Source organism: Macrosteles quadrilineatus, unplaced genomic scaffold, assembly GCF_028750875.1.
Source record: "Macrosteles quadrilineatus isolate MER2022 unplaced genomic scaffold, UCM_ALF_1.0 Scaffold_9__3_contigs__length_116548681, whole genome shotgun sequence".
NCBI classification, from domain to species: domain Eukaryota; kingdom Metazoa; phylum Arthropoda; class Insecta; order Hemiptera; family Cicadellidae; genus Macrosteles; species Macrosteles quadrilineatus.
The window spans coordinates 94036005-94557421 of NW_026542602.1; the positions used below are offsets into that span (position 1 = coordinate 94036005).

At 34.3% G+C, this 521417-nt stretch overlaps 5 protein-coding genes and 1 long non-coding RNA gene across 7 annotated transcripts; 2 read left to right on the forward strand and 4 right to left on the reverse strand.

Moving 5' to 3' along the window:
- Nucleotides 1–129013: 129013 nt before the first annotated feature.
- LOC129003638 (uncharacterized) lies at nucleotides 129014–132379 on the reverse strand. The gene is made up of 2 exons (XM_054431935.1): nucleotides 129478–132379; nucleotides 129014–129090 (listed from the first exon to the last, which is right to left on the reverse strand). Exons 1-2 carry the CDS (start codon nucleotides 132377–132379, stop codon nucleotides 129014–129016), a joined length of 2979 nt encoding a protein of 992 aa, XP_054287910.1.
- Nucleotides 132380–156146: 23767 nt separating this feature from the next.
- Nucleotides 156147–438426, forward strand: LOC129002078 (semaphorin-2A-like). The gene is made up of 14 exons (XM_054429609.1): nucleotides 156147–156618; nucleotides 413473–413560; nucleotides 416412–416463; nucleotides 417239–417301; nucleotides 418918–419025; nucleotides 420279–420549; nucleotides 423636–423866; nucleotides 425099–425335; nucleotides 428577–428753; nucleotides 431741–431865; nucleotides 432403–432554; nucleotides 433666–433857; nucleotides 434657–434900; nucleotides 436267–438426. The coding sequence occupies exons 1-14, from the start codon at nucleotides 156453–156455 to the stop codon at nucleotides 436339–436341; spliced, it is 2181 nt and encodes a 726-aa protein (XP_054285584.1). The 5' UTR covers nucleotides 156147–156452; the 3' UTR covers nucleotides 436342–438426.
- A 13274-nt stretch (nucleotides 438427–451700) lies between these two features.
- LOC129002158 (uncharacterized) lies at nucleotides 451701–456864 on the reverse strand. Its single transcript, XR_008491548.1, has 3 exons — nucleotides 456818–456864; nucleotides 454238–454353; nucleotides 451701–451824 (listed from the first exon to the last, which is right to left on the reverse strand). It is a non-coding gene; the product is annotated as an uncharacterized LOC129002158 (long non-coding RNA).
- A 2946-nt stretch (nucleotides 456865–459810) lies between these two features.
- Nucleotides 459811–476308, reverse strand: LOC129004095 (uncharacterized). Its single transcript, XM_054432488.1, has 4 exons — nucleotides 476213–476308; nucleotides 474186–474429; nucleotides 472676–472726; nucleotides 459811–460049 (listed from the first exon to the last, which is right to left on the reverse strand). The coding sequence occupies exons 2-4, from the start codon at nucleotides 474417–474419 to the stop codon at nucleotides 459990–459992; spliced, it is 345 nt and encodes a 114-aa protein (XP_054288463.1). The 5' UTR covers nucleotides 474420–474429; nucleotides 476213–476308; the 3' UTR covers nucleotides 459811–459989.
- Nucleotides 476309–490399: 14091 nt separating this feature from the next.
- LOC129003639 (endocuticle structural glycoprotein SgAbd-8-like) lies at nucleotides 490400–500775 on the forward strand. The gene is made up of 4 exons (XM_054431936.1): nucleotides 490400–490412; nucleotides 496166–496280; nucleotides 497622–497681; nucleotides 500290–500775. The coding sequence occupies exons 1-4, from the start codon at nucleotides 490400–490402 to the stop codon at nucleotides 500513–500515; spliced, it is 414 nt and encodes a 137-aa protein (XP_054287911.1). The 3' UTR covers nucleotides 500516–500775.
- Nucleotides 500776–501192: 417 nt separating this feature from the next.
- LOC129003016 (uncharacterized) lies at nucleotides 501193–512584 on the reverse strand. 2 transcript variants are annotated; one of them, XM_054431208.1, is made up of 5 exons: nucleotides 512496–512584; nucleotides 504792–505367; nucleotides 504303–504415; nucleotides 503023–503191; nucleotides 501193–501951 (listed from the first exon to the last, which is right to left on the reverse strand). In XM_054431208.1, exons 2-5 carry the CDS (start codon nucleotides 505185–505187, stop codon nucleotides 501640–501642), a joined length of 990 nt encoding a protein of 329 aa, XP_054287183.1. In that variant the 5' UTR covers nucleotides 505188–505367; nucleotides 512496–512584; the 3' UTR covers nucleotides 501193–501639. The 2 variants fall into 2 exon arrangements, with proteins under 2 accessions (XP_054287183.1, XP_054287185.1); XM_054431210.1 differs by lacking the exon at nucleotides 512496–512584 and adding an exon at nucleotides 512345–512420.
- Nucleotides 512585–521417: the final 8833 nt, after the last annotated feature.

Consider the following 521417-nt stretch of genomic DNA (forward strand, 5'->3'; position numbering starts at 1 on the left):
TTTACAATTTTTTTTAAACAAGTTCAAGAATGTTTTTAAAAAAGTTTACAACTATTTCGGGACAAGTTTACAACTGTGTTAAAACAAGTTTTTCAACTGTTTTAAAAAAAAGTTCAGAACTAGTTTGAAACAAGTTCACAACTGTTTTAAAACAAGTTCACAACTGTTTAAAAAAAAGTTCACAACTCTTTTGGAACAAGTTTAGAACTAGTTTGGAACAAGTTTACAACTGTGTTAAAACAAGTTTTTCAACTGTTTTAAAACAAGTTCAGAACTAGTTTGAAACAAGTTTACATTTTTTTAAAACAAGTTCAAGAATGTTTTTAAACAAGTTTACAACTATTATGGAACAAGTTTACAACTGTTTTGGAACAAGTTTAGAACTGTTTTAGAACAAGTTTACAACTGTTTCAGAACAAGTTTACAACTGTTTTGAATCAAGTTCACAACTGTTTTAAAACAAGTTAAGGACTAGTTTGGAACAAGTTCAGAACTGGTTTGGAACCAGTTTACAATTTTTTTAAACAAGTTCAAGAATGTTTTTAAACAAGTTTACAACTATTTTGGAACAAGTATACAACTGTTTTGGAACAAGTTTACATATGTTTTGAAACTAGTTCAAAACTGTTTTGGAACAAGTTGAGAACTAGTTTGGAACAAGTTCAAAACTAGTTTGGAACAAGTTTACAACTGTGTTAAAACAAGTTTTTCAACTGTTTTAAAACAAGTTCAGAACTAGTTTGAAACAAGTTCACAACTGTTTTAAAACAAGTTCACAACTGTTTTAAAACAAGTTCAGAACTAGTTTGAAACAAGTTCACAACTGTTTTAAAACAAGTTCACAACTGTTTTGGAACAAGTTTAACAACTAGTGTGGAACAAATTTACAACTGTTTCGGAACAAGTTTGGAACTAGTTTGGAACAAGTTTACAACTGTTATAAAACAAGTTCACAACTGTTTCGGAACAAGTTTTCTTACTGTTTTAAAACAAATTTACAACTGTTTTGGAACAAGTTTACAACTGGTTTGGAACAAGTTTTTATTTTAAAACAATATTACAACTGTTTTGAATCAAGTTCACAACTGTTTTAAAACAAGTTAAGGACTAGTTTGGAACAAGTTCAGAACTGGTTTAGAACCAGTTTACAATTTTTTTAAACAAGTTCAAGAATGTTTTTAAACAAGTTTAGAACTATTTTGGAACAAGTTTACAATTTTTTTAAACAAGTTCAATAATGTTTTTAAACAAGTTTACAACTATTATGGAACAAGTTTACAACTGTTTTGGAACAAGTTTACATATGTTTTGAAACTAGTTCAAAACTGTTTTGGAACAAGTTTAGAACTAGTGTGAAACAAGTTTACAACTGTTTCGGAACAAGTTTGGAACTAGTTTGGAACAAGTTTACAACTGTTATAAAACAAGTTCACAACTGTTTCGGAACAAGTTTTCTAACTGTTTTAAAACAAGTTCACAACTGTTTCGGAACAAGTTTACAACTGGATTGGAACAAGTTTACAGTTTTTTTTAAACAAGTTCAAGAATGTTTTAAAACAAGTTTACAACTATTTTGGAAAAAGTTTACAACTAATTAGGAACAAGTTTACAACTAATTTGGAACAAGTTTACAACTGTTTTAAATAAGTTTTCCAACTGTTTTTAAACAAGTTCAGAACTGTTTTGGAACAAGTTTACAACTGTTTCAGAACAAGTTTACAACTGTTTTGAATCAAGTTCACAACTGTTTTAAAACAAGTTAAGGACTAGTTTGGAACAAGTTCAGAACTGGTTTGGAACCAGTTTACAATTTTTTTTCAAACAAGTTCAAGAATGTTTTTAAACAAGTTTACAACTATTTTGGAACAAGTTTACAACTGTTTTGGAACAAGTCTACATATGTTTTGAAACTAGTTCAAAACTGTTTTGGAACAAGATTACAACTAGTTTGGAACAAGTTCAAAACTAGTTTGGAACAAGTTTACAACTGTGTTAAAACAAGTTTTTCAACTGTTTTAAAACAAGTTCAGAACTAGTTTGAAACAAGTTCACAACTGTGTTAAAACAAGTTCACAACTGTTTTAAAACAAGTTCACAACTCTTTTGGAACAAGTTTAGAACTAGTGTGAAACAAGTTTACAACTGTTTCGGAACAAGTTTACAACTGTTTCGGAACAAGTTTACAAATGTTTTAAAACAAGTTCACAACTGTTTCGGAACAAGTTTTCTAACTGTTTTAAAACAAGTTCACAACTGTTTTGGAACAAGTATACAACTGTTATAAAACAAGTTAAGGACTAGTTTGGAACAAGTTCAGAACTGGTTTGGAACCAGTTTACAATTTTTTTTAAACAAGTTCAAGAATGTTTTTAAACAAGTTTACAACTATTTTGGAACAAGTTCACAACTGTTTTGGAACAAGCTTACAACTGGTTTGGAACAAGTTTACAATTTTTTTTTAAACAAGTTCAAGAATGTTTTAAAACAAGTTTACAACTATTTTAGAAAAAGTTTACAACCAATAAGGAACAAGTTTACAACTTATTTGGAACAGTTTACAACTGTTTTAAACAAGTTTTCCAACTGTTTTAAACAAGTTCACAACTGTTTTGGAACATGTTTACAACTGTTTTGTAACAAGTTTACAACTGTTTCGGAACAAGTTTACAACTGTTTCGGAACAAGTTTACAACTGTTTTGGATCAAGTTTACAACTATTTTAAACCAAAATCATAACTGTTTTAAAAACAAGGCCACAACTGTTTTAAAGAGAGTACATAACTGTTTCGCAACAAGTTTAAAACTGTTTTGGAACAAGTTTACAATTATTTTAAAACAATATTACGACTGTTTTGAAACAAGTTCACAACTGTATTAAAACAAGTTCAGGACTAGTTTGGAACAAGTTCAGAACTAGTTTGGAACAAGCTTAAAACTGAGTTAAAACAAGTTTTTCAACTGTTTAAAACAAGTTCAGAACTAGTTTGAAACAAGTTCACAACTGTTTTAAAACAAGTTCACAACTGTTTTAAAACAAGTTCACAACTGTTTTAAAACAAGTTCACATCTGATTTGGAACAAGTTTAAAAATAGTTTGGAACAAGTTTACAACTGTTTCGGAAGAAGATTAGAACTAGTTTACAACAAGTTTACAACAGTTTCAGAACAAGTTTACACTTGTGTTGGAACAAGTTTTCGAAATGTTTTAAAACAAGTTCACAACTGTTTTGGAACAAGTTTACAACTGTTTTGAAACAAATTCACAACTGTTTTAAAACAAGTTCAGAACTAGTTAGGAACTAGTTCAGAACTAGTTTGGAACAAGTTTGCAATTGTGTTAAAACAAGGTTTTAACTGTTTTAAAACAGGTTCAAAACTGTTTTAGAACAAGTTTACAACTGTTGTAAAACAAGTTCACAACTGTTTCCGAACAAGTTTAGAACTAGTTTGGAACAAGTTTACAACTGTTTCGGAACAAGTTTAGAACTAGTTTTGAACAAGTTCAGAACTAGTTTGGAACAAGTTTTTAACTGTGTTGAAACAAGTTTTTCAACGGTTTTAAAACAAGTTCAAAACTAGTTTGAAACAAGTTCACAACTGTTTTAAAACAAGTTCACAACTGTTTTAAAACAAGTTCACAACTGTTTTGGAACAAGTTTAACAACTAGTGTGGAACAAGTATACAACTGTTTTGGAACAAGTTTGGAACTAGTTTGGAACAAGTTTACAACTGTTATAAAACAAGTTCACAACTGTTTCGGAACAAGTTTTCTTACTGTTTTAAAACAAGTTTACTACTGTTTTGGAACAAGTTTACAACTGGTTTGGAACAAGTTTTTATTTTAAAACAATATTACAACTGTTTTGAATCAAGTTCACAACTGTTTTAAAACAAGTTAAGGACTATCTTGGAACAAGTTCAGAACTGGTTTAGAACCAGTTTACAATTTTTTTTAAACAAGTTCAAGAATGTTTTTAAAAAAGTTTACAACTATTTCGGGACAAGTTTACAACTGTGTTAAAACAAGTTTTTCAACTGTTTTAAAAAAAAGTTCAGAACTAGTTTGAAACAAGTTCACAACTGTTTTAAAACAAGTTCACAACTGTTTAAAAAAAAGTTCACAACTCTTTTGGAACAAGTTTAGAACTAGTTTGGAACAAGTTTACAACTGTGTTAAAACAAGTTTTTCAACTGTTTTAAAACAAGTTCAGAACTAGTTTGAAACAAGTTTACATTTTTTTAAAACAAGTTCAAGAATGTTTTTAAACAAGTTTACAACTATTATGGAACAAGTTTACAACTGTTTTGGAACAAGTTTAGAACTGTTTTAGAACAAGTTTACAACTGTTTCAGAACAAGTTTACAACTGTTTTGAATCAAGTTCACAACTGTTTTAAAACAAGTTAAGGACTAGTTTGGAACAAGTTCAGAACTGGTTTGGAACCAGTTTACAATTTTTTTAAACAAGTTCAAGAATGTTTTTAAACAAGTTTACAACTATTTTGGAACAAGTATACAACTGTTTTGGAACAAGTTTACATATGTTTTGAAACTAGTTCAAAACTGTTTTGGAACAAGTTGAGAACTAGTTTGGAACAAGTTCAAAACTAGTTTGGAACAAGTTTACAACTGTGTTAAAACAAGTTTTTCAACTGTTTTAAAACAAGTTCAGAACTAGTTTGAAACAAGTTCACAACTGTTTTAAAACAAGTTCACAACTGTTTAAAAACAAGTTCACAACTCTTTTGGAACAAGTTAAGAACTAGTGTGGAACAAGTTTACAACTGTTTCGGAACAAGTTAACAAATGTTTTAAAACAAGTTCACAACTGTTTCAGAACAAGTTTTCTAACTGTTTTAAAACAAGTTCACAACTGTTTTGGAACAAGCTTACAACTGGTTTGGAACAAGTTTACAATTTTTTTTAAACAAGTTCAAGAATGTTTTAAAACAAGTTTACAACTATTTTAGAAAAAGTTTACAACCAATAAGGAACAAGTTTACAACTTATTTGGAACAGTTTACAACTGTTTTAAACAAGTTTGTGACGCAAAATTCTAGGGGGGGAATAAACTAGTATTCACCAAGTCAGGCTAGGCCTACCCCTAGAACTGGCCACACTCAAATTTCTTCCCCAGAGTGCTCAGAAGGAGCCGAGAAAAATCCAGGGGTCGATACGAAGTTGTCACGGCTTTGACTGATCAATTTATTAAAATTTAATCGAAGGCTCAGAGTTCTAGAAGCGCTCAGGAAATCCTGCAGACGCTCAGTTGGAGTTATATCATCCCAGCCTTCGTTAACGTGTTTTGGTAAATTTTGCCTAACTTTTAGAATGACTCTGTAGGGCCGACGAGTATTCAATCTGAAGCCAATGTGATTCAATTACTCGTAATGAACTTTAAAATATTTAACTAAAGGTCTAGGTAAATAATATAGAATCGAATATAATGTAAAAGCAATTCCTACAGAGTCGTCGGGGCCTAATTAATATAATTGGACGGATAATTTAACGTGAGTCGAGTGGTTTAAAATAAATTTAATACTAATTTTTGTAGCTGATTATTCAACTCAGCCTGCTCCCAAGACTTGGTTCTTTCACCCGCCAAAGACGGGGTTTAGAACGTAGACGACAAGTCTCGAGGTATTAAAACGTCGAATCGACTGGAGTAACTTAAGTAATAATTTAATCGTGAAACGAACTGAATTAACGTAATTTAATAACCAATTGGTTTAAAAGAGCCGAAAAATATCCACCGCTAGTCACTGGCAGGCAGGAACTGGCGGGTTTTGTACGAGTCGGCGAGAACTAAGTTAATAGAATTCAGAAAATTATAATCGAACGTAAACGGATAAAATAAATGGCAGACGAGTATGCGTATGTTAGAAAAAGAATATTTAAAAGAAAGTAGGAAAGTCTGAAAACGTAGCTAACCTGAATCGGTATCGTATGGCGAAGTTAATTTCGTTGTGCGGAGAGGCTTCTCGTTAACGAGTCGACGGTCGAACAGCGAATAATTCTTGTCCGGCTCAAATCCCGATTTCCTCGGCCGCGGCTCAAGCGCTGCGGTGGCGATTTCGGAAACTAGCCAACAGCTGATCGGGGATTCGCCTGTTGAGCCGGTCTAGTTGTCGTCTGTCGTTGGTCAACAAACACCATTTTGAGGTTAAGTGATGTTGTAATCGGCGTTAAATATTCGTAAAATCGGTCGTTTTAACTTTATTATGTGAAACGGAGTGCTATTATGAATAAATATATCGTTGTGGGTGTGTTTGTGTACTTCACTGTTATTAAAAGTAGGCCTACGTTCTTTGGCCCATAGCCCAAGCTAGGGCCAACACATAGGCCTAGGATTAGGATGTTGTGGATAAAAATCGGGTAAGTTATGGTGTTTGTTGACTAGCAATACGTTTTTACCCCCCTTAAAATTTGGTACCTCACACCCCTTACCAACTTCACAAAAAAAAAGAGAAAAAAAAAGATTCCAAACGTAGGGGGGATGGTCCAAAGGCCTCGTAGAAGGGGTAGCTGAAGAAACGGCGACGTGAAGAAGAGGTCGTGTACGAGAGGGAAAAGGAAACGAAAAAAATAAAATCTTCTTGATAACAAAATAAAAAGAACTTCTTAAACGAAAATAAAAACCAACTGGTATAAAAACACCTCTCGTAAAATCGGAAAAAAGATTAACGGTAAAACAAACAAAAAATACTTCTGAATCATTGAACGTAGGGAAATGATTCTTCGGCCCTCAACGTTGGTGGTAGGGCTTCAGGTCCTTCACGTGAACTACGTGCGACACCCCCGTGCGCACGTCTCTAACCGTGTACAGGTTGGCCCCACGCCGCTCCTCAACCTCGCAGGGTCCGTCGAACTTGGGGGCGAGCTTCCCGACCACGGCGTCGGCCGCGGAAGACAGCGTGTGAATTCGCCGCATCACGCGATCGCCGTTATGGTACTTCACCTCCCGTCGGCGGAGGTTGTAGTACCTCGCCTGCTGCTCGTAGGCGGTCTTGAGGTTTGCGTGGACCTTCTCGTAGAGGCGTTCGAATTCTCGTGTTCGACTGTCGTGGACTTCGGCGAGCGTCGGCTGTCCGTCAACGTCGGGTGTCGCCTCCAAACGTTTTCCCTCGGACAGCTTTCGGGACTCTGAGTTCGCGGCCTAACGTTAGCATCGCCGGCGTGTAACCCGTCGAATCGTGGACGGCGGTGTTTATGGCGAACTGGAGCTCGGCGATATGGGCATCCCACGACCTATGATTCTCCTTCACAAACTGAGAAATCATGGTCTTCACAACGCGGTTGACTCGTTCCACCGGGTTCGATTGCGGACTGTAGGGAGCTGTGTTCGTGAAAGTTATGTCCCAATCCGTCGCCAGGTCTCTAAAGAGGTTCGAAACTAACTGAGTCCCGTTGTCGGTGATTATGGACTCAGGTGCTCCGTATCGAAGGAGCATCTCTTTAGTTTTGCTGACAACGTTCTTGGCCGTTGCTGACCCGATAGGACATAACTCAACCCACTTGCTGTACGTGTCCTGGATCACCAGCAGGAATCGGTGGCCCTTGCCCGATCTAGGTAGCGGACCCACTAAGTCGGCGGACACCGTGTACCACGGACCTTTTGGAGCCCGGAAGTACATCTTCCCTGCCGGTTTCGTCTGCGCCACCTTGTACTTTTGGCAGGCATCACAGGATCTCACGTAGTTCTTCGTCTCCCGACGCCATCCAGGCCAAAAATATTCGGGCCCTACACGGCGAAGTGTTTTCTTGACACCAAGGTGTCCTGCCGTAGCGTCATCGTGGTTCTGTCGTAGTACCGCCTCCACTTGCCCTAGAAGAACGCACATTCTCCAGGATAGCTTACCACCACTCCCATGGCGTTGGGAGGTTCGGTAAATGCGGTTCTCCACGATTTGATATCGCGGATAGCGTCGAGGGTTTGCGGTCACAGCTGCGTACAACCGGTCGTACCAATCAGTCGGAGGGACGTCGTTGGCTTCGTCGGGGCGTGCGTCGGATTGCGTCGCGTCACTCGGTTGGTCTCCCGGTCTCGTCGATTCCCTGCGTCTGGTCGTGCGTCGCTCGCGAGGCGCGTCTGTCACCTCCGATGTGAGATGACTCACCGCGACCAGGCCCGATTGGCCCTCGTTGGTCACGGGTTGCCTCGACAAAGCGTCGGCGACGCGGTTCAGGGTTCCCTTCCGGTATTTGATCTCGAAGGTGTACTGCTGAAGTTCCATCACCCACCGCGCCAGACGTCCGCTAGGCTCGTGTAGCCTCATTAGCCATTTCAGCGCGACGTGGTCGGTTATTGCGACGAACTTGTAACCCTCGAGGTACGGCTTAAATTTCCGGGTCGCCCAAACCAGAGCAAGACACTCTAACTCCGTCGTTGTATAGTTCTTCTCTTGGTCCGTAAGCAGTCGGCTGGCGTACGCGATGACGACCTCGCCGGATTCTTGGTTCTGCGTGAGAGCGGCTCCAAGACCGATGGTCGACGCGTCAGTCTGGAGGACAAACGGGACCGAGAAGAACTATACAACGACGGAGTTAGAGCATTCTTCTTCAACAGTTGTCGCATCCTGGTACCGTCGTTTCGTGGACAGGTTTGCCCAAGTGACCGCCCCGATGCGACAACTGTTGAAGAAGAATGCTCGGTGGCTGTGGGGCCCTGAACAGGAAGAATCGTTTGAGGAACTAAAACGACGCCTCAACCTCCGCTCCTGTCCTGGCCTGTCCCGACTTCTCGGTCCCGGATGCGAGACCGAGAAAGCTCCGAAGGGTTTTGCCGTTCGTAGGTCGCGGGAACTCGGCGATAGCGCGGACCTTCTCTGGGTCGGTCGATATCCCCTCGTTGTTGACGACGTGTCCGAGATATCTGAGCTCCTTTTTGCAGAAGTTACACTTCTCTGGGTTTAAACGTAGGCCAGCCTTTCTAAGGCGTTCGAAGACCACCCGGAGGATCTGCAAGTGCTCAGTAAACGTGGCGGACACCACAACGAGGTCGTCGAGGTAGGCGAACACCTTTGGCTCAAGCTCCGGACCAATGACCTTGTCCAGGAGTCGTTGAAAGGTCGCTCCGGCGGAATGGAGTCCAAAGGGCATAACCGTGAACTGGAATAGGCCTAACCCGGGTACGGTGAACGCGGTGATCGGTCGGCTTTCCTTCGCTAACGGCACCTGCCAATAGCCTTGTTTTAAGTCCAGTGTACTGATGTATCTCGCCGGCCGTAGTTTCTCCAGAATCGCGTTGATTCTGGGCAGCGGATACGCGTCGGGGACAGAGCACTCGTTAACTTTGCGCATATCGATGCAGAAACGAAATTTGCCGTTGCTCTTCCTCGTCAGCACAACTGGCGAACTCCAAGGACTATCCGATGGTTCGATAACACCATCGCGGAGCATCGTCGCCACCTCTTCGTCGATGATAGCTTGCATCGCGGGATTTCTGGGATAATACCGTTGCTTGACGGGAGCGGCGTTTTCTTTGAGCCGTATCGTGTGCTCAGCCAACGCCGTCTTCCCCGAAACGTCGTCAAACAGTGGTAGTTCGCGTTCCAGGAATTCCGTGAGTCGTATGGTATGGTTATCTTGAGTGTGGGGGGTTCTTCCCGGAACCTCAATTGAGTCAAAGGTGTCGCCACCTCTGGTGGATAGGTTCATCCGGGTGGGTCCCACTTCTATACCTGCCTCCTTTTGGGAAACCCTGATGGCCTGGCAGTGATGTTGGGTCTGACGGGCAAACGAAGTAGATCGGGTGCTGGGTCCGAGCCCGCCAGGGGTATCTGGGGATCTATCGCTCTGGATATCTCTGGTTCCCAGCAATGGGTCAGGCCTCGATCGGGCAGCGGTGTAAATGGGAGGTTGGGGTTCCCCCCGTCAGCGTGCTGATGGTCCCCTTCCTCCTGGCTATTGATGGCGGGTTCTGCCTGTCAGGGATTAGATAGGTCCCGAGTGTTGCTTGCACTAAATGCGTCGGGGCGCTCTACTATGGACCTCTAGGTTCCGACCTAGTGGAACCCAGGTGGAGTGACGCTTAAACAAGCAGCCGGAATCCCTGGTTAGGATTGAGGGGCAACCCTCTTTCCGAAGGGTCTGCTTCGGCAGCCGGCGAGCCTGATGACCTTAAGTCATCCGCCCATGATGTGCTAAAGGTTGATGCGTAAGCTTCGGCCTACATCATGGGGCCCGGGTATGTCCTGAAGGATAGGTACCGGGTAAGCAGTCAGGGGGCTTCGGCTCTCATGACAACAAATGTAAAATGTAATTCCGTGAGTCTCGTGTCTTCTTCGGAGGTCAAATTTTCGAGGGCGTTTACCGGATAGGACGGAGGAACGTCGTCGTGGCGGAGGTTCCGTACGGCGGTGTGTACACTGACAAGAGCGAGGTCAGTAATACACCGAATGCCAAGTACCACCTCCACACTCAGGTTCGGGACATGTAGGGCATCCCACGAATAAGTCTGGCCCGCGATTTCACCGTCCACTCTGTATCGATCTGAGACACGGCAATTCGCTCCGTTGGCCATGCGTAAGTTGACGTCAGCCTGGTCGGGTTCGATGCCGCACGTCCGAAGGTGACGTACGGCGCGATCTCCAATCAGACTGACCGACGAGCCGGTATCGACGAGGGCGCTGAACGTCTCACCTGAGATGACCGCGTCGACAAAGGGTCGGTCATCTCTGGGGCGCGGTCGCGGCTGACGGTTCCCGTGAATCGCGTTACAAAGCTTAGCGAAGGTCGTACGGCATTGGGTAAATCGTTGCGTCTATCGAACGGTACGTGGTGATCGTGTTCCGTCGTTGGACCGGAGATCGTGATGCGCGACGGAATATCTTGCCTGGGCGACAGGCGGTAGTCCAAGATATCGAAGTCACCGTCGGGTTCATCGGCTGACCGGTGCTTCCCAACGGGTTTCACAAAGACTCGCAAAAGTGTTTGCGAAGCTCGGCGACGCTACTCCCAGTTCCCAGCTGATACTTCGTCATCTCAGCTATTACCGTCTGCTCAAAGTGTGGATCCAACCGACGCACGGGTCGTATATCGGTGATCTCGGTAAGCTCTCCATCGTCTAAGGCATTATTTAGGAAATTTCGTCGTAGTTGTAGTCGTCAACGTTTGAATTTCCACCGTGTATATCGTTACGTGGCTAATCGATAACGTATCGGGTCGAGTAATGGTCGTCGTAGTAGTCTAAGTCGTCGTAGATTTCGTTTATCTCGTAATTTCGTTTAAATATCAAAGTCAAAACCGTGTTATCGAGTCCAAATGTTCGGGCGCCAGAGATGTGACGCAAACTTCTACAAAACGACGGTACTAGGACGTGAGACCGAGGAAGCTCAGTCCCTGTTCGGGCGCCAGAGATGTGACGCAAAATTCTAGGGGGGGAATAAACTAGTATTCACCAAGTCAGGCTAGGCCTACCCCTAGAACTGGCCACACTAAAATTTCTTCCCCAGAGTGCTCAGAAGGAGCCGAGAAAAATCCAGGGGTCGATACGAAGTTGTCACGGCTTTGACTGATCAATTTATTAAAATTTAATCGAAGGCTCAGAGTTCTAGAAGCGCTCAGGAAATCCTGCAGACGCTCAGTTGGAGTTATATCATCCCAGCCTTCGTTAACGTGTTTTGGTAAATTTTGCCTAACTTTTAGAATGACTCTGTAGGGCCGACGAGTATTCAATCTGAAGCCAATGTGATTCAATTACTCGTAATGAACTTTAAAATATTTAACTAAAAGGTCTAGGTAAATAATACAGAATCGAATATAATGTAAAAGCAATTCCTACAGAGTCGTCGGGGCCTAATTAATATAATTGGACGGATAATTTAACGTGAGTCGAGTGGTTTAAAATAAATTTAATACTAATTTTTGTAGCTGATTATTCAACTCAGCCTGCTCCCAAGACTTGGTTCTTTCACCCGCCAAAGACGGGGTTTAGAACGTAGACGACAAGTCTCGAGGTATTAAAACGTCGAATCGACTGGAGTAACTTAAGTAATAATTTAATCGTGAAACGAACTGAATTAACGTAATTTAATAGCCAATTGGTTTAAAAGAGCCGAAAAATATCCACCGCTAGTCACTGGCAGGCAGGAACTGGCGGGTTTTGTACGAGTCGGCGAGAACTAAGTTAATAGAATTCAGAAAATTATAATCGAACGTAAACGGATAAAATAAATGGCAGACGAGTATGCGTATGTTAGAAAAAGAATATTTAAAAGAAAGTAGGAAAGTCTGAAAACGTAGCTAACCTGAATCGGTATCGTATGGCGAAGTTAATTTCGTTGTGCGGAGAGGCTTCTCGTTAACGAGTCGACGGTCGAACAGCGAATAATTCTTGTCCGGCTCAAATCCCGATTTCCTCGGCCGCGGCTCAAGCGCTGCGGTGGCGATTTCGGAAACTAGCCAACAGCTGATCGGGGATTCGCCTGTTGAGCCGGTCTAGTTGTCGTCTGTCGTTGGTCAACAAACACCATTTTGAGGTTAAGTGATGTTGTAATCGGCGTTAAATATTCGTAAAATCGGTCGTTTTAACTTTATTATGTGAAACGGAGTGCTATTATGAATAAATATATCGTTGTGGGTGTGTTTGTGTACTTCACTGTTATTAAAAGTAGGCCTACGTTCTTTGGCCCATAGCCCAAGCTAGGGCCAACACATAGGCCTAGGATTAGGATGTTGTGGATAAAAATCGGGTAAGTTATGGTGTTTGTTGACTAGCAATACGTTTTTACCCCCCTTAAAATTTGGTACCTCACACCCCTTACCAACTTCACAAAAAAAAAGAGAAAAAAAAAGATTCCAAACGTAGGGGGGATGGTCCAAAGGCCTCGTAGAAGGGGTAGCTGAAGAAACGGCGACGTGAAGAAGAGGTCGTGTACGAGAGGGAAAAGGAAACGAAAAAAATAAAATCTTCTTGATAACAAAATAAAAAGAACTTCTTAAACGAAAATAAAAACCAACTGGTATAAAAACACCTCTCGTAAAATCGGAAAAAAAGATTAACGGTAAAACAAACAAAAAATACTTCTGAATCATTGAACGTAGGGAAATGATTCTTCGGCCCTCAACGTTGGTGGTAGGGCTTCAGGTCCTTCACGTGAACTACGTGCGACACCCCCGTGCGCACGTCTCTAACCGTGTACAGGTTGGCCCCACGCCGCTCCTCAACCTCGCAGGGTCCGTCGAACTTGGGGGCGAGCTTCCCGACCACGGCGTCGGCCGCGGAAGACAGCGTGTGAATTCGCCGCATCACGCGATCGCCGTTATGGTACTTCACCTCCCGTCGGCGGAGGTTGTAGTACCTCGCCTGCTGCTCGTAGGCGGTCTTGAGGTTTGCGTGGACCTTCTCGTAGAGGCGTTCGAATTCTCGTGTTCGACTGTCGTGGACTTCGGCGAGCGTCGGCTGTCCGTCAACGTCGGGTGTCGCCTCCAACGTTTTCCCTCGGACAGCTTTCGGGACTCTGAGTTCGCGGCCTAACGTTAGCATCGCCGGCGTGTAACCCGTCGAATCGTGGACGGCGGTGTTTATGGCGAACTGGAGCTCGGCGATATGGGCATCCCACGACCTATGATTCTCCTTCACAAACTGAGAAATCATGGTCTTCACAACGCGGTTGACTCGTTCCACCGGGTTCGATTGCGGACTGTAGGGAGCTGTGTTCGTGAAAGTTATGTCCCAATCCGTCGCCAGGTCTCTAAAGAGGTTCGAAACTAACTGAGTCCCGTTGTCGGTGATTATGGACTCAGGTGCTCCGTATCGAAGGAGCATCTCTTTAGTTTTGCTGACAACGTTCTTGGCCGTTGCTGACCCGATAGGACATAACTCAACCCACTTGCTGTACGTGTCCTGGATCACCAGCAGGAATCGGTGGCCCTTGCCCGATCTAGGTAGCGGACCCACTAAGTCGGCGGACACCGTGTACCACGGACCTTTTGGAGCCCGGAAGTACATCTTCCCTGCCGGTTTCGTCTGCGCCACCTTGTACTTTTGGCAGGCATCACAGGATCTCACGTAGTTCTTCGTCTCCCGACGCCATCCAGGCCAAAAATATTCGGGCCCTACACGGCGAAGTGTTTTCTTGACACCAAGGTGTCCTGCCGTAGCGTCATCGTGGTTCTGTCGTAGTACCGCCTCCACTTGCCCTAGAAGAACGCACATTCTCCAGGATAGCTTACCACCACTCCCATGGCGTTGGGAGGTTCGGTAAATGCGGTTCTCCACGATTTGATATCGCGGATAGCGTCGAGGGTTTGCGGTCACAGCTGCGTACAACCGGTCGTACCAATCAGTCGGAGGGACGTCGTTGGCTTCGTCGGGGCGTGCGTCGGATTGCGTCGCGTCACTCGGTTGGTCTCCCGGTCTCGTCGATTCCCTGCGTCTGGTCGTGCGTCGCTCGCGAGGCGCGTCTGTCACCTCCGATGTGAGATGACTCACCGCGACCAGGCCCGATTGGCCCTCGTTGGTCACGGGTTGCCTCGACAAAGCGTCGGCGACGCGGTTCAGGGTTCCCTTCCGGTATTTGATCTCGAAGGTGTACTGCTGAAGTTCCATCACCCACCGCGCCAGACGTCCGCTAGGCTCGTGTAGCCTCATTAGCCATTTCAGCGCGACGTGGTCGGTTATTGCGACGAACTTGTAACCCTCGAGGTACGGCTTAAATTTCCGGGTCGCCCAAACCAGAGCAAGACACTCTAACTCCGTCGTTGTATAGTTCTTCTCTTGGTCCGTAAGCAGTCGGCTGGCGTACGCGATGACGACCTCGCCGGATTCTTGGTTCTGCGTGAGAGCGGCTCCAAGACCGATGGTCGACGCGTCAGTCTGGAGGACAAACGGGACCGAGAAGAACTATACAACGACGGAGTTAGAGCATTCTTCTTCAACAGTTGTCGCATCCTGGTACCGTCGTTTCGTGGACAGGTTTGCCCAAGTGACCGCCCCGATGCGACAACTGTTGAAGAAGAATGCTCGGTGGCTGTGGGGCCCTGAACAGGAAGAATCGTTTGAGGAACTAAAACGACGCCTCAACCTCCGCTCCTGTCCTGGCCTGTCCCGACTTCTCGGTCCCGGATGCGAGACCGAGAAAGCTCCGAAGGGTTTTGCCGTTCGTAGGTCGCGGGAACTCGGCGATAGCGCGGACCTTCTCTGGGTCGGTCGATATCCCCTCGTTGTTGACGACGTGTCCGAGATATCTGAGCTCCTTTTTGCAGAAGTTACACTTCTCTGGGTTTAAACGTAGGCCAGCCTTTCTAAGGCGTTCGAAGACCACCCGGAGGATCTGCAAGTGCTCAGTAAACGTGGCGGACACCACAACGAGGTCGTCGAGGTAGGCGAACACCTTTGGCTCAAGCTCCGGACCAATGACCTTGTCCAGGAGTCGTTGAAAGGTCGCTCCGGCGGAATGGAGTCCAAAGGGCATAACCGTGAACTGGAATAGGCCTAACCCGGGTACGGTGAACGCGGTGATCGGTCGGCTTTCCTTCGCTAACGGCACCTGCCAATAGCCTTGTTTTAAGTCCAGTGTACTGATGTATCTCGCCGGCCGTAGTTTCTCCAGAATCGCGTTGATTCTGGGCAGCGGATACGCGTCGGGGACAGAGCACTCGTTAACTTTGCGCATATCGATGCAGAAACGAAATTTGCCGTTGCTCTTCCTCGTCAGCACAACTGGCGAACTCCAAGGACTATCCGATGGTTCGATAACACCATCGCGGAGCATCGTCGCCACCTCTTCGTCGATGATAGCTTGCATCGCGGGATTTCTGGGATAATACCGTTGCTTGACGGGAGCGGCGTTTTCTTTGAGCCGTATCGTGTGCTCAGCCAACGCCGTCTTCCCCGAAACGTCGTCAAACAGTGGTAGTTCGCGTTCCAGGAATTCCGTGAGTCGTATGGTATGGTTATCTTGAGTGTGGGGGGTTCTTCCCGGAACCTCAATTGAGTCAAGGGTGTCGCCACCTCTGGTGGATAGGTTCATCCGGGTGGGTCCCACTTCTATACCTGCCTCCTTTTGGGAAACCCTGATGGCCTGGCAGTGATGTTGGGTCTGACGGGCAAACGAAGTAGATCGGGTGCTGGGTCCGAGCCCGCCAGGGGTATCTGGGGATCTATCGCTCTGGATATCTCTGGTTCCCAGCAATGGGTCAGGCCTCGATCGGGCAGCGGTGTAAATGGGAGGTTGGGGTTCCCCCCGTCAGCGTGCTGATGGTCCCCTTCCTCCTGGCTATTGATGGCGGGTTCTGCCTGTCAGGGATTAGATAGGTCCCGAGTGTTGCTTGCACTAAATGCGTCGGGGCGCTCTACTATGGACCTCTAGGTTCCGACCTAGTGGAACCCAGGTGGAGTGACGCTTAAACAAGCAGCCGGAATCCCTGGTTAGGATTGAGGGGCAACCCTCTTTCCGAAGGGTCTGCTTCGGCAGCCGGCGAGCCTGATGACCTTAAGTCATCCGCCCATGATGTGCTAAAGGTTGATGCGTAAGCTTCGGCCTACATCATGGGGCCCGGGTATGTCCTGAAGGATAGGTACCGGGTAAGCAGTCAGGGGGCTTCGGCTCTCATGACAACAAATGTAAAATGTAATTCCGTGAGTCTCGTGTCTTCTTCGGAGGTCAAATTTTCGAGGGCGTTTACCGGATAGGACGGAGGAACGTCGTCGTGGCGGAGGTTCCGTACGGCGGTGTGTACACTGACAAGAGCGAGGTCAGTAATACACCGAATGCCAAGTACCACCTCCACACTCAGGTTCGGGACATGTAGGGCATCCCACGAATAAGTCTGGCCCGCGATTTCACCGTCCACTCTGTATCGATCTGAGACACGGCAATTCGCTCCGTTGGCCATGCGTAAGTTGACGTCAGCCTGGTCGGGTTCGATGCCGCACGTCCGAAGGTGACGTACGGCGCGATCTCCAATCAGACTGACCGACGAGCCGGTATCGACGAGGGCGCTGAACGTCTCACCTGAGATGACCGCGTCGACAAAGGGTCGGTCATCTCTGGGGCGCGGTCGCGGCTGACGGTTCCCGTGAATCGCGTTACAAAGCTTAGCGAAGGTCGTACGGCATTGGGTAAATCGTTGCGTCTATCGAACGGTACGTGGTGATCGTGTTCCGTCGTTGGACCGGAGATCGTGATGCGCGACGGAATATCTTGCCTGGGCGACAGGCGGTAGTCCAAGATATCGAAGTCACCGTCGGGTTCATCGGCTGACCGGTGCTTCCCAACGGGTTTCACAAAGACTCGCAAAAGTGTTTGCGAAGCTCGGCGACGCTACTCCCAGTTCCCAGCTGATACTTCGTCATCTCAGCTATTACCGTCTGCTCAAAGTGTGGATCCAACCGACGCACGGGTCGTATATCGGTGATCTCGGTAAGCTCTCCATCGTCTAAGGCATTATTTAGGAAATTTCGTCGTAGTTGTAGTCGTCAACGTTTGAATTTCCACCGTGTATATCGTTACGTGGCTAATCGATAACGTATCGGGTCGAGTAATGGTCGTCGTAGTAGTCTAAGTCGTCGTAGATTTCGTTTATCTCGTAATTTCGTTTAAATATCAAAGTCAAAACCGTGTTATCGAGTCCAAATGTTCGGGCGCCAGAGATGTGACGCAAACTTCTACAAAACGACGGTACTAGGACGTGAGACCGAGGAAGCTCAGTCCCTGTTCGGGCGCCAGAGATGTGACGCAAAATTCTAGGGGGGGAAAAAACTAGTATTCACCAAGTCAGGCTAGGCCTACCCCTAGAACTGGCCACACTAAAATTTCTTCCCCAGAGTGCTCAGAAGGAGCCGAGAAAAATCCAGGGGTCGATACGAAGTTGTCACGGCTTTGACTGATCAATTTATTAAAATTTAATCGAAGGCTCAGAGTTCTAGAAGCGCTCAGGAAATCCTGCAGACGCTCAGTTGGAGTTATATCATCCCAGCCTTCGTTAACGTGTTTTGGTAAATTTTGCCTAACTTTTAGAATGACTCTGTAGGGCCGACGAGTATTCAATCTGAAGCCAATGTGATTCAATTACTCGTAATGAACTTTAAAATATTTAACTAAAAGGTCTAGGTAAATAATACAGAATCGAATATAATGTAAAAGCAATTCCTACAGAGTCGTCGGGGCCTAATTAATATAATTGGACGGATAATTTAACGTGAGTCGAGTGGTTTAAAATAAATTTAATACTAATTTTTGTAGCTGATTATTCAACTCAGCCTGCTCCCAAGACTTGGTTCTTTCACCCGCCAAAGACGGGGTTTAGAACGTAGACGACAAGTCTCGAGGTATTAAAACGTCGAATCGACTGGAGTAACTTAAGTAATAATTTAATCGTGAAACGAACTGAATTAACGTAATTTAATAGCCAATTGGTTTAAAAGAGCCGAAAAATATCCACCGCTAGTCACTGGCAGGCAGAAACTGGCGGGTTTTGTACGAGTCGGCGAGAACTAAGTTAATAGAATTCAGAAAATTATAATCGAACGTAAACGGATAAAATAAATGGCAGACGAGTATGCGTATGTTAGAAAAAGAATATTTAAAAGAAAGTAGGAAAGTCTGAAAACGTAGCTAACCTGAATCGGTATCGTATGGCGAAGTTAATTTCGTTGTGCGGAGAGGCTTCTCGTTAACGAGTCGACGGTCGAACAGCGAATAATTCTTGTCCGGCTCAAATCCCGATTTCCTCGGCCGCGGCTCAAGCGCTGCGGTGGCGATTTCGGAAACTAGCCAACAGCTGATCGGGGATTCGCCTGTTGAGCCGGTCTAGTTGTCGTCTGTCGTTGGTCAACAAACACCATTTTGAGGTTAAGTGATGTTGTAATCGGCGTTAAATATTCGTAAAATCGGTCGTTTTAACTTTATTATGTGAAACGGAGTGCTATTATGAATAAATATATCGTTGTGGGTGTGTTTGTGTACTTCACTGTTATTAAAAGTAGGCCTACGTTCTTTGGCCCATAGCCCAAGCTAGGGCCAACACATAGGCCTAGGATTAGGATGTTGTGGATAAAAATCGGGTAAGTTATGGTGTTTGTTGACTAGCAATACGTTTTTACCCCCCTTAAAATTTGGTACCTCACAAGTTTTCCAACTGTTTTAAACAAGTTCACAACTGTTTTGGAACATGTTTACAACTGTTTTGTAACAAGTTTACATATGTTTTGAAACTAGTTAAAAACTGTTTTGGAACAAGTTTAGAACTAGTTTGGAACAAGTTTACAACTGTTTCGGAACAAGTTTAGAACCTAGTTGGAACAAGTTTACAACTGTTTTGGATCAAGTTTACAACTATTTTGCAACAAAATCATAACTGTTTTGGAACAAGTTTACAACTGTTTTGGAACAAGTTTACAACTGTTTCGGAACAAGTTTACAACTGTTTTGGATCAAGTTTACAACTATTTCAAACCAAAATCATAACTGTTTTAAAAACAAGGCCACAACTGTTTTAAAGAGAGTACATAACTGTTTCGCAACAAGTTTAAAACTGTTTTGGAACAAGTTTACAACTATTTTAAAACAATATTACAACTGTTTTGAAACAAGTTCAAAACTGTTTTGGAACAAGTTTACAACTGTTATAAAACAAGTTCACAACTGTTTTAAAACATGTTCAGAACTAGTTTGGAACAAGTTCAGAACTAGTTTGGAACAAGTTTACAACTGTGTTAAAACAAGTTTTTCAACTGTTTTAAAACAAGTTCAGAACTAGTTTGAAACAAGTTCACAACTGTTTTAAAACAAGTTCACAACTGTTTTGGAACAAGTTTAACAACTAGTGTGGTACAAGTTTACAACTGTTTCGGAACAAGTTTGGAACTAGTTTGGAACAGGTTTACAACTGTTATAAAACAAGTTCACAACTGTTTCGGAACAAGTTTTCTTACTGTTTTAAAACAAGTTTACAACTGTTTTGGAACAAGTTTACAACTGGTTTGAAACAAGTTTACAACTGGTTTGGAACAAGTTTTTATTTTAAAACAATATTACAACTGTTTTGAATCAAGTTCACAACTGTTTTAAAACAAGTTAAGGACTAGTTTGGAACAAGTTCAGAACTGGTTTAGAACCAGTTTAAAATTTTTTTTAACAAGTTCAAGAATGTTTTTAAACAAGTTTACAACTATTTTGGAACAAGATTACAACTGTGTTAAAACAAGTTTTTCAACTGTTTTAAAAAAAGTTCAGAACTAGTTTGAAACATGTTCACAACTGTTTTAAAACAAGTTCACAACTGTTTTAAAACAAGTTCACAACTCTTTTGGAACAAGTTTAGAACTAGTGTGGAACAAGTTTACAACTGTTTCGGAACAATTTTACAAATGTTTTAAAACAAGTTCACAACTGTTTTGGAACAAGTTTGGAACTAGTTTGGAACAAGTTTACAACTATTTCGGAACAAGTTTAGAACTAGTTTGGAACAAGTTTACAACTGTTTCGGAACAAGTTCAGAACTAATGTGGAAAAAGTTCAAAACTTTTTTGGAACAGGTTTACAACTGTTTCGGAACAAGTTTACAACTGTTTTAAAACAAGTTCAAAACTGTTTTGGAACAAGTTTACAACTGTTATAAAACAAGTTCACAACTAGTTTGGAACAAGTTTACAACTATTTTGCAACAAAATCATAACTGTTTTGGAACAAGTTTACAACTGATCGGTACAAGTTTACAACTGTTTTGGATCAAGTTTACAACTATTTTAAACCAAAATCATAACTGTTTTAAAAACAAGGCCACAACTGTTTTAAAGAGAGTACATAACTGTTTCGCAACAAGTTTAAAACTTTTTTGGAACAAGTTTACAACTATTTTAAAACAATATTACAACTGTTTTGAAACAAGTTCACAACTATTTTAAACCAAAATCTTAACTGTTTTAAAAACAAGGCCACAACTGTTTTAAAGAGAGTACATATAACTGTTTTGCAACAAGTTTAAAACTGTTTTGGAACAAGTTTACAACTATTTGAAAACAATATTACAACTGTTTTGAAACAAGTTCAAAACTGTTTTGGAACAAGTTTACAACTGTTATAAAACAAGTTCACAACTGTTTTAAAACATGTTCAGAACTAGTTTGGAACAAGTTCAGAACTAGTTTGGAACAAGTTTACAACTGTGTTAAAACAAGTTTTTCAACTGTTTTAAAACAAGTTCAGAACTAGTTTGAAACAAGTTCACAACTGTTTTAAAACAAGTTCACAACTGTTTTGGAACAAGTTTAACAAATAGTGTGGAACAAGTTTACAACTGTTTTTGGACAAGTTTGGAACTAGTTTGGAACAAGTTTACAACTGTTATAAAACAAGTTCACAACTGTTTCGGAACAAGTTTTCTTACTGTTTTAAACAAGTTTACAACTGTTTTGGAACAAGTTTACAACTGGTTTGGAACAAGTTTTTATTTTAAAACAATATTACAACTGTTTTGAATCAAGTTCACAACTGTTTTAAAACAAGTTAAGGACTAGTTTGGAACAAGTTCAGAACTGGTTAAGAACCAGTTTACAATTTTTTTAAACAAGTTCAAGAATGTTTTTAAACAAGTTTACAACTATTTTGGAACAAGTTTACAACTGTTTTGGAACAAGTTTACATATGTTTTGAAACTAGTTCAAAACTGTTTTGGAAAAAGTTGAGAACTAGTTTGGAACAAGTTCAAAACTAGTTTGGAATAAGTTTACAACTATTTTGCAACAAAATCATAACTGTTTTGGAACAAGTTTACAACTGATCGGGACAAGTTTACAACTGTTTTGGATCAAGTTCACAACTGTTTTAAAACAAGTTCAGAACTGTTTTGGAACAAGTTTAGAACTATTTTGGAACAAGGTTACAACTGTTTCGGAATAAGTTTGGAACTAGTTTGGAACAAGTTTACAACTGGTTCGGAACAAGTTTGGAACTAGTTTGGAACGAGTTTACAACTGTTTTAAAACAAGTTAACAACTGTTTTGGAACAAGTTTACAACTGTTTTGGAACAAGTTTACATATGTTTTGAAACTAGTTCAAAACTGTTTTGGAACAAGCTTAGAACTAGTGTGAAACAAGTTTACAACTGTTTCGGAACAAGTTTGGAACTAGTTTGGAACAAGTTTACAACTGTTTTAAAACAAGTTAACAACTGTTTTGGAACAAGTATACAACTGGTTTGGAACAAGTTTACAATTTTTTTAAACAAGTTCAAGAATGTTTTTAAAAAAGTTTACAACTATTATGGAACAAGTTTACAACTGTTTTGGAACAAGTTTACATATGTTTTGAAACTAGTTCAAAACTGTTTTGGAACAAGTTTAGAACTAGTGTGAAACAAGTTTACAACTGTTTCGGAACAAGTTTGGAACTAGTTTGGAACAAGTTTACAACTGTTATAAAACAAGTTCACAACTGTTTCGGAACAAGTTTTCTAACTGTTTTAAAACAAGTTCACAACTGTTTCGGAACAAGTTTACAACTGGATTGGAACAAGTTTACAACTGTTTTAAAAGAGTTTTCCAACTGTTTTTAAACAAGTTCAGAACTGTTTGGAACAAGTTTACAACTGTTTCAGAACAAGTTTACAACTGTTTTGAATCAAGTTCACAACTGTTTTAAAACAAGTTAAGGACTAGTTTGGAACAAGTTCAGAACTGGTTTGGAACCAGTTTACAATTTTTTTAAACAAGTTCAAGAATGTTTTTAAACAAGTTTACAACTATTTTGGAACAAGTTTACAACTGTTTTGGAACAGGTTTACATATGTCATGAAACTAGTTCAAAACTGTTTTGGAACAATTTAGAAATAGTTTGGAACAAGTTCAAAACTAGTTAGGAACAAGTTTACAACTGTGTTAAAACAAGTTTTTCAACTGTTTTAAAACAAGTTCAGAACTAGTTTGAAACAAGTTCACAACTGTTTAAAAACAAGTTCACAACTCTTTTAGAACAAGTTTATAACTAGTGTGGAACAAGTTTACAACTGTTTCGGAACAAGTTTACAAATGTTTTATAACAAGTTCACAACTGTTTCGGAACAAGTTTTCTAACTGTTTTAAAACAAGTTTACTACTGTTTTGGAACAAGCTTACAACTGGTTTGGAACAAGTTCACAACTGTTTTAAAACAAGTTCACAACTCTTTTAGAACAAGTTTATAACTAGTGTGGAACAAGTTTACAACTGTTTCGGAACAAGTTTACAAATGTTTTAAAACAAGTTCACAACTGTTTCGGAACTAGTTTTTCAACTGTTTTAAAACAAGTTCAGAACTAGTTTGAAACAAGTTCACAACTGTTTTAAAACAAGTTCACAACTCTTTTAGAACAAGTTTATAACTAGTGTGGAACAAGTTTACAACTGTTTCGGAACAAGTTTAGAACCAGGTTGGAACAGGTTTACAACTGTTTTGGATCAAGTTTTCTAACAGTTTTAAAACAAGTTCACAGCTGTTTTGGAACAAGTTTACAACTGTTTTGGAACAAGGTTACAACTGTTTTGAAACTAGTTCACAACTGTTTTGGAACAAGTTTACAACTGGGTTGGAACAAGTTTACAACTGTTTTAAATCAAGGTCAAAACTGTTTTGAACAAATTTACAACTGTTTTAAAACAAGTTCACAACTGTTTTAAAACAATTTCAGAACTAGTTTGGAACAAGTTCAGAACTAGTTTGGAACAAGTGCACAACTGTGTTAAAACAAGTTATTCAACTGTTTTAAAACAAGTTCAGAACTAGCTTGAAACAAGTTCACAACTGTTTAAAAACAAGTTAACAACTGTTTTGGAACAAGTTTACAACTGTTTTGGAACAAGTTTAGAACTAGTTTGGAACAAGTTCAAAACTAGTTTGGAACAAGTTTACAACTGTGTTAAAACAAGTTTTTCAACTAGTTTGTAACAAGTTCACAACTGTTTTAAAACAAGTTCACAACTGTTTTAAAACAAGTTCACAACTGTTTTAAAACAAGTTTACAACTGATTCGGAACAAGTTTACAACTGTTTTAAAACAAGTTCACAACTGTTTCGGAACAAGTTTTCTAACTGTTTTAAAACAAGTTCACAAATGTTTTGGAACAAGTTTACAACTGTTTTGAAACAAATTAACAACTGTTTTAAAACAATTTCAGAACTAGTTAGGAACAAGTTCAGAACTAGTTTGGAACAAGTTTGCAACTGTGTTAAAACAAGGTTTTAACTGTTTTAAAACAAGTTCAAAACTGTTTTGGAACAAGTTTACAACTGTTATAAAACAAGTTCACAACTGTTTTAAAACATGTTCAGAACTAGTTTGGAACAAGTTCAGAACTAGTTTGGAACAAGTTTACAACTGTGTTAAAACAAGTTTTTCAACTGTTTTAAAACAAGTTCAGAACTAGTTTGAAACAAGTTCACAACTGTTTTAAAACAAGTTCACAACTGTTTTGGAACAAGTTTAACAACTAGTGTGGAACAAGTTTACAACTGTTTCGGAACAAGTTTGGAACTAGTTTGGAACAAGTTTACAACTGTTATAAAACAAGTTCACAACTGTTTCGGAACAAGTTTTCTTACTGTTTTAAAACAAGTTTACAACTGTTTTGGAAGAAGTTTACAACTGGTTTGGAACAAGTTTTTATTTTAAAACAATATTACAACTGTTTTGAATCAAGTTCACAACAGTTTTAAAACAAGTTAAGGACTAGTTTGGAACAAGTTCAGAACTGGTTTAGAACCAGTTTACAATTTTTTTAAACAAGTTCAAGAATGTTTTTAAACAAGTTTACAACTATTTTGGAACAAGTTTACAACTGTTTTGGAACAAGTTTACATATGTTTTGAAACTAGTTCAAAACTGTTTTGGAACAAGTTGAGAACTAGTTTGGAACAAGTTCAAAACTAGTTTGGAACAAGTTTACAACTATTTTGCAACAAAATCATAACTGTTTTGGAACAAGTTTACAACTGATCGGGACAGGTTTACAACTGTTTTGGATCAAGTTTACAACTATTTTAAACCAAAATCATAACTGTTTTAAAAACAAGGCCACAACTGTTTTAAAGAGAGTACATAACTGTTTCGCAACAAGTTTAAAACTGTTTTGGAACAAGTTCACAACTGTTTTAAAACAAGTTCAGAACTGTTTTGGAAAAAGTTTAGAACTATTTTGGAACAAGTTTACAACTGTTTCGGAACAAGTTTGGAACTAGTTTGGAACAAGTTTACAACTGTTTTAAAACAAGTTAACAACTGTTTTGGAACAAGTATACAACTGGTTTGGAACAAGTTTACAATTTTTTAAACAAGTTCAAGAATGTTTTTAAACAAGTTTACAACTATTATGGAACAAGTTTACAACTGTTTTGGAACAAGCTTAGAACTAGTGTGAAACAAGTTCACAACTGTTTCGGAACAAGTTTACAACTGGATTGGAACAAGTTTACAACTGTTTTAAAAGAGTTTTCCAACTGTTTTTAAACAAGTTCAGAACTGTTTGGAACAAGTTTACAACTGTTTCAGAACAAGTTTACAACTGTTTTGAATCAAGTTCACAACTGTTTTAAAACAAGTTAAGGACTAGTTTGGAACAAGTTCAGAACTGGTTTGGAACCAGTTTACAATTTTTTTAAACAAGTTCAAGAATGTTTTTAAACAAGTTTACAACTATTTTGGAACAAGTTTACAACTGTTTTGGAACAGGTTTACATATGTTATGAAACTAGTTCAAAACTGTTTTGGAACAATTTAGAACTAGTTTGGAACAAGTTCAAAACTAGTTAGGAACAAGTTTACAACTGTGTTAAAACAAGTTTTTCAACTGTTTTGAAAACAAGTTCAAAACTAGTTTGAAACAAGTTCACAACTGTTTAAAAACAAGTTCACAACTCTTTTAGAACAAGTTTATAACTAGTGTGGAACAAGTTTACAACTGTTTCGGAACAAGTTTACAAATGTTTTAAAACAAGTTCACAACTGTTTCGGAACAAGTTTTCTAACTGTTTTAAAACAAGTTTACTACTGTTTTGGAACAAGCTTACAACTGGTTTGGAACAAGTTCACAACTGTTTTAAAACAAGTTCACAACTCTTTTAGAACAAGTTTATAACTAGTGTGGAACAAGTTTACAACTGTTTCGGAACAAGTTTACAAATGTTTTAAAACAAGTTCACAACTGTTTCGGAACTAGTTTTTCAACTGTTTTAAAACAAGTTCAGAACTAGTTTGAAACAAGTTCACAACTGTTTTAAAACAAGTTCACAACTCTTTTAGAACAAGTTTATAACTAGTGTGGAACAAGTTTACAACTGTTTCGGAACAAGTTTAGAACCAGGTTGGAACAGGTTTACAACTGTTTTGGATCAAGTTTTCTAACAGTTTTAAAACAAGTTCACAGCTGTTTTGGAACAAGTTTACAACTGTTTTGGAACAAGGTTACAACTGTTTTGAAACTAGTTCACAACTGTTTTGGAACAAGTTTACAACTGGGTTGGAACAAGTTTACAACTGTTTTAAATCAAGGTCAAAACTGTTTTGAACAAATTTACAACTGTTTTAAAACAAGTTCACAACTGTTTTAAAACAATTTCAGAACTAGTTTGGAACAAGTTCAGAACTAGTTTGGAACAAGTGCACAACTGTGTTAAAACAAGTTATTCAACTGTTTTAAAACAAGTTCAGAACTAGCTTGAAACAAGTTCACAACTGTTTAAAAACAAGTTAACAACTGTTTTGGAACAAGTTTACAACTGTTTTGGAACAAGTTTAGAACTAGTTTGGAACAAGTTCAAAACTAGTTTGGAACAAGTTTACAACTGTGTTAAAACAAGTTTTTCAACTAGTTTGTAACAAGTTCACAACTGTTTTAAAACAAGTTCACAACTGTTTTAAAACAAGTTCACAACTGTTTTAAAACAAGTTTACAACTGATTCGGAACAAGTTTACAACTGTTTTAAAACAAGTTCACAACTGTTTCGGAACAAGTTTTCTAACTGTTTTAAAACAAGTTCACAAATGTTTTGGAACAAGTTTACAACTGTTTTGAAACAAATTAACAACTGTTTTAAAACAATTTCAGAACTAGTTAGGAACAAGTTCAGAACTAGTTTGGAACAAGTTTGCAACTGTGTTAAAACAAGGTTTTAACTGTTTTAAAACAAGTTCAAAACTGTTTTGGAACAAGTTTACAGCTGTTATAAAACAAGTTCACAACTGTTTTAAAACATGTTCAGAACTAGTTTGGAACAAGTTCAGAACTAGTTTGGAACAAGTTTACAACTGTGTTAAAACAAGTTTTTCAACTGTTTTAAAACAAGTTCAGAACTAGTTTGAAACAAGTTCACAACTGTTTTAAAACAAGTTCACAACTGTTTTGGAACAAGTTTAACAACTAGTGTGGAACAAGTTTACAACTGTTTCGGAACAAGTTTGGAACTAGTTTGGAACAAGTTTACAACTGTTATAAAACAAGTTCACAACTGTTTCGGAACAAGTTTTCTTACTGTTTTAAAACAAGTTTACAACTGTTTTGGAACAAGTTTACAACTGGTTTGGAACAAGTTTTTATTTTAAAACAATATTACAACTGTTTTGAATCAAGTTCACAACAGTTTTAAAACAAGTTAAGGACTAGTTTGGAACAAGTTCAGAACTGGTTTAGAACCAGTTTACAATTTTTTTAAGCAAGTTCAAGAATGTTTTTAAACAAGTTTACAACTATTTTGGAACAAGTTTACAACTGTTTTGGAACAAGTTTACATATGTTTTGAAACTAGTTCAAAACTGTTTTGGAACAAGTTGAGAACTAGTTTGGTACAAGTTCAAAACTAGTTTGGAACAAGTTTACAACTATTTTGCAACAAAATCATAACTGTTTTGGAACAAGTTTACAACTGATCGGGACAAGTTTACAACTGTTTTGGATCAAGTTTACAACTATTTTAAACCAAAATCATAACTGTTTTAAAAACAAGGCCACAACTGTTTTAAAGAGAGTACATAACTGTTTCGCAACAAGTTTAAAACTGTTTTGGAACAAGTTCACAACTGTTTTAAAACAAGTTCAGAACTGTTTTGGAAAAAGTTTAGAACTATTTTGGAACAAGTTTACAACTGTTTCGGAACAAGTTTGGAACTAGTTTGGAACAAGTTTACAACTGTTTTAAAACAAGTTAACAACTGTTTTGGAACAAGTATACAACTGGTTTGGAACAAGTTTACAATTTTTTAAACAAGTTCAAGAATGTTTTTAAACAAGTTTACAACTATTATGGAACAAGTTTACAACTGTTTTGGAACAAGTTTACATATGTTTTGAAACTAGTTCAAAACTGTTTTGGAACAAGCTTAGAACTAGTGTGAAACAAGTTCACAACTGTTTCGGAACAAGTTTACAACTGGATTGGAACAAGTTTACAACTGTTTTAAAAGAGTTTTCCAACTGTTTTTAAACAAGTTCAGAACTGTTTGGAACAAGTTTACAACTGTTTCAGAACAAGTTTACAACTGTTTTGAATCAAGTTCACAACTGTTTTAAAACAAGTTAAGGACTAGTTTGGAACAAGTTCAGAACTGGTTTGGAACCAGTTTACAATTTTTTTAAACAAGTTCAAGAATGTTTTTAAACAAGTTTACAACTATTTTGGAACAAGTTTACAACTGTTTTGGAACAGGTTTACATATGTTATGAAACTAGTTCAAAACTGTTTTGGAACAATTTAGAACTAGTTTGGAACAAGTTCAAAACTAGTTAGGAACAAGTTTACAACTGTGTTAAAACAAGTTTTTCAACTGTTTTGAAAACAAGTTCAAAACTAGTTTGAAACAAGTTCACAACTGTTTAAAAACAAGTTCACAACTCTTTTAGAACAAGTTTATAACTAGTGTGGAACAAGTTTACAACTGTTTCGGAACAAGTTTACAAATGTTTTAAAACAAGTTCACAACTGTTTCGGAACAAGTTTTCTAACTGTTTTAAAACAAGTTTACTACTGTTTTGGAACAAGCTTACAACTGGTTTGGAACAAGTTCACAACTGTTTTAAAACAAGTTCACAACTCTTTTAGAACAAGTTTATAACTAGTGTGGAACAAGTTTACAACTGTTTCGGAACAAGTTTACAAATGTTTTAAAACAAGTTCACAACTGTTTCGGAACTAGTTTTTCAACTGTTTTAAAACAAGTTCAGAACTAGTTTGAAACAAGTTCACAACTGTTTTAAAACAAGTTCACAACTCTTTTAGAACAAGTTTATAACTAGTGTGGAACAAGTTTACAACTGTTTCGGAACAAGTTTAGAACCAGGTTGGAACAGGTTTACAACTGTTTTGGATCAAGTTTTCTAACAGTTTTAAAACAAGTTCACAGCTGTTTTGGAACAAGTTTACAACTGTTTTGGAACAAGGTTACAACTGTTTTGAAACTAGTTCACAACTGTTTTGGAACAAGTTTACAACTGGGTTGGAACAAGTTTACAACTGTTTTAAATCAAGGTCAAAACTGTTTTGAACAAATTTACAACTGTTTTAAAACAAGTTCACAACTGTTTTAAAACAATTTCAGAACTAGTTTGGAACAAGTTCAGAACTAGTTTGGAACAAGTGCACAACTGTGTTAAAACAAGTTATTCAACTGTTTTAAAACAAGTTCAGAACTAGCTTGAAACAAGTTCACAACTGTTTAAAAACAAGTTAACAACTGTTTTGGAACAAGTTTACAACTGTTTTGGAACAAGTTTAGAACTAGTTTGGAACAAGTTCAAAACTAGTTTGGAACAAGTTTACAACTGTGTTAAAACAAGTTTTTCAACTAGTTTGTAACAAGTTCACAACTGTTTTAAAACAAGTTCACAACTGTTTTAAAACAAGTTCACAACTGTTTTAAAACAAGTTTACAACTGATTCGGAACAAGTTTACAACTGTTTTAAAACAAGTTCACAACTGTTTCGGAACAAGTTTTCTAACTGTTTTAAAACAAGTTCACAAATGTTTTGGAACAAGTTTACAACTGTTTTAAAACAATTTCAGAACTAGTTAGGAACAAGTTCAGAACTAGTTTGGAACAAGTTTGCAACTGTGTTAAAACAAGGTTTTAACTGTTTTAAAACAAGTTCAAAACTGTTTTGGAACAAGTTTACAACTGTTATAAAACAAGTTCACAACTGTTTTAAAACATGTTCAGAACTAGTTTGGAACAAGTTCAGAACTACTTTGGAACAAGTTTACAACTGTGTTAAAACAAGTTTTTCAACTGTTTTAAAACAAGTTCAGAACTAGTTTGAAACAAGTTCACAACTGTTTTAAAACAAGTTCACAACTGTTTTGGAACAAGTTTAACAACTAGTGTGGAACAAGTTTACAACTGTTTCGGAACAAGTTTGGAACTAGTTTGGAACAAGTTTACAACTGTTATAAAACAAGTTCACAACTGTTTCGGAACAAGTTTTCTTACTGTTTTAAAACAAGTTTACAACTGTTTTGGAACAAGTTTACAACTGGTTTGGAACAAGTTTTTATTTTAAAACAATATTACAACTGTTTTGAATCAAGTTCACAACAGTTTTAAAACAAGTTAAGGACTAGTTTGGAACAAGTTCAGAACTGGTTTAGAACCAGTTTACAATTTTTTTAAACAAGTTCAAGAATGTTTTTAAACAAGTTTACAACTATTTTGGAACAAGTTTACAACTGTTTTGGAACAAGTTTACATATGTTTTGAAACTAGTTCAAAACTGTTTTGGAACAAGTTGAGAACTAGTTTGGAACAAGTTCAAAACTAGTTTGGAACAAGTTTACAACTATTTTGCAACAAAATCATAACTGTTTTGGAACAAGTTTACAACTGATCGGGACAGGTTTACAACTGTTTTGGATCAAGTTTACAACTATTTTAAACCAAAATCATAACTGTTTTAAAAACAAGGCCACAACTGTTTTAAAGAGAGTACATAACTGTTTCGCAACAAGTTTAAAACTGTTTTGGAACAAGTTCACAACTGTTTTAAAACAAGTTCAGAACTGTTTTGGAAAAAGTTTAGAACTATTTTGGAACAAGTTTACAACTGTTTCGGAACAAGTTTGGAACTAGTTTGGAACAAGTTTACAACTGTTTTAAAACAAGTTAACAACTGTTTTGGAACAAGTATACAACTGGTTTGGAACAAGTTTACAATTTTTTAAACAAGTTCAAGAATGTTTTTAAACAAGTTTACAACTATTATGGAACAAGTTTACAACTGTTTTGGAACAAGTTTACATATGTTTTGAAACTAGTTCAAAACTGTTTTGGAACAAGCTTAGAACTAGTGTGAAACAAGTTCACAACTGTTTCGGAACAAGTTTACAACTGGATTGGAACAAGTTTACAACTGTTTTAAAAGAGTTTTCCAACTGTTTTTAAACAAGTTCAGAACTGTTTGGAACAAGTTTACAACTGTTTCAGAACAAGTTTACAACTGTTTTGAATCAAGTTCACAACTGTTTTAAAACAAGTTAAGGACTAGTTTGGAACAAGTTCAGAACTGGTTTGGAACCAGTTTACAATTTTTTTAAACAAGTTCAAGAATGTTTTTAAACAAGTTTACAACTATTTTGGAACAAGTTTACAACTGTTTTGGAACAGGTTTACATATGTTATGAAACTAGTTCAAAACTGTTTTGGAACAATTTAGAACTAGTTTGGAACAAGTTCAAAACTAGTTAGGAACAAGTTTACAACTGTGTTAAAACAAGTTTTTCAACTGTTTTAAAACAAGTTCAGAACTAGTTTGAAACAAGTTCACAACTGTTTAAAAACAAGTTCACAACTCTTTTAGAACAAGTTTATAACTAGTGTGGAACAAGTTTACAACTGTTTCGGAACAAGTTTACAAATGTTTTAAAACAAGTTCACAACTGTTTCGGAACAAGTTTTCTAACTGTTTTAAAACAAGTTTACTACTGTTTTGGAACAAGCTTACAACTGGTTTGGAACAAGTTCACAACTGTTTTAAAACAAGTTCACAACTCTTTTAGAACAAGTTTATAACTAGTGTGGAACAAGTTTACAACTGTTTCGGAACAAGTTTACAAATGTTTTAAAACAAGTTCACAACTGTTTCGGAACTAGTTTTTCAACTGTTTTAAAACAAGTTCAGAACTGTTTTAAAACAAGTTCAGAACTAGTTTGAAACAAGTTCACAACTGTTTTAAAACAAGTTCACAACTCTTTTAGAACAAGTTTATAACTAGTGTGGAACAAGTTTACAACTGTTTCGGAACAAGTTTAGAACCAGGTTGGAACAGGTTAACAACTGTTTTGGATCAAGTTTTCTAACAGTTTTAAAACAAGTTCACAGCTGTTTTGGAACAAGTTTACAACTGTTTTGGAACAAGGTTACAACTGTTTTGAAACTAGTTCACAACTGTTTTGGAACAAGTTTACAACTGGGTTGGAACAAGTTTACAACTGTTTTAAATCAAGGTCAAAACTGTTTTGAACAAATTTACAACTGTTTTAAAACAAGTTCACAACTGTTTTAAAACAATTTCAGAACTAGTTTGGAACAAGTTCAGAACTAGTTTGGAACAAGTGCACAACTGTGTTAAAACAAGTTATTCAACTGTTTTAAAACAAGTTCAGAACTAGCTTGAAACAAGTTCACAACTGTTTAAAAACAAGTTAACAACTGTTTTGGAACAAGTTTACAACTGTTTTGGAACAAGTTTAGAACTAGTTTGGAACAAGTTCAAAACTAGTTTGGAACAAGTTTACAACTGTGTTAAAACAAGTTTTTCAACTAGTTTGTAACAAGTTCACAACTGTTTTAAAACAAGTTCACAACTGTTTTAAAACAAGTTCACAACTGTTTTAAAACAAGTTTACAACTGATTCGGAACAAGTTTACAACTGTTTTAAAACAAGTTCACAACTGTTTCGGAACAAGTTTTCTAACTGTTTTAAAACAAGTTCACAAATGTTTTGGAACAAGTTTACAACTGTTTTGAAACAAATTAACAACTGTTTTAAAACAATTTCAGAACTAGTTAGGAACAAGTTCAGAACTAGTTTGGAACAAGTTTGCAACTGTGTTAAAACAAGGTTTTAACTGTTTTAAAACAAGTTCAAAACTGTTTTGGAACAAGTTTACAACTGTTATAAAACAAGTTCACAACTGTTTTAAAACATGTTCAGAACTAGTTTGGAACAAGTTCAGAACTAGTTTGGAACAAGTTTACAACTGTGTTAAAACAAGTTTTTCAACTGTTTTAAAACAAGTTCAGAACTAGTTTGAAACAAGTTCACAACTGTTTTAAAACAAGTTCACAACTGTTTTGGAACAAGTTTAACAACTAGTGTGGAACAAGTTTACAACTGTTTCGGAACAAGTTTGGAACTAGTTTGGAACAAGTTTACAACTGTTATAAAACAAGTTCACAACTGTTTCGGAACAAGTTTACAACTGGTTTGGAACAAGTTTTTATTTTAAAACAATATTACAACTGTTTTGAATCAAGTTCACAACTGTTTTAAAACAAGTTAAGGACTAGTTTGGAACAAGTTAAGAACTGGTTTGGAACCAGTTTACAATTTTTTTAAACAAGTTCAAGAATGTTTTAAAACAAGTTTACAACTATTTTGGAACAAGTTTACAACTGTTTTGGAACAAGTTGAGAACTAGTTTGGAACAAGTTCAAAACTAGTTTGGAACAAGTTTACAACTGTGTTAAAACAAGTTTTTCAACTGTTTTAAAACAAGTTCAGAACTAGTTTGAAACAAGTTCACAACTGTTTTAAAACAAGTTCACAACTGTTTTAAAACAAGTTCACAACTCTCTTGGAACAAGTTTAGAACTAGTGTGGAACAAGTTTACAACTGTTTCGGAACAAGTTTACAAATGTTTTAAAACAAGTTCACAACTGTTTCGGAACAAGTTTTCTAACCTTTTTAAAACAAGTTCACAACTGTTTTGGAACAAGTATACAATTTTTTTAAACAAGTTCAATAATGTTTTAAAACAAGTTTACAACTATTATGGAACAAGTTTACAACTGTTTTGGAACAAGTTTACATATGTTTTGAAACTAGTTCAAAACTGTTTTGGAACAAGTTTAGAACTAGTGTGAAACAAGTTTACAACTGTTTCGGAACAAGTTTGGAACTAGTTTGGAACAAGTTTACAACTGTTATAAAACAAGTTCACAACTGTTTCGGAACAAGTTTTCTAACTCTTTTAAAACAAGTTCACAACTGTTTCGGAACAAGTTTACAACTGGATTGGAACAAGTTTACAATTTTTTTTAAACAAGTTCAAGAATGTTTTAAAACAAGTTTACAACTATTTTGGAAAAAGTTTACAACTAATTAGGAACAAGTTTACAACTAATTTGGAACAAGTTTACAACTGTTTTAAATAAGTTTTTCAACTTTTTTTAAACAAGTTCAGAACTGTTTTGGAACAAGTTTACAACTGTTTCAGAACAAGTTATCAACTGTTTTAAAACAAGTTAAGGACTAGTTTGGAACAAGTTCAGAACTGGTTTAGAACCAGTTTACAATTTTTTTAAACAAGTTCAAGAATGTTTTTAAACAAGTTTACAACTATTTTGGAACAAGTTTACAACTGTTTTGGAACAAGTTTACATATGTTTTGAAACTAGTTCAAAACTGTTTTGGAACAAGTTGAGAACTAGTTTGGAACAAGCTCAAAACTAGTTTGGAACAAGTTTACAACTATTTTGCAACAAAATCATAACTGTTTTGGAACAAGTTTACAACTGATCGGGACAAGTTTACAACTGTTTTGGATCAAGTTTACAACTATTTTAAACCAAAATCATAACTGTTTTAAAAACAAGGCCACAACTGTTTTAAAGAGAGTACATAACTGTTTCGCAACAAGTTTAAAACTGTTTTGGAACAAGTTCACAACTGTTTTAAAACAAGTTCAGAACTGTTTTGGAACAAGTTTAGAACTATTTTGGAACAAGTTTACAACTGTTTCGGAACAAGTTTGGAACTAGTTTGGAACAAGTTTACAACTGTTTCGGAACAAGTTTGGAACTAGTTTGGAACAAGTTTACAACTGTTTTAAAACAAGTTAACAACTGTTTTGGAACAAGTATACAACTGGTTTGGAACAAGTTTACAATTTTTTTAAAAAAGTTCAAGAATGTTTTTAAACAAGTTTAAAACTATTATGGAACAAGTTTACAACTGTTTTGGAACAAGTTTACATATGTTTTGAAACTAGTTCAAAACTGTTTTGGAACAAGTTTAGAACTAGTGTGAAACAAGTTTACAACTGTTTCTGAACAAGTTTGGAACTAGTTTGGAACAAGTTTACAACTGTTATAAAACAAGTTCACAACTGTTTCGGAACAAGTTTTCTAACTGTTTTAAAACAAGTTCACAACTGTTTCGGAACAAGTTTACAACTGGATTGGAACAAGTTTACAATTTTTTTTAAACAAGTTCAAGAATGTTTTAAAACAAGTTTAAAACTATTTTGGAAAAAGTTTACAACTAATTAGGAACAAGTTTACAACTAATTTGGAACAAGTTTACAACTGTTTTAAATAAGTTTTCCAACTGTTTTTAAACAAGTTCAGAACTGTTTGGAACAAGTTTACAACTGTTTCAGAACAAGTTTACAACTGTTTTGAATCAAGTTCACAACTGTTTTAAAACAAGTTAAGGACTAGTTTGGAACAAGTTCAGAACTGGTTTGGAACCAGTTTACAATTTTTTTAAACAAGTTCAAGAATGTTTTTAAACAAGTTTACAACTATTTTGGAACAAGTTTACAACTGTTTTGGAACAGGTTTACATATGTTATGAAACTAGTTCAAAACTGTTTTGGAACAATTTAGAACTAGTTTGGAACAAGTTCAAAACTAGTTAGGAACAAGTTTACAACTGTGTTAAAACAAGTTTTTCAACTGTTTTAAAACAAGTTCAGAACTAGTTTGAAACAAGTTCACAACTGTTTAAAAACAAGTTCACAACTCTTTTAGAACAAGTTTATAACTAGTGTGGAACAAGTTTACAACTGTTTCGGAACAAGTTTACAAATGTTTTAAAACAAGTTCACAACTGTTTCGGAACAAGTTTTCTAACTGTTTTAAAACAAGTTTACTACTGTTTTGGAACAAGCTTACAACTGGTTTGGAACAAGTTCACAACTGTTTTAAAACAAGTTCACAACTCTTTTAGAACAAGTTTATAACTAGTGTGGAACAAGTTTACAACTGTTTCGGAACAAGTTTACAAATGTTTTAAAACAAGTTCACAACTGTTTCGGAACAAGTTTTCTAACTGTTTTAAAACAAGTTCAGAACTAGTTTGAAACAAGTTCAAAACTGTTTTAAAACAAGTTCACAACTCTTTTAGAACAAGTTTATAACTAGTGTGGAACAAGTTTACAACTGTTTCGGAACAAGTTTAGAACCAGGTTGGAACAGGTTTACAACTGTTTTGGAACAAGGTTACAACTGTTTTGAAACTAGTTCACAACTGTTTTGGAACAAGTTTACAACTGGGTTGGAACAAGTTTACAACTGTTTTAAATCAAGGTCAAAACTGTTTTGAACAAATTTACAACTGTTTTAAAACAAGTTCACAACTGTTTTAAAACAATTTCAGAACTAGTTTGGAGCAAGTTCAGAACTAGTTTGGAACAAGTGCACAACTGTGTTAAAACAAGTTATTCAACTGTTTTAAAACAAGTTCAGAACTAGTTTGAAACAAGTTCACAACTGTTTTAAAACAAGTTATCAACTGTTTTGGAACAAGTTTAGAACTAGTTTGTAATAAGTTTACAACTGTTTCGGAACAAGTTTGGAACTAGTTTGGAACACTTTTACAACTGTTTAAAAACAAGTTAACAACTGTTTTGGAACAAGTTTACAACTGTTTTGGAACAAGTTTACATATGTTTTGAAACTAGTTCAAAACTGTTTTGGAACAAGTTTAGAACTAGTTTGGAACAAGTTCAAAACTAGTTTGGAACAAGTTTACAACTGTGTTAAAACAAGTTTTTCAACTAGTTTGTAACAAGTTCACAACTGTTTTAAAACAAGTTTACAACTGTTTTAAAACAAGTTCACAACTGTTTTAAAACAAGTTTACAACTGTTTCGGAACAAGTTTACAACTGTTTTAAAAAAAGTTCACAACTGTTTCGGAACAAGTTTTCTAACTGTTTTAAAACAAGTTCACAACTGTTTTGGAACAAGTTTACAACTGTTTTGAAACAAATTAACAACTGTTTTAAAACAATATCAGAACTAGTTAGGAACAAGTTCAGAACTAGTTTGGAACAAGTTTGCAACTGTGTTAAAACAAGGTTTTAACTGTTTTAAAACAAGTTCAAAACTGTTTTGCAACAAGTTTAAAACTGTTTTGGAACAAGTTTACAACTATTTGAAAACAATATTACAACTGTTTTGAAACAAGTTCAAAACTGTTTTGGAACAAGTTTACAACTGTTATAAAACAAGTTCACAACTGTTTTAAAACATGTTCAGAACTAGTTTGGAACAAGTTCAGAACTAGTTTGGAACAAGTTTACAACTGTGTTAAAACAAGTTTTTCAACTGTTTTAAAACAAGTTCAGAACTAGTTTGAAACAAGTTCACAACTGTTTTAAAACAAGTTCACAACTGTTTTGGAACAAGTTTAACAACTAGTGTGGAACAAGTTTACAACTGTTTCGGAACAAGTTTGGAACTAGTTTGGAACAAGTTTACAACTGTTATAAAACAAGTTCACAACTGTTTCGGAACAAGTTTTCTTACTGTTTTAAAACAAGTTTACAACTGTTTTGGAACAAGTTTACAACTGGTTTGGAACAAGTTTTTATTTTAAAACAATATTACAACTGTTTTGAATCAAGTTCACAACAGTTTTAAAACAAGTTAAGGACTAGTTTGGAACAAGTTCAGAACTGGTTTAGAACCAGTTTACAATTTTTTTAAACAAGTTCAAGAATGTTTTTAAACAAGTTTACAACTATTTTGGAACAAGTTTACAACTGTTTTGGAACAAGTTTACATATGTTTTGAAACTAGTTCAAAACTGTTTTGGAACAAGTTGAGAACTAGTTTGGAACAAGTTCAAAACTAGTTTGGAACAAGTTTACAACTATTTTGCAACAAAATCATAACTGTTTTGGAACAAGTTTACAACTGATCGGGACAAGTTTACAACTGTTTTGGATCAAGTTTACAACTATTTTAAACCAAAATCATAACTGTTTTAAAAACAAGGCCACAACTGTTTTAAAGAGAGTACATAACTGTTTCGCAACAAGTTTAAAACTGTTTTGGAACAAGTTCACAACTGTTTTAAAACAAGTTCAGAACTGTTTTGGAAAAAGTTTAGAACTATTTTGGAACAAGTTTACAACTGTTTCGGAACAAGTTTGGAACTAGTTTGGAACAAGTTTACAACTGTTTTAAAACAAGTTAACAACTGTTTTGGAACAAGTATACAACTGGTTTGGAACAAGTTTACAATTTTTTAAACAAGTTCAAGAATGTTTTTAAACAAGTTTACAACTATTATGGAACAAGTTTACAACTGTTTTGGAACAAGTTTACATATGTTTTGAAACTAGTTCAAAACTGTTTTGGAACAAGCTTAGAACTAGTGTGAAACAAGTTTACAACTGTTTCGGAACAAGTTTACAACTGTTTCGGAACAAGTTTGGAACTAGTTTGGAACAAGTTTACAACTGTTTTAAAACAAGTTAACAACTGTTTTGGAACAAGTATACAACTGGTTTGGAACAAGTTTACAATTTTTTTAAACAAGTTCAAGAATGTTTTTAAACATGTTTACAACTATTATGGAACAAGTTTACAACTGTTTTGGAACAAGTTTACATATGTTTTGAAACTAGTTCAAAACTGTTTTGGAACAAGTTTAGAACTAGTGTGAAACAAGTTTACAACTGTTTCGGAACAAGTTTGGAACTAGTTTGGAACAAGTTTACAACTGTTATAAAACAAGTTTACAACCGTTTCGGAACAAGTTTTCTAACTGTTTTAAAACAAGTTCACAACTGTTTCGGAACAAGTTTACAACTGGATTGGAACAAGTTTACAATTTTTTTTAAACAAGTTAAAGAATGTTTTAAAACAAGTTTACAACTATTTTGGAAAAAGTTTACAACTAATTAGGAACAAGTTTACAACTAATTTGGAACAAGTTTACAACTGTTTTGAAACAAATTAACAACTGTTTTAAAACAATTTCAGAACTAGTTAGGAACAAGTTCAGAACTAGTTTGGAACAAGTTTACAACTGTTTTAAAACAAGTTAACAACTGTTTTGGAACAAGTATACAACTGGTTTGGAACAAGTTTACAATTTTTTTAAACAAGTTCAAGAATGTTTTTAAACAAGTTTACAACTATTATGGAACAAGTTTACAACTGTTTTGGAACAAGTTTACATATGTTTTGAAACTAGTTCAAAACTGTTTTGGAACAAGCTTAGAACTAGTGTGAAACAAGTTTACAACTGTTTCGGAACAAGTTTACAACTGTTTCGGAACAAGTTTGGAACTAGTTTGGAACAAGTTTACAACTGTTTTAAAACAAGTTAACAACTGTTTTGGAACAAGTATACAACTGGTTTGGAACAAGTTTACAATTTTTTTAAACAAGTTCAAGAATGTTTTTAAACAAGTTTACAACTATTATGGAACAAGTTTACAACTGTTTTGGAACAAGTTTACATATGTTTTGAAACTAGTTCAAAACTGTTTTGGAACAAGTTTAGAACTAGTGTGAAACAAGTTTACAACTGTTTCGGAACAAGTTTACAACTGTTTTAAAACAAGTTCACAACTGTTTCGGAACAAGTTTTCTAACTGTTTTAAAACAAGTTCACAAATGTTTTGGAACAAGTTTACAACTGTTTTGAAACAAATTAACAACTGTTTTAAAACAATTTCAGAACTAGTTAGGAACAAGTTCAGAACTAGTTTGGAACAAGTTTGCAACTGTGTTAAAACAAGGTTTTAACTGTTTTAAAACAAGTTCAAAACTGTTTTGGAACAAGTTTACAACTGTTATAAAACAAGTTCACAACTGTTTTAAAACATGTTCAGAACTAGTTTGGAACAAGTTCAGAACTAGTTTGGAACAAGTTTACAACTGTGTTAAAACAAGTTTTTCAACTGTTTTAAAACAAGTTCAGAACTAGTTTGAAACAAGTTCACAACTGTTTTAAAACAAGTTCACAACTGTTTTGGAACAAGTTTAACAACTAGTGTGGAACAAGTTTACAACTGTTTCGGAACAAGTTTGGAACTAGTTTGGAACAAGTTTACAACTGTTATAAAACAAGTTCACAACTGTTTCGGAACAAGTTTACAACTGGTTTGGAACAAGTTTTTATTTTAAAACAATATTACAACTGTTTTGAATCAAGTTCACAACTGTTTTAAAACAAGTTAAGGACTAGTTTGGAACAAGTTAAGAACTGGTTTGGAACCAGTTTACAATTTTTTTAAACAAGTTCAAGAATGTTTTAAAACAAGTTTACAACTATTTTGGAACAAGTTTACAACTGTTTTGGAACAAGTTGAGAACTAGTTTGGAACAAGTTCAAAACTAGTTTGGAACAAGTTTACAACTGTGTTAAAACAAGTTTTTCAACTGTTTTAAAACAAGTTCAGAACTAGTTTGAAACAAGTTCACAACTGTTTTAAAACAAGTTCACAACTGTTTTAAAACAAGTTCACAACTCTCTTGGAACAAGTTTAGAACTAGTGTGGAACAAGTTTACAACTGTTTCGGAACAAGTTTACAAATGTTTTAAAACAAGTTCACAACTGTTTCGGAACAAGTTTTCTAACCTTTTTAAAACAAGTTCACAACTGTTTTGGAACAAGTATACAATTTTTTTAAACAAGTTCAATAATGTTTTAAAACAAGTTTACAACTATTATGGAACAAGTTTACAACTGTTTTGGAACAAGTTTACATATGTTTTGAAACTAGTTCAAAACTGTTTTGGAACAAGTTTAGAACTAGTGTGAAACAAGTTTACAACTGTTTCGGAACAAGTTTAGAACTAGTTTGGAACAAGTTTACAACTGTTATAAAACAAGTTCACAACTGTTTCGGAACAAGTTTTCTAACTGTTTTAAAACAAGTTCACAACTGTTTCGGAACAAGTTTACAACTGGATTGGAACAAGTTTACAATTTTTTTTAAACAAGTTCAAGAATGTTTTAAAACAAGTTTACAACTATTTTGGAAAAAGTTTACAACTAATTAGGAACAAGTTTACAACTAATTTGGAACAAGTTTACAACTGTTTTAAATAAGTTTTTCAACTTTTTTTAAACAAGTTCAGAACTGTTTTGGAACAAGTTTACAACTGTTTCAGAACAAGTTATCAACTGTTTTAAAACAAGTTAAGGACTAGTTTGGAACAAGTTCAGAACTGGTTTAGAACCAGTTTACAATTTTTTTAAACAAGTTCAAGAATGTTTTTAAACAAGTTTACAACTATTTTGGAACAAGTTTACAACTGTTTTGGAACAAGTTTACATATGTTTTGAAACTAGTTCAAAACTGTTTTGGAACAAGTTGAGAACTAGTTTGGAACAAGCTCAAAACTAGTTTGGAACAAGTTTACAACTATTTTGCAACAAAATCATAACTGTTTTGGAACAAGTTTACAACTGATCGGGACAAGTTTACAACTGTTTTGGATCAAGTTTACAACTATTTTAAACCAAAATCATAACTGTTTTAAAAACAAGGCCACAACTGTTTTAAAGAGAGTACATAACTGTTTCGCAACAAGTTTAAAACTGTTTTGGAACAAGTTCACAACTGTTTTAAAACAAGTTCAGAACTGTTTTGGAACAAGTTTAGAACTATTTTGGAACAAGTTTACAACTGTTTCGGAACAAGTTTGGAACTAGTTTGGAACAAGTTTACAACTGTTTCGGAACAAGTTTGGAACTAGTTTGGAACAAGTTTACAACTGTTTTAAAACAAGTTAACAACTGTTTTGGAACAAGTATACAACTGGTTTGGAACAAGTTTACAATTTTTTTAAACAAGTTCAAGAATGTTTTTAAACAAGTTTAAAACTATTATGGAACAAGTTTACAACTGTTTTGGAACAAGTTTACATATGTTTTGAAACTAGTTCAAAACTGTTTTGGAACAAGTTTAGAACTAGTGTGAAACAAGTTTACAACTGTTTCTGAACAAGTTTGGAACTAGTTTGGAACAAGTTTACAACTGTTATAAAACAAGTTCACAACTGTTTCGGAACAAGTTTTCTAACTGTTTTAAAACAAGTTCACAACTGTTTCGGAACAAGTTTACAACTGGATTGGAACAAGTTTACAATTTTTTTTAAACAAGTTCAAGAATGTTTTAAAACAAGTTTAAAACTATTTTGGAAAAAGTTTACAACTAATTAGGAACAAGTTTACAACTAATTTGGAACAAGTTTACAACTGTTTTAAATAAGTTTTCCAACTGTTTTTAAACAAGTTCAGAACTGTTTGGAACAAGTTTACAACTGTTTCAGAACAAGTTTACAACTGTTTTGAATCAAGTTCACAACTGTTTTAAAACAAGTTAAGGACTAGTTTGGAACAAGTTCAGAACTGGTTTGGAACCAGTTTACAATTTTTTTAAACAAGTTCAAGAATGTTTTTAAACAAGTTTACAACTATTTTGGAACAAGTTTACAACTGTTTTGGAACAGGTTTACATATGTTATGAAACTAGTTCAAAACTGTTTTGGAACAATTTAGAACTAGTTTGGAACAAGTTCAAAACTAGTTAGGAACAAGTTTACAACTGTGTTAAAACAAGTTTTTCAACTGTTTTAAAACAAGTTCAGAACTAGTTTGAAACAAGTTCACAACTGTTTAAAAACAAGTTCACAACTCTTTTAGAACAAGTTTATAACTAGTGTGGAACAAGTTTACAACTGTTTCGGAACAAGTTTACAAATGTTTTAAAACAAGTTCACAACTGTTTCGGAACAAGTTTTCTAACTGTTTTAAAACAAGTTTACTACTGTTTTGGAACAAGCTTACAACTGGTTTGGAACAAGTTCACAACTGTTTTAAAACAAGTTCACAACTCTTTTAGAACAAGTTTATAACTAGTGTGGAACAAGTTTACAACTGTTTCGGAACAAGTTTACAAATGTTTTAAAACAAGTTCACAACTGTTTCGGAACAAGTTTTCTAACTGTTTTAAAACAAGTTCAGAACTAGTTTGAAACAAGTTCAAAACTGTTTTAAAACAAGTTCACAACTCTTTTAGAACAAGTTTATAACTAGTGTGGAACAAGTTTACAACTGTTTCGGAACAAGTTTAGAACCAGGTTGGAACAGGTTTACAACTGTTTTGGAACAAGGTTACAACTGTTTTGAAACTAGTTCACAACTGTTTTGGAACAAGTTTACAACTGGGTTGGAACAAGTTTACAACTGTTTTAAATCAAGGTCAAAACTGTTTTGAACAAATTTACAACTGTTTTAAAACAAGTTCACAACTGTTTTAAAACAATTTCAGAACTAGTTTGGAGCAAGTTCAGAACTAGTTTGGAACAAGTGCACAACTGTGTTAAAACAAGTTATTCAACTGTTTTAAAACAAGTTCAGAACTAGTTTGAAACAAGTTCACAACTGTTTTAAAACAAGTTATCAACTGTTTTGGAACAAGTTTAGAACTAGTTTGTAATAAGTTTACAACTGTTTCGGAACAAGTTTGGAACTAGTTTGGAACACTTTTACAACTGTTTAAAAACAAGTTAACAACTGTTTTGGAACAAGTTTACAACTGTTTTGGAACAAGTTTACATATGTTTTGAAACTAGTTCAAAACTGTTTTGGAACAAGTTTAGAACTAGTTTGGAACAAGTTCAAAACTAGTTTGGAACAAGTTCACAACTGTGTTAAAACAAGTTTTTCAACTAGTTTGTAACAAGTTCACAACTGTTTTAAAACAAGTTTACAACTGTTTTAAAACAAGTTCACAACTGTTTTAAAACAAGTTTACAACTGTTTCGGAACAAGTTTACAACTGTTTTAAAAAAAGTTCACAACTGTTTCGGAACAAGTTTTCTAACTGTTTTAAAACAAGTTCACAACTGTTTTGGAACAAGTTTACAACTGTTTTGAAACAAATTAACAACTGTTTTAAAACAATATCAGAACTAGTTAGGAACAAGTTCAGAACTAGTTTGGAACAAGTTTGCAACTGTGTTAAAACAAGGTTTTAACTGTTTTAAAACAAGTTCAAAACTGTTTTGCAACAAGTTTAAAACTGTTTTGGAACAAGTTTACAACTATTTGAAAACAATATTACAACTGTTTTGAAACAAGTTCAAAACTGTTTTGGAACAAGTTTACAACTGTTATAAAACAAGTTCACAACTGTTTTAAAACATGTTCAGAACTAGTTTGGAACAAGTTCAGAACTAGTTTGGAACAAGTTTACAACTGTGTTAAAACAAGTTTTTCAACTGTTTTAAAACAAGTTCAGAACTAGTTTGAAACAAGTTCACAACTGTTTTAAAACAAGTTCACAACTGTTTTGGAACAAGTTTAACAACTAGTGTGGAACAAGTTTACAACTGTTTCGGAACAAGTTTGGAACTAGTTTGGAACAAGTTTACAACTGTTATAAAACAAGTTCACAACTGTTTCGGAACAAGTTTTCTTACTGTTTTAAAACAAGTTTACAACTGTTTTGGAACAAGTTTACAACTGGTTTGGAACAAGTTTTTATTTTAAAACAATATTACAACTGTTTTGAATCAAGTTCACAACAGTTTTAAAACAAGTTAAGGACTAGTTTGGAACAAGTTCAGAACTGGTTTAGAACCAGTTTACAATTTTTTTAAACAAGTTCAAGAATGTTTTTAAACAAGTTTACAACTATTTTGGAACAAGTTTACAACTGTTTTGGAACAAGTTTACATATGTTTTGAAACTAGTTCAAAACTGTTTTGGAACAAGTTGAGAACTAGTTTGGAACAAGTTCAAAACTAGTTTGGAACAAGTTTACAACTATTTTGCAACAAAATCATAACTGTTTTGGAACAAGTTTACAACTGATCGGGACAAGTTTACAACTGTTTTGGATCAAGTTTACAACTATTTTAAACCAAAATCATAACTGTTTTAAAAACAAGGCCACAACTGTTTTAAAGAGAGTACATAACTGTTTCGCAACAAGTTTAAAACTGTTTTGGAACAAGTTCACAACTGTTTTAAAACAAGTTCAGAACTGTTTTGGAAAAAGTTTAGAACTATTTTGGAACAAGTTTACAACTGTTTCGGAACAAGTTTGGAACTAGTTTGGAACAAGTTTACAACTGTTTTAAAACAAGTTAACAACTGTTTTGGAACAAGTATACAACTGGTTTGGAACAAGTTTACAATTTTTTAAACAAGTTCAAGAATGTTTTTAAACAAGTTTACAACTATTATGGAACAAGTTTACAACTGTTTTGGAACAAGTTTACATATGTTTTGAAACTAGTTCAAAACTGTTTTGGAACAAGCTTAGAACTAGTGTGAAACAAGTTTACAACTGTTTCGGAACAAGTTTACAACTGTTTCGGAACAAGTTTGGAACTAGTTTGGAACAAGTTTACAACTGTTTTAAAACAAGTTAACAACTGTTTTGGAACAAGTATACAACTGGTTTGGAACAAGTTTACAATTTTTTTAAACAAGTTCAAGAATGTTTTTAAACATGTTTACAACTATTATGGAACAAGTTTACAACTGTTTTGGAACAAGTTTACATATGTTTTGAAACTAGTTCAAAACTGTTTTGGAACAAGTTTAGAACTAGTGTGAAACAAGTTTACAACTGTTTCGGAACAAGTTTGGAACTAGTTTGGAACAAGTTTACAACTGTTATAAAACAAGTTTACAACCGTTTCGGAACAAGTTTTCTAACTGTTTTAAAACAAGTTCACAACTGTTTCGGAACAAGTTTACAACTGGATTGGAACAAGTTTACAATTTTTTTTAAACAAGTTAAAGAATGTTTTAAAACAAGTTTACAACTATTTTGGAAAAAGTTTACAACTAATTAGGAACAAGTTTACAACTAATTTGGAACAAGTTTACAACTGTTTTGAAACAAATTAACAACTGTTTTAAAACAATTTCAGAACTAGTTAGGAACAAGTTCAGAACTAGTTTGGAACAAGTTTACAACTGTTTTAAAACAAGTTAACAACTGTTTTGGAACAAGTATACAACTGGTTTGGAACAAGTTTACAATTTTTTTAAACAAGTTCAAGAATGTTTTTAAACAAGTTTACAACTATTATGGAACAAGTTTACAACTGTTTTGGAACAAGTTTACATATGTTTTGAAACTAGTTCAAAACTGTTTTGGAACAAGCTTAGAACTAGTGTGAAACAAGTTTACAACTGTTTCGGAACAAGTTTACAACTGTTTCGGAACAAGTTTGGAACTAGTTTGGAACAAGTTTACAACTGTTTTAAAACAAGTTAACAACTGTTTTGGAACAAGTATACAACTGGTTTGGAACAAGTTTACAATTTTTTTAAACAAGTTCAAGAATGTTTTTAAACAAGTTTACAACTATTATGGAACAAGTTTACAACTGTTTTGGAACAAGTTTACATATGTTTTGAAACTAGTTCAAAACTGTTTTGGAACAAGTTTAGAACTAGTGTGAAACAAGTTTACAACTGTTTCGGAACAAGTTTGGAACTAGTTTGGAACAAGTTTACAACTGTTATAAAACAAGTTTACAACCGTTTCGGAACAAGTTTTCTAACTGTTTTAAAACAAGTTCACAACTGTTTCGGAACAAGTTTACAACTGGATTGGAACAAGTTTACAATTTTTTTTAAACAAGTTAAAGAATGTTTTAAAACAAGTTTACAACTATTTTGGAAAAAGTTTACAACTAATTAGGAACAAGTTTACAACTAATTTGGAACAAGTTTACAACTGTTTTGAAACAAATTAACAACTGTTTTAAAACAATTTCAGAACTAGTTAGGAACAAGTTCAGAACTAGTTTGGAACAAGTTTACAACTGTTTTAAAACAAGTTAACAACTGTTTTGGAACAAGTATACAACTGGTTTGGAACAAGTTTACTATTTTTTTAAACAAGTTCAAGAATGTTTTTAAACAAGTTTACAACTATTATGGAACAAGTTTACAACTGTTTTGGAACAAGTTTACATATGTTTTGAAACTAGTTCAAAACTGTTTTGGAACAAGCTTAGAACTAGTGTGAAACAAGTTTACAACTGTTTCGGAACAAGTTTACAACTGTTTCGGAACAAGTTTGGAACTAGTTTGGAACAAGTTTACAACTGTTTTAAAACAAGTTAACAACTGTTTTGGAACAAGTATACAACTGGTTTGGAACAAGTTTACAATTTTTTTAAACAAGTTCAAGAATGTTTTTAAACAAGTTTACAACTATTATGGAACAAGTTTACAACTGTTTTGGAACAAGTTTACATATGTTTTGAAACTAGTTCAAAACTGTTTTGGAACAAGTTTAGAACTAGTGTGAAACAAGTTTACAACTGTTTCGGAACAAGTTTGGAACTAGTTTGGAACAAGTTTACAACTGTTATAAAACAAGTTTACAACTGTTTCGGAACAAGTTTTCTAACTGTTTTAAAACAAGTTCACAACTGTTTCGGAACAAGTTTACAACTGGATTGGAACAAGTTTACAATTTTTTTTAAACAAGTTCAAGAATGTTTTAAAACAAGTTTACAACTATTTTGGAAAAAGTTTACAACTAATTAGGAACAAGTTTACAACTAATTTGGAACAAGTTTACAACTGTTTTAAATAAGTTTTCCAACTGTTTTTAAACAAGTTCAGAACTGTTTGGAACAAGTTTACAACTGTTTCAGAACAAGTTTACAACTGTTTTGAATCAAGTTCACAACTGTTTTAAAACAAGTTAAGGACTAGTTTGGAACAAGTTCAGAACTGGTTTGGAACCAGTTTACAATTTTTTTAAACAAGTTCAAGAATGTTTTTAAACAAGTTTACAACTATTTTGGAACAAGTTTACAACTGTTTTGGAACAGGTTTACATATGTTATGAAACTAGTTCAAAACTGTTTTGGAACAATTTAGAACTAGTTTGGAACAAGTTCAAAACTAGTTTGGAACAAGTTCAAAACTAGTTTGGAACAAGTTTACAACTGTGTTAAAACAAGTTTTTCAACTGTTTTAAAACAAGTTCAGAACTAGTTTGAAACAAGTTCACAACTGTTTTAAAACAAGTTCACAACTCTTTTAGAAAAGTTTATAACTAGTGTGGAACAAGTTTACAACTGTTTCGGAACAAGTTTACAAATGTTTTAAAACAAGTTCACAACTGTTTCGGAACAAGTTTTCTAACTGTTTTAAAACAAGTTTACTACTGTTTTGGAACAAGCTTACAACTGGTTTGGAACAAGTTCACAACTGTTTTAAAACAAGTTCACAACTCTTTTAGAACAAGTTTATAACTAGTGTGGAACAAGTTTACAACTGTTTCGGAACAAGTTTACAAATGTTTTAAAACAAGTTCACAACTGTTTCGGAACAAGTTTTTCAACTGTTTTAAAACAAGTTCAGAACTAGTTTGAAACAAGTTCACAACTGTTTTAAAACAAGTTCACAACTCTTTTAGAACAAGTTTATAACTAGTGTGGAACAAGTTTACAACTGTTTCGGAACAAGTTTACAAATGTTTTAAAACAAGTTCACAACTGTTTCGGAACAAGTTTTCTAACTGTTTTAAAACAAGTTTACTACTGTTTTGGAACAAGCTTACAACTGGTTTGGAACAAGTTTACAATTTTTTTTTTAACAAGTTCAAGAATGTTTTAAAACAAGTTTACAACTATTTTAGAAAAAGTTTACAACCAATAAGGAACAAGTTTACAACTTATTTGGAACAGTTTACAACTGTTTTAAACAAGTTTACAACTGTTTTAAACAAGTTCACAACTGTTTTGGAACATGTTTACAACTGTTTTGTAACAAGTTTACATATGTTTTGAAACTAGTTAAAAACTGTTTTGGAACAAGTTTAGAACTAGTTTGGAACAAGTTTACAACTGTTTATGAACAAGTTTAGAACCTAGTTGGAACAAGTTTACAACTGTTTTGGATCAAGTTTACAACTATTTTGCAACAAAATTATAACTGTTTTGGAACAAGTTTACAACTGTTTTGGAACAAAATTGTTAAAATGTGTCATAATAAAATGAACCTATTAAAGATTAAATTGAAAAAACTACGCAATTAATACTTACGATTGAAATAAGAAGCCCACTTTCCTGGAGATAGAGATAAATGATAAATGATGTTTTAAAAGACTTTATATCCCTATTCACTAGTTAATACATAATTAGTTTTTGCATCTGAACAAGCATCGGAAGGAAAAGTCGTTGTTGAAAGAAGTTAACGAGTGGAAATTCAATATCGGAAAGTAGCTATAAAATATCGCTGAACGTGAGCAAGATAAGACGTTATTTCCGTCTACCGGTAAAATAAAAGTTTTATTGACCATAAAATTTTTTTTCAAAAAGATTTCATTTGATAAATACTAAAGCATTGATCAAATCTCCGATTCTTATAGGCTATTTTATATATGTATTATAGTTTTATCGTTGATCATACAGCTTCATAATATGTGACTATATTCTATAAGAATTAAAACCTCAACACGTTCTGTGTTTTTATTGATTAGATGAGTTTCATAATAATATACTTATGCGAGAATGCGATTTACAAATAAAATGACCTTAATCATACGGAACTAGAATCGGATTTTATTGCTAAAATGTTCACGGGACAAAAAACACCAATACTAAATACAATTTTAATATTACATACTCGTTACATTTTCTATCTTACATTTTTTATGTTTGAATAAACTGTTTTGTTTGAATATGTAATCGATTTTGAACATTTTATGTATTTTAATTACAACCTAAATCCCTAAAGTAATTTTTACGATAAACTAAACGAGCATGTCTACTTTTTGCTGCATTTCCTGTTATTTCCCCACTTATCACTCGACTCACGCTCTGTTCAGTGTTCCCCTCATAGGATTGTGGGATCACAACCACCTGAGTCTGCAGAAAAAATATAACAAGAACCTAGGGGAATTATTTATTGTGTTTCCATATAAAGTTCTCGTAATGTGCCTTTTTAAGGCAGGCAACCACAACTTAATAATTGAGAATCAAACATTTTCCACAAATTAGTAGATGCAGCTTTCTCCACAATTGAATGTAGAAAACAGTATTATGTTACGACGATGTTTACTGTGTTACTGCAGTAACATACATACAAAGTTCGGTTAGGTATAGAAACTCTCTTATAAAAATAAATCATCTAAAAACATACAAAATATAAAATAATTGCACCTACTAAAACGTATCAAAAATAGTATCATAGTATTGGTTCACGTATCTTAATCTAAATCTACAAAGGTCAAATTTATCTAAACCCTGGTGTGTTGCTTTTAAAAGATGAAAATGCTATCCATGATATAGGCCATGCTATCCATGGATATTTATTTGATTGAAGTATCTAGTGCTTGGATCAAATACAAATCTCTATATCCCCAATATACTCGTAGTTTATTGTGTTGACGTGTTGGCCTCCTAAGCCACTTTTAAGACTATAACACGCTGATTGACCTGTCTATAGTTTGAACTATACTTTTATATGAAAATGCTTTAATTAATTTTACTAATACGAAACAAATTTACCAGAAAACTATTACAAAATGGAATTGTTACAGCTATGTAACAATTTACGACAAGGTTCAAATATAAAGTGTAACCAGTGACGATATTTGTTTGTTGGGCAGAAAACAAAGTGCTTGTTTACTTCAACCATCCTCCAAATCAAACATGACGACGCAACGTCAAATATGAGCTTTTTTGAAACAAAAACAAATCCCAAATATCATGATGTTATGTTTTAATACTGCCAAGGCATATGATAATAAATGTATCAAAACAAACTCTCCGTGGAACTGTTTTAAAATGTATGCCAAGATTGAAAGTATCCCGAATCGTAATATTTATCAGAATGTTAAGTAAATTACAGAGTTGGTTTAGACACGTACTTTGCAACGAAACCAACACTTTTTTGCTGTTCCTCTAATTCGTCCCTGTTCCTTCAAACAAATGTGAATCTATTCCAAAAATTCAAAATAAAAAAATGTCTTATCAGGAGAATATATGACATGAAACTAGTATCTCGTGGTACAAGAAACAACCAGTTGTGAATAGGTTCCATTCCCAATTTTTCTGATCTACGTTTGGGTAATCTACTCAGTAGCTTACCAGTAGCCCCATCATTCTCATCCCGTTAGCTACATCAAGGGTGGTTAGATGCACAGTTATTATATAAACTTTGACTGAAGTTATATCAGGTATATACCTAAATGCAGTATATCCCATTTACATAATTGAAAGAATTTCTTCGATGGTTTTCAATTAAGCAGTATCTTTAACATGAAGACAGTCCACAATAAAACTATTATTTGTCATTAGTTGGAGATAGATATTTGATAGGTGGACATATATTGTTTAGGAAAGGTTCCAATCCATAATCTCACGACAAGTTCACATGGGAAATTGGCTATTAACCATGGTGGTTAACTGGACTTGAAGCTGGGTCATCATAGCAGCAAAGTCTCATATTAAATCTTTTGATTCGTACTTTCTTCAAATTAGGCCCATTACACAATTAAATACACAATGGAAATTTTCTCACATTTTATTCTAAAAATTAAAATATTTGCTACGATCACTTTGCAAAGTATAAGTAAAAATACAACTAGAAACGTAAAGTTTTAAGATATTGAGGTACTATGGAAAAAAATATGTAAATAATCTATTAATTCATTTTTTTATCAAGACGATGAAGTGCGTGCAGGTAGGTGGGGGATGAAGTATGGTGATATAGCTATGTAGTATGTAACTAAGTTACCGACCAAGACCGACTGCTTTTAATATCACGATGATTTATTAAAAACCCAATGTTCAAGGACTAGGTCCAGTTTTAAACCAATAAAAGTCACTGACCTTTCTGGCGATATTTCTTTTCTAGGACTTTATTTTGTCCACCCAACTATCGCGTTTTATTTTAAATGTCACAATTCACTATTATGCATTATTATATAGTCTTAATCCGGTACACGCGATACGATTGATGAATTTAATTAAACGTATTTTTGAGTGACTTTGTTAAACACTTGTGATTATAGCGGACTAGCTGTACCCGCGGGCTTTGCCCCGTTTAACTGCATATGTGAGCTCATTCGCATGGCTCAATCACGTCCTGGTTGAAGTTCATCCGCTACGCTCACTCACCTTTAGGTTGGAGCTCGTTCGCTGCGCTCACACGTCCTGGTTGAAGTTCGTTCGCTACGCTCACTCACCTATACAGTTGGAGCTCGTTCGCTGCGCTCACTTGCCTTCAGGTTAGCTCGTTCGCTACGCTAACTCGCCTCCGGGTTGAAGTTCGTTCGCTACGCTCACTCACTTTTGGTTTAAAATTAGCTGTTGTAAAATATAAAAAAAAATAATAGTGCTGCACTCTGTTGGTAATCCTTGTAACTTTAATGCTATTTAACATCATAGAACAGAACCAACTTGTTTAATTGAAACAGCTGTTAAGATTTATTAATTCCATTTAAATATGAGTACTCATTAGGTTAACATGGGAAACTCCAGAGCCACTGGGGCGGAGCCCGAGAGTCCGATCAGAATAAAAACCACTTAGTTTTCCTATTTAATTCCTAAAGAATCAGTGTACAAAATTTCAGCCTCCTAGGTAAGTGGGAAGTGGGAGAATTAGTGATGAGTGAGTGAGTGAGTGAGTCAGTCAGTCAGTCAGTCAGTGAGGGCTTTGCCTTTTATATATATATAGATTATAAGAGATCTCTTTAAAATTACAAAAGTTTCGTAAAGGTGTTGCAAAAGCGCAATCTACACTCATTTATCGTACATTGTAAAGTTGTCTGATCTTGATGGCTCATGAATTCATTAATAATAAGCACTCTTTAGTTAGACTCCATTTAAAAAATAAAACACTCACGGTACCTCACTGATCCTGTTTCTCAAATAGGCTAACAAATACATTAAAAACCCACTGTAAAACTACATTTTTTTAATAATGACAAATTAATTGTGTAGGCGTTTGAAATATATACAAATGTGACAGTTACAGAACCCTTGTAGTAGTTGAAAGCTTTTAAATCGATTAATATATACATTTGTTTTTCAATAAATAATAACTAAAAAGGCCTTTATTTTGTTCCTGTTGCTATTATCAATCGGTTTCTTTGAAACTAGTTTTATTGTACAGTAATACAAATAATGAGCAAGTGGGATAGTAGGCAAACTATATTATATAATAAATTTAGAAGACAAATATTTGTTATTAGTTATCTGTTTGGATAAAACGCGTAAAACCATCTTTAGGTGAAATTTTGATCAACAAATTAAGATATATTAATTATTCAATTATAACTATATTTTTACATATTTTAATTTATTGAAGAAAATTTTAAGAAGGAGGTGAAACGTATTATTCTAAAGCTTATAATTTAAATAATGTATTCACAAATTATAATATAAAAAAACTATTCAGTTTGATTTTAATTTGCGCAATGATAGAATTAATCGGTAAATTTTAACAACTGAACGCAAAGCGGCTAACGAAGCGTTATGCTTGGTAATTACTTACTACCTTTCTACTTGTAAATAGCATTGACAGAAGCTTATTGAAATACTATATATTTTTGGTATTCTTTCTTAAATTTATATTTGGACCTTTATTACTTGTTCTAGTCTTAAAAGTTTACTAAACAAAAAAGAATTTGTATTAGTATGCCCTAATTTGAAAAGAAAAACATTTAAACTATTGTCGTTAAAAGATAAGTTTTATTAGATAAATATAAATTCCTAAAGGATATGAATTTCTTTTGACTAGCAAAGAGCGTAGAATATAATGTTGCTTTATACAACCTAGTGTACAATAGTTCAACTCACGTGTTTCCATCTAGACCTAAGTGCATAGGTCTCAGAAAAATAAAAAAATAAAGATGTTTACTAACATAGATAATGATAAGGTTAAGCTTTTTGTTAGCTTGATTGTTTCATTTATTTACGTAATATTTATATGACGCAACTTCCAATTTAAAATTCAAGCATCATTTAAGTTTGTTGGTTATTTAGAATAACAAATCATTTCATACACTTTCCCAAATAAATGGTACAACTGCATTTCCCTAATATCATAATCTGAAAACATTTGAAAGAAAACTCAATAAAACAGCTTAAAAACATTTTTTCTTTTATATTTTTGAGATGGGTTCAATTTTATCTAGAGTGCATTTCTAGTTTTGAATTTTAATAAAAGTATAAAATGTAGAACTGCATGACATTAATTTAGTGTAAAATAGCTTGCTAAAAATTATAAATATTGTATCATAATATTCTAAAAGAGTATTGCTTTCTCGTAACAATGTTAATGTGGTACCTTCTTCTTTATATATCCATATTGTAAAACTTTGCAGATATTTATTAGTTACTCGAATTATTCTAAAAGAATATTTAATGGATTTCATATGTATTCAAATATTATTTTATGCTCGTAGAAATTACTTAAATTTACCTTATCCCCTCTATACACTCATCCCCTCCCCATTTTCATCACTTCATACAGTAATCACAATAGCACCAGTGATGGACCTGTAGCTGTATCAAACCATCCGTTCAACTGTCGCTTCGCTTCCTGGAGATTTACATATCGTTATCTAATCAACTCAGCAATTATCATGGCTAATCAGTATCTTGTGTGACTTCTACCTACGAATACTTTTACAATATTAGGATATATCTGTCTACATAATAATGTTGCTATGACTAAACATTAAGCAACGATCAGTGTATCTGGTAATTATACTTATTTTGTTGTTTAAATCCCTAATATTATATTGAAATGTAATAATACCACATAAAAATTTATATTGATCGATTATCAATTTTATGAATGTACTTTAAAGTCAAACATAATACAATATTTAATTAAATAATATTAAAAAGGTTATCAAAGATTTAGGTACAATGTTTGTAATAATGAATAGGCCTACATACATAACAATTATAGCAATTGTAAAAGCATACATAAAAAGTTTCATTCTGCGTATTCAAAAGTTAATTTTGGATCAGAAAATCAACGTCCAAACTACTCTACTACGTAAATAATTAATCGTGTTAAAAACGGGACGAAAGTCATAAAGCTGCTATGTTATACAACTCGTGTTTGTTAACTTGCAAAACTAGTTTGTATTGTAAACAAATCGAACCAATCAACTCCTTTGCCAAACAAATAAGGCAGTTAGTAGCATCATGTCAACACATCTTCTCACAGTAAATATTAGGTTTTGTTTGTGAAACCCATTTTGATTCAAATAGTTCAAACTATTCCGATTGAATTAGCTTGAGTGCTACATTTTATGAACTATAAAAAAATATTTGTTTCTGAAAAAGACATGTAAGTCCATAAAATGTACGTTAACATAAATAAAGAACAAAAAATTCAAGGCAAAAAGATGTTTTGTATTGTTAACGGCCGGAGACTTTGCACTGTGAACAAATGGTAAACTATTTAAAACATTTTACGACGAGTTATCAGGAAAAAATCATTCAGTTCAATGTAACGAGTGATTATAAAAGAGGATGATGATTATAACTAGGATTAGTTGGACAGGTATTTGACAGCGATTATTGTTAAGTTAAAACAAAGAGAATATAATACCGTACGAGTGTATTATGTTGTAGGGAGCGATCTGGTCTATTGGTAAAGCTCCGGACTTCGGATCCCGAGTCCCTGTGTTCAAATTTAGCCAATCACCAATGTATTTTATCTATGTGATAATGCCTCTAGTACTAGTTCAAAGTAATGTGTAAACAGTTCCAGGCTTGAACCTAATTTCCTAGGATGTGAAGGTTCGACATAAAAAATTAAATAAAAGAGTGTTTGAATCAGTTAATTAGAAACAAAAACTAGACTTAGTGTAACAAACAAAAGCTGCAATAACAATTAATATTATTGATATGAAAGTTTTTATTTTTTAATGATAAACTCAAAAATCTTTTTGAAATTGCTGGTAATAGATGGTACAACATATGCCAACCACGCAGATACCACCTACAATCAATGGCGTGTTATTGGCTATATAGCTCATCAACAGTATCCCTTTTAGCAACTCCTGCGCCACACTGCCATTACCAGCCATTAACACATCAGGCTTCTAATGGCAGATTTGTAGTGGAGCTATCTCCCCTCTTTGTCGTCGAGATTTGGGTTGAAATAGCATTGGCACTTTTTAATTATAAGAATTAATACTATAATAATAATAATAATAAGCACTTATAATAATATCACATTGAAAAGCTCAATTACATTGATACAATCAATTACATTGATTGAGTATGGTGCTTGGTCAAATTGTTTAATTTACAGAGCATTACAGTTTAAATCTAACTAACACAATTTTTTTGTAAGAGACAATTTGCTTCTTTATACTATCATAGGGGTACAATATGCAATGGATCAGTTATATAATACCTCTAGTGTTTATTTTGCTCAAAAGTGTTTTATCGTATTTATTTTTAATTAATTTTTTGAGTCCCAATTTTCGGATACTTTATTTAGCTTTTAGAATGTAACCAAGCTAATTTTCCCACTAAATATAGCCAGATTCATTACAACAAGAACAGGATGGTTTACAAATTTCACTTTTGCATGCTTAACTTTCCATTTATAAATAAAGTATAATAGTAAGTATTACGATAGGCCTATAACAACTATATCAATATTTACAATTTTCACCTCACAAACACACTTACTATAAATAGCTACTTACACAAACAAAACATGTATTATAACTCAAACAAAATTACTAATATTGACTTAATAATGTTTTGATATTTTTTATGTTTCACAGACAAAGTACTACTCAACTGATAACACGTAGTTTACTATCCTTCCAACAAAGCACGCCTGAAAGACTATTGTAAATCAAGGTTTACTGGTAAAGCAACCCTCTTATCTTGTTTATGGAACGATGCTTTATGATCCTATTTTACGATATTGAATATACTCTCTGTTAGCTCTTATGGCCGTTTATTTCATCTTATCAGTGTTAATATTACTAGTTGCACTACAGTTTTTCAATGCTCTTAAACTTACTTATCTATATTTCAGTAAATCATTTAGAGATTAATTTACCGTATAAAAAAGGTTCTAACCTGGATGGTAAAATATTTATTAACAATACTTAAAAATAAAATTGATGAACTTGACCGTTATCGAAGAATAATTCAAAGTTTCTAATAGAAATGTAAATTGATTTTAAAACAGCTTTTGAATAGAAATGCGTTTACAATACCTATTATATGTCACTCGAGTTTAATACGGACGAGCTACATTTTTTCATGTAAAACAATACTAATTCTTCAATTATCTTTTATAGCGTTTAGTGCTTTTCTGGATGGTTGCCTATATAATCAAAGCAAACTGGTTTTCTGTAAAAAACTTTATACTGAAAAAAGATTTATACCTACTGCTAACTCAAACAGCAACTTAAATGCATTTTTACCTCCTCCTAAAAAAAACAACTCTATATACTCTATATTGAACTGTGGACGTAAAGGTATGTACCTTAAATAATAGTAAAAAACAATGACCTAATCCAATAAAAAATACATCCATTTTAACATAGCAGTTTTAACTTGTTTTAATTTACTACCTAAAAGTCCATGATTTAAAATTTATATGATGTATTTGTAAAACCAACATGGTTAAACAACTATACAACTAAAAATACTTTTTATAGTAACAGAACCCATGTTTCAAAAGAATTATTAAGCTTAATCAAACCGTAAAACATCCAGGCGAAGTCTGACAGTTATCTACAAAGTTTGCTAAGCAAGTATCCGCAGAATGGTTTACAAAGAAATATTGTTGTCTTTTTCCGGCTATTATACAAGACCGCCTTAGTTTGAAGAACTCAATTTAACTTCAAGTTGGACTTTAGTTTAAGTAGTTTTTTATCCGTCACCTTAAGGCGTATTTATTAGTAATATTTTATATATTTCTTCTTGAAATTGGCTAAGGTTACAAGTTAAGAGTAAAAAAAATTAAAATTAATGACCCTTAATTTTTGAAATTATTTAACTTTTTCTTATTGACTTCACAGATTTGTTGTTTTGTAATCTCTCTATTAAATTAGCTTCTTATTTTGTAACCATAAAAGAACGGCTGCTTTAACAGATTTTTTGTGAGATAGGACCCAAATTCAATGAGAAAATATTAAAAAATATTCACACTGTAATTCATATAAACATCCATGTAACTATGAAAAACATGTAATATTCCATGGTAGTGATTAGTAGGTAATGAACAAGAGAGATCTGAAAAGAAATTATCGTATTTCCAATATGAAAGATTGCAAATAAAATATATAACTTGAATATATATAATAATATATATAGTAGTTTTAGTAAGAGTGTCCAAAAAAACATTAGATTATTTATATTTTGTTACCATTAAAAACGTAACACTGCACCGTTATTTCTGCAAATATTTTAGTTTTCATTAAACCTATGATTATTGACATCCACTTAGCCACATATAATTTAATCTTTTACTGGTTAGTTTTCTATGCTATTAGTTTTATAAATTTATAATAAATAACAATAAAATAACAGGAAAATTCACCACGGTACGAAATTCGCATGGACGTCACTTGGAAGCAAAGTTTGTTCTTCGTTGAAATACAGAATTTATTTCCTCTTGGGATCTCTTTTGTTTGAGAGAACAGTTGAAAATTGAATTAACTCTTTCAACCCAATGATAAGGGCAGTCTGAGAAGGCGAAAATTAAATCTGCTACGAGATGAAGCCGGTTGTAATTGAATTGAAACATTTCTGCCAAAATATAATTTACAGTTTCATTTTCATTTAGTGACTTTCATTTCACTTTTTCAAATAAGCTAGTTCATGTTTAACTATGTATTCTGCGCGTAATAGTATTGTTATATAGACCAAGTCAATGGGAAACGGGTAATTTAGCAAACTTATGTAATTTTAGAAACTTAGCTAAATAATCTTTGTCGATAAAAATATAATCGTACTAAAAACCAAAATCATATTGCCGATATATATGCCCTATTATGGATGAATTTATACCAACTAGAGCTGTTTTATCAAGCACCTAGGTGATTATGTCAACTCTACCTAGTTATATCCGTACTCATCCACCATATGGATATTTCCCTGACTGTCATCTCCACTGTTACATTTCCACTTGAATTGGAGTTCTACCACAAAAATCGTGAAACTCAGTTCTTTCAACTCAGTTTTAACTCAGTTTTAGTTTTCAGTTTTAACTGTTCAAGTGTTACTGGACTATTAAATGTATGTTCAGCTTTTAAGCTCACTCAGTCGTCAAATGCTGCAAAAGGTTTTCTACTTGTTTTAAAATTGTGTGATTTATAAAGTGTTTAAATATTATCGATACATCTAATTTTAAGATAAGTTAGTTAGCTAAGTATTCTAGTAGTTAATCTGTTGTACTGAATAAGGTAAGGAGTATTAACTGCCCTCTTTATAAATGTTAAAATATATTGTATTTAAAGATTTGGCTTTTTCATGAAATTACCAATATCTTTACGAATTGGGTTTTACTTTTAAATTCGCAGAATTCATCCATCTATTTACTCTAGAGAAACTTTCATCTTGCTACCTGGTATATTGTGATTTACGTCATAACGGTAAGACAATTTAAAGTATATGGAAAAAATATTCGAAGTTCAACTGTATCCCAGGGTCTACGATCAATAACATTTGACTTAATCAATTTACAAACATTAATCATACAATTGCAGTGGATAGCTGAAGAAAGTATTAAATTTACAAGGAGTTAAGTAGAAAAATCAATATCTATGTAATAAGGCATTCTACATTCTATGTTCACTCATGATGTAGTAGATGATCTCTAAGGACATAAGTTATGCTAAAGGTAGGAAGGGGCAGAGTTTCGAGTATTTTATTCTCGCCTTGTGCTTTATGGTGGACGTGACTTGCCTTTTAAATGGCCTCACCTTGGTATAATTCTCGCTCAAAGCATGGTTTACGAAATGTTAATAATATAACAGTTATTTTGGTGAGTCACTGCATGTTCAGGAAGGAGGATATATCTTTAGTACGTGTTTTAGTATAGCTTTCACCAAGGACCGTGATTTCCCATCACACTATAGAAGCATTACACACAATTAAGTTGTACATTTTGAGGAACAAAAGGTTGAGATGGTTGAACCATACCCTCACCTTCCACTCCCCATCGACTCGGACAAGAATGGGTGGTGAAAAACATTAGTCCAATATTAGTATTTAAAATATTAGTTTTGTTGCTTAGTAGAAAATTTAAAAAAACTCTATTTTATTTTCAGGTAATGGTCGTTATGATTAAATATAGAGAGAATGTCTGATTAAGGTAAGTTTTTAGAATATTGTTTTTTTGCAAAGCAAATTTCTCAGGTTGATGAAAAGAATATTTTATTCATCACATTAAGTCAAAATCACTGAATACGTTTATTACCTATAATTTATTGAATGATCTAAATCTAATGAGTGTATTGAGCCCAAAGTAGATTTTCAGGTTTTGGTTTGTACTTGCATGTTGAACAACTTAATCTTTGTTTTTCAATAATGCGCTTTTATAACATGGTTGTTTCTGGTTAATCAGTAAGTTGTTTTAACCTACCTTTAGTCATTCAAGCAAATTATTTTTCCCTAATTTCAAACATGTTTTGTGTCCTCAAACGACGCTGGAGCTATGTAGCTATCTTTGTATACAGTAGAATTCGGTTATTGAAGTGAAAAACACATAAACCAATAATCACCATACGCACCTGAGGGATTTCGTTTTAATGACAACACCAGAGATATAAATATCAAATACACTCTATGGATAAATTTAATGTTAATGAAAATCTGTTCATAATATTCACCTTGGTTTTGTAAAGTGATGTAATCTTTTTAGTTTATAAACATTTGTTGCTTGGATGACTTAATTAATCTAATGGTTGGTTGTTATGTCATTTTTTAGATTCCAAAACTTATTTGACGATATGCTATCTATATAGTTGTTCTGTAGGCCTATACAGATCAGCATGATTATTAAGTAACAAATAGTTTTAATACGGTTTGGACACAGTGTAGCTAAATTAAAATGCGACAAATTAATTAACGTCAAGAATTTCTGGGGATACCGCTAGGAAACGAGAGATATATTTCCCCCTAGGTTCTCGTTATATTTTTTCTGCAGACTCAGGTGGTTCTGATCCCACAATCCTATGAGGGGAACACTGAACAGAGCGTGAGTCGAGTGATAAGTGGGGAAATAACAGGAAATGTAGTAAAACGTAGACACGCTCGTAGCGGTCAACAATAACACAACGATGTTAGGTTATTGCTATCACAAAATAAACATTACAAGTCCAAAATACTTAACACAATAAATTCAATAGTATTTTAGTGTTATAGGGTTGCTACAACATAATGTTTCTCATTTTATTCCGATTATGTAGTGGATTGGTAATTTCATTGAAGAGTAAGTTTTAACAGATCCCAGTAAAAATGTAATATATTAGGAAGATATTTTATACGTTAACTTGCCCAATTATCAGGACATAAAGTGTACAATCGTTCAAAAAAATGGTAAGAACTGATTTTTGGTTTTCAGTGGTGTAATTTGCGGTTCTTGCAATACCAATTAACTGTTTAAGGTTAAGGAAGAATAATTATTACGTTTGAAGAATTTCCTTAAGCTCAAAAAAAGCTTTACGAGTTAAACAATATGTTTATGTTCAAGTTTTACATAAGAGTATTACGTTGAGTTTCAAGGACTTACATTTTTTGAGATTTATGCAATAAGTTTTATACATAGTTGCACTCAGACTCGTCTTTAGTGCAGCAAGACATTATTGTTATTAAAATTGTCAAGGAGTTTGTAGAGGGATGGATATGGAACTCTAGGAATTGATAGATAAATGGGTCAAGGTAGGATTTTGCAGCTTATTTTGTAGCCCTGATCTGAAAGTCAAAGATTGTGTTGTTACATAAATAGCTTCAATGCATTTTTTTAAGTATGATACTAAACAAAAATCATTGCGCGGACGCAGGATTTTTTAATTTTACGTTAATTTGTTTTAACTTTATTTATTTATTTTGTAAATGTAAATTAAATGGAGCAGTGCGCAATGTTAAAAGAGTTATAATAAAAAAAAACACAAAGTATTTTATACGTATTAGCTATAATCATATCAAATTTACCTCTTTGATGAACTAAAATTATGGCCACGGAATATTTCAAATTAATTTCAAATTAACTCTAGAGGGTACGATCCACTTAAAATACCTAATGTATAATAAATACGCTGGTTGATAGAAAGGATTATATTATAGCTTGAAATATTTCCTTAATTTGGTTTTCCTTTCAGTGAACACCTTATATTTCATACAAAATAGCTTATTTTCGCCATACAATTTTCTTTTATTGAAGATTAGTTTAATATTGAGTTAATTTCTACCCTGACATTAGTCGTTGATATATTGTTTGTTTATTTATATTCAATAAACACATGCGATTGTTTATGAGAGAGTAAAATACGAAATATCAATTTTTTATTACATAAGATAAATGTTTCCCTATAAGTGTTGTTTCAAATTTCTTCTACGTAATTTCATAACACCTGACACAATATACAGCTCTGTGCCTGGTACTTTAAATAGCAAAGAGTAATGAAAGTCAACACTAATGTTAAAACATATGAAACATGATGTTTAAATACTGTATAAAAATATATTTTCTATTTTGCAGTGCTTTATACAACATTAACAAAGCGTAACTAGACTGTGTTGACAAAACAAAATTTAAACCTTATTAATGTGTGAAATTTTCTTGTATCTGTTTTTCAGATAATTATAATGAATTTATACACTTTAAATATTCTTATTAAATTTCAATAGCAAATTAAATCCGATTTTAATAAAAGGTGAAGCTAGAACAAGTGACTGCGACGTAACTAACGAACTGAACTTGTTCGTAATTACTGATTGAATTTACACTTTAGCGAATGGACTGAACGATAAATTACTGGGATTTAAATGTTAGCAATTCAACACCTATTTTAATTTAATACCTCTGTCACAAAAAAACCTATGTAAATCTTCCATCCACAAATTATTAAGTTTTTTTATTCACTCAAAAGAACCCTATTTATTATGTGCAGAAATTACAAAAATACCGTTCTAAAATTGTCTATATCACTGATTTGTTTATAACAAAATTCTACTGCAATTGGCAGTAGGCCTACTAAAGATTTTATTCAGGTACTTTTAATGATTAACTGTGTGTGAAACATTACATAAAATAGCTTTAAAAATATATGCATAGTTAGGCCTAGTTATTTCTAAAGATCTTTCTCAAATTTTCTTCAAAGTTTTATCGGGTGTGGAAGTACAAGTACAATTTCATTAAATTGATTGTATCCAAAATTTGAAAAAAAATATATATATTTAGTAGGGACCAACCGAAAAAACCTATGAAAATGCAATCTGGACCCCTAGTTTGACGCTTTACATTATGTATTACATATCTTTTATTGATTTAGCCGATTTCCAATCAGCAGAAGATGTTTATAGCCATAATCTAATTAGCTCCTCGTATGGATGCAATAATAGTTCACGTGCAGTGTAATAAACAGTATTGCTATGGCAACTGTATAAATATTGGCGCTGGGATATCTAGAAGCCATTATTGTTCTGCGAATCAACTAGTTATATCACCACTGATTATACAATGATACAGTTTTAGATCAGTGTACTGTTCTGAGATTTGCGCACCGATTAGGTATTTCTTACGTTAAATAAATCAATTGTATTTGTTCCATATGAATGTTTCAAAGGGTTTTCGTAGTTTTCATTAGTATTAAGAACAGTTTTGACTGTTACGGATTTCATATCAGGTGTTTTTTTACTTTTTCAACAATGGTTGGAACGACGAATAGCAACTTTCCGTGCATATTGATAAAAATAATTATTACACCACATGCCATATTAGGGGTATTGTTCACGAAACTTTAACAACTAATATACTACTTGTTAAAACTGATAAAATGCACTCTTACCCTGGGTCAGTTTTACTAGCATAATCTAATACAGCGAGTCAGGAGAACTCACATTTTCTCACACTTACTCGATTACGCTTATGGCTTAGTATTTTACGGTTAATTAAAATGTCTAAATTTACATAATTCCATCTCGCCTATCATAAACATACCGCCACAAAACTAAAGTAAATTTTGCTAATCTGCTCAATTAATACTTTTTTTAATTAACCGTTTGTTATACAGTGTTAGGCAAAAGTCTGGAACCCCCCTGTTAACTTTTTAACGCGTTGCAGTAGGAAAACCAAACTCGGCACATATTTACAACATAAGGAATCGCACTTTTTCATCAAAGTTACAACTTTGCCCCAGCCCCCAAAACGGGGTATTTGGGGAGTAGCCCCAAATTTTCAAATGTAAACACCTATCAAGTGACCCATCATTTTAAAGGGTTTGTCAAGAGAAATTGAATGGTGCAAACCAGAGGTCAATATCGCCCCCCCAATTAAAATGGCAGCCAAAAGGTGAATTCTCTTTTTTTATAAAGGTATGCTGAGTTTAGTTTTCCCGCTATAACCTGTTAAAAAGTTAATAAGGGATATTTCAAAATGACTGCCATTTTGATTAGGGGTGCGATATTGACCTCTAGTTTGCGCCATTTAATTTGTCTTGAGAAACCCTTTAATATGAGGGGTTACATGATAGGTTGAAAATACATTTGAAAATTTGGGGCTGTCCCCAAAATACCCCATTTTTGGGGCCGGGTAGAAGTTCTAGCTTTAATGAAAAAGTGAATTTTTTATGTTGTAAACATGTGACGAGTTTGGTTTTCCCACTGCCACACGTTATAAAGTTAACTGGTGGTGTCCAGACTTTATCTTGATTGCTCATCTTAAATTAAAATGGCTGCCATTTTGATTAGGGGTGCGATATTGACCTCTAATTTGCGCCATTCAATTTATATTGATAAGCTCTTTAAATTGAGGGGTCACATGATAGGTGTTTACATTTGAAAATTTGGGGCTGCCCCCAAAATATCCGATTTCAGGGGCTGGGACAAAGTTGTAACTTTGATGAAAAAGTGCAATTTGTTATGTTGCATGTTTGTGCCAAGTTTGGTTTTCCTACTGCAACGCGTTAAAAAGTTAACAGGGGGGTTCCAGACTTTTGCCTAACCCGTATATGCCTAATATACACAATAATACTTATAACTAATTTGTATTTTGTGCAGATTATACGTATATTTCAAATTATACTTTTAATTTCAACCACCAAAAGCTCATTGGTGAAAACAGTTATGACAATCTAAACAAAACTCGATAGCTACCTATGTAACGTTGTTAGTTTAACGAAAAGTGCAAAGGATAAAAACTGCGTGGTTACTCGAATGGTGTTCTGACTTTTGAATCCAATTAATAATTGAAACACGTCAACACAATCAACAGCGTTGCTGCTCAATAGATATAGCAACACTACTTTCTTTGCAAATAGAAATTTATTTTTAAACCACATTGAGTGTCATAGTTATAGAAAGATTAAATAGTTTGTGGTGACATTCCAAATAATGAAGAAAAGTTTTCTGTTGGTTAAAATAAGGAAATTATTCCCTTTTTGAATACGATCTAATTTCTTATCTACTTTCTCTTTTGTTTGAGAGAACAGTTGAAAATTGAAATAACTCTTTCAAGCAAATGATAAGGTGTCTGAGAAGGCGAAAATTAAATCTGCTACGGCATGAAGCCGACTTCAATTGTATTGAAACATTTCTGCCAAAATATAATTTGCAGTTTAAATTGGACCTATACTGAATGATATACATTTCTTTTACCGAATGAGTTGCTTGTTTTTGATTATGGTTTCTACGTCTAATCTAGAGGTATATGGACAACTGATACCATTTGGCACCAGCCATATGTAAATTTGAATGAATACAGCCAAGTTGTATGTGTACCTTTTAAGTTTATTTTTTAAATATAATAATTAATAAAATAAAAATTTTATTTAATGAAACATCAGGCGAACGATACATTCAAATGTATATATCTAATCCAAATAAGTTGCCGCATCTTGGAGATGGAGTTAAAAACAAGGAACAACAAAGTCAGTGGAGCTCTTAAAGGGCAATCATTCACTATACAGTCTGACTGTCTGACTGTCAAACCTAATAGTTATATTACTTATACTGGATCTTACCTCCTGGTATTTCCTAGAGAACAACCCAAACGGTGCAAAACCGGTTTCAATATGTGCTGGCTCGACTGTCAACAGCTTAACTCTTGGCTCACTTAAAGTATTTTAAATGTTTGTATTGTATTTTTGGTATTTTCTCCAGTTGGAGTTAACTTGTTAGCTATAACAATGTCGTTAATACTATGTAAAGAGTGTTTAATCATTAATTGCGGTGGGTAACTGAGTAAAGTATTTAAGTTGGATAAGGCTGGGAACTGGGAGGGAAAATATCCAAATCGAGAAATGTAGCTTCTAAGATACATTCATAATCCAGTATTTGAACTAGAAGGACATAATTTGTGCTAAAGGCAGGAAGGGGCAGAGTTTCATGGATTTTATTCTCACCTTGTGCTTTAGGACCAACGTGACTTGCCTTAAAACGTTCCCTACATAGATATAATTCCCCTTTTAAGTAGGGTTTACGAGTTAAATAATATTGCATAGTGTTGTTAGATTGATGACTACGGATTGGTTTAAATATACGCGTTCCAGCAAACCGTTTACCACTGTGAATAAACATTTTATAAGATATGTATTTTAAACAGACATATTAAACATGTATGTTTAATTACAGTATAATCACACGAAAGGTTTCAAATAGTTATATTCCGAACAGGAAACAATGATGATTTTTAAGTTTCATTTTAAAGACGGATTTAATTTAGTAGGATCACATTGCATCGATTTAAAAGTGCAACAATTGGACTATCTGTAAGTGCAGCCAGAAAACGAGAGATATATTTCCCCCTAGGTTCTCGTTATATTTTTTCTGCAGACTCAGGTGGTTGTGATCCCACAATCTTATGAGGGGAACACTGAACAGAGCGTGAGTCGAGTGATAAGTGGGGAAATAACAGGAAATGCAGAAAAACGTAGACACGCTCGTTGTGGAAGACCACAACACTAATATTAGGTTATAACACGGATTAAAGAACAGAGTCTTTAATGTAGGGTTATAATTAACACAAAGTGTTGCCAACAATACGAGACCAAAATATTTAACATAATATATCCAAATTCGAGCTGATGTTCTTGTCGTAGCATTGTTGGAATGTGTTATTACCAATGTAATCTTAAGTTTAGTTTATTTTTTATGAAGTGTTAAACATAAAGGTATGTGGATAATTTGGATTTCTTATTATTTTGTGTGGGACGTATAACTTTTACGATTTGAAAATATGCTTTTCTACAAACCTTTGCTCTAGGCTTTAAGATCAATGTTTTATCAAGGTGGACCATCCACTGTGTAAGCTAGATGCAATTAGATTGAGAAATTTTTATTATTTCGTATTATATTAAACAGCGATAGCAAAGATATACTTAATTGAGTTAGCATTATCACGTAATCAAATAGCTAAAAAACTGTGTTATCTCCTTACATGTTTCATATGCAGTGGTGTTTCAGATTGATATGCAGTAAAGCATTATCCATATGCGTTTTAGAAGACTTATGTTAGTAAATGTATAGAGAAAATGTGTAACTGAAATCCGATTGAAATAAAAGGTGAAGCTAGAACAAGTGACTGCGACGTAGCTAACGAACTGAACTTGTTCGTAATTACTGATTGAATTTACACTTTAGCGAATGGACTGAACGAAAAATCAGGGATTCAAATTTGTCCAATTAAATTTAACACCTACTGCACATCCTGCGTCATAGGAAATTAAGACCGAAGCATTACTACTCATAAATGATTGTTATTCTTTAAAATTTGCCAAATAGAAAACCGATGTATATTTAAAAAATAACAATAATATTTTTAACATTATACTGACGTTATACAGGGTGAAACAGACCAGCCGTACACATACTTTTACGGGATTACGTTTTCAACCAGAAACTCGAAATAAAATTATCCCCCCCCCTAAATCTCATACTAAAATACTTAGAACATGATCCAAGCACCCGTTCCAGAAATTAGGGTCACGGGTTTGAATTTAAAAAATGCCTTATGTCAACCTATACCACATTGTCTTGCTTAAAGCAACATTTTGGTGAAAAGAGAACTCAATTATCTCATTTCGTATCAAAATGGCAGCCATTTTTTAAATTGTTGGCGTATTGATTGACGTAATGCCCTGTATTTTCAAAACCGCTAAAAAATTTTCCGTTCTGATTGAAAATTTGTAATACTGTGAGCCGTGACTTGCCCACCAAGCGTCCCACCAATGTCACGCCTCAGTTTTTTTTTATAGTGCGAGTACTGGCTTTGTGCCGGAACTCAGTCGGTTTGGGTCGGGCAGCAATCCTGCAACCCAGAGTCAATGTCCGCCTTCTGTCACATTTTCACCAGAAGGCCGGCGATTGTCGATTTGTCAAGACTTGGTTATCTTCGATGAATATCAGTGTTCATCCTTCAATGTCACTGTTAATTTTGTTCTTCTGTTCGTCGTCAATTCAAGTCATGATTTAAGTGTTTTGCCAGTCGTCAGATGAGTAAGTTGATTGATATTTTGATTTGTTTAGGTTAGAAAGTTTCTGAATTAGTTTTGGCCTTCTGCCACATGTTGAGCAGGCTTTGAGTGGGTTTTGGCTAGTGAAAAACAAGTATTAAGCACCTTCTGTGCATTGGAATTACTTTCAATTACCAATTACTTGTTTTTCAAGGCGCTAGACCCATTTCTGAGGCTGGAATTGAACAGAGTTTTGTTGGGCCTTTGGCCAAGCTTTGTGTGGTCAAACCACAAGTTTTTCTGGTTAGTTTAGTAGTTTTTGTTGTTGTCAAGTTTTCAAAGCTTTCCCCGAGACTCTAGGCCAGATATTACCCAAGAAAACTCACTTTGAAACTCACTTTTGTGCGGGCTAGGGTCCGTTTGTTCTGTGTCCCTGTTAACTTGTTATTAGGCCTAAGGCCTAGTTTGTGCTCAATTTTGTTTTGTTATTGTGGCCTACAGCTTATTTAATGTAAATTTTGTCCCTTTGTCCCCTGTAAAAGTGTTTTTTTTGTTATTTGTAATGTAGGCCATGTCACTCAGCCTAATTTTTTTTAGTTAAGTAATGGCGCCTCCTGGGGGCCAAGCTCGGTCATAATTAGTTAGTTTTAGTGTTCTTACATGTCCCCTGCAAGTTTGATTTAGTTTTATTGATAAATGACCGAGTTATAAGGTTTTTAGTTTAGCGCAATTCTGTTTTCTGAGTGACCGTAGGTAACTGACCCCCTACCTGGCCTCAGGCTAGTTGGTAGGCATGGGTTTGTCTTTTAAAAGCTGCGGGCACATGTGCCACAACTTTTAAAAGCTGTTTGAGCAAATTTGGTTGGTAATAACCGGAGTTATTACCGGTTTTACCTGAAAATGCACCTCCAGCCAAAGAATTTTTAATATTTTGTGTAAACTGTTTTTTGAAGTATTAATTGTAGTATTTATGTAATTGTTTTGTGTTTTATTAGTGTATTTTACCCTTCTGGACCTGATAATTCATATTTTTTATTGTTAACTCCAATCTTTATAAAATTTTACTGTCAGAATGTGTTGTTAAAGTTAGTAATATCTAAAAGTCTATTTATTGTTATGTTTTTAAAGCTTTATTCATCTGAATTAATTTTGTCTAGTCATTTTTCTCATTGTAACTATTAATGACAGTTTTATAGAGGAAAGCCTATTTAAAAGAAAATTTTTTTTCAAAATCTCATTGTAACAGTTTTGGTCAGCAACCAGTGGTGCGGAAAAGTTTTTTGGATTTATTTTCTTGAAAAGCTGGGTAGGCCTAATTTTACACCCAAATGAAGCCTAAGATATGAACTATTACTAGTTGGACCTGGAATTTGTTAAAAGGGTCCCGGATGGAGGGTTTTCAATCGGCTGCTGTCCTCAGAGAGGGTCGCCCAGGGGGGACACTCTACCTTCTCCCTCCGCTGCCTACAGCCCTGCTTCTCTGGGGACCATTATGTCGTCTTCCGCCATCCACTTTCCAAGATGGATCACCGCCGCCCACCACTAGTGTGATGTGACAAAAATGTGCCACCATAACCGCAAGTTGCCTTGAACTTTATGAACTTCTTTTTAATAAAAAAAAAGGATTGCTTTTTTAAAGGGGCCCCAAAATAATTTATTATTCCATTATTGAATTTTGATAGTCAACGTTATTTATTTAATTGTTATTTCTTTATTGTTAATCTTTTTAAAGTTTAATACGTCATAGTTACCATCCTATTTATTTAGTTAGACCAATTTTTTTTAGTTACTGGTACCAGTTTTGTAAATTCAGAAGGGTAGACATAAATTGATATTTTATTTAACTTTAAAAGAAATTCTTTGGATGGATGGAATTTGTTGTTTGTTGTTATTGTTGAATTCATTGAAATATTATAGGCTTTGTTGACAACTGTTTGTTTTGTTCTTATATTCACCCACGGCCTTTCACTTTTGTTAGGGTTGTGGGGCGACCACTCGCACTGTCACTATGGGGGGCATGCTTCCTTTAGTTGTTCGTCTGGGGGCGGTGCGAGGGGTCGGCTCAGATGGTAGCAGAGCGTGGTTTTTTGGTTGGGTCCTGGGTGCCTTGTCGTGAAACTTCGGTTTCGCGACTTGGATACTTAGAGATCCGATCACTGTCCACGTTCTGATTTGTTTGAAGGGCCGTGGATGGATTTGATTTTTGGGTGATGCTGGTCTGGCAGTCTTAGGAATTTTTTTGAAGAAATGTTGTCGTGTTGGGGTAAGCACACTGTTGTTGTAGTTTTTATTAGGAGCTCGCCCTTGGCCGAGTCACCGGGTGGAATCTGGTTAATGACTTGCATCCTTTGGGAGCAAGAGTGTCAAAAGCATGGCCAAACCCAAAATTGAAACTGTGTGTGTGTGTTTACCTCATCACACAAATGTTAGGTGTTGTCGTTTAGTGTATGTATGTATGTGTGTATGTGGTGAGTGTAAGCCCGTGTTTGTGTTTTGGTGGCTAAGGCGGTGTGTATGGGCAGGTTCTTCTGTTTGGGACCTCATCTGACTGTAGGCATTTCAGTCCAGAGCCTTTAGTTAGTTAAGTTTGTGAATTGTTCGTTGTAAAAAAATTTTTTGTGTGTGTTTTGTAGGTAGGTCGACTGACTGAGAGCAAAATGGGTTTGTTTGCTCCACTGCCCAATCCCATTGCTGGGGTTTTGAGCGACATTCGCCCGGTTGATGGTTTAGAGGTGGAACCTTTGTTAGAGTTTTTGGGAAAGGTGTTGCACCTGAAGGAGTTCCCAGGCATGGAGGACTCAGTAGTGTTGGAACTGCTGGTTCCACTCTGCCTGAGACCTCTTGGTGACAAATTATTAGATTGTTTGAAACGGGGAGTAAACTTTGACATTTTTCACAGTGAAGTGCTTGAGCTCTTTGTCCCCTTCAGGGTCATGGAGAGATTGAAAGTTGAGAGGGTGTTTCGTCCTCAAATATTTGACGAAACTCTCAGTCAGTATGTGGGTGACATTCGTGGCGTGTGGCGTGTCCTACGGCTGGGCATCCCTGAAAACCAACTGGTGGACATTGTCTTGCAGGGGTTGAAGCCTGAGGAGCGGTCCAGACTGATTTTTGCTCCAAAGCCTTCTTCTTTTGCAGACCTGGATAGGTTGGTCATCCTTTCACGGAGCGTTCAAGACGCTGATTGTCAGAGGGAGCACGTTGCGGGGCATCTTCCCCGGACTGGTCCCCATCCCGCTGTAGCATCCGTGTGTCGAGGTCCTGAAACACCGCTGAGACAGAGGCATCCTATCGTTTGCTTTGGCTGTGGTCAAACAGGTCACATGAGACGAGAGTGTCGTCAGAGGGTTAATCTTGGGACTTTGTCCAAAAACCTGAGTAGCTCACAAGGGGAAAGTTTGCCTAAACCGCCCTGTGAGAAAGCTGTTTTGGAGAAAGTTAGTAAGAATTTGGTTTCTGTGAGTACTGCCCTTTCTGGGAGTGCTGGTTTTGGGGAGCCTCTGTCGCGGGGAATGAGGGAGCTTGCATGCATGGGAGTGAAAGCGGCGCGCTCAACTTGCCCACGACTCAACATCTTCTTTGGTAAAACGGTGCAGAAGGCCCTTGTGGATTCTGGGTCAGCCCGTTGTCTCATTTCCCTTTCCCTGTTTGAAAATCTAAAATCTTCTGGGCTAATCAAGCAAGTTGAGCGAAGTACACACATCTGCTGGACTGCATCAAAATCCCCACTTCCTATCATCTATGAAGCCCGTTTGAAATTCAAGATTGAACATTTTTCTTGTGTGTGGAGTTTTTGGGTAGCCAAGGACCTTTGCATTCCTGTCATTTTGGGAGCGGATTTCATCAAGCATTGTGGCCTGATTTTGGATTTAGGCAGAGGCCAGTGCTTCTTTCGTTTCGCAAGACGGGTGCTCATTCCTTTTGCGGATGAAATTGTGAATGGTGCAGCTGTGGTAGAGCCTGAGACACCCAGCAAACCAAAGGTTGATCCATTAGGGCATCTGACTCCTGGTGAGGCTGAAGCAATCAGAACCTTGTGTTCTCGTTTTCCTGAGGTGCTGACGCCAAAGCTTGGAGTCACCAATCTTTTGGAGTACGAAATCCGTTTGACTGACACCCGTCCAGTTCGTTCCCATCCTTACAAACTTGCTCCACCCAAGATGGAAACACTCCGTGGAATCATCAATGAGCTTCTTGAAAATGGGGTAATTGAGCCTTCTCGCTCAAGTTACGCAAGTCCAGCTTTTCTAGTTCCAAAGCCAAATGGCAAGTCTCGAATGGTTCTAGATTATCGCAAGTTGAATGCTCAGATTGAAATTGACTCTGTCCCTCTCCCTGATTTGCACTCTGCGTTCGATTGGTTCGGTAAGGCCAAGTATTTTTCCGTCTTTGATTTGAACCAGGCTTACCATCAGATTCCCTTGAAACCTGAATCTCGACCTCTCACTGCCTTCTGCGTTCCGTGGAACTTGTACCAGTTCACACGTGTTCCCATGGGCCTAGCTGTGGGGGCCCAGACCCTCACCAGACTTCTGGACTCCATCTTTCATGACGTCAAGTTCAAATTTGTGTTCAACTATCTTGACGATCTTTTGGTGTACAGTGAGAGCTTTGAAGACCATCTTGTTCATCTTGAGGAAGTCATGAATAGGTTGCTTAGGGCTGGCCTTACCGTAAATCCCGAGAAAGTTAGTTTTGCTCAGGCTGAGATTTCCTTCCTAGGTCATCTAGTATCTTCACGAGGTGTCTGTATCGATCCGGCTAGAACCCAGGCTATCAGGGAGTTTCCTCCTCCCCGAGATGTCAAAGGCATTGCCCGTTTCATTGGCATGGTGGGTTTCTACCGGCGCTTCATCCCCAATGTGGCTGAGTTGGCGGCTCCTCTCAATGAGCTTCGGAAGAAGGGCGCCAAGTTTGTTTGGGGTGAAGCACAACAGATGTCTTTTGATCTTCTGAAAGAAGCTATCATGCAACCCCCGGTTTTGGCGATGCCAGATTTCAGTCAAAAGTTTGTTTTGCAAACCGATGCTTCCTCCGTCGCCATTGCGGCTGTGTTGTCTCAAGAGGTAGATGGTGTTAGGCAGCCAATTGCGTATGCCTCACGCACCTTGAACCCATGCGAAAAGAAAAGCTCTTCTGTGTATGAGTTAGAGTGTTTGGCTGTCGTGTTTGGAGTGAATAAGTTCAGACGTTTTTTGGAACACAAAGAGTTTTTGCTGGAAACCGACAACCAAGCACTCTCGTGGCTCCTTGCACATCCTCGCCAGCTTGGGAAAATTGGTCGTTGGGTTGTCCAGATATCTTCCCTCAAATTCCAAGTGCAACATGTTCGAGGCACGCAGAATGTGATTGCTGACACTTTATCAAGGATGTATCATTCACCTGACGACCAACCTTCTGATCAGGAGGAGCACACAGGGTGTGCCGTGCTCCTGGAGTTTCCCCTTGCCTTTTCTGAGTTCATCCCACTTCAGCTAAAAGATCCCGAGCTGGCTAAAATCATTGGTGAGCTTCAAAATGGGGGAGCCCACCCCCCATATTTTCTGTCCCAGGGTGCCCTTTGTTGTCGAGACCGACAGCGGGGTAAACCCAAGGTTGTGCTGCCTAGTCTTCTTGTACCCATGGTCTTTGCGTACTTTCACTCTTCCCCTGTGGGTGGGCACTTAGGGATTCACAAGACCATTGCAAAGGTTAGGGACATGTTCATCTGGAAGGGTATGGACAGGGACATTGCGGCACGAGTGCGTTCTTGTCAAACATGCTCGCTAAGCAAGCCTGCTCAGAATACCAAGTATGGGTTGTTGTCATCTGAGGTGGCGGAGAGACCTTTGGAGAAGGTTTTCATAGACTATGTAGGGCCACTCCCACGTAGCAAGTCAGGAAACAAATTCTTGCTTGTTTGTGTGGATGCCTTCTCCAAGTTTTGTTGGCTTTTTCCTTTGAGGAACGCCACTGCACAGCTCACCGTGCAGGCACTTCGTACCCATTTGTTCCAACACTTTGGGATACCCGCCACCATTGTTTCCGACAACGGAACTCAGTTTGTTTCTCACCTTTTCAAAAGAATGTGCTTTGGGCACGGTATCCGCCATGTGACCACTTCCCCTTACTATCCACAGCCTTCACATGCTGAGAGGTTCAACAGAAATCTTCGATCCGCTCTCATAGCTTTTCATGCAGACAAGCAGACCACCTGGGATCAGGAACTTCCTTGGATTCAATTTGCTTTCAATACTGCACACCATGAGAGTCACAAGGCGGTCCCTTTCGAGCTGTTGCTGGGCTATCCACCCAATAATCCCTTGGCAAATGTGTGGAAAATTGGCGACCTTCTGCCACCCCCTGGTGCGGCCAATGTCAAGGCAACTTGGCAGGCGGCTAGGAGAAACTTGATAAGAGCTAGGGAATTGGTACGGAGGAAGCACAATCGAGGTCGGTTGGACAATCCTTTCCAGGTGGGGGATTTGGTTTTCTGTAAGGCTCATCCGGTCAGTTCGGCCGTGGACAAGAGAGCCGCTAAGTTGTCTCATCGGTGGTCAGGTCCCCACCGCATCTTGAAGTTCTTGACTCCTGTCTCCGTGCGGCTTGGAAATCCGCAGACTGGAGAAGTTTTCCGGAGGGCTCACATTTCTCATCTGAAGCCTTTCCGGGGAACAATTCCGTAGGTCATCTTTCTTTACTCTTGTGTCTGAGTGGGAAGTGCACTGGGCCAGAGAGCTTGATCACCTCTTCTGCCCCTTGTGCGCTGCTGAAGATTTTTCCCTAGTAAATTTTCCAGCACTGGCCAGTGCAAACCCTGGGGGTGAGTAGTCCCTCCAGTTGAAAGACTTTTGGCGTTCCCCACTTCAGACACTTGAGTTGATCTGTGGTGTTGAGATCTTCTAGAATTGGGAGAGGTTGTTTTTTTTTTTTTTTTTTTTGGAGAGGAAGTCCTCCTTTGGGGGGGGAGGTTGAGCCGTGACTTGCCCACCAAGCGTCCCACCAATGTCACGCCTCAGTTTTTTTTTATAGTGCGAGTACTGGCTTTGCGCCGGAACTCAGTCGGTTTGGGTCGGGCAGCAATCCTGCAACCCAGAGTCAATGTCCGCCTTCTGTCACATTTTCACCAGAAGGCCGGCGATTGTCGATTTGTCAAGACTTGGTTATCTTCGATGAATATCAGTGTTCATCCTTCAATGTCACTGTTAATTTTGTTCTTCTGTTCGTCGTCAATTCAAGTCATGATTTAAGTGTTTTGCCAGTCGTCAGATGAGTAAGTTGATTGATATTTTGATTTGTTTAGGTTAGAAAGTTTCTGAATTAGTTTTGGCCTTCTGCCACATGTTGAGCAGGCTTTGAGTGGGTTTTGGCTAGTGAAAAACAAGTATTAAGCACCTTCTGTGCATTGGAATTACTTTCAATTACCAATTACTTGTTTTTCAAGGCGCTAGACCCATTTCTGAGGCTGGAATTGAACAGAGTTTTGTTGGGCCTTTGGCCAAGCTTTGTGTGGTCAAACCACAAGTTTTTCTGGTTAGTTTAGTAGTTTTTGTTGTTGTCAAGTTTTCAAAGCTTTCCCCGAGACTCTAGGCCAGATATTACCCAAGAAAACTCACTTTGAAACTCACTTTTGTGCGGGCTAGGGTCCGTTTGTTCTGTGTCCCTGTTAACTTGTTATTAGGCCTAAGGCCTAGTTTGTGCTCAATTTTGTTTTGTTATTGTGGCCTACAGCTTATTTAATGTAAATTTTGTCCCTTTGTCCCCTGTAAAAGTGTTTTTTTTGTTATTTGTAATGTAGGCCATGTCACTCAGCCTAATTTTTTTTAGTTAAGTAATGGCGCCTCCTGGGGGCCAAGCTCGGTCATAATTAGTTAGTTTTAGTGTTCTTACATGTCCCCTGCAAGTTTGATTTAGTTTTATTGATAAATGACCGAATTCTGTACCGAAGGTAGTTAGTTTTTATTTGAAATAACAAAACAAAATCTATATTATTTAATCATTGGCTAGAAAGATTAAGAAAGAGTGACCAGCAGTTTAGAAGTTTTGGTTTTGTAGGGTTGGTAGTGGTTAGTGATAACCAAGTTCAACTTTGTCAGTTTTAAGTTCACTGGAAATATGGTCATCTAAGTTGTGGTTGCTGTAGAAAATTGTAAGTAGTTTTAATATTGTTTAGTAATAAGATTTTAGCTGATTTATTGTATATAGCTTTGTAGAAATCACTTTTGGAAAAAGATGAAGAGGAATGAATAATTTTCAAATCAATTTTAATGCATTTCACAAGGAAAGAAAACAAGTAAAGTTTATACAGACCTGTTGAGTTTTGTTCTAGGAGAAGCACATTTTCACAAGAAGTTGTAAGGATCTTAAATCCACTTTTAATTATTATAATTTATAGAGAATAGTTTTTATTGGGTTGTGTGATGTTTTCAGACAGAAATCAACCACTTCTTGGTACTACCACTTCTTGTTCACCCTCTTATGATTGGTCCAGTAGCTTTTTGCACCACTTCTAGTTTGCATGGTATCTGCTAGTGCCTGTTCTGACCATTAAACCAGTGTCTCTGTTTAAAGTAAGATCTTTCCACTATTTTATTATTTAGTATAATTTTTGGAAGTAACAACTGGATATTTAATTTCATTTGGAAAGTGTATTTTGAGAAATTTGACATCCGTAAAATAAATGCATCTTTGGGCTACTTTGTCTTTTAATTTATCTCACTTCTACTACCAGCTTAAATTAGATTCATCCTAAATTAAAGTATACTACCTAATTGGCTACAAGGTAGGGGTATACAAGTGCGCAACTCTGCTAATGAATCATTTAAAATTAGAAGCTGGTAAAAGTGAGAAATACATAGGCCTACATGATTATTGAGGATTATGCCTATGTTAGAAGAATTACAGCAAATAAGTAGAGGCTGAAAAATTTTCAACATGTCAAAATACAATTTAAATTATCTAAACAAAGAAGAACTTCTGTACGAGATAAGAATAAGAGGGGAAGAAACGAGTGATAGTGATGTAGACTCTTTAAGAAAAACTTTAAGATCTTGTATTAACCAGAATACCGATTTAACAAATTTAAAAGGTTCATACACTTTATCTGGGGAAATAACTATAATTGGGGAAAAGTGTGAACAAATTGATTCTCTAATTGAACAGTGTAGGGAAAATGTGACTAAACTCAAAATAGCTAAAATCAAGGCTAAACTAGTGCATGTACAAAACCGGACTACTAATCTATTACAATGTAAGCTGGATCCAGATAAGAAAGTTAGTTTAGACAAATTAAATCAGCAAATCTTAAATAGTTTTGAGCAATTTAAAACAATGCATACCTTCTCAGACCAGGAGATGGGGGATTTTGAAGAGGAGCTGAATAACTCTATAGTTGAGAATGAAATAATTGGGGAAAAATTAAATCAGTCTAAATCGGTAGTTCCACCAACGGAAAACTTCACTTCATCTACACCTCAAAAAGTAGAAATGGATTGTTTTCAACAAAATGTGCCGGGTCAAGTCATAAATAATCAACCAAACTCATGTACAGTTGTAAATAGTAGCCTAAGTCCTAGTAGCCTTTTTACAAAGTTGTCAAACCCTTTGGAAATTTATTTAAAAAATTTTCCTGTGTGTAATGGTTTAGAAACAAACACATTGTTGCAGTTTTTGAGAAACCTAGTTACTGTCCGAAATGAAACTTCTTTATCTGAGCAAGATTTGTATGAGATTCTACCAATTTATTCTACAGCACCATTAGTGAATAAAATATTAGAATTCAAAAGGGAATCAAAATCAATTGATTTGTTGCATGCTAATATAATCACTACATTTTTGCCAATCACCTTAAGGGAAAAGCTGAAACAAGATTTAATTTTTCGACCTCAAAAACACCTTGAACCTTTGTCTATATATGTGCATGAAATAAAAATAAACCACCAGGTATTAAAGTGTGATTTAACTGAGAGTCAACTTGTTAGTTTTATTAAGAATGGAATACATCCTGATTTGCGCAACAAACTAATATTTGAGAAGAACCCTGAAACATTTTTAGACTTAGATCATCTTTGTATAAGTTTAAATAATGTAACATACAATGATTACCTCAGAAATCAAGGTTTTCCAGTTAGTAATAGTAGTGTTAGCAAGCCTTATCTATCAACTGATGATAAGCCTAGGATGGATAAACCTAACCCAGGAGTTCAACGACCTAAAAGTCACTACTCAAATCGTAACAATGAGAGGCCTGTTTGTTTCAAATGTCAAATAGTAGGTCATATTGCTCGTAATTGTTACAGACCAGATCCAAAAAACTAGTTAAGCCAGGAAAAACACGTAGCCTAGGCTACAAATCTGTTTTTCTGGACGGCAAGAAAGAATTCGGAAATATTAAACCTGTATATAGTTCTCATAGTCCCAATTTTAAGTCTGAACTGAGAAGAGTTGTTAAGGATTTTAATAAAATAAATTCACCTGGATTAAAGAAAGTAAAAGCTAAAACTGTAACACATTTACCCTGTATTTCTGTGGATTTAGGAAACAAATTAAGTGTGGGAGCTTTGTTAGACACTGGAGCTAGTCAAAACTTTATAAGCTTGGATTTATACAACAGATTATTGGGAAATAAATTAATTATGAGTGAAAATACTTGGCAGGGAACCATAGTTGCTGCAAACAATGAACCTTTGAACATAAATAAGCAATGTGAAACTTTGATTAAGATAAAATCATTTACCTGGAAACAAACATTTTTAGTGGTTGAGTTAAAATATTTTGACATGATTTTAGGATACCCTTTTATGTGTGCAAGCAAGTTAAACCTAAATATGGATCGACAAATGGGTTATTTTACATTTAAACCTGAAGATGAAATTAAGTTAATTCCAAGTACAAACCTGAGTGAATTAAGCTTAAGTAGTATTAAAGTAGGAGATGTTGAAATGTGTGAAGAAGCTGAGAAGTTAATTAAGAATTTTCCTACTGTTTTTACGGATAAGATAGGATCAGCACTTGATTTGGAAATTGAGCTTAAAGTGACGGATGATAAACCTGTTAGTATACGCCCTTATTTTTTAAGTCCACCCAAAGTAGAGAAGATGAAAGCTATAATTGATGACTGGATAAAACAAGATGTCGCGGAAGTTTCCACTAGTCCATATAGCGCCCCTGCATTTTTGACTCAAGATGACAGACTTGTAATTAACTACTCTGAACTCAATAAGAAGTTAATCAATGTAGATTACCCGCTAGGAGATATGCAGAATATGTATCAGCATCTAAAAGGAGCTAGATATTTTACAGTCATAGATTTAAACAAAGCATTTTTACAATGTCCCATAGCTTTAGAATCCAGAGATTTAACATCTTTTAGTACAATTTTTGGTAAATTCCGTATGAAGAGAATTCCATTTGGATTGAAAATAGGCAGTAGCGTACTATCGCATTATTTGGACAAAATATTTAATGACATCAAATTTCAGTATATGATTAACTTTTGTGACGATATAGTTGTATATAGCCCTGATAAGAGAAACCATATTGAGCACGTTACAGAAGTGATTAAGAGATTAGCAAAACACGGACTTACGGTAAATCCACAAAAAGTCAAATTCTTTTGTAAGGAAATAAGTTTTTTAGGACATATTATTAAACAAGATAGCATCACAATAGATCCCGAGCGAACTAACTCATTAATGAAATTTCCTGCTCCAAAAACTGTGAGGCAAGTGCGACAGTTTATAGGAATGTGTGGTTATTGGTCTAGATATATTCCTAAATATGCTGAAATATGTTTACCTCTGTTTGGGCTGAAAAAGAAAGGTGTAAAATTTAAATGGAACGAGGAGTGTCAAAATGCATTTGAAACCTTAAAGAGTAAGATAGCAAATCCGCCTATACTACAAATGGCCGATTTTTCTAAAGAATTTGAATTGCATACCGACGCAAGCGACCTAGCAGCTGCTGGTGTTTTATTGCAAAGAAATGAGGAGGGGAATTTAATGCCTATTGCTTACTATTCGAAGAAATTCACACCTACTGAGATGCGTTATAGCACTTACGAAAAGGAAGCTTATAGTGTAATATTGTGTGTAGAGAAATGGCATCAATTCTTGGAAGTAAGAAGTTTTAAATTAGTTACTGATTGTCAAGGTCTTAGTTTCATGCTCAAATCTCGAAAAAGCCGTGGAAGATTGTCTAGATGGTTTGAAAGGTTGTTTAGTCTTCCATTCACAGTTGAACATGTAAAAGGTTCGGAGAATATAATAGCTGATGCGTTATCACGTATGTTTAGTGGAGAGAAAGAGAGTGAGACGGAAATTCACGAAACTAATCTGTTAAGCAATATCAACAATGAAGTCTATTTTTGTAATGTGTTAAATGAAATACCATTGGATCTTAAGGACATTAAAGTACATCAAGAGGGCGATGAAGAGTGTAAGAAAATCATTGAAAGCATCAAGAATAAGACTAATAATGAAAATTATACCCTGAAAAATGAAGTTTTATTGTTTAAAAAGAAGATTTATTTGCCCAAGAAACTGTTTAGTGTAATATTCGCATTCTATCACAACTCATTAATTGGTGGTCATATGGGAATTTTTAGGACTCAAAGTAAAGTAAATGAAAGTTTTCACCATCCTGAATTAAATGAATTCGTAAAAGGTAAAGTCCGTGAATGCAAGATCTGTCTGATGTCTAAGTCGGAACAACGTAAGTTTGAAGGTCGACTGATATCTGTTCCTGTAACTCAAGCTCTAAACACAGTGTTTATTGACCTAGCTGGACCATTTCCCCGATCAAATAAACTCAATCAGTACATTTTAATTATGGTCGATGCATTTACCCGTTTTGTATGGTTGTACCCTCTGAAGGATTGCAAGACAAAATTCATCATAGAAAAATTGAAGATAATTTTTGATAGTTTCTCAGTACCCCGAATACTTGTGTCTGATAATGCGAGTTATTTTACATCCAAGGAATTTAAGAAATTCATGTTCAATAACTATGTGGAACACAGAAAGCTAGCTGCGTACAGAGCAAACGGAAATTTGTCGGAACGATATTTGAGGGAGACTAATAATGCTTTACGGAGTTTTTATGGTAATCAACATGATAAATGGGATTCAAATCTGGGACTGATTGCCACAAGTTTGAATACTGCTGTAAATAGTTCGACTAAATCGACTGCTTTTGGTTTAATGTTTGCCCATCCTTGTAACAATGCACTGACAAACTTATGGAATGTTAATGACATTATTTCGGAGAAGTTAACTCCTGATCAAAGGAGGGAAAATTTGGAGAAAGCCATAAATAACGTCAGAAGAAGCATTGCCAGAAATCAAAGAAGGGAGAGATATAGCTATCCTCGGAGAAACCATCCATTTAAGTTGAATATGGAAGTGTACATCAAGACACATTATTTAAGTAATGCAGCGAATAAATTCAGCAAGAAGTTAGCACCTAGATACGTTGGACCTTACGTAATACGCTATTTTCTGAGTGATTCAACAGTACTAGTACAAAATCCTAGCAAGTTAGAAGACGTGAAGAAAATTCATATAATTGATTTAAAGAAGAGTTAAGTAGTGAAGAGGACCAAAAGTAACCAATGTATTGATGGAAGAGGAAATGTGAAAAATGGAATTAAATGGAAGATTACGGAAGACTGAAGCTAAATTGGTCTTTATGAAATGTCTGTAAAGTAGAAGTTAGATTTGTTTAGTTGAAATATTAATTAGTTAAGGGATTTTAGCAAGCTAAGAGGGAATTTGAAATTTTGTAAATTAGTACTGTGGGAGTTGTTTTAGGTTTTTAAGAATTTTTCAAAGTTTTAAAGTGTTTTTAGTAAGAGAGTGTATAAATGTGTATGTACTGGTGAATGTGTGAGTATTTGTGGCAGCAAAAGGTAGTATGAATCTGTATGAATCTAAAATGGAGTCTGAACGTAGTGTATGAGTGGGATTTTTACTAAAGGACGCACAATAACATTTTGATTAATTTTGCACTTGTAAACAGGGAAAATAACACAGAACACAAAACACTTCACACGAAACACACGAGGGAACATAAAAACAGGGAATATAACACACTGGGATAAATAAATTAAGGGAAAACTAAAGAAAAACACAGCACACGCAAACGACATAACTAAACTAAACTGGAGAAGTGAAAGTTATCTGTCTTGTCTGGAGTTGATGTTGGGAGGGGTCAGTGAACTGTGAGCGGATGTGAAGAGTTCAAAAGAGATTTAAATAGGCTTGTTTAAGATCGCTTAAGTAATTGGGGGTTTTAAAGAAAGGTTTTATTTTAAGGTATAAATTTTGTAAATAAGATTGATAATATTTGAATTGTCATAGGAAAATGAAATGGTTCAAAATGAAAAATTGTGTAAATAGAAGTTGTTGTTTTGAGTAGAAGGTTCTGTAAGGTGCTGTAAACGTGTGGAGGCTATTTGAACTAGGAGTTAGTGTTTGTAGAATTTGTTGATAGGTAGCGCTAGTTGAAATGTCAAACGGAGTTAGAGTTTTATTATTTGTTTTAAAAGGTTTGTTTATTTTCTTTTGTAGAGTTGTTGTTTTAAAAGGAAATGTAAATATTAATTTTGACAAAGAGTGTATAATTTTGTTTATGTAATTTCAAGTTAAGGAGGGGAAATTCTGTACCGAAGGTAGTTAGTTTTTATTTGAAATAACAAAACAAAATCTATATTATTTAATCATTGGCTAGAAAGATTAAGAAAGAGTGACCAGCAGTTTAGAAGTTTTGGTTTTGTAGGGTTGGTAGTGGTTAGTGATAACCAAGTTCAACTTTGTCAGTTTTAAGTTCACTGGAAATATGGTCATCTAAGTTGTGGTTGCTGTAGAAAATTGTAAGTAGTTTTAATATTGTTTAGTAATAAGATTTTAGCTGATTTATTGTATATAGCTTTGTAGAAATCACTTTTGGAAAAAGATGAAGAGGAATGAATAATTTTCAAATCAATTTTAATGCATTTCACAAGGAAAGAAAACAAGTAAAGTTTATACAGACCTGTTGAGTTTTGTTCTAGGAGAAGCACATTTTCACAAGAAGTTGTAAGGATCTTAAATCCACTTTTAATTATTATAATTTATAGAGAATAGTTTTTATTGGGTTGTGTGATGTTTTCAGACAGAAATCAACCACTTCTTGGTACTACCACTTCTTGTTCACCTTCTTATGATTGGTCCAGTAGCTTTTTGCACCACTTCTAGTTTGCATGGTATCTGCTAGTGCCTGTTCTGACCATTAAACCAGTGTCTCTGTTTAAAGTAAGATCTTTCCACTATTTTATTATTTAGTATAATTTTTGGAAGTAACAACTGGATATTTAATTTCATTTGGAAAGTGTATTTTGAGAAATTTGACATCCGTAAAATAAATGCATCTTTGGGCTACTTTGTCTTTTAATTTATCTCACTTCTACTACCAGCTTAAATTAGATTCATCCTAAATTAAAGTATACTACCTAATTGGCTACAAGGTAGGGGTATAGTTATAAGGTTTTTAGTTTAGCGCAATTCTGTTTTCTGAGTGACCGTAGGTAACTGACCCCCTACCTGGCCTCAGGCTAGTTGGTAGGCATGGGTTTGTCTTTTAAAAGCTGCGGGCACATGTGCCACAACTTTTAAAAGCTGTTTGAGCAAATTTGGTTGGTAATAACCGGAGTTATTACCGGTTTTACCTGAAAATGCACCTCCAGCCAAAGAATTTTTAATATTTTGTGTAAACTGTTTTTTGAAGTATTAATTGTAGTATTTATGTAATTGTTTTGTGTTTTATTAGTGTATTTTACCCTTCTGGACCTGATAATTCATATTTTTTATTGTTAACTCCAATCTTTATAAAATTTTACTGTCAGAATGTGTTGTTAAAGTTAGTAATATCTAAAAGTCTATTTATTGTTATGTTTTTAAAGCTTTATTCATCTGAATTAATTTTGTCTAGTCATTTTTCTCATTGTAACTATTAATGACAGTTTTATAGAGGAAAGCCTATTTAAAAGAAAATTTTTTTTCAAAATCTCATTGTAACAGTTTTGGTCAGCAACCAGTGGTGCGGAAAAGTTTTTTGGATTTATTTTCTTGAAAAGCTGGGTAGGCCTAATTTTACACCCAAATGAAGCCTAAGATATGAACTATTACTAGTTGGACCTGGAATTTGTTAAAAGGGTCCCGGATAAAGGGTTTTCAATCGGCTGCTGTCCTCAGAGAGGGTCGCCCAGGGGGACACTCTACCTTCTCCCTCCGCTGCCTACAGCCCTGCTTCTCTGGGGACCATTATGTCGTCTTCCGCCATCCACTTTCCAAGATGGATCACCGCCGCCCACCACTAGTGTGATGTGACAAAAATGTGCCACCATAACCGCAAGTTGCCTTGAACTTTATGAACTTCTTTTTAATAAAAAAAAAGGATTGCTTTTTTAAAGGGGCCCCAAAATAATTTATTATTCCATTATTGAATTTTGATAGTCAACGTTATTTATTTAATTGTTATTTCTTTATTGTTAATCTTTTTAAAGTTTAATACGTCATAGTTACCATCCTATTTATTTAGTTAGACCAATTTTTTTTAGTTACTGGTACCAGTTTTGTAAATTCAGAAGGGTAGACATAAATTGATATTTTATTTAACTTTAAAAGAAATTCTTTGGATGGATGGAATTTGTTGTTTGTTGTTATTGTTGAATTCATTGAAATATTATAGGCTTTGTTGACAACTGTTTGTTTTGTTCTTATATTCACCCACGGCCTTTCACTTTTGTTAGGGTTGTGGGGCGACCACTCGCACTGTCACTATGGGGGGCATGCTTCCTTTAGTTGTTCGTCTGGGGGCGGTGCGAGGGGTCGGCTCAGATGGTAGCAGAGCGTGGTTTTTTGGTTGGGTCCTGGGTGCCTTGTCGTGAAACTTCGGTTTCGCGACTTGGATACTTAGAGATCCGATCACTGTCCACGTTCTGATTTGTTTGAAGGGCCGTGGATGGATTTGATTTTTGGGTGATGCTGGTCTGGCAGTCTTAGGAATTTTTTTGAAGAAATGTTGTCGTGTTGGGGTAAGCACACTGTTGTTGTAGTTTTTATTAGGAGCTCGCCCTTGGCCGAGTCACCGGGTGGAATCTGGTTAATGACTTGCATCCTTTGGGAGCAAGAGTGTCAAAAGCATGGCCAAACCCAAAATTGAAACTGTGTGTGTGTGTTTACCTCATCACACAAATGTTAGGTGTTGTCGTTTAGTGTATGTATGTATGTGTGTATGTGGTGAGTGTAAGCCCGTGTTTGTGTTTTGGTGGCTAAGGCGGTGTGTATGGGCAGGTTCTTCTGTTTGGGACCTCATCTGACTGTAGGCATTTCAGTCCAGAGCCTTTAGTTAGTTAAGTTTGTGAATTGTTCGTTGTAAAAAAATTTTTTGTGTGTGTTTTGTAGGTAGGTCGACTGACTGAGAGCAAAATGGGTTTGTTTGCTCCACTGCCCAATCCCATTGCTGGGGTTTTGAGCGACATTCGCCCGGTTGATGGTTTAGAGGTGGAACCTTTGTTAGAGTTTTTGGGAAAGGTGTTGCACCTGAAGGAATTCCCAGGCATGGAGGACTCAGTAGTGTTGGAACTGCTGGTTCCACTCTGCCTGAGACCTCTTGGTGACAAATTATTAGATTGTTTGAAACGGGGAGTAAACTTTGACATTTTTCACAGTGAAGTGCTTGAGCTCTTTGTCCCCTTCAGGGTCATGGAGAGATTGAAAGTTGAGAGGGTGTTTCGTCCTCAAATATTTGACGAAACTCTCAGTCAGTATGTGGGTGACATTCGTGGCGTGTGGCGTGTCCTACGGCTGGGCATCCCTGAAAACCAACTGGTGGACATTGTCTTGCAGGGGTTGAAGCCTGAGGAGCGGTCCAGACTGATTTTTGCTCCAAAGCCTTCTTCTTTTGCAGACCTGGATAGGTTGGTCATCCTTTCACGGAGCGTTCAAGACGCTGATTGTCAGAGGGAGCACGTTGCGGGGCATCTTCCCCGGACTGGTCCCCATCCCGCTGTAGCATCCGTGTGTCGAGGTCCTGAAACACCGCTGAGACAGAGGCATCCTATCGTTTGCTTTGGCTGTGGTCAAACAGGTCACATGAGACGAGAGTGTCGTCAGAGGGTTAATCTTGGGACTTTGTCCAAAAACCTGAGTAGCTCACAAGGGGAAAGTTTGCCTAAACCGCCCTGTGAGAAAGCTGTTTTGGAGAAAGTTAGTAAGAATTTGGTTTCTGTGAGTACTGCCCTTTCTGGGAGTGCTGGTTTTGGGGAGCCTCTGTCGCGGGGAATGAGGGAGCTTGCATGCATGGGAGTGAAAGCGGCGCGCTCAACTTGCCCACGACTCAACATCTTCTTTGGTAAAACGGTGCAGAAGGCCCTTGTGGATTCTGGGTCAGCCCGTTGTCTCATTTCCCTTTCCCTGTTTGAAAATCTAAAATCTTCTGGGCTAATCAAGCAAGTTGAGCGAAGTACACACATCTGCTGGACTGCATCAAAATCCCCACTTCCTATCATCTATGAAGCCCGTTTGAAATTCAAGATTGAACATTTTTCTTGTGTGTGGAGTTTTTGGGTAGCCAAGGACCTTTGCATTCCTGTCATTTTGGGAGCGGATTTCATCAAGCATTGTGGCCTGATTTTGGATTTAGGCAGAGGCCAGTGCTTCTTTCGTTTCGCAAGACGGGTGCTCATTCCTTTTGCGGATGAAATTGTGAATGGTGCAGCTGTGGTAGAGCCTGAGACACCCAGCAAACCAAAGGTTGATCCATTAGGGCATCTGACTCCTGGTGAGGCTGAAGCAATCAGAACCTTGTGTTCTCGTTTTCCTGAGGTGCTGACGCCAAAGCTTGGAGTCACCAATCTTTTGGAGTACGAAATCCGTTTGACTGACACCCGTCCAGTTCGTTCCCATCCTTACAAACTTGCTCCACCCAAGATGGAAACACTCCGTGGAATCATCAATGAGCTTCTTGAAAATGGGGTAATTGAGCCTTCTCGCTCAAGTTACGCAAGTCCAGCTTTTCTAGTTCCAAAGCCAAATGGCAAGTCTCGAATGGTTCTAGATTATCGCAAGTTGAATGCTCAGATTGAAATTGACTCTGTCCCTCTCCCTGATTTGCACTCTGCGTTCGATTGGTTCGGTAAGGCCAAGTATTTTTCCGTCTTTGATTTGAACCAGGCTTACCATCAGATTCCCTTGAAACCTGAATCTCGACCTCTCACTGCCTTCTGCGTTCCGTGGAACTTGTACCAGTTCACACGTGTTCCCATGGGCCTAGCTGTGGGGGCCCAGACCCTCACCAGACTTCTGGACTCCATCTTTCATGACGTCAAGTTCAAATTTGTGTTCAACTATCTTGACGATCTTTTGGTGTACAGTGAGAGCTTTGAAGACCATCTTGTTCATCTTGAGGAAGTCATGAATAGGTTGCTTAGGGCTGGCCTTACCGTAAATCCCGAGAAAGTTAGTTTTGCTCAGGCTGAGATTTCCTTCCTAGGTCATCTAGTATCTTCACGAGGTGTCTGTATCGATCCGGCTAGAACCCAGGCTATCAGGGAGTTTCCTCCTCCCCGAGATGTCAAAGGCATTGCCCGTTTCATTGGCATGGTGGGTTTCTACCGGCGCTTCATCCCCAATGTGGCTGAGTTGGCGGCTCCTCTCAATGAGCTTCGGAAGAAGGGCGCCAAGTTTGTTTGGGGTGAAGCACAACAGATGTCTTTTGATCTTCTGAAAGAAGCTATCATGCAACCCCCGGTTTTGGCGATGCCAGATTTCAGTCAAAAGTTTGTTTTGCAAACCGATGCTTCCTCCGTCGCCATTGCGGCTGTGTTGTCTCAAGAGGTAGATGGTGTTAGGCAGCCAATTGCGTATGCCTCACGCACCTTGAACCCATGCGAAAAGAAAAGCTCTTCTGTGTATGAGTTAGAGTGTTTGGCTGTCGTGTTTGGAGTGAATAAGTTCAGACGTTTTTTGGAACACAAAGAGTTTTTGCTGGAAACCGACAACCAAGCACTCTCGTGGCTCCTTGCACATCCTCGCCAGCTTGGGAAAATTGGTCGTTGGGTTGTCCAGATATCTTCCCTCAAATTCCAAGTGCAACATGTTCGAGGCACGCAGAATGTGATTGCTGACACTTTATCAAGGATGTATCATTCACCTGACGACCAACCTTCTGATCAGGAGGAGCACACAGGGTGTGCCGTGCTCCTGGAGTTTCCCCTTGCCTTTTCTGAGTTCATCCCACTTCAGCTAAAAGATCCCGAGCTGGCTAAAATCATTGGTGAGCTTCAAAATGGGGGAGCCCACCCCCCATATTTTCTGTCCCAGGGTGCCCTTTGTTGTCGAGACCGACAGCGGGGTAAACCCAAGGTTGTGCTGCCTAGTCTTCTTGTACCCATGGTCTTTGCGTACTTTCACTCTTCCCCTGTGGGTGGGCACTTAGGGATTCACAAGACCATTGCAAAGGTTAGGGACATGTTCATCTGGAAGGGTATGGACAGGGACATTGCGGCACGAGTGCGTTCTTGTCAAACATGCTCGCTAAGCAAGCCTGCTCAGAATACCAAGTATGGGTTGTTGTCATCTGAGGTGGCGGAGAGACCTTTGGAGAAGGTTTTCATAGACTATGTAGGGCCACTCCCACGTAGCAAGTCAGGAAACAAATTCTTGCTTGTTTGTGTGGATGCCTTCTCCAAGTTTTGTTGGCTTTTTCCTTTGAGGAACGCCACTGCACAGCTCACCGTGCAGGCACTTCGTACCCATTTGTTCCAACACTTTGGGATACCCGCCACCATTGTTTCCGACAACGGAACTCAGTTTGTTTCTCACCTTTTCAAAAGAATGTGCTTTGGGCACGGTATCCGCCATGTGACCACTTCCCCTTACTATCCACAGCCTTCACATGCTGAGAGGTTCAACAGAAATCTTCGATCCGCTCTCATAGCTTTTCATGCAGACAAGCAGACCACCTGGGATCAGGAACTTCCTTGGATTCAATTTGCTTTCAATACTGCACACCATGAGAGTCACAAGGCGGTCCCTTTCGAGCTGTTGCTGGGCTATCCACCCAATAATCCCTTGGCAAATGTGTGGAAAATTGGCGACCTTCTGCCACCCCCTGGTGCGGCCAATGTCAAGGCAACTTGGCAGGCGGCTAGGAGAAACTTGATAAGAGCTAGGGAATTGGTACGGAGGAAGCACAATCGAGGTCGGTTGGACAATCCTTTCCAGGTGGGGGATTTGGTTTTCTGTAAGGCTCATCCGGTCAGTTCGGCCGTGGACAAGAGAGCCGCTAAGTTGTCTCATCGGTGGTCAGGTCCCCACCGCATCTTGAAGTTCTTGACTCCTGTCTCCGTGCGGCTTGGAAATCCGCAGACTGGAGAAGTTTTCCGGAGGGCTCACATTTCTCATCTGAAGCCTTTCCGGGGAACAATTCCGTAGGTCATCTTTCTTTACTCTTGTGTCTGAGTGGGAAGTGCACTGGGCCAGAGAGCTTGATCACCTCTTCTGCCCCTTGTGCGCTGCTGAAGATTTTTCCCTAGTAAATTTTCCAGCACTGGCCAGTGCAAACCCTGGGGGTGAGTAGTCCCTCCAGTTGAAAGACTTTTGGCGTTCCCCACTTCAGACACTTGAGTTGATCTGTGGTGTTGAGATCTTCTAGAATTGGGAGAGGTTGTTTTTTTTTTTTTTTTTTTGGAGAGGAAGTCCTCCTTTGGGGGGGGAGGTTGAGCCGTGACTTGCCCACCAAGCGTCCCACCAATGTCACGCCTCAGTTTTTTTTTATAGTGCGAGTACTGGCTTTGCGCCGGAACTCAGTCGGTTTGGGTCGGGCAGCAATCCTGCAACCCAGAGTCAATGTCCGCCTTCTGTCACATTTTCACCAGAAGGCCGGCGATTGTCGATTTGTCAAGACTTGGTTATCTTCGATGAATATCAGTGTTCATCCTTCAATGTCACTGTTAATTTTGTTCTTCTGTTCGTCGTCAATTCAAGTCATGATTTAAGTGTTTTGCCAGTCGTCAGATGAGTAAGTTGATTGATATTTTGATTTGTTTAGGTTAGAAAGTTTCTGAATTAGTTTTGGCCTTCTGCCACATGTTGAGCAGGCTTTGAGTGGGTTTTGGCTAGTGAAAAACAAGTATTAAGCACCTTCTGTGCATTGGAATTACTTTCAATTACCAATTACTTGTTTTTCAAGGCGCTAGACCCATTTCTGAGGCTGGAATTGAACAGAGTTTTGTTGGGCCTTTGGCCAAGCTTTGTGTGGTCAAACCACAAGTTTTTCTGGTTAGTTTAGTAGTTTTTGTTGTTGTCAAGTTTTCAAAGCTTTCCCCGAGACTCTAGGCCAGATATTACCCAAGAAAACTCACTTTGAAACTCACTTTTGTGCGGGCTAGGGTCCGTTTGTTCTGTGTCCCTGTTAACTTGTTATTAGGCCTAAGGCCTAGTTTGTGCTCAATTTTGTTTTGTTATTGTGGCCTACAGCTTATTTAATGTAAATTTTGTCCCTTTGTCCCCTGTAAAAGTGTTTTTTTTGTTATTTGTAATGTAGGCCATGTCACTCAGCCTAATTTTTTTTAGTTAAGTAATGGCGCCTCCTGGGGGCCAAGCTCGGTCATAATTAGTTAGTTTTAGTGTTCTTACATGTCCCCTGCAAGTTTGATTTAGTTTTATTGATAAATGACCGAGTTATAAGGTTTTTAGTTTAGCGCAATTCTGTTTTCTGAGTGACCGTAGGTAACTGACCCCCTACCTGGCCTCAGGCTAGTTGGTAGGCATGGGTTTGTCTTTTAAAAGCTGCGGGCACATGTGCCACAACTTTTAAAAGCTGTTTGAGCAAATTTGGTTGGTAATAACCGGAGTTATTACCGGTTTTACCTGAAAATGCACCTCCAGCCAAAGAATTTTTAATATTTTGTGTAAACTGTTTTTTGAAGTATTAATTGTAGTATTTATGTAATTGTTTTGTGTTTTATTAGTGTATTTTACCCTTCTGGACCTGATAATTCATATTTTTTATTGTTAACTCCAATCTTTATAAAATTTTACTGTCAGAATGTGTTGTTAAAGTTAGTAATATCTAAAAGTCTATTTATTGTTATGTTTTTAAAGCTTTATTCATCTGAATTAATTTTGTCTAGTCATTTTTCTCATTGTAACTATTAATGACAGTTTTATAGAGGAAAGCCTATTTAAAAGAAAATTTTTTTTCAAAATCTCATTGTAACAGTTTTGGTCAGCAACCAGTGGTGCGGAAAAGTTTTTTGGATTTATTTTCTTGAAAAGCTGGGTAGGCCTAATTTTACACCCAAATGAAGCCTAAGATATGAACTATTACTAGTTGGACCTGGAATTTGTTAAAAGGGTCCCGGATGGAGGGTTTTCAATCGGCTGCTGTCCTCAGAGAGGGTCGCCCAGGGGGACACTCTACCTTCTCCCTCCGCTGCCTACAGCCCTGCTTCTCTGGGGACCATTATGTCGTCTTCCGCCATCCACTTTCCAAGATGGATCACCGCCGCCCACCACTAGTGTGATGTGACAAAAATGTGCCACCATAACCGCAAGTTGCCTTGAACTTTATGAACTTCTTTTTAATAAAAAAAAAGGATTGCTTTTTTAAAGGGGCCCCAAAATAATTTATTATTCCATTATTGAATTTTGATAGTCAACGTTATTTATTTAATTGTTATTTCTTTATTGTTAATCTTTTTAAAGTTTAATACGTCATAGTTACCATCCTATTTATTTAGTTAGACCAATTTTTTTTAGTTACTGGTACCAGTTTTGTAAATTCAGAAGGGTAGACATAAATTGATATTTTATTTAACTTTAAAAGAAATTCTTTGGATGGATGGAATTTGTTGTTTGTTGTTATTGTTGAATTCATTGAAATATTATAGGCTTTGTTGACAACTGTTTGTTTTGTTCTTATATTCACCCACGGCCTTTCACTTTTGTTAGGGTTGTGGGGCGACCACTCGCACTGTCACTATGGGGGGCATGCTTCCTTTAGTTGTTCGTCTGGGGGCGGTGCGAGGGGTCGGCTCAACTGGTAAACCCAGATTTAGCATATTTATGTGTAACATGGAATAGTTTTCAAAATTATTATTTGTTATCAAAATTTAATTTTTTGTAATGTTTGTAGCTCTGAAAACGAATGACCATTTTGAGAATTTAAACTTATACTCGTGTCGTTAACACTATTTACGTGAGTTTCGTACACTACTTTACCTACATCAGTTTTTTATTTTTTATAACCAAGTATTATTCATACTATTCTTAGAGAAGTTATGTTTTCGTTTATAATCTCTCATTGGCACTGGCAGTGATGCAACGACTCATCGTACCAACACTTACTGTACCATTTATTAACAATTAAATTGGTCTTAACGGCTGATTGGTTGACGTTCGAAGCATTACAATTTTACTTATTTTCTCTTAATCCATGAACCTCATTGGTCCGTTACTCATGTTGTTTAGAAAAAACAATGCTGTGAGGTAAGTAAACAATGTTGTTAAGTGAATCTTTTCAATTCCAAGAACTAAACTGAAACGGCTAGCTTAAACAACGGTCGTAGGTAAACATTGTTAACCTAACAAGCTCAATAGCAAATAAAAAGAAAACAGCTTATGACAATAATAGCGTTTCAACATTTTATAAACCAATTAATAATCTAAACTTGTCGACGCAATCATTGCTTTTAAACAAATGGGGTTGACATCATGTCAACACTACTTCCTATTTCTAATATTCGTATTATTTCTAAATCCATTTTGACTTAGCATTAATGCAGAGCAATAATTAATGATAACCAATATTATGGTTTTAGGGAGATCGCAACTTTTCTAGTAAAATACTATGTTGGTTACCACGATATCTTTTTCCCAAAACAAATTACGCTCGTTACAGCATGAGCCATTCAAATATTACAGGTTTTAATGTTAAATTATAACAGGTATTTTTGTTTTAATTCAGTACAACATTTACCGTTTACTTGTTTACTTGATTACTTTATACTAAAATATAAATATGATATATGTTTTACAATTTTATGTATTCATAAGTGTGTGTATGAATGTGTGTGTAAATGTTTGTGTGTGTAATAAATGATTCGATTGTCACACGTTATTAAAAAAATTTTTTTAAGAGTAACTAATTTTTAAACTGAGTAAACATTGCACTACACTGCCCCTCTTTTACCAGTTAGTGTAAATAACTGCACTGAAACATTCTAAGTGTTGATTTCGAGAAAGAGGAAATAAGTCGAAATTGTATTTGCTATGCTATAAAGACTACTATGAGATACTTAAAATTAGGATTTATAATAAATAAATTTATGTTTTTCATCACATGAAATAATTAATTATACTTTCATTGCACTTGAAGACAATTTCTTGTGAAAAATTTGTAAATTTGTAATTAATATAATTATTGTTATTAAAAAAGTATACTGGTTGGTAAGTCTTATGACAGCAATGTTTTTTCACCTCAATATTTCAAGTTTTACCTTTTATTATATTTTCAATATAAGAGTTAATTGGGTTAGGCAAAAACTGTATATAAATCTAATTATATCATTTACAGGATGCCTCTTTTATTTTTCAAACATTAGTATATCTATAAAATACTTAAGAGATTTTGTTTAACTTCTAAAAACGTGTCTTAAGTTGTAAGCAGACTTTTAGAAAATATAAGTCTATCATAAACTACAACCACTATTGAGTTAAGCTTAACTTTGTTCAGCGGTGTGTTTTTCGATCATTTCAATAAATTATACAATATTCGACAGTGAATAAAAAAATTGCTTATTCCCTATATGGGAAATTCGCTAAAACTAGATTTCAAGAACATGGTTTATCTCATATGAATGAAAATGCACTAAAACATAAAACTATGACTCTGATATATGCGAGCAAAACTATTTTACTTGTAGCACTGTAATTTTCTTTCCAGATTCAGATTATAATTTCCAAGTAAAATCTAAATCTCAGGTCATAAAGCTATAACTTATTCAGCACTTACATCAAAGAGGCGGCTTATCTTTAACCGTCAGCATTAAATTAGCACCTACCGACTGAATAATGCACTAGGAATACTACAGACCATCTATTGTATGCATACACTCTAATAAACTACATGTTTCTACGAACTATCTTTACGACTAAGATTAGTATATTCACTTAATAATAGCCTCATACATATATTTTTCGATCACTAAAGCCAACGCTGGATTATCTATCTTACTTATTTAATACGCAAGCAGGTTTTTTGTGACAATTACTCCTCCGAAACTACTGAACCGATTGACATGTTTTTGGTGTTATTTAAAAGAGGGTAACGTGAAGTTGTGCAGAAAAATTTCTTTTTAGGGAAATAATGAGAGATTGAGGCCCTGGAGCCCTTTAAAGTTTCGTATTTCTCCATAAGGATAACATGGGAGATAATTTGTATTTACAGAAACATATGTTTGTTACTTGAAAATAGTCAAAGTCTAATAATTGCTGTGTATTATGACTCTTAATGTATACCTACTACATTTCAATCAAGGATTGTGTACCTTAAAGTTTACCCATAATGGATCTTACTACTTTATTTTAATAATGGGAATAGTAAAATTTAGTAGAGAATAAGTTACCATGATTTAGAAAACTTTACTGTAATAATTTATGTATTTAAATCACAAATCTTTGACATTATTAATTCATTTGAAACTAAACAGCTGATCGACAAATCAAACAAAGCATCTACTTCATGTGAATAATGTTATTACACAAACATAGTTTTTTTTAACCAATATCTTGATTCTTTTTTACTTGTGGGTGTATTTTGAGTTTGCAGTTATGAAAGCACCAAGCCAAGTAACTTTTATCTAATTTTTTTTATAAACTAACAGTATTAATGAATTACTACATGAACTTGACAAGTCGGGTAATTAATTGTCAGTATACCAAGGGGAAGAATATAGTGGGTCCGTGAAAACAGACGAAGGCGGAGACACCCATCTAGAAAAACCAACTGAGTTTTTAAATATAGAGGTCAGTGGATTGCCAAGACACAGATTAGTTTAATAAAAGGGGGCAGGGGTTTTATTGATGAGGAATATTAATACACCAAATGGGCCTTATTAATGGCACAAGGCTTCATGTGATCAGAATGGTTAACAACTTAATAGAATGTAAAGTCTTAACTGGAACAAGTGAGTGGGGACGTATTTTAATTTCGAGGATAAAAATTTACCCAAACTTACCTTTTAAAATGGAAAGATGCTAATTTCTGTTACCTTTGGCATTTGCAGCGCTGTTCTTACCCAGACCAATTTCAGTCATGAGCAACTATATTATATGTTGTTTTAAGTAATTTACTAAAAATATAATACACAGCTAGAAAATGGCTGGACTGCTTTCCTTCCAAGGCTTCATTATTACTGTTTAATTTACGTCGTCGAGTCAATATATAATACGATGAATTTGTTTTCTAAATTCATATGTTATTTTGCGGGGCATTGAGCCGCACAGGTTCACTAGTATTTTATTATTAGGCTGCAATGGTGCATTTAAGACAATTACAGTGGTGAATATGTTAAGCTCATATTTCATAACTCAGATTTTGGATAAAAAAGTAAGATTGTTGTTCTGTTTTAAAATAAAAACCCTGCTTTATGTTTATTTTGCATTTGCGTATGCCATTGGAAATATATTTTATGTTCCATTTGGTCCTATTCATATGGGTTTTAGTGTTTTAGTACGTTGATGTCGGCTAAATTTACTTCTCTTATTTTAGGGTAAACTTTATTGTGTACACTTTTTCAACAATACACAAATATCCACTCGGAACGTGTCGAGGCAAAAGTAGTTGAAAAAATAGTGAACTCCTGTATGTTATCAGTAACATTGTGTGTTATCAGTAACTGTGTACGTTAGCAGTAACAGTGGATGTTATCAGTAACAGTGTCTGTTATCAGAAACAGTTTATGTATCAGTAACAACAGTGTATGTTACTAATAACTGTGTGCGTTATCAGTAACAGTGTCTGTTATCAGTAATTGTGTACGTTAACAGTAACTGTGTGTGTAATCAGTAACAGTGCCTGTTATCAGTAACAGTGTATGCTATCAGTAATTGTGTATGTTATCAGTAACCGTGTATGTTATCAGTAATTCTGTATGTTATCAGTTACAGTGTCTATTATCAGTAATTTTGTCTGTTATCAGTAACAGTGTTTCTTATCAGTGACATTGTGTGTTATCAGTAACAGTGTCTGTTATCAGTAACATTGTGTGTTATCAGTAACAGTGTCTGTTATCTGTAACAGTGTCTGTTATCAGTAACCGTGTCTGTTATCAGTAACAGTGTCTGTTATCAGTAACAGTGTCTGTTATCTGTAACAGTGTCTGTTATCAGTAACAGTGTCTGTTATCAGTAACAGTGTCTGTTATCAGTAACAGTGTCTGTTATCAGTAACAGTGTCTGTTATCAGTAACAGTGTCTGTTATCTGTAACAGTGTCTGTTATCAGTAACCGTGTCTGTTATCTGAAACAGTGTCTGTTATCAGTAACAGTGTCTGTTATCAGTAACAGTGTCTGTTATCAGTAACAGTGTCTGTTATCAGTAACAGTGTCTGTTATCAGTAACAGTGTCTGTTATCAGTAACAGTTTATGTTATCATTAACAATGTATGATATCAAGTCAATATGTTACTAAGCCAATGAAGAGCAAAAATACAAAACCACAAAACGCTGTCCACACGTATAAAAACCCCTATCTAAAATAGCTGGATAAGGATGATCTTAAGAAATGTAAAGTAGAATCGTATGTAATATGACTTTAATGCATGAAAACGTAATAGTACATTAATGGTAAACTTGTAGCTAATAATACAAATTAATTAAGTATAAGTTTTTTTTCTTGTAATGTTTATTTTGAAACTATTTACATTTCTGGGCTGAATTCGTATGAAAATGCATAGAATGTTCAAAATATCTGAAGTACTAAGACAAAAGGTATGTGATATTCTGTATTAAAGCAATAACCATCTTTATAGGCTAATCGTTTTCTCTTGAATTGTGAAAGTTTGCAAATACAAACAAACTAAAAATTAAAGTACACTTAGTAAGGGACCGTTTTAATGATTTCATTACAAATTAACTGATTTCCAAAGGTCCGATTTGATATTACGCGTTATTATATCCCCTCGTTACAAAATCCATTAAAAATTGTCCAGCTAAAATCCTCTTTTACCTATTCAAAACGAATTGAAAATTATCACAATCCTCTACTGACCCTAAAATGCTACTTTGGAAATAAAGGATGCAATTAATACAATTTTAAAACAGCTCCTCCAAAAAAAGATTGAGATTCAAAAACAGTTAAAAACATCAGTATTTTTAGAATTGTATTGTTTTAGAAAAGGGGTATATTGTTAAGAGTTTGAAATTCCTGTGGTGTTTGGATTACTACAAAACAAAAAATAGAGTTTAACTTGTAATATTCTTATTTTAATGGGGTGTAACTTGTAACCTGTGGCTATTTTGTTAATTTTCCTCTCAAGCATTTAAAAAATTGTATCGTTATTTCGCATGTAGCTAGTACAAATAAAAGTAAATCACACGAGTATTTTAAAATCGTATATTCATCATTACCCATCTTTAAGTTGATAGTGTTATTATTTCGGTACGATTGCCTATCATCAATCAATAGGAAAACAAATATTTACCACATAGTGTTTCCCAGTTAAAAAGCAAGAAGATCTTTTGCAATAACAGGCAATGCACTTCTTTTCTCAATAAGTTATTAAGTTATGACATACACATTTTAGGGTTCATTGGATAAAAACTAAATAAAACGTGATCTTGGGTCTTGTCATCATATAATGAATAACATGAGAGTCCAGTCTGTATAATATGGCTGTGCAGTAGCCTTGTAGAATATTGGGGTGGAACCATTCTGACCCACCGTTGTATCTTATCAAATAGTAGGGGCTAGAGTAAATTTTGTTTTCCCCGTAAAGTATGAATAGAAATTACTACTATTTCGATAATCACGCCTGATCCACACGTCAACATCGCTGGTCTAGGAGGAGCTACTTGATGTCTTGCTAATCGTAAATTATATTTATGACCACCGTTTCTTCAAGCTAAATATATATGTCCTCTGGTTTTTTCATTCCCTTAAATTTTAAGCTTTCTAAAAAAAATAAGTCTTAGGTAAAAAAATTGTTTCATTATTGAAGAACTACCTCCTCAAAAGGCAATACAAAAATGATTTCACCCATCCACAAGCAAAGTTTCTTGAGCATCTTTCAATGATAAAATATTTGTTTCGCGATTTGAAGTTTGCATTTACTCTTCTAAATAAACTGTTACTTTTATAGATTGACACTGTAATATTCTAAGTAATATATCTTAGATTCGTTAGTAATATAACTTAAACTCGTTTGATCGACTCAGTTTAGAACTATTAAAAAATTACCTACCACAGACTACTACTGACCAAACTGGTACATTCTTGTGACTAGTTGATTTAGCTAATTAATAGCGGACTCATCTTGTCACTTAACACATAATCTTATTCAAGTTAATGCTTTATTGAACATAGCTTAAGCATAATATTAAATGGATACTTAATACTACTCAGCTAAGCCCAGAAAGTTCTAAGTGACTCGGCTCAACAGGTGTGGATCCCAAAACAGAAGATTATAAGGGAGCTGATTTAAAATTCTAAAAGTTTCGCAAAGGTGTTTGAAAAGCTATACACTCATTTATCATACTTTGAAAAGTTGTCTCAACTTGTTGGCAAACTACTTCATTAATAAACAACCAGTTTTTACTTAAATTTTTGATACTTTAAAAACCGTCCCAGTTCGTCAATATAAACAGTATAGGGATAAACGAAATATTAACCCCTTATAAGACAGTCTTGAAACACATTTATTACAGCCACTTCGTCATATCAAGAACCAGTAATCAGCTGTCAGGGAGGGTTGAAATTGGGTGAAAACAGCTTGATAAATGGTCTGAGAGATCGACTAAGGGTTACTAATATGACTTGTAACGATGGAGTTGTGACAGTAGAGGGTAATAAGCAATAAGTCCTACAATTTAAGTATCCCTGTCAGTATTGGTATGCATGTAAATTTGGATGTGAGTATATAATGGTTTACAAAATTGTATTACACCGAAACTTGTCGAACCTATTGCTTGTTTTAAGTGTAAGTTTTAACTCGAAACATGTATATTTTTACCTTTTTGATAGCATTGAGTTTGGTCCTTGAACTGAGCTATATTACTATCAATCTCTTGTTGTGTTTAACTAAGTTATAATGTTGTGGCTCAGCGCTCTAGCTGTAAGTTCACCTAAAAGTAAAATTACATGTTTCTGAGGGGAGGAACTTGCTATTTATTGGAGGGCTGTATTTTCTAAAAGCAAATAATATTTCTTGTAATATTACGGATTGTAATTTTATATGTTAGGCCTCAGTTTTTTAAACTACTTAAACCTATCTACACTGACTTATAGGTCACCGATTTTTCTTTAACACGAAAGAATAAATACATATGGCTGTTTTTGTTAGGCGACGTTTATTAAGGCGTTTATGGTAATCACTATTAAAAATCCAAGACGATTTAACCCAACAGATTATGCAGTTAGAAAATAGTTCAATAAATAAATAACGTGTTAAATATATTTGAAGATTACACAATAGGAAATCACCAAAGATCTATTGATCTTTAGAACTGTATATCTGCAAATTAATTTGGTATGATAATTTAAATTATGCTTAGTATTAGATTATGCATTTTTGATATAAAGGAAAATTTGTCATTGTACATAAACGGGATTGGATGTGATAATTTACTCTCTTTAGACTTTTCTAAGGAAAAATACAGATATAACTTCCAATTCATTAAATTGATGGTTTAGAAAGCATTCTGCTACTCATGACTAGAATGATTCGGAATTCCACAACTAAATTACTCGTTTCTTGCCATTCTTTGATAATTAAAACTAGAATCACCCTGTATTGCTATACAAATATCCTTAAAATCCAAATATTTACTATCAGAATGAATGCAATATATTGCATACGTTTGAACTTTCAGTTTGTGTTAGTCAGTATCCTTGCACTCTCGAACGAAGATTTGATCATCATCAAAGAGTTTTCTATAATTTAACTTTTTGAGCTTGAAACACTCACACTGATAATAACCCAGGTCCAAAAAACATGCCCAATATATCATAGTCAAGAGAAGCCTTCAGACATTTTCTTGGATTCAGTTTCAAAAAGTTTTTCAATTTGCGTTGTTTGCTGGATAGTCACTGAAGTGCAATGCAGAGTCATTTATCTTACTTTTCAACTTGTCTCACTAAATGTAAGAACAGTTTAGTGATCATAAACAACATTTCTTTGTCTTACAGTTTTTAGTTTTATGAAATTTTATCATTTGTATGAAACTTATCAATAAAGTAAAATGCAGTAGTGCGCTACCCCTAGTCTACACTATTACCACATTTGGTGGGTTCAGTATTTCGGAACAATTCGCCCAAAAACTGTTTGCATTAAAACGAGTAACAAATAAATAATTATCAGTTAGTGGTATACAAATATCATATTATCTATATAAAGGAGACAGTGATGGAAAGCTAGTCTTTGAAACTATTTTTTGTGTGAATCGAAAAGGCTACGCCACATTGCCATTAACAGCCATTAACACACTAGGACATCTAATGGTAGATTTGTGGCTGTTTCCCTTCTCGTTGTTCAGAGCCTACAGGTTTTGAACCTAAAGGTTCATTTTCAAGCTGATACCGAGTTGAAAACACATTCCAAGCACACAATCCTCTTCATTACTGTGAAGAGTCGTTATGACACACGAGACATGAACACAAAAACACTGAACATTAAACAAAAACTGGCCAATTATAATACTGGTACTTTATATTATATTATATTATTATAATACTGGCGTGCGTGGTGTAGCCGGCAAAAGATAAGTCATGACCTGATGACTTGGTATCAGCTTGAAAATGAACATTTAGGTTCAAAACCTGGGTCGCTGACCAAAATTCCAGGATCACTGACAAGTACTACAGGTATTTAACCATTTTCCTTTCAAAGTTTCAAGCTCAAGATATCTTTATTATTTTGTTCTATCATTTCTATGCATTCTTGTATAAGAATCCAGGTGAATTAAAAATAAGTAGTTTACAGATTGACTATGGCAGAGGTCTAAATGAGGTCTTGACTATGACAAGATGCTAAAAAATATATTGGATTCAAATTCAAATTCAAATTCAAATTATTTATTTGTGATCATACAAAATCTTGGCCTCGCCAAGTTTGCAAAACTTGTCGGCGAGGTCCAATTGATTCACAAAAATTTAACAAACAAAATTTTTGGATATGGTGGCCAATTAAAAAAAATGGAATTCATATTTCAAGTCATGAGAAATTATTTAAAGTTCTCTATTAAAAGTTTTCTCTAAATCTAATAGTTTCTGATATACCATCACTGTTGGCTCAGTTAAGTGTTTTTTCCTACAGTTACCTAACAATGTACATGTTCTCTCACTGATTTGAGAAAGCAAAGTGGCCAATTCGCTCATCAGTGAGACAATGTTAACATTGTCTCACTCCAGATTTGCAACGTGAAGGCACGAAATAGTGAGCGCGTAACATGCAGGCAACGTCGTATGCGCGCGAAATACGTTGGTAGCACTGGCTGTAAATCAGCTGGTCAGATGTTGTACTGTTGTATTTGTCACTTCACGTTAAATGTTATATTAAAAGTTCACTTCTGTGTAAAAATAGGTTATGTTTCTTCACCAATTTATTTGTTTTATGGTAACTGTAGGAAAAGTATAATGTGCAACTCGAGTTCAAAGTACAATTGCCTCACTCGAGAAAACATTCCTCTCGAGGAATTCTCTCGATAAGGATTTCTCTAAGGATTCTAAGGATAAGGTAAGGATTTCTCTCGAGTGAGTCAATTGCTCACTTTTCTCACTAGTTGCACAAATAACTATACCCTATGTAGCCAAATAAATAAGTTGGTTATTAAATTCAAACGTTTCTTGTTATTTATTTAAGAAGCATTTATATTCTGTAACAATGATCACCATTTCTTATTTGGATTCAATTCACAGGTGCTCGAAGGACTCCCTATTTAGGGACGTTGCTAGCAGGAGAGGTGGTCGAATCACCGCCTTTAACTGCTGCTGTACTTGAAGGCTGTAAAAATGTAAAGTGAATTAATATGAATTGCGCACAACAACTTTTTTTTCTTTTTTCAGCAGATTTTTCTTTTTTTCTTTTATTTTGGTTAAATCGTGCTGCAAAACATATGCCATCCCAGATTAAACGAAGTAACCTACCTACAAAAGAAAAGCAGTCTATTACTAGATTTAAAAATACTCCTACGTCAATGGCTTGAATAATACAGGGTCGTCTAAAAAGAACTGACACATTTTTAACGTAAATTTTTATTTACAAAATTCTAACTACATGGTAACATTTAAACATGTAGGCCTACAGATATAAAAGTTTGTTGGTGATATTAAATAAATCTCAATATTAGCACCAACTAAGGCTATTGCGGCGTTAAATCAAGATTTAGCATATCGCACACCTTCGCTGCATTTCTCAGGGATGGAATTAATATTGCATGGGTAATGCCGGCAGAGCGTTAAACAGTGGCCATGTTGACATTTACTGAATATCACCAAAAAATGTTTATTTTGAAATTTTTGAGTTTTTTTATCTGTACAAATGTAGATGTTACCATGTAGTAACAATTTTGTAAATACAAATTTATTTTCAAATGTGTCAGTTCTTTTTGGACCACTCTATGTACTGTATAAAGTTGTTATTTAAATAAACTTATAACCTGATTAAAAGTATTCTAGACCTGAATTTACTACACAATGCCGTAAATGTAAGTAAAAAAGACGTAGTAAAATTTTACGTTTGTTGGTGCAAATGCATGGTTTTATTACGTTATCGTATAGGAAAAATGATGTTGTTAGGTTAACAATGATATGTTCGTAAGTAAGAATGTTTCTGTGGGATTTCAGCTCACAATATACAAAAGTGTTATTTTTATTGTTACATGGGAACATTTTAAGGTACTTTCTCAGCTTTTATCTTATTACTGCTATAAGACTTTTTCGTGGTTTTTCAGGACTCTCTTATTAACTGAACACTCGCCGAGTTTTTATACAGTTATTTGTCTCAAGACTATTTACATTTTTATACATACAATCATCTGTGGCTCACGTATCCCAGAGACCAGGGCAATTTGTAATGCTGTCCTTTTTCGTTTTAGAGCTTGATCAGCTCCAGATCCCGCTGTCCTGTTTTGCTGTCCTGGATCTACGTTGTCATTGCTGACTTTGTCCTCTCATTTCGGCTCCTTAAGTCTTCAACTGGTATCGTCTCCTAGTGCTGGGTGGCTCACGGTGTCCCAATCGCAGCAGCTTCCCAGGATGTTGCCTCGTTTTTATTATATAACAAAAATTGAAACACTGTCGGATTCAAACTCTCCAGAACTGGCCCCGTCTCTTGAAGTGCCAAGCCCAAGCGGCTCACGGTGCCCCAATCGCAGCAGCTCCACCAAACGAGGTCGCAAGCCCCACTGTCGAATGCCGTCTGTCGTCTCTCCGAGACAGCCTTTTTCTATGGTAGTGAAGGTGGGCCTCTTCACCCCCTTCCAGACGGATTCATGGCCCCAGAAATGACCCCTCCTTTGGCCACCCTGGACTAAAACTGAAATAAAATCCCGGGGCTCAACACGCCACTACTATGGAGGGGTGCCGAGGCTCAACAGACCTCTAGTATGGGGTGCCCCGGGCTCAACACACCTCTAGTGCGGGGCTCAAAACGCCTCTCGACTGCACCTGGCTCGGTCGGCCTCTAGTGTGTACCCCACCAGGTTGAGCCCGAAGGCCCAACTGACTCAAGACTCCCGATGATGCTCCTTATATGGTTGGAAGGTGCTCTGAGGGTGGGGGATGGTACCAGGAACCCGGTACCCAGCGAAAGTCCTGGGGTCTTTTCCCACAGCACACCAACCTTGGGCACTTATCTCTCAGGGAAGTAATTGAGTGCTTTTTCTGGGGTTTTTTGTCTATATTACATGATCCAAATTGGCCTTCTTAAACACTTCATTAAACATTGCTTTATATTCCAGTGAAAAACTTGAGATCGGACAAAAACTATATAACCACTCAGCTACCCAGACCAAAACAAACATAATTCAATAATATCGTAAAGGTCTTGTAAACTTTGGTTTCAAGTCGAAAATTGGACCTTGAATTAATATGGTGAACACACGACCCCAGAAAGTGATAACATTGAAACAGATTAATAAATAAGTTTTATACTATTAGCACATAACTTAGTCTCTTGTACAATATATTGTGTTTACCTGCCTGTCCTAAATTTAATACACCACATTAGAAAAGTCATTGTATTCTCTAGTTCAAAAATAAACCAAATCGTCTTTGTGCCTTCAAAATGTATATTTGAAGAGGTATACGCTGATACTTTTTTGGTAAGGATTACACTAGAACTATTGTAGATCAAAAACACTGTTTGATTTTTGAAATATATTTATCACTATTAACTATTCAACTCACAGACACGTTGAAAGCATCTGACTTGGGTGAGTCTTGTTTCTCAGCGGCTGATGTAGAACTACTGCTACTGGCAGCACCCTATAAGAAAGTAAATTTAAAATGTGTTTTAAATGTTGACGTTAGCTTATCAATATAACTAGGCCTACTTCAAACAATGTTACCTTTTATCATATTAGTTGTCTCTTTGTTCTTGATGTTGTTGTTCAGTAGTGGTGATAATTGTGGAATCTTCAAAGTACACCTTAAAACTAAATGTCACTGTTGGTCTACAAGTGTTTTAAAGTATCTGTTTCTTATTACATATGTTGATCAAAATTTATAAATATTTAAATGCACTCCAAATATGCTATGAAGTGAACCAAGTTTTTAAATACGGTGGTTATTTGGTCAATTCAGTGAAACTTGTTTAGCTATTGTTTTCAACTTAGGTGTAACCTTATTTTAGTACGAAGCTATACATTAATTAAAACTATTGCTAGTTTATCAGAAATTAGCTGATATAATAACCAATCGAATCTTAATTCAATATACACATTTCAGTAAGATTATTTGGCGATAACCTGTATATTTGTTTTCAATGTAATGTGCGACAAAGTTTTGACGTACCAGTGAAACCCTGCAATATGGGGTTAACTTAAATATCATCGTAACTAATAAACCTAGTCTCTGTTAATTAAACGGTCAGTCTCTAGTCAATATTCATTAGTCATTAGTCGTTAGTCACTAGCCACTAGTCACTAACCACAAATCATATGATTTTCAGCGCAGAAAACTTGTTTTCATTGGTAAATCAGTTAGTTCTTATATTTATCCTAGTTCAAATTCCACTGACAAATGGTTTTGCCGAATTGATTGTCTAAAAGTGAGCCTTTGGGGCTAGTTGCACGCCTGAAAAAAATATATATGTTGATGTATTGTTCTTTTTATTAAGGTTCATTGTAGAGGATTTTCACTATCTAGGTAAGTGGCATATGCCATTTCTTGTAAAGAAATAGCTAACAATTTCAGGACTAACCGGTTCAAACCCATAACATTTCTGTGGAAAATCCTGGTATTGAGACCATTCCTCTCGCATCGAAGTTGTATACGCTAACTCACTTGGCTTACAACACATCAGAGTTACCGTTACCAGGTTATTTATCAGTTTTTAAATATTTAAAACACACGTAAATACAGGCAAGCAAGCTACCATTTAAAGTTTAACATGTTGAATCATATTAAAGGTAAAATCACAGATAAAAAATGCAATGATGTTAAAAACTTAGATAATTACATTGACAAAGAATTCTTCAATATTGTAGAAAAGTGTCACCGAATATTATCAACATTCCTTTAAATTTTTACGTCTAAAATTAAACATCAATACAGTAAGATGGCGATATCAATACAGTATCAGTGAGTTATAAATCTAGATCCAACGTCGAGTTTAATTTCAAAATAATGAAAACAACAAATGAGTAATGTAATTATAAATAAAATTAACTTACGAGTGATGACATTTAAAGTTTAAATAAGTTAAATAGTCTTGATAAATAGTCTCTATTGACTATTTATCAAGATATTTATCTTGTAAGTTGATATTTACCTCTGCAAAATTATGTCTTCCATATCGCTTAAAAACTGCATCATCTCCCTGTAACATTTTGTTTTCAACTTTAAAAATAAAACTGATACTTAAATACACCCAATGTACCCATTTTAAAGTCAAATAATAGATTATTTCCTAAATTTCCAACGAAAGGTGACACGACGTGTCCCATGTATAGCGGATTAAAATAACAAACATAACTTATTTATTGGTTCTGGAATTATGTAGTCTGTTCATCACCTTCAATTTATGACAATAATTTAACCTTATTTTCATTTACAGCTCGATTTCTTTTAGAACGTATGTATTGCCAAACTATGTATGTATTTTAGAACGTATGTGTTTGCCAAGTGTTTTGCCAAACTTATGTTTACCGGTCCCAGAGGGTTGTTTTTTGCAGCTTCGTCAGTCTTTTCCTTGTTTTCCGGCGCACCACTCTCTTCGTTAGGAGCGGCTATTCCTATCCAGCAGACGACTAGTGCAATTGCCAGGTAGCTCTTCATGGTGGTTTGTCTGGAAAGTATGCTGCGTCAAATTAAAAAATAGTTTATTATGTATTATATAGTAATTTTCTTTTATACTGTTAGTAAAATGTTTCGTTTAATCTATTCAAATTTGTTTTATGTCGAGAAAATAAAACCACCTATGACTGGCTATAAACCCATTTATAAAATATATAACGTGGAAGTAAAGATATTACTGTTCGGAAATTGTAAATATCTTTACGCCACACTACATTATTTTGACGAACTTCCCACGCAAGGATTTAGTCCAGAAAACAGCTGTTTGCCGCCAGCTTATTCAAATGGGGTTTCATTGCATACTACTGTGCTGCAATGAGTTTTGCCGGACACCAATCAGCTGATTATACTGTATTTAGGTGGCAGTGAGTGGTTATAAACAAAAACATAACCTCTCTTAGAGGTTATGACTAGTGATTTTTAGTCCTTTAGTTGGTGGAAATATATAAGGATTTGTACGGATTTAGTAGTATGGCGTAAACTATCGTACGTAACTCGTCCAAAATGTGTGTACCGGACTCGTATGGTAATCCCGTACTCGACTTCGTCTCGCACGGGAACGACCACACTCGTCCGGTAAACACTTATTTTCAGGACTAGTAACGTAATATACTATTCCGATGATGTTTGGAGTAAAAAGAACATAAATGTTCAAAGATTGATGCACTTTTGGTTTGGTGGGGTTATTTGGTAAAAGAATATAAACACAGAGTAGTCAAAACAAAAATGTATAGTTTTTCTAGAACAATATCTTGTCTATATACTATAATACGAGTAAAGTTTGCGGACGATGATTTCATACGTATTTCGGAAGGAATAGCATGAAAAACAACTCCAAAAATGTAATTAAGAGCAATTTAATGTAATTTAAATTGTAATTAATAAAATGTAATTTAAACACTTACAATAAGTTTTATCCGTTTTTTATTGATTTATGTATTTTTACTATGTTTAATTTACTATGTAGTATATATTGCTTTTTAATGAAATAGAAAGGTTAAAAAATACATAAATTATAACACACAAAATATTTAAATTCATTTTATTCTATATACAGGTATCCGCGTATAGATTAATTTCATTCAATATACATAATCGATACTATTCGATATAAGCATTTGAACAACACATTTTAATATTAGTTATAACATAATTGGAAAAATAATTAACTCGCATTTGAACAACTGGTATAATATATCTGGTTTGGTCTAATGTGTAATGATGTTACATGTTAAACTAAGCCATTTGTAGCACACTGTCAATTAGTTACCAACATTGACAATCTTGGAGTGGAATAAAACCACTTGAGCCCTCAAAATATTAGGCTATGGGCACGATTAATTATCAGCTTGTGTTATTTTTTAAAAGATTAAAATGTATATAAATTCAATTTATAACAAGAATTTAAATAGGTACTTATTGAAATGGGAAATCGAAATCAACCACCCTCAACTTTTGGTGATAATAACTGGACACTATAATTCTATACAATCAGCTAGTTTTAATGTGTAAAACTGTACGCCTAAAAGTTGACTCCTTACTTTTTTATATCATTGGTTATAAATTCATCTTTTCTTCATATATTGTTTGGAACAAATAGATACATACATTAATTTACATGTTCTTTTCATGATCTTTTAATTTGGTAACATAATGTTGGATTCAAAACACATTCTAACTCAACTTAAAAATTTTGTCATAAGTTACGTCCGTGCTGGTCTATAAAAGAAAAATGTAGATTACATCGAGCGTGTCCGAATTTTTAGCAGCTATAGCATACAGTTTTCAACCCGTATTAATTAATTGTGACCGAGTAAGAGTGGTTATTATACAATAGGTGTTGGGTGAAAATGGAAGATTTTTAATGATGTTTTCTGAAAATACCACTATTTGAAAGGTCCTTAAACATGCAGCTACCTTTTATTTGATTATCATTTTACATAACTGGAGTATTTTCTAGATCAGACACATACATGTCTAATAGTCGCTGTGTGTGTGTGTTTTTTCTTTTTTTCTTAGTCATTAGAGTAAAGTTCAGACACAGGGTTGATTTTTATGAAATAAATAAATTTGTTTATTTAATGCTAAGCTTTTAACATGCATTTTTTAAATCACACTTTATTACCTTACCTGCATCAGTAAACCTAATTACACATTCAAATTATTGTTATTTATGATGGTTGGCCACTGGATCGTTTAAATTAGCACTAATAAGGTTTATATTACCTGGCTTCTGTCTCCGATCCTCGGTAGTTTTAAGAAACTACAGCTGTTTCATGCCTTACATTGGCACAGGTTTAATTGGTGAACGCCAGCTTTTCTATAAAATATCCCTCGGATATGAGTTCGTCATAGATTTACGAAAAACATGTAGACATTTACACACACGAAAACACGCACGAAACATTTAAATACTGATAACTAGAAACGACTGCGAAACGTGATGCGGCGCCGGTGATGGATAAGTCGCGACTGTCGAACTCATCTCCGAGGGATATTTTATAGAAAGGCTGGCGTTCACCAAACCTGAGGATGTGCCAATGTAAGGCATGAAACAGCTGTAGTTTTTTTAAAACTACCGAGGATCGGAGACAGAAGCCAGGTAATATAAACCTTATTAGTGCTATTGTTATTTAAATAAAAAATAAAATTTACAGTTCTAAGGGAATATTTTTTGTGAAAATGTATTCAGGTAAATGGAAATTTGCTAAGCACGTTTGCTGGGACAGGGTAATTTCTCTAGTGTGTGTAAAGAAGTCAATGTTGTATATTATGGTTTATCCTTTTTATATCCGGTGGTATAAGGCAATGAATAACACTAATTTAATTTTTATGGTTGTTACAATATGGCTTTTATAACTTGAGTGTTATTTGTTAAATTAAAGGTGATTGTTAAACATGAACTACCGGTACCAGATTTGTATCACCAAGGGCGTTTTTAAATATTAGGCCTACAGTAAGGCAAAGCACTATATCGCTATAAACAGGTAAGGTATAATCAGTTGTATTGTTGGTTAACTAGAATTCTCATTTTTGAAAAAGTAAAATATAAAGCTGCATACGTGATACCGCTTGTATACATGCCGCATACACGATACGGCTACGTTTGTAGAATGTTTGTACGATTAAGTTTTTGATGGTAGCTTATGTGGTAACTGCCATTTTACAGTATAGGCTATGTGAACTTATTTATACTTCAAAAACATACAAAAATGTTATGTCGTATAGCTTATGTAAGAAATATTTTAACTAACAAAATTTGTGTTAAAAACTCCTACCTGTCAGTAACGGTAGCGGCTCACGAATGATGTGTAGGCAGCAGAATTTTACGTGGATTTGCTGGCATACATTAATATCTAAGTACCACCTGTGTATCGTTTAAACCTTAAATTTATCTGTCACTTTGACAAATTTGAAACACGAGGTAACTTAATAGCTACCACGTGTTGTGTCCGATCTATAGCGTTCTGTAAAAATCTGTTCGGTAGTAAATAATATGTTTTTGCCATGGTATATAGGTTTAGATTATACTCATTGGTTTTGACATTAAAGATACTATATAAGGGCAGATTATGGAAGTGCTCCATTTTTCATTAGGCCCACAGCTATTGCAGAGAGCATAAAAAACAAAACGTTTTGTACATTTACTTGTTTTACCAATAAAGTTTATTGAGAAAATTCCAAATACTTTTTAAATTTCCATGTTATTCTTACGGAAAAAGAAAACTCTTGTAGTTTTGCTTGTTTATGTACAGGGTTAATAAAAATTTTGATTTTTTTTTATTTTCTTTTTTTCAGACATATTGGAATTTGCTTATTCTGCAGGTTTCCTGCGGAGAGGGTTTTGAATTTTAAAGTTGTTAGATTGTTTGGATTTTATCTGGGTCAGGTAGCATTACACCCTTACAAAAAATGACCCCCGTATATTTCACTGTGAGAAACCCCATGCTGGAATTTGTATAAGTTAAACTTTACATTGAACTGTTTAGCTTTTTTCAGCACTTCTTTTAAGATTCTATCATTTTCTTCTTTTGAATCATTTGCAACAAGTTCTTTGTTGATACATAGGTCAACAAAGAAGAGGGATACTACTTTAATGTGTCCAAAATACTTGAAATAACTCTGGTGAGCACGACAAACCAAAAGGGGCTGGTAAAAATCTGTAAATACCGAAAACTGTACCAAATGAGCGTATCGTACTGGACTCATCATCAAAAGTGTTATATGCACCTTTTATGTTAATAACGCCCTTTATAACCACCTTTTACCACCTTTAATGTTTTTTATGTAATACGGGATTTGGGTTTGAGGCCAACTGTTGGATAATATGTATTGTATAATACTGAGTATCTTATTTTAATGATAATTGGGTGAACATTTCTTAAATGATTTATTATACTACTGTGAACAAAATGTATTTCGTTTCTGTTGTAGAATAACACAATATGCCTTTTAAAGAGACATTAAACACATACAAAGGACATCGATGCAAGTTGTATGCAATCAATTTCAACTCATATGATTACGCTATACGTTTCTTCGTCATAATTGAGTAACTAATTACTAATTGACTAACTAATCAATTACCGATACTACATTGAATTCTAGACGGCAGGTACTCTATTAGTTGTTTCAATTTTAGAACATAATAGTGTTCCTTCCTGTGTATCGAAAATGTGCTTAAAGAGTACAAACAAAAATTTCTTATAGGTATAAAAGACATAAGTAATTGAATGAGCCTGAATTTTGCCCTTAAAATATGTTTAAAGCATAAAAACCATGGCAATTAACCAATAAAAAAACACGCAAAAGCATTCCTTGCATATATGGCGTTTATAAGATAATTCTTAGGTTAAATTTTCATCGGGTCAATTATTTCGGAAATAAAGTATTTTTTTTCAATTTGAGATAATATTTTTTTATACTATATATAAATAACGTTTGATAGATAAAGTAACTTTGTTCGTCTTCGGCCTTAAATAATACTTTGGGGATTACTATTAACGGGCCAAAGAACCTTTTTTCAAATCCAAAATATCATATAGTCCATGAAATCCGGCATACGTCTTCGCCAATAAATAAACATACGATGATACATAAAGTTGACATTTAAAACATTGAAAAAACTTAAGTTTTTTTGGGCGGCCATATTTAAACTCCGACCAACCACGCAGTGGATACGACTAATGTATTTATTGGTGGAATCCCTTAATAAAACCATAAAAAGACATTAAACACACTCAATGGACATCGATGTAAGTTGTAGGCAACTAATGTACAATGCCATGATTGCACTAGACATTGCCTCGTCATGACTAACAATTAACTAACTAATTAATTACTCCTTTGCTGTTACAATTACTTATACACATTTTTAAGTCTGACATCAGTCTTGCTGGCAGGAATGTTTAGTTTTAAAATCATCTATATGATGATAATACATGGGTTATTAACTCTGCTACATAACTGATTTTAATTCTCCTTACCTATCTTAACGTTGCACAAGCAATAAAATACTATAAATTTGTATCTTTAAACATATTAATATTTTATTTTACCTAAGAACCCATGTTATTTTGAATAATCTGAATATAAAATAACGAAACAATAAAACAAATGTTCAAATGAGAAAAAAATTCATATGATCAAATAAAACCAGGTCTCAATACAGCACTCCCTGATTGCATCATTCCCATTGGTGGATTCTTGTTTAGCGTTACTTTTGAACCCAAAGGCTCAGGGGTAATTTGTTTAGTAATTGATGCTGACTTATACAGATTGGCAATTCGATCTGAAATTTGTCATTGTAATTGGTCGGTTCGTCAACGTTTCATCGGCATCCGCTACGCAATAGGGTTGAATGATTTATAAAGGTTTGTTGCAACATTTTATTGTATAAATTAATTTTACCTGTATTGATGGAGCGTTAAATTATGCAGTAGACCTATACGCGTTAGTCAGCATTTGTTGCTATACTATTAGAGGTCACGAACACAGACCGTGTTAAATACTGTAAAATATTCCTGGTATTTAATACAGTGGCAGTTGTTTATGGAAAAAATAATATTTTCGGAATAATACTGGAAATTGAAAAGTATTTTATATTAAACTAGTGTAATAATAATATCTATGGTTCTTACCGTCAACGCAATCAGGGGTAATATTCCACTACGGCCGTTTCGGAGATGACTCCATCGTCAGGTGCGTAGTGGTACACTAAACCTTGTCATATGGTCTTGTCATATTTTACACGAACTTTCTTCATTAATGAAGAACGCAAATTTGCATTGCGTCAGGGGTTGAATAAATAATACACATATATGTACAGGACGGACACACGAAAACATTTAGAGCGCGTGCACGGCTTGAAAACTGACGACCGACTCAGAATATTAGTAGAGCATTACATATGGGGCTTTAGGTTTGAATCTAAATTGTGTTGGCTTTGTTTATTTAAATATTAGCTAAACCAAAAAAGTAACCAAGAACATAATTAGCCTGGAAGAGTGGGATAGAATCTCTCAAATGTACGTTTTAACTTTAAAGTTTATTTTTTGCCAATTTATCCTTTTCTAATCAATATTTTCGGAATTAATTTAAATTTGAAGTATTTTGACTAGGGTTTAACCACTTTAAAACATTGTTTTACATGTCAGTAACTTTCCACATATATTCCCAATTTGAACGAATTTAGTTAACGCTTATTAACTCTTGGTAAATTCAAGCAAACTGATTGAAGCTTGTACTACAACATTTCTCCCCACCCACCGTTCGTATTAGCCACCCTTAGTCAATCATGCAGTTCATTTATCAAGTAGTCCGGGTCTAACCGAGATTCGAAGGGGCAAAACCCCTCTTTAACAGTTGATTACGTTTGATTTGATAGATCGACGTTGATAAGTTTATTGAAAGTGTTACATACAGTATAAGCTCTCTCTATACTCATCTTTATCAGTGCAGGGCTTACATTGCTGTAGTTTTCCGTCAGTTTTTACATACACTCAGTGGTTTAGTGTATAATACCAAAATCAGTTGTATTTAATATAAAATATGAAATATTGGGAATGCCCGGCTAACTTATACGTGCTCCACTGTTAAATGTTAGTAGGATACCCAGCTCTTCAGGCCACCAATCAGAGAGCAGCATTTCATCCCCACCCCTCCCCCTAGGCCACGCCCCCTTTTGTCCCACGTGGTCGCCCTCTGGTGTCCCACGTGGTCTAACCTCACTTTTGTTTTCGAGCCAAACGAAAAAAAATAACCTTCCCGCCAAGTAACATAACCTCACTTTTATTTTCGCGCCAATCAACATAACCTTACTTTTCCGCCAAACGAAAAAAAAACACTCTCCTTCCCGCCAAGTAACATAACCTCACTTTCGCGCCAAACGAAAAAATCACCTTCCCGCCAAGTAACATAACCTAACTTTCGCACCGAACGAAAAAAACACTCTCCTTTCCGCCAAGTGACATAACCTCACTTTCGCGTCAATTCCCGTTAAGTAACATAACCTCACTTTCGCGCCAAACAAAAAAACCTCACCTTCTCGCCAAACGAAAAAACTTCCCTCCATGTCCCTAGCAAATAGTATATAGAAAACTTGTTGTGCACCCTTTAGGACAGGGTTTGGGACTGTCCGAGTGTCTGAAGGACACCCCCAGGTTCAGGTATTATATCGTATCGTACTTATATCCAGAGGAACTGGCTTAGTATTATACCATATAATACCCCCCTCCCTTATTTTGAGGGTGCACTTGGAATTGAAAACGCAGCTATAATGTTACAAATATTTATTCTACAAGCAAGACACATTACTAATTTATAAAGAATTGAGTGAAGTGTTAAAACTACTGACCACTACTACTACTGAACTACATGCTAAAAACTAGTGTTTATAGATAAGCACATTTGGGGAATTCCCCACCATCCCCGTACATTTAACACTATACAATTTAGAGTTTGTGAAACATTCTAGATCCTCGTCTGTGAGGAGGTTGGTGAACCTCGAGGGTAAAAATGTCACCCTCTCCTCGCCGGCAGATGTGGTGATGTGTAGTACGATCACCATGGTTCCGAATCGTGTGTTGATTCGTCTAGCAGACTGAATTTTCGCCGGCTCGGTCAGATCTTTGATGGGGACCTTCAAAGGGGAAGAGAGCACCTCGCAAGACGACAGCTTTGTAGAAAGATCCATCTAAAACCAAATAATATTGTCCTAATAATATTTGTCTGGATAGTCGAGTGGTTATAGTGTTTGCCTTCAAATCTAGAGGTTGCTGGTTCGATCCCCAGTCGATCCCTAAAAACTATGGGAACTATGTAAATATGATAGCAAAGAGGACCCATGCTGTTATTTTTATACTACAAGCTATATTAGTAAACTACAGCAGCGATATTTACCTTGTTGTAGGGGATGCGGAGAGTGTCTACCCCTCGGCAGATGCCTCTGGTTTTATACCGGGGTAGTGGGGAGCGCAAGGGCGGGGCTTAGAAAAATAATTCTTTCCTGCCGAGGACGGCCTTTCTACAGAATGGACACCTAACAATACGATTAGCACAATTTTTACAAAGAGTGTGCCAGCAAGTCATTAATACTATAGTCGGTAGATTTTCAAAACAAATACGACAACTGATTGTTCCTGCAGAGGGCAATTCTTCATTAGAACTGGTATCGCTATCGATATCTCTGGTTCTGTTTATTCGCTCTCCAGTAGAAACTAGTATTGCTTCCAACGAGTCTCGGATGTCTTCCCATATTGCGGGGGCTATACGGATCATTTCTGGAACATTTGTATCCTCCATAAAGTGGTTAGTTAGCCATAGTGTGTCCTGCAATTCCACTCTGACAGTCTGAACTACTGTCAAGATATCAATTAGATCGTAACCTTCCGGTCGGCTACCACTCCATCTTTGTAAAAAGTCAGCCAGCCTAAACTCTCGAATTTGTTGACGGTCGGCTTCAACTTGGCACGATACACACCGAGCAGCAGACCGTCGCATCTGGAAACATAGGTAAGTGTTTATTGTATGCCTAAATGTATACTTATATGTATTTTCCCCAATCCCGATCTCCTTACCCTAGTTCTTCCTGTTGAGGTTGATGGTTCAGGGTGAGCTCGCATCCATTGTGGAAGGACTCTTGGCACCCCTAAAGATGTTGATGGTTGGGGTTCTTGAGATCTTTGTACAGGGGTCAACGTAGTGTAGACTGGTGGAGGCTGGTCTAAGCTCACGCGTGAATTATTAGCCGCATTCTCGGCTTCCACAAGAGCTCTGTCAATCGGAGATGTACGGTCTTCAGCCATCTAAATAAAAACATGGACATGTTGTAAATGCAGCTTAAATGGTGGATAAAAGTTTAACAAAAATCATACAAATAAACCCACCGCTTGGATAACGGATGTAGCTCGCTCGTCACTTAAAAATGTTGTACTTGTTAAAATATAATTTCTGTCTCTTGTCCTAGGAGGGGTTTCTTCCTGAAAAGAAACTCAAATCAGTTTATATTTTAATGTGTGTTTTGTTTAGTACTTTATGTTACTAGTACTTACTCTTGGGCGTTTTTCTGGAGCAGCGTCAGAAGTGAACACTAGCATCAGTAGGAAAACACACACGTTGAGACGAGCCATGGCTTTGAGAAGCTTGCACGTGTTTTGTGCTTAAATAGGCACCCTTGTTCTAAATATAAAATCACAAGGGGAGATCCCCCCTTTAGGTACTCTTGACAGGAGGGAGAGAACCCTCTAGGTACTTGCGCCGCGTGGACTATGGAGTACGGACAGTGTTTTGTGAAATTCTGGTACTATCCGATATTCAATAGATTCATTTGCTGTAGAGTGTGTAATTCATTTTTGATTGATGGTGCTGATGAAGAATGTGGTTGGTTTGTTACAAATATCTGTGATTTGGACTTTGACAAACTCAAATGTTTTGTTTGTGGAGAGATTCTACCTGTTCTTTGGAGTTTAGACAATTGACCCAGTTTCCACACCACGGTAAGCTGTTAGGCTAGGCCGTAGGGTCCCAGCGCGTTCTTTTTGTTAACCCAGAGCTTCACCAAGAGTCCTAACCTCTGGGGTAGGCTGCCCCAACCATCGCAGCCTACGGTGATGGCCACTCCATAACAGATTTGCCACCTCCCATTTTTTGGTCCTTTGACAAATGTAAAGGGTTATTTACTCGGTGAAGCCTTTCAATTAACCCTTTTTTACCATTGACAAAGGATATTTTACTTTTATATGTTTTTTTGTCTCTGTCAACCCGTTCATTTTGAAAGTCATCAGGCCATTTACTAGGCGAACCGTTCATTTTAGCCTACGACATTTCATTTACTAAGAATGACAGAGATTTTAAAGTTTTTGTTATTTTTTTTGTCAGATTATAGTCCGAGGTGAGAGGGAAATTAGGTGACATGGAGGATAACGCATTGTTTTAAGGTTTTTAGGCCAACCTCCGGCCCCTGGACTTATGGGTTTTAAGCCTGCCTGTTGGGCATCACACACACACACACACACATGGAGAGGATAACGCAATGTTTTACGGTTTTTAGGCCAACCTCTGGCCCCTGGACTTATGGATTTTAAGCCTGCCTGTTGGGCGCACATACTCACACACACACAAGGAAACACCTCGAACTATAATCCGTTTTTTTAATAAGGAACATCTCTATCCATGTACATTAAATGATTATCTACAAAATTACTACTTACATCTTGATATAAAACTACATTGTCCCAATCTACTTTATTTGCAAAGTCGTGGATAAAAGATTCCGACAACTTTTGATATTTACATACAATACTCCAACATCCGTCAAAGTTTACAGCCATTTCCCGAAGAAAGTATTCGGGGAATTTCTGGCGCTTTAAAATTGGAGCCCAGTTCACTCTGTGAAAGTATATTCTGAGCATTTCAATGGAAAAATCATAATGGGACGATAAAATTTCCCAATCTAAAAATCTACTAAATTTCATGACAAATTTGTCTGTTAGAACCCCGTGGGGCTCTTTGCTCTCCTGAGACAACAGTGACCAGGCGTTCTCCATCTCCAAGCTCATACTGACCGTTTTCATGGAGGGACAGGTTTAAGTAGAACTGTAGAGTGTAGGCTGCGCTGAAAGCGCACCTTTTTTGGTCACCGGTGACACAGCTTATTCCCGGTAGGCAGAAATTGTAAATGGACGGGCCAGAGATTTCCCGTACGTTGGGATGAAACCCTCGCAAAAACTCTGCCTTTTCCCTGCCTTTTGTGTAAATAATTTTAAAAGGAATGCAAAGTGCTGTAATTAAACCTTCATTGTATGGTACAGACCCTTCATTCCAACGGATACCGTGATGCCGAGTTAACCAGCGAGCGCTTCTTTGCATTTTATCATTTAAATTTGTAATACTATAAGGTGGTTTGAAAATAATTTGGCAGTTCAAAGAGCCGCCGACAACGGCCAACTCTTTAATTATAAATTTGTTATCGTTATCTGTGAAGGCTTGAAACTCAACTACTGCAAACGCCATTTGGCCACCTTTTGTACAGTGATATCTCGTTAAACAAACGTTCGGCTATTAAAGTAGGCAACTGATCTGTACACTCGTTCACACCGGAAAGGACTTGATTGATACACTCTTTGATTAAATCGTCCCGGTAAAAAAGCTCCCTAAGTGAAATGTAAATTAGAGGGAGGTTATTACTAAACATGCACCATTCATTCTGGTTGAGAGTTATAGAGTGCTCGCCGTCAGAGACGTAAGCATACTGATGACCAAAGACCATGTTTACCCTAATATCCTCCCCTGTATCTACTTTGAACGAGTATTGGTTCTTACCCTCGAGTGCTAGGGTGACGTCATTAAAGTGAGTTGCAAGCTGACAAAATGCATCGTATGACCAACAAACACAACCTTTTCTACCTTTAAATAATATTCCGAGCCCTCTATTTAGAAAAATCCCCGTCACGACACATTTTGTTAGGTCATTATCCAAATGATAGTCTGATTTCAAGAAAACCCCGGTTAGTAAATTTATAGGTTCCTTGCTCTTGGGAATGAGCATCGGCTCTATACTTACATCCGCTCCCTGCGACGTCATCGCTCATACTAAATTTTTTTTAAACGGTTACCTTATTAACAGTACCTGTCAGTAATGAATATGTCATGTGAGTATCATGTAAAAGTAAACAGTACGCGGACGTATTTGCTGTAAAGGCTGTACCCGACTCAAACTCTACGCGCACATCAATAGGGCCTGATTTTATAGAATCATTTTGCTTTGAACAGTCAATAACGTACAGGGGTGCTTTGTCTTTGTATTTTTCTTTGTCCACTGCTGGATAGCTTTGTTTCCCGTAGTACGAAGAATGGAAACGGAAAAACATTTCATAGAAGATAGACCAATCGCCGTGAATGTTATCATATGGATAGTACTGCGAATTTAAATAAACTTTAATATTTTTTAGATCGCAAGCATCAAAACATGACATGTCCTTTTTTATGTCATTTTTGCGACTAGTCTGAAATCCTACTATTACGTAACGGGGTTTTTCAAGCTGACTGGAGGTCTTTACAGTCCACGATTGTAAAGTGGTCTGTGGTACTGATGGATACTCGTGCAGTTCCCAAGATCTAAACGGTAAATGTACCTTTGTATCTTTTTCAATCATCTTTAGTAGTTTCAAACGGTAAGGATCAGATACGGTAACGTGTGGCACCCTCCAGTATACCCCTGTAATTTCCAAAACTACTTCAGCAGCATTTGTACTGTGCACTGCGTTTAAATCGGTCGATGACCGCAAAAGAATCAATTCTTGTCTGACATTAGCAATTACACGCTTATAGTCCTCGGCAAAACCCAGCAACATGTGCAAAGGAACACTGAATGAAAACTCTGTAATTTTCTCCGTTTTCCCAGAACCTAACCAACAAGCGTTTTTTAAACTTTCCAGTTCACCCTGTTGTACCGATAACAGGTTTTTAATGGTGGTTGTTATACCTACATTTTTTATTCGATCGACCTCGACACCCCCGATTTCATATCTAATATCGTCAAAAAGAAACGCCACAGCATTATTGACAAAATGAACTTCTGCAGCGGTTCCATCCTGTTTCTTTCCGCTAACCCTACCCACGATATGGAGAGTACTGTCAAACGGTGCAGTTATTATGTCCTGTTGACTGATTGGTATACGTATTTCATCGTTATTCTTAAAGGTCGATGAAGCGTACGGTTTATGAGTGTGAAACTCAATACCTGTGATCACATCACTGTACTCTGCTTTATTTTCTATGTCCAGCATTTTGAACTTTAAATCCTAATGAACGCAAAAACTTTGTGTTGGTTGATGTTAACCGTACAGTGTCTTGACGCTTACTGAGGGGTAAAGATTTTGTGACCTCCCTAAATACCAAACCCATTTTTCCTCCTTATATGCAGTCTGATGGATATATTTTCGTTTCTCAAGTTGATTCTCTCACCGTTTTGATCTTTGAGAGTGATTGTAACGTTGTTTATCCTCTTGACGTTCACAGGCAAATAAATGATTGTGTTGGGTACCTCCACTATTTTATAGCCCGGACCCACGTTTGGGTAGAACTCGTGTATAACATGGCCCTCAGCTCCATTGTCATACGAACCTCGAACTATATTACACTCTACGCGTATTACGTTTACATTAATGATGCTTACTGTTCTGTCGGAAGCGTGTTTTTCACCTGCTTTCAAAATTTTACTATCAAAACCCAGTAGAGGAGCAAGCGTGTTACTTTGTGTAAAATCAATAGCTTGGCTACACTTTATTTCCGATTTTAGCGTATTGTTATTTGCTTTTAATTCCAATTCCACATCCTTCCCTACTTTTTCTTTTAGAGCAGTTTCTAAATCTTCAATCTCATATGCCCCTTCAGCTATTTCAATCATTCTACCATCACCGTAATAAAATTTATTATTTTTACCCGCTTCAATATTTGGGATAGAGTGAAACGTCATCAAGTCTATAAGACCAATCTCCCATTCTCCTTCACTAACGTCAACAGGTGGGAAGTAATCTTTTGAAACATAGGAACCCCTTCCACTCAAGCTAAACATTGTTGAGAAACTGTAAGCACAAGTGTCCGCATACAACTGAATTGAAAGTTTGCTTCCGCTCGTAGTTATAGTAGATGTCGCAGCTACCAAAATACTGTAAAAGTTCACGTGGTGGCTTGAGATTACCAAAACTATCGAAATAGTACACGATATCTTTTACCTTTTTATAACACACCCAGTGAGTGCCGTTGCCGAAACTAGAATCCAAGTTTACAATAGCCGATTCATTTTCTTTTGGTGCGCTAGGGAGAGTGTCTCTCATATAAACTCCTCTAAAGTGTGGTATACGTAGTTCTTTTGCATAGTGTAATAAATCATAATTTGTCAAAGGCCTTATCGGGATCGAGCTTTTTTTTTACCAACTCTTTTCTTTGTCTTTTTCTTACCGGCCCCTTGTTTTGGGTAAGGTCTTAGGTACAAACCTTTACCCTTTGGGTACGGTCTAAGGTACAACCCGTTTCCCTTGGTGGGAGATTTACGCTTAACTGGGCTTTTCTTCTTCTTTTTACCACCCCCTAACTTTGTTTTAGTCTTCATGGCTGTAGTAACAGCCCAAGCAGCTGCTTTTTCAGCCAAAGATGCGTCTGAGGATTTAAATCGTCGCCACGCGCGCTCGGCCAACTCAGCGTCGGCCTGCCGTCTGTTCTCGGAATCTTTGTATTGCGAGTACGCAATGTCGTGCTGTTTGCAAGCTTCGTCTAATCCGTTGATTCCTTTGTCACCTCTAGCTACTCTTTTGGCTAATTTTGTACCTGGCCCACAGTAATTATAACCAGGTAAGTGAGCTTCAAATGGTAACAAATCTACAGCCTTGTTTACAACGGAGGATATAATACCTCTTCCTGTGACTGCTCGTCTGCGTCTAACCGATGTTTTCCTCTTTCCTGCCATTTTATAACTGATGACTGACACGTACTACAATGTTTTAAATAGGTCGTCCCATGTAGACTGCTCCCGGACAACCTGTGTATTCCAATCTTCAAAACTAGGGTAACTAGCCCTCCCCCTGTTTATCTGTTTGTACAGTGTATAGGCCAGATCTGCCACCACTTCCTTGACGTATTCTTTATTTACAGCATCGTTTAACCATCGTGGTTTACCTACGTTTGTCAGCCGTTTACTTTTAACGTCCCAATGTTTATCTTTATCGGGTAAAATTGAATTATTTTGTAGATATTGCAAGGTAACTGCATCGTGAATGTGGGCAGGATCGGAGACCTGTCCTAACCGTTTATTCTTGAAATTCCATGCTAGTCCGCCTTGTAAAGGTGTGTGATTGTCCAAGTATTGTTTATTTACGGCATCTCCCCCTTTACTGGGGGGTGCTACATTCTGAATAACTGTATTTTTAACATCAAAAGCTCCATTTTTATTTTTTTGCAACGTGTTTTTATTGAAATACTCGAGATTTACAGCGTCTTTGTTGCCAACTGGGGAGGCAACATTCTGTATGATCAACTGTTTTGCATCAAAAGACCCCACACCTCGTGTTATAGTGTTTTCCTTGAGAAATGATAGGTTAACGGTATCTCCATCTGCCTTTGGTGGAGCAACATCTTGCAGCCGGTAATGGTGTATCGAGTATGCGGTGGCGTCAGAGAACTTAAGCGGGGTATGAAGATCCATATATTGTTTTGTTACCGCATCTTTAACATCAACTGGATCAGCTATATTACATACACGTGTGTTTTGAGCATCAAAATGACCACTTTGCAGTGTCATACAGTTTAAAAGTGAATTCGCATGCGATCTAAAATTCATCGCATCAAGATTGTCTTTTGGATCGTCGACATTGCACAGACGTTTACCTTGCATATCGTAGCTACCATCCTGTGATAATGCAAAGCCTACGCCTTTGGGTCCAACAAGACCCTTCTCCTTCTTAGTATAACGTCCAAACTTGTCTATGCCCATCGTGAGACTGACTTGTATCGACTGTTTCCGCTACCTTTTATGTATCCTGCTTCGTGCAGTTCCTCTACAATGTTTACAATCTCGTTACCGTGTGAAGTATTTCCCGTTTCAGCTGATGCTACCAACAGTTTTAGTCTATCGACCAACTCGTTGGGATTATCCCAATGCACTATATCGCGAGACTTTGTACTTTTCCACAACATTCCTCTACCCTGTCTGACGGGAAACAGATCCTTGATCACGTGTCTGTATTTCAAACTACTATCACGTCTGATTTGATTGTCAAAATTATAACCCTTTTTGTGAGCATTTGACGCAATCAATATACTTTTGTAAGCATTTATATCGTCCTCTGCATACACATCGCTGTTTGGCAGTCTTTTAAATATAAGCTCATAGAGCCCCTCGGAAGGTGGGTATCTCGTGTTGTTAACAATAATAGTACCGTCAGTGTCAAATTCCATCACCTTGTTTCCAATCATTAAAGTTTTTCCTCTTTCGTCAAACCTTGGACCATAGTCGTGGTCAATAGTTCTATGTTTTCCACCAGCGTCTCGTATAAACTGGGTCATATATTTTCTAGTTAACGGGTTCTCAAACTGCTCTTCAATATACTTAGATGCTGTTTGGAAGCCTAATGGAGACGAAACAACCTCTTCCAATTGACTAGTTTCAGCTCTAGGTGTTGATATGGCCTCTGGTTTAAACGGTTGACCAATGTAATCATCGTCATCGCTCTCATAGTCCATTGGCTCTTCTTTAGAAAGCTGTTCAATTTTAACATCTGTTTTTGGTTCGCCTTTTTTCAGTTCTCTAATTAACGGTTTGTATTGCTGCTCCAGCAGTTTTTCACTCTCCACACTACCATCTTTAAACTGTCTAAATTTACGCCTAACTGCTTCTTTCAACTCTGCTATTTGCAGAGTGAGATGTTTATTCTTCCGCGTCATCTTTGATAATGAGCCTAAAACACCACAGCTAGCCTCTTAAGGCAATTCAATCTGCCGAAAAAATAGTGCACGTTTCTTATGTTTACGTAGGTAGTGCACTACTTCTTTCAAAGATATGCCCGAGGTAATATCTATATCTCGGTAGTATCTTTTTGTCACTAGATCAAATTGCGGAATAGTGTACCTTTTTGACCAATTCCGAAAAACAAACGTTCTTTTCCAATTATCTCTCCATTGTGGTATTTCCGCTCCGGTATACCGCTCACTAACGTCACTTTTTTCCATATACCTCTGCAAAAAAGACATTGGACGCTTCATCTCATTGTGGTGTAACAGAAACGAGTTCAATAACCAAAATTCACTTGGATTCGCTCCAGTGAACTCACGCCATTGGTCAAACAGTTGACGATCAGTTATCGTATACACACCATTATTGAAACTTATTCCAAAACTTTCGCTATATTGTTGTAAAGTTGGCAACGCAGCCTTTAGAAATTCTGTTGTAAACAGTCCTTGGCACAAGTTGTTTACCCCGGCATAAGGTTTACCACGAGATCTCGGTAATCCCGGAGGTACCGGACCATATGCTACATTATAACTCACATCGATATGGCATTTCGACGCCATCGCAGTTTTATAAATCGTCAGAGGTGATCTTATTGGTAGAGTCCGTTCCGTCAATACTATACATCTTGCTGCATGGGGAATATTGCAACCATATTCGAGCATTCGGAGATAAATCTGGGTAAAGTTTATGCTACCATGAAGGTTGCGCAATGGTAAAACCTTACCAAAAATATCCGGAAACGGTCTAAATCTCGAAATAATATTATGGGACTCTCTAACTGTGCAGTTGTTCATATCTTCGTGATAGACCACCAGTTCAAGTGGAACTTTCTTTTCTTCGCATTTTTCCAAAAATCTAATCCAAATTTCACGGTTGTATGTACGTTCACTCGCAGATATCATTAATAAGATAACCGGGGGTAGTACAGCGCTCTGTTTTGGCACTTTATGTCTCCAACACCGCCTATTGTACTTGTGACCATGACGTCCTTTTCTGCTACAGTAGTTGCCACAAAACTTTTTCTTATCGGAATAGTAATATGGGCAAAGATTAGATTTAACATTATGAAGTTTGGTATCGTAACCTCTAAGGTCGTTGTAGGTGTAGATGTTAACCATTATAACTCCTCAATGAAACTGTCAAATCCTATACGGTATCTTCCTTTATTAGTGTCCCGAGTCTTGTCGATAACTAAGAACCCATGATTGTCTTTCCACGCCAGTGAACACAACTGTTTGAATTTATCAAATGGCATGTCGGTAGTGACATGGTCGCTATATACATGTCGTAAATTCATATCATCCTGTTTGAATAGTATTAAAAGGTTTGCGTTGTCTCTAATAAGCTGCTTTGGTATAGCACTATACGTCTGACCCAGATAAAAGGTGTCAATATTGTTATGCCTACCCATAGTGAAATAGTTTGTAATGTTGTTGTGTTTCTCACAGGATATATCATCAAATATCATTATTGAATGTTGTTTAGCCTTATTTGGATGAACTACCAAGTTGTTGTCACCATATGCAAAATAACCAATTTCCTTGGGTAGAGCCAATGGTAAAAACTGGTATTTGGGCTGATTCAGGGATTTACAGAAAATGTAGATATTTTCAAAAACAAGACCATTTGGATCGAATAATAAATTAAACACAACATTTGTTTTACCCGAATTGCTGGGGCCTGAAAGGATGCCGCGAATTGAGTCTGGTAGCAGATGGCCATGTTTATTTTTAGATGCCAGACCCTCGCCGAGATACTCGTCATAGTTTTTTACCGTCAAAGGGGGACTCTGCTGTGCCACACGCATCGTGTTCAACTGATTGTAGCACACTCACCTTATCGTTTATAAATACGCCCGGATGCAGCTGCTTGATCTACACGTAACCGTCACCGGATGCTTTAAATAAGAATGTCGCTTTTACTAAGCCACGTGTCACTTCTCTTGTCAAAGCCAAGCCATCTGACTTTTATTTTATCTCCTTTCCGCTGTAACACTCTTTCAACTAAATATACATCTCCGGTCTTTGATTTATTTAGCTCCTGTTCATAAAACCCTCCCTTTAGTATTTCACCGTTATGGTCTTTGAGTACATATGTAGGTGGTTTTGTCGGTTTGATGGCGTAAATGGTGAAAACCTCGTTTGTCCAGTTTGGCAGATAGCCTTTAGTAAAAACTCTTTTATACTTGCTAATCCTAACACTATCCCCCAGTTTAAATTTCGGTGCCACCCTTTTTCCCTTCTTGTTTATCCTTTTTAATATTTCCTTTACATTCTTTTGTTTCACATCTTTTGGTTTCATACCAATTGTTTTATGTACCGAGTTATTATATCGTTTGAGAATATCAGGAAGTAATGACAACCATTCATATGTACCCTTTGCGGTAAACTCTTTCCACATCCACTGTTTCAAAGTTCTGTTATATCTTTCCACGATACTAGCTTTTAAATCAGAAAACGTAGAATAATGGTTAATTTTATACTTTTTCATGAGAGCACCAATATGTTTATTAAACCATTCGGTTCCTTGATCGGTTTGAAAGTGTTTCATCTTATGTTTTATCAAAATAGGTTCAAGTGCCTTAGCAACTGCCGGACCTGTCTTATCTTTTAACGGGACTGCAAACCCGAGTTTTGAAAAACAATTGATCATAGTCATGATGTACCGATTACCTTTATTTAGCTTTGCATAAGGCTGCATCTCTACGAGATCGGCCTGGTACAAATCATTCAACCCTTTAAGAGTCACTTTCCGTCTAGTGTAATTTTTTCTAGCAGGTTTGTGTAGCTCTTCAGCTATAGCACGTCTGACATCCATTGTTAAAATGATACAACTTGACAGTGTATTGATAATTTATTAAGTTTTTATAAATGCTGCGGCCCCTCCACCGCCGCAGCTCGTGATGGCCTCCAAAAACAAACTAGTTGCCACCTCCGTTTATTTTTTTTTTGTTTTACAAACATTTAGTTTTTACAATATTTACAAGTGACTTTATGGAAGATAAATAACGGAGTCATGCAAATGCGGCATGTTTCTTTGGGGACTTTAAACTTTGGATACATGTAGTTACCTCTTCGCTTTAAGCGAGAAGGAAGATCAACCATTCTTCCACAGTCAATACATAACCTACTAGAGCCTCTAAAAGACTCGTAGTAGTTTAGGGTTACGTAACCACAGTTTTCTCTATGACAGTTCAAAATGTCCTGCCTTAGCGCTGATGGAAGATCAACACTTTCTTTTACATAAGGGAAAAGGATAACATTTGTGCAAATTTCCCTAATTGAAAGCTCAGACAAGGACAACATGATGGCAAGAAGGTTCCAAATAGAATAGTCTTTTTATTTGCCCCCCAGAAAAGCTGCGGCCCCTCCACCGCCGCAGCTCGTGACGGCCTCCAAAAACAAACTAGTTTCCGTCTCCGTTTCCCAAAATTTCTCTTACCACCTTCTCAAGGATGGGATCAAGGATTGTAGACAGGAACATCTTCTCAATCTGGTCCAATTGTATAGACGTGCTGCACAGATGGTGCATCTATCTCTCGGAGTCTTAAATTTTGGTACACATACAATTGTTCCAAACCGTCGAAAAGAAATATTCGCTGCCTCTCCACAATCCTTACAAAACTCTTCATTGTCGAGAAAACAAATATGGTAGTAGACATAGCCACAGTTTTCATGGTAGTAATTGAATATGTAATCTTTAATCACAGGTGGGATTGCTGCTTGCTTTACAGCACTTAAAAGAAACATGTTATCAGTAATTGTTCTAGCTGAGAGCTCAAGTAGGGACAACATGGTGGCGAGAAGGTTCCAAGTGGAATGACACTCACCCCTCCACACATGGTTTACGGGCCTTTTAGTCAGCCACGCCAGTGACCTTCATACATGGTTTACAGGCTTTTTAGTCAGCCGTGCCAGTGACCTTCACACATGGTTTACGGGCTTTTTAGTCAGCCGCGCCAGTGACCATCATTCACACATATACAAGGAGTAGCTCAAGTCCCTCCAGATTTGAGCGCCTCAATGTACAAACACATTCAAAAATAGCCCCACTCCAGTTGGATCCCAGCCACCATGTGTTTCGCATCGTGTTTTGGCTGGATATTCTCCATCAAGCGCGACGAGCCGTCACCGTTTATCGTCAAGACAAGGGTGGTATTTCTTAGGCCGGTGGAGCCAATCTACGAAGAACTTCGACCCTTGGATCTCAGGCCACCACCGTTACCACCGAGAAACACAGAATATGCCACCATAAAGGTATGTAGTGATAGTGGAGAGGGGAGCGCAACACATGTGCAGCATGTGCAACATGTGTTCAGTGTCCAACATGATCTCTCTGATGCTGATCGTTAGTGATTTTGTTCAAAATTATTTATATCGCAGAGTTTGTGAATTTTTAAATTTGATTGAAGAAGACAACGATTCAGACACAGATTCGGAATTTGGGGTCAATTGGGGACCAGGAGGGTGGAACGGGTGGAACGAGGTGGATATTGGGGACTGGGAGTGGAGTGACAGTGATAGTAGTGATTCAGGAGTTGAGATTTTGGTGAGTTTTTTGAATTTTAAACCCATATGGAAGTGTATCATAATTGCTACCATGTTTCCTTTTTGGTCCAGTAATTTTAAACTGTTTGACTTCACTGATTGTAACTATATTCCTATCCTTTGTTCGTCTGATTCTATTTTCCTCAATGTCCATTGTTTGTGCAGCATCACCAAGGACCATCTCTTTCAAACTGTCAAATCCAATCTTTTTAGAAGTTTTCATGTTTAATGTAAGCCCTTTTACTTTACAAACGGGAATCAATTTTTGTTTGTTTGTTGACCACACGAGGTATGCATAGGTTTTTGGCCCTCCAGATACAAACTCTGTTATGTATGAACCTGGTCCATACTCGGCCAACTCATCGGTCATTTCCCCTAGATAATCTCCCGTGGGAACTCTGTACAAACCACCCTTGTATACATACAATACAGAATCAGTATCATAATACAACACTTGACCACCCAAAGCATCTAGATGCTCATAGAGCTTCAATCTCGCTTGGGCAGTGGTGTAAGCAGCCACCACGACATTTACATTTTGCAATGGCTCCCCAACCTCATCAATGTACTCCCAGCTGACAACAAGAACCTCATCATTGACAATCTGTACTCTATTTACATCTATTTCGGGGCTAGTTAACATTTTGAAAAGTGTTTTTGGGTCCCTGACAATTGTAGCTTTAGTCTGATTTTCACGCTGTCCAAATTTTCCCCAAAACGAGTTCAACATCAGTTTAGCCAACGACCTCAAACCACCATTCTTGATAATTTTGTCTTTTTCCAATTGGACACCCTCTTTTTTAAAATAATCCTCAATGTACTTGTTTTTGTCCTCGTCTGTTTCACACCAGCCCGGGAACCCAGATGCTTCCTGTTTCATTTTTAAAAATTTATTTATAAAGTCAGTGAACAACCCACCGTTTTCATATGTGGCTACCTTATACTCCCAAAGTTCATACATGTCAAGCACAACATAGCCCTTTTCTACAGCTTTACGAACTTCGTCCATAGTCCAGGTCCCAATTAGCGCTCTGTCACCACTTTCGTGGTCGCAATCACTTTGAATCTGACCATCTCCACAAGTCGCACACAAAACAAACATTAACTTGTCATTCATTTTGGCCGGGAGCACAGGATGGTAAAGATCGCGTGGTGGGAGTACTTTACACTTTAATAGGCCTTCAACATTAAGACCTCTCTGTCTACACTCTCTATCACCTACATAGATTGTCGGATGGCCTACAGGGTATTTACCGTATTTACATACCCAAGGATAGAGAGAGCATACATCAACGTATTCAATGGTTTCCCCTTCAGCACATTTGTGATACGTTTTGGCATTCCCGGTTCGACCCCCAAAAAATGCTTGCCTCGGGTTCAGGGGTAAATTGTTGAGGATCGGTAACTTGTCTAAATGTTTCATGTTTTCTGTCTTTTTTAACTTTCTAAACTCACATTCCCACATTTGTACAACGTTATCACCCAACTTTGCTATTTTCGATTTGGTCCGTTCATACCGCAAATGGAGTGAGTCAGAGGGGTCCTCTTTCAAAGCAAGTTCACGGTCGTAGGGAAAGCATTTGGAACAGCCATGCCAGTAGCAGCCTTGAAATTCGTAAATATTTTTACCATCATACCCATCAACCTTCATTCCATTGATCTTAACTTCTTTCCCACGACCAGCATGTTCAATTCTAACTCCACGTTTCTCCTCTTCCCACGTTAGCCACTGTAACGCAATTGCCGATTGGGCGTCTGTAAGCCTATAGCCGTTTTTAGGAACGATGCCGATAGTATTTTTCTTCAAAAGGTTCCTGCGAAAAGCTAAATTGCATGCGCTGGCAATAGTTACAGCCTCGAGAAAGGGATCAACATTACACTCTTGCAGGAAAATTGAACGGAACTTTAAACAAGCTTGAGCCAAGATATCAACATCTGATACACAGTACTCTAGGATTTCTTTCTTAAAGTCAAACGTAACATTGTTTGAAACCTGATCATTATACCAGTTTTCAAAATCTTTGTGTGATTTTTCAAACATAGATTCTGGACAGTAAAACTTCTTTGCCGGCATAGGGCCCACATAGTTTTGATTCTCAAGGGTGTTGAAAAGGTGGGGGAAATAGCCTTTCTTCTTTTCCGGGGGCAGGTCAAAGGCCTTGGGCAGAGCAGCAAGAGGCATGGGGAAATAACTAAGTGAATCAACAAACCTCACATTGTCAATCTCCATCAAAATTACCTTAGTTCCCCGCATTACAAGTTTCGGAGTGAACTTTGTATCCTCCAGCACATACTTTAACAAAAATTGAAAATCAAAGCCCTGCCCATTGTGTGCAATGACACAGACATCTTTGAAATTTTTACGGACTTGCATCACATAGTCCATAAACTGATCGACTGGGTTAGATTTAAAGACTCTTGTTCGATTTTTACAAGCAATACAAAATTTAGCCTCAATACACTGATAGCAAAACTGTTGTGACACACACAAGTTTACTTTATGGACCTTAGCATCAGTATTTGAGGGCAGGGACTCATCTTGGCGGGTTTCCAAGTCGAAGAAAATAAACAGAAAATCTTTTGACTTGGGCTTTCTCGTGTCAGGTTTCATATAGCATTTGTGGTTAGGGTCTTCAAATGAACTGCAAGGTTTACAATATACTTCACCACATTTATGAGGCTTAGACCGTTCTTTAATCCAGACCAATTTCCCACAATCGAGACATTTCTTTACATTTTTACATTTGTCAGCTTGATGCGCGATAAAACATTCCTGGTTTCGATAGGTCATGTTACATTTAAAGCACAGAATACCTCCATGCTCCTCTACACAGGGAGGTGAGATGGTCTGACACTGTGGGCAAATGTTTGAGCAACGATGCTCTCCTTTGTGATCATACGGGACATGGCAAGCTTCACAGAAATAATTACAAACGAAAGCAGCAGTCAAACAATTAATCACATTGTAATGTCCATTGTGAAACAACAAGTTAATTTTGAACTTGGGGTTCTCTACATTTCCCTCAAAGTACACATCACGTCCTTTCCTGTCATAGTTGTACACAACAATTTTGTAGTCCCTTAAAAACCCCTGGAATTTTTCAAGTTCCGGGATGCCAGCTCCACCCTCTGGCATTTCAACCCTGGCTCGACGCACAAGTTCCTGAGCTCTGATTGTTTGCCTATTTGCCCTATCCTTTCTAACTGCATTATAATCAGGATCTTTACTTACATTGGCCATAGCCACTACAATTGCACGGGGCAAACACAATTTATCTTTATTATTAATGACAACAATTCCTTTCCTTGCTTTACACTCCTCTTCAAAAGTATTGTAAAACCCTGGTCTTACCCTTCCAGAACCTACAGGAAGGTTAATTCTAGTGCATTCCACTTTAAAGGTGTCGGTAGATTTTATGGATTCAGAGTTTGATTGCACAATACCGCCAAAGATTTGCCACAAAACGTTTTCATCAATTTCAGTAGCCGGACGAAAATTTACATAGCCGGGTGCTTTTGATTTCAAGTTGAGACTCTCCAAAGTAAACCCAAGTTGATCATTTTCAAAAGCTTGTTCTTTCATACTATTTACAATTTGTGCAAACCCCTGTCTCAACCAATCAATCTCATTAGTCTCTGGAGGCGGATTGGTGAATTTAAATACAGTTTTACTCCCATACAATCTAAATTTATTTACATAAGTTTGATCAGTACTAATCAAATTAACAGGCTCAACTACCTTTACGGGTTCAACTACTTCATCGGATACGTTATCAGCCATACTAACATCCATCGTCGTCAAACGCCTAGAGCAAAGTAAAAGGGACGCGGAGACACAAGATCTAGAGGGGGCACAGTCTGCGGCGCGCGCACACAGCTAAATATAGCACACCAATTGCATAACACTGAGACACAAGATGTGGTGGGGACACAGCTGCGCGCACACAAAGCTGAATATAGCACACCGATTGCACAATACGTTACAATAAAGAAACAAAGTTTACTTACCACTGATGTACCGTAAATAATCAAACTAACATTTAACACTAGAAATAACTTTCAAACATAACCTCAAAACATCAAACACAAGAGCACACGTCCAACACGTTCAATTGCCAAGAGCAAAGTGAAAGAAAATAAGTACTAAAAGTTTAAATAGCAAAAATTGGCCAATCACACAACAGATCACCTATTTATGACCAATCAGGTACAAGCTTATTACAACCAATCAGCAACCAGGATACACACCATTAACACTTCCTTGTTTTGTTACAGAACCATGAAGATGATGAAGAAGAAGAAGAAGAAGAAGTTTAGTTTAGTGTTTGTAAATATTTTTAGAATAATGTAAATATAAATCGTAGATATAGTAGCATTAAAACATATTTTAGACCAAACAATCTGTGTAATTATTCAGAACACAGCTTTGTGGAGGTTATTCAGTCATTATTCAGTGGAGGATATTTCATTTGGCAAGAGTTAATCATTACGGAGGTTATATAAGTTGGCGGGAACCTACGCAATACGTAAAGTGAGGCTTGGCGGGAAGGTTACGTTGTTTAGCGCGATAATAAAAGTGAGGTTATGTTACTTAGCGGTAAGGTGAGATTTTTTTTCATTTGGCGCGAAAGTTAGGTTATGTCACTTGGCGGGAAGGTGATTTTTTCGTTTGGCGCGAAAATAAAAGTTAGGTTATATCACTTGGCGGGAAGGTGATTTTTTTCGTTTGGCGGGAAAGTAAGGTTATGTTGTTTAGCGCGAAAATAAAAGTGAGGTTATGTTACTTGGCGGGAAGGAGAGTGTTTTTTTTCGTTTGGCGGGAAAGTAAGGTTATGTTGTTTGGCGCGAAAGTGAGGTTAGACCACGTGGGACCACAAAAGGGGGCGTGGCCTAGGGGGAGGGGTGGGGATGAAATGCTGCTCTCTGATTGGTGGCCTGAAGAGCTGGGTATCCTACTAATGTTCCTATTCGATAGTGTAATCAGATTAAAAAAATGTGTTTTCGTATGGCATTAAATATTTTTATCAGATAAATGCAATACGCATAATTATATAGCTGAACTTTTAAGACACTGTTATATTTAAATTAAAATATAAAATAAATAGGTAAATTTTACGCCTCATAAAATAACTTTAAGATAATCGTATGCTTACAATATATGGCTTTAAAATCCCTCGTTAAATTTGAAGTAAGTAAATTTACGGTATTAATATAAACGTCCAAGGTATTAAAAAAAAGGAGTAAACGTTTTCTGTATTTAAGAGAATATTAGAGTTCCATAAAAATTAAGTCAGTAAAAACTCTAAAAGGTTAAATTGCTTTATCATTGTGATTAATTGCTGCACTTCACTTTGTTCCATTCAGCAAAATGTAACTAGTTACAAGTTACTTTTTAACGTTACTCAGCATTTAATTTAGACGAGTTTCTTTGGATGAAATTCAAATCTGGTTCAGTAAAATCAGCGTTTTTAATTTAGGCTAATTACAATTTAATTTTTAAGTCGTGACGTGTTTAACTATTTCGACTTGAGATGTAACCAAATAATTCAACCAAAGTAACAACTAACCAAAATGCCTAAAGGTTTGAATGGAGTGATAAGTAGGGTAGACTTTTTACATCTTATGAAAGACTGTTTCTATGACAGAGCAGGTTTTTAAGGCTCAATGATCATGATGGGTACAATTTTACCATAGAAAGTCTTATAGCTTCCACATTATTGCACCGGCTACCATTTAATTGTTATATCAGTAACTACTTGTCTAACCACTCAAATATTAGAGGGGTTTTTTTAGTGAGTAGTCTGTGATAAATTTAGGAGTCTCACACTACAGGCTGGCTACCTGTGTGTATAAAATCATTTCCCCTCCTCTCCCTAAAGAAAACCATTCAAGTTAGTTATATTAAAGGATTACATTTTCTTCTATTAATGTTTAATAGTCGGTATAATACCTAAAAAACGATGTCCCGGAATATTATGGATATCCTAGATGTAGTACTGTTAAACATAATGATAATGTATTTGGAATAGTTCGCTGATAATAATTACATAATTGAAAATCCCAACAATCTATTGAAATTTAATAGATTCCACATGATATGGAGTTAATTAATTTTATATTAAAAACCTTTAATTCTTCTTCATCCCTTATAAATGTTCCTTTCCCAAGTAATGTGCCAATGCCCTAGTAAAACTTAGTTTACAATGGTCAAGCTATATATTTTCATACCGTGCAAGATACTCTTTGAAAATTGCATTTCCATTGTAAGTTAGTCAATAGTGCAGCACTCCAGATTTTAATGGTATATTTAGCAATGCTACATTGGTATTCGTAGATGGAGTTAGTTTTTTAACCAAAGTAAATGTTTGGGTCAGAATACATAAAATTTCCTTCATCCCACTACTTGAACCCATAAAACGAGGGTCAGAATGGTTCCATCTCAATGATCTGCAAAGCTACTGTACAACTTTATTATACAGACTGGGCGTCATGTTTTTCATTGTATTTCAACAAGATCCCACATCTCATGCTATGTTCAATTGATCCAACCACATCTTACTTAATGCCCACTCTTGGAAATCAGTGCGATATGTTTTTACTCTAAATATTTTTTTTATTTGATTTCCTATGTATAAAACCTTCGATGTTAAAAATCTTCACAATTTCTCTATATCATTAAAAGGGTGGACAGGGGTGAAGGTATTCAAGTAAAAACACGTTCCACTCTTTTTACTGGTCAGTAACTAGGGAGCCACAACAATCAGTTGTACCGGTAAGTCAATCTAAGATGAACATTGATGTATAACAATAAAGTTACTGCAAGTTATTTCCGAAATGCCTTACAGTAGTGGGTTAAGGCGCTAATACTAATCTACTAAACAATCAGCTCACTTGCCTGGACGTAGTTACCACAAGATTCAAGTCAGCGAAACTTAGAAGTGGATTCGCTTGATTACAACGCTTGGACTCTAATTTTAACTTGTTCAAGTTTATTCAGAAGCTGGATCTACTCAGTTTGACCTACCAAGGTTGGTTCCTGATTGCAACCACAACCACATAAAATTGTCCTCAGATTCTCAGACCAATTAAGCTTTTAAGCTGTGTGATTTTAATAGCCGTTTTAGTCGTACATTAGGGTTTTAAAAAACAACGACAAAACTATTACATTGTTTTGTGAATGCAATTTGTTCGTTAACTTTGACGTAACTATCTCAAAAATGTTTTAATTTCTTCAAGGGTTTGTGCGGCCTGATGATGATGTTTTACTACATCGAAACGCGCAGTCTGATCAAGGACCAAAAGAATTACAAGCCAGTACCTGGTAGTTTTTCTTATTAAATGTTTTTCAACATCATCCAGATATACAACACAATATGAAGACTAATCATTGTTTATAAAGGCAGAATGTTGTTTTTTAAAAACTTAATACTTATATATAACTGATTATATTCACAATAAATTCTTTTGCAATTATTAGGCGATTGAATCTAATGATGTAAGGCTGTTCAGCATATATTAAATTACGATTCGCAGTATTTGCAATTGATTGTTATACTATGACACCATTACTTTGAGTGTGTTTGATGTGTCTGTAATATTCTAAGATGGGTTTCACACAAGGGATTGTATTCAAGTTCAACCCCAGGCTCTGTACAAAGACGAAGGGAACTGTCAGCCACAAATCAGCCATTAGTTGTCCAGATGTGTTAATGGCTGTTAATGGCAATGTGGCGTAGGCTTAAAGGGGTATTGTCGAACAGAGCGACCAAGAATGTAGCCTCAATTGTCTCTTGGCTGTAATATAAGCATACAAAACGGAGTGGATTTTAAAGCAATTTTAAGGTATGGTTCTTTGCATTTTCTAACATGGAAATAAGTATTTTAACGTGGTATTCAACTACAAAATTGGCTGCACCTCAATGTTACTGTAGAGTACAATAAAGCATAGTGGTCCCATTCTCTTGGACATCTATTATGCCACCTTCTCGTCTTATCATGCTTGAAATTTTAACACTTTTATTGGCTGAAACATTTTGGGTGGAAACACAGGATAGTGAAAAACTTTATAATTACCCAAGTTGAACCATCAACTATTAAGTACTAGTATTAAACACAAACTCTACTTCTCAGGAGGTATTTGTGTACATTAAATTAAGTTCAATCATAACCCACTAAATCATGTGTAAAACAGCAAACAATGCAATCACCCATTGAGTATTCCAAGACAAAATATTTGAGTATCAAATATGAAAGGAGTACACAAACCTTAAAAAAAATTTAATCTATTGTAGTATTAAAAGTATTTATAAGGATGGACTACTATGGTACTGCGGTGGATAAAAATGTTGTTTATGATCACTAAACTGTACACACATTTAGTGAGACAAGTTGAGAAGTAAGACAAATGACCCTGCATTGCACTTCAGTGACTCTTCAACAAACATAAATTGAAAAACTTTTTGAAACTGAACCCAAGAAACTACTGTGGATGTGTGCTGTGGCTACTGTGGCTGTTTTGTTCTTTCCCATAAATTATAGTTATTGTAGTTTTCTTTTCTTACACATCAGGTAATCATATTTTATCCTAGCTTTTAAGGTTAATTATCGTAAAACTTTCATTACGATATTAGTTTTTTTTCAAGTATGCTATCTAACACTAGGTAAATCAAGCATATTAGATAAATTTTGTAATGGATTACTCTATCCCCTATCCACTATTCGTATTAGCCACCCTTAGTCAATTATGCAGTTCATTTATCAAGTAGTCCGGGTCTAACCAAGAGTCGAAGGGGCAAAACCCATCTTTAACAGTTTACGCCAGTTTGATTTGATGGATTGACGTTAACGAGTTTATTGAATATGTTGGCTGTATAAATATGCATTTATCATTCAAAGTCGATTATGTTGTATTTAATTTCTCAGAGTTTCTGTATGGTTGTAATATGTTTAGGCATACTCCTTACTTTATTTAACAAAAGGAATATTGTCTTTGGAAGATATCCGACTTATTTACATAATTGCGATAACTATGGTATAATCGTATTAGGGTTAAAACTAAGAATAGTTTCTGTTAAGTAACATAAAAAAGGTCCAATTTTGAAGTTTCACTATAGTTAATACGATTAGTATTTACTAAAATGAATGAGCTAATCCTCATTCATACATCTATGTATGAGCCTTAGGGTTAGTTATTTGTAAATCTTAGTAAGTGCTGTTAACAGGTAAGCGATCAGTTTACGGAATTATTTTATAATGCGACAGAATCATAATGACTTAACATTATATTGGGTTGACCCTTTGTGGTAATTAATATAAATACAAAGAGAACCCGAGAACTCTGACTTAATTTAAAATTAATTCGTGGTTCTAAAAGTACTAGCCATAAAATGGAAAAATTTTCGAACATCAAAGATATTATTAGCTTAAACAAAAATAAGTTACGAAAAACTGAAGTTCCTTAATCATTGTGATCGATTGCTGCACTACACTGAATTCCATTTAGCAACATTTACCGGTTCCAAATAACTTTTTAAACTTGATTCAGTATTTAAACGCTGGAGGGTTAATAGGGATGGCAAAATAAACCTTATCAACCCACAAAATTGAAAATCGAAGTGTGTTAAATATTACATTATCCTCACATAATCAAAACAACCTAACTTTAAAAAAATATAAAATATAAACTAATTAAATTTTTATCATTATAGTTGAAAAATCCATAGCTATATAGAAATATAGAATATAGAAATATAGAAACCTATGGAACATTTGATAATCATTTGCCTAGAGAGGCAGCTCCTAGGTAATCCGTTACTTGTCCTAGTTACCTATTTATTTACCCCCGTGCTCAATACACTATCAAAACAAAACTGAGTAAAATAGAACTGTAATATTTTTTATATTCAATTTAATATCGATGAATTTGTTGTTAAAATCCCAATACATCCCTAACAATTCCAACCCTTGTTAGTTAAATTCCACATGTAAGGGGTTTTTTTAATCAGATTTTTCTTCCACCTCTCTGTACCCTTGCAATCAATCCCCAGTTATTTGTTATTTCCCTGCTTGATGGAAATACTTTTTTACACAGTGTAAAACGTACTTTTTACACTTCTCAGAAGAGCATCTTTTAACTTTGTGACCTTAATCGATTAATTATTGCATATCATGAACTTCAATTTTTTAAGTTGATCAATGATGCAGGGTTAAATAGAGTCAACCTTGATAAAACATAAAAAGATTACTTAGCCAAAATTCAGTCGAATTTTCTGAATACAGAACATTCAGAAAAAATATAAAATTTCCTTTAGGCCGTACTACTTGATCAGATACACCGGTGGGTCGGAATGGTTCCACCCCAATATTCTACAAGGCTACTGCACAGCCGTATTATACAGACTGGACTCTCATGTTATTCATTATATGACGACAAGACCCAAGATCACGTTTTATGTACTTATAGAATCGGGTCCTATACGTAAGAAGAGAGGGAGGGGGTGTATCATGTTTTAAATGGATCTCAAACACGATGAATTTAAATAGTAAAGATGCCTTAACTACTTCTACGAATTCTACTTTGTATAGAGCATTGCATGAAAAAGTGAAATATTTATTGGTTCTTGATGGTATCTTAGGAGTATTTGTGTTTTCAAACCTATTTTTCACAGACTTCTTTTGCAGGTCAGTAACCAGGTCATGCATAGTGCTGTATTGTGAGTATATTTCATTTTAATATAAGTTTTCCAATTATATTGGTGTGAGCAAATTATTTTCAGTTTAATGTTTTTAAGTTCTAGTTGGTCACTATTCGAAATGTAGTAAACATGTATGTAGTAAAAATGTAGTATATTGGAATTACGGGATCCGAGTAAAAATTGTTTATTTTAATAAGGTATAACACTTGTTTCCAAGGCAAAATGAGTAATGACCTTTCAAAGATTATGTTTTTTTTTATTAGCTGATTAGATGAATACAACCAACAACCAACAATTGATTCGATTGTAAATCTAAACCATAGAGAGTATTACCTACCTTAATCAATCATGTTACAAAAAATGTCAATAGTTCGGACAATTTCAAAATAACTTGCATAACTTGTTCATCTATTGTTTAAAATTTAACTCCAGTTAATCATTCAGAAGGAAACAGAAGGATAAGCTGTTGAATTACAATTTACATAAAACTGATATAAAGAGAGTTTGAAACAATTTTAGACCTTTCAACGCATTATTTTACCATAATTACCATTGGTCTCTTCGCTGGATCATAAGATTTTAAATTAACCTCAGTCGTAAATAATTTATAAATCACAACCTTTTTTAAAACAAAACATTTTTAAATGCACTAAAAAGTAGAATATAATTTATAAATATGTGGGGAATATAAATACTTGTAAGATTTAAAACGAAAAACGTGGGGTGCATGCAATAGATAATTTACAATTACCTTCACCAATTGAACTAATGTATTATTATCAATTGCATGCACCCAACGTTTTTTGTTTTAAATCTTACAAGTATTTATATTCCACACATAGTTATTTATAAACTATGTTGCTTGCCGAGGGTATTCACCACAAGGTCGGAACCAACCAAACTTAGTCGTGTATTTACTTGATTCGAACGGTGCGAATCAAAGTTAAAGTTTCACTTGCCTAAGTTTACTCTGAAGTTAAATTTGTCTCGTTTGACTTCTAAGTTTTAACTTTCTGATTGCAATCACACCGATATAAAACTGCTTCTCAACTTTAAATTCGTTATTTAATTTAGTGTTTATTTACCTTTGAAGTTTTAAAGTAATGGACGTCTTTCAATCGATTACGATAGTTAATGTAGGTTAGGTATAAACTTTTTATGTAAAACAAAGAGAGAGAAAAAGGTTGAAAACTTAGTTTCTAGAGCATAACAGTTGCAAAATTGTGTGTAACAGTTTAAAGTATATTTTTTTAAAGTAGCATAGTGGAAATAAATAAGTTCAGCAATATGGTTTGATTGAAAAAAAAAACTGTTAAAGATTGTTAGTCACTAAATAAATTCCAATTAAAATGACTACCGTAAAAACACATATATTGCTAGGAATTTTAAGTTTGATTAACTATCAGCCCAAATGACTTAAATATCAACATAATTATTGAATCCATAGTTATCGATACGAAGGAGTGATGAACATTTGTGTATCCCAATATTGTTATCTAAAATATTGTTATTTAAAATAAAATAAAAACATTTAAATTACAATGCTACATGCTGCACCAAGGGTTTCAACGAAGTAAGGGAGGTGAAATTTCATCAGTGTTTAATCCAGTTTTCCCCTGGTTTATTCACACAGCTACGCTCCGTAGAATATAAAGGCCAAGAGAACAATACCTAAAACCAAAATTTTTGTACCGGATATGATTGAAAATATGGAAAATTGAAATATGTGAAAAGTATCTTCACAAAAGGTATTAGTACTAAATTTATAAAACCCATCAATTATCAATCTATTTTATAGTGAAAAGTGTTCTATCATTTTTTAGTGAGGAAAATATTTAGAAAATTACATTTTTATGCCAATGCAAAAAGAGTGTCTCTATGAATAAAAATCAGTTTTATATTATTTTAAGAAAGTTTGTGCCAACAAAAACAAACTATAACTAATTTACTAATATTTTTTCAAAAATTTCTTGTTTCTTTATTTTTTGCAGGAAAACGTACTTGCATTCAAGCTGCATGACTAACTAAATACAATTATGCCTTTAAACTAAGTTAATTTGTAGCAAAACATAGTGATGAAATCTCAATATCTCTGTTAATAACGCCTTTTTAACATTGGGGACGGACGGTCAGTGACACAAATTTGTGTTTTTGTAGAGAATAAATCACTGTGGTATACAAAAAGTATGAAAGGTTAAGCGTCACCACAGGTAAAATCCAAAATTTCAAATTTCACATACTGAAAAAAAAACTCACGAAGCACATACAAATATAAAAAAAAACTTTTGTTGAACTAATTTCCCAGAAATAAACGATAAAAACCAGAGATGAAAATGTCATCAATATCTGAAGCAGGATTACAAAAAAATGAGTACAAACTGTAGTTTTGGGAACACTTACACGAAAAAATACATAGGCCTCGGACATCTGGCCAACCAATTACATTACTGTAACTAAGAGAAAATTTGTTAAACCTATCAGCAATCCTAAAATAGACTTTTCGAGCACTCATTGGTTTAGCTCTGAGTCGTCAATTTGCACAGGTAATGAAATTAGCGAGCGTTGGAATTGTAATTTTAACCCCCACCGCTGACCCCCCCCCCATGACCATCAATACCCTTCCACACCCTAGTGCATTCACTGTTACGGCGAATCAGCAGATTTGGTCCCCTAAATAAGCATGCTATCTCGCCCATCCCGGCCATTCAAATACGCGTGTTGTTATCTTTTATCAACTACAAAAATACTCTGATAATGCATGTTTAGTGTAGAAGATATTATGACTTCGATTTAATAACTGTTTCTGCGATAATTTACAGTTAAATTAAATCGCATTTCAAAGTCATTGTAGGTATATTAAGAATTGATTTAATTGTGTAATTTCTGATCACAAGGGCACAGCTCTTGAATTACTCGTAGTTATATTGCCATAACATATTATTATGGTAATATTAGGTTTTTATCGTGTAAATATTTTGATTTGAGTGCTTGCTTGGTTTATTCTTGCATTGTTTTTATCCTTTATCTCAGAAAAAGATATTTTCTTTTTCGGTAGCTATTGGCTTTTTACCGCTGCAAAATTACTTCAAACGAACATTGTATCTCATTTTCATGCAGATTTTCTTGTAAATTCACACATTTACAGCCTCTGGATCACGTTTATTATATTAACAAATAATTGTTCATCTGTTGTACTTTTGAGTGGTCTTGTTGTTTTTGGGCCTAAAGGTTCGCTGATGGACTTCAAGTAAAAAAAAAAACTACTTAGTACGACTAGGCATTCATAAACTTGGTAGTTTCAGAATTTTGATTGCCGGACAAGAATCAAACCATTCGGCAGCATCTCGGCAGTAAAAAAAAACATTTATAGATTTTTTTTTGCTACCGGTATTTAATTTATGAATATGCAATTTTAAAATGCCTACTCTTAACTTATTGAATCTTTCTCATTGAGCTTTTCTTCAGTTTAAGCTATACTCATTCTTGAACCCTTTGTAAATTAAATCACTGTACAATAATACACTTTAAAGTTAATATTAATCGAAGCTAAATTAACTATTTGGATAATAATCACGCAATTTAGGCTCACCGTGTTGGGAGTAGGGTGGGGAGGGAAGGTTGAAATTACAATTCTGACACCAGTTAATGAAATTACGCTTCTAACTACGAGAACCAAACAAGCCTGACCATGCTGAGACGTGTTTCGACTTGTTTTACTTTACAATCTGTTTTGTCTGGGAGTTTGCGAAAGTCAAACTTCACTGTGAATGGATTAACTTAGACGAGACGGTGGGTTTAAGAAAACTCTTCGTAATAAAACAGGTCTAATATATATGTCTATTGTAAATAATAGTGTCGATGTATAAATAATAGTAACACCACCTGGACACAAGTGAGGTTGAAATGATTTGATAATACGTAGTTGATAAGATTGACTTTTCAATCACAACTTTGTATATGTTCTAGATCGTTTTATATTCGATGAGCAGTGTAAGTAAATTAAATTAAGTTAACGACATTATGCAAACGTATGGCAATTCACGCCATCTCGTGTGGATTTTGGAGAATTTCTCGTATAACCTTTGACTATTAATACAACAACGTATAACATAACTATCGTTGGAAGTCTAAATGAATAAGTCTGTCTCCAAGTATCGCGATGTAAAATAAAACCAATATTACAATGGTAGCACGTAGCTTTGTCCAATCCTTAGAAATACATGGTTTCACTTTAAGTAAAACCCATTAAGTAATTTGAAAATAAAGAAATCAGTGACATTATTTGTTATCATTTGGAGAAAATATATGTATTTTACAACAACGATTTGAAAGGCAAACATCATATTGAAAAGTGAATCATATAAATCTCTACGATTATAAAAGCTACAAGAGAAAATAAATTAAAATTGATAGAAATGGATGAGTATTTTATACCAAACACAAGTTGATCATCGGAAAAAGTCAAATATTAAGTTAATTTATAATTTTTTTCTAGTGCAAAACCTTCAGTCGTCAATCAACTGCATGGAAGCACGATCCATAAATAACACTGGCATATTAAGTTAAACTCTCCATATGAACTATAATTTTTCAATTTTTCACACGACAGCAGAAACAGGATTCAGAGGGAGATGAAATTTCATCAGTGCTTAATCTAGTTACCCGCTGGTTTATTCACAGAGAACGACGTTGTTTCGAATATGAGAGTCTACTGGAACTGGACAATACCTCAATTTACAACTGTGCTCTTCATGATTGTATGAGATTTTCAACATTTTAATTTATGTTTTCTGTGATAAGTTTGGTTACAATATGATACAACTTCATGATGATTAAAAATTTTGTCAAATAATATAAAAATATACATTTCGATTGCACTGCAACATAAAATTGTAGTCAAACAATTGTTGCCATGTTTTTTTATTTCATTGTAATTACTACAAATCGAAATTTTGCCGTATTTTTCCATATATACTATATTTTCCTTATGTTGTTGGGACTTAATATTCTATTGATCTACATGGATATTTTGTATTTGCTCTTTAATCATCTCTAACATAGGGCATTATAATTTCTTTAACAAGTTAAGCATCAACCTTTCTTTCTTTTAGGTAATTTAACTCATCAGTTTATTGAGGTTTATTGAGTTTATTGAGGTTTAGATAAAGCATATCTTAAAGAATACAAACTTCCAAAAAATACATAATTGGTAAAATAATGGGTCATTAATAAATTAGAGCAAATTTATAAGGCAGAAGATTTTTCAATTGATACGGCCCTGCATTCATTTTTGTAAATGATGACAATTACATTAAATGGTGAATTTATTTGAAGTCACATATTAAAAATTTATAGAACAATACAACGTGTGTGATTTACTTCCCAATAGATTTAATTCGATATTATCCATCCCACCCTTTGAGACCAACTATAAATGAAGGTCTTCAGCTCAACCGTGTGAAAAATTAAAAGTCTGTTTTTTTATAATTCAAATCTATAACTTACCTGTTTTTTATACGATTCAAAGCTGTACCTTCTTGGTTTTTGTTGGTTCGCAGCAATTATTTTTAGGTTTTTGATAAGTTTGCACGTGCCTCATTAAAGGTTTGAACTTCAACCAGTAAAATTTATTTATTACTGGGCCCTACAATGATCCTGGCAAAAGAAAGAATTAATTCCTTAATTAACCAATGATTTATTTCACTAAAGTTGCTTCATGAAACAAATTATTGCAATTTGTATAATAACTATAAGGTTTTACAAACATAAAGTAATCAAGGATGCGATTGGAAAAAACTTTCAAAATTATATGTGAACTTAAAGAATCTGCCATTCCTAATCAATGGAACAACTGGTTATGTTAAGGGATACATTTTCAATTTATAATCTTAAAATAAATGCTTTGTTAATTGCTTACCGACAGAAATTGAGCTACAGTTCACATAAACTGATTAATAAGCAAATTTCAGAGTTCTCATTCAAAGATACCCCCTCCTACCGCCATAACCACTTACACAATTCGCGGAGCTTTGGGAAATTAAACATGCTCCCTAATTGGACAAGGGTCTCCTAGCCCCAGTCTGATTACCAAGTCCAAAGGTGAGAATAAATACCTCAATTCTTATATTTTTTACGCTTGGAATATTAAGTATGAATCACAAAATTCGAAAGCAAAGTCTTTTAATTATTTCATTATTTGTTGTTGATCCTTTAACAGTTTATCCCAATATAAATAACAAATATTGTAATTTGCACATATTAATAAATAATTCATACCGGTACGGTTGATATAATTTACATGATTTAAACAGCAGTCATCTGTATTCAGTCATTACACCGTAAATTGTAATAAATTATAACAAACTGTAACTGTAAACTTAAACCTTTAAGCTGTAATTATAGCGTTTTTGTGTTCTAGAAACGAATTATCATTTCGTTGTCACATCCAAGAAAATAAATTAACTTCAAAAATGAATAACGTATTGGAAAACAACTTAAAATGAGAATATCTTTACCCTGTGATAACAGATACGGCTTACAGTCTAGAGTGAGGATTTTGATGGTAAGTCGATGATTAAATGCAGGTGAGGAAGTACAGATCCGCCCCTTCTGTGTTGGGTTGAAGTAATTCTCTCTCCCCCTTCTCCACCAACATTCGCACGAGACTGTACCTTCGCCTAAGATCACAGTCCACAGTAGGGAATGAATAAATGGAACCACTGGGACATTTAATTAATTTAATTTAACATATTTTCACAAAGTGATAAACTAATATTATATAGTACTTGTAGCAGGTGTGTTGACAAATTAATTTATAATTACTCATAGCTTATTTTAATAGATATAAAAGCGAAATACCTGAGTATTTAACTTTTTTTACAAGTATTTTATTTACAATCTGTATACTAGAATAATAAGTAAATGTCATGACAATTTAACATGAGTTAGAATTTTAAAATGTGGGAATAATGCAGTTTAAAACTTTATGAAGAAATTAGTTAAAAAATTTGGTGTGGATCTTACTATGTTTTCCTAAATGTCCCTTTAGCCAGGACAATGTATTATGAGTCAAGGGTCCGAGTTTTGAACCATCAAAAGCTACTGACCTTTTGTCAGACTAACACAAACTACTCAGCCACCCAATACACTATTGCCTATATTTTCCATAAAAAAACTAGATTTCACCAAAGTTTTGAACCTGGAATCTGTTACGTAATTATTATTATACTAGTGTACATGTTGCTCGAATTCGAGCAATTGCAAAGTATTGCAGGAGTTATTTCAAAACGAATTGCACAGGTCATATTTACAATGAGTTTAAAAGAGTCAACTCAAAGATTACCGGTGTGTAACTAACTCATGGAGAAATTCACAATGTATTTAACGGTAATAAACATTTCCAGTAGATATTTGATCATATTTCATAACCTGGTATTGCTTTTTAATGTTTTCTACAAACATTTCCTGACTTATAGCCAAGTAAGGTTGTCCATGTTTATCTTTTTTATTGATAAACCTAAAGCATTCCGGTCGGTTTTCTCCTTCTCAAAATGCCTCGCTGTACAGGCAATACAGGTCATTGGTAGAGGGCCAATTGAGAACGAAAAGTCGTTTTGGGGTAGTGTTAGGGCGCATTTATAACTTAATAGTTGAGATTGTCCAGGGTCAGGTGCTGACTTGATGAGTTAAGCTACTGTTCTGTAGCTGCGGTCGTTATCACAATTAGACTACGCCTCCTGTCTATGTTTCGTTGTCGTCGCGTCGGTGGAATTTAAAAGAAAGAAACAAATAAACAAATTATAGCTACACAAAACCACGATAAATGCACAAATTTAAGATACAGCCATACTAACACGATCCGTCTTGGGGGTTATGTTTACACAAACTCAAATAGTAAATAAATGCACTGCAATAATATTATACAGCTGATCAAAATGTAAACAATTATGTTCCCCATAAGGATAACATGGGAACTTTCGAAGCCACTGGGGCAGAGCCCAAGGGACTTTTTTAAAAATGTAAGGCCAGTTTGCAAATCTACGCGACACACTCTTTCCAATGAGACGTCAATGGATAAAATCGGTTAAGAAATGGCGGAGGAGTTCAACCGACAAAGTTTCATGTAGCGTATTAATTATATAGATTATTATATTTATAATTATATTACTGATTGATATGGGGACGCCACCTAGGTGCATACTTTTACCCAAAGATGAGTGAAGGGTGCGTATAATCAAGTTGAATGCCTTGTGTAGCTTTGTTACTGACTAAGACCAGCGGTTTCATTAGACAAGAACATTTATTGAAAGCCTAATCACGGACACATAGGTCCAGTTTCGAAGTTAAGAGCCATACAAAAATACTAACCTTTCTTATTATCAAACAGGTGACCTTTTAATTTCTAAGTGAACACTATAACCACACCAGCTATATTATATTGTACTATACCATAGACAATTATTGTCAATTATTATAATTGGTTTATTATAGACCATCATGGTCTATTATTTGTGACTATACCCAGTATTTGCAGCAATGTTTAATATCAAACGAGGTTATCGTAACGTAAAAACAAAACTGTATAATGCCTGATCATGGTTTTGGTCATAGTGAACAATACACGTTATGTGTGAATAAAAAATAAAAAAAATATAAATACAGTTGCATTATAATTGCATTAAAAATGTCAACAATCATGTGTAATCAGCTGATCGTATCATTATTGTTACTTAGTAATTTCTAAATTGGTTTCAAACAGTTCTGCCAATTCTAAAGTTAAAACACAACTGAGGAACATAAAACGAATTACTTGGCTTGGATAAACTCAGCCAAAATAGACACCTCAATAACAGTAACATTTGGACGTGACCTACGTAAAGGCACCTAGACGTAGCGGACCGTGTCCAATTTTTGCCGGGTTCGCAGTTTATGTAATTAGAAACAGCAGTTTAATTTGTCCCATCAGTGCACAGCGAGTGCTTGCAACGCGTTTCGTTGATTTCAAACGTTAAAACTACGTTTCTGTAAAGTCATTTATGAGTTGACTAAAATTTTTATGTAGTGTTGGCAAGTTTGTATGCCATCGCATACCGTTATGAACATTAGTTGCTTCGAAACTAAAGATAAATACTCGATGATTATACGTATCTGTGTACTGTACTTTTAGGTATTTTGTTTGCTTTTTTGTAGTAAATATTAAGATTCTCTTTACAAAATAATGTAACGTTCTTACAAAATATATATTCTGACGATTTTTACTTTTAATACCAATGTTTACTCGACATTTTGTGGACTGTACTCAATAAGTTAAAGTAAAAAGTGAGCTTTCGCTTTGATCGCCTTAGATTTGCTTTAGGTTTGGATCTATTGCAGCATACTATTGGACAAACGACAAAATAAATCTTCACGTTTATTAATATTACAATGGGCTTACATAGTACAATGTAACTCTTGACTATTATACTAACTGCTAGACACTTGCTTCGATAACATTTGTGGAGGAAGAACAAAATAATGTCGTCCTTCAAAATTGCTATGTCCTCGTCATACACCCACTATTTATTATACATATAAAACTCAATTACATAATTTAATTTTTTAAAATCGCTCATGCTAATTTCGACCATTTTCGTAGCATGACGAAATAATCGACACTATTTAAATGAAGATATACAGGGTGTCCCGGAACTCTCTACCAATATTTTAGGGCATTGTTCCTGGGTAGTTAACATACCTAAATATCATATTTAAATTGTCCGGAAGTCCTTAGTTACTCACACAGCCGCCATTTTGTTTTTTTAAGTTATTAATTTTTTTCTAAGGAATGGTGAAACATATGAAATTGAAACTTTGCACAAACATTTATGACAACTAGACAAAGCTACCAAAAAATTATGATGATTTTTGAAATTCATAAAACAAAATGGCGGCCATTTTAAATTTTGTTTCTTAAATAACTCGAAAACCGCTGATTTTACAAAACTTTTACAATGATAATTATTTTAAGGCAATTTAATTAGAAATCGATTGACACCTTAATTTTGAATATTGGACAAGTATTAACTGAGATATGGTAGTTTTAGTGATACGTGACCGCTTTCAGCATGCGCTGCAACTAACCACCAGTGGTTACGTATCACTAAAACTACCATATCTCAGTTAATACTTGCCCAATCTTCAAAATTAAGGTGTCAATCGATTTCTAATTAAATTGCCTTAAAAATATTATTCATGTAAAACTTTTATAAAATCAACGGTTTTCGAGTTATTTAAGAAACAAAATTTAAAATGGCCGCCATTTTGTTTTATGAATTTCAAAAATCGTCATAGTTTTTTGGTAGCTTTGTCTAGTTGTCATAAATGTGTGTGCAAAGTTTCAATTTCGTATGTCTCACCATTCCTTAGAAACAAAATTAATAACTTAAAAATACAAAATGGCGGCTGTGTGAGTAACTAAGGACTTCCGGACAATTTAAATACGATATTTAGATATGTTAACTACCCAGGAACAATGCCCTAAAATATTGGTAGAGAGCTCCGGGACACCCTGTATACATTTTGGACAGCTGTATTATGTACCGTATACATCTTCTTTTTGTTGCTATAGATACCAATCAACAACTATTTCCAAAATCTTTATGTTAAAACGTCTACGTAGGTAGCCCAAAAGAATGTTAAGGACATAAAGGCTATGCATGTGGATTTATGTTCTGTCTGTAAACTAACTGATCATGTAGATTTTATTGTTTATCAGCTGGGTTATTTGTTTGTTTTTGTTTGTGTGTTTTAATTGATTTACTTGAATGGGATTAAAATTATGTTCTATTGTGTTAGTTTTAATTTATGATTTAAATATCGTATAATTTATCACCCATCTTTTCAGCTCAGTCGGGTCATCAGTTTTGTTTACTCAAAATAAACAGATACATGGTCAGAACACAACTATATGTTATAATATAACAGATTATTAGCTCAAAGATAAAGTTGTTGGACTACTTTGTTATTAGATATGTCAGTGAACTCGTATGTTGGATATTCTTACCCATAACGTTAGTTTGATTTACTATTTGAATAACATGCGTACAAAGGATTGGTCCAAATATACATACACCCCAGTCGAGAATGTAGATTAAAAAATAATTTGTGTTTATTTCCCGCTGTAATTTCACTTCAGACTTGCTCTCGCTTGCCTAATCGCGTTTGTTGATTAATTTTCATCCAGCGTCCTAAAATGTTGCTTTTGATTAGGTTTGATTTCATTAATGACACTTGTTTATTATAAATAATAAATGAAACCGAGGGCTTTAAGTGCCAGTAGCATTTTCAATGAAGGAAAAATTATATTTTTTAAAAGTTAAAAAGCTATCACATTTTATCTGTGTTCGGGAGATTGATTCCGACCATCTCAACAGTGAAGTCTGGCATTTAGATCTCATAAAAAGGTGTCAATATCTTTTGTCCATCAATGAATTTATTGTAAATAAAATCACATAAAGATTAAAAAATATCTCGTCACAATTTACTGACTGTTGGAATTTACTATTGAGTTTTCATGGAGCAATGCTGGTGTAGTGGTTGGAACTCTTTTTTCGTTGTGGAACCACGGGTTCAAATTCATCCAATTAATCACAAAATGACTTCAGCATCGGGATATTTATATGACCCACATTTAGATCGCAACTTTAGTGAAGACCCACCTAGGAAGTAAAGTTAAATGAAACTGAAGTTTAATTAAACTCATGATTTTTACTACTCCTCCATTAATAATGGACGGATTTTTAAAGACGATGTGTCAAAATTAGGTATTTTTTTGTATAGACGCCCTCTTTCACCGATTCCTGTAATAAAAGTCCTCGGGCTTTGCCCCACAGGCCATCAAAATCCCAATGTATTTCTTATGAAGAAAGGATTTTGTTAACTTAAAGAGACTAATAATTTGTATTAATTTCAGCTGCTCATAGTAAACACATGATACACACAAGAGCGTTCGTTTTGTGGAGTGATTGATGACTAGGTTTTATCTATGACATTATCTTTGAGTCGACTCTTTAAAGTCATCGGAAATTATGACTGCACTGGTAATAAAAATATGCGTTGTGTTAAGAGATTTTTTAGTTACAATTAATTCAAATTTAAAATTATGGTTAACCCGATTGAATTTATTTATTGCTAATGGTCCGATTAACGTCGGGTTTCTATCACGACTATGGATCCATTAACTATTTACATGATACTAGCATTGACTACAAGACCCACCTCCTCGCTCTTAATATATTGTTTGTTTTTAGGGGGATAAAAATACTTAAGGGTCCCAAACCACTGTATTGTAACATAAACTAAAATCTTCAATATTTAAATTCCTACCAAGACACGAGTTTCAATATAAATTAGCATACATCGATCCATAGCATCATTAAACAAATACTATATTATGCTGTTACTAATCAGAGAACATCCCCAATTAAAAAGTAATTTAAAACAGAGAGAAGGGTAGAATTTATACTTCATTAGCGCATCATCCTACCCTACATGTAATCAACTAATCCAGTTAGAGCTAACAAGAGTAACCCCTTTAGCTGTTGATTCGCTGCCATTTGAGTTTTAGATCACCGAATTGGCAATTCCGCCTCAGTTATACTCTGCTCGAAAGGGAAGTGGATTACAGGTTGTTTCTGTCGACAAACTTTATTTCACTGTCCAGTACTTCCTGTTTGTGTACTGCATGTCCATTATGGTGAAGAGTTGAAAAATAAACTGCATCAGCAATCTGACAATTCCTATTTCCCATTAGCTTGTCATCAACACTTTTAATGGGTGGGATGGGAGTAACTATGACATTTTGTGGGGAAAATCACAAAAATTACGATAACTTTTGAACCATAATGTGTGTTGTATAGTATTATTTAGAGTTAAAAGGACTATAACTTACTAAATTCTAAACAAAATCGTATGGGCCGGCTTTTATGAAAAAACGATTTTTCTGTTTTGTGGAGAAATAATAAAGATGAGGGAATAATATCTTGCAATTTGATGATACTTTAGATGGGGCTATAGAATACATGTATTCTAAGATGTAATCTATAGTCTCGTACTTTAGCTCAAGTAACCCTCGTTGATGTTTATGACTCTATAGAGAAAGATTATAAATAATTGATGAGTAACAGAAGGAGAATGAATGGCGATAACGGACATTTCAACAGATAAGGTAACACGAGGTATACCTACCCCTCCCTGAATGTGTAAATAATTTAAATATCCACCCCACGAATTGCGATACTTCATTCAAAATTTTAAAATATTAATTGAAAATAGTCCCTAGTAGTAATTTTAACTGTGTATTTGTAATTTATTCTAAAATAATATTGATAATTATTGTACTTGTGTTTTATTTAATTTGTTATTAAATACATGTGCTCATGTGCACACATGAAGGTACAATTATATAGCAAAACGACAAATTAATAATCAATTCATTGGATTACCTTTGTTGTTGCCTGTGTTCTTCAGCAGCTAAATATGTTTAGGTGGCACAAACTATGTCCTTACCTTCTCAAGAACAGAAGTACTATATATTATGTTTTAAACTTGGACCGACAAAAAAGGAGGAAATTATCAACTTTACTTTTTCTAACGAGGGTCTTTATAACATTTAACAGTATATTTTTTTGACTGGATAGGGTTCAAAATCTCAACGATAAATGAAAAATGGTGAATCAATAATGGGAATTTTCTATAAGAGAGTTTTAAGGAAGATATCAACTAGATTGGTCGTTCAATAACTTAGTTTTGGTAGGGCAAAATAAAAATAATTCAAATGAAAAACAATCATAGTTAAAAAAAACCGCCCACGTGTTTAAATAGCTCATTGTAGCATACTGATTTTTATTAAAAATTTGATGGCAACTGTTACATAACATTGTGCTCTACGACACCTGAAAAATGTTAACTTTCTTTATAAGTTCTTTGGTATAGTTGATAAATTGTTCGAATGTTTGGTTCCAAACGATTCAATGTTGCGAAAAACTCTTCTTTGCATGATTGTATTTTCACAAACGTAAACACGTGTTGTTGGCTCATACAGTACAACAATTTGATGTATAACGTGACAATGTTGTTCGAGAACCGGGTTTACGCCTGTAGGAAATGTTTACAGATTTTTCCGCGAGAGAGAAAGTTGGACTTTAGAAACCCGACATACTCAAGTTTCATGTTCGTCAGCCAATCATAGCTCGAGTCTTCCCTAGGGATTGGGAAGGATTAGGGATTAACCGGTGTCACGTTCGCGCGCGAGGGAATTGGAAAAATGTCATCAGCTGATAATCTGCCGCCAAAACCAATTACGCGGGACCCGGCCAATGATAAATGATTGGTTCCGGGACTTACAAGTTTTCCCTCCGATTGGCTTCGTGGGGGAAGTCTGGAAAACAAGAAGACGTGATGGCTGATTGGACTAAATTGAGATATTTTTGAGCGGTTGTAAAATTTCCACTGACATGGACTTTTTGACAGAACTTGATCGTTGGAACAAAGATGTGTTATAAGATAACCGTCGCTAAGTGATCATTGTCCTCACCCATCAGATCAGCCAGAACGTTGCCAACATTTGGTTTAATTGATCCAGGCTGTGTCAAATCCCTAGCTGCCAAATTCGGCTGCCAAACAAAGCTGCGTTTTTTCGGCACCGACTGAATACTCAAGGCTCAAGTACATTTTTATCAGCAGCCGATTTCGGCAAGGAAAACTCAGTGCTTAAAAGACTCGTATGACATTCACATTGTCGTAACAGTATTTGGCAGTTGAAAACATTGAAAACTCGTCTTAAACCAGTACAAACCTCAGTACTTTATCTATCATATAATTTATATAACATTCATCATACACTCGTCTTAGGTTTAAAATACACGCCATGTTGTGTCAAATTTGTGTACACATTGATATATATTACTACAATAGAGTTGTAGTAATAGAGATCGATGGTGTAAGTTAATAGGTAGGCATCACTATGGGAAAATGTAATACTTGGGTAAAGCGAAATTACAAATCATGTGACATTTCATAAATGCAGCTGAATTTACACTTATTGATTCAATCTTTCCCCATCATTTTACGGGTAGACATTCATAACCGCGATAATTTATTATGTATTTTTGGTGCTGCGAATATCAGGCTTCTAGTGGTAATTTCGTATATCAGACACGCTGCGCCTTCAACTCTTGCAAGACAATGCCATGCACAAATGTCGTACATTATGCATATCTGACCTGGGAGGCATTGATTTAATGCCACCAGGAGAGATTACATTTCTTTATCATGTCTAGGGTGAATATTTAGGTTGAACGCGTGTTCGCTTTTGTCTTGCCTATGTTATGCCCCTTACCTTTGCGTAAATCATTATTGAATTTTGGAGACCAAATATTTTATTGGCGAAATTAAATTTTTGTATTCGCTGAATGTAGCCTGTTTTACGAGCCAATCCCACACACAGAAGTTTCTTCCATCATTTTGATAACGCAAAACTATTTTCTGTTGATAGTTTTAATTCGCCTGAATAGAAATATTAATTAAACACTAAAGGGATCATTTTAAAAAGACGGATATAAAAATTAACTTCTATAATCAATGGTAAACACTATTCATGAGAATATTAAAAGCCGTTACCGTTCATCATAATAATGTTTCAGTCTGCTTACAAATGACACAGATTACCAAACGAGGCCCTATTCTACTTTGATTTTAAGGTATAGTTAGAAATTTGTTAAAAACAATGCACACGTTTTGAATGATAAGCCATTATTTATCAAACGAGTAAAAAGTAAGTAACTTAAAACTATTTTCTTAGTAAGAAATGAAAGTAAAAATTATAAAAGTAGATTAGACGTGATCATCTTGCATTGAAGTCGTAAAATTCAACCTTTCGAAATCGCTCAGGTGCAACGCGGATTAACACATCTCGACTGTCGAAAGTACAAAGCGAGGTAAAATTCGTCACTTGACAAAAAGTTAACTGAGGTGAAAACGTGAATAGAAGTATAATCCCTGGATGTGAGAGAAGGGATCTGTGTAGTAACAGACCGTTCCGACGGGTAATGTCGGGGAGGGGGGAGCCAAAACAGAAAAAGAAGCAAGCGTCAGACATGCCTTTCTGTCTGTGGCGCGCGGCATTGTGATTGTGAGCGAGCGTCAAAAACGGGGGGGAGGAGGAAATCCGAACGTTACCGACTACACCCGAGGCGACGCGCCCCGGAACCGTCCGAACTCACCCGAACACGCTTTGTTGTATGCAACTTTCCCGAGCGATTTTAGTTGTTTACCACCCGTCGTTGTCGAGTGAGTCGCCGAATCTCACTTGACGTTCGCGTTTTACACTCGGTAATCAACAATCTCGCCATTTGCTAACCAACTCGTTTCAAACTATGCGTTCGTCGTACACGATAGGCCGGTTGTGTTTGTGAACAGTTACGTTTCTTTGTCCGCGAAGGTTTTGTTCGTTCTATTTGTGTCTGCGGAATGCTCACTCCCGGCGTCTGCTGTTAGCTCTCGTCCTGTCTCTAGTCTGTGACCGCGGCATGTGAACGTGTTGTCAGTTTCTCGGTAGTGTAGTGTTTTGTTTATGTTGTGATCATGTCTCGCGTGTTTTCCGCTGTTCGTGTTGTGTTGTTTGTGTGTTTGTTGGAAGAGTTTGGCGTCTGGGCTCAACTGAAAGATGGTGCGGAGTATGGTAACCATTGGGCCACCTACTACGAACAGCCTTGCTGTGCGACCAAACGACACGTTCGACATCATAAAGGTGATAGTTCGGGGAACTGTGTTAGTCATTTCGCTACGTCAGAATTACAGATTGAGCATTTAGCTGGTTAGGTTACTTGGTTAGTTGATAACTTAGGTTAGGTAGGCCTATTAATTCAGTCAAAGTAAATTCACAATTTAAATTAGCCTAGTTAATTAAATGTTTTACTCTATTTAAGTAAATACGAGTAAAGGCTAACGCAATCTCATTTGCATTGTGTTAAGTAATGTGTAGACCTACTAACACGTAGACGAAACTTCTTATTCAAGTCATCGTTACTTCGTTGTGTAGACAAAGTTAGACGTTATGAGTTATAAAAATCGTAAGTTAATCATCAATCGTACTTTAAAATTGGTACGGTACTTGCGTAAAGTATTAATTAATTAATTGGTTAAATTTACTGATCGTAAGCTTATAAATCCTGTATAAATTAAGGTGGGCCTAATTTGATCATAGATGGCTAAGTTAATGCCTACGCTGAGAAAGTTAATTGTAAACAAACCTTCTAAACCTAAGTTACCGTGTACGCCTACATACTGGGTATAAAACGTTTTCCAATGCTCATACCTAACTTGGACATTTTTATGGGTTATGGGTTTTTTAATTGCAATACCGTATTTATTAGTAACCAAATCAAAATGTTTTTCTCAGTTAAGTTATATCATTGACTAGGCCTATAAGTTTAACACAATTTTGTTTTATTTATACAAATGTAAATGAAACGATGAGAAACTTACACTTTAGGTTAAACATAAAGACCAACCACAGGCTTGCTTCCTTAATTTGCTTCACCGGAGATATAAATAATCTTGAAAGGTCACTTAAAACAATTTAATTATTTTTTATTATTATTGGTTAGCCTATTAGGGACGCCACAGATGTGCGTATTTTACCCAAAAAACGAGCGAAGGATGAGTGTAGATTGTGTAGATAGGAGTAAGATGCCTTGTGTAGCTTTGTTACTGACTAATACCAGCTGTTTCATTAGTACGGACCTTTTTTTACAAACCCTAAGAGCAGGACCAACGATGTAAAGAACTACAGCTGGGCATCTGGGTCTTAATTTGAAGCATCAATGACTAATGAGCTACTTAACACAATTTTTTCGGGATTTCAGGATCTAACCAAAGCCGACCTTGTAATCAATTATTGATGGAGACGCCACTATGTGCGTAATTTAACCCAAATATGAGATGAGGGAATGATGACTAGGCGGCACTCCTTTTTATGCTAGGCCTATAACCACTGAGCTACCCAGCTTAAACTTTTCGAAGATAACAGGGTGAAGATTTATTTTGCAACTGGGCCTAGTACTAAATCCCATAGTCATCGCATTTTGTTTTAAAATGGGACTAACCTCCTTGCGTAGACTAGACTAACTTATGTTTGTTTTTACCGGACCCATCTTGATAGTGATTCAATAATTTATCGTAAAAAAACTTAATTTGACAATTGGGGATTTCAACATCTATTCAATCGTGATTTTAGGAATTTTTATAAAGTTGTTTCTAGACCGCGGTTTATGAACCCCTGCAGTTTTATGACTCTCAAGTTTTGGCAGCTTACAACTTTAAAAAGTAAACTTTACTTTGCGGCACGTTTAGTAACATAATTGCAGTAGATCACGCCATTATAGTTCTTATGCCGTTATTTCTTTGGGTTAAATTCGCTTGACGTGCATGTCAAAGTCTTGTCGACAGGCTTGCGTGCGACAGCAACGCGTGTAGTCACGTGTAGTTCGCCCAAGTTAGTTATTAACGTTATTTTTTAACGGTAATTACGAATAATGTTACGGTAAACGCTTTTATCTCGCTGTCTTATAAACATTTCGTATGTTTATGCTACGAAAATGATGCAGTGCCATTTAAATGTCAGGTTAATCACAGCGAGATTGAATAACATGCAATCGTGGTTTGGCCCTAGTCAATAAGTTAGCTTTTGTGGCTTTTTGATGCATCGACTCTGGCCTTGGCCGTCCTCAGACATTTTGTCCTACGTTAATGGAGTAAATATCCTCTTCGTTGCATAACACTTACAATCCTTAACCTATGCCATTTAATGCATTGTTATTACCGTACCTAGTCGGTTTAAAGTACCTAATGGTGTGGTAGAATTAACTGTTACGATTAATTTATAAGTAGTAGGCTAATAAAGGTATATATAAATGAGTCAAGCACTGTAGTATTAAATTGTAAAGTAAAAATGCGTTTATTTACACTTTTTGGTTACGTAACGATCCATCGGAGTGTCAAAATCGAATAATTAGATTAAACACCCGTACAGTCAAATTCGAGGAGTTTAAACTGGTCTTAAAGGGTAATTTTTACTGATCGATTGCGTATTATTTAAGAATTCCTTTGGTTGCAAACTAAACGTATTTGAGTTCCTGTAGGGCTAGATTGAAAAGAAATATTTTTTCCTTAGTATAAGTTGAAGTTTTCGATTAGAGATTTAATCTGAGTAACTAAGCACGTTCTGTTAAAAAAACGTCCAGGTTAAAAATAAATAATAATAAATGCTTTGAAACAATCCTCTAGTAGTGCAGGGAAGTTGCCGTAGCTGCTGATCAATTAAAGCATGTTCGAAAGTCATCTCCATCTCAATAATTGTTAAGAGCGTTGAGATGACTTTAGAAAATTCTTGATCAAATCAGTTATTGATTCAGTTAGTGGTAATAAAATGAACCAAGACGATACCAAGATTTCCACGGTGTTATCGTAGACTTGACTCAGTGAAGAGAATTTGTCAACAGAGCGTTGTTGACTTTGATAAGACCGTCCGGACGGAAACGCTTCCTTACAATGTCTCATCTGTTCTTTGTCAAACTAACTGATGAATTCTTCTCTCTATCACCATTGTCTTCACTAAGTTAAGATCCGTTACTGTTTATTGTTAACGTTAGGGAAACGAAATATAGGCTTGCCGATCCATGATCGGATTGAAGTTCCATTACAATATAATTTATTGGATTTAATGTTTCATAGATTAGCATTTACTCGTGGCCTTTTAAGTGGGGTAGCATTGAAATGAAAAAAAAACTCATGGCGGAATATCTTTCTAGGTAAAATATATAGGTACCTAGCCAAAGTCGCTCCGCTCATGATCCATGTGGATAAAAATACGAATGTAATTCTATCTTGTTGAAGTTTTTCAATTGCTTACTATAGGTATACCTAAATGTATAAATAGTACAGTAGGTTAATTTGTTTTTCCGTAATTGAGAACATAGACCAATGCATTTAACGTACCAAGGAACACAGGGGTAACACACGTAGTAGGGAGGTTTTTTCAGGAACTTGCTTTACTAAAATTAATTAGGCCTAATTGGTTGTTATGTTGGTTGACAACTATAAACGGATGCACTACATGAGTAATGTACATACAGTAGGTAGGCGGTGCAGTACTATCATGTAGTTACTGTAGGCGGTATCCCATGGGGGTTTCTATGCGGTGTAGCCTCTATGGCGGGGTTGCTTAGTAGGCTACGTTACACTTTTTTATAATTTTGTATCCTTAGTTTGCAACAATAATTATTTATATTCGTGTCTATATAGGCTATCATAAAATCCTCTGCTAAGGTAAAGCATTCTAGTATTTTAAACTAGGTAGTGACGGGAAATGTGTTACAATAGGGAAATTGTTTGCTGTGTAATTAATTAAAAAAAGAAAAGAAAAAAACAATAGCTTAAACACGTAATGTTTACGCCAAACCAAATCAGATTGGTTAATTTCATGTTCGCGTTTTCAAACCATAAAATATTTAAAATTGCACCAATTTATACATTACTGGTGGGCTAAATCCATTTTATGAATTTGCCAAAAGTTGTATTCATGATTTATGGTTAAGTCTTATTCAATAAAATCACAAAATTAATTTAATATTTGTCAACATAGGTGTGTGAACTCTTCCTTAGCAATAAGTGAACTGAAAGCTCTTCATTTAGAATTTTAAATTGCGAAAACTTCAGTTAGGGTTAAGTCGTATTTATAAAGATTGTAGGCTTAAATAAAATTTTAACTACGATAAAGATTTAAAACATCAAACTCAATTCATTTAAAGAGGTTAGACCTTATCGAGCATAATAAGCCCATGTTTCAGACGCAAACAAATTACCACCGGTATATTTTTAGAAAAAAGAGATTGAACTAAAATAATGTAGAGTTCAAATAAACGAGGGAATAAATCAAAGAGCGCTTAAACTAATTACAACTCATTGGAATGTTTCAAATAATTCTCTGAAAGTTATAAATAGCTTAAAAACTTGTTTGTGTAATGGTTTTCAATAAACATTTGAGATGTTGTGATCAGAAAACACAGTAGCCTAGGCTATCATATTTTTTTGTTTTCTTAAGGCCGGTCTACACGCAAGGATTTCGCGAACGTTTTATCTGCGCAGGTAAAACGTTGCAGTCAAGTCGTTGCAAAGAAATGCGTCCACACGGTACAGGTTTCAGCACCAACTTTTAGTGCAGTTTTGTGATAACTTTCAGTGTATGTGCATGTAATATCATGGAAGATGTGTTTTTGTTGGCAATTTCTGCAGCCAGTGTTACAAGTAAGCAAAGAAATAAGTCTGAGAGACGACGGCGCTCGTATGGTCAAGACGTTGGTTACTAAAAAGACAACAAACTTCACAATAGTTTCTCTTTTCACGTTTGAATCTACTGCTTTGCATTTTTTTTAAAGTATTTAAGTCTTTTTTCTTATTACAGTCACTATGTAATAAGAATTTTTATGTAACATATTTTTATGTACTAATAAGAATTCTTACTCTTGACCCTCCATAATAAGGACACTTCTGGACAGTTCGATGAATTCAACAATAAAATCACGGGAACATTGGCGAAGATCTGCGATCGTAATTAAAAAACACACTTATACCTCTGACAGCACGTGAAGACAACGCTGCATACTGGGGTTTTGAGCGTGAAGACGGAGTTAAACCGGATGACAGTGTCCACACGCAACGACTTGTCTGAAAACGTTGTCAAAACTATGCTCTCGGCAATAGTTTTATCGCTCCGTCTTCCGTCTCCGCGCAGTTCTCAAAAATGCACAGTTTTGCGGTACACACGCAACGATTTGACTGCAACGATTTACTTGCGCAGGTAAAACGTACGGTAAATCCTTGCGTGTAGACCGGCCTTTATGCCAATGGAATTTTGTAAAGTTTGTTAAATATACGGTCCAAACCATTGATTTGATTTTATATACACAATCGACTGTTGAATAGGACTGTTGAAATATCAGGTGATATTTCTGGGTTTGGAAACAGCATCGCTTGGAATTGACCAACAAATTTCACATTTCATATGGAGGCTCGAGCTCTATAATCTAGAAAATTAATGAAGATCTTTGAAGTATCGGATTTTACTATTGTGTAAATAGCCGACCTTATTGATTGATACATTGTTTTCTCATTTAGTAATCAGACCTAAAATGAAATACCCGGCGCCGCAGCAAACCTGCCGTCTAAGCGAATTTCCATTTGGCTGAATTGATTTTCAATCGATCTATTTAAATAACATTAGGTTTAACGAGTACCTAGGTTTGCTGCTACAAGGAAACTAATAAAGTGTGTGTTTTAAGTAAAATAATTATTGCTTAGTAGAAAATGAATATATTTGCCAAGTTTGATCAAAAGATATCCATAAACAAGCAAACTACAACATTTTACAATATTCTCTATAAGAATAACATGGGAATTTAAAATTTACATTTTTTTTTGTTTTCTCCGTAACCAATAGGCTAATCGTACAAAAACACTTTGATATACTGAATTGTTTGTTTTTTTTTAAGCTCTTTAGGAAGGTTTAGAGAAAAATTTGGAAATTTTGTGTTTTGAGGGACAAAAATGAGAAAAACCAATTTTTACCCCATAAAACCCCCCATAAAACCCTGTTCCCATGGTCCGATCATGCTGGATCGCGAACTCATTCAAGTTTATCCCGCCTTACACCTTCAAACCAAATTTCATCAAAATCGGATAAAAATTACTTAAGTTATCGTGTTCACGGACACATATATATATATAAATCTATATATATATATATATATATATATATACATATATAAAAATTTGAACGAATGGTGTTTTTGGCCTCTGGGGACATTAAAATGAAAAAGTAAATCGGTCCCGGGCCTAAGTCTTACCATGAGACCTACGGTAATAGCTACTTCCCTATAGGGAAATTCGCTAAAAAGTAAACATTATTTTCTCCTATATACTTGGTTGCCATGTTCCGACAGTTCGAACCAATAGTCATCTGATCAAATAGACCTACTAAAGTTAGGCGAGCTTTATTCAGTAACATTTTAACTTTGGAAGGTGACTGGAAATTTGATTTAATTATAAACCCTTAAGGGGGGTTATAATAAAATGTATGATTCAATTAGGGATTCATTTAGGGTGTAAGAGCACGGACTAATCTAAAAAGTAGCAGCTATTGTTCAGAATAGCCACACTACTTACTGCCACAATCTGTGGTAGGAGCTTCCATTTTGTACAAATTATATAAATTAAAAATATGGGCGAAAGGCTATAAAATGCATCCACAAAAATCATAATTTTTATGGGAGTAAGAGTACGGACTGTAGTTTAGCTATTATTCTAAATATAGAAGCCTACAAACTATAGAATTGCCACAATCTGTGGTAGAGCTCGCATTTATACAAATTATAGGCCTACAGGGTGGTAACAAAGTCCGACGACAGTTAAATATAAAAAAAATGTAGATAGAGCTACAATACTTGGTACAAAGTTACAGAGCATAAAATCTGTATTATAACACATATTCAGTGATCCAATAACTCTTCAGGGGGACGGCCCACAAGGAGTCGGAAGAAAATCTTAAAAGGAAGCATAGGTCAATATGCACATCAAATGAAAGACCTTTTTTAGAAGAATACAATGCCACAAACCGCACTTCAAAAGGTTGATCCTGCGCAAAATGGTAGCCGTTCAAAGATTTCTTGAATCTGCCATTTTGAATCTTTGAACGACTGCCATTTTTTACTCAGGCGTTCTTTTGAGCTCGAATTTGCGGCATTGTAATCTACTAGTGAAGACCTTTAATTTGACGTGCATATCGACCTATGCTTACGTTAACAATTTTCTTCCGATTCCTAGGGCTGTGCCCCCTGAGGAGTAAGCGTATAATAGCAATGCAAATTAAATGAATCTTTGAACAACTGTCATTCTTGGCTCGGTTAATGTCGTTTGAGTTCAAATTTGCGGCATTAAATTCTGCTAGTAAAGGACCTTTAATTTGATGTACATATCAACCTATGCTTCTATTCAAGATTTCCTTCTGACTCCTTGCGGGACGTCCCCATGATATGACAGAAAACTGATATTTAAAAAAAAGTAGATTTTTAGGTGTGGTGTTGATGTACCAAATCTTATTGATTTATCTGTTGTCGTTTATAAATTATTTAACTGTCTTCGGACTTTATTACCACCCTGTATAGATAAAAATAATATGGGCAAAAGGCTAGAAAATACATTGACAAAAATAAATCAATAATTTTAATGATAAAGAGTAGTACTGATAGTTAATTTGATCGATGTTTTCAATCCCTGTTATGGCGAAACCTGTTATGTAAAGAAAGTAATTAGAGGATGCTTATCGGTTTTAACCAACGTTTTGACGCCAATGACGATATTTTGGCTTGAGGTTACGCTAATTTATTTTCGATGTATTTTCAGCTTTTACAGTAATAATACGATTTTCTCACAAAGATTTTGTAGGACGTAGAAAATAAGCTGAAGGTCCAAAGTAACGGATCAAAGAAGTTCTTAGAGCTTGAGCGTTTCTAAAGGGTTTGTTGTATGTAAAGGTTTGATTTACAAAGGCATAGGTTCCACTACAGGAGCCAATTAGAGAACTACCTGTTTGGCCTTTGTAGGCTATTTCACCTGTGTTTAAATCATTGACGTTGGACACTGCAACTTTACTTATCTTGCTGTGCAAAATCTGGAAAATGGATTTTAAAAACATAATGATATGTGTTCTTATAGGTCAGAAGTAAAACTTTTTTAGAATTTGTTGCCCTCAGTTTATATGTAAAATTTGTTTTGCTGTTCACTATTTTTTTGTCACTATTTAAATAATTTTAAAAACATATCAATAAAATAATAGCCTACTACTGTAGCCTATATAAGTTAATTATAAATGTTTTGTTTTGTTTTATTAGGCTACCTAATAGTAATACAATGTAAAACTCATCCTAAAATAGAAGACACCAGTCGACATTAGCGCACTCAAACGTCACCAACATGAAACACTCATAATAGGATGCGAAGTCTACAGTGCTAAGTGTGTTTTAATGTGTGTTTCGTGTACGTTTGGGACGGTTTTGACTTACAGTTTTTTCTCGTGTTAGGATTAAATGCAGTAATTTAATTTTGGTATGTTACCAAAGGAAAAAAAAAAACCATAAGCATATTTTATTCTGTTGGAGTTTGCTGAAATAAAAAGTATTGAAAACAGTTAACACAACAAAACTGTAAATACTTATAGCCTACCTGAAAACGTACTGTATTTTAAACTCGTAGGCCTATTTAGCTGATCTACAAGGATGACAAAAAAATATTATGAGATTAGCCTTTTAATCGTTTTATGGGAGTACGTCGTCCTCTAAAATTAATTCTCTTCCCATATTTTGTTTGTTTAAATTTTATTCCGCGCATTTTTATTCTTTTATATTGTTGTTTACAATGTCTTAGCTCTGTCAAACGTCAAGTTTTTATATATTAGATTGATATTTCGCCGATTAGTATTTGTTTATAATATGGTAAACACTGTTGTTAACATGAAGCAATAAAAACTTCTTCTGTGAAATCAACAAAAACATAATCAGTGTTTTAATTATTGCGCAGATGAAATCTCCATCAAAAAGCTTAACTTGGCCAGTCGACAGTTAATTGCAGGCTTTTATTTTTATAACAGTATTTTTTTCAGTCGTTGTTATTTACTTGAATGAATTTATCTTTAGCAGTTCTTTTAAAACATTAAAATCTGTTTGAAGACGAAGTTAAAGTTTTGGATATTCATTTTTGTTTGGATGTGTTATTTTAACAATTTATCACTCAGTCTTGTAACCTTATGCATAAACAAGTTTAAAAAAATTAATTCTGAAATATTATTTTTTCCTTTAAGTTTAAACTTAATAAATTACCAAAAAAGTTTACCACTTTTAATATGTTTCCCAGCTGAATAGCTCGAGATAAACATGGCCAAAGCCGTTACATGGCTTAATCGGGTTCAGAACGACTTCGTTATCCCATTGCAGCAATCCTGCATGACAATTATTTTAATCAGCCTGATAGGAAACGAGAACATTGCAATCGATGTGTAATGCATGCAAGTGGGACACAGGTAAGATAACTCTGTTCAGCAGTAGTTTGTTTGAAAGAATGACGCATCTATTATCTCCCCTTATAAATACTGGATACTATTGTAGCAACGGAATTATTTTCAATTGTATTTATCCATCCTCAAAACCTTTTTATATGAAATGTATAGTTCGATCGAATCTTTTAGAATATGTTTCATGTAAGCGTACAATCTCGTTTTAGCTGACAATTTGTTCTTTAATAGTTGTCAAATTGTGTTTTGTGAGGTACGATTACAGTTTGATTCACTGTAGGCCTACTAATTGTACATTTTTCTTTTATCCATACTTTTTTATATACCTATACTTTTTTAATCTATACTTTTTTATCAGGTACTGCTTTATGTCGATCACTGATTAACGAGACTGAAATTATTGACATAGGTTGACAACAATTGATGGAATTTCTCCCGTAATAATCCTAAATGTTTCAGTATAGAACGTTTCTTTTTCCTTAATATTTCCTCACATTGTACTGATTTATCTTACATTTTTGCGTTACGGTAAATCAAACATTTGCACAGAACTTGTGTAGCCTATGCATTATCTCTAGTAACTAACATCCATTGGAGATTGGAGGGATTTGAACCTGGTTCCTCGGTGACCGAAGCCCCGTGTTCTACCACTAGACCAGCTCCCCGACGGACGAAATCTGTTTGGTTTTGATACCCAAATAGTTAAAATAATATGTTTCCTGTGACAATGTCTCCAATTCACCTGTCTCACAAGTCATTAGTTTAACTGCCAGAACCAATCCATGGCCAAGCTTACCACATCTGACATTCCATTTGTCGACTTGTGGTTTTCATTGTTAAATGGTCCTGACGATGTAATTTGATGTTTGTTTGTTGTTGTTTGTTTGTTGCGTTTTGAATTAATTCTTGTTTGTTGGTAATACACTGAAAGTTATTGGCCTACAGGCCTGAGTAGAAACCTTTAATTAATTATATTATCTTTACATTAAGGTGATGAAGATAAAATTTTACATTCATTGTTACAGTTAGTAAGGGATGATGTTGATAGTTGTTTATAAAGATGGCAGGTTCATGTTTAGACAGTAGGCTAATCGAAATGAAAAAAATAAGCTAATATTACTGAGATTCCGAGTTGAGTCATATCATTCTTTGGCTGATTTAGTCATATGGAATCTAATAACGTTTAATAAAAACTTAAAGAGCTTTAAACAGAACCTACACCAATTAATTTATATCATCCTGATAAGTACCTGTAGAAAATGCTACATTTTAAAATCATACATTATTAAGGCACATTATTTTGTGGGACAAATACTTAATTTGATATAATTGTTAAGATGAAAATAGAGGGTATTTCACCCTATGATGATCCAGATACCTTTTGTCAGTCATTGCTATCAATTCATCATGCTCTCTAATAAGAGGTTGACGTTAGATAGGAACAAGACCAGGGTTTGGATCGTTCCCCTATTGGGTCTTACATTAGTTTAGGTTGAGAACCTCGGAAATATCAGGTATATATACACAGCCATTTCTAGACTGGGTGTGATATTTATAAGAGATTAAATCCTTGAACGATTGTGAGGAGAGATAGGAAGGAGTATTGGAAGAGAAGACTGAGGAACAATAGGACTAGTCATCAACTCCTCAACTCTAATTGCTTTTTGTGCCTCGTGGTTCCTTATTGTTCTAATGAGGGAAGACTTCACTTTGAGACGCCTCGGAATCGACTATGGGTAAAATTTCTGCAAACTAGTTCTATATATTGGGAAACAGAAGTAGGCCTATTTGTTAGTATTCGTAATTTTTTAGTTTTTCTCAAATGGTTATGTTCGATTTCGCTCAAAGATTTTAATTGAATTACTGAATATATAACAGCGTTGAACTTTCATGAGATTGAAGAAGCTATTTGCTCGTTTATATTAATTTGACTTGTGTATGGTGTAGTCTGTTTGATTAGCCTGGTGACAATCATGTTAGTTGTACGAATAACCAGACATAAGATGAAAGAGTTATTTTTTAAAATAACTAAGGAACTAAACTGTGTATTTAATTGCAGGCAAACATCTCTCTTATAATTTATACGGGTAAATGGGGTTTTAATTTTGATACTTTACAACTATTGACATTTTAAGTTGTCTCACTGAACGTATTTGAGGCGCAGTTTTCAGCTGATGAGCTATGCTCGGATAGGCCTACATATTAAGTAAACAATGTTTTGTCGTGTTGATTAGGGCATACTCATGAATTTCAATATCAGGACATTTAGCTCGAAAGTGATAATAGTGTATATTACATTCATGATTAATTAAAACATTGTTTAAGTGTTTAGCATTGACTGTATTTTTTATGGTACAAACAGAATTATGGCAAGGACAAACAAAATTCGAAAGGCTGCACGACGAAAATTAATAAAATTTTACCCAAAATTATAAATTTGTAAACGGTATCTTTATGTTATTGTTTGACTGTAACAAGAATCGAACTACTGGAACAAGTTAAGAATACATTCATTATTGTGAATAACTACTAAAATAGATCGTACTGGGCGGAAAAAATTGTTAACGCCAAATAAACTTTGCCTCTTAGTATTGTAAATAACACATGTTTTTAATACGTTATTATTTTAACTTATTAAGTAATTTTAACGAAATTCAATTAAGTTCAACCCGACTAAATTTTATTACGTGCACAGTAAAAAATTGTGTTATAACTGCCCACGGAAGTGCCACTAGGCGGAAAAGTTGTAAAATGAAACATATTTCCTCACCAGAGGAGTATCAAAGTGTTGACTGACGTGTCATGTGTAATTGGATGATATACATGTCCATGTACACGTCCAATCTAGTAGCCGTGACGACTTGTGGTCACTGGCCATGTGGTGAGAGATACCTCTGTAAAAATATTACAGTTCGTTTCGAGTGTTATTTTATATAGGCCCTAACATAACACCTTATAAAAAAAAAATCTATATTGTAAAGAATACAACGGGTCATATATTCCGTCCACTGTATTATGTTGTAGTAAATGTTGCGGCAAAAGTGTAGTCTAGGCACTCAATGTGATGGTATTGCTGTATAAACAAATTAGGATAGTTATACCTAACGTTTATTATTCAATCGATTAATCGATACTTTTGTCGAACGATTTATCATCTATTTGTAAGGAAACGCTAAGCAACTAGGCAAATCTGCTAACCGAAATACTCCTTTTTTCTACAGTTATTTTATAAATTTACATATTATACCTTTACTGATAGTTGTTTACCCTATAATCTTAGGCTTGTCAAAGAAATGCATTATTGCAATCACATTACTTCATGGAATCATCATTACAGTGCACGTTTGAAATTGATTTCTTCAGAGCGTTCTTCCTATTATTTTCGGAGGGGATCACGATTCTAAGTCAAGCGGCAAATTTGCCCTCGACATTTTTGGGAAGGGGATGAGAACAATAAGGATTAGTGACGTCTTAAAATGAGGAAAGACGAAGTGAGGGGGTTTTGTCTCGTTTCAGAAAATATTACTTGTGTTCATTATTATTTATTTTATTTGAGGTAGCCCATTGTATTAATTGCTAGTGTTATTGAGTGTTATTTTTTATCCCGTTAATCATCTAAGTCATATTTCCTACGAATTTTTATCGCTTATAATTAATTTTAATTTTCCGCATTTAATTTAACGAGTAATGTCCAGTGGTCGAAACTCGACCAAAAATATGTAATGTTCTCACTTATGTTAATGTTTCACCCCACAATGTAAATAAAACATGTGATTGGAGTTTCTTCCATTTGTTTTGATTTTCTGTTTATATTTCGTTGTTATTTCGTCACCAGCATGGCAACGCATAAGATCCATGTAAATTTTTTCAAATTTTTAAACTCATTTTTTGCGCTTATCTTTGAGCCTATTTAAATTTATAAAGGGATTCTGCACACCTACAGGAAAATAGCTTTCTAACGGTATGCGTAGATTTTCCCTACGATGCACACGAGCTAAAAAAAAAGGTTTTAAAGAAACATGCTTGCCTATTAATATATAGATAGATACGTGTCTGACTTAAATTTTCCCGTATGACTGTGACTTCTGGGTCCGTAAAAATTAGTTTAATTATTTCTAATGTTACAAAGGTTGGCTTGTTTCATAGTTATACCAATGCGAATGCATTGCCTATAAGGAATTTTTCCCTTTGACCTACAAAAATTTAAGTTCCTTAAAATACCTAAGCTGTAACGGTTTTTAAAATATTCCACCCTGCGTTGTCGTCCGGTGACAGTAATTTCTGTTTTCCCCTTTTTGTTCATTGTTCAAAAAATCTATTTTTACGATTACTCCATTGCAAACAAATATAACTCAAGCCTTAAAGTATAGATCGCCAAAGTGACACTTTCATTACATTGTGCTTATATGCTTGAAATTGATTTACCGTCAACTAGACAATGTCTCCAATCTACCTGTCGTGCCAATAAAACAAGTCACTAATTCAGCTGTCAGAAACAATCTCTGCCCAATCCTGTCACATCGACATTCTATTTGCTCTAATTGGTGGTCAAGAATACTGTCACAGTAATAGCTATAGTGGTGTGCCGTCGTATTATTGTTGTTGATCGGTTGCCATCACGGTACCAGCTCTCCCAGCATTTCGTTGTAGTATTATCCTTGTTTTATCAGCGTTCAACGGTTCAACCATCACAGTATTATCCTCTTCTCATCGTATCATCGTGATTTGATCAGTGTTAACGCCATCACAGTACCAGCCCCCCAGTCTTTCGTTGTTGTATTATCCTTATTTTATCAGGGTTCAATGGTTCAACCATCACAGCACTATCCACTTCTCATCGCACCATGGTAATTTGATCAGTGTTAACGCCATCACAGTACCAGCCCCCCAGTCTTTCGTTGTTGTACTATTCTTTTTTATCAAGGTTCAACGGTTCAACCATCACAGTACTATCCACTTCTCATCGTATCATTGTAATTTGATCAATGTTAACGCCATCACAGTACCAGCCCCCCAGCCTTTTGTTGTTGTATTATCCTTTTTTATCAAGGTTCGACGGTTCAACCATCACAGTACTATCCACTTATCATCGTATCATTGTAATTTGATCAATGTTAACGCCATCACAGTACCAGCCCCCAGTCTTTCGTTGTTGTATTATCCTTGTTTGATCAGGGTTTTCCTGTGCGTGACAAAGAGCTCCATTTGGAGATTTCCGATCCCCGAATTGATCCGTACGAATGCTGGGGCAGGAGTGAATTATCTGCGCATTGCGTTGTGCACATTATTGGTAAAGATTTCACGTTTTCTATTAGCTGTGCATATCAACGATATTTTGGCTATTCTCTAAAATCAATCATTTACTTTTTCCTTCAATGCACCTTAAACAGTTTTAATAATACGAAATAAAACTGTATCATGAATGCTATAATTTTTGCGCTGTTACACCTTCTGTACGACAACTTGTATCTTCTGTCTGTCTTTGTATGATCTCATTCCAAAATGTGTATGCTAGAGCACACTGTATATAAATAACATGCAATATATTTACTAGTAAGTATTCTCTGTTGCACATTTCTCCTTAACAATCTCTTAAACACATGTCTATGTGGCAACTACATTCAGCATCAAAGTACCACCATCTCAACTAACCACTCCATATATTATATTTCCTGTTGAAAGTGTCACGCCATTAAGGAGACAAGTCGTCGAACGATTGTGAGGAGAGATAGGAAGGAGTATTGGAAGAGAGACTAAAGAACAATAGGACTAGTCATCAACTCCTCAACTCTAATTGCGTTTTGTGCCTCGTGGTTCCTTATTGTTCTAATGAGGGAAGACTTTGCAGCCTTTGAATTTACTCGTAGTCTTCGATGTGGTTTAAATTTTTATTTGGGTTGACACCAATCGCCAAGGCAATGTTTATAAATAATGTCCAGTTATCCTGCAAGTCTATGAGAAGTGTTTAACTTTAAGACACATAATTTGAGCAAGTTCTTACTGCATTTGTGTAAATTGGGGTGGTAGAAACCTGGTAGTAACAAACATAACACCAATTTAAATGCTTATCTATATTTCAAAGTTTTTAATTTAATAGCGCAGTAACAAAAACTAGTAGTTTACTTTTACCAATTTTTACAAGTTGTTCCATACAATGGATGTTGTTATTTCTACACAGTATATCAACTGCGATTTTTCGTGGGAACAGTAATTGGTAAAACGGGCTTTTATTATTTAAAAGATTACGGAAAAAATCGGTTGCATCTTTAATTGATATTTTTTTTTAAGTTCAACAAAGAAGTAGATCTATAAAAAATGTGTTTCAATATATTTTAATAGCCTAGTTGTATTGGATACCTAGTTAATTATTCATGAGGCTCTAAAATGTTTATATTCACGTTGTATATCGAAGAAGATGATTCAACATATATTCGTTCACATTGTACATTTTAGAAGGTGATAAAATAAGCCTACAGCTGCAGATAAAAATCCCTTTTGCAAAATACACCATCCATACAAATCGATGGACCAAATATATAGTTCTAACAATGTTAAAATCCTGTACACCATTAAGACCTACTTGGCAACTAATTCTGATGAAGGAAAATGCTATAAACATGTTTTCCTCTGCAGAATATTTTAGTGATGAACGTTGTTGACTGTCAGCTGTTGTTACTGTGTCATATGTAATTGGATGAAATATGTGTTCATGTTGCGCTTCCCATATAACTAAACACAAGCTACGGCGTAAAATATACAAGTCGTGGTATTTTCCTTTACAGCCGAATTTAAATTATCGTAAAATAAGTACTGTAATATATAGGCCTATCATCATTGTCAAATAGCTTATGTTTTCATGTTGTTTGGTTAAAAGGTTTTTTCATCGTAACATTTTTTTAAGTTTTTCTAGTGCCTAAACCGATAAACCCAATTATTGTCTATCATTGTACCTTTGTAAGCCCGAGGGAATTTAAGACTTAGAAAATAAGGAGAAATCTTCACAGACACACTGAGACTAATTTTAATATATTTTTCGACGATCGGATGAATGATTCGACTACGCACTAAGCACGCGTACATTTTAAATGCAAATTGTATTTGATTTATTTACTCCTTTTTTAACACCATAACTCAAAGAAGTATAGCCATACATTGTCTCCTATGTAATTCACATGGAAGATAATTGACCTAATTGATGTAGTTTGCTCGTTTACAGATGTAATTGCTGTTCTCCATAGCGACCATAATGTATGAATTAATGGACACTTTGGTCTTCCTTGTTGTAGCTAACCTCAATAATTTCCATTCTAATGCTTCTTTAATTCTTGATCAATAAAATTAAATGGTTCGTTGTTGTTGGGTAATTACTGACTAAAAAGTAATCAGACTTTATGATACGTGGCAGGTTTGCTGCGACGGGTGTTCGGTTTTATTTGGGGGCCACCAGTTTCGCTGAGTCAGCAGGCTATGGTAGGGTAGCCTGTCCTGTCCTACGTGTTTTGTTTGATGTTAAATATTTAGACACATGTCCCCCTTAGTAATGTGTCACTACAGAGCTCTGTGTTTTAGTGCAACGATTATTATGATGATAATATGAAGCTTTTAAGAGACAGTGGTCTTTATTGAAAACTTGAACGTATGTAGCACTTACATTTGTTTGCCTATAATATTATTGTCGTTTTAATTTATTTATTTTAATTAAATCTGAAATTGATGTTATGTCTAAATTTTTTTGACACTTAAAACATTGTTTATTTACAGGAACCTGTTTGTCTTAAGGTATCGAAAATGACTTCCGTTGTTGTGTGTTTAAAATATATCATCAACACTGAATTACTTTATTTTTCGAATCCTAGTTTGCTGTTGTTTAAGTTGACCAGTCAATTTCCGAATTTTGTGTGTTATGTTAAATGCAAATACTTAAACATGAAAAGATATTTGTTGCGTTAATTGGTACCGAATTTGCTCGAAGAAGTAATTTCAACGTTTTAGTGTTATAATAGTTTTTTAATTCTCAAATAAAAAAACTCCTTTCCTTTTCCTGTTCGCTTTTCGCTAATCCTGCACTGTTAGAGCCAACTAATACCAATACTTAAACTGGCTCATAAAAAGAAACTATTTAAGCCCAATATTACGTCGTTGTTTCATTATTGACTTAAACCTAACCAATATCCTTCTTCTGACTTATGAGCAGATATTAAATGATCCCATACAATATGGCAATTAATTGTAGTATTGTTATAGCTCTTAGAACATTGACTCGCTTATGGAGCTGTTAAATCACTATTTTCAACCCCAGAAGACAACACTGCCGAGTAGGTTAGGCGGATTGCAGTTTATCTGTTACCTATACAGGAGCCAAAGTAATTAATTTAGCTGCCATGTCCAGCATTGTTCCTTGACCAATCTACCAATATAGCCACAGTGACAATCCATTTGTTGCAATTGCCAACCCTGTAATGCTTCGAGTAGTGTTGACAGACTAAACTAAAACTATTACCCACACTAATGGTGGATTTGGGAACTAATTTATCGAATTATAATTTTGTCCTCTTTCCGATGAATATCAATGGGTTTTTTACTCTGTACCTACCGTTCAATTTAAATTTAAATAGAACTTGGCATGTATTTAATACTGTAGTGTAATCTATACGTCTTACATTTGTATAAAATGTTGTCGTATAAGCATAAACATTTCAATCTTGCTTGGCAAAAATTTGAAGGAAACCCTATTCTTATTGTGTTTGGACTTGTATTAGTTGGTAGGGGGTGATAGTACCAGTACGTAGTCTTGTTGTTATACGCAACAGGCTAGCGAATTCACGGTTTGACAACTCATTTACGTAACAAATGATGCTCATGTTATGATCCTCTAAATGATCACTCCTATGTTGGTTTTGATATTGAATGGGTTATGTTAGTTAACGTGGTTTTCTTGTTTCTCAAACCACCAAAGGCAATTAAATGGACAGAATAGTCCTTTTACATACATTTACAATTAGTCCCATTCTAAACTCCACATTCCCCGTATACAATGGTACTACTTAACATTTTTAAATACGCTACCTTAAATATGGCAATCATGCTAAAATTGAAGCTCTTCACGCTTTTTTGTACAAATTAATTTCAAAATTTATACGACTCAAGTTGTATCACGTATTTCAAGGTTAAAATTATATGTACAAATCAGAAGGATGTATGCGATAATAATTGCCAGGCCATTTCTAGGCCCAAGCAAAAAGCATCTTACATCCAATAATATGCAAATTGTTGATAAACGAAAATCAATAATTTTTGTTTTCTTATTTCAGATACATAGGGGTTGGACGAAACCTTTAGTAGATTTCTGTAAAATGTATTTCAAATATTTTTCATCACAAATATACTTGATCATTTCCAACCCTTTATAAAACCTTGCCCTTTAAATGCTTCGATTGGTAAGTCTAAGAAGCTGCCCTTTACAGAGCTCCTGTCTATTCATTTTGATATGGTACAAAAGGTTATTTATTGTGGAGAGAATCGGTAGAGTAATGAAATGTGACTACTTCTTGGCATTATTCAATAAGATAAAATACCCTCTGAGATGTGTAAGAGTCGTCTTTGCAATTTATTGAAAATATACTTCTTTGTATCTTACAAAAACATGTAATTTTTGTTGTAGTTTTAAACTTAGAAATATGATACGGCCAACCCTGTATTGTATATGTATGTTCTAGAAAAAATTATCTCATAACTTTGTGAAGAAGATACAGTTTTCAAGGTACTTCATAGCGAACATTAACCTACACCCTTAGGCTTGGTGAGGTACGGTTATAGCTTTTCTCTCCGTGGAAAATACTTAAACACATTTTACAAAGCCTGTTCGAGTTATGTATTTAGATTATGTGGAAGAACCTGATTAGTTTATATTCCATTAAACCTAACAGTTCAATCGTAAGAATATGAAATTTTAAGTCCCGAGAAAGAGTAACAGTAACACTACAATACCGGTAACAAATTTTACTTTTTTTTCGATAATTTCACACAATTTTAAGGTGGTTCACGGATGTCAAACGGTGTTTTGTTTGAATGTTAATTTATGCCAATGAGTTTAAACTATAGTTCGGCCGCTTAGAAAACGACCTGCGCGCTAATGCTAAACCAATGCTGGAGAAGGTCGCTTTCTAAGCGGCCGAACTATATGTGCTAATTGAAATTCATTGTTGAGCCCCTGAGCTGGAGATAATCAAGTATGACATATTACTTAGATCATTCAGCTCAAAATTTCGGATTGTACATGTTTTAGTTTTAATTTGTGTGTTTAAATGTCTTCTTGTCGTGTCGAGTACGTGTTTTTGTATTAAATTGAGCCATGACGAAGCCATTTGGTGGAATAAACTTCAATAGGACTACGCTGAAGATAACACAGTTGTGTCGAACTATGTACTAAAATTCACCATCCACAATTTTGAGCTGAATGATGTAAGTAATATACCTTACAATATATGTTAATATAGTGACATTTAAGGACCTGTACCCCATTTTGACCCGTAGGTAAACCTCTATAGAAAAAACTGATCTTATATCTCATCCAGACGAAGTATTCCTAATTTTCATTGCAACATGCACTCCATTTACTTACACAATTTATGATAATCAATACTTTTTAAGGTGTACTTAAACATTTGTATTTTAAGAAAAAACTTGTATAAATTCTGTCCCAGGCACAGGTTAAGCAGGCCACACAAACTGTGTTTTACTTCAGTTACCAACATACTTTGTACTCTGCTCCACATGTGCTAAAGCCTCACTCCCATCATAAGTTTTGTCATCAAATATTTAACACGCTCCTCTTATCCCCGTAACACTGGCTGTGGCTTACACTGTATTTATGTTGTAATCCTCTTCCACCACTTGCTTTGTGTTAGACTTGTACGGATTTTGATTTGGTCAGTAATTATATGTGGTTTGGAAGTTTAAAAAACTATAATAAAACTTACATGTATACAGATGTTCACATTGAGTAATACATTATTCTGTTTAAATTGTAATGCATTGAATAGATTCGGTTTTGATTGGATTTTAAGCATTGTGAAATTTAATTAACGAATAAGTATGATTGGGGTTATAATCAACCCTTGGTCATTTTCCGACCTCGACTTTGCCTCGATCGTAAAACTTATGGGTCGAAAATAGCCACTTTACGCCCTTGTAATGAAATACTATTTCATGTCTGAAAATTCCAGTGTATTGACAAAACGCTTCACAACTTGGTACGAATAGAAACGCTAGAAGATAATACCCCCGCCGCAGCAAACCTGCCACCTAAGCGAATCTCATTTGTCTGAATCGATTTTCAATAAAATTTATTTGAATAACTTTAGGTTTTATGTGTACCTAGGTTTGCTGCTACAAGGAAACTTATAAAGAGTTTTTTTTGTAATATATTAATAGATTAGTACAAAATAAATAAATTTGCCAGGTTTGATCAAAATATATATCTATAAACAAGCAAACTGCAACATTTTACAATATTCTCCATAAGAATAACATGGGGATTTAAAATTTAAAATTTTATTAATTTTCTCCGATACCAATAACCGTACAAAAACACTTTTGTATACTAAATTATTTGTTTTTAAGCTCTTTAAAAAGGTCAAGAGAGAACCTTTCATTTATGTAGGTATACAAATTTGAACGAATGGTGTTTTTGGCCTCTGGGGGCATTAAAATGATAAAGTAAATCGGTCCCGGGCCTAGGTCTTACCATGCCACCTACGGTAATAGCTACTTCCCTATAGGGAAATTCGCTAAATCAAAATCTGATTAGACGTTTAAAATAATACTAGTGTACATGTTGCTCGAATTCGAGCAATTACCAAGTATTACAGGAGTTATTTTGAAACGAAAATGAATAACAGTCATATTTAATATTTTGTTTAGTCAATGATGGGCGTGTAACTGATTTCCGTTCAATTTTAAAGAACCAGTTTTCTATAACACTCTCAATTCGTTGTTAAGCCGGTAAAGGAACTTTGTTTATACAACTAAGTTGTCTTACTGAGTTTGTGTGTTTAGATGTAATCCTCACTAAGTTACAGTGTTTTTGGCGTACTTGTTATTATATTTCATATCCATCACAGAGTACGGGTAAAGTGAAAAGTAATTAAGAAACCATAACGGACAAATGATTGAATCGTGATCAAAGTGAATGTAGATCGTGAAGTGATAGAAGTGTAACAATATTACGCCACATCAGATACGCCTTCAAAGGCTCAGTGAAGGGCAGCTCCTCACTAGCAAGTTGGGGCCAATACGTTCAATGGGCTGCAAATTGTATCCTACCTTATAGCTCATACATGATTAAACGGACTGTGTTTATAGATTAGGTATGTTTTTTTATTGTTTGAGATTGTTTGTCTAGTCTTGAAAGTAAAGCATCCTTAACGGGAAGCTACACGAGTGATAACGATAAAAGCAACATTGGTTTACTCTGTAAAAAATTAAACTAAATTCCTCAACCCTTTTATTGAGGCAGAGACAGTTTTGCAGATTTTAGAACGCTAAATAGTTTTTTTAGTAGGTTTGTGATTTTGGGAAAACGTGTGTCCCTAAATGTGATTTTACAACTTTTTACAGGTATACATGTAATATTGAACATAACTCTGTTTACAGGGTGTCTCAGAACTGCAACAGTTTTACTCTGAATAATACAAACACACATCATTGTCGGAGTTAAAATAGCCGTAGGCCTAAATATTGTATGAGTTAGGTATACAGTGAAACAGTAAACAAATTGACGGTGGAAAAATAAATAATGACCAAAAACCTTAGTAAAAAAATTTAAGCCCTGACGACGAGAATTGCAACGTTTTGATAAGTCGGCTTTCATACAGCTTAACGACACGGTTCAACCTATAGTCTGTAGAATAGCACCTGTCTACTGACCCTTCGGCTACCTGCGACTGTCAGTTCCTTGGTAGACCTCCGTCTACCAAGGAACTGACAGTGAACCCTCCGGTCAACACGGGACAGGTTCCATTATACAGATTATAGGGATACACCAAACTTTTCTTTCCCTTAATGTCTTGTGATGGAAAATAGTGATTGCAGAAGAGATTAAGGAGGTATTTCGCTTTAACAATTGCATCATACTTAATTTGAGCTGCATCATATCGACAATCGCTTGTTAGTTTACCACACCATTTTACTATGTGTTTATCATCATTGGTGTGGATCTAGTTCAGAAAAACCGAGTTCAAGTCCAGCGAATCACTGTTGCTCTTTGCAAAATATCAATTCCTATAACCTGTGGTTCGAAGAATACGTTAAGCGTCAAGTCTACCCATATAGATTTTATTGTGTACTTCCTCATACATCTTTTGAAAACCTTTATATACAGTCAACCTGTTCTTAAATGCAATTCGGTACTTACGTATTATACGGAGGCCACTTATTTTACAGCGCGCTGCGGCGGTTGGGTTAAGTTGGGTTATCATAAATATGTTTGTAGAACTTTCCTAATTTCGTTATGAATCGAACTATACGAGATGAGTCATAAAAACTTATGATAACCCAACCTAACCTAACCGCCGCAGCGCTGTAAAATAAGTGGCCTCCGTATAATACGTAAGTACCTGCAATTCCATAACGGGCTTTTCCAAGAATTGTTTTTTATCATGTAAAAAATTTGATAAACTCTATATTACAGTAATTGAATGCCATTCAGTTTTAACTAATTAACATTTTACTCTGCTTTGCTGCACAAGTATAATCTACAATCACGAATACAATTTGCCTGGGTTTCATTGTCTTGCTTAATGGTAAAGAAGTCTGAAGTCACAATGTCAATGTTTTATTATCCTTTTCAATTGCTTCCCCCCCCCCTCCCCCCTTCCACCAGTTGTTAGCTCATCTGAGATTACTTGGCCTTTGTTCTCTTCACTTTAGTTTCAAACGAAAAGAGTTATTTATTATTTAATTGTAGTAATTTATATTTTGTACTTTCCAGTTTTATTGTGCGCAAATGAAACTCCCTACTTGGTCATTGTGGAGCATTTCATTTTTTGTATGTGTTGATGTTGAATCAAAAAGTTTAATTTTGTATTAGACTAAAGCATCGATACGAATTCCACATTTCTTACAAAAACATTTGTTTCAGGTATGAAGACAACTTTGTAGCGGTTTCGATGGTTATTGTAGTAAGTTTTATATAATGATACTTCTTTTTTTCGAATCTAGTGCTTACAACTAGCTATTACTAGGATCTAAAATCATTACTATTGTCAAATTAAACCTCATATACCGTGAAAATGTGTTTTATACATTTAAATGCTTTAATCTCTGGCTTTAAAAATTCATTAACAAAAGTTTCTCATTTTAAATGGTTGAGATAAGTTATGAAAATCTTAATTAGTCAGAGTATTCTTATTTTTAGAGGACCATCAAACGTGGACGTAACGAAGCGATACGCAACGTTTTGAAAATAAATTTAGACATTTGAGAATATTTGTAGTATACCTCACCATCTAATACAATAACCTATTTTGCCTACATGCACATATAACGTAATAAACATATTTTTGCAACCCATTACACTAGTTAAACTCACGATGTAAGGTTACACTCGTTTATCACAATGCTCTAGTGATATTTCACCTGTGTTCAGTTATGTAACACAGAAGCCAGGCACATATATAACATGGACTAATGCATGCAGCAGTTACGTTAAGTTATGACCTCAGTGTGTTCCCATAGGCCCCGAAGTGCTATGCGCCACTGTATTGGATGGGCCCATTCACCCATCGGTGGACATGTGTCTTGGCGTCGACTAATAGCTACGACTGTGCATGCTATTCCCATGACTATGTAATTAGGTTTAGAATCAAACGTAGTTGAGTATTACCGATAGAGTGCGGTGATATACTTTTAAATTTAGACTAAGGATGACATAATAAAGAATAGCTTATATAAGAAATTCGCTACAACAGCTACAGTAGGTTTTCACACCATTACAACACACTGCACACGCACTTAATTATTTTTGTTCAATACGTCGACTTTTAACTGAGCCAAATTGAAATATTAATTAGTTGTGAACTTAAGCTTAGTTAGTATCACACAACCATCAAAATTGCGGGTACTTTTACTTACCTGTTATACCGGCCACATCAGGTTAAATTATGCACCAATCATTTAAAATGAAAGTATTGTTTTGTGCAAATAGCTTTACCTAATCTGGTGCTGCCAATAACTGAAAAGTATAAAATCACGTTTCAAGTTAGAACATGGTTAGTTCTAGACTGTGACAAGCACATTCTGTAAGTGGCTAGTGCAACCACGTTATTTTTCGACATGGAATATTTACCTTTATTTACCTTTTTATTTCCCAACGGTTTACACCAGTTTGCAAAATGAATACAATCATTGACTATACAACCAGGTGGTTACATATGCAATAGTACAGAAGTGGTGTCAGCAAGAACATATACAAGGAATAACAACAAGTAATAATTATTTGGACTATAAATAACTTAATCAACCATAACAAGAACAATATAAAATGTAACAATAATAATCAGGAGTAACAATAACAATTGTGGAATGACTAGACAAGATGCAAGTAATTGGCTACAAGCTGGTCTATAAGGACTAAATGTGTAACCCCCAATCAAAAATTGTATTGTTAACGGATTTATTAAATATGATTACACTTTATTTATGTTATCTAATTGGATGGGCTCAACACATTTTCTTCTGATGGCTAAGGTCGTACGTAGCTTGTTTTCTTGCGTACAACCAATTTCCACGAATGTTCTATTCATTTATAAATTAATTTGTTCCAGGGTGGTTGCTTATTAAATTTACAACCACATAATTAAATTTGCAAACACACAATCAGCACACAACACCTGAGGAGTCTTAATTTTATTAAATTATCAATGAAAATGAACAAAAGAGTATTCTTGGGAGATAATAGGTTTCAATTATATATATACAAAAACCGTTCATTAATTTTTAAACGCCCTGTAGTTTTAGTAATTTCCCACCGTATACATGCACTCCTTAACAGTTATAGCTGTAAACATTACTTACATCTGTCGTAGTACTTCCACCATATCGTTGACTCCCCAGGGCCCAGACTATTACCCTCCGTCCCTCATGTATAATTCCCACTGTCCCTCGGTTTCCCCGCTCTCCCCTCAGTTGTACCGCAAGTCACTTATTTATTTACAACTCTTAGGAGTTTTATTGGTTTGTCAGAGAGATTAGAGCTCATTACGTCTAATGCCTCTTTACTAAACGATCTCGTTAGAAAGCTCTCCGATTCTTATTTTATAAGATGGACTTTTGCAAATTGCATATTCCCAAGAGGCTTTTCAGAAATACAAATATAAGTCTATAATTCTGTTTGGTTATTACTTAAACATAACATTATTCTTAATTTTGGTAAATAGTTAGACCGCTATTAATTTATTTCGCTGTGGTTGGAAGTAGTGACATAAAATGTGTTTTCCTAGTTTGATATTTGAAATTTAATTCTCGTATGAAATCAGATTTCTTTTTACATTATATTTTAAAAGACGATGTGAATAATTTCTTGGTCAGCATTGTGCCTGATATTAGATTTACGGAAAGCAAATACAAATACGTCTAAAACATACATTTACACTAATATTTTTAACTCACAAAAATACATATATTTGTGAGTTAATAATATAAGTGTAAATGTATGTTATAGACGTATTTTTATTTGCTTTCCGTAATATATACAAATGGTAGCCTAAATGAGTAAGTGGCGATCGACAATGTGCAAATAGTTTTAAAACCTTTTTAATTTGTCTGTATTCGTTAGGTGTTTATTTGCATAATATTATTGATTCTAATCCATTACCGATTTCATACAGAACGGTTCAAGTAGTAGTTAGTGACGTCAGGTCGTCGTTAAATTGAAAGTTCCAACCCAAGATAATCCCTGACCTGACTAACCGATGCGGAAGGAAATCATTAGACGTGTGTTAGTCGACCCTGACTATTATACTGGGGACTTCATTATCTTATACGTGTAGGAGTTAATGATTAGGCATTAAGGGTCTTATAGAGAGATGTATATACTAAAATGACGTTGGAAACGCTTCTATAAAATTTGTATGATTTTAATGATGCAAAAAAGTATTTAATGATATTTGCTTTTAAGTTTGTAGTTAAGGACAAGTTGCCGATCTTCCCCGGTCTCTCTTTATGATGTTTTCTTTCTTGGTAAATTGGCAATCAATATAACTTAATAACTGAAAACAATATTTGTTGAAAGTTTGTAACAACAAGAACTGTTTTGTCCGTTTTAATTTATTGTGTGTTATAATTAGGGAAAGACTGATGAGATCGACGAAAATAATCCAAACAATTGTGAATGTACGTCGTAAATAGAACTAAACAAAATTTAAAAAATATATTTTTTTTGTTCATTCCGATAAGCGAGATTAGGATTCTCTTTACGGTAATTAAGTTAATAATAACGATGCATAGCGTTGGAAACTGTAATGCGATTGAACAAAGCTTTAATTCTATTGTCAAAAGTTAAAAGAATTCATCTCTTAAACGGTGTGGACAAATAATATAACGTATTACTTGAAATTGGATCATTATATTTTACTGTATTGATGTATATTGCATGAACCATATTATTTACAGGCAAATGTATGAATAGTCAGTTCACAAGTATTATCTTAGAGCGTCTTGTAGTCTGCCATTAGGAACCTATTTAATATTTTATACTGGGAGCGAGCTGGTCAAGTGGTAGAGTTTCCGAGGTCCCGAGTTCAAATTCCGCCAATCACCAATGAATTTGTTCCAAGCGATAATGGCTGTGACCCTTTAGGACTAGCCTGAAGTTAGGTGTAAAACAGTTTTGGGCTAGAACCTAGCGTCATAGGGGTGGGACACAAAAAAATGTTTTATAGCAAATAATTACTTAAACATTTTATCCATTTATTTTGTATTTGTTCAACATAATTTGAGGGAAAATACTTTCCATTACTTTTAATCACATATATTTTAAAAAGACACAAAACATACCTCTCCCCAATAAATGGTTGATTGTTGTTTTGTCACGTTTTACTAACTATCGGATTGCGATTTTTGGATTGTACACACATTACTTTACAGGGATTAACAGTGCAGATCATCGCCCTTGGGCTGTGAAATCCCAAAATCACGCGCTCAAGCACGTGCGCTAGATCAATGATCAAACACTGATAAAACACACTCAGGAATTGCCTCGGAATTGCTACATGCATCGTGAGAGAGAGTATTTTTAGAAGCGTACACTTAGTGTTTATACAAGTATATATTTTGCGGAATAACTAAGCGCAAAGCCTTTTGAAAGATGTGTCAAAACAGTAAAAGGCTATCAGTAAAAAATTTTAAAACCGAGTTTTAAATTCATTCAAGCTATTCGTTAAATTTGTTTACTTGCACTTCGACATTTGAATGGTATGTTAATCAATTTCAATATTAATCTAAGTTATCAAATTTCAGCATTTGAAATAGTTTACTTGAGTTGTTAGAGGCTGGTAAAATCCTTAACTTTAAAACTTAAGATTTGTAAAAAATATATTAAAGAGCCTTCCCAATGATTATCAGTAAACATGAAAGGTTGCAAGATAGTTGTGTTATAGTGTTTAAGTTTTGTAATATTTGAGATATATTTTATGTTTGTATATGTTAACGTTTTAGAGATAACATGCAGGGTTAAATTTTAAAATCATTACTTAATATCCACGACTGATGCAAGTTTTAGCTCAGAAGGTAAACAATATGTTTTGTGCACCTTCACGGGGTTCATTTCAACTTAAGATTTCCAGTCTATTGCACAAGAAGGATTAACTCCAACTAAAAATGTCATTAAAATTAAAACACTATTCTGTAAAAAAATTACAAAATTAAAGATTTGAACTTCTCTCTTGAAAATTTGCTTGGACAACACATGTCATCCATAATGTTTGGTAGTACTAAGAACTTATAGAAATGGTAAAATACTAGAACATGGATTTATATTCCATGTTCATAGCATATAGGCTACATGTTTATTTATTTAATTGTTGGATTTTTTTAATTAGATAAATAACAGTAAATATTCAATGCCAATATAACCTTGTCAAAGAATTGACCAAACATATTTATATTGGTTAAGAAAATAATGTTCAATTATCTATTTTGGGCCTGATGCATTGAAGGAAAATTTTTGTAAAATTATTTGCACCAGCCGGTATCACAGTGAATTCACCATTCCGAAAACAGACCGAATATAGAATATTAATTTCCCGGTGTAAGGAAACGTTTCCAGTAATACTATTTCAAGTCCAGTCACTGCACGCTATTCGTTGGCTCGGAATATCCGATTTATGATAGCTGAGTTGAACTGAACAGTTGCCCTGATAGCGACTAAAGTTTCTTCACCAAGTTGCAGTCTGTGTTGTATTTTCCTCGACAGTTATTTACTCAAGTGACACCCAACGTGGAACTTATTCTTGGTTGTTTGGAACTATGTCTGACGTTCGAGATCGGTTGGAAAAACTATTTCTTATACCAACTACCGGCAAGTCGTTCTTATACTGAATGGCGTATTGTTCAATTTTTAACTTAATAGATTACTGATGTATTTATTTATGCTAATTATGTATGAAGCTATGTATTCAGTTATGAGTTAAACCAATCATACCGCCTATATTATAAGTTTCATCTCCAAAAACGTCTTCTTTCAAAGATCATTTTCGTCAAGTTATTGTTGTTCATGTGTAAACCAGATGTGGTATGTTATTTCGTGTTTAAGTGGAAAACATTCTATTTGTAAAAAAAATTAACAGCTCTGGGAAGGAAACAGCTGAAAACGAAAATTTTTAAACCAACAAAAGTTGATATTCCGTAAAACGATTTTTCACTCTACATCCCGAATTCCTAAGTGGTTCCAGAGTTTCTAATATCATAGAATAATTAAATGCTACATATTTTTACCATCCCTATCCGATATGAGTAGGTAATGGTGTCAGAATCAATATTTCTTGTAACTGTTGACTCTTTGCCTAGTGTATTGTTGGAACGGGTTTTTAATCATACATTTTTTACTGAAATATCTAAACAAATTTACCATCCTATAGGTGAAACACATCCTATCCTATAAGTACAGTGGGCAATGTTTACACACTGGTTATACCGGAAATCCAGAAATTATATTTATAATTTTTTTCATTCTGCAATTGTGTAAACATTTAGAGGAAATCAAACTATCTATTACAGTTGTAAAGCACCTGACCAATATGAAAGCCAATGTTCCTCTAAATGTTTCTCCTGTCAGTAGAAGTGTGACATGATTGGTCCTCAGTTATGCACGCGGTGAGACACTTAACTTTATCGAACCCTTTCTTCTTTAGCCCCCTCCCCCTCCCCCTCCCACCCTATCGAACCATGTCGCGACAAGATGAAGTGCCCTCCAAATCGCGGTCTTGATAATTAAGCCTGACAAAAATCTGACCCAAATTCAGGCTTAGTCTAGTCAATAATTTTTAAGTTAACTTAGTCTTAGACTATCTAAGCACTACTTAGTTTTTGGTGTTTCGTCCTTTTAATTTACCCTAAGTATGTTCAGTGTGAAATTGTTTCGTGTGTCGATCAACTAGCAACAAAAATTGATGACTTGGTTAAGCTCATGGTCTGTTTGAATATTAAAAATAAATATTGATAGTAATGATTAAGATAATTGATACAGTTAATGGCAGTATTGATATGTCTTAAAGTGATTTGTTCTGTATATGAAATTAATCTCATGTTCATTGTGATTGGTGTTTTTCCAACACATCTTTACTGGATAGTGCTTCACTAGAACTACAATCGGGTTAAAGTACATCTTTGTTCACACGCAAAATTATAGGAATTCAACAATTACAATCTTTACGCGTAAACACTATTCATGAACGTTTCAAAGACACAAACTCAATGGAAGTTGAGTCTAGACAACATCGATGTATTTATTCATAATGTTTATAGGGATCTCGACCCCTCCCCCGCCTCCCCCCTTGCCATAATTTGTGATCTCAAATATTTGGACACATGCCTCCCTTCACTACCAGGAATAACAGGTGCCATATGCTTCTATATAACCTACAACTATAACATAGACAATTTTACTTTACAATTTTTTCTACATGATGATGTAGGATAGTTTAAAACGTTTTAAAAGTAAAATCAATAAATTAATATGGTTTTAAAAATAGTTTTTAGTTATATTATGATATTTATGGTCAGTTGCCATCTCTTAAAACTATGTATATTAAAGGCAGTTACTGTGTTCCAGCATAAATCAAGAATGTAAAAGATTCAAAATAAATTGAATCATAGATAACATAAATATCATGATACTTTACTTAAATGCATACCTCTATGGTATTAGAACTAACAAATCTGGACAATTACACATACAATTTTCGTCAATGCTACTAGATGTCCAGCAACAAACCTAAGTCTGAAAAGAATTTCTATATATATATTGATTGCTTTCAATTTTTGTGCATATTTTTTTGACAGCTCTAAAGATTTTGTGTTTTCAACTGTTGTCTTTAACGGGGTCGCCCCATTTAAAGACGCTGTAAAATTCCAGAGCTAGATATTTCGAGAAACGTGCTTTTAAACCAGAATTTCTCTATAAATCTACAAAATAAACTCACCATCACTTACATTAGACTTTAAACAAATGCTACGAAACCATAGGTACACGAAGACAAGAACACGTACAGTATTGATTGTTCAAGATTACCAATAATCACTGGAAACCCAATCAGGTGGGCAAAACCTTTTGAAAACTGTTCTCAGAAGTGTAATTAAATGATGATCAAAGAGCAGTTTGATCAGGAAGGCGAAGGAAGGGGTTCTGAGCTGAGATATTAGCGCGGTATCAGGTTACTGCCCTCAAAGGTTCTGCAAGGGAAGGGTCCTTAGAATCAATCTATCCGCTGGACTGTAGGAAGATTTCATTCAACTGTCTGCCGTTATGGTTTGATCTGCTGTAACTGGAAATAAGCAGGACTCTTTACTGAATAATTGGTTTTTATTGATTAATATTCTGCCAGTATTATTACATTCCTTGGTGAAAAATAATAATCAAACTTATTAACCATTCTATCGATCAATTGTAACGATCCAAAATCGATGGTAATAATGATCAATATAACACCTATATATTTTCAGTTCGTATCAGGGCCTTGTATTTAATATTTTTGTGTAAAATGGATTTGACGTGAAATCAGTTAAATATCTAAAAGAAAATATTGTAGTTAGGTTATCTTTTTCAATTACTATTGATACTTTTGTGTAGGCCTAGAAAAGTAGACAACATGATCAATTGTACGATCAATAGGATAACATGTTCTACTTAATACTTCTCTGTGGGTGTGCTCCTAGCCTTTTGGTTGCGTCTATGACTCCGGTGCCGAAGAAAAGGGCTCGATTCCCGGCATATCCACTAAACTTAGATGGGTTTGGACCACCTCCCTTTATTCTGTTTGTTTTCATGCCATTAAAAATCGCAATTGGCTTAGACCATAGACAAATGCGGTTACCATAGGTTCTGGCGCATATCGCTGGGAGCGCCATGTATACAAAGCCGGCAAATGTAGGTATTGTGCTCCCAGCGGTGTGCGCCAGAACTTATGGTAACCGCAGCACGGCTGACAGTCTATATTTAATTCTTTTTGTCTATGCTTAGACACAAAGAAACTAGCTACCTATGTTATACATTGTTTAATTTATTAAATTTGGTTCTTGATAATAATTATACGTTGCTGTAAAATAACGACGTTTACTTAAACCTCCAAATTTTTTTACAACTACAAATACCAATGAACGGAAAATGAGAAATTATTAATCCCCAAACACGTAATATGTCACGATATTTTCGAAAACAAAACATTAATAGCAACACTGCACATGCGATTCTTTGTCCCACATGATGAATTTTCGGATTATAAATATGGAAGATTCGTAATGAGATATCATACTGTGTAATGAACGTGTATAGAATCTCATCGCAGTCCCGGTGTACGAGTATTGTTGAAGGTGAATCAAGTTTACTACAAGTTTCAATCAACCTTAACAAGGATACCTTGTTACATTCATCAACTCTATTAACAACTCTGTGTAAAGAATACCTCATGATACACCATTGTTCATGTCATTCTTCTTTCTTGGGTAAAATTTCTATTTATTATTACAATTCCCCATTATGATGTTTTGGGAATAATAAAAATAGTAACGTTTGAAATCATACACTGTGTTAACCTTGATATTTTGGTTTTTAATTGACAAGTAATTTGATGCTGTTCATAGAGAGAATTGCCTTTCCTCAAGTTAGTTTAATCACACAAAGAAAGTTTCCCTTTAGAGCGACCCAACCTATCTCATCGTAAACATTACTTAATAATTTCTTCATTGACATGACATGTTATTGTTATTACGTAGAATTAAATTGAATTTATCGCTAACTTGACCTTTTTAAGCCTTGTAACTGAATCTTTCCTCTATGGAACTGAATAGCCTATACAATTGTTTTGGTGTTGTAAAATATAATGTATGCTTTCTAACCCATCCCTAATTTACCAATAAATTATGTGGTGTGAGCACTAACTTTTTTAACGTAGTACACGTTAAAAAATACAAATTAAAAATTTTCTGCTTATCAAAACATTAGACATTCTACAGGGAACAGATTTTTTTAACAATTTTCTAACATAGGCTATATTATACGCCTACAACAAATATTTTACGAATTAGTATCTTTTAATACTCGTATTTTAACTAGAATACACCACTGTCTGCTTTGAAAGGGCAGGAAACATTTATAGATGAACATTGGGCGTTGCTGGAGTATTGGCGAAGTGGGTTGTTTTGTCCATTTAAATCGGTGTTTCGATCTGGCGACGATTAGTGAAATTGAATGGAAGCTGATGAGCCCAAAGTTGATAGCCGAGCGCGGTTTGTGAGATCGAATATGTGAAACTAATCCGACAGACTCGTTAGTGAAAGATACAATGTAGCCTACGTAGTTTTGTAAAATTGTGATCCATATTTTAAAATGCTATTAGCGAATTTCCCATATAGAGAATAATCTATTACCGTAGTACTCATGGTTGACCTGGACTCGGGACCGATTTACTTTTTTGTTTTGATGTCCCTAGAAGCCAAAAACAACATCCGTTCAAATTCATATGTGTAAAAAATTTGTATATAAAATAATACATAAATATACATAAAATCTACCTACATAAAATTTAGCAACTTCTTTTCAAACCATTTTGTAGAGCTTAAAAACACAAATAATTTAGTATATTGAAGCGTTATTATGCGCCTAATGGCTAAGGAGAAAATTCAAAAAAATGTAAATTTAAAATTCCCATGTAATTCTTATGGAGAAAATTGTAAAATGTTGTTGTTTGTTTGTTTATGAGCTTATTTTGATCAAATTTTGGAAAATTCATTCATTTACTAAACTGTTAAAAATTTCAAAAAAAAACACTTTTTTACCACCCTCCCTGTTGCAGCAAACCTAAGTACTCGTTAAACTAACGCTATTTAAATAGGGAATAATGTAATATTTTAAAGGATACATTTTAGTATAAATCCAATCAGGCAAATGGAAATTCGCTTAGTCTGCAGGTTTGCTGTGGCGGGGGTATTTTTTACTATATCAGATTAGTAAGGTATAGTTGTTATCTATAATTTTCATTTGAGGTACCTATTTAATCTAGAGATCTATTTATTCTTTCGCTTGTGGGACTGAACCTTTTAGTTTTTCACTCTGTTGGCGAGTTTGTTATTAACAAACCAGTAAAATTTGTTCTTGGTAATTTAAATTTATATTTGTTTTAGTTCTTATGGAGTGAAATATGTTTTGTGTTGTTCCTGAAGAAGGCTTATGCCGTTCCCATAGCTAAAACTAGCTATAGTTGTGTTACATCGAAAACTCACCATGACTTAAGTCATAGGCCTATTCAAAACGTCTCCGAAAACTTACCTGGATCACTGTGAGTTTATGTTATTTTACTACAAAGTATGAAATTGGTTAATTCACTAATCCTAATAATTCTATGTCTAATTTGAACTCCTCTGAGTTAATGAAACTCTCAGATCGAGATGATTAAATATTTAATTTAACTCTCTTGCAATCATTGATTATGCAATCACCTTTTAGCGTCGTCTAGTTCTTCTTTTATAATTTTTAATATGTCAGCTTCCCCCGTATAATTTATTATTATTTTTATTTGTGTTAGTTTGTTGTTGTATTCAACATTACCTACCAGTTTCAAAATTTAGGCTACTCTTATCTGATTGCTTTCAATAGGCCGTGTAATTATAAAGTTAATATCACTTGAAGCGTTGTTTTTAGATACATTTAAACTTAAAATACTAAGAGAGTGATGGCTCTTGGTTTGGTATCAAATATAAAATAGACCATTTATTGTTATCCTGGTAACGCAGAGTATTTTAAAAATCTGTATAGTTATTTGGTCTATAGGTTTTCTAGGATAAAAAAAAACACGACACCTGATTTTTCAAATCATTTATTTTTCCATTGCATCCAAAAATACTTTATTCTCTGGTAAGACTTGTATGACAAAGTACTAAGTGTATTTAATCATTTTCAGTAGATTATTTTTGACAGAAGAGTTTCTTTTCCTCCTAGCAAAGCTCGGCCGCCAGGTAGGCCTACTCCTTCACTAACAGCGCCAAACCAAAACACCTATCACGCAAGTTCACTCAGGGTTACCACTGAACATTGAACTTAGTCAGCAAGTTATGAACAGTTGGAGTCAAGTTGCCTTAACAAGGTGTCTTGGTTGCGAGGGTGGTTGCTTAATGAACACCTACTAATACTAATTAACGTCGTGTTTAAACTCATATCTTTGTGTTGAAGTATTACTAGTTCTTGGTTAACAACTGTTGGCGAAGTGTCATGTATCATATTATCTTTAGAAGTTTCTTTTTAGAAACTATTTACGTGTTTGAATTTTTCACTATTTTGTAAATCCCCACGGTTTTGTGTACTTGTAGGGGTTTTTTTGTACAAATTTGTTTATCAAGTTTGATTGCTTGGTTTCATTGTCGATATTAATGGCTGAATTATGCATGTATGTACTATCCTGCTATGATTATGTTATAACAATTTAATGCTAAGAGATAAGTTTTTGGGAGGGTTGTAATATTGTACCCCAGAATTCACAAGGTTGCTTTATATATTCAGTTAATATCCTGATTGCGTTTTAAAAATTGTTCCGCACGTGTGTTGCAAAACATAATTAAGTCTGCAAGTCAAGATCAATGGGAAACTTGTCTATGTCGGAAAAATGTGACATTTATGAACCGGTATCGTCAAAACTCTTTTATCTAAGGCTAGTACTCTTTGATATTCACATAAATCCTATATACACTCCTTTAATACATTCGAAACAAACGGATAATGTTAACAAGAAATATCAGGTATACTCATGTTTCTGATGGATCCAATTATAAAAATACCTTAATTATTTTACACGTTGGCAAAAGAAACGAAACTGACCAACTCTCCCAAATGACTATGTATTTCTACTTATGTAGACGCGATAAACCTGAACTATTGGGTTCAGACAACATCATTTAGCCGTTGGGATCCGAATTAGAACCTATAAAATAAACGGTATCAGCATTCTGACACATACTTTCTCCCATAAGTTTGTCAACAACCTTTATCATGTGTAAACGGTGAGAATAAATATACGGAAATGGGATTTGTAAAGTTTTTCAGGGTTAAGGACTAAAGGCTAACATACTAAATTTTTATCAAAATCGTTTGGGCCATTTTTGGGAAAATCCGATTTTTCCGTTATTTTATGGGATTTTTTATGGGTAAAATAACATAATTTACAGTAACTTTTAAACTGTAATTTTTACAGGAATGGGATTTGTACCATTTTGTTCAGAATATAAAGGACTATAACATACTAAATTTTTATCAAAATTGATCGGGCCATTTTTGGGAAAATCCTATTTTTCCGTTATTTTAGGGGTTTTATGAGACAATCCCCATTAAAAATCAAAATTTATAAAAAATGAAAAAAACTATCAAAATTGTAAGGACCATAACATACTATGTTAAATCAATACCGGATTTTTTTATAAAATCCAATTTTCGTTTTTTATGGTGTTTTTATGGGAAAATAACATAATTTACAATAACCTTTAAACCGTAATTTTTACATAAATGGGATTTGTACCATTTTTTTTTCAGAATCACTTCGAAAACCACTTTTTTTGGGTCCAGGGGGAATATATCCACTCAAAACTCAAACTCGAAAATTTTGAAGGAAAACGATACTTTCTCCATATACTATGGTATAGGGGGAGAAAGTAGAAAGTAGGACTTCCCTTTCTAGGACCACCCCGGACTTCAACTTTCAGAGTAGCCGCACCTTTTGAAATAGAGGTAAAACAAACATACTCCTATCTAACGAGCATATATATTGCATTTACAAACACTAATACTGTAGTATAATTAATTTGTAATGTTTACTCCAGTACAGTATCTACACTCAATGCTCGCTGTGTCGGTGTATTCATTGGCCTTTTCACGGTGCTGAAACCTGTGAAAGGTGTTCTCAGCCAGAATAACAACCTTTTCATACCCTGCGATCCGCCATGATTCCACATGCTCTCATGGAGTATAACCTACAAACAGAATCTTCAAATAAACTCAAGTACTTTACTGTTACAATATTTTGCTGTTAAAGTATTAGTTTTGCAATTTAATAGTTTATTTTCCATATTATTTTGAACTATTATTTTTGAATCGTGTAACAATTCGTGAACAATCGATTTAGAAAGAAGCCATTAATTTAATCAATGTCTAATCAAAACTAATACTGCAGGCGTTATTTTATCACACGTAATTAAAGTGATAACACCATTATACTAAGGATTTAAAACTCGTATTTTTCTAATAATTTAAAACTAAAAAGTAAATCCTCTACATTATCTTATACATTTATTTCGTATGTTATGTAAAACACTCATGTAACGATCAAGACATTAAAATATACTGTTGAGTGCTAAAAGAATTCTGTGACGAATTTAGGCGAAACCCAAAATAATGTCATAGCATAAAATATAAATTAACATTAAGTTGTATGAAGCTTGTCAGGGTACTTAACGACAACCGTTTTACATACATTGACTACCTTGTCATCTTATTAGCTCAAAACAGTACCTGTTACAATATGCAACCATATATTTGTAATGCCAATCGCACCCTGAAAAGAAACATCGTTCTTTAGATTCCCATTTCATTGATATTTGCCTAGCACTGAAGCCATTTGAACGTTAAAACCACTGATCTCGCTATGTTTGACGAAGCAATCAAGCTTTTAAGTGTTTCGTAAATACATAAAACGTATGTTAAGTAATTAAACGTTTTGTGAGAAGGGGTTGAGGGAGGGAAATAATGCACGAGTTAAAGTGAGACTGATCCCTTGGGGGAGGGTAGTAAATAACAGTAGAGTCGTAGGTATTATGGGTAAGTAGGGACGTAATAGTTCTAATTTAGTTTTAATTAAGGAAATAAATGTTTTTTTCTTTGAGTAGAAAAAGTTCTTGTGCACTCGGAATACTTCCCTTACCTGACAGATCTATAATTTTAATTGGGTGGTGGCTCTAGGGCTTTCCAGAACTATTATTATCTTTAGGTTCGAAAAATACATCATCTAATAAATTACTCAGATGATTCCTCATAAGGGGAAACGGACACTATGCCTGGGGCTGCTTCCTATTGTTGTTTTTTTTTTTTTTTTTTTTTTTTTTTTGGGTAGGTTTCTAAGAAGCAAGGGCCTGACTTCAGCTTGCGCATTGCCAAATAAATCCAGGAATACTCCAGAAATACTCTTGGGGTGGTAGAGAAGGTAGTCGATACAGGAAGTTGTAATTTTCCTATTGGTAGTTTTTGTCCAGTTTGCTGTGTCGCACACCCCCTAATACCCCTACCCTACTTTCCTCTTACCCACAACATCTTTTAAAATAACCTATAGGGAATCTTTCGGGGAGAACAGACTCAGAGCTATCCACGTTCTCTATTGTTTGTTGTAGGTAGGTTTCTCAGAATCACCCCAGGCCGAGTGTCCATCACTCCCATATAAGGATCAATCAATTTCAAATCGAATTATGAAATTATTGTGACCTGTTACGAATGAAAGATGTTTGTGATTCTTGTGCAGTTTATTGAAAAAAATTAGTATCATTCAGCTGTCCTGTCTTGGCTATTGAGGAATGGTTAAACAATGTAATTTTATGGAAAATTGTTAGACCTTGGATTAAAATTCCCCCATAATTGATGGAATTATTTGAACTAATTATTGACCTAAGTATTCGTCAAAGGTCAAAACTGCAGAATATACATGTTTTGTTTATGTATTTATTGTATTAAAAAAGAGCATTACAAAATACGAGTATAAACATATTTCCAACATCCAGCTTGTATATTTTAGTAAAATACACAAGCTCTAGAAGCTAGACTATTTCACAATATAGTTTAGCAGCAATTCCGCTTTCCAAGTAATCGTAAAGAGGTTAGAGGATATTAAAGCTCTCAGAACTGAAATTGCAATTGCTTCTGTGTTTCTCTATGATTGTTGCTTTCCATAAGAATCAGGATTTTCTTGTTCGAGTATTATACTCAATCTTTCCTCTAATTACTGCAATGAGTTTACTTGCTAATTGAAATAAATTGTTTACAATCGTTCTTTTATCGTTATAATATTATATAGTAACGTGTTTTTTTTTCGCTAACTTAACTTCTTTTCCTGGAGAATCGGGTTTAATTCCACAGTATATAACGAACTGATCGGAGGACGACTACTTAAACCGTGTCCGTCTATAAAAAAATAATATTCCATCTTCAAGTGATGAATACTTTTCCTAATGTAGAAGATTCCCTCTACTAAAAGTCACACAGCACGTTTTCCTATATTATTCCCGTGTGTCATTTCATTACTACCAGTTACTTATAACTCAAACTGTAGTAGCAAGTTTTCAATGAGAGTACAAAGGGTCTTATTTTTTACATATGTTCAGAATTTAGGCACACTTATTTTCTTCATGTACTCACTCTGTTGCCTTGATGAACGCTTGATGAATAATGTCTATATATACTTGTATATTATTTTACGAAATTTAATTCCTTGTCAGATGTCTAATATTTTTTCTGTTATAAAACATAGATGCCTTCTTTTATTTCCCGTTTTATATTTCTATTCCAGAAACGACTAGGGAGTTAAGAAGCCAACCTTTAACACCACTTTTGGAGGGAAGCAGAACAATAAGTATTAAACTAGAAGTAGGGGGTGACTTCTACGTCTTCCATTTTAGTCTCGAAAACCTTTGCTTAGATAAAATGGAAACGTTGTAATGTATAACTTAAGACGTGGCTTAGACAAATATTTGTATCTTTGCTTTTTAGTTAACCCGTTTTATTAGAACTAAACGCCAATATTGGTCCACCTGTTGCTCGTGATCATTGTTTAGACATTCTGATTTAAATCCTTCATTATATTTTTTTTTTAATAAATAGTTTATGTAGTAAAAATCTGTAAGTTGCCGTAAATCATAGTTTACAGCAATCCGTTCCACTGAACTGTCTGTTGCTGTTTATTATTGAATTTTAGAAACGCATTAATTTTGAAATAGGGTTCATTATATTAATTACTTTACTTAGGTCCCTAGAAGTAAATTAAATTTTACTTTAAATTATAATAATATTAACCATTCTAAGTAACACATCATTTACTCAAACTTAGCAGAAAAAACATGTTTTATTAACTTAGTTGGAGTACAATTTTGTATAGATAATTATCTAAAGTTTCTACTAAAAATCAATATCTACCGATATCAAATAGGAATAGTATTTTGATTTAGATAGGCCTAACTGTGTCTGGAGAAATCAAATCTCAATATTTTTTGCGTTTTCCTTTTCGAAAGCCTTAAGATAGAAACTATTGATGTTGGGTATAGGTACAATACGTTTTCTATGCAGGATACAGATATACAACTATGATTGCAATATTTTTAACACTACTTCAATATTTTTAATTTCAAATCGTGTTAAAATAAGTTTATTTTATAATTTGTAAGTTTTGTATTGACATGTCGAAGCGGAGGTTTGATGAATGTTTCAAATGAAATACAGCACCGTCGTAAAGAACGATACATCTTTATTTTCTAGAAACTCGTTATATTTTTCTATATTAACAGAAGAGTGTTTACTACTTTTGTGTTGCTATAATAAATTGGAATACATCATGGCGGAGCAATTGGCCAGCAAATTTTCTCCGAATCTATTACTACAATTCATTGAAGCTCATATATGCATAATTTATTGTTATTAAAACTATTTATATCCCAACATTATAGAGGGAATATTATTTATTCGTACTCGTAGTGGACACGGATAGATTAAAAAGATTTTTTCATGATTTGAGTTAAAAGTATGTTTTCTACTTATTGTTGAGTTTTTTTTTCAATAATGATCTATATTGAGATTAGTTTACAGTAATATTTTCAGAGTTCATAAACAAACTGTTCGTAGTTTAATAAGGGGATTGTTTTGACACTAATATAACCATATAACCATGTCATTGCAATCTATACTGTTGCAGACCTGTATTAAATACAGAAACCCTAAATAAATATTATCACAGTTCAATTAGATTTTGTTGAAACCTCAGGGTTCATAGCCTCCAATCATCAATCTACACACTGCGTTGCAATTGTTCGTTGTGACTTGCAGAAATAAGCTGATTAAAATTCCAAAAGTGTCAAATAAAATATTTTATCTGTATTGTCCAATGAAATTCAATTATTGAGCGGCACATGATTGTTTACAAACAATAGGTTACTACAGCACGTATCACCTGTTGGAGCATTTAACAATGTAAATTGATTTTTGCATTTTTTAGGCCTACGTAATTTCATTTGAATTAAGTATTTGTTTAATTGAAACTTCAAATTTGTTGAGCTCCTTTTAATGTTAATGATTTTTTTTTATGTTTACAAATAGCTACTTAGTCCATATTCCAACTCTTGTTTTGCATTTTGTTCTAGTCTGCTCGCGAAATTTTAAAAGGGTTGTTAAACATGCCTTTGAATAAAATATAATTTGCTGTTTTTGAGAACTGTGCTTCTAACATTTGCCCGTCATGTTTAGTATGTTAACTTTGCTTTGCACCATGGAAAACAACTGCAATATATTTAGGTAATATTTTATAAGCTAAGCGTATAGTACTTCCGTCCCTAATATTTGAATTGGAAAAGACTAGACCATTGTTTGTGAAGGTATTCATCCTAAACTTTATTTGAGAAAACAATGTCGTCAAACTGGTATTGAAACATTAATTTTTAGACAGGTAATTTAAGTATCAACATTTTTATACTGAATACCACACACCAAATGAAAGCTTTTAAAAATACCGCAATAAACAAAATCTCGATATCACGTGTCTGAATAGAAATAGTAACTTACAGAACGTCAACCGTATCAGGGCAAGGATGATTTGATGTCCTGATTGAGGATAAAATTGATGAGCTTTTAGCGGTCAATCGCTTACTCGATGACCTGCATTGCCTCTAAACTCGATTGCATCGTTCCACGCTGACCATATGTTATGGTTTGACCGTGAGTTATTAGTGATTTGACCTACTATTAGGTAAAACATGTGTTGTAAATTAGATCAGCTGTTAAAGTGTTGCGTTGTTGTGATGCATTTTTTTCTAAAATTTGAGCATTGTCGGATGTACCAAATCAAAACCTACATAGGTTGCTGCTTCAAAAATTTGAACATTGTTGGATGTACCAAATCAAAACCTACGTATGGGTTGCTGCTTGATTGTTTCCAGCTGGATTGGCGTGAATAATCTTTGTAATAGATGGCGAGTATTATACTTTTAGGCTACACACTTCCCGAAAACAAGGGCTCAATTTTTTTCTATCAGCATTTTAAAATGTAACATTTTAAAATGTCAATCACTAATGAATTTATTTTGAAATGTCACTGGATGGTTCACATTATATTTCAAGCTTTAGGTATAAGGATAGTCTCAGATAAAAAATCATGTCAATTAATGTGACGATCGGAATAAGCACGCGATCAAAACCCCTTCCCTCACAACCGTTGCGTTGGCTATGTTGTACTGCCATTTCAACAATCATTTGCCATCGGAATAATTTCATGCTACTTGTGTTTAGTAGTGTGATTATCAGTGTTGTTGCCAGCTTTCCTTTCTTCCTTAACCCTAACCCGCTATCCTAAATGACACAATCTTAAGAACTGTGTGTGTATTGAATAAATCATTGCATAAAAAAATTATAGATAATAAATTGATTAAGACGAACGTATTTTGCGTGTACTTAACAATAGTCTTCTGTTACAGGTGTGTACAAAAACGAGCATGAATCATAATAACAGGTAGTATCATTTTTTGAATTTTTACTTGGAATAACTGTCCATGAAACCTATATGACCATCAAGTTATGATAAATTTAATTTTCAAACGACGAAATCCCTTTTGAAATATAAGTGGAATATTGCGATCAGCTGATCAGTACTGAGGCAGTAGAATTCACCAGTTTGGTAGCAGATCAATTAATTAATGTAAATGTTTGCTCATTAACAACTTGAGAGTTGGTAGTTAGGTTTGTCTTATCTAAGGAAACCGATAATTAATTGATATCGACACTGCTCGATGGTAAAATATTAGCCGGCACATCAAAAATGTTCGCCAAATTAAAACATTCAAAAAGTAAATTTTGACACTATAGGTTATCTTTTTCAACGTCATGAAGGATTTCATCTTGGAGAAAGAGATGTTTTATAATATTTTGTGGTCGTTTAGGATTCTTAATATTTACATTACATCTGTTTAAAATTTCTTTTTATTAAATACCTTTCACTGTACGCAAATTTTGGTAATAATTTTAGTGTATAGATATCAACTCTATGGCTAATTTCATATTAAGTTTCATCAGTTGCACATATTTATTTCTTAAATCCCCTTAAACTCTTATCTTAAACTCCCTCTAAGACTAAATAGCATACAATTTCCTACAAATTTCTTAATCAAGGTCATATCAGATCAATTTTTCTGCATTGAGTAGGCCTATTGTTAAGAAAACGTTAAGTTCGTGTTAAGTGGCCATGCTTGAATATAAGAACTACTATTGGACGTGAATTAGGATATTTTACTCTAAGTAATTTATGTTAGTTACGATCCATTTTTTTATGATCATTGTTACTTCATTATTACTTCTCATTGTTCTCAAATTATTGTTCTCATTGTTCATTGTTACTTCTTTATGATCATTGTTGCTTTGTACAGAAATACGAAAACACTGCATATTATTCGGAAATTACTACTATAACTGGATGAAAAAATATTTAAACAATAGTACCTACACAACTGCCCTTAAGCATATTCATAAAATAAGTACAGTGATCTCTTACGTCCAATAACAGTTAACAATTAATTATCATTGTTTTATTGATAATATATCAATACTAATACCTTTAAACCTTTGTAAAATATTTAATCATGTTTGAAAGCACCGGTGGTTCTGAAACAAATAAAAACAAACTCTTGGGATTAAAAAAGTTAAGGTGCAATAGAGAAGTGAACAATAAAAGAACAGGCGATAAGAAGTAATGGCAAGAAACTGTAGTGGGGCCGTTGTCACCCGATCTTACCTTCGTCTTTGGCTTTTTGCAACAATTCCCTTCCTCGTAATTTGATTCTGTGATGTATTTCTTAAAATCGTATAATGAAAGTGGACATACTTTCAATACAAATTTACACACATAGTAATACGGCACTCTCAAATAAGATTATGATTTATGGGCATTTGGATATGGTGTAAACACCTGCTTCGGTATTTTATTTTACTGCATTAGGCATCAATTTTTTTAAAGCAACATAAAATTATCAAGAATCCCTTTTTTGGTCAAAGGAAGCTTAATAGGTTGTATCTCCGAATCCAACAATTGTCTATAATTGTCCGAATACTTCATTGTCTATCAGCTGATATGCATTGTTAGGTTAAGATTTGTTACAGGGAATTTCCTCGGAATAAGACTCAATTACGGTATTCCATCCTAAGACTAATGATTTTCTTATAATGTGCCTACACATGCAATTTGGGCTTGCGAAAACCCATCTTGACTCTACTAAAAATATATTCCCAATAATACCAACCTTATAGACAACAATGCAACAGTTTATATCAGCTGATCGGCCACAAATTAAAGAAAACAGGATATTAAATTATAAGCTAGTTTTTTCCTTTCGGTACTTGTAATTCGAGTTGTGAAAAAAATCCCGTATTACCACAACAACAAAAAACAACTGAAAGATCAGGTAGTTGTTTTTAAACTGAAGTCAAATCCAAACAGGCGAGGAAAATTTTCAAAACAACACTATATTAGCTCTAAAAATAATAAATAACTACGGATAATTAGCTAGAGGGTGTTCCTATCGAACTGTAGGCCTACCTCGTGTACAAATATTTGTTGTATCCAAGTGGCCGATGTGTGTTTAGCCTGGGACGGACTTCAAGTGTCAAATTATTGTTTTGGTTCACACAAACAAAGGGGGATGGGGCTACAATATTAATATATACCCCCTAAAAAGCTCAAAGCCTAATTTTTCACTGTATAAACCCTGAGTACATGTCAGAGAGTACAATGAGTAGTCTATCTTTAATCTGTGACATTAATGCAATCGTATAAAGAATACAAAAGGCATGCAAAAGAACATAATGTAAGAAAAAGTGGTCCTAAATAAGTATTACCATTGACTATTGAATACTGAAGTTGTATTGATAGTCAAAGGTATCACTAAACACAAAAATAATTAAAAAAAAAATTAATTTAAAAAGATCCTAAATAGGTATGGGTACATGGTTATGGTGGAGGGGGGGGGGATGGGGTGTGTTGTTGCTAGTTTGAAAAGTTTAAAACATATCAACGTTTTCCTATGATAAAACCAGCACTTTATAAATTAAGTCGTAGTTTTTGTTGAATCCTTTACCACCGATTTACTGGTACATGAGCGGACGTCAGAATAGAACGAAGTTGACAGTTTCTTGACATCTATCAAGTTAAAAAGACTCTTTTTTTGTCCTAGGACTTAAGGACAAACGAGCCCAGGATTGTTTTTCTTCAGAGTAAACCTAGGGGGTGCGGCAATATCAGTTAGATAAAATCAGCGAACACAGAATAAAATAGTTCGCTGGATGAAATTAATTTGTGATTTGGCGGGATTTGAGGCCAAGACCTCAGGAACCAAAGTACCGTGCTCCAACTAGACCAGCTCGCTCCCCCAATTACAAACTACTGGGCCCCAATATAGCCTACTGTTAATATGTACTAAACAGACCAAAATATTAAAATGCCGAAGAAATAAAGTAATTTATTTTACTGTAACTCTTATATGGTTAATGTGTTTGAGTTACAAAGTGTTTTAGTTTGTGTCCCAAAACTATTCAAGGTAAATTTGTTAACATATTATCTCGTATGTATAGTAAATTTAAAACAAAATTTAAATGTAATAACCATTAAAATACCACATAGCAAAAACCAACTATGTAAATATACGTAAGGTTGTCAAACGTTCTTTGCATTATTAAGATAAAATCCTTTGAGCTAACATTGTATCCAAGCGTCAATTCCACAAGTGAATTTTCGTTGGCCACTTGTTTGTTGGTAATAAAGCTTTTGAGTTCGGTAAATACATAAAACGTCTGTTTAATAATTAAGGAAGATAGGGGTGGCGCGGAGAGGGGTAGAAGGAATAATAAATGAGCAAGGGATGTGATAGCTCCCCGGTGTAGTGGAGGTGCGTCACTTTATGTCGGTGGTTGTTTATTTGGGGTTGGTTATTTTGTAATTTGTAATTCAAACTCATGTAATTGGCCTTTATAATTAGTCTATTAACTGGTAGGAAACAGCAATGGAAATATTAGGCCGTAGAGTGGATGTAGTTTTTTTTTTTAATATTGGGTTTATAACGTGTAACGTAAAATGTTGAAATCTAAATTCAAATTTAATACTAGGTGCAAGTCTTATTCCCTTTAAGGTCCGGGTTAAGATACTGGCTAGCATCAATTGCTTTTAAGTTTTGTAAGTAACAATGTGGGTCGCTATGGTTCGAAGACCATATTGAGCTACCGTTATATCACGTGCCTAAAAAAAAGAAATATTCATTTAAGATGTAAAGAGTTTTTTTAAATGGATAAACCATTCCACTAAAACCATCGATAAGCAAACACTAAAGCTGCTAACAACGAAATATGTTACATGTTTGTGGTGGTAGGTGACTAAAACTTTTTGTAAGTAGGCCTAATGACATGGCCTATTCGACATTTAATCCTAGTATATATGTATTTTTTTCAATAATAAGGTATTTATGAATAAAACAAATAAATAAATTATTCCATTTGCATAATCAAGCTTACGGGGCATTTCAATATTATTGTTGGAAATAAGACCGACTACTTACTACATTTGTGAGGTCAGAATGTATAAGAAAAAAGTTAATTTTATAGACATCAAAATTCCCTACTGAAATAATTGTAACGCTTATTGATGACTAATTATACTACGAATTGCAGATAAAGTGTTGCTGCTGGTAGCTTATGTGTATTATTTGCAAAGCCATGAACAATTATTTTTGTCCTTTTCTATTGACACCTTGAACTACCAATAAGTCATGGGTTTTTGTCGGAAACAATTAATCTTTGGTGGATATTTACCGTACAAATAATTTTGCTACTAATCTAAACAAATTAATAATTAGTGATTCAGTTGATTGAGAGGAAAAGATTAAATTGATAGTCAGAAGTGTTGAAACGTATATGGTACTAAATCTACATAGATTCATGTAAAGTAAAACTTGTGTTTGAAATGCAACATGAAATACAACAGAATATGTAATTATAGTTATAAAGGTTATTTTAAGATAAACCGTCTGGCTTTTTAGTCAAAGAGGTCAGAACTGTAATTTTACTGAGATCCATTGTCTGGATGATTGTAAGAAACTTTGAGGGCACGATTTAAGCTCTCCTGCAATAACATTAGCTTTTGTTTCCTTTGCAATTGTTATCTACTTAAAAGATTTTCAATTTCGTCCTTTTGTTACTATTCTTTTATTTAATTAGGTTTGCATCTCTTGCCAAAATACCAGGTACTTATAAACATTATTTATTCCTAATTGTGTAAATGTATTATGTATTAATTAATTAATGAGAGCCTTTAACATGCATTAAAGGATTATTTATGATGAAACTCTCGTTTTTAAACAAGATAATAGACTTTTAAATAGGTTTCTCAGTCTCGTATGATAATTTTCTCGTATGCTTCATTATTCAGTAGACCAAAAACTAGAACAGGTTTTTTTATTTATATTTGACGCTGCAAAACTCTTGCAAAATTAAAAAAAAGGTTTCGCTCAGTTGTTGACGGGTTCATATTTTGTATGTTCTACACAAAGAAGATGTGCTACGGCTTATTCCTTAACAAAATTACTTTTAAGAAATAATTAATTGCATTATTCTTTTGTTTGATTAACCCCATTTATGTAAATCTTTTCCTATAGTTTTGTATCCAAAGCTATGACTTATTATTTTGCATTTGATCATTCTTTTTTGTTTCCCTAGAAATACGTTTATATATTTTTACACATTACTCCAAACTATGGAGTTACAACAGTCGCAGTATCCCCGCCATGTCGACTCCCTAGGGCCCGGACTATTACCCTCCGTCCCTCATGTGTAATTCCCACTGTCCCTCGGTTTCCCCGTTCTCCCCTCAGTTGTACCGCAAGTCACTTATTTATTTACAACTCTTCAGAGTTTTATTGGTTTGTCAGTAGAGAGATTAGAGCTCGTTACGTTTAATGCCTCTTTACTAAACGATCTTGTTTGAGAGCTTTCAGATCATTTAGATGGGCATTTTAAATTTCGATATCCTTGTGAATTTTCCAATGTGCTTTGAACACTTTTAGTGTAAAATACAAGTGGCTTTTTATTAAATATATAAATATTACTCACGAACTAAGGATGTTAAATATTGTATACACGTGCGAACAGTGTGATCTATATAAATCTAAATCATGCCGTTTGTTTTTTGATCATCGTTTACCATTTGTTTCTCAGGTGACATTTCGTGAGCCTGAAACGAAAAGATGAGTTCTTGTGTTTGAGATCTTATAAAAAATCGAATCAATACCTAATAATACAATTTACAAAATCAAATATCCACTTTTATTTTTCGGAGTTATGCGAAATCTCATTTCCACCCTTAACTACAACACAAAAAAAAACATTAACAAAAAATATAAACTTTTTTTGTTGAAACTTCTAGCTTATTGTATTTTGCCACAAATACATACGTATACGGAACTTTAGTGTGATTTTATATAGTCTTAACTGTAATTGAAAATCATTTTAAAACTGTAAAATTTCCGCCTTCAACCATCTCACTGATAAATTACACCTTTGACAGTTTTTACTTCATAAAGAAGTGTGTAGGAGAGGAAGGGTAATACTTGAGCAAGTATCGTATACCGCCATTCATTTAGAAGTTATGAATAGTTGGACTCGAGTTACGCCTAACAAGCCCCACTTGTCAGGTGAAGGTGAAGTTGGGTTGAAGTTGCGGTGATACTTTGGCTTGTTAGTGTACTTCACTTGGCGCTAATCAGCTGAAGTCATTTTGTTGAAGTTAGCAAGATTAATAGATTGTCATTAGATTTTTGATGTTTTATGTTTATTTGTTAGCCTATATCTTATTTTAAAATATTGAACGACTTGTGTTAGTTTGTTGAGTCCATAATTTGGATATGTGATTGCTATTGTTATTATTATCACCAACGGGTTATATCATACGGTGTAGATTTTCGTCACTCAACAGACTTTTCTTGTTGGTTTTATCATTTTGTTTATTGGATTTTGCTAATGATGATTACAGGTTGACCAAGATCCTGCAACAACGATCTTACAATCTAAATGATTGGGAGTACTTGGGGTTTACAAATAAGAGTGTTAAGGAACCTGTGTTTATTTAGGATTTTTTATTGTATGAATTAAATTTCACTACGTAATGAGAATGCGTTTTGTTCAAGAAAGACGAGAGTGAAAGTCGGTCTTAATAAAAAATAGAAAATTCAAACTTACAGTCTTACAGCAAAAGTTTTTTTTATCCATAAGAAAATTTGCAATCGATTAAATCCTTGTTTACCCTGATTACTGTACCTACATATTTTTGAGTTAATTGCAAGTTAAACTTCAATTTAAATTCAAACCTCACTGACATATTAGTTTAGGATGCAAGGACACAATCTTCGATAAGAACATAATTTCCTCCTAAATACGTTTTCTCAATTTAAGGACATTTGCCGTGCATTTTACATAACACAAGGTCCATAGAGGGTAACTCAAGGTCCTCGTATCGAGCGGTCCGGGCGACGAAATGAAGTGCTCTTCAGTCCCCCAGCGTATTTTTATAATTACCGCAAACTTGCATGAAAAGTGGCGGAACTTGAAAAGTTACGTGTAATTTATGTCGTTTTGCGACCGACCCCTGCTTACGTGAGGGCTTGAGAATATTTTCAAACGCATTTTGTTGAAGTGGTCCGTGTCGTTGTTTTTGACAATCGTTTTACTTTCGAAAATTCGCTAATTTTAAATCGGATATTTTTCTCGGCAGTCAAATGGTTGTAGGGATCGCCAAATGTGAAGGCTGTTGTTTTCCGAGGTCATTTATGGACCTAAATGGGAATTTTTTTACCTATCAATTAATATCTCTATCTAAAACAAGGTCGAAGTTAGTACTAAGAATATGATTTATTTCGTAAAACTTCATTACGTAAAACGCAACAAATTTCCAATTACAACACACATGCACAAAATAATTAAAATAAAACACACATAAGCTTACGACTGGTTTAGTTTCTATAACGCAAGACTTCTCCCATATAAAGTCTCGGTTAAACCCGTTCTACCCTCCATGGCTGTGAGATGACGTAGTGTCTTAGGCTACGGCCACACGGGCGTTTTTTCACGCTGCGTTCTTGCGTGAAAAAACGCCCGTGTGGCCGTAGCCATAGTTATTTGAAACGGGAAACGGACAGAGGAGCGCAAGTCGTAAAACTGTCAACCCCTTTGGATGAAGAATTCGTCGGGGGTAGGACCAAGGAGCGCAGAGGTGCTTGCGCTCCTTGGTCCGACCCGGGCAAGAAACTAATCCCTTACTTACGAGGGTTGAACAAGACAATGCTTGGGTCGACCCTGTGAGTAAATCCCATTAGTCACGCCTCATTGACTACACCATTGATTCCAGAATATTTTTATAGTGCAACTTATTACCAAACTAATGTTGTATCAACAAATTACCAGGCCACTTTCGAATTTAAATTGCAATATAAAACCTGATCCTTCAGTTGAATATTGAACCACATTTAGGTGGCGTCCCCATCTCAATGATTGATAATTGATAATTGATAATTGTCCAATATCATTTCAAAACGTGCAAAAGTAGAAAACATGTGAAAAAATCTAAACGAACTATCTCTTTTCGATTCCACCAGAAGTTATGCATTTTACTCGTCCAACATATTTTTATTTGTAATTTTTTGAGATAGATCTTTATCCGGAGCGTAAACAGAGAAAGTGTAATTCCTAATTATCCTTACAGTGCAAGAAGCTTTGAAAATAAATAATATATCAAATCACCTAAAGTAAATAGGTACACAATCTTTTCGTCATTTATATCAATACTTGGGTCCTAAACTTTACAACCAACTTCCGCTTCAAATTGAAAATACAACAAATTTAAAATATTTATGTTAAAGAACAGCGGGCAGATACAATATTTGTTATTTGATTCTAGAATCATCAGTGTATTTTTTATTATAAATCAATTTACTTTGCAACTAGTAACAGTACTTGAATAAAGACCAGTTTTAATGTTTCAACAAATATTATAATTGTAGGCCTATACAGTGTTCTGTAATATAGGAAATAAATTAATTGATTTAATATTTTTTAATTTGTTAAAACTAAACAACACGTTTAGTATTATGATTGTCTTGTACAGTATAAAAATATTTCATACTCTAAAGTCTAAAGCGACGACTAACTAAGTGAAATAAATTAAAACCACTTTTGTGATTTCGGAAAAATAGTCTAATCATTAGTGGTACCCTAGTTTTATGTGTGTTAAAGAATTTCTCTTTTGCGATTGCCACGTAAAATAAAAGCAAAATTTAAGTTGAAATTGAAGGTCAATTACTCGGGTGAACTGACCGGAGTGACCCGACACCCCAAAAACTGGAATGGGCTGTCGTGAAAGGGAAATCTGAAGAAATTGCAAATTAAATCCATTTGGAGTAACGTAGGGGATTAACGGGACCTCCATGTACGCTGTTCACTCATGATTCCTTTACATTTCCAAGTATTGACTGTTTACGTTTTGGACCAAACAATAGGTCGAATAGTTTGTACCAGATGCCTACGACTACAATTTACAACAGGTAGTACGTTCACCTTTCCTAGTAATAAATTCATAGTTTGTTCCTCAATTAACAATGAGGCATATTGTGTTATTGTTCTAATACAAATGAGAAAAATTCACCAATTTGTACTGTCCAAACGACAATTTAAAAATCAACCCATGAGTGATCAATACACAGTCTAAAGCCGCGTTTACGCGAGGCAAGTAGAGCAGGCAGGTTTACTTACCTCTAATGTATTTCAACCTACAGCACAGAAAAAACGACGATAATTTAAGATTTATAATTCTCCTTTTTGATTCTAGACTCAAAAGTATTATTATTATTATTTTCTTCATAAATTATTCAATTATATTTTTCACTTCGTAACTCGTAACACTACTTGAATTAAAACCAGTCTTAATTTGTATTATAGTTTACTCTTTTTTATCCGGCCAGAGTACGTGCTGGTTATTGTTATTTGAATTTATCATTAAAATATAGTAATTATGAGGCTATAACATCTACCTAAAGTATTCTTAAACCATTACTTTGGAAATAGCCTAGTAAATTCTGATTAAACGAATTTGTGCTTGACTAATAATTTAGGAATAAATAATTATAGGAACTTAAGGGTAAAGGTTTTAATTAGATAACATTTTATGTCGGCAATATTACAGTTAAAAACTAAACGAAACAAAACAATCGATTTACTTTAAGATATTTCCAATAATATACTACTGCGACAATATACTTTCAGAAAAACCTAAGTTATTCTTATACAAAAAGTATTTTTAAATTTAAACAAAGCCTATGTAAAAATACACTACTTTTGAAGTAAATTTAGCCCAGGCACATTGTCATTTGGCAAAAATATCACTTTCAGCAATAAGCTCCTCACCCATCTAAGCCGGAAATGCACAACATAATATATTGTTCTTAAGAATAAGTTTCAAGAATGGTATGCATTGCTCCTAAATAGTACGAACGTCCGGTACTAGTATTGAGTCATTCAATATCATAACTCAACCACGAGAGAAAATTCCATGTGTTTCCGTAGGACGAAGGGTGAATTGCCGGTATAGAGAAGATCAAGACAAATTACGTAGAACCATGCATGTTTTAAGCAATAGTCGTCATGCCTTCAAAGCTATTTTAAAATTGTACAAACTATACCTGCAAAACAAAATACTGTACATCATTTGACAATTCTCAGAGAGCAAGTTTAACTGTCTCACATAATCTAATATGATTTTAATCATAATAAAATAATGCATATTTAGTTCCGCACAATTTAGTATTAAATATTTAATTTGTATTAAACTGCACTTAGAAAAATATGCAGTGTGTCTGTATTTAAAATGGGCTGATTAACGTCGGACAAAAACAAATTGTTTTCAAGATAACTACTTCGAATACTTAATACAGTATCTTAATGTTAATGTTTCAAAATTACTCATTACACTTTAATTTTTAAGTGGTGTATTCAGTGAGGCGTGACTAATGGGATTTACTCACAGGGTCGACCAGCCATTGTCTCTTTTAATCCGTATAAGTAGGGGATTAGTTCCTTGCTCGCGTAGGACCGAGGAGCGCAAGGTACCTCTGCGCTCCTCGGTCCTACCCCTACGGTTTTTATTTATGACCTCCCATTAGAGGAGGTATTGTGCGCTCCTTGGTCCGCGAATCATTTGAAACGTAATCAAACTGTGTGTAAGTTTACGTATCCACAAAGGTTATGCCTTATTTTTTGGGAATAACCTGTATTAAATGCGTCCCTCAATTAATGAATCTTTATGTTTGATGGTCAGGCTGTTTCCAGCTCGCAATTACAACACGGCAGGTTTTATCTCAAATTCAAAATACTTTATTTGATAAACCTTGTAAAACTATGAATTATTACTTGACGTTCGTAAACTATAAAATTCTCTTTTTTAATTATAGTTTTTTAGCCCAAAACAAGTAGTAACTCAATTTATATTAATGATCAAACATTACCGCGAACTTTAACGATAAGACAATTTAATAACCTCTTCACTATTAAGGAACGCGGCAGCGTTCCGCCCCGCCAAGTCCCCCAGCGGTACACAGCTGCTGCAGTGTATATATACATGACGTGACAAAGTGGCTTTTTTACTCGTCTATAGCTCTGAAGAAACAAAAGCTATTAAAATAATTGTTCATCCACTGGATAGGGGCAATCATTCTTGGCAAAATAAAAAAAAGAATTTAAAAAAAGGTTGTGTTTGAGCCAAGAAAAACTAGTTTGAAAATTCACAAATTTTCCGTGTTCTCCTTCTTCTCCTTAAATGTTGACGGACCTACAGCCCAAACCACTGGCTCAATTTTAATGTTTTTTTATGTTGTTTGAAAGCCCTTAGCGTGTAGATGTGCCTTTTGAGGGTCACAAGTCGGTGCGTTGACCCATAAACCCTTGGCAAGCCCTCAAAGTACGATTTTGGCCCATTTAAATAACATGGGATTAAAATCAAAACAAAAGAAGGATCAGCTGCGATTAAATCTCAATTAATTTAAAATGTTAAAGAAATTCATTGGATCAGCTGAAAAATTATTTTAAAACTTTTATAAAGTATTTTTTTCAGGTATACCGAATGATTTGAGCTACTTACTATATAAAATTACTTAGATCAGTGATATTCCCCGATACTTTCCATTGAAAAATGCAGTGTACCGATGGTACACTGGTACAGCAGCTCGTCATTTTTAACAGTTTAATACTACTTATCAAAACATATGAAACCTAGGAACTTGAAACTTAGTACTAGTACTAAGGTTAGTTTTAACATTGTTTCTTCATAATATTGCCAAAATTTATTTAACTAAATAAGGTTAGTTTTATGTTTTGATACACTAAAACAAATAAAACAATCGGGAAAATCCGTCTACGTATGTTAAACAAGCAAAAAAGTGAATGTAAAAAGTGATATGTAAATTTAGGATAAAAATGAGTTTTTCAATATTTGTTTTGCCTTATGCTATTTCTAACAAACCTAATCTGTTTGATTACATTTTTACTTCTCTAATAAGGGCTCAATTTACACTAGTCTTTAGATATACGGGTTTAATTATCGGAACACTTATGTAACACCAATGCATTTTATGTGTAGTTGTGCCCTGGTCTATATATAAGAGAAAAGAGGATTTTTATTTTAACTGTTAATTTTCTACAAAAATAAATACAATCTAACAAAAAACCACTAAGTGGTAACACTTCCCCCGCCAAGTCAGCAACCCAAAAAAGACAATAAATCACCACTTTTCCGCCAAGTAAAACAATGTAATGTATGTAAGTTTGGCCACTTGGCGGCAGACTTTTGCTTGATCACTTTAAAAAATACCATAAAATTAGTTTCATTGAGCAAGTATCTCTCCCAATAGTACATTGCTAGATGAGAGCTTATTTTACAAAATTTGACCTTATTTGTGTCACATTTCATAAAATCATAATAGTGATGGTTTTATATTTACTTACCTCGAAATTATTATACTTAGTTGGACTAATTAATTAGAGAAGTTGATTTGTGAAATTATCCACCAACGTAACTTTAATGAAAAAAAAAACAAGCAAAAGTCTGCCGCCAAGTTGCCAAACTTACATACATTACATTGTTTTACTTGGCGGAAAAGTGGTGATTTATTGTCTTTTTTGGGTTGCTGACTTGGCGGGGGAAGTGTTACCACTTAGTGGTTTTTTGTTAGATTCCTTATATACATAGTTTTAATTTATTAGGGAAAAAATTATTAGTCAAAGACATGAGACATTATCCTAACTTGAGTATAAAGCATTTTCTGGCAAATACCACTTCCTTTGTCATAATCCTAATAAATTGCCACTCAAGTCAGTACAGTACATTAATCAAGTCGACTTGTGATCCCAATGGGAGAATAGTTGGTCTGAATGAAAGGAAGTTGACAACAAAGCAGATGACAAGTTGTAAATAATGACAGAAACCTAGAAGAATGGGTTTGGCGGTAAAACCAAGAAGAATGGCGGGATTAAGGGCCCCTCTGTTTGTTTGGATCCCGGAGATAAACATTCCTCATAATAAACCCAGCGGGAAATATATGTGGTGTGAAATGCTCAAGGAAGTAACCTTTACGAGTGAAATGTCTTCTTTTGAGCATTCCAACATCTTACGATTACTGTGTTCCGAGTTGTTTAAGGAGAGGTAAGCTTTCTTCAGAATGTCTCTAGATTGTTGGGTTTAATATATTTTTCCCAATCTCAACAGATCGTGTTAAGTGTTTTTCTTCCCATAGAAATGTAGAACTATTTTTCATATTATTATTGTTTTAATTGCCAGATTGACAAACGATTCTCTCGCCCCTATCATGTTTTAGCCTCACTTTGAAGTAAAGTAGGTTAGGTTATGTTACATGTTTTGGTTTTAAGAGGTTATATTTGCTTTGTAATTAAATTTCCACTGTTAGTTTCACCTAATTCGACTAGGCCTATTCAAATACTATATTATTTGAATTCGGTACTTTTACTTATCAGGTTCTTGAAGTTTTATAGTACCGTAGGAATTTTCACTAGAATACCTTGTCAATTACATCAAATCCTCTTTTATCATGGATTTGTAATGGAATAACTTTTTCTAATACGCTTGGGTAGATTTTTTTAAAGTTCCTAATACGTAAATTCATCTTAAAATTGCATTAAGTAACATTTTTAGCTATTCCCAGACTATGTTTAAGCTAGGTACAGTACCTAAGAATTTATTATTAAATTAATATATTGAAAACATATTTTTCGTAAATGTAGGCCTACTCACAGTAACATTTTGCCCCTTTCTCTTAATTTAATTGCAAACAAAGCCAGCACTCAGAAAGTAACTTACAATATAGACTTTATTGAAAACAAGGTGAGCATATATTGTTCTTTTCTAAATCTGTATTCATGCCCAAGGAATTAAGCAGTTTATACCAGAACAATTGTATTATTTTAATTTCAAAACTACTGTATTATACATTTTTACTCGAATTGGGAACATGCATGCACTGGTTTCTGCTTGCCGAGGTAGGATTGAATTAGTAATGTACGAAATCTGGTTCACCGCGATTTTGTCTTCTGCCACCTGTGAACTCACCTTATACTGACATATCCTGTAAGCAAAAAGACCCAACCAATGAATAAATATTATTTTGTATAATTTACGAAAACGTTTTTGTTACCAAGACTTTTTGTTGATATGAGTGGGTAACTGTCATACAATGCCTAAAATTGTGACTTTGTTGTATTTGAAAGAATTTATTTAGGTTGTCGTTTTCCCCTAAAAATGTTATGATAACTCACGGTTTGGTCTAACACTCTAACTGCGTAAATTTTAATATACCTAGTAAGATATATGTATTATACCAAATTTATATCTTTTGCGTTGTAGTTTGATTGGGACATCTTCAGTCTGCTCATAATATATAGTGTAAACGTAATCGATTGTAACTCTTATTAACATGTAATAAATCGAATTTTATGTAATAGTGAAAATTGACGAGAATGTTCACTCACGTTTGATTACATCTTCTCTTTGAAAAAGCTACCACCTGATTCATTAAGACGACTGCTATTTTATTTGTTATGCTATCAATGATACATTTCCTATTATGTCTTTTTTTAATTAAATTTGTATATGTATTATAAAGTGATCTTTGGAGAAGTAATAAAATTAGCAGGAAGACACAGTCAAATATTTATGCCCAAATATTGACATTGTTTAATCTCCAATCCAAATACAAATCTCGAGATTTATTACTTTAAACAATTTGTTTCTGTACGTTTAAAATGGTTTGCATGCCATAAGGTAGACTATGTAGCAGACAATGTAGTTATGGCCCTGAGGCTCCTCTTTGTTAAAAAGGAGGGCGAGCGACGTGACAATGTTTACTTGTAGGCCATACTAGGCCTATGCTTTTAACTTTTACAGTACAACTTTGTGAAACAAGTTTGTTTTAGTTAGTTGGTAGATACTTATGTTAACATTAATGTTAAAATCGTAGAATCATAAACTACCTTGTCGTAAAATTAAATTGAAATTAAAAAAAAAACTGCTTCATTGCATTAAAGTATATGTAAATAAAATCTAGAGTTTATTTTTTTTCGCAACAAAAACATGGGATATGTAATTTTTTTTAGTTTTCTCCATAACCTTGATTCATACAACCAATTTATATAGCGTTATCACACAAATAAAACATTTGTTTCCTTCTATGATACAACGATGCTTCAAAAAACCAAATAATTTGTATTTCAACATGACTGTTGTAGTGAAAATTGGAATTTTATATATTTTAAGGGCCAACATTTGAAGAAACAACTAACTTACTGCCCAATCTTGCTGGTTCGCGAACTCATTCGAGTATATGCAGCCCAACACGTTAATGCCGAATTTTATTAAAATCACAGTCTAGGTCCAGTCTTGCCATGCCACCTACGGTAAAAGCTACTTAAAAAAGCGTACTTCCCTAATAACAATTCGTTAATATATAATTTGCCCTTATGGAATACTAGCAGAGTACCCCGTCCTTCGTACTGGGTTAGCATACAAATATAAAATACTTATTGCAGTTTTACTCAAGCTTTGCGTTTGTAATGGAGGAGGACATAGTTTGGTAAAATTTGCTCCTTTAAATTTACGGTATGCTAATAGTATAACACATCAACCACCATAATATTCCCACCATAGCCATAGTATTCTACCACTGCACCTAAACCATAGAAAATAAATTATCAAACATTCGCACAATATCACAAATTATTCATTAAATTAAAAACATATACAACTCTAAACAATCCTATTTTGACAGTTCTCATTGCATATCACAGCTTTTTGTTGCTGCTTGGTTCAAATTAGCTGCTGCGATAAATCCACAAAAAAAAAAATAATAATGCTGCACCCCCGTTGGTAAACCTTATAACTTTTTAATGCTCTTGCATATCATAGGACCAACATAAATAGTTGAAACAGCTAACAAAATAGTTTCTTTAGTTTCTTTTTAAATATGAACACTCACAAGGTTAACATGGGGAACTACAGAAGCCACTGGGGTGGAGCCCAAAATGCTTTTTGAGATAAGAATATGCCTATATGTTAATCGAGAATGTGAGCTATCATCATGCCAAATTTCAGTCCAATCCGTACAGTAGTTAATGCGTGATTGAACTTCAACAACAAACAAAGAAACAAATATACAAACACACAAACTTTCACATTTATAATATTAGTATGATGTTTTGACTGATTTACTCGTATTGTAAAACCTATTCATGTTTGATACTCATAAATGGTCAAGCATAGATTTCTTATTAGTCTTTTTAACCGTTGTAAGCAGACTTGAGTCACAAAAAGTATAATTGGACAACCCTAACTGTAAGGTAAACTTGAGTTATTGAATCTCAAGTCTCAAAGAGGGTCACAATAACTAGAGCTGCTTAGAGGCTTACTGTGATTGGGCCCAAGTTTGTATTTGGACTTTGGGCTGGAAGGGTTGTGGAAGTAAGAACTTTTACAATTTATGTTTGGTCAGAAATCGAAGTAAGAATCCTTTCAGAATGTTGGGCTATTTATGGAATGGGGTATTTCGGTTATCAAGTTATATTTTATATTCACCATGTTGTCGTATGGACTATTATATACAGCCTGATAGTGAATACAAGCGTCAATAATTACCTATGGCATAATGGGATGGATACACTACACTTTCGTAAAATTGGAAGCTGTAAATAGATAAATAGTAGTTTAATCTAATCTTGTACTGTTACTTAAAGTTCGTAAAATATATATTCTCCTCGTTTAAGGGAATAATTGTCATGTTTCCTTGAAAAAGCGCAACATTTGTAAATATAGTAATGTACTTTAGGAATACTTAGATTCATCGCGCTAATAAATAAAAATCTTTGTTAGGAAAAACAACAACAAAAACTGTAAAAACGACCCATTTATCTAAATTAACCACTACAAATGTTGTTGTTTTTTTATTAAGATGTGTAATATATACTCCTTAAATTCGTAAATTAGTAATGACAGTAGGCCTACTAATTAAACAATACCACCGTGTGGATTTATGTGTCCATTGTGGTGGTATAAATGTTTCCAAATAAAAAACTATTAAATTTAAGTTCAAACATAAACATTTAATAATAACTGATGTACTTCTTGCTCACACAGACTTTCAAAACACTATTTCCATATTTTTAAAACCTAACTCTTTGTCATGGCTTTGTGGACGATTTTTGACATTTTTAGCGATTTGAACTTTTTAGATTTAGTTTATTTTCTAACTTTTTTATTGAAATATTATTTGGAAAATTTTTTAAATTTTAGCACCGAACTTTTCACGAATGGTTTTAACTACCGTTGTTTATATACAAAGTGTACAAAAATATCATGACGATAAAATTGCTATCACAAAGGAACTTCTCGTGATAGGAACTTTGTTGGAAGTATAATTGTACAAGGAATGATCTGCCCTTGCCTTTGCCTCGTTGGAGCACGTTGTTGTTGTCAAAGATCACATTTCCCAGGAATGTCAAGTTGGCAACCCTCGCTACACTCGTCACGTGATCTACTCTTGAAGACCTTTAGTGGATCCTTTGATATTCGAGTACAGTGGTACCAACCAATCAACTTCAATCTTACCTTAAACGCTTTCCCTTTGATGTATTTTAAAGAATATGGTCGTTTATGTTACTTGTTTTGCATGTTAATGCCAGGTTATTTTTCAAAACTGTTTTTGTATTAAAAAATTGGATTATTGTGGTTTCCATGTATTCTTGAAAGGTATTTTGTAAGCATATAAGGTAATCCGAATCTTCCAACATCTAATTGTTCTAATGACGGTTTTAGTTTTAAGAATGTGTCTACAATTCATTTGATGAAAGTACATCCTTTAAGTCGTCTTTTCTTATATCATGAAAAATAAATTACATTTATACCTTATGACAAACGTGTAATTTATTAAAGTATGTGTTTGAAGTTTTACTGCAATTACATTTTTATAAAAACTGTTCAAACCATTGTCTTTTTAGTTTTCAAAGTCAACCTATCAAACCAGAAATTCCTCAAATCTAAAGGTGATTACTAAAACCTGTTGACTGCTGAGGCAATGCATGCTAATTAAATTTAACTATAAATTATTAATTTGCATTGAAAATTTTAAATGCTCTTACTAAAATTCCTCATATTGAATGTTAAAAACTTTATTAGTACCGGAATAACATAAAATAATTGCTCACAATTATTACATTTTGTTATTTAACAATATTACTGCAAGCCTTAAACACGTGTGCTTAATTTAATACACAAATTTATTTAGGGAATTTTCAACTACACGTTCTTTAAGTAGATTATCCACAATCAATTTGGTAATCCACTACTCAGAGCCAATCTATAAACATAGTGTTGAAAGCTGAAGCCGCTGCACGTGTCGAATTGGTTTTCTATCCCGACATTCCACACGAGTTTTGGTGTGGGGAACTGTTTGGTCCGAGAAAATATAAAAATACCACAAACCCAGAGAGCGGACCGGAACGTGGACCCTCGCAGCAAACTTTCCCCTTCGTTTATTTTCAGTTAAGATACAGACAAATAAATTAATTGTATGCTGGTAATTAATTTTTTTAACTTTTCAACAAATTGAATATCTGAAAGTACAAAAAAATAGGTCAAATAACACTTGTAATAATAAATTTACACTGTTTACTCACAAGATGGTAAATACATATGAAAGATGGTAAGTGTTGATCGATTTCGATTGGACACTCTTATCATCATCAGACTCAGTAGGCGAATGACAAGAATCTCAAACGGTTTCCCTTTTATACTTTTGTCTACCGGAAGTACCGGCCAATAAGTTTAAATAAGTACAACTTATTGAAATGGGACATGTATGGGGTTTTCATTTTTGTTGAGTCCGGGCTTTTACACCAGTGGTATTATTATGCGTGTTTTGTAAGAGAACATCGTAGCCCCTAGTATTTTTAGTAATTTGTTAGTATTTTGTTAGCTACAATTGATTTGTTAGGTAGTTAATTTATAGCCTATGACACATGACTGTTATGCCCAGATTAGAACCCGGTTGTGATTGAACCGGCAAAATTTCCTATGGTGGAAACAGGTCTTTTGGCTACTCAGACATTGGGGTTCAAGGGGTGATCAATATTGATATTTTGGGCAATTACAAGTGTAACACTGGTTTGTTAAAGTTATGAGTAAAGCTCTCCTATCTATGCCTCTAATGTAAAATAGCTACGTTGCGATTTTTTACATCGATAAGAAAGTCCTTGTTGCGCTACCGACTGAACCCCTCACATTATAATTGATCTTCTAGATATTATTATTCTGAGCTCTTTTTATGACAAATTAAAAATAATATTCATAATTGTATCGACTTAATACCTATGTATGGATCATAAAAGGTCCATAACTACAGTACAGAGTAGAAACCCTAGTAACGATATCATATTGTCAGTTTGATTATAAACTACAATAACCATCGACAATGTAACGCCATCACTAATTGCCACGAAGCTGATATTAGCTGCCACTTCATCCAACTGTTAATACTCCCGGGATATTCTACCAATTAGGATGGACAAACCGTCGAAACCGATCATTACCATTATTCAATACATTCAATCTATTTATGCTAGAAAACTATAATAAAACCTATAATATTGTAATGATTTAATAATTTTTTTTTTCTTAATAATAGCCTTAAAAGTTCTTTTTAAACTAATTTTACTCATATTCCATAGTTAAACACGTATTTTAAAGCTACCAGTTGTTTTAGTTGATCAAAACAGGGATTTTCGTAAAGCTAGTGTTTTTGCTTGATACATACGATAAATGGATGTAGTTTAAAATACAATTTCACTTTAACAAATTCAAAATCGAATCAGATCTAAACCAAAGTTGCACTACGAAATCCTTCATTGAAACGATTACTTCACAATTGGTCAAATCGTCTTCTCTTCTTTAAGCAATAAAAATCCAATTCACAATTTATCTGTAACACAGCTGTACACAGCTTATGTGTAATGAGGCCTTGAATATACATAGCATTCTTTAGTGCAACGTAAGCCAAGCGTCAATAGCAAACTGGTAATAATGATTCATGGTAGGGATTATAGCGTAAATAATAGCCCGGCCTCGCCCAACGTATCGTTATAGCAATACGTATAATCCACCAGCTGGTAGCGGAAGCCTACTGGTAATGAATGATTGGTTGTCGTTAAAAAAATATAATAACCTCACTCATCCATACCGTTTCTGCTTTATTTATTTTAGTGTTATTTCATTTTTGAAATTAAGTGCCTAAGAGCTATCTTTTCCTAAATGGGCAACACACGTTTTACTTTATAAATTAAATAATTTAATCAAATAATGGACTTATTTTTCTCTTATTTTACTATATTTTAGCGTTTAGATTTTTCTTTACAGGTTGTATTGATTTTAGTATGTTCTCAAGAATTTCAAAAGTACTTACTTTGCCCTTTCAAAACAAGTCTTAATACCTTTGACTCGACAACTAAAAGAAAACAATGCGAGAATAGGGTTTTTTATGGATTTCCTTTACATCAAATTTTTGAGTGTTAATTTTTTTATTAAATTAAAAGTTTTATTGAAATTAAATTTACTGTAGTAATTTGTATGGTTTACTCTTTTAAGAAAGATATTCGACACAACAAAATCACTTTTTGACTACTACCTTAATTCATATTTGTCCATACATAATTACGGTAAACAATTTCGTATTGAATTCTACTGTGTTTGAAAGTTTCAAGTCGTATTTTTAACAAATTTCAAAAAGCATAGCAGCAATAATCCATAAATATTTTAATAGTCATGGGGATATAGAACAAAATAAATATCGGTGTTTTGTAACATTATGTAAGCATATAATATAGGTCTATTGTTTTTATTTTAGATCCGTCAGTCAATATACGTGGTCGATGGCTATATCTTTTCGCATATATTTTGTACGGAAATTGGAAACCCCTTTGCAAAGGCCTGTCAACAAGACAAAGTGATTTGCTTGCTATAACTTGGATATGAGGCGGATGTAATTTTTTTAAAGAATATATATACTTATAAAAAGAACTGACGTGTTAAAACCATATCTCTATCCTTGGGGCCGTGTTTGATAGTATAATATTTATGATTAGTAAAAATAAATACTTGCACAGATTAGAGAAAGGAAAATAAGACGCACATTAACTGTTAAAGGAAGGTTTAATAATTAGTGTGTTGGTTTATGAAAGCAAACGTTTTTAACGATAAATATTTACAAAAATATTGATAGTAATTATGTAAACCTGAATAATACATTGTAGTTTGTAGACATAATTTACCTTGTTAAAACCATGCTGTTATTCTTTGTTAACCAAAATACTTGGGCATTAATAAGAAACATTGAAACAAAAGAAGCTGAAAAGTATAAAATTTAGAAACTGATGTCTGGAAGGACACAATAATGTTAGAGCTGCTTACAGGCTTACTGTGATTGGAAACCAAGATGTATTTGGAGTTTGTACTGGAAGAGTTGAGGAAAGTCAGGGCCGTTATTTTCATATTGGATACCTGGACAAAATTGTATGAGTAAAAACTCATTTTTGACAACAACTTATTTCTGTAACATTCATAAAGTCACAATATCCACTGAGATAATTGGGGGATAATTATTTTATAATGCATACATAACATACCGGTAACTACCTATCTGGAAGTAAATTTAGCAGATTCTAGTCTACTTCTATCCTTGCACAAAATAGTATAAATTTCGCCAATTAGCAATAGGGTTTTGGCAGATTTTTTTTTTTTTGCATAACAATTAGCATCTGTACATTACTGAGTAAGTTGTTTCTTTAAAATATTACAAAAATAACCAATTCTTAATTTTCAGGTATGTTGCAGTTACCCTTTAAGATGTTCAAAGTAAGTTTTTTAAGTAGTATTACTGATACTTATATGTTCTGTGAAATTATTAACTACAGTTTTGTTTGGTAATAATATTAATTTATATGTATATTATAATCACACACAATCTACCAAAATAGTTTATGAGTTGGTCAGCTAAAATCGACCATAACTATAGGTTTGCTCCTAGTTAATGGAAGTAAATAATTTTTAAAACGCGAAAGGTAACTTTTCGGTCATTACCATACTCATACAGTGTTTCATTCATTTAAATGAAAACAATAACTTATCATTATGAAAACTTATATCATTATTAGTTCGTTGGTAAAAAACCTTGTTTCTGAAACACCAGTTGCCGGCTCGACAGGAGTGGAAGGCTACGATCGACGGAAGGTGAATAAGTAATGCTGAACATTCTGGTGTCAGCAGCAGCGTCCCCGGGGAGTCTACCCAATTGTTTTTTTCTATTTAAACATAAATTTGTAATCTTTTAAACTCGTATGAGAACATATCGACATTTCAGCGCGTAAATTTTTTATAGAGCCGTATTTCAACATCGGATTCCATTATTGAGGTTAAAAGGTTTCCAGGAGGGATAGGGATGAATTGAAATAGGTTAAAATTAACTGATATTTTAGTGAACTTTAATCAATTGTTTATATTAAGAACAAATAAACATTATTTTATCGACTGGTTTACATGGAAACGATAAGAAAATTAAATGTACTAATTTAATCTAGATAAATAAATTTTTTATAGTTTTCACATCATGTTAAATTGCCGTCTTTCAATTAGTCACAACTAACTGTTTCAAATAAACCATATGGCAATATAGGCCTAGCCTGATACACTTACATTTTATTTATTCTTGGCGTCATTGGGTTAGGCCTATAGATAATACAATGATAATACCTTCGTTTTCAGTTTATCGTAATACTAGGTGTTTTCTATATACAACATTTTATTTTATGCATGTGATATTAAAATAGTTATAAAACAGTCAAAAGATATTGTACTAGTACATTCAACAGCCTAAATTGGAGTCAAAATTTACTAAATGGTCAATATTGTCTTACATTTTAATTGATTTCTACTAGATATTTAAAACGAATAAATTCAATGTATCTGTGTAAAGTGTTTACTACAATTATAAAACAAACAAAATTAAAAACTATTTCATTAATGAAAACAGTCCACAGGAAAACATTTGCTGTTAAAATATAAAAATGTCATACTACTTGAACAATAATTCAAATAAACCCCAATTGAATCAATTGTAATGGTCTATTTTTAGGTACAAAAAACCTTCTCGCATTCCTTCACAAAGGACAAAGTGAAAATCGAAGATCATCCCTTGGGCTCACGTTCCAGGCGTTCATGAAGCTATGGAATGTTCGGTTTAGGTTTAATAAAAGTAAAACGCCCAACCCTTCACTGTGTGACTGTAAAAATCGATTAAATTGGTTATAATTGCGTATTTTTCGTAAGTGATAAAGTAAATTTAACTAAAAGAATTAGTAATCGAGAATGGGAAGGGTGTGGACCGATTGCCTTTGAAAGTGTTTATTTTTATTTCTTTAAAATTCCAAAGAAAAAATTACAAGAAAAGTATTTTAATTATTGTATATTTTATCAATTACCATTCACTTTGATAGAATACCACCAAGGTGATTCACTAATACAGATACCTTTGAATCACACACAACTAAATATATTTACTAAAAGATTATATAGTCTTAATCTCTTCAAATGAATTGTTTTTGTCGTCAACATAGGCTACACAATTTTTATTTAAATATTTACCTGGTATTGATACTAATTTAAGTGATGTTAAATATTGAGTTGGAGGCTTGTTATACGGCGTGGTTGTTAAAATTGTTTGTGCAAAATCCTGTTTTGTTGTTATTGTTCTAAACATAACATATTTCTTTTAAGATAGGCTACGTATTATCATTGGTCAATGGTATTATTCAAATACTGTTCAATAATGTAACATATTATTGTAAAACAGCCGTTGTAAAAGTGTAAATATGTAGAATTTTATTGTATACAATTTAATTTAATAACTGCATAGTATTTTTCATTTATAGAAATAATCGATCTTAAGACAAGATAGCCTACTTGTTTCTCCTCAATATTCAAAATATTTTCTCCTAAAATCCCCATTGAATGATTAAATAATGTCCACATACAGCGAGTTCGTATAATAACACCAGCGACCAATAAAGCCAGTAACATACTCATTCATTATGAAAAGATCACTTATATAGGCCTACTGTATAACAGTTGCCCCAATTAGTTGGTTGGGGAGTTAAAAATTAATAATCTTTGGAAGTTAAAAATTAATAAACTTTTAACCTAATAAATCAGATTTTTCAGTTTCTCTAAATTTGCAGATTTTTAGTATTGTTTAGTCAAAATTTGAACATTGTGTACAGAAGTTAGTATTTGGTGAGGATTATTATTTGGTTATTTTTATGCCTTAGATATGTGAAAAATTATAATCTTCGTTTAAATGTACTATGAAGTACCTTTAAATTTAATGGCTGGGATAGAATATTTTGCTGTAGATAATGATTGTTGGCAGCACTGCCGCTTCACTAGTTTTGGAACCTTCTTTGACATAAGAATCCAGAGATTCCAACCTTTGAACGGAATTCTTTTTGGCACGATGTTAAGTGGCAAACGCAGCGCTGCTGTAAAAGGAATTTCTCAAACAGTGTGACATACTGCATCTACGTTGTACCATGATGATTAAAATCTAGTTTAGTTGCGTTGTGTCGCCATTCTGTTTTTAATATTTCTAATTAACAAAGTACATGTTGACGGTACTAAAAAATATTACCTGCATTGATTACACTATATTTTATGATTATACATGTTGAACAGGGTCTAAAAATACATCTGGAGGATTAAAAACGTTCCGAAGATATACAATATTTCTAGGTTCACGAATTACTGAGAAAGTGTAATGGAAATTAGTTACTGGGAAGATCACTAGTCGCATTAAATAAGTATTCAAATAGTAGGATAAACAAACTACAAATGCAATGCCGTTTTTAAATAAACTAGAAATGCAATGCCGTTTTAAATAAACTAGAAATGCAATGCCGTTTTTAAATAAACTAGAAATGCAATGCCGTTTTTAAATAAACTAGAAATGCAATACCGTTTTTTTCAAATAAACTAGAAATGCAATGCCGTTTTTTAAATAAACTAGAAATGCAATGCCGTTCTCTATACTTGTGTTACTAGTTACCAATTATATGCTTTCCAAATCTAATACATGTCAACAAAACATAAAGTGTTCGCAATTGCTCGAAGATGACAATCGTAAGCTTCAAGATGCGTTCTTGAAGATTTAACCACAGTTCGTGTCATCTCTAGTACTTGTCCTCGGATAAATTTTTAGAACGGAAATAAAGAAAAGGGCGTAAAGAAAAATCGATAAACATTTCTTTACATCAAGTCAGCCTATTTTCATAATCACTAGAATTGAAACCGGTCGTTACAAATGTTTTTTATGCAGTAACCAAGTCTTCGTCTATGTTACAATACTACATGTTACTGTTCTAGATTATTAATAGTAAAAAGTATTTGTTTTAAATTTGTATAAGAAACAAAGATGTTTAGGATAAGGTTGAAATTGTTCCATCGTAGGATTAGGAATAAAGGCAACTATTGTAGTTGCAATCCAATAACAATTTGTGTCTAAAACAGTTCGTTTCGATACAGCAAGCATTGGCCTCAGTGGCAAAAGTTCTATACTGTTAAAGTTTTTATTATTTTTTGAAGCTTCACTTTGTTTGGGTTCAGTTTAATTTGAATTTCCTGTCTTACATAAACATCTATAAAGAATTAGTTATGCTTAGTAAATTGTATGTGCCAGTTTATTCAACCTCCAATATGTAAGGTAAGATTTCATTGGTCTAGATTTCACCTCAAATGTATTTTAATCCTTGCCCAGACATAACGAAATTTTGACTTTTAGTAAAAATAAAACAATTATTTTTTAAATATGACTATCGAAAGTTTATCTACAAGATCAATGAAACTCGAATGTACGGGAAAATGGTCCAAGTCTTCTTCATTATATAAATAATTTCTAATCGTAGCACAAATTAGGATAGACATGTGAATAACGGACACAATTTTATAAGCTGGTTTCAAAGTTATAACTAATATAAGTAATAAATAAACGAGTAATTATAAACGGTTTCGTATAAATGTACGAAAAATCAACCACCTAAAGTCTATATTATTAGACTATTATCCAACTGCCTTTTGCATATATTTTATTTAATATTTCGAAGTAAGAATCCACAGTACAGTAGTGATCGGTTTCGACGGTGTGTCCATCCTAATTGGTAGAATATCCCGGAAGTATTAACAGTTGGATGAAGTGGCAGCTAATATCAGCTTCGTGGCAATTAGTGATGGCGTTACATCGTCGATGGTTATTGTAGTTTATAATCAAACTGACTAGAGTCCACTGCAGTGAAATTATATTAACTTGTTGACCTTTTAACCTGTGTGAAACCTATCCATTGTAACAGTTTAATGGAAAATGCGTATATATGTTTGTTAAAATAGTGTTTCATCATGAAGTTCTCAGCCATTTAGAAAAATGGTTAACTACAAGATATTTTAGAAATTATTGGCAGGCTTATTGCAATTGTACGTATTGAGAAAATTGTTCTGACAAATTAACCATAAGCACGGTTTGTAAAGGACGACATCTACAATATTTGATTTTTAAAATTAAATCCTACTAGAAATCATAATATTTTTGTGGGTCGGTAGCGTGACGTTCTACTAAAAACCTATAGCTGCGGATTTTTGTTTGGGTCGTGGTGTTTAATCAGACCAGTCTTGAACAGTAGTGGCTTTGCTTTCCTGGATACGTTCATGCACATACCCTAATTGGAGGGAAAAATGATACGTTATAAAGAAACGCTAAGCTCTTTTAAAATGTATATCAAAATAAGAAGTATAAATGAATCGTATTACTTTCTACTGTTACCCCTAAAAATCATATACCTACTGTATACAAATATGCACGTACTTGTTAAAACTAAACGCGCAAATCGTGCATTTAAAGATCTTTAACCAAATTTATATACGTGCTGAACGCCAAAACTATCTTAAATAAATTCCCCTTGTTAACTAGTGTTCAACTAAGTAACTTAAACCTGTTTGAGGTCCACGTGTCCCTTACCTATACAACACAAACTTGTACTCAATCACAGTAAGCCCATAAGCGGCTAAGGCATTATTGGGTCCTCCTTTGACGGCAACAGTCTCAGCAAGCAGTGGGTCGCTACTTGGAATAGTACAAAGTTGTTCTGAGTGTACAGCCAATCTCTATGTAAAACCATTGACTCAAACATACACTTTACATCGATAGTGTATGAATCTCGGTGATCTTCAACACGTTTACCATTGTCATTGTTAGTTTGACTATCTAAATATTATGTTTCGCATTTGTTGAAATGTTCATGTTATGGTAAGATAGAAATTAAGTGTGGTGGAGAAATTAAAGGTACTTTACAAATTAGTTTTTTTTTTTTTTTTTACTGAGTGATGCCGAAATCGTCTATTACGAAACTGATTTCGTGTAAGAAATTCAAATTTAAACATCTGTATTTAAAGTAATTTCTTAGAATGGGATTCGGAATTAGAACTACTGAAATTTAGTTTACCAATTGTGATGAAAAATACCCGTCAAAACCCTTTTAAAAAACAAAACTATAATGGGGATGTACTGTTAACGGACGTGGCCCTTGCAAATGGGACCTGTTTTATGTACATTTTTACTAACGAATCATGTATGAATAATGTTAATACAAACAATAATCACTTTCACGGGAAAAATATTTTTGCCAATAATTTAGCAATACAGTGTGTCCCGTAAGTAAACAGCCAAACTCCGAGAAATGGTTCTATGAGTAAAAATAAAGAGAAAATCATGAATTACATTTTTTTCCAAATCGCTTCGTTAACCAGATGTCCGCCATTTGTTTTTTTTCACATTAACATTTATATCTTTCATGTTTTTTAACCGATCATTATGAAACTTCGTATGTATGTTAAGGTAGAAGAGACCTATGTTATTAAAAAAATTTATCTTGATTTATCTTTAGATAAAAAATGGCGGTCAATTTAATTTTTAACTTACATTACAAAAATGTGTAGATTTTTTTAGTTGTAAAATGGGGAAAACCTGACTAGATTAGCCTTTTTCTACCCCATGAAAAATCGTGATATTCAGATATTTCTTATTTGATCTTTTTCACTTGATAACGTCCAGCCATTTTTTTTGTAATTTAATAAAAAAAATAAAATGGCCGCCATTTTGAAATCTTAAAATGAATGAAGATAAATTTTATTTATAACATGGGTCTCTTCTACCTTAACATACATACCAAGTTGCATAATGATCGGTTGAAAAACTTTTAAAGATATTTATGTTCATGTAAAAAAATTCAAATATCTGGTTAACAAAGCGATTTTTGCAAAAAAAATTATTCTTGATTTTCTCTTTATTTTAACCCATAGACACATTTCCCGGAGTTTGGCTGTTTACTTACAGGACACTCTGTATATGTAGTCGGACCCATACATCACGTTTGTCTAAACTAAACCCTAAACTATTTACACTCTGTGCATGAGTGACCTTTCCTTTTATGTAGTGACAAAACGTGCTATGGACATCTACATCAAAGTGAGTGTAAAATAGTTCCTAAATACATAAATAAAGACCCACTATGATGTCAAATGCTGTAATATTTTTCGATTGTGTTTTGTATTTAAATTTCAAATAAGATTAAAGTTTTTGGTTATTTTCATTATTTACGAGTATATTGTGATTAGTAACTTATAATGTAAATATTTAGATTGGTGCGAAATCTCAATTCAGTTGATATCCACACAATCCTGAAGACGCAATAAATACGGACGATAAAAGTTTGCAATCTCTCTCAATATTGCAACATTTCATCTCAATTTCGGAATGTAGGTCATCCTGTTATCTTGGTTGCAACTTTTTTTCATTTTTCGTTTACAAAATCAGAAAATGATCTAATATTGTGTACAATAATGTAAACGGAATTTAACGGAAAAGATTCTATGAAATTGGTTCTGGGAGAGTCGATTGTCAAAGACGATTCCACTAAAAATCTTCAAAGAAGCTCCCGTGTCATTCAGATCGGCACTGCTTTTATAAAACGATGTCGGAATAACCATTAGGAATATATTTTCGGTAAAACCACTTGGTGGTTACATTTTTATCATTTGTAAGTACTTTCAAGTTAATTGGTAGGTAAGCTATGATTGGTGGATTTGTTGATTAAAATGTGGATTTCTTAGTAATAATTGTGTACAGGAATCCTGTTTGTACATACAATCTATTCGAAAAAATGTTTAATCATTTATTAGTACAGTTTTCTAGTCAAGATTTGTATTATATTTGGCTTAAATAATTGGCGAGAGTATAAGACTAACTTGTGAACTCAGATCCCCTTCGTCCCTCTTCCTACCTATTTTTCCCCTGTCTTTAACTGTTTAAATTATTTTCACATTAAAATGTGTTGCTCCTTCTACGTCAGCTCATTGTATAATACGTAGTAAGAATTATTTATATTTCGCACCAATTTTACTTTTATTGTAAACCTAACCATGCTGTGTCCCAGTTTTCTTGGAAATGAAGGAAATATTGAATGATTTCCATTTCATTTAACAGCCAAGCTATTCTACCCCTTCCTCAAGAATGAGTGGAACTCGAAATAAGGAAGATTGCGTCTGGAATTCGTATTAGAATATTTATTTGTCATTATTTTGCAATAATATTTGTTTTTAAATAATGTTCAGTTGATGAAATAGCACTTGTATGGCGATTTTACAATGCGAATTTTGAAAAGGATTTCTTTAGAAATATTTAATTGAAATATTTTCTACATCCTCGAAAAAAAGTCCTACACAATATTAAATATAAGTATGTTTATTCTTTTGTTTTCTATGCTTTTTTCTTACAATTTACTCTTATGGTGTGTAATAAATATTTAGTCTTAAGTTATATTAAAGATCTACCATTACAGTCTACATAGTAGACTATGCTTTATCACCCATGCTAAACATCTTTGTACAAGGTTTTGGGATTAATCTTTTGAACATTATGCTTCTGGTAAATGAAAATACATGTATATTACAACATATAAAGATTTAATTTATTGAAATATATAGTTAACAAACATATGTGTGCTTGTGTGTAGAATATAATTTTTTACTTGAATTTATAATAAATATTCGTCTTGTATCTGACTTGTATTTTGCTTTTATATTATACATTACTTACAGTAAAAACGCAGCATAAAATTAGTGGCGTGCCATAATTAACCTAGAAAGTACTAAATCTTCAGTGCACCCCTTTAGTGCAACATAAGCCTAACGTCAATAGCAAACTGGTAATAATGAATCATGGCAAGGATTATAGCATAAGTAATAGTCCAGCTTCACCCATCGCATCGTTACAACAATCCGTATAATCCAACAGCTGGTACTAGGTTATTAGTTAGACCACATATTTAAAAGATATTGACACTAATGTGTCAGTGTTGGATCTATGAGGAAACCCATATAAATTTTAGGAGGATTTTAGGGGTGTTTTTTACTTCTTTAGAATTGTTTAAACCTCTTAAGCTATGTTTTACTTCAAAGTAAAGGCAGATTTTCCAACTTTCTAGACAAAATTATGAGTTTATTTTTTTTTTAGATTTGCGTTAAAAAATTAATTGCATTTTAGTCATTTTTTTGTTGAAGTAAGTCAAAATAACCCAATATCAAATATGTCAGTTGTTTACGAGTATTCAATCAGCAAATATTATAAGTATTAATACACGGACAAAAATTACAAAATAATAGCTTGATAACAATACAAAACCTACTGACATACATTACATTCAGTAGGCGTACACGTATAGTTAATAACCATAAAATTTACAAAACAAATAAGTCTGGTACAAAATCTCATCTCAATTTTGTTTTGACGTATGTCACCCGACATGTGGCGACGACAGACAATGCGTTTGTTTCGTACACAAGTGACAGGTATTTCCTATCATCAAATTTTCAATCATTTTTATAATATAAAAATGAAGGGAATTTTGTAGAAAATATAGCTCTATGTTTGAGCTGTCAGTTAAAAATTTTAATTTAGGTCTAAATTTTTTATCGACGTAATTATTCATGTCAATTAAGTTTTGTATTTAAGTATATATCTATTTTGTAAGATATTGTCATTATTTTTAAACAATGCTAATATTATATTTTAATATTTGTGCTATGGTTTTTGGACAAAAAACAGCAATGAAAAAGAATAAAGAAAAAGGTTTATGACCATTTTTGTTTGTAGAAAAGTAAATGCCAACCGACTAAAGAACGTTTGAAATGAACTTGTGAAACAAATTTAAATAAAATTAGGTTCAACTTTCATGATTTATACATTTTCATACAGCGTCATAATTTTTATGTAATTTGCAATTAATCATAGGCATACTTAATTACGACATCTTTTTCAATCCTATTTGACTCTAAATTGTTGTATCTTTGGCTCTCATATAGTTTAAGGGTTTTAAAATATTGTCTATGATTATATTACATTTTAATAACAAAGGCAACAATTTTTGTTAGAAGTCATGCTTAATAATGAAATCGAAAATGTAGAAGTTCCAAACGAAGCACTGATTCCGTCAAAAATTTATCTTTTTCATTTAAATAAATATAATCGAGAGCACCAGAGACCGCCCCGGGCCGGGTTTTATTGGGATCAACGGCTCACCCAAACATTTAACTTTGGCCTTAATCCCTTCTAATAAAAACTTTACTTCTTATTTGATTTACGATAACACTTTTCTTCTATTACCCTTCGTTTTTAATTCACACGCAGCTGCTAAATAAATTATGTGAAATGTGCTACTGGATAGTGGGAGATTTCCTTTAGAACTCTTAATTTTTTATTTTTATTCAACGACATTTGAAAATAATCTATGGTTTACTTGGTCTATTAATAACCTATATATTAGTTTTTTTTGTCCTACGACGCTAGGCGCTAGCACGGGATTATTTTCACATTACTTCAGGCTTGACCTAGGGGTTGCGGTATTAAGTTATCGCTTAGATTAAATTCATAACTGATTTGGTGGGATTCGAGCCAGGGACCTCAGGGACCACAGTCCCGAGCTTCTAACCACTAGACCAGCTCGCTCCTCCAACCTATATTCAAGCAAATACAATTAAGCTTAATTTTGATACGATAATTGTTCAGTTCTTTTATCTAATAATTTTCTTTAGCCTTTACTTAGAACAGCTGATGATTTAAAAAATGACTCCTACTGTACAAATAAACAAGATTGATTTCTGTTCTTCTTGAAAACATGACTTATTTTATTTCTCTCATAATATTTCATTTTTATTCACAAACACTCCACATTATTGATCTTCAAATCTCGGAACTTCGACTGGTTGCATTTACACATTGTTGAGCAACTGTTTCCAAAAGAGTTTACATTCCACACATTTATTTATACGAAACTGTTTAAAACGTACACCTAACTAATTAAAAGGTATATTTCCATTTTCCAATGTTATTGAATACTATCTCCCCAGCAATTAAATAATGGTTATAGAAATCCTCGAGCTCTAAATCAATCAATTAGACAGTTACAAGCTGCTATACCCATGCTTTGCAACGGGAAGAAAATGTGACCTAGAGAGCTATTAAAGTAGTGCTGGTGTGTGTTTTAAAATACAGCAACTCTATGATTTAGTTTGAAAACATAAACTGATTTAGAAGCGTAAACCTACTTACTTTCAAACCCCTACTTTTGATGTTAATAGATCCATAAGAATATGACAACATACCTTAGTGTAGCAATAGCATCAATTGCTTCATATTGATGCTTCATGAATTACATGTTTTACCATAATTCATCAATTTAAGTCAAGCCTCTTCACATGTAGCTTGCTATATAAATTAAAACATGAAACTTTGAGCAATACTTTACAAAACTTATATACAACCTCACTTTTAAACCAAACATAACCCTCCTCAATCTACATAAAGCGTCACAAGCATCTTATTCGAGTAAATAAACAAACGCCAGTTCATTGTACTGACCAGCTGTTTCATTAACTAAATTAAATTAAATCATTTAAACATTGGAAGCATGCCAGGCGTAGCCCTTTGGAAATCAGCCTGTGGGGCAGAGCCCTTAGGAAATTTGTCCATATTAATACTTTTCGGCAAATCTACACACTCTAAGCTTCATTTGTATGTGCCATATGCCTATATTTTTATTTGGTAAATGACCTTAACCGTTTACATAAAATTTGATTGTATCACTTTAATAATATAATAGATAATTGAGTTTGAATCAATTTTTTTACTATTCCTTTTTATTATATATTTTCGTTGTGTGTATTTATATTCGAATTTTTCGTAAGGGTACGGTTTAAACCATAGACTTGTTACAATATGAGGTGTTACGCAGCATACTTAATTGATAGCCAAAGAGTTCAGTAACTATTTCGCTTGTTATTGAACCAGCGACCTTTAGATTTGAAGACGAGTAGGCCTAAGCCCAATAACCACTCTGCTACCCAGACAATAAATTGTCTTACTTTTATTACAATGCTAAATTAAATATCATACTTCGATATTGTACTCAAATTATACATAGGTCAAAGTATGATCAAAGCAAAAGTCATTTACTTAAAAACTTGACTTATGTGTTTACACTTGTGTGTACTCTACGATCCATACATGCAGTATAATATAGGATAAATCGGTTGAGAGTTCGTTAAGCTAAAACAGCAGAGTGTAAGACCATGTTTTCAACACGGGCCCAGGTGGAGAACCGGGCTTACTCGGCATTACCTCCAGCTGTTCTAGAGAGTGTTTCTTAGTAACACTCGCTTCTTCGCGAAAATACTCGCAAATACAAAATAAACTTGTTATATCGAGTTAATAACATCAAATGACCATAATATTATTAAATTACATTTTCAATACGGTATTCACAACTAATTAAAAATATTGCACGAGTTTAATTTAAATTGAATGTTTAATTTTAGCGAAAATCTCTTTTAAAATCACAGGTTTCTTTGAGTGATTTCCTCTAATTACATTGAAGAGTAATTAACGTCAAAGTAAGCCAATTATGACTATGAAAAGCTGTAAATCCTTGAGAACGTTTTAGTTCCGATTCGTCTCCCTTTTATTTAGAAGTTCTCGCTTCAAGTGTATTTAAAATGGCATTTTCCTCGACATTTTTTATTCAATTTGAGATAGTTTATGTTTGTTGTGGTGAACCCAATCAATGAAAACAGAATTTTACTATATAGGTAGAATAATTTAGAAAGGATTTTTTTACCCATGTGATGTTGTAACAAGCTTCCCGTATACGATTCAACGTTACCAAAAAGTCCTAGTTGCCAAAAGGATTATGTGTCATAGAATCGTAGATTATATGTACATTGCATGAGTGTCATTGTCACCCTGTACAGCTGATAAAAAATAACATATTTAAGATACAGTGCACAATCGTTGATGGCGAGAAACTGATTCAAAGTAAACTTAAATGCAAACTGTCTAAGCCATTGAAGTACTTGTGTTATGCAGTATCAAAAACATAGACTGTAAATGGAACCAGAGCGATCATTATTGTCACTTATTAATAATACATTAGACTAGATAGGGCCTCCATTTACAACTATTCCCGTGCTTATTGAAATACAGTGATGATTTGAGTAGTTCAATGTTGGTTGTCAATCTAGAAAAGAACTAATGTACATTGTATGGACGCCGTTTGACACAAATGGTAATCCTGTTTAGTCAATTTCTTCTGGAGACATCAACAGACATTGTTTATAATCAAAATCAGAACATGCATTCTGTTATTGAGCTTTGGGGTGTAGCCTTCGTATTTCTACAGATGGCACTAACTTGCTATAACGCCGCCAGGGCTGAAGTCTGTTGGGGCGTTTCTATTGTTAAGGTGTCATATTCACTATTGGGGGTTGTTCCAAGTCACTCCCCGGCCCCGAAAATAGGGGAGGCGCTCCCATGGGCAGCATTCATTCATTTAATACTAAGAGTAAATATTGGGATTTATGATTTGATGCCTTGGGCCAAAGCGCTTTTGATGGAGTAATTTATTGTTCCAATCATATTTTCGTTTTAATAACACTTACGATAATCTTAAATGTACTTTGCTTGCATTAGGAGGAATTAGATAAGTTTTAAAATAAGTCCATTGTCAAGAAATCAGTCAAGCAATAGTTTCTGTTTCTGTAGTTTTCGTTTACACACACAAACTACACATAAAAATTAATAAACTTGACAGAATTAATTAAAACTTGTTATAATTTTGCCTATTTACACGTGGTGCTTTAGTGATTGCGACGTTACGCGAAACGTTGTTTCATTTATAATTAAGTTACTGTATGGCGTTTTAAAATTCCAACACTTATATGCTTCGTAGTTGGCTTTCTGTGAAGTAGATATAATATGTTTGAAACTGCAATTTAAATCTAGTACAATGCAAACCCATGGTTTAGTACATACGTTATTAGTTTAATTATGCATTGTACTTATTTGTAGTTATGTAGTATGTATCACACGTATCATATTATTAACAAACTAGTTAAATGCAAAGAAGATTACTTTAATAACAAGACTAAAAGTAATTCATCCCATGAAACTCTTTGTGCCGAGTATCTACTTTATTTTGCGAGTCGTATCAATCCTATAAAATGTGTATATCTAAGGATTTTATATTTCGGATCATATTTCCTATTATTATAACCAGCTTCTATCTGACCTAATCCTAAACTTGTAACCGTTTCCCTTATTTTTATTATACCAAAGATGGAAAATTACGTCAACATTTATATATTATTTAGAATTATCAGTGAAAAGATAATTATTCAAGTTGTAATTTATTGGCGATACAGTATAAACATGGTTTAATAACTCTAGGTTCATCAAATGGCAGAAGACATGGAAGAAATCCTAATTGGCAAATGTGAGATCATTTTACTATTGCAGTGATATCGTGTCTGTTCCATTATGATATCGCCGTATCGCCGTAGCACATATCAGTAACATATCAGTCGCCGGTGTGTTTCCTGCGGTTTGTGGTTGGGACGTCTGTGGGTTGTAGAGCGGAAGTTTACGTCGGGCATCCGAACTGTAAACATTGTGTGTTTGTTTACGTTGGATAGTTTGTGTGGTAGATGTGTATAGATAAAACATAGCCTAAGTTTTGTACTAAGTGAAACTCTTCTATTATTTGTGTTTTTATTTTTGTCATTCCTTTTGTTTTGATAATATTTACAATTGGCTGTCTTTGACGTGTGTTGGTATTTTTTGAATAACAGAGACGATTTGCTGAACAAAATATTTTGTGGAGTAGATCGACTTAAACGGGACAAAGTCTTCGTTTTGCACTAAGTTAATATCTTCAAATTGTTCAATTATCAATTTTCTGTAGGTTCAACTTCTGCTGTTTACAGTGAGTATTTACGCATATTATGTGCACATTAACGAATTGGGACTGTGGAAGAAAAATTGTTTTGAAATATGTAATATTCTTAGAGGAGTTACATCTGTATCTCAAATACGTGTTTGTTTATCTAATCTCCTGATACAATGGTTACCTTGTGAACTCAAAAGAATATTTAAAAATAATTTTGACGAAAGTAATCCTAATAAAAAGAGTAGAATGCTAATACGGCGCATTTTTAGCAAAACATGAATGAAGTGAGTATATGCCTTGTTTAGTCTTGGTACTGTCCAAATTCAACTGTATTTTTGACCATAACCATTTATTAAAAGTTTAATTAAGTTATCGTGGTTATTATTTTATTATAGGTACTTGTTATCTAGTCAAAAGTTTTAGCAAAATAGTGCGACTATTCCTATCTCTGTGTAGGTACAGACACGTTCGTAGGATATGTAAATGTTTCTATAGTATTTTCAAGATACATAAAGACAATTTTGTACACGATGAAACTTTACAACAATGTATCAACAATGACTGATTTGTTATTTGCAAACAATTCCAGGAACGCTTCATTTTGAAAATGCGCTCCGAAGACGTTAATACCAAAACACACATTTTACAGACTTATTTATTTTCAGAGCAGAGATATTGCTACGCCGTGTAATGTGGCGTAATGTTTCTCCTCTAAACCTGAAACATTCGTCGTTTCTCTACTTCATAAAGCAGGTGCTGTAAAATGTATGTTTATAGAACGTAACGAAAAATGTTTTTAAGTGAATATACCTTATCAAGTAGTGTAATAGAGAAATCGTGTATTGTCAGATCTATGTGTACATAGTTTTAGCTGTGTGAATTCCTTTGATAATTAGCCAAGAAACTCTTTGATTTGCTCTTATTAGCGTCTTTTTTTATGTAACGTCGTTTCCTTAATTGTTAAATTATTAATTTTATTATTAGCCTTGGATTGTGAGATACAGTTATTGGATTATTTCAATCAGTGACAAAAATAACTAAGGTAAACTATTGGTTACCTATAGTGTCAATAAGGTCGCACCCATCATACGGGAAATAAATATCTACATAAATATATAAAATAAATATCTACCGTCAAAAGGCAACTGAAAATTTATTCTTAAGATCGTTCATGTTTGTGAACTCAAATTAGGCTACCGTTTTTTTTTTTTTTTTTTAATGTTAACTATAATTTTAATATAAAAAATCTGCTTGAGCTTGTTGCTAATAAATTGTACAATGGAACCCATAAAAAAAATCGTTTTAAATTTGTTGCTAGTATTTAATCTTTTATGCATTTTTATTTTTATTTAGTTACCCTTCAGAATGAAGGCCTCTCAAGAAATATTCAAGTGGCCTTTCTAATGTAACATTGTCGGACTCATATCAAACATACGTAGACCTACATAGGTTTAGCTTCTTGTAGTTATACAGCAGTTATTGAGAAGCACCTAATATTTTAAAATTAAAAGTGCTGATGATGTTTATTTGATCAAAGCCCTTCGAAAAAAAAATTGTTTTTTTTAATTTTGGCTCTATTCAATTGTTTGATGAAAATCAAAACCTTTGAAAAGAACTGTGCACTTTGAATAAAAGTGATGTGACTTTTTGGAACCCTCTCGAAACTCCCTGGACTTCTAGTCTTCGCAGGGAGCTCTTGTAGTGATGTGACTAGAGACGTTAAATGTTAAAATATAATTTAGTTGTCAGCTGACAGATGTTACAATAGTTATGTTATTTTTGGTTAAGAGGAAGATGAAAACAAAAACAAGGATCAGTATATTTTAGGATTGCCAAAAAACAGATTTATATTTATTTACGTACTAAACAATTGCTTGTTACTTTAAAAAGTATTTTCAAGTATATCAATCATTTTGGGAAATCTTTTGACTTTTTATTTCAAGTATTTATTCGGGTATAAATAAAGTTTAATAATAATTTTAATACGAGGTTATTTCCACTAAATAACCTAATATATTTTTCAACGATGGGTTTAAGTAAAGATATTCAAACGACTTTTGAGAGTTCATTTTAAAACACTGACAGATCACTTGCAACCCTCGTAGATTCGTTCTCTTCAAGAAGACGGATTATGACAAATTTGATCATTATCACTTAAATGAGTTTGGAATGAGGTTCGACGATGTTTCTTCAACTCTTAACTGAGGGCTTATAGACTGTTTTATCTCCCTGATTCTTCATTTACTTTATTTAAAGCTATTTAAACTAAGTTTAAACACTATTCGAATAAAATTACGTAGAGTAATATCCTATTCACTATGAAGAAAATTATTAGGTTCGTTAGGTTTGGATACAAAAATATATAAAAATACCATCATAATACGGCTTGTTTCAATGCATAACGTATTTTCGACATTTCCTGCTAGGAAATATCTTTTTCGAAATATATTTAATCCCGAGAGCTTGAAGTGTAGCGGAAATTGGAATTGAAGGAGTGACATTGTAAAATGAAGGCAACTTGACGGAAATGCGTTTCTTCCGTTGTAAAATGAAAGTTGTTGTCGTACAGTAATTTTTATTCCAGTTTATTTTTTTGGCTTACTAATTCGGGATTACGTTATACATTTGTCCAAAATATAGCCGATTTCAATAAAAAATAAATAATCAATAACCAATTTTTTTACTATCCATTAATTAATTGTTCGTTGAATCGTTTCGTGTCACAGTGAAAATATTCATTACATTAAACGTAAGCGGTAAGTTTGTAAAACTGATACTAGTCCCTTTTACAATCTGCTATATTGCATTTTATACCATAAAAGTTAAAAGCTAATGGTACGTTGATGCTCTCCTTTTAAACAATTTCGTATCTATTTACTTTGGTATGCTACTTAAACACGCGACGAATTATAAATAGCTAAAAAAAAATTTCATTAATTGAACATGCATCCAAGTTAAATTTATCTACGCATGATAAAGCACCGATCGATTCATATTTAATTGTTGTCAGTTACATTAGATTAATAAAGCTCTCAAATAAAGTTGCGAGTGGGGCAAACGGCGTGTAACATTATAATCAGCTGTTCCAATTTGATCGACGATGACGTCATCAGACAGCTGATTGATCTACAATACAAGCTGATTGAGATCAGCATCAGCAGTTGAATACAGATACTCATTAGTGGATCTTGCGTCACATTTTTAACAATGCCAATTTTTCAAACTGTCACAAAAAATGTGATTTCCAGCTGTATGGTAGCTGTGTGGTTGTTGTGTTCTTAGCAATGGGTATATACAATTATGAGAACACAACTATTGCTGTATACTAATGCTGGTTAACCAAGTTTTAAGTTTAACTTATCCCAAATTATTACATTTAAGTTCTGTACTGATTTCACTGTTCGTAACAGTAATAGTGTAGTCTCTGAGGGGCGTATTTATTGAATCTACTAAACAAAATAAAGGAACTCAAGGAACTAAAGAAGGGTCTTATTACAAGTATTGAACCTTCTTCTTGTACACCATAAAATTTTGGGATAAATATTATAAACATACATTTCAAAAAAATCATATCAAAGGGAAAAAGTTGTATAATTTTTAACGATATATTAACCAATACCAACAAATTTAATTGCTTATGAATCTTAAGATTACAGATTTTTTTATATGTTTGTATTAGTTTTGTCAACTTCCCAATATGGATACTATATTTTTGTACACAGCTGTATTATTACAATAATTTAAAACTGCTAATTGCTGTGGATTACTATCGGCCAAACCGTTACACATGCTTAAAGAAATTAATTCACATGATAACAGATAAATCAGTATGTTTTATCAATTTTTTGTCACATTCCAACGTTGTATAAAAGTCTAACCTATATTTTGGTTGGTAAAAAATCACTTATCAAGTGGGATGGTTGCCAAATTTGGCTCGTGAATGTTTAAATGAGGCAAAGTGCAAGGCCGTAAATCTCTCAGTTTTATTATTCTTTGCCTCCCGACTTTGTGTTTTATACTTTTAAAACATGTTTTATGACCATGTCTAGTTTAAATATGTATTATTACAAACTGCAATGTTGTTTAGATACGTATTGTTTTAGATTACAATAGTGCTTCAATGTATATTTTACATGTTGTTATAACTTTATTTTTTGTTTCAGGTAAATTTGATCTGGAAAACTCATCTTGACGCACGTGAAAAGGTATCGAATTGAATTATTTATCAATAATTGTTAGAGAATATTATAATTCTCATACTATAGGTGTTAATATTCCAATATATCCAGTATCAAAAATAATTAAAAATATTTATTTATCATGTGAACGTGCTACGTCACTACTGGTACTTAAATTACGATAAAAGGAACAATTGACTCAATTATGGTATGATTTAATTTAGACTTTAGTGACTAAATGAAAATCAAATAAATAATATTGGTACTCTATTCTAACCATCAATCAAAATTTTTATAGCTATACAAAAATAATTATAACGGTCAATAGATTTAGCCATACCATAACTGAATTAGGTTTTTTTTATGCTATTTTCTTAGTTCTCCAAGCCATGATTAATAATTTAACGGCAGTTGAAGAAAATGCAAGATGAAATAGTAACAACAAATTAAAAATATCTATTTGAGAATAGTAGTTAACGCAACGATCGTGAAAAAGATAATGTTAACGAGACGAGTAGAGGAGCCTTGGCGAGTGCCTTAAAAACTTCTACTAGTGTTGAGTTTCGTACACTACTTTACCAACGACCGGTTTTTAATTACTAGTAATCACTACTCAAAACTTCTAAGAGAGGTTATTTTTTCGTTTATAACATCTCATTGTCACTGACATTGATGTAACGACTCGTTCTGCCAATCACTAATTGCACTAATCGTTAACAATTAAATTGGTAAACAGCTGAATAGTTGAAGTTCGAAGCATTACAATTTTACTTCTTCTCTCTCAGTCCTTGAACCTCATTGGTCAATTACCCGAGTAGTTAAGTAAAACTATGCTGTTATGTAAAACTTTTCAATTCTGAACTGAACTGAAACGGCTACTTAGAAAACGGTCGTAGGTAAATAATTATATATAAAGTGTTTTAGTAAAACTAATTTACCAACCTTGGTTTTTTTGCATGTACAATAATTGTATTTTGAAAATGTATTTTTTTGATGTACCCCTTGAGGGAAAAATCAATAAAGAATGATGATGATAATGATGTATTCAACATTTTGCTGACAAATAAAAAATCTAATTTAAAATATGAGATTCAGGCACATATTCGTTATAATTATATATCAAAACAAAACATTAGGTGCATGAAAGTTTGGAAATTATTTTAGTATGGGTTATCTTCATCTGAGTAGATGCTTCCATCAAGTTTGAAAATTGGACATGCAATGAAATTGTGTATATAATCAAGCAGAATTAACCATCAAACGGCATTTTTCAGATTATTTAGGTGTTTATAATCACAAGTGTATGCCAAAGCTCACTTGTACGTTGGTTTTGCTATCATCTAGATCGTCAAAAGGAATACGTGCCACGTTTAGTATTTGTTTACTAATCGGGAAAGATATATTTTTATTGTGTGTTTGAATGCCTAAAAAAGGGGATTTCCTGTTACGACCTGTACCAATATGTCGTGAAACAAACATGTATTTTTTTATATAAATTATGGCGTAGTAGAAATTTTTAATTTTAACAACCATTAAAAAAATCAACGTATATTTGAAATTTATAAATTTATTCGGTAAATTAGCCGCATAGAACTGTAATAAGCTCGAGTCCGAGTGATAAAATCAAACAGTAAAACCAACAGGAAGGTAAAAGTTTTCGAGAGGTCTAGATAGAAATCGTTCAAACAAACATTGACCTTATACGCTGATCCCTTCTAATAAGAGGTTTTCCGTAGAAGCTTTGAAACTAATACTGTTTTGGTTTCTTACTTTGGATGATTTAACATTATTCCCATCGTTAAGAGTTTTGTTTAAATAATATATGTAACAGACTGATTACGGTCTCTTATTTTATGGTAAATTGTTTTATCTGATTATTATGGTAAGTTAAAATGTCATATTAATTTGTCAAGGGACGTTAATATTCCAAAAATATTACTACTGTCAGCATTAAAATACAGAATTAGATGTATTTGCCACCGTTTGAAACTAGTGGTCTAATGAAACAATAAGGTCAAAGATAATTCGTATACATTATTTCTGTAAATACATCTTACAGAAACCCGTTATATTTTGGAACCACCTATGTAAGTTAAAACTATATTATTTCATTGCTGCATTGTAAAAAGGTTCTTACTGGTAGCCCCTACTTTTTAGTTTTTTGTTTGGTTAGCTATTGTTTGTAAGATTCGTTTGGACTTTCAAAGTCTTTATAGTTATGGACAAGAAAATACCAAGATGTATTCTTCCTTTGAGAAATTTTATTTCACTGTAACATTGTAGTAAACATCATTCAGTGCGTCAACCGGTCAATAAGAATCTTTCAGATTAAAACTATTTTAATCGTTCATATTGAGCAAATCAGTAGGCTAATACACTAAAACTGTCGTTAAAATCACCGAACACGTCAAAGCATGAGAAATTCACCGATATTCAATCGCATCGAAGCGTTACAAGAACACCTCTATTCAACCCCAGTTACTACACTGTACAACGTGTTCGAATTATTAAGTCTTAACCAAGGGACAACTCGACGACAAAGTTCAGTCAATATTAATACAGAGGACGTGCTTTGAACGCAAATACAACTTAACTCCGGGGACTTTGTATTCAGAAAGCTCGGCACCGTAGTTAGTACTTCGCGGCCACTGTTAAGTTGCACATCGTTAACGTGCATTATCGTATTTAGGGGACCAAGCTTTGCTTTGTGAATATATTATATTGTGAATATATTTGTTAGTGAGTCGGTGGCGTCGCGGACTTCGGGCCCAAGGCAGCGATGTCGTGGGTTCGGATCCTGGTCACTGCTGAAAACATTTTATCAGTACAGTTCACCTTTGTACTGTACCGGCTCACTCCTTGCTTTGCTGAAAACGATCCACGCACGGGCGCTTAGTCTATGTGGACGGGCAAATGCAAGGTTAAAAGAGGCCGCCAACTTCTTTTTAAAAAGAAAAAAGATATTTTATAGTTTTGTACATTGCATGTGTTTAAATTATTGGTGTGTAATTTTTTTTTCGTTTTATAAAATATATTTTCTTGTGTTTGTATTTGTTTTATTAATATTCACAGTTGATTGTTTGCACGCCTTATTGTTGTCTGCATATCCTCATAGGACCAAGCTTTGCTATGTGAATAATTTTCAGCTTTGTATATTGCATGTGTTTAATTAGTAGTGGGTAGTCTTTTATTCGTATTATATCACATAGTTTCTTAGTTTTTTTTTCATTTATTATTATTCACTGTTCATTGTCGTCGTGTATTATTATCGCATCTATATTATCAAGAGGACCAAGCTTTGCTTTGTGAATAATTTTTGGAATGTTGCATTGCGTGAGATTCCGTTATTTATGTTAATTGTGTAAATATTTTTTGAATCCTCGTGTTATTTTACATACGAAAATTGCTACAAAATCATCTCAGGGATTACGTTTTGTTTGGTAATTTTTTAATGCGTCGGTAGGCAGTTTGTTTTATGCTGGGGCACGCAGAAGGGGCATTTCGTTGCTATGGGGAAAGGAGGGAATGGCGATGTGTATTTAGCTTTTAATCGCATTAAACCCTTGTAATAGTAAATTATATGCATAGGGATTACACTGATTATGCCACTTGCAACATGTGTATTTTGTTTTAAGCTACCCTTTCATGTTATTAGCTGTTAAATTACTTAATTTTGAATCGTTTGATATTCTTTAATATTTTTTTTAAATTATTGCTACGTTTCTATTGAGATTTAAGTTAGTTGATCTTGCGTACAATATGCTTCTTAACCGCAGCATAATGCTGCTTTCTTCTGCTTTTAGCTGCTCTAGTTTGCATGTTAAGTTTTTTTAGTTACATAATTTAAGGTCAACTACTTTGCGTATAAGTATTGTATGTTGCATTATATAGTGTTAGATATTTTTGTAAGAAGTGAAAGATGATATGTTCTTAACAGCGATGCATTTTCCGGATTCCGTAGATACGTTTGATTGTTAACATATTTTAAATTTTATTTAAACCTTGATTAGTTATTATATTTTATATGTATCGAAGATTTTTACTTTTAAGAACCGATACAACAATAATCTACCTTTATCTTAACATAAGATTTTTTTGACACTAAATTCAATTTTAAACCAACCTTATACCATGGACCTCTTCACGGGGTAGTTTTGGGTATTGCTGATTTTTAAACTCGTGTTTAAATTACAGAATGTAAAATTGCACAAGTAGTTATTCAGTGTCATATGGTTACATCACAAAATAATCTCTTGTCGCGTATTAAGAGTATTAAATAATATCTTATAGAACTGTATTTGTTCCTCTCCATAAATTTATGAAATTAATATAATCGTAGATTATTATTTTGTTTTGGACCCCTTATGTGTATAGGGTATAAAACAAAATAACAGACTAATATTCTAAGGTGGGTATGTACGCTCACAAATATCTAAGCTATTTCTCATAAATCCAGTAATATTTGGCAATGTTATCAGCTGATGAATAACCCACACGTTGCAGAATATATCCAACAAGCTAGGTTTTGTTTTGGACCCTATATGTGTATATGGTCAAAAACAAAATAATTGATTAATATTCTAAGGTGTGTGTATACGCTCACAAATATCTAAGCTATTTCTCATAAATTCAGTAATATCTAACAATGTTATCATCTGATGTATAACCCACACGTTGCAGAATATATCCAACAGCTAGGTAATTGACAAGGACTTATCATCGGATATATCATCCAGGTGATTAATTCCGGAGTGCTACATTCAATTACTCCTCCCTATACATTCACTTGATCAACATTTCGTGTACAAACGTTACAGTTCAATTTCATCCCTTCTAACACTGTACCGTCATATTTTATCCAATAGTTTATTGGTATTTGTGAGGGTTTTGTATTTAAAATTAAAATAATATTAAGGTAATTTGATTTAGGGGTGTTTTGATGCGTTTATTGTTATTGAATAATATTTTGAGTTCAGATTTGCTAGGATATTTCTTGCGATGCCGGAAGGTGAATAGAAATAGATGTTTGTGAATTAAGAGCGCAAAATACGTAATTGCCGCTCGAAACCTGTTGATGGCCATACACTTGTTCGTAATACAAGATTTTTCAGCTACGCCTTCTTTCACACCAGCGCGGTGCGGGACCGTCCCGCACCGGACGAAGCTCTTTAGACTATTGAATCATATGGGAGCTTTCACACCAGTGCGGGTTGACCCGGACAGACCTAAACCTCCGTCCGGGTTGAAAAATCACCCGCACGAACCTAAACTTCCAATGCGGGTCGAAACCGCATGAATAGTTTTTAGATCATGGGTTCTTATGTACGCTTTCACACTTGCGCGGGACGGGCTGGTTTTGCCCGCACATAAATCAGTAGTTTTGACTGTCTATGCCTATTAGTGGTTGAGTGTGGTTGATTTTGTTGTACTGTTGATAATAGGCAAGTTTGTTGTTCTTGGTATTGAGGTTAAAATTTATATAGAGCTTATTAGTTTGGTCAAGCTTTATATTTTGGGTTAGTTTGAAGGTCGGCGTGTAGGACGAGACCCCCACTGCAGCAAACCATCTTTCATTTGCATGTTACAATTTTTACAAACGATTTTATTAAACATGACTGATTTATTTAATATAAAACTTTTTGTTTAACGAGCACTTTCATGTTCTTCTAAATATGTGGAAGGAAATGAATTGTTGTTTAAGCTAAAACCACCTACAAATATGTGCATAAAAATATCAACTCTATATCAACCATATATACAGGGTGGCTGGTCATCAGTTTGACAAAATGTTTTTGGCGTAAGTATAAAGTAAATGCAGTGTAATGATGCATATAAAAGATTCCAAGTCCAAAAATTAGCTCCCCAAAGAATTATGTTATGTTTTTCCAAAATAACTGTTTTCAAACTGAATACAGCTATTTCTCAATTACCTGTAAATGGATTTGAGTAGACAATGTCAGTTTCGTGTTCTACATTAAATTTTGAATAAGAATAATATAAAATTACGGAGGATAAGTTGTTAAATATATTCAAAGATAAAAATTAAGAGGTTTGATAGAAATTTAAAAAAAAACATTGGTCAATTTTATTTGTTCACACCCTGTATGCAAGAAAGTGTCCGAATGTGTTAAAAACTGCGCCATTTTATAAGCTTTCTAACCATATGCTACACTATTGAGGTTTAGATATTCTGAAGTTTGTTTTAGTGGTTTGAATACCAGAAAACAGGGAACTTTTTTACTGTTTTTACTGTTCAAGCTGAAACAAAAATACAACTTTTGCTTAATACATGCCGGCTTTCTATGTTTTAAATGTTAAAGACACCCTGTTTTCTGGTATTCAAACCACTAAAACAAACAACAGAATATCTAAACCTCAATAGTGTAGCATATGGTTGGAAAGCTAATAAAATGGCGCAGTTTTAAACATATTCGGACACTTCCATGTATACAGTGTGTGAACAAATACAATAGACCAATATTTTTTTTAATTTTTATCAAACATCTTAATTTTTATCTTTGAATATATTTAACAACTGATCCTCCGTAATTTTATATTATTCTTATTCAAAATTTAATGTAGAACACAAAACTGACATTGTCTACTCAAATCCATTTACAGGTAATTGAGAAATAGCTGTATTCAGTTTGAAAACATAGTTATTTTGGAAAAACATATAGTATATATGTTCCTACATATATGTTCCTACGCACAGATTCCTACCTACTGTCATCCCCTAAAAATAGTTTTTCAAAATTCCTAACTTCTTGAGAGCAATGAAAGGTCGAGGGTTTAACTACGATTTTACCCCCAAGTAACATTTTCTACATGCAAGCGACAGTAAACTTGATCTTAAATGTTATAAGAGGGGTTTACCTATTGAATACCTCATCGGCTGTAGTTGTGTGAAACAAGTAGTTCGAGTATTGAAACGCAACAAACGTATCGCCTTTCATCGTCTTGTCAAGTGTTGGATTACTATCCTGCAGTGTTACAGAGCTTCTTGTATCTTCTCTAAATTTTATCAGTGAGAAACTTTGAGTTATTTCTAAATTGCTCAGTCTTACTTAAAAAAAGGTTGGTCTTTTTGATAGAGGTGAAATGTTGTTGCCAATTGATTGTTTTTACTATAATGACAACAAAAGGAACAGATTTCAATATTTCTTTTATCTGGTGCTAAAGTATTAATTTCCATGTATAAGGTAAGAATCGCCAAGATTCGAGGAGACCAGATGTACATTTTTATTGTGAAGATAATGCACATAGTCTAGACCATTAGACAAAACGGAATGGTTTTGATTCATAGGATTTCACGATGACTTAAGTGTTTGTGATTTATTCAAAAAATGTATTTCCTCAATTAAACTTGTGTTTTTACCTTTTAAGTGTTTATAAATGCAATACGTGCTTGAAAATAAGGTTTAATTTGATCAAACATAGAAGATGTTTGGACTTCACTTGAAATGTAAAAAAATGATAATATTTCTAATGAGTTGTGAGGATAGCATTCTGATAGCAACTAAATAGAATTATAAGATAAAAGATTGTTTTAACTGTTAATTATACGAAATTTTTTAATCATTACTGTGACCTTACATAACAAGGTACAAAGGGTAGGCTCTTATTAGAATTTACTCCTCCGTTAATTTTTTTTTCAATGATGGATGGTGGTAATGTTATAACATTAACATTTTAATAACTCCACCAACCTGGACGAGTAATTAAGAGATTTTCTCCCCTCTTCTCATTTGCATTTCAGTAAATATTTGCCATCTAACGTTTCCGGATTGAAAAGACGGTGAAAATACGATTAAATACTTTTGTTATTATGAGGTTTTTCGAACCTTTTTGACCTTGGGTATATTTTTACTGTTTATTACCAAGGCCTTTTATTTCCTACTGGAACGTAACAGCGCTCCAAGATAATTTTGCAATTATTTAATACAAATTTTACTATCCTGAATCAAATATTGTACAACTAATGGTTCCGAATGCAATAAGCTGACAAACACGAATACATACATACAGCATTTGCGTTGATAACTTATTGTAACACTTACCTTTTCTACTGTAAAAAAAAATTAAAATTACAAGACTTTGTTTGATTTTGAAAATTTACACACCAAGTTGCTATTCAGCCGACGCGTAAAGCGAGGAAATTGGAATTCCGAAAGTGACATTGGGAGCGAAAGCAGGCGACGGAAATACATTTTTCGATGTCAAAATGAAAGAGTTGACGAATAGAACTCAATAATCAAACTTCCTTTTGCGTGACCTGGGTCTTGTTAAAATTGCACATTTTTACTCATGATACATGTTAAACGTGCTTTCAATTAACAGTTTGTTAGTAGAGATGTGGTGTTTTAAGGGGGTTTCAAGAGCTCGCCACGCTTAATATAAAAAACATGTCTTGCTTTAAGTTTTAATAATCTTCACTTCATTTTAAGAGGTAATATTTATTAACTGACATTTTATCTTCAGTTTTATAACCGTATTTTCACATCGTATTTAAGAAAGCCATTTTAAAATTGGTTTTCATAATGAGCATTTTATATACGTTTTTTACACGTTTACCAACAGAGGTAAAACTAACTGAGGTTGAGGTATGTCTAACTCATTCATTGTTTATATGTCTGTTGGTAATACAATTGGTGTCAGTTGTGTCTAAATATGAACTATTTTAACGCAGAAACGTAGTTGAAATGTAACGTGGTTTAGAAATTATATTTTCCCACGGTTACCTGAGAAAGTGGGCTTTCTTGCACTGATTATGACACGCAAAGTAGCTAATTGCTGCATTTTCGTCGCACTCATTTTACTTTGCCGCACTCCAGTATTCCAACTAAAAAACACAAAACAGTGTGATTTTATAAGGCACGTAATATTAAGGTACGCTTAAAAATAAGTTGGCAACACAAGATACTCGATCACAATCAGCTGGTGCAGCGTTTCACAGCCTTTTGAATTTTGATTCTCTGACTTGACCTGTTGTTTCGTGTTAACATTCTATTTTCGTTCAGAGATTGGATTTAACTTAACCTAAAACGTGTTGTTAAGTGTTTGAAAGACTATTTATATACTTTATAGCTACTGTAGGAAAAATATAATTTGTAACGGGAGCGGAAAGTACCACTTGACGCACTAGTTACACAGATAAGCATTCTCTTGACGAGTAACATTTTAATCAGTAGCACTGATACTGTAATTTTAAACTTGTATTAACAGAATAAATTTTAAAGTACTATGCAAACACAGGCTGATTTAATGAGACAGACAATTCAACAAACACGTTTACAATCTCTTTTCATCTTCCAAGTGTTGTAAATTGTTGAATGCGTTCCTGAAATAAACATAAAAAATCCTTTCTTTATTCGCCTACATTTATTCACTTATTTTAAACAATTCATCTGCTCATTTTTATAGGGTTTACCAAGAGAACGAATCGCAGAATAACATAATATACCCGCTAACATACGATCAGAGAAATCATAGCTGATCAATGCAGAAATATAAGTTACGAGGTCTATGAAGAGGTCACGGCTATAGAAGAAGAGGGCTCTGTGAGGCGGAGTGACATCATTGTTATAGACAAGGAGAAAGATTTCAGTCTCATTATAGACCCAAGAGTACGTCTTGAGACAAATGAAAATCAGCCACAGGAAGTCCATGAAGAAAAAGTAAATATTTATAAGAAAACCCCCTATTATTCCCCTATTATTCGGAGAAATATAAAATATCTAAATTTGAAGTATATGGACTGCTCATTGGATCAAGAGGAACAATTCCTCAACAAGTTTAGAAATTTTGGAAGAAATTCAATTTGGAAAATCAAGTGCTGTATTTAATATCTTTAACAGCCATACAATTTTCTATTAATATTATTAGAAACCACCTATATAACAATTATCATAATTAGGTTTAAACAAACTTGCAAAATTTAATGTAATATTATTCTTTGTTCTACGACAAACTACAATGTGTAGTAAGATTTCAATTTTTAAAATAAATATGAATTTATATATAGTAAAAATAGCCTATATTTTAACTCAGAAGCAAGATTGGTGGAATACAAGGCGGAAGAAATGTAGTGTTATAAGGAAATAACAATATTTCTACTAGGAACATTTTAATCAGTTCTACCAATTTGTCAGTGATAAAGACTTCTATCGTCAGACGGCTGATTGATCCACAACAGATGCTGATTGAGATTAGAATCAGCAACTGAATACTGATACTGGCTCATTAGCAACTCTTTCGTTACTACCACCAGAGTAGATTTCTTTAATTTTAACTTATTTAACCTACTTAGAACGTAATTGAGAAAAGTAGGTTTTAACCTACCCAGAAAGCAGGAAGCCTTCTTATATTCGTGCTTTCTGATATCTCTGAACCTATAAGTTATGCCCTAATGGATGTTTTGGTGATATTATCCCTCGATTTGTCATCGCAAAGGTTAGCACTTTTGTTTGTTTATCCAAATTTTAGTTGAGTTTGAGTTTTCTGTCGTACATTTTTACAATAGTTTTGTATTGCTTATGTTGGTGTAAAAATACTAATGAATATTATGATTTATAATAGATTGCCTTACTACCTCTGTGAAAGTTTGGCATTTTAACTTTACAAGTTACAAAAGAACGATTAAAACCCTTCTACATAAGGTACACTCAGAAATACCATCTTTTTACTTGTGCCAAGCTTCTTTGTTTTGCAAAATTATGAAAATATTTTAAATTATTACCTACGGGCTTATTCTTCATTCTATAAGCTGTCTCGTATGTTAGGATTTTAGTAAGGTTGCATATAAGTATAGTTAGTTGAGTTTTTAAACATCGTTTGTTATTTTCGATCACGTAAAAAGGACAACTGTTCAAGATTCATGTAGTTTATAAAGTGTTACGCCTATTAAAAAAGTGGCACCCCTATTCTACAGAGGTGTTTACAATTAATATTTTAACCATATGTGCGCTCTTGAAATACATTTTGGCCATATTCATCAAAAGAACTCTAATCAAAGGTAATTTTATGACTCACTGTTTATTGCAATCGGGTCGTAAACCGATCCTGTTTTATGACCACTTCCCCAATTCGTTAACAATATTGATTGCTTCTTGCCGTGTTTATAGCTTCACTGCGCTTTCTATAAATCACCCAGAGTTTAACTGAAGGTTGGTTTTATAGAATATTTTGACATTCACTGTAATCCTTATTAGTTATGAAATCGTCGAGCTTAATGTATTTGTTTATTTCGATATTTTGATCGGTAAATATTAATATTTTTTTTTTAGTTGGTTTTTCAAAGAGTAGATCATTACCAAAATTAGATTATTTAACCTGATTTATCTTAAAAAGTAGGCATGTTTGGATTAAATTGTTAGTAATACAAGCTATTTAGTGACATTAACCTTAAGAATCCTGAGCTAATTGTATATCCACTATTTACAGTTCAAATTAAGAAGTCTATGAAATATTTTCCCATGATGCACCGTAATCCCTGTTTGTTATTCCTTTCCTGAGCATTTTTTAATATTTTGTTAATTTCCAAAAGAATGGTGTCGTTCGAATTAGTGGACGTGTTTCTTTTTAGGAAGACCTAAAACTAGTTTTTTTCTGGATCGAAGTAAAGTGTGAATAAAATTTAAATTCTTAAACCGAAACCATGTTGTCACTTTTACCTTTAGAGTAATCAGTCCAGTTACTATCACCTAAACTCACTCAGTGCTCAAGACAGGATTGCTATTCATGTTTGCGGCATAATGATCCTTTATGCTATGTAAATAAATTAAATAATTTCGCTCGCCCAAGTTGATACAAGATCAGAGACTCGTAACTTAGTTTACAACCGGATTATCTTGAAGAGATGATATGTAGCGTTCGCGTCAAAAGTTTGCAATTTCTCATCAAAACACAAATGAGTTGCCTTGGAGTGTTGCGAGTTTAAAACTGTTTAAACTTTACGACGACTCTAAAACCAGATAAGAATGGATATTACTCATCGGTCGGGCTTTCTCGCAAAGCGTTTACAAATTGTTTTAGAATTAGTCTTCAACTGGAGGTAATATCGTTGTAATATTTTAGTAAAGGTAATGTTTAATTTGTATTCCCTTGTGAATTATTTATTCCCTCTTAGAATGATAAAACTTTAGATTTAGATGCTATAGTTGATTTTGTTGTGTTTTTTAATACTCTATTTAATTTGTTGTAATTGATTTTGTCCCTTTAAGACAGTTAATATAGTGGTTTGCTGTTTTTTTTCCTAAAGTTACTTATAACTCGTACAATTCAACCTAAATATATTTAATATTTAGCCAGAGTTTTAATATTTTTTTAATCTTGATAAATAGGGATTTTTGTTCAACGGTGGTATAAAATGTCCCCCCTTCACTTACTTTCGTTAATTTATTATGAGAAGTGCATTAAATTATAATTCGTAGATCGATTGTCGTCTTCAAACATTGTTATTGTTTTAGTTAGTTGTCGTTTATTAAACAAATGATTCCCCTATAGACAATCATTTAGGCCCAAATCCCTGAAATGTTTTATGGACAACCTTTTAGATACTATTTTGGTTCATGTAAAAGGCGCAATAAGGACATATTTCTCGTTTTGGATTGGTTACTGGTTTCTATGTATACGTGAGAAGTCACTTATTCACACCAGTACACAGTCTGCGGCTTATACAAAACAAGTTCTATGTTATCCTAAAACTTTAGTTCACATCTTAGCCATGGCGACGGAATTCCATCTACCACGATGGTATATTTACAGTAATTATTACAATAATCAAAAACGATGTCAAAGCCTCTATCCCATAACAGACAGGGGCTATTACATTACTCACAAACTAATGCGAACGAGTTAGTTGAAGCATGTAAAAATCACAAAAACGTTATGTACCTCTAATGTGCGTGTAAACTGATCTATTTAAACAGTGTTATATTCCTGGGATATTTTTGTTACATTCCACCTTTCCCTACAGCTGCCCCTGGCGCTGTTCCAGGACTTCCCCTAACTCTTCCCCCCCCCCCCCCAACCACCTTCACGCCCCATAAGGGCAGTTTTGAACCTCAGGCTATTGTGTTTTCAGAAGAGCTTCGTGAGCAATTACCGGTAAAAAATTAAGCCTTTGTTGTTCTTCATTTGGTAAACAAATTTCGCACGATTGGGATTTTATTGTTTTAATTCAATTGTTGAAGTTGGATTAATTAATTTGGGAGTTTTTAATTGCAAGGGTGCTTAAAACTTTGGGTTTTTGGTCGATATTTTGGCATTTTTGTGTGGATTGATTTTGTACGTACTGTCAATTGTTAATTTATTCTGATAACGTGAATGATGTATATACTTATACATAGATTATATACTTGTTGGTGATCCAAGATTTTTTACCAATAATTCCTTAGAAAACAAGCCCTTGGTAGCTGTCAAAAGGAAGCTTCTCATATGTAAACAGAGCCCACCTTTCTACCTTGTCTTGTCATAGTTTTATGCCATTTTAAGCTTTTCGCTTTTATGACTTTTAATTTCTTTGCAACTATTAATGTCAAAGTCTATTCTAATGCAGTTAAAGGTAATACGATTAAATTAAATTTTTTGTGACATTCTTTATCTGTAACAAGAGTAAAACGGACATTATTAGAACCATACATTATAAATAAATTATAATTAGAAACTAATGTCTGTATATACCAGTTTATATTGATGCAATTTCAACTCCTGCAGGAATTATATGATTAACGCAGTGACTTTCTCACTGCGTTCCAGGTTATACTGTACCCCGTAAATAGTTTACGACGGATTGTTTCTTTTGTACTGAACAGACACATTTATTGTGCCTTAAAATTGAAACAGTACTCTCTACGGTTTACGTTGCATAAGAATTTTAATATTCTTCTTAGTTACACTCCATTTGTCAGGCCTAGAGAAAGTAAACTGCAAAAACAGGCCATTAGAGTTATTGAAAAATTTAAGAATAAGAAGTCGGTGAAAAAGTACTTTAAAGAAATGAAAATTTTTACAGTGTACGGTTTGTATATTTTTAAAACTATTCGGCATGTTTATAAAGATAAAAACACTGAAGTATCCCATAAATACAATACAAGGTGGAAAAATCTTACTGTAAAAAGCCATCATCGTCTGAAACTTTCAAAAATGAAGCCTTCGTATATTGGCAATTTATTCACAAGAAGTTTGCCTACCTTACTAAAAAAAGATCAAAACAAACCCAATTTTTTTTAAAAAGCTAAAATCATTCTTAATTAATCTGGCTCCCTATAGTATAGATGAGTTTATAAATCAAAAATGAATTAGCTGTCCATTCTAAAATAATTGTCAAATTTACGGTTAAGCCATTTAGATTAAGTTTTATAACTAATGTTGTATGCTTTGACACTATTCATGTATATAAAATGTATAAAGTGAATAAAGATAATTTGATTTGATTTGATTTGATTAAAGTAGGGTATGCATAATCATATTTGAAGAATTTTACAAACAGTTTAGTGTCGCTAAATAAGAAATATGTTTTGTTCAATGCGTTGGTTATTTTCCAAAACGGTATTTTTCAATATCTCCAATCCACCTTTTATCATCCTAAAATATAATTTTTTAAGATAGTAGGGCTTACAATTTTCCCTGTTGGTTTCAAATCGTTGGGATTGCGTCAACAGTTTAACAGTTTAAACAACTTGTCAATTAACAACTGTTTTTTTATTACATTTTCATTTGAAAACGTATAAAACAGGGTGGGGCAATGAAAGCGCCCCAATTTATAAACAGTACAAACTCAATAATATTCACCCTATGGATATAAATAGCACACCAAAACACAGCTTATTTTTTGCCATTTTAACTTAACAAAGTCATTTTTCCATTTCTTGAGAACAAAATCCTACGAGTGACTACATTGTCCTACTTGACATTCCTTTTTAGCCACTTGAAACTCCATCAAATACTCCTCCAGCATTTCTTCAGGAATCACTTTAGTTTTTGGACTGTCCTTAGCTTCGGTTCAAGCAAATCTGTAGGGTGACTTTGAAAAACCTAGAACGTCAAGTAGCTTATTAGAACAACCCCCCCCCTCCCAAAAAAATTAGCCAACGTAAAGCTTTCAACAACAAAAGCTTCCTGGCAAATCTCTTCGGACTTTGAATTACTTGGACTCATATTCTTTTAACATTTGCTGGTGTACAAAGAGTTTTGCGGCACCCACCGATTATTTATTTTTTTTTTAAGCGATTATACTAAATAATTTTACCCAGTTAAACATTGTTTTCCAATCTGGAACAGCGCCATGTTGACCAAGGATGGAATACGGTCCAAACAATCTCTGGGTTTTTGCACAAGAACCACTATTTTATAAATAGGTTTCCACATCAAAATCTCAGTCTTAATAGCCTCAGGCATAATATTTACTAAAATGGCATAGTTTAATTGATGTTTTAAGCACAGCTGATCGTTCATTGTTGCAACAATTAACATGTGACAGGTAAAACAAATTGTAGCGTTCTCATTGCCTCACCCTGTACATTATTACAACGTACACTATTCATAATTGTGTTTACAAGAATGATGTTAAAGTAGCTCAATTAATTGGTTAAAGAATAATCTACACTACTCAAGCACACATTTATCACATTTTCATTTATGTGCGATATGCAATAGCACTTTTACTACACACCCCTCTCCAAACTAACCCCCCCCCCCCCTTATATTTACCCCCCCTTTTACATCAAACCTCGTCTGTCCCGGACATGCACCCTCTACGAAAGCTCTGAAACCTTCAGGCAATTGGTTTAAATGGAAAAGCTTTATGAGCAATTACCGACAAAATGAAACCTTCATTGTCCTCCCCCTCTTGACAGAAATACGACCTCGCCGTAATAATGCCTTTTATGTACTCCGAATGCATTTGCATACATATTGAGAAAACTTGGCCACTCAAGTTACCCTAACCCTGTGTTACTCGAGTTATTATTTCTAATTGCGCAATATCTAAGCTAAGCTAAGTTTACTGCTGAGTTACGCAAGAGCGTAAATGTTTGGTTTAAACAAGACGTCATATGTTTGGGTTTCGTATGTTCCTGACTAGTTGTATGGGTAAATCGTTAAGGTTTTAGGGGTTTCCTTTTAAATAATGTCCTCGATGGTGTTTAGAAATGTCCGTTTATATTACATACCTAACTTGGCTAGGGCAAAGTTGAGCACAAACGTGTTTACTATAGAACTTAAGAGGAAGATTCAACATCGACTAGGATGCAAATGGTCGAGAAACAAAGCTATGTATCAGAGAGGTAACTAATACTATAACTTAATAGTTCTCACCAGCTCATAATTTTCTTACGTTAACTTTTTCACTGTGAAATACCACCCTTTATTTTGTTAAAATTATACAAATTATAGAAAGAATTAGATTCTTAAATCTCAATAAAAATGTTTAATTTAAAACCTACAAGAAACATTTTACTTCTTTTAATGAAAAAATAACTCTTAGCGTTTTTAAGTATGATACTGTTTGATGACAAATATAGCAGGGTAGCAGAGTGGTTATAGTACTCGCCAGGTCTTATTTGTAGATTTATACATTAGAAGCCAGTCTATTTTGATAGTTCAAGGATAAGTAGGCCTAATTACCTACTTACCTTGTCTGTGGTTTGAGACTGGATTCAGCTGTCGCAGATCATTGCGATCTTATAAATGTTTTAGGCTAAAGAAGCAACTTATATTCTGTCAGTTAAAGAGCTGCACACGTCATTGATCTCTTTCTACTCCTACACTTTTCGTACATATTCGCATACATGTACATGTACACACAAGTTCAATAATATATAATGTATAAGTGTGCATCGCTGACGAATAGAACTGGCCGATTAATTGAACTTTCCCACATTCTGTTGGACAAATGATGACAATTTAATTGTGTAATGGAAATGACAATTCCTTACTATTCTAGGTTCAACTAATTGTAGAATCGTGACGTTTTAGTTAGATTTCGGTATCCTGTATTGCCCTAAGTCAAGTGCAGAATTACCAATTCCAAACATTGAACATCAATTTGACATCAATTTGAAACATTTTAATCCGCCTAGTGATGAGATTTTAGTCTCGAAACCTATGACCGTAGAGACATTGAGGATCACTTTAGAATGTTTAATGAACTATTTTATCAAGCACTTTCTTTACTGTAGTTAATACTTAAAACGAACCTAAAACTTAATTTGTTTACTCTAAAGTTTTATTGGTTATCCATACTAGGTTTGAAAAATCATCCGCTAAGAGTTTAAACTAATTTCAATTGTTAAATGTTTTAGGAACTTCGTTTACTAAAAGAAATAATTTAAATACCGAGTCGCTCAGTTTGTATTGGCGGGAAATGTGTGTCTGTTATCGCGGGAACGGTTTATAGCAGTGACAAAGCTCTTTATTTATCTGGTAACAGTAAAATCCAAGCTTTAATTTCCTCAACCCTGACGCATCGCTTCTTATGACGACGTTATCTTCCAAATTTGCTTCCCTTTTTATTCCCCATTATTCATTATCCCTCGCTTATATTGTTCGTTTTATATCCTCTAATATCTTTCGTTACGATCAATGAAAGTTCATAATTTAACTTGAGCTAAACGAGAAAGTCTCGTGGTATATATTGTTTAGACGTCCACTACGGTTACATTTATAGAAAATAAATATAGTTGTTATCATCTACCTTATTTACTTCGTTATTGATTTATGGTCGTGTATTCAAAAACTAACATCACACAATCCTCAATCGGGAAGTATGCCTAACTATCGCCTTATTTTTCATGGTAAGGGTTGGGTAAGGGACTGTTCAACTTTTACTTTTATTGGTTCCCAGGATAAAAAAAACATTCGATTAATCACCGAGTGAGCAGGATTGGTATGACGGCAGGACTTTTATGATTTTTTTTCTTTTGCTTGCTTCTTTAATTTTAAGCCTAATCTTAACATTGGAATTAATTAAAACCCCAATTTTATCAATATTCCCTTATTTAAACTCGACTGACAGTAATCGAAACCTGTAATAATTATTTAATCGTGACATTCTCGTACACAACGTATACAAAGAAATTTGTGATTGTAGTCAACTCCTTCCTCCATGCGAGTTCGACTCATACATTAATTGACTCGTTATTAATACAAGAAGATCATCTGGAATTTTTTAAACTACTAAATATTTCATCAGATTAAATATAGAACACGGTTATTGAATAGTAACTGCAAGTTAACTAAAGAAAATATATGTTAGGTACGGAATTTAAAAGAAATTTGTTAGTAGAACGTTACATGGTTGGCAAAGAATTTCTAAGATAATACTAAATAAACATTGGCCGAGGTTTCTTTTCTCTGAAATTTAGATAATTGCCGTGTTTTTAAGCCTAATTACTCTTGAATCTTAAGTAATTGCCTGAAAACTCTTGGAACGAAAGCACCGTCTTTTATTTTCTCCTTGAAGCATTTGAGAGAAATTTTCAAAAGATTTCCCTATGAACAGTTAAAAGGTGTAATTAAAAAATAATAAGATGATTTAAAATAGCTTTTAGGGAAACAGGAATTTACGTACGATTAATATCAGTAAGGGCTATTTTATTTTTCACAGTTCAATACCTGTTGATGTGAAATTAATTTGATGCTATTTTGAAATTTTTCTATGTAAGGATGTCTTTGGAATTATAATCGGATTCACCGGATCGTTTTTAGTCTAATTCTTCATAACGAGTTCTTGGGAAAAAGGCAATAGCAACCATCACACTAATACTCTATCGATATTTTGTCAATGAATTATTGACTTTTATTATGTTTTGACTAAAGTATTAAAATGAGGTATCCTTGGATAAAGACAAATACAAAGATTATTTAAGAATCTTTGTCATATACACTTATCTAAAGCACTAAAGATAATTTTGCTTTGAAACAGGTTAGTAACTTATTTATACTCATTGGTATATACTAATTTTAACTCACTTTTAACCTACCTTTGTAAAGAGATAGTACTAGGTAAGTTTAGATTGAACAAAGTCTTCTGCCACAATTGGAATTCTACCCTTGAGCTTGCCAAACTGACTTTGGTCCTTTATGCTTAAACGTACTATTATTACACAATATCTGGGTCTATCAACTGTTACGTTTGTAAAAAAATGTTACTCAAATGTTTTGGATACGTATAATAATAGAATGATTATGATAACTACAATTTTGTGTAGATAACTTATTTTAGCGCTAAGTCCTATATTTTGTACGAAACACTTGATTAATGATTTTACTAAATGTTGTACAATGTTTTCTTGGACAACATATTTTAACGAGTCTTTTTGGTGTGTCCATGTAATAAGTTATAATCAAAAACTTATAAAACGTGTATGTTAATGATTCTCAACTAATAACTTGCATAAATCTTTTCCCACGAAAGATTCTAAATTCGCCTTTAAAAGTTTAAAGTTATTTTTTTTTTAATAACAAATTTTCCCACAAGATTTAACATTTTACATTTAAAAAATGCCGTTTGATTACAGAAAAGGCATGTTTGGAATATTAAACGGAATTTTTAAATGTTTGTTAGCATGTTTGGTTACTTTTGTTAGGTTGGTTTGGAACAGTTTCATTTCAATATTTTTTTATGCTGAACGATATTTATTTATCGTTGTTGTCAGCTGATAGGTTTCAATTCGTTAATATCGATATATCGATTGAAAATCATCGATAATAATTAATGTTCCCTTTAACAGGAAAGTACCTTTTACACATTACTGTAGGCTAATACTAGAGGATCGCCACATTATCACATGAATAAAATCCATTAGTGATTGCTGGGATTTGAACCCGGGACCTCAGGCTCCGAAGCTGCGAGCTCTACCACTAGACCAATATGATAACACCTTAGTACTGTATGATGTCCTTAAGGTACCGTTGAAATCATGCGTTATAGAAAACAAAGCATACCAATCGTGATACTTGTCTCAGTTTTATAAAAATTTTCTTACAAAAATCCATTTGCTACGATAACAACAACAGTAATTAAGTATGGAACAATTAATACTGATATTCCAGCAATAAACCGCCACCAAGTAAGTTTGTCGAGTATGCTAAGTATTGTTTAGCGAGCGGAGAGCAAATGTTTAAGCAGTAGAGATAATGTAGAAAGCAAACTCGAGTTTCGCACCTGGGCTCTTGTTTACACCAAGAAATCCTCTCCGAATGTTGCAGAAACTGATAATGAATGTAACGGCGAGAATATCTTCACCTTAGCCAGGTTCTTGGGTATTAATTGTGTTTAAATAATTGCTAAGGTCTTGCCTAAATATTATAATACATTTGTTTGTATTAGCCTACGAAGGTAAGTAGATATCTAGGTTTCTGGTTTACACTAGAATGTCTACGCACGTTACCTACTACGTATGTACTACCGTTAGACATGACGTTCCAGTTGTAAAGTTGAAGCCAGTTTTTAAAATAACTTACTTCGATTTGAACATAGGGCTGCTATAAAAGTTAGTTTTCCTCCTTCTACGCAAACTTTTCAACTAAGTAATTTTTATAGGATAACTTTTTACAGACTAGTATGTTATAATTAAATTGGGCTAACGACTGAGACGGGGGTCAATTACGGTATTATTTCGTGTTCACCTACCTTTTGACAATGCAAAACTTTTTTCTATACTTTAACATATTTTATGTCCCAGTCAACTATGATAGCAACGAAATTTAAAATGAATATTGTAACGTATTTTTTAAGTATTTTGTACTCAGTTAGAGACACTAATTTATAGTTTCAAGTAAGAATTCATAAACTAGGAGTACGCTCCGAAGTCGCGTATGAGAATGAACGAAGACAATTCCATGTAGGTGCCCCTTAACCCTGCCTCTGCGGCCCGCCGCAAGTTCGTGCGGCGACAGTGGCAGTGATGACCACCGTTGCCAACAGTTTGCTCATTTTACCCGCAAAATCCTGTGGTAATCCCCGGAATTAGCCGGAATCAAGTCTTGATTACCCACCAAATCCCCTGAATTCAAATTTTAAAGATTTTGGCAAACTTTTTGGTAAAAACCTCGTTGTAACCACGTTGTTACGGTGCATTGAGAGAATTATTAATATTTATACCATTCTTTCTTATATTCAGCAAACCGTTCATCATTCATTTAAATTTTTTTTAAGGCTACCTTTTTTAACTGAAGTCAAATGAAATGTAATGAAATATCTATTTATGTAGGTAACTATTTATGCAAATATTTTTATTTTTCTGAAAGAGAGGTACCGGAACTCCGTTCCACTGCATTCCCCCCAAATCGAGCACTGAATAACAGTAAGACTCTATCCCCTATATCAACCATAAAAGTAAAAAAAAAAAACATAACGTTTACAAGATTTTAAACCTTATGTGATGGCCCCTGGCCCTATCATAAATTGAAGAAATAATGTTAATTATAAAAGCTAGAGCAAGTAATGCAAGAGTACCCTAGGTCTATCGCGAATGGCAATTTGAGTATTGTGGTTAATTCGGAATTCTTATGAATAATATTCAATAGTTTGATGCCATAAAATGGTGTTAGTAACCCTTATGGGAAAGTGGACTGGTCCCAGATCTGGATTCTATATCTGGCCAGATCTGGGATGACATATCTGGACATATTCCAGATCTAGCACCCATATCTAACCAGATATGGAATTAGTTCAGATCTGGCATCACAGATCTGATCGTATCTGGCATCCAGATCTGACCAGATATGGAATATGAAATTGGTAAAATTTGTGTTTTAAGAGACAAACTAACATTTTATGTTATCCACACTTTATTCTCATAAAATCCAAGCCTAAAAAAGATAGTAACCATTGACAGAGAAAATGAAAAAATTTTAACTAAATTAACGCATGAGTAAAAAAATAGTTTTAATTTGTTTGGTTTGTAGAGTGTTGTTTATTGTAGGCCTTTCACAATCAATGTTGTTTTTGTATCATATGGTTGCCAACCATTTGTTTTAGCATAAGTAAAGGACCATTAAAAAAAGTATTAAAGTACTAAGTTAGCCTACGATAACATTGTGTGTAGGCCTAACTTATCTATGGCTTACTTTTTTTATTATTAATTAACTGGTGAACCCCTCTTGACATTTTCTTTAAAATATTCCAATTTTTCACTTCATTGATAGATAGGCCTATGAGATCAATAAATGATTAAATCTGTAGGAACTGTTGTAGTCAGTCGAATTTCGTTTGGTAAAAGTTCTACCGAGCAAGACAAATTTTGGGAAATGTTATCTTACAATTACGAGACCTAGATTCTCGTATTCGTAATGGCTTTCATTACAATACGTGATTAGAAGTGGCCGTGGTGTATTGGCTAAGTGATCGGAGTTCAACGTTAGAGTCCCTGGTTCAAATCCCGGTCGGGCATATTCAAAACTTTTACTAACATTTTTTTCACTTTTTAATTTTTATTGAATTTTTAATGCATAGTTCATTAGGTTTTAATGTTAAAACATCTTATATTCTTTTTTATTTTATAAAAATCATTTTCTTTATAAGTAATCTGGAACTCCTTCTTAAGGGAAGATGCAAAACAATGTTACTATTTAAAATGCATAACAATGTTATTATTTAAGTATTTTAACCTGTAGGACCATGTTACCAGAAGAATAGAAGCCTGTGTATATAGAAACAAATCAAGTACTGTAGGCCTACCTATGGAATTTGAATTTAAGGTAAAAATAACAAGATAAATATTTCAATTTGTTTTATTTGCAAGCATTTTTTATATTGTTATTTCATTGTGTTTCAACCACTATTTCAATTGTGCAAAGACAGTCTGGATGTAGCATAAATTAATGAGCCGGTTCGTTATAACCTAAACTTTACCTTCCTAATCGAACCTAACTTCAAAACACTTAATACAGTCACAAATTCACATAAAACCCAACCTACCTTCCCCACATGCCTAACTAAGAGCTGATTATTTAGTTTCAAAACAATTTGATTTAATTCCGCATTGAGTCAAGTATAAACAGCTGTTTGCTTTGTTCACACAGTCCTCAGCCCACATTCGGACCCGTCCAGACCACGCCATATTACCATCCGAACCGCGAAATGAACCTTAGGTTCGTAATTTTAGCCTTCGTTTTACATCCACTTAGGAATCTTTCCGACAAAAACGGATTGCATTTTTGGAATCAGAGTGAATAATACTGTAAGGAAACATCTAAAAATTACATCATTTCTCAATGTAGACATACTAAATAATTGCCAAATATTTTATCGGATGAGTAAGTTAAATACATTTAATCTTAACAATGCATATCAATATTTATCCGATTCAATTTTTCGATTTAAAAAAATTCTTTTTTTCCAATGTATGTCGCTAAACATCAAATTGATTTATGGTTGGTACGGTTTTTGTTCATACCTATTTAAGAAATTAGGCTAAACTACTGTCTAAGACTAACTTACAATTTGACCAATAATAAATAATAAGTTAGGCCTATTAAAAAGAAAGGGTACAGTTTCATATCTTTGGCACAAACAACCGAATGAGTAATATTAATTATTCGATTGTTTAATTCGATATATCGATCTATATTACTCATTCGGTTGTTTGTGCCAACAGATATGGAAGTGTACCCAAAAGAAACGAAACAAATAGGCCTATGCCTACCTAATAACAAAACAACCAAGGATAAAACAATAAAATGCTTCTGCTTATTGGCTCTGGGAAGTGGGATTTTTAAACGTTATTTTTTTAATTATAACTTATCATAGCCTATGGTAAATGTATGATGAACTTAAATTCAATAGGCCTAGGCCTACGATATTAAGTTAAGTTAAAATCAAACCGATAAGTAGTTATTCATCTGATAAAATAATTAAGTTATTGTTGGTTCTCTGCGAAACTGTAACTTACCCAGTAGGTAACATAGGTAAGGAAAATAGCCTACATTTTTATAAACTCATGAAAAAGATCAAAGTTAACTTACCGTAGCCTAACTTATGTATTTAAAAATTTATCTCTTTAACAAATCATACACAAAAGATTCATGTTGATTTTTAGAAATGTTACCTTTGTTATTAGGCCTATTATAAACTAAAAAGTAGGCTACACAGTGTAAAGAGTCTCCTTAAAAAGATCTTAGACATAAATTGATCAATATTGAAATAGGCCTTGGCCTACATGATAAATAGGTACGGTAAGTTGTATCGCCTAAAAGTGAACCGATTACGATAAGTTATCGCATATAGGGTATATTAAGTTAAACAAAAATATTTCATCTGATAAATTATCGTAGGCTAGGTTCTCTGCGAAACTGTTCCCCTGAAGATGGGTAACTTAATCTAAGTAGGCCTACTGTAAGGACACAGATATATAGCCTAGTAGCTAAAAGAAAGTTATAGGATACATTACTTTTTTTAGGTCTATTTAGGTAAGTTAGGGTTATATTAAGGCCTACCTTTCTTAGTTTAAACTTTCTACCGTAGGCCTACATTCTTTGACGGTGAAAAACACATTAAACACAGATTGTTGTATGAACAAATAAACATAGTACTGTGACATCATTAGACACAGATTTTTAACAAAACACTTGACAGGCCATACCTAGGCTAGGCAAAACGGCCGTCTAGGCAATTAATGTAACAGACACACTTAACACAAAACAACGTTACATGACACAGCACTTCCTCGCTTCACCGCCTTCGCCTTCACAAGTTTATACTGTTTAGGCTATATTTTGAAGTTAAGATTATCTACCTCAGCATTCTGATTGTCTGTCTCACCATTCTTCCACTGCCTTGGTACAATCGATGAAGACCTGTGAGCCCAATTTCATGTCTGCTCGTACCGTACGTCTTGATCTTCACTTCTTGGTTATCTGCGTAGTCCTTTTGTTATGGGCCCTTAGCAGCATTATTTTATGTGGGCTAAGTTAGCTCTTTGAAGCAGTAGGTTCCCACTTATTGACCTACAGTATTTAGTGTTCAATACTTGATGAAGGGTCCATAAGCTCAGTTTACACATAGTCGACTGAGAGTTCAATATTAAACTCACTAAAATTTGTCACTTATTCAGACCAAAGTCGGGAAAGCTCCTTCCTATTGCCTATTCTTGTGTCCATTGGCTGAGTTTCATCCACTCTTCATCAGAACTGAGTCTACTCTACTTGTTTTAGGTTAACCTTAACTTAATGAATGAGGTTTGAGTTGAATCTAAAATGCAGTTTGATTGCATTACTTACCTACGTAATTTAAATGGATAGGATTTTATTCACAAACTTTTGAAACCTACTTAGGTTGCCGTCTTATTATCAATTAGCAGAATGCACTAAACCTTGAGGAGTATGTTCTAAGACTAAACTTAACTTAAGGCAGCATTTCTGATTCTGTCTTAGTTAGCGAGTGAACTGCAGACGACCGATGAAAAAAAAGATATATTAAATGAAAAAACCTTATTTGATAAAAAAAGTCTTAGTACTTATGTTATATCACTATACAGTAATATGAAAGTACAGTAACTTATCTAAATATTTTGGGGCAACATTTTAATGACTGACTGAATAGATAAAGCCATAGATAAAACATAAAGCCACCGACGCGAGAACTGAAATTTAATTTAGAACAACCAGAACGAAAATAACTAAAACCATTGATTATTAGATAGTGAAATCTTATCTAATATTAATTAGTCAAAGATAACACTTAACTTTCAGCAAGTTAGGAAACAATAGTAGACGTTCACCCACGGCATCGTTTACCGTCGCGTCGTACTTATTATATAGCACAGCCTACTGAAGAAACGTAGCTTGTAGAATAAACATGTAAATATTTATTTTTCAATCAATTGCGATACATTTTAGTAGATAATTTGTTAACTCCTGCCGGTATTTTCGTAAATACATTATTATCCTAGAAATTGTAGAGTTATAATGTGAATACTGTTTGACTGTTACTCTATGGATGAAAGAGTAGTCGTTCTCTTTGTCTCAAGTAAACGACAAAATTGTAGGTCGTAAAATGTAAACAAATAAAAAGAAGAAGAAGGTAGCTCATAATGTTAATCTTATGGGACAAAATTAAAAATGTTTTTTTAAGATTTTATAATAATTACGGAACAAATATTTTTCAACAACTAATGGTCGCAAGATAAAGTGGTATAGAATCTTTGTGCTACACATCAAGTTTATAACTTTAGGCATTCTCGAGATTTCGATCAACATAAAGATGCATTTCACCCCAGTATGAGAATTCACTTCGTTCATTCAATTATTTTTCATCAGTAATTTTGTGTGACAAGTAATTTGTTATACCACTTAGTTAACAGTCGTTTTTAAGCAAATAAGATACCTGGGGACCTTCAGGATTTTCCGAGAGATACTCTCTTAATTTTAGTTTATTTTCTCAGGTTTTTGCCTCATATTTACATATTAATGTTTAAATTAAATCCTAAATACGCGTTTCATTCTTAAATTGCCCTTTAAATCGTGTTATAAAGGTTGGAGTTAATATTTATAAGACAGATTTGGTTAATGAATTCGTCAAAAAACGTTTAACAAAGGCTATGATGGAATTTCAAAGAAAAAAGAACAATTATTTTAATTTGATTAAAATCGTACAAAACCTAAATAAAAAAAAACATTATCATTTGCAGTTTTAAAATTAGGTAATTTTGTCCATACTTCTTTTTTTCTATATATCCTACCACAATCATTTTCGTCAACCTGTTGAACTCAAAATATTTTTCTGGTTTAACATAAGTTGCCACGACCAATACAGTACAAGTTGTTACAGAGGCTATACAAATTTATAAGCTCTAAAAATATTTCTAATTTGACTTTTACAAAAAAACCTAAGTACTTTTACAAAGTCCTTTAAGAGCGTTATCAATGGTTGTAATTTGTGTTCCAGGAAATGTTGTCTTGAACTTTGATTTTGCTTGGTATTTTTTTTTTATTTGAAATACGCCACATTGCCACATTTATACAAAATTGTATGTGGATAGCAACTAGTACCGTATGCTGAATAAAAATACCAACTGTTATATGTATATTAAATACATTATTAATCAATTGTACGAGATTTATATGGGTTTAATTTTCCAAGAATATCACGGAAATAGTTTAACCCTACTGTCTTGTAGTAGAGATTCGTCGGACAGTACCATGAAACAAACAGAACTCATAATTGTCTACATGACGTGCACAACGTTTGACCATGGATAAACTGTTGTGCGGATAACATGCTGTTCCAATGCTAATTTTGTTGCATATACTCTGAAGAGTAAGCTAGTATGAATTTCATTTCCATATAAAAGTGGTTGCCAATTGAACTTCCGACACACCAACGCTCTGTTTAGAATATTTTTTCCAGTAAGCGATCAAGTCTATCTACAGCGATAATGTTTTATTTAACCGTCGCAATAAAGTCCCAGTTTAGTGGTCCTAAACGTCTGACGCGTTCGTTTCTTGAGGCTGTTAACCATCGGAACTAACTGTCGACTTTATTTGCTCACTAAACTGACTGATGGGAATTTTAACTGCGATGATAATTACATAGCTTTCAGTGAAATAAGTTCCTTGAAAGTTATAAATATTTCGTGGTATAGGAGAGTTAGAAGAGTACAGTATGAGGCTTTTAGTACAGGTCAAGGTCAGCCTGATGTTGTTGCAAGGACGCCTTGCAACAACGTCTCAACTCAACATGGTTATTCAATTTTGATAATAATTTGATAAATTTTAGGTCTCTAAAACCGAAGTCCTGAGCGGCGTTTATACGAGGCTAGTATCCATACAGGTTACGTGCCTCCAGTGTATTTCATATTACTTGAGGTTTAACCGAAATCATGACAAATTCGCTCCTGAATTTGGCTGTTGTATAAAAAAATAGTATTTTTGTACACAAAATTTGTAGGAGTATGAATTGCAAAAAATTTAACTTAAAATGAAGCCAAATAAATACTGTCTGAGAACATAATTTATTGAACTTAACTGTACGCGTTGGCAGTACCAAGAATAAATTGGCATGTATGTTACTTGGTTGAAATGATTTTTTTAAGACGACGAAGCAATAAGCATACTTTTTTTAGCAGAATTCATCTAATTGTTCAGATGAATCGCTCGTCTGCCGATTTTAGGAATCTGTGCACTGCCTTTGTTTTTCATTCTGATTATTTGTGGATTTCAAGTTTAGCATTTGAAAATAATAGACGTAGTTTCCTCTGAAATCGTGAAATGTCACTTTATTCAATTGAAAAACGTATATTTTGTAATTAGGGAGAAGGACTTTTAACTTTTTCACACACTGAAGTTGCTATTTCGTTTTGGTAGTCCCGTCCATCTTATTTTATTTCAAATACTTTGGGTTTACTCGGCTTACTTGGGTTTACTATTAATTTTTTTTTTACCTCAAAGTAGGACATTTTTCTTAGATGTCAAAACATTAATCAATACGAACCCCAAGCAAGGTCTAAACGTAGTTTATCATCTAAACTGACTAATGGGAATTTTGACTACATAGATAATTGCAGCATAAATTTTAGTGAAATAAGTTCTTTGAAAGTGAAATAGGTACTTTAATAGAAACTCATATACTGTAGTAACAAAATCCTATGTTATAAATGCATATTTGTCTACATACTATGACTAAAATACTATTGGTGACGTTTGCAGATGTGGCGTGATAGGGTAGAAATATATTATAGCTACATGGAAGTAGCTACGGGGTGTTTATGGTTAGCCATAAAATGTCACTTTGATGTAAAGCTGTCAGTCTAGGCTGCCTACTACATATCAACGAGATAACACTATACGGCCTTGCAGCCATTTCATCAACTTGAGTAACGCAATTATACGGAGGTCATTATAAAATAATCAGTGTTTTAAACTATTTAAATTACGTAGTTTTGTTAATAAGCTAATGTAATGAAGTGATTTCATATGTAGTTATGCGATGGGTTTTCTTTTTAAAACAATACTGTATTTGAGGACAATTTTCATTACAGATTTGTTAAACAGAAATTTCACTTTGGGGTATGTGACCGTGTCCTCGGGTTTGAAATGGCTGCTGTGAACATTTTTGCTGTTTCAGTTACAGTATTGTGTTTCCTGAACTACCCTACTTCTGTAGTTATTCCAGACCCTGAAATGGTGGAGAAGGTATGTTAAGTAAATGACTGCAAAAAGGTTTTTAACAACTCAATCTCACCATCGGTAACAATTTATGCGATTTTCGTTTGGGGTTTGGTGGTAAAAGAAGAGCTAATAAGATTCTGCAGATTTTATGTTTGTCTTTTAATTTTGTGTCGAAATTTCTAGTCATATTGGGATAAAATTTACAGAATATTACTATATTAAATTGCACAAAGTTTTATTACAGCCACTTACACCTTATACGATATTACGTCATTTATTTGATGATATTTGATATTCGATGATCCCTCCATTCAAAGAAGTGCTTAATAACAACTGAGATTTTCCTTAATCAGTAATTAGTCAATAATTTGGTCATAATGTCAGTTGGGTAATAATGATGAAATGTGTAGTTGGAAATTTATATTTAAGAATTTCAATCAGAGTTCTGTGATAAGGAAAGAAGCTAGATTATGGCGCAGTTGAGAGCAGCCTGGAGCTTCAATAAATCGTTTTATTAGATTACAACTAGATCCGATTGATCGTTATTAATTTCTCCCTTTGGCAATTCTTAGAAAAATATGATTATTCCACATTTATAATCATTTAGGTCAAATATGATCGTTGTTAACAAGTATTGTGATAAAAAAAAATACACCGATGGCAAACTATAACAATCGAAAAAAACTCCATTTTGTAATATTAACTGCCTATCCGTTTATATTTATACTTAAAGACAATAGCAGGGACGAACGTAATTAATTGCGTTAAGTTTAATCGGTTAAGATGATATACAAAGCAAAGGAAAGTTTGCACCTGGGCTCAGGGGAACGGAGTGTGAAATCTTCTCAGATTTGCAGAAATTAGAGGAAATTCATCAGGAAATTGAAGATGATTTTTCATCTTACTCGCGGAAATATTTCTTAGCTTTGCCGCCTTTTGTAAAGTTTCATTCGTTACTGGAACTATCAATGGACTATGCTTTGTTTACCATGTTAAATTTGTCATAATAATATCTAAGGTTTGGTCTATTTGTGTTAGTAGAGAAGTTATATTGTTGCTACATAACTACGGTGTATGAAAGTGTTTATACCAAACATGGTGGCATATTGTACTGATTAGTTAAACATTGTCAGTTCGAGACCACCGTCTGTACTATTTGATTACTGTTATCACCTCCAGCAGCCATGTGGTTTGTATCATTAAATTTTATCGAAGTATAATACTTTACGGTAACTTTTTATAAAATCTAGGACTAAATGGTAGTAAATCTAAGCCGTTGAAGATGTTATATTTAAATTCCGGCAACAGGCATTCTTAGAAATTTGCCATAAAAAATTATTAAGCAAAAAATTATGTTACAGTTGTTACTTCCTCCCCCTGAATATGGTATGGAGAAAGTATTGTTTCTTGTAAATATTTTCGAGTTCGAGTTTTCATGGACATTTTTTAATCCGTTTTACGTCTCCGTGAACCCAAAAAAGGGGTTTTCTAATTTATGTATATGTGTTTGTGTGGTAGGTGTGTAGGCCTACAGATGTTGAGACCACAACTGTGGTCCGATTTTGATTGATATTTGGTATGTATGTACTAATCCATGGTATCTCAGACGGTATTTTATATTTCCTATGGTATAGTAATTTAAACCTAAACAAATGGGTACCGGTACAACCCTCATTGCTGTAAAAAATTGCAGTACAGAAATTAATGAAACCTACGTGATTTCCCCATGAAATAACTAGAAATAGGATTAAAAACGGCCCCATTAGTGTAACAGTTAAATAAAAAAAATATTGCAACTGTTTTGCCTACCCGTGGAAAAAATTGTGATAAGCTAATGGGAAGTATATCTGTCATATTGCTGATACCGATTATTCATGTTAAATCCAGAATTAAATACATGTAAATCAAAGGCGTCTGAGGTTTTATATAATTTAAAATTCCACCAACAGGCATTTAGACCAATGAATGATGTTAAAAAATTTAGAGACAAATCATTCCATTGGGTTTTATGTATTAGTTTTAATTTGGTATTATTATATACGTAGTTAATCGACATATTTTACGTATTGATACAGTTATTATATACTTGACCTAGTTCGACACCAGACCCTAGGCGCCTTAGTAAACATTGACCAAGCTCAGCTGGAGTATTAACACCAACACGGTGCCTGACTCAAATTAAGTTTACACAAACTTCAGCTGAGCAAATTACAACTGAAATCCTACAACCTTGGCTTGGTTTCTACTATTTACCAGACTCCGTAGATTCACTGATTTATGTTGGAGTAAGTTAATATTTAATCACGTCTAGTAATTGTAACCTGTGTTATGTACTATTTTGTTTATATCAACTGTATTTTTTCACTGCGCGAGCAATCGTTTTATTTCATTTTCTGCAAAGTTAATAATTCAAATGCAACTTTTGTAGTAATTACACATGGCTCCTCTCAACATTGTTGGAACTAAAATCTTAATTTTTATAACCAATTATAACAAACTGCTCCAGATTAGGGAATATTACATAAAATTTCCTTGTTTTGTTCTATTTAATAGGATAGGTATTATAACAACCTAAAAAAACATTGAACCTCCATTATTTTATTATGTTTAGGTTCGAAAATATTCAGTAAAATAACGGAATGATAATGTAATTTCAAAATATTTTCTCAAAATTGGAAAAATGTTTATCATGCACTCCATGACTGTCACAGCTATAGGATATTCTCCAATATTTGAACTGTTATAACATGGTATACAATGCATACATTATAAGAACACTTGAGGCTTAACACATGTACATTACTTTCGAATAATAGTTTTTTTTTTTTACACAAACGTTTTACTATCCCCAGTAGGAGATTGTTTGGTTGATTACTTTCGCTCTAGCTCGTAAAGCAAGCTTAGCTACGTTTTATAGTTTCTTGTTGCTTGTCCCTGGACTAAGGCCTCTCGCCCACTATACGATTTCGGTCGTACGACACTGTGTCGTACGATATTCTTATCATAAGTGTGGTCCTCGCCCACTATACGACACTTTGTCGGATAAATGAGTCAGTTGCTCGGTAGCCGTGGAGGAGTGAGGGTGTTGCGCAATATCATAACAGTGGTTTTTGTGTCAAACAATGAATCCGTTACGTGTTGTTGCTATGTGGCTGCTATGGCGCAGAATTAAGCGTCGTAGGATTAAGAGGAAGTATTGGATTCACCCTATTAATCAAAGTAGGGATCACACAGGAACATTTCAAACTCTTTTTGACGAACTTCGGCGTGATGATAGCAAGTTTTTCAACTACTTCAGAATGTCTGCAGCGTCCTTTGATGAATTACATCAGAAAATAAAAGCTACAATTGCTTACCGAAATACTAAACTGAGGAACTGCATCACTTCTAAAGAAAGGCTAGCTATTACTTTGAGGTTAGTAAGATTATATTATATATTTGATACGTTTTGTTGGAAGTGGTCAATGTTGGGCTACATCATTAAAGAAGTAATTATTTTATGTGTAGATTATTTTTTAAGTTAAAGTAGGTTAATGTTAAGTTAATGTTCCTATTTAAAGACATTTTAAAATTAAACGAGTACAAGTTTTTAACTTTACCAATGTTTGCTATATAACTTTCATAGGTTTTGGGATAGTCTTGGTCAAAGGTTTGAATGTTCGAACATGTTTTGTATTGTTTTTAAATATTAATACTATTTGTTAAAAAATATAATCTGCAAAAAGGAATACTTAGGTATTTTAGACAAACTATTTAACACTATATAATTAATAACAATGGTTACAAAAATTAAGGAATAATAAAAGTCGCATTGTTTTATTAATTTTTTTGTATATTTACTTATAAGTAATGCAGTACATTAAGATGGTATGAAGAAAAAATACAAACGAATTGTCAAAAATAGAGATAAGATAAAAATAACGCAAAATATTGGTTGAAAAAGAAAAAAACTAAGCGATAAATCAAACATTATAATAAACAAGTATGAATTAATTGTAAAAAATATATGCATTATCAAAATTATGCAAAAAACGAAGAGACGAAAACACCATTTTATATGACAAAACTTAAATTAGCAGAAGTCTATGTTTAAGTCAGTGCACACAGATAGAGCTGGAGAATTGCTCTCTGATCGGGTGATTTCTGGGGACTCAGAGGCCCGGGACAGTTGTTGATACACAGGTTCTTCGACACGTTGCCTTTTTGGTGGTGGGGGTGGTTGAAACTGTGGTGGGTGGTGGTATAAAGGACTTTGCTGTGGTTGGGGAAACGGTTGAGCCTGTGGATAAGGATAGTTGGGTTGGTAGTAGGGTGGTATTTGTGGTGGTGGTTGAGCTGGGTGATAATTTCTGTTTTTAATTTTAGAAATAGATTGCAGTACGTCCATCTGGAACTCTAGGACTTCAGCGTCGTTGAATGCGTTCAAATGTGGTAAAAGACCTTGGTAAAACGACATGTGAGGATTGGGTTCTGGTTGATCCAATGCCTTTAACATTTTCAGTTCAACTTCCTCTTGCCGATTACGTTTTTTCGAACTTGATTTGTTCTTCTCTTTCCGGGAGGGTAAAAATGGTTCGTCCTCGGTGGTTACTTGGGTCAGATCATCATCGATTCCTTCGTCACCAATATTCATTGAACTTTCATCCAAACTTTCAGCCACTTCTCTAGAATCACACAGTTTCTTTAAAAACTGCATTTGTTCTGAATATATATATTTTCTTGAGTTAATTGCACCGGCTCCACTTTTTTTACTGTCCTTTACCTTCTTCTGCGATCTGAAGAAAGCATCACGGAGATTGGTCCATCGCCTTACAACTGCTCTTCCTGAAACAAAATATAAACAATTTAAGCGTGGTTGTCATTCCAAAATACCACTCAACGAGGCGTATCTTTAAAGCGCTCTCAGGGAAAACATTTCTGTAACATTATAACGAATATAGTACTTAGATTATGTTGTATGTTTTTAAACTCTCATTACTTTTAAGAAGAGTCAATTTACACATTACATACTCTCTTGTGATTTATTACGTTAATATCATTAGAAAATTATCAATTGCCATATTCCATAACATTAAAAATAATCAAAAATTAGAGTTGTAAAATACATTCGTACAGCTAGGGTAACTTGTAACTATTAGCTCTGACTATAGATAACGGCTATCCTTTGTCTGTGCTTTTAGAAAGTGTTCAAACCGTCATTCTGCGAAAGGGACAATACGGTCATAAACCGACCCTCCCTCGCTGTTCCTACAATCGTTTTTTTTGTCTTGGGTGAGGGTGGTTTTTTAGCCAAGCATGGTCGATTGAATCGAGTAGCATTATCTCGCTTAATATGTTATGTTATAACGTATGAGGCAGAACTCTCCACGTATCGCATCATATTTATTGTTTCAAATTAGTTATCGCATTAAAGTACCGGTTATGATAATTTATACATTGCTTTATTTTTTTTCAGATATCTTGCAAGTGGGTGCACATTCACCGATCTGCATTACAGCTTCCGGATTGGAATTACTACTGCACGTAGGATAGTAAAAGAAGTATGCCAATCAATTTGGTCAGTTATGAAAAATGAATGCTTACCTACACTCTCAAAAGAAAAATTTGAATCTATTGCTTCGGATTTTGAAAAATATGCAAACTTTCCTCACTGCATTGGCGCTGTTGATGGCAAGCACGTGCGCATAATTTGCCCAACAAAAAGTGGTTCTATGTTTTATAACTACAAAGACTATTATTCTGTGGTATTGATGGCTGTGGCGGATTCTAAATACCGTTTTGTGTATGTTAACGTTGGGAGCTATGGAAAAGATTGCGATCCTTCCATTTTCAAGCAATCTACTCTTTGGAAATCAGTCGTAAACAAAACTTTGGAGTTACCTGAAGAAAAATGTCTCCCGGGAACAGAGTCTCCGAAAATACCGTACTACTTTGTGGGGGATGAAGCATTTGGCCTTCACAAACATTTGATGCGGCCATATGGGGGGACACATTTAACAATGGAAAAGAGAATATTTAATTATCGATTGTGTAGGGCTCGACGTTACATCGAGTGTGCTTTTGGAATATTAAGCAATAAATGGCGTATCTTCCACAGACCTATGAATGTAGATCTGGATTTTGCAGTGGACATAATAAAATCATGCATAGTACTCCACAATTTTGTTCGTGACCGAGACGGGTATTTGCATGAGGATTCAACAACAATCAATGGACTTGAGGATTTCTCCAGTGACCCCCCATCACGAGGTGGTCTTCAAGCTAACAATGTTCGAAATGTATTGAGCCAATATTTTTTAACGCCTATTGGGGCTGTTTCGTGGCAAATGAGTAAGATTTAAGTAATAGTGTCTATGGTAATAGTGAATAAATTATCATATCTTGCCCATCACCTGGCACAACAACTGTCAAAGTTATTCAAGTTGGATAATTATAGTGGCACTGTGACTATTATATCATACATGTACTCGCAACTAGAAAGTTCTCCCTAGCATTGTTTTATATATATAATTATTATAGTATTTTTTATTTCATCTATACTAATTTTGTATTATTATTATTTATACTTATTAATATAAGGGTTCTCAATTGTTTGCGTGTTCTTAATATTACTATATGAATTGATTTTTAGTTTTAGATTATAAGTTTAAGTTTGCAGGGTGGCTCAGATGTAGTGTAAAAAGTACTTACTTTACATATAATTTGAGAAAATAGTAGAAGTCTTAAACTTAATCTAAAAACATTTCTGTTAAATTGTGCTTTATAAATAAAATATTTTAATTTCTTTTGTCGAAATTTCTTAAAACCTCAAGAACACAAATACTTTAAATATTAAAAACATTGAATTTGACACGATATTGCTAATAACCATTTCTACTTTTACTGCTATTTGTTTATAGTTATATTATTTATGTGATTTATTGTTATTTCTACACTTAACTAATTTTTATACACCAAATACTTACGAACTGTAAATAAACCTATAAGCTATTATACAAGATGGACACAAACAATATTTTAAACTCGTATTACCGACACCAAATAAAATATGGCAAATAATTTACTAAAATACTTACCGAATTCGTTTTTTTCTTTGTCCACCAATTGTTCAAAGTCCTCTCTCAGAGCAGAGCAAACTAGTTTCCACGCTTCTTTCGTTGCATTTCTGTCCTTGTACTCTTCTAAAGTTTTGTCCCACAGAACTTGTTTAGCTTCCACTAGTGAAATCAACACATCATTGTCAATTACCACTTCAGGAACTGATTGCACTGTTTTCGACCCACACGGCAATTCAGTTGATGCCATTGTCACTCAGTTGACTATCACTCAGTAGTCAAAACGAACGCATGCGAAGTGAACAGCGAGAAGGCTCAGCGCGAACTAGGACTAGGAGGGGGAGGGTTGGGGAGAACGCACGACATACGATAAAAATCGTATAGTGGGCGAGCGCCCATTTGATTGTACACGCCACTGCGAGTTGGACGGTCGTACGACAGTCGTGTATCACAGTGGCAGTGAACGACTGCTTCACGACAGTTTGTCGTAGTCGTGAGATTATCGTACAGTGGGCGAGCTCTCATAAGATCCAATGGTTCACTGTGGAAATGTTGTCGTTCCGACACAGTGTCGTACGACCGAAATCGTATAGTGGGCGAGGGGCCTAAGAGTACAAAATGGTTCTATCTTAGAAACGGCTTGTAAAATCTGTACAAAAGTTAATAGTTTTTTGTGTATAACCATTAAATCAATAACACCTATGGAAAGAGTATAATTGAACTTGGGTATGAAACTCGTTTAATATTGGTAGCGTAAACGCAACTCTCTTTTTAAAATGCATTTAAGAAAAAAATTACTAACATGCTTCATAATATGAAAGGTTAATTAAATCTGGGGTAGAAAAATCTATGGAATAACTCTTACTTTCAAATTGATGCTCATTTTAAAATGTATTGAAATAAATATACTAACATGCTTCATATATGATCTGGGTCACCACAAATTGTACTTAACAGAATCGATTTCAATATTTGGAATTTTCACTAGGCATTGATTATTACTAATTTATTACTTTACAGTTTTAAATCCTAAAATATTTTATAGTCTTAGAACTAATCTCTCCTAGTAATTTATTTATATAATATTGAATAAAACAATTCCCGTTTTCTAATTGTACCCTAATGTTTGTTTCAGGTAACGAGGTCTCCAATGATTCTATTAATGATGTGTTAAATTTGTAAGTTTGAATTTTTGTCTTTGTTGGCATTTATACAGATCAAGTAAAAATTACAAACTCTCTCAATTAAAATAATAGTACTTTTCTTGTAGAATAGTTAAAGGTGCATAACCTTTGACTTTAGTTTAAATAGTCAATGGTATAAGGGTTGACTATTAGTCATAATTAATTATGAGGAACAATATGAAAAAAAATCTGAAAAAATTATCTACAAAACTTAATTAGTTGATGTGTATTATTCAAATAATATTTTATTTGAGAAAATGGTTGTTTTGTTTCCTTCTAAAAACATGACACTCTTTTTAACTTAATTTAACTAAAAGTACACAAAGACTAAAGCGGATGGATGTTAAATAGTGTTATAAATAAACTTCTAAGTATTTCAATTTAAAACTGGGTGTTATTCACTTATTAAATAATTGTCTTACAAAAATTAAATGCAATGTTTTATTTAAGAGTTACAAGTGCAAAAGCATTTTAGAGTTTTAATTGGAGAAAACTAAACAAATTGTTGAAGTATTTTGTTTACATGTCCGCAGTGGTCGAGTGGCCGGCGGGTCCAATGAATTGTGTTTGCGAAAATGCTCCTTTAACAAACAAATTGAATTCTGATTTCACTGTTTTACTTTTTCCTCATGCGAAGTTAGTTATGTGTTAAAATCTATATTTATTAGTATCTATCTATGGATGTGTTGCATTTTTATTTGATTTGATTTACCAAGAACGAGTATGCGTTATTTAACGTATAAACTTTATATCAAAATTTTAAAGATCCAATTTATCATAGAAACAACATAAGAGTTGTAGTAAGTGAAATGATTTAGTAAATGAAAAGTTAAAATCTATTAGAGTAATAAAAAAATATTTGTTATCAAAAGTGTTATTGGCATATGCGACACGCATAAAAAATAGTCACTGTAATAGTGAGTACCACGTTTTACGCTTTTCTTTAGTTTTTGTATCAGTGCGAAGTTTTCAAAACATATTGCTTTATTTCTAGTGGAAGATGTAACATTTTGGACGGTTTCAAGATCTGTTTTGTACTAATGTAACCTAAATTTCTGTTATTCCTTACATCATAGACCAACCTTTTTCATCAAAAAAATTTACCTTATAACTACCCAGCGGTTAAACAAATTAAACAAAAACAATGTACATAAAACTTTCATTCAATAACCTGAAGCGAATTTGATTTTTCTACTATTTGCTATATTTAGTTAGGTAATAAAAGGTAACAGCAGATTTTTTATTACGAAAATGAGAAGACAAGTGATTATAGAGTTCACTTTTAAATCTTTAACTTTAGTTTGTTTGTAAACTGATTCAGTTCTTTAATTAGATTAGGTTATTTTTATGGAGCTGTTAATTAATTTTAGTTATGCTTTTTTAGTATAAAACTAAATCTTTGGAATACGTGACGTTTTTTTAAGGAACCCTCCATCACCTGTTACAATATAACATATAACAATATAACTTTTAAATTTCTTACAATATAACTTTTAAATTTCTTATATAGTTATAAGAAATTTAAAAGTTATATTGTAACAGGTGATGGAGGGTTCCTTAAAAAAAAGTCACGAATTCCAACGATTTAGTAAAAACATATACTCTAACGGGATCTACTTAAGGTGGTAATATATGTTTTAAGTAAGATTAAAGACTTCTGTTGTTAAAAAAGAACCACTTTAAATGATTATAACATAAAAAAAAATCAAGTCCTGATAAAACAAGTGGTTAAAGTTGTTTTATTTTATTTCACGTTGTACAAGTGAGCGATGAAATGAGTGAAGCCTGTAAAGTGAACATTTGTCTGATAACACAAAGCCAACAGATAATGTAGAAGCGTCAACCAACTATCTCTAACTTGTGTAATTTATACGTACACCGCTGAACAGAAAAGCACTTTTTACACTGTCACCCGGGTGTTTTATAATTTCCTGTGTGTTTGTGAATATATACGAAAGTACAAAACCGACCTAATAATATAAATTTGTATTATTTAAGTGAAAAATCCCTAATGGCTAGTTGGTTTTCATTTAAATAATGTTTCTCTTTTATTTTTATTGGTTTTGTTCTAACCGAGTCGGAATAAGGCTCGTACCTTAAATTTTCTACTCGTGTCGTTAACACTATTTACGCTAGTTGCGTATACTACTTTACCTACGACAATGTCGTTTATATCATTTCATTGACACTGACAGTGATGCAACGAAACATTGAACCAAAAACTAATTTGCACCACTCAACAATTAAATTGGCCTGAGCAGGTGATTAGTTGAAGTTCGAATTATTACAATTTTACTTCTTCTCTCAATCCTTGAACCTCATTGGTCTGTTACATTATAAAGTTATGTAAGTATCAATGCTTTTATGTGAAACTTTTCAATTCCAAGACCTGAACCGAAACGGCTACTTTAAAAAAAACTGTCGTAGGTAAAAATATAATAATGGTGTCAAGTAAACCTATACCAGTGTAAAAAGTGCTTTTCTGTACAGTAGCGTAAGTATCAAATCATACAAGTCGCAGAACATACAGTATAATGTGGAACTGTTATGGTGTTTTAGTACTTAACAAGTAATCTGTCGAGATGGGTAACGCTGTATGGTGAAACCGATTTCGACACGATTTAGCACTTAGACACATCAAACTTGTAAGTGCTGCTTACCTCAATAATATTGGCTCAGCACTGTAAACATTGTCACCATGAGTAAAGTTATGCCTTTGGTGTTCTTGCTTGCATTACCGTACATTATGCAGGTTCTATAGTTCTTATTTGAAAATTGAACGCTGAACATGATATTTAAAAATATAATCATAAAATTTAAATACCCCCGCCGCAGCAAACCTGCAGACTAAGCGAATTTCAACTTGTCTATATATATGAATTTGAACGGATGGTGTTTTTGGCCTCTGGGGACCTCAAAATGAAAAAGTAAATTGGTTCCGGGTCCAGGTCTTACCATGAGACCTACAGCAATAGCTTATTTTATTCCCTATATGGAAAATTCGCTAAAATAGTGTTTATCTTACACAACTATTCTGTAAAAACTTCATTTTTCCTGGAGTAATTTCTTTACTCAAAATGAGTGAACTGACATTAATTTATATCACAAGTTCTATGATTATAGTACGTTGTACATAATTTTTAATCCTTCCTTTTAATTCTTTGGGACAAATCTGCTTGTGTATTTTCATCTTGGAAATGTGCCTTAGTATTTCATATTTAACCTTGGTGCGAGTGCGTTAGATCTATGATGGACAGTAAAACAATCCTTAATAACAATATTAACTTTTTACTTCTAAGAGAAAAAAAAACTATTTAAAAATGTGCATGAGATATTTCTGTGCCCAATAAAAGTACAAATAGCAATCACTTAATATATCTTGTTTTAATAAGTAGAAAGATAGTATCTTAGCGAGCGTAGCTCAATGTTCCCCAACTTAACAGTGCCATCAACAAGTCAATCTGATTTTCAATTGTCTACGACAATTAAATTTGGTAACAATAGGTAATTAGTGATAAATCTACTTGGTTTTAACATCAAATGGTCAATCGTTTCAACCTTAGTTGAGTCTAACTTATCCCCAAACCCAACTTTTAATACTAAACCAACCCAAACCTAGCATTACCTGTTTCTAATTTAGAACTAATTAGATAAGTTTACATTAATTCCTTTGCCAATAAACTGTTGCATACATTTTGAAAAACAGTAATTACCCATTGACTAAAAGTGGGCGAATGACAAAAGAAACACTAAACCCTACAGGTAGACCCATCAAACTGAGCAGACCTTTAAGGCCAGTTTTATTTTAGGTGATTGGTGGAGACATAAAACGTTTATAGCTCACTGCCGTATCCGTACACTAGCTCGGCCTCTTTATAAACATGGCGATTGAAAACAAAGGTTCTTTTGATATATACGTTTGATTTTCAGTGTTCTGAGGGTCAGTATTTAAATTCCACCAGTAAAAAATCGCCATTTTCTGTTTGTACGTTTCTTGATTATGTAGTTTTCAGACGTAAATCACGCTGAAATCTACTTTTCTAGAAAAAAAAACTACTTTCAAGTGGAAATAGTATCTAGTATTTATTCATTTTATTCTGTTGAAGCTAAGCGATTACCAATCAAAAAGGAATTGACTGTTACCACTTGAAAATAGTTTGTGTTCCACATTAGGTTACTAGTGTATTTTAATTCTTTCTTATACACTTTTTTGTTTGTTTTTTTATTATTATTAAATAACTGACGAAGTTTTTTATACTTTCCAAATTATTATTGATTGGGCTAGCTGTATTTTAACTTTTATACATGCAAATATCTGAAACGGCTGTAAACACGTTGACGATAGCTTGAGGTTAGGTATTTTTATGTTTTTATTTCACCCCCTCCCTGTAATATTTTGATATACGTCGCAATGTTTAGCACATTAATGCGGTGGAAAATTCGTTGAAGGGGTGAAAGTCCCGAGTCGCATACCTTTGTGCCGTAAATCCAGTGAAATGGTCGCTCTAAAACAATTTATGCACTCTTGGTGGTGGCATGAGGGGAATTCCGTGTTATTTATATAAGCCTAAATAATTAATCGTCAGTTGTTGGCTTGTTTCTCCACAGTTTTGCTTTATTTATGAAGCAATAATCTACGTTGGGTGCTCTCTAGGATCTAAATGCGAAGTTCGTCTACCATAATGGAACATTGAGTAAAAAGGTTAAAGTTTCAAAACATAAGATGTTGGTTATTGTGTGATATTTTTCGGACGCTAGGCACGAGCCCGGAATTGTTTTTCACTTTACTTTAGGCTAGACCTAGGGTTTGCGGCATTATCACATAGATCAAATCCATTGGTGATTTGGTGGGATTTGAACCCGGGACCTCTGGAACCGAAGTCCCGCGCTCCAACCACTAGACCAGCTCGCTCCCCCAATAAACTTATATAAAAAATCTTATGATTTAAAGAGGCGAGTGAAAAAGGTTTGGCTACATTATATATTTTACGTTAGGTTTACGTTAGTTTTAGGTTTAGGTTTACGTATTAGGTTTACGAATGTTTACGTAGTTACCCTTTAGTCACGATCGATCAGTAAAAAAGTTGTTTCCGAATTAAGTCTTGCGTCTTAATTTGTAGTAATCTTGTATATTAAGTAATTTAACCTGAGGTCATAATCACGAAAATTGTTTAAGACTTGTTTTGGCTTGTCTTTATAGAAATTGTCCCCAATAATCCCTACAATAACAATTGATTTTTTTTTTATTTTTGTTAATGAAATGTCATACATTGCAGTTAGTTTTATGGGTTAATATTGTTCGAAAGCGCTTCAACCCAAACGATAACTTTGACTAAAATTGCTTATTTTTTCAAAGCACGACAGCCAATGATTTGTTATCTAAACTGCAACACTTCTAATAAAGCTTGTTTAGAAATTCACACTGAGTAAATTGCTATTTTTTCGACAAGGGGTCCATAACCAAGGTCTTCGTTATGAATAAAATAATAATAAACTTGAGAAGTTTGAAGTTTTATCATGAATAAACCAATACAAGACCTTCATTAATATCCAAAACACCGCATGAACTTTACAACTTTGTCGATTATTTGTTGAGCAACTTGGTTGGCAAGGATTTCATTGCTCCTTGCAAAGAATATTTTGCATCGATTTACACTACAATTATAATTCTCTCAAGTTTCCTTATTTCTCTGACGATATCGTATCTTATTGTGAAAATAATTTGAATACTTGAGCTATTTTTGCATCGCACTAGTCCAATTAGTAATTATTTATGTATGTATCTTTTCGACCACTTTCCATCAAATCTGTTCTCTTCTGGTAGTTCGAAATGTTTATATTGGGTTAATACTGAGCATATTGATGGTATGCTTGACGACATTGTATCTGTTTTAGACCAAAATTATGCGTTTTCCTTAGGTAGTTTTCCATTAGCTTCCATCCACTAAGAGATTGGCAACCCTACAAATTTGGGAAGACCACTTTGTTGTTACATTTCCACATTATTAAAACTTATTGGAGGAAAGCCGAATTTTAACCTGACACTCTTGTAGAGAAGGCTTCCGCTCTAACAACCAGACTATTCGTAGTTATGTGAAAACGCAAAATAGATAGGCAACAAGTCAGACCATTGAAACAGAATGTTACTACTTGTAAATCTGAACGTCTATTAATAATTTTAGAGGTAATAAAGTTTCTTGAGACTAAGTAAATTGAAGAATATAGGTTGAAAAAAGCTTATGTAAAGAGGGCAAAATAAAACAATATTTTACCATTGTATTCTTTACTCATCCCTACCCCTAGCTAAAGCCACAGTAATTATTACTTTTACTTTAAATACTCCTTCGGCGACATTTAAGTATTTTATTTTCAGAAAGATTTTCTATACTATAAAATAAGGTAACAGAACGGACGAAAATAAACAATATCGGATAAGGATAACGCAATTTTCTGGACCTATCGAGCTGGGATAAGTCGCCGGAAGGTTTATAGAGAATGAAGGCGAGTGGATATTGCTTGATATCAGGTAAAATATCACCTTGGATATAAATTAGTTTTATTTTACAATAGGTTATTTTTAGGCTATTACATTTTACGCTTACTAAGAATCTTGACATATAGGCCAGTCAAATTGGACAATAAAAACGCAAAGCGTGATGTATTGCTGCATTTTTTTTATGTTGTTGGGACCAGTTAGGGTAACTCAAAACCAAGTTTGCAGCTTCGAGATCCCTGTGCTCCCTGTGTAATAAGTAAAATATTACAAAATTAATGTATTATTTTTAGTTTTTGGTCTATAACTTATTAACAGTGCATTTTTCTTAATACTACTTAAATGTAATAATTAAAGTACATAACATTTCCAACAATTTAAGCACAGTTTAATTTTGGTGTGTCAAATAGTTTTTGAGCAATGATTTTTCAAACATTACAAATGTTTTAAAGTAATTACGATGATTTAAATTTTTCCTGGGTTGTACCCACAAAAATGTTGTAATACCCATATTATGGCAGAGTTCTTAAAAGCTGCTTTTGTAGTAAATTTTATTGGCTTTCGTTTTATCACAAAGCCAAGTCTGTACCTTCAACACTTTTCTGAAAACTATACAAATAATAATTTATGAATATCACGATTTTTTTATTTAATGAGTTGAAATAATGTCCCCAACCATTAAGTGATAAAAACGAAATAAGGAAAAAACATATTTACGGTTAAAAGTTATATTTAAAGATAAATTATGACAAAACATTCTTAAAATTAGTATTTTGGCTTGTTGGACACTGAAGGCAAGGTATTAGAAATGTTTCCTGATTCAAACTCATCGGGTAAAGACATATATATCGCCAGGGTCATCTTCATCCTCTTCAATAAATGGTAATGTGACATTTTGGCAATTCTTAGCAGAGCAAGGAGTACATAATGGTGAACACTTTAGCCCGGCCTTCCGACAAGTGCAAGCATCCGTGCATCTCTTTTTGCACCTACATGAAATTAGTTTCAGAAGGTTGGATGGAGCTGGACTGCATGTTGTTGTCACTGGAACCAATTCTGCTGTGCTATTTGACCAACCCCACTCTGTGGGATCCTTTTCAATCCCTAACAACCATTTTTGCACTTTGTGGTAAGCTCAAAATGAGTGGAAGGAAGCTGCATCTTGGGTGGGGGCAAGCGTGATAAGTTTACCTTAGCGCTGGCTGCTGCCTTTACAAACAGGCGGAACCAAAGGTTTTCCAATTCATCGTGAAATGTGTTGCCACCATACAAAGCAATTAGGCACTTTTCTCCAGCTTCCGAGGAGGAATTTTTAGGGTGAGAATAGGGAAACCCATAAAACCCCGTTCCCTTTAGTACGATCATACTGGTTCGCAAACTCGTTCGGACGTAAGAATAACATTTGCTTCGAATTTAATCAAAATTGGATGAGTTTTACTCTAGTTAACGTGCTGATGGACATACACACATATTTAGATAAACTTGAACGAAGGCGTTTTTGACCTCTGGGAATTTTAAGTCGAAAAAGTAAATCAGTCCCGGCTGTGTATAAATAATGATATTTTTTCGACATCTAAATAAACGATATAAATAGCAGATCAAAGCACAGCTTATCTTTTGCCATTTTAACTTAACAAAGTCATTTTTCCATTTCTTTAAAACAAAATCCTGCAAGTGAGGTCCTTGTCCTTTTAACCAGTGAACAAGGTTGACCCAACAACAGGAGGTCGTCTTTCAGGCTCTCGGAAAAGATGCTATTGTAGTTAAAATGCATCATATAAATATTTGAAACAGCTAAAAATGATATACCGGAGTAGTTTACGCAACGATTGTGTTCAAATCACGAATACTAGATCGTGGTTCAAATCAAATCAAATGGAATGGCGTCAAAAACTATGTCTAAAACTTAACATAAAGAAAACAAGTCTAATAGAAATAAAACACTAATTAAACATATATTCTTCTGTTTTACTTACTGATAGGCAGTAGCTATTACCATAGGTGGTACGGTAAGGCTTAGTGCCGAGACCGATATATTTGATCATTTTCTGCGGTGGGAATATTTACCGGTACTGTAAGTTTTTCTTATAAAAATTTATATTAAATTTTTTTTAATTAGCTAAAGCATAGTAATTTTTTTATCTAACTCTTAATAACTTACACATGTTGTAAAAACAGGTTAAACTCATTAAATGAAAGAAAAAAAAACGTGATATTCATAAATCATTATTTTTATAGTTTTCAGAAAAGTGTTGGAGGTAGAGACTTAGTTTTGTGATAAAACGAAAGCCAATAAAATTTACTACAAAAGCAGTTTTTAAGAATTCTGCCATAATATGGGTATTACACAATTTTAGTGGGTCAAACCCAGGAAAAATTTAATTTATAGTAATTACTTAAACAAATTTGTTATATTTGAAAAACCATTGCTCAAAAACTATTTGACACACAAAAATGAAACTGTGCTTAAATTGTTGGAAATTTTATGTACTTTAATTATTACATTTGAGTAGTATTAAGAAAAATGCACTGTTAATAAGTTATAGACCAAAAACTAAAAATAATACAATAATTTTATAATATTTTACTTATTACGCAGGGAGCACAGGGATCTCGAAGCTGCAAACTTGGTTTTGAGTTACCCTAACTGGTCCCAACAACATATTAAAAATGCAGCAATACATCACGCTTTGCGATTTTAGCCTCTTTTTATGTACGATTTGACTGGCCTAATAAGAATTTACTAAAAATAGCAGATATTGCGCCCTATGAAGGTGCTTAGCTATAGACATGAGGGAAAATAATAGGTATTAAGTTAATACATTTTAGTCGAGACTAAGTTTGTTCAAACGTGAATTTAAATTGGTTTTTTTTTGCGATCAAAACTGCCCCGAATTCAAAATCTGCAAGGATTGGGGTATTTGGCTACTTTCCGGAATTTTGGAGGTTAGCTTTTCTAGGAATGTTGAGAATTTCAAAATGTATGTATCTAGACATATTTATAAATGTTTTAACTGCTGTTTTTTATTTTAATAAAAACCATTCAGCAGACAAAAATACTAAAGTAAATACTTGAGGTTACTATTTATTGTATTGACTTTGTGCAACAATACTTTCTATTTGAAAATCCTCATTTAATATACTAATTTAATGTCAAAGGGATATTAAATGTAATTAATTTATCTGTTTCATTCACACAAACGGCTGTGACTTTTCTAAACTGTTAGTATTTAATCAAAAGAGTGTACTTCATAAAACAAGCTCATCCAATGTAAAACATGTTGTAAAACTCCTCGTTGTAGATGTTTAATACAGATTTTGGAAGGATTGCAAGCCTATCGATGCCTTTCACTCTCCGTTTCAGTCATTAGGCTTACTGTTACAATCCCACATCTAGCTGTTGATCATGGAGATAACTTCTCTCTAAAATCACTGCGTTTTAGCGAGGGTCAATTTTTGGAATCGTTGTTTCATTTATTTCTTCGTAGTTTGTGATTGGGCATGATTTGTGAATCTTTTTTAGTGCAAAATGCACGTACGAATTGTTAAGTTTACATAATTCTTCAATTAACCTCTTAAATATCTATAGATATATCCATTACTTTCTGTATGAAGTTTGTACAACGTAGGAATTCTTATAGGATTGGAATGATACTTTAGGGATATTACTTAGTTTTTATATTATTGAAAGCAATACGCATGCAATTATGGTTATTTATTATTAGAATAGTATTCAAGACAAAATCACATTGTAAAAAATATAGAAAACTGTTGTGGGATAATTACATCAATTTTTAATACGTAATCCTAAACAAAGTAGTAGTTATTTTTACTATGTAATGGTTGGTCCCACACTTCCGCTTCCGCAAACAACTACCTGAGACAGAAATAACTGTTGATGGTGCAATTAAAATTCTAATCATGTAAAGTGTGAAGCCTTGCTTTGATTTGCGTTTCTTGCCCTGTTACACTAGTGTGTGTTGATGCCTACTAAAGCTTTTTCTTCAGGTAAAGAGTGCAGTTTTTTTGCAGATATATTGTTTTTTTTTATCTTATATCGTCGCAAATAAGTGTAAAATATTTATCTTAAAATGACCTTGACCAAAGGGCGTTTCACCCACCAAACTACTCTATTGTTGAGGACACTAGCGGGAAACTAACGCATAATCAGGCTTGGACACTAGTACATATAGTCCAGTAATAATTTATGTACCATGTCAGGATTAAATGTATTATTGTCGTGTGGATATTACATATTATACCGGTATTAGTGAGTATTATTTCGTTTAACTTATACAACAAGAAGAATAATCGAATACAAAAATTAAAGAGTGTTCTAGTGTGGTTTCCTATTATATGTACAAAATAGCATCTTATATAATGTAGGACTTTTGTTCATTACTCTTTTGATTAAAGAAATGGAGAGGACATGGTCCTAGAAAAGCCTCAGTCCGGTAGGGATCCGGCTCCCTGAATCGAAATATCACCAAACTAACTAAGAAACTAAAAAGGTTTTGGTTGTAAAACCAAGCAAATTAAACGTACCCTTAGAGATAAAATAAAATTATAATGTTAATATAATTAGTAAAATTTAGACCTTGAATTTATAGAGTATGAAGAATTTCTCTTAAATATGTTTTGGATTGTTTATACTATAATTTAAAATGTAAGAGGACCTACTTCAGTGCTTATTAAATGCATACAAAACATCCACCTAATTGTACGCAATTAAAGCTATTCATTATTTATCATCATTAGCCTACTTCTTATGTTCTATCAAAATTCTAAATATTTCCCTTGTCACCTGTTTGTCACGTTTGGAAATGTAAACAAAACATGGCCGCCACATCGGGACCGGAAGTTGATTTTATAACTTCCGGCTCTCGTCGAAGTGGCAAATTGTTTACACGTTGATTGTTGAAGCAGTGATCTCTCGCAGAAAAGCTACGATTGCTTGCGGATTTTAAAATTTAAATAAAAAAAATATTTGCATGTTTTTGCATTTTAATATAAAACATACGGCAATTTAGTTGGATTCTTCCTGATATGTATTGTTTGTGTTGACAATAATTTTTGCAAAACTTTTTTTCCTTTTGGCTCCTTTTATTGTTTGCTGATTTGTAACTTTTTTTGTAAAAGATCAAATAACTAAGTAGGCCTAAGCTGAAAGTTTTTCATATATATATATATATATATATATATATATATTAGAAATTGAGGAAGCAAAAAAATGGTGCTACATAAGTATAAAAAATTGTATCAATGGCGTATGGGATTTTTATATATACATTGCCTTTAAGTAATTAACAATAATTGTTTCAAGAGGTGAGTAGAATTTGTATATCAATTTTAAATTCTACAGTTTTGAAGAAAATTTAAAAAACACTGAAGTAGTAAATATTTTGTAGTTTGTTAAAAACTAGGTTTTTTCATCTGAGTTAAATGATTATTTTTTTTAAATACCGTTCAGGTTTTTGGAGTACAAATAACTTGGATTTAACTAATATCAATACAGTATAGCGAAATCCAAAAAGATTATTGTTCAGGCTTTTAAAATTGTATTTTAAAAATAATGTGTCTGTGTTTATTGTGCCAATGTGTGCCAAAATACAATTAAACTTAAGAAGATTACGCCAGGTTATTTTCTAACAGAAAAGAGTTTCAAGGGGGGCGCTAAGCAGTGTTATCTGTAAAGCCTTAGCCAGACATTGTGTCAAACACGGCATAATTAAAGGGTTGATCAGCTGGGCCTCAATTTGGGTCTTAACGAGACATCAAAGACAACTACCCGAGTTGGATAAAACTGGGGATGTGTCGCACATTTAATTGGAATGTTCTGATACGAGTGCACTGAAACCGTTCTACCTCCTCCCTACAATGCGATTACCGTGAGCTGACTGTGGAAATGAGGATTAGTGAAGTTGTAGCCTGTGGTAGTAATGGCAATAATGTTCACTGTAATAAAAGATGGACTCATCAGCTGATTATTTCCTCTTATCAACGTACAGTGGGAGTACGAACATAAATGTATTGCATTTCACTTCTCCCATGACGTCAGTCAAATCAGCTGTAGTATACGGTAAACATTTCACTGACACAGTTAAGGGTCTTATATTTTGTAGTTAGAAACTTACCCTACTTTCATTATTACTCTTTGCTTTTACAACTGAATTAACTATTTTGTCACTAGAAAACCATGGCTAGTAATTTTATCAGCAAATAGTCCATATTAAACGGTATGTCGTTAGTAATAATTGGGAACTCTACTAATAAAATAATACTTACTGCTTACTGCCATGTCCACTTGTACCCAAGCTGGTACTTGGCCTCGCCAACACGTTGTCGCAAGTTCTCTCGGTCCTCCGAATCTTCCTCTACTAGTCTCATCTTTTCCATATCTTTCCGGAAAAACAGATAATAAAAGATAGTAAAAAATAAGAAAAAAATAAGGTAGTAAAATAGAACAATAAGTCAATATTAAAAGGCATACTGTAGTCCTAACAGTACCTTAAGTAAATGTTTTAAAATCGTGAGTAGTGAGAGAGAGAGGGAGCCAGAGAAATTCTTTATTTATAACAAATTATTTTGCAGCAATACATTCAAAAATAAAAATATCACATGGGTCACAATGACCTGTGAGTGAATTGATAATTTTTAGATTTAAACTACTTCACGTAAAGCTATTTCGTGCTATTCTCTGTCAAAGCTGAACAAACTAGTGTGAAATTGTATTTTTTGTAGGTAAATATTCATAAATTTATGCGATGAGTTTTAACTGATCTATTGCATCCTTAATACAAAAATCCCTTCTAATAAATAATACCATAGGCTAAATAGTAGTAAAACCATACTCCCACTCTAAAGTAACGTAACAAATGAATATGTATATTTTCTTTAAGTTGTCTAGATAGACTTGCAAAAGTCCAGTCAATGAGTATTATCGGTATTGATAACTATGATACCGCCTACGGAAAGTTCTACTTAAGATTTATATTTCTTTTGGCATGTATAAGTTGACCTGCAGGAATAAAAGTGCAGTTTATAGGTTACATATAAAGGCCCGATGGCCATCAAGCTGTAAAACGCGTGTAAAAGTAGCCGCAGTGATGGTTTACAGCAGCCGTACACTTGCTGATGTTATGGTGCTATAAACGCAATGATGCCTTGGTAGGCGCGGATAAATGCAGGAGAATAGAGTCAATGCAATGCCTTTTGTGAGATTGATGCATTGAGTTGACTTCTTATTTTGAGTTGTTACTTTTGCTTGACCTTTGGTAACTCTGGGGTCATGTGCAGCTTCGAGACTGCTAAACAGTATTAATCACCAATAGTACCATTTCAGATTACTAAAATCTATTTTAAGCATATATTTAAGGAAGGAAGGGGAATTAATTGCCTAAAAACATTGTTCAATGTACAGTAGGCTTATTTAAAATATATATTTGTTGATAACAACTACTTACAAAAACAATAATCACATATTGAGAATACAAACGCTACTCTCAACTCTTGATCATACAAATATGTTTAATGCTTGAGCTTATGTTTGAATCCAATTGTTTGGTTACATAAATATGTGTTGCAAATGAAATAATTTCATATGAACTGGGATTTATTAAATGGGGTTTGTGTTACAAAAGCGTTTAAAGGAAAACCTACACAAACACATTACGCTATTTTTAATTTTCAAAAAATTAGTAATTATCTTTAATCTGAATTTCTTCTGAAAGTGTCTTAAATTGTCTAATACGTTATCTGGAATGCCAAGAGGTAGCATAGGACGAAGAGTGCATGCTGTGATTATAGTACAAGCACGTTTAAAAATTTGAAGGTCGCTTATTTTATTCCATGCAAGACGTATTTTTTACTCAGATTTCATTAGTTTAGCCTGTCAATTTATGGTTTAACCTTTTAAAATATATTCGAGACATAGCAACGAGACCAGGGTAAAAAAAACTTAAGTAGGGCCTAATTAATTGTGCAATAAACCTAATATTATTACTGCGTTTTCATTTACGCCGTTGGAATTCCAATTTCTTTAATGGTATTTCACACGTTTGCTTTGAAAATCGTTTACTTACATTAAACTGCATATGGCTGATTTAGTAATGACGTTAGATAACTTGTATAAATGTCAGGTGCATTGATGTAAAACCCACAGTTTATGCTGCCTGTATTGCTTTCTCTTATCTGAGTTGCTGTTAAAGTCTGCTTTATTTATGGAATATAAAGAGCCAGTGGCTATCAAGACATGTTACGAGTACAGCCGTTTCTCAGGTAGAGTTGTGGTTATCACATGCAGCTCTATACACCTTATGCTATACATGCGTTTACCTTTAAAGAATATGGGCAACTTTAAGTTGGGTTTACAGGTCTTACGTGTGTTATTAAACCTATGCTAAAATATAGTACCGGCACCGGCGGACCGAGCCATGGCTCGGTATAGTTTATTTCGATTGTAAAAGCAATATAAGGAAACTCACGTTTTATTTACATCTAATTTTGGCCTTTATTATTTAAGTTTCAGTGGAATTTCAAATTATTAAAAAGATTGTTTTATTTGGAACAATGGAAATTTAACGTAGCGAACCACAGCATATTATACGTGTACGCTTGAACTTTAACAGTCGATAGTAAAAATCACTTGTTTTTAACAGCCTATAATCATTGTTTTGACAGTTTGTTTCAATTAAAAGAGCTGATTAAAAATGTTTGTTTCAATTTGAATTTACATAAAATATACATATATATTATTATTAAATATTTATTTCACTGTTTATAATCAAAGTTTGCCTCAGTACTCTGGGGATTAAGTTTTGGTTGGAGAAAACCAAGTAAAATAATCAGTATTTGGAACTATATTCCCCTTTATCGAATAATCGTCAGTGTGATGTTTGCTCAATAAATTCCAATATACAATTCCAATATATCATCTGCATAATATAGAATCTCGCATTTGATGTCCAAACAAAAATAAGATTGTTTAAAAGACGCGTGTAACCTATAAACAGTTATTTTTGAATTATTGTGTAGAAAAGTATATTTAATCTTACTTAATAGAGAAACATTCGTGAATTTGTTGCTTCAGTATTCGTTAGTTACTTTGCTTAGGAAACCCGAGGCGGTAAATTGTAGTGAATGTTCACTGGGAAGGCTGTGCCAATTCTATTTCGCACGGAATGATCGAAGGAAAAAAAATTCAATCGAAAACTGTACGCGTTTAAGAGCTTTGACTGTTTAGTAGAATGTTTGTTTTTTTTTGGGGGGGGGAGGGAGGGTTTCCTTCCCTAAATTAGATTCTTAGCTAAACAATATTTTTATTATCAAACATGAGGAATCTGACAATCGTCCAAAATATACTGGTGACGTTCAATGTACGCACCTTCGGGGAAATTCACTACAATAAACAACGGACACTGTATTGATCTTTGCCCGTCTCTTACAAAGTATACAATTTTAATAAAGTAAAATTAATTAAGGTTTATTATTGACCAACGTTAAGAATCACAAATCACATAAACTTGGAAACGTAAAACGAATCCATTGGAGCAGGCAGACGCCATTAAGTCATTGGACATTGTAGGCCTGTAACAATGTTGTTAAACTATGCATTGTAATTGAAACATAAAAAAAATATTAAAACCCTTATTTTATGTCGCAATTTTTTACTCACAATATATATATATAGCCTTAGCCTATATATCTAGGATATTTTATAAATTACTCAATTATTTCCTAATTGACCATGTTACAAGGTATAATAATTTATTTCCCCTTTAATATAAGGGAATTAGAAAGCATAATTTCATTCGAAAGTTTTTCTTCACTTAAATGTGAAGGGTTTTCTCTTATTTTATGGTAAATACTAGAGTCCCTGCATTACTCCATGGTAGAGTAAGTTTAATTTATGATATTATTTTTTAAATTGTTCATGTGAGAAAATGTTGCTGCATCATTACATACCAGTATATATTTACATAATATATAGCCCCGCAAAACTAATCATTGGTTTATCTAAAATACAGCTCTATGATAAAAACATTAATTCATTATATAAAAGTTCAAGCTATTGCACTCATATTAGACTTATTTTTTTTATTTCTTCAATTGCATACATAATAAGTCAATAAGTGTACACACGTGTTGCAGAAAGTGTTATTCCAACATGTGTAAATGTAGAGGTACGTGGTACGCAAAATAAAGTAACACTAATAACATTTGACAGTTTGGCCGGAACAGAGCTGTACAGTAAAATATTGGTGCGAGGATTTATAGGCTGTAACTCGAGCTCTATTGTTTCATATGTTACAACAATAGTTAACTTACAGGATTTAGTATTACACTCGTAGATTTAAACTTATATACTTGTATATATACTTATAGGAGTCTTGAAAACATTTAAATGTACTCATTTGTTTTCATTCCAATCAATTTAATTAAACGTGTATAGTATATTTTGTATTTACAAATTTCCTTTTGAGATCGCAAGGTAAAAAAGTTTAATGACAGTAAAGTTGTTTACATTTATCTTGTTTTTAATCAAATTCTGGTAACAAAATAAGTTTTTCATTTTTTTACACTTATGTTTACTTTGCAGTTTAATTATTGTTTTCATTAATGTTTCATTCAATGAGAAAGTTTTATTTTTATATTCTTTTTTTATATCTATATTTTTTTTTATATCAATATCCTTTTTGAATCTGTAAGAAAGTGACTTATATAGTTTGCTCATGTGTTGTCGATAGCTGCCAAGTTCAGCAACTACACTATTGGTTAATGTAAATCATACTTTGAGCCCTACTTAGTATTGATTATTTATTTGACAAATTATGGACAAACATACTTTGGCACTCAATTCAGGGACTGAAAAATATTTTCAACCGTTCATTCGGTCTAAAATAGAATTGGCCCTTAAAGCCTTCCCAGTGAGCTCCAAACTCAGGGTTCGCCATTGTGGAATCCTCTAACGAAAGTAAATAATAAATACTGGGGTAAAATATTCATGTTGGTCCATTCGAATTTTACAATATATTTAACCTTGTATCCCATTATTTTTTTTATATAATTCTAATTAGTGAAAGTTTATTTATCAATCATCTGTGTTAGAGGTACATTTTAATATTATTATTTTCAAATACACCATGACTTTAAACAGGGTTCTCTTAAAAGCAAACGGAAGTTGTATAATGTTTTAGACGGTTTGTATAGTACAACTTATTCAAAAACGTTGATCATTTATTTCCAAATTTATTTCCAATTCTTAGTACTGAAAGATCGAGTTTGTATACATCTCGCATAAGTAGGTAATTATTGCTGCTGTAGTTAATCATTTAAATGAGTTTTTCAAAGATCAAAACACTATTTAATTGAACTAATACCCTAAGAATGTACTCTGACCCGAAAAATCTTCCGTCGTTACAAAAACATAACTAAACATGGACAAATTATTGAGTAAATAAAAAAACTAAAATTTTAATTACCAAAATAATATTACCTTTGTACTTGTTTGTATGGTTTGTAAATTATAGCAAAGTTAGTTTATAAATCCGATTAAAAGGTTAACCTTTTATTTTAACAACATTACAATTGTGCCGTTACTATGACTGTTTTGTAGATGATATTTGGTCCCTTGTATTTATTTCGGTGTGATATGATTTGTACAATACTTTTTTTATTCTGAGCTCTTGTTTAGTAAATAAGTCCCCGAGTTGAGCGCGACAACTTTAAAAACTCTCTCTGGAAAAGTTATTTGTAAAGGGATTTTTAATACTTACTTATAGAAAGGGGTATTGATGGGGTAATGTTATTTGACTTGGGCCTATCTTTATTATATCACACTTTTGGTATTCAAGTATTTCGCTTAAATTAATTAAATTGACGTGTTCCATCGTGACACCTTGATATTGTAACTGTAATTAAAGGCATTTCGTGTCAATAGAAACTTTTAGTTTCAACCTCTTTTTCTAAATATTTTATCAATTTGATTATTTTACATTCGACGTGTTTAGTTGTGTAAAATTTTATTGTTTGTATATGTAACCAAAATTGTAGCACGAAACTTGTTGCTTAGATTATTAAGTATGGAATAGAACAGTGGTAGTTTGGAGGTATTTTTATGACACATCATTTCCGTTTATTTTATTTTTACAAAATTTATTTTATTTTTTCAATACTCAAAAGGATAACTTTTCGATTGCTGCTATATTTTTCTTAGATACAAAAATGGAATAGTTGTACACTTATAAGTCTTTCAAAAATTTAATTTATTTCTAAACTTTAAGATTTTGCTTTACTTTTCCGTTCCATTACGAAAACCGTCCCTTCCCAGCACTTGCTTCGAGTTTCAAAACATCTTGAGAGCGGAGTTAAAAGTTTGGAAAATGTTCACTTTGTTTTCATTTATAAAGCATGAAGACTCGGTTTATAGTTTTACTGAGACAAAACATTTTCCATCGGGTTTAGCTTTTAGCTGAAATTTTAGTGCAATATATGTAATGATGTTCAGCAATAAAGGCTTTTTGCTTTACTAAATTTATTTAGAAAGTATTTTATTAGAACTTTACAAAATGTAACGTGTTCGAACTTTTTATGTTCCATTTTAAGGCTTAATTGGATTTAATAGAAACAAGACTTTAAAACAATAATTTAGTTCGTTTTGAATTATAACAAAATACTTATAAACAAAACAAAATGCAATAACTTATCTAAACTATTTTTTCTTACCAATTTTGTAAACTCCTTCGAAATAAATTAAATATTTCTTGTATATATTTTAAGTTTTTTTTTTATATCTGTGTTTACGCGTTTTTTTATTGAATTAATCGGTTGTTTTACACCATGGAGTTGATTACAAACAAGAGAATAAGTGGGGTAAAAATTTATTTACTTATTTTTTCATTTGAGAATCGGCTTTATAAAACCAGAAGCAAAACTTTGACAAATGGCGGTATCATGTATTGTATGATAAAACATTATTTAAATGTTCACATTTGACAAATATTAAATCTATAATATATCATATAAACACACAATATACAATGTTCGTATAATGATGTATAATATCGAATACTTTGAAATAGTGATGTTAGTTTTGATATTGCATTGGAGGCATCCGTAGAACAGATTTTATGTGTGTTATTGAGCTTGTTTGATCAAAAGACAAAAGCTGCAACAGTTTTATGTTTATGACAGTTCTATAAAACCAACATCAGATCCAACAAAGAGTTTATCATGATGCAGCGTACTACGGAGAGAGGTACGAACTAAAAGATTGTAAATCTTTGTTGCATTTTATCGCAGAGATTTTATGTTATTTTGTGGAGTAAAATTTTAAACTTTGATTTAAATCAAAGATAAATATCGGTATTAATTTTCTTTTACTGTAATGCATAACGATAATGTTCCTTTAATCATTGCAAAGACCTCAACATATACGGATTTGCTACATAGACATTTTCGTCGTCGATCCTGAAGTTATTTTCTTGAATATTTTTTTCCCAATTTAAATCAGTTTGATCAGTTTTGCCTATTTGGCTAAAAACTATAACCATATTTTGTCCTCGATTATTATTTACGATTGGCTTAGTTACAGTTTTATTTAAGATACACTTATGCTCGATTCAAAAATTGACTCATCCGCTTTCTACAAAATATACTATAACTGTATTCTTTTAGCGAGTGTCCCACTTAGGGAATAAGCTATAACCGTAGGTCTCATAATAATACTAAGACCCGGGAACGTTATACTTATTTGTTTTAAGACCCCCAGAGTCCAAAAACACACTCCGTTCAAATTCATATGCATATTTAAAGATGTGTCTGTTAGCGCGATAACTCGAGAAAATCGATCAGATTTCATGAAATTTGATACAAACGTGTGTAAACCTACGTTTATTCCAACGAGTTTGCGATTCAGCATGACCGGACTATGGAAACGGGGTTTTATAGTAGATGTATGGGCTAAAAATTGTTTTTCCCATTTTTTTACTCCAAAATTAAGTATAACAATTTATTTCCAAAACATTTTGTAGATCTTAAAAAAATAATGTGGTACATTGAAGCGTTGTTGTTTACCTAACGTTTACGGAGATAATTAAAAGAATAGTAAATTGTAAATTCCTACGTTATTCTCATAGGGTAAATATAAACTGTTTAATGTTTTTAAACAGTTGAATTTTATATAGGAAATAAATATGACAATTTTAAGGGAATATTCTAGTTAAAATCCAATTAGGTAAAGGAGTTTCGTTTAGTCTGCAGGTTTGCTGCGGTAGGGGTATTTTAAAATCTGCATGGATACGAACAGTGTTGGTATCATTGCTAAAGTTAGTGGTCCAGTTATGTACATTATAGTAATTAAGTATGAACGGTACACACGCTGAAAATTAGAGACACGATCCTTATTTTAGGGCATCCTGTTCAAAAAAACGAAAAATATTACCATAGAAATGTTTATGTTTGCAAATGACAAAAACATTTTGACATTATGTTTATTATAAAACATTTTTTTTATAAACTCAGATCAGTTTAGAAGAAAAATTAAATCTGAAAATAAAATTAGTTGCAAACAAAAAGTTAGCGTTGGAGTCGAATGCATTGAGTGCACCTGTCATATTTATGCGATATTTGATAGCTGCAGTGAATTACTGTCAACATAGAAACCACTGCATAATTTACGGACGCCAGTAAAATATACTGTTATTGTTACGATCCGTCGTTTGAAGTCATATTTTACTGTATATGTTTTAGAATTTACTGACGTAAGGGTAAAAGTGTATTTACAATGAGACGTTTTTACTTTTAATTATTGAGTGTCTTGAAACCCAGAAAAGTTTTTTTTATAGGAGGTTCTTTTTTTATTCATTCGTTGTTTTCTTTTTCAGGTAAAACGCATGAAACCTTCTCTAGTTGTTCGTCTGATACGTAAGTAAAAGAATACATTGTGGAGATTACAATGTTTATGTTTTGTTTATACTAATGAGTTTCTTTCTTCTTCTATAAAACGTGAAAAATTAGTGTTTATATTCTAAGAATTTTTATTTAGAATTACAAATAAGCATGAACGTTGTTTATGTGTGAGTGTTAAACATAGTATGAAAAATTATACTCTAATATTACCGGATAAGTTTGGAATTAGAATTTTGTACTTAACTTTCGGTAGCTTCAATGTGTTTCGATTTACAATTTGTTCTTTAATTCCTTAAAGGGAGTAGAAGTCTACTCCCTTTAATCTTCGTTTAAATATACAAAGTGTAACTACAGCCAATCCGGCGCAATATACATGGATCATAATTTGATATGATTTGACATGAAAGTATTTATATTATTTATGACTTAGTTCATTGGGAAGAACAACAATGGAATACATAGTATACTATACACATTCAAATGTTGCCCATGCATTATTTACTATAAATTTAAATTATTTAATATTAATTTATACAAATTACCAATAATCAAACCAATGCTTATGCAAGCACTAAGTTTAAATAATATACTTGTTTATTTTATATAACCCATAGTTTTTGTAAAAGAGGTTATCAGTTATATGGATACGTCGTCATAAATTTAGATCGTTTAAGGTGGTTGTGGGTCTAGGTTATAATGTATTGCACTATCAATACTGCCCATAATTTCCTATAAGCCCTGTAGCGCTACCCTTCGCACGATCGGTGCTGTTAGATAGGTTCATTTGATCAAAATTGTGGTAAGGGATCGTGTAAGTGGTATTAGGCTACTTTGCTTGGGAAATAACTTAATATTGTAAATATTGTAAGTATTGTAATATTGTAGTACGTAAAACAACGTATAAAACAACTGATTATTAAAACGAAATTAAATACACGAATCTAACAGTAAGAATATTTAAACAATTCCCATAAATATTTCTCCAAAGGTTTATAATATTTAATTCATAGTTTCCACCGATGACAACGTGAATGCGATGCTTTGAATATTTCAATATTATCCCGGGCACCGACATCAAATGCCAGAAGTGTTTCAACATGTCCAATTATATCGAAATAACACCAGCATCGTCGCTTTTTTCAACACCTTACTGCCATATAATCAAACATAAATCAATTTTATTTTATTTTAGAAGAGATGAATTGTAATTAACGTAGAGTATTTTGATGGAGTGTTTAATGAACTACTCCGGTGTCAAATTTAATATATGAGGCCTAATCCTGGACAAAGCCGCGCTCTAAAATATCGGTGTGATAGAGTTTATAGCCTGGCTGTGTTATTCACGCCCCTATTGTCTCATGTATCCAGCAATGTTGTTTATGGTCGTTCCTAATTTAAGAGGTACTTATTTTGTATAAAAACGTTATTAAATGTTGGTATTGTTGATTTTTATTTCAAGTTCTGGTTAGTACTGAGAAAATAACTAGTAAATCTTATCTTGTGTGTACAATTTCAATCTTGGATTTGATTCATTATTCATATTTTGTATACGTCACCTGAGACTTTTTCACTACATTGTATTTGTAAATTAAGTTCATCTAAATCAGTTTTGTAACTTAACTAAATTTATAACAAACTGCTAACTTTAACTGTTCAAACTAACAATGGGTACGTTTCATTCAAAAAATGAACAACGAAGCACGAAATATCTTCTGCGTTTACTTAAGAAAATAATAAAAATAGACTAACGATACTAACCAAACCCATCTTGTTTTTAAATGTATTTTACAAGTAGGTGTAATATTTTATACCTGAAGTTATTTTGCATTCAGTTTCTCAGCAAGACATAAAAATAACTAAATTTATCTTATGAATATGTACATTAAAAACACCATTTAAATTTTAAAGCAGAAAAGCATACACTATGTTTGAAATACCAATTTTTACAAAATTTTTTCAACAAATTACAATCCTGATCAAAGTTTCCTGGAAACTTCATTAAGTAGCACGATGTTAATATATCAAAAATTTAAGTATAAGAATGCTTCCTTGAATAACTTAAATTGTAAAATTAAAATAAAGTACTAATTGTTGGTGGTGGGGGGGGGGGGTGGGGTAGCAAAGTAATACATCAAAAATAAAATGAAACTAAAAATATTCTTCTATGTTCACCTTTATTACATAACTTGATCATTACATGTTGTTCAAATAGCGTATTACATCACATTCAATCTCACTACAGTAAGGTATTTAATTTTGAAATTCCACACTCTCATAAAACTATTTCTAACTCAGGGCTGTGTTCATAAATACAATATAATCGGGTTGCGCATTGTTAGATGTTTACTACATTTTGCTTTATTCAAGGCTTGCGAAGGCGTTATAAGCTTTTCTTGTTCCATATATTTCTCTCCATATTCTTTGCCTAGATACTGTATTTATATATTACCAATATACGTTCAAGAATAAAATATGTTTTACTTCGCTTTTACTTCGTGAAATCGTCCTACGATTGTAAGTTAAATCGGTTTAAATCGTGTTTAACTGGAAATTTTCAACAGAATCCGATTAAACTGAACAACAGTGTGACTATTTGGTAGAGGTAAATTAATACATGCTGTTTTTGTTATTAAAGTTATCTGGGGACACAGAGAATGAACCATGGTGTTCTATTGGCTGTGCTAGGGGTTAGAAACATGAATTTCGGTCTGAAATTATTTGAAACATAATGTTTTGTAATACAAAAAACTGACTACTGCTAAATCATGATTTTTTCAAACTACTGTTGATTAAATTGGCAAATGTTAGCATGTTTTTGCCAGTCAATAACTTATCACTTCTGATCTAATTGGGCCATGTTCCAGCACTCTTGGTATGCAGTTCAGTGGTGAGGGGAGGAAAATTGAAATATCTTTAGCAGGGGGAGAAAGGCCAATTAGGCGTCTAAAGAATTTCGGTTTTGTCCTTACAACTCTTATTAAAACTGTGATAAGTTATTAAATATTTTATTGAATTCTTACGGGGTGTTAAACATAAAAAATTATACTTTTGACAGTTGTATTTTAGCATTATTAGGCGTTGGTTCAACTTCTTAGCTCTAGTACAGTCATATATTGTGGTCGAAGGTGTCTATCATCAAAAAGGTACACATACCAACCATTTTAACAATTATGAACACAGCAACCTATTGTGGCGTATTCTTCAAACCCCCCAGGTGTTCTCCGAATCTACTTAAATTTAACCCTGTTTAGGGTGTACACTCCTAATTACTGAATGAGATAACATTAAATGCTTGATGCCATTAATATGTTATATTTCATTTCAAAGAGCAGAAAGATGTATTCGTTAAAAGCCACTGCAATTTTATGATACAAACATTATAAGGGATATTTATCTCCAAATTACCAATTCTGATCATCTTTTGATTGTTTTGTATGATTCTCAAGAAGTATTAGTCTGATGTTTCAACAAACAAAATGAATTGTCTATTTGTAAAATATTAAATTCCTAAGTTAAATTAAAATCGATTAACGAAAAATTCAAATCATCACATACATTTTACGTATCTTGCATATTTATAATTTATTTCGTCTACCATTAAGTATAGAACATTGTAGAAGACCCAATAATTCATAAATTAAAGCGTAAGTCTGTTATTACATAATTACACAATATTGTCTCGGAAGCGTTTTAGGAACTTTCCTTTTAACCTTAAGTGTAAGTGATGGGTTGTCGCCAAGCGAGGTTTAAAAGTTTAAGAAACAACTCCTTTAACTCAATTAATAAATGAAAACTCCGTCTGGGAATTTTCCACCAACGCAATAGTCCACAATATCCAATCGAAATTTGGTGTCTAGGAATTGTATGAATTTCATCAGTGCAGATATTTTTGTATAGAAAGCGTGTTTTTATACGAAAAAATTAGGACGACAAATATTTGTCAAAATGACAAAGATAAAGCTACGAAACTTAGAACAATGTTTATGTTTATTTCATCACATTGTTCGGTGATACGTTGCCTTTTCAGGGGCAGATGCTACTTTTGAATCGGTATTATTAGGTGCAAAATTTTGTAACGAGAAATATTCTTATTAGTTATTAGTTTTAAATATGCTCAGTTTATGGTAATGGATGAACTAGTTCTCGCATTCGCTCCATCTCCTTCATTGCATGGTGTCTTTCCAGTGAGTTTTGAGCAGTTAAAACGTAGCCTCGATAAAGTAAATGGAAACAATGTATTTCTAAATTTCGTTATCTATGAAGACAAATAAATGTTTACATAGTATGGATCCACCTAAAACTTTGCATTAGTTCAATACAAAATATTTAATAGAACAATTAAACACTGTGATCGGACGGTATAGTAATGCATAAGTGACAAAAATGCAGAGAGCTGTTTGGTTTCTTACCCCAATAAATACTCTAAAATGCCAAAATCAAACTGTACAAACTAAATTATCTGCATACAGAATAATTTATTTTCTGAGTTTTACAATGAAAGAGCAGCGACCTCACTGCATGCAACTAGTAGCATGTCATATTTTATGAGTTATTTGATGTATGTCAGCGGTAGTGAAATATCCTGCCTGTCAACATGGAAATTACCGCATAGTTCTAGTGTTACCCGAACAAATAGTGTTTTTGACATTTTAATTCTGTTGCTGGCTCTTTTTTACGAAACCCAAATACACACTATGGAGAGTCACTGTTTACGGATAAAATAATCTCCTAAGTTGTCATCCCCGTTTCCTCAACTAGGCCTACATTACTGATTAGGTGATATGAAAGGTTGCATTGTTGTCTACACTGCTTAGTCTTGTTAGAAATTTATTTTGAATAAAATTCTACGTAATTTTCTCAAGTCTATTAATTATAAGTATGTTTTTCGGTATTCACTTAATCACACCACTTTGAGATTATTTTTTCTGCTTATTTGTTAAACTATTCATAACTTACCTAACCCTCCGCGTTGGTGGATGTGTAACTACTATATGCAACAAATGTAAAGATTAAAATGTTTCTGTTCTGTGTCCTCTTCCCGTTGCAAAGCACGGGTACAACAGCTAGTATAGCATAATCCTTTCACGCTGGGTCCTTCCTTACTCCAACAGTTCCCAACATATCTTCTATGTTATGGTAAACGTCTACTCGATCCTAATGTAAATACATTCTTAAGTTATTTCATAATAGGCCTAGCTGATACATCCATAAGATTGCCCAATGTAAAATAGATCAGCGTGTAATAATTATTTTAGAAAACTACACTTTAAATCAACTGCTACTTCTAAGACGTTGTTAACATGTATATAGCTATATTTTTTTATTTTGGATAAATTAACTTTGTTGCGGTAAATTTTTGTTTACAATATGTGCACCATAAGAAATCTGAATGAAATCACCCTCTTTGTTAGCTACCTCATTGACTCACGTCAAGCTACATTTTGTATTACAGCTACAGTATATCTAATTATCTCATTCATATGATGTACACCCCAGGTAACGAAGGGGCTTTCTCCCTAATCATATTTTATGATGTCCATCACGATATCTCTTTGGCAGTTTCTTTGTGCAACTTCAAGGTCCAGTCAAAATGACATGTCTTTGATGTTCACCCCATGGACTGGGGTGTTTTGAAATGCTTTTAGTATTTCCCTTATGTTGGGGTTTATTGTTTCTTCTTTGTTTTATACCTTTTAAACTTTGTGGAAGGAAAAGAATTACGCTATATCATTGTTATATGCATCGATATATATATAACTTACTTACTATCGATATATAGCAGTTATATATCGATGGTGATTTGGTAACAATAAGACATCTTGTTTACTCGCAAATGAATAAATTAAAACTTCGAAATTACCAATTTGAAATTTTTGGAAATAAATAAATACAAATAAATAAATGAAAAGGCCTTTATTTGAAAGCGAGTTTCATATACATGTTTTTCAAACTTACTCAAGTCAAACTAAAACCAAACTAGCCTAATATATACACAAATATAATATACAAATAACTACAAAAAAACATTTACATTTTACAGTTGTTTTTTTCTTCATTACAGCCTTGAATGAACCATATGATTTGGAGCTCTTTATGTCCTAAAGGGAGGCCATTATACAACTGCGGGCCGAAATAAGAAAATGACTTTCTTCTGACCTCAAGCCTCACTTCAGGAACGGAAACTTTAATAACAATTAATATGCTGCATTAAACTTGGTTTTAAACAGGGCTACGAAATAGATTTTGAAACTGCTTTTGTAGCTTTTAACGATATTAGGACACTTCATAACTACCCATATGAAATATTTTGAAACTTGAGAAACAGTTAATATGTTGCATTGTACATTGTTTAAAACTGGTTTACGAAAGTTTTTGAAACTGCTTTTTTAGCTTTCAACAATATTAGGTGACGTCATTATTAACCGTTCTAAATAAAAACTATGTTTACTTTCGTGTCAAGATCTTGCCGGACAACGAAATTTAAAATTTGTTCATTTGAGCCATGTGCAACAGCGTTGTTTCAAGGCGAATAATGATCTGTTTAATAACAAATATGTCTCCATAAAGTATAAGTATAGTGATTTATACCTATAGTTAAAATACGTTTTAATGTACTCCTACTTACGAAATTCTACAAGATTGAAAAGTATTTTTATTTAAAATATAAAATACACTTAATGCTAGTTGTATGAAACGTCTATGGTGATATCTATTATCGTACTACTATAATCAGTAAAGGTTTGTTTTTACATCTATCTAGCATAAAATGATAGAAAATATTTTTAAACTTTTAAAATGTTCTTGAAAATATTGGTAACAGTCTCCTTTTTCTGTCCAGCTCAGTTTTAACCGGTATATTTAATTTGATTTTACCCCTAGTGGACTAATGATTATTATTGCCCGGTCATAGGGAGATTAGCTTTACAGCAATATTTGCGACGCACTGGGGGAACTGGAATCAATTATCGACTGCAATTATGTGTTCGATTCTAATTCGCAATAATACAAACAAATTGAACTTAAAGCAATTTATCCTTTGCAGGTATGTAAACTGTTGATCAGGTTGTGTGGTATTTTGAGTGTTATCTGTGATTATTGTGTTGTTTTAACGGTTAAAGTGTTTCATTTACTATTTCATTATAAATTCTTAAATCGTCACTCAAGCACATTCATTGACAAAAAACATGCATATTATTTTCGTTCGTACAGTTAGCGTGCATCATAAACTAATTAAATAAATTGTGTTTTGTAAAACATATAGTTTTATCCATAATATACGAGGAACTAAATTCAGTGGTAAACATTCCTAATAATAAGGTGTGAAAATTAAAAAATGCAAGACCTACAAATATTTTTTCCTTTAATTTTCATGTAGGTTAATGATTTTATTTTTACATAACAGATGTTTGTAGATGTTTTTTTCGTAATTCAGTGGAGGAATCGCCTTAAAAAAACTTATGTCATATAAAAAGTAATATTTTTTTATAAATCACCATCAAAAAATTACAATCGATTCAGAAGGTTATCGCGTTGATAACGTGTATGAATACTGTATTTACAATTTATTATTTGAAATGAACACGTTGAGTTCAAGTGTTCATAAATCGGTTCCGTAAAATGTTCCGCTGTTTTAGAAATAAGATACTTTTCGAGAAACTAAATATTTGTTTTATTCTCTGAGTATCACTAACAGTGGGATCATCTTACTTTAGCCATAAAAACACTTATTGATGTTAGTAACACAGTATTTTGTGTAGGCCCTACTGTGTTTATTTGTCTAAGTTATAAGTCAGGTACTTCTGCTTATGTTTTTGTTTCTATATAGTTTCTTTACAATAATCGACTTCATCATTCAAAGATGTAAAATTTCTAACCAAGGTCATACTCTTTTCAAATACGTTTAGACGACGGTATTATTAATTTACATCAAGGAAACAATGTTTTCTAATATGTTTAATTTGGTATTTTGTAGAAGAATGTTAAATACTGTGTAACAATCTAAAATTAAGTACGTACATTGATCCTAGACTTTATAAATTTACACGTGATTGTTAGACGAATGTGAATAACCATAAAGAATTGATAAAAGTAATAAAATAGTATGAAAACAACGTCGTATCTACAAGCTTAAAGTGACATTTCGTTGCAAACAAGTTAGCAGACTGTGACCGAACCTGTCGATTACCCATGCAATGCTTTGTCAAAGAGTAAAGTAAATTTTGACATCTCTATTTCACTTTGAGGTTGTCCCTAAGGTTTAGTCTTATGGGTCAATTTCACAATGCAAGTCGTAATCAACTTATCATCGATCTAAATAATATCCCTCGATTTCATTCAAGATTAAAATTATTTTATCGTTTTTCCTTATTTGTGTTTTTAGCTGAACTTTTAACTTTTTTGTGGATAATTTTTATAAAATTGAAAATTCTTTAAACCGGTTTCTTTTTAAAATAGTGATGTTGAAACGATGAAGAATTCGTTGACTATTCACAGTATTGAAGTTTAAATACGAGATATGAGAAATTCTTCATTTATCAACGTTGGTTTCAAAGCTATACGTCCATGGGATTATTTGGTCGGACCAGGAATTTCAGAATAAGAAATTTAGTGTGTGTCAAAGATAGTTCAATTCATATTAAGTTGAATTAAACGGTACAGCGTTTAACAGTAAAGGTGTTATAAACAACTAATTTTAGCAATAATTGTATTAAATTATACATTTTCCTGTATTGCTAACGTACAACATAATAGTAATGATTCCATTATTGTTTTATACATTTTTGTATGGAAATAGTATAGAAAATTACTTTAATCAATACTAAAATGTTTTACATTTTCTAAATTTTAACACGTTTTAACCATCCCTACGATTTCGTTCTTGATACTATTCACCAATCTCCCTACGATTGGCAAGGACATGAGAGCGATAAGCGGAAAATATAGGCCTGGGTGTGAAATTTCGTTCTACTTCGACAGGTAATCCTGTGGAATGGGTACGATTTCTTTCGGGTGTAAATCTATTCTGTGTATTTCAGGTTTTACAGAGTGACTTGGTTTCAAACAGGGTATCTTAAAATACCACTTTGCAGTAAATATTATCTAAGGGAATATTTTTATGGTGTAATAAGGTTTAATTCAGACAGATTAGTAATGAAAGTATTTTAATTCTAGATCCGGCCAAACTAGAATTATATTTGCCTTAAAAGTACTTTTTTGTTTTGTTTTTTTCAGCCGAAGCAATTAATTACCTACGTTTAATCACTTATGATTCGCCATAATGACTTGTTAAATAGTGAGAGATTGTCGTTGTACTATTTTCACTCGCAGTTCCATCTTCTTTTATCGTAGCCTAATTCCAACACATTTAAATACCAATTTAAATCCAGATTATCCTCATTTTTTTATTTTTTTTTTATTATGGCATTTCTTTTTCGTTTCTTTTGCCATGTCCCTTTTATTCATACATTGACATACACGTATGCTACTAAGTTGTCGTACCCCATATTTCCCATGTTTATATATAAACATATTCTTATATAAATTTCTTATATTAGTGTTCAGTTAACAAACATAATAATTAAGATGAATACTTCGTGTGTTTAATTTAAAACCGTAAATGTTTTGAGTCAAATTTAGCAACGAAGTTTCGATTGCGATAACCCAACGCTGATTTCCTACTCACTTTTAACTTTCGATTTCATATTTATTAATCCCAACTTCATAACTTTTTGAGACTGTGGTTATGGAAGAGGCCTTTTAACGAGGGAGAATTTTTCAACGAATCAGATTGAATTATAAAATATTTGTTTCATGCAGTCAGTGAAATTCCCGTTCAATTATATGAAGCTCGTCATTTATTGAACTCACCACATTTTGTTTGGCATTCAAGCAAAAGATGATAAATTTAAATGTTTCTGTCCCATGGGTTTTCCGATAATTTTCATGGGGGTAATTGTAGTGAAACCCCAACACATTCACACAATTCCAAGTAACTATTCCTCTTCCCAAACAATCCCACACACAACACACATTAGCGAGACTCCAACTTGGAATGTTTGTGATACTAATGAGGTGTCTTGGTTTATTCATGGCCTAACCTCAAACTTGGCCAATCGTTCCTTGCATTATTCATACACTTTGTCCAAGTCTCAAACTGTCGTAATGATTGACGAAGATTCGATGCGTGATCGAAAAGAAACGTTTATTACAGTTGTGTTGAATATTGAAAACATTTGACTTACCACGAAGAAATCGTGGAAATGTGGTTAACATTAATCAAAAATGTCTTGGTTGTAATTTGACCAACCTCCTACCGAATTTTCCTTTCATTCACAAATTTGCTAGCTCTTTTGGATCCAAGCCAAATTAAAACTGTTACATGAGGCGGCATTTTCTTTAATTACGGCTAACCGAAAGTGTAGAAATGTTAAAGATGTCTTTTACTTCTACCGTATAATTCTAACAGTTGACTACTGTATGACACTATATTTTTTTACTTCGGTACTTGCCAGTTAAGGCACAGTTTCATGCTAGTTTAAAAAGGCATGTAAATATGAATATCATATTTACGAGTTATGTTTCATTGGTTGTACGAATATTACATAAACTGTATGGATCATAACCATAAACATAATTATGTCACTGGCCCGATGGTAAATATGTTAACATAATTATTTAAACAGAATTGTCCAAACCATACTATGCTAATGCTTTTAAGTACAGGGTTTGGACCAGTGTTATCATTTGTTAATGTGTATGATACGTACCGATTATGTTCCAATATTCGTGGATTGGTATAGGTGAAACGGTAGCAAAACATAAATCCAAGCTGCCGTAGGTTCGCGTCCGATGTTACCCACCACCGAATGTTATCAGTTAAATTCATTTGTATGTCCCATTTTCACTTTCTATGACGCTAGTTCTAGCCCGGAACGGTTTCACCATTGACTATTGGATACTGACGTAGACGTCCCATTTATATGGACCAGCTGTAGCAAATGTTTTGTTAATAAAGAACGTAGTTGTGTGAGCCAGTCACAGAATGCGCTAGTGACTAAAACTCTATTTTCTGTAGCGGGTCAACCCATTCACAAACCTATGTGAACGAATAAATTCAAGATTACAAATGGCTGCCAAAATCTGTTATACAAAATATTAGTTTTATGTAATTAGTACGAATCTGTGTGCGAAATAATACCATGAAATGGATGCAAAAGTAATGTATTATTTTAAATTACCATCAAGTCAGAGAATTACAATATATTCGAGAATTTCGCGGAGAGAAGGAGAAAGTTTACAGATGGCTTGGAAGAGACAAATGGCTAGCCTTGGAACCTTGCTTTATTGGAACGATATACAAGTGTCCAACGTGCTGCTGACTGGTGACTATTGACATATAGCCTCACTGTATCAGCACATATATTAGTGACGACAGTTACATACGCTTACGTTTATTGGTGTGGGTTAGTCACTAATGTGTCTATGGAACATTACTACTATTATTGCTACAGTTTTGGCTATTAGTGGAAATAAGTTAGAAGTACTCCACGCTACACATATCCTTTTTTGTATTGTGGCCTGCAGCTTTGATGTAGGTTACGAACCACTGGTCTATGACAATGGTGTGCTGTGATCTAAAGCATTATTACATAGTTGTCTTAGCAATGGATTTTTAACCCGGCCTTTCAAGAGAAGAGTCCCACGCTCTAAAATTACCCAAACACCCTCTGAATTTAACGATAAGTTAAGAGTTATTTATTAAATATATTTTACCTACGACTAAGTATCCGTTTTAGTTCAGGTAATAGAATTGAAAATTTTCTCATATCAGCATTGTTTACTTTCATAACAGCATAGTTTTACTCATAACAACACGGGTAACGGACCAATGAGGTTCAAGGATTGGGAGATAAGAAGTAAAATTGTAATGATTCGAACTTCAACTAATCATCTGTTCAGGCCAATTCAATTGTTGAGTGGTGCAATTAGTGTTTGGTAGGCCTACAATGTTTCGTTGCCTCACTGTCAGTGGCAACGAGAGGTTATAAACGAAAACATAGCCTAGTTATGAGTAGTGATGTTTAGTAATTAAAACACTGTCGTAGGTAAAGTAATGTACGCAACTCAAGTAAATAGTTTTAACGACACGAGTAGAAAATTTAGGGTACGAGTCTTATTATAACCACCATTTTCCTTATATACATTGAAGATTGTTTGGTTATGGGTATTTCAATTTATTTCTATTAGTCAGTTTGAAATTCTCTGGATAGTTTTGCAACCCGCTGGTAAAAGTTAAATACAGCTACTTCACAATGAGTTTTTACTGGCAATAAATTGTTGTTATTACATTGGCGCAGTTGATAGATAAATTGCATGCAATAGCATTGACGCAATGGGGTTTGAAATTAATTATCAGTTGCAATTATCCGCGCAACCGTTATTCGCGATGATGCATACAAATTACACCAGAGGATAAATAAACTGATGATTGCATAGCTAGTGATTAAACAGTTACACAGTAGGGTTTACTATTCGCCGATATTATGTTCATTTGAAACTTTGCATTAGTTAGTTTAGGTCACGTTTATGTTTTAATTACTAATGTCTCTTTGTAGTGTCATGGCGGATAAGTAAGAAAAGTGGGATTGTAGGCCTACACGTATTTTGTCCTTCATAAGTGGTGTAAAATATATATTCGATTTTGTTATTTCTTTGTCCTAGGACGCTAAGCACGAGCCCGAAATAGTTGTCTCATTATTTCAGGCTAGACCACTATTAGGCTTATTAGGCTGCGACATTACCACGTAGGCTAGATAAAATCCATTGGTGATTTGGCGGGATTTAAACAAACCCGGGACCTCAGGAACCAAAGTCCCGTGCTCTAACCATTAGACCACCTCGTTCCGCCATGATGTCACCTAGAAAATTATAAATAAAATACTTAAAAAGATAGTTCATATAAGTATCACCGTTAATTAAAATGAATGTTTACTGAGACAAAAGTGTTCAGTTCAAATTGGATGTTTTGTTATGTTGTGTGCGCTAAAAGCTCTCCCCACTGTACGCCAACACTTTGCTATGAAGTATATCAACATAAACCCTATTGAATTTTAGATCATTAATATACTGAAATAGGTTATTTGAAAAAGATTTAAAAAATAACTTGAGTTCCCATGAATATAGACATTATTTATGGATTCTTAGAATATAAATTGTAATAATATTTTTTCACCACCATATTTCAATATAGTTTACTTCTATTGAATTTCTAGTAAAATTTTATGTTAAACACTATTTTTCCAACAATTTTTAAAATAATACAACCAAACTATTTTTTTAACAAGTAGGATTATCATAAAATCCCCTTAACAACATTTTAATTTGGTTTTTGATTGAGGGAAACCCAACTAGACTAACTTCATTTAAACTAACAGTACATAATCAATGCTAATACTCACCGGGATTTATAAATCAAAGATTGCAAAGAACATGGAAAGATGAAATCTGGAATCAGAACGAACGGCAAACCTGACAGTGGTGCAGTTATTGAGGCAATATACAACCGATGTTGGGGCTGAAATTGAAATATCTTGGATGGGGCGAGGAATATGTAGATGGTAGATAGGGGCTGGAAATTGTGCATTGATTCATGTTGACTGCTGATGATTCATTATGACGTTTAACCAGTAAGATTAGTTTTTCTTATGCATTATGTCTAGTATGTTTTTGTTTCATCGCAAAAGAAAATAGTAATGCCATTATAATACAGTATTACTAGCCTTAAAAATGATTACATAAAATGTGTGGGGTGAAATAGATACTTGAATGGTAGGTGTTGTAAAGAATAGATATTGTTTTACTCTAGTTTTATTTTAAGGTAATCCCGAATTATGTTGAAAATGGGGGTTGTTACTTTGTTAAAAATGATTCAAATGATTTGACAAGCTCTTTATGTATTTTATTAATAAAACCTTGCAGATATATATGTTTGATTAATAATATGTTACTGTTGTGTATTGTAGGTTGTGAAAGCGTATGAGTGTTAGTAGTTTTTTTGGTTCATATTGAAGTGTTGCTACCTACCCAAATTAATGAGTCTAGTCATTGACTTTGAATAAGGAAGAGGCACTCCATTTACATTGACCTCCTTTACCCTGTGTTCAACTTATATTAGAGTAGTTAAATAAGCCTTACCTAGAACTAGTTCATCGATGACTAGAGCTAATATTGAAGTAATATTATTTTTTTTTTATTACGGTCGTTGACAAGGCTGAAATCTTGATTAGTTGTTAAGTGATTTTACAAATACACTACTATTTTCAAATATTAATGTATCGGTGATGTGAAATATCAATAGAATATGTTTAAAGTACAAAAGAGTCCCATTCAAAAGATTGCTTGCATCGAAATGTGAAAAGCTCAGAAAGGAAACTCGGCGCTTATCTTTGCACTTTCGGTTTTCAATATAATATTGCCAATACAAGAATTCTCGAGCTGGAGAAAATGTTTGATTAGATTCTATAAACATTTTTTCTTTTCGTACACTTTTCTCAATGGTATATTAAATACTCGTATTGTTTGGGACGTATTAAATTCAAATCTATTGTTGCCGTTTTACAAACAGTTTTAGGCTCAGAACTTTGAAAGAAATTATGATATTTTGAAAATTTTCCTTCATTCGAGAATAACTTTTAAAACTAAAAAGCAATAAGACTACATAGTAAACATTGCTATTTATTCTTGTATATTACTGAAGCTACAAGGTCTTCGGTAAAGTCGTCTTATGTCTATTTTACTATTATTTCTTTACTTATTGTAATATGTCGTTTATTCATTGATTCATCTTTTTAAAAGCAAAAAACCTTGTTTCAAAACAATCATTTTTGGCTAATAAGTAGTATACAAATATTATTATTTTATGATAAAGTTTGCTTTGAATGCAATATATATATTAAAGAAAATATTAAAGAATGGTAGGGTATCTGTGTCTACACTGTAAATACTGTGTCTACACTGTAATATCTTAGACTAGTTCGTTACTAGACGGATGAAAAAAATAATGCGGGGTTCAATTTGAAAAATGACTAATTAGTGAATGTAAAAATTAAGAAACAAGCATAACTAATAATTTTCGTAAACTCAGAGAATCACAAATAGGTAGAGAAAGTAGTTTATTTATTTTTACTCAAATTCCAAAAAAATATCCGCATGCTAATAGTTAAATTCTAAAAGTCGATGGTAATATTAAATACAGCAATATTTCATACGGTTATTGTGGTGAAATATTTTAAGCGATACAAATGTGCACTGTGCGCACAATAAAGATTATAAATTATAAAGTGATTTGCATTTTGACAGTCGCAGGTAGAGGAGCCTCGTATATCATACTTGCGCACCAACACGGCGCCGCTGACTTTTCATTTTGGTTTTGTCCAAAACGAGAGTTTTTAGAGGGATTTAACTTTGTTTACTGCTAAATTTGTAACATGACTATGTGTATGCTATTAAGTAAAATAACGAATCAAATAAAGTTTTACTGCATGGATAATCGAGAAATAAGCTCAAACGCTGAACCAACAATACCAACCATCCTAAAATTACAATCTACATAGCATTGTTTAAAGTTCATCAATCACAAAATACTTAGTTATTTCATACGTTTTTAAATTGTGTTTTGCCTCGATACGATACCGCAATTTTTTTAAGTGACATAAAAAATTACCTTAAAATCGTTAGCTTTTTAACAGTTACAATTAATTGTCAACAAACTAACTAAGAAGTAACTCTAACACAATATTAGCAATCTTATCGGTTAAACGACGAATAATGAATCATCAGCAGTCAACATGAATCAATGCACAATTTCCAGCCCCTATCTACCATCTACATATTCCTCGCCCCATCCAAGATATTTCAATTTCAGCCCCAACATCGGTTGTATATTGCCTCAATAACTGCTCCACTGTCAGGTTTGCCGTTCGTTCTGATTTTCGATTTCATCATTTGGCATTTTATTTAGACATGATTGATTCTTTCTCGTTAATTCCTGTTCTAAACTTTGTGACTGGTTCTTTAATACTAGTGGTTATAGGGATTGGAACCCAAACCCTCTAGGGTCGAAATCTCGCAAAATATATCATCATCATCATCTAACCTACTCTTAAAGTATCTTTGAGATTTAAAACTCATGCCTCTGTTCACTAAAGAAATATTTGTTCAACACTGTGATCCGAATCAGTTTACAAATCAAAGACGGGACATTTTAAAAATGCATTTTAACGAACCCTCCACTTAGCTCAGTTGGCATAACTGGTATGCAAATTCTAAAGCTGTTTAAAAGTCTCAATTGAATTGTGAATACAAAATGTGTCAGAATGTGAATCAAAACACCCCCAATGACAGCGTGTGTCATGTGATATGGTCGTTACGAAATCCGTTATTGTTGATGATGGTAGCTAAACGATTACTGACTGGTGAGAACCCAGAAACAATCAATGTGTTGACCGTTATAGGGGTCTCTTCCATTTGCAACATGTGTTTTGAACAAAAATTAAATGTAAGGGGTTTGTCAGTAGGTTGTGTTATATAAGACTATAATATCACAAACCCATACTGAAATGTCGTTAGGCTGTAAATAAGTACGATAGTTATTATATTAGGTAAATATGGATTTAACAAGCATATCATTGAAAAAAAAAAAACTAAACAAATATGACACATTTGGAATGAAATAACCATTGTGTAGTTGTTGAAAATGTTTGATCACTTTCGTAATTGTTTTCATTGCTACAAACTTCTTTCTTACTTACTTTTGACTGCAGTATCTAATATATTTTCTTGTTGGGAATAAAGTTGGAAGAATAGGTAGACACCAAAAATCATCCGTGTCTTTTTTACCCCAAAATTAAATGATTTTTGGATTATCTTGTCACTATTCAATTTAAATTTAAAATAACAATAAATTACAGTTTTACTCAACGTTATGAACAGTAGACTAGTTATTTCAAACTAAATGGTTATGAAGTCAAGACAGTTAATGTCTGTAAGAAATCTTTACAAATTTAGTGAAGAAATTATTACAAGGCAGGCAATACAAATTTAACAAAAATACGTTTTGGTATTCTTCGTAGTAGAAAACACTTTTTTCCTATTCAAATAACTACGATTTACCATCATACTTTACACACAAAAACGCTTTTACCCTTAAAATAAATCAGTTGTGTAATACAACCTTTCCTTATGTTTCATATAAATTATTTTTTACCCCAAAACAAGTAATTCCTACAAAGTACCCGACATGCAATACCGCGGGAGAGCTTTCAAATAAAACACTTGTACGATATCGAAGATATTGAACTTGAACCGCCCCTCCGAGTATATCGAATACCACTGGCTTATCTGCTATTTCTTATATTGCTCCAATAACACATCGGATACTGCTAGCCCCTCTTGCTGTACGTTTCTGCTTTTTGGTGACTTTGATAAATATTTTGATCGATAGTCGATACCAGGTTCCCCAGCTTGTTTAACGGTGGTTTTTGTATAGTTGTATACTATTCTTACATAATTCTTGACTAATTAATGTCTTAAAAGTAAATAAATAGTGTTCTTTATAAATAAAAATTATTCAAATTAACGTATTTCAACAAATATTTGTGACGGCTTATCCTATATAAAATAATACACATCATGAGCTGTCAAGAACTCGTTGAAACACTTAATTTCAAGTTCCGAAAAGTGTTACTAAGAGATTCCATAAACCTATTTAAGTACAGTATATCCTTTTACCAGTTGTATGTATTGTTTATTGTTAAATGATCCATCACTAATAATTAATTTTTGGCAAACACTATTATACTTAGTATCTTCCACTATGACAGTGAAACTATTTAAATGAAAGGCAATCTCCTAACATCATTAAATGTATGGAGTTACTAATTAATGTATTTCTGTGAGGTTTATTTCATCCATATAATAAAATAAAATCATTGACGGATTTGTGGTAGAGCTTTCACTGAATCTGTGAAATCTTATTTTTACCCTCTATTTCATATTCTTACAGATGTGAGAAAAGGGTGATTAAAATACAAACGTAATCAATTAGGTGGTGTCTTGAATCATTCAGTTATCAAACGTATTTCGCTTTACTACAGTCGTAACGATAATTTAATATGAATATTTTAAAATAAAGGTTTAATGTTTGAGCTTTTTTCTTATACACAAGCATGAACCAAGTAAATTTATTTAGTAAGGAAGCTGCTGTACCAAGCTTAAGCTTTACAAGCTCGATTTACTTATGAGTATTCCCCATCAATTTAAATCTTGTGGTAAATATTCATCGAAATAGTTTAAGAAATATAAACGAAATTCATGAAATTTACTTAAGAAAATAATAAAACTTTACGTTCACAAATTAAAACCTCAAAACCATACAAAACGTCGATTGTAATCCTCGACGACAAAACATCCCAGTTAGTTTTACACAAAAGCGTCGTATTTTAGAAACACGGCGGAACACAATGGTATAACAGTGAAAAAGGCTTTCGTATTGTTTTTTGAAGCATAACTACGCAGTGTGGCTTTAACATAACCATAGTGTTGGAAACAGAGAGCCCGGGGGAGACTTCAAAGTGAAACAAAGAGATGTCAAAATTGACTTTACCCTTACCCGCCAAAACACTGAATGTGTAATCGACAAAGGCCATCTGACAGTTTCATCCTTGCTTTTGCTGTGGCATCGACTGGTATTTATTTAAACTCTACAGTATAGGGTTTTGGGTGTACTCGTTTGAAAGTTTGATTATTTTTGTACTACAGCATCTGTTAAAATTGTAATTTCGTCAATAAGTAGTGAAATGTGTCGTTAATTTACACTTTTTAAATGCTTTTTCCTTGAATTTTTTTGTATTTTGGTAGGTTTTTATGAAAAAAAGTGAATTTGACATTAGAGGGGTCTACATTGCTTAAATAATTGTTTTATTTTGGACCTTACTGTTTTTATCAGTCGTAAGAAAACTGTATCCAGATGGGTAAATTGAAAACATAACTTCATCGCTTATTCATCTGATTGAGATCTGTTTAGGTTATGAAAAGGGGTTTTAATTGTTAATTATTTTCTTCTGATTATATAACCTTTATTAACTAAATAAAACTGCATAAGAATGGATAATCAATAATGAATAATGAATCATGCAATCATCAATATCAATAGAATTACAATAAAGAGGAATTTCGATTTATAGTCGACACTAGTCTTTAAATGTCACCAAAAATAATGTAAAAGATATATGAACACTTGAGGCTTTATCTTTACAATACGATGAAAATGTAAATTAAAATATGCTCAATTTGTACTACAATCTTATATTTTTACTATCGAACAGCTTTCAAAAGTTAAAGTAGAGTGTACAAAATTATTTGGTAACATTAAAAATATATGCAGGAAAGTGCTCCCAGTTAAATCCCATTTCGGAAGATTACTTCTTGAAGCCAAAACGCTGGAGCGAGACGAGTCGACGCGCTCAGCTTATCTTTGCACTTTTCAATACACCTTTCCAATACAAAAATAATCCAACTGGAAAAAACACTGAGAGAAACTTCTTATTTACAACAGGTGCTACTAATGCAACGTACTCTCAGAATAAAATATAAATTTTAAATATGAAAGTTTTTGGTTGATTATTTAGCCATTCATTGAAACTCAACTTTTGATACCTTCTTTCATTTTAAGGAGGTTTTCTATATCTTTGTATTTATGTTCGTCTGTGTTACCCGTGTTTGGTTTAAAGTAAAAATATCTTGAAAACGTGTTTTTCATTCTAGTCATCTTATTTGTCGTTGCATGCAAAAACAATTGTATTATGTTAAACCAGATAATAAACATATTGTTTCATATAATTGTAAAAAGCATTACGAATTTTTATAATGATTGCATACTATCTAGGGTCAAATGGAAAGTTCGAGCTAAATGACCGATCGTAGAATTTTTTTTTCAAATGTATTATGTTTGTCATAATAAGGAATAGCTAAAGGTACTTTAAAAGTATAATAACCTTAAATATTTACAGTTAAAAGTTAATTGTTAGGAAATTTAAGCATATTGTTAATCTTAAAAGTATTGAGCCAGCTTAGGATATTTTGCTATTGTGAAACAGAAACAAAAACAATGGACTTGTTTACGGATATGGGTATGTACAGTTTCTGCGAACAAATAAGATGATTTATTGGTAAAAGTTAACGTAATTTTTGTTTTAAATTTCAACATATTTTATTATGTTTACATAAACTATAAGTTGTATAAAGCGTAGCTGAAAAACAAAAGAGTGGTTCACCTTTTTGTAAGAGAGCTGTATACTGCCAAATGAAACTCAAAGAAAATAAAATCTCAAAGACATTCTAAAACAACTGTGCTTATGGCAGAAACACTTCAAATCTAGGTTTGTAGCTGTCACAATTCACTTAAATTTGCCACAGAGAAACATTGAGAAAACACTTTAAACTGAAATGTTTTTATGTTGTGTTCGTTTTTTCACATTTATATGAAAATGTTTTTCTCAGTTATATTTATTTTGACTTTAACCCATCTTTGCTACAGGTTTATCAGTTAAAAGACCAAAGTTTAAACATTCTTAGGCCGTATTTACTTTTTTCCTTATCGCAAAAATCTGTGATGACTAAAAAGAAAACTATCATTGGATATACAAAAAATAATCATTAGCTTGTCAATTAAGGTTTGGCTCCAAAAAGGTTTATATTTACAAAAAAGTCTTGAGACATTATTTTAGTTTTGTGTGGAAAAGGGATCATTATTCCTACGAAAAAGATCTGTATTTTTAAAATCTGAACGTGACGTAGGCCTAATGTAAATATTTTACCAAGCTTAAATGTTTATGTTATGAAATTCTTTTTTTCGCACACGTTTTTAAAAATAAATTTTTTCTACTTATATATATTTGCTTTTGACATCGAACGATTTACTGAATGAATTTGTGAACGGTATTGGGAAAAATGTTCTAAAATACCCAGCAATTTAAGTAAAATTTTTATCTGTTTGTATGATTATTTAACTTACCGGGAATATCTAAATTTCGATCAAACTCTCTCTTTAAACTCTTTTAAGATCATAAACTACCAAGTGGTTTACTCGTTGACAGTCCTGGTAACCATAAATCTTAATTTTACATGAATGCAACAAGGAGTGTCTGAGCTCCTTCTACTTCTATTTCCCCAAAAAATAACACTGAACCATCTATTTTTCACTCCCTTAGGTTTAAAAAAAATTTTAAATTTGAACACATTATGTAATTAAGATTTGTTCGTCACAAGTAAAATTTAAATTGCTTTAAGATATTTTGCTTTTGAAAATGAACTTATGGTTGGCAATTGAAAGTTATTTAAAGGTGTTTTAACACTTATAAATTCACTCCCTAAGAGCGTTTATCGTGAGATAGCTTCCAAACGTATACTCTGTTATAAATTAATTAAGGCGTGGGTAAATCCATCCAGTAATTTCTTTTAATTTCATACTTCCAGGAATAACTTCTTTCAGTTAGGCACAATATTTATTCCGTTGTACATTAATATTGAACTAGACATGTTTGAAACCAAACCGTTTCTACTTTAATCTAACTAACGTATATTTGCTGCATTCACTATCGTCAATTTTGAATTCGGTATGTATTCTGTAGTTAGACATACGCCTATTATTGCATTTATTATGGTTTTGTACTGTTAACTTTCTCAACTAATGTAAACAAAATACTTAAACGTTAACTTACGTTTTAGAGCTTGTAAAACTGTATGCTGTATTAGTTTTGGACTTATTGTTAACACCGTTTACTAATAGCAACTATCGATGTATATAGTCTAACTTAGACTATGATAGCAACACATGTCTGTCTACTCTCAAGTTTTTGAACACTGTATCTGCACTCACCAGTGGAGTGAAAGAAACGAAATCCGAACACCCGAAGCGCATAATCCCAGTGGTTTATCGCGACATGAATGCCATAAGAGACTGAGAATGGGAACAGCGTTTTCCGAGATGGTTCCTATCCCATGTACCAATAGGTTTTTCGTGAGTGAGAGTACTACAAACGAAGGTAATCAAATTAAATCCATCGATAATGAAATCAAGACTATGATATAGCATAGGCCTAGTACATTTGCCTATCACTGAATTGAAATGACATCCCGTGAGTCCACATTTCGTGACCATCAAAAACTCATTTATATGTACTATTGCAAAATTCTAACTCCTTATTTAAATGTCCCAGATTAAAAGTACGTAATTGTAATCGCATTAAACTCATTAATCAATTCAAACAAACATTATTAATTGTTGTAAGGTGTATTGACCTATTGACAGTTAATGTGGGAGTTTTATTTTCCAGTATTTACCAACTCGGGGTTATAACTCTTGTAAACATAGAGCGAGTTTGGTGGCTTTATGTCAGTTTCATCCCCGCATTAGCGAACCGCCCATATCCATTATTGTTTTGAAAATCGACATGGACAGTCGACGGAATGAGGGGTGAAAAGTATAACAGATAAGCCTTCATATTCATCGCTGGTCGATGTTTTTGTAAACTTCTAATGTTTATATTCTGTGTTTGTGTGGAGTTTAAATTGGTACAACGTTTTTTTTCTTTCTAATTTGTCTGTAAACTGTAGGATGGTTGTAATTGATAGGCCTTAACTCTAAAATTATAGCTTTAACTCTATATAGTGTATTTACCTTACATCTGCTGAAAAATATAAAAAAATATGAAAAATAGCTACACCTTGAACATGGTGATATACATTTGGTTTTATATTTTGTAAAGATCGGCAAGGGATTTGGGAACTATTATTTTAAGTTAATCAAACAAAGTAAATAACTGAATGAAGTAGGGACGTAATTGAACACATTTGAAGAGATCGTCTAAATTCAACTTTGTTCACTTTTATTCGTCCACAGTAAATAGGCTTATTATTATTAATGCCAGTTTATCATTATGACTTTTAAAATCGTTCAACCAATCGAAGAATTGTCAAATGAAAATAAGGTTTCTAAATATTTTTTGTTACCTTTTATCTTGATGAGGTACGAAAGTAATATTTGATGTGTATCATGTACCGTTCACTCAGTTGGTTATGACCGCACGTTTGGGTAAAATATAGTTTAACTACTGTATACTTTTCATAAGGTCACTTAAGGTCAAAAGTCTAAAGGGGCTTAAAGTCTGAGGTGTTTATGTACCTCATTAAGTAGCACATTGACTATAAATGCTGAACTAGGTATCAACTGAACCCCAAAATTAAGTGAAATGATCTGTATATCTTGATAAACGTTGGCAAGTAAAGCGTTTTACGCAATTTTCCCTTGAGGTTAGCAGCAAACTTAAACCTTACATTTTTCCTGTTACATAAACATCAGCCCCAAAGCAAGGGGTTAGCTAGTTAACTGCAAGAATTAAAACTAATGGATACACTTTTGAGCCTGAATATTACATAGGTATTCTTCTATACGGAAAGCAACAAATCCGATTTAGGAACAATCTACTCATAATAAATCGTAAGTTAATAAATTGGCAGCGGAACCGGAAAGCATTCGCGACATAGTTATTGGTTCGCAGTTCGATGAGTTACCAGCAGAACCATTAACTATAAAATGATAGTTGTTAATTAGGTTGTTGGTTTATTAATACTTTAGTTTAGTTTGTATTTGATATCAGGGATTGAAAAGTAGATATCAACATAAATGTGTACATAATAAGTCTAACTTTACTTATATTCTAATTCTTTCCTGAGTGAATTACTATGAAACTAATTGTTTCTTTCTTTTTTGCATATGTGTTGCCTGTAAAAACATTAAGGTAATATTAAAAATAATCCGATTCCTGAATAGACAATGTCTTCAATAACAAAACAAGGAAAGTTTAGCTTTTCATCGCCTAAATGTTGCAAACTGTATTCTGCTGTTATATGGAAAATGACAAATCGGATTTAGGAACGTTTTACTCATAATAAATTAACCGAGCTGTACTCAACAGAAAATGTTATCAAGGCGAATTTAAAATGCATGAAAGAATTAATTGAGTTGAGTGCTTACGCAGACAACTGCCAAAGAGAAAATGTTAATTGAATTTGCGCAAACTTTATTCGTTGATTTAAGAAATTAATCTGATCGCTCTTTTTATTTTAGTTTTCAGTTATCTGTCAGGGAATATTTTTAAACAAAACTGTGTATTTAAAGGATTTCATTGACTGCGTTTTGTAATCACTGATCCAATTTAATAGGGTTTTTCTCATTTCTGAATTTTATTTGATTTCACGATCTAATCATTTTCCGCAAATACTTCTGCGTCTAAAAACTCCTTTGCACCTAGTCTAACGTTCTTAACTCAAGTTTACCGAATGAAATAATCTGTTCCTTATTATTTCAGTTCAATGGGGAGGTCTGTTTTTTACATCATAATACATTGTATGTTTATTAGATAGATTAAAAAACTTAAGTCCGATATACATAATTGGAAGTAGGATATCAGTAGAGCTAAAAGCTAAATACTCTTTGGAAAACACCCTTACAGTATCATGTTTCTTTAATCCAGCCAACTATTATAAATTATATACTTGAACGTATCGCTAAACAAATTTGATGACCCCTATTTATGACTGAAATAATATAAATTTTGAAACCAGAAAAATTCAATCCTTTTCTCTAATACCTATTCCCATTGATTATGCATTCAACGAATGTTTAAGCACTGAAAAGGTTAGTTTTCAACACTGTGTTGCTCTAAGGGAATGACAGTCAATTTTCAATTCCCCGGTGTCGCTTTGGAGTTTCGCCACGTAAAACTGTAAAGGATATCCCAAGCGTCAATCTTAGTCCTAAATAAGGATCAAATACTACTTTGAAATAACAGAATATTTTGGTTGTACATTTATTATTGTAGCTATAACTAAACTAGCCAAATTGTACGGTTACATTACTACCTTTCAATTAAATGCCTCATATATTTATTTACCTAGAATCGATACATGCTAAACATTTGTTCTTTCGCAAAAATGCTGGGAAAATCTATGATCAAAATTATCAATGAGAATCAATTAGGGTGTATTTTAAGGTTGTAAAATGTGTAATGACAAAACTAGAAGTAATGTTTATTACTTGATCAATATTTGGCGACTATTATAAAGCTTTTAACACACGATGCATATCAAATGTAGGCCATTCCATTAGAAGTACTCTCGTATTTAGCTGTAGTTTTATCGACATGGTTATAGTCATGTGTGCCAGTGTTTGCAACTTACTTTTTATTTTACCTGAAGTGTTAAATAAAACATGATAATTAATTTAAATTGCAAACTATCCTTAGTAAGAAACTAACAAAAATAAATAGAAATTTTCTAATGTACAACAAATATTTTTACAAAACTTATTGTACACATGATAGACAAAGTAAGTTGACATTTTATGGCTGGAGGAGGCTCAATGACATATTATAATTGGTAGCCTAAGTGGCAATACCTTCGTCACTGGTGTATTATTTGAGCAAACTTCCTTAAAATTTTCAAGATGAAGTAAAATTACGTTTCGATGAGAACTTTATGTGTATACAAGAATTCCCTCTATGAAAACCAAAACGATGATTCTAAATAGACAATATGTTACAAACTGTTTCGGATCGTCGAAAGTAGTTGAATTTTCATGGTTCAAAGCCGTATATTGTTTTAAAACTGCTGTTAAAACAATTTATTGCACAAAAGGAGTGGTAAGTGAACATTCGTGGTTGGATTAATGTTTGTTTGAATAATCCAAGTGACGTAGGAATGGCGAGTCATAAACATGGTGAGTTAAATGTTTAAAAGTTATGTGTTAAACTGCGTTTGACTACTACTTACTTTTTGTTTTTGAACTTGTGATGTTCGAATTTCTTAATTTAATGTGAAAAATACTGGATTAATTAAATTATGTTATAATGCACGGAGTAGGCTTATTTTTCATGTTAAAATTGCGTCAAAAATTGTATTTCTTTATGTGAACTAGTTTTAAATATCAATTTAAATTACATTACTTTCGTTGTACTAGTAGAGCAAAACTATGTACATTTGGTGACTTAAATGTTAATAATTAGGTCGTTTAATAACTAGGCCTAACATAGGTATTTTGATAAACTATTGTGAACAGTGTTGGATTTTAAATCGTAGTAATTATACCACAACAAATATTAGAAAATGCTTAAATAATATAATTTGAATTTTTATTTTTGTTTTGATGCTGTACGTTTTATTTAATAATTTTACAAATGCAAAAATACTACTTTTTACCATTCCATATAGAAAATTTTATGTCACAAGTTGTGTACTAGAAAAAAATATTCTAAATTCGTAACAGTGGGTATTAAAAGGCCGCCGGCAAGTTAAACAAACTTGGGTGTTTATTTTGCCGATTAGTTTAAAACTTCTAACCACGATAGCTAAATCTTCATCACTTCGTTTATTTACCAACGTATTTTAGTAGGTCATTTTTATGTACGTATGTCAGGCATTTTATAACTAATTACCTATTTTTGGCTCATTTATAAAATGAAGCATCTTATTTAGTGCTTCTTTTTTAAAGGTTTTACTAAAGTCAGTTTTGTCACACTTCATATTTACTTTCAGGCAACACTTACGAACTTTTTTACACATTTTAGCTTCACTTAATTACATTATGGTATAATTTTCTTTATTATGAAGATAACAATGTTAGATTTTTTCTATCATGTCAAGGGATTTGAACGTTGACAGACCTTTTATGGTAATATTTATGCAATTCGTTAAACAATTTACCAAAAGAATTTACATCGTGTTAACTATATACAGAGAAGACGTTTATTTATATTTATGTTTAACTATACAACGTCAACTGTTTTATGGACTGATACTGGAGTGTGAGATGGGTCTATTGTCTACCTATCCTTCTCACATTGCTGTCAAATCTTGTGAGAAGAGTTGAAACAATCGCCCTAGACTGTCAGTTTATTAAATAACACGTCGTTAGGGTTACAAACTACAATTGTAGTTAAAATTGTTTGTAGGATTTTTTAAGAGGAATTTAAAATATTTTAAAGTTTTTTTTTCGTTATAACTATTTTTTATAACGTAACATCAATTTTTCGTACTGAAAAAATGAGCATCAATTAATTCTGATAATTTTTGTTCAACTATGTAATATTGAGTGTTTAAAAGTATAAAGGTTAATCAATCTAGTATTGCCTTTTAAAAATATTGTTATTTAATAGAAACTTCGAGTTATATATTTAGCAGGCAAAATTTATAATCAGATATTCTATAGATTGTCTAAAATAAACCAGACTAAGTATGAAATATAGCTAATTATGCTCTATACTTTGCCTTGTCATTCGATAGAATGCCCGTTGCCACTGCAGATCAATTTTCAAATAAGCTGTTGTAGGATTTTTTAGACTTTTGTGTCCTTGTTTGGCATTTAAATGTAAAATCAAATAATCTAACCTAACCCAACCTAGCCATACAAACTATATCATTATTCTAAAGGGCTTTTAGAACTGTTAATTCTTGTTCTGGCTTTAGCCAATCCAATTTAAAATTAACAACCAAACCTAACCATACACAACGTTAATTAAACTAAAAGGAAACTGTTTTTTTATTAATATCTTTATTTTATACCTTTGCCTAACACATCTGTAGGCACAATACATAGTCAGTATATAATATCCTATCGTTATTACACCATTTTATACTTTGCTTCAAAGCTTCAGGTATTATATAGTGTTAATTATATACTTAGCCGGTAACTTGTAAAATCATAGAGCGGTGGTCTATTGTCTGTGGTAAAATAAAAAAATGCCCTAATTCTACAAGTTATATCTCGCTTTTCGATTTCCTTTATAACTAATAGCATACGTCTTGTAATTATCAATTTTAAAATATCCATACATTTTTTATAACACAATGAATGGAGTAAAGATTGAATATTCGCACGGGCTTCTTTCTTTCTTTCTAGGTTCTAGACCGGAATCGGTTTCCACTTTCCTTCGTTCATCGCTTAGAAGTGATCGTGGCATTATCACTTAGATGAAATCAATTTGTGTTTAATGGGATTTCAACGTGGGACTTTGGGAACCGAGGTCCCGCGCTCTTCCTTACCAATACAATTCAGCTCGATCTCATATTTTTCTATAATTATAATTCTTCAAGTATATATATTCTATAAGTATAATTTAAATAAAATGATTCCACAATTTGACCGTCGCACAGTAGACTGGTATATCAAGAATCGTTTATTTAGTTGAATGAAAACGCTTTCACTGAAATATTTAGGGGATAATTCATAAAATAAACAAGAAAAATAAACGACGAAAGTGGCATTAAACGCCTGCAGCATTCACCCTTCGCTCCACGGGTTGTCTCTAAATTGAATTTCTCCGCTAACTGTTCTAATCCCCAAACAAATCAGCAGTTATATTTTCGTTTTTCTTGAACTTGTGTATTTATTTATTGGTTTACTTTGTGTATGTAGTATGTTAATTTTAATTTGTTCTATACCTAATTGTAGAGTTTATACTCAGTATTTTATCTATTAGTTAAACTCGTATATATGATAACTGTAAAATCTTAAACATTTTTAAAATTTGGGGGTTATTATTTTTTTATATTAAGTAGATAATCGAGATAACACATTGCGAAACGTAATTGAAATATGGCAAGATCCCTGTTTTATCTGCGTCGCCAAGCTCTTGATGGTCTAAAAATATCAAAAGACGAAAAACAAAACCAGTTAGTATTTAACGTATACATGCTAAGTTGTAATAGTAAATAAGAAACTATACTTGACCAAGTTACGATTACAAGTTAGTGTTAAAGACTGTGAGAAAATAAAAGTGTTTGTGAGTACTGTTTCCCGTCAATGGTGCAGTATGAAGTTCACTTCGTCGTCAATATAATTTTCAAAACTAATTATGATGAGTTAGCATGTTTTGTGCCCAAAACTTTTAAAGCAGAAATCAAAGAGTTGATCCAACATGCAAACTGTTGTACACGCATTGCGGTGAAGCACAGTCAATAATAAATCAGCGTATTTCCGCGTGTTTAGTTAGGCCTGAACGATTTTCAGCATGTTTTCAAGTGATATATTTTGTTAGTAATCCTTGGTTAATGGTTTATTTGTGTAGCAAATAAGTGGAAAAACTGAAAAAGAAAACAATTAAGTTTGATAGTAAAGAATCGAAACAACAAAAACAAAAACATTTATTTCAAGACTACAGATAATTTGAGAAAAAACTATTTGCATGCCGCACCAGCAATATGTCTTAGCAGATGTTAATTGCCCTAAATATTTAAGCTGAGTAATAAGCTAACTATTAAGCCAAGTTTACCTAAATATTCTAAAATTTAATAAGAGCTATCGTCATATTAAAACTATCAAAGACCATACTAGGAAGCGTTTGAAGAAATCCAATATTTTCAGCACGGGGTTTTTTTCCTGATAAGTAATCAGAAAGGTATACACTAGGCTTCAACTAAAGTATTCTAGATTTATTGTTAAACAAATTAACATTCGCAGTCTATTTAGTTCAACTAAACCAATCGTATATAATTTTATTTAGAAATTTACATAATCATCATTTTATTTTAATATCATCGAAAGTGGATAAAACATAAAACATATTAAAAACCAATAAAGATTTGTCGATATAAAGGCATGTTTCAATATTAGTAATTTATAAAAACTTAAGCTATAATTATTTACGTTTAATAAACTTTAACAGCAACTAATTCATCTTGGTATTTATGCAATCATAAGTAAAAATACAATTTGGAGGAAGCATTTTTCAAAGAAACCTCTTTATTTGTGATCCTGTGAAGATTTTCTGTATAGCCGAATCTTCATTATGTTTAGACAATTAGAAGTTAGAGCTAGAAGCTTGGAGCTACTAGAAGCTGTAGAGTTAGAACTATTAAGCTATAGTTCTCGCCTTCAAATATGAAGTTGTTAAATTCCAAGCGAGCTCTTTTCTGGACTCATTTGTCCCCCCATTTTTCATTGAAGCAAATTTAAAAACTGGTAGGATAGTAAAAAAGACCAGATTTTGATCTCTTCCCCTACATAACGTTAAAACACGCCAATTGCGACAATTGCGTAGAAATTTCAATAAAAAATGCATGCATTAAACTATGTATCACATTTTATACCAACATAGACCTAACATACTCAGGTATTTCGAGATATTGACTGTGGTTTATAGATATCTGCGGGTGTTAGTGGGTGTGTGGTGTAGGTGAAACTACCCTTCAGGAATTTTAGGATATGGGTTTGAAGCAGCTTAATTAGGCTAGTTATCTAGTTCTGCCCCTACCTTGCAAAAAGAATAATACCTCGTACGTGTGCAATGAAATAAAGAACAGGATGAAGAATAGAGTTTGAATGAAGAATAGCTGGTTTGCTTATTAACATTGCAGCGTTTCACAAAACACCTCAAATGGAAGTAATGTTTTAGATACTTTTACTAGTTACAAACAAGTAAACCTAGTTAATTACAGGTAATTAGGGATAATCACTAACCACACATAACCGCAACAGTTGATTACTCTCAATCAATTAGTTCTCGGCTTCGATTACCAGTAAGTAGTATATTATACCTTGATAATATTATTATTTTCAACAACCCTGAATATTTGATTGATTTTATGGAAGGCTAACATTTTTTAGTTTACTTTTGTATCAACATTACGATTTTTACACGTGTAACTTAAAACCTCTATTTGGGCAAAGCATGTTGAGTTCAAATGCCATCTATTTAACTTAGATAATGTTTACAATGTTTTGTTTAGGTATAAAAATATAAAGTTCCACTTTACTAATTGTTTCTCATTTTCACTAGTATTTTCTAATACGGCATACATTTAATATGTTGCATAACAAAATCTACTGGACTTGAGTAAGTTATTCTTGTGGATTGATACTTTATTCCATTTCTTTTGAGCGATTGTACAATTTGATAATGATCTCCTGGTTTGCAATAACTTGATAATGTGTTTGGTATATTTAAACGATAACTCAATATCACATGCTCTTACTCAACAGTGTATGTCATCGGATTTTATTTTATATGTATACGCAGTACTATTCTGATAATTAGACCAATTCGTATATACCAAGGCAAAAATGTGGTTCAGATTCCACATCCGGACTGTAGGTTCCTTAGTTGTCATTATCTGTATAGGCTATTAATTAACAGCTGTGTCTAAGAAATATGTCGGCCATAGTCACTAACAAGACTAGATCGCGCCACTCATCCTATACTCATCTCCATTCATACTTGGCTTAAAATACCTACTTTGTATAGTCCCCATTTCATCGAAAAGTATTAAAGTACGTTATCCAAAAATAAATCGATATCATACATTTGTGTATATCAATTCTCCTACTTAATACAACACACTCATCCAATATCAAATGGTATTACCATATATAGTGTGATTGTCACACACTACAACACTTTCTTTCACTTCCTACCTATATTTAATATATTTTAATATCACAATTATTTGAATAATATACCGCAGATTCTGATTATCCAATACCGATCCGCTTAATCACTTACGAATACTAAAACCTTATTCAGCTTGGTTACGCCATCCCATTTTTCTCGAAGTCTCGCTATATCTTGTATGTTTATGAATGTATACACCCTATATTAGACACGACCGCGATTACCTATACCACTCAACATCCCTCATGAAGCAATATAATTTTCACATATCTCCCTACAGTACTTCAGTCTTCAGTACTACTAACTACACATAAAGTTTTTTAACTGTTTCATTATTATCACCTGCAACAAAACTTTACTCTTTATCTCTTTCGCTCGCACGATATCACACATTATCACTTTCAATTTACCATATCATCAGTTATCAGACTTTGTTCGCTATCAGCGTGGCTCGCTGGTCGCTGATTATTGTTCGGAAAGAATCTCTCGCTGATGTTTGTTTCATCAGAATGAATCATCGCCCTTTCACTGCTTGTCGCCTGTGGTAATCTGATGAACATCACCACTCTTTCCAGATTAAATGCATGATCCGCCATTAATTTCACAGTTTCAACGCTCTGTAGGCTGTTTTGTCACTTGCACTTTTTATAAATTCGCATTTATATATTTTAAAAAAAGTTGAGTTTCTTTTGAATTCAGATTATTTTTAAGGTTGAAGGATTTTAATTAAATTTGGATTATTGACCATGTAATTTACGTTTATGCATGCAGATTCTGAAAAAAGTATAAGAATTATTGTCATCCATTCTCGAGTTCAGTTAACGGAATGGTACATTTCATTTAAATTTAATATGGTTTGGTTTGGTCGGCAGTAAGATTCGTAATTTCTTCGGTCTTTTACCTGAGTTTACTTCCGATGTGAGTTTTCATTACATTCTTTACTTAGATACTGGAATGCATATTAATTAATTATTTAACTGTCAATAATTCATATGTCCACATTATAAGTTGAGAATTTAATGTTTAAGACTAATTATTGCAATATATAAAAATAAATTGAGTTCATGGAACTCTTCCAGATTTGGGAGTAGTTTGAAACTCTGATTAGGATTTCGTTTTTATTTGATGTTTAAATGTGTAAAACAAAATTTCAATAGTCGATAAATTATTTATAAGTTCAATAGCATAATTATATAATAAATAAATGCCCAAAAGCCATTGGTAGACTCGTTGAAATGTATTTGGGTCCAAACAAAACAATTTTCCGCAATGCAACACAGTGTTCTATTGTTTCCGTTTCATTTCACTTCAAAGTAATTTGCCCAGTGGTGTGATGCTTGTGTGGCGATCGATTTTATTACAATACTCGTAATGAATTTAATCATGTACAATTGAGTTTTAATGTATTTATCCAATTCCGATGCAATATTATACAATTGTTATCTATTTCATGTGAGTCATTTTTCCTTTTGGGTTGAACAAGATATTTTATTTGAAATAATATTACGTACATATTAAGAAACATTATATTTTAAAATTATTTAATACATTTTCTCCACCTTTTCCTCTTCTTTTTGGTTGTGTTCTTTTATTTTCTTTGGTAAAAGGTTTTACTTTTAGTTTTTCAACTTCTTACATTTTACCATACCAAACTTGAATAAGTTTTGAGTAAACTAAAGTTTTTTTTTAACATTATTAAACCTTTTACCGATCGAAGTATTGTGCCACTCATGTAAGATCATATTTTTGGTCGGTCCATCATTTTTCCGTATACTAGTTCACAATTTACGTTAAATAAGAGATAATTTTACGATATTCTAAATTAAATATACGTACATTGAAAGTTAATTCAATATTTTTTTATTTTTGTTAAGTTGATTCACCAATAAACAGGGTGTCCCATGTAAGGTGTCTCAAATTGATTACGGAAAATGTCTTAACGTACAAGGATGAAAATAGTTATTTGTGTAACTAGTGGGCAAAGGGGCACTTTGCTGCACACGAGAGGAATGATCTCGAGTGCAGCAAAGGCCTTTTGCACTCGTGTTACACATTATATTTTTCCTACAGTCACTATAAAGCATATAAATAATTAGTCTTTCAAACACTATACAACACGTTTTTAGGTTCAGCTGGCAACACAAATAGGGGCCCTAAAGAAAGTAGTACCCGGTCCGTATCACTCCGCTATTTTTCCTCAGCAAGAAATGTGCTCCGCGACTTGAGAATATAGTTCCGTATGTTTTTGTAATTTGAAGTGGTTTTCGCGCAAAAAAAAAATGTTTTAAAGGTATTTTCTTGTTTATTAAGATCGTAGGAATGTTTTAAAAACGTTTAAAAGAAAAGTCCAGAAGTTCAGAAATACCGAAACTATAAACACGAAATGACAGGTTAATTCGTATTTATAATAGTCAATCAGCTGCTCATAGTATTATTATCTTTAAGTGTTGCCAACCTAGTTCCAAGCGTACACGGATTACGTGCATAATAGAACCACGCTGTTTTGTGTTGTTTCGTTGGAATCCTAATGTGCGCCAAAGTATAAACCGTACGAAAAAGTTTAAACCGTACGACAAAGTATAAATATGCAGCAATTATCAGCTTTCTATACTATAAACCGTACAAGGAAGCCAACTTTGTCGAGTGACTGTAGGAAAAAATTATTTCCCGCTAAATCAACCCCAAGGAAAACGTAAAATAAAAAAAAAATATTTTAAATCTACAAATCCCATTGTTTAAAATTTTCAAATAGCAACATATGTCCCGTGTGGCTAATCTTTTTTAGGTTTTTTCTTAACAACTGTGTAATTTACATTTACTGTAAATAACAAAAAATCTAATTTTCCTATATCAAATACTTTTAATTTGTATAAAAATATGTTTACGTTATTCCTTGAGATCGATTCGGTGGGAAATAATTTTATTTCATCCTTGTACGTTAAGCCGTATTTCCGTAATAAATTTGACACACCTTACGTGGGACACCCTGTATGTGATCTGTCATGTGACAATGTATAAGATCCTTGCGTTAATCAACCTCTTGATCCCACTAACACTGTGACAAGTAACGTGTATTGATCAATAAGATCATGCAACCATCAGTGTATATTGGTGACACTAAATTGTAAACCAAACGAGTCTAAAGTCTTTAACAAATCCAAAGCACATTGTCCATTAATAGTTACTAAAAAGAACATTGTTGTGTTTCTTTGCTATAAAAAAGGGTTGAATATTGTTCAAATAATCTTTTGTAACTTTGTAATGGGTTAAGGGTTAAATTAAAATACAGGCCTCCAAGTCGTCCTACTTTTCCTACTTTTTAGTAGGAAAGTAGGAAAAGTCCTACTTTTTACACATTTGTCCTACTTTCCTACTTTTTTATAAAAATTATGTCGATTTTGCGATATTTTATTACACTTATTAATGTTTACTTATCAATATTTCCCAATGAGAAGTTTTTCCTAAAAAATATGACTGACTGAGATAATTTTTTTATAAAACAATTTGTTAAATGATTTTTAATTTTAATTTATAAGTTCCAGTACCGGTAGTATCTGTATGGTTAATCTTATCAACATTGTTATTGGGTGAAAACATTTTTATTTTCAAAGACATGGCAATACTATTGTGATAGAAAATAAAAATTGTGATTATTATCAGTGCTTACTATTCTGACATGTCTTTTAGATTCCCCAATGAAGTAAACTGAGGGGAAATCAATGCTCCTGGGGAGCCCTGGGATACTAGTTCAAAAGTAGTTTACTTTAGCACTTATCGGTCCAGTGTTTCCCTGATTAGCCTAAACATGATTTTTTGACATAACTGTATTCAAAATAAATTAAGGCTTAAGTTCAAGTTTAAATGTCCAAGTTTCACTGGCTCAAATAGTTTTTACTCATTACAATTCAAACATTCCTACTACTTTTAAGATCGCTCTAATCTAACTAATTCAAAATACTTTTGGAACATATTTTTAGAATTTTATACTATATCTAGTTCCGTACTTTATAGGCCTACTTAAATAACTTTTTTAAAAAAATTCATGCTTCTGTTTTCCACACAAAAAAATTAATTTTACTTTTATATTAATTTTAGTTCTGAAATATTAAATAATATAAAAAAAGAACAAATTTCTTATTTACAACACCATTTTAAACACAAATTAGGGCTGGTTAACGTTAGGGAAACATATTTATTTTTATCCTTTATTTAATGCTGCTTGTCCTAAATATTTTTTCGTGATGACTGTAGATAAATGACTCCTTAACATTTTAATTTCTCTTGTGCGTTACTTCTGAATATTTGGTGTACAATCTCAGCTAAAACTATATCCGGCCTTTTATTTGAAGATTTTTTAAATAAAAATAATTAATTATTGATTTTAATTTTAAAATTTATATATAGAATTATTTTAGTTATGTTTCCAAATTGTCTGGACATATTTTGTGGACTTCTTTCTTGGGCTAAAGCCGGGTTTTCCTAGGCGCGGAAGCGGAGAGCGGAGAGAGGAACGCGGAGAGCGCACTCCACTTGTCTTAGGTAATTTAATGTTTCTGTTTTCCTAGAAGCGGAGCGGAACACCATGTTAATTTCTTTTCCGCTCTCCGCGTTCCTCTCTCCGCTCTCCGCTTCCGCGCCTAGGACCCAGCTTAAGACAAACATAAAATTCCATATAAGTATGGGTCTAAAATGCCTAGATTTTAATTTGTCGGTCTGTTTGTGATTTTTAAGAATTATTTTATATCTTGGACATTTTTCAAGATAGGACTTTTAAAATGGATATAAATGTGTATTTTAGAAGGTGATAAGAGCTTGCAAAGTTTCGATCCAATATCTCAAGCCGTTTCAATATGGCAGCCATTTAAAATATTTAATGCCAAATTTAATTTGAAACCGTAAATATTTAGAATATAGTTTCCTGGATCAAAAAGATAGAGAATTCAAATACAAATCAAATGAGACCTTGTTTTTTTTAAATCATATGACAAACAACAAAATCAGTTTTTTTCTAAATTTGTTTACGCAACTTAATAGGACTACCCATAATGCTCTGAAAAATAACAAATAAGAATACAGTATGGTAGTGCTATTAAATTGCGTAACCGAATGTTGAAAAAAACTTATTTATGGTTGTTTGTCATCCGATTTTACAAACAAGGTCTCATTTGATTTGGATTTGAATTCTCTATCTTTTTGATCCTGGAAACCATTTTCTAAATATTTACGGTTTTCATGAAATTTGGCATTAAAGATTTTAAATGACTGCCATATTGAAACGGCTTGAGATATTGGATCGAAACTTTGCAAGCTCTTTTCACCTTCTAAAATACACATTTATAACCATTTTAAAAGTTCTATCTTGAAAAATGCCCAAGATATAAAATAATTTTTAAATGTCACAAACAGACCGACCAACAAAAATTTAGGCATTTTAGACCCATGCATACTTATATGGAATTTTATGTTTGTCTTAGCTCCAGAAACAAGTCCACAAAATATGTCCAGACAATTTGGAAACACCCTGTATATTTATATACACTATATTTGATAAACTATTGTGTATGCTAGTATTATTTGGTTTTTAATATATATTGTATCAGCAAAAAAGTTCGAATTGTATGTAAAATTAAGTCCTACTTTTCAGTAAAAAGTCCTACTTTTTGCTGAAAAAGTCCTACTTTTCCTACTTTTTTGAGGTCAAAAACCACTTGGGGGCCTGTAAAAATTAATTTCTGTCAAATAGGAGTTAATTTTATATTTTTATATTGTGTTTTAATTTATTTATAACCTCTCAATGAAAAATAAATAAAAACAATAACCCTCCCAAGAACAGAAGTAAAGTTCTCCTTTGTAGGAGATGATTTCGCTTAGTTGAGTTTCCAAAAGTTTCTTTACTGAAAACATTCGTTATATTATTTATAAAACAAAATAATATAGCATGTGTTAGTGATTAGTTCTGTTGCGTTATAGTCAAAGTAGTATTTAAACCTCAAAAGTAACAGTTGTAGTTATTATCTATATGTTTATAGACCAATATTATATTGTTCAATGATCAAAGGTATACAAAGTTGAAAAAGCAAGAATAACGGAGTAATATGTAGGGTTAGGAAAGCCTAGAGGTTAAGGAATATTCCTTCGTTTATTGAAGAACCTCGATAATATCGTCATGAATAAAACAATGGTTCTCGTTAAGCCTTCATCATCTTTACCTGTTATATCCAGCAGATGGCGCTGCCAAGCAAAAACTCTTCTTTCAACGGTTTGTGAAATGTATTTAGGTCTGACAAGTTTTTAAGGTTTAAAGCTTTACATTGTTTATTGAATAACTGATCATGATATTAGATCATTTCTTAAAGCTATAGGTGAAAATATTATTTGACATAACATAGAGTTTATTAAATTCATAAGTTAAACGGTTAGGTTTATACTCAATGGTTAAACTTAGTTGACACCTACAATGTTCTATATTATTTTACAAGTATAATACATGATTTATACACATTATTCATACACATTACATATGTTACATAAATAATGTTGAAAAACTACAATATAACGAGGTTGTAATTATTATAGATATAGTTCATTATCACATAATTTATAATCCCACACAGCATAGACAGAAACTAATATTTATTTGCAAAGGCATTAAAGTTTATTACGAATACAGTCTTCCTTGACTGATATGAGTTTGATAAATTTATATGTGTCAAAACCCATATACATTTGCCTAAACCAATTCAAATTAGTTAGTTGATCCCGCGTTGCACTTAGTTGCAATAGAGTTCCCGGAATGCATGATCAAGTTTGATGGCTTGAATAGTTTATCTTTTGAAGTGTTTATCTTTAGTTCGAACCATATGTTTCAAGCAGATATTTAAAGCTGTTAAGAAAAGACCAGTACAAAGTATAGATTAAACATACTTCTTATAGATTATTTGTCATACTTTCAATTGACCTGAAGATGTCAAGCTATTTTCTGTACTGTAGAACACATTTTGATGTTTATTTATCTCTTGTTATTTTACCAACTTATCTATATTACGACCAAAATTTATGATTTCCTCGTTCTCCAGTCTTTTAATTGAAGAGTAAAACATCCATTAAAATCCACCAAAATATGGGAAAGAAAGATTTTTGTCACTGTTATCACAATCAAGTCTAACAATACGTAATAGCTATTTACCTTACAAGTGTAGTAAGAGCGTTTTAACATCACGCAGGTGTATGTTGTGCAACGAGTGGAAGCGAGTTGCATAATTCACCTAAGAGATGTAAACACGCTCTTGCGCAACGTGTAACGTACAAGATTTTACCTGACCCGACAATATACATGGGTTTACGTACAATATTTTTCATTATCCATTTCACTCATCGTCTAACAGTAACGTTCTTTTACAAACAAAAGCTAGGTTAGGAAAATACTTTAAAGCATAACAAATAACATTCAATCGCACAGCTGATTTCTAGCGTTGAACGTCGATGCCTCCGTAGAGGTATATTTTTTTAAGTTAAGCACTCAATGTATTTAAATGGGTTTCATTACATCACCGAGTGAGTTTTTTTCAACTTTACATCACTCGAGAAGTAAGGAAGTTGTATACATCACGCTTGGGATAGGGAAGTTTAACATGGCGGGTTAGGTAAAATATTAAGAATTGATCCGTCTACTAGGTGTATCCTAGTAGATATTTCTGAACTGATAAATTAAAAAATTTAAAAAAAAACACAATTATTCACTTCATAGTGTGTGGTAAACTTTCACTGTTCACTGTTTAATCCCTTAAGTAGTCCAATGTTCTTCCCCAAATAATCGCAAGAACTACCAACAACGTTGCGTTTCTGAAGTTATTGTACAAAGCCGTACAGTACAAGACTTTGTTATCTTGTCTCTAGACAGTGTTATAGTTGCGCAGTGCGACATACTAATTGTTGGCAGAGAAATTGACAAAACCACGCAGAATGTAGTGGACTATTAGAATAGCACACTTGGTGCATGTACTTGACGTTGAGTTTGAATACAAGAACTATATATTCGAATTATTGTAAATTGTCTAAAGTTATTTTACCCGTCCTAATTCTTTTAACGGCATTGTGTGGTGTTATTAACACTATTGTTTATGATTTGTAAACGGGTGGTTCTAATACTGGTCTGGTGATGTTATATCTAACGTTGCAGAAATAATCAGAAATTGTAAGTCCAGAGACTAATAAATCTCATTCTGTAATCGTCTCTGCTCGGAATTGAACCGGCAACCTCACTAACAGCTGGCAAGTCGCACACGATTAGTTACACATTTATCGCCTGTCGTACCTTTAAACCTGCTGAAGTCCGAAGTGGACAATGACTTTCAACCGCCTCAATCGACCAACACTACACTCGTAACGTAATGACAAGAGCACCTACTATAGTTTGTTCAAATAAAGAAGGCGGTCGGGATGGGACACCCCTACGGTGAATATACAAGTTAAATTCCATCCACAACCTCCTTCGTTATATGCACAAACTCGTGAGACACAAGTGTTTACCGAACTGTTACTGATCCTTATTTAGCAGCTCCTTCCTAATTTGTTGATGCCATAATATCAACTTTTGTAAGGTAATAGTTTAAATAGTTTGCTAGTTGCTACACGTAAAGAAATTGAACGCAAACTAAACTAACTCATCTAATGTACCACTTAGCAATTATTGGATCTCAGATTAAGGTTTTAGCATCACCAAACACTGAATAATCTTTCCTAAACATAAATATATTAAGTAAATTCCTTTTCTACTTTAAAACGTAAAAGACCATTATTTTGTTACAGAAGATGGTTTAAAACCGTCCTTAATTTGTATCTTCGTAATCAGGAAACCCCAAAGGTAACTAAATAAAGCTGAAATGTGTTCAAAACAGCTGAGCCCGCGGCGGATACTTCAAAGTAAAACTAGAGGTTGTCAAAATTGACTTTACCCTTCACAAAACGAAGCACCAAACAAAAGACTTCACATTTTAACCTACTTTCAATTTACTTCCTTTGAAATCTTACCGGGCCTTATTATATATTCTTTATCATAATGTAAAAATAATTTAAATGTTTAATACATTAAAAGATGTATTATTTATTTCTATTAAGTGATAACTTTCACTGTGTGATTTATTAATTGTTTGTACACATATTTGTTTCCCACAAAAAACATTGTTGTAGAATTCTTTCCAAGTTTATTCAAAAGTCACATTTAAAAAAATAATTCTTTAATTTGTCTATCAAAATCATTATTTATTTTATATTTTATTAATAATAAAGTACATAAGTCACAAAAAACACTACTGTATTAAATAAAATCCCTAGTTGAAACACCCCAAAATCGTGGTTTATAAACAAGAGATTTTCATGAAAATTGCGAGGGATGACGTTTTTTACTCAACTCTACAGTGCCAAATAGTTTGCTTAGTTGTGTTCGTACTTAATTTACAAATTAATTATATATTAATTGATAATATATATATTAATGATGCACGTATACTGTATGCATTACCTTATTTCATGCATATTTCCAGTACATATTTCGTATAAGATCGCTGAACGAAATAAAATTGACATTGGCAGTTCATGATGAAGAGGTCATTGTCAGGGATTTGAACGTGATTATCGGTCGAGTTATGGAAAATGTATTTTTTTACCAAACCATGCACGAACCTATGGCACGTTCAACGAGTGCCACGTGTTTTAACTGGTTAAAATTATTCTCATTGATTAAATCATTCATTTTTAAGTAAGTGTCGTCGTAACTCACTCGACCCATATTTGAAAATTGATATGAGGAATAATTGTATTAATTTGAACCTATTTTTAGTAATAAATACATTGTTCCCTTGACGTTTAAAAGAAAAAAAACCTTTGCTTAAAATTGACAATAATTGTGTTAGTTTATCTTTTCTGCTGGGCGAATCATACATTTCTTAATACTAAATAATGGTGTAAATACCTGCATTTATGTGATCAATGTGTTGATAAATTGCAACCGGTTTTGACTCACAAAGGAGTCATCGTGGGACCAGTACAGATGTCTTCTTGCTTCATTCGAAGGTCGTCAATTCATAATAAATAAATACATTTAACACGCACACGTACATGAACATAGAAACAAACATTTAGGGTTAAAAACGAAGGATAATACTATACGGTAACGGGACACGACGTGATCGGGCGGGGGTTGTCTAGAAACCGGTTGCAATTTAGCAACACATTGATCGCATAAATGCAGGGATTTACACCATTATTTAGTATTTAAATGTGATCAGGAGGCTAAAACTCAATATATTACATTTCTTAATATGTATACATATTGTTAATTGTACGGATATAAAATCCTATATGCCTTTAAATCGATATGAAAAATGCCCTTACTCAACATATGTCTGAATCATAAAGAATATATCCTGTGTAATTATCTCTACAAAATCAAACATTAAACAAATTAATGCCTGTTTACTTATACTGCAGTTGTTATATTAGTACGCCTAGTGGCCTTATAAGTTAGTGGCTACTTGATAATATTGTTCGGGCCTTCGCTAGTCCAGTGACTGCAGCGAATTGCCCTAATGTCTGGGTTCAAACCCAGCAAATCACCGATTGTGTTTTGTAACAATACCACCCAGAGGTTCGGATTCCATTTGAAGCCACTGTCCCATATAAGTAGAAAAAGATGTATCATAAGCAATGATAACTGTGTCCTGTGTTATAAATATACGCACCTAAACGCATACAACATGTTTTTCATAACGCGTTATACACTATCGTCCAAAATGGTAAAATTATTATATCATAGGTGGTTATATAATGTGATACATCGTTGCAAGCAATATACAGTCAATATACAACCACGGCTTCCCTCTGCTTTGTTGTGGATGCAGGTTATCGCTGGGTTGTGTAGCTTTGTTGTTTTTTCCAAAACCCACATCATTTGTGGGTCTGTGGTCAGCAACACTCGTTGTTTGGTAAAACGTTTATTTTTCCAAAACCCTGTCCCTTTGAGAGTTAAAGTTTTAAAATAGGATAAACTAAAAGATATACATATTCCATTTTAAATCATTCTGTTCTGGAAATTTTATAACAATGTTTGGAATGAATTTGTCGAATATTGGAAAAAGAAAAAAATGGTACAATTTTAACAAATTACTTTGAGTTGTCTAAATGGTGTAGCAAATATCTTGAAGTATTTAATTTTATAGCATAAATGTTTCTGTTAGTGTTAAGTAACTTACATACAATTTGGTGTTACAGGTATGTTGCTGTACGTGGTTGGAGAAGAAATTTCATTCCGCAAGTATTGTTGTCCTTTTTATTAGCCCTGCATAATTTAGCAGCCCCAAATTGTAGCTCAACCCTCAAAGCCACTAGAAGAGTACCTACATCCCGAATGAATTAATAATGTAAGCTTGTAATAATGCATCAGTGCAAGCGTGTGGTAGTCTGGAACCAAAGGTTAACAGAAATCATTGGGTCCATCCCTTAGCCTAATTTACCACGCCTATAAAATGCTTGTCCCAGCAATCGCCAGTGAGAGCGTTAGAAACATAAAAATTGTTTACCGTTTTTACGTATTTCTAAATTATTCCTCTGCAATCATAGTTAAATATAAATAAAAAAAAATCCACGATACTTTATTTAAAGCAATCGAAGCTTCGTATCCCTTATGTGTTTGGTTAATTTATTTTATTTTGTCACTATACAAAATACAGAAATAAAACTGTTCGTAAGCCACAATCAACCACTAACGATGCTAATCAAATTTTCGAAGGAGTTCTTTCTTGTGTTCCGTTGAAGAGATTATCGGCCCGAGTCGTTCATTGTATCTCCAGTTGTAGTAACAGCTGGTCCAACAGATTTCCCCAATTTCTTGTTTTGTTCGTGATTATCTCTGGCGTTATTATCCAGCGATTGTCATTTTACAATCTGTTAGATTGTTTGTCGAGATTTCAACATTTGTTTTGACCTCTCTTTTTTACTATACAATGTGTTACTTCTCTATATTATTAAAAAATTTAAGCTTTAGTTTTTAGCGAATTTTCAATTTTGGGGAATAACCTATTGTTGTAGATCTCAACACCAATCTTTTTAATCGAGCCAAAAGTACAACTTGATGTAAACTTTGGCAGCTTTGTCATGTCACATAACCTATCTCAGCACCAAAAACCTTGAGAATTATTTTTCTATGATTACAATGAGAATATTCACTGCTGATGGCCATGTAACGTAAAGTATCGCTTACTGTTGATCTAAAAAGTGTAAATTGCTGATAACGCTGTTTACAGTGGTAGTTAAGTACAAACCTGTCAATTTTATCTTGTTATCTCCTCGCACGGGTGGACTGGTGGACGACCCATCACTGACAATGTTTGGAAAACTATCCAGTTGTGGTTGATTGCCACTTTGTTAGACTAATAAATAGACTATGAAGTGATTTTTGACCTTCATTTGGACTTTTTTCCATTAAAAAACAGAATGCACAAAATAAATATTTAGGTAAAAATAGTGTTTGTATATCAACAACCAGTTGAATTTACAAATAACTTTGGAAAGTAAGAAAATTTTCACAAGGGATTTTATTATTTTAACTTCGCTTCCATTTGCTCACTTAACATTGGTTTTTTGTATATAATCATGGATCAAGTTTTTTGAAAAGTCCAGTATCGTGAAACTAGAAAGATACGGCTTTATGACAAAATGTGCACAACCTTTAGAATACCTGGTAGGTGACCTATGTATGCACATGTGTTTGCTAACGTCATCGGAGCGTAAAATAAGTGCATTATTGGTTTGACTATTTTAATTGTGACTGGTGCATTACAAAATATACTTTTCATATTTTTGTTCACTCCACGGCGTCATTTTTATTCAAGCTGGCGTAGCAAATTCTTCCAAAGAGGGTGAAAATCTTCATTCTCGCGGCAGAAAACACGCATTTCACCCTACGTGTTCGGGAGCGTGAAAATTACTTTGAGCAAAATCAGTGAACATCATTTGTAGCCCTCGGTGAACCCCCCCCCCTCGCTGACTCGACGTACCTCCTCAATTAAAGGAGCTGGCGAAACGGCGTCGAATGAGCCCCAAATGAACCCTTGTCCTCGCCGTTGCTGACTGACCCTTTGTTGCGACAAATGTGGCCCAAAATTGTCTAACTTCGAGGTATTTCGTATCTAAATTATTTTTAAAGTAGTTACTTAGGTGGAATAGAAGTTCAAATGGAAACAACATTTTTTTTTATTTGGGAGGATTTTAGGACCAGCAAGTCCTACTATTAACTTTGTCGGTGACTTGAAGTTGTGGGTGAAGTAAAAAGTATCGTTATCTCTTGCAGTGTTAAATACCCCCGCCGCAGCAAACCTGCCGACTAAGCGAATTTCCATTTGTCTGAATTGATTTTCAGTTAAATAAATTTTAATAACATTAGGTTTAATGAGTACCTAGGTTTGCTGCTACAAGGAAACTAATAAAGTGTGTTTTTCAGTAAAATATTGATAGCTTAGTACAAAATAAATAAATTTGCCAACTTTGATCAAAATATATCCATAAACAAGCAAACTACAACATTTGACAATATTCTCCATAAGAATAACATGGGAATTTTAAATTTACAATTTCTTTAATTTTCTCCGTTACTAATAATCGGACAAAAATACTTTTATATACTAAATTATTTGTTTTTTTAAGCTCTTTAAAAAGGTCTAAAGAGAAATCGGGAAATTTTGTGTTTTGATGGTCAAAAGTGAGAAAAACCAATTTTTACCCCATAAAACCCCCCGTAAAGCCCCGTTCCCATGGTCCGATCGTGCTGGTTCGCGAACTCATTCAAGTTTATACCGCTTTACACCTTTAAACAAAATTTCATCAAAATCGGACAAAAATTACTCAAGTTATCGCGTTCACGGACGTATATATATATATATGTCTATATATATATATATACATATATAAAAATTTGAACGAATGGTGTTTTTGGCCTCTGGGGACATCAAAATGAAAAAGTAAATCGGTCCCGGGTCTAGGTCTTACCGTGCCACCTACGGTAATAGCTACTTCCCTATAGGGAAATTCGCTAAAAATAAATGATTTAGTGCATTTGTAAATAGGTCGTTATGTATGTTTATGAATTGTTTTGACAATCCTAAAATGTTAATTAATGTATATTTCCAAGGTGGAGATTTTAAACATTGTGTTAAGTGAGCTGTATATGTGTATTCATAAATTTGAAAATATGCTCAATTAAATGTAGGATTTAAGCATAATATCTCAACAAAATTTCTCAAAACCCCTATAAATTGCCAACCTAAGTTTATATTGATTGGGATGAAAAGAAACATTTACTAGGAGAAATATGTATGGACCGTTTCGTTAAAAATAAATAAGTAACTATATTTTGGCCTAAAATAGGAACATTTTAAATATCAGTAATTGTTTTTAATCTAAGCTGTTATTATTCCACACGAAAGACCCTTCTGTATGAAATTATTAAGTAAAAGTCAATATATTAACTAGATCTTCTCTAAGTGTATTCAGCAAGTTAATTTAATAAAGTTTAAAAAATTTCCAAAATCAATCGATAGTGTGTTTAGGAAGCAAGTGTACTGCAGGGGAAAGTTCAAAAAATCAAATCAATATCTCACATTTTACTACTTTACCATCTGGTTGTAAAATTCGTTGAAACTTAATACCCAAACAAAGGAAATCTTTAAAAATATTATGGAACCAGGAATATGCAAGTCCGCGCTTCGGTTGGCTTTGACTGACAGTTACTAACTATGCCATGCAATAATAAAATAAGGGTAACTCAGACTCAAACCGAATTTGACTCCAGTTAAAGAAGATTAAGTCGCCAGTAGCGTGTTGCAGGTTTGCTGTACAACAAAGGGGCAATCAAGAGTGAATTTACACGCGATCTTAACGTAGCGTAACTGTATAACGTACGCAGTGCGGCTAGAACACGAATAAGGGGTTACACCAGGTTAAACATTATATATAACCAAACGTGAGACAATTTCTTTAATTTTGAAATTCAGATTTGTTACGGTGAAACTGTATTGAAAGTCAACAAGGATAATCTTCTTCACAACAGTATATCTAATTTAGCTAAATCTTTAACATGGGAAACCCCAGAGCACTGGGGCGGAGCCCTTTTGACGAATCTGCACCAAACTTCACACAAACCATCCTTGAATAATGCTTAATAATGCCTGAAAGTTTCATCACAATCTGTCGAGCGGTTTCGGAGTCCATAAAGGACAAACAAACAAACGAACATGCATACATTCATTGGATTTTATATATATAGATTGTTGGGTTTCAATGTCGTTATTTTTTAAGTAGATTTCTGAAAATATCTAGTTTTCCTCGTTTTTTCTCGATTAAATTATTGAAATGGGAGTTTCAAACAACTCTATGTATACAAACCTTTTAAATAATCCGTTTTAAAATAACCAACTGTTACCACAATCTGCTCTGTTTGCAAAGCCGGTCAAATGGAATTCTATTGTTGATCTCTTAATGGGCAAATAGATGGACAAATCCGATCTCGTTGTTTTGCAATGTAACATTTGCTGATTGTTGCTATTTGTACTACTGTAGAGTGAAAATAGACCGAGAGAGCGAATAACTAAGTGCACATCTGTACCGATAACGGAAATCCTAAGTGATAACCTCTTCTTTTATATGCCACTTGATAGTGATGAATGTATCGTTTGCTAGTTTCTGATTTCTGCTATCTGTGTATTGACACTGTAAATAAAGAGAGAGTGAAAGATTAAAAAACAAAGTGAAAATTTGTAGTTATAACGGATATTTAATGTGATATCCTAGTCTGTCACCTGTGTTTTACCATGGTTATACTGAGTTAATGTCTCGTTTTGCTAGGCGTTGTCAACTGTAATCCTAAGTTTTGCATTGTTTTATCATGACGGCTATCAGCAACTAGCTAAATTATAAATTTATCGGTATCAATTGACAAATAATGAAGAAATTATCACTTTAGATTTCTGTTATCAGTAGAAATGTGCACTTTGTTGTGCACTATCTCGCTCTATTTTCACTTTAAAGTACAAAGCAACAATCAGCAAACATTACATTGCTGCAAAATTTCGGAACAAGATTACCCAAATTAATTTGTTTCAACTTTATAACTTGCAGGAAAATCGATTGTATCTATACATTAGATGGAGTGTTTTGTGTTTATTAGTTTGAACTTGGAAATATTTTCTTCGCAATAATTTTGAGTATTGCCAGAGGATTTAACTTGAATGCGGAGATGATAAACGTTGACTAATTGTGCAGAGTACAAGTGAATTTTATAGTTTATAAACTGCATCGTTTACTGTTTTGTAATTTTTTTATCAATCAATAGTTATTGCAATACACGTATTTCTTGCTCTTGATTTTTATGTTAGACTGTTAAATAATGTGTATATCAATAATTCTCCCTCATATCCATTTGTTATATACAAAAAACTGTTTTCAATCTCTAACCGACTATGTTACGGTACAGTAATTGGTTCAAATATTTGACATAGACTAATTAAATACAATATATGGATAATATAATATGTCTAACTGTTTTAAGGATGCGTATTTCATTTAATCTTTTACTTTGCTGGCTTGTTTTCTTCCACCATTAACATTCCTGTTTTACACATAGATCTAGCAATTGACACGGTTTACTCTTAAATTTATTTTTAATAGCTAAACCTAACTTGATGATATACAGCTGTTAATGGTGTTTCGCATTTTCAAAGGACCACAATCAGTTTGGTTTTGTTTACATGTTCCATTCGAAGCTAATGGTATCCTATTGTGGGCCAATTAATGGTCAAATGGTCGTCATTAAAGCGAACCAACACTGATTACTCATTACCTTTCCCAAATGTAATTGCATTTCGTGATAGTAATGTTAACTTGCATTGTCCTCAACTAATGCTGCCAAAAGTAGTTTGAGTGCCATTTCCATTCAATGAAATCGTCGTGTTTACAAAGAATTGCGTTAGTTTTGTCTTCTTTGTTTATACATGAAAATTGTCAAAATGTCAGCAAAATTTCATTTTCATTCCGGTTTAAACATATTGTTTTAGTACTTAAACATATTGTTGTTAATGTACAACATAGTATATTGTTTTAGTACTACATCTGTTTTAGTAGTATTTTTAGTACATAAGATATAAGACTAGGCTAAGAGTTCAGTTAGATCAACATAACAAAATAAGTTATTTAGGTCGTTAAAGACTTCACGAGAAGTCCTTTAAAGAAAATTATACCTAATGCATTGGTAAAAGATCCTTAATTTTCATTTCGAGCGTGTAACTGCATGTTTTTAAGCATTAAAACCCAATTTAAACTAATGATACTTCTAAAATTCAGAAAGTAAAGTAATTTTTACAAAATAATTCTGTTACAAAATTGTATTCGAATTTTTCGTAGTGATAACAACACACATCCTAGATTTTTCTTCTACACCGCTCCTCCTTTCACTGTGTCCTTTGTATTTCCCCCAGAATTAAACAATACCTTCTCCAACCCTCTCCAAAGTTATCAAATCTTTCCAAAAACTTTGTCAAAGAAGGTGTCACAACGGGGCAATTTCACCAGTTGGTGGTTGGAGGGAAAGTTTCCGGTGACAAAAGCAGGAAGAAAAACAAAAGTTTCGCGTCGCTCGGGGAATTTTAAAGAAAACGCGGAAAACTACAATGCCCACTACAGTAATAACATTATTGTTAATGATACATTATGGCTGGGCTTTAAAAATTATAAATTCTCGAACGTTTCTTTTGTCGTTCAGACTTATCTTTATGACCTACTCGTATTATGTAATCAAAATTGTTGGTAACATATATGGATGCTGAGAAAAAACTCAAAACACGTCTAGTTAGTTAGGAGAGCGAAGTGTGTTGCAGAAGATGTTTTCATTTTACTTTTGGAAGGATGAGGATCAGCAATAAAACTGTGCTCCTTTTTTTAACAAAGATTTTTAAGACATGTAAAATAGTATAAAATATTAACAAAGTTTTTAGCTGAAATGATAAACTGTAAATTATTTACTTATCGTCGTCAACACAATTTTTAATTTACTGCGATTATATCTCGTTATTTAAATGATTATCGTTTGGAAGTGGGAATAATTATGCAAAATGAGAAAGATTCTCGCTTTATCCTTTATTTCCTAGATAAGCATACATACAGTTAAAGGTGGGCTCCGTATTATCAAGTTTCTATCTAATGGCTAAAAGTATTGTTGATTGTCGGGATCTAATCCAGTACCCGAGGACAGAAGTCCCGCGCTCCATCAGTATACCTCAGTGTTATACATTTTAGTTTCTTTCATTCCTGTTCACTTTAACTCCCAGCATGGAAGACATAGTAAAGGTTAGCGTGTTGTAGACCCTACACCAAGTGGCTGTCAAGTAGTTGTTATAACATGCGAACTGTTGATTATACACGCATTGCGGTAAAGCCTAGTCGAATCGATGTTGAATAATTGCTTGGCAAATGAATCTCATTGTGCATTAGTTTCCCCCATTGATTTATTCCGTGTTTCTCTGCGAGTTTGGGTAGGAATTGGTAACTTAGTAACTTGCAGTTCGCAGTAATCTTAACAATCGTTGCTCATGTTGGAGGGGGACGATATGAACTAATGTTTTAGCTTCTCATCTTGTAGCCAGAACTAGACAACTTTTCAGCCAATGGCATGTGAAATAAACTACAAACTTGAGTGACCCAGCGAGTTCGTTTCTGAACCTATCAGGCCCCGGCCACACGAGGCGAAGTTAAGCCGCGCGAAGTACCTGGCCACACGGGGCGGATGAACCCCTTCCTGTTGGGGTTTCCCAGTATCGGTACTCTATTTAAACATAGTTCAGTTCACTCTTTTTAGTCGTGGACGAAACATTATGTTAGTTTGTGCATTAGAAGCGTGTGGTGAACTTGAACCAAATGTTAACAGAAATCATTGGGTCCATCTCTTCCTAACGGAAAAACCATTTGTGTTCCAAACTTTTTACGAGCACATGCGAAACCATAGTTCGGAGTTATTTTGGTTATTACCGTATGTATGTGTTTAGTGTTACTGCATCGTTCGACAAGTTACTTGAATTGCGCCAACCACAGCTAAAGAAGATACACTCATGAGAAGTTCAATTAGTGCTGAGGAACGTTTGGCAATAACATCAAACATTTTTTGAACACCAACCACACAACCGGTAACAAACACACAAAACAAACTAAAAAAGCACTGGAAGTGTCCGAAGAATATCTCCAATAAGCGCGGCTGCCGCGCGGTCGAACCGTATCGTGTGGCCACTCTCATAAGACTACGTGTGTCATCCCCTCCAACGCGGCTTAACTTCGCGCGGTCGGGGGACGACATGGCGTGGCTCAACCGCACATGCGGCTAAACTTCGCCTCGTGTGGCCACTCTCATTTTATTCAATGTGTTGTCGAGCCCCTTAACTTCGCGCGGCTTAACTTCGTGCGGTTAAACCGCCTCGTGTGACCGGGGCCTATACTAAACTCTAAACGAAAGGCGCCAAGAGGCTTTCTAGACCGTGATTAGTATTTTACCTGTTTTTAAAATGTTGTCAAGTTCAAACTGTGTCAAATTCGGCCACACTGCTCATCCCTCGTAATAAACTACAATGACCTCTAAAATAATGGGATCCTAAAATTGTCAATTACCAATAATTAGTAATAAGATTGCTTTCATTACGATTTCATAGACGTTTTATGAGTGTTCCATGTTATCTAGTATTTCTTCCTCCCCGACCTTTGATATTGATATTTAATCTCCAAAGTACTGAAACAACAGTTTAACCTGTTAAATACCTCATTTGAGAATTGTATAAATTTTCATATTTATAAATAAATTGACTTATTTCATGCCCAACATTTTGATTTACACTTTGACTTTCTCTTTAAAAACTACTTTCTCTTTAAAAACTACTTTCTCTTGTGTATAGTTTGATCCGTGATAACATTTTAAAATTGCTTTTCCTATCAGGGAAAATCTTCAAAAGACGGATTATTATTTGAAAATACATTAGTATAAATTTGCCACACATAACAGTAATTTTTTCATCATAATTACACTCATCGCCGACAACCAATACACAGGGGAACTGCAGTTTCGGTTTTGTTTGTTTTTGTTTCACACATCAAAGCAACATCCAATGGCGGTCCCTCTGTTTAACACACATTAATACCATAAAACTAATAAGTGTGTTATCAAATTAATCATTTTCTGAGGGGCTGGAATCAGCACACTGTTGATATAACGATACTATTGATCAATACACGATGTGTCAAAGTGTTAGTGGGATAAGGAGGTTGATTAAGGCTGGTTGATTCATCCCCATAGGAGTTGAAATTGTATTACATTTAGAACATTTATTATTTGTAATAATAATGACTAGATGTGCATCCATAGCTCTTATCAATACTGTTGGTTGTGCAAAATTCGTTTCAAATTTTTAGTGTTTGACAAAAATTGAAATCACATAGTGGATTTAGATGTTACATAAGGAATAAAATTCGCTTTACAAATAATTTATTATTATTATGTATCTACAGGTTTTGTAGCGGTAATACTACAGCTAATAATATAATAGCTCATAGTTGTGTTGATCTTTTTTTTCAATCCTAAAAATGCGTAGATTTAACTAGTAAATCCCGTAACCCGCAATCCAGTTTGTTTGGAAAGCTGGTCAAATGGATTTCAATTGTTTATCTCTTGGCCAAATAGGCCGACAAATCCGCTGTAGTTGTAGTAAATGTATTGTACAGCAAACTTTGATTGGTAGATACGTCAAATAGTGTCTTTAAGTGTTAACTCTCAATGCAATTATACAAAATCCTTGAAACATGTCTTAAACTTGTTTTCAGATTCGACTAAACAACCGTATCAGTAAACTTAACTTTATTCATGACATCCTGGCAATAGTGAATGTAATTAGAGTGTAATTTTACGAATATAAAAGTTATTAAAATAGTTATCGATTACATTTCAGGTTAGCTAACTAAATGTCTTTATTGTGTGGATTAAAGTAAGATTTCACTTATAAGATTTTCTGGGAGGACATTTTTATTTAATTTTTCGTAAGTGCGTTTTTGAAGATTGATAAATTTTAATTAGTCACCAGTGGCTAGTACTACATGCAATACAAAATGGATCACTCTTTAAATTTGAATAATGGTTTAAACAACTAAAGTATCTCGTTGTTGAAGTTATATTCATCCAAGTTCAAGGTTTACTAACATATATAATAGTACAGTATATCCATAACCATCAAGTAACTACAAAAGTCATGTGAAATTTCACTAATGCTTCTTGACATTAAAGGTGAAAAAGTTGGAAGCCAATTAATTGAGGTAGCCAAAACTTTGGAGTCACACGAGCACTCGATGGGACGTAAACTCAGGGCTTAACCAACTTAGCTGTGTGTCACATTCTCTTTCTGCCACACAACTTTCAACTTGGTCTACACAAATTGAAACTTTAAACATTCCAGGTTGTTGTTTTGTTAGTATTTAGTATAATATGCCACGTTCATTAAACAGGTTTTGTACGACCAACTTATTTATAACCGATCTTCAGTGTTATGCGCCTTTTAGATTCCACCAAATCGTTTCGCTTTACTTTTCCTCTGTCAGTGACACGAGTGCTATGTCAATATTTTGTATTAGCTATGTATACATTATGAAGGTAATTTGTTATTTCCGGCAGAAATTGATACTCTTATTTGCTGGTTTTCCAATGCTAAACAAAAAGTATCGAGGTTTAGCTAATATCGAAACCTTAATTGGTCGGCGCTTTTATATATTACGTTAAAACAAAAAATACACATAAGCTTTTCGGTTGTGTTGACTACTCAATGAAAAAACAACGTAAAACCTTGTTGTTGTTCCTAAGAACATAAAAGTTCTTTTTCACACAAAGTAAAGTGAAGGCTGACAATGAAGTTTATTTTTGACAAGGATTTCTTTTAAATGTTTAAGTGTATCTATGAGTAAAACCTGTTGGCTACATAATGTAAACTTACATCTGGATCTTCTTGAAAAAATAATATTTCCAAACAAAACGCTGATTTAATTAGGAGTTTTTAAAACAGCCTCAATTAATTGAAAATTCTAAAAACAGACTCCATCTGCAATCGGAACTTTGCGAAGCAGGCTGACGAATCTTTCATTATCTTAACTTGAATTGTTTAACTTTCTTGATTAAGATTCGTTTCTAGGCTGCAGTTTCAAGATCGTGATTACTGTGGCAGAACTTTCCGATTGATAATTTCAGTTGAATTGTGTTCAAGCGAAAAGTAAGTTTTGTTTCCCAATCTTGAATTGATACGGCAATGTTTGAATATACATAGGTTTGCAGTAAAGGTTTCTTGAAATATCAAAGTGTTATTCAGGTAATATATGTATAAGAATGTAATATGAAGCTTATAAATAATATTTAAAAAAAAACTATATACCGAACATTGGAAGGCGTTATAATAAAATTTAAGCTTACAATGGTACATAAGTGTACTGTACCAATTTTTAAAAGGTTTCATTTTATTTTTAACCACTTAAATAATTAGTGGAGAAAGAAGTAAAGCCCCTAAATATTATTCGAGTTTTCAATGCGTAGGAAACCCCTAATGTAGACTTATTGCTACATTAATTATGGGAAACCACTGAAGTTTAAATAATAATAGAATCAAAAAAGAAACTTAGAATATAGAGATAGTTTAAATTTTTTCTAGAAATTATTATGAAGAACAAGCCTAGTTTTTAACCCTAAAATATTTTAAACTATTTTAGAGCACTTTTGATAAAATGTAAATGAAAGATTAGTTCAAATAATTCCATTAATCTATTTTAAGACGATTCGCCGATCTGCATAAGCTGTCACGTGACATTGTACGCTATTATTGATAGTGTTAATCAGCCTTCGTATCCCACCTACGCTGACATGTTGCGTGTAGTGAGCAATACGATCCTTACCAACAATGTGCTGATTCCAGCATTTAAGAACACTCAACTACATTATCTCGATACAAGTGACATAACTGATCTAACTGATTAATCTGATTTAAATATATTCAGTTTTTTCTATTTTTAAAAGTGTTACGTGTGTAAGTGTGAAACATTTTTATTCGCCTTTATTGTCAAGGTTTTTGGTCTACATTTGGCATTTCTTAGATTTACTTAAAATGTGTGCCATCGTTGTCTTAGAATGTTGCTGATTAGCTTTACGTTTTCCACTTTTTGTTGGATCACATTAGATTTTTTTGTCGCTAAATATTAAGTTTTGCATATTTTAAGGTGATGAGTAAGGAATTCAAAGTAGAATGGATAATGTGACAGCGTTTTTACTTACGTAGATTTCGCGTGTTTTATCAGAATTCGTTTTAAGTTTGATAAAGGACAACTTGGTTCAATTTCTAACTATTAAAAACTAAAAAAAGGTTTCTCGGAATCAAACCGACAAACTTCTACATAAAATAATGTAAAGCTCTGTGTCCCTCAGCTATCCACAATTCGTTCTTATTGAATTGTTCAATGACATTGCGTGGCTTTAAACTACAATAACAGTAGTGTATACTAGTTATGATAATTCCAGTAAAGCGTTTTACCCAAAGTGTCAAACGGGAAAATAATATCAAATTGTAATTCTACGGATATTAACTTTTGTGAAAATGCAACGAGGATTAATAAAGATAATACCAATATTATAAGCTTTTAATTTCGTTTTCACTTTACATATCAAAAGGTGTAAAACAATGTTGACATTGTAATGCTGCATTATTGTGTAACTGTCGTTGTGAAATTGATTACTTTAATCTTTCAAATGTGTTTTATGTATTTGAAGTTGTATTATTAACATCCAAATTAATACTTAAAGTCCTTTGTATTTTGGTATTTGTTATAATACATGTAAACTATGTGTAACTAATTTGAATAATTTTATCATGGGTAATTTGCAGATAAAAATGTATTGTTTTTTCTAGTCTAGCGTAGGTCTTTGATTATTTATCAAACAGGCCTACCTTGTAAAAAATATTTTGCTATACAAATCGTGTAAATTATCAAGACATGCTAGATTTCCGTATTTGATTGTTTACATACTTTAACGCTAAACCTTCCATTTTTGTTGACCAAAGCAATTTGTACTATATTTTACACTCAGTAGTTTTACAACTTTTTTTATTTATTTAGTTATTTTTATCTGGAATGCTGTCCATTTTGTATGGACTTAATCTTACATGTCATTATTTACTGTCTTTGTAAACCTATTTATTTTTCACAAACAATTTCCAGACAACAAATTTATCCTAAATATATCAAGCAATAAGGAAACTGCGTCAGTAAATTGGGTAAATATTCCAACCTTAACGTATAGAGTTTTAACTCGGAAAACTCTGTCCGGGTATCCATTAAAGTGTTTCCGTCTGTCCTCAGTAGGACAAAAGCGCGGGAACAATGACATCAGCTGACAATGCGCGGGAAATCAATGCGACACCTCTAAATGAAGCTCCCGTACTGTCAAAGGCCTTCTGTCTCCTAAACCTGCGTTTGAGCCAACAGACCAATCTTGTAACAGATTGGAAAAGTTTTGTACCAATCCTACGTGCTTTGTACACAACTTTTGCAATTTGCTCATTATTTCATTATAGAATATACACACATACTCTTGTTAGCTGTTTGTAAGCGTATTTCATATTGATAGATGCGTTTGGAAATACAAATGATGTATTTTATTGATTAATTTGTTACATTATAATAGAGTGCTAAAGTATTTACTTTCAGGGGTGTTATAAGTTCATACAAACTAATGATTTTTTTACAGCATTGACTTATTTTATTAATAATATTTTTATTTGATGTAATTAAGTATTTATTTATTGTGGGCGATTGTAATTAGATCAGAGTTTTCTTACTATATGTGCTAAATGTACTAAATTTAGTAAATGTTTTTTTAATTATATTTTTGTGGGTTTCAAGGTTATCGCTTTTTAACACTGACTGATAGAGTATTCTTAAAAATATCGGAAAATATTAATTTTTATCAAAATATATTCTTTGTAATAAAAAAATCCATTTGGTGTCTTACTCAAATAAAATCATGTATGTAGGATTTGTATATAGCCTATAAAATGTTGTATATTTTTTTTGTAAACGGTAATAGTTGCCCATTGTACGTTATGTAAAATATATGTACCCTGGTGGTTGACCCATGTAATCTTTTATGTAAAAAAAGCTAAAATGATTTACAAAAAGTTGGCCTTGCCGTTTCTGTACATAACCATAGCCAACTCGCCAAATCCAAGTTTGCGTTTCTGTTTCTGTTCACAAGCACTTCTCTTAGATACAAGCACTTCTCATCTGGCTATGTTTATAAATAGGCATCTTTACCCTAGTTATTCATTGTCTGAGTAAAAATATGAAACAATTTAAAACAATGTCAAACAATAGCTTCTGGCATATTAGTAAGATGTGTTAAATTAAGAACTTGAATTAGCCTAGTTGGTTTGGTAAACGAAATAACTATTTGATAACAAATTTGTATTTTATATCTAGCATGTTATGCGTGATCCAATTAAAACATAATAGTTAAAATTAGGTTCACTGAGTATACGTAAAATCAAATATCTAAGGAATACAGAGTTATACCCCGTTAAGGAAATTCTTTGAAAACTTGAAGCTATGTTAAAACTGTTTTTCGCCGAGATATAATTTAAGGATATGTTTCACATGTCTTTTAAAACTTCGAAGTAATGCAGTCACACTTTTCTCTAAAGACTGGAATTAATCCCTTAAAATTTCCCTTCGCAAGAAGTGACTCGCTGATTGTAACGGGTACCTTCAAAGTCTTCTGTGTGAAAACAGAAGACATCATTTGTGGTTGTTGGGGTGGGACTTTTTAATGAACTCTTGTTATCTACCTCCCCCTACCTACTTTACCCCCCCCCCCCCATCACCCCAACTCCTCACTTATAACAATATACAAAGATCGCGCTCTTCTTCAACGAAGAGTTTCTGCTTTTGACAGCTCACTGAAATCCGATCACACGTTGTTATGGTTTCACGGGTATAAACGTGTTTCTTAAATATTTAAACATTAAACGGGGATTCGGATGTTTATAAAAGATAGACTTAAATGTGTTTCATTTTCCATTATTTGTACATGGGTTCAAAGTAGGTGTATGTTTAGACAGACTAGATATTGGTTTGGGTTTTCCCTCTTTTTTTACTTTTCACTAAAAGATTTCCTCCATCTTATCAGAGTGTTAAGGAATTTAAGAGTTGTCAAAAAATCTGTACAGGGTGTTGTACAACTAGAAATCCTCTAGGATTACAATACGTCGTGCATATAAGGTCTATGTACTTCGTATATTAGCGAATTTCCCTATAGGGAAGTAGCTATTACCGTAGGTGGCACGGTAAGACCTAGACCCGGGACCGATTTACTTTTTCATTTTGATGTCTCCAGAGGCCAAAAACACCATTCGTTCAAATTTATATATATATATACGTCCGTGAATGCGATAACTTGAGTAATTTTTGTCCGATTTTGATGAAATTTTGTTTAAAGGTGTAAAGCGAGATAAACTTGAATGAGTTCGCGAACCAGCATGATCGGACCATGGTAACGGGGCTTTATGGGGTGGGGGGGGGTTTATGGGGTAAAAATTGGTTTTTCTCACTTTTGACCCTCAAAACACAAAATTACCCAATTTATCTTTAGACCGTTTTAAAGAGCTTAAAAAAACAAATACTTTAGTATATAAAAGTATTTTTGTTTAGTTATTAGTAACGGAGAAAATTAAAAAAATTAAAATTTAAAATTACCATGTTATTCTTATAGAGAATATTGTCACATGTTGTAGTTTGCTTGTTTATAGACATATTTTGATCAAACTTGGCAAATTTATTTATTTTGTACTAAGCTATCAATATTTTACAAACTTATTAGTTTCCTTGTAGCAGCAAACCTAGGTACTCGTTAAACCTAATGTTATTAAGATATATTTAATTGAAAATCAATTCCGACAAATGGAAATTCGCTTAGTCGGCAGGTTTGCTGTGGCAGGGGTATTATTTTGATTTCATTGTAGATTTCATAGGTGTTAAACAATGTGTACTTCAATCAAGATTTCTTTTGTGAAATATTATTTACAGTTTTAATCTAATGTATTTTTATTTTCAGGTATGTTGAACCTAGTCCTAAATCATCTGGACGTGAGTAAAACAAAACAGTTTCCTTCTTATTTACTTGAATAACCTCTTATAAATAAAAAAAAAACTTGAAGTCATAAAAATTATACAGTTTCTTGATTACTCTAAAATCTATACGTTCCCTAACTAAAATTATAGATACCGTTAAGTCTATAATTCTTTTAACTTAACCATATAACAATAATCTGGGTCACTTAAGCTGTACCTAAAAACGTTTAAGGTAGGCTATGACTCTTCGACTCGATGTTGTCAAGATAGCCAATATGTGACAAAGCAAGTGGCCCGATTATAACCGATATCATGCCTAACACAATATCCGTCTACAATGCACGCATTACATACCGAGTTATGCTGTATTGAACCATGACGTATTGTCATAAGCTTTACTCGTACTTTACATCGTTGCTTATCAAACGATATATATATATATATATATATATTAAGTGATTGAATCTCAGCGAATGCCGTTGATTTGATCTAGCGATTTACCAATAAGATAGAACCCCCAGCTATGTAAGAATTAACTTTGTATACGTATGATAACTTAATTTTGATCCTTGTGATAATTATTAAGACTGATAACTCCAAATGGACTTGACTTGGCTCTTTAATTGAAACAAAGATAAAAATAATAAACCAAAACATGGCATTGAACACTTTAGAAACCATATATAGAAATGTGTGTGATCAGATTGTCAAATAAAGACAAAACCGAGATTATAATTTTCAAAATCAATCATATTTTAAAATATGAATATTCAGCTTGTATTTTTCACGTCCGAAGATATTTCGGCAGATATTTTGTTACTTATTATTTACATAATAATAACATACCTATTGAAGACGTTTGCTCAACAAAACGTTTATCAGAATCGGAAATATCGATGTATATGAGGAGTACAATGTTTTATAATAAATCTGTAAGAAAATACGTTAAGTCCACACTAAAAATCATTACAATTAGTTTTCTAACATGTTTTTGAACATAGACAACATTTCAACTATTGCTTTTCATTCGATAAAATATGAGTAGCAATAGTAGTGGAAGAGGCGATTTGATTTTTAACTTTAACTTTTAACTTTTAACTTTAAGAAGCTTTTATTCCGAAGATATACAAACCAAACATTTTGGCAAGGCCAAATCCCCTGTGGACGTGGGAGATTTTACGTGCTCAGACGTGTTAAATTATGATTCTCTACAACAATCAGTGGTTAAGAAAGAGACCTCGTGTGGGGGTTTCTCCCCCTCCCTCCACCCCTTCCTACTCTGATTCTACGCATTCTACGCACCTCTGTAATTAAAGAAACTGCCGGAAGGGGGCGAATGAGCCCCAAATGAACCCTCTCGCCTTCCACGTGCAAAAGCAGGACTTTCTCTGAGTTTTCCACAAAATCAAAAACTAAGATGTTTTTACTCATTCATCAACTTTAGTGTATTCTATAGTGTATTTTTTATTTAGTTTTTATTTTTGTGTTTTTTTTTTTTACGCCAATGACATTTTTTACGTTTTTAAGGAAATTGTCCAAACGCTGGGATTTTTACTATCTAATACCCATCTAATACTATCTAATATTATAACGTCGACCTTATTAGCATAACTGATCCATAGCCCAATGACAAATTGCATCTAGGTCTGGAAACGATCTCCCTTGGATGGCGTTGTCAACATTTTACCAGAACTTTATGCATTTGTTTTAGGCTATCAAAAAGAATAACGCCTACAAATGTTTAGTAATATTTCATAAGTACTATCAGAAGACAAAAGCTGCTTAAGAGTGAATGGCGCGAATATTTTGACCAAGCTAGGTATCTGTTTGATATAAACATGGCTTTACACAAATCGTTCTATTTTTTACCAAAAGAGTAGTCTTTAGGCACATGCTGTCAATTTTAATTGAGCTAAAATTATTTTATAACACTGCCAACGAGTGTTATATCGCCTCACCTTAAACTTTATGTTAAATCCTTTTACTTTTAAATTAATAATCTCATTGTATGTGTGTTTTATGCTACTTTTTGAGAAAAGAGTATCTAAAAGAGGCTGCTAGGAAAAAAATAATACAAATAATATACACTGTAAAATAAATCAATTAAAAAGTGGTATGGTTTCAAAGGACAATGGACAATTAATTAATTTCTTTTAGCAATTTGTTTATTCAGTGTACAAAATGGCCAGCGGCAAATTTATTGCTTTTGTTGGCCAATTAATGACCAAACATCCGGATTTGTACGGATTACGTTTTATTGATCATTACTTTTCTAAATCAGTTACAATTTCCACGAACACTGTATCATTTAGAGAGACTTTTAAATTTGTGAAATCAATCGCTGTTCAATTAAATAGTTATTCCTCTTGAAATGGAACGGTTTAAATTATCCTTGTTGTACAAGTATATTTAGTTTTATAAATGCATATTGTTTCCACACCATAGTATAATTTTAACACGGCAAAACAATAATTTCTGCCATCAATAACAGTATAAATCATATATTGTTATTCATAGTGGCCAGATATAAATATTCCATTAGCTCTTAATAACACATTTGCTTCTGTAAAAACTTCTTTGACACTCAAAAGTCTCAAATTTCACTTGCCTACCAAAAGCCAGCTAGGCCTGAACATGCAAACTTCAAATAGGTTTTAACTGCAACTAATTTGTTGTTAGTTTTATCAACGGAAATTATATTTTTTGACATTTGTTTGTACAAAAACCGTTTACACCCTGGTCTTGTTTTTATCCAACGTTGGCCTTTTTTAGCATTATTAATCATCATTAATCCAGTCCCAGATGCCATTTGTCATTGGGCTTTGAATTAATGATTATACCTAACATAAGATTGACGTTAGATAGTAACAAGACTGGTGTTTTGACCGTTCCCTTTCAAACGTTAAAAATACCATTGCCGTAGATAACACACAAAATAACAAAATAACTCACACAAAAAATCTATAGCATACGTAGCAACTAGGTCCAGAACGATCTAGCTTGGATTCAAACCAGCGACCTTCGGATAGAAGGCGAGCATTTCAACCACTCGGCCCCTTGTACCATAGATAAAAGGAGTATAGACATGGCTATACTCCTTTTATCTATGCTCGTACAAGCAAAAGCTGAATTGCCGCTCAAAAACTGAAACCTGTCCCGCGCTTTAGACCTCCAGTGACTCCCTCGTATACTAATTAAGGACATGGCCTATAAAATTGCTTTAGACAAAAAAAGTTGTTGAAATTAAAAATGTTTATCAATAACCGGTTATTACTTCTCGACTGCTCCGAGGTTTTACATAAAGAGAAAGATAATTTGCTAAATATTTTCGTGTCATTATGATATAGAAAAGGGACTCTTAATCAGATTTTCGTTTGATATAACCAAATAAAGTGAGCGAGAGCTAAGGCTCTCAAAGACTACGTCAGACGCATTCAAAACTCCTTTAATCAGACTTCTGACGCAAACATGCGATTCATCGAACCAGCCTCGTTTCTCTGCTTAGATGGAGTGAGTTAAGCCTTCTACTTTCACTTTTAAGCTAATATCGGATATTTATATTTTCCTGATATAAAATGAAATATTGAACTGATGTTGTAGCCTAATGTCACTTTCACATAATAAGTAAACATTTGATATTGGAAATACATTTTAATTAGGGATTTGCGATGTAGTTACTTCATTAGGTTTTTACACCTATTAGTTAAAAGTGGCCAATTTATCTTGTGTAAAATAAGTGACAAAATTATTTATAGTGATTTTCTCATTACTTCAGGCTAGGCCTATAGGTTGGGTTATAACCTCTTGCACCCATCGGTGATTGGCGAAATTTAAACCCGGTGCCTCTTAAATGTTAATCATCTTGCACATGACATCTTATGTTCATATGTGTTACAAATCATATTCGTAATAATGAAAATGGAAAACGATCTAATTCAGCCTTAGCCGATATAAATTTGTGCACAACACAATCTGTTCAGCAAAACTACGCAAGTAAATAATGTACTTACAGTTGACAATACGCTAAACACATATACATAAGATTTAATCATAAAGGTTCATTTTGTTAGAATACTGGAAAATATTCAATACTACATAAATAAATCCATAAAAAGCGGCTTAGGTTGAATGGTTATGCGGGTGTATTAAAACGACCCTAAAAGGTTGAGTTGTGGAAAAGAATATTAAACCAGTAAAGTTGGCTAAGACCTGGGTTTCCGGCATGACTAACCCCTGTGTAAATTGTAACCAACAGCTTCACCAACATTTCACGCTCTTTTCTTTATTGTTTCAATTTGGAAACTTCTTTAAACATGCATTCAGCTGTAGTTAAAATGATAACTGATTTGCTTTTTATGTCAAAAAGAAAAGCATGTCTGTACTGTAATAATCATTTTTGTGGTGTAAAAAGCTTCCTGCTCTTCACGTAAAAGTATTACGTGATATATGTTTATGGATTTAATTTAAAGGACTGAAAGGTTCCATCAAGTCGTTTTTAATCATAATTAGGTTAATAACAAATTTTAATAGACATTTAGTCAACATATAAATTGAATTCGTTTTTCTCCCTATGGCCTATCTTTTGGACTGTTTTGTTTTCTGTCATCATATCGTGATTTTGGGAAAACACAAAAATTATGCTTTCAATTAGGATTTTAAATAGATTCCAAGTTGTTCAAGATTAGTGATCAGTTTTTTTTTTTTACTTGGTACTTGGTAAACTTTGTAATATGAAGTAGTTTTTTTCTGTTTTTACTTTGCCATGTCAAAAGCCTACAATTTTTAAAAGTTGATTTTAAATTCAGTAATAATACATTAAATCGTTTCTTTTCTTAATTTTTGTATTATTCTGATTTAATTTATTCATATTAGCAAAATAATGCAAATACCTTTTAAAGATACATTTATTATAATTTTTTTATCTATGTGTAAGTTTTTTTAATGTACAAAACATTTTGTGTAACCGAGCCTGTAAAGTGAACATTTGTCTGATAACACAAAGCTAACAACATATAATGTAGAAGCTTCTCCCAACTATCTCTCACACTAACTTGTGTGATTTATAATTACACTGTTGTAGAGTTAAATATTGTCTGTCATTGGAAAAAGAAATTATTTGTCTTGGAAGTTGTACGAATCATTATAAGATATTGGTATCGAAACAATTGTTTATTTTAGCTGTATCCATATTATAACAGAAGATTAAAGCAAACAAAATACGTTGAAGTAAGTCAAGCGTTATTTGAAATAATGAGATGAAATAGTGACACAATTCTTCGTAAGCGCTCTCAACTTACAATCGTTTTCTAAGGATAATACAAAACACTTTAGACACTTCATGCATGATAATTTTTTTTTAGTTGAATCCTAATAATATGTACTGTTTTAGTTGTAAAATTTTAAAAACTGCAAAACCATGTTAGGTTATAGATACACTGTATTGAGTTTTTATTGAATACGTAATGTGCACTCAACATACTTTAAGTTAACTTTTTTGACCGGTGTAAAAGAGTTAAATTAAATGAATCTATACTTTTGCTAACGAGTTAACAAATAACTATAAACTGTAATGATTTATCTTAAACTGATATCGAAGTGACGCGAATATCTGACATGAGGTACGATAACAATTGTGTTCAATTGTTTCCATATCATCTCCCGCGTTATCAATTTGCCCGTTTTCCGCATCGGTTGAGCCTCTACTCCACAAAGTTTTCCCTGGTTGAGCCGTTGCATGGAACATCTTCTAATTTGTTGTGCTTTAGTCGTTACTATAGCCTGATATTCAATTAGCTTCTGGAAGTAGTTAAACCTCCTAAATCCATCAAAACTAATAATGTTTAAGTGTGCTATTAAATATTTTTCTCATTTTTTACACGTAGGATATGTTTTACTGTACAATATCTATTGCTGTGTGATAATACCGCGACTCTCTAGGACTAGTGTGAATATATCGATGGCTTGAAGTTATGTGTTAGGATTCATAAATATATATATAGGCCTACATATTGATAAGCATACAGTAAAACTGCTTACGCGATATTAAACCAAACTCTACATGTATTTGAGGTAACTGGGCGTATGGCTCCTGTTCGTAATTTGACCATGAATACTACAATTATGATAATATTTATCTTAAAATTGGTAGAACAAAATGTATAGAACAAGTGATTTGGAGCATAAGTACAACCATTTACTATAATAATACTCAATCAATGGTACAACCATGAGAACTGAAACTTATCTCAAGGTAATTTAGCTGAAACAATAGCAATTTCACCAAAAAACATTCCAAAAACAATACCAACTAATAAATCACCCACATAACTACTTAACATTTTGCACTTAATGCAATTTATTCGTAAAAAGGTTTTTTAATTCTTTGTAGTGAGTAGACCTAGACCTACATAATTAATTGTTCACAGATTATTATAATTGACTATTACAGTATGAATCTTATATATTAAAAAAATTTGGTTTTTATTTTCCGAGTTCGTTTGGCTCTTCTACCCGACCGATTTTCATGATTGAGGTCTCAAATTGAAGGTATGCACGCCCAGATTTGCCATCAAGCATCGGCATATATTTATCTATAATCCTACTCGGCTTATACGTAAAAGAAATTTGCTCCCCATGTTATTCTTATGGGAGTTAAATTTGGTTTATCTTTGCCGAGTTCGATTGGCTCTTCTACCCGACCGATTTTCATGATTGAGGTCTCAAATTGAAGGTATGCACGCACAGATTTGCCATCAAGCATCGGGATATATTTATCTATAATCCTACTCGGCTTATAAGTAAAAGAAATTTGCTCCCCATGTTATTCTTATGGGAGTTAAATTTGGTTTATCTTTGCCGAGTTCGATTGGCTCTTCTACCCGACCGATTTTCATGATTGAGGTCTCAAATTGAAGGTATGCACGCACAGATTTGCCATCAAGCATCGGAATATAGTTATCTATAATCCTACTCGGCTTATACGTAAAAGAAATTTGCTCCCCATGTTATTCTTATGGGTGTTAAATTTGGTTTATCTTTGCCGAGTTCGATTGGCTCTTCTACCCGACCGATTTTCATGATTGAGGTCTCAAATTGAAGGTATGTACGCACAGATTTGCCATCAAGCATCGGCATAAATGTATCTATAATCCCACGCGGATTATACGTAAACGAAATTTGTTCCCCATGTATTTCTTATGGGAGTCAAATTTGGGGTTTCTTTGCCGAGTTCGTTTGGCTCTTCTACCCAACCGATTTTCATGATTGAGGTCTCGAATTGAAGGTATGCACGTACAGATTTGCCATCAAGCATCGGCATCAATGTATCTATAATTCCACGCGATTTCTACGTAAACGAAATTTGCTCCCCATGTATTTCTTATGGGAGTTAAATTTTGTTTCTCTTTGCCGAGTTCGTTTGGCTCATCTACCCGACCGATTTTCATGATTGAGGTCTCGAATTGAAGGTATGCACGCACAGATTTGCCATCAAGCATCGGCATCAATGTATCTATAATTCCACGCGATTTCTACGTAAACGAAATTTGCTCCCCATGTATTTCTTATGGGAGTTAAATTTTGTTTCTCTTTGCCGAGTTCGTTTGGCTCATCTACCCGACCGATTTTCATGATTGAGGTCTCGAATTGAAGGTATGCACGCACAGATTTTCCATCAAGCATCGGCAAATATTTATCTATAACCCCACTTGGTTTATACGTAAAAAAAATTTCTTCTCCATGTATTTCTTATAGAAGTTAAATTTTGTTTCTCTTTTCCGAGTTCGTTTGGCTCTTCTAACCGACCGATTTTCAAGATTGAGGTCTCAAATTGAGGGTATGTACGCACAGATGTCCCATCAAGCATTGGAATATATGTAGCTACAGTCCAAACCCAGATTATACGTAAAATAAATTTGCTCTATTGGTAGTTAAATTTAGTTTTTCATTTCCCAGTTCGTTTGGCTCTTCTACTCGACCAATTTTCATGGTTGAATTTTCAAATTGAAGTTATGCATGTCCAGTTCATGGTTGAATTTTCAAATTGAAGTTATGCATGTCCAGATTTCACAACAAGCATCGGTTTAAGATACAATATACAAAATACAAAAAAAATAAAAAATACAAGGTTAAACCCGTCGAAATCAACAGGTACTGTTGAGGTAATTCTATTTTGGAACCATTTGGTTTGTTTGTGATTCAGCACTATGCAAATCTTAATAATCATAATTAATTACACAAATGATGCCGGAATTTTACCGAAGGTTCTTATATGAAAATTAATAGGATAACGTAATTAGAATTGAGTATAGATATCAACTTTCGTTTTTTCGTTTCGTTTAGTTTTTTGTTTTGTTTTTGTCTAAATAATCTACTTTTATTTGGGCTATCGGTATAATATCGGGCTACACTTTTATTCGGGCGGAGGGTATGTTGAGTTGAGCTGACTCTGAACTTTAGTTTCAAAACATTTTCCAATATCTTATCTTAGACAAAATTTGTGATTCCTTCAAAAAATATTTACATCTGTCTTTCGAACATATGATTGAATATTTATTTAATTCCGATAAGGTGTTTACATTTTAAATGCATTTTCGTTTTGTTTACTAACACGTTTACGATTTTATCTGTGGCATTTATGATGAAACTGCGAACAGCCTTGAGATGACTGGTTTGCCTTCTCACAAATTAGTCTTAAAGGAAGGTGCCATTGTGATGTTATTAAGAAATTTAAACTACACAGCAGGTCTTCTAAACGGAACAAGACTTATTGTCAAGAAAATGTATGAAAACAGTTTAGACTTAGAAATCATAACTGGCACAAATATTGGACAACGTGTACTATTACCCCGCATTGATCTCTCTCCATCAGATCCTACAGTACCATTTTCTTTCAAACGAAGACAATTCCCCATAAAGGTTGCGTTCTGCATGACCATCAACAAGGCGCAGGGCCAAACGATTGATCGAGTTGGTGTATACTTGCCTGAACCAGTATTTAGTCACGGTCAGTTGTACGTCGCCTTATCGAGAGGGAAATCTTTCGATACTGTAAAAGTAGAAACTAAATCAAAAGGTGGACGAACAGCAAACATTGTTTGGAAGGAAGTATTATAAAAGTCGTAATATTAATAAAGATTACCAGATGGAGGGAACTACTCCTGAGAATATGCGTACATGCAATTCTACCGACAGAGATGTCTATTTTACAAGAAATATTGTTGTTAATAAAACATTCTTAATAAAGCCTCATTCACGCTGTGTTACATATGAGTTAACAAATATACTTGCTTTCTCTGTAGGTGCTTTTAGGAAGTGTGTGGATATTGTTCTGGATTAATTGATTTTCAAAAAATACATCGGGACGATTTTCTCTGTGTTATATGGAATGTGTTATACTTTAATTTGGTCACAAGGCGAAATTAATCCAGCAGCCCTATAAGAGTTTAATTAAAGTTGTACCGCCCTTATTAAGTTTAGTATTTTATTTTTTTATTATTAATTTCAATGCTGCGGAGCAGCACGGATCATCTAGTCTTTTATGATTTTATTCTTTATAAATAAAGCTTGTACCAGTTAAACCACATCTGACACATATTAAAATTTATTAACTGACTTTGACTTACACCTTGAGGGAAACGACTCGCGGGGAACATTTCAAAATTCCCAAACGCGTTTTGAATAAAAAATGTCCCACTAAAGTTTCGTTTCCACCTTTCCAGTAGTGAAACATTAAAGAAGGAAAAGTTTGGAAGTCAGTTAATTTAGCGGTGCCGTAACTTTAAAGTCACACAAAAGTTAAATGGGACATAAACTTAGAACTTACCAACTTAGCTGCGTGTGACATTCTCTTTCTGTCGTGGAACTGCAAAATTGGTCCGCACAAATCAAAACTTTTGGAATTTTTTGTTCATTGGCAATTAATAGTCGTTCGGTTAACGAATTTTAGCAGGGATTTGAATGTTATTAAAACATATGTGGCGATTTTGCTGTTGAAACTTAAAATAAATGAGTCGCTGAGTGCATATAACCGATGGTTAAATTTATTTGAATTGATGCAACTTAAACTGGAGTGTTGTTTTCAAATTTAAATAGGGCTATATTTATTTAAGACATAACAACATTTTGGCCTCTTCAAGTTAATGACAAGTATTTATGCTCAAAAGTAACAAAACAAATGTGATTTTTTTCCTTTTTTAATCACAAGAAATGTAAAACTAATGGTTCTAAGGTGGTTTGTCCCAGCCCTTAACTTGTAACAGAGTATTTGGCAGCCTAACATTTTCAAGTATTTTAAGCATTTTAACAACAACAAAAAATGTTCTTCGTTGTCGATGGTAAATTATTGTTTTGTGCTGGACTCAAACTTATTTCGATCTCGTTTTGTTTTTTGAGAAGTCACTAGCACAAGTAGTGAAGTAGTTATTATTTGGTCTCGAAAGAAACCTTAGCTTTAGCTTATATATATTCATATATATAATATTATCATGTATATACATATCAAAATATATATTTTGTCACAGAGTGCGGTATCCTCTATTAAGATATAAAATTATTTTAGGGTGTGTAAAAAACTATGTTACTTTTAAATTACCATTTCAAATTTTAACCGCTGAGGAAACAGATAAAAATACGTTAAAATTGTATTTATCTCGAAAGTACAAAAACAGGTGTAAATCACAGGTTTATATTTTTTTTAGATAGTTGTGTCAGAATATCTTTTACCTCCAAGAAGATTTTAGTCATTTTTTAGCATTAATTGAAATGTAGTTAAGATTGAATAATTACTCGCTGTTTGCGTCTGTTTCTGATTAAAGAAACTGGGAATGCGTCCGACGCAGTCTCAGTTAGGTGTGTAAATTGGTGCAGATTCTCTAATAGGTTTTCTTCGAACTTTTATTTACTGGTAACTTAAACTTCATGCAAAATATTCAATAACAATGTAAAGTGTCTCAATTATGAGTTTTATTGTATGTGTTTGTTTTGAATGTTGTTTGAAATAGGTAAATACATTTTTAGATTTCCTGTGTAATTACATTTGGTAGACAAGGGTTCGCTTTGAATTGTTCTTCATCGTATCTTCTCGGAGGTTTTATTGGGAATAACAGCTGTATATCGTTCACAACATCGTTCAACACTAGTGCACTGAACACTTTCTGATTGTTTAGCTTTAAAGGCTACTTCGTCGACCAATGGACGGGTTTTATTGCTCCAAATTAATATTTTTGGAATCCTATTTTATTCTGAGTGTATAATGCAATTTTCGCCGTTCAACTTCATAAACACTCGCTGTTGAGTCAAATTTAGATATATGCTCCATTAGTCTGTGTGATGTACCTAGTGAGCTTTAAACTGTTACATAAAACATTGGATAGTGACAACGTACTGTACGAAATATTGAAAACCCCCGACGTTTTAGAAAAAATAAAGAATATAGGAAATTATTTGTACTTGAACATACTGTAGCCACGTGATAGAATTCTTAAAAAAAAAACTTGTAAATATTTTTGGGAAATCAAAGGATATAAGTTATCAAAGATTGTCACACATACTTCTCCAAAGCTCTAAACATTCTATGTTTGTTTATATTTTTCAATCAATATTTATTGAAGATACAAGTCGAAGTTTACAATATCTAACCTTGTCATACTTTTACTAATGCTATGCGGTTGTAAATATGTATATAAACAGGATAAATCAACATATTCCGTATACATTAGTCTGTAATACATCCCCATTACCTCGGTGAAACCCCACCCCTCGGTTTGATGCTAGCTTTGTCGAAAATTCGTCAGACAGACAGGAGCCGAGGGATATTACCTTGTATTATCCGCACGCCACGAATACACGCACTCTGCGGCCTGTATATTGTATACCTCGCCAATATTACAATACTTTTCTATTCACATGGGGACCGAGCTTTGCTTTCTGAACGCATTTGAACACTTGCAATGTACCTTGCGACCTTTATACCTCGCCGATATTTTAATACTTATCAATCCTCGTGGGGACCGAGCTTTGCTCTACTAAACACATTGTACCACCAGGTTAAATGTCATGAATATGTTTATGAGCTCAGGTTGGCTGTGTTTAAGGAGCGGAGGGATACCTTGCGACTGGCATACCTCGCCAATATTATATTACTTTATCTGAGGTCCAAGGTTTGCTATTCAAAACACATATTCACACTTGCTATGTACCTTGAGACCTGTATACCTCGCCAATATTAAAGTAATTTATTTGGAGACTAAGTTTTTCATTTGAGATTACATACTTCAGCCTTGAACATAGGTATTGGTTGTAAATATCATTTTATGTTGTGAAGAAGACCACTGTTTCTTGTATTGCAGACCTTTCTTTGTTTTAAAGAAACCCATTCTTTTTGTATGAATATCATTTGAGTTGAATAAGATCTTGTAAAGTTCCATTATAATACACATGTGTCCAATTACGCAGTGTATTTACAAGAGGTTTCTCCTTACGTTTGTTTCCGTTGAAGGATTGGTCGACTTGAAGTTTTTTTATCACTACTGTATGATTAAAATTAATTATAGTTGTTATTTCAAAATATTTCTCTCCAAGAAACACTTCATTAACTATTTCAACAAAGTGTAATGCAAACAATGAATTGAACCATCCCTTGAAACCTTCAGTGTACTTAATTACATAGTTATCTATTTATGTTTGTTTTCAATGCTATATACACCGTTGCAATATCTTTGTAAAGCCAATATTTGCTCAGCTAAACAATTAAATGCCTCTGTTGGTACTCCACAGTCGTATTCATAGTGTATTAATTCCCCTTATGCAATACTATAATCACCTGCTTTCATTGTAAAAGGTTAATTAATAGATTGCCTTTGAGGATATAGCTAATCTAATTGAACTCATTTTATGTTTAATATTAAATGCTTTCGGTAAACGATAACTAGTATTTGAGCGCTCACAATAAATTAGTGTTGTAATAACAACCGTTGTTTATTCTGTGTAAACAAATATATTGTTTCGCAGTATTGGTTTTTCACTGTGAGATGTTATGAGCTGTTTAGGGTCGTCATTTAATTAAGGAAAGTAGTATTTTCGTCCAGCCTGTGCACGGATATTATTACGTATCCTGTGAACCAGTTGTTTATCTGTTTTGTAAAACATTACTCAAAACTTATAACCTTTATCATGGTTCTCATTATAACATTAGTGCATTTAAAGTTCTAAAGCATCTCAGTTCAAACCTATTTTTACATTACTGACGTATAATTCAATCTTCAGCTTTATGCCTAATAATTCTTAAGTACATATTTGATTCAATTGGTGTATGTAAGATATGATATCAATCGAGTTTAAAGTCACTTATTGAAGAATATGTTTCCTACTTTGATAAGTGTTTTACACTTCTAAAACGATTCCATCTTTGTTTCAGGTTTGTCCTCGTTGGGTTTTCCTGTGTTTGTGAGTAAACTTAGTCATAATGATTTGGTATATTCGTACCACATACGTTAATTTGAAAAGAAATTAAACTATATATAGACAGGTTTTAAATAAAAATAATATTGTAATGTATACTATTTCTTTTATAGTAACACTAACAATTATTGACACTTAAAACCATCTTTACTATAATATGTAACTTATACTGACATTAGACAAGGCTCTGAAATAAGAGATGCTTTCATTTTGATGGTTGAACATAGAAGAGCTTTATTCTTACGAATTGAGGTAGGGAGCACAGCCCATAGAGTATACAAGTTATAACAAATTATAAGGCACATATATTACATCATCCTCCCCTTCAAAGATAAAGCAGTAAAACAAAATGAAAAGAATTTGACCTACACATAATAATATAAAATAAGAATCAAGTTTACATGATCTAACAAAAACAATAGAACAGAACACTGTTAAAATTCTTAGGCTACTGTAATTCTCCAAAAGTTACAATAATTTTTAACTAACATGAATTTAACAACCATCAAATTTTATAATTTTTAACAAACGTAGAGCAAAGGAAATTATTACAAGTGGTACAACAAAAATCAACAAATCTTCTCTTTTAATCTAAAGTACAAAATTTAATACATCTTGTATATAATATAGGCTAAACATAAAATTGAAATAAGGCAATAAACAATTTACTTGAATTTACTTTAACTGAAAATAAAACATATCTTTCATAACAATAAAAACTCAATAACTCATGATCTATATATTATGAACTCATTCTTCCCTGAAAACACAAGGTTACATATCCAAAATTTTCTTTTTAATTCTATCTCTCAAAGGATACCTTCTTTCAGGTTCAACATGAACCGGACTTGGTTGTTTGCAAGAGCTTATAGGACTAGTTGCTATGTTAGGCCTGCTTGGATCTTGGTTAACCGGTGACAAAGAATTTCTGCCGGAACGCACAATTGGTGTACTAGTGACAGGCGGAGATTTTAAGGGAGAAGCTACAGATAAAGTTTCGTTTAGGTCACTAGTTACTGACTCTACAGACGTTACGTTATTGTCACCACCAACATAAACATTGTCTTGACACACATTCAAAGGCAAAATTTGGTCAGCGTGTCGTTTACAAACTGTGTCACAATCTAAAATGATCACTTCAAAGGAAACAGGACTCAAGGGATTAACAATGCGAGCCTTGCTCCACCTACGACCTGGACGATAATCACGGACTAACACCAATTCACCTTCACTGAAAGAAACAGTCCTGTTACCATGAAAACTTGCTTTTTGTTTCTCTACATTGCGATGCCAATTTTCATTTTTACAAGGTCTAAGCAGGTCAAACCTAGTACGCAACGAGCGACCAAACATGAGTTTAGATGGAGATTCACAAGTTGTACAATGTTGGCTGTTACGATAATCAAACAAAAATCTATCAATGGCAGTTTCAATATCTACATTTGATTCTTTAGCTATTTTACAACACTTTTTGAGAGACTTAACAGCATTTTCTGCAGCACCGTTAGTTGCTGGATGATATGGGGCAGTAAATAAATGCTTAACACCATTGTTTGACATGAATTTAGAAAACTCATCAGAAGTCCATTGCCTTCCATTGTCTGTTACAAACACTTGAGGTAAACCATACCTAACAAAGATTTTTCTCAACTGAACCATAGTTGCTGAACTTGTTATACTATTCATCTGAATGACTTCCAAAAACTTAGAATAAGCATCAATTACTAAAAGATACATTTTGTTATTGATTGGACCAAAAAAATCTGCATGTACTCTTACCCAAGGTTTCTCGGGTATATTCCAACTATGCAAAACAGTTTTAGGCGGATTAGGCCTTGAATTGTTACAGTAATCACAAAGATTTGAGACATTCTCAATATCCTTATCTATTCCCGGCCACCACATACATGACCTGGCAATACTTTTCATTTTTACAATTCCTAAATGATTTTTATGTAATTCAGCTAATAGGCTAGGCCTAAGACTACTAGGAATTACAACTCTGTACCCCCACATGAGGCAATTTGCTTCTACATTCAATTCATCTTTTTTGTAAAAATAAGATTTCACACTACCATCAATATTTGATGGCCAACCATGTAGTACATACCTTAATACAGAAGACAGAATTTCATCTTTTTTGGTTTCACATTCTACATTTTTAGAACTCAACGGTACACATCCTTCTTGAATAAATTGTAAAAAGTCATAATCATCAAGATTATCATTACCTTTTACATCGAGCGGCAATCTGGACAAACCATCAGCATTACCATGATCTGAAGACTTTACAAAAATAACAGAGTAATCATAAGCACTGAGAAAATATGCCCACCGCTGCAACCTATTAGCGGCAATTTGGGGAATGCCCTTTTTCTTCCCAAAAATACTCAAAAGCGGTTTATGATCAGTTACAAGTGAAAAATGACGCCCAAAAAGATATTGATTAAACTTTTTGACCCCAAAAACAATCGACAAAGCTTCCTTGTCCGTCTGACTATAACCTTTCTCGGCTTTTGACAAAACTCTAGACGCGAACGCGATTGGACGTTCTTTGCCCGACTCTAAGATTGTTGAAAGAACACACCCCAAGCCGTAAGAGCTTGCATCACATGATAATTTCAATGGTAAATTAGGATCGTAATGAGCCAAAAAATCAACAGAAGTCATGAGTTCTTTGACTTTGTTAAAAGAATCATTGCATTTCTTAGACCATACCCAGTCAACATCTTTGCGCAACAGTTGATACAGAGGATGCAATATTGATGCAAGGTCCTGCACAAAACAACCATAAAAGTTAACAAGGCCTAAAAAGGCTTTCAATTCTGTAATATTTGATGGTGCTGGAGCACTCACTATAGCATTTACCTTATCAGGATCTGTGTGCAGCCCCTGACTGTCAATAATGTACCCTAAGTACTTGATTGAAGTCTGAAAAAATTCACACTTGGTCTTATGTACTGTTAAACCACAATCATTTAGTCTAGTCAAAACTTGTTTGAGGTTCTCTAAATGTTCTGAATCGTTCTTACCAGAGATCAAAATATCGTCTTGAAACGCTACCGTTCCTTCAATACCAATTACCAACTGGTCTACAATTCTTTGAAAAATGCTAGGCCCTGAAGTAATTCCAAAAGGAATTCTTGTGTACATGAACAAACCTTTACTCGTAGAAATGGTTGTTAGTTTCTTTGACTCATCGTCAAGTAAAATTTGTTGATAAGCGTGTTTCAAATCAATCTTACTGAATATTTTACCTCCAGACAACTTATTTAACAATTCGCTAATCTTAGGCAAAGGATAGCGATCTACAACTAGACAAGGGTTAAGCGTTACAGAATAATCACCACACAATCTTATACTAGAATCAGATTTTGGAATTGCCACAATAGGCGTTCCCCACTCATTAGTTTCAACTGGTTCAAGAATACCACAATTTACTAGCCTATCAATCTCATTTTCAACTTTTTTCACAAGAGAAAAAGGCACAGGTCTTGGCTTAAAAAATACAGGGTGAGAATCAGATTTTAACTGTAAGCTAACCTTACCTTTATTGAATGTTCCTAGTTTTTCAGAGAAAACTTCATTTACTTCAGGGAAAATGTCCTCGACTCTTGGGTTAGTTTCTGGAGAAACTTTTACATTGTTTAAGTTCAGGTTACCAATACCTAGGCTACTTAGCCAATCTCGGCCAAGCAAAGCTGGACCTCCATTTGAGATTACATACAAACTTAAATCATTTTTGACAGTTTTATCATACTGAACATTTACATTCAAAAAACCCATTGGTTTAATAAGGCTACCATCATATGACCTTAGCACAAGATCAGTACTGACAATTGGAACATGCTTGAATTCCTTTTCATAAACTTTATCTGAAATTGCAGATATAGGACTACCCGTATCTAACTCCATAGACAACTTTTTACCCTCAATAGTCACACACATAGTATATGGCTTACAAAGACTAGGTTTTACCTCATTGAAACTCATATTAATGTTAAAAATTCCTTCGGAGGACTCAAACTCAGAGGTTTGTGATTCGTCATTTAAATCAACATTAGGCCTAACTAACTCCACTGGGTCTTCTACTAAGTTATCATCAACTTCTAGGTTATGATGTTTTACTTTGTTACTGTTTTTCTTTTTAGGACAAACATTGGACAAATGTCCCTTTGTGTTACAATGAAAACAAGAATAAGAACTAAACCTACATTTTGAGGTTATGTGATTCGATCTACCGCAACAATTACAATATTTAGACTGATGTCTGTGAGAGAGATTAGACTTATTACTACTATTTACAAAATGTTTGCTCTGAGAATACTGAAGTGTGGTCCGTGGTCCCTGTGAAGACCCATCATAGGTAGACTTCGACCCACTCGTAGCAGATGATTGAAATGACCCAGATTTCCTCCCATTTTGATTAAAGCGACTCTTTTTAGTGTAGTTAATATTACTTGTAGGCTGACGTAAGGTAGCAGTATTTAAGTCAGCAGATTCCACGCCTAACGCGATTTCAACAACTTTTTTAAAAGTTAACTTTTCACTATCAACCTCTGTGAAAAGCTTCTTCTTCACCACATCACTAAGGAGTCCCGCAACAAATTGATCACGTAAGGAGACATCTCTTTGAGAAAAATTACAGTGTTTAGCGGCCCTTTGAAGTGAGACCACATAGTCTGAAATTGATTGGCCACTTACCTGTCTAACATGCTGAAACTTATAGCGTTCCGCTATCTCAGAAGGTTTAGGATTTAGGTGATTACTTAATATTGATACCAAATCAGTGTACTTCTTGTCTCCAGGCTTGTCTGGTTGACATAAATCATGTAAAATTCTAAAAGCCTTCCTACCCACAACAGAGAGTAGGACACTCGCCTTCTTGCCATTATCAGTAATGTCGTTAGCTCTAAAATATTGTTCCAGTCTTTGTACATATAAGTCCCATTCTTCACAAGAATCATCAAATTCAGATATATTACCTACAAGTGACATCACTAAAACACCATTGCAATGTTCTGCCTAACATGCAAATCGATGAACATGAAAGTTTGTTCTAACATGAAAGTCTGTTCAGACATGAAAGTTTGTTCAAACATGAAAGTTGAAAGTTCCTGTAGGCCTATATTTCAAGTTTTTAGGCTTAAAACTTTCAGAAAAAAATATCAACTTGAAAGATTAAGTTACTAAAATTTAAAATGAATCGAAAATAGTCTGTCACTTTTAATTTATAATAGTATGTTTATCTTCTTGACTGGAATAGAAGCTAGGCCTAGTCGTGAAACATACCTGAAAAACTTGAAGATAAAATTTAGTACTCTTTTTACTATAAAACTTTATCCTCGTCGCCACAATCTGTAATGTATACTATTTCTTTTATAGTAACACTAACAATTATTGACACTTAAAACCATCTTTACTATAATATGTAACTTATACTGACATTAGACAAGGCTCTGAAATAAGAGATGCTTTCATTTTGATGGTTGAACATAGAAGAGCTTTATTCTTACGAATTGAGGTAGGGAGCACAGCCCATAGAGTATACAAGTTATAACAAATTATAAGGCACATATATTACAAATATAAATCAATTATTTTTTCTTAAACACTTTTTCCATTTGCAAACTACCAACTACTTTACAACTAACTACAACTAACGCCTGGTGTCTATCTATAATAATTTTCATAATATTACATCCTGATTTTACGGTAACTGTATTTTTGTAACAAAAACAATGTTGAAGAGAGAAGGGCAGATAATGACAAAAGCGGAAATTGAATGAAATCTGGTCTTCCTCGTTCTCGTTTCCCGTCGTTCTCGTTCTCGACGATGAACAATAATTAGTTTCAAACATTTCGTTACAATTTTTACACTTTAATCGTATATTTGATTACTGAATATAATATATGCTCGTTGTACGAGGAGAACCATGCGCAAACTGCGCATTTAGCAGTGTTCAAAACTAAGTTCCAATGTAAAACTAATATAATCATACTATACCCTTTTACTTTTCAAAGATTATGATTCTCTAGGATATTGATTAGGTGAATAAACCTACTCATTTACAATTGGCCTAGATTACATTCGTTGATTTTAGATATACACCATATAGACTGAAATGTATTTTACCTAACTCAATCAGGTTGCAATTATCTTATAAGTAGCCAATTTTTTATTTTTTTTATTTTTTTTTTAGAGGTTGGCGGCCTCTTTTAACCTTGCATTTGCCCGTCCACATAGACTAAGCGCCCGTGCGTGGATCGTTTACAGCAAAGCAAGGAGTTAGCCGGTGCAGTACAAAGGTGAACTGTTATGATAAATTTTAGTGGCAGTGACCAACTGAACCATCCGAACCCACGACATCGCTGCCTTGGGCCCGAAGTCCGCGACGCTACCGACTGAGCCACCGACTCACATAATGCTCATTTCTACACAAATAAGAATTTATAATCCATTGTCATAAATTGTTTCGTTTGTTTACAATCTTACTGTAGTCAAACATTCAACCGAACAAATAGCTACGAATTATATTTAAAACGTTACAAAGAAAGTTTGTCAGCAACACTAGGTCTTTGAAAGTGAACTCTAGAAATTATTATAGTGGGGCTTTGAGAAATTACCTTTTTCGTTTAGTCTCTCCACTAAATAATAAGCTTTAAAATGACACCTCAATTAATTGTGAAAAATCGGTTGAATGGGACAGCTGAAAAAGGGATGTTACAGAGAAGCCCTTATATGATTAAATATGCACATATAGAAATGGATACGTAATATTGTTCAGTAATGGTCAATGTGTAAATATATAATAAAAGTGGTTTCTGACTGTGTATCTGTTTTGGACGAGCGAAAGATATACACATTGGCCTAATTTTTAAAAGTTGGTCATGAACACCAACTCATAATACTATTCGTGTCTTAAATATAATCTCGGACTAACACCTGAAGATGTTAGATGGTTCAATGTGTACAAATATTTGGTTTCAATGATTTAAATGACCATTGGAGAGTCTAGGCAAGAACAGATGTTCAATGTCTAGCTAAATAAATTCCGACCGATAAAGTACACGTAACATCAGTCACCTAATCAATATAGCTATCCCACTAGGCTAATATAGGCTAATCCCACTAATGTTAGCCTATAAAAAGGAAAGAATGGATGTGAGTTAGTCTGATATTCCATCACGTGAAAACTACTGAATCAATTGACATGAAATAGCAGGCAAATTCTCAGGAATAGAGTCAATATACTAGAGACAAGACGTGAGCCTAATTTGATCTGTACTAGGGCTCTTCTGCTCCCAACAACATGCCTTCCAATTTTGCCATATTATTCTTATGAGTACAGTACATATTGCAGTTACCAAACTAGTAACCTATAAACCACCTGTTCGTAAATGGTTGTGCTGATTACCATGAAGGTTATGTTTCACCAACGAAAGGATAAGGATATCCAAATCAAAAACGATTTATATGTTTATCCCTGAGAAATAATTCACCTGTACATAAATTGTGTGCCAGCAGGGAACGGTCCATACTAATTCAGCTACTATCTAACCACTATACTTATCAAGCAAGAAAAAATAAACTTGGATATTCACATAAACACATCCGACTTTTCATTTCAAATTGTTTTTGATTACTGTAGAATCCTTAAACTGAGCTGCAGGTAAAGAGGCATAGTTGAAATAGAATAATTTTGGTTTAAACATATCGATTTAATGTGACATCAATATCAATTAATTATTTCATCGCTACACTACAACATGATGTACGATTCTTTTAGACATTTTTACATTACATAAAATTCTACTCTACGTAAAGCATTATTGTTTAAATACTCGGAACTGACTCGGAAAACTGGAATCTATAGAAGATTATATTTCAAAGATTCCACTAACTGTAACTCATCTGTTTTGCTTCCGTTTGGTAAAAATAGGTGGAAGAATTAGGTCAGCGGAAAGCAGCGACGATCAGTTGAAACATCTGTTAAGTTCCCATCGTTTGGGTCAAACTTCACTGACATCGTTCTCGCCTCCAATACTCATTAATCCTTTTTTATCAAGCTCTGATCCTGCCAAATCCCTTTACTGATATAGGATAGCTTTGAAATTAATGTACAGGTTTATACTTTATAAGTCGACTTAACGATTGTGGAAACATTCTTCTGTCATTTTAATAATAATTCCAATCATTTTCACTCTTCAACAAGCCATCGAATTCCTCAACAATCCATAACGTCTATGGAAACATTATGAATTCCACAACAAAACTGTACCGTGTATATTTTCTCTGACCATTCACGCGAGCTACTTGTTGACAAACATTAAAACTATTAATCTTTTCTTATTCGACATTTCCGTCAACCCTTTTGAAGCGAAAATAGCCCTTAAAATACGGGTATATGGTTATAAACAGAACACAATCGCATGTTTGAGGTAGATGATTGTTTGGGGATGACGTTGACAGCCTTCCCGCCAGAACTGACAGCGGGGGTGTCTTATCGCGGGAAATGACATGTTGAAATGTGGAGGGTTTGAGGCAAGTACAGACATTTGGGCTTCTTTATTGTCATAATAAACCCACAATACACGAACAGGGGAGTCTTAGGCGGTTGTAAATAATGCATTCACTTCGCCCACACTGATGTACTCTTGTCTTTGATAAACATTTGTGTGACTTGCGTTTTCAGTGGTTTAAATATTTAAACAAGTTTTTCTGTGGAGTTTTCCTGTCGTGGATTTTATATTAGTCTTGTGTCGATAGATTTGCATTTCTTTGAAGGAAATTTAGTTTCAAAAGAAATACATCTCTTGTATAAATAAATTAGGTTTGTGTTCTTTATTCTACAATTTTAAAGAACAGATAAATTGGTGTTTAACTAACTAATCAGCCTGGAGAAATAAATAAACTGTTTTCTCAACAGATTGTATTTTTATATTTTAATATAGCACTCAACGTTCTTACGTTGGATTATAGCCTAACAATTTAATGCAACACTATTGATGACGAGAATGACTAAAAAGGTGTTCAGTAAAAAAAAACAATTGTATGGCATACGAACAAAATGACCTACGTATTACATACTTAAGCTTGCATATAATTTGTAAATTGAAAAGATATTAAGTTATATTTTAAAACATGCATAACGAAACTAAGTTGTAAATATACTTTTTAACAGGGAGCTTAATAGGTTGTGATACATTAATCTGCCATATAATCCTGTTTGAACAATGTTGGATATTTTGATCAAATTTTACAAATTTATTTAATTCATACTAAGCTATTAAATTGTCTATAAAACACACCTTATTACCTCCAAAGTAGTTACAAACTTAATAACTTACTACATTTAACCTTATTTAAATAGCGAATACATCTGGCAATTTTAAGGAAAGTCTTTATTGGATTCCAACTAGACCAAAGCCAATTCGTTTAGTCTGTTGGTTTGCTGCGGCGGGGTGTTTTTACATTTTGGACAGAACTAAACGAACCAACAAAATATAGTAAATATAAAAATAAGACATGTTGTCACACTATCATTATCATTTTTTTTAATTCAGTGGATTATTTTTTTCATTTACATGGAACCAAAGACTTCATCATCATTCCATAACGCGAGATCACACAAACAACGTAAAGTTCCTTCGACGATTTTCCTCAACATTTATCTCACTGTAAAATTGTTTTTGCAATATAATTTCCTTGACTAAGTACTTTTTCGATACAGTAACTAAATATAAATGCTGCCCACACGATTGTTAAACGTAAAACACACCCTTGAAACATTCCGATTTCTACCGTACGTTCCCTGTTTTGGCGTCTATCGCGATTCCACTTCCGATCCACTCCTTCCCTTACAAAGCATCGAGACGTTTAATTAGTTAGAAGATTAAATGGCAGAAGACGTCACCTCATAGATTTAAACTTACGGGGCTCCCTTTCATTACATTTACTAAGGAAGGTTTCCTTTAATTAAAACTGTGTTTATCGCAGACTTGTTCCTTTAGCTCGCCTCCCCTATCTAGATGATAATTACATTTCACCGTTTAGATGCTAGATGTTAATATGTTGCAGTTTTGCACTAATGTAATAACATTAATTGAATTCCTCCTGCGCAGTTTCGTCGGCGAATCAATTTGGGATTTAATTAAAGGGGTTTCAGACCAGTTAACAATTAGTCTGTTGTTTGATAAAAAAAAAAAATGAGAATATTTTTACTCAAAATAATTCATTCGGATTGAAGTTATAAAAATAAAATCAAATAATGGTTGTAAAGAAATTAAACAATCTTTACTTTTAAAACATTTCTAAGTTAATATTCTAGCTCTAGTTCACGTGTGTGGTTATGAACTGGCAACAATTGGGAAAACGAACGATGATCATATTTAATGTAAAATAGTCAGTATTGCAATTTTTTTAAAGCCTAACGGTGACTGATGTAACGTTTTAACCCTCCCAAGGTTTTCTACCCTTCATGAATTTACAGAATGCGCGAGAGGTTTCAACTATTGTTTTACCTACCGCATTGGTAAAACCTCTAACGTTCAAAAACTTAAATTAAGATATAATTGTATTGTTTACAATATTTAACAAAAATTAAGAAAATGGAGGAATACAAAATAATGGCTAGGTAATACAGTGTAAATAAAATAAGTGGATTGCATTAATTATACAGTTGTAATACGATGACATGTATTGAATTATGCTTCGATCAAATTCATACAACATAGCAACATACTATAAGTGTTAAAGGTGTTTTGTTACATTTAGCACAACACCGCGATTTATTTAATACAAATATCGTTCGAATAAAACAAATTTGTAATAACCCAATTATTTAGCATATAAGATGAATTTGAAACAGTATCTTAAGAAACTGGTGACTTTGTGTGCACATAATATATAAATATTTATTCAGGTACAGATGTGAGAATCTTTAATAACCCAAAAATATCCGATCACTTAGATAAGTTTATTTGAAAATCTAACCAGTTATAATACACCACAGTATCAGAGTTTCATTTACAACGTATCACCTACACCACGTGACGACGTCAGCTGACAATGTGACGTCATTATGACGGCGGTTTACGTTAAGTGACGTCACTTGTGCTTCCTTCCATTTCCGTTGATTGTATCATCGGTCCCTTCAGCGCGGCTTTGTTAATTCACTTACACGAGCCTCAAGCCCCTTTACAAAACGTAACCAGTAAGTGTGTGGTTTGATATGTTTTGTGTTCATAATTGGATTTGTCACTTCATTTTGGATGTGTTGAAGGTCTTGAGTTTTTGTGGGATAAGTTCGAATTGACTTTGTTTCTGTTTTTTGCTATAGTTAGTACTTTCACTCGAATCTTGGTCTTAAAGAGTTGATGTGTCGTTGAATCGTCGAAATGCTTGCTAACTTTTACGTAATTCCTTTTTTGATTTACATTTTGTTCGATCCGAGCATATTCAATTTTAGACGGTAAAATAAAATGTGAAACTATCCTAAACTGTGTTTTTGTTGTTTTTTTATATTTATTCCCATCTTATTCTGTTGCGTCAAAGATGAGTATAGTTATTTGTGCAATTAGTGGGCAAAGTGAGCACTTTGCACCCGAGTTGCACATTATATTTTTCCTACAGTTACCATAAAACAAATAAATTGGTAAAGAAACGTTACATATTTTTACACAGAAGTGAACTTTTAATCTGACATTTAATGTGAACAGTACAAAAGCTGACCTGCTGATTTACAGCCTGTGCTGCCAACGTATTTCGCGCACATACGACCTTGTATGCATGTTACGCGCTCACTATTTCGTGCCTTTACGTTGCAAATCTGGAGTGAGACAAAACAATTAGAGTGAGACAATGTTAACATTGTCTCACTGATGAGCGAATTGACCACTTTGCTTTCTCAAATCAGTGAGAGAACATGTACATTGTTAGGGGACTGTAGGAAGATTACATTGTCCATCGATCATTGAATTTTGATTTATACAATAGTGTGTTGTTTCAAAAACCTGTAGCATGTAGCGTGTTTGGGCACAAAAGTTGTAGTAGGTTGGTTTCAGTGTTTGTTTAGCAACCTAAAGGTCGTCGGTTCGATCCTACAAAATCAGTAACTTTTTGATGGTTTGAATCTCTACCCAGATGGTCCTCATCATTGGGCTTATAATAAATTATACTGACTAAAGAAGTTGTCCTTATTTTTGCAGTAACAAAACTATATGAACTTCGTCTTACTCGTCCTGCACATACATTGGTCACGAAACGCCTTGCTTTGCATTTCACAATTAACATATAGTCGTATAGTAAAATAAAAAATAATACTAAACAAATAAACCAAGTAATCAGTAATCGGTAACTTTAAAATCGGTAAGTTTGTATAGAAATAATTACTTTTTAGTTCTCCCTCCAGGCTGTTTCATACAGATAAAAAAATATAAAAATAACACTTAATTTGACATGCATTTTAATTAAAATGTTGAATTTAAATTAATACCATCGTAATAAAATAAAAACTTGTAAAATTGTTATCAATATAGTTCTCCCAACTACTTATTTTCCCCCTGTATCATCGACTGCAGCTTATTTTTCCAGTAAGACCCAGACAGGATCCTATCAGCCTTTAGGAGAATTTCCAACTCCTTTAATCAGAGCAAACAGAAGAACGCTTGATTCGCTCCAGTCCAATTCCAAAGCAACTAATCTGCTCGTAAAACCTTTCAGTTAGAAAACAGCTCCTTAAATATTTATTCCACGAAAATGTCTCCTTCATTTTCGTTTACAAACACCACCCTTCAAAGACGCCCTTTTGAAAATGCAGTACACTTCTGAGGAGAAAGGAGAAAGTTATTTTTCTTCTGTTGTCTTTCGTCATATTTTCTTTGTTGAATAGAAAACCACTAACAGTTTTTATCAGGATTTAATGATCAAATATGTATGTACTTGGCCTCCTCTAAGAGAGATCCATGCTGTTGAAAATTTATTTGACGCAACTCGCGTAAATAGTCTCCACGCAATCGTTCCGTGGGCCTAAACTACTATTAAACCAATTATCTTTGGTTTTTATTTAAGAAAAAACTTCAATACATAGACGGTTCTCTTCACCTGGAAACCTTAACCCTTTGGTTTTTAGATATTTTGGAATAAATAAGATCCCATTGTTAAAGTCATTTTGGTGAATAGCGAGATTTGAACCTGGTCCTCTAAAGACAGAAGACCTGCGAATAAACCAGTAGACCAGCCGCGCTTTTATAAATGAAACTTTATTACAAAACATTATTAAACGCGAACACTGTTACCTACGACTCGTAAATTTCCCCTATTTTGAAAAGTGGGGTCGCTCTAACTTGAAAGTTATTAAGTGAGAGATGAATGTCAGAGACGCCTGATAAAGGAGGGTGTCTCTTATCAGCGGGAAATTGGGGGGGCGAACGGCACAACGAATGTTTCCAGTGCCACCAGTTAATAGAATATATATTTTCGACATCGGGGGATCCGAATAACAGATTGAACTGGTAGGGGTGGACTGATGTACTGCTTGAGCGACAAGAGGGTGAGAGGGTAATTTGAAATTGAAACTTGTTATATTAACCTTGCCTTTGTCAAATATTGTGACTTTTTTATGTTTTGTTGGACCGTAAACTTTTGATGTTTAGATTCGTATCCTGCTTCTCGTGATTTAAAGTTAAATTACGATTTTTTGTGTGTCTGGTCGTAAATTGATAGAATATTTCAAGTTAAAATTTTGATGTGCAGATTGGGTTTTGAATGTAATATACTTGGTAAACGTTCTCAGCTATACATATTAGGGTTTTCATTCAACAAACTGTCTAAACAAAATAGTCCACACAATCTCTCGGCGGTTTTATACTACATTTAGCAATATATCCCTACTACAGGGTGGAAATCCCTCAATCGGGAACTTATTCAGGCTGTAATATTCCAAATTGTATTGCACTTAAATACAAAATAAGTACTTTTCATCGTTGTCAAGTGTTATAATCCATTTTCATAGAATCCATCAGAAGTCACACTCACTTTCAAAGTTGTAACGCCAATACATCAGATTTTAGGGAACTCTCAATGATTGTAAAATTGTTATTCCATAAACCGTTTAGTATAAACCTGTCAAAATATTCACTCAACAACTTTCACAAGTTGCCAAGAATCTTCAACTTGGGATCAAAATCCTCATTTTGGAAACCCATTCACACATTAAACAGTACGATCCTTGTCGCATTTGATCACCACTGTTTAATTTCAACTATAAACTGTAAGTCCCTAGTTGCCATTAGCTGTTTGTGCTATTAATTACAAATTTGTCTAAGAAATATGTCGGCCTTAGTCACTAACGAGACTACAAGATCGCGTCACTCATCTTCATTCATACTTGGCTTAAGAGCCGGCTGGAGCCAGCGAAAATTTCGCCTTTTGGCAGCGCCTGCAATACGTGAGATGCGGTAGCGCCACTATCGGTGGCCACTAGGGGAGTTACGTGCTCTAGCTCTATTGACAGAACTAAACCTAGGCTTCGAGAACAACACACAGTAAACAAAACACTGAATAACCGCAAGGAACCGAGCAAGATAGTAACGTAGCCCTTCCTCGACTCCATATCCATCATAAATCATAACAGCTGAATGTTTGTCGGGTTTGGTCGGGTCTGACCTGACCTTCACTACAGCTTGCTATGCCACTTTGAAACAATTGTAGTACAAGTCATTGATATAACTTTGATACAAGATTGAATTATTTTAAAACCATTTTTAACAATGTTTAGATATAAGTTTTATTACAGTTATCGTTATTTAAAAATCAGTTTGAAGCTTTTTCCTAATAGTGTTTGTTTGAGTGATTAAAATGTTATCAAAGATCCTAAAAATAATATCAACAATTTTTTAAATCTAAGATTTGACTGACATACGTTTCAAAACAGTTTTAACAAAATTATAAACAACATATAAACAGTTTTAACATTTGGTTAGTATAGCTAGTCTTTCAATTGCTTTAAAGAATTTTACAAATATTTCCAAAAATGTAAATACGACTAAACCGATATGTACTAACGTAAGTTACAACAAGTTTGACAAATGTTTAAACTATATTTCTAAATATTATTGATATTAAACGACTTGTATGTCTTAGATTGTATAAAAGAACAGTTCATGTAATAAAAACGGTATGTACGTTTAACGATTTCAACGCGTGTTGTATAGTAAATTGTATTAAAGTGGGTAAGTATTTTTTTATCCATGAGTGAAATGTTATTTTAATCAAATTCGTTACAACTTACAAATAGGCCCTAATGTGAGGCATATTCGTATAATTGTCTTAAATGCAAGTAGTTGGTCTTCCCTTTTTAATGTAAAAACACTGTTGATTTTTCTCAACTCCATAAATTTCTTAGGGAGTATATTTTACGTTGTATATTTCTTGTTTTCCCTGTGAATGTGTATTTATTTTCATAACATTATCACTATCAAACGTTATAAACAACAGGTATTCGTAGTTTTTATTTTAGTACACCACATTATCATTCGTCACTAACGGATGATAGGACAGAGACCCCGCAGGTAGTCCCATTGTGTCCGTACGAGTGAGTGGGTAAAGGGTCGCCTATTTTCTAACTTTCACATTTTTGCCAAACTGTACCCTACAGGCGTGTCTACTGTCTAGGAATCGAACGCTTCCTCTATTCGCATTGTTCTAAAGCGTGCGCGGTCCAAGTATGACAAAATATCCGTAGAACCCCATACTGGCAATAATGTCAGTAAATTCGTCTTGTAAAGTAAAAAAATATCAACATATTCAAATCCTTCGAATAACCATCTCGCAAGGCATACTGCTGAAACTATAACAATGTTGTCTGTTTACACAATTGGTTTTTATTTTTAAAGTATACTAAAAGTGCCACATCAGCCTAAAAAATGCATTGCGAATCACCCTAAAATAAGTTAGCTTGCACTATTGCCTGCAATTTCCAAACAAGAATTACATGATGTACGGAACTGCCCGAAGGCTCTCTGTTTTAGGTGCAATACATCAAAAATTGATGTGTTATATTTAAAATTGGCCAGCTACCTGCACAGTTATCTTTGATTTGAAACTATACCATCAATAATAATAAAAGCACCGATAGAACTTAATTATAAAATATTATATAATAATGTGCATTGTAGGAATATATAATAAAACATCGTTAGGTTATATTAATCCATTTATAATTAGGAAAGTGATATTAGTTTCAAATTCAATTTTATCATTCGGAAACATTACAATAATGAATAAAACATATATGAGCCAGTTGAGTAAAAACAAGTTTGATATTTTACAGTTATTTAAAACATAATTTTTAAAAGTTTAAAACCCACACTTAATGTAATGTTTATATGTACATTTTATTAAATATATATATCAGTAACACAACTACAGGAGGGCAGTTCAGTTCTAATAAATGTATATCTGTAATTAATTAATTATACTCGTACCGTACCGGTATGTTTGAAATAAAATAAAAACATTTTGAAACATTGCATAATGAATGAAAAATATATGGGTCAGTAGAGTAAAAACCTGTCTCATATTCTATAGTTATTTACAACATAATTTAAAAAATGAATATGTACAATTAATTGAATATACAGTATAAGTAAAAATAAAACGGTAAGGCAAATCTATTAAATAAATAATATATCTGTAACTGAATATTCACAAAGCACAAGTAAAACTGTATTAATCAGTTTACTTAATTCACACAAAAGAAAATGAATATAGCAATTATGTCAATATGATTTTAAAGTATTGCAACCAACATATAGTTTTATATAATTTTACAACATGAATAAACACTTATGTACAATATATTATTTTGAACATATAAGTAAACCAATAGGCCTAAAAGTTTAAAAATCGCTTTAAAACAAAATTACAAAAAAAATATTTGAAATTATATTAGGATAAAATGCTTTCTTGACATGCTTTGTACAACTATTTACAAACTTATTTCTTTTGTTCTTTTGTCTGTTCTCTTCTTGGCTTTTTCTTGAGCCTCCAAAATGTATCCAGGATTTCTAATCGGCATAGTCCTACTGTTTCGAGGGTCTATTAGTTCTGGGAGGACGCAGTTCATGTAGAATTGTGTTAGCTTAGGAAACATTTCCTGTTCCCAAAATTCTTTATTTCTATTTACAACAACGCTTTTTATTCCTTTTTGAGTCCATAGACAAAAAATGCAAAATTCCCTTTTTGTAACATGTAGCTGGCCTTGAATTTGGTAGTAAAAGGCGTGTTTTTTATTAATTTCTCCAATCTCTCCTTTTTTATTTGATGACCAGAAAGTACACTTTTTCTTCCTAATTGCTTCATCAGGAGTCAAGTCTTTGGCAGACGCTGGGCACTTTATTTCCACCGTTGCATCGTCATTTACCAATCCATCGGGACTTGCACCAAGATAGGGATGGTCGATATCGATGAATAGCCCACATTTCTTTATTTCCTCGCCTATGTGTGCTTGAAGGTCTTGGCGTGCTGCCTCTTCATTGCTTCTCCCATACCTCATGGCTTCACAATCGAATGAAGAGTAAAGCAGCTGCTTCACGATGGACTCGCAGCCTGTAGTGGGTCTCATTTTACAAATCCTCCCGAAGTTTGATGCTGTGAGGATGTTTCTTCTAATCTCCAGCCACTCGCTACAGCCACTCTGTTCAGTCGTCTCTCTTTCAATCCGCCGTACTTCCTCTTCAGTTTTAAATAAACTTTTTAAAAACTCTTCTTTTTCAATTTCCATTTGGTTCTCGTCGATGTCGGGTTGTTCACATCTAGGCCCATAGTCCTTTTCACACGATGAATTTTTGTGTGTAAACAATGCTTTTCTACATCTCTTCTGATTTCGTTGATTTTCTACCTTCTTTTTCCTTTTCAGTGCCGTGCTCTTCGCAAAGGTGCCTGGACTGGAGTCATAAATCTGTTTGTGCAGCTTATAATGCGCAAGTCCCGAATTATACTGTACAACCGCAGCAGAACATCTGCTTGTAAATGATCCTGTGCTAGCGAAATTCACCCGTTTGCCCCCAATGAATTTCGCTACAATGGAATTGTAGTGTTCCACGTAATTACTGTTGACGTCTGCTATCAGGCTGGCACTGTGACGGCTCAAGTATCTAAAAATGTCTAACACCTGCGTGTACAACCCTACTGATATTAGATTGGGAACCAAGTTTTCATTTGGTGGAGCTGAAGATGGGTCAAGGTTGCAGAAATATCCACGCTCTGAACAGTTTTTATGCTCTCCAAAGACATGGCTTGGTACGTTTAATATATCTTTCCTCAGTTGTTCTATTTTACTAGCAATAGGCAGATTTTCATTTTTTCTGTGTTCAGAAGCCTTTTGTACAGCCATCCTGCATCGCAACAAATTGTCTCCAATTTTCTTTCTTTGCCAGACAGAAGGTTCGGTAGTTTTTGAGGATGTGAGTGTTTTTAGTTTTGTGCACATATTTCTGAGTAGATGATTTTTACATTCAATTTTCTGCACAGACAATGACTTGTATGGCCGACACTCATTGATCTTTTTGTAGACACTACTGTCACCATCAGCAATAAGTTTAGCATACCTTACGTTGTACATTTGTTCGCTATTCTGGAATCCTTCGCAGACCAACGCAGATTCCATACTTGTAGAGCTCTGTTTCATTCCCCAATTCTTGTAGCATGTGTGCTGTTTCACCGGCTCATCTTTTCCCTCACCTCGTGCACAAGTCGTACAATATTTGTTTTTTACGCCAATGAACAGCACCTTACGGGTTCTGTACCCGACAATAGCGGCCTGAAAGAAAAACGAATACATAATTAATTTCGATACATGCGATTACTTGTAAACGAAGTTTACAAAAGAGCTTACAACAGCTGATTTTTACTAAGGAGTAAAATAACTAATTTTTCCTACAGTCACCCGACAAAGTTGGCTTCCTTGTACTGTTTATAGTACAGAAAGCTGCTAATTGCCGCATATTTATACTTTGCCGTACGGTTTATATTTTGTCGTACGGTTTATACTTTGCCGCACATCAGGATTCCAACAAAACAACACAAAACAGCGTGGTTCTATTATGCACGTAATCCGTGTACGCTTGGAAATAGGTTGGCAACACTTAAAGATATTAATACTATGAGCAGCTGATTGACTATTATAACTACGATTTAACCTGTCATTTCGTGTTTATAGTTTCGGTATTTCTGAACTTTCTGGACTTTACTTTTAAACGTTTTTAAAACATTCCTACGATCTTAATAAACAATAAAATACCTTTAAATCATTTTTTTAGGCGTGGAAACCACTTCAAATTACAAAAACATGCGAAACTATATTCTCAAAAAGCGGAGCACATTTCTTGCCGAGGAAAAATAGCGGAGTGATACGGACCGCGGGTGCTACTTTCTCTAGGGCACCATTTGTGTTGCCAGCTGAACCTAAAAACGTAATGTATAGTGTTTGAAAGACTAATTATTTATATGCTTTATAGTGACTGTACGAAAAATATAATGTGTAACACGAGTGCAAAAGGCCTTTGCTGCACAGTTAAAAATAAACTGTATCAGCAATCTGATACATAGTTTATCCCTTTACTTTGAAAACCCCTTATCTTGGAACTATGCCATTTTACTGGCTGTTACCCACGGGCTTCAGACTTCTATGGATAGGGTAAATCACATAAGTTAAAATCACTTTTGTACCGTAATTCAAAAATAATTTGGTTGCACAGTTTAGTTAAAAGTTTAAAACAATGTAAAATATAAAATGTTTATCAAAATAGTTTGGGATGTTTTAATACATTTAGATTTCCGGGTGGAATGGCCTCTGGATCGTCTGAATTAACTAAATAGTGGTTTAAATTACCTTGTTGGAGTCAATTAGTAATATGACACAGATTGATAGTAATATAAGATACGGTCGTAAGTAAAGTAGTGTACGCAACACGCGTAAATAGTCTTTACGCGATTGTTGTGTAAACTACGATTTTTAGTATTCACTTATGCTGTACCATGCACCATGTAATGCAGTTGCTTACTACGACTTAGTTACTATGACTTAGTCTGCTTAGTTGATACTTACAACTCCAGATAATGACGAGTAGTTGGTTCGGTAGGAACGCTTGCACCAGGCGCCGTCTGCAACCACCGTGATGAGCGGGACACCGTCCTTGTCGACCTCATTGAGTTCCCAGGCCAACCGCGCCTCCTCAGCCGCAGCCTCTTCCATCTCAACCGCCGCTGTTGCTGCCCATCCCACTGACAGTTTTTCTTCTGTCTTCTTGAAAGTTTTAAAACTCATAGGGGGAATATCAAGAGTGCTTAGGAACTCCTCGAGTTGAGCATGTCCACCGCCGGTTGTAACTGTACCGCAAACACTAGCACTGTTCACATCCATAAGTTTTTCGTTGATCTCCTCAGACCAAAGAGTGGTTTTAAATTTGCACATGGCACATTCAAAGACAAATCCATTTCTTAGTCCATGTCTAACCTCAGATATCACTTCCATGTTAGAAAAATTGCAGCCGATGCTGGGGTTGTGGACGTTCAGCACTTTTATTTGTTTGATAAAGTCGCATATGTTCACTACGCGCCTGCCACTCAGCTGGTATTCTTTTTTCTGCGATGTTGTTTGTTGATCAGTTGAATCTTCAATCCCTTGCTCCAACGATGGTTTAGCTTTCATGGCACTCATCAAACTGGAAAACACATTTCAAAACATTAAAAAACACAATTTATAAATTATATAATTTACATATATATATAATATGCACTTATTTGTTAATAGCAATTTAGACGATGAGATCATACAGATATGTGTTCGATTAAAACATTAAACGTCTGGCATTGTTATAAACTATTTTCAGTAAAGTTCAGTTACAGTACAAGGAAACTAATAAAGTGTGTAATAAAATATTAATAGCTTGGTATAAAAAAATAAATTTCCCAAGTTTGGTTAAAATATGTCAATAAACAAGCAAACTACAACATTTTACAGTATTCTCCGTAAAAATAACATGGAAATTTAAATTTAAAATTTTTTGAATTTTCTCCGTTACCAATAACTGTACAAAAACACTTGAGATACTAAATTAATATTGTTTTTTAAGCTCTTTAACAAGGTCTAGCGATAAATTGGGAAGGGTTGGGTTTTGAGATCAAAAAGGAGAAAAACCAATTTTTCCCCTATCAAACCCCGTTCCCATAGTCCGATCATGCTGGTTCGCGAACTCATTCAAGTTTATCTCGCCTTACATCTTTAAACCAAATTTCATCAAAATCGGACAAAAATTACTCCAGTTATCGCGTTGACGGACATATATATATAAATCTATATATCTGTACATAAAGCCCAAAGTACCCACGAACTTTTGAGAAAACTACAAGTCACACCCCCATAAACCATAATACTTCTACAGGGGAATTCGCTGAAATCAATTGAATGCCAACATTGGGATACGGCATAAGCAACGATATACAACTCTCCGGGGCATAAGGCATGTTTAGCCAACGCCCACGGGACCAAACTTAGTATTGAAAGTAAATTCAAGAATTCTATTCACCACTAAACAACATGTGTAGGTTATATAATTGGTCTTGCCGAGAACTTGATATCTTTAACGTTTCTTTAAGCATGTTTAGATATGTTATGGTATATGGTCCTTTGTTAGTGTATATTATTTATTTATTTATCTATAAGTAATATAGTTATCTAAAACCAGTTTAAAACTATTACAATAATTATTAATATTTCTTATGTGTATGTATCAAAGTCGTATGCTGTTTGCTGTAGGGTAGTTGTCGTGCATGTATTTATGTTATTGTGTATTAGTGCCTTATGTAATTGGCTGTTAAGCTGTATAAGAGCACATGATATAGAATTTTGAATTTTTAAATTGACTTGTTCTGTACTTACGTCCTTTGCTGATTCAACTTTTTCAAACAAGCAGGCACTCTTCTTTTCTTCCTCCTAGAAGGAAACCTCTTGCAATTTCCCATTGTTCCAAACTGACACAACTTACATTAGCCTCGAATCACAAGGAAAATAACATATCGCGCACTGTAACACGAACATCCACTAGGCCAATATAAACACGACTATCGTAGGTACTGTGTCCAGCTCCAGCGCGTCTAGACTAAACAATGCTACCTGCTAACAACCACAAGACAATCGCCGAGATAGGGTGAGGAGGAAATCTATAAACAAATACAGATATTCTCTTGCACCTTTCCTGGAACTCCTCGCCCCTAGGAACGAGAATTTTCTAAAACGTGATTTATGGCTAGTGTTTTGGATAAAATGGAGTCGTCGTATATATTTCTTGACTATACATCGATGCATAGAATACTTCATTTGTATAAGGAAACATATTTTAAATATAAACATGAACAACTTTATAAGGTTTTATATAAGGATACGTGTTATAGTTAAAATTGAGAACTTTTTTTAAAAGATAACGAAACATACTTATTAAAATTAACTGTAATACGTTATATTCAATTGGTTATTACAATAACGCGGGAAAACATAGATTTATATCACAACGTTGCAGGTTACTATAATATAATTGTACAATTACCTCGTCACAGCTCCGTAGTTTCCGTATATATTACGGCCGTTTCGGCATCAAAATGCCATCCTCAGATACATACATCCACCGGATTTGGCGTCGTCAAACTTGAAACACACACGTCAGCTTCCGTACACGTACTCATCATGTGCGCGACAGGCCTGTCTTTCGTTTTTATGTTTTAAATGTTTGTTATCGTGTTACGTGTGTGTTTCAAGTTTGACGACGCCAAATTCAGTGGATGTATGTATCTGAGGATGGCATTTTGATGCCGAAACGGCCGTAATATATACGGAAACTACGGAGCTGTGACGAGGTAATTGTACAATTATATTATAGTCATCAATTCAGCTCAGGGGCTAAACCATGTCTATTGATTGTTGCAGATTAGATGTAGTTTTACAATTTCATTACATCTAGTGATAATTTAGGTAGTAAAAAAATATAAAAATAGGTTTTTTTGCATGAGATAAAAAGCAATAATAAAATTAAACTATTCACACATAGTATTGACTAAGATTTCGAGGTAAAAAGTATAATTATTTTAAATCATAGTTCAATTAGTTTTTCCCTATAGACAAATTGAGCTAAACTTGTACAATTTCAGTTTGCGTTTAGATTCTTAACAATGTATTAGGCTTGCATCCACTTCAGCGAAAGTGATTGGAATATCTGTCATGCTACTCATGCTTGGCGTGTTTTGTTTCTCAAGACTGTGCGACGCTAGTGCACCCTAGCGTAGGACCGCTGAACTACCTCAGTCGCTTGTCCGTGTGCTGCGGGACCCTTGATGACAAAGGTTTTTTAAAACGATCAAATTAATTACTAGAGATTTTATTTTTTAGATGTGGTACACTCAAACAAAAACTGAAGTATTGTAGTTTGTGATGGTACCAATTTCAATTACAAATATTAAAATATATGTTAGTTACAGTTGAACTACTTTACCGAAATCCTTATGGGAAATCAAATTACGTATTTCATGTATATAAAATTAAAAAACAACTTTATAATGGTTTATTATACTTTATATAGTAGGATATGTAGTGACAAACATTACTAGTGTTCCTTTTTTTTAGTATGTGTCTATATATTTCCTGAAATAAGTAAAATGTGTCGCCGCTCCATGTTAAATTCAAACTGGTGTCCCACTATTTGCCACCAGTGTCGTTTGCCACCAGTGTCATTTGCCACCAGTAGGGTCAGTTCCTGGAATTCCCGCCGTGGCCGTTCCTATGAGTCATAACCATGTAGATGTACTTATAATTTTTTTGGATATTAAATAAATGTTTATAATTCCAGTTACAACTTTGGAAGTGAAAATTAATTTCACCATCTTGTTCGGCAAAAGAAAACGCACACTTTGAGTCCAAAATCACATAATCGCAAGTTAAACAGTATAAGCCTATCTATGTTAAGGTATTTTAAGCTATTTGAATATTCCTTACATGGCCTAAGATTAGATAAATAATACAAAAATAACATTTGGCACAGTATACAACGCATCAATGAGATTAAATCCTATTAAAATACTTGAAAAGACGCAGTTTCAGTGTTTAGTATTCTGCGAATATACAGGGCGAAGAACTTAAATGTACCACCTAGTTGCAATCTCAGAAACTATTTGATTTAGAGAAAACATTATATGGGGAATTTCAACTACTATCTTATGACATTCAAAAATATGAATTCTCTTCCTTTAAAGTGTGATATTTTCATTATTTAACTTAAAAATTTCTTATCGGACACCATGTATTTTATGACGATTTTAGACTGTAATTTCAAAAATGTTTTCAGTTTATTGTTTCTATAAAGCTACGTAAAGGAGTTACAGCGTGTAAAATTTAGATTAAAGTAGCTTTTGGTTACATTCAGCAAGATATAGCTCCTAAACGAGTAAGTTTGGAGAAAAAGTGCAAAGAATAAATTATAAATGTTTTAAAATTACATCTACATTCTAAAAATATCATAAAATATATTGAAACTAAATGTTTTACTAAAGTGCGTTATCGTTTTCTTAGCATAAACTAACATTTTGGAATCAAGAAAGAAAAAGCAAAAATTGTACAGTTAAGACATCAATTAAATTGAATACGCCTGTAATAATAAATAAGGTGCAACACCAACGATAACTAATTTGTAAAGTACAGTGATGTGTTGGTACTTAAAAATGATTCTTGCTACTACCAACAGTACCAACGGTTCTAAGGAATAGAACCGGTACCAAAAACCAACGTTCACAGTTGAGAACTATAGTACAGCCGACCAATTATATGAGTTAATCAAGTCCCGAGGTTATTGATCTCTTGGTTTTTGATTTTCTCGTAAAACGTTTTAAAACGGCAATCAAAGTTATTTCCCAATAATTGCTTTATTTGTAAAAAACTTTTAATGTAAACTTATCGGTGTTAGTTTAAAAAAAAAAACAACCTCATACAAACAACTTTTGTTATTTAATAGATTAGGCCCTACGTAGGTACCTATTCTCTAAACAATGATTGGTAAAGGCTATCTTAGAAGGAAATGTGACAAAAATCACACAACGTTGGGTTTTTGGACGTTTGTAATTTTATTTCTTAAGTAGGTAGGCCGTGTATTCTAGGGAAAAGTACCGGTATCAAGGATCGTCGTCGAACAGTTTGTTATGAATACGTACCCAAGAGATGGGTAGGCGTACGTACCCAAGAGCATGGCTGTATGGTCCAGCGATTGCATCACACGGTGAGTAGGTACTATTGACTATATATATATAGTCAATGGTAGGAACAGAAAATAACACATTAGAAAAGCGAGTTTAGCATCATCCGTAAACCTCTGTTACAATCAACCACTGCAGTTGTGATTTTTTACTTACCACTTTACACAACCGCCATTGAAGCGCCGTGTCAATGAGTGGAAACCATATTTCTAAGCCATTGGCGACGATCATTATTAAATTTAAAGTTTCCCAGCCGTATACAACACTGATTCAAGGTCTTCTTTCTGGTTATCAAAACTCAAGAACAATTTATACACAAAGAATCTCTGGTTCCTGAACTGGATGATGCCTAGTTATTTCATTTCATTTACACGGTTACACTATTACACTATATTATTGCACTTTCGATTAATTAAATCCGTTATGTAAGAAAAACGTTTTTAATCACTTGGGATTTACATTCAAAACGTGATTGAAAAAGGTTGCGGTATTTGTAAACAACATTTGTAAACATATCAGTGACAGCTAGGAAAAATAATCTTGATCCGAACAGCTGTTCGTTATTTCATAGATGATTATGCAATAAAAATTGGACGAAAACTTGACATAAATCGCACAAAACTACATTTTTGAACGTTCGTAATATTATTTACAAAGTAGTGAGGCCATATTTTAATGGCTAAAGACAATCTCGCCAATCCAGTGAATACATTAAAATGACTGGATCTTGATAGGTACTCTCGTTTTCCAGGAGAAGATAGCGTAAAATGCCATCTTGAGTGTTACAGACAAAGGGAAAGACAGACAGACAGACAGACAGACAGAAATTGAGATAAGACTCGTTTCTGCTTATTTAATGTATAAGACGTAAAAATAACCTAAAAATATATAATTCTGAGCAATGTACAGACAAAACTCTAATTTTATTTATATAGATTATTCCTTTGAGACGTTAGGTTCATGTAACAGTTATGGGATAAACAACAGACCTAAAAACTGTGTTTTGTTATCATAAGTTATCTTGAAGTTCTTTGGAAAGAATCCTTCATATGTCGGTATTATGTTGTGTAAAATTCTGCCTGATAACTTCTTAAAAATAAGCAACTAAAACATTTATGTTAACCAAGTGCGTCTATGGTATAAATTAATTTATTGATTGAATGTGGTTTATTTAGTACGTTATTAGTTTACATTTTTATTTAGCCGCTTTAGATTAAGTTTGTATTAAAGATTCATTTAACCGTGATGTCATTCTTGTGCAATATGCATCTACTTATGTATAATTCAACTTTAAAAATCTTTGTACAACTAAACCTAGAGTTTTAATGGACCGATTTATTAATTAGTGGGTCATTGGAAAGCTTAATTCATGTAGATTTGCAAATAATTATGAACGTTTTTAGCGAATTAATAAATAAATTAGACTAACACTTTGTAAAACTTGAAGAGAACAGCACTAACTATGTCGTAACACTACAAAACCACAGATAGGAATGAGCGTTTCCGTTATGTATTCCCCTACTCCTAGAGAGAGTGTTGGAATTTTTACCATAAAAATGTTGCAAGAGAGGGTGATAGTGTGAATTATAGGTATTCCTTGGTCCATCGGCCGGTGCCTAGAGGGGTGATGACCGACGGACTAGGGTTGGGGCTGATGACTCACCCAGCCAGGTATAAAGTGGTGGCAAATGACACAAATCCTAGAGTGGTGGCAAATGACACTGGTGGCAAATAACACATATTCGTTAAACTAGCGGGCAGCGCTGAGCTCGGGCGAGCTGGCTCCCGCCGCCTCTTAAAATACCTACTTTGTATGGTCGCCATTTCAATAAAAAGTATAAAGTATAAAGCGTGATGATATCACTTCGTAAACAGCATCTCAAAGTTACCCTCGCCAGGTACCACAACGGGTCGCCGGAATTTTATCCCCCTGGAATTTTACCCCCTGGGCAAAGCTGACGTCGCTATGACGTAGTAACCTGAGTGGCCAAAAGTTTGTTCGCGGGCGGAATTTTACCTTCGCGGATTTGGAAGTCTAATGAAAATAGTCAGAGCGTGATTAATTAGATTAGCGATAAATACCAGAATTTTACCCTCTGTCCATATAACTAGCGTTTAGGCAACTGAAGATGTACGGGCCCGGATTTTTACCCCGGAATTTTACCCCCGGAATTTTACCCCCCGGAATTTTACCCCCCGGAATTTTACCCCCTGGCTGATTTTAGAAATTGATTGATTGATTTTCTTATTTCTGTTTTTAATTAATTGTAAACATTTCATTATTTAGTAGCCTATCTTTATTTATTTATTTATTTTGTAATCTCAACTAAGTAAACAGAATTCGCTGTTTTATTTTGATTATATTAACCAACAGTTGGCTTCAAAGATCGAATCCTGACACTCGAATCCCAAAATTAATATTAAAACCCTGTTCGATTAGTTAATGTTACATATAAATTAAGATAGGCTACTTAATAATAAAATGTTTACCATTAAATTAAAACTGAATGACGTTAATTAATCATTCTCACTTATCTATATCTGGCCAGGGGGTAAAATTCCGGGGGGTAAAATTCCGGGGGGTAAAATTCCGGGGGTAAAATTCCAGGGGTAAAAATCCGGGGGTAAAAATCCGGGCCGTACATTCCAGGTTTTTATAATTTGATGTGTTCTGATTAAACTCACAACCGTGAAAATTTATGTTTAATTCCGCGTTTAATCCATCGAGCTGATGTCGCGAAACTCAAAAGTTCGCGGCCGGAATTTTACCCCCTAGTTTGTGACGTCACGTTTGCCCAGGGGGTAAAATTCCAGGGGGATAAAAATACGCTACCCCACCACAACTACACTTACCCGTACAATAGATGATGTTGTAGAGTTTGCATTCCGCATTAAACCTTCTAAATATACCTTTAATATTCGTTACGTCAAATCCATCAAGAGAAAACTACTAATTGGAAACACTACTGATGTATCAACGCGGTTCTTTACTTGAATACGAAATAAATACTTTTTACACAGCATTTTAGCGTGATAATCTATTTGATAAAACCCCTCCTAAGTAACCCTCCCTCCTAGAATTGTAAACAGGATGTTTGGTGCTACATAGGAAACACATCACTACACATTAGAACAACACAATTTATCCCACGGGTAACCAAAATGTTCCCAAATCATAACTGAAAATCCCTCAATCGAAATCACATTCACACAATGTGATCCTTATCCCACACTTGTGGTATCAGCGGGATCACATCGACGACCATCTCTTCGTCATTACGTGACACAAAACCTCGGTTGTTGCTGGTGCCAAGAGTTCATTAAAATTACCCCCTTCCACCCCCCTACCCTCTGAATACCCACAGTGCTGGCTGGCTTGTCACTTATTTACACGGATAAGTCTCCGTTAATAGCCTCATACTCGACGAGCCCTCCAGCGTATCCTAGAGCCACGGGTTCAGATTGCTTATTTCACTGGAGTGGGATTTGAAATGAGTTTTAAATTGTGTATTTTGAAAAGGACACTTAATGCTCATTTTCAATGTTGTGACTCAGCGGGTTATTTTAGTCGTATGCTGGTCCGTGCCTGAGAAGTGAGAAGTACAGTATACTTAACCGTACTGACTTTGTCATGATAGAGGTATGAGTATACTTGGCCATGATTGAGATATTAATAAGTATACTTAACCATGCTAAAAATAGCTAAAGATAGCTGTGTCTCGTTTTCACTCAAGAGTTATTTGTGTTTTGCTGGTCCTTCCGCGTCTCGGACTTGGTTTCGACGGACATATATCCTTACATGTTTGTGATTCGATCGCTTTACTTAAACCTAAAATGTTCATTCATTCAGTAACACTGGAAAATATATAGCAGGACGAAATCCAAATCATCCATTTAAACATCGACGCTTTTTGAATTTCAGGCAAGAATTTTTCTAGGAATTTATCAAATAAAAAAAGAAACCTTGATAAAACCCATAAAATGTACAATAAGAAATTACAAATTTGAAAAAAGAATGGTCCTTATATCGAGTGCGTAGTGGTTGAATTATTGTTTTTTTTTATGCAACAATAAGTGTTAAAGTAGTTTTTAGATACAGTTTTTGAAGACATAAATTAATTATCTCTGACATTTTATCCCTCTTAAGACCTAGCACCAACTTAAGTACTTCTTGACTAATCTTTCGAAAATGATGATGGAGACTGCAATTTGTCTTCTTAAAACACTCATAAATCTACAAGTGACGGCCTTCGTTAAAAGCGCCTCAAGTTTAAAATACAGTACAGTAATACCACCGTCCAGTAATATTATAGACTACTCGAGCCGAAAACTCTGTAGCCTATTACTAATAACCTAAGAATAGCTGAAACTTAATACCACACTTATTCGACCCATATTGTTTTTATTATTGCGGTGTTCGTCCACTTTTTCTCGGTTTAGTATCATCTACAAATTCAGCAGATGTAACGTACGTGATCACGGACATCGTTCCATGTCGAACTGTGGATTCCCCGTCCGATGTGGGGGAAATAATTGAAATCGTGCTTCAGCGTTTCGACATCAAATCGCCTCGTACTTTTTCCATTGTTTTGTATTCTTCACTGTATTATTGAAATGTTATGAGCTGTATGTTATTGTGAGCCTCACAGTTTCCTGAGTTTGACGTTGTAATATTAATTGTAGGCCTATCCTTTAAATTTTTTAAATTATTATATCGCATAGGTCGGTTATAAGGATTTTTCTGTAAAAATATTAAGTGTTATTTTTGTCCGTTTTTTTCTTTTTTGTGATTTACTGTTTTAAGGAATCATTGCGGACGTTTTCCATCTTTAATGCTATGCAAAACAATGTTCTCACGACGTTCCCGTATCGGAAACTTAAGCTCCTATTTGGGGTAGTTTTGGCTGGGCTTGTTTGTGGTGTAGTATTGTTAATTTTTAATTGCTCTCTTACCCGAAGATGAGATCTGATTCAAGATCTCAAACTTTATGAAAACTCTGTTATTTTTACAGCCGTGATGGAAAATCTCTGTAATAACCTCTGAAATTGCAAGTACTTTCTTAGATTGTTCACAAAATAATGAAGATAATGTTGAATATTTTTTCTTTTACCTCATACAGTATTAGTAATATTGGCCAAGAAAACTCAGACAGATCACAGGTCACAGTATACGGTGAAGGTAGAACTCGAACTTAACAGTGAACAAGAGAAGTAACAAAAAATAATCTTTGACAGCGATATACAAGAGTGGTATCCAGTTATTGCAATACACCAATATCAGTAATGTTTACACCAATATCTCTGGTAGTGGTAATGCAAGTCCACCTCGGCGCTTCCCTCCAAAAGAGCACCGGCCGACCGCCGACTCCCGCCAAAGAGCACTGCCCCCGCCCTCCAAGGCGGACCGGTTTGTAACAAGCTGTCAGGAGTCAGGATAATGTCTCTATTATGCAGCACCCTGGCATTAGCTAGCGATTCTACACTCCTTTCTGTGGAAGGAGACCCGGAATTCCGCTCGCCACTTTCGCTCCTCGGCCGCCATTCTTGGATAGGTGAAATTACGAAACTTGAGTAAAAACCGAGAGTCTAATATGTGCGTTTTTAGACAAAAAGTCCATGAGGTTGGATCGTTGGCATGAACTAAAACTAACTGTGATCTCACTGTTCAGAAAATACAATACCGTTTCATGTAAGTCTACATGATATTGGCATAAAACTGCCAGGCAACGCGTGAGATTGTTCCTAATGGATTTTCGAGCTATTGTGTGCATTGTGTTGGCAATCTGAAATTATAAATACAAAAAATTATCATCATTACTTGGCATTTATCTTTAATTTAATTTAATTTATTTCTACCTCAAACTGAATTTGTATAGGGTCTTAGTTGATTTAAGCCTACCCTTTCTCTGGACTCGGGTCTTCTTAGATCGTTTCCATTCTTACAAGTGAGGTCTTATATATTGTGATTCTAGCAAAAATGATGGTGACTTCAAGTCAAGAGAATACCTGACAATTTGTATTAATTATCACATTGCCAATAGTTTAAAACAGTGTTTAAATGTAGTCATCGGGAAATAATAATTTGAGTATGAAATGCAAAAACTCTATTTCGAATAGAAGATCAATGTGGGCTAGCAGCTCCATCACATTCTTCGACAGACTCACTGTATAGGACCTTCACGGACGGCCGCGGAGAGCGGAAAATCGCATTCACGATGAAGTCATTGTGTAGGACCTCGCTAGTCAGCTGTTCTTGAAAACCACATGATTAGCTACAGAGAACTCACTATAGACCACACAGACAGTTTTAGACTCAGAAATGAAAGAAGTGATGAGTGTAGAATATGCATTTACGTCTACTTCGGACATATATTATCATGGTTTTATAGTTTCTGGGAACTCCACAAGATAGCATATCTACAAAAGGGATATCAGGTATTTTCTCAACAATATCGTTGACACTTTAGATAAAAAATACATTAGAATCATTAGCTGAACACTCCAACTCCAACTTCACTGTAGGTCGAGGTCTGATGTTGTTAATCGGTCGATTGGACGAGCTTGTGATGAAAGCAGCATTTGGAGCAACTTTTCCACTTTTAATACCGTGGCGATACTCCCTGCGAAGACTTCTTACCAAGGGCAGTAACTCAGGCTGACTCATGGACTGCTCATGGACCAGCATGATCCAGTTCTTCAGATGCGCTAAGTCCCTATTATACCAATCCATCTTGCCATGTGTAGCGTGCAATTTAGTTTTAGGCTGTGAGATCTAATCAATCAATCAATCAATCAATCAATTCAATTGACATAGGTGTCAGTACGTGATGAACATAGACATTATAAAACCACTTTCTGTATTCGTGGTCATAAACTTTGCTTGGAAAAACTTACACTACGCTAAAATGGTTGTAACAATTTATATGTTCACTAAGGAGCGTACATTTCACGTTGAAGTGGTGGCGGAAATTGGCCGTGTTAATATTAATGGGCTGTTTTAAGCAGACATTTTAATTTGCTAAGAGATGAAGTGGTAAATGGCGGCGGCTGCTAAGTGGCAGATTAAGTTCCACTAGCAGTAACCAACTTTCAACTCGGCAATTTAATGACACTTAAATCACTGCGAAGACGTGCAATTAAAGTTAAGATACTTCTCAACGAGTTTTGCAGACACCATTTACTTCTTTAAAATTACTCATTGTACCTTTCGAGTTCGTGGAGAATAGTTGAGGATACCTTTGAAAAGGTTTTTTAGATACGTATTCCTTAAAAATTACTATTTTATTGTACTTTTCGAATTTTAGGCAATACTTTTGAACGGGTTTTGATGTAGATATTTTGTCATTAAGGTAGCATAATTAAGTAAGTAAATATTAAGTAAACATTTTTGTGTTTACTGTAAAACCTCTTTTTTACACTCTGTTAACATTTACATTGAATTCTTGATATTGTCTTGCATACTTAGAAAATGTTTCAGCACCAATATTTAATGTTTACAATAGAAAAGTTTAATGGATGTTTCTAAAGCTACCAAAGTATTTAGTTTTTCATCCATTACAAGAAATATTTTCCAAAAATATCTTTGTCAAGTAAATTTGTTAAAGCCACAAAGTTTAAAATGCATTTTCTTGGCTGTTATACAGAATTGCTCATGAAATGAAAAATCATTACCAAAACCGTAAGAGAACTAAAACATGAAAATCTGCTTTATAGGGTGGAATAATAGTTTACGTTTGGAATAATAATTAAGAAGAAGATAACTCAAGTAAATTAAACTCGAGTGATTTAATTATTCATGTATTAAAATTCATATGAAACATAATATTAAAAGAAAAATAGGTAAAAAAAATCACGAGCTCAGTAGAGCAATAAGTTAGTGATGGTTCAGTAGCGTTGTGTCACCATCGCTCTTTTCAGTTACATTCGAACGTAAAATTTGTGGTTTTATAATGAGTGGGGAATATTATATCAAAGGAAAGTAAATAAACCACCACCGCTGTATGAACATAGTTAATTACATTTTAGAATGGTAAAAAACTTATATCATTCTATGGAAATGTTAATTATGTCATTGTGATATTTCTTTTAGAATATTACACATTTTACATCGATGTTTTTAGCTTTTTTTACTATGGTATAGGTACACACTGGATCAATGCAATAATGCTTTACTATCTTTGGTATCTATTTATAGTTCTTGCTCTATTATTATATCCTTACCAAAATAGGAGTTCCTTTCAAATATTTCAAATGCCTATATTCAGGTGCATAAGTTAATAGGTTAATTAATACGTTATTTTGCGAGTTTTAAGATAGAAAATAAGACAGGAATGACCTTAGATTGTTTGAATCACTTTGTCTGTACACGGTTGTTTTATTTTTCCCAAAGTTTTGTTCCTAATAAATTGTGTAAGTTTAATTAAATATAAAACCGAAAGCCACGTGTCGATTAAAAAAAAAAATTAATCGTTTGATTTTCTCCAAAGTTCAGTTTGTAAACAGAAGTTCAATATATAATTAGATGCGGGGTACGGCCAATCTTTCAAAAAACAAGTTTTATTTACCTGTGTTATTCCGAATATTTGTAACGGTCTGTTTTAAAGGTTGCTAATTTCTCTGTTATTACGACTGCTTGAAAAATTTAAGTTCAAATATGAAAAGCGATAGGTTGATTATACAAAAGCTTGTTTGATTTTACCACTGTTCAGACGGTTTGTAAATTGAAGTTGAACATTGAATCGGAAGCGACTGGTCGATTTTCCAAAGGTTGTTTGATTTTCCAGTCTTGTTCAGACTGTTTGTAAGTTCAATATGAAATCGAAAGGCACGGTCGATTCCCCTTGCAAAGAGTAGCTGCAATCTGGATCCTGAGTTGGCTAAAGGTTTTATCACGCCAGAATAGCCCCGGATGTCTTTGAAGCGGCAACTTTGGCTTTGACGTTATCATTGCCGGCCTGGTGATTAAGCCTCTTTTGATTAAGCTCTCTTATCGCAAAATTACCGTGAAGGCGGCAAATAATAACTTTGAGGGCCATTTTCTCTACTTACCTTTTTCTTTTAAAATCATATTTTTGTATCTGTGTTTTTGTGAAACTTAGTTATTGGTTGGTTTTAATTAGTCTTTAGTGGAAGCAGTTATTACTAATAAGGTATATGAAGACATATTTTATCTTTTTTCGAATTCCTTGTCTTTGGATGCACTCGAGAACTAATTTTTAGTTATAACATTTTGTTCAAAGCCTTTGACGGACGTATAGTCAGTTTATACCTATGCTAAGATTGGTTTGTTGTTTGTTTTAAAAAAGAGGTTGGCGGCCTCTTTTAACCTTGCATTTGCCCGTCCACATAGACTAAGCGCCCGTGCGTGGATCGTTTACAGCAAAGCAAGGAGTGAGCCGGTACAGTACAAAGGTGAACTGTACTGATAAAATGTTATCGGCAGTGACCAGGATCCGAACCCACGACATCGCTGCCCTGGGCCTGAAGTCCGCGACGCTACCGACTGAGCCACCGACTCACTAAATAATAACTTAAATAAATAAATAAATAAATACGGTAACTAAATAAATAATAGTAAATGTGGTAGATACATTTACGGTTTGGTCTTAAGTGTAGGAATCTCTACATAAAATATCTAGGTTTAAAAAGTCTAGATATTTGCCTACAGCAGGGCGGACCCCTAAATACAGGTCGCGGTATGATCGATCACACATATCATTGGAGATTGGGGCGATTTTAATTAGGGCGAATTACTAGAACTAAATGGAATACTGTCAAGTAATCCTTTCTTTCTAATAGAGACCAACTTTTTTCGAATCTAAAGGTGCAGTCTCAAGTTAAATATATTCTTAACTCCCTATCTCTTGGGTTTCGCAAATCACAAAAGTTACAAACATTTGGCCTAGTAACAACACCAATTAAGGACGCTTGGTGGTGCCATAACGCCATTTGCCAGCAACACCATTCGTATTTTTTAGATTTTTTCTTGTCGACCAAAACCAGTATCACCAAATATTGATTTAGGTATGCAAACCTATTATGCAAACCTATTATCTTGAAGGATTTTTACACCCAATTACAAAAACATCGAAGGCTAATGAGACACACTAATGAGGGTTTTTTGTTTTTTCTCTTTTACACACGATAAAAACCACTCTAGCATACTTCGGGACTTTTAGGGTAAGTTTCCCCGCGGATGAGGCGACAAGTCCCCCAATACCTCACAATTCATCGTTATCGTTAAAGACACTAATATTCAGTTGCCGCGATGCACTTCCGGTCTGATAAGACATACTTCCCACTTCCGGTTGGCGCCTCTCCCTTATCACTGACGGCACGCGACCCCTCCCCCCTCTATTTAAACCCCCCTGTCGTCACCCCCTATTTTAAACTCCACTTTGATTTATCAGTATATCGGGGTTGATTTATGTAATGGAAATTTCTCGATTTGGAATTTAATAGGTTTGGGGAAGATTATTTTTTAAAGCTTTATAAAATGTCCTTTTAAAAACTCTCATCAGGTTTTGGAAAGGTTACTTTATTTTCCTTGTACACTCTTCCTAACGAATTTGTAATATTTTTGATCGACAATTATAAAACATAGCATTATAATTATTCACAAATTATATGCTATTTATAAATAAAGGCAGTGGTTGATGAAAACTATCATAGCGATTACATTTTAGTTTTATCTAATCAAAATTCTTTTTCAAACTAATTTCTATATATTTTATAAAAAAAAATACAAAAAAGATTTGTGAGGATTTTTAGGCTATACATTGATGGCACATACTTGCCACTTAAATAATGTGATACATATTATTATGTTTCAAAATAATGTTTATAATTCTTGGTTTTTAATTAGTTATGATGTGACATTTTGGGAAACCGTAATGTGATTCGACTTTAAATATACCATTCCATTTTCTCACCACGTTTAGCAATGTTTAATGAAGTATGTAATAAATTTAAAATGTCACGGGAAAACTGCATAGATGTTTTTCCCTGCATTTTTGTTGATTAATTAATAGAGAACGGCAGACGTGAAGTTGGTTATCATGTTCTCGTTTAATTATAGTGAGAATACGTTATGAAGTATAATATTTCTCCCCGTAAAACTCGTTATGATTTTTCATTAAACAAATTTCGTTTTTTTATATTTACTTTTAAATATCCTTTTCAGTAAACTATTGCATAAAACAACTTACCGTAGTGAGCTATTTTGTTTTGCATTCGAATACAACGTATTTTACAATTTGGTTCATAATATTATTGGCAAAAGTGCTTGTTTTATTGCAGAATTTTAATTGTTAGCCAAAACAACACTATCAGGATTTCCTCGAAGAAGCGAGCCCCAGTTTTGTACATTTCAAGCCTAATTTTATTTACAAGGAGGAGCATGTTTAAATTGTAAATTCCCATAATAATAAATGCATGTTCACATTAAGTTAATTTAAAGTAATTTAAGAACTACTTTGTATGAACAATTATTGCGACGGATTAACTGCCGTATATTTATAGTCTATATTCTAAATAATCCTATAAACTTAATTTTTTTTTGTAAATTCTAAATTCTCGTCAGATACAGTTTTTATTTCAAAATACGTATTTAATCAATGGTATTTAGTCTAACTTGTAATTTACAGTAATTTTAAAATTCCAAAAGTGCAAAGAATACAATTCTAGTGAATATCAAGTTTTATTTCTACCTAATGTCATAGAATATATTCTGAAGTTACTAATAGTAATACAGTAATTTATCCCGGCCCTTCAAAAGTTGCCTGATGCACCATTATCATTAACTTGTTATGCACTTCAAACGAATTAATTATAAAAACACCACTACCCTAAAAGTAATTTACAATTCCATCATCGCGTTTGCCATAGTTTCAATTAATATAGCCGCAATAATTTGTAATTTGCATGTAATTAAAATAAAGTTTTGTTCCCAATAAAGCACTAGCTCTAGTTTTCAATTAGCGTTTGTAGCTTGTCACTAATTTCATTTATTCATTTTGTGTTTTAGTGTGTATTGGTTAGACTTGAGGTTAATGTAAAGTTATTCATTTTGACATTGTTATTTTTTTTCGATAGATGCAGTAACAGTCGTAACGCTTGAACGAAAATTTAGTATTTTTTATTGTGTGGAACAAATATTATTACTTTCACATTGTACTGTGTTAGCAGCTGAAAAATTAATATGGAGTTGTTATTAGTTTTACAAAATACCTTCATAATTGTTAATACAATATGTAAGTGATTAAGAATTTGTTTCGAGACTATTACAACCACTGCATGTATGAACATTCCCTTTTAATATCCCTTTTTAATACTTTTATGAGGAAGGTAAGTATTTTAAAGTACTCTGTGAAATAGCTTTGGGGAAATCTGCGTGTTTTTGCTGACGACGTTGAAGCCTAAAATTAATTCTGAATTGGGTTATGCGAGGAAAGAGCCCATTACATCACATTAGTTTTACTTCAAGTAAAATTGGAATATTGCTGGATACATTATCATGCCTAGAACATTGATTTAGTTGACTTATGCAAGGAAATTCTCCATCACACTCTCGCTTTGGATTAGCTCTACTCAAAATAATATCCGCTGGTTAACGTCATGTAAGTCAAGAACACTGTTTTGCCTAGCTATCAAACTTATCGCATAACAATGCAAGATTATGCCAAACAACCAATCGTTTAGCATCTTTTGTTTCACAAATGGTTTATATTTTACTGGTATTCTAGATACTGTAAGCTACAACTCCGCTAATCCTCATTTCCACAGTCAGATCACGGTAATCGCATTGTAAGGGAGGTAGAACGGGTTCAGTGCACTTGTATCAGAACATTCCAATTAAATGTGCGACACATCCCCAGTTTTATCCAGACTCGGGTGGTTGTCTTTGATGTCTCGTTAAGACCCAAATTGAGGCCCAGCTGATCAACCCTTTAATTATGCCGTGTTTGACACAATGTCTGGCTAAGGCTTAACAGATAACACTGCTTTGCGTTCTACTTGATACTCTTTCATGTTGCAAAACAGTCTGGCTTAGTGTTTTATTGGTGTTAAATTAAATTTGCACTATGAGTACAGAATACTCTAACTCGTACGTAAATTGGGTAGTATTGTACTTAAATTAGTACTGATTGACTACCATAATTCAGTAGACATTGTCCCTTTCAAGATTTTTCGCAGTTGAGAATCGCCTGAACACCATTAAGATGTGATTTTACCCGGTTGATGTACAGGGTGTTTCGACATTTACTATTTTGTTTCCAATTTGTATTACCATTTAAATTTTAACTACTCGAAGTACTTGTAAACTGTCTTAACATCTGGATTCACAGCATAAAAGGAAAGTGTTGTTTTTTGTGTTTGACGCCGTTGGAACCTTCCTAGAGGAACGGTTTAGACTCTCGTCTTGTCAATATATGACAAACATTTTTGGACAGAAACATTATTATATCCAAACAAACATTATTTATATTTTTTTCTAACAAATCGCACCTAAGGTCGAGAATTGTCTTCGCTTAGAATCGTACCAGCAACCTCCAAAACTGAAAAAAAACAATACCACACATAGTTCACAGATATGTATTGCAACCATTCGGATACCCGAAAACAATGCGACAATTATGAAATTGTTATATAGTAGAAACTCGATAATAAGTCCATCATGGGGATGACCAAATAAGACTTGTTGAGGTTTGCAATAACTTGTAATCAAGGGCATTTAAAATGGCACTTTTGTTATCAAATGCCACTTTTTATCGAGGGTCTTATCATTGAGGTTACACTGTGTATTGCATAACAGTCATTTATAAACTTAAATTACACCTTTAGTTCCCTTGCCCTAGTTACCAATCCCAAAGTTCCGGCCTAAACCCCGAATTACAGTTGAAGGGAATACAAAGCTACACCTCACAATTGACGTTATTTCTCGTCTGCTGCGAGAAGAGGGTTTTTAATGAACTTCTACCTAGTCTGTGTCAAAGGCGACACGTCCGTTTGCCTGTTCTCTGCTCACGACAGACAAACTTCATGATTGCGTTGTGGTCTTGTTCGATCCCTCGTTGCGGAATCTACTTTTACTTTCCGTTTCTGTTTATACGTACGGGAAACGTCTTTGTGAATGGAACATTGTCTATTTGTTTGATGATAACCCAATGTGATACCTGTTAGATTTCCCTGTTGCACCGGTTAATTTGTTGGGGATATTTGTTTTTTCCCTCAGTGTACGCTGTAAAAAATAAAAAATAGTTATTTATTTAAATTATCAAAATTTGTATACATTATTTTGTATACCTAACTTGCATTTTTGTGAAGTGTGCTTTGAATTAGAATTTTTTTTTTGGGGGGGGGTTCTAATCATTATAGTTTGACCGGGATAAAATTTTAAGATAATATAGTGGACATTGTCACCGTCATATATTAAGGTTAAGTTTGTATTCAAGACGAGAAGTGATAAATTACAGTAAGATCCTTGAGGGTGGTTTCAAAAACCTTTTGACACATATAAATTTGGAGCTTATTTTGTTTACCTAGGAGGTTACACTGAATTAGGTAGCAAATATATGCATCTATAATATTCCACCTGAGGTTCGTACCGCCAACATTTATTTTATCTTGTAAATCTCTCAATGTATTTTTGAACCTGTCCCATCATATTTCTCCTGTCTCCCCTATACATAACAATAAGGCTACAGGTCGCTATGAAGTCTCGACATCGTGGTATGTTTGTCATGTAGGGTCGAGTAAGAAAAATTGGCATCGTAAACTCTCCCCTACGTACAAATCACAGCCTCCCCCCCGCACCCTTCCACCCCCTAACTACTCAAGGTCGTCCGTTATCTCTCGTCACCTCCCCTCTGGCTGATAACACGTTTCTTCCCTGGTCTTTTAAGGTTATTTATCGCCTCACGTGACCAAAGATTTACACCTGATTTCCCTATTGTCCGCCTTATCGTGTATGCGTGTGATAAAGATAAATGTCCCAGTTGGTTTATTTGAGGTTAATCTTAGATATAAGTTGTACGTATGGTTTTGTTTAGATGGTTGAAATGTATGATTGGTTTGGTAGTACAGTAAAAGTTGTTTTTGAAAATTTGAGGTATTGAGACAATTTGGTTAACGCTAACCGTGAGTAAGATTTTCGATGTCAAAAATGTAGCACCGACGTTCTTTTGTGTTTATTTCGTCATTTAATTACTCTTTATGATTTGACTATGCATATAAAAAATGTATTGTGTTACAAAAGGAACCAAGTGTTATTGGGTTTTTGATTGATACTTTCACAACTAACTGTTAAATTAAACACAACAAAATCTTGCAAAATCTGTAAAAACACCGTAGACAAACCCTAAGATATATATGAAAGTTAAGAAACACGATACCATACCATCCAATTTGTATTATACCTAAAAATTAGTTTACTTATCAGTCATTGAAGATGTTCTCAGAAATTAAAAGAACAAAAATTATTAATAGGGTTAGGTGTAATCAATTAGTGTAATTTTACACAAGGATGGTTGAAATGAAACCAACAGTAGGTTTGAAACGAATACAGTCGAACTTTGAACATTACAACAGTGAAAACCCTTGCCAAATGAATATTTAAGTTGTATCATAAAATGGTTTGAAGCTTGTATTTCAAACATTATCATTTTGGTATAACTAGTTAAAAGTTAATAGTACACATAGAAGCCCCTTCTGTTTACAGTATCGTATATGGCGTCTTTAAATAGCACTCCTAAGTTCGCTACCTCTACAATATGCATATTACTAATAAGCCACACATAAACTAACCCCACAAAATATACTGCAAACCCAAACTTAACTTGTTTAAAAAGCACATTAACACTGTAAAACTTTATTGTATTCTCGTTCATTAAAAAAATAATTAACTTTGTTGAACTCATGTGTGAAATGTAAATCACACTCCTTAGATCGTAGCATTTACCTTTATCCTACTAATTTTCCACAAAACACTGACCTAAACCCACAAAAAATCCTAAAAATAACATATAATACCTTAAAAAATCCCTGAAACCCCAACATGCACTTTTGTAAAAATCACGTCACTACAATGAAACGTTAATTGTGTTTCCGTTAGTTACAAAATCACTTGACATTGTTGACCTTTGCGCACGCACGTTGTAACTCGTGCTCGATAACTGCCTGACTGTAAAAACAATACCGATATAAACGTTTATTGCAGGGGTAGGTTAATTGCCGGCTGGTATTTCGGAAACGGTAGTTAATGATATGAAAATGTTATAGACGTAGTGGCGCCGGCTACGTCGTGTTGTTAACCGCACGGCAACGTAAACACGCATCGGGCACGGGCTGTAGGAATGTACGATGGGGTGGGTTTACAATTGTAAGCTTATAGATTTCAAGTTAATTTATTCTGACGTAAACCAAGGGAGTGTGCCAGGGTACAAAGTATACTGTGTAATCTTGATGTTCCGGAGATAGCGTTGAGTTGGCGAAAATACTTGCCTAAGTTGGATGCCTTGTAGCAATCCACCTTTGAGGCTATTTGAAGTTAACTCAATTAATTTATCGTTATTCTGGTGTACTTAAATTTAGGTGAAACCATCGATTACACTTACTCCCTTATAAAGAATGTAGTTTAAATTTTACATCTATCCATCTAAAAGTTAGCCTCTACGGCCAAATTAAAATACGGTCTACAAAATCTCGGGTTTTAGGATATAGCCGCGTTTTCCAGTGATAAAATACGCCAATGTTCACTACTAAGCCGCATACCAAAGATACTAGAGTTTAATTCATGTCGAATACATCGATACTGACTAATCGTAGTGCTTTAAAACAATGCTCATCGTACAGCATTGGATGCTTATTGTTTTATACACTTTTTGGATCTTCCTCCCGTTCCCTTACAAAACCCTAACATGTTTTTCCTCCGGAACAGATGGGACACAAAGAAGTAGCCCAAATTTAGTAATTTTGTATTGCTGATTAGATGTGTTTAACAGTTGATTTTCTCCTGTTCCAGATCATGTACGCGAGTTTACGTGTGGCAAGATGTACTACCGCACACTCTATCTGGACGAGAAGAGAGATGCTCTCTACGTCGGCGCCATGTGAGTATACACAAGACTGTGTTTGAATACCATTTTTAGTAGTATGTTATTTGAGAGAATATTTTGGCTAAAACCAGTCTTTACTACGCTTCGGGATCTGGAATATAATCCGGATGGGAAAGTAATCAAAACATATCAAGATTAGTATACAAACCCAGTCAAAACTGGAAAGATCTGGTTAGATTCTGCTTCTGTTAAATAGGTACTGATTTCTTTCGAATCCGTTAACCTGTTAATCAACCCGATCGAAAGGCAACAGATTGCAAATTACTGTATACAATTCTTTATGTCAATCAGATAACTTTTCATATCTCATTCTGTAAAGATACATTCAACTATGTTCTATTTCTGTTAAAAATTGCCTTACGGTCCATGTAAATTATTTCTCTACTTGAACATCACGAATTTATTGGTTCTAGCCTACTAGGATAAATGATTGCTCTTATCGTTACTTTCATAGTAATTTGCTCAATACATTTTGACGATGTAAGCACAGTTACACTCTCATGTGATTCCATTGAACCGTATTCAAAGTAGCGAGCCAAGTCCAAGTAGCCAGGGGAAGGGTGGACGTATGCACAAGGGCGGAGTAAGGGTGCCTATCAGATGGAGGCTACCAGAAACATAGTAACGGCCGCGAAGGGATTGCGAGGTCTGAGTTATGGCTGTTCTAATGGTCCATAGTCCTAATGGCGAGGGGAGATCTCAAGTGAGGATGAGACTTTCTAACCCCCCACCCCCTTCCTCACTGTCCTTACAGGGGGGTGGTGTACCGGTACTTAGAGTTTGACTCCGGGAGCCGCAAATATTTACTAATTGAATCCGGGGTTAAGGGATCTAACTTGGATAATACAGTAGTTATTGCCTATGGCTATTGTGGCTAGTAGGATTTTGGGTATGTATATTGAAAAGCCTTCGGGGTTATGGAATATTAGGGGCTTCGTGAGATTTTGGTTTAATGATTTATTTTTAATACTGAAAGTGAAATTTTTGGCGTTTTGCATGATTTGAAGCCTATTTTACTATGTTTTATCATTGTCTGTAACGAACGAAAGACGGTCGATGGTTACGAAAGATGGTCTATTGTCTGTGGCTCCATCCGTAAGCCTAGAACGTGTTTTACCCAAGTTTGACTCTAGGAGCCGCATATACTTATTTAACGGGGCAAGGCAGTTTTAGATCATAGTTTACATGGTCTTTGGCACTGCATGTGAATTTGTAGTGTTAAAAAAGTCTATTATTTTTTTGATAATATATTTAATCAGTAGGCAATAGGAGACGTTGATGGGACGTGCATGTTTTTCTCTTAGTCTTGGGTAGATTTATTTGGTACAGTAGTTTAATTTGGTTTTTTCGTCTTTATAAGAGAATGTGGTTCTTAGCCAGGACCATTTTCGCACAACGATCAAGGACAACTGGTGCCAGTTTCGAACCCAACGTTTAACTGTTTTAGGGATTCCCGACTTTGTCTGGGTTTCTGTTCCACTTGCTATTGTTTTAGCTACTTCTACACGTGGCAAATTAGTTTTTTTCCCCTATAGTACCTAATGGAAAATGTGCGAAAAGATTCCTTTAACGTTTTACAAGGTTAGCAAAATTGACAGTAGTATAAAATTCATCCATCAACAAAAGACCAACCCAGATTGAAACACAATGGCGAATGTTGCCGTGTTCGTGATGGGTGTTTTATGTTCGGTAAGTGGCAGTATCGTAGTATCGCTGCCATTTGAAGCACCCTGTATCGACCAAGCTGTGCCGTGGATGACTCATGGCCCGGTAGTCAGGCGATGCTGTCATTACTTAATAATTCCCGGGGGTAAACACCCCCGGGGGGATATAGAGGGGGGGGGGGTAAATAGCGTGATGGATGCGATCACGGCCAGGTAAATACCCCCCTCCCCCCTCCCCCCGCTGCGGTGGTTCCATTAGTTTTTACTACGAGTGGATCGTCGTTAAGACGATTGTCGGTATCCGCTTTGGATTTAAAAGCCCCTGTTTTGAATGATAAAAGCTGCACTGTTCTGTGCTGTTTGAATGGGGAATTTAGCTGGTTTCGAAGTGAAAATGTGTAGGGGCATAGAATATAGATAATACTATTATTTGTGTTGATGGGTAGCTTGGTAGTAATAGTGTTTGTCTGGTAGTCAGGAGACAGCCAGTTCGATCCATTGCCTGTGGTAAAAGAACCAGCTGAATCTAAGTCACTAAAAAAGTTACCAAAGTATTAATTCAACACTCATCCTTCACTAATCTTTGCCTTAAACCCCTGTTGGGTTGGCAAATAAATTAATCTAAAATCGAATATATAATTTTTGAGAATTTAAACTGTAGTATGCTAGGCCTATCCATTGTTTGTCTAGAGGTCAGTTCCATTAAAAACGTTGTTTTTCCTATATTCAGTAACTAAAATAAATGTCCTTAGGGAAATCGGAATTGGGTTTGGTTCATGAATTAATGTTGTTTTAACGTAAAAGTTCTGTACTGTTGCTGGCTTAACCGGTTAGACTCACTTAAAACCATGAAATGATAGCCCTATCCAGAGTTTATATGGGAGTGTTTACTTCTAGGTCTAGGGCAAAATTGCTGACATGAATATTATATTTTAGATTATAAATAAAAATTGACAGAAATCTAATTAAACTACAGTTGCTTGCCTATTAATCTGTTTAATAAACAGTTCGGAATACTATTTTTGAGTTGATTTACTTTCAGTCATAATTTTGTGATAGAGACAGTTTATCCTTATTTTTCAAACAGGTTTATTAACCAATAATGTGCATTGTACTGGTTTAGCCCCAGAAACGTGTACACTATTTACTACTTTATCTTACGCTTACACTTGGTTTTACAGGGACCGAGTCTACAAGCTGAATCTGAGCAACATCAACCAATCCAACTGTGAAGTAAGTGAAGAATTCTTAGAAATTTGTCTTTGTTGCAAAACTGTTACTAAAAGTATCCTGTATGTTGCAGTAAAAATATAATTAATCTCAAACAGATAACGTAGTGTTATTATAAATAATCAACTTTCTGACTTGAGAAAGTTTTGAAAAACTAAACCATCCTGAATACTAGTTTACTTACAAAATAAAAATTACAACATCGAAGGATTGCATTAATAATTATTTTCTTTGCCTTAAGGTTTTGTTGAATTTACTTTTAAATTATATTTTTAGCTATTACAACAATATAAACTCTATATCAAAGTAATGGAAAGGAGTAAGCAATATCAGCTTAACAATATATATGTATGACTTCAGACATTGTTTTTGATCCATTGATAGAAAATGTATTTACAAAAAAGAGAATTTAAGTTTTCGTTGTTTACCATTATCTAATTCTTTTGAAAATATTGTAAACTCCAGTAAGATGAGACATGCGAGGTACAAATAAATATTTACTTGGTGTTGCATTAAATAAAACAACAATGCGAATGAGATAACAAACACAAATCTAGTCATTTGGTAAACAGACAGTGAGATATTAAGGTACAACTGTAAATTATACTGTTTCTAACACTACTTTGTGTTTGCTCTATGTCATTTAGTAAATAGAGGAATTAATAAAAAATATCTTTGGTACCTAAATATTAAATTTTTTATTCCATACAAGTTAAACTGATTTGTTGGAGTTTGTATGAACATGTTTTACTAATATTTACCTTGTTTTGTTTTTCAGAGAGATTCCCTGACGTTAGAACCGAGCAGTGTGGCAAGCTGTGTGTCCAAAGGGAAGTCTGAAGTGAGTATTGTAACATAAGAAAATAAATCAACTTGTTCACCCATTTAACACAGCAAGCAATAGGCAATGTTAAAAAAGTGTGGTAAAAGTGTTGACTCGTTGACTGTGGTAAAAGGGTTGTTCGAAGAATATTTTCTAAATAACAGGAACTTATCCTTATTTCATGTCACTGAATAGTATAATATTATTTTAACTAACAAGAATGTTTCTTCTGAATATTTCATCACTGAGGTTGTACTATAAGTTTAATCAACAGAAACCTACACTTAGGTTTCAAGTCACTCAATCGTACTTTGACTAAGAAGAAATCCATATGTAGATTTAATTTCACGAATACTTTACTTTACTATTTCTCCTAATGAACACGAGCTATCTTTTGATTTCATTTCATTGAGTCAGACTATATTTTATAATCAACAGAATTTCCCCACTCCAATCACTGCACAAAGCAGTTCTCCAGGTATACAATTACTACTATAATGTCACCTGGAGGTAGGTTTGATTGTCCTCAATGCCAATGCTCTATCATGATATACAACCCATTATGATTAATTATTCACCGGGGTTGTTGTAGATGGACAGCGGTTGGTCCACTGGGTGATACTGCCCAATGTCCTTGTGTCAATCTAGTGTCTCAGATATGGAGTTAGTGAATTATGAAACTATTTCTAAATATATGATAATCGTTTAAAATTGTAAAAACAATAAGATTTTTGAAAATTTCAAACCAATATACAGTGTGTATATTAAGTATTGAAACAAATCTGTATTTTTTAAACCGAAATAGACAGAAATATTCTGTTTGTAGCGTTGACCGTTAGTAAAGGTTATTCCGTAATTTTTTACATTAAAAATATTTTTTAACCCCCCTAACAGGGTAGTGGGTAGGGGGTGGCTTATTTTTTTCAAATAACAACTCCTATTGAGTGAAAAAGCACCCATTTTTGAATAACCACCATTTTGGCTAGAGGTGAGATATCCACCTATTGTTTGTGTCATTGTGTTTCTTTTGACGAATCCTTCAAAATGATGGGCCACTCAATAAGGGTTGCTATTTGAAAAAAATAAGTCAACCCCTACCCCCTACTCTGTTAGGGGGTTATACAATTTTTTGGTGTAAAAAATAGCGGAACCTTTGTTAAGAATTAATGCTACAAACAGAATATTTCTATCTATTTCTGTTTTAAATATACAAATTTGTTTCAAGACTTAATTTACACACTGTATACTGTTATTAAAATAGAGTGTTTCACTCTACATGTTCATAAGCAAAAACAAATGTGACAATTAGGTATAGAGTGGTAGAATTACTATAGTATTTTTCCTGTTCTGTCTGCGAAATTGCAAAGCTCTGAAATGGACCTACGAAAAGTAAATATTAATTGGTCTATATAGAGACACATAAGACCTATTGCATTTACACTTGATTTTTTATATTTCTAAATTCTATCCATTCAACACTTTCAAAATGCTGATCTAAAATCTCAAAATCTCTATCTGTTTGTTTTAAAGAAAGTGAAAAGCTTCAAACAATTAATTACCTTGTTAAGTTATTGCTTTGCTTGAATTGGTTGATTTTCAATTTTAATTTAAATAATCATATATTTCAATTTCAGCATTTTGAGTGCAGAAATCACATCAGAGTGATACAGCCAGTTGGAGATGGAGCGAGAATATACGTTTGCGGAACGAATGCTCACAATCCAAAAGACTGGGTCATATATGTAAGTATTGATGATTTGTTATACATTTAAAAACTTGTCACTTTGTAGGCATTGAAATATACTTGTAAAAATTCAATGACACGGTCATCTTTAAAATTAAAAATGCATCACAATTTGATTTAAAATCTATACGGTTATATTTTTTAAGCTAGTATTCTATCTTAACCTTTCTTTCTGTCAACATTGCCTGATCGACAAAACAAAATATTAGGGACTAATTTTTCCTTAGGAATTGTTTTAAGGGATATTTTTCCGAGGTAGTGGCATGAACTTGTGTACACTTCACAGCAAATGTTTTGTATTTTTTTGGATATCTAATAGAAATTTTCCAATTTTGATGAAATTTAAGTCATGTCAAACAAACATATTTGAGAGGGTTTGCAAAGTTAATCAATATGAATTAGAGTTTTTAACTTGTTAAAAGACAATTAAGTAGTTAAAAGACAATTAATTTTAGAATAGGACATATCTCTTATCTGATGGGATTCATATGCTATAACATCATGGAGTTTTAAGTAGAGGTATTCTTAAATTTGTTATACAATTCATTTATTCAATGTTCTAATCCTAGACTTCCTCTTACTACAAGAAAACTTGCTTTACCATGCTACAGTACCTCTAAACATTCATACCCATTGATTGAAGGTTAAGGTAACTTTTAGTTATTTTAAGTTTTTATTTCACGTAAGGGATTTTTCTGAACATTTTCCATCTAGAAAAGTAGCCAAAACATAGTAAGATTAGGATGTAAACCAATTCGAAACTCAAAATTGGTTGTGTCGCTAGCCTAGTGGTTAGTGTCTCAGACTTCGGTGCGGGAGGGATGGGTTCAATCCCCGGCACATCCACTAAACATTTAATCTCTTGTAACTTCTCTTGTGAAATGCCACTGGCGTAGAAAAAAAATCACAAAAGAAAAACCACAAGAGAAATGTATGGTTGTCAAAGCTCTAAGCAAAAAATCGTGAAAGAAAAAACAATTAGAACAAAACATAAAGGTTTGGAAAACACAATGGTTAGTCTGCGGAAGATGGTGTGTCAAAGCACAAAGACAAAATCATGAGAGAAAAAACAAGTATTAGAAAACATAAAGGTTCAGAAAAACCAATGGACACGTCTGCGGAAGATAGTGGTTCAAGCAAGACAGATACAGCTGTGCCCAGTTTGAACCATCTTCTAACTTTGAGGATTGAACTGGGAACCATTTGATTATGTGAGCACTACAGACTTTTAAAACACCACTTTTGTTACAGTCCAACCTGACGCACCTCCACCGCAGCGAATACGTCCCTGGCGTAGGCAACGGCATCGCCAAGTGTCCGTACGACCCCAGCGACAACTCCACAGCTGTGTGGGTAGAGAGAGGCAACCCTGGGGAACTCCCCGCGCTGTACTCCGGCACCAACGCAGAGTTTACCAAGGCAGACGCTGTCATCTTCCGGACGGACCTGCACAATCTGACCACCGGCCGCAAGGAGTTCAGCTACAAGCGGACTCTGAAGTACGACTCCAAGTGGCTTGACAGTGAGTATTGAATGTAATTTATAGGTGTATGTTAAGGTGTTTGAATGTGGAAAAGATTGGGTTATATATTGGTTAGGTTGAAGGGATGTTAGAGTGGTTTAACAGCAACGGAAAAGTTGTTGGATCCATTAATTGCCTAGTCATAGTTATAGTCAAGAATCGTTATTCATAAGTATACAAAGTTGTGTATGAATAGCGTCAAATAAAGTAAAACTAATGCTTAAACTTAGATACGAGTATAACCATTTTTAATTAATCTAAAGAATATAAGAACATGACTTTTCAATATTCCTTCAGACTTTTTTAAAGGGTTGTATTTAAAAAATTCATGTATGTCCTCAATTGACAGTCTTTCTGTTGAAGAGCTAAAAATTATGATTTTTTATTACAAAGTTATTTTTTGTTGCGTGTGTTGTGGTTATGATTGTTTTCATTAACTTAATTTAAGCTTGAAATTGTTTTTGACAAACCTTATATGAACAGTCAAGAACATATTATAAGCCATAAAAAGTGAGGATTCGTAATTGTTTAAAAAGTTCTTTGGCTTAATCGTTGTTAATCATTGTTAATTGTTGTAAATACAAAATACGGATTAGTGTTGTGTTGACTGATCACAATTCTAGTATTTAAATTAATTTGTCAAAGATCATGAACATTTGTTTGAAAATTTGGAATTGTATCGGAATTTGGATTTGAATCTGATAGAAATTGGTCCTGAAACATTCGTAACACTGTGGATTTACTTCAGATTTCATAAACCTGTCAAACAGTGGCTTACAATAGACAGTGTCAGTCAAAGGAGATTATGATGCAATACTGTCAGTAAGTCAAGACATCCCTTGGCTGATTTGAATAACATGTAAATCAGACATTATCTAGAGACTCCCCAACATTATAGTACCAGCTCCGACTATTATAACTGTAAGGTTACAGCTTAGTGTGGTCTCTTGGTAGTAAGTACTTTAGGATCCTTAGTTGCCATTGGCTGTATGGGCTATTAATTAACAGCTCTGTGTAAGGAATATGTCGGCCTTAGTAGCCTTAGTAGTAGTCCCTAACAAGACTACAAGATCACGCCACTCATCCTTCATTCATTATTTGGGTTAAAATACGCATATAGTGGCGTCTCCATTTTAAATCATTTATATAATTATACTATGATTTGTTCATAGTGCCATTTTAATTTAAACTTTTACAGAAGAAATTTATTAGTCTAAGTTTTATTCAAAAACATGAACTTTTCCTCTGAAGACTCTTAATTTACAATGTACCTTTGCTCAAAATGCTTTTTAGGCAAACCCTTAAGCTCCGGATACTAAATCTTCCGTAATTAAAAGATGAAAGCAGCAGGCGCATGTGCAGTTTTTCCTGCTTCTCATAATCTTATCATATTTTAATCACGCTTAGCAAAGGACGAGGGTGGTAAAAGAATCCTCTTTGGGAAGACCGTTAATTATATCACAAGCCCAACTTTTATAAAAGCCTTTAATTGGTCACATAAATTCCCCTCCCATCGGGGTGAAAAGAGGGTTGAAATCCCTGGTACTTAGCGTACAACCCTGATTACAAGGCCCAACTTCTCACTTGGTCCCCAAATAATTCCCTCCCTCTAATATATCCCTCACATCGGGATGCAGTAGCAACTCCTAATTGCTAAAGTTTCTACGTAAATTAATCGGATTTTAATTATGTGTCTGGAGCTTTCAGTTTGGTAATTTAATATAATAACACTTAGTGACATATACAGAGACTAAATGCAAATATGTTGGTCTTGTTGTTTAATAACTAAGTTATTTGTTGTAAGATTTATTGTAACATTAAAAGATATTTTTTCCAATCCCCTCATATATTCATAACTTTTTTAACTATATATTTTCTAAACATTATTGTGAATTAGTTATTCCATTTATGTTTTAAATGTTGCCAGATTTAGGTTAAAAATAATTTAGTTCAATTGAGTCATTAGCAGTGTATGCTGCTCGGCCTAAAATAATAGTATTTTCCCCTTGCCTAACTTTTCAATCATGCCTTAACTTAATGAAAATTATTTTCACGCCATTCAAATTAGACGTTTTATTGAGACTACAGTGCATTAAGCACAGATTTTAAAAAACAATATCAACATATAAATTTATAAAGAAATTCTTACTGAAATATTTACCTTTGTAAAGTAAACTAATCCAGTGTTAGAAATCTGCTTCTCAAACTCAACAAATGTTTTTCGGTTATGAGACAGAAACGTTTTATCTTGAATTTAATTTAATTTCTAATCAATTACCAACTTAAGGCGTCAGATTTTTAGAGGGAAACTTTTAAGTAGATGTAAGCCAAGCACTGAGTAAGATCTGCATTAAAGTTTGAAACGAGATAACTACTTGACTCTCTCCAACTTTTCCGCCTTTTCCCAGCTTTCCGCTCTGAAATTGCAAATAAGATTTTAAAAGAAAGTTATGCACGGAACTTTCCATTTCGTTTATTTTAAAGTTTGTGAATCTGATTTTGATTTATTCACTGAGAATTGATCAAAAGTGTTGCAGATTGTACTGCAGAATGACTTTTTTCTCTTTTAAATTGAAAACTTTAAACTTTAACTATTTTCATGTCTTTATTCATATTTATTATGTAAAATCGGAGTTGCAATACGATGTTGACAAACTAACAGCATATTTAATATGATGGTCAATCAATGTTCCTAGAAATTCAAAGAAATGTTAAGCAGGATAAGTAGTTTGAAAGATTGAATACAAAACAGGTTTCAAGTTTGTAGTTAATAATGGAAAAAGGTCAACATTGTCTGACAAGAAGACCATGCTTAAAACTGTTTCTTTACAAAAAATAAAATTTCTTTTATGTCACCCACTTAGAATAGAAAAGACAGACTTATTAGTTCACTAAATATGCCTCTCTAACTAGATTTGCTAGATTTGAGATAGGAAACATGCTTAAGAATTTACGCATCAGTAATTACTTAATCACTTAAGTTACCCATACATTTATACACATTGCCCTCGTATTAGCTGACTATAAATGCAGGGTGACTTAGTATAAAAATATCTTATTAGTTTTCAACCCTAATTTGTTTGCAGAGCCGCAGTTTGTCGGATCATACGACATCGGCCAGTACGTGTTCTTCTTCTTCCGAGAGACGGCTGTGGAATACATCAATTGTGGCAAGAACGTGTACTCTCGAGTGGCAAGGGTCTGCAAACGGGACACCGGTGGCAAAAACATCCTCAACCAAAACTGGGCGACCTATCTCAAAGCGAGGCTTAACTGCTCCATTCCCGGCGAGTTCCCTTTTTACTTCAATGAAATACGTGAGTACAAGTTAGATAGTCAACAATTAAGCTGTTTTGTTTCTACTCACTTAGGTTTCAATGTTAAAAATATTTTCATTTATTTTTTCTACTTATCACTCTTTGGAGAGCAAGCTGGCCTTGTAGTGATAAAGTGCAGGACTCAGGTCCCCGAGGACTTGTGATCCTGCCACTCACCAGTGGATTTTATCGAAGTTATAATGCTTCTCCCTAGCTAGGACCTCTTGTTTCTCTTAATATTTCTCTTAATGACAGTAATTATAATTCTCATTCCTATTCCTCTCATATCCCATTGCTTTAATACCATTAAAGGCTCACTAAGGCTCACTGATCATTTTACTTCATTTGGTCTATTAGTTAAGGGGTTAGAGCACAGGATGTCCTCTGGGCATCGCTGTCTTGCGGCTCAGGGTTTAAATCCCACCAATTGTCTTCGTGTGGTGATGCTGAGCCCAAGCAGTTTAGAACCCATAAGCTGTATGTATACCTATTTTGAAAACACAAGGGATAGACAAGGAGAACTGTATCTTTATTGGAGATATCCCTTTACCAAAAGCCTATACATACAGGGTCCACTAAAGATTAGTACAATAACCATACTGTTACTTTTGTTCTACCTGTGTTAGGTGCATGTTAAAGTTAAGATTTACTCATAATTGCTACTCAGTTTTTTCATCTGAATGGATTTTGTGACTTAAAATTAATATTGATAAGTAGATACAAATAGACAAGTTTCGCCAATGGGACACCCTGTGTAATTTATACTTATAGGGTGAACTTAAGACAATAGGGGGTCTATCTAACAAACATCATTGTACTTTGAAAAGTAACAGGCTTAAATTATAAAATTTTAATAATCTTTTATGTATACCCCGAAATTTTAACTCCACCTATTTAATTAGATAAAGTTTACTTCATTCATACATTATTTAGAAAACAAAATGGCATCTTAGATAGGGAGGACATTTGTGTATAAAAGATCCTTAATTAGATCAATAGGATGATTTTTAAACTATATTTTGTTTATACATTTACGAGTATATTTCCTTTGCAGTTATGCAAAAGTTAGTCTTAGTTAATGCTTAGTTTGCATATCATAAGAGTAGGAATATCTCGGACGAGGAAAAGTGTGTCAGTATAGGTGATTTCTTACTACACTCAATTTTCTGAGCTATGGCGTAATCTGTTTGCTTTTCTTCCTTAAATCATCACACAACTCCCCACTGTTGTAGAGAGCATCTACAAGGTGCCAGGAGATGACACCAAGTTCTACGCAGTCTTCACCACCTCCACGACAGGTCTGATGGGGTCTGCCATCTGCTCCTTCTCTCTGGACGACATCCACCGTGTGTTCAAGGGCAAGTTCAAGGAGCAGGCTACCAGCAGCTCAGCCTGGCTGCCAGTCCTGAGCAACAGAGTGCCTGAGCCTAGACCTGGCGAGTGTGTCAATGATACCGAGACTCTGCCTGGTATGTGGACATGTCTTCCTCTACGATGTCTATACATAAGTTAGATTAGACGTAGTAGATTAAATTGGATTAAGTTTCACACATCAGGTTGAATAGACAAAGGTGAAATAGGTAGAATAAAGTGAGATGCCTTTTGTGTAGCTTTGTTACTGACTAAACTGATTTGCTATTTCCTACTATTTATTGCTGAGTCCTACTATTTAGTCTAGAACAAGGACAGTTTGGTTTACACTAGTAGATTATAAAATTTGGTTTGTGGGTGTAACGGACCTTCGATAGTCATACCTTGAGTTGTTATTTCCATTTTTTAACTTACTTACTTACTTACTTACTTACTCCTGTGGCCACACAAATCCCAAGTGATTTTTGGCCTCGCCAACAATGCTCCTCCACTGCTGCCTATCTTCTGCTGCCTCCAAACTTGCTCCTAACCTCCTGAGGTCCTGCCTCACTTTTTTATTTTTTAACTTTGTATACAAAAATAATATTATTTTATTCAAAATTGGCTTTTAGGATTATTCAACCTCATGTTCTCTTGCGTATCTAATAAAAATATTACCTCCCTATTTCCCTTATCCCTGTAGCAGAAATGAAGATAGAAAATGTAAACATGGATTTAATGATAGCTAAGGCTAGGGCCACACTTGGCGACTTTGTCGCGGCGACAAAGTCGCGGCGTCAATGGATGAAAGTGCGTAGCATTAAATTAAATGGAGGCGGCCACACTAAGCGACTCGCGACCAGCGACCACAAGCGACAGAAAAATAAACGCGACCGGGAGCGTTTTTCGGTCGTGGCGACAAATACGCTCCCCATGTTATCTTATGGCACCGGCCATACTAGGCGACAAGTCGCTCGCTCACACACCCTTTGCTGCTCTATTTTCATATCTATATTGTTTAGTTTTGGACTGGCAATTGTTAAATAAGGAAAATATGCTTTTAAAATACATATATTTTCACCGACAAAATAAGTGTCGACATTTTATCATGTGTCCTGTAGCATACATGAGATTTAACTCTTCTGGTATAACATGAATCCAAAACCTCGTGTATTTTTAAAATGTCGTGAGTCGTCTTCAATGTCATTAGCTCGCCAAAGCTACGCTCATAAAAAAATACTACAAAAAGTTACAATATTAAAATACGCCATCCATAAACAATGTTGTTTCAGGGACTTCACTCCATACCTGTGGTTTCTCTTCCTTTTAGCAAATTTTCCATATAGTTTTGTAAGCTAAATAAATGAATAATTTTGTCCTTTCAAGCATTGATGTAAGCCTAATGGTTACGGAGATAATTGAAACAATTGTAAAATTATAATTCCCGTTTTTATGGAGAATAATCTGTTGTAGTTTGCTTGTTTATGGATATATTTTAATAACATTTCGCAATATTGTTAATTTCATACTAAGCAAAATTTAAATTAACAAGCACGTCTCATTAGTTTACCTTATCTGTATACCAACAAACCTAAGCATTAATTTAAATTCATCTTATTTAAATTTGAATTAATTCCGACAAGTTTAAGTGAATATTTTAGTGGAAATCTAGCCAAACAAATGTAAATTCACTTAGTCTGCAGGTTTTTTTGTGTCGGGGATATTTAGATATACAATAAATAGAAACAGCAAGAATTACACTGTGATTTGACGATTTAGACGTCCACATTGGTTTTAGAAACATAATTTAACACTTTTATTTAGTAAAAATTGTATTTCTTTTGTTGCAGGTAAATTGTCAAAAACTATTACGTGACCTATTACGAAATATAAAGAGACACAGTATGAAAATACTGTAACTATATGATTTAATTTGTAAAAGATTTGCTTAAATTGTACGATACTGCAAATAATAGTAAAACACATTGATATATTCTAAGATCGTCCAAAACATGCAAAAACTGTTATAGATCCTTATTTATTTCCATAATCAATGAAACATTTTGAAAATACAATACAACATCTCAAAACCCTATTTACTAGTATAGTAAAAAAGTAAACTGAAAGGTTGAAATGGTCGCCTATTGTGGCCACCCCCAGCGACTTTGTCGTCGCGACAAAGTCGCGTGAAAAAAAGTCGCCGCGACAAAGTCGCCAAGTGTGGCCCTAGCCTAAGTGTATCAATACTGACTGCTTTTTGATTTTTTAAGTTCCACTTTTTCTCTAAACTATAAACTATGAGAAATTTTTTACAACTGTAAAAGTATTTAATTACTTCTAAATAATCTATACCAATTAGAAGTATTAGAACAAAAATGTGTGAGGATTTTACCTCTAGAAAGGAGAGTCTGATGAACTGTAAGATTAAGGAACGATTTGAGCTCAACAATAGAAATTTCAAGGATCATTAAAACCAGTGATTTGGACCCTCTCAGCCCCTCACAAGTGGGAATAAATTGTTCTAATTTTAGGTTCAATGAACACCTACTTTGTTCCTTAAGTTAATTCATTCTCTAAAAATCCACTTTATGAATAATTTTAAAGTTAGTAGATGAATAAAGTAGGTTATTTTACCACAGTTCATATTGTAAGGGTTTTGCCATTAATTATAAAAAGTTGTAGCCATTAACTATATTGTTTGTTGTAGCTAACAATTTTATGTCAGTAACTAGCCACCATACCCATGCATCGCCACGGGAAATGAATGCTAATGAGAATAATCATGTTCTGTAGATCTGATGTATGAAAATCAAATAACTCTAAAATATGACAAGATTACTACCCTCTGGGTTGCTGAAAACTAATCTTTGGAAGAGTAAAGTGAAAGAAATACTGAAAACAAAAATGAATAACAGATACAAATTATATTAATTAATACTTTCTGCATATTGAATGATTACAACTTAGTCATACTTTGAGGAATGTATGTCAATATTAATTCCAGATTCAGAATCCTACACAAATTACAATGAATCGTGTGAATTGTGTGTATTTTCGTGATTGATGAAAAATTTGCGCTATAAGGCTTTAAATTTTAGTCATCGACACTAGCAAAAAAGTAATTACCATCTGGTTTATAGTCTCAAGTACTACTAGTCACAAATGCTGCAACAAACTAGTTTTTTATTCAGCTTGTGTTAAAGGCTTTTAACTAGCAAACTATAAAATATTGATGTTTTAGAAGTAATACCTATCAGACATTTTTCTTTTTTTTTACAACTTTACAAACGTATCCAACCTTTTTATCACCATACTTTGAGCCGCCCAGTTCACATCACATGTGGTTGTACCCTGTTGCAGACACTGTTCTCAACTTCATCCGCTCCCATCCGCTGATGGACTCAGCCGTTGCACATAAGGACGACAAGCCAGTGTTCTACAAGAGAGATCTACTGTTCACTCATCTGGTTGTAGACAAACTCAAGTACGACGTGTTCGGAGACCAGATGGAGTACACGGTCTACTACGCCGGCACCAGTAAGTCTTCAGCGTATTTTGTAATTTGAATTATACCTTGCTTGTTTTTTAAGGGACTAGAGTTCCGATAGTTCAATAGTCCAGCTTAACTGAAAATTAGTTTAGGAGCTTACAGGTATACAGTAGAGGTGACAAAATGTAACACTTGTAATTTCATCCTTATTTAGGACTTTTTAGAGAGTAGATTGAAGAGAATTTTCTGAAACTGTAGAATGGACTGTATCCAGCAATAAATTATTACTCGTGTTTTGAACTTAAAGTTACATTTACCTCCAATATTCTTTTTAACAAATCTTTTTTTTAAATAGTACCTCCTTGGAAATTAAATGATTGCTTTATCCATTAGTTGTGATCAGTATACACAAAAACCTATCCTTATCAACATAAAAACAGAAATACTCGTATGTCCTCTAGTAGGACAAAACATCACTATTATGCTTGTCCCAATTTGTTTGTATTTTTTACATTCTCTTCCTATCACTTACATAGTGTATGGAGGAAGTATTAATTTTGTCAACATTTTTTAGTTTGTATTTTGGGTGGTAATGTTGTTTTGGATCCCTCTCAACCCATAAAAAGAGTTTTTGAAGCTTGATGTCTGCATGTGTTAGGATTAGAGGTGGGAACAAAGTACTGGAATCGTTACTTTGTAATCATTACATGGTTGGTGCTAAAGTAATCGTTACTCAAGTATCAGAGTACCGGTTCCGATTACTTCGTTACAGTAGCAAATCGATGTGCCTGGAATCGTTTAGAGAAGATGATTCCAAGCCGTTTCGATTCCGTAAATGAGTCCAGCTACCAGCTTGCTTGACAAGCGAGATAACCCCATTCCACAGTCCAGTCCAACACTTATAAATATTGCATTGAAGTTGATCCCAAAGAGCTTCGCTTCGCTCCGCTTAACTAACTCCGCCACCACCTCGCACCCGTGGGTGAACAGTTGATATTTTTGAATGCGAAATCCAAATCAGTTTATAGGATTAAATTAATCCACTATGATTTAAAAAAAATGTTAGTTAAAATTGTGTTGATTACAATTAATGTGCAAAAACATATCTCGTAGTTTTGCTTATTCTAACCTTCCTTAGAATGATTTAATTGTTACAAATTGCTACAGTAATTGATTGTATAAATTTGTGTAATAATATACAAATTTTAATTAATTAATGATAGATTAGATGATTGATTAATTGATTAATGATTAATAATTCATTAATCCTATATTTTGGAAACTCATTTAAATTGTATTTATTGCGATACAAACCAAAAAAATATTTATTTGGCTTCAGTAAACTTTGATTCAAAAGGCGTTACTGTAACTGGAATACATCGGAGTATCAATACCATGACGATTACGAGTGCAATCGGTCGATTGCGGCTACTCTGTAACGGCGGTAACGAAGTAATCGTTTGGAATCGGAACGGTTACTTGTAATGAGTCCACGAGTGTAGCTGGAATCATTGTAGCGGCTACATCGATGGAATCATTTAGCCCATCTCTAGTTAGGATATGTACAGAGCTACGGACTACACCTGTAGCCCGATTTTGATGATAATTGGTATGTGGCTACTAATCCTTGGTATCTCCAGGAGTTTTTAAAATTTAGTTTTTAACGTAAAGTTTACCCATAAAAATTCATAAAATACTGTTATGGGAAAATTGTGTTTATAAACAATTTTAATGACAATGTAGTATGATATGGTACTTTTGACTTTAAACAATATGGTACAACCCTCAATGCTGTAACAACAATGGTTCAAAAGTTATTGTAATTTAAATTTATTTATTTGACCCATAAAATAGCATAGTTACTCCTGCTGCATCTCATCATATAGTTTAACAATGGGATTTGAATTTAATATTTTTAAATTCACTATACCTGATTTCTTTTATTCATGTGCATAAAATATCTATTTATTCATAGCTAAGGTTTTTCAAAGGTTAAAAACTGTCAGATAAATTTTGTGCTTTATTCACGCTGTGTTCGTGTATTATAAATAAACAGTAGTGCAAACTCCAACTCCAATCCATCATTTCCACGGGTGCCAATATTGGGTTGGTACAAGGACTCTAAACAGTGCTGAGATAATGTTGTCTTAACCAAACATCAGACATGGCTGCCCTTGTCAACACACTAAGGGGGAGGGGCATGAAATGTGCATTGGCTTGGTTTTGTCAAATATCCCAGTTGAAATGTGTTTACAATTACAGTTGATGCATCATGTCGATAAATGTAGCGTTCGTAGTTGTGGAAACACAGTATTGGTGGATCATGTTTGGGTTAGAGGTAAATGCTTTGGCAGTTTAAACAAATATTATGCTCAAAAATATCAATGCTACAAAAATTGATGGCTTAGATTGTTAATTTGTGAAAAATACCCCAGTTAAAATATTTGTTATTGTTACGCTTAATTTTCATCTCACACTTGTGAATAGCCAGAATATTTTTATCAGTTCATATTTTGGTTTGACTATAGGTGCGAGAAGGCTTATTTAGCTTTTTACAAAATATTATTGATTTATTAATTGTAAAACTAGTTCGATCGTTTAAGTAGGTAACAAAAAAAGTCAATTACACAAAAATTTATAAAACAACCCTGGAATAAAAATTTTTTACTCTTGCCAACTGCAACAAGCTCGAGCTTAGCATGGCCGCTAGGCTAGGTAGTCTATCGCGAGATCTAGCACGACCAAGTCAGCTGACTGAGTGAGACAAAGAATTGGCTTAGGGAGAGATAGAGATAAGAGTAGCCCGGCGAGCGAACCTAACGGCAGCCGCGTGAAGCTCATTTCAACGACAAAATTCGAGTCTGACTATTCTCCATACGCATTTAGCCTCTTTAAGGGTCTGTATTCATTGATTATAAGCAGTGTCAAAACTCACTAATTCTATTACTCTGGGGTTTGGGTGTTTCTCATTTTGAAATACCGTATGTGTACACTTTTCTGTACAACTTATGTTAATCAAACTAATTTGTTACAGACCAAGGCAGAGTCTACAAGATCGTCCAGTGGTACGATGATGAAGGAGAAGCCTCGTCAGTGTTGTTGGATGTGTTCGATGTGACTCCCAATGAACCAATCAGAGCCATGGAGATATCTAGGACGGTCAGTTGAAACTGGTTGACTTACTATTATACTATCCCAAATTTATACATTAATTTTATAACCCACCAAATAATTTTGTAGCCAAAGTGGTCCCTTTATCCTTGTATCCTTCAACATTTAGACAGTGAAATGCAGAATTTCAATAATACAATATGCAAATAGTATTGTGTTGATGAATTTATTACACATTGCATCTATCAGTAACAACTTTTTTTATATAATATCAAAGAAAGATGAATCAAATTTTCGGTGCTAAATTATAGAAGTAAAACCTACAAAATTTACGCTTTGTGAATTATTTAACCTGAAGAATGCTGCAGTATGAAGAAAAACATGGTTGCTCATTTTCCAATCTTCGCTTCGACTACGTTCTTAAATTTGACCTTGACCCAAAAAGAGTCACTTTAGGCCCTTGAGACAAAATATAACATTAAGTACTAAAGATCTGTGGGTAAAAGTAAAAGGTGCTGTCTGCTCATTTTTAGACTATATTATAACTGTTTATTTCTTTGCTGACTTTTTTTACTCTGTCCACAGCCCAAGTCGCTGATTGTAGCGTCGGATGAACGTATCCGTCAGATAGACCTGGTCATGTGTAATCGCAGATATGACAACTGTCTACGCTGTGTACACGACCCTTACTGTGGCTGGGACAAGGACAGCAATACCTGTAGACCATACATGACTGGGTATGATCTATTACAAAAGCCTTACCACATATATTTTCTAGAGTTCTGTGGGCAAGAATTTTTTATTGACTTTTTCATCAGGTTTGGTCGGACCAAATATCATAATGTTTTGTTCTCATACCAAAATAGGGTTGCTGGAAAGTATTAACCAGAAAAAAATCTTTATACAACACTTTGTTTACAAAATATTATATAATATATACCTCAATTGCCGTAAAATCGTGAATGTCTTCTTTTGGTCGATGAATGTGTTATCATCTCCTGCGATTGTGACGTAATCGTGAGCATCCTCTGAAATTACGGTGGAATCATGAATTTTGAACTGTGCAATCTTCATATACACTTTCTCAAATCCAGGTGAAATGATAAAATCTTGTGTAAACTTCTATAGTCCGTCCGTTTGGCTATGATACCCAGCGGATTAGGGACCTTCTCGGAACCAACTCACCCTCTCGACCCGCTCGTCTTAAGGTGGCCGGAGACAAACAGTGACTCACCCACTGTCACAGTCCCACAGATCTGTAACTTTTTTTTGTTTTAAGTTAAAAGTTCTTTATAAATTTGAGTTCTACATGAAATTCCAAAAATAATGAGCCCGAACACGATGTGGATACTTAATATCTACAATCTGAAAGAAGTAGGTACAATTACTTTGGAATTTCATGTAGAACTCAACTATACAAAGAACAATCTATTGTAACTTAAAATAAAAAAAAAGTTACAGATCTGTGACAGTAGGTAGGTAAACTTTTTATCAACGGCCAGCCTTGCGAGTGTCTCTGAAGGGTGAGTCGAGTTCCGAGAAGGTTCCTAATCCGCTGGGTATCATAGTCAAATGGGCAGACTATATAATGTAAATTACTCAACCCAAGTTTAGTCCAAAAATTAATTCTGACCTGATCTGATCACAATTGGTTGCCCAAGCCGACCCTTAAATTTTAGAAACCTGCAGGACCCCTAAAAAATTTTCCAAGGTTTTTTTTATTTTCACCATGTATTTACCACATTATGTATCTCTAACAGTATTGTTATGCATCAATGTCACATTTCAGACATTAAATTACATATATAGGTATATACAATACCCGCTAACACAATGCGTACTGTCCAGGCTGCTGCAAGATGTTACAAACAGCACTGCTAGTGTGTGTGAGAGTTCAGTGATCAAGAAGAAGTTGTCTGTGACGTGGGGTCAGAGTGTACATCTCAGCTGCTTTGTCAAGATGCCACAAGTCCTCAGCTCTCAGACTGTCACCTGGTACCACTACAGCAAGGAGAAGGGCAGATACCAGATCATCTACAGGTCAGAAATGTATTTTATATTTTCAGTTTTCAGATTGGGGTTTTAATAATGAACCTGCTGTACCCTTTTTATTCTAGTAGTTTCACACGCTTTCACAGAGTGTGCCACAGTAAAATTCTTTTTACCCCCTATTTTGATATACTATAATAGTTGACGTGAATTAAAAAGATGGTGTAATTTAAAATAAATTCTCCTTTGAGTTAAAAGCTTGGTTAAAAAGTTGGCATGTAAAGAAATTTAGTATTTTAGGACTGATTTTCCAACCAACCAACTAACCAAATCTTTTATCCGACCTTATAATCTAAAGTAAACTCATCTAGACTTTACATGATGATGGTTCAACCATTGTATGCCAGTGAAAAATATGAGTGGTTTTGCCGAACCAGTAAATAGTTTTTCCTGTAATGGTATTGGAATTACGTAGCCTACTGATAAAATGACATAGTACCAGATAAACTGGCACATGTTCCCATAAATTATGTGACAAAGCCACCCCTGGTTTCTTTACCATGTTGCTTCTCTGAACTAATTCCTAGCTCCTTTCATGGGTTCTATCCTTCATCCTGACCAGGTACTTCATCTATGCCCATTAACATACTTCTCCCCTCACCTATCACTGAAGCAATAGCATCTGGATCAATTTTCTTTTATTCCTTTTATTTTTTCCCTCATAATTCCCAGATTAGTTTTACTGTGACAAAATTAACAAACTCATGTTACTCCTAGTTCCCTATTGTTTCCAAGCAGCCATTGGCCTTCTTTAAGTTCTTTAACTGCAGGGCTAAACTTGTTGTGACAGAGGTGACAAGTACATCGAGACGTGTGAGCGTGGCCTGGTGATTGTGACAGTCAACGAGGCAGACTCCGGTCGCTACGACTGCTGGCTCGGTGGCTCTCTGTTGTGTTCCTACAACATCACCGTTGACACTCATCGCTGTTCCCCTCCTGGCAAGTCACACGACTATCACAAGATATACTCTGACTGGTGTCACGAGTTTGAGAAGTACAAGTACGCCATGAAGACTTGGGAGCGCAAACAGGCGGTGAGTGAATTTGACAATTAATTTCTAGACGTTGTTAGGTAAAGCAAAAGGATGGTCCAAGAGTGGTAAGGTTGGTTGTCAATTTTGAAAACTTTTTGTACTTTAATTTTTTGGGTATGACAATATGGTTATATCATAAAGATTCTTAGCAACCATGACTACTGACCATGACGCACTGTTGAGTCAGTGCTTCTTTATTGGGGGGATTTAAATAGAATGCTTTCTTTTGAGAATTTGGCTGACTGTTCATTAGTATTTTTCCCTTCTTTGACAGATTTTTCCGTTGTACTTAAAAATTATGTGGTGAAATCATTGTAAAGCTTCATATTATAAAGGGGTGCGTCTGGTTTAGCTTTAAGAACACAGCTGACTTCTGACCTGGAGGTATCAGGGTTCAAATGTTACGAATTACCAACGACTTTTAGCCATGAATTTACGCCTCAATTCTGTAATTATTGACCAACTTAAACTATAGGTCCACATATCTCAAATTGAAGGATAGATTTCTTAAGTTAAGAGAATATTCTATACTAGCAGAGTACCCGTCCTTCGTACGGGGTTGGCATATAAGTTTCATATGTTTGTGGTATACTATGGTATTACACATCTACCATAGCCATTATTTTTTACCATTTCACCTAAGTAATAAAGAAAAATAAATTATTAAACATTCGCAAAAAATCACAAATTATTTATGACATTAAAAACATAAACATAACTGTAAACAATCCTACTTTGACACTTCTCATTGCGTATCGCAGTTTTTTTTGTTGCTTAGTTCAAATTAGCTATTTAAATAAATACAAACAAATTATAGTGCTGCACCCTGTTGGTAAATCTTTTAACCTTTTATGCTTTTGTACATCAAAGAACCAAATTTTTTATTTGAAACAGCTGACTAAATTCTTTAATTCCCTTTAAATATGAATACTCATAAGGTTAACATGGCGAACTACAGAGCCACTGGGGTGGAGCCCGAAAGGATTTTTGAGATAAGAATATGCCTATATGTTAATCGGGAATGTGAGCTATCATCATGCCAAATTTCAGCCCAATCCGTCCAATGGTTTATGCGTGATTGAACTTCAAACAAACAAACAAACACACAAACTTTCACATTTATAATATTAGTAAGATTGGAAATGTTCTGCCCTGCAAGGCTTTTAGTTATAGTACTAATATGGTATATTCTATAGACTGAGTTTTATAGAATACAAAACTGTTCAAATAGACTGTTTGATCTATGACAAATACAGGTTACTTATGTTTAGCTTTTTTAATGTAATGTGTTCTTGAATGTAAGTGTCTTTAATGTCTGCTTTGATAACATAAGTTTTGACTGAATGTTGTTTACTGTTTTTTACAGCAATGCAGTACTCGCCAGAATGACAGCAACCAGAACACACATCCCAACGAGATCTACAGAAGTCCACTCGTCTAGGTTGCCATGTGTATTTAGGTCATTTCAGTTTGAGCTCTAGTTTTTATCAAAGTGTTAGTGTTTATTGTAGACTAGGGTGCTCTATGGTTTTTATTCCTAGCATTATTTTCTTTAGGTTAGTTGTGTATAATATTTTTATACTCATTTTTAGACTCTTTCAATGTGACCCGATGAGTTAAATATTTACAAAAACTCTGGGACACTTATTGTAGGATTTGTCTAGTTTTAACTCATTATTTATTACTTTGCAAGACTGTAAACGTTTTAGTGTAAGTTTTATGTATTTGTGTATCCCTGTGTTTGTCTGTTTTTTTAGTAACTTGATTTTGAATATTTTCTTAATTAGATGATTTTACATTTTCAAACTAGGGCTCAAATATAAAAACACGTCAGAAATCAGTGTTAATTACTGTAAAAATAATGTAAAAATATCTTTTGAAGTGTATTCATTTTTAATACGCCCCTTAAAGCTGATCTTGGCAAGATAAATATTTTCTTTGGGTCTGTGATACGGTATAAATAACTCTGTGTAAATTAGATTTGTTTGGGGTTAGATTAGCTGGATTCTCAGTGTTTCCTTTGCAAGTTGCTTAAAAGTGTACAAAAATTGGTCTTAATAACATAACGTAATCCAAAGTCTTAAACTTAAGGAGTGTTTTAGCCTGTTAAAAACGTAATTCAGAAACATTTATGTCGTAAATAAATTCCATAACAATTCATTCAGATTTACTGTATATAAATCAAACAACTTGACTTGCAAAGCAAACGCAGAGAAGTAAATTACTATCGAGTTAAACGAATATTGTAGTCTTTTCATGCTTTTTATTTTTGAAGGGGATTAGTATTAACGAGCTTTGCTAAAATAGTGTGCGTTTGAAACGATCCCAGTGTACATCACAAAGAAATGCTCATTTGAGTCAGTTAATTAAAAATTTTTTGCTGTATATATCTTCATCTAATAATTTCCTATGAATCTAGCAAGGACAAAATATCATTGCTATAGGACGTTACTGTTTCATTTGTATAGTTTGAAAACCAATGAAGATTTTATATAATGTCAAATGTCTAAATTCTCATACATAATGTTTCACCTCAGATTATCAATCTGTAAAAGAAACCGAAGGTTTAGCTCTCTCCTAATTTTCCAACGAGTAGTCTAATACTTAACATGTTAACTCTGGTGGTAGTTCACTTCTGTACCGTTAGGTTTTTTTCACATCAGAATGGTTCAGTGAAGTAGATTATTTTCTGAAGTAGTTAACACGCCATTCTGGATCCTAGATAGTATTTTTTTTACGTTTAAAACTCAGGTACAGAAGTAAGCATTGTGATTCTGATTCTCCTAAGATGTTCTGATGGTGCTGGCAATAAAAGAATGTGCATATTTATAACAATAGAACTGAATCTCTCTATCTTCTTTGCTCTCTATCTTACCCTCTAATTGTATCTTTTCCTGACAAATGCTTACTCATTGTCATATTTGTGTGGTGTGGATATTTGACACTTTGATAGCTTTATTTTTATGGTTTGAACCCTCGGAATAATAATATTTTGACAAAGATGGTAAACAAATGAGCGAAACTATAAAGTCGAACCAACCAAAATACTCCAACCATTAAATGTTGTTTCTTATGATAAGTTGCTCAAACCTAATTTCTCTGTTGCGCTGTACTAGGGCAATATGTGATTGTAACCTATTATGTTTGATTATTGCCACATACTGTTTAGGTAGCTCCTCAGTTTGAGAGAAATATTTTTGTAAGCAGGCTCTATGTTGGTTGCTGCATAGATTGTATCGTTTTGGATTCGATTCACTGCCACAATAGAATGGTTCCTCAAGTACATACTCATTTTACTTATATATTATAATACCCGTTCAGCTACAAATTGTCTTCGGATAAGAAGTTTACTAGCTTGTACTGGAGTGTCGATCGTCCGGTTTTGATAAAGAATATTTTTAGTTTTAATGATAATGCTTCAACTGTGCTAGGCTTTTTTATACGGCACGGTTAATTAGTATTATATTTAATATTGTATATATGAGTAAAAATAATGTGAATTATAATTAATTTTTATGGAAATTAATCCTTGTGTTTTCATTATTCCTTGTTACGTTCAACTCAATCTTATCCAAGTAAGTAAGGTTTGTTTGTTTATTATGATATATTTAAAAATATTACTTCTCTGTTGCTAATTTAACTGTTTGCCTCTATTATAACTTATTGTAATCCAAAAATATTGTATTAACTTACAATAACAGTTTCATCATTGCTCGAATTGCGATTGAAATATACAATAGGCTAATTAAGAATTTGCAATGTGGCAAATGGAAACTAGTCCAGTCATTGAAGAGATTGCAAGGATATGGAGAGGGGGAAAATTTTTTAATATATTATTTTGAGAATATCTTGGAAACTAATGCATATACAGAAAAAACTAATAACACTTTTATTGTAGAGAATTTCATCATCTTTCTTTTTATACCCTACATTTTTTCTGTACGATGCACGGTTTTCAGTGTAGAAGTAGAAAACTAGAAAAGGGGCTCTAGAAAACATAAAACCAGCAGTGGTATGTGTGACAAAGAGATTTTGTCTATAAATTTTCAAACCCATCGTTTAATTGTGGTTTGCCATGTGGTGTTAGAAGAGAATTGAGGTTTTGCATGGAGAAGGCACAAATGAAAAGCTTCGTCAGGAAAATTCATTTTCAATTAACAACAAGGGCAGATTTCAGTATTCAGATTGTTCAATTATAATACAATTAGACTTGTGGCTTTGAATCTGAGAAGGGGAATTGTCAAGTGCTTTGTCATGGAGGCTGATTTTGGGGGAATGGAAATAATAAATTGTGCAAGAGTGCCACAGCACCAGCCTTCCCCTCTTTTTGCAAAAATTAAAAACCTGAAATTACTCTTTAATTAGAGCTATGCAGAAGGAGAAAGGACTTTTAATGGAAATTGCAGTCGCGAGACTTTTTCTCATTGTCGGATAACACAGAGATGAAAATGTTAGAATATTTCTTTTTACTAAATTTTTGTTATAAAATCCAAAGAAAAATTATCATAATTTTCAATGAAAATCATTTGTAGCTTGTTTATTGAACCTGTAAATATTACATGTTACTGTAAGTTATCTAAAATGCAAACGTTTGGTTAGATCCAACCAAGAAGCCATATTCATAAATTCATGTTTTCCAGGAACTCCCAGCAAAGGAAGTTTGATGTGGTTAAACCAAGGAGAAGCCTTACCGATTTAATAACTTGATATAGGTAATTGCTTTGATTATTGGTTAATTGGAAAACAATTTTGTAGTTTGGGAGCTATAACCAAAAAGCTTATAACTTTGTGGCAATCCTCATAAGCATAAGATCACAAACTTTATCTGCAAATTCCTGGAAAAACCTGCAAGAAGATAAATTAGTGACAATTTGAATTTTACTTTGTACTTATTTCTGATGTGACCGCTTTTAAAATAACCTGAAGCAAGATATAAATAACTAATATGCCTGACTAATATTTCTTAACTTTATATACATTTTGATTTTTATAGTCTAAAAATAATTAAATAATTAATAATTAAATATATAAGCGAAAAGGTTTATTTTAATTTACTCTTTTAACAGAAATTATAACACCACATCAGAAATCTGGATTATGAGGATGAGTAAAATTAATATTGTTTGTACTGATATGAATTACTATATGTCCAAATATTTCTTCAGGTTACTTCTTAAATCTAATGTTTTTTTATTAAAATGGAAAAAATACACAATAATTGTGTCAAATGTCCATTCTATTCTAACCAAACATACAGTCTTTGACAATCGGTTTTTTACCATTGGTGATTTGTAAAAACTGAAAATAAGAAACTACGCATACTTTAATAATAATGTATACAGCATCAATTGTTTACAAACCATAAAAATTTGTTGACAACATGATTTACTAACAAAATATTTAAGAATATTACACTCCCTTACTACATTAATTTAACAAAATCAATATCTCTGCCTTAAAAGAGGGAAAATATAACTGTGTTTGTGTATTTTTGTTTATTTGAATTCAAACTACAGTACTCGTGGATATATCTGATTACCACTTCACATGTACAGGTACAGTGTCTTCTCCAATATGAGCTTAAATAAATCTTGGTTGTCTGTTATAATGACTCTGAGAGATCAGACCAAGACAATGCAGCTCCCCCTTTCAAAGTAACATAAACATGCTTATCCCTCCAAGTTGCTTTTAATGAAGTGCCTTAAAATACACAGAGTGTTGAAAATATTCACGATTTTTATTATAAAAAAGTCTTTACTTGTGAATTATTCACCTAAAACAAACTCATTCATCGATTCAATAATGTGGATTCAATGAAAATCTTTAAATTATCTGTTTGGTAAAAAAATCTTATTTTTATCTTCAGAAATTGTCAACTAATTAGCCTATATAGTTCTAATTTAAACTAATATTTGCTTCCAAAATTGAACATATTTTTGTTATAAAAATGTTTATATGACACTCGTTGAATGTCTGGATAAGTAAAATTTGATTCCTCAGCGTGAAAATATAAGAGTGTTATTTTTGAACGTTTTTCTTTAAAACCCTTTGATATTTTTGCCACCACTAGTTTTCAGACCAAATTTATATGTTCCCTAACCCATTGATTAAACACCATTGATTGACATCCCTTCATAATGTATCTGTGGTGTTTCACCTGGAATAATTTAAAGAACATTTTAAAACAATAATAATCTGGGGAAATCTTTGTTTGCAATTAATACTCAATCTATTTTTTAGATACTTGATACTTCTCTGTTACAAAAATAGTCTCATTAATTGATAACGAAGCTATTCACCTAAAATTTTAGCTTCTTCCTCAGTTTTGGGGCCTGCTAACCAAATTACGCCAAGACTTCCCAATTAACATGAGACCCTCCTTCATTAAGGCTGCTGACTTGGCCTTTCTTGCCCCCCTTCCCCTCACTCAAAATATCCCCCTCATCAGCATTCATTGGGAAATTAAGCATGACATTACACTAAAATTTCATTTAAGTGACAAGGGTATTAGTGCATTGTGTAGCAATCTTAAAACTTGTGTAAAGTTGGGGGAAACATGTCTTGTTAAAACTCAAACTTAAACAAGGAGTACAGAACACTTGTTAGGCAACACTGTTATTATTATTTCTTTTAGCGAATTTCCCATATAGGGAATAAGCTATTACCGTAGTACTCATGGTAAGACCTGGACGCGGGACCGATTTTTTTTTTCGTTTTGAGGTCCCTAGAGGCCAAAAACACCATCCGTTCAAATTCATATATATATATATATATATATTTATATATTTATATATTGATATATTTATATATTTATAGATATATATATATGTGTCCGTTAGCACGATAACTCGAGCAAAAATGATCCGATTTTGATGAAATTTGGTACAAACGTGTAAACCTACGTTTATTCGAACGAGTTCGCGATCCAGCATGATCGGACCATGTGAACGGGGGTGTACGGGGGGTTTTATGGGGTAAAAATAGGTTTTTCCCATTTTTGACCCCAAAAACATAAAATTTAGCAATTTCTTTCCAAACCATTTTGTAGAGCTTAAAAAAACAAATAATTTAGTATACAGAAGCGTTATTATGCGCCTAATGGTTACGGAGAAAATTTAAAAAAATTTTAAATTTAAAATTCCCATGTTATTCTTATGGAGAATAAGTAAACTGTTGTAGTTTGCTTGTTTATGAACATATTTTGATCAAATTTGGAAAATGTTTTTATTTCCTACTAACTACTAACATTTTACAAAAAAAAAAACGGTTTTACCCTCCCTGATGCAGCAAACCTAAGTACTTGCTAAACTAATTCTATTTAAATCGGGAAATGTTATATTTTTAAGTAGACATTTCACTATTTCAGTGTAAATCCAATCAGTCAAATGGAAATTCGCTTAGTCTGCAGGTTTGCTGCGGCGGGGGTATTTAAATTTTTACATGTTTAGCCTCTGGATCACGTAATTTACTAATAAAAAGGTTAAATACCTGTAGTACTTGTCAGTGATCCTGGAATTTAGGACAGCGACCCAGGTTTCGAACCTAAAGGTTCATTTTCAAGCTGATACCAAGTTGAAAACGCATTCCAAACACACAATCCTCTTCATTACTGTGAAGAGTCGTTATAACACATGAGACACGAACAAGAAAACACTGAACATTAAACAAAAATTGGCCAATTATAATACTGGTACGGTAGCGTGCGTGGTGTAGCCAGCTAAAGATGAGTCATGACCTGATGACTTGGTATCAGCTTGAAAATGAACCTTTAAGTTTGAAACCTAGGTCACTGACCTAAATTCCAGGATCACTGACAAGTACTACATGTTTAACCTTTTTCTTTTAAAGTTTCAAGCTCAAGATTTCTTTAGAACTTTGTTCTAGCATTTCAATGCATTCCTTCATAAGAATCTAGGTGAGTTAAAAATAAGTACCGGTAGTTTACAGATTGACTATGACAGAGGTCTTAATGAGGTCTTGAATAAGACAAGATTTTAATCCTAGAAAATATATTGGATACGGCGGCCAATCCAAAAAAAAGTGGAATTCATTTTTCAAGTTATGAGAAATTATTTAAAGTTCCCTATTAAAAGTTTTCTCTAAATCTAATAGTTTCTGATATACCATCACTGGTGGCTCAGTTAAGTTTTTACCCTATGTAGCCAAATAAATAAATTTGTTATTAAATTCAAACGTTTCTTGTTATTTATTTAAGAAGAATTTATATAATTCTGTAACAATGATCACCATTTCTTATTTGGATTCAATTCCCAGGTGCTCGAAGGACTCCCTATTTAGGGGCGTTGCTAGCAGGAGAGGTGGTCGAATCACCGCCTTTAACTGCCGCTGTACTTGAAGGCTGTAAAAATGTAAAGTGAATTAATATGAATTGCTTTTTTTCTTTTTTCAAGCAGATTTTTCTTTTTTTTTCTTTTGTTTTGGTTAAATCGTGCTGCAATACATATGCCATCCCAGATTAAACGTAGTAACCTACCTACAAAATAAAAACAGTCTGTTACTAGATTGAAAAATACTCCTACGTCAATGGCTTGAATAATACAGGGTCGTCTAAAAAGAACTGACACATTTTAACGTAAATTTTTATTTACAAAATTCTAACTACATGGTACGGTAACATTTACATATGTAGGCCTACAGATAGAAACATTTGTTGGTGATATTAAATAAATCTCAATATTAGCACCAACTAAGGCTATTCCGGCGTTAAATCAAAATTTAGCACATCACACACCTTTGCTGCATTTCTCAGGGATGGAATTAACATTGCATAAGTAATGCCTTAAACAGTGACCGCATTGAGATTTACTGAATATTTTATTTTAAAATTTTTGAGTTTTTTTATCTGTACAAATGTAAATGTTACCATGTAGTAAAATTTTTGTAAATAAAAATTTATTTTGAAATGTGTCAGTTCTTTTTCGACCACTCTACAGGTTGAATAAAAAGTCAAGACCCCCCCATCTAATATTTTTCCAAGTTAATATACAGAGATATCCTTTTGGGGGTCGTGCAATCTTAGCAGAAAGTTTTATTTTATGATTTTGAAATTTTTGAGTGTCCCCCAAAAAGGGGGATTTGGGGGGTAACTCAAATATTTTAAATGTAAACCCCCTTCAAGTGACACCTCAATTTAAAGTGTTTACAAAAACTTAAAGAATGGTGAAAACTAGAGGTCGCTATCTCTTCTCTATCCAAAATAGTAGCCCGTCAAATGTTGTGGAAAATCAATGGTTAAAATTGGTTCGTAATGGTAATATTGGCTACCATTTTGGATAGAGAAGAGATAGCCAACTCTGGTTTTCACCATTCTTTAAGTTTTTGTAAACACTTCAAAATGAGGTGTCATTTGATGGGGGTTTACATTGAAAAGTCTTTAGTTGCCCCCCCCCTCCAATCACCCCTTTTGGGGGACACTCAAAAATTTTAAATGTAAACCCCCATTTAGTGACACCTCATTTTGAAGTGTTCAAAAAAACTTAAAGAATGGTGAAAACCAGAGTTCGCTATCTCTTCTCTATCCAAAATGGTAGCCAATATTACCATTACGAACCAATTTTACCATTGATTTTCCACAACATTTGATGGGCTACCATTTTGGATAGAGAAGAGATAGCGACCTCTAGTTTTCCCCATTCTTTAAGTTTTTCTAAGCACTTCAAAATGAGGTGTCACTTGAAGGGGGTTTACATTTAAAATATTTGAGTTGCCCCCCAAATCCCCCTTTAGGGGGGACACTCAAAAATGTCAAAATCATAAAATGAAACTTCCTGCTAAGATTGCACAACCCCCAAAAGGATATCTCTGTATATTTACTTGGAAAAATATTAGATGGGGGGGTCTTGACTTTTTATTCACCCTGTATGTTCTGTATACAGTTTTTATTTAAATAATTAATTATTAATTTAAATGTTGTAGGTAAAAAAGTCGTAGTTAAATTTTACGTTTGTTGGTGCAAATGCATGGTTTTATTACGTTCTCGTACAGGAAAAATATAATTTTGTTAGATTAACAATGATATGTTTGTAAGTAAGAATATTTCTGTGGGTATTTTATTGTTACATGGGAACATTTTAAGGTACTTTCTCAGCTTTTATCTTATTCCTGCTATAAGACTTTTTTGTGGTTTTTCAGGACTCTCTCATTAACTGAACACTCCCAGAGTTTTTATACAGTTATTTTGTCTCAAGACTTTTTACAGATCTATATATACATATACAATCATCTGTGGCTCACGTATCCCAGAGACCAGGGCAATTTGTAATGCGGTTCTTTGTTGTCTGGGTTGATCGCCTCCAGACCCCTCTGTCCTGTTTCGCTGTCAGGGTCTACGTTGTCCTTGCTGACTTTGTCCTCTCATCTCGGCTCCTTCTGTCCTCAACTGGTATCGTCTCCTAGTGCTGAGCGGCTCTTGGTGTCCCAATCGCAGCAGCTCCACCAAACGAGGTCGCTAGCCCCACTGTCGAATGCAGACTGTCGTCCCTCCGAGACAGCTCTCTTCTATGGTAGTGAAGGTGGGCCTCTACACCCCCCTCCAGACGGATTCATGGCCCCAGAAATGACCCCTCCTTTGGCCACAGGGGACTAAGACTGAAATAAAATTCCGGGGCTCAATACGCCACTACTATGGGGGGTGCCGGGGCTCAACAGGCCTCTAGTATGGGGTGCACCGGGCTCAACACACCTCTAGTGCGGTGTGTACCGGGCTCAGCATGCCTCTAGTGAGGGGGATGTCGGGGCTCAAAACGCTCTTGACTGCACCGGGCTCAGTCGGTCTCTAGTGCGGGGATGCCGGGGCTCAACACACCTCTCAGCTGCATTGGGCTCAACAAACCTCAAGTGTGCACCCCACCAGGTTGAGGCCGAAGGTCCAACTGACTCGAGTCTCCCGGTGATGCTCCTTTTATATGGTGGAAGGTGCTCTGAGGGTGGGGGATGGTACCGGGAACCCGGTCCAAAGCGAAAGTCCTGGGGACTTTTCCCTCAGCACACCGTCCTTGGGCACTTATCCCTCAGTACTTACCTGTAGAAGATACAAACACTTCAGTTCTCTCACCACCCTTGTCTGACCACAATGCTCTGTTAACATAGATCTGTCTGGCTAAAAATATCGACCATGTAAAGCCTACTCCTAAGCTGATCAGGGACTTCAGTAGACCTAAAATAGAATCTTTCAAGTTGGTTCTGTTAAACGTAAACTGGACTGGGATGAAATGTTATCTAATCATAAGGACGATATCTTTTGCAAGTTTCTCTCTACTTTTCTGGATGCTATGAAGGAATGCTTCCCCTTTAAGACTGTTAAGCCTATGAACAGTAAGAATAAAACTAAAATGAAATTGCACAGTCATGAACTAACCCAACAGCGAAGAGAAGTTGAAAAGCTTTACGATTTTTGGCAGAGTGGGCAGAAAGGTATAATGTTTTAGTTGTCACTGCTAAACAGAGATATATCGAAGCAAAAGCAAGTTATCGGAGAGCTATTAACCAGGCAAAACTCAAGTCTAATGCTGACAATATAACCAAAGCGCCCAACCTATGCAAACGTGCATGGGAGCTAATTAATAACTCATCCACAGGGAAAACGACTCCATCGGCTGACTCACTGACTTCGCAGATCTTTAGTGACTTCCCGCCTTCCATTGCTGCTGCTAAAAATATGATGAAGGTGCCCATCAACATACCAGATTTCACTCTGAAGCCAGTGTCTAGTGAGGAAGTAGCAAATATTGAGATTGGCCTAAGAAATAGTAAAAGCCGTGATATATTTGATATCAGCAGTGTTCTCATCAAGGAAGTGCTTTCTGTGATACAGGGTGGGGCAGCATAACTTTGTTTTTTCAAAGTTCAATAAAACGCATTGTAGGAGTCAGACAAACTTTATTTGGTTTTTGTAACGTAAGTACGTTCCTAAAGTTTTGTTTTACGTAGTATTGAAGCTTAAATCATGCAGGTGACGTCCCCCATTCTAGATACATTCAGTATACCGATTTCTGGTGTGTCATTACGCTTTCAAGCATAGCAGGCGTTATTTTGGCAATGTCTTCCTGGATCATGTTTTTGAAATGTTGAAGGGTCCTTGGATGGTCCACATAAACGCGGGACTTCAAAAACCCCATAGAAAAAAATCGCAAGGGGACAAATCAGAATATTGATCAGGCCATTGCAAATCACACCTGGATCGCAACATTGAAGCTCTCACTGCCTCAATGTTCTCAGGTGATCTAATGGGCCATGGGACTCAAGTTTTTCGTTTTGTTGCACTTGCAGTATGTCTAAACGTATTCAACCACATATCAATTGTTTTCCGGTCCGGAACAGGGGCCAACGGGGCTAAATTAACCCGATTTTGAAAGGTACACTGGGCTGCGATCACTGTTTTTACGATTTTTACCCACTCAAAAAGTAGGCATCAACAGCAAACGCACGCTTCTCATTGTTCCAGCCCATAATGGCGACTAAACTATGCAAGGACAACACTTTTTAGCCTCGCCCCTCAAAGGAGACTGCTAGCTCTTCGCTATGACATGAACAAACAAGATGGCGCACATTTAAAAAAAGGAAGTTATGCTGCCCCACCCTGTATTATCACCACTTATACTTTGTATCAATATTTGTTTAATGTCTGGTAATTTTCCAGAATCCCTTACATTATCTAAAGTTGTGCCTATTTTCAAAAAAGGGGATTTTTTTGTCCTGAGAGCTATCGACCGATCTCCGTTGTACCGATCTTCTCAAACATTTTGGAAAAGGCTGTGATACACCAGGTAACTAAATGTTTTAAATCCAATAATCTGTTTTCTAAATCCCAATTCGGCTTTCGAGGGGGACTGTCAACTGTGGACGCAGTTGGCAGCCTTGTTGTTGCTGCTTAAATGGTTTTGAAAAGCATGAAAGCACACTCACCACCATGTGTGACCATTCAAAGGCTTTCGACTGTGTTCCGTACGACATCCTTCTCACAAAACTTGAATAATACGGCATAAGAGGTGTTGAGCTAAACCTTTTTCGGACCTATTTGGCCAACCGCACACAGAAAGTCTTGTATAACAATAAGCTCTCTGAGGTGTCGGTAGTGAAGAGTGGCGTGCCCCAGGGATCAGTCCTTGGCCCATTTCTATTCTTAGTTGTAATTAATGACTTGCCTCTTAATGTTAATTGTAATTCTATATTTTTTGCTGATGATTCAACTTTTTTCTGCAGTAGACACAGTTTAATCACAGTGTTAGATAATGTTCATACGTCCAACTGTCTCATTGAATGTAACGATTGGTTCAAAAGTAGCGGTTTTCTGTTGAATAATAGCAAGACTCAATCTATTTTATTTAGTTTAAGTAACCATGATTTAAACTTTCCTCAACTCTGTGATAATGTTAAATTGGGTATATAAAGGGTGCGCCAAAATAACCTGACGGTGTTTAATACTACATAGCTCAAGAACAAACTACAATTTCATGTATTAAATAACGTTATATTTTACACACTACTATGCCATTTTCATTTATGAAAAATTATATCACTCAGGTTATATCACCTTCTCCTAAACACAGGCTTCCCATTTTTTTGCATATTTGCAGTCACCCTCGCCTGATGAATAGAAGCAATCTCTTCCCTGATACACTGCTTGAGTTCAGGGATGGTTTGACATTTCGAGACAAAAAGTATCCCCACAGCCAACAGTCACACAAAATTAAGTCTGGGGATCGAGCTGACCACAGCACATCACCAAACCAAGAGATCCCTAAGAGTTCACGCAAAGCTGACATTGAATAATTAATTGGCTGTATGACAAGTTGCGCCGTCCTGTTGAAACCACGTGTTAGTCATGTCTATCCCTCATAACATCCGCAGTTGTGGAACCAAAAACCCCCTCAGTATTTCCAAATAGCGTTCCGAGTTTACAGTGACAGGGGCTGTTCCCACTTTCGTCCTCAAAAACATATGGTCCGATGACTCCAAACAGTGCCACACCACACTGCACCACACTAGACAGTAACTTTCTTTTGACGTGATGTTTTACCAAACATAACCTAAAAATGGCATAACATAAGCAATCGTTCACTACAACAATGAGGTCTCTAGCTAGTATAACAGCTGACTTATTACAAAACAGAAACCGTCAGGTTTTTTTGGCGCACCCTTTACCTAGATTCTAAATTAGGCTGGAGTGTGCACATTTACCATGTTTGTAGTAGGCTCTCAAGAGTTATTTACTTACTCCGCGAGCTTCAAAAATTAATCTCTAGACACTACCTGATGGCCTACTTTGCCTTCTTTAATAGTATTTTAAGCTACGGTATTTTGCTGTGGGGCTGTGGTCATGATGTTAGCAGAATCTTGCTCCTACAAAAGAAGGCTTTAAGAATCATTACTTTTTGTAAGTACAGAGCCCATTGCAAACCCTTGTTTATTCAGGAAAAATACTCACTGTTTTTAATTTATTTATTTATGTGTGTCTTGTTTATGTAAAAGTTAATAATAATTCTGTAGCCTTGAGATCACATTCATGCACATAGTCATTTTACTAGACATAGGAATAATTTAGAATTACCTCTAGTCAGGCTAACAAAGTCACAAGAATCTTTTTCTTATATAGGGTTAAAGATGTTTAATGGTTTGCCAGCTGAGGCACACTGTGTTGATCTTAAGTTATTTAAAAGTAAACTTTTTTGCTGGTTATTAAATCACCCTTATTATAGTTTAAGTGAATTTTTTATGTCTGACATTGATATTAGTTTTTAGTTTCTGACTGATGTAGGCCTTACATGTGTAACTTACATTGTTGTTTAAATTATTTGTAGCCTAAGTTATTGAATGTTATAGGCCCTAGTTAATGCACCTAATTAATGGACCCTAATTAATTATCCATTGGACATTTTATCCTTGCAGATTATTACTAAGTATTACTCTTATAATGACCTCAACTATACAAAATGTTCTTTTTGTAATTTGTTGCAATAAATTCTTGATTCTTGATTCAGGGAAGTAACTGAGTGCTTTTTCTGGTGCTCCGGGTTTCGTTGTCTATATTACATGATCCACATTGGCCTTCTTAAACACTTCATTAAACATTGCTTTATATTCCAGTGATAAAAAATTGAGATCGGACAAGCATCCTACGGATTTGAAGGAAAACTATATAGCCACTAAGCTACCCAGACCAAAACAAACATAATTCAATAAAATCGTAAAGGTCTTGTAAACTTTGGTTGCAAGTCGAAATTGGACCTTGATTTCCCATATAGCACAAATATGTATTATATAGGTATCAGATAGGTATCCATGAAACTTAGGATATGTATTTTTAACGTTGCAATACCTATATGATACCTTTTAAATACCTATCTAATAAGTGAAAATGTCCATCTTAAATACTATTTAGGTATCATCAATACATATCAAATATGTACCTGTTACCTGATAAAAGCCTATATGATACCTACCTTATAGGTAAAAAAACAAATTTCAAATGTTATTTAGGTACTTTTTAGGTATCATGCATGTACCAAGTATGTATGCTAAAACCCTGAAAAATATTATTCACCTGGTTTTTGATATCAGATTCAAAACTAGCACTGTGCTGAAGAATTTCCTGAAAACGTTAAGGTAGAAACTAGTTAATTCTATCTGTACACATATAAAAATACAATATTTATAAGAATTAAAATTATTGTTTTTTTATCATTCACTTTTAGCAAATTTCCCTATAGTAGTCTATTACCGTAGGTAGCACAGTAAGACCTAGGCCCGGGACCGATTTACTTTTTCATTTTGATGTTCCCGGGGGCCAAAAACACCATTCATTCAAATTTATATATATATATACATATATACAAATTTGAACGAATGCGTCCGTGAACGCGACGCAATAGCTTGAGTAATTTGTGTCCGATTTAGATTAAATTTGGTTTAAAGTTGTAAGGCGGGATAAACTTGAATAAGTTCGGGAATCAGCATGATCGGACCATGGGAACGGGATTGTATAGGGTAAAAAATGGTGTTCGAATTTTTGACACTCAAAACACAAAATTTCTTTCTAGACCTCTTTAAAGAGCTTAAAAATATAAAATAATTTTGTTTATCAAAATGTTTTTAAAGGGTTATTGGTAAAGGAGAAATTTTTAAAAAATGTAAATTTAAATTTCCTGTTATTTTTATGGAGAATATTGTAAAATGTTGTAGTTTGCGTGATTATGAATATATTTTTATCAAACTTGGCAAATTTATTCATTTCATACTTAGCTATTTACAGTAATATTTTACATAAAAATACACTTTATTAGTTTCCTTATTGCAGCAATCCTAGGTAGTCATTATAAACCTAATGTCATTAAAATAGCCTTAATAAAAAATCAATTCAGACAAATAGAAATTGCTTAGTGGCAGGTTTGCTGCGGTGGGGGTTTTTATGTCAAACTGTTTAAACAATTTGGGGGATTTACTGAAAAAATTATTATTACTTTATTCAATAATTCTGCTAATTATTAGAACTAATAACTAACAGTACCTTAACACAACTTCTTAACACTGACAATATTTAAGTTTATATTATTTGAGTCGACATTCAAGATTTAAATATATAGGGAACTGTACATTCAGTGCAATTTACATTTAAAGATAAAAATAAAACGGAAGGTTTAAAATTCTGCACTGCATTAAATAGTCTGTATTAATAAAAGTTAATTAAAAAAATATTTGATAAATTAAAGTCAGAGGTCCAACAAGAAAATCTCATTACAATTTAAACAATTTATTAAAACACATTTAAAATATACAATCTTCAACAGTCTACACAAACTCATCGTTTCTCTCTTCTAGTATCGAAGAATTAAATGATCCTTTAGCCTCGCTATCGGGTCCCTCAGTATCAGGTCCCAATGTCGTGTCGCTACCATCAGGTAATGGTCTGAAATAAAAATAGAGAAGATTTAAGTTAAACTAACATACAACAACCCATGAATCAACCACTTAGTACAGATAAGTTATAAAAACAATTTAATGGAGGCTTCTCCCTAAGAGGGAAGGAGAAAAGAGCACCTTCGACTAAATGTAAGGTTCAAAGAGTGAGCAGGGCCCAAAATTTACACTCACAATATTCACTAATTTCCATGGCACTTGACACATATTTATATTTTTTAGAGCTTTTTTGATCCTGAGATGCCACAATTATTCCACTTAACCCAATGGCCTACTTCGACGAGTTGTTCTTGTCCAGCTGCCTGGATGCTACAGAGCACTTTGACGAGGTACTCTCGTCACGCGACAGTGCTAGTAATTTCGGCTTTTTCCAATAGGTAGCAGCACGAACTGGGTCACTTTATGGTAATAAAAATCAAGCTATTATTCCTATCTCCTGGTTTAACCCATAGATCACCAGGTAGAAACCCTTGCCGACAGACCGCCACCGCCCACCACTGCTCGAGCGAACATCATTACCGCAACGATACGTAGTACAGCCATCGGTCTCGGTGGTGTAGTGGATAGCGCACCGGGCTGATAATTTGGAGGTAGCCTGTTCGAAACCTGGAGGCATTAACTTTTTGACTCGATTTTTTTCATTATCAGCAAGTTTGGTTGGTTTGGTTAGGTTAGGTTAGGTTATGATAGTTTAATTTTATAATTAAAAAATTATTAATTTATTTTGAGACATTTATAATTTTATTTTATGAACAGAATTATTTTTGTTATTAGTAAACCTTCATTCGATATTTTCATTATAATTTGGTTTGGTTAGGTTATGACAGTTCAATTAATTTAAATTTAACCTAAAAACAATACATTTTGACAGCGACAGTAATAGAGATACCAATTTCCTACAAACAGTTCAGCTATGCACGGTATGATGCGTTAACCCTCACCCGGAGGGTTTACTGAAACCTAGTTTAAACAGAGAAATTATTTTAGGGAAAGTGTATCTGAGGTTGAACTAAAGTTTAAACCACGATCAGAGTTTAACTTGATTTGGGGAAGCGGCCCTTAGCCAAATAAAGTGATGTATTACTAAACCATTATAGCTAGCTAGCCTTTAGTATTTTGACTAAAAGAATAAAGAACAAAAAATATAATTTCCCTTAAAAAGAAATTGAGAAAAACACTCAAACCTCACTTATATGAAAACATTGACTACAAATATTGGGTTTTCTATACATATAAAATCCAATGTATGTTTGTATATTTGTAGGTATGTTTGTCCTTTATGGACTCCAAAACCGCTCGACAGATTGTATTGAAACTTTCAGGCATTATTAAGCATTATTCAAGGATGGTTTGTGTGAAGTTTGGTGCAGATCCGTCAATAGGGCTCCGCCCCAGTGGCTCTGGAGTTTCCCATGTTAACCTTATGAGTAATCATATTTAAATGAAATTAAAGAATCTTAACAGCTGGTGCAACTAAACAATTATTTGATTCTGTGATGTTCAATAGCATTAAAAAGTTAATAGGTTTACCAACAGGGTGCAGCACTATATTTATTTTTAATTTATGAGAACAGCTAATTTGCAACCAAAAGGTGAGTGAGCGTAGCGAACGAACTTCAACCTGGAGGCGAGTTAGCGTAGCGAACGAGCTAACCTGAAGGCAAGTGAGCGCAGCGAACGAGCTCCAACATAAAGGTGAGTGAGCGTAGCGAACGAACTTCAACCAGGACGTGATTGAGCCATGCGAACAAGCTCATCTTGAAAATGAACGAGCATGTGACATAAAACCACAATAGGACAGGACGACGTCTGTCGGGCCAGCTAGTATTTTTATAAAAATTAATTTTGTTATGAAACACACTCAAAAGAGCTTCAAAATGTACAATAGGATGAAAAGATTAGGCCTACATACGTGGGATTTAAAGTCAATGCCAGAATAATCAATTATGCAATTACACTGTAATATTAACAACTAAGGTTATAGAATATAGCTTAGAATAGGCCTATCAGTTTACGGCCACACCGAATTCAACCTAGTTCAGTGGTTCATGTGAACTGGAGGATCTAGCGCAACACAGTCTGAAGTAGGCATGTCCTTTATTCAGTCGAAGCGGCTGCTTTAAGCAACTTATGTGAAATGTACTTCCAGGGTTAAGTCAGTTATGAGGGAAAATAGCTTCCATAAATTTGTCAATTTATGACAATTAAGTAAATAATTATTTGGTAAGAGTGTAAGCCAGGCCCAACATTATTACGCGTTACACCTACCCGATAGTTAAACATTTATGTCCAAGGGAAGTTGGCGCGCCCCCTGTCTGCATCCCCCACTGGAGGCCAATGGATTAGGCCTAATTTGAGACCTAAGTTAGGTTTACACTAGCATTGAAAAGTTCTACACTCACAAACTTGTCGTTTCTCTCTTCTTGTATCAAAGAATTAAATGATTCTTCAGCCTCGCTATCGTGTCCCTCACTATCAACAGGTTCCACTGTCCGGTCACTAATCTTCAGGTAACGGTCTGAAATAAAAATAGAGAAAAAACAAAAACACATGAACCACTTAGTAAAGATAGTTATAAAACAATCAAAGGAGGTTTCTCCTTACGAGTAAAAGAGAAAACCACCTTCAACCAAATGTAATGTTAAGGTTCAACACTAACAATATTCACTAATTTGCATGGCATTTGACACATATTGTTTTATTTTAAGATCTTTTTTGATCCTGAGGTGAAAAATCCTAAGTTTAACATACGGTAATGTAGGGGAAAACTTCTTACATTTTTAGATCTATTTGGATTAAAAAAAAAATAATCGTAGGGTCTAAAAATATAAAAACTAGAACCTAACTTAACAAACAATATTTGTCGAGCATAAAAAAAAATTAATTAATCGAGTTTCAAAAATTAATTAATACCGTGTCACGCAAAATTGGCTAAAACTTAAAACTTCCCAGGACTTGCGTAATTTAGTCAATCGGTTGGAGAAAAACTCTACTTAAAAATGTCTTTGCATTGCTTGTTAACTTGATCAATTTTACTAATTTATTTAGGCCTATTGAAAATGTGAATGACTAGTTAATTTAAGTTTCCTCATCTTTGAGGGTATTTTTTTGAGGTGAACAGTTAATGTGTTGAGAGTGTAGGTTAGTATTATTAATGAGCTGTGAGGTGTAGTCATTACAAATTACAAAGTAACTTAGTGCTGACTTTTTTGAATCATTAACCTACTGTAGCCCAACGACCATTGGAAATGTTATTTTTTAAACAGCTAAGCAAGACTTCTAAACCTTGTACCAATATAGGTTGGTGTATAATAAGCCTATGACTAACTTAAACATTGCTGGGAGTATAAGTGAATGTTGAAATGAAACGCTTTATTAAAATGCACACGCACATAAAGAGCAATAAGTTTAACTTAGGCTTCGTGAAAACAAAAACAATATAACTTAAACTTACAACTTATTAGATGATTTAGTTTTCCTACACGATCTGTAAGTTATTCTTTCTGTTTTAATATCTTCAAACGCAAATTACAAAAATGAAGAACTAACCTTGTTTTGGCAAAAATAATTGGGATTAGGAAATGAAACTAGCCTATTCTAAACTAACTTAACGTAACTAATCACACTGGCTATAGGCTACGTTAGCGTTTCAAAATTCTTTTTGATAACAGAAAAGGCATATAGGAAATAGGCTTTCAAACGTTTTTAAATGTTACAGCAAGTTTGGTTGGTCCTTACTTATTGTAGCCTTACCTAAAAAACTAATTTAAAAGCATAAGTTAATCAAGATAGGTTATGATAACTTAGGTTACTTCCAGGTGTAACGTATGCATGGAATAGTTTTGGCTCAATCTAACATTAGAGTGACATTTTCTTAGGCAAACTTAGGCCTACATAGGCTACTTGCATAGGCTACTTACATAACTTAAATATACTGTAACTTAATGTAACTTAGCCCTATCAGATGCAGTTCCATAAGTGACCCGCAGAACAATCGAATGGATGTATCGATTTATAGATTTCATTTGGTTATAGTTAATATAGGCTGCACTTTACTTTACGTCCTACACTCATTCGAATGAAACTATCGATTGTTCGATCAATTCATATAACTTATCGAACAATCGATATAGGTATCGATCGATATTTTCATTCGAATGAGTGTAGGACGTAAAGTAAAGTGCAGCCTTAATATAACCTAGGTTAACCTATACCCCTACCTAATCCAATAAAATTCGATAAGCTATATTAAGAAAAAAATTGATACACTTCCATAACTTATGTGTTGGCACAAACAACCGAATGAAAATATCGATCCATATAGGCTATCGATTATTTGATATATCGTTTGGTTAGTTAGGTAAGGTTAACCTAACCTAACTAACCAAATGATATATTAAATTAAACTATTGATCGAATAACTTAGTCAATATTACTCATTCGGGCTAAGTTATGGGAAATTCGCTAACTTAAAAGTACGGTACATTGAAAAAGGAGTTGATTTCTAGCCTAGCCTCCCTAGGTCCAAAACACAGCCAAAACGATAGGCCTAGGCCTACCAATGATACATAAACACTTTAACTCATCTTAAGTATTTTATTAATATTCAAGCTAGCCTAGGCTACAAAAGGTCTAGGTTGTACACTTAACAACACTGCTTTTGAATGATAAATCCAATGTAAATATAATTTTTAGCGATTAAGTGTGTTAAGTTGTGACTGTTTGTTGCCAAATAACTTAAGTTTATTTCATTATTATTTAGCCTGACTTATAAACCGATCAAATATATTAACATATTATTAAAACCTAGCGAAGTTACAGCTACAGCATTATCTTAAATTTTAAGCTTTATTTGATTTGTATCATTGTATCTGCCAGCCTACAAACTGGACCTTAGCCTGAGTAGTTCATGGAATTTCCTATAACGTTGTTTTATTTAACTAACTTAGGCTACTTCTGTAATATTTCAATAATTGACTTACCTCAGTATCTACAGACAATTTTCCACTTCCTGTTCACACAATAAACAACACTCACTGAGTGAGAACTAAAATGAAAATGATAAGATAACTTATGTAAATTAAAAAAAAATAAAAATAGGTTAACAAAAACAAACACCGGCTTCTGTCAGATCGGATAGAGAAAAATGGCGAATGGCGGCGTCTTCTCTAATGTTTCACTCCACTACTCCCAGCAGTCCCAGAGCTCACCGGTTGAAAGCCCGATGCATTGTGGGATTGAGTTTTCAATTCCTATACAATAGGTATTCTACACATATTCATTAGGTATCCTCAATCTAGGTATCATATAGGTATCCATAATAGGTATCAAGTAGGTCAACGAGACTTTCGTGCTATATGGGTTAATATGGTGAACACACGACCCCAGAATTTGATAACATTGAAACAGATGAATAAACATGTTTAAAACTAGCACATAGCTTAGTCTCTTGTACAATATATTGTGTTTAATTGTCTATAAATTCAATCGAAATTGGGATACAAACAAAATAGTGCACTTTTATGCTATATAGAGGTGTGCAGAGTTTGGATTTCCTGGTGCAACCCTTTAAAAAGTTAACAGGGGTCTCCAGCCTTTTAGCGAATTTCCCCTATAGGGAATAAGCTATTACCGTAGTACTCATGGTAAGACCTGGACCCGGGACCGATTTACTTTTTCATTTTGAGGTCCCTAGAGACCAAAAACACCATCCGTTCAAATTCATATATATATTTATATATGTGTCCGTTAGCGCGATAACTCGAGCAAAAATCATCCGATTTTGATGAAATTTGGTACACACGTGTAAATCTAAAATTGGGTTTTCCCTTTTTTGACCTTAAAAACTTAAAATTTAGCTTTTTCTTTCCAAACCATTTTGTAGAGCTTAAAAAACAAATAATTTATTATACTGAAGCGTTGTTATGCGCCTAATGATTACGAAGAAAATTCCAAAAAAACTGTAAATTAAAAATTCGAATGTTATTCTTATGGATAATAAGTAAACTGTTGTAGTTTGCTTGTTTATGATCATATTTTGATAAAATTTGGAAAATGCATTCATTTCATACTAAACTATTAACATTAAAATAAATACCTTTTTACCCTCCCTGTTGAAGCAAACCTAAGTACTCGTTAAACTAATGTTATTTTAATCTTACTAATATTATAAATGTGAAAGTTTGTGTGTTTGTTTGTTTGTTTGTTTGAAGATCAATCACGCATTAACTACTGGATGGATTGGTCTGAAATTTGGCATGATTATAGCCAACATTCCCGATTAACATATAGGCATATTCTTATCTCAAAAATCCTTTCGGGCTCCACCCCAGTGGCTCTGTGGTCCCCCATGTTAACCTTATGAGTATTCATATTTAAAGGGAATACAAGAATTAATTTAGTCAGCTGTTTCAACTTAACAAGTTGGTACTATAGTATGCAAAAGCATTAAAAGTTATAAGATTTACCAACAGGGTGCAGCACTATTACTTTTTTTGTATTTATGGAAACAGCTAATTTGAACTAATCAACAACAAAAATCTATGATATGAAATGAGAACTGTCAAAGTAGGATTATTTACAGTTACTTTTATGTTTTTAATTTAATAAATCATTTGTGATATTTTGCGAATATTTAACAGTTTATTTATCTCTATTGTTTAGGTGAAGTAGTAGAATTATTATGGCTATGGTAGATGTGTAATACTATATTATACAGTAAATTTAAAGAAGCAAATTTTATCAAATCGTGTCCTCCCCCATTACAAACTCAAAGCTTGAGTATAACTGCAATAAGCATTTTGTACTTTTATGCCAATCCCGTGAACGGGTACTCTGCTAGTTAGGGAATAAATGTGATATTTTTAAGGAGACATTTTAGTGTAAATCCAATCAGGCAAATGGAAATTCGCTTAGTCTGCAGGTTTGCTGCGGCGAGGGTATTTATTAACCATGTATTTATTTTTTTTATTATTGGCAAATTTGTTTATTTCATCGTATTATGCTAGGAATATTTTATGTAAACCACTTTTTATCCCTTCCCTGTAGCAGATAACATAACTACATTTCAAATCTAATATTATTTTAATGGTGAAGAAATTAATTGTTTATGGAAATAGCTTGGTTAAAATCCAATCAGACAAATTGAAATTCGCTTATTCTGCAGGTTTCCTGCGGAGAGGGTTTTGAATTTTAAAGTTGTTAAATTGTTTGGATTTTGTCTGGGTCAGGTAGCATTACACCCTTACAAAATATGACCCCCGTATATTTCACTGTGAGAAACACAGTGCTGAAACTTGTATAACTTATATTAAACTTAATACATTGAACTTTTTTACTTTTTTCAGCACTTCTTTTAAGATTCTATCATTTTCTTCTTTTGAATCACTTGCAACAAGTTCTTTGTTGATACATAGGTCACCAAAGAAGAGGGATACTACTTTGATGTCTCTAAAATACTTAAAATAGCTCTGGAGAGCATGACAAACCGAAAGGGGCTGGTAAAAATCTGTAAATACCGAAAACTGTACCAAATGAGCGTAGCTTACTGGATTCATTATCAAGTGACAAATGCATCTTTTATGTGAATAGTAGCACAAACCTTTTTGAGACATCAGGAAAGCATTCTAGTCCATCCAAAACCTCCCTGTGTTTATTATAAATAGCTTATTTTCCCAACTTAACATTGGAACTAGCGTTACTTTGTTTGTCTACTCGTAAAATCAAATTTAATTCCACACAAGATTTTAATCCTGAAACCTGAAATATATTTTGGATACAGCGGCCAATCAAAAAAATGTGGAATTTATATATCAAGTCATAAGAAAGTATTTGAAGTTCTCTATTAAAGGTTTTCTATAAATCTAATAGTTTCTGATATATCACTGGTGGCTCAGTTAGGCTCGCCCGATGTAGTTAAAGAAATAAATTGGGATTTGACAGTGCCTTGTTATTTATTTAAGGAATAAAACATTCATTTCACATAACAATAGTCTTTACTAAAACATGCCATTACAATAACTTACAACAACAACCCAAACAAAAATAATTTTATAATATTGAATTAATTATTGACATAACATTTTTTAATATTCCTGTATCAATGATCGCCATTTCTTATTTGGATTCAATTCACAGGCGGGTTCCAAGGACTCCCTATTTAGGGGCGTCGCCAGCAGGAGGAGAGGTGGCTGGTGTTACTGTACCTGCTGAAGGCTGTAAAATGTTAAGTGAATTAATATGGATTGCACACAACACCTTTTTTGGTATTTGTAAAATAAATATAGAGGAGTAAGCAGATTTTTCTTTTTTTCTGTTTTGGTTGAATCGTGCTGCAATACATATGCCATCACAGACTAAAGGAAATAACCTACAAAATGAAAATACGTCGTCGTTGAGAGTTCGAAAAGTACTCCTACGTCAATGGCTTGATAAATATATAGTTTTTATTTAAATAAACTAACCTGATCAAAAGTATTCAAGGCCTGAATTTACAACACAATGCCGTAAGTGTTGTAAATAAAATGAAGACTTAGTAAAATTTTACGTTTTTTAGTGCAAATGCATGGTTTTATTACGTTCTCGTATAGGAAAAATACGTTTTCCTACAGTCACCCGACAAAGTTGACTTCCTTGTACTGTTTATAGTACAGAAAGCTGCTAATTGCTACATATTTATACTTTGCCGTACGGTTTATACTTTGGCGCACATCAGGATTCCAACGAAACAATACAAAACAGCGTGGTTCTAATATGCACGTAATACGGTACGCTTGGAAATAGGTTGGCAACACTGTGAGCAGCTGATTGACTATTATAAATACGATTTAACCTGTCATTTCGTGATTATAGTTTATGTTCTCTTTTCTTAAAGATAACTTAAAGATACTACGACGAAAAACATTAAAAGGAGGATGGCATAATTAAATGAGAGTTATATAGCTGTCAGTAAAATGTTTCCCAGGGACAATAACTCTCAAGGAAATCATCTACACCAAGATAAACCAACATACTCACAAGTGTCAGCTACAATACCAATATCCACACAGTTTAAAGCAACTCCGACAACCAACAATATTTACACATTCCTTGAAAATGTGGACCACGAGGAAGAAATAAACCCCCATACAACAGGTCATTATGGATACAAACCAAAATCTCTACAAAGCCGAACCTATACAAACAGAAACCACGGCTATAAAACTACGTCACAACAAACCCCTCGACATAAAACAAGCAAACCTCCACCCTCAGCGTCCAAGGTACCAGCAAACAATCAAACACAACCAGTAACCAAGCCATCAAAGGATGATATCTTATTAACGCGCCTGGAAGATGCAAACTTTATCAGGCAAATAAGAACATGGGCGCAAAATGTTGTCACAGATTTGAACCAAAACCAAGGAGATAATAATGATAAGGCAATTGACTCTGTAACTATGTCATTCAAAAACATGTTTTTGTCTATAATAAACAATATGAACCCAAATGAATACATACAGACAGAATAGTGACTCAAAAATAAAATTCATGTACTGGAATGCCCAATCTCTGCCAGCCTAGTGGGCAGAAATAAGCCATTATATACCTAAAAATAAAATCCATATAGTTGCTGTTCAAGAAACCTGGTTCAAACCCCATCAAAGATTTAAATTACAAGGCTACACAATCATAAGAAAAGACAGGAACGACGGTTATGGAGGTGTAGCCTTTTTCATACATAACTCCCTGGACTGGGAACAAGTAGATCTTGGAAACAGTTCATCAGAAAGCATAGCAATTGTTATTAAAGTAAAGACATATGATGAAAACGATACCAAAATTTACATATACAATCACTACTTCAATCAAAGAAAAATAGATAAGAGCTTCTGGAAAAATAATGTTTTCAACTCAAACCATAATTTTTATTTAATATGTGGAGATTTCAACGCACATCACCCCATCTGGGGAAGCCACAAAACATGCTCCAGAGGAGAGCATATATTGGACTCATATTTGGATTTTAATGCGTTACTACTGAACGATGGCACACACACCACAATCAAAACTGACTGTAGACAGTCATCAGCCATAGGCCTCAGCTTCGCACCTACTAAACTCCACAACCTCATAACAGGATGGCAAGTGCAACATGACTCATGTGGGAGCAATCATTTCCCAGTACATCTGTATATAGAAATAAAAACAAGTGAGACCAAAAAAGACCCAAGAATCATAAGGGACTTCAAAAGAGCTAGGTCCAGCTACACTCTAAGTATAGAAGAATTAATTAACGAAAAACTTCAGGAACATACAGAAATAAAAATTGATGACCTCTATGAAATAATACAACAATCTGCTGACGCCACCATACCAATTAAAAAATATCTTTAAAGAGACCTGAAGGGTAAATTCAACCCCAAATGCTGGTGGACACCTGAGTGTTCTCATGCCATAGCTAAAAGAAGACTTAGTTTTGCTACTTTCAGAAAATTAATGACACCAACAACGTATACTAGTTATAGAAATCAAGCACAAGAAGCCCGGAGGGTCATACAGCAGGCTAAAGATAATGCCTGGGAAACCCTGTGCAAAAATTTAGCAAACTGTGATGCAGCTAAAGCATGGAGACTTGTTAAAAGCTTTAAAGGCACGAAAAAAAACAAGACTCATCTATTTTTGACAATGGAGAACTAGCTGAAGAATTTATAAGTTCCTTAGTACCCGATTATGTCCCAAATCTACTTGAGGTTACGTACCCTCAAATAGAAGTCACTGATTTGACAATGATAGAAAAACTTTCTGAAAAAGAGCTAAGCATAGCAATTCAGTCTAAAAAGCAAAACACCTCCCCCGGATTGGACAGCATCACGTATGAGATGATAAGAAGACTACCACAGATTGGTCAAACAACCCTACTCGAAATCTACAATACTATCTGGGAAAGCAACGGTACCAAAATACCAAAACAATGGAAACAACAGAAAATACACCCTTTGCTTAAACCTAAGAAAGAGAAATATGATGCAAACGCTTATCGACCTATCTGCCTGATATCATGTACAGCGAAGATCTTCAACACAATGATTAAAAACCGAATTGAATGGTTTGTAGAACACCATAGGATAATCCCAGATATACAATGCGGTTTCAGAAAGCGCAGAGGTTGCATGGATCATTTAATAACATTCAATACTGACATTCACTTGGCAAAGACAAGGAAGGAGGCTATAGTAGCAGCATCGATGGATCTTACCAAGGCATACGACAAAGTTGTCAACAAACTTATCAGAAAAATGTTTCTATACAAAATTCCAACAAGAATTATTTTTTATTGTCATAACTGGTTAACAAATAGAGAACTACACCTAAAATCAGACAATAGGACAATAATTAAAACAACAAGCATGGGACTTCCTCAGGGTAGCACTCTGAGTCCTCTCCTTTTTGCAATTTATGTAGCAGATATCGAAAAGTATCATAAAGCAGATACAAAAACCCTACAATATGCGGATGACATCCTGATATACACAATAGGCGCCTTAAAATAAGAAAATAAATAGCAACACCTAGAAATAATTAGAACACAGATGAAACCATTGTTGTTCGATAGTGAAAAGTATTGTGAATAACATATCAAAAGTCTCCAAAAATATCTTTGGTGGGACACCACTATATTTCCAAAATGGCGGCCAAATCCAGTAGTTTTTTGCTTTTTATTGAAATTCTGACTTTCCAGTCAATATTGGTGAAAAGTCGTCAATACATTTAATGTTCCTCCTGAAATTACCTTTAAAATGATACCAAATACATGTACCTACAACAAAAAATAAACCCTGAAGAAATAATAAAATATTTCAAATAAAAATATTTTTTATACATTAACGTAATAGTCCAAGCAAACTAAAAATAACGTACACAGGGATCGTATAAAAATTTGCAAGTAAACATTTTATTGTTTTAATTTTATTGTTGTGGTGTGCAGAGTGACATACCAAAAGTTGCAAAAAATCAGTCCACAGGAAACCCCTAAATTAAGGAAAAAATGGCGGCTTTTCCCAATATTGGACAAATTTTGCAGCAAAAGATACCACATTTTTCGAATTTTACGAATTTTTTGCACATTTTTCGAGATTTTGACTTGGAACCACGACCGATATTTTTTGGATGGTCCGTACTTAATTTCAATAGGGGACGCTTTTTGGACCGTCATCTTGGATCAGCCATATTGGATCTGCCATATTGGATATAAATATTTTTTAATGTAATTATAGTGTTGTGACACATCATTATGAACTAGATTCCCACGCTGATTTCAATGCTGAAATCAGTTTTTTAAATAGCGTTTTACGATTTTAAGATATATAAAAACGAAAATTCTCCCCCATACATTTCTTATGGACGTTTCGTACTTTGACAATTTAAAAACACATTGAAAACTACCACAGCCTAAGGTTGTACCATCAGGTTCAAGTATGGCGTTGAAATAGTTCACCAGCAGATCCAACAGATTGGGAGTGGTGTTTGACTGATGGTACATATGACTAACTTAAATAACTGTACTTATAAATAACTGTAACTGTGTAACTTGGAAATTATATTTAGATAAATATAGGATATGGCCTTTAAAAAATTTCAACAAAACGTTTTATGGTTTTATTTTGTAGTGTTGTGCAGAGTGAAAACGGGAAAAACTCGTCATAGCTATTCGTTCAAGTGTATTGACTTTTATTTTAGCTATGGATTCCTTATTGGGAGTTATTTAGAATTGGGGATAAATGTCTTTAACTAAAGACAAATTTCAAAATAACAATAATTCATTAAATAGTTCGTTGAAGGTAGGCCTACATGATTTGTTTTAAATTTGTCATGTGTCATTTAATAATCAATAAAATTAAAGCCAAACATTTACTGAGTACTTTGATACCAGAACGAACTTGTTAACATATTATCAACCCGAGATATAAATCTTTTATCAAAAACTGATAAAAAGTTCAATTTAATTTAGTGTTGGGGTTTGTACCTCGTCTATAACTAGTCTGTTTTAACTATAAATAAAACAAAATGAAAGCTAACTAAAATGAAAGCTCTTTTATCACTGAATATTTTAAGGCTAGAACGAACTGCAAGCATTAATAATACCTGGAGAAAAATAATCCAAACACATTTTCAAAGTACGATACGTCCATAAGTGATGTATAGGGTAGAGTTTTCGTTTTCATATATCTTAAGCAACGAAAAAACTTATTTAAAAACGGATTTCGGTATTGAAATTAGCGTGGAAATCTAGTTCATAATGATGTGTCACAACACTATAATTACATTAAAAAATATGTATATCCAATATGGCAGATCCAATATGGCTGATCCAAGATGGCGATCCAAAAAGCGTCCCCTATTGAAATTAAGTACGGACCATCCAATAAATATCAGTCGTGGTTCCAAGTCAATGTCTCGAAAAATGTGCAAAAAAACATGTGGTATCTTTTGCTGCAAAATTTGTCCAATATTGGGAAAAGCCGCCATTTTAGCGAATTTCCCTATAGGGAAGTAGCTATTACCGTAGGTGGCACGGTAAGACCTAGACCCGGGACCGATTTACTTTTTCATTTTGATGTCCCCAGAGGCCAAAAACACCATTTGTTCAAATTTTTATATATGTATATATATATATATATATATATATAGACTTATATATATATATATATATATATATATATATATATATACGTCCGTGAACGTGATAACTTGAGTAATTTTTGTCCGATTTTGATGAAATTTGGTTTAAAGGTGTAAAGCGGGATAAACCTGAATGAGTTCGCGAACCAGCACGATCGGACCATGGGAACGGGGCTTTACGGGGGGTTTTATGGGGTAAAAATTGGTTTTTCTCACTTTTGACCCTCAAAACACAAAATTTCCCGATTTCTCTTTAGACATTTTTAAAGAGCTTAAAAAAAAATAATTTAGTATAAAAAAGTATTTTTGTTCGATTATTAGTAACGGAGAAAATTAAAAAAATTGTAAATTTAAAATTCCCATGTTATTCTTATGGAGAATATTGTAAAATGTTGTAGTTTGCTTGTTTATGGATATATTTTGATCAAACTTGGCAAATTTATTTATTTTGTACTAAGCTATCAATATTTTACTCAAAACACACTTTATTAGTTTCCTTGTAGCAGCAAACCTAGGTACTCGTTAAACCTAATGTTATTAAAATATATTTAACTGAAAATCAAATCAGACAAATGGAAATTCGCTTAGTAGGCAGGTTTGCTGCGGCGGGGGTATTTTTCCTTAATTTAGGGGTTTTACGTGGACTAATTTTTTGCGACTTTTGGTATGTCACTTTGCACACCACAACAATAAAAATAAAACCATAAAATGTTTACTTGCAAATTTTATAGGATCCCTGTGTCTGTTTATTTTTAGTTTGCTTGGACTATTACATTAATTTATAACAAATATTTTTATTTGAAATATTTTATTATTTCTACGGGGTTTATTTTTTGTTGTAGAGGTACATGTATTTGGTATCATTTTAAAGGTAATTTCAGGAGGAACATTAAATGTATTGACGACTTTTCACCAATATTGACTGGAAAGTCAGAATTTCAATAAAAAGCAAAAAAACTACTGGATTTGGCCGCCATTTTGGAAAAATAGTGGTGTTCCACCAAAGATATTTTTGGAGACTTTTGATATGTTATTCACAATACTTTTCACTATCGAACAACAATGGTTTCATCTGTGTTCTAATTATTTCTAGGTCAAACCATATATTCAGGGGCCTAACAAGTCATACTTCAGAATTGAAAGCTCATGAGACCCTACAAATAAGCCTAAACAGCATCAACACAGAATTTGACCAACTAGGTATGCAATTCAATGCCACCAAATCAAAAATAATATATTTCACGAACAAAAGGAACCCTACCCATTACATCTACAAAATAGATAATCAAGAAATTCCCCAAGAAGATTAAGTTAAAATACTAGGAATCCTCTTTGATAGCAAACACAAATTTAAAAGACACATAGAAGTGCTAGTGGCATCATGCATGCGAGACATGGATATCATAAAGTCACTTGCATATGGCGTAAAGGGCGCACATCAAAAATTTCTCCTCAATATATATAGAGCTATAGAGCAAAGATAGACTATGGTTGCTGTTAGATGAAATCACAAAAAGGCAATCACAGGATATAGAAAAAATACAAAATGCAGCACTAAGAATATGTCTTGTTGGAGCCATAAGAACGACGCCAATTCAAGCCATGCAACGTGAAACCTTGTTAATCCCATTACACATGAGAAGGGACCAAATTAATGAAAATTTAGCACTTAAAGTAAGTAGAGATAGCTCACATCCTGCTTATTTAAGTCTACACCAATTAAGTCTTTATGTCAATCACCACAAATTTTGGGAAAAAAACACCTACAGCAGTGAACGCCCTGGAAGAGTACAATATTCACAATAGGACATCAATAAACAAGGAATACAACACCAAACACAAGTTTAGTCTCTCCAAACCAATAGAAATGACAAACATTAATGCTATACTTGAAACTGACCTAGACAAAAAAAAATACAACAAAACCGTCACAAACAAACTTGTCTTGTACCAAACAGCAATGCAGATAATAGAAGCCTATACAGATTACTCATCAATTTACAACAGATGGCTCCAAAACAAAATCGGGAGTAGGAGCTGGAAAATAGCCATCTGGAATCCTAGGAATCCATCTGGAAGGTAGCCATCCAGGCATAGGCATTAGGCTTGATAACAAAACGTCAATAGTGTCTGCAGAAATATATGCTATTCACAAAGCCTTAGAACAAATATCTCTTTTTACCGAAAAAGACAAATGGTTTATTTTCACTGACTCACAAGTAGCCATACAAAAGATTAAGAATACAATAGATGGACAGTGCAACGATCATTTAGAATTAGAGATTATAGAGCAGCTAATATCACTCAACCAGAAGACCATTGTGATGCAGTGGATACCAAGTCACATAGGATTACCTGGCAATGAAAAGGCTGATAAACTGGCCAAGACCGCAGCTAATTCAAATGAAGCTATAGACAAAGAATTCATTACACCTATGTCAGACATAAAGGTTTATATTAAACATAAATACAAGATTAAAGAATATACAGAATTTGACAACAATGTTAAAGGACAATGGTACAAAACCATTCAACCTAAAGCACCTCAAAAGCCATGGTTTTGTAGCTACAGGCTAAGCCGGGCTGACACTACACTAATTTGTAAATTAAGATTTGGCCATGTATACAATGCTATGAGACTATTCCAAATGAAAAGAACAGAACAGACTATTCCAAAAGAAACAGAAATCCAACTTTAATAATAGTCCAACAAGACATAAAAATAAAAATTGACTTTTGACTTTTAAAAAAACCCCGGGAAAATTGACTAAGGAAGTAGTGTGGCTACGTGGTTATTTTGAACCAAGCCAGCTTTTTAAAAGTGAACTAGAAGAAGAAGAAGAAGAAGAAGATACTACGACTACAATCAGCTGGTGCAGTATTTCCCATTCCGTTCAAGGCTTGGGTTTAACCTAAACCTAAAAACGTGTTGTATAGTGTTTGAAAGACTAATTATGTATATGATTTATAGTGACTGTAGGAAAATATAATGTGTAACACGAGTGCAAAAGGCCTTTGCTGCACTCAAGATCATTCCACACTCCCCTGCGGCTCATGCGTAAACATTGCTCTCGTGTGCAGCAAAGTGCCACTTTGCTCACTAGTTACACAAATAACTATTTCGTTAGGTTAACAATGATATGTTCGTAAGTAAGAATATTTCCATTGGTTTTAGCTCAATATAATACAAAAATGCTCATTTTCCTACAGTTACCTAACAATGTACATGTTCTCTCACTGATTTGAGAAAGCAAAGTGGCCAATTCGCTCATCAGTGAGACAATGTTAACATTGTCTCACTCACTCCAGATTTGCAACGTGAAGGCACGAAAAATAGTGAGCGCGTAACATGCAGACAAGGTCTTATGCGCGCAAAATACGTTAGCAGCACTGGTTGTAAATCAGCTGGTCAGCTGGTTGTATTGTTGTATCATTAAATGTAATATTAAAAGTTCACTTCTGTGTAAAAAATATGTCACGTTTCTTTACCAATTTATTTGTTTTATGGTAACTGTAGGAAAAATATAATGTGTAACTCGAGTGCAAAGTGCAATTGCCTCACTCGAGAAATTATTCCTTGAGTAAGTATTTTTCTCGAGTGAGTCAATTGCTCCCTTTGCTCACTAGTTGCACAAATAACTATTTCATCACTCCGTAACGTAAGTAAACTATTTTCGATAACAGCTGACATCAATGAAAGTAGTCGTTTCCCAAGCTGTAATTTAGGGCGAGGGAAAATCGATCAGCTGATTTTCCCTCGCTCTAAATTTACTTTTCCTACAGTCACCCGACAAAGTTGGCTTCCTTGTACTGTTTATAGTACAGAAAGCTGCTAATTGCTGCATATTTATACTTTGCCGTACGGTTTATACTTTGTCGTACGGTTTATACTTTGCCGCACATCAGGATTCCAACAAAACAACACAAAACAGCGTGGTTCTATTATGCACGTAATCCGTGTACGCTTGGAAATAGGTTGGCAACACTTAAAGATAATAATACTATGAGCAGCTGATTGACTATCATAACTACGATTTAACCTGTAATTTCGTGTTTATAGTTTCGGTATTTCTGAACTTTCTGGACTTTTCTTTTAATCGTTTTTAAAACATTCCTACGATCTTAATAAACAAGAAAATACCTTTAAAGCATTTTTTTAGGCGCGGAAACCACTTCAAATTACAAAAACATACGGAACTATATTCTCAAAACGAGGAGCACATTTCTTGCCGAGGAAAAATAGCGGAGTGATACGGACCGCGGGTACTACTTTCTCTAGGGCACCATTTGTGTTGCCAGCTGAACCTAAAAACGTGTTGTATAGTGTTTGAAAGACTAATTATTTATATGCTTTATAGTGACTGTAGGAAAAATATAATGTGTAACACGAGTGAAAAAGGCCTTTGCTGCACTCGAGATCATTCCGCACTCGCCTGCGGCTCGTGCGTAAACATTGCTCTCGTGTGCAGCAAAGTGTCACTTTCACCACTAGTTACACAAATAACTATTTCCTCGCTCTCAATTAGTTCTCCATTTACTCACAACGTACACTAGTGTTTTGTTACGGTTTAATTTAATGATTTAAATCAGCTGTATGTACAGTATTGTTAAAAGTTGTTTTTTGTTTTATTTCACTGATTAATCCAAATTTATTGAAAAAATACGTATGTTGCCTTTAGAATATTTTATTTTATTTTTATGTTTTAAAAATTAATCGAAAATATACGTAGGTTTCCTTTCAGAAGATTTTATTTTATTTTGATATTTAATCAAATTGATTGAGAAATAAATTAGTTGTAATATTACTGAGGTCTACTATTCCGTGTTTGTGTATTTTTGCGTCGTGATAAAAAGTATCGTTCATAACTCTTACCAAAAGTTATTATCCGGCACTTGCTCCGAAGTGTTGACGTACCAGTGAAACCTTGCAATATTGTTTTTAACTTAAATATCATCGTAACCAATAAACCTATATCTGGGAAACGGTTAGCAACTTACTAATAAGTACTAATAAGTAATAATCTTCTATATATATAAAAGGCAAAGCCCTCACTGACTCACTGACTGACTGACTCACTCATCACTAATTCTCCCACTTCCCATTTACCTAGGAGGCTGAAATTCGGTACACCGATTCTTTGGGCATTACCTAGGAAAACTAAGTAGTTTTTATTCTGATCGGGCCTCCGGGCTCCGCCCCAGTGGCTCTGGAGTTTCCCATGTTAACCTTATGATTTTTCATATTTAAAATGAATTAATGAATCTTAACAGCTGTTTCAATTAAACAATTTGGTTCTGTTTTGTGATGTTCAATAGCATTAAAGTTACAAGGATTACCAACAGGGTGCAGCACTATTATTTTTTTTAATTTATGACAACAGCTAATTTGCAACCAAAAGGTGAGTGAGCGTAGCGAACGAACTTCAACCTGTAGGCGAGTTAGCGTAGCGAACGAGCTAACCTGAAGGCAAGTGAGCGCAGCAAACGAGCTCCAACCTAAAGGTGAGTGATCGTAGCGAACGAACTTCAACCAGGACGTATAATTGAGCCATGCGAATACTTATGAAGTTTAACGGGGCAAAGCCCGCGGGTACAGCTAGTTGCCATATAATTGCCAAATAATTAATTGTCATATGATTTTTTGCGCAGAAAACATTTTTCATTCATAAATCAGTTAGTTCTGAGATTTATCGCCAAGATAACTAAGGTAGTCTTCATTCAAATTCCACCGAAAAACGGTTTCAACTAGTTGAATGTCGAAGAGTTTGAAAGCCAGACACCCGAGCCTTTGGGGCTAGTTGCACTTGAAGTATGAAAAGAAAATATATATGTTGATGTATTGTTATTTTTGTGAAGGTTCAGTGTAGAGGATGTTTACTATCTAGGTGAGTGGCATGTGGCATTTCTTGTAAAGAAATAGCTAACACTTTCAGGACTAACCGGTTTAAACGTACCAGTAACTTCTGTGAGTAGTAAGTAAAATATTGGTACTGAGACCGTTCCTCTCGCGCCAAAGTTACGCTAATTTACTCGGCTTACAACACATCTGACTTACCAGGTTATTTATCAGTTTTTAGTTTTTATACATATTTAAAACATACGTTAATACAGGCAAGCTAGATACCAATAAAGTTTTACATGTTGGATCAAATCATAGATCCAACATGTTGTTAATCATTTTTAAAGGTCAAATCACAAATAAATACCCCCGCCGTAGCAAACATGCCGACTAAGCGAATTTCCATTTGTCTGCATTGATTATCATTAAATATATTTAAATAAATAAGGTTTAACGAGTAGGCCTACCTAGGTTTGCTGCTACAAGGAAACTAATAAAGTGTGTTTTTTAGTCAAATACTAATAGCTTAGTGTAAAATAAATTAATTTGCCAAGTTTGATCAAAATATATCCATAAACAAGCAAACTACAACATTTTACAATATTCTCCATAAGAATAACATGGGAATTTTAAATTTACAATTTTTTAAATTTTCTCCGTTACCAATAACCGAACAAAAATACTTTGATATACTAAATTATTTGTTTTTTAAGCTCTTTAAAAAGGTCTAAAGAGAAATTGGGAAATTTTGTGTTTTGAGGGTCAAAAGTGAGAAAAACCAATTTTTACCCCATAAAACCGCGTTCCCATGGTCCGATCATGCTGGTTTGCGAACTCATTCAAGTTTATCCCGCTTTACACCTTTAAACTAAATTTCATCAAAATCGGACAAAAATTACTCAAGTTATCGCGTTCACGGACACACATATATATATAAATCTATATATATATATACAGTATATATATATACATATATAAAAATTTGAACCAATGGTGTTTTTGGCCTCTGGGGACATCAAAATGAAAAATTAAATCCGTCCCGGGCCTAGGTCTTACCATGCCACCTACGGTAATAGCTACTTCCCTATAGGGAAATTTGCTAAAAATGCAATGATGTTGAAACTCATCAACATTCCATGGTTTTTAGGTCTAAAATTAAACATTATTACAGTAAAATGCCCATATCGATATCAGTGAGTTATAAATCTAGATTCAACATCGAGTTTAATTTCAAAATGATGAAAACAACGAATGAGTAAAGTAATTATAAAGAAAATTAACTTACGAGTGGTACGGTTAGTGACTATTAATCTATATATTTATCTTGTAAGTTCATATTTACCTTTGATAATCTTCCAAATCCATAATGTTCAAACACTGCTGAATGATCGTACTGAAACATTTGTTCGACTTTAAAAACAAAACTGATACTAAACACGTGCGTACCGTCCATTACCTTTGCTCTATTTTGAAATATTTTATTATTTATTAACCTGTACTTCCTTTATACATACTTTTTATAATACTTTTAAAGGATACATTATAGAGGTGTTTACTCAAGTCTTATCAAATATGCTTTGATAATATATTTAAGTTTTTTCGTAGAAAGAAGTTTATAAAATAAGTTCAAAAAAGCAAAAGAAGGTAGAAAACAGGTCGTGGAAGGTATAAAAAGGGAGTTGTGAGGCACTACAGCAATGAAAAACATATTTAATTTATTGTATATTTACTAATTTGATACTCTGAAATATTATATTACGTTACTAGTCCTGAAAATAAGTGTTTACACACATGAGTCCGGTACACACATTTTGGACGAGTGACGTACGATAGTTTACGCCATACTACTAAATCCGTACAAATCGTTATATATTTCCACCAACTAAAGGACTAAAAATCACTAGTCATAACCTCTAAGAGGGGTTATGTTTTGTTTATAACCACTCACTGCCTCCTAAATACAGTATAATCAGCTGATTGGTGTCCGGTAAAACTCATTATAGCACAGTAGTACGCAATGAAACCCCATTTGAATAAGCTGGCGGCAAACAGATGTTTTCTAAACTAAAACATTGCGTAGGAAGTTCGTCAAAATAATGTAGTGTGGCGTAAATTATTTGCCAGTCACTTGTTCCCACGGTATCGAAAGGCCGTATTCAATACTAAATCTGCACGTTTCTTACGTCATAGATAAAACATACTCCCATGATAACGACATGGTTTCTGAGAAACTGCAAACAGACTGAGTTAGCAGTTCATACAGTATTGGCACTTTCCCGTTCTTTTGTTTTTTTTTTCATAACGGGTATGATTTTAAATTATATTTTATTTATTGTACATTAAATTTTACGACAAATATTCCTCAACATAGAAAAGGTCCCTTGAAAATATTTAAGATTTCTTGATGCTAACATCTGCCATATACTTTACGACGTATACCATTAACTGTCTTAGCAGTTTTTCAACAATTTTCAACAACTAATCTCAAATCTTTGACAACGTTTCTAATAGCATACTTAAAATACTCGGTAGAATGCACGTAATCTAAAAAAGTTATCCTATGTCGAATAATAGATTACATTACTTGTCATTTTTGAAAGGACGATACACGTTAAAAACTTCCTAAATATCTTATTGAGGATGACCCGACTTTTCTCACCTCTGGTGACGTAGGAAAACTAATAGAACTTATCCATTATTGGTTCTGGAAATGTGTAGTCGGTTTTAACCCTCCACTTGAAGACACTGACACAACCTTATTTGCGTTTTTCCAGCTTTACTTATTTTAGAACTATTAATTGCAAAATCTATGATTACCGTTTAGAACTATTTATTGCAAAATCTATGATTACCGTGTTTTCAGTGCCGCTGGTTGTTGTGGCCTTATCGCCAGCCTTTCCACTGTTTTCCGTTGTTGTGGCCTTATCGCCAGTCTTTCCACTGTTTTCGGTTGTTGTGACCTCAGCCTTTCCATCATTTTCCGTCCCAGCAGAATTTCCGCCTGGTCCCTCAGCTGCGTCTGGTCCCTCAGCTGCGACTGTTCCCATCCAGTAGATGACTAATGCAATTGCCAGGTAGCTCTTCATGATGGTTTGTCTGGAAAATGTGCGGCGTTGAATTAAAAAATAGTTTATTGCGTATTAGAAAGTAATTTTGTTTGGTACTGTTGGTAATATGTTGGAATATAATCTATTCAAATCTACTTTTTGTCGAAAGAATATTAAAATAGCCATTGGTCTATGACTTTTTTCGGATGTTACTAATTATTGTTATTGGTGGGGTTCTCTCGTAAAAGAATAAATACAGAGTAGTCTAAAGAAACATGTATAATTTTTTTTTACAGTATAATACACCAACAAAACGCAAACGCGGGTAACTGCAAACGCTTATGCAACTGTTGATTTGAAATTCCTATGTAATTCTTATTGAGAATAAACTGTTGTAGTTTGCTTGCTTAGGGATATAATTTGATTAAATTTGTTTATTTCATACATAGTTACTATTAAGATTAATTTTCAATTAAAAAAACGCATTCTTTATTACATTCCCTGTAGCAGCAAACCTAATTACACATTCATATTAATGTTTATTTATTTATTTTACTTTCATTCCAGATACAAGCAATCAATATCAATATCAATACAAGCAATAAATAAATAAATCAATAAAAGGAAATACAGTAAAACACATTTTGAGGGTTGAACAGAGCAAGCAAAACTCTATAAGTTGACATACACATTGATTAATAATTATAATAAAAATTCTAAATATTTCAATCCATCTAATGCATACATCTTTAGTTAAATACTAGCTGAACCCGGCAGACGTTGTCTTGCCTTTGACTATTTATAATCCCGCGGGCTTTGCCCCGTTTACCTTCTTAATTTTCAAGATGATCTCGTTCGCATGGCTCAATCACGTCCTGGTTGAAGTTTGTTCGCTACGCTCACTCACCTTTAGGTTGGAGCTCGTTCGCTACGCTCACCCACCTTTAGGTTGGAGCTCGTTCGCTGCGCTCACTTGCCTTCAGGTTAGCTCGTTCGCTACGCTCACTTGCCTTCAGGTTAGCTCGTTCGCTACGCTAACTCGCCTCCAGGTTGAAGTTCGTTCGCTACGCTCACTCACCTTTTGGTTGCAAATTAGCTGTTGTCATAAACGTAAAAGAAATAATAGTGCTGCACCCTGTTGGTAATCCTTGAAACTTTAATGCTATTGAACATCATAGAACAGAACCAACTTGTTTAATTGAATCAGCTGTTAAGATTCATTCATTCCATTTCTCATAAGGTTAACATGGGAAACTCCAGAGCCACTGGGGCGGAGCCGTTTGGGCGGATCACGAAATTGATGGTGTATAAACCTATTCCATGACATTCTACACGTATGTACCAAGTTTCGTGGCAATCGGTTCAGCGGTGTCTGAGTTTATCACTGCCAAACAAACAAACAAACAAATATATATACAAACATCCTCTTTTATACTTATAGATGAGATTGATGCAGTGGTATTTTTTATAATATTTGTGGCTGTTACAACTTAAGTGTTATTTTTTAAATTAAAGGTGATTGCTATACATTAAATACCCGATTTGTATCACCATGGGTGTTCTGAAATACTGTATTACAGTAAGGCAAAGCACTATATCACTACTAGAATGATGACTTTGGCAAAGTAAAATATAAAAATAAATGATACGACTACTTTTGTAGAATGTTCGTAGGATTATGTTTTTGTTAGTATAGCTTGTGTGCTACTACCATTTTACAATATAAGCTATGTGAACATATTTATACTTCAAAATATACAAAAAGGATACCGTCATACATCTTATCTAAGAAATATTTTAACTAAGCAAATTGGTGTTTTCTAAAATCCTACCTGTTAGTAACGAATGATGTGTACGGAGCAGAATTTTACGCTGTATATATATTAGGTATATGACTCATGACAGCTGGTAAGCTACCACCTGTTATGCGTCATAAACCTAATTGCTGTGTTTTTTAACAAATTTTTAACATCAGGTAACATTAAATATGGCCGATTGGTGAGCTTAGTCATAGATAGTTGTAACTCGAACAATTTCAAAAAAAGTTTCACGGCAATAATTTTTCAATTTCACAAAAATGTTTTCATGTTTCAGAAAATAAAAGTTTTCTCGTCACAAATATCTATCAGCTTCTACGAATATAATGATAAAAGATATCGGTCTCCAATCAACCGGCTATAGCGTTCTGTGAAACCTGTTAAGTAGTAAATAAAATGATTTTGTTATGGTGTATAGGTTTAGATTATTGCCTTTAAGCGTTTTTCATTTTTCACGATGTTGCAGTGTTTAATAACATTGTTACGGTTTTTAGGGGTCGTCGTCTAGTTGTATCGGTTTCTAGTTGTACCTGCTGCATTTTGGCGGCAAGCGTCAAGTTGAAGCTCGTCCAAGATCTGAATGAACTTGACAGGGATTATAATAGACTACAGTTAGATACAACAATAATTGTGTATATTTATAGGCATGGTCTGTGGATGCGGTTCTCCCTGGTGTGGATTAACGTCCGCACTAGTGAGTGCCTCGTCTATCTGCAGTACTTGCCTGATGATTAGACCAATTCGTAAATTACAAGGAAAAAATTCCACCATAAACTACTGTAGTTACCTTAGTTGCCATTGGCTGTCTTAGTCAGTAACAAGACTACAAGATCGCGCCCCTCATCCTCCATTCGTACTTCGCTAAAAAGGTGTTGCGAAGTTTGCGTACAGCAAAATTTGCGCACAGTTGGAATTTAGCGAAGACTGCGTAAACTCGCCAGGTTGGAAAAGGCACGATTGGCACAACCACTCGACCAGATAGACGCCATCGAACGAAGGAAAACGGGAATTTTAAAATTCCCTGTCAACTCTGCACGACAGTCCTTTGCCGGTTATATCACGTATTTTCAAAGGTTAGGTTGGGTTAAGTTAGGTTAGATTGGGTTAGGTCAGGTTAGGTTAGGTTATTATAGGTTATGATAGGTTAGGTTAGGTTAGGTTAGGTTAGTATAGGTTTATTTGGATGCAGCTAGCGCAGTAACCGTAGCTGCAGATTTGTCACGCAACTTAAACCTTGCTTACTTCAATAAGCACCACATTTCATTTTCATTTCATTTCATTATTTGTCATGAGAGCCGAAGCCCCCTGACTACATACCCGGTACCTATCGTGAGACTTACCCGGGCCCCATGATGTAGGCCGAAGCTGACGCATCAACCTTTTGCACATCATGGGCGGATGACTTAAGGTCATCAGGCTCACCGGCTGCCGAAGCAGACCCTTCGGAAAGAGGGTTGCCCCTCAATCCTAACCAGGGTTTCCGGCTACTTGTTTAAGCGTCACTCCACCTGGGTTCCACTAGGTCGGGACCTAGAGGACCATGGTAGAGCGCTCCGACGCATTTAGTGCAAGCAACACTCGGGACCTATCTAATCCCTGACAGGCAAAACCCGCCATCAATAGCCAGAAGGAAGGGGACCGTCAGCACGCTGACCCAACCCCAACCTCCCATTTACACCACTACCCGATCGAGGCCTTACCCAGTTGCTGGGAAACCAGAGATAACCAGAGCGATAGATCCCCAGATACCCCTGGCGGGCTCGGACCCAGCACCCGATCTACTTCGTTTGCCCGTCAGACCCAACATCACTGCCAGGCCATCAGGGTTTCCCAAAAGGAGGCAGGTATAGAAGTGGGATCCACCCGGATGAACCTATCCACCAGAGGTGGCGACACCCTTGACTCAATTGAGGTTCCGGGAAGAACCCCCCACACTCAAGATAACCATACCGTCCGTGCTCAGAGACAGGGATTGGTTTGCATAAGTGCCTACAAACCGTTACCCTCACACTGCGGAAAGTTACGTTGCCCTTGAGTGTCCCCGTGAGCTACGGGTACTTGCCCGTTTTCACCTCCAGGAAAGGTTACTTCCAAAGTCGAAGATTTGTCACACTGAATGCTGGTCGCACACAACAAGCAGGCCGAAGCCCAAAGAACCACAGACACAGGTAGGTTAGAGAATATGATGCACTTCCATCTGTCCTAGAGCTAAACACCCCTCCATCCTGGATAAAGGAATGTCACTGGGACCCAATGCCCAGTCGTCCATGTCTGTGGCCTACTTGAAAATGCCGATACCAACACCGAGCAGTTACCTCCCCTTTGGGGGCTAGGTTTTTCACCTCCCAGGACGAGGCTACTTCCAAAGTCGAGGATATGCCTCACAAAATGTCAGTCGAACACAACAGGTAGGACGAGCCCGAAGAACTCATGTCACAACCACAAGCTACAGGCAGGTGAAAGATCTATGAACTTAATCAACACTAGCAGAGCTGAACACCCCACCACCCTGAATGGAGGGAATGTCACTGGGTACTCTCACTTTGGGTACAACCCAAAGAGGCTGGCTTGTCCAGTCGTCCATAGCTTGTGGCCTACCTGAAGTGCCGGTTCCAACACCGGGCAATTACCTTCCCTCTGGGAGAGCTAGGGTCCGCGTGGTCGCCAGGCCACGTACCAGGCAAGCGTGGGCCCCCTGCGGGCAATAAGCACCACAGCAGGGAATTTGTGGGAAGAAAAATTTTCCATTTTCCCGCATTCTGGCTACCTGGCTGCTACTATTACCTGACCGTGTGGTTGTGCCAATCGTGCCTTTCCGAACCTCACAGGTTGACCCTTCTTTATCCCCTCTATCCAATCTGTTTGAGTACACCACCAAGAACAAGTCAAGTCTGGAAATGTAGAAAGCGGCCTTTCGGCCTTGTCGGTTTTATTCCTATTTACAGTTTTTCTTATGCACATACTTAGCTACTATTACAACTATTTCAATCAAACTATTTCAATCAAAGTTATTAGTAGGTCCCTGTTTATGTTACCCCCCCCCCCCCCTCTTGCAGAAACGGTACAAGTGACAATAATAATAAAGTTTCTAATAAGTGTAGACTACTTTTATTTCTTCTCATAACAGACAGATGCTCGCTCTTTTATCATAACAGCGTGGTTGGCCCCAATCTTTTTACCGATGATTCCAACTCCCCTCCCGCCCCAAAGGGGGTCTAAGATTATTTAAAATCTTGTCTCCTCCCTCTTACTTCAAAGATTATAACTTTATTGCTATACTTATTGAAATAAATTAAGTTTTAGAGTCAATGAATTAACGAATTATCAATCATTAGAGCACCAACTCCGCATCGGGACTCTAACATGTTGTTAAGTAAGTTTTCGGGAAAATGTTTTTATTTTCTTGTACTAGGCTATATCATAATTTATGCATTTGTATTTGCCGCCTACAGAGAGAGAGAGTAGGGGTTTTCAATTCAACCTAGTGGGGTCAGCACAGCACAATGCCCATTGGTGATTGGTGAACTTGGCGAAAGGATATTTTAACATACGAAGATAGTGTCAAGTGTTGTGCCTTCGTCTTGAGGACATTCTACCGTTTTACCTACCATCGCAACTCGACCCGGCGGCCCTTCCTTGTCGCTCACTACGTCCTTCGACATAACTCCAAAGGTACATACATATATCATTCTTAATTAATCCCATATAAATCATTGGTCCTTCGAGGTCGGATATATTGAATTAGTCCTGTGGGATTTATGTTTTTTTACAGTCAATTTTGTCAGAGGTCTAAACATATTTATTATTCAATTTTCAATGTGTCTAACAAAACTGACAAGAAGTGTAGCTCGCCATATTGGCTTCCTTAGTTTGTTGAGCACGAAGGGCGGAGCTTAACTATCAAACGTACATGCGCAGCTACAACATAAATACAAAACTCCAAACGTACATGTTGTGGCGTTACAGCCATAGTTCTATGGTAACATCACAGCTCCCTCCTCCCCCCCCACTCTCTCTCTCTCTCTCTCCCTCGCTCTCTCTCTCTCTCTCTCTCTCTCTCTCTCTCTCTCTCTCTCTCTCTCTCTCTCTCTCTCTCTATCTCTATCTCTGTCTGCAACAGGTGAACAGGTGTTAACGCTAGGGCTTACTGACTGATCTATATAATTAATACGCTACATGAAACTTTGTCGGTTGAACTCCTCCGCCATTTCTTAACCGATTTTATCCCTTGACGTCTCATTGGAAAGAGAGTGTCGTGTAGATTTGCAAACTGGCTTTACATTTTTGAAAAGGTCCCTTGGGCTCTGCCCCAGTGGCTTTGAAAGTTCCGATGTTATCCTTATGAAGAACATAATTGTTTACATTTTAATCAGCTGTATAATTTATTTGCTGTTATTTATTTTTCAATTCAATGAAACGCATCAAGCACATGTAAACATAACCCCCAGGACGGATCGTGTTAGTATGGTTGTATCTTAAATTTATGTATAAATTTAATAAATTAAATTTATGAGACGTTGTTTTGTGTCGCTATGACGGATCGTGTTAGCGTGATTGTAACTTAAACGTGTGCATTTAACTTTGTTTTGTGTAGCTATAATTTATTTATTTGTTGTTTTTTCTTTTGAATGCCTCCGACGCAACGACAAAGAAACATAGACAGGAGGCGTAATTGTGATAACGACCGCAGCTACAGAACAGTGGCGCGTAATAGGCTTAACTCATCACAGTCAGCACCTGACCCTGGACAATCTCAACTAAGGTTACAAATGCGCCCTATAACACCACCCCAAAACGACTTTTCGTTTTTAATTGGCCCTCTATCGATGACCTGCGTTGCCTTTACACAGCGAGGCATTTTGAGAAGGAGAAAACCGGCCGGAATGCTTTAAATTTATCAATAACGAAGATAAACGTGGTCTGAGCTACACACCGGTAATCTTTGAGTTGACTCTTTTAAACTCATTGTAAATATATGACTGTTATTAGTTTTTAAATAACTCCTGTAATACTTTGCAATTGCTCGAATTCGAGCAACATGTACACTAGTACAATATTATTCCTCTAGCCTAGCGCATTGTTACGAACATCCGTTCTGTCAGCTGTGCTGAACGCGAAAGCACGATAATAAAACTGTTTAAAAACTTGAGCAATACCGTAAAAACAGCAAAAGGGAGGAGGATGAGACCCACTCCCTTCCTAAAGTAGTAATGGAAACAATTAATTTCTTAAACTTAGAATGCTCTCACATTGAAGATGCAAGTTTGCACTCCCAACAAGATTCAAAGGCTTCACAAGCTAACACTTCTAAACTTAAAATGGACAAAAGAGTTAATTTTTTCCTTTAATAAGAGCGTAGCCATGGTGTCTGCCGCTAATAAATCGTCAACATTTAAAGATCATTCTTGTTTTTGCTGTGGCAAGCCTGGTCACAAAATACATCAACGTAAGTTGTTCAAAGGTATATCTCCAAACGTTCGCTATCAGATAGTTAAAGATAACCAAAGATGTATCTCTTGTCTCGGCCTGCATCATGTAAAGGAATGCCAATCTAAATTTTCTTGTGTGACTTGTCACAAAAAACATCATTCGCTACTGCATTTCAACAATTCGCGAGAAGACCCAAAAGGATCGTCTGCATCTACCCCCGTACAAAGTGCAGAGGCTTCTCTAACTAGCACTACTGAGCGAAAATTAGTCAATCAGAACACTACTGTTCTCCTCAGTACAGTTTTAGTCAAACTCACTGCTGCCAATGGTCACTCTTATGTATTCAGAGCTTTACTAGATTCCGGAAGTATGGTGGGTTTTATCTCGGAACACGCCGCTCAGCTGTTAGGAACTAAACGGCGTCGTTCTAATCTCGCTGTTACCTCAACCCACACAAAGGGTTCAATGAACTTGGACGTTACATCTCTCTCTGGCCACTCTATTGCCAAACACCACACATTCCATGTTTCGGAAAAAATATCCGCTGACTTAACCCGTGTGGAGCTCAGTCCAGAAGTACTCCATAGGGTCAAGCCTTTTGTTCTGGCTGACCCAACCTTTCACACCCCAGGCCCTATTGATGTCTTGATAGGAAGTTCATTATTCGCTCAAATCCTCGAACGCCACTCTCTAGGCTCAAATTTGCCTTTTGCTCTCGGTACTATTTTTGACTTTTTGATTGTTGGAACCGCTTTATGTTCTCTCACTGCTTCAAGGGTCTAGAATACAGCTATATTTATCCTTTCAACTACGGACATAGATCTACACTCCTCTTTGCAAAGATTCTGGATACAGGAAGAGCTTTCCTCTTCTCCTTGCACAAAAAAATCTGCTGAAGAACTTACCTGTGACCAATTTTATGACACTACGCATTTTCGTGGCCCAGATGTTCGTTATATTGTTCGGCTTCCTTTCACTAATGAAGGCGCTCCCTCCACACTTGGAATTTCAAAGCCTAACGCGGAACAACGTTTCCATTCTCTCGAGAAAAGATTTCAACGGCCAAACAAAACTGAATTTCGTTCACTCTATTTGCACTTCATGTCAGAATATCTCTCTCTTGGTCATATGGTAGAATGACCAGAGCTGGCCTTGAATGACAATGAGCCCCATTATTTTCTCCCTCATCATGATGTCTTGAAACCCCTTAGCACTAGCTCTAAATTCCGAGTAGTATTTGTTGCTAGCTCAAAGACCAGTTCCGGTCTTTCTTTAAATGATATCCTCATTACTCGACCGAAATTGCAGAACAACATTTGCTATATACTTCTATATTTAAGGTTGAAACCCATTGTGTTTTCATGTGATATTCGCCAAATGTACAGGCAAATCAAAATACATCCAGACGACCAAAGATATCAGATGGTACTCTGGCGTAACTCTCCCTCTCTTCCGATGTCAGTATTTAAATTGACTACTGTCACTTACGGCATGAACTGCTCACCTTATCTCGCCATCAAAACCCATCATCAATTGGCTAAAGACGAAGGGAGCAACTTCCCACAAGCTGCAGAGATTCTCGCACGTCATACTTATATAGATGACCTAATTGCTGGTGCATCTACCGAAAGGGAAGCTCAAAAACTGCAGACTCAACTCATAGAACTGCTTGCAAAAGGTGGCTTTGAACTAAGAAAATGGGTATCTAACTCTGCCAAATTAATACAACACCTTCCTCATTCTCATCATGAATCTCCAGTGTTTTTACAGCCATCATCGGATCCGACATTTTCCATTCTTGGAATAGGATGGTTTCCAACGACTGACTGCTTCAAATATATGTATTCTAGATTATTCCCAAGCATTTGACTCTATTGATCATGAATTGTTATTGGCCAAAATGAAGTGCTATGGCTGCAGTGAAAAAGTTGTTTGTTGGTTTTGTAACGTGCCCGAATTACACCTGTCTGTTTTCCCCAATTTGTTATATTAAATTGTCCCTCAGTCCCCTTGACTCCCCTTACCCTACGTCGCCTTCCGCTACCCTACGTCGCCTTCCGCTACCCTACGTCGCCTTCCGCTACCTTACGTCACCTTCCGCTATTCCCCGTCGTCTTCCAGACCCTTACCCGACCTTCCCCTTACCACACGTCTCCTTCCAACACGCCACGTCTCCTTCCGCAGCCTCACGTCGCCTTCCCCGACCAGCGTTTCCTTCCGCTACATCCTCCGACCTTCCCCTTACCACACGTCTCCTTCCAACACGCTACGTCTCCTTCCGCAGACTCACGTCGCCTTCCCCGACCCAGCGTCTCCTTCCGATACATCCTCCGACCTTCCCTTTACCACACGTCTCCTTCCAACACTCCACGTATCTTTCCGCAGTCCCACGTCGCCCTCCTTGGACCAGCGTCTCCTTCCGCAACATCATCCTACCTTCCCCTTACCCCACGTCTCCTTCCAACACTCCACGTTTCCTTCCGCAGCCTCACGTCGCCTTCCCCGACCCAGCGTCTCCTTCCGCTACATCCTCCAACCTTCCCCTTACCACACGTCTCCTTCCAACACGCTACGTCTCCTTCCGCAGCCTCATGTCGCCTTCCCCGACCCAGCGTCTCCTTCCGCTACATCCTCCGACCTTCCCTTTACCACACGTATCCTTCCAACACTCCACACGTCTCCTTCCGCAGTCCCACGTCGCCCTCCCCGACCCAGCGTCTCCTTCCGTTACATCGTCCGACCTTCCCCTTACCCCACGTCTCCTTCCAACACTCCACGTCTCCTTCCGTAGCCCCACGTCGCCTTCCAACACGTCACGTCTCCTTCCGATACATTCCTCGACCTCCCCCTACCCACACGTCTCCTTCTCCTATCCTACATCACCTTCTATCACCCTACGTCGCCCCCTGATACCACCGATACCATTCAGCAGTTTCCATTCCTGTCCAAACCTGTTCAGCCAAACATAACCTCAAAATGTTCCCAAAAATCAATTTCCAATGCAAATAGATTGTCCGATCCTCACCCCTAAAAGTCCAAGACATGACTAACCATTTCAGGACTACTGCGCATGCGCGGACTACCCCCACCAGGCTGACCAGGTTTTCGCATAAAAGGAGGGCTGCTCGGGACATCATTCTCATTCGCTCCCGGGCAGCTGACCAGTACACTTCGATTGTAAGGTGAGCACTCGACCCGTTCCTGCTAGAGAAATCTTAGCACTCGACCCGATCCTGCTAGAGCAATCTTAGCACTCGACCCGATCCTGCTAGAGCAATCTTAGCACACGACCCATTCCTGCTAGAGCAATCTTAGCACACGACCCGTTCCTGCTAGAGCAATCTTAGCAAACGACCCGATCCTGCTAGAGAAATCTTAGCACTCAACTCGCTCCTGCTAGAGAAATCTTAGCACTCAACCCGCTCCTGCTAGAGTAATCTTAGCATAATCATAGATCCTGTTAGTTGGAAGCTTAGCACTAATTCAGACATCCTACAAGTTCCTTATCCACAACCTTTCCTTTGTGGCTGTGATGACATAGGCTGTTTGAAAATTGGTGTGCCACGAATCTGAGCCATTCCTTTGCTTCCCGTTGTTTCGACCCCTGGAACAGATACCCAGCAAGCACTGAGCTACCAGCAGCACCCGGACCTCACTTGAGAGAGAGAACGTCACAGTTTCGGTCCTATTTGGAGTCCCAAATAGCAAAATTGCAGGCTACCAAAATTGGGAGTGAGACATCAGATCCGCTTTGCAAATTGCGTGGTGTTCCTCAAGGTGGTTGTTTAGGACCCGTGCTTTTCAAGTTGTACACGTCTGACTTGTCCAGAAGTGTAGAATATTGTACGACACACTTGTATGCTGATGACTGCCAACTACACTTGTCATACAAGCCAGACAAGACATCAGAAGCAATCCGGCTCATCAATGCTGATTTGCACAGCATTTTCAATGGTCTGTCATGAATGGCCTTGGATTGAATGTTAACAAGTGTGTAGTCATGCATACTGGACTAAACATTATGATGCAGGAATTGAGTAAATCTGCTATAGAAGTCACCCTTGATGGCATGAGATTGTCTGTTTGCGACACTGTCAACACGCTTGGTGTTGTACTTGACAAAGACCTCTCTTTTTCTGACCATGTAACATCTGCAGTTCAACGCGCAGTGGGTAGACTGAGAGGTCTTAGCAGATTTAAAACTCTACTGCCGGAATATGCCAAAATGCAACGCATGCGGTCCTTGGTCCTCCCAGCCTTTACATATTGCTTTCCTGCATATGGAAACAGGATCTCTAAGGAGGATATGGCAAGAGTTCAAAGAATTCAAAATTCTGCTATAAGGTTCATTTTTGGCCTTAATCGCTTTGACCACGTGTCCTCCTTCCGAGATGCTGCAAAGCTCATCCTAATGGATGACATGTGCAGGAGGCTGACCTGCTGCCTGGTCCACAAAGTGCTCACGCTGGGAGAGCCTCGGTACCTCAGCGAGAAGCTTAAGTACAGGGGGGGGGGGAGATCTGAGGTTGGAAGAAAGTCATTTTCTTATTTTGGCCCGCAGTTGTATAATGGCCTCCCTCGGGACATAAAGAGCTCCAAATCATATGGCTCATTCAGTGCCGCAATGCAGAAAAACAAATTGTGAATTGTAAATGTTTTTTCTTTGTAGTTATTTTGTATATTATATTTCTCTATATATTAGTTTAGTTTAGTTTTAGTTTGACTTGAGTAAGTTTGAAAAACATGTATATGAAACATCATCCTACCTTCCCCTTACCCCACGTCTCCTTCCAACACTCCACGTTTCCTTCCGCAGCCTCACGTCGCCTTCCCCGACCCAGCGTCTCCTTCCGCTACATCCTCCAACCTTCCCCTTACCACACGTCTCCTTCCAACACGCTACGTCTCCTTCCGCAGCCTCATGTCGCCTTCCCCGACCCAGCGTCTCCTTCCGCTACATCCTCCGACCTTCCCTTTACCACACGTATCCTTCCAACACTCCACACGTCTCCTTCCGCAGTCCCACGTCGCCCTCCCCGACCCAGCGTCTCCTTCCGTTACATCGTCCGACCTTCCCCTTACCCCACGTCTCCTTCCAACACTCCACGTCTCCTTCCGTAGCCCCACGTCGCCTTCCAACACGTCACGTCTCCTTCCGATACATTCCTCGACCTCCCCCTACCCACACGTCTCCTTCTCCTATCCTACATCACCTTCTATCACCCTACGTCGCCCCCTGATACCACCGATACCATTCAGCAGTTTCCATTCCTGTCCAAACCTGTTCAGCCAAACATAACCTCAAAATGTTCCCAAAAATCAATTTCCAATGCAAATAGATTGTCCGATCCTCACCCCTAAAAGTCCAAGACATGACTAACCATTTCAGGACTAGTGCGCATGCGCGGACTACCCCCACCAGGCTGACCAGGTTTTCGCATAAAAGGAGGGCTGCTCGGGACATCATTCTCATTCGCTCCCGGGCAGCTGACCAGTACACTTCGATTGTAAGGTGAGCACTCGACCCGTTCCTGCTAGAGAAATCTTAGCACTCGACCCGATCCTGCTAGAGCAATCTTAGCACTCGACCCGATCCTAATAGAGCAATCTTAGCACACGACCCGTTCCTGCTAGAGCAATCTTAGCACATGACCCGATCCTGCTAGAGCAATCTTAGCATCGACCCGTTCCTGCTAGAGAAATCTTAGCACACGGCCCATTCCTGCTAGAGCAATCTCAGCACACGTCCCGTTCCTGCTAGAGCAATCTTAGCACACGACCCGATCCTGCTAGAGCAATCTTAGCACACGACCCATTCCTGCTAGAGCAATCTTAGCACACGACCCATTCCTGCTAGAGCAATCTTAGCACACGACCCATTCCTGCTAGAGCAATCTGAGCACACGACCCATTCCTGCTAGAGCAATCTTAGCACACGACCCGTTCATGCTAGAGCAATCTTAGCACACGACCCGATCCTGCTAGAGCAATCTTAGCACACGACCCGATCCTGCTAGAGCAATCTTAGCACACGACCCGTTCCTGCTAGAGCAATCTTAGCACACGACCCATTCCTGCTAGAGCAATCTTAGCACACGACCCATTCCTGCTAGAGCAATCTAAGCACATTACCCGTTCCTGCTAGAGCAATCTTAGCACACGACCCGTTCCTGCTAGAGCAATCTCAGCACACGACCCGTTCCTGCTAGAGCAATCTTAGCACACGACCCGATCCTGCTAGAGCAATCTTAGCACACGACCCGTTTCTGCTAGAGCAATCTTAGCACACGACCCATTCCTGCTAGAGCAATCTTAGCACACGACCCGTTCCTGCTAGAGCAATCTTAGCAAACGACCCGATCCTGCTAGAGAAATCTTAGCACTCAACTCGCTCCTGCTAGAGAAATCTTAGCACTCAACCCGCTCCTGCTAGAGTAATCTTAGCATAATCATAGATCCTGTTAGTTGGAAGCTTAGCACTAATTCAGACATCCTACAAGTTCCTTATCCACAACCTTTCCTTTGTGGCTGTGATGACATAGGCTGTTTGAAAATTGGTGTGCCACGAATCTGAGCCATTCCTTTGCTTCCCGTTGTTTCGACCCCTGGAACAGATACCCAGCAAGCACTGAGCTACCAGCAGCACCCGGACCTCACTTGAGAGAGAGAACGTCACAGTTTCGGTCCTATTTGGAGTCCCAAATAGCAAAATTGCAGGCTACCAAAATTGGGAGTGAGACATCAGATCCGCTTTGCAAATTGCGTGGTGTTCCTCAAGGTGGTTGTTTAGGACCCGTGCTTTTCAAGTTGTACACGTCTGACTTGTCCAGAAGTGTAGAATATTGTACGACACACTTGTATGCTGATGACTGCCAACTACACTTGTCATACAAGCCAGACAAGACATCAGAAGCAATCCGGCTCATCAATGCTGATTTGCACAGCATTTTCAATGGTCTGTCATGAATGGCCTTGGATTGAATGTTAACAAGTGTGTAGTCATGCATACTGGACTAAACATTATGATGCAGGAATTGAGTAAATCTGCTATAGAAGTCACCCTTGATGGCATGAGATTGTCTGTTTGCGACACTGTCAACACGCTTGGTGTTGTACTTGACAAAGACCTCTCTTTTTCTGACCATGTAACATCTGCAGTTCAACGCGCAGTGGGTAGACTGAGAGGTCTTAGCAGATTTAAAACTCTACTGCCGGAATATGCCAAAATGCAACGCATGCGGTCCTTGGTCCTCCCAGCCTTTACATATTGCTTTCCTGCATATGGAAACAGGATCTCTAAGGAGGATATGGCAAGAGTTCAAAGAATTCAAAATTCTGCTATAAGGTTCATTTTTGGCCTTAATCGCTTTGACCACGTGTCCTCCTTCCGAGATGCTGCAAAGCTCATCCTAATGGATGACATGTGCAGGAGGCTGACCTGCTGCCTGGTCCACAAAGTGCTCACGCTGGGAGAGCCTCGGTACCTCAGCGAGAAGCTTAAGTACAGGGGGGGGGGGGGAGATCTGAGGTTGGAAGAAAGTCATTTTCTTATTTTGGCCCGCAGTTGTATAATGGCCTCCCTCGGGACATAAAGAGCTCCAAATCATATGGCTCATTCAGTGCCGCAATGCAGAAAAACAAATTGTGAATTGTAAATGTTTTTTCTTTGTAGTTATTTTGTATATTATATTTCTCTATATATTAGTTTAGTTTAGTTTTAGTTTGACTTGAGTAAGTTTGAAAAACATGTATATGAAACTCGCTTGCAAATAAAAGCCTTTTTATTTATTTATTTATATAATTTCCATTTCACTTGTGAAACTCCCACTAAACGTAAAGTGCTCAGTTTGATTGCACAAATTTATGATCGTTGTGGATTCTTGTCTCCATGCATGATGACAGAAAAGTCATGCAGCTACTGTGGACTTCTTGAAATACAGTGATTGCGTCACATAGCGGTGAGTAGAAACAGAAAGTGACACATTGGAAAAACAAGTTTAGCATCCTCCGTAAACGTCTGTTACAATACAATCACCCACTTCAGTTGTGATTTTTTACTTTACACTTTACACAACCGCCATTGATAGCTCAATGAGTGGAAATTTTGTTTGTAAGCTATTGGCGACTAATAAATGTAAGATTCCCAGCCGTATACAACACTGATTTAAGGTCTTCTTCCCGGTTATCAAAATTCAAGAACAGTTTTATACACAAAGAATCTCTGGTTCCTGACCTGGATGATGCCTAGTTATTTAATTTCATTTACGGTTAAACATTTCACTTGCGATTAATTAAATCCGTCATGTAAGAAAAACTTGTCTTGTATAAAACTTAAAAATAACCTAAAAATATATAATTCTGAGCAATGTACAGACAAAACTCTAATTTTATTTATATAGGTTATTGAAGCAGTCCATTTTATGACTGTCACTTGTGATATTTTTTTACTACTCTTTGTATATTTTTCACGTTTTCATGTATTAAAATATGAGTTTTAATTTAAACAAATAACTAACTATGTAATAATTAAACGTTACAGGTTAGTATAGGGTAATATTATTCATACCCTGGTGTTATTGAATAATATATGGACCAATAAACCTGTATAGGCCTACTTTAATAAATCCTTTATTTTGAACTACTGTAAGTTATATTTTTCTATATTTATTCTAGATGTCTCCTTCCGACTTACTGAAAATACTTGTTAATGATAACAAACATCTGTCGAAATCAGTAGTCCAGTCTAGTTGTGTGTCCGGCCAGTGTATGAATATGAATGCGAGTTGTGAGTTGAGATGACGAAGCTACAGACGCGTTGCAGGGCCGGCCAGAGCGGCTGAGCGGTGCGCTACGTGACGGGTGGAGGGGACCCGAGCGCGAGAGAAATAATGATAATCTTTAAAAAACTATTCCGATACGACCATTTGACCAAATTAATATCTGAAAACGGCAATTTTTTTTAAAATTTGTATTTACAAAATGACTACCTGCGATAAAAAAATATTATATAAAAAATCTTCATAACACTTTTTTGTTAATTAATTAAACATTGTCAGGAAAGCGTGATTGTCTTATTCATATCATTTACAAAACAGGTTATAAAACAAAAATCTGATCATAAATCCGGAAATTATTAGTACTGTAGTACAAATTTGCCGCAGAGGTGCTGCTATCTATCGGGCCAGAAACACAACTTTTTTAGGGATGTTTAGCCTTAAAGCCTGTTATTTCTGAACAAAATTACACCTTATTTATAGTTATAAAAAATCCTAACCTTAGAAATATTTATTTAAATGAAACCTTACTCGGAATCTTTTCATTAAGTAATAAGTAATCTAGTGATCTTGACTTTAAAGTCCGTTTCCCAGAAAACGACTTTTTGTACCGGTAATACATATGTCCCCTTTTCTCAGGAACTAAAATATATAGAACCATGAAATTTTTACAGAATATATTTGAAGCTATTTCACAGAAGTGGTACCAAATTTATTAATATACTCTACCTAAAAAAAAATTCAACTGCCACTTATTCACACAAAAAAGTGAAATTTAAGGTATGTTTTTGAAAAAAAAAAAAACAGACATAAAAATCTTATTAAAAGTAAATAACTTTGGTACCAGTTTTATACAAAAGCATGAAAACTGACAGTACAAACTGACCTTTAAAAAAAATCAGCTCTAGTGGTTATTAAGCAAATGGGACATTAAGGTTGCTAATTTTGCCTTGTTACCATAGGGCGTATGGTAACACCCCCTTAAGCTTATAGGCTAATGCGATGTTATCAGGGGTTTGTTACATCTACTCTGAATCTCAGGTTGGGGTGATCGGGCGGCGTCAGAATTTAATATTGTGATTTCATTATTTGGTTATTAAACATTCAATAGTCCTGGAGAATTAAATATTTAGTATAATAAGTTGTAATAAATACTCAGTAGGCCTAGCAGATTATGACTTGAACTTGAGATCAAGTTGACTGTTCAATTTTCTGGTTGATGTAATAATTAAGGGATAGGCAATCTTCACACAAGGATTAAAAGTTTAAATTTGGTTCTGAAACAATTTATTACTTAGAATTCTTCTTCTAGGTGAATTTTATGTTCTGGAATAGGCTTCAAATAGTTTTTTTTTTATGTTAAAATTTAGTATGAAAGTTCAAAAAGTTATAGCCCAAAAATGTTCTAATGGCTTCCAGGTAAAGGTTTTACAGGAGTGATCTCACCCAATTTAGATGTTTTCTTCACAGGTCAAAATACTTCTTGATGTTTATAAAAGGGACATTATATTATTTCGTGTGTTATTAGACGTATTTTTATTTACTTTCCATAAAATTAATAAAACGTATAATGCTGATTAAGAAGTTATTAATCCGACAACCCAATATCATCGGCATGGGACGCAATGGTGTCATGTAACATATGTAATAAGCGCATTCCACTATGAAGTGGTGCTATCATTACCGTTACTGCCATATGTGCACCTTCGGTTATTAGTATTCATGTTGCCATTGCTCACATCACCCCTATATGCTATAGTTCTACCATTTACCTATTTACATAATCAACATATGTTCTCAGTATCACCAATGAATACAATGGTTTCATCTTCCATTCAAATAATATATGTGTTTGAATGTTTTAGGTGGCTCACTTTTTCAACTTTTTTTTAAATAGGAAATTATATGCAAATTATTCAGGAATTACTTCTAAGGTCGTGTATCCAATCTTGATTGGTTTAGAACTGGTTTTTAATCCCACCGCATGAACACAGAAAATAGAGAATAAACACGTAGTATAAAAATAGAACTTTGAACGTAAATCGCATACAGTGTAACATCAATTACACGTGGCTTCTGATAACAAGTGTCATTTTCAAATACCTTAATAACATGTTATTGCAAACCTCGAACTTTGAAAACAAGTCTTATTCTGTAATACTAATGATAGATTGGCTATCGATGTTCTAGGACTTAATATTTTGTATTGGTTCAAAGTTGAAATAGTTTTACATTTGACAAGTGACACAAAACAAATCAATTGTAAACAACAAGAGGCCCTCCACATAAACTGAATGAAACATACTTAAAAATTGTCTTTATCTGATCCATAAGGATGACATATTTCAAACAGATTGAACTCCTCAATTTAATGTATTGAATTTTTAATAGTTGATAAGCAACTACAACAATACGAATAATACAGTTACTCAGGGCTGTTACCATTAACCTTTGGGTCGGAACTTTTGGGTATAGTTTTTACTTCCGTCCATAAGAGCAAAAGTAGTTATTTTCAGCCCGTAAAAGCAACTTTCGTTCGTTCATGACCTCTCGGAACAGCTGAAAACACACGGTTGTGGACTAAAATCTATTTTATTAATGAAACAAGAAACATGTTTTCGACCAATATTTCTGGTATGCATAACACTTTGTGTAGCATATCCTTAGCGGTAAAATACTCGAAAATAAATCCCATCAAAAGGTTGGAGTCTCCCCCAACATTAGTACAGTCGGGGGTCGCTAGGGGCACATTTGTCTCTATTTGCATTCTTTAGGCCCCCTGAGTTGTATACATAACAGTATTGCAAGATCTGACACGTTCAGATGAATATGAATAGGCCTCCAGGCTCGCACTGCTTCTACCTGCTTCTCAGTTGAATTTATATTCTGGGTTGTGGAAAATATGACAAGCTGGAATGTAAAAAATATGATTGGATGTTTTAAATTCCTGTAAAGGGATTTAATAGTACAAATACAATAAGCTTAGTTGGTTTTAAACAAGTTAAAATTTTCCATAGGCTATGTAAAAAATTGTAACAAAACTTTAAATTCCAATTCTTTGCTATTTAAGGGAAATGTAATCAATGTTCCATAACATTAAACACTAACAAATCTGATTCCGATTTGTGTTAGATCAATACTTCTAGAATACAATTCATGGCTATGTCGCTAGCTTGATTTACTTAACAGATAGTGAATACATGGATCTTGTACATTTCTAGGGCGTCAACAGTTCTCAACGATCAAACTGATCATTTAGTGCCATGTAAACAATAGATGAAGTCAGCAATAGCTGTATTCGGGACTATCTGATTAGACGTTATTCTCAGTCCCCATTCGTCTGGTATTAGATATTTCATCAATAAATATACACAATGCTTAATCATGTTAGTAGATTAAAATATAAGTAGCTGTAGACTAACCAACACAAGTGGACTTCTCATCCCATTGTAAATTTTGAAGTTTGTTTTTCGTGTCTAGTTCATGTACGGTGACACTGGCCGCTAGTGTCGACGAAATTTTGTTTGTATTATTTTAAGGTAGATTTCATGATTTCAGCTTTACTGTTTGGTTATATGACTAGAGGACGAGTTATTGTTTATGATTAGATCGTATTATTTGGTTAAACGAGGTTTTAAATTACTGAAATAACAAGAAACAAATTGTAAACAAAACATGACCTCTACAGTGCACCGTACAGAAGTAACAATAAAATTGGCTTCAGCCTTCAGCTGTTCCATAAGGATGAGAAATCTATAAGGGAGTATGTTTGATCTTCTGTATCCAATAGTCAATGGTTTGATCTATGTTTTTACTTAGCCTGTCCATCGTATTGAATTGTTCCATTATCGGATTGTAATGATTCGAACTTCAACTAATCAGCTGTTCAGGCCAATTGTTGAGTGGTGCAAGCGGTGCAAGTGTTTGGTTCGATGTTTCGTTGCATCACTGTCAGTGGCAATGAGAGGTTATAAACGAAAACATAACCTCTCTTAGAAGCCATGAGTAGTGATTTTTAGTAATTAAAACCTTTTCGTAGGTAAAGAAGTGTACACAACTCGCGTAAATAGTGTATCGTTGCGTAAACTACTATTTTAGTCAGAACAAAACTCAAATAGATGTTCAGGTAACAGAACTTACCGATCAACCACAGATATTTTGGTATTTTTAGTTTATTGTATGCTGCCTACTAGCTGTTTAGATACACACATCTTTACGTATTCCTGGATAATATACTTCGCCAGATCTACGAGTATTTACAGATGTTTAAGGGGTTGAAAGCTCACAGTCTCCCATTTCATTCTAACCACCCTCACATAATGCTGGAGAGGGTTGGTAATGAAGCCGTGCCTCATGTTAATTAAGTTGTAAGATCAAATTTTCCCCTTTTAAATTCCCTGTCGTACTTTCCTTTTAAAAGCACCCCAAAACACACAGACGGTGTTACTAAAAGCTCTAGAGTGTGCTATTAGGTGTTAAAATACTCTTAATTTTATATATCTGCTAGATTACACTTTCGTTACATGTGCAAAAAAAGTAAAAATAGACTTACTAGTGGAAAATAAGATTAGTACGTTATTTCTGCACCCAGTATAAATAATAAAAGAGTTTGCCAAGTAATGCGTATAGCCTACACTTTTAGTCGAATGATATTTTCCACTGTGAAATTTCATGTTAGTTATTTTACATGAACTCTGGTTGGTTTTCAAAAGCAATTACCTTGAAAAATATAAGGGTGGCAGTTTACAACATGTTAGATCAATTAATTTTGTTTTATCCCATGTGAAATCTCAAGACCTACATAAGCCATAACAGGTGTAAATCTTAGATCCTAAACCCAATTTTAGTTTTACAAACAGCCATAAAAAGGTATGTGAACACCAAGGAATGTGTAGGCCTACAGAGTAGTCTAGAACAAATGTTAAATAATGCACATTAGTTACCAAATAATGACAAATACACGCAAAATAATAAATTACCGAAGAACGGTGCTAGTTGATTGCTACTTCTTTTGTCTAAATTTAAAGTAATTAATTTGTATTTTTATGGTGACCATACGAATGTAGGTATTTTAAAGGTATAAATGGAATTATTGTAATAGCGAACAGAACTGGTTTTATTTTTACTGTCGTGGCCAATAAATTGAATACTTTTGATTTTATCAAATCTCCTTTAAAAATGTCTACGTTAATGCAGAGTAGACTGAGGAACGTTTACAGACACAAATACCGGCCTATGTAATGGACAGGTGTATAATATGCATTGTGTAAAATAACAGCCCAGCCGTTTCGGATTCAATATTTTTGGCATTCAAACTAAAGAAAAATGATACACATATTCACGCACTTTTAGGCAACACCTACCGACAAAATCAGGGTTTGAGGTACTGTATAAATAGATTTTACCTTATCAACGACGAACTATGTTAATTTTAACTACTCTACTACTTTGCAACATAAACTTAAAAGCGAAAATATAACCCTGTACTCCTCCAAAACTGGTTAAACTCAGTCCAAAACTAACACTTAAAGCAGAAAATTCGAATAATCACTCTCAAAATAGCTCTACAGATTGTATCTTGGCGGAAAGTAATACAAATACGATCCGCCCGGCGGCCAATTCTTGCCGAGAAATAAAAATACTCGTAAATAATTTGTAGCGTTACGAAACTGGCATCTGACAATCGTGGGATTGGCAAGGACATCAGCTGTTTATCAGATACATATATAGCATATTGTCATCCTCTGTCCCACACACACTACAGGGCCAGAGGTGCTAGGACGACAGGAGGACAAGAATCTACAAGACATCACCATGGTCCATATACAAGCCGTCGTTATTCTCGCTGTAGTTGGAACAGCCCTGTGTCTACCCCAAAGGTAAATTAAGTACTTAATTAATAGTATATAGTAAATATATAGTAAATGTTATAGTAAATATATAGTAAATATGTAGTAAATATATAGTAAATGTTATAGTAAATATATAGTAAATATATTTTACTATTCATTAACTTTTATTTATTATCTGCAAGGGTTGACTTATTTTTTTATTTTTTATTAGCCTTTATCACTACTATTGAGAGAAAAACTAATTAGCTAGTACTCTAAATATCATGTGTTGAACAATTGCATGGAGTTAAGAAGTGAAATATTTTATTAAATTATTTGTTACCTCAGTTCAATCCTTGTAATAGCATGTTTCTTTGCATGTAAAATTAGTAGAATTATTTATTCATTATTTAATTGAGATGCAAGGGATGCAAGAAAAGTCCATTAGTTATTTTATAATATTTATTACACCAAAATACCATTAATTTAATTTAAGCTATTCCATAAGAGTTTTATTTATTTATTTCCAAAAGAAATTTATGTATTTAAGGTAAATTTAAGGTATTTAGGTACAGGTAATTTCTACATTACATTAACCTAATTTAGAAATAATATTTATTATTTCATGTCAGGGATACCGTATTAGAACTTTTTATGGTTGATAACACCACTGCATATTATTTGTAAAAGCTTGCGGATTGCTTTGCACCCTTAAGGCCTGTTCACACCGACGTAGCCAGAAGTCTGCTCAGATGTATTCGGTGTATTTATACGCTAGTGTGAACACCCTCATTTAAATAACAGTGAGGGTGTTACAAAAACGTCTAAATACGGTGTAAACAGTCCTTAAGAAATACATTGAATGTGTGAGCAAAGTTAGTTACTTTAAAATGCCAGTTTCTTTTATATTATTTTAATATTACGAGTTTTATCTTAGAAAATGAATATAACGGACACAGTTATTACTATACTTCAACACATCAATCGTCAAAAACTAAATGTTAAGGAAACACCACAATATAGCTAAAAAAAAAATATCAAATTGTAGGAACTTGTGTGTGTTTGCGTACAAAAATTATCTACATCAATTTAAACTTAAACTTGGAAGTTATATTTGTCGTGTGGGCTGTCGTAAGCTTAAACATTTGGCTTCATGTTAAACCTCCATAAGAAAAAGTCAATTTCCATTTTTGACCCAAATAACATAAATATTTTCAAAATACAAATAACACCTGCACATACAGGTTGTTTTAGAACACCCTACCAATATTTTAGGGCATTGTGTGTGTTGAGTGAAACTTAAGTGTGTTTTATCCTTTTTCCTTACTTCAAAAAGAGTATTTTGCGATCAATATTTTAAGTCCTAATGTTTTTTTTCAATATTTACAGGTTCGTCCCCACACTCTCGAGGAGTTACGATTCCGATCCGTCCGGAGTGTATAGATCAAGGTACGTACTCTACTAAAACATATTTGTTAGTATAATTAAAATAACTTATTACAACTATGACATATAGGCTATAGTATGTATATTGTTATTTATTTTATCATCACCATAATGTTAACAATTTTTTATTATTCAAAATCATCATTGTTTACTTGACTAGCGCAGCATTCTAACGTATTTATATATGGCAGAATTATTTTAGAAGCTTTTGTTAAATTTGCATATTGTTGTAATATTCTAAATGAGCTGACCAGTTTATGAAACTAACGCTATTATGCTATGAATATCCAACGAAATTCAATGCTTGTTGTTTTACAATAATAGACCAAATAAGATTGTCAAAGTAACATTAATAGACCTATTCGGGATCGTTACCTATTAGTTCTGATGATTGGAGTGTATAATACACATATCACCTATTTTACTTGGTGTGGAAAATTCAACCTCTACCGCACAATTTAATTTAAACAAATTTTAAGTAATGAAGCATAGTTTGAAATTGAAGTGATTTGAATTTATATCAAAATGTACAGTAACTAGATTGAGGTCTAAACTTGAAATCAGCATTTTGTGGTTTTAACACTATAAGGTTTTCTTAAAATTTATGGGAACGGTTACGTTTTCTATAGGAACGGCCCAAAAACCCTGTTCTAGCATTTATGATACCCAATTACAAATCGCATCTAGTTACAGAATCCTGGGATAGAACTAGCAAACTTCATATTTGAAGGTGATCACTGTCATCAGCTACCTTGACAATAAACAAATCATATAAAATTTATTATAGGTTTTCGTTATTCTTAAAACTTGTTATTATGTAGAAATTAAATATTTAAACGCTGGACACGTCTGAGTGGTCACTGGAAGCCCCAAAAACGTTGTGGTCTCGAATAATACCACCCAAGCGCTTATATTCTCTTTAAAATGCATAAACCCTAATTAACATCCTCTCATTTCATCCCCTTAAGCCGTCCGGGCTAAAATAAAACTAGAGTAAAAGTTAAGTCTGAAGGTCGAGCGGAGTGAAAGCTGCAACAAACAAAGATTCCGATGTCTAAGAAGACACTTCAAGGCCAAAAGATGAAAACACTAGTGCTGGTGGACCTGGTTCACAACACGACAACCTAATGGGATGTCTGGTATTTGTGTTATTCAATAATCCAAAAATATTTGTGTAAACACATAATTATGTATATTCTGGGACCAGAGATTGATTGTGAGGTTAGTTTGTGTAGTGTGTTTTGTCAAAATAGGGACAGCCTACGGCTTGGCTAGAGGGGTTAAAGCTCCACCAATCATCAATGGGCGTCAATATCATGATTCGGTGGTTTGTAGTCCATCAGGTCCATCTATAGAACTCTCTAAATCGGTTAACTCTCGCCCAAAATCATTACTATTTATTTTAAGTTCTTATACCTAACTTAACGTAATTTCAGGAAACATAGAGGATACGCGTCCGGTAACCGGACGTGGATAAGGCGTACGGCAATGACGTCATAGGGTTGCGGGAGCCTGGAACGCCTTTATTACAACAATACCATCACCAGCTATCGGTGGTCGTGGTGTAGTGGATAAGGTGCTCGGCTGATATGCAAGAGGTCCAGGGTTCAGGTCCCTTTGGTGACATTAACTTTTTGTCGAAGATTTTGCATTGAATACCATTTATTCTTAACTGTACATCTTTAATTAGAATTTTTGGCATTTATAATTTTTTAATAGAGAAAGAATTTAACCTTAATTCGATTTTTTCATTATCAGCAAGTTTGGTTGGTTAGGTTAGGTTATGACAGTAATTGCCGGACGTCTAATCCACGTCTGGTTACCGGACGTGTATCCTCTGCCTTCAGGAAAATGAACATCAATGCGCTAAACAAATAAGTGTGACTTGATCAGTTAGTAAAACTGCAACTTAGATTAATAAAAGAATAGTAATGATTCAAAATGGAATTTTTGTAGCTATTAAATGTAATGTCTAGGTAGCCTGATTATACGATTATTGATTATAGAGTTCAACTTCAAATTTTAAAGTCCTTTGTTCGATTTAAAGTAAGATCGGTTGTGACCTAAATGCTATTTGCCATTGGATACGAATTAATAATACTGTCTAACAAGACATCCAAACGGTAAACAAAAGCGCTATTTGGACCGTCCGCTTAAAAAATTTAAATAATAGCAATTGCTTAGATAATCACCAATAAACGTTATCAGAAACCTGACACATACTTCCTCCCATAAACAACCTTTATCATGGGTAAGCTGTGGTAGTAACTATGATATTTTCTGGGGGAAATAACAAAATTTGCACTAACTTTCGAACCGTAATTGACATCAATGGAACGGTTAAACAGTTTTTTATTCATTTTTTCTGCTTTTCCCAGGTTTTTGTGGGAAACAACAAGTTCCAATAACTTTTGAAGCTTAATTTTAAACCTAAAGCGTATGGTGTAAACTTATACGGGTTGTATAAGGGAAGAAAGTAAAAAAAAACATACAAGCCATACATATTGCGCTTTTAAGGTAAAGTGGTCCAAACCGCTCATATTTTTTTATATACTGTGGATTGAACCCGTCCCTCTCCAGGCTAGCTTTTATCAACATTGTCATTTTCCAGTTTCCAGACCGGGGATGGAGCCCTAGTCCAGGAGAGCGGGTTCCTCAGACCAACCAATGACCGCACCGGCGTCGTCGTAGGCAAGTCGGGGAGCTTCGCCTACACTTCCCCCGAGGGTAAACCAGTCAGTGTCTCCTACACAGCTGACGAATACGGCTTCCACCCCGTCGGTGACGTCCTCCCTGTCGCACCCCCGGCAAACCCACCCAGCCAGCAGACCTTCTAGATCTTTATTGTTTTGTTAAGTTTGTAAAATAAAATGTCTTAAGTATTTTTTTGTTTCTATGAGACTATGCTTGGATCTTTGCAATGTTGGAGGGCCTGAGTGGTATAGCGTGGGGATTCTGTTCCTGAGGTCTTAGGTTCACGTCCTGCCAATCACCAATGTATCGTGTTTAAAACTGCTTCTAGAATGCGAAGGTAGCATATACAAATCTCACGGTGCCTTACGGTGGAAGTCACAGACAATGTGGATTAGGCATTTTAACTAAAAGCATTGACTTTTCGATACTGAAGTAGTCACGCCTTGTACTTGGACTATCTGTTGAGTCTTCAAATGAACAAATACGAATTAGCAACTAAGTAACTGTAAGTGTGTTAAGTCAAAATGCTAATGCCCCCTTCGTTTCAGACTTTCTAGCCACGAGGTACTACCTTAAATTGAACTGATTTAGTAAACTGCAACACTATAGCGTTGTCCATATTGTTGGAAAACGATACAAATTTAGTGAAACTGTGACATAGGCAGAGCATATTAGCCTATTGCCTATAGCATATAGCCTATAGCCTATAGCATATAGCCTATAGCCTATAGTCTATTGCTTTCAGTACAATTATTTTTTAATTTGTATTTCATCAAATAAAATAAATCTTTTAGTGTAAATAAAATATTAGGTATGGAGATTCAGATTGCAGCTAAATCAGAAAATGATAACGTTTTACAAGGTAAAAAAAAAATACTTTAATGACCATAAGAAAAAATGACTACATCAAAGGGTAGTATTAACTGTCCTTCAAAACTCAATCATTAACCTCATATCAAAAATCTTTACAGTTCTGGTAAGCTCTGAAATACAATCTTAATTTACACCCAGAAGTCCTATTTATGAGTATCAACGTTCATTCACTGTCTACAGTTATACTCACTGCGGCCTAAAAACCTTCTCCTCAGAGCCACAGATTCAACGGACTCTCCTTTCTATTTTAGTCCGACCAACAAACTACTGCCAAATCAAACCCAATATTCAGTCAAAGCTGAAAAATGATGCGTTTAACATTTCAACACAAACCATCATTGTTAACTTGAAACTCAAACACTCTTCTTTTAAAAACTTGAGACTCCGGGACCAATCACACTTGTTTCACTCCCCGTACATCGTACACATCTTGTACCATCTCCTGCAACGTGTTGTCGTACCGGAGGACATCTTTCTCTGTGATGGGGTTTGGGTAGCGGACTCCTCGGAAGTTCTCCATCCATCGTGACATCAGGTGACAGGAGTAGTAGGTCTTCCAGGAGTCCCACTTGGTGGTGTAGATCTTCTTCCGGATGTCGTAGGTGCCGAGGAGGTCGCGGAGAGAGTGTGCCAGGTAGGGCTTCTCCAGAAGGACGTTGGCTGGCTGTCTACCCGCGTTGTAGTACCAGTGCTCCGGCTTGTAGTCCTAGGAAGGATGGAAAATTACATTGAGGACAAAAAGTGATTTTCAAAGATAAATAAACCAGATGATAGCTTATAGGCTATTTATTTCCCTATTCTAAGGTTTACATTGTTGAATTTTATATGAATTACTATCCCGATGAGTTGTTTCCAAGGGGTTAAGTACCAATTACAGTATGCCAATTGGTATATTGCCAATTGGCCAATTCGGGGTGTGCCGATTGTTGGTATGGTACTGGCATGGGGGGGGGGTAGCCATCGATCTCTATAATAGAGATCGATGGGGGTAGTATGCCAATTATCTCTGTTTTGGACATACAATTACCTAAAGCTTTGCTCTTATGAAAGTAGTCAGTTACTAGACTGATAACACTAGCTACACAGGTATGAATTGCTTCTTTTGAACTTAATCTCTCCTCTTATGTTCTAATTGTCTCTTATGTTTCCCTTATGACTTTCAATGAACTTCCCCAATCTATTACGGGGAGCTTAATCAAATTTTCATTTCAACTCATGGTTTTAACTGTGCAAAATACACTTCTACCACGTTTTGAACTAGTTTCAGTCCAAAGACAAAGTCCAGTCATAGTTGAAGTATCAAAATCGAAATTATCCATGATAAAAATCAAGGAGCTGAATGAACGGAAGACAGTCTGACTCACCTGCCCCTAAGGTAAGAGACATGGAAAACTCTTAACTCACAGCTCTTTTATTTGTTCCGCCAAACAAATACGTGTTGGTAACTTAGGGCCTACTTCAGAGGTTCCCAATGGCTGAAGAAGTTTAGGTAATTTTCCGCCAAATAATATTTTGCCGGTAGAGATTAAAAAACTGGTTGGATGGTGGATGTCGAATTGAGGAGGATTAATTCAATACAATAATACATATTATTCTGAAGATGTTATTCTAATGCCTTCTCGATTTGACAACTGTCATCAAAATAGTTTTATAATATCCACATCAGAGAGATTTGGTGGAAAATTACCCAGACTTCTTCAGGCTCTGAAGCCAGCGTGTCCTCTAAGTTACCAAGGCGCTTAAACTTACACAATCTGAATGTACCATGTTTTCTCACCCGGTATCCCTCGTGCCATTCCCTTAAAAGTCTTGCATCCTTGTGAGCCAAAACCACTTGGTTCATCATCGCCTTGCCAGGTCTCCAGGCCACTACCATCTCGTACCTCCTCAGGTCGTCCAGGCTACGAATCAGGTAGGAGTCGTTGTCTACGTAAATGCCGCCATATCTGAACAATTGCATTGCGAGTGTTTGTATAGAATCATAACGTACCTCTCTCTTGACATTTGGAGAGGTTTGTCTATTTTTGGTGGGTTAGACCTAGACCACGTGTGTTTTTGGAACAATACTAAGCACAACACTTCGAATGCATTTTCACTATTCAATACATCAAACGTAGTATCTGATCGCTTGGATTTACTTCAACTTTTAAATCCCAGTAAAATAAAATTATGTTTTTTCACATTGAAACCCTGAACATGCTAACAAAATAGAACTCCTAGATTTTTAGAACCATTGCAAAGTGGTTGTATTGAAATTAATATTTTAGGGTACGAACTATAATGTGTAGGTACTGTTGCTTCTGGTATCTTGAAAGTTATCTCGAAAATGATATTTCTATAACTTTCAAAAAACCTAATGAACACATTTTGTGCAATATACTCTTTGAAATGCCCTTCCAAGAAATGCATTCCCAGTACCTAGGCAGCCGGACGTACATAGTATTTTTTGTTTTTGTGTTTTTTTTTTGTTTTTTTTTTGTTTTTTTTTTTGCCAAGGGAAAGGAGGGAAAATGCTTTTACGCATACAGGTAGTGTGCAACTCCTGCATTTATCAGATCAGACTACTCACTAAAAAAGCTCCTCTAGTCTGTTGGACACAGACCTGGAATTGTATGTCACATTACTTAAAGTCAGGCCAACATGTGACCTAAACCCTCAGAGCTCGCACCGTTTCTGGCATTCATATTCTTAATGAGCTACACCGCATCACGGTCAAGGTCAAATGTTTTGCTAATGAGCTACACCGCATCACGGTCAAGGTCAAATGTTTTGTTGCGGAGAATACCCTAGATAAAACGTCAGACACAGGTAATACATAGGCTACATAGAGTGCGCTAATTAAATACAAATGAAGAAAATACAGAATTCTATTTTGATCTCTCCATTCTGGACCCGGATGCCATTTGTATAATCTACCAATTAATTTTTTTATCTGACGTAGACTTCAGATAGTTACGAGATAAGTTTTCGGCACGTCCCTTAGAAAAATACGCTAGAAAATGGCACAGAAATATAAAAACACTATCCATCACAGTAGGTACCATGCATTTTACTTACTTTCTCATTATCTCCAGCCGCGCCACGTCTCCGCCATGGTACAGCCTCCACTCCGGGTTGAGAGGCTGGCCGAACACTTCCTGGCGCAGCTGAATGCGGTTCAATATCAGCACCTGGTCATAAAACAAAAAACATTTAAGGAATTTGTCCAAATGGTGCTTTGAAACCAACCACTTTTGGGGGAGTGATAAAAACTCACCCTCTTTCAAATGATATTATTTGAACACATAACACAAATATCAAGCTGACGTGAACCATTTCAGACTCATAAAAACTCGTCCAGGTGCAAAAAGAATTAGTAGCCACAAAACGCTCATTTAAATCCAGTACAAATGATTTCAGACTCAAAAAACTCACTTACAACGAATCAAAGTTTCTAACTGTTCATGGACATTTAAAACTGATTAAGAGGCCCAACAAATTATTCCAAACGCATCAAACCAACTTACTAATCAAAAAGCTTGAGATACTAAAAGATGAGGTACAAACCTCTCTGAAGCCCGGAGTCTGCAGGAGTATCTGCCAATATTTCCCGCGGAACTCCTCCACATCCGTGTGGATGAACAGCTTCTCCGGCCTCTGGTGCTTGAAGGCGGCCAACACACAGATGAAGTGTATGAAGTTGAACGAGTCGTAGCGGAACTTGACGAAGTGGACATAATTGGGAATAATATAATGTCCATCGGGAGTTCCTGTCTCGTTGTTGAAACCGGTAAAGTTCAAAGTCTTCTCCCAATCAGGAACATTTTCAACTGGAGCTAGTGGTGTATTTACATCACATTCGCATTTCTTCGGTTGGAAAACTCTAAAAGTAGTAAGCTGAAGGATGCACAGAGTGACGAGGAACACGAATGTTTGTATTGAAGTAGATGGAAGTGATCTCATTTGTGGGAATTTGCTTTATGAGGTAGACTCATAATTAATTTATGAGGTAAATCGTCTCTGGTGTTGGCGGTTGCTGAGATGATTTGTGTTGAGACTTTGATGGTCACAGTCGTATACAAGTGGTATTGTAGTTTTACCGACTTATAATCTCCTTAAACTTGTTATTCCTCGCTAATACATCTGAAACAATTTAAATTTAAGAAAATGACTCATAAAACACAAGAAATAAATACGTATAGTAATCATAATAATATAAATAACTAAAATTATAGTAAATACAGTAGTCAACATAGTAAGTACGTTTCCAGGCATTACCGGATTTACAATTTAACGTGTTTTTGTCCGGCTTGTTTACTAATCTTGTCACATTCCATCTTGTTAAAATTCCTTCATGATATATTTATCTAAGACTAGCAGAGTACCCGTCCTTCGTACGGGGTTGGCATATAAGTATCAAATGCTTATAGCAGTTATGAGTGAGGACATGGTTTAAGAAATTTCGGTTCTTTTTGAAGTTCGTTCGCTACGCTCACTCACCTTTAGGTTGGAGCTCGTTCGCTGCGCTCACTTTCCTTCAGGTTAGCTCGTTCGCTACGCTCACTTGCCTTCAGGTTAGCTCGTTCGCTACGCTCACTCGCCTCCAGGTTGAAGTTCGTTCGCTACGCTCACTCACCTTTTGCTGTTGTCATAAATGTAAAAGAAATAATAGTGCTAGTGCTGCACCCTGTTGGTAATCCTTGTAACTTTTAATGCTATTGAACATCATAGAACATAACCAACTTGTTTAATTGAAACAGCTGTTAAGATTCATTAATTCCATTTCTCATAAGGTTAACATGGGAAACTCCAGAGCCACTGGGGCGGAGCCCCGAAGGATTTTTTGGGATAAAAATATGCCTATATGTTAATCGGGAATGTGAGCTATCATCATGCCAAATTTCAGCCCGATCCGACCAGTAGTTTTTGAGATTAGCTCATACAAACACACACACAGACACCACCTCTTCTTTATAATAGTATAGATGTCCTTTAACTCAATTCAAATATGCTAATAATTTATGGTAAAATGATAATACACTACCTCTTTGATACAAACAATAATATTATTATATTTCAGTTAAGCTAACAAGGAATGCCAAAACGTATTTTTTTATCACCCTTGAATTAATGTCTAGCTTAAAAATCTATATAATTAATACGCTACATGAAACTTTGTCGGTTGAACTCCTCCGCCATTTCTTAACCAATTTTATCCATTGACGTCTCATTGGAAAGGGCGTGTCGCGTAGATTTGCAAACTGGCCTTACATTTTTGCAAACGTCCCTTGGGCTCTGCCCCAGTGGGTTTGAAAGTTCCCATGTTATCCTTATGAAGAACATAATTGTTTACATTTTGATCAGCTGTATAATTTAATTGCTGTTATTTATTTTTCAATTCAATGAAACGCATTGAGTACATTTATTTACTATTTGAGTTTGTGTAAACATAACCTCCAAGACGGATCGTGTTAGTATGGTTGTATCTTAAATTTGTGTATTTATCGTTGTTTTGTGTCGCTCTGACGGATCGTGTTAGCATGATTGTTACATAAAATTGTGCATTTATCGTTGTTTTGTGTAGCTATAATTTGTTCATTTATTTTTTTTCCTTTTAAATGCCTCCGACACGACTACAACGAAACATAGACAGGAGGCGTAATCGTGATAACGACCGCAGCTACAGAGAACAGTGGCGCGTAATAGGCTTTTCACAGTCAGCACCTGACCCTGGACAATCTCAACTATTAGGTTACAAATGCGCCCTAACACTACCCCAAAACGACTTTTCGTTCTCAATTTGGTCCTCTATCAATGACCTGTGTTGCCTGGACAGCGAGGCATTTTGAGAAGGAGAAAACCGGCCGGAATGCTTTAGGTTTATCAATAACGAAGATAAACATGGTCTGAGTTACACACCGGTAATCTTTGAGTTGACTCTTTTAAACTAATTGTAAATATGACTGTTATTCGTTTTGAAATAACTCCTGTAGTACTTTGCAATTGCTCGAATTCGAGCAACATGTACACTAGTAGATTATTATTCCTCCAATGTTTACTACTGTTCTATTTGGTATTTATGAACCTGTAGCGTCAGCTGATGACGTTGTCATAGCAACGCATTAAGTTAGTCTGATCTTTGTTTTTCTACAGGAATGTACACACAATTAACTCTTATTAAAATACTTTTCTATTACTTATTTGGTCATAATTTTATTCTATGTACACGAACAACCACGACCAAAATGGTGACCCCGACTACAACCGTTATCTAAAGACTTATTTTCTTTGAAGAGTTTAAATCTTTTGTGTTTCCTCCTTCGAACGATGTCATTAGAAGACCTGCAGACTCAACTCGCCGAACTTAGAACTGCGAATGAAGAACTGCGTCAACGGATTGGACAACCCAGCACTTCTCAAAACATGTCGGTGAACAGAGTAGCCGTCAAACTTCCGCCCTTTTGGCCTGAAAGACCAAGTCTGTGGTTCTGTCAAGTTGACTCGCAATTTCTTATATCTGGAATTACCAACGACGACACCAAGTTTCACTACGTGGTCTCGCAATTGGACACAGGAATTGCTGCTGAAGTCGAAGACATCATAACAAACCCTCCTCAAGGCGACAAATACGGACATCTAAAAAAGAAACTGATTGAACGCCTCTCTGCATCCGAAGAGCAACGTGTGCGGCGGCTGCTGAGTGAAGAGGACCTTGGAGACCGCAAGCCTTCTCAGTTTTTGAGGCATCTTAGGTCTCTTGCGGGCTCGACTCCCCTTCAAGACAACATGCTTCGTCAACTGTGGCTCAGACGACTCCCTCCTCATTCACAAGCCATATTGACTACGCAACTTGAGCTCTCCTTGGACAAACTGGCAGAACTGGCTGATAAGATCATGGAGGTAGCTGACATTCCTTCAACACCTGGTATTTGTGAAGTCTCTTCAGGTAACGTTTCTTTATTAAATGCAATAGAATCCCTCTCTAAACAAGTTCAAGCATTATCAGAAACCAGAGTACGAGATACACAGGTGAGACCTAGGGGTCGTTCCCAGTCTCGTGGTGGATCAGGAAACGAACCTAATCCCTCTAAGAACTGGTGCTGGTACCATAGAAAATTCAAAAACAATGCTACCAAATGTCTTTCTCCGTGCTCTTTTCAGGGAAACCTCAGCAACAATCCGTAGAGGCCGCAACGGATTGTTCAAATGCTGGCGGCCGTCTCTTTGTGATGGACAGAAATTCACGAACTAGGTTCCTTATCGACACCGGGTCTGATGTGTCGTGTTTTCCTAAACGCCTTATCAAATATAAACGTTTTCCTACTAGCTATTCACTAAGTGCTGCCAATAACAGTGAAATAAAGACTTATGGTACCATGCCTCTCACCCTTAATTTAGGCCTTAGACGTAATTTCCCTTGGAGTCTAGTGGTAGCGGATGTTTCAATACCTATATTAGGTTCAGACTTCCTTTCACACTATCACTTATTACCCGATTGCAAAATGAAATGTTTGGTTGACAAGAAAACGGGATTGAATGCCGAGGGAATAGTTTCTAACAACAATCAAACTAGTATTAAAGTTATATCTTTCTCTTCGCCATTGGCAGAAGTTTTTTCTGAATTCCCTGATATTATTCGTCCTCCAGGCTTACCTCGTGCTGTGAAACATAAAACAGTTCATCATATAAATGTTACACCTGGTCCTCCTGTTCACTGTCGACCACGTCGCTTACATCCTCAAAAATTGAAAGCTGCCCGGAAAGAATTTGAGGAGATGGTTAAGCTTGGTATTGCTCGACCCTCTGAAAGCCCCTGGTCCTCACCTTTGCACATGGTGCCTAAAGGTGAAAATGGATGGCGTCCTTGCGGTGATTACCGCGCTTTAAATGCTCGTACTGTTCCTGACAGATACCCTGTACCACATATTCAGGATTTCTCGTTCAATTTAGCAGGCTGTACGCATTTCTCTGCCATTGATTTGACCAAGGCTTACCACCAAATTCCCGTCCACGAAGATGACATCCAAAAAACAGCAATCACCACTCCATTTGGTTTGTTTGAATTTCCATTCATGACTTTTGGCTTACGCAACGCGGGTCAAACATTTCAAAGATTCATAGATGAAGTTATTCACGGCCTTGATTTTTGTTATGCATATATTGACGACATTTTAGTATTTTCCCAGTCTGAAGAAATACATAAAGAACACCTAAGAATGTTGTTTGAACGACTTTCTGACTATGGAGTAGTTGTAAATCCATCTAAATGTGTAATTGGTGTACCAGAAGTTAAATTTTTAGGTTACTTAGTCTCATCTACTGGGACACGTCCACCTCAGGAGAGAGTCACTGCTCTACAAGACTACCAGTTACCTCAGACAATGCGTGGTCTTCGCAGATTCTTGGGAATTATGAACTTTTATCGTAGGTTTCTGCCAAAGGCCGCTGAATTTCAAGCACCTCTGCACTCCCTACTTAGTGACGCTGATTCAAAAGGTTCCCTCCCTGTGCCCTGGACTCCAGAGACAGAAGAAGCTTTCCAAGCATGCAAGGCTAGCTTATCATCAGCAACACTATTGTTTCATCCTAAACCTGATGCTCCTCTTGGTCTCTTTACAGACGCCTCTGGAGTAAGTGTAGGTGCTTGCCTCCAACAGTTTGTCGATGACTCTTGGCAACCACTAGGTTTTTTCTCCAAGAAACTATCATCCAAACAGTGCATCTGGCCTGCATACTACAGAGAACTCCTCGCTATTTATGAAGCTGTGCAGCATTTCCGTCATCTCTTGGAAACAACTTCTTTCACTATATTCACAGATCATAAACCACTTATTTATGCCTTTCAACAGCGCCGTGACAAGTTGCCTCCAGCTCAGTTACGCCAACTTTCATTTATCTCTGAGTTTTTGACAGACATAAAGCACATCAGTGGTTCACAAAATATAGTTGCTGATGCTTTGTCACGTGTTGAAGCCATTTCAACTGTTTTAGATCATGAATCCTTAGCCAAGTCACAAGAGTCAGACGAAGAACTTCAAAATCTCATTTCAGAAAGTACTACATCTCTTAGATTGGAGAAAGTTCCGATTCCTGGAACCCATTTGAGCCTTATCTGTGACACCTCAACAGGAACTCCTAGACCCTTTGTGCCATCAGAACTGCGACGTAGAGTTTTCGACCAGTTCCACAAGCTGAGTCATCCTGGAATACGTGCCACAACAAAACTTATCTGCGATCGTTTTGTCTGGCCTTCCATTCGTAAGGATTGCCACAAATGGACTCAATCTTGCCTCTCATGCCAAAGATCTAAGATAACTAGACATGTTTCTACTCCCCTTGGTGATTTTCATACACCTACAGAACGTTTTTCTCATGTCCACATTGACCTAATTGGCCCACTTCCCTTATCAAAATCTTCTAGGTACTGTCTAACTATCATAGATAGATTTACTCGTTGGCCTGAAATTTGTCCTATTGATCAAATAACTGCCGAATCTGTTACTGGAGCGTTTGTCTCTACTTGGATAGCTCGATTTGGATGCCCACAAAAGTTGACATGTGATCGCGGATCCCAGTTCACATCGACTTTGTTTAAAGACCTAGCACGACAGTTGGGCATAAAGCTCCAGTTCACTACCAGCTGGCATCCACAAGCCAACGGTATGATTGAAAGATTCCACCGCCAGTTGAAAGCTGCTATAATGGCTCACAGCAAATCAGACTGGACCGAAGTACTGCCGTTTGTCCTTCTCGGAATAAGATCTGCCTTCAAGGAGGACATCACTGCTTCATCAGCTGAACTGGTGTACGGAGAACCACTGCGTCTTCCGGGAGAGTTTTTCGTAATACCTTCCCACGAGAGCAACGAGCCACAAGAATTGGTATCAGGGCTGCGTAAGCATATGAATCGACTAAGACCTACACCCGCATCACGCCACATTAAACCAGGGTCGTTTGTGTTCAAGAACCTCAATACTTGTGACTTTGTATTCCTCCGACAAGACAGCTTAAGAAAATCTTTACAGGCTCCATATTCTGGTCCTTACAAGGTCATATGCCGTGACGAAAAGACAATTACCATCATTGTAAGAGGCCAAGAAACTAAGGTATCTTTGGACAGGGTCAAGCCAGCCTATATTATTGCAGATGAAAGTCCTATTCCTGAGCCCACGAAACGTTTGGTGCCGACTGGACAAGCAGAGGAATCCTCAAAACTACCACCATCTTGTCAAACTCCATATACGAATTCTTATACAACTCGTTCTGGAAGACAAATCCGACCACGGGTTACTTTTCAAAATGATGTATAGATTTCTTTTCTCCGTGGGGGGCTGGTGTAGCGTCAGCTGATGACGTTGTCATAGCAACGCATTAAGTTAGTCTGATCTTTGTTTTTCTACAGGAATGTACACACAATTAATTAACTCTTATTAAAATACTTTTCTATTACTTATTTGGTCATAATTTTATTCTATGTACACGAACAACCACGACCAAAAACCTATTTGGTACCGTTAAGCCTTTTGTTAGTTTTCTTCTCCAACTAAACGAATTGATTGAACTCTCTGCTTTGAGAAAAATAAAAATGTTTCTCTGAATAATGTTTTGTTAAATAATTGTTTCACGTTTAAATGAACATGATCACATTTTTTTATAAAAGAGAAACTTCTTCATTTACAAACACAAATAATTTCACATTCTACTGTGTTTTCTGTGTCAAAATTAGTAAAGGTTACCTGAATATTTTCTGTTTTGATAAGTAATTCTAAGTATACTCGTAATTAACCGTTTTGAACCAAATATTATATATTTTTTAACAAGCAATATTTTTCATTCTGGGATGAATATGTTTTATTACCCAATCTTGTAATACCTTGAGTTTTAACGTTGAGGCTCTATTATACCAACCCCTGAGTAAATAAATCTAAAAAGCCTCAACCATAATGTTATAAAATAATTTTATGCACATTTCTTCTGTGGCCCTAACCTTATCCGGAGTTATATTAAAAAATAAAATGTGTATCACAAAAACATAGTCCAATGCCACTTAGAATACTATACACATTACTATTTAATACGATTTCTATGGTCCCTTATCTATTTATGCACAGAGGACAAACCCGTTATTTAGATGCAAGGCATTTGTAAGGGCCTGGAAGACAATAATTCAAAGATATGATAGGATGTTTTTAACGTGCGACTAATAAAATATACGTTGAAACTGTACAACTTAAAACGTTGTATTAACTAAGGTAAAAATATAAACCTTACCTTATTTCCATTGATCTCCAAACATTGCACATTCAAAACACAATGTGACATTTGAATCACAGATAACTGAGAAAGTCTCGCTCTTATCAGACATGTGTCAGTTACACATCAGCTGATAACAACCACCTGAAAACCCAGCTGTTTAAACTGTCATTCCATTGACTCTTCAAACCTGAAAGATTTAAAATGGGGAAATTGTCTCATGACAACTGAAATGGTTGTCAAGTTTACATTAAGCACAAGAGCTGGTTTCAAAGTAATATTGCAAACATGTTACAATATTTTAACTCAATCTTAAGTGATACAAGTTGAATTGCTGATGTAATCCAATATAATGGATCTTAAATTATCTTTTTGGGATAAACCACACTTGAGTTTAAAACTGTAATGAGTTTAATAGTTTTTGATAAGTAAAAATAACACATAACACATGTAATTGTTTAAAAATAAAAACTGTTATTGTTTTAGGACGAATTTCAGTTTTACTCCCCCAGAAAATATTCTCGCTTATATTTAAAAACATTTATTTACGACTTTTCAAGTTCTTTAGTCAAGCAGTAATTTAGTTTGGGTAATTTTAAAGTCGTGTGTCTTCAAACCAATGAGATGACGAATAAGATTCTTCTTGAGGTTTTTAATTAGATGGCGATCGACATGTGTAACAAATTAGAACACAATATCAATAAACTGGCCAATGGAGTTAAAACCCATCTTTTTAATATTGCGGAATAATACGGAGGTTTAGGAAATCCATGATTTACTGTAGTAGATTATTTTACTTTAATAAAAAAGATTAATCAGTAGAATAGAGAATAGTTTGAACTATAAATAGAGTTATGCTTATTTATCACTGAGTTTAACATTAAAATGTAAAAATTGAAAGTTAAATCAGTTGAATCAAATTAATTCTATATTTTTAAGTACTTAAAGTTTATATGGTATTCCCCTAAAAATCAATTCACGTTTTTGTAAAAATGTTTGTAGCATTAATTAGGACGCAAAATAGTAAATTTCCCACCTTTTGATTTGTTTCACTGAACTCTCTGAAATGAAAAACAAAGTTTCTTGCATACTGAGTTCCTCGCTGACATTATAAAGAGTCTCTAATCAAACAATATTTATCAGACAAAGACGGGCTTAAGCTGTTTCCTTACCATCAACTTTATAACCATTTTACAACGTTAAAACACCAATACAACACGAAAGAGATTTCATCTTTCAGGATATTATTAGTTTTGTCTGCGCCATGTTATGATGCTGCGAACGAGTTTTAGCAAACAACCAATTAAAGGCGCGACTAATAGGCTATCGTTAGTATTTTCATAACTTTTCTTCAACTTTTGATGAATGGTTGATTTCATTTGTTTTGGTTACGACTGTTTTACGTATCAAAACAATTAATGTTAGGATTTTTCTTATTTTTTTTCGTAATTAGGAGTTGGGTGGGGAAATATTAGATTTGTATTATACTGATGCTGTATGGAATTGTTATTAATTCAATTTGTCAATGTACGTCAATCTTCCCAAAATATTGAGGTAGGGCCTAAATAGCAGAGTACATTTGAGGACGTCTACCTTGCTCTCCACGTAACAAATAATTTTTGTGGGAACTTTTAAAACATGACATTTTTTACTTGTAAGCAATAGTATAAATTTGATCTGATCCAACCCAGGCCTATGCTTAGCCTCCTACTAAAATATGCCTATTCCAAAAGCAAAGCATTTTTTCTATAAATTAAAAGGTTTTGATGACTAATTTGTCCTTCCGTCTTTGTAAAAAATTACAAAAAACTTATATAATTCAATTTTCGTAATTTAGTGTCAACTTAAATATTTCTAATACTTTCCTTTGTTTGAAGTTCATTGGTATTGGTGAGTTAACACCATGGTAGTTGATGGTGGTGATGGTTTTGTGTTTTACCATCGAGATGGAAAATGTCCGCAATAAATATCTATAATTTATTAAAAGTCAACCGATTCAGAAGTTAAAAAACAGTAAAATTAAATTTTAAATTCCTTCTAAAAGAGCCCACCATTGAATCTAATATAAAGTTTGAGCACGTCGCTCTCATCTGTGTAATTTCACGTCACCTTGGTCATTAGGACGAGCTGTTGTTATAATGACTCCGTCGACGTCATTAAATGACCAGTCGGGTATGACTGTCCTATTAATGACATACAGGTGCAAACTACATATCAGATTCAGTAAAACAGATTTACCTATTAATGAATGTTCCTAATATTCAGATAATGTTTATATTTCCTTTAGTTTATGTTTAGTCCTAATAAATTTAAAAACAACTGATCAAGTTTTTTTATCAATTTGAGTTGTTTTTTTTTTGGAAATATAATACTAACATCCTCTACATTGGCACTACTTATGCTTACTTTTTTCTGGTTGCATAGTAATTAATCTACTGTTCGGGGAAAGTAAACCTTTTCTTAGGCCACAGCTTAGCAGTTGCTATTCGATGAAGTTAAAACAAGATTATTTTATAGCATAGATATCGTTTCTTTAATCCTATATATTAAAACGAAACAGGGTTTTTTTATTTCACGATTCTGAATCAACCCCTTGACGGATTTTTATGATTTTTGTGTTGAAAGAAAGATAATTTTGAGAACTAGGGAATGTCGAAGCCATAATTTTAGTTTAGGGTTTCAGTTTTTTAGAAATTAAGTTTTAATTTTCAAAAAGTCTAGCAGCCGACGGACGAGTTAAAGTAGTTTTAGTGGTGGTTTAACTAATAATAAATAAATAAATAAAAAGGCCTTTATTTACAAGCGAGTTTCATATACATGATTTTCAAACTTACTCAAGTCAAACTAAAACTAGACTAACCTAATATATACAGAAATTTAATATACAAAAAACTACAAAGAAAAAACATTTACAATTTACATTTTTTTCTGCATTGCGGCCCTGAATGAGCCATACGATTTGGAGCTCTTTATGTCCTGAGGGAGGCCATTATACAACTGTGGGCCAAAATAAGAAAATTACTTTCTTCCAACCTCAAGCCTCACTTTAGGAAAGTGAAGCCTGCGGTCGGAACGAGTACCACGCAGGCAGATCTCCCCCCTGTAGCCTCTCGCTGAGGCTAATTACTACAGCTGTTTACTAACAGCTGGTTTCTAACTGTAATTAAAATGTTTATGTTACAAGTATTTTGTATACAAAATTATTGATCGTCAGAGTTTGCCTACACAATATTTTACTTTAAAATGCAGTTTATTTTCTACCGTAAAAGATCTATGTTATCAGGAGATTAAGTGTAATTTTGAACTAAACATTTTAAACGTATAATCAAGTTTTGTTATAAATGCAATTCGTCTAAGTATAAGTGCTTAATCCTTTAAAATTTAAGTGGTTTACGTGTTGATACATATTTTTCTAGATGTTTGAATATAAGTATGACTGCATACAGTACACATTTTATTCGTAATGAAAATGTCAACCGGTGTAGTATGTCTCCAGAAAACTGACCAGTAAGCTGCAGGGTGTCAGTAGAAACCAAAATCGATTCATACCATATCATAACTATCCCAGTAGTACTGTATGATTCAGAAACTTGATAAAGGGGTACATTCCAAAAGGCTCAGATCTCGGATGGGCTGGGCAGGCTTTGCATGGCGGAGAGAAGATACTTCAACTTTTAAAAGTGTATTCCAAGGAGTACTACAAGGTAGACGACCACTTGGAAGACCAAGTAATGAAAGGCATCTTCAGACTGGTATCTTCCTGTCTTCCTGTCATCCAGAAATGGCAGGGGATAGAAGAGAACGGGGGCCAGGATCATTTTAGAGGGTTCAGTGGCCAAGGTAAAATAAGGTACGGTAAGTGATAGTAGGCCTATGCAGTGGAAGGTGGTATAAAGCTACTGTACTCAAAGCCAGTGTGTGTGAATCGGCCACCAAGTTGTAAACTAGCTGTTCTGAATCATATTCAGTTTTAATTGACTACTCGATTCCCGTACGTAGGACGGGCCAACAGCTCGTATTTCTAAATACTATTGATATAAGGCACACCAATATTTCTAAAGTTTATAACAGCTGGTGTTAGATTTGCTAATGATTTATTGTGAGTAGAGATGGAAGGATTTGTAATTTAGTTTAAAGAAGACTGGCCTACAAAAATTGTTTATTAAAAATTAATAATTAGTATGCAGCTTCAATTTTGAAATTTAAAATGTAAAAAATAAAGAAAAAGATATGTGAATAGGGAAGTGGAAGGTAAATCATGTGTGTAAAAATGTTATTTGAAAATTTGCTAAAATATTTACATATCAGCCTACACAAGATTTAAAATCAATCAAAACCAAAATGGTGGTTTACACTACTTACCAGATTAAAAATCCATAAATGTTTCAATACAGCTTATAAAGGTTGAATTGTGTTCTAAAAGAGTTGGCGGATGTGTAACTATTTTATACAACAGGGAACAGGTGTATAGATCAAAATGTTTCTATTTCGTGTCCTTTTCCCGTTGCAAAGCACAGGCACAACAGCTAGTGGTAAATAAAAATGTTCCTAGCATCGTTCCAAAAAATCAGCCGTTTTTTTTGTTTTTTTTTTTTGTAATTTAAGTTATACAGTTTTAAATTACTGCTATTTTGAAATCAAAACATATTTTGTAATGATTATTACATTATGGTATTATCCAATTGTATACAAAGTTTCAGAAAAATATTCGAAATAGTTAAAAAAAATTAAATTTAAAACACAAAAAATTTTTGATATCATGCTTAAGAAGAATTTTTACAAAAAAATGTTATTCCTAATTTCATTTTATTTTGATCCAATAAACCTATGCCTTAATTCTTTGTACTTAATTACGGGACACCCTGAATATGCATCTTTGTAACAACAAGTTACAATCTTGTTTGCATGTCTTTGTAATATTGTTTAGTTATAGCTTTTGTCTTTGCAATCAGTGTACATTAGTTTTGGCCTTTGAAAATGAATAAAGAATAAATTGTTAATATTACCATCACCCCTTTCCCTAGTAAGTTGTACGATTTTGGCTAAATTTTGCCGGGGGTTGGTGACCTAGAATACTACACTTTCACTTCTTACAGGCATTACCAGAAGAGCTCAAGTTCAGGGCTAGAATCAGTTCATCCTAAAAATGGAAGAATACAGTGCTCGGCAAAAATCACGTAATTAGCAGTATCTATGTTTAGTAAAGTTATAAATAATATGTCTTTCCCATCTAAGTCAAAACCTTTGAACATGTAAATTGACATAATTATTTTTAATAAGCCTATGTTGGTTGAATATAATTTCTAATACTCGTTTAGAAAAATTATATTTACTAACAATGGCTGGAATTGTTGGGTCTAAATACGTTTTTAAACTTCCTTGAAATTGTCAAAATCCAACATTTTATTTAATATTGGCTTAATTTTGACGTTAGGTGTCGTGGCAGACTCACACGATGTTTATTTCTACCAATTAAGAGTTTCAGCCAGGTAAACAAAACTAGTGTAAAAACAAACTGTTAGTGTAGCAGCTAGGGGCGAAGTTCAGAACTAGTTTAGAGAAAACATTGAATTACACTTTATCTGCAGTGTTTGTTGTATGAAAACGCTTACAGCAAAAACTCCATTGAGAGATTTCATTGATATGTATTGAATTCCTGGTTGTGTAGCTTTAAATATCCTCCAATAGATAGATTACACATCAATAACATCCACCCAAAAACGTGTGGAGCATTTTAAAACTAATCATGAATCAATCAATTATATCAATTATTTAAGATGGGGACGCCACTATGTGCCTATTTTAACCCAAATATGGGTGATGGATAAGGGTAGGATAAGTGGTGCGATCTTATAGTCTTGTTAGTGACTAAGGCCAACACATTTATTTAACTTGTCATTTAACTCAACAAGTAATATCATTGAGTATAAACGTTACGTTTATACTCAATGGTACTATTCGGCTTCATAGTTATCATATTGTAATGCATTTTTTTTATTCGTGTGTTTAATGTGATTCCGTCTCCCGAATGCCGAGTCTCCCGAGCGCCGAGTCTCCCCAGCGCCGAGCAGGCTATCTGGCATAATCTGTCAGTTTTGACAGCCGAATTGTAATTCACAAAAGCAACGAACTGCGGTAAAGGTGTGTGCCCAATTGAGCATTGTAGCACTATAATGACGTTAATTTAACATTCATTTCATTACAGACATGATACGTTTCGAATTTTAATTAACATTTAATGAATATTTTTTAATTCAGCTTACCAACTCTCGTACTTTTGAGATGCTCGCATTTAATCTTGAATGATTAACCTAATCTAACCTAACCTTTTCTGCTTCACAGATTAAAATCATTGAGACCTTTTTAAAATAGAAGGTATTAACCCTCGTCACTTCTGCATCACTGTCCACTGAGCAGGCTCTTTGGTAATATATGGCCTCGGCGCTGGGGGATACTCATTTGCCCTCGGCGCTCGGGAGACGCAACGGTTTAATGTGACCACCTCTGGGGTAGTAGTCTGTCAATCAAAGGGAATGCCTATTTGTGGGTTAGTAATCACGAGGTAGCAACCCCTAGACCCTTCCTCTTCTTACTTCTGGGTTCCATGACCAGCATACTTATTCTTTTGCAGGCTCTTCTGTCTTCTTTGCTTTCTCTTGCATAAATCTTTTTTACTTCTCCCTTCCTTTCGCTTCTGCAATCATTCCGTTTATAATGGCGAAACCATTTAGTACAACCATGGTAAGAAACAGTTCTGAGAACCTAGCATCCTCTTCACTCGCAGGCTGCTGAAGTTGGACACGACCATTTCAGGAAACACCTTCACAATCATCAATGACAGTATCGTCTTTGCAATCGGTAAGATGACACTGCAAAGCACATAATTCTGGATTGCTACAAACTTGGGGACAGGAGAAGAACCCTGTTTGGTTAAAAGCAGGCAGATGACGAACCAGACGCTCACATTGGGCAAAACATCCTGGACCTGACCAGTGACACAGGTATTACCTAGTTATTTGTACATTTTAGGCTTACCTGGTTAGAGGCTAGTTGAGCTTCGGTTGACGAGTCAAGGTCCTGAGTCAGCCCCCTCATTAGATACAATAAAATGTTAATAAAGTTCAGATTATGTACGTTTTATAGTGTAGATTTAACGAGTAACTTTTAAACATCAGCCGAATAGTGTGAATGTTGTATTAATTAATGTTTATAAAGTACAATAACACAATCTTCATCTATCCACAGGGTGGCTGAGAAGTAACATGCACCCCTTCCTTAACTAGTTAACTATTTGAGATCAAATATTTGAAATCGGTTTGCAGCAACCTTGTTAGATTTGAAAGGTTACAATAATGATGGTTAATAAAAAAAAATACCAAACAAAAATAATAAATAACATAATTTAAACACTTAAGTTAGCATAAGTTTTAAAAGAATCACAAAGGGGTGTTCAGAGATAGCAACTTTTCTTTGTTTACTGGTAAATTGAGTAGTAAAGCAAATGAAATAAACATTAAAAGTTTTCTAATTCTAGTTTTGAACTTATCTCTACCATATTATCTATGTTAATTCTACACTTTTATCTTTCTGTTCCATTTCCTTTTTTAATCAAAATGTTTGTCATAGTTTCTAGAAATACAAAAGTGAGATATGAGTGAGCGTTTATAAGCTTGTAGCTCATTGTGATAAAACTGAATACAATAAAAAACGGTTATTGGAAATTAACAACACCCTTAACATGCAGCGAGGCAAAATACATAGGGTTCCTAGAAAAATTAATTAATTAATCAATTAATTTGTCTAACTACATTATTCATTCTAGTTTATCGGTTCAGGCAGACTCTTTTTGCCAAAGGGTATAATTTTTTTATTTAGTTAACACATTAATTTGTGCCTTCTCCTTAAAAGTATTCTTCGTGCTCAATAAATATTATTAATTACTAATTAGTAAATACTAATTCATTAAGTGATCATAGAGTTCTTATAATTTACTAGCTGTAACCCGCGGGCTTTGCCCCGTTTAACTTCTTAATTTTCAAGATTATCTCGTTCGCATGGCTCAATCACGTCCTGGTTGAAGTTTGTTCGCTACGCTCACTCACCTTTAGGTTGGAGCTCGTTCGCTACGCTCACTCACCTTTAGGTTGGAGCTCGTTCGCTGCGCTCACTTGCCTTCAGGTTAGCTCGTTCGCTACGCTAACTCGCCTCCAGGTTGAAGTTCGTTCGCTACGCTCACTCACCTTTTGGTTGCAAATTAGCTGTTGTCATAAATGTAAAAGAAATAATAGTGCTGCACCCTGTTGGTAATCCTTGTAACTTTAATGCTATTGAACATCATAGAACAGAACCAACTTGTTTAATTGAAACAGCTGTTAAGATTCAATAATTCCATTTCTCATAAGGTTAACATGGGAATCTCCAGAGCCACTGGGGCGGAGCCCGAAAGGATTTTTGAAATAAGAATATGCCTATATGTTAATCGGGAATGTGAGCTATCATCATGCCAAATTTCAGCCCAATCCGACCAGTATTTTTCGAGTTTACTTTTCCCATACACACATACAGCAACCACCTCTTTTTTATAATAGTACTAGCTGTAACCCGCGGGCTTTGCCCCGTTTAACTTCTTAATTTTCAAGATTATCTCGTTCGCATGGCTCAATCACGTCCTGGTTGAAGTTTGTTCGCTACGCTCACTCACCTTTAGGTTGGAGCTCGTTCGCTGCGCTCACTTGCCTTCAGGTTAGCTCGTTCGCTACGCTAACTCGCCTCCAGGTTGAAGTTCGTTCGCTACGCTCACTCACCTTTTGGTTGCAAATTAGCTGTTGTCATAAATGTAAAAGAAATAATAGTGCTGCACCCTGTTGGTAATCCTTGTAACTTTAATGCTATTGAACATCATAGGACAGAACCAACTTGTTTAATTGAAACAGCTGTTAA

Excerpts from the sequence above, each read along its gene's own strand:
- LOC129003638 (XM_054431935.1), bottom strand. The coding sequence starts at position 132,379 with ATGGCCAATGTAAGTAAAGATCCTGATTATAATGCAGTTAGAAAGGAT. Across the intron at positions 129,091-129,477 it reads GTTGGCCGAGTATGGACCAG|TCCCCAATATCCACCTCGTT; the intron begins GTTCATACATAA and ends CTCCACTCCCAG.
- LOC129002078 (XM_054429609.1), top strand. The coding sequence starts at position 156,453 with ATGTCTCGCGTGTTTTCCGCTGTTCGTGTTGTGTTGTTTGTGTGTTTG. Across the intron at positions 416,464-417,238 it reads TCAACCAATCCAACTGTGAA|AGAGATTCCCTGACGTTAGA; the intron begins GTAAGTGAAGAA and ends TTTGTTTTTCAG. Across the intron at positions 428,754-431,740 it reads GGTCTACTACGCCGGCACCA|ACCAAGGCAGAGTCTACAAG; the intron begins GTAAGTCTTCAG and ends AATTTGTTACAG.
- LOC129004095 (XM_054432488.1), bottom strand. The coding sequence starts at position 474,419 with ATGAAGAGCTACCTGGCAATTGCATTAGTCATCTACTGGATGGGAACA. Across the intron at positions 472,727-474,185 it reads CCAGCGGCACTGAAAACACG|TACGATCATTCAGCAGTGTT; the intron begins GTAATCATAGAT and ends CAAATGTTTCAG. Across the intron at positions 460,050-472,675 it reads GATTTGGAAGATTATCAAAG|CCTTCAGCAGGTACAGTAAC; the intron begins GTAAATATGAAC and ends AACATTTTACAG.
- LOC129003639 (XM_054431936.1), top strand. Across the intron at positions 496,281-497,621 it reads GCCCTGTGTCTACCCCAAAG|GTTCGTCCCCACACTCTCGA; the intron begins GTAAATTAAGTA and ends CAATATTTACAG. Across the intron at positions 497,682-500,289 it reads TCCGGAGTGTATAGATCAAG|TTTCCAGACCGGGGATGGAG; the intron begins GTACGTACTCTA and ends GTCATTTTCCAG.
- LOC129003016 (XM_054431208.1), bottom strand. The coding sequence starts at position 505,187 with ATGAGATCACTTCCATCTACTTCAATACAAACATTCGTGTTCCTCGTC. Across the intron at positions 504,416-504,791 it reads AGACTCCGGGCTTCAGAGAG|GTGCTGATATTGAACCGCAT; the intron begins GTTTGTACCTCA and ends TTTTATGACCAG. Across the intron at positions 501,952-503,022 it reads AATGGCACGAGGGATACCGG|GACTACAAGCCGGAGCACTG; the intron begins GTGAGAAAACAT and ends CATCCTTCCTAG.